At 38.7% G+C, this 576,716-nt stretch overlaps 5 protein-coding genes and 2 non-coding genes across 7 annotated transcripts; 3 read left to right on the plus strand and 4 right to left on the minus strand.

The window, feature by feature from the left end:
- Positions 1–23,830: 23,830 nt before the first annotated feature.
- WDFY4 (WDFY family member 4) lies at positions 23,831–263,151 on the plus strand. Its single transcript, XM_049790636.1, has 61 exons — positions 23,831–24,067; positions 39,566–39,680; positions 40,723–40,829; positions 42,108–42,242; positions 44,533–44,722; positions 48,487–48,676; positions 50,307–50,464; positions 52,460–52,912; positions 55,253–55,357; positions 57,315–57,505; positions 63,872–64,437; positions 72,833–72,926; positions 89,020–89,234; positions 90,505–90,599; positions 91,652–91,889; positions 92,193–92,269; positions 92,953–93,174; positions 94,219–94,397; positions 99,286–99,517; positions 100,806–100,951; positions 102,954–103,065; positions 103,747–103,937; positions 109,244–109,396; positions 112,600–112,673; positions 115,560–115,721; positions 116,295–116,386; positions 118,167–118,266; positions 120,585–120,790; positions 121,550–121,719; positions 124,016–124,141; positions 128,617–128,775; positions 131,130–131,333; positions 131,944–132,058; positions 133,261–133,415; positions 136,255–136,493; positions 139,239–139,360; positions 139,720–139,905; positions 141,255–141,391; positions 167,936–168,013; positions 173,521–173,727; positions 174,318–174,369; positions 177,640–177,806; positions 182,620–182,768; positions 186,050–186,170; positions 188,808–188,893; positions 190,783–190,845; positions 227,553–227,595; positions 228,768–228,887; positions 231,031–231,148; positions 232,095–232,204; positions 241,717–241,870; positions 245,320–245,411; positions 247,990–248,202; positions 251,064–251,211; positions 252,345–252,529; positions 253,292–253,450; positions 255,855–256,034; positions 257,162–257,344; positions 259,403–259,487; positions 261,666–261,777; positions 262,880–263,151. Exons 1-61 carry the CDS (start codon positions 23,831–23,833, stop codon positions 262,944–262,946), a joined length of 9,540 nt encoding a protein of 3,179 aa, XP_049646593.1. The 3' UTR covers positions 262,947–263,151.
- On the minus strand, positions 193,959–194,065 carry LOC125995280 (U6 spliceosomal RNA). Its single transcript, XR_007490827.1, has one exon. It is a non-coding gene; the product is annotated as a U6 spliceosomal RNA (small nuclear RNA).
- Positions 204,023–204,836, minus strand: LRRC18 (leucine rich repeat containing 18). Its single transcript, XM_049764543.1, has one exon. It carries the CDS (start codon positions 204,834–204,836, stop codon positions 204,066–204,068), a length of 771 nt encoding a protein of 256 aa, XP_049620500.1. The 3' UTR covers positions 204,023–204,065.
- Positions 263,152–286,446: 23,295 nt separating the features above from the next.
- On the minus strand, positions 286,447–396,254 carry VSTM4 (V-set and transmembrane domain containing 4). The gene is made up of 8 exons (XM_049790719.1): positions 396,200–396,254; positions 387,780–388,178; positions 364,771–364,836; positions 350,443–350,550; positions 345,132–345,165; positions 312,680–312,786; positions 311,432–311,493; positions 286,447–286,718 (listed from the first exon to the last, which is right to left on the minus strand). The coding sequence occupies exons 1-8, from the start codon at positions 396,252–396,254 to the stop codon at positions 286,593–286,595; spliced, it is 957 nt and encodes a 318-aa protein (XP_049646676.1). The 3' UTR covers positions 286,447–286,592.
- Positions 396,255–411,293: 15,039 nt separating this feature from the next.
- On the minus strand, positions 411,294–413,594 carry FAM170B (family with sequence similarity 170 member B). Its single transcript, XM_049790394.1, has 2 exons — positions 413,486–413,594; positions 411,294–412,114 (listed from the first exon to the last, which is right to left on the minus strand). Exons 1-2 carry the CDS (start codon positions 413,592–413,594, stop codon positions 411,294–411,296), a joined length of 930 nt encoding a protein of 309 aa, XP_049646351.1.
- Positions 413,595–517,010: 103,416 nt separating this feature from the next.
- On the plus strand, positions 517,011–517,174 carry LOC125995605 (U1 spliceosomal RNA). Its single transcript, XR_007491101.1, has one exon. It is a non-coding gene; the product is annotated as a U1 spliceosomal RNA (small nuclear RNA).
- A 26,799-nt stretch (positions 517,175–543,973) lies between these two features.
- On the plus strand, positions 543,974–545,337 carry LOC126033701 (transmembrane protein 183A). The gene has a single exon (XM_049790712.1). The coding sequence runs from the start codon at positions 544,037–544,039 to the stop codon at positions 545,165–545,167; it is 1,131 nt and encodes a 376-aa protein (XP_049646669.1). The 5' UTR covers positions 543,974–544,036; the 3' UTR covers positions 545,168–545,337.
- The last annotated feature ends 31,379 nt before the right edge of the window (positions 545,338–576,716 follow it).

Consider the following 576,716-nt stretch of genomic DNA (forward strand, 5'->3'; position numbering starts at 1 on the left):
ACTTACTTCTGTTTAGTCCCTCCTGTTTTGTGTATCATTACAGATATTTCATCTAGTTACTGCAGAAATTTCATAATACAGTGTTGCACTTCACTTTCAACATTCTTAGCCTTCCATAAATTAAGGAAGAAAGAAATAATACATTGTTTATAGGTTCCTGCATCTTTGCCATTAATAATGTTCTTTCCTGAAAATACGTATTTCCATTTGCTGTCTTCCATTCAGTATCAAAAAAAAAAAAAAAAAGAGCAGTGCAAAGCTCTTGTAGATGGGTAATTTCAGCTATAGCTGTCTGAACATTACTATAATTCTAATTTTCTCTATCATATCATTGGCTAAATAATTTTTTGGAAATATTTTTGGGCTTTTTTGACATATATTTTTGACATATTACTGATATTGTTTTATGACTTTAACTGTTTTTTTATGAAGCATAACTGAGATGGTCATTTTACTTCCCTTTCTGTTACTCTAATAAACTTTGAGATAACCTATTTTTGATTTTCAGGAGTTTGACATCAAAATGTGCCTATGTGTGGTTTTCTTTCCATTTTGTCCTGCAGGACAAAATATAATTATTTACCTTATAGCTACAATTTATTTCAGTAAACTTTGGAAATTTTAAACATTATTTTACATATGTAAAATATTTCTTCAATTTTTTGTCTATCCTTGAGATAGAACAAGTTTATTGATTCATCTTTAAGTTATGTAACCTTGTTTTGTGCACTTAATGCCTGTTAAGTCCGGATACATGTTGAGTCTTAGAAATTAAATTCGAATCTTCTTTTATTTTACATTTACTGGTCATAATTACCCACCTTTCACCTCTGATGACATATTATATTAGCTGCTAATGTTCTTGTATAATAATTTAAGCACCTTATTTCTCTGGGGGGACTATTTATATTGAGTTATTTTGATTTTTTTATTTTTTATTTTTTATTATTATTTATTTATTTATTTATTTTTGGTTTTTGGGCCACACCCGTTTGATGCTCAGGGGTTATTCCTGGCTATGTGCTCAGAAATTGCCCCTGGCTTGGGGGGACCATATGGGACGCCGGGGGATCGAACCGTGGTCCTTCCTTGGTTAGCGCTTGCAAGGCAGACACCTTACCTCCAGCGCCACCTACCCGGCCCCAGTTATTTTGATTTTTAAGGGTTACACTCTCTTTTGTCTTCAAATTTCTATTAATTTGTATTCCATACTTGTCATTATGAATATTCGATTAAACAAATGATTTGCTGTCTGATTTCTTCTAAAATTTTAGCCTCTTAATCTGGGGTTGCATACTTGTGACAGTTGTGAAGAATTTGGCAACAATACATCGTTTCTGAACATATAGCCAAAAATTTATTCAAAATTATTATATAACAATGCCAAGGTGTTTCTGAGAAGAGTCACCAAGAAATATTTCTCATAAATACCTCTTGTTGTATTTCTTGGATGAAAAAGGTTCATGAATGAAAAAAGTGCTTTAAAGGATGATGCTTTTTGTAGTGGCTGGCAATTAAATTATTGAGATACATTTTTTTTTTGTTTTGTTTTGGGCCACACCCGTCGGTGCTCAGGGGTTACTCCTGGCTGTCTGCTCAGAAATAGCTCCTGGCAGGCACGGGGGACCATATGGGACACCGGGATTCGAACCAACCACCTTTGGTCCTGGATCGGCTGCTTGCAAGGCAAACGCCACTGTGCTATCTCTCCGGGCCCAGAGATACATTTTTTTTTGGGGGGGGGTTCACACCCGGCAGCGCTCAGGGGTTACTCCTGGCTCTATGCTCAGAAATCGCTCCCGGCAGGCTCGGGGGACCATATGGGATGCTGGGATTCAAACCAATGACCTTCTGCATGAAAGGCAAACGGTTTACCTCCATGCTATCTCTCCGGCCCCTAGATACTTTTTGTTTTGTTTTGTTTTGTTTTGTTTTGTTTTGGGGTCACACCCGGCAGTACTCAGGGGTTACTCCTGGCTCCACGCTCAGAAATCGCTCCTGGCAGGCTCAGGGGACCATATGGGATGCTGGGATTTGAACCAATGATCTTCTGCATGAAAGGCAAACACCTTACCTCCATGCTATATCTCCGCGCCCCCCCCCCTTTTTTTTATTTTGACCATCTTACTTTTATTTTTTGTTGGGGCTCTTTTATATGTCAATGTTCTACTTGTTCCCAGTTGTGGCTTTTATTCTATAGAGTGGTTCTTGGTTTTCAGGGATGGTTTTCCTTGTTGTCAGATGGTTTTCAGAGAGGTCTTAATGATCTAGAACTCAACTGCTCTTTACACTGTGTTTCTGTCAGCAGTGTTCAGTTCCTAGCTTTGGAGTAGGCATCTCTCCTAGGTCTCTTGGAATTTTCTCCTCTGCAAACACAGGCAACTAAAAGACAAAGGCAGATATGATTGAGTCTCATAAAAATACATGCCTCCTAGGAATTTAACCAGAAGATTTTAGCCACATGAGAAGACTGAAACTTTTAATTTGTGTCTTTTCAGCTCAAGATTATTACTTCTGGGGAAAGCAATTGAAGAACCTACTTTTTGTGTATTTCTTACCTCAAAGATCAGTATTATGCTGTTGACTACTCAGTGCCTAAGAACAAGTGTCTCTGCCCTATTTTCTTTTTTTTTTTTTTAAGGTTATTGCTTTATTTTTTTAATATAATTTTTATTTTGATCATAGTGGCTTACATATTGTTGACAATAATATTTTAGGTACATATTTACACAAAATCAGGGGGGATTCCCATCACCAAGTTGTCCTCCCTACACCTCCGTTTTTGTCCTACCTCCCATTTCCTCTTCCCTCACCCCCAGGGCGGCTAGAATATGTGGTCCCCTTTGTATCTAACCTACTACTTAGTAGTCTTGCACCTGTTTGGTCTTGATGCCTCCCTTATTTCCCCCTCTAACTGGAGGCAGGACTAGCTAGTTCAAGTTGCGTGGTTTTGCCTGAAAAAGAGAAAATAAATAACCTGGGGTAAGAGTCTAATACCCCGAAAATGTCTGCCCTATTTTCTATGAATGTATACCTTGTGATAATTGGAAGAAAAAGTGCAATTGCTATTTTTGAACATTAGAAAAATCACAGAATCCCACATTTCTCCTCACATGTATGTGAGCTGCTCACAGTTACTCTGCTGTTACATTGTATTAGATAGGCAGCTCTGGCTATAAGAACCATTCACTTTTGAGCAGTATTTTTTTTTAATTTTTATTTTGATCATATTGGCTTACATATCTTTCACAGTAGTATTTTAGGTACATATTAACATTGAATCAGGGGAATACCCATCACCAAATTTGTCCTCCCCCCATCCCCGTTCCCTTCCTGCAACCCATATCACCCACCATCACCCCCCGGGCTGCTAGAGTAGGTGGTCCCCTCTTTGTCTAGCTTACTATTAGTGATCATATATCTGTTTGGTCCTGGTACCCTCCCTTGTTTTCCCCTTATTTGAGTGGCGGAGATAGATAATTTGAGTTATGTGGTTTTGTTTGAAGGAAAGAAAAGCAATAGAATGGGGTAATAATAATAATAATAATAGTAATAATAAATAAAATAAAATAAAATAAATCAAATAAGCTGAAAATAGGTGGAGTCCTTCTAGAAGCTTTCAACCTCAGTTTGAGAGAGGACATGAAAAAGGTAATTGAAACACCACAACAATACAGAAAGAAATATCAAATTAAATATCCAGTGAGCTCTACAGCAATAAAGACAAGCACCACACAATAGTCTGGGTTCTGAAATCAAACCATGCAGGAGTGCAAAAAGAAAGATAAAGATAAAATAAAATAAAATAAAATAAAATTGGAGACATCAACTTCAATATCAACACCAAAATAAAGAAGTCCATGAGCAGTGTTTTTAATTTAGGCTCTTTATATACCTCTTTTCCTTACCTTCCCTTTGCTATTGTTATTACTGTTGTGATGACTTGAGTTGGAGACTATTGTGCAGGTTTGGTTGCTGTTTTAGTGGGGCCACACTTTTTATTTATTTGTTCATTCTTTTCTTTTCTTTTTTTTTTTTTGTTTTTTTGTTTTTTTGTTTTTTTGGGCCACACCCGGCGGTGCTCAGGGTTTACTCCTGGCTGTCTGCTCAGAAATAGCTCCTGGCAGGCACGGGGGACCATGTGGGACACCAGGATTCGAACCAATCACCTTTGGTCCTGGATTGGATGCTTGCAAGAAAAACTCCACTGTGCTATCTCTCCGGGCCCTATTCATTATTTTCTAAAAGTAATAATTACTTTGTTTAAGCACTGTGGTTACAAAATTGTTCTTTGTTGAGTTTCAGTCAAACAATGCATGTTTCCCATCATCAGTGAACCCAATATTCCTCTCACCTTCCCCCTCTTTTTCCCTGGGCAGACATTTCACATTTCACTTCTCTCTCTCTCACTTTCACTCTCTCTCTCTCTCTCTCTCTCTCTCTCTCTCTCTCTCTCTCTCTCTCTCTCTCCTCTCTGCTCCCTTTTTATACTATGGTTTGCTCTATTTTTAATGAAGGGGTACCATGCATATCACTTTATCCCCTCTCAGCACTCTGTTTTTGTCTAGAGTGATAAGTTGCAACTATCATTGTCATCATAGACACCTTTTTACCCTAACTGCATTTCAGCTTTTTGTCACAAACTTCCTGCCATGGAAGTTCCTGGCCCTCATCTCTATTGTCTCTGGATATTATTACCTTACTATTATTTTTAATTTTCCTATATCCCACAAATGAGTGAGTTTATTCTATGTCTATCTGTCTCCTTATGATTCATTTCACTCAAAAAAATAATTTCCATGTCCATACAAGTATAAGCAAAATTCATGACAATTTTTCTAGCAGTTGCATAGTATTCCATTGTGTAGATGTACCACAATTTCTTTAGCCACTCCTTGAACCATTTGGGTTGTTTGTAGATTCTGGCTATCATGAATAGTGCTGTGATGACCATAGAAATGCATAGGATTTTTCTGCATAGTGTTTTTGTGTCTTTGTATATCTCTAGGAATGGTATTGCAGGATCAAATGAAGCTCAATTTCAAGGTTTTTGAGAAATAGTCATCTTGTTTTCTTAAAAGACTAAACCAGACTACATTCCTACTAGCAGTGAATAGAGTTACTTTCTCTTTGCATCCATGCCAAGATCTGGTTGATCTTGTTCTTTGTGCTATGTTGTTAGTCTTTGTGATATGAGATAATATCTTGTTGTTTTTATTTGCATAGCCCTAATGATAAGTGATGAAGAGCATTTTTTTTATGTCCTTTTGGCCCTCTGTATTTTTTCTTTAAAAATGTTTATTTCTTCTCCCCATTTTTGGAAGGAGTGAAATGTTTGCTATCTTGCTAAGTTATATTAGTGGGCCACACTTTTTAATTGTGGTGCTCACAAACACTTAGATTTGGGGCACTGATACCAGAAATGGGACACTGTGTTGTGAGGGGTCACATATGACAGTGATACTGGAATGGCAATTGGCATGAGGGCAAGGCAGGAAATCTACCATAGAGCATAGAGTCCAGGGTTCTGTGCAGCTCTTTTTTTTTTTTTCGGACCACACCCGTTTGATGCTCAGGGGTTACTCCTGGCTAAGTGCTCAGAAATTGCCTCTGGCTTGAGGGGATCATATGGGACACCGGGGGATCGAACTGCAGTCCTTCCTTGGCTAGCGCTTGCAAGCAGACACCTTACCTCTAGCGCCACCTCACCGGCCCCTGTGCAGCCCTTTTTATGATTCAAAAAACCTCTTACTGCTACTACTTGATTTGAACTTTAGAGCATCACATTTCTCACATTGTACATGAAGAAAAAGACTTACAAATATTGATGCTTCATGGAAATTCCAGTCCAGGATCTCAGACTCTGTTGTCAGATGCTCATTAACTCCACACAAGCAGAACTTTTCCTAGAGAAGAATTTTGAGCCAGCTGCCCAGAAAGTCCACTTTTCTCCTGTAATCGTTTACACTGTAGCACAATTAATATTGGGGAGGGCGGTATAGAACCATAACTTTGGTTTTGTGGTTTTAGAAAACAATTGGAGCACATTCTGGCCTGACAGAGTTATGTTTGTGATAACATACATCTGTGCTGTGTATCTTAATGTGATCCCGGGTACCTATGCTGCTATAGTTTTCCAGCTTTTTTATTCAGCTACTTTCTTTCTTTCCAGGAGTGGCACAGAGGAGAAATGAGAGCTTGAGCATGGATGTTGGAACTTATGACTTCAGCTGGTAAATGAACATGGGATCAGCCCAGTCATATATCACATGCCTTAAACTGGACAGACATCCTAATTTTGTCTACAGTTGAGCTTTTTTTTATAGTTAACTGTAGTGTACATATTTGAGCCAATCTCAGAGGCCTTTTTAAAAGCCTCTGTGTGTTAAATAGTGTTATTTATGAACTATGAGATAGAGAATGTCATAAAGTAAAGGATGATGATTGTACACCCTGAGGTGCGGTGTAGTTGACCCTAGAGTAGAATGTGTCCAGTGATGGCGCAAGTTATTATCTTTGTTTTATTGAAGGTTCATCAGAGTAAGTGAGGTCAGGAGCAGAGGGAAAAACCTACCCTTGGCACAAGGCTAAATTGTGTCCACTCTGGGCTAGCGTTTCCTCACTTACCTTGGCTTCACCCAGCTCTGCCTGACTCTTGAATGTTCAACCCTGAGGGACACTTCTCCAGACTTTGAGTCACTCAGGAGAACTGAGGTTGCTCTGCTGACAGCTGCGGAGTGGGCAGAATGAACTTCTGCTTTCTCCAGGAAGTGCGCAGAGACGCTGCTCAAGTGATTCATAGTGAAAAGCCGCGGGAGGACTGATCATGCTGGACTGGGCCTGTCCCACCAAGATCAGGGGGCTGTGGCTAGCAAAGGGGACACCTATGCCATTTGACATTGACAAGCCCTGAAAACACATTTCCAGGTAGGTCATTTTGCCCTTTGCCCCTGGGTGCCAGCTCAGAGAGAGCTGTGAGCTATAAAGGTCAGATCTACTAACCATTTTGGGAAGCAGAATTAGGGGACTCAGACGGCCAACTAGTAACTAGTTCCTAATCCTGGATTGCAGATGTGGGAGAGGACAGAGGCAATGAGAGGAAGCATTTGGGGTCCAGAAGTTCACTCTGACAACAGGGTTGGCTGGAGAATCTTTTACAGTTGAGGTTTGCCAAATTAGTCTATGCTCCAGCATCATTCTTCATTTCCCTCAGGTCGAGCCCTTTTTGCCTGTGGTTCTAGTAAAAAAGGTGACCTGCTTTCCACAGAGACATTGGATATAGGCCTGTCTCTGTCCATTGCCCAGAGATGGCCTGAAAGAACTTACTGTGAGACTCCCTTGCCTAAACAAGTGGGGACAACCTCAGCCTGGTCACCCAGAAAACTGACTCTGTTCTTGCCTTTTAGTCACTCTTGCAGGTCTGGTAAGTGGGTCCCTCTTGAGGCTTCTTTTTCCTCAGCTTATTTATCTCATCATTCTAGAAATGTCTACTTTAGGAATATGTAGGACTCCCAGGCTCATGGAGAGTTTGTTCTCCTGTACCCTAAGTTCATTACTTCTAGAATGATGAATTCATTCTAGGCTACTCTTCTCTGTAATGATCAGTATATTCAAATGATTCCTTGAATTTCCCCATTAATTTTAATAGGATTTTCTGCAAAGTCAATCATCTAATTATTTAACTAATATTTAGTCGAAAGCCATTTCCTGCCAGACAGGAACCAATGACAGGACCAGTGGTAAAGTGTCAGTAATGCTCTGTGACATGGTTGAAGTAGAAAAGAGAGTTGAGTGAAATGAAAGTGGAGAGGCCTGGAAAGGCAGGTAAAAATAAAAACTGAAGGAAGGAGGCTGAGCCTGTAGTTTTTTGATATGGTCGTTTGTAGAGGATGAAGGATAGAAGAAGGGACATGATGCATGGCAGAAGGATGTGAAGGAGTTTTCAGGTGACTACAAGGCAGGGAGTGCAGACATGTCCAGTGTAAAAATCTGTCCTATACATTTTCAGACCTTGGATGCTTATAAGTGTTAAATATTTAGAAGAGACCATGTATAAAAAAGCATAGGATATAAAAAAGAAAAGTGATAGACTGTTACACTCACCCTTTTTTCTGTTTGTTTTGGGGCCTCACCCAGCTGTACCCAGGGCTTTGTACTCAAGGATTGCTCCTGGTGTTTCTGGCAATTAAAATGGATTGGTCACATGCCTTCCCTACTTTACTATCTGTCTCTCTGGCCCTGCACTCATTAAAAATTATTTCTTGAAAAGATCAGCAGCATCTTTGAAAACCTCTGGGTATTGGTCCTTCTCCATCTCTTTCCAGAGAAAAACAATAACCCCAAATTGGGATTAAGGCTTCCTTATTTTCTTGATAGCTAAACCTTGTCTAAATTACTAGCTATGCACTATTTGGTCTGGTATGTTGCTGAACTTTCTAAAAGAAATGAAAACTTTTTATTTTTTACTTCATATACTGGCTCAATATGTTTTTGAACTTCATTAATACTGTAGCATACAGAGCTAACTGATGTATGTCCATGCTGCAAAGTATGCTCTTATATGTGGATATACCTCAATGCATGTCTCTAAGATATTGCTGATAGGCACTGAGATATTGCCAGAATATTGTTTTATTTTTAGTAGAAGGTGCCAGGTGCTGCCAACATTTGTCAGTGCTTCTAGAGCCCTCATCCTATACATACCCTGGGCATTTCATGCAAGGCTTCTGGTTATGAACCTAAAAGAGAAATATTTGGGTCAGGGGGTTCTTTGTCCTTAGCAGATAGGAGCAAATACATTTCCAAATTATTGTATTCCTTTTTCATCTATCAGCAATATATAGGAATTTTCATCTCTTTATATCTTTGCCATTATTTAATATTCTTACTTTTTTGCCATTCTACAAAAAATGATAACTGATTTCGCTAGAGTTTAATCTACTTTTCCTGAACTACTAAAATTTTGTATCTTTTGCTATGTTATTGCTGATACAGGGCTAATCTGTTTAAATTTACTGTTCAAATCTTTTGTTCATTTCTTCTTTGGATCACCTGTCTTCTATCCTATTGGTTTGCCATAATGAAATACATACTCAGCAATTATTTGTTATTTATATATGTTGTAAATAGTCCTCACTTGTTTTGTGCTTTCAATCATAGTTTTGTAATTTCTATGAATGACTGAAGTTTTTAGTTTTAAAGCTTAATCTTAAGGGACCTATACTCCTTTATGTGTATGCTTATTATAAGTTATCTAAGGATTTTCTGCACTGTAAAGTCATAAGTTACTTTTTTTATAATATTAAAATAAAAAAACTGCTTTTAATATTTAAGACCTTAAAGTCCCACCTGCATATTATTTTTCTGTCTCATGAAAGAAAGAGAAATATTCTATATCATTATATGAGTAACCAAGAATCAGCTCTGTTTTTTTAAATGGATCATTGTTAGACTCTACAAGAGACTTATTATAAATCAAGTCAAGCATTAGTGTATTTGTTTCTAGGCTCTCTGCTCTGCCAAATTATTTATTATTATTTTGTCAATGCTATAAATATCATTAACCATAGGTTTGTAATTAATCTAGAATTTTCTCAGTTTTCATCCTCATCCCTTATGTTCAGATATTCTTGACATTTGATTCCGTCACAGAAATTTTAGAATTATCTTATCAGGTTTAACAAAAATTGTCCAAATTTGATTAGAAATATAATTTTGGGTTCTTTATGAAAGTAATTGCTTCAATTCATGACTTGGGCATTGCTGTTTGCAATCCCATCTAACACAATAATATAATTTCCTTATTCTCATTTCACAAGTAAGAAAATGGAGGCCCAGAAAGTTAAGACCCTGCACCATCAGACAGGAGGTGATTAAGATGGGATTTGAACCCAGTTCCACCTAATTTCAGAGCTGGTGCACTTTGAATCAGGCAAGGTAAAATATTAAAAATTTGAGGAACTGAGACTTTTGGAGAGAAATGGTAAATATTTGGCAGAAGTGTGAAAGTTGCTCTTCCCTTTTCACCCAAATAAGCAATTCCTTTTTTGAGAATCCATCTTCATAATAAAGTTACAGGAAACACAAATATTTCCAGGAGCCTCTTCCTCAACTATTTCAATAGTAGGGACAACCTAAGCTTTCAGTTACAATGGAGAGAGTCACTGGTGGGTATTGGACCAAGGAGTTGCTTCTTGATCATTAAATATGAAATACAAAGAAAAAAACAACACAGAATTATTGCATAATAACAGAGACCAGAGGCATCATGCATGAAATATATGTGCTCTTCCTTCATATGCCTGAATGTCAATATACATTTATAAATTATAAATTTAAGTTTTATAAGCTTAAATTGTACGTTTTATAATGAAAGACCATAGTACAAAGATAATGATACTGAAACATTCTGTACCCCTAGTACCCATAATGATACTGAAATGATACCCATAATGATACTAAAACATTCTGAAACCCCTAGTACCCATAATGGGCACCATCTTTCTGTACCTAGGCTAACATGCTGTTTTCTAGACTGAGGCCCAAGTCAGTTTCTCCTCCCCGAGCATCACTGTCAAGCACTCTTCCACCACTTTTACTTCCTTGCTTGTTCCCTTCTATTTTTGACAGTGAACATTCAAGTTCAAGGAGGGAACCAAAGCTGCATAGGCTCCTGACACAATTATTCATCGAAGGACCCACCACACAGAGAAAGCTTCATAAAGCTGCTAACTAGTGGTTTAACCTGGAGGGTTAATGTCTGGTGTCTGACTGGGACTGGCTTGTGCCTGAGCTTATAAAGGCTTGATCCTCAGGGATCAATTCTGTGTGGATGGTGAGAATCTAGGATTCTTTTTCAGGGGATGTGTGCTTGGTATAAGAGCTACTTGGAAAGCAGGTCTAGTGAAAGCCAATTTCAGCCAGGGACCCCTATATTGAGTTTCCACTCCTTCCTTCCTTCCTTCCTTCCTTTCTTCCTTCCTTTCTTCCTTCCTTCCTTCCTTTCTTCCTTCCTTCCTTCCTTCCTTCCTTCCTTCCTTCCTTCCTTCCTTCCTTCCTTCCTTCCTTCCTTCCTTCCTTCCTTCCTTCCTTTTCTCCCTCCCTCCTTCCCTTCCTCCTTCCTTCCTTCCCTTCCCACCTTCCTTCCTTCCTTCCTTCCTTCCTTCCTTCCTTCCTTCCTTCCTTCCTTCCTTCCTTCCTTCCTTCCTTCCTTCCTTCCTTCCTTCCTTCCTTCCTTTCTTCCTTCCTTTCTTCCTTCCTTCCTTCCTTCCTTCTTTCCTTCCTTCCTTCCTTCCTTCCTTCCTTCCTTCCTTCCTTCCTTCCTTCCTTCCTTCCTTTTCTCCCTCCCTCCCTCCCTCCCTCCCTCCCTCCCTCCCTCCTTCCTTCCTTCCTTCCTTCCTTCCTTCCTTCCTTCCTTCCTTCCTTCCTTCCTTCCTTCCTTCCTTCCTTCCTTCCTTCCTTCCTTCCTTCCTTCCTTCCTTCCTTCCTTCCTTCCTTCCTTCCTTCCTCTTTTCTTTTTCTTCTCCGAGATCATATAAAGTTCTGGGAGTAGAACATATGTCAATCAATTGCAAGACAAGCACCAATATGCTTGTTTCTCTTGTTTCTCCTGAAACTCAATTTCTCTGTATATTGTTTTCCTCATATGTATAATGGAAATAATATCTATCTTAACATTTCTATTATTTCTATTTTTTCTGTGGTGTGGCCAACATAATTGTTTTATTTTGTTTTTGTTTGTTTGTTTTGGGTCACACCTGGCAGCGCTCGGGGGTTCCTCCTGGCTCTAAGCTCAGAAATCACTCTTGGCAGGCTCTGGGATCATATGGGATGCTGAGATTCAAACCACCATCCTTCTGCATGCAAGGCAAATGCCCTATCTCCATGCTATCTCTCTGACCCCTTTATTACTGATTTATATCACCAACCCAAATTACTACAATTTTTGTTAAAGTAACATTACATTATAACTATTTGGGTTTGGAGTGTGCATCTGTATAAAATGAAATCTGCCTACATCTTCTTAAGATCACCAGTAGAGTTCTCAAAGCTTAGAGTTACTTGTTTAGTTGTGGCCATTCCTTACATTCCATTGGAGACTCTCATGATAGGAGAAATGTCCTTTATGGGGATTCGGCTTCTTATCTCTATGCTGTCATCAGTCCACAGTAGGGAAGCTTGGAGATTCTGGCCAAGGGAACTGCTCCCTTTGGCAACATGGAAGTCAGTGCTCATACTGAAGTACAAACCTGGGCCCCTTCCGTAGAATACTTCAACTTTCTATATTTTGCTGCTACTGTTGCAAAAACCACAGAGGTGTGTTTTGGCTGGGAGTGTACAAACTGGGATTAGAAAAGGGAAGTGTTCACTAACTCATTATATTTCCTTTTTTTTTTTTAATCGTTTTTGGGTATGAGACCTATTTCTGTTATCCACTCTGTCCACCCCAAATACACCAACAATATAATGGAGCACCACTTCCCCCTGCAAAGGCACACTAAATAAAGGGGAAATCTTACATAAAAAAAAAAAAACCAAAAAACAAACAAACAAACAAAAAAAAGAGCTCTTACCTACTAGAGATAGGAACTCATAGTTGTTTACAATACAGGGATATCTCCTACCTTGAAAATATGTCATGTGGAATCAACTTAGACCTCAGGTGATCAGATTCCATTCATCCAGCCTTGAACCCTGGTGCCCAGGCATAGAAACGGCACAGCTCTTCACAACAGCTGCAAGAAAGAAATTCCATCTGGGATGGCCTCAATACTGCAGGGTCAACAACAAGGGCCAGCGCTAACATGATATCCCGACAATGAAGAAAACGTGAACAACTTGACCTTAGAGCAGTTTAGCCTACCTTACCAGCTAACGACAAGACAAAACCAGAAGACGTGGCACCCTTTGGTAGGTCCAAAAGCCAAGATCGTGATTTACAGAGGACTGGCTGCTAGAACCACGACCAGACTGTAAACATCTTGGGACCAATTAAAATGCCCTAGTCTAGGCTTTGAACTAAGACCGGCACAATAAGCATGATCCCCAGTTCCAAAGGTCCGGCAGAGACAACTGTAACGGAAAGGGGCTTCTGGAAGCACAAAGAAAGACACTATCCTAGATGCCATCCTAGGTTCAGTACAAAGACCAAGATCACCAACCACAGAAGATGGATTCAAATGGCACTGAGGCAACAGAACCTCTAGATTCACAAAGACTGACTTCACCATAAGGCCCACCTCAGGATCTGTACAGATACTGAGACCACTAAACACAGAGCTCTGAATGTATCACCCTGGACAAAGCAGAAGTCTTCCACACACAAAAAAAACAAAACAAAAAAAAAAACCCACCACCGGGAGAGTAATGATCCTGAGCAAAGACTAGAACTGATCCCATGACAGTATACTCCAAGGACGAAGAATCCCCATATCTCATAGGGCAAGTGAATTCCGTTTCGAATGACCCCAATATTTACTGTGCCAGGGCAGAGGGAAAAAACAAAAATGCAAAAAGCACAAAACCTTGGATATTTTTTTATATACATATATATATATATATTACCTTCATTTATTATTGTTATTATTATTTTTATTTACCTACCTATTTTGGTCGATTTCTCGGTTTGGATGTGATTATTGAAATTGTTGTCCCCAATTATTCTTTTTTTGTTTTTTTTGTTTTTTTTTCTCTTCCTTTCTTTTCTTTCGTTATGTGCTACACCATATTTCAAGACCACGGCGAGTTTTTTTGGTTTATATGTTTGTTTGTTCTTGTTTGTATTTTTTTTATCAGTTTTTTGTGGTGCTTATCGATGTAACTGGAGTCCTCACTGGATATTTGACACTTCTTTTGGTACTGATGGGGTGTTTCACCTTCTTTTTCTCCTTTATTTCCCAAATCGATGAGGAGAACCTCTAGAAGGATTCTGCCCATTTTTGGGGGATTAGACTCTTACTCCAGTTTACTCATTTTCTCTTTTTCAGGCAAAACCACCCAACTTGAACTGCTAGCCCTGCCCCCACTTAGAGGGGGAAATAAGGGAGGCACCAAGACCAAACTGATGCAAGACTACTAAGTAGTAGGTCAAATACAGAGGGGATCACATATTCTAGCCACCCTGGGGGGGAGGGAAGAGGAAATGGGAGGTAGGACAAAAACGGAGGTGTAGGGAGGACAATTTAGGGATGGGAATCCCCCCTGATTTTATGTAAATATGTACCTAGAATATTATTGTCAACAATATGTAAGCCACTATGATCAAAATAAAAATTATATAAAAAAAAAGAAGAAAAGGGAAGTGTGGAGGGCTTTGGGCATTGCCCCATCTGCCCATCCCTTCTAATTGGAGTTTCTCTCTGAGTATTTTTTTTTTTTTTGGATCACACCCGGCAGTGCTCAGGGATTACTCCTGGCTCTCTGCTCAGAAATCGCTCCTGGCAGGCTTGGGGGACCATATGAGATGCCGAAATTCAAATCACTGTCCTTCTGCATGCAAGGCTAATGCTCTACCTCCATGCTCTCTCTCTGGTCCTTGGATGCAATTCTTTTTTTTTTTTTTTTTTTTTTTTTTGTGGTTTTTGGGTCACACCCAGCAGTGCTCAGGGGTTATTCCTGGCTTCACGCTCAGAAATTGCTCCTGGCAGGCATGGGGGACCATATGGGACGCCGGATTTGAACTGATGACTTCCTGCATGAAAGGTAAACACCTTACCTCCATGCTATCTCTCTGGCCCCATGGATGCAATTCTTGACTCGATCTAAAGTATCTCCTTCTGAGTGATTTTTGGGCCCTTCATGCTCTTGTGTAGGGATCATAGAGATTCAGCCTGTGGCCAAGGGAGATAAGAACACTTATTATCTAAAGGGAGTTTAAAGAATTATGAGGGAAGCTCTGGGGTTCCCATCCTGGATAGAGTTCCCATCTGGAGTTCTATCACTGGGGCTCCTCTCCTCTCTGAACAGTTTACTCTGTTAATGCTTCTCTGTCTCTATAGCTGCTTTTTTTCCCCTGGCCCCTCTCCTGATGTCTCGTGCATGTGTTGGCTTGTTCTTGGCAACTGAGAAGCAGTACACCTGCTGCTGGTTTCTACCCTTTGTACTCAGGGCTAGATGCTCACTCTTCTAAGTACCCAGATGTCCATTCATATTAGACTCTGTTTGAGGAAAACTCAATCCTAACATATTCGGCAGCCAGACCAGCAAGCTGGTGATGCCCAAGGAAGCCAAGCCTGGGATGGCACAGGAAAGTGTACCTCAAACTTGGAACTATACTCTCAAAGGAGACTGTGACTCCAGAGCATGTCACAGGTGGCCTATGGGCACAGGCTCCCTCAGAATCATAAATCTGAGAATTTCAGGAACATCCAGGTAGTAAAATGCACAATGCAGGGCCAGGGACTCTGTTCTCTCTCAATGGTTGCTGGTGGCCAGGGAATGGGTCTGGTATTCTCTTGTAAACATTTATTTGCTTAAGTTTTTTCACAAGCTGAAAGGAAGGTATTGCTACTAGTTTATAGCTGTGGACAAGAAGGCTGAGAAAGTCCACATTGTTCAGGCTGAGGGTAGATCAAGGCGCTTGAACCAGATTTGTTGATGCTTTGGGTCATGTTCAGAGATTGGGGGTGAGAAGGTTGGGTTAATTCCAAAGTGTAAGTTCAATGGTATTTTGTTGTGTTTGGGTATGAAGAAAGAGGCTCTTGAGGCTCATTTCCAGATGTATCAGATTGACCTGCTAGTTAACCTGGCACTCTTCAATCCTGAGCAGCTCACAGATAACCCAGAAGTTGCTACTCCAATCCTTCAGCAGAGTCTGTTAAAAAGGAATGAAGTTGGAAAGGAGTGGAACCACCTTGAATTGATTCCCAGCTCTCTTCAGAACCAGTTCTGTGATGCTGCACAAACTGTGCACCTCTCTGGGCCTCAGGTCCTATGCATTTCTTTGCTCTAGCAAAATCCCATTTTGAAAGATTTCAAGCAATTCCCCAGGACCCCTCACAGTTCTGGAGAAGAACTTTGAGTTACCTGAGATCCAGGGGATGGGCAGCATGCCTGAGCATGCTAGGGAAGTGATAAACATCAGAAAGCAAGGCTTATTGCACTTGTTATCGCACTGGTTGGGTGCTAATTGCTCTCTTTCAAAATGCATCTGGTGAGGGGCTGAGAGATGGTTTAAGTGATAAAGCACAGGTTTTGCCTGAGTTTGAGTTCCTGCATCTCATGTCCCCCAGAGCAGTTAAGTACAGCACTGGTGGTCTCTGAGCAGGGCCAGGCATTGCCCTCCATTAACCCCCAGATAAATAATATTATAAAAATAATAAACTTTTTCTCTTTCTGGATTATCTTGGAGTTCCACTTGGTCTGTTTCCAAAGATAATTTGAAACTTCACCTGTGCTAGGCCCAGCCTGGCTCATTGCTAGCCAGTAGTAATATTTTCAGAATCGTGTTTATTGTATTCTGAATCTTCCCAGGATGTTTCATTTTGATCAAGAGTATTTTGTCTCACTATGTATTTGTTTCCCACTTAGAAGCTGCATTTGACATGCCCATGGTCATATCTTGGTTATCTGTCTGCTCAACAGGGTTCCAGTTGGATTATGGTTGCCTTTATCCTCACTGAGAAGCCCTTTGCATCTCTGCCTCTCCCCTGGGGATCCTTCTACAGTCCTTGGCTCTGGGTGTTTGAGGAGGACCTATTTCTTTGCTTCACTTTATCTGCCTCTTAGTCTGCCATTGTCAGGAGCTTCCTAATGGCACATTATTCAGATGAGAACTGTGAATCCTCCTTGGCAACAGGAGCTTCTCAGGACAGAAAATGTGGCTCTTCTGCAGCCTAGCCTCATGCTCTGTTGTCTGGACCAACAGAGAGCACACATTTTGTACTACTTTGAAGTGCTTTCATTATATTCTGGGGACCTGAAGTTACTGATTATAGCAGGGGCATGAGAAAGTTCTTAGTGTGACATTTTCAAAGGCGTATCAGTAGTGTCTCTAAACTGTGACAAGGAAGGAGGAAAGTCAGCAAAGAAGTTTGCAGGTGGTGTTGTTAGACAGAATGTGACACCTCAGGAAGTAAGGGAATGCCTCCAAGTGCTGCTCTTAGAACCAGCCGCCATAGTTCCTGGGGCTTAAAGGACCATAAATTGAGCAGATACTGAGCTTCTATAGATGAGGGTGGGTAAATCAGTTCATGGTCTAGTGGATAGGTGCAGGGATTAAAGATGTTGTTGTTATCACATGTACCGAATGAGACTGGGTTAAGCACATACACCTTTGCTTCTAGCTCTTTTATTTCCTAACCCTAGTCTCTCTAACCATTGGTGGTTTTTCTTGAGCAATGTTTTTACTCTTTACAGAATGGCATGTTATAAAATAGTTCCACTATTTTATTTGCATAGCAAATAAATGAGTCTTCAGAGATCCATCCAGGTGACAGAATGAATTAGTAGTACATTCTTTTTGTTGCAGAAAAAGAAGACCCATTTTATGGATATGTCTGAGTTTCAGTAATTCACCCTAAGAAATATATTTGGATTGTTTGCAGAGTTTACCAACTATGACCAGTCTTTGACAGCCATCACATATAGGTTTTGAGAAGAACATAAATTTTTATTTTGGGGAGAGCAAAATTGATAAATATAAGCTGAAATTTCTCAGAAACTGCCAGATTGTCATCCATCTCAGCTGTCCTATTTCACCATGAGCTGTCCTCAATAAGGTGAGAGTTACATTTGCAGTACATTCTTGTCTGCATGTAACACTTTTTATTTTTTGTTTTATGTAACATCTGAAAGCACTCATGACTTCCTCCACATGTGGAACTTGGGATAGTATCAGGATTGGCTACATGTAAAGCAATTGCCTTCACCGCTGTACTAAGTCCCAGGACATTTAAAACATTTAAAATGGCATATTAAATGTGTTCTGGTAGTTTGATATGGTTCTGATTTGCTTTTCTTGAATGATAATGTTTTTTGTTTGTCTCAGCACTTATGAAGAGGTGCTCTTCATAAGCAGAGGTACCTGAAAAGGGAGCAGAAAAATCTGAATTTCTACCACTTCTGTCTTTTCCATTTTCTTTTTATCTGAAAGCTTTCCAGTCAACAGGTGTTAGTGGGGGGAAGAAGAAGCATTGCTTAGTTCCACTCTGCATAAGCTATTGAAACAAGAGTGGCTTTGATATGTTTGTCTGAACAATCAACTCCAGGTCAGACCAGGTTCTTGTTGATATAGGAGCAAGAGTGTTTAGATGTGCTTTCTCCAAGAGGCAATTGTGAAGAAGTCATTGACAGATCTGCTTGGGAAGTTGCTGTTTTCTATCTATTTTATGGCTCTCCTGACTCTATGGGCACATTATCCTTGACATAGATAGCTAACAGGTAGGCTTTTGTACCCCTCACACTCCAGAAAGTGAAACAATTAGATATGCAATAAATGAAGATGGATGTCTTCAATGGTGATTTTAATTTCAGCAACTGATTTGCCTTAAGTTCCAGTTTCTGTATTCCATAGGATGGGATAAGGCTTATGCAGGATATCCCCATCCTCACAGAATAGGGGTATAAAGGGATTTTTTTCTTCATTTTCCATGGGCAGCTTCCTGATATCTTAACTCCCAGGTCTGTTAAGACACATCTCTTCTCATATCCTTATACTTTTATCTTTTGGAAAGTCACAGAAAGTTGTGGATGACCATGTTGACTTAGAGCCTCCTCACTAGAATTTGTTTGGGCTCCAAACAATTTCTTCTAGGATGGGAGTTATGGAGATTATTCTCTAGGGGTGTTTATAAAGCAGAACTTTAAGTGTGGTAGATAGGCAGGAGCCAGGAGAGTCAAGAACACTCATCACTGGGTTCCCTAAGCTGGTGCCATGAAAGTCCTTGGGGATCTTTCCTTGCTGGGTCATTGTGGATTTGCCATATGGTTTCTTACACACAGTACATATGTAGGGAACTTTGCGTCTGCATCTCTGAACTTATGCACAAGCACTCAGCCCCTCAGAGCTTCTTTAGCCTTTCTACCTGACTCATTGTCCTATGTCTTTTCTGAGGTTAAAACTTAAAGGCAGAAAATGTAACTAAGTTCCCCAGGTCTCTTTTACTGGGGAGAATCCCAGAGTCAGAGGAAAGTAACTTGCATAAGGCAATACAGTGGGGACCAGCCCCTGCCAGGTGACTCCCGCCCCTCATTTCATCTCTCCTCTCTTCCTCAGGACTGCTAGAACAAGCATGCTTGATTATGACTGACATGGGTTGGCAGTTGGCCTGTGGTGGTAGAGGCCTTTGGATTGGTCCTCATATTGCCTCCTAATTAGATGTCTCCCAATTTGTTCCTTTTCTTGTTTTCTTGTTAAAAAGATGCCCCCAAACAAGCAAACAAATAGATGTTTCCCCGGGTCCGGAACGCTAGCACAGTGGTAGGGCATTTACCTTGCACGTGACTGACCCAAGATGGACTTTGGTTTGATCCCCAGCATTGCATATGGTCCCCCAAGCCAGGAGCGATTTCTGAGTGCTTAGTGAAGGGTAACCCTGGAACATCATCTGGTGTGGCCCCCAAAACCAAAATCAAACAAACAAACAAAAAAATATTTCCCCATAGTCTCCTCATCTGGCCTTTTCCCCTCCCCTTTGGGGTGGGCTTTGTTTATCCCAATAAAGGCTACTCAGGCAGCCTGGAGGAGGAGCTGCCATCTAAACTCGTGGTTCCACATGGTGGAGCAACTGGCTTGTGAGTGAACAACTTGTGTTATGAGTTTCTGGTCTGCTATTCCTTCCCAACTTGGGTGTCTTATTTCCTTATAGGAATTGCTGTAGGACCTGCCTCTCTTGTCCTACCCAGACACGGGGCATGGGAATCCCTCTTCCTCTCTGGGGATTGTGAAAGGCACAACCCATTATTCAATAGGCCTGGTTGGCATAATAGGCCATGAATAAAACTAGGCTGGAGTGTCACATGCTCTGTGAAACTATGTCTGGTAAGGAGAAGACCTTGTATTTCCTGGAGATAGCGACACCTCCTTTGGACTCCCGACCTCAGCCTTGCTAAATCTCTTTTTCCCTCTATCCTGCTCCTGAGTTTTCAACTCTAAAAAGTCTTCTAGGGCATTGAACACTCCCACAGCATGTTACTTTACAAAGCAGGTGGCCCAGCCCTTCTCTTCACCGTTGGTCCCCAGGAAGCCTTCATAAGATCTGAGCTTCCCATGTAGTAGTTTTAGCAACAAAGGAATTTCTGGTAGCAAAGCTCAATAAATAGACTGACCTGCAGTGTATTCTCTTGTGGTCACTACCTGGGAAAGGAACCCTGAGCTTTAAGACCAAAGAACCACCTGGTTTGAGCCCCAAGTTCATCTCTGTCATGACTAGATGGTGGGAACATAAACGCTCAGGTAACTGTGTGTCTCTTGATGCTAACATTGTTTGTGAGAAGCACTTACACAGTTGGGATGGTGCACCTTGAGGAAGTTTTTGTCCAAATGAGAACACTAGGCTTCTTGGTCTAAATCAAACAATTCAAATCAAACATGCTCTTGAGTGTGTCTGGACACAATTCCAGGCTTGGGGGTTGTATTTGTTGAACTTGTTGACTTTTGTGAAAAATACTCTCAGCTTCAATTCTCAGACTGGAGAAAACTATAGGAGAAGTTTATTTTGTAATTCAAGGACTTGGGGATTAGTCAATTAATCAATTGATCATAATTAATACATCAATTTATATGTAATATACAATTAATCAATTATATAAAGGATGAACAATTACAATCAATTGATATAGTAATTAACCAATGCATAAGGCCAATATTAATTAATATATTAATAAATTAATTATTTTATTAAGATTAATTTGCTGCAGGATTCTGATAGAGACCTGTTACCATAAATGCGTACTGAGAAAATGCAGAGATACTGCTGAACTTTAATTTTTGAAGCAGAAAAAAATGGAAACAAAAAACATAAAACAGAGAAAGTGTTCAACTCTCCTAAACTGCTAAAAAGGGTTATACATTGACATTAATATTAATTTGTTTGGAATTAAGAGTCAATAATTTGAAAATAGTATCTACCTTGGGGACCAACTATTTTTAGGAATATAAGAATGTCTGACAATTTGATATTTAATCATGAATGAATGGAATCATTTAGATATAGGTCACTCATTACAGCATTGGCTATAGTACTGAATAACTGGAACATTCTCAAATGCCTAAGAGTAGAAAATTAACTAATTAGTGATTAGGGTCATTCATGGCACAGATACTAGAAATGAATAAATACATGTGAATCTTTAATGACATTGAAAATTTTTATTATATGTTTTCATGACATAAAAGAAAAGTTATGAACTAATTTATAAGAAAAATAGGTTAAGAGAAGACATTTGATATTTTTAAGGCCAACAAGTGACCAATTTTTTTGAATGCACACTTCTCAAAGCAATAGGAAAAAGACAAGAAAGGAAAAATAAGACAAGGGTACATATAGTTTTTAGAAGAAGAAACACAAAGGTCTACAAATAAATGCTCAGACTCAATAGTAAGAGAAATGTAAATTAAATTGACAATCACTTGACATCAATTCTATGTTGGCCATGCTGGATGATGTCAAGCAGAGGTAGAAGTAAGGAGGTAAGTGATCTGGTGACAGATATAGGCATATATATATATATATATATATATATATATATATATATATATATATATATATATATATATATATATATATATATATATATATAAGGTACTTTAACTCCTGGAGCTCAGTTGAATTGAGGAGGTGTTTATCTTTGGATCAGCCCTCCTGCTTTTATGTTCATACTTAGAGCCAATCACCCACAGCACTGTAAGGAGATCCATATGGAAATGTTCAGGAGAGGGTCAAGGGAGGACTGGGAAGATGTGGTTAATGTAGCTGCTTACCATTGCAGAATAAGCAAGTAAAATAAGCACATGTACTTGCTAGCAGGGCCCAAAAAGTTAGAGGAAATGAAATTCATAAACATAGAGCTACGTGGTACAGTGTTAAAGAAAAGTGAAATGCTTAGCAAACCAGTAAGCTAAAGAAAATACATGTGAGAGTATTTGGAGAACTTAAAACTTATGTATTCAGAAGTCATGCACCAGGTAGGATGGTTGACTAAAGAAGTCAAATACATGGCTCTCATGGTTGAGGCTCTGTGTTCAATCTCTGGTTATCATTTCCCATACACCCAAAAATTCATAAGTCATGTATCAGTATCTTTGTTTATAAGGTCCATTCTATTAATAGATGTGATGGGGAATACATAGAAATAAAGGGATATCAGTCTAAGGGAAAAAAATCAATAAAATCAGAAGGGAGCCTGCCCCAGGTCAGGGAAGAGAGCACATTGAATTAAGGAATATGAAGAACACTACTACCTGATCCTCAGAGGCAATGCCAAGAATTACACAAATAAAATTTTCTTCAAGTCCTCACTGATAAAACAAAAAGAATAAGCAAAAATTATTTCAGCACAGTAATAAGCATGTATATTTGCAGTGCTGGAGATAAAATTATTTTTATGCATGTTTTTAACTAGTGAATTATATTTCCAGACCCCTAAGTTTTTTTTTTTTTAAATTAAGTGCTCTATTCATAATGAAAAGCTATAATATTGGATCATTTCTCTGAGTACAGCAGGCTTGAGATTCTTCTTGAAATCTTTTGTTCATCTTTTGTTCAACTTACATGGCTTCTATAATCAAGACTTGACTTCTGAAATTAAGTTGAAATAGGTCTGTGCCTAACTAATGTGAAGTTTTCAAAATGTCAGTGTTTTACCTGGCCACATGGTTGATAGTTAACTCTCATTGCTTCTTGCTAGAAATAGGTGTTTGGGATAAAAATTAAGTATGGGGTATGCTTCAAGTAGTTGTATCTCTGATTAAAAACTTGGTAAACCCACCTATGTATGCCATCTGTATAGTTTACCCTGTGATGTATGATTATATCTACTCCGATTCTAAGTTGGATTCCTCTATACGGCAGTTAGAGAGTGCTTCTTGCATGGAACCTGTACATTCTAGCCCCTAAGATTTTCTTGCACTTTTAACAAAAAACAAATCTACATTTTGTTGAGACTGTCTTCTAAAGAAAATGACAATGGAAACACTCTCCCAACGGGCCTCTCTTTAAGTTACCTACCTAGCAAGTCAGTCTTTGGCTAGTCTTATTGCCTAACCTTAGGTCTTTAAGTCTTCTGACCTAAGATCCTGTATGAACAAGTCCCCCAGTACACTAGTTGAGGAGATGCTAACATCAGCACAGGAATTTAAAGAGAATTCTGAGAACAGTCTTTAAAAATACTCTGTATGAACCAAGTAATAATGTGTAGAACCTTTGAGATAGAAGGAAATAAATTATAAGGGAATATAGAGAATTACATTCCTCTACTCACATTGGTAAGATATTTACACATATATGTTCTCTTTACTTACCAGTAAAAAAAAAAAAAAGCTTAGCATCATGTAATAGACAGTCAAAGCATCAGTGGTAAAGGGTTTCAAATCAATTGGAATTTAATGGCCTTTGGCCTCTCTTATGAGTGCAGAGAAAATTAAAATGCCCATCTCTCTCAAGAGTCAGTGGAAATTACCAGCATAATGCCTAGCTCCCGTTTGGTTATTAATATGTGTGAGTCACATCTAAATATGATCTATTTTTTTTTTTAAAAGTCTTCCTTATTTTAGTAAGTTTCAGATTCTTAGAGGAAGTCTAACACCTTGTACCATAACCAAGGTCTTCAGGAAGTGTGGGACAGGGCTTTTCATTTTTGCTTTGTTCTGGATTCAGATCGGCTTTTCTAAGGCATGGAGGCAGAAGATATTTCAAAGAATGAAGACAGAGTGGACGATCCACATTGCAAAAACAAGAACCAGCCTCATGTTGCTCAGCCCAAAGAATTATCACCCGAAGGGCAGTTTCCCAGCCCCATGGCTCTTTGGGAGAAGCTAGAAGAAAGGTTTCTGGAGTATAAAGAGTTGACCCATAGGAACCCAAGTGAAAGTCAGAAGAATCTGTTGAGTCTTCTCCCACTGTTTCTAAAGGTTGGTATTCTTATTATTAAAACTATAGAAAATGACTCAGTGCTTTGGATCACTGGAAGTGGCAGTTGATGCATTTAGATATTCGATTGTTTCCTTGGAAAGAGTGTGATAGTTAATAAAGAAGCCAAGTAAGGGCAGTCTCTAGGATGAGCTGGGAAAGATGCCTTAGTAATATTGTTCCTTTAGTTAAAAAATAGCACTGTCCACCTATAATCTTAACCCAGGAGTTAGGGAAGAAACCTCCTTTGGGAGCTAGAAAAGGAATGTGTATGCTGAGGCCTGGTCTGCAGGTTTGGCTGCAACTTCAAGTGCTGGTAATGCCAACATCAGAACCTGGAAGAAACTGCCTGAATTTGTACTAGTCATGAAGGCCAAAATAGAACAAATGGGGTCACCAAGAGCAATACTTCCTTAACTGGGTATATGGACCAAATCCAGTCTGTGAACTGGGTCAGTCTTCTGGTTAGTGACAGCTGGTAGGTAATGACTTGGATATACGCTGTACTAGCTTGGAATGAAGCTCTAGCCAATAAGATCTGCCTTATGGTTGAAGATATTGATGGCTAGTTGTAGAACTGAGATGTCTTTTTATAATGAAAAAATAGTTTTGCATAACAATTGAGTTTGGGGGGGTCTTTATATCTGAATACTTTAGTAAAATTTGTCTTTATGGTTCACCTTAGTCCAAAACAATATGAAATGCACAAAGTAGTTGTGTCATAAATACTGGCAACATTTCATAATATATATCATCTTTATACATTTTTTAATTTTTTACATTAATTGCTTTATTTAAACATGCTGGTTACAAAATTGTTCATTGGTTGGGTTTAAGTCATACAATGTACACCATCCTTCACCAGTGCATCTTTATCATCACCAATGTCTCCTGTTTCCCTTCCATCCCCACACCTGCCTTGCTCTAGGGCAGACACGCTTCTCTCACTTTCTTTTTTTTCTTTCTTTTTTTTGACACTGGGCTTTTCACTATTGTTAATGGAGGGGTGCCTTGCCTGTTAGTTTCTTCATTTTCAGTGCTGAGTTCTTGTCCAGAGTGATCTGTTCCAACTATCATTGTCCCAGTAGACCCTTCTCTACTCAAGCTATACTCACCACTCTCTGTGGCAAGCTTTCTACCCTGAGCTGAATCTCCTGATTTTTATCTTTATTGTCTTTGAGTATTATTACCATGCTACGTCTTGTTTTTCTTATATCCCACAAATGAGTAAGATATATGTCTAACTCTTTCCCTCTGACTCATAAAACTCAGCATATAGACTCCATGACTATCTATGTCTAAGCAACTTTCATGACTTTATTTTCCTAACAGCTTCATAGTATTCCATTCTGTAGATATACTACAATTTTTTTTAGCCATCCATCTGTTGTTAGGCACCTAAATGGTTTTCAGATTCTGGCTAGTGTAAATAGGGCTGTGCTGAACAAAGGAGTGCAAGGGGTGTTTTTGTATGGTTTCTTTGTTCTGGGGTAGGCCTAGGAGTAGTATTGCTGGATCTTATGAAAGACCAATTTCTAGCTTTCTGAAGAATTGTTTTCAAAAAAGGCTGTACCAGTCTGCAATCCCACCAGCAGTGAATAAGAGTCCCTTTCTCTCTCTGCATCCATGCCAGCACTGGTAGTTCTTGGGTTGTTTGTTTGTTTGTGTGTGTGTGTGTGTGTGTGTGTGTGTGTGTGTGTGTGTGTGTGTGTGTGTGTGATATGTGCTAGTCTCTGTGGTGTAAAATATATCTCATTGCTGTTTTGATTTGCATCTCCCTGATGATTAGTGGTGTAGATGCATTTTTTCATGTGCCTTTTGGCCATCTAGATTTCTTCTTTGAGGAAATGTCTTTTCATTTTTTTCTCCATTTTTTTGATGAGGTTAGATGTATTTGTTTCTTCTAAAGTTAAATCAGATCTTTGTATATCTTAGATATTACCCCCTTATATGATAGATACTGGTGAAAAGATTTTTAATTCTGTGGATGGCCTTTATATCCTCATCACTATTTCCTTTGAAGTGCAGAAACTTCTGAGTTTAATGTAGTCCCATTTATCTTTGCTTCTCCTTGCTTGGTCAATGATGCTTGTTCCTTGAACTGCTTTTGGCTTCAATGTTATGGAGTGTTCTGTCTATGTTTTACCCTAAGATTTTTGACTGATTTTAAGGTGTTTAATCCATTTTGATTTGGCCTTTGTGCTTGGTGTTAAAGAGAGGTCTGAGTTCATTTTTTTTGTATGTAATTGATCAGATTTCTCAGCACCACTGTTCAAGAGTGGTGTTCACTTTGCGTTTCTTCCTCTTTTATAAAAAAATTATTGTTCATAAACCTGTGGTCCCATCTCTGGATATTCAAGTCTATTACAGTGATTTAAGGGTCTGTCTTTATTCCAATACCAGGCTGTTTTAATGACTACTGCTTTATAGTACAGTTTAAAGTAATTTAAAAGGAAAAGTGATTCCTCCCATTTTGTATTTTTGCCAGAATTGCTTTAGCTATTCATGGGCATTTATTTCTCCATATAAATTTCAGGAGAGTGATCCACTTCTTTGAAAATGTCATGGAATTTTTTATAGGAATTGCATTAAATATGTACAATGCTTTAGAAAGTATTGGCATTTTGATGATGTTAACCCTCCCCCAATTCATGAGGTGGGTATATGTATCCATTTTACTTGTGTGCTCTTTTATTTTTTTGAAACAGTGCTTTGTAGTTTTCTTTATATAACTCTTTCACCTCTTTAGTTGATGCCAATGTATTTGAATTTTTGAGGCTCAATTGGGAATCAGATTAATTTTTTTTTAAATATCTTCTCTTTATTTGTATACAGAAAAGCAATGAATTTTTGCATATTAACCTTGTAGCCTGCCAATTTACTATACAAGTCTATTGTGTTTAGAAGCCTGTGTGTATGTGTGTGTGTGCGTGTGTGTGTGTGTGTGTGTGTGTGTGTGTGTGTGTGTGCGCGCGTGTGAACACCCTGTGGATGCTCAGGGATTACTTCTGACTTTGTGCTCAGAAATTGCTCCTGGCTTGGGGGACCTTGTGGGGAATGCCAGGGATCAAACCGAGATTTATCCTGAATCAGCCGCATGCAAGGCAAACACCCTACTGCTGAGCCATCATTCTGGCCCATGTTTCTAGAAGCTTTTTGTGGAGTTCTTAGGATTTTCTATATACAGTATCATATCATCTTCAAACAATGAGAGCTTCACTTCTCCCTTTTATATGATATCTTTTTCTTGCCTAATTTTTTATGGCAAGTACTTCCAGTACTATATTGAATAGAAGTGGCAAGAGAGGGCAAGCTTGTCTCCTGCCAGATCTTAAAAGAGAAAGGCTTTTAGTTTTTCCCCATTGAGTATAGTGTTTGCAATGGGTTTGTGATAAATTGCTTTGACAATATCAAGGAAAGCTACTTCAATTTCTATCTAATAAGAGCTCTTATTAACATGAATGGATGTTGATCATGTCAAATGCCTTCTCAGTGGCTATTATTATGGCTATTATTGTTGTTATTATTATGATTTTTGTTTTTAATTTATTGATATGATATATTATATTGATTGATTTGCATTATATTAAACTACCCTTGCATGCCTGGAATGAATCTTGCTTAGTCATGGTATATAAGTTTCTTAATGAGTTGTTGATTCTGTTTGCTAGTATTGTGTTGAGGAACTTTGCATCAGTGATCATCAAGGATATGGCCGATAATTCCCTTTTTTTGTGTTGTCTTTGCTTTTGATATCAGTGTGATGCTGGTTTCATGGAAACTATTTGGCAGGGTTTCTATTTATTCGATTTTATGAACAAAAAAACTTGAAGAGGATTGGCAGTCGATCCCTTTTAAAGGTTTAAAATATTCACCAGTGGATTCATCTGGACTTGTGCTTTTGTTTTGAGGAAAGTTTTTTGATTAATCTTTCAATTCCCTCAATAGTTATAGGTCCTTTTAGGTATTTTAGAGAATCTTGGTTCAACTTTGGAAAATTGTAGCAGTCCAAAAGTATCCATTTCTTCTAGGTTCTCTTATTTCTCTTTGAGATTCTCTAAGTAGTCTCTGACTACACCTTGAATTTCTGTAGTTTCTATAGTGACCTCTCCCTTTTCACATATGATTATGCTTATTAAATATCTCTCCTTTCTTTTCTTTGTGAGTATTGCTGATGATTTATCAATCTTGTTTATTTTTTAAGAACTATCTCTTGCTTATATTGTTTTATTTTGGATTGTTTATTGGGTGTCCAGTTCATTAATTTCTCCTCTAAATTTTATTATCTCCTTCTGCTTGCTTACTTTTGGCTGATGTTTTAGGTCATTTTTCAATTTTCTTAGCTGTGCCATTAAATTATTTATTTAGGCCTTTTCTTTCTTTCTGATGAATGCTTGTAATGCTATAAATTTCTTTCTTAATACTGCTTTTGCTGTGTTTCACAGATACTGATAATTTGTGTCTTCATTCTCATTTGTTTCCAAGAATCTTTTGAGTTCCTCTTTGATTTGATCTCTGACTCATTGGTTGTTCAGCAGTGAATTGTTTAATTTCCAGGTTTTTAAAGTGATTTCTCCATGTCTGTTTGTAATTAACCTCTATTTTTAGTTCTTTATGGTCTGAGAAGATAGCAGAAACAATTTCTATCCTTTTGATTTTATGGAGATATGTTTAATGGCCCAGCATGTGATATATCTTAGGGAATGTCCCATGTGCATTGGAGAAGAATGTGAATCCAGTATTTTTGTACGAATGAAGATTCACACTATATACAATTATATATACACTAAGCTACTCTCTTCTATTTCTTCCTTCACAGCCAGTATATCTTTGTTAACTTTTAGCTTGGCTGACCTATCAAGGAGTGAAAAAGTGATGTTGTGTTGATACAAGTTTTCTTCAAATTAATCATTGGTTGTTTTAGTATTTTGCTGGGTATATATTGGATTAATATATGTTTAGAAGTATGATTCTTTCTCTTATTGTGTATATCCCTTGATTAGTTAAAATGTCCATCTCTGTCTCTTCTAACATTTTAAACCTAAAGTCTGAGACATCTGATATTAGTATGCTGAGTGAAATAAGTCAGAGAGACACACACAGAATAGTCTCACTCATCTATGGGTTTTAAGAAAAATAAAAGACATTATTCAAATAATTCCCAGAGATGAAGGCCAGAATGACTGGCTCACAATATGAAGCTCACCACAAAGAGTGATGAGTGCAGTTAGAGAAATAACTATACTTAGAACTATCATAATAATGTTAATGAATAAGGGAAGTAGAAAGCCTATCTCAAATACAGGCAGGATGGGTAAGGGAGATGGGGGCATTGGTAATGGGAATGTTGCACTGGTGAAGGGGCGCTCTTTTTATCACTGAAACCCAACTATAGTCATGTTTATAATCATGGTGCTTAAATAAAAATATTATTTAAAAAAATAAAGGGAGTTGGGGCCGGCGAGGTGGCGCTAGAGGTAAGGTGTCTGCTTTGCAAGTGCTAGCCAAGGAAGGACCATGGTTCGATCCCCTGGTATCCCATATGGTCCCCCCAAGCCAGGGGCAATTTCTGAGCGCTTAGCCAGGAGTAACCCCTGAGCATCAAATGGGTGTGGCCCAAAAAAAAACAAAAAAATAAATAAATAAAGGGAATTATTTGCTTGAATGATTGTTTTCCAGCCTTTGATTTTTACTCAATATTTCCTCTTACTATTCAGCTGGGTTTCATGAAGGCAAAAAATGTTGGATTCAATTTTTGATCCATTTTGCCACTCTGTGACTCCTAATTGGTCACTTAGTACATATATTAATTAAAATTTAATATGATCAACAGGTTTGAGGACATGCCAATAAATTTAATAAAAGAACATAGAGTTTTAGGTACATAGTGATATTGAATCAGGGGCCTTCTCACCACCAATGTTGTCCTCCAAGAAAAAAATTAAAACCTGTATTATTATACTTCTACAGGATTTTTGAGATGGGCTCCTGGAATCAAAAGCAAAACAGATTGTGTCTAGTTTGGAGAAGAATCCTGCAATAACAGGATTCTGAAGGCAGGCTCAAAGATAATTGACCCCCTATGTGATCCATATGTCATGGATTTACAGATGATTACCGATACAGATGATTGCTATGGGTTTAGGTGGCATCTTTTTGTAGGAGTTTGGTGTGCTTGTTGGGTCAGTCTTGCCTTAAAGTCCACTCCTTTTTTTTTTTTTTCAAGTTTGGTTTATAATTTGTAAACTTTCTGAGTTGTTGTTTATTCGTGAAACTGTGTATATTTCCTTTAAACCTGAAAACAAGTGGCTGGGTGAAGTATCCTCGGCAAAGCATTCATTTCTTTGAGGTTTGTCACTATGTTCTACCACCGTCTTTGGGCCTTGAGGGTTGTTTGTGATAAATATGCTATAAATCTTGTTTTGTTTTGTTTTGTTTTGGGTCACACCCAGCAGTGCTCAGGAGTTACTCCTGGCTCCATGCTCAGAAATCGCAGGCACAGGGGACCATATGGGATGCCAGGATTCAAACCAATGACCTTCTGCATGAAAGGCATACGCCTTACCTCCATGCTATCTCTCCGGCCCCATATATGCTGTAAATCTCAAGTGTTCTTCTTGGTATGCAATTTACTTTTTGGATCTCGCTGCCTTTAGTACTCTATTCCTATTTATAGTATTTATCATTGTGACTATGATGTACCTTGAGTTACTTTTCTTTGGATCTTTTTTAGCTGGTACTCTTTGGGAATCCAGGATATGGTTGCATGCACTCTTTAGCTCTGAGAACTTCTCCGCATTGGTGTCCTTGACTGTTGATTTTCATGAGGATTTTCTTCTAGATATCTGGGACTCCAATGATTCTTTTATGCTGTTGTTGTTGAATTTATTCCAGACTCCTATTTTCATCTGTTCATATTCTTTGATGACTTTTTCCATCATTTCTTCATTTATTTTAAGGCTTTTTCCAACCTTTTGTGTTGTATGGAGTTGTTAATCAGCTCATCTTCCAGATCACTGATTCTGTCCTCATCAGCTCTTACTCTGCAATTAGGCCTTCCTGTGAGTTTTTCATTTTGTCTACCATGTTTTTTCAACTCTGAAAAATCTAATCTCTTTTATTCATATCTTCTTGAGTGTTTGTTGTGGCTTGTTCAGTTTAGTCCATGCTTTCTTTGAGTTCTTGGGCATCCTCCATATTTATTCTCTAAAGACTTTATCTGAGAGCTGTATAGGTGATTAGTACTTTTCTGGCCATCAGAGTTACCATTTACGCATGGTGAATGTCTGCGTTGTTTCCCCATTGTCATGTTAACTGTGCGGTGTTTTCTACATGCTGTGCTACATAGGGTTCATTTACTAAGAGAGGTGCTTCTCTGGATCTGTCCCTCAGGGTAGGGTTAGCTCACCCAGTCATAGAAGTGGTCCTAAGCACTGGTGGGAAGCAGAGGCCTATATCTTGTGTTCTCCCTCATGGCAGGACCAACTCATTTGGCCTGTGATAGGGCCCAGGACCTGAACTTGGTTGTTCTTATCAACAAGAGATATACCTATACTAAAAACACAGAGCTATTTTTCACTTTTAAAAGGAGATTAGGATAGGGGAAGGCTTAGATTATGTGAGTTTTTATTGGAAAAGTCCTCTGTGAACTATTTCCTCTAACATATTAACCAGAAATATATAACAATTTTCAAAAATGTCTCAGAATTTTCTTGGCATTCTATTTATAAGATACACAGAATATGTGCATATATCTTAATAGAAAATTCTTAATAACTTTCAGCTTATTTATTCATTATTTTCTCCCATATTTTAGACTCAGAATCTGTACATCCTATTCCACAGATTGAGTAATTGGGGTATCAAGACTGAACTAGAATAAAGAAACTGATAGAGAGATATCTTAGTTAGGTCTCTTATTCCTAATTCTTTCTGCCCTGACTGCCTCAGTTTCTGAGTAAGAGATTTGTGTTTCTCTGCTACTACACAAGCGTTTTCTTATGGAAGAGATCATGTGATATGTATTCAACCCAACCCTTTTTAACATTCACTGGGAATGCATAGGGATCCCAATTTTGTTGAGTTGCTAGTCTTGATTGTATATTTTCCATCCACTCATGTAATGAAGTGAAATGACTATATCATTACAGACATGAGTCTGTGAGTGAGTCATTTCATGAAACAACCAGTGCTTGACACTTCCTTTTTTTATGCAAGTTGTTGATTTGTAAATTCAACTTTTTGATTATACAAGTATTTATTAAGCTTTCCTATTCTGTTCTGTTCTCATGGTGAATCTGAGAAATGAAGGTAGATGGTTTTCAGAACCTTTTCATGAACCTTCATGGAGAGTTCAATTTAGAGTAGAAAATATTAAGTAGTTCCCAGCATATTTGGTTTGGCTCACAGTAAGTTCACATGAATTAGTGGCCTTTTGTTTTTCCAAAATAAAGCATTTTCATTATCTTTAAAGTGGAATCAGTAAGAATTTTCTAGAAGACTGGTAGGGGAAGATAGGAGTGGTGATTAAGTCTATTACATATGAATCGCATAGAGGTCCAAATTATCTTCCAACCTGCTTTCAGAAACTTGTTATTGCAGTATTTTTCTCTAAACTGAAGTCACAACCTGTTTTTTTTTTTTATTCCAAGAGTCTGTCTCTAAAAATATCCTGTAGCAGTATAATATTACAGGCTTTAGTTTTTTCTTAAAACTCTATGTTCTTTTATTACATTTATTGACATGTCTTCAAACCTGTTATCATATTAAATTTTGATTAATAAAATAGCCAGAGCCAGAGCATTCAGTCAGGAATTGGTTAGAAAAAAGAGTTGGTAGTGAGGAGGGCATGGAGGAAGAACAGAAGGTTTATTACTTTTGGTTTAGTGATAATGCAGCTAAAACCTGAACTTAATAAGAGTGCCAATGTAGCTAAAATATAGGTTAGGAATGTAACTCAGTAGTAGATCATGTTTCTGATGTGTGAGGTCCTAGTTGTTCTTATCTTCATCTACAGCTTTGCATGTATATATAATACTGTAGATAAAGATATATACATTTATATTTAATATATATTACACTATATATTTGTGTATGAAGATGTATATCCATTAGAATTTAGATATTTATGTAGAATGTGAAACTTACAGCTACTCTGTACTAAAATTCATTATCATAACCAATATTTTTCAAGGTTGTCTATAAAGGGCTTACTTAGAAATACTAAGATTTTTTTTTCTTTTTTTCCCCCTTTTGTCTTCAATTTATTTAATTAATTTCATGGTTTTTAGTGTGTTCTTTTACTTCATTCGCTAAATTTTTCTTAAGTATTTTACTCTTTATTTAAGTTTGGTTTCCTAACTTCTTTATAACTTATTATTAATGTGTAAAATGCAACTGATTTTAATATATTGTCATTCTGCAATGCTGAAATACTAAGATTTATTGAGCTAGTGAAATTTTGACCAATTGTCTTTTTTAAATATATGTGAAGGTGGAAATATATCAACTATGCCACAATATGAGGCAAACATTATCTAAAGCTTTTGTTGAGTTCACTTAGAAAGTGATGTCACCTTTTATGGGATGTAGTTATTAGGGTCATAGTTGCCAGCAATAACTCATTGCTACAAAAACCATGCCCTGACTGGGTGCTGAGAATCCCGAGTCTTTGGCAAAAATTCTGAATGCCTATATATGGTAGAATTCAACTTCAGCTATCTGATTCTTCTTGCTTGGGCCTAAGAAAAATAAAGATGATTTGAAATAATTTTCTTCTAAGACCGTGCACATGAGATTTTTTTTTAATTGCCACCCCTGTTCAGACTGGGCTTGATTCCTGGGTTGTGGGTCTTTGCTAACTGGCCCAATCTTTTCATCAAGTATACTCTCTGTGAAAGAGGTAGCTCACAGGTATGAGGGGCTTAGGAGAAGAATGAAACTTGTGCTTGTCTCATACCAGTGACTATCACCTATCTTGATTTAGTGACTATGGTAACAGCAGTCATTGTCTTCTGCAGTGAACTCCTTCAGAGCTTCTTCTTTGACAAATTTCCCCAAAGAATATCTTTTTCTAGCATTTTATTTTCATCAATTGTGGTTCCGAAAACTGTTATTGGTATGGTTTCCTATATAACATTTCCAGTATCATACCCTCCACCCTCCACTTTCATCCCAGTGTTCCACACACACCCCTCTTATCTTCCCATTCTGTTGCATGGTGAGCTTCCTGTTGGAAACAACTTTTTGATTTTTGTTTCCTAGATGCACCTGTTTTTCCACCACCATGTTAAAGAATATCTCTTAGCTTCTTTTGACTTTTGTCATTATCTGATTTTTTCAAGCACATAGCAGAAGGTAACCTTCATTTTCCAGACATTTTTTATGTACAAATAATCAACAATTTTAAGTAATTATACAAAGATGTACTTGATTGCTTTTGCAGTAAAAACCAACCCTTTCCTCTGTTCAACCTGTTGAGAACTATTTAATTATTGTTAAGGAGAGAAGAATATAATTTTGGTTACTTTTTTGGGAGGATGAATCTATTGGAGTATCAGGGCATAGAAAACTCAATATGGGCTGCCTTGCGAGATGAGTCAGAAAGACATTCTCTCTTCCCACCTCTAGGATCCATAATCCTTTTTATGAATCAAAGAAAAATTCTTAGAAGGGCAAAGAGTCCCTTTCATTGATCACAAATAATATTCACTAAATTATAATAAATAAACCAGGCATTTTGTTTAGTGTTTATGAGCCTTGGAACTAGCCCTGTGAAGTGGGTCGATGCTATTTTATTATAGTTTTGAGGAATGAAGAAAGAGGTTTGGACTGTTAAATAACTTGTTCAATGTCACCCACATGTTAGTGAAAAATAGAAATAGAGCCATGGAGTTTGCCACAGGCCTGTGTTGTGAAGCACAGGCTCTTTAGGACAGTGTATGTGTGGTGAGTGAAACACATCTGGTTTCTCTTTTCCCATTCCATGACTCATTGACCAATAGCTTCACATGACTAGTGCCTCACTTTCCTCTTGGGTATAACAATTTCTCCCTATGCCCTGCTATGTGATGTTGGAATAGCTGACTCTGGGATGTTTTAGACAAAGAGGAATTTCACTGCATCACACACAAGCCACTCAGAGTCAGCAATCTCTGTGTGGGAACAATGTTTTCAGGAAGAATTAAATTGACAGTTTGTTGACACGATTATTTTTGCTCTTTCTAGAACTCTTCTGTTCAGGGGCTCTTTTACACAAAGTGAAGAAGGTATTCATTCCTATAGCAAGTATAGGCAGATCCTCCCAGTCTTAAGCTGAGTTTTATTTTGGAAAAATAGTGTCTATTTCTGGTTCTCACATTGTCTTTAGATATTCTGTAATGTTAAAAAGCAGGAAAGTTAAATCTAAAGCTGTAAATTGCTGAAGGTTGTCTTAAGAATATATTCTTTGGGAGAAGCAGGCAGTGGGGTAAAGAATTTCCAGCATTTGGGAGAATTCAAAAATTCTTCACTGTTTTCACCATACAACATGTGGGATAGGATCAGTTGGGAATGAAAAGGGGAACTGTGGATGTGGAACAGTTCATATAACTATGGTTATATCAGTGATGCTGCAAGTGCATTCAAATTCTTCCCTTTAAAGAGATGGAATCTATGTACCCATCCCTTGAACTTGTATATGTTTGTGATGGGATAGGGAAGAACTGATATTTGCAAGTAAAGATCTTGAGAGACTTGTGGTTTCTTATTGTCTAAAAAACTGACTGCCATATTGTGAGCACTCTAAGAAGCTTCACGTAAAAACGTGCGTGGAGAAAACCCAAGATTCCTGATTTTGTAGCTGAACTTCCAGTACTGTACTATGTTGGAAGTGGATTTCCTTATGTCCCTCATCCAGCTGAGTGGTAGAGACAATATTACCCCTATAGATCCCTACCCAAGTTGTATATCCCTCACAAAAATAAAAAATTGTTACTTATTAATAAGCTTTTAATTTTGGGTGTTAGATAGCAGCAGAATTATGAAACAATAAGGATCAAGATAAAGAATCTAGTTATTTTCTTTTTTTTTTTGGTTTTTGGGCCACACCCTGTGACGCTCAGGGGTTACTCCTGGCTATGCGCTCAGAAGTTGCTCCTGGCTTCTTGGGGGACCATATGGGGTGCCAGGGGATCGAACCGCGGTCCGTCCTAGGCTAGCGCAGGCAAGGCAGGCACCTTACCTCCAGCGCCACCGTCCGGCCCCCAAGAATCTAGTTATTTTCTAGAATGGAAGTATTGGAATTATTATTAATTAACTGTGCTTGAAGGTAAGCACATCTGTGTGTGTGTGCAGATGCATGTAAGTATATGAACATGTGTAAAGGTTTGTGCTCTTAGGACACTACTTAGTCAGTTGTGCAGGAGTCATGATTGTGATCAATCATTAATATAAAGAGCAAATGTAGAGCCAAGAGTTGTTAATATTAAATAGAATAATAGGAATGACCAACAACTATCTCCAATTGTGCTCTGTAGAGGGGCTAGTGAGGGTAAACACCTCTCCTTGTCCATCCCCAATTCCTCCAGCTCAGTGTGGAGGTCTGCAACATGATTTATTGCCATTTAGAGAAAAATACTTTTTTATTGTGTTAGCAAAATTTTGATATATTACTGAAAAAATTTACCTAGAAAAAGGTCAGTGGCGTAAACTAGCTGAGGAGACTCATGTCTGAAATATTTGGAGCTTACTTAAAAAAAACACTATTTCCCATTGCAACTCAGCAATAACAAAGACAATCACAATAGGAATATTGCGATTATATTTAAAATCAAGTTCTGTTCTCTTTGTCATTCAAACGCTAGTTTTTTTTTTTTCTCTTCTAAAGAGTTTTTTTTTGTCACTCCTTATTTTCCTTTGGGGAACAGAACATCATTTTCTTTCTTTCTTCCATATGAGGGGACAGTCACCAGGCATGATGAGGCAGCTTAGATAATGTGAGTAAATAAAATATTTTTAAAATATTGAGCAATATCCTCCCAGCATGCAAGTCCCAGTTTGAGAAAAAAAACGAGGTCCTTTTGGAAACTATCTTAACTCTTTGGGGTCTCCATGGTACCATTCAGTAAATGATTGCATCTGTGCATCAAACAGCACCCCGGTGGCCTGAAAGAGTTAACATGGCCTCCAGAAGTGTCCATTGTTGTCCCCGTAAGGAGTGTGAGCCTTGGGATATTCTGGCTGAGTATACAATTACTGTTCAACTCACAGTGGCCCAATTTGCTTTATTGTAGAGTGCCTCTTAGTGTCTCAAGGCTCAAAGACGATCTAGATGCTTCTGAGTCAACTGCCTGCAAATTGGTCTTTGAGGGGTTTGCCAGTGCAGGGGGTAAGGACAGAATTGGTTAGGAAGACAACAGAGCGGAGACTTTTCTCATGGGGTGGGGGGTGGGGGGTAGGAATCATCTTGCCACAGAAATTTTCAGCCAGAAGAACTCAGTTTTCTTTTTTCAGGGCTTATAGTTTTTGAATGCTAGCTAGGCAGTTTCCAGGTGCTGGTCATAAATTTCTTCAATATGTGTAAGCTACTTGGAATGTTTGCATATGCCTGAGATAATTCAGCTCTTGATTCTGCTATTTAACTGATTCTGTGGGATTAACCTCAAGCCTACTCCGATTCTGTTAAGTAGAAATAACAACAACAACAGCAGCAATAATAGTACCTATCAAAAAATGCAGCAAGGATCAGTGGAAACAAGAATACAGACCCTTGGCCAAGAAATTGGCACAAGTCCAGTAGGCAATGCATTTGGTCATCATCCAATCATATGTTCAATAGTTGAATTAATATGTTTATGATATGTAATATCTTTAACAGTCATCATTTAGCAATGATGAAAACACTTTGCATTTGCAAAGAAAAGGGAAACTATGTTCACTTATAGGACATAACAAAGATATTTCAGTTTATACCAGGTTTTGCTTACAACACTAAATATCTAAGTAGACCTAATTTCTTTTCTGCCTACCTGCACTGGAAACCACTGTCCTGAATTACCATTATCTATGTTGGATAGTTATATGTATATAAATTTTACATAGGATAAATTTTTGCATATATACAATATTATCATAGCAGTATTATTGTCTAACACATACAGTTTCAGAGGGTTTTGTAAAATCACACTGAAATATACTTTTCAACTTGCTTTAGATATTCAATATTCTACTTCTGAGTTTTAGTCATATTGACACAAATAGTTCTAGTTATTCTTCATTTTTCTCTACAGTGCCCTATTATTTACATACATCACATGTTATTCACACAGTTCTAAATATTCTATTTATTTGATTATTTAATATTAATTTTTCACAACCTCAGATAGTGTTATAGTCATGTTTCTTGTTTGAAACTCCTTGTGCATGTTTTCCAGCATTTCCTTGGGGAATATATCTAGGTGTCAACTTTATTGGTTGTTTTAAAAAATTATAGCACTTTTTTCATGTCATACCTTATCAAAAGATCATGGGAGTTTTGTGGGTGCTGATCTTTACTTATAATTTGTGCTATAAAATTTCATTTATTCCAACTGGAAAAATATAAAATATATCAAATAGTTTTACTTTCATTGTTTTACTTAATAGTAACTTGCTATTTGACATTTATTTTACCTTTAGAGATTTTCTTGCTATTTCATTTTCCTTAAAAATCAGTTCATTGGCCATCTTATTATTCATCTATATACTATAAGTTTTAGTTATAGATTCTGAAATATTTTCACTCAATCTGTCATTTACATAATTTTGTTTACAGTGTCTTTGACTATAGAGATTTACACTTTATGAACATACTATCTCTAGTAAGGAGTTAAGCATTCACTCACTCTAGTAACTAAAAGACTGCAAGTATTTGTTCTACAAGGTTTTTCCTTGAAGAGGAGAAAGCATGTCTTCTGAAGAGTGAGGAAGTAATATATATCAAAATATGTTACAAGTATACTGTCTTTGGACTTGAAATCTCACTTCTTATAATTTATCAGATGAAAATATTTGCATGACCTAAAACTAAGTCTCTGTGTAAGATCTGAGAAATGTGTAAAAGGAGATATAAAAATGATGGGATAAAGAAGCTGAGGTAGTGGAAGAACTAGAGTAATCCGTGGTATTTTCTGCTAGAGAAATTTGGTGCTTGGGTGCTTGGTAAGGTACCAGATGCATCTGGCTTTGTGAAAGAGAATGTTATTTACTAACATGCAGATGCCATTTCCAGAGGGAAGTTTAGGGCAAGCCCAGGGGAAAGCAAGTGGCCAGGTAGTTAGCAGAAAGTTGAAGAATTCAGAGTAACCTAAGTTGGGATATGGTGCAAGATGTGAAGGGATAGATGATTTTGGGTCTTTTCCAATGAACCTGGGAGAATGAGTTGTGTTGAGCCAATGGCCAGGTGATTCTCATATTTTGCTTTGTCATTTTGGCTCCCTAATGAGATCGTTTTTTATTTTTATTAATTTTTTTTTGCACATTAGGCCTGGGAACACTCTGTGGGAATCATCAATTTCCCAAGTCTTCAAGAGCTTGCAGAAGACGTTTCCAATCAGTTTGCTCAGGAAATTCAGAAGGCTCTTGAGGGAAAGCCTGCAGGTAAGAAAGTTATTGGAGAATACTTTGGGGGAAAGCAACCAAGATTATGCATATGCTTCCCAGGCTGAGTCCCTCTCTACTTTCTAGGGGAGTTAGAAAAATGTCTACAAATATTTGGTGAGCTCAGTTTTGCCACTGAGAAGGAAGTACCTGGAGAAGGTAAAGAAAGCAAGGCTAGCAGAGGAGGGAAAACAGACCTGGAAGAGTGTACACACATTATTTCTACATTCAAATATACTTTCTGCTGCTGCAGTAGATGGGGAATGTGAATCACAATGGCTACTTGCTTCTGTAAGTGCTCATGGGAAGACTCAGTAAGTTCTGTTGGTGCACTAATTCACTGGCTACCTGCCCCCCCTCTCTCTTTCCCTCTCTCTCTCTCACACACACACATATACACACAAATACAACACATATACAGGAATACATACCTCCTCAGAAACACATGTATACATAAACATATATGTATATATGTACATTTACATTTTCAATATCTTCACACATGCATTTTCTGGAAGGATTGTTGGATGAAAGGTACACCAAGTTGCAAATTTTTATTTACAAAGAAACACAGTGGCCCAAATGTTTTCTGCTAGGCTGAGTTGAGGTATCTCTTGAATTTAGTTCTTCCTCTTGCAGAGCTAGATCCTGGCATTGGGCTATGGGGCTAGAAGACATGAAACAGTTTTAAAGGAAGGAAGAGCTTGAGCATGATACTGATTGCAGGAAGCCCTACAACACAAAATGGTGTGTGATACAGGGACTAAAGGAAGACTGGGTTGTGAGAAGTCCAATAACTTAGCTTCTTCACATCTTTTGACATTAAGGAGTCATTAACTGTGATAAAACAATTATAGACAGTGGTATGATAAAAGCTGTCTTTCAAGAAGAAGAATATGGCCATATACAAGGCAGACACAAATGTAATGGTGGGAAGGGTAGGAGACAGAAATCTATGGATCAAGAGCCTAATAGCAGGGTAAGCTGGTAGGGCCACTGTATTATCTAGCCAGTGACACTATCTTTCCCTCACTATTGCCAGAGCAAGCACGAGTGGCCACAGAGCAGCTATTGCAGTGGACGGGGAACTCAGATCATGTTGGCTACCTACTCCTGAAGTCAGTGTATGTGCTCATGGGCACAGACTTGGTAAGTTCCAGCTGGTCCCCTGGTTTGTGCTCCTCAAACATGTACACAAGGCAGTATACATCTCAAGCATGTCACTGTGTGAAACCGCTCCTTTTCCCTTTCCACAGTCCCCTTTAGTAGAGAGCAGGACCTGGAGCAACTTGCAGTCTGAGCTTCATCTTTTTAGTTGGCAAGCTGTGTGTCATCCTGGGCAAGGGGGGGCACACTATTGAAACTCTCCAGAAGATTCTGTTGTGTCACTAATTTTAAAACTATAGAAGAAAAGTGTAGTTCTAGGCTTGAGACAAAGATTAACAACAGCTAATCTGGGACTGGAGAGGTAATACAGTGAATAAAGAACACCTGGGCACTTCATTTACACACCAGAAGGGATCCCTGAGCACAAGCTAGCAGTATGCCCTATGCCACACTCTGTGGTATGAAAGTCCCAGAAAACAAACAAACAAACAAACAAACAACAAAAACAAAATCTAATGTGTATAGACAATTTTCTATTCATTGGGCTGAGACAATGGGTCCTCTACCTTGTTTAATTTGTGTTTTTTAAAGCATGTGAGTGAGATTTTGAAACATCAGGTTTGGACTCATACTTCCTTTTAAACTTATTCCTAGATGCCAAAACTAACTGCAAACAACCAATTTAAAAATCATATCCACGGTGGGGCTGGAGAGATAGCACAGAGGCAGGGCATTTGCCTTGCATGCAGAACAAGTTGAGTGTTTTTTTTTTACTTTTGTTGTCAAAAGTAAAAAGGAAAATATATGGAATTTCTCTGGGTTTCTAAAAACTGGCACTATTATAGGTCTTTGAAAAGCAAAGTTGTGTAATGGAACCTTTTGAAAAAGCATGACATTGAAGTTTCACTTTATAAGGCAATCATCTTAACCCCCATCCTCCCATCCCTGTGGCTCTATGACAATCTCCACTCTTGTTCTAGAATGCATTGCCTCAGAGACAACGTGATTCATTCACTATGCCATACCCATTGCTAAATGTCCTATTTTACTCTAACCCATCCCCACTTCCCTTGCCTGGACCCTCTGCTCCAGCCCTCTTAGCCAGCTTTGGTGTTTTGATTTTGGGTCTCACCTAGTCATACTCAGGGGTTATTCATGACTCTGAATTCAAGAAGTACTCCTGGAGGTGCTTGGGAAACCATATAGGATGCCAGGGATTGAATCCAGGTCAGCTATGTACAAGGCAAATGCCCTACCTACCATACTATCTCTCCAGCCCCTCTATCCAAGCTTTGACTCATATTGGCTCTTCTCTTGCAGGAGACACTGTACAAAATTACTGACTCTGGGCTCCCAGGCCTGCTTCTGCAGTGCCTCTATCTCTTCTTTGTCTTTCCTCTGAACAAAGAGGAGATCTTTGAGAGTGATATTCAAGTTCAGAGGTTGTTTGTACAGGTGAGTAAAAAGAGGGCCTTGGGCCAGAGTTTTAGCAGTAGCAGTATACAGCAGCAGCAGCAGTAGTTGTATATAGCCGTAAATAGTAGTGATAATAGTAGATTGTTTGTTTTGCATGCTGCTGACTTGGGATTGGCTCAGGTTTAAACCCTGGCATCTCATATGATCCCCTGAACTTGCCAGGAGAGATTTCTGAGCACAGAGCCAGGCACAATTCATGAACACTACCAGGGGTGTGTCCTCAAAACAAACAAACAAACAAACAAAAAACCCAACCAACCAAAAAGAAAAACAAAACAAAAAAGAAGAGGGGCTTAATTCTTCTGAAAATCAAGTCCATTGGCTTTTTGTAGATGTATTGATCTTCCCCAAGTTCAAAAGTCCTCTACTCCTTTTCTTTCCTGCTCAGCAATGCCAGTGAATCCCTTGAATTTGGAAATAGATTTTCTTAATTTCTGTGCTAGTATCAATAATCCCCTTGTTTTCTTCGCTGAGAAAGGTGTGGTCTACCTACTTCACTTGGCCCCATCAGCTCCTTCTCCTGTGAATATGCACCACAGGTTCTGTTCTGGTGCCTTCTTTGGCACCAAGAAATTCCTCTCTGGCTCTACCCCTACTTGCCTCACTAGTAATATTTCTCTGGAGTCCATTGTCTGTATTTACCAGCTACTATGGTCACTTTTCATATTTACGAGCTCTTTATTACATCTAGGATGTGTACTTGTTGCTGTCATCTTGATTCTTTGATAGTTAAGAGGTGGTGAGTTAATACTGGATGGTATCTGAGTTTTGCATCCTGGAATTCTGGCTCACAAGTTCACTCATGGTCAAATTGTTAACGACTCTGCAATGCCACCTCTTCTTTTCAGCTCACAAATTCTCTGAAGCCACCAAAATCAAATACTGTTCTGAAAATTAGCAGTAACTTTTTTTTTTTTTTGGTTTTGGGCCGAACCCGGTTACATTCAGGGGTTACTTCTGGCTATGCACTCAGAAGTTGCTCCTGGTAAGGGGGACCATATGGGATGCTGGGGATCAAACGTAAGTCCATCCTTGAACAGTCACATGCAAGGCCAATGTCCTACTGCTGTGCTAAGGCTCCAGTCCCTAGAATAACTTTTATCATAATGTTTAATCTCTGTTTCCTGCTTCCTTCTTCACATGTTATAAATTCTCAGCTTCTGGGGTGGAGCATTTTTCAGATGATGAACTCTGAATAATGAGCCTCAGTAGCACCTTTAGATTTTATACCAAGTGAATAGAAAGATAGATATTGGAAATATTCAAAGTCTCTCTGGCAGGAATGGCAGGGAAAAGAACTCTTGTTCAGAAGTTATCACACTATACTTTTATCTTATGGGGAGGAAGATTTTGAGTGTGAGAGGAGGGATACACATTGTGATGATCAGGGATTACTCTGCATTTAGGAATCTTTCTCTAGGGGGAGGTCAGGAGACCACAAGGGTAACAAAGTACAATGCATGACCATTGTACTATCTCTTTGGATCCAATGACTAAAACTCAATCACGAACAACGTTGTAATTGTGGGGAAAAAAACCCAACTATATTATGAACAACTTTGTAACCACAGTGTTATAAATAAACTAATTATTAAAAAATAGAGGTTACTCCTGGCAGAGGTCAGCCTGATACAAGTTATCAGTGCTCAAGATGTTAGAACATTGGAGGACACCATTGGAGCACAGAGTTGTGCTGGAAGGCCATACAATATTGGGGGTTCAGTCCAGTGCATTATGCATGATGTAATGAGTTATTTCCCCTGTGCAATGTCTCTCTTTAAATATCACTAGATCCTTACAATTATATTGCTTAAGCAATGTTGGTATTTTTTTAGCATTTATCTTTAAAAAGACATCACTCCAAGGTAAACACATCTCTGATATGATCTGGAAAATAGAAAATAGAATGCCAGAGCAATAGTGCAATGGATAAGTCTCTTTCCTTGCACGTGACTAATCCTTGATTCTCAGAGCCCTTTGAGTCTGCCAGGAGTAATTCCTGAACATAGAGCATGGACTATGTCCTGAACATGGTAGTGTGGCTTCCAACTCCCTCAAAAACCCCAATGTAAAATGTTAGACTATGGATTGTAAATTCAGACTTTAAACTCAACTCTGTCATGTTTGCTGACAATCAAAATGGTCTGAGTAGAGTATAACCTTGTGCATTGAGCTGAGCCGTGTCTATCACTGCCTTAGAAAAGTAGGGAACATCTCTGCCAAAGATAAGAGGTTTACTAACTAATTTTTGGCTGTATTTTCTCACCAGATGTTGCTGAACATTTGCAGCGAGTCTCGGGGGCTGGAGGGTTTTCTCTCGGGGAATGAGCTTCAGTCTCTCATGATTGCCACTACCTGTCTTCGGGAGCACAGCTGCTGTTTTTGGAAAGAGCCTACTTTCTGTGTGCTGAGAGCAATTTCCAAGGCCCAGAACCCAGACATCATCAAATACTTGCATGGTAGGACCTGGGATACCAGGTGCAGGCCCAGTGGTGCTTTATATAGAGCTTGTGGTTCTACCTTTATACAGATATCTGGAAGCAAAGAGATTGACAAGCAATGTTGTAACTAATAACCAGCTATGTTTTATATGCTATATTGCTTTTTTTTAGTTTATTCATGGAAGTACATTGTTTTTGTTTTAGGGAACACATCTAGTAGTTAGTGGAGTTTGCTTCCTATGGTGGTGCTCAGAGGACCATGTAGTACTGGGGACAAAATCTGGGGTTCCTAACTGCAAAGTATACAGCCTCTTGAGCTATCTCTAACCTCCCTGCATTGGAAAAGGGAGGGAGTGGTGATTTGCTGTATTGCATGCTGGCATCAAAGAGGTGCTGGACTGGACTTGATTTTCTTGCTACTTCTCTTTGAATATAATTTTGCCATGGGGGAATATGAAAAATAAGCATGGTGAAAAATCTGCCAAGGCTTTCTAGCTACTGAAGCCTCGATTCCAAGTTTAAACATTGAGACACCCCATTTAAGTGCCTCAGCTTCTTCACTGATTACCAGATCAAGGCTACAGATTCTGAAACCAGATATTTGAAGCTTACACTTCAGTTTTGCCCTCATAACTGAGTGTGCTCTTGTACCTCCACATGGATTCTTTTTGTTGTTGTTGTTTTTTGTTTTGTTTTGTTTTGTTTTGATTTTTAGTCGACACCTGGTGATGCTCAGGGGTTACTCCTGGCTATGCACTCAGAAATCGCTCCTGGTTTGGGGGATCATATGGAATGCTGGGGGATCAAACCACAGTTCATCTTAGGCTAGCGCTGGTAAGGCAGATGCCTTACCGCTGCGCATCACTGCTCCGACCCCACCACATGGGTTTTTTTAAATTAATATATTTATTAAAACACCTTGATTACAAACATGATTGTGGTTGGGTTTCAGTCATGTAAAGAACACCCCCGTTCACCAGTGCAACATTCCCATCACCAATGTCCCAAATCTCCCTCCTCTCCACCCCACACCTGCCTGTACTCTAGACAGGCTTTCTACTTCCCTCATACATTCTCATTGTTAGGATAGTTCTCAATGTAGTTATTTCTCTAACTGCACTCATCACTCTTCGTGGTGAGCTTCATGTAGTGAGCTGGAACTTTCATCTCTCCTTCTTTTGTCTCTTAAAAAGTATTGCAAGAATGTCTTTCATTTTTCTTAAAACCCATAGATGAGTGAGACTATTCTGCGTCTATCTCTCTCCCTCTAACTTATTTCACTCAACATAGTAGATTCCATGTACATCCATGTATAGGAAAATTTCATGACTTCATCTCTCCTGGTGGCTGCATAATATTCCATTGTGTATATGTACCACAGTTTCTTTAGCCATTCATCTGTTGAAGGGCATCTTGGTTGTTTCCAGAGTCTTATATGGTAAATAGTGCTGCAATGAATACAGGTGTGAGGAAGGAATTTTTGTGTTGTATTTTTGTGTTCCTAGGGTATATCCTTAGGAGTGGTATAGCTGGATTGTATGGGAGCTCAATTACCAGTTTTTTTGAGGAATCTCCATATCACTTTTCACAAAGGTTGGACTAGATGGCATTCCTACCAGCAGTGGATAAGAGTTCTTTCTCTCCACATCCCCGCCAGCACTGCTTGTTCTCATTCTTTGTGATGTGTGCCATCTCTGTGGTATGAGATGGTATCTCATAGTTGTTTTGATTTATATCTCCCTGATGATTAGTGATATGGAGCATTTTTTATGTGTCTTTTGGCTATTTGTATTTCTTTTTTGTCAAAATGTCTGTCTATTTCTTCTCCTGATTTTTTGATGACCACATGGATTCTTATCTCCCCTTTTGTTAGGAACTTGAAAGTGTCTGCTCAGAGAGTGTCTGGCACCCACAGTGGTCACCATTGTGGTGCAGTCACCTAGGACTCATCAGAGATGAGATTCTTTGTGAGATATTTTCTGTTAGAAGCTGCAGGATCTTCCCTAGCATTATTTGCTTCCCGAAGACCTAAAACTTCTAGGAAGCATGGATGCCACTATGGATTATTGAATCTTAGGAAATTCTTTGGCTTACTCTCAGCAGCTGTGTGGGGAACTGGTATCTTTTTGATGAGAACTGTGCACTTTTCTGCCAACTTCACCAGTGACCATGCTTTAGGAGCACTAGAGTTTGTCTCATGGATAAATCCTAGAGTATGAGACAATTTTTTTGACATATAATTCTCAGGAGGCTGAGATGCCCTCCTGGTGATTCTTGGCCAATCAGACAGATTCTAAAAGTCTGAAGATGAGTTGCTGCTTAGAGCCTAAGGTACTAGGAAGACCTGGAGGTGCTCAGCAGCCTCCAATCAACACTTAGGTCTCAGGACTATATCTGGAAATGCTTGGGTGACCATGAGATGTTAGTGACTAAAGTGGGCTGACACATGCAGAGTATCTAGATTGATTCCTGTTCTATCTCTATAAATCCCCAAAGCATGAATAGTTTTGGGAGAGATGAGTGTTGAGCCCACATAGTAACTTGCTTGATGAGATACCTTTCTGAAGCCTTATGTATTAGAGGCATCAATGATAAGACATGGGAACGTTGAACAAACATCAATTTTATGTAGAGGAGATCCAGGGAGAAGCATTATCCCTTTTCATAACTCAAGGCTTCTAGAAAGGCCAGAAGAATTGTTCAGGTCAGAACAATTGGGCTCATAGTGCTCAGAACAACTGAACTCAGGGTGCTCAGCATCCCATCTATTTCCACAGGCTAGACTTTGACAGTCTTGAGAAAAGTCTGCTTACCTCGGCATGCTGTTTTACTGCATTCTCATTCTCAGCTATCAGAGACAACAGAAAATGAAAAATTCTTCCTCGTCACAGAGTCTATAGCTGTGAACACTGTCCACGGACATTTTATGAAAAAGGGGTAGTTTTGTGGGCCTGTGGGCTGAGGAGAAGATAAAGATATGAGAATTGGCCTGAAAGTTATTTGGCATGATTCTAACTCTTGGGTGGCTCAGGACAATATGGGTACAGTAGAGCAACTAAGCATATGGTTTTGAGCTCTTCTGGACACTTTTCCTCATCCACTGGTATAACTTCCCCTTCATTTAAGAAAAGATTCCTCCAAATGAAAAGGTCATAGAAAGAGTGGTAAATCAACATACAAATTCCACGTTCTTCTATCTTCTGATGGAGAACTTTCCTGACTTCTTAGAGCTCTATGGAAAACTATTTTCATAGCTAGCCCCATAGGACCACACCTTGTCTTCTCTCTGTCTTTTATTTTCATCCTGCACTTTTCCACCACCACCTTCTTCTATAGTTAAAACCCATCATTATTTTTGCCTTTGCTCACCTTCTTGCTTATACATCTTTCTATGTACTTTTCGTCTGCTCAAGAAAATCTAAAATCTTCATGTTTTCTCCAAGATCTTCTACAATGCTCAGTGGTCACCTTTCCTAACCTAATTGTACTAGAATCTCCCCTGTGCTGGGGAAAAGAGGATAAATAGACTTTCTCTCTCTTCTTCTATTGCTTATTCTCTGTCTGGATATTTAAACAGTAGCTCTTAGAATGGCACTTTACATGGGGGAGACTTCTTCACTCAAGAGCCAGCAGGAAAGGGCTTCCATTCCCACTCATGATGTACAATTAGAGTTGGTGGTGGAATGAAGTTGGTAAATGATGTTGGTAAAAGGTTAATTGCTTCTGAACTCAGCAAAGCACGCTTCTTTCTATTTCTCTTCTTTCTTTCTTTCCTTCTGCAGCCAAGGACTGTGTTAAGATCTCCTTGCAGAACCTCTCCAAGCTTGCAGATACTCTTCCTGCTCCTGACGGGAGCGAGGCTGTGAATCTCATCTTGACTTTTGTGAAGGATTCCTACCCCATCTCCTCTGCTTTATTCTTTGAATTTGAGAATGGAGAGGGCTACCCTGTGCTGCTCAAAGTGTTACTTCGGTAAGTGGCTAAATTTGGTGTGGGAGAATCCCCCAAAGTCTAGGTTTTTAAAATCATTGGGGATGCTTGGAAAAAATACAGATCAAGGCTCCTTAGAATGCCTTCTAAAATACCCATCTCTCTAGAATAAGGCCAGAGAGAATTCTGTTGATAGTCATACAACATAAAGTCATATCTGGAAGCCCCTTCCTTGAGGCAACAATGGAATTATTTAGACAATAGTTTAAACAAGGTCCATTGGCTGGTACATACTATATGTAGACTTAGTAATCTGGCAGCCACCTGTTATCTCTGTATTGTGTGAGCTTTCTGAGATCGATGTAGGAATTTTCTCTGCCTTGGGGTTGGAAGCTGGAAAAATGTAGAAACAAAACCCTGAAGAAGCAGCATTCTATTGATGAGGCAAAACTGCCTTTGGAATACCTCAAGGATGAAGCTCAGTTGCCCAGTTTGGCACTTGCTATTGATTATATAGTGGCTTCCTTTCTTTCCTCTCACAAAACTTTTACCTTCCTGGCATTTTGGGTATCCATTTCCAAATATAGGCCTTAAAACTATGTCCTAACAAAGGCCTGGTTCAGCTAACCCAAAATTACTTCCTCCACTTGCACCATCACTTGCTCCTTCAACTTTCAGTTAGAGTTGGGTATCAAAGAAGCCATGAGGTGGAAGTCAAAGCATTTGCTTGGTGATACAAGCTGTCCCACTAATTAAGGGCAAGACTATATATATTCTCTTGGAAGATGTTTTGTAAATATGTGAGGACCTTTTCTCAGGGGTGCCATGAGCATTGTACTTTATAATCCTCATTACAGAGTCAGGCTTCTAGTCTGGAGGAGACTTGGGGGAGTGCTGAAATCTTCCAGTCTTGAGAGTGTAAGAGGATGGGATTAAATGACAACACCCTGAGGAACTTTCTCCAGTGAACAGTTAGATTGAATGTTCTTAAGGGTATGAGACATTGGCTTTCAATTGAGGACCATAACCAACTTACTTCCAGTGAGGTTTCTGTCATAGCTATTTCCAAATATATATTTGGTTAAATCACTGGTAGATTTGCCCAGTCTCCTTGTCAGTGGCAAAAGGGACAAGTATAACTGGAAGGATGTGATTTTATCCTTAGGGTCTCTTTTGTTCCTTAAATTAACACTGACAGCATTTTTTTCCTCTGAATTTGGCAGTTAAAATGAGTTAAGGTCCCCTCCCTATGAAGAGATTAAGATGGTCCATTGCTCCATAGTACTAAAGACAAAACTGAGACTCACCTTTGAAAGAAACACAAGGAAATCGAGTACAGTCTGATTATTTTGATGCTTGTTTCATTGCTCTTCTGAAGCATGAGAATTCTTATTTTACTTCAAGCACACATCTTTTGAGGCGATTCATTCGTTAAAAGCAAACAGCTGTTCTCTGTGTCTCTGCTTTTGTATCTCACACCTGTAATTCTAAGATTGTTGACAGAAAGTGACTTAACTTGAACATGCACCTTACTTTTGGGTACTGACTTGGGTGGAGACCTTTCGGGTCTTTTCAGCCCAGCAGTTGACATTGCACTTGTGAACAGTACTATGAACAAGCATAACTGCTATAAAAGAGAAGTCTAGGGAGCTGAACTGTTCTGTTCTCACAGGTATGAGGAGCTAAATGAGAGCGAAGAGGACCCTCACTTGGAGGAGCTGCTTGGGCTGGTGTTGTGGTTGACAACCTGTGGGAGTACAGAACTGAACGTGTTTGACAGCATCACTTACCCACAGCTGGAGGGCTTCAAGCTTCATCAAGAGACTTCCGGTGGGCCATTTTGTCTCTCTAGGAATCCACAAGCTTTCAGACCCATGACTGGAAAAAATGTGATAGCTCATGGAATGTGTCACAGACAAACTTGTCATGCCTTTAAGAAGATTCCATGTCTTTAAAATTTCTCATAGATTTTTTTTGTCAGATATCTTTAGTGGAATTTAGAGGATATATCTGTTCAATAGAGACAAAGGTTTTTCTTTCATAAAGGGATACTTTGATCACCATCCCAGACTGGTATGACTTTCTCTGCTTCATCTGCTTACCCAGTGGTACTGGTGGCTCTGAGACATGTTCCTAGGCAAGGTGTGAGAGACTGTTACTGGAGAGGTTGGTTGATTTGATCAGTTAACTATGCCAACATGTGCTCACACTTCTTGTGCAGTAGCCACTCTGCTCCATGTTGGGCATCGCATAATCATGTCAGGGATTCCCTAAGTATATTCCGCATATGCTAAGTCATCATCTACAGGAAACCAGCTAACACAGACTTCATGCACAGTGATGATACCAGGCAGGAAGGCCAGATCTGTCTGTATCCATCAGAAAGCTCTGCTTAGAGACTCCCTTTGAGTAAGTTTTTAAAGTTAGGTGTGAGTTGTCATAGTAAAAGGAAGATGAAGTTTCAAGCCAGAAAATAGAGCCTGGGGAAACAAGTGCTGACGAGGAAGACTGAGGAAAAGAACACAATTCTGTGTCAGTCAGACAGCTGCATAGCTACAGGATCCAGCCAGAAGTAACTAGATAAGGCCCCAGCAGACCTAAGGAAAAATGGGTCAGAGAATTTCAGAAGCAACCGGTGTTCAAGGACTGCAAGTGTATGGTCTCTGAGGTAGTGTCTTTCCTGGGTGAAGAGATGAAGTCTTAACCTTTGAGTCAGAGAAAAAGGAAAAGGGTGGATTCCCAAGGTGTCTTTATTTAGCAGCTTGTCTAGAAATGAAACTGACTTTGCTTAGTAATCTTTAACCTTATTTGATTTCAATTGATTGAAATCAATCTTTCAGTCCAGAACTATCCAATGGAAATATAATGTGAGTCTCAGAATATCATTCAAAATGTTTTAGAAACCATATTTTAAAAATAGAGAAGACATCAGTGGTGGGAAATGTACTCTGGTGAAAGGTGGTGTACATTCTATGACTGAAACCCAACAATGAACTATTTTGTAACCATATTGTTTAAATAAAGCAATAATCTAAAATAATTTTTTTTAAAAAAATAGAAAAAAATCAGGTTCTGGGTCACACCTGGTAATGTTAAGCTTATTCCTGGCTCTGTGATCAGGGGTCATTGCTGATGGCCTGAGTTCCATAAATAGTACTAATTGAATCTGGCTCAGTTGCATTCAAGGCAAGAACCTTACCTACTATACTCTCTCATTGGTCTTTAAATCTATATGGTGACTTTGTTTTGTTTTGGGTCACATCTAGTGGCACTCAAGGTTTTTTCCTGGCTCTGTGCTCAGAAATCACTCCTGGTAGACTTGGGGGATCAAAATCACTCCTGGTAGACTTGGGATGTCGGGGATCAAACCTGGGTCGACGGTGTCTAAGACAACTATCTCTGTGCTATCACTCCAGCCCTATGATGATTTTGTTTTATTTTACACAACATATCCAGGGTTAACCCTCTTAACATAAATTGATATACATTAATTTAGCTTAAGTTAGATTTAATTTATTGTTAATTTCACTTAAGTTAACATAAATTATTATTAATGACTTTTTCTTTTGCATTCCTGTCTTTGTGCTTTGACTTGGAACTTCTGTATGTGGTTTTGCACTCGAATATTTCAGTCCTGTGTGACCCCATTTTACGGACTCAGCCACCACATCTTGGACAAAGCGGTTCTAGCCTTATACACTTCTGCTTTTCTATGCTAAAAATAGAGAGTTTCAGTGGTATTTCCTAACAGTAATTTAAACATGTATTTTTTTTAGGTAAAGGCAGATAAAATGACTTTTGAATCATTTCTTTTCTCATCACCAGGGGTGAGTGTTAAGAATCTTCAGGCCTTCCAAGTCCTGCAGAATGTTTTTCATAGAGCCTACAATTCTGCTCTCTGTACCAAGGTCTTGTTGGCCATTAAGACTATGTGGGACTGGAATGCCCGCAACTTCTTCCTGTTGGAGTGGACACTGCAGCCCATCTCACAGTTTGTGGAACTTGTGCCCATGAAGCCAGTGCCAGTGCAGAAAGTCTTCTTCCAGCTGCTGGAGGCCCTCGTGTTTGAGCTGTGTTATGTGCCCCATGAGATTCTGTGGAAGGTGCAGCACCTAGTCAAGGAGAATCCTGATCTACCCTGCAGCCTTGTAGCCTTGCAGAGCATCATCAGGATTGTGGGCAGGGACCTGCTTTTCACCGACATCTTCCGGGACTCAGGACTTCTGGGATTGTTGTTGGCCCAGCTGCGGAAACAGGCCAAGATCCTGAGGAAGTCAGGTGCTCCCCAGGATTGGGGATGGGACACGGGCTGGTGTTGGTCAGTGTCAGGTGGGCTTTATCTGTGTGCTATTTATTAATGTAAAAAATGGATATGCCCCTGCCACCTGCCACCATCAGGATCAGAGAAGGAACCTTTGAGGTATGCGGCTGAAAGAGTAGCTACTGCCATGTTGTTTGGAGCTGGTCCAAAGGAACTTTCATTAGTACATAGATTTTGAATAGGCTCAAGAACAGGGTCATCAGGTCCAAAGAATTTTCTGCATTCAGATGTCTCCTGCATTATATGTTATTTGAGTTTGTCAGTGAGGAGTCAGCAGAGGGAATTGACAGGTCTTCATTAAGGAAGAGGAAAAAGGAGGGTTAGAGAGACCTGGGGCTCTTGGAACAAGGACTGAGAAAGTATCCAAGGACCACTGATATATATGGCTGGGCACCACCATGCTGCTAGCCCAATAGGATCAGTTGCCAGGGCTTGCCAACCCAGTTTACCTTTTCTCAAATCTTTCATGTTTTCATGTGTTCTGCTAGTGGAATTCTTTGGGCTTTTTGGCAGGTTTCTTTACTCCTGTCTTGTCTGACACCCCTTATTCCACAATCTTCAAATAAAATTTAGGGAATGAAGACTCTCTCCTCTCATATTCTTAGATTTTCCCCCCATGTGTTCATATCTTTCTGAGATTTTATCCCAAAGGAAGGACAATGAGACAGAATGCAGTTACTTACTTTCTCCAACTTTTCATCTCCCTCTCACCATACTAGTTGGAAGGCTTCTGCCATTTGGCTTTTTAGCAGTTAGTCATTTTGAGAATTTTGCTTCAGCTTCTAAATAATCTGTCAGGCTATCTGCTTCCTGTGCCTATTAAAGGGGAAGGGACCGTAAGGTATACTAAGCTTAAAGACTGGGCTACAATTATGGCTGAATGTAATGTAGGAGCAGTGATTCGGAGCAAATTATTTAACTTCTAGGAAACTGATTGCTTTTATGTTAAATGGAGGAGTATAATATATATAGTCATAGGCAAAGTGTTAGAAGTAAATGAGAAAATACTAACCTATCATGCCTAGTATTTAAAAAAAATAACAAGAATATTAGTTGCCTTATATCTATAGGCTCTCTGCTTCTGCCTGGAAGACTGAGAAGAGGATGTGAGCAAGATCTTTTAGAGGCCAGGAATGACCTAGGCCTCCCTGGCAAAAAATAGCAATTTACAAATAGGGTTGGGACTAAAAGTGAGGAACTTAATCTCCAAGTATGAGGGTCTCTGGGCCAGGACTTGGAGAGTGTTTTGCTCTGTTCATCTTTCTATTCTTTGGTCTAGTCATTTTGTGCAATATTTCAGTGTTATAACTGCAAATTGTTTTTCAGTTACTTCATATTGGATTTGCTTTTCAATTTATGACCTTTTACAGGGCAATATGAAGTATTTTGTTTTTGTGAACTGTCGTATCCAAATCTTGCTTTGTGCTTTTATTGTTAAGCATTTCTTTGCTACTTTTTTGTCTCTTGGGTTTTAAACTCTATTTTTGTTCATTCATCCATTCATCCCCTAATTATGGAATAAACTTATCATTTATGCAAAGTGCTTTACTGGCACTGGGCATTTAACAATGTTTGCACAGGTCTCCACTCTAGAATCGCTTGTGCCTCTTCATATTGTAGAGGTAAGCTGGCCATCCTCCTTTCTTGGTATGATTGACATTTTCTTTTATTTTTTTCTCTTTCTAACTGTTAGTCTTTGCTATTTATTTTCTTCCACCACCAATTTAAAATCATATTTATTTGTTTAGTTTGTTTTTGGCCATACCCGGCAACACTCAGGGGTTACTCATAAATCTCTCCTGACAGGCTTGGAGGACTATATAGGATGCCAGGGATTGAACCCAGGTTGACCGCATGCAAGGCAAATGCCTTACCCACTGTGCTATCATTCTGTCTCCTGATTGGCAAATTCTTAAGTGTGTGATGGGAAATCAAGGAGACAGGGATTTAAATGCCACAGCTATTGAAGGTTCCTAAATAGTACCTGAAAACCAAATTTATTAGCATTGCCTGGGACCTTATTTGAGATGTTCATTGTTGGAGCCCACCCAATACCTTCTAAATCAAAATATCAGAGGATTGGACACAGTGTTAGGATTTTGACAAACAGCCCTATGGAAACTTTGATGCAGTCAAGTTAGAAGACAACTGTGTTAATGGGATGGGGTTATATGTTATGACTGGGGATATGCACACCTTTATAATAAAAACATTATGTTAATAGTTCCTTATGAGGAGAGATTTTGGGTCATATTATGTACATTTTATTTTAAGAAAATTTTTTCTTAAAATGTCAGGAAGTATGGAGTCCACACCTGGCATTCAGGATCCAGAAAAAGACCTCACCTATGTGATGCTGAGAACTGTGGACACGCTCCTGAAAGGCTCAATACGGAATGCTGGTAAGGATGTTATCAATTTATCTTGTTAAATTGGGTGGAAAATTATTATTTCCAAGCTATTTATATCCCTATTTAGGATGAAAGTTTTATCTAAGAAATAACACACTATGTTGTGGTTGATTTCTATTTCAACATATGTTAGATAGTTTAGTCAACACTTAAAAAATTAGGTAAAGAGATGTCCTAAATGTATGAGAAATAGGGCTTCTCTTTACCAAGTAAAATTCATTAATATACTTCACTGACTCTTGGCACTTTTTATTTATAAAATATAGACAAAAAGAAAGAGCTAGTTACTTAAAGATAAATAATGATGTACTTCTAGTCTAGATCATACTGTTGATCAATAAAATTACATCAGTGGTTTATGTAATTTGGGGACAACTTTAAGTCTCTCATAGAGAAACTATACCACAGTTGATAGATCATAGATCAACTAGCCCAAGTGTGAATGTTATTTCATTATGGCATGAGATTCCTAGGGATATATTATAACAGATTCCCTGGAAGTTCTGGCTAATATGAAGATACATATTCTTAGGTTAACTTTTATAGATTTATTTAGTAGCCAAAGTCAAGTTTTACCATCTATTTTAAATATTCTCCAAGGAACCCTGTATGTTGGGAAGCATCCAATCCATAACTGGAGAAATTAGGCTTTATGGAATTGACCAGCTCAAATTTATATTATAATATTTAAATGAATCAGTTAGAAGAGTTACTTCCTGGTTCTTATTTCACATATAATTATCTCAAATGCCGATCGTGGATAAAAAAGTTCTTTTTTTCCCTAATTTTTGTTATAACACTGTGATTTACCAAGTTATTCACAGTGCAGTCCTTTCACAAACATAATACAGTCAGGAATTAAATGTTCACACATCAATCCTACTACCATTGTGATAATTTCTTCACTAGTATCCCCAGTTAACCACCCACCATTATAAAAATGCCTCAAAACCAGCATGAAAAATTGACTTATTGCTTGTTACAACACAAACACACCTGGAGATATCAGGTGGAGATATCAGGGCTGGAGATCCCAGCCCTGACTGTTACCTGGAAAATATCAGCAGTCCTTATTTTCTTATGGAGCGTGAAGGCAGATCAGGATCATTTTTCTGCTGGGAACATGGTGGTGATTGGTGGGGACTGCCAGGAATTAGAGTTGTATGGTAAATTCAGGAGGCTTCAACTTCATCCCATTTCAAATTTCATACAGATTTTTTTTCTTGTCCAATTTCACCAGAGAGGATTTAACTGCTCGTATTATATAATTTCAGTTATAGATTGGGATTCTTTCAGTCAGAGGATGTCAGGGATGGCATTAGGTGGTTCTAGTAGTTTATGCAGAAAGGGTAATGTGTCTGGCTCCTTTATGAGGAAGCCAGAGATAGTCTCTGTGGACAGGACTATCTGGGAGGTATCAGCAACCACTGTTTTCTTCTGCCAAAGGAAAAATTTTTAGTAATTTTTTTTAAAATAATAACTCCAGGCACATTTATTTAATCTGTTCTCATAGGAAACTGTCAAGGAATTGAGCATATTCTTGACAAAATTCTGGTTTAATTTCAGGTATTTTTTTTTATTAGAATTGTCATTGCCTGAATGAGAAAATTATGTGTTAATTAAGGGCAGATGTGTTATTACTTAAGCTATATATCATAGTTTCCTAAACATTATTTACTCCTAAAGTATAATCATTTATTTTTTCCAGAAACAAATACTAACAACAGTTTTTAATTAAATCTTTTGTGTAGAGTTACTTCCTCCACACCCTCCCCACTGCTTTTACTTTAATAGCTGCTATGAATTTTGAGAAAATATTTCTAGTAGGCAGATAAAAATTGGAACAATACAAAATAATAAACTGTTAAGATAAAGCTTTTCCTATTATTGAAATCAAGGCACCAAGGCCTCCATCACGCTAGCCCTTTCTTCTCTGTCTGGCCCCCAGTTGTCCTGAAAGATCATGGCATGGTGCCCTTCATCAAGATCTTTCTGGATAATGAGTGCTACCGGGGACCCTCTCTCAGCATTTTGGAGCAGCTGTCAGTGATCAACTCGGAGGAATATATGAGCATAATCGTGGGTGCTTTGTGTTCGTCCACACAAGGGGAGCTTCTGCTGAAACTGGATCTGTTGAAGGTGATTTAAAGTCCTCCTTTGTATTGGGCTTGCCCGTGGGTATAGTATAGGTGTCCCATATTTGTCCAGACATTCACTGTGTTTTACACATAGGGCAGACTAACTCCTAAAATACATACATCCCATGTCGCCAAAGGTTGGACATGTCATGCTTTCTTTTTAAACTACCATGCAGTCAATCAGTAATGTGGGAGATATAATATTCATGGTCAGATGTTATGGAGCATCTAGTCCACCTAACTCTTAAAGGAAGGGTGAAAATGGACAATAGTACAAGACACAAGGACTTTGAAAAACATTAACTTTGGTTTAATTTTGGAGGGGAGAACTTTGGACAGTATTCACTGAATGGATTTGGTGCCAAGAAATGTAGTCTAGTCCTTGGCTATACAGGTATTTCCCAGTAATCACTGAGGTTGAAATGGGACTAAAACCTTAATCAGTCATGCCCAAATAACTCCCTTATTTACTTGGTCATCATCTACTGTGCATTCACAGATTACTAGACTTGAGACAGAATGCTTAATACCTGGGGCCAAATGGGATGTATCCTTTGCCATGTGAGATCACAGACTAGAACTATTCATAAGTAAGTGGTAACTGCAGTGCTTAGGTGGGCAATAAGAGAAGATAGCTCAGTTGAACAGAGAACCAGGAGGTTCTGTGCCTGCCTTGTTTGAGGCAGGTTCACAGAGGAGAGAATATTTGAGTTGAATACAGGAAGCAAAAGGCAGTCAAATACATGGTAATGGGCTACAAAGGAAGAAGTAAAACTACGATGTTACCTATGGGTAACCATGCAGAGTACATGTTCTTGGTTTTGTAATCATCAACTATCTTAAAACAAAGTTGATAATGAATGTCACTGCCATCAGTGCTTTGTATTTTCAGCTTTTGCAATCTTGCTGCTATTTTTTTCTTTTTCATTTGGTCAGGGTGAGTTTTTTTTCTCTTAAAAGTATATATTCTGGGGCCAGAGTGATAAACAGTGGGTAGAGCATTTGCCTTGCACATGACTGACTGAGGTTTGATCCTCAGCATCCCCATCTCTCCCAAGCTTGCCAGGACCATTTTATATATAGTTCTTTGTTTCTTTGGTTTGATTTCATTTTAGGGAAAAACAAATGTAAGAAAATTATCTCAGAGTTCTGAACCTTTTATCTATATGTATACATCTAGCTTTATGTAAAATAAATTAATGCATGTGTTATTCAGGGAGATGGTTTTGGGAGCTCTGATTATATATGTGATAAAGTTCTATATAATAAACATGCTTGTGTTTTAAGAACACGCTATACTTGAGTGTGAATTAAAAATTCACTAATTGGGTCCAGAGCAATAGCACAGTGGGTAAGGCATATGGCCAATCTGGGTTCAATATTTGGCATCCCAGATGGTCTCCCAAACCTGCCAGGAGCAATTTATGAGGCAGAGTCAGGAATAACCCCTGAGCACTGTCAAAACCAGAAAAAATAAGTTGATCTGACCACTAATCTCAAACCATCTTTAGCTGTGCGTTTCTTACTACAAACCTTGCAAACATGTAGACCACAGCATTTTGTTTATTTTACCCATTTTATTTCTCTGTGGGGTCCATGTCAAGTATTGAAGCAGCTATGCTCTTGTCCTGGGGCCTAAAACTGCGCAGGAGGAGAGGTCTATAAAATTATGAACCAATTTATCATGTATTTCTTAATAAAAAAAGAATAAACCAGAGATCTAATCATAGAGTCAAAAGTCAGTGAAGGCGATTCATATGAGACAATAAGGTAAAATTAAATATCTTTTGAAAAACACCATGTCTCATTATTCTGTGAGATGATGGGATTGAGAGTATAATAGAGACTGGTACAGGGAGGAACCAAGAATAAATAATGATTTATAACCAGAAGGACCTCAGTATTACATGGTTCATTCATAGTACTCTGGCAGAGAAATGTCCTAAGAACATCTAATACTCAGTGAAGCTGAGGTTGAATCAGAGTTGTGACTTAAAATTCAGCTATCAAATCAAGTCATCTGCTGTTTGTTGCATTTTTCCCTTCATATGTCCATTCAATGTGATTGGCATAAGCTTTATTCTGATAGGAACAGAAAAGACAAGATCAAAAGTCAGCACTTAGTTTTTGTATTAAGAACTGCCCCTTCTCAACACACACACACACACACACACACACACACACACACACTTTTTCTTATATTTTACTAGTGGAAGAAAGTTTCATTTTCACTTTGCCAGTTTTCATTGTTTCGATGCCTATTACTGACAAGAGTACTCTGCTTTGTTAATGGAAAGTTCGTCTTGTTCTCTCCAGAGCCCAGGGCACCTTATTGGAGTGTTCACCCTTGGGTAATAGGAATGAATTTCTAGAATTAGCACTGTAAAGCCATTATGATGTTTTACAGATTCAATATCATTTCAGAATCATGCTATCAAGAGAGAGCATCAGGAATAAACACTGTAAGCTTATTTAACAAAATAATCTCTTGCATTCAATGTACTTACTGTCTGCTCCCTGGGTACCATGTCACTGCTGGGCAGCCAGGAGGATGCCCAGAGCTGTCATGGTTGTCCCAGGATCAGGAGTATTTACTGCTTCTCCAACGGGCAAAGAGGAGTGATAGGCCTAAGAACCACTTCCAGACTTGTTCACCATCAAGTGACCTGAGCAGCAATTGAGCTTTTGCTAGAATAGGATATCAGACTCACTTGTTCTAAGTCATCTTGGGACCCCCTTGAAACGTAGAGACAAGGATGTGAAATTTGCTTTTCCTACGGGATCTTCTTTTTTAAGAAGTTGAAAGAAAACTCTGTGTGAAACATGGGGCCCACAAAATGTGCTAATAGTAGAATAAAGGGCAGCGAATGAGGTCTGGGGACCTCTGGAGCAATGCTCCTTACTTCCCTCAACAAACACTTGCTATGTCTGAATACATTCATTCCATGACCTTTGTTCCATTTCCCTTTCCTGGGGTAGAAGTGAGAAGATATGCCAGAGAAGAAAATTGTTCCAGAAACGCTCGACTTAGAGCAATAGTTTTCAAAATCCAGGTGTACTTTCATACCAACACAGAAGCACATGTGACTTCATTACTTTATTCTGGCAAATGATAACCAAGTTAAAGAATAGTGTAAGCAAATGAATTTTCTCTCCACGGCCGGTGGGAACATGATTGGGTTATGCACAAATTCAGATTGATTTGCTAATATACATTTAGCTGTTCAACTCTGAGCTTAATCGCATTACCCCACCAGTCTTCCAGCATGACACATGGAAAATTATGAGGAATAACAAATAATAGAATGTGAAATAAATCCTGTTAGTTCTAATGTAGTTAGCGCTTTGCAGCAGACATCTATTTTATAGATTCAAGCTGGAGGATTACTAACTCAGAAACGATGACATGGTAACTGAGTTAAGGAAGAGAAAATGTGCTTAACGCTGACCTTTCTTGAAATGTGTCAACCCTAGCCTGATTACTTTGACTTCAGCTGATTAAATTTACTCCCTTCTCCAGATTCGAAAGCCTAGGTGATGCATTATCCTGCAAAGTTGAATGACAGTAATGGAGACCCTCTTCCTAGGTCCCTGGTTCCTGACAAATTGTTTCCCAAAATAGTGCCGTATTTATTTTCTTTTATGATAGGAATGTTTCTCTTTAGTTGCTATGAAATTAAGCCTTTGTAATTGGATATTGGACTCTTTATGACTCTGCAAATATGAAATTAACCCCATCCCAAGAAATAATAGAGCAGTCTAAGTTCTAATGTGATTAACCCCATTTTAGATAATGACTTTGAATTTAATAAATCAAACAAAGCAACAATTAAGGATAGCTAATCCTTCCTCACCCCCCCCCCCAGCTCCCAACAAGAGGAGTGAAGATTCATCTAGGAATTATAGGGGACAGATCCTTTGCAAGTCACATATCATACTGAGGACTGCTATTGGGTTACTCTTTCTCTTTTAAAAACAAATAATCTGTTTTCAACTCATTTTAAATTATGGAGGGCTTTTGAGTACCCTTTGGTGTCAAATTAGACAACAGGAAAAGGCATTCTGAACAAAGAAGTGAGTTCTAGTGGTCATCCATAGCTCAAATGATTGCTTATTATTTGATGGTTTTGTTTTTAATCTTTATCCCCTTTTTACAATTGTTTTGGGAACATGTATATAATAAACAGAAGAGCTTTACTCATTCTATTGCCCTAAACAACCTCTTTGTGGTTTTAGGGGCCATTGCATATCTTCACATACATTTAGGTTTAACATTTTAGATTTGAAGGTTTCCTAATATCTTGTGATTGATTTTTCATGGCATGAAACACATGAACAGGAAGAAGCACATTAGATTTAGACATTGAAATGCCACCTAAAATATATGTGTCTTTAGGATTTTACAGTTTGGCAGAAAGAGATAGCCAGAACTACAGATTTTTTGTCAAAAAATATTGTCAGGAGTATGCTATGCTATTCTTAAAGGAAAGTTACAAATGCAGAATATAGGATGAAGTTTCTTTCACATCTAAGTTTCTGAGTGGGTGATAAGGATTAGCAGTCACGACGATGCTCTCTGTCTACATAAAGGAAGGTCTGGCCCATCTAGAAAGCTGAGTGCTGTTTCAAGAGCTTTCATATTTACTGGTCACACTTCTTGGAAGAAAATGGTTTCATAGTATCTATGCTCCTCTTTAAAGATGTCTCTATAAATGTCAATCTTTCCTAGATTGAAATCAAATTCAGAAGTACTTGGGTGGCAATTTCACATAGAAAAAGGGGGTTATCATTGCCTACTTATAATATTCACTTTTGAGTCATCTCTCTGAAAACTCAGCTTCCTTAGACTCTATTATCAGATTCTGATATAATCCTCCATAAGTGGATGGCCCCAGTGCTGAGTGTTTTGTAAATAGAAACGATTTCTGTGTATGTTGAATTGTAAATAGAAACAATTCAAGGTCCCCACTCCTGTCCTCTAGTTATGGTAATTATTGAGCTCAAGTCATGCATTTTTTTTTTTTATAACTGGTACCAGATCAAATGACCCATTTGGTAAGAACAGTTTTTCTGTTCTTACCCTTTGTAGTACTCTTTGATTATCTTGACCATAATAATAGACTTTGGCCTTTTTAGTGGTCTCCTAATAATTTTTGCTTTATTTTACTTTTAAGTTTCTCAGATGTTACAGGAGGTACCTTGCTAGCAGCTCGTCTCATTGCTCTCATCTTTGAAAGGCTATTTATCTGGGTGCTTTTACTTAATTCTGGGTTATTTTGATTTCTACCCAAACTTGGGATTTTCTGCTCACCAAGTTAGCTCTAGGTAGTAGGAAATTATTTTAGATGTCTAATTTTAGCCTTAAGGATACACATTCTGTTGTTTCATATAGGTTTCAGTGTTAGGTTAGTATTATTAGAGTTTTAGGATTAGAATATTCTTCCCCAAATTGGGGAATTTTTCCCCTTTTGAACTCTGTTTTTAAACATCTTGGAATTTACTCTCAATTATGACTTCCTAGTAGAATATAGTATATATCTTCTTTACAGCGTAATAATAAAACCATAGGATTCTTAGGAAAACACATGTAAGATGACTGAATCTTAGTGTCTGATACAATGCCTATAAAAATTAATGTTTTTAAAGATAAAAATCTTTTAGATATTTGAAACTCAGAGTTTTAGACATTTATTTTAATCATCCATAAATTTTTCAATTTATCTTTAGCTTCACATCTGGCCCCCATATGAATTTTTAAAAATAAAATTATTTTCCCTTTCTACTCCCATTGTTGTTGTTGCCATAACTAGGATAACATACTTGGTGTGGTGTACCAGAAATTGTTCACTTTGGGTTGTGGGTCTGGAATACACTCAGCAAGTAGAGAAGTTTGACAGGGGTCAAACTCATGACCTCGTGCTGACAAAGCATGCATTAATATCAATGCTTAGTATTCTAATAAGCCACATCCTATCTCTTTGATATAAATTTTGAGTAACTTCAATAAAGTGTGACGTGTTTTGGCTGGGGATTGTGAGAGGGCTGGGTGAATACTCAGCTAGGTTGGTAGAAGTGAAGGAATAGAGAAAGCTTTCTGGAGTACAGCCAATTATGTGTCTATACTAGCACAGGATTTAGCAGTAGTCACATAAAAGAAGGAAGTAAGGGGCAACCTACATTAAGAGGAACAATATTGAACAATAATGTCTCTGAACTGGCTTCAGAAGTCAAATTGGCTTACTGTTCCCATGACATCGAGCATTGAGCAGGGAAGAGACATGGTCTCCCTGAGAAGGGATGTGATGGAATTCTACATTATATGTTTTCATCCTGGACTCTGCTTATTCTTTTCTTCTTGGTATTTTAGTCTCTACTCCGGATCCTAGAGACTCCCAAAGGCCGTGCTGCTTTCCGTGTGTCCAGTGGGTTCAATGGGCTGCTGTCCCTGCTTTCTGACCTGGAGGGATCTCTCATGGAGCCTTCACTGCAGACACTGTCCCCTAGTCAGATTCTGGACCTTGTTCTGCACACACTCTGTGCCTTATCTGCAGCAATGCACCTGGACCCTGTCAACAGTGACTTCTTCAAGAGGAATGGACTCCATGAAAAGCTGGCTGAGGATCTCTGCTTACTGGGCTGTTTTGGGTCTCTAGAAGAAAAAGGAACACCACTGCAATCCTGGGCTGACATAAAGGCAAGGCCACTGACTGATTTGCTGAGTGTGGCAATTTCCTCTACCAGCACCTTTCCACTCAAGATAAAGAGCTGTCTTCGGATCCTTGGCTTTCTTAATAGTATGGCCAATGGCACCTTGCACAGGGATCTGAAGGAGTCCCTGAGGGATGAGCAGGAGCTAACAGCAAATATTCAGGAAGAAGAAGCAAGCAGTGACCCCCAAGGAAACATCAGGCAGTGGCCAGACCAGGAGGAAAGGTAGAGCTTTGCTGCCAGCTTCCTTGGCTTTTCTCCTGCACATGTGTAATAGGGATGAAGGAAAGGCTACAAATTGGGTATACATAAAAGTCAGATGATTTCCCTCTCTTTAAGTTACCTTAATTTGACTGCAAAGAATCACATTAAATTTCACTCCCCACTGGGGGATCTGGCTGAAAACCAATACAAATTAATACAGGCCTAGGGAATGCTGTTAGGTCACACAAGCCTGGGAGGCTTACTCAGTTTTGGGAATGAGGGACAGACTCTGCCAATAGGCTCACATTCTCCATTGGCATCTCTACTCCCAGGCTGGGGAGTAGGCTTAGTATTTGTGCCTGGCTTGTTGTGTGGGCAACCTTCTCCTAGGTACTGTCAGGAGTGGGATAAGGTATTTTTTACTTTTTCACTTATAGGATACAAACTTTCATATTTTTCCCAGTCATGGAACTCTTCCTGCTCCTTCCAAATGCCTTCACTCCCCCAGTGAAAAAGAATAATGGCTCTTCTTCTCAATGAGGTTATACTTATGGAAACCAGTTTATACTTTCAGTCACATAGAGCAAAATACCACTAAATCAAGGAGCACAAAAAAACAACCCTTTCCCCCTAAAACATTTTGGGAAAAATAAAATAACAAATCAGTGGTAATTGGTATTTTTATTCCTTCTCTTGAAGTAAGAACACAGATTAATATTGCAACTTCCTATTTTGCCAACCACTTCTCCATGTCATCTTCTCTTGAACCCTCCCCATCAGCCCCCATCTGGAAGATATTGAACACTTTTATACAAAGAGCCTCATTAGCAAGATTTTGATGATAAACAGGTGGACATTAAATCTCCAACTATGAGATAATCTCTTGATTGCTCTTGCTTCATTTTGGTTACACCTGATAAAGAGTTGGTTTTCTAAACCTGCTGCATAAACCAACTTGCTTAAGATGTAATTATTGCTACATTAGATTTACTAATGGTTCTTTTTTTGGGGGCAGCAGGGCACATTCAACAATGTTACTTCTGGTTTATACTATTCTTAGGAATGGCTCCCTGTTAAGGGATTGAATCCCTGCTGGGATTGAACCAAGTGGTCTTAAACGTAAAATATAAACTCTAATTTTTGAACCATCTCTTGGATCTTGACTTGCTAGTTTTTAAGTGGTCTTTAGTTTATGAGAAAGTTTGTCTTTCACACTTCTTTCTTGGCAATAGTCTCAAATGAGGAATATGAGGGAGAAGGGAAGAGAGAGAGAGAGAGAGAGAGAGAGAGAGAGAGAGAGAGAGAGAGAGAGAGAGAGAGAGAGAGAGATCAAAGAGAGATGTGTTTGAGGGAAGGTAGGCTTCTCCAGAGGGAGACAGAGTTACACATCTCAGGTTGAGATACAGCCAGCTAGAATAGAACTATTCCTTTCTTTACTATTTTCAAGGCCAATTTGATGTTATAAAAGAAGGAATGCATAGCAGAAGTTGGATTGCATTGATGCTCATCTCTGGGAGGACTGATGCAAAGATGATTCTAGTTCCTATCTATGTGAAAGAACTTTCTCATGAAATCTCACAGATTCGTTGTTTCCTTGTGAGAACTATTATGTCAATATTTTTTTGTCCTATTTTTGTCATTCTTGGAAAGTTGTTTTCACAGTTGTGTCCTCATTTTATCTAAAATTCCATTTAGTGGCTTATGGCTATTCATAATACCTTACAATTTTTTTATTCCTAATATTATTTATTTGTATGTTCTTCAATCCCTCCCTCCTCCAGGATCCTACCATTCTGTGCAGAGAGATACTTATTATAGTCTCCAGAACCACTTTTCACTATTTATTCTCTCTAAAACATAATATTTTATTTCTTTCTGGAGGGGGAGTTGCTATATTCAGCAATTCTCAGGGATTACTTCAGGAATAATTACTGGTGGACTTGGGGACTCTATGTGGGGCCAGAGATCAAACCTGCATCTACTGAAGCAAAGAAAGCATCTTATCTGCTGTACTATCACTCAAGCCCATTATTTTTCAGATTTTGTTCTCATTATTCTCATCAACTTAATTTGAGTTTATTCTAGTATACATTAAAAAATTGGTTAGTATAATTTCCAATGCTCTTTGAGTTGTAAATTTTATTGTAACTATACTACTTTAGCTGTATCATCCAAATTTTATTTTATAATTTTTATTTTGACCAAAGTGAATTACAAGTCTTTCATAGTAATATTTTAGGCACATAGTGACATTGAATTAGGGGCATTTCCACCACCAATGTTGTTCTCCCTCCACCCCTGTTCCCACCATCATCCCATATCTCCCTTCTTTACACCTGTGGGCTGCTAGTATAAATGGTCCCCTCTGTGTCTAGCTTGTTGTAGATTGAGTATAGATTCTGTTGTCATTGGCTTTGAATTTGGTATTTAAGTCTGATCATTTTTTTATTTCTACTTAATGTTCATATTTTAAATTAGACTTTCATTATCATTTAGTAATAAATAATCCCTAATGACTACCAGGAGGCAGCTTGACTCTTTTTAAATTTTTTAAATTTAAATTATTATTTTATAAAGTAAATTTTTCATGATTTTGATTTTAATCATGTTCATAATTCAGTTTCAGTCATACAATGTACACTACTCTTGACTAGTGAATGTTTTCCACCACCAATGTCCTCAGTTTCCCTCCCACCTTCCCTACTGCCTGCCTTTGGATGCTGTTTGGTTTCTTAAATTTCTAATGTTTTTGAGTGTTTTTGTTATCTATTTATTATTAATTTCTAAGTTATAATCATGCAAAAAAGGTGGGGGTATGAGATTAATCCTTGAAAGACAGTGAAGCTTGACTTTGTTCCCCCTTCCCTGCCTATTTTCCCATCAGGTTACTTTTTATAAATGCTCCATGAATCATTAAAAAATGAATATCTCCCAATTGTTAGCTTAATCTTCTAGAATATCAGGGGTCCTCAAACTTTTTAAACAGGGGGTCAGTTCACTGTCCTTCAGACCATTGGAAGGTCTGACTATAGTAAAAACAAAACTTATGAACGAATTCTTATGCACACTGCATATATCTTATTTTGCAATGAAGAAACAAAACAGATACAAATACAATATGTAGCCCGCGGGCCATAGTTTGAGAACCACTGTAATCTAGATCAAAAATTTTAATTATCATGTTCAAATTTTGACCCTATTTGTTTACTAGGGAATCTCCCAAGCCAAGTATCTCCTCCTTTCTTGGAAAAATAGGCAGTTGTTTATTGTAAAGGTCTGATCTGAGTGTACAGTGTTGCTCAGACCCTGCAATGCCAGGGATTTCCCAGGACACCCAATGATATGTGGGTGTTTCCTGGCATTCTTCTGTGATTATATATGTGGTAGGGCCTACCTGCTGCATGTCGTGCAATAACATTAGCCCCTGTACTATCTCTCTGGCCCCTATTTAGTAACTACTATATAAGTAGATTAAAAATAAATAGGTTAAGCATCTATTATACAGTTAGTGATATGCCAATTTATATTCTGCATTACATGCCAAAGCTAGCTATTAGAATGACATAAATTTACTTTCTTATGTAAGTCTGTTATATCATAAATTTCATTACATTGTGGCTCTCTTTATGTATTTACTATAATAAAATTATTTATAATAATTTGATTTAGTATTTGCCCAGTTTTTGAAATTATCTTTTGAGCTTGCTGTCATTATTTTTGGTTTTAATATATAAATAGAAAATAACTATTCTTTGTTGTTAACTTCATAAGTTTAAAAATATTTAGTGATACATTATTTCTGCTTACATTTTTAATGACTATTAATATATTAGGGCTGATTTTTACTTACCTATTTTAAGGTTTCTATTTGCCCTACTTTTATTCTTTTGCTCATTTCTCTCATGTTCAGTTCAGAATTATTTTTCTCATCCACTAATTTGAAACTATGCATATGATGGTTTTTTTTTTTCATAGGGACCACCTGCAACAGTGCATTAGGGACTGCTAAGGTTCTCTCCAAGATACTTGGCCCAGCAGTAGTGTTGGCCTGAAGTCTCAGTGCATGAGTCTGGCAATGCTTAGAGGGCTATGCTGTGCCAGGGTTTAGACTCAATGCCTTGAACATGCTGTGCATGTGCTGTACTATATAACTAGTTTTCTATGATTAGTCTTTTGAAGGTTTTCTAAAAACAATTAATATTCAGATTATAGTATTTAACTTTTCATGCTTGTTTTCTCCTCCTTTTTTTCTTTCATAGATATAGGAACTCTTTTTTGTTCATATTTTATTTTATTTTTTATTTTATATGATCAGTTTCTTTATTACGAAATAAGTTATCAAAATTCTCCGGTTTAATAACATTTTCTGTCATGTATCTGAACATTTGCGACTTTTTAAAATAATATTTTATGTAAACACCTTGATTACAAACATGATTGTGGTTGGGTTTCAAGATATAGGAACTCTAAAATATTATTTACAATGCAACTTCAGCACTTAAATTAATCTAATTTGAGCTAATCTATCAAGCGAGAAAATTTTTTATTTAGGCATTACATAATATTTAGATGTATCTATGAATTTTTCAATATTTGTACTCCTAATTCTTGCATATGAGATTATTTTCCACCCATAAGTAGATTTTGATAAGAGAAAGGAACAAAGGAAAGAAGAAAAAGCAAAAGAAAGCAGAAAATTAATTGTTCTTTACTTGAGATTTACCTGTGATAAAGTCTCTTAGTTTTAATTTGTTTGAAAATATATTGCTTTGCTTTCTGATTATGATCAGATAGCTTTGCTGGGAACACATTATAATTGTCAGTCTTTTTCTTTTTTGCACTTGAAACCATCTTGTTCTAGCTTCTGAATCCCATCGATGGCAGAGAAGTTTATTGCCTCTATATTCTCTTCCTTTGAAAGTAATCTGTCATTTTTATTCTGACTGCTTTAACAGACATGCTTAATTTTATTATAATGTGTTTTACATTATTGAAACTTTTATTCTGCTTGAAATCTTCTGAAACTGATAATTGATGCCTTTTCTGAATTCTGGATATTCCCATTTCTTCTTACATTTTTTAAAATCTGTTCTTTCTAGTTTTTTCCCTTGGAATGACAATGTGATGATTGATTTACTTTTTTCTTTTATCTCATCTTTTGACTTTATCTTTCACATTTTCCAATTACTTTGTTTCAGTGTTCTATACAATCTCTTTTACCTCTTTCAACATTATTGAATCATTTGTTAACTGTGTCTGTTATAATGAGTAAACTAGCTACTTAGGTATTAAAAGTTTAATTTCAAAGATGATAGTTTATAATTTTAGATATACAATTAGATTTTCTACCAAATAAAGTTGAATTAAAAATAACCTTGCTCTAGTTTACCTCTCCTTTATTTTAAAAACATAATTCATCATGATTTTTTTTGTTTGTTTGCCTGTTTGTTTTGTGCATCTGGCTTTATAAGCTGCTGTTTCTGTGCCCATCGCTGATGGTGACTTGTTTCTTTGTGGTTCATGAATACTGATGGTCAGGATTGCAGCCCATTCACACTGAAAAACTTGAGGATGCTACAGCTGCCCTTGTTGAGTCAGTTTAGGCAGAATTCCTGCTCTCCTTTTCTTGATTTGTCCTGGAGAGAATTATCTTTTTTAAAGATTCCCTGATCTCTCTATAGTATGGGTAGTGGTGATGAGAATGGGAATCACTGAGGAAGTTCCTGGCCTCCTAGACAGTATTCAGATGAACCTGAAGTTTCTTTATCGAAACTCATTCAACCTATTCTATCAACTCATGGTGGGCAGTAAAGTATCAAATCCAGGAAACATTAAGAAATGGTACAGTGTGATAAAAATTCATTGACTATCTTGGAGGTTGAGCAGAAAATTTTTGTTTTCAATTTAATCTTGTCCTCAATATTCAAAATGAAGAAACAGATTGAGAAAAGATAATGAACATGTCCAAAATGCAAATATTTAGTAAGTGACAGAAACTTACTTGAACCCTGGTCTACTTCCAAAGTGTATGTTTGTGTTTGTTTGTGTTTATTTGTTTGTGTGTGTATGTGTGTGGTCTTTGTGAATTCTTTCTACTTCTGAATATTTTCCCAATCAGAGTGATGATTGGACTTGTGTTCTTATATTAGTCTATAGATTATGATCTGGAATCCAAGTTTAGATGGCACCAACATTTATTTTTATAGATTAATTTTTATTTTGGATGCCATCCTGATTTAATCCTGAGTAATTTTTAATGCTTGAATATAATTTAAAAAATAAAACATTTTCTTATTAAAAACATCGTGTAAGTGGAAGTAGAACACAATATTTCCCTGAGAAAGCCTGTGGGAGAAAGAACAAGTTATTGGACTAAGGTTGGGAGAAAGAGTGCACATTCCTGTCCTTCATCAAAATGCCTTTCCAGGAGTGAGTTAGTTCAAGTCCTATATATTCAAAGTGGACCCTACCTTAAAGGAGAAAGGCAGAGACCATAGACCTGTGGCTCAGTTTCCCATGGATTATTCCTTAGAGCCATCATTACTTTTTTCCAAGCTTTTATTTACTGATTGGAATGAGGGATAAAAACACTATTTACTTTAAGGCTATTGTGTAATGAGAACTGAAAATTATAATGATGTAGTGCTCACAGCTATCATAAATTAGCTCTATGTACCATTGATGTACCTGGACTATACAGCATTAGATAGTTTAATCTCTGAGGAAATGATGATTAAAGCAACATGATTTACAAAGTAGAAGTTTTTAGGTATTATAGAATACATATTGGCATGTGATTTCCAAAATATGGTATACTATGTAATCTGCATAAAATATACATTTATCCAATAGCATACTCACCCTGTACACTACACACTGCACATTTACCTATATTGAACCATTACATACTCCCACTACCACCCCACTACCTCACTTTTCACATATATACACTCCACATATATATATCTGCCATATCTACTCCATGCATACACATTGAATGCACATGACATATACACACTAAGCACTAATCACACATTTCACACCCATACACATCACATGCCCTCTTACACACACTATTACACACACCACACTCATACTAATAAACTTATTACACTGAACCATTCCCCCACAAACTCATAGCACACACATAACAATAATATGAGCCTCTTGCCTACCCATCTTCACAATATACTACAACCCTTATAAATTACAATCAAGTTCAACAAACAAATAAATTTGTAATTAACTGTATGCAAACTTTCTTGGGTATATTCTAGACCCTTTTACATGGGGTAGAACATGTATTTCTCAGTAAACTAATCCATGCTACAAGTCTAGAGGAAGGCAGTCAAGTTATATTAGACTCTGCAACCTCACCACATTTTTATTACTGGCTATGGGGAAGTATAAAAGTCTTGGACAAAAATGTGGCATGATGGAATTTGTAGTTTAAAATGGTAACCCGTTACAGTTGAGTTCAAAGTAGTTATCTTTTCAATTTAGAACAAGCCCTAACACTATCATCTGCCTGAGAATATGTCCTTGATTTCCTGCTTGATTTCTAGAGACCACAATTTCTTTGGTTAAATTCAAATTTCTAAATCAAGTCACTTCAAATTTAATATGTATGCTGGCATGCTTTTGAGTTTGTCAGGTTGCTTGCTGTTTGCAATGAAAAATAATAGAGAAACCCAACAAAAGAAATCCAAGGTTCATTCTCCTCTGCTCCATGAACTGTGCAGTCCCGCTTGTTCCTCAACTAGAAATGGAGGCCTGAACTTTAAGCATCTCTATCTATGTCTATGTCTATGTCCGCATTTAGTCTACTGTTTGAATCTGGAATTTGGGTGTCCTTTAGTTCATATCAAGAGATGCAGGAGTGAAATTCCTCACAAAGTTCACCGCACATTTCGGGGTTTGATATCCTTCTCTGGTACCAGTCACATTTAAAAGTTCTCAGAGTTTTCTTGTACTTTATATAGGTTTAGATTATGTTCAAGGGGTACAGCAGATTATACTTACATCATCATGAAGGCAAATAGAAGCCTGTTCATGTGGGTGGGTGTGGATGTTGGTGTGTATTTACAAAAATAATGAGACTCTTTCCTCCATCTTTCTGGAGAGAAGGCGAGAGGATCAAAGAACAAGCTTCCACTGAGCAGTTACTATGTTATAGTAACAGTGGATTCCTGCACAAAGACATTATTATATGTCTCCCTAAGGAGAAAAATTATATTGTTGCTGCAACTGTACAGCCAGAGAAAACTAGGAGCAAAAGAATGAGTTCATGGTCATGTTAATAAGAAGTCATTGACTGAGCATATATTTTGTGACCTGCATTAGAAAGAGCTAAGAAGTTCTGTGAAAATAATAGACTTGAAGTGTCAAAACTGAATCTCTGTTTCCCTCTCTGTAGAACAGAAGAAGGTGGTGCTGTTATCACTCACCCTGGGATCCTCTGTATCATGGTGAGGATGCTGCCTCGGCTGTACCATGAAGATCATCCCCAGGTACTATTGGAAGAACACTCATGTGTGTCTTTTTTCACTTGGCCAATATTTTAAGCTCTTTATGGCTAAAGACTCCTTTTGAAATTTTTCTTCATATACCCTGCATTCGCAGAGCCAGCCTTGAATAGCAGCATCTCATGCAGGTGATTGTCAGTGTGTCCACATGCTTGATTAGGTTCTGCTCACCCTCCGAATACCTTGTAAAAAGGTTAAGTTATGTTGGTAAAGTGATCCTCTAAAAACAATGGTCAAGGGGCCAGAGAGATAGCATGGAGATAGAGCGTTTGCCTTGCATGCAGAAGGACGGTGGGACGGTGGTTCGAATCCCGGTATCCCATATGGTACCTTGAGCCTGCCAGGAGTGATTTCTGAGTGTAGAGCCAGGAGTAACCCCTGAGCGCTGCCGGGTGTGACCCAACCCCCCCCCCCTAAATCAAACAAGCAAACAAAACAGTGGTCAAGCAAAAAATAACTGAAAGATTTAAACTTGGGCAGCTAATCCAGGGCACTAAAGCCAGTGCTGGGTATTGATGGGACTATAAATCCATAAGTACTGACAACTATCTTGCTTCGGTGATCTTAGCAGGACATGCAGACTAACCAGGCAGGCATAAAGCAGCATCTACAGTAAGGACCATGATGTGCTAACCATACAGACTAAATAAATGGGCATACAAGTGAATCTATAAACTTTGACAAATAATCTTAAAGGAAAATAACAAAACAGGGTGGTGAGAGAGACTAATGGGAACAGAGATAACAGGAGAAGAACAAATTAAATTTAATTTAGATGAAGAGGTGAAGGTTAGCTTAGAACAGTGCTTCTCAATTTTTTTTTTTTTTTGGTTTTTGGGCCACACCCGGTAATGCTCAGGGGTTACTCCTGGCTATGCGCTCAGAAGTCGCTCCTGGCTTGGGGGACCATATGGGACGCCGGGGGATCGAACCGCGGTCCGTCCGAGGCTAGCGCAGGCAAGGCAGGCACCTTACCTTTAGCGCCACCGCCCGGCCCCGTTTCTCAATTATTTTCTATCATGCTCCACCTCTGCACGACTGTAAATAGTATCTTTATTAAAAAAACTTTAACTTGCAAAACAAAAATATATAAAATAATTTGAGGTGATTTTTAGTCAGAGGTGGTGTCTGGATTAATGGCTACAATGAGCACGTTTTGCAATGCATAGCTTTTGAAACAGGACACAGCAACTCTCAGCTCCAGAGACATACAGAGACATAAACACGAGGCTTAGCTTGTTATGACAGTTTTTGCCGAGGTCAAATGCGCCCCCCCCCTTTAGTGAGGGCATCTGGAGACAAGTCAGGGAAGATAGGCATAATGTGCAAGATGCAGCAGCAAAGGAGGACTAACCAGGGCTGGGGTGCATCATGTTATTCTAGAGGCAGTAAGAAGCCTTTTTCAAGTGAGTGGAGAATAATATTGGGTTTTAGAACTTTAAATCTCCCTTTGCAATTAGGTTGAGGATAGACTGGGGATAATAGGGTTCTACAGAAGAGATAAAGGGACAACAGTAAAAAAGCCATATCTCACAACCAGGTGATACAATTATAATAGTTGGTGAAAAGAAAATAAAAAAATTGAATGGTTCCTCTGTACCAGGCACAGAAAGAATGGAAGAGGTATTGTACAGGCACAGCTTTGCCTTATATGGAAGTTAACATGGAGATGGTATACTTGGAGCATCAATAACAACCATTTGACATATTTATAGAATCCTGAAAAATGATAATGGCAGCATAATACATGATTTCTCTGAGAAAAGTGAAAGAAATAGAGTAGAGGTACAAGAAGTGGAATGTTATTGGAGGAAATGGTTTACATTAAGGGAATTCTATAGTTTTTAGTCTATAAATAAGAGGAAGATGAACAGGATTTGTTGCTTACATATAAGAATTCCTACTCTGCTTCCTGTATTGGAAGTAATGATATAGTCCAAACCAAGGACAATAAAATAAGTATAATAATGGAAAGAATGAACTTTATATTTTTCAACTTTTATATTAAAGCAATAGACAAAATGAATAAGAATTGATAGTTCTTTTAGCTCTCAATTGCTGTGTCAGAGATAATAGACAAATTAACAATAACCATGTCACTCTTTATCAAGGTTCCATGTGTCAGGAATTAAGACAGGCGGTAAGGTCATATTGTTGTTGTTCTATCTAACGGGTTGGGCTGGATCATCAAAGATGGCTTCTTTGGATAAAATCACTATACTCTAGAGTCAAATGTCTTCTAATCATCAACTTACTGAAATTTGTGGCCTTATTATCTTTACTTTCCTTATTTTGATAATGAAAATAGAATTGTTCAGAATATATCAGAAAATAGTACACATTGAGGGTTATCTCTACTAGCTGTGTTATTTAATCTATGTCAACAGTAGCTTTTTTGGGGGGGTGGGCCACACCTGGTGACACTCAGTGGTTACTCCTGGCTATGCACTCAGAAATTGCTCCTAACTTGGGGACTATATAGGACGCCAGGGATCAAACCTTGGTCCGTCCTAGGTCAGCACGTGCAAGGCAAATGCCCTACTGCTTGTGACACCGCTCTGCCCTCAACAGAAGCTTATTCACACAAGATTTAGGAATCTTCTCATTTTTCTGGTGCTCAAGTCTTTGGAAAGTTGTATAATTTTCTAATGTTATGAGAGGGTGAGAGGAAATCTGAAACTTTGGGTACATGACATGGACATGCTTGATGAATAAGTTTCTCATCTTTATAGTTTTAAAGAATGCAAGCTCACTAGACCTATTTCATGTATATTTTCCAGGAACAATTACCTCTTCGTGAAGATATTTGGCTTCTTTAACTGTATTCTATAGATACAATGTAATTTCAATAGGAACTATTAAGCCAGGGACTTGGGTGATTGGAGCAGGTTGATAGCTATACTGTACAGTATCTTCCTATGAGAACTGAAAAAGTGCCACACAGCCATTCTCAACTCTAGATGCATGGAAAAATCCATGAAAGAATTCCTAATTCCTCAGTTGTCACCTTGGTGGGTATAGAGGAACTTTCAGCTTTCCTGTGATAACAATCAGATCAAATAATTATGCCAACAAAAATTCCATTTTGGTAGGCTACTTTTCCTTTATTTAGGTTGCATCAAGTAATTTAAAAATGTATAAATTTCCCTTCCTATCTCTAAAATATACAAATAAAATGTAGTGAAGTATTTTCTTTTTTGTAGTGGTCAAATCAGCAGTTATTAAAAGCTGCGTGATTATAGCAATTCATTTCTGAAAGGGGAATGGAAAGTATCCTATCTGTAAAGAGAGTGGTAAATGAAATAAGATATGGTTCTTGGCATGTGTTTCAGTAGATGGCAGTGTTACTAAGAGGATGAAATGTCAGTTCCTACCTCTTCTCTCTTCCCTCCAGTCTGGTTCTTCCCAGTATTTCCTACATTCTTACTCACTTTATATACCTTAGCTGCTTTTCTTATCTTCTAATAAGAAATCAATAACTTTCCAGGGCACAGATGTTATTTCTAAAGCTATCACTGATGCTTAACTACCTATATGGGTTGTCAGATTTATTTCTAATTATGATTACATTTATTTTGCTCTTTTTACAATCTAGAGTTGTTTCTGTCTTTAAAACACTAGTACTTTGAGCTCTTGAAATCCATTGCCTTCCCTTGATGTCATCTTCTCTAATTAAGATTTGATTAAAGAATTTATCAAATCAAATAAAAAGATTTGACTTTTATTATAAATAGTGCTGACTAAAGCACAAAGTATAAACAAGTTGGTGGTCTTAAGGATGTTGTCATGGAGATACAACTGTGGGCTAAATTCTCAACAATTCTGGGGAGACTTTTTTGCCTCAAGCACCACTTTTCTTGTACCAGGGCAGTGGCCTTTTTTCCGTACTCAGCAGAAGTTTCTTTCCTTGTGTGCATGACAGCTAGAACTCAGAAAGTAGGAAACAAGATCTAGTTAAACAGAAGTAGAAATCTTTAAGTATTGTAGCAACTGGTATGACATTTTTATGTCAAATTAGTTGCTGCCCTTGGGGATTCAGAGACCATTTTCTAGGAACTCACAGTATGAGTTTGTGATATTATGTAGAAAAGTATTAAAGATAGTAAGAAAACATTCTGATGATCTCCACAAATGTTGATATGAGGGGTCTTGGGACACAGGTGGGGGAAAAGTACATAAAAAGATGGGGAAAGGTACATAAAAAGTACATAAATAGGGGAGCATGAGGTAAAGACCTGTGTATGCCAGATCAGGTAGATGAGTAGAGTGAGTACGAAGATTCTCATTTAGAGATGTTCAACAGTCAGCTGGATTAAGTTAGGACACTCTGGGGAGAAAAGTGATGAGTGAGACGGAAATGGCCAATGAAGCTACATTACAATAGTCTTAAATACCACGCTAAGAGAATTGAACTTTATTGGTAACTATCCATTGAAACAACTGTCATTATCATCATCATTAGCAGCAGCAGCATCGGTATTAACACTCTATTTAATGAACACCTGCTATGTGAGAGAGGAGTTCAGGCTCTGAAGACAGCAGTTTTGTGACAATGGGCCAAAGGATTCTTCCGAGCCATCACAAAGCATGAGTTAATCTATTTGATTCTTTATTTGATTTTTAACTCTAATTACTTGATTTTAATTACTTTATTTTATGGAAATAATAATCAGATTTTCTTTGTGGAATTAAAGACTAAATGAAGCAAAGGTGTAAGTATTTTGCATCAGGTGCTGATCATGAGAATACCTGCTAATTTGAAGCTATTGTTATTATTTAACAAAATGTCTTTTGATATGAGTGGCCTATCTGAAAAGAGTCATTTCCTTCAATAAAGAAATGCATATAAAGCTTTGTTAAATTGTCCAGTGTTAGAAATTTCAAATATATTATTGAACTGCTATGTTTCTTATGTTCTTTCATACTAAACTCCCATTTTTAAAGTATTATTATTCATGAGCTGAAGACTCTGACCCTAGAAAAATTTAAGTGACTTCTTTGATTAACCTCTTAAATAGATCAAGTAGACATCACTGTACATTTGAGAAAAATAGGCTCAAAAGCAAGTTATAACAAACATATTTGATAGAATAAACTTTGGCTTTATTATCAGATAATCTTATTTCTTAGGTAACATTTTGCATAATTTTTAACATTAAAGTCATATAAATAACAAATTTACTTCTCTTTAACCTCACTTTCATTTATTAAGATTTGTTCTTATATGAACATATATGAATATATATATATATATATATATATATATATATATATATATATATATATATATGTTCTTTAGACTCGGGTTGTTTGGAGCAGAGAAGTGAAGAAAATACATATAAATCAAGTCGGAATAAGCAATAGGGAGCCGTGAGGTCTGTGCCAGTAAAGTCATGACTAAACATATTTACATTATTTGGGGGAATGAAAATAAAATAAAATCCAAGCAAAACCACTGATAAACCCTGAGTTTAATGACCCTTATGAAATACTAAGTCTTTCTTCTTATGAATGCATGAAACAACATTAGATCATAGACTTTTGGAGTAGGAATGAGTAGGGGTGTCATTTGTCCACACATTAGTTTATAACCTTAGGAAACTGATGTAATATTATAAGGTTTCAGAATTCTCATAGTACTTTTTTTTTTTTACTAAGAATGTAGTAAAGAGTATAATTTGTATAGTACTTAGTAGAAGCTCTTGTATATGTGTTCACCAGATCCTTGACACTCAAAATCTATATACCTAATACACTGGGTGATTGGATATAAAATTTTGAAAAAACTAAGCAAAAAGTAGTGTATTTTTCACTCCACCCGGCAATGGTCAGGAATTACTTCTGGCTCTGTACTCGGGAATTACTCTGGAAAGGTTTGGGGGACTATGTGGGATACTAGGGAATCAACCTGTGTCGGCTGCTTCATTCCCAAAAGGCTTGCCAAAAATGTTTGCTTTGTCATGTTTGTTTGGGCCATAACCAGCTGTGATCAAGGGTAATTTTAAGTAGGCTCAGTGGACTATATGGATGCTGGGGTTCAAACTTGGGTCAGCTGCATGCACGGCAAACTTATCTGGTACTACCTCTCTGGCCCCTGTATTTTAAGTATATTCTCTCTCTCTCTCTCTCTCTCTCTCTCTCTCTCTCTCTCTCTCTCTCTCTCTCCCTCTCTCTCTCTCTCTCTCTCTCTCTCTCTCTCTCTCTCTTGGTTTTTGGGCCATACCCAGTGATGCTCAGGGGTTACTCCTATCTATGCACTCAGAAATCGCTCGTGGCTTTGGGGACCATATGGGATACCGGGGGATAGAATCTCAGTCCGTCCTAGGTTAGCACATGCAAGGCAAATGCCCTACCACTTGCACCACTGCTCCAGCTCCTATTTTCTTTTTTCTTACATTTCTTTATTTAAGTACCATGGTTACAAAATTGTCCATTTTGGGTTTCAGTCATACAATGTACACCATCCTTCACCAGTGCATTCTTCCAACCACCAATGTCTCCTGTTTCCCCTCCCACCTTACCCTGCCTGTCTTTAGGGCAGGCAATTTGCCCCTCTCTCTCTCTCTCTCTCTCTCTCTCTCTTCACATTGTGGTTTGCACTATTGTTTTTTGTTTTTGGTTTTTGGTTTTTGGGCCATACCCGGCGTTGCTCAGGGGTTACTCCTGGCTGTCTGCTCAGAAATAGCTCCTGGCAGACCATATGGGACAGCAGGATTCGAACCCACCACCTTTGGTCCTGGATTGGCTGCTTGCAAGGCAAACGCCGCTGTGCTATCTCTCCGGGCCCTTGCACTATTGTTAATAGAGGATGCCTTGCATGTCACTTTTCCCCTTTCAGCAATGAATTCTTGTCCAGAGTGATCAGTTCCAACTATCATTTTCTCAACTGGCATTATACTGCCAGTAAGTTTTCAGCAGAAAAGTGATATAACTATATCTATGTGTGAGTCAAAAGACCTGTTTCTCTCTTTTGATTTTTATTTGAAGAAAATTATCTGGGTGATGATTGAATGGTTGACACAGAAAGGTGGGAGATATTACCCAACGGATAACAGAATGGTGATATGAAGGGTACTTACCAGACTGAATCTATTGCATCAAAATTCAGGAGAGATCATTAGGCCTCTGCTCATATCTAAACACACACATACATATACACACAGCATATGGATGGATAGAGGAACATACACGTTAGAGTTTTGATGTGTTTGATGTGAGGTCCATTATATACAAAAAGGGTAAAGGGCATTGCTGTGATGAATTCTAATTCATATACTTATAAAAGAAGGTAATAATCCCACTGACACATTAATCCATCCATACATCTCACCTGTGTTTGGAAATAGTCGTTAAATATGCATGGTAAATGGGTTGAAAACCCTCTTGTTCATGTGGCTCATTGTCACTAGATCTCAGGATGTATCACTTTAAGAGAAATGAGGGAAATACAGAGCTGGGCTAATACTTGCTGGTTATTTGATGGCAAAAAAGTAGAAAACTCCTTAAATATAACTGTGAAAGACTTGTAATTCAGATTGGTCTCAATAAAAATGATATAAAATATAAAAAATTAAAATTAAAAAAAAAAGAGTTGAAAGCTGACAATGCTACCAGTTAATATAGCAATGATACATTTGGGCTTTCTTTAGAATAAATCTGCCCAAACTGACAACAGGGGGTTAAGTGATTCCCTCTGTATTGGAAATTACAAGCAATATGTTAAGTTGTTGAGGGGTAGAACTCACCATTCTTTTAAGGGTGTGACTGAATTTTTTTTTAATCTTTTCTGTCTATTGGGGATGCCAGACCTTGTGAAGTGGATCACTGTAGATTCGCCTTTGGTTTTTTCAGCACAGCGTGGAAAACCTCCGGCCTCCCAGGGAAGATGTCAATAAGAATCAATATATACTTATACCCTGAGCATTTAGGCATCTGTGTGAAGTCAAGCTCCCATTTCTCCCCAGGATAAGTTCCTCAAGGTTGCACACAAGGTTCCAGGAGAGGATTCTTAGTAGGTTCATTTATGGTGTATAAATCACAGTTCTGAATCACTTCTCTGATTGTCCCATTTAGTCTCTTCCCATGAAAGATAATTTTCACTAATGATACAGCATCCCTTGCCAAATGAAAAGCCTCGCATAATCCTTCAATAATCTTCTACTCCATTGGTCCAGGAATAAGTAGTTTTCCTTCTCTAGTTAATCTATCCATTAATTTCCTTTTGAAAATGTTGTTTCAATGCTCCCTGTTTCTCTTCTGCAAAGTATTCAGGCTTAGAGGAGATAGTTTTTGGATAGATTATAAATCCCCCAATGGAACCAGAATTAAGGCTGCTCTCCCTCTCCCCTCCCCAGCTGCAGTGTCTATCTGATACTTTCTTTGTGCCTAAGTCATCATCTTTTCTAAAGGTGGTAAGGCAGGTCGCATGTAGATAAATTCACCAAAACATTCAAGGACCCCACCTCTTTTTGTGCTACTCCTTAGGCTGTCTGGCTTCCATAGTATTTTGGTACCCTGTGCAGTGCATGCCTGCCATTTCCTTGAGAACTTGAACTGCCTCCAATAGTTTTGGGATTTTTTTCCCCATGCTTTATTAGCTGATTTTTGGGGGCATTATGGGCCACACCTGGTAGCACTCTCGCTTGGAAATCATTTCTGGCAAGCTTGGGGGACCATATGGGATACCAGGGATAGAACCCTGGTAGGCCGCATGCAAGGCAAATTCACTACCCGCTGTGCTATTGCTCCAACACCTATTAGTTGATTTTTTTGTTTGTTTGTTTTTGGGCCACATCCAGTGATGCTCAGGGGTTACTCCTGGCTAATTGCTCAGAAGTCACTCCAGGCTATGCATTCAGAAATTACTCCTGGCTCTGGGGACTATATGGAACACCAGGGATAGAACCCAGGTTCGTCCTGGGTCAGCCGCATGCAAGGCAACACCCTACTGTTGTTGCCCCTTTAGCTGATTTTTAACTGTTAAAAATTTAACTCTTTTAAATGACTTTATGTATATGTAAAACTAAGAAAATATATTTATAGTAAGTATAGCTATTTACAGATAATTACTTGGGAGTTCTTTAGCCTATTAGCAGGCTAAGAAAAAAAAGTATTTTTTTCAGCTGATGTTCTCCCTGGTAAAGTCCTGGCTTTCACCAACCTAGTCATACTAGTGAAAGCATTTGTAAATTTGAATCTATTTATGAACTAGTAAACCCAATTTTAAATTGATTACTCAAAGGAGATACCTTTAAGATAAGTCCACTAGGTACATTTAACCCAATCATCTCTGTAGAACTAAATATTTGTTTTAACAAAAAGGCAAGTTTAAGAAAAATAATTTTTCTCTTCACCTTCACTTTAAATCTTGCCAGATGGTTTAAAAAATTGGCTTTCTCTTTTGCATAAACACAATACTATTGGAGAACTCTCCATTTGGAGTACTCCATTATTTACTGAACTGGCTAAGGACGGATCAAGTGATTTATATTAATAAAAAAATTAATATTTTTGTCTGTCACATCAGGGATCCCCAGGGTAGGCCAGTTTAAAGATACAAAGATCAGGTCAGCTTAGTAAACTGGAGGTGGCCTTGGGCCTCTTGATCTTTTGTAGTTTTCTGACAGGAGAATATCGATCCTTCCTCTCTCCAGGGTTGGAAGAGATATTTTTTCGAATCTCAGAGCTGAGGTCAATCACTGTAGATCTGGACAATCCTCATTTTCCATAACAGAGATGATTTTCAGCTCTCCCTTGATTGGGCCTGACTTTAGGGTCTTGCTGAGATTAGCAGAGTACTTGTAACTATAGTTCTTATACTGTATCTCCTCATGTCATTTAACCTTGTTCCCTTATTTACTCTGATTCCCTGGTAGAGGACTTTGGGGTCCCTTAGCTGACTTTTAAGATTTCCTGTCTGTATGAAGAGTAGTAACTATTACAATGAGGAAATATTTCTCATCTGGATTTATGCAAACTAATGTAGTGCCAGGAAGCACTAAAACAAACCAAAGGTGCCAAGAAGAGAAAAAAAAGTTTCTCACTTTTACAGAACATACAGTTTAATAATAATTATAATTTTATTCCTTTAGTTTAATATAGTAAGCTTTGATTTCTTGTACATTCTAAATCTCCAATTTTCTAAGAACACTGTAATGTGAGTCCAGAGCATCCAAGGACCTTTATCATAGAATTCTACAGACAAAAGTATTCGAACAATTCTGCAGAGATATGTTAAAGATCTCTTTATAAAAAAACAGTCTGAACATACAATTTCCTCCCTTGAAACACAGTTATCAAACCCTTTACATGTTCCTTTCTTGTAACTTTTCTCAGTTACAATTTCCAACCAACCAGTTTCACTTTAAGAGAATTCCTTTTTATTCCCAATAATCATATCTCCATCTATTATTTTTCTTGCATAAACTACACATCTACACTCCTTATTTATAGTCATGTATTTCAGGTTTTAATTTCCTCATCTCACTGAGTTTAGCATAACCTAATCTCCCAAGAAATTGGAAAGAAGTTGCTAAACTTATTCTTTCATCGAGCATGGCAAAATTGTACTCTGAAGCACTTAAAGACCTTTTAAGACTTCTATGAATAAAAAAAAACACACTAACTTATTTCTATAGATGTACAATAGCTTTAGGATACTTACAAAAATCTTGTAACAAGTATTACACTTGGCAAGAAAAGTTTGCTCCACATTGTAAATTAACCAGAACACATTCATCTTTAACAATCTTATCTGTAGAACTTTGATTTCTAAAATAAACAGGTATTAAGAAGTTTAAAATGTTTACAAAGGATACTGTGAACCAGGAAGTGTTTCTGCACTTGTAAGTAAGTAAGTTTTCTTAAGGGCAAGATTAAGTTGATACCTGGTGACAAAACTGACATGAAATAAAACGATCTTGATAATAATAGCATGCATTTACATGAACTGGGCAGAATAATTAATAATATAGCCTGAGAAAGCAATCATAGTAATTTGCCATGTTTTTCACCCAATTTCCCATTCTTAGAAACCACTAAAGTTAAAGCTACTCTTTGAGGAAAAGAAATGGAGCTTTTCTTCAGTTTTTATTTGTTTGTTTACTTATTGCCTTTCGGGGGTCACACCCAGCAGCGCTCGGGGGTTTCTCTTCACTCTGCACTCAGAAGTTGCTCCTGGCAGGTACGGGGAACCATATGGAATGCCGGGATAAGAATCATCCATTCTGAATTGGCTGCATGCAAGGCAAACACCCTACTGCTGTGTTATCTCTCTGGCCCTTTTCAATTTTTAGATGTAATCTAGTTTCTAAAAACTGCCAATGTCTTCCCTAAACATTTCAAAAGCTAAATATTTGGAGTAGGCATCCACGTGCACCTTGTCCTCAGTTGTAAATGATAGAAGTGAATCAAAGAAGCTATATATCCAAACATGATTCTGTGGATTGAAGGGAATCTTGAACTCTCTTACACCTATAAGATCGTATTAAGTGTATTAGGCTAGTAGGAATTGTGACAATAAAGAGAACAAATTCTAGGTAAGCAAAGATAAAACCTCTGTTATTTGTCAAATAAATATTTGTGGGCCCTATTTATCTATGACATCCCATTTGCAGTATTTGATCTTAAGAGCTGATGGCACTTAGATTGTATTGCTTCTGTTTTAAAACTATCAAATAAGGACTCTTTCAATCAGATAGAAATAAATGGCCAGCCCAAGTCTGAGTCACACAAGAGATTTTTTTCTCAGTGTCTGAGAAGGAGACAATTATTATATGGTTCTTTCTGTGTATACGTTAGAGCAGGGTGTATGTAGTACAGACACAGTGTGGAGATAAATGTGCCCTAATCCATGTCTCCTTGGGAGATGCTCCTTGCTGGGACACATCCCTCTTTGGACCCTTGATCTATATTAATTGCCACTAAGAGAAAAAATGGAAAGAAAACGGCTAGACAAGGAAAATTGGATGTTGTGGCAATTAAGTGGAGAAAGCAGAAAACTCCTTATGACTGCCCCGCAAATATCTCTATTTGTCGGTCCAGCCTGTTGGCCAGTCTGGTGACCCTGCGTGCTTACCACTGAGTCCTAATTGAACCATCATCTTTTGTTCCTGTGTTGAATGTAATATGTATTAGGAAAATCAATCCATTTGTAGGGAGGAGAAACCAGACTGGTTTCCTGCTACTGCTCATATTTTCACTAAAACCCCATTTTACTGGAACCAACATTGAAAAAAAAAACAGTACATTTTATTCAAAACAAGGAATATTGTTATTGACAGAGTTGCAGTGATAATGAGGGCGATCAATTTTCCCTCCTCCATTATGGGGTATTGAGCAATTTGGGAACAAACTTGTGGCTTTATCCTGTCTAGGATCAGCATTTGAAAACTTTTTTCTCCTCTTTTTTTTCAATTTTGCATATTTAGATTTTAAGTATTCTTTTTTTTAGAGGGGGAAAAAAAGAGTAAAAACAAGAGAAACACGTCCCCTAATATGTTCCCTAAAGCAATAAGTGAAGTGCTGTAATAAAAACTGAAAATTATAGACATATCTTTTTTTTCATTCTTATTAATAATACATTGTGATGCTATGTTTGCATCTTGCTTTATACAGACTGTCTTCCCAACTCTCACCCTAAATTAAGAGTGCAGTTACCAAATAACCTAGGTTCTGGGAGAAAGCTAAAAGACATAAATGTACAAGCTCTGATTCTGCCTGGAGCAGACAGGAAGAGGGAAGGAAGAGGTGTCAGCTCTGTTGGTATAGCAAAAGACACTTAGAATGTAAAGTGCATTAATGCTGCAGGCTGATTTCCCTGAAAGGGTACCCAAGATAGGAATTTGCTTGTTTGGAAATCATGGAGGGAGGGAGTTGGGAGAAAGGCAGGAAGAAAAACAGGTTTAAACAAGGGAAAGTGCTATAAAACAGTGTGATGTCTCCTGAAGTCAAACATCTTCTTGAGAATCTGACGTATTTTCTAGACTACAAAAAAAGGGTATCGCCTCCCTGGCTACAATTTGGATGTGAATGTATATATACATAGGTGTGTGTACATGCATGGATTCATGTGCTCATGTGTGCATATGCTATATGTACACATTTGTTTATATAGGGAAATAGTCATATATTAATATATAAAGCTGCATGCCTACAGGCATGTGCATTTATGTGTGTGCATTTACTTGTATGTGTGAGCACTAAATGTGTGGTGCATGTATGCATTTATAAATAGGTAGGGCTATACCTACATGGCCAAAGCATCTACATTTTTGGGAAGACTGTCTTCAGCTTGTGATAGGTATACTCAGTCTAAAATGAAGGTGTAGGTGAGATGCCACAGTATCTTTAAAGATTTAATTGATATTTCTCCCACTCCAGACAATATCTTACATGATAACAGAAAATAAAGTGTGAACAGCTAAAGAAAAATTTTAAATTAGTTCACTGTGAAATACAGAGTTAAAAAGTTGTTGACAGTTGGGAGCCAGAGTGATAGCACAGTGGGTAGGGTATTTGCTTTGCCTGTGGCCAACCCAGATTTTATCCTCAGCATTCTATATGGTCCCCAGACCACAGAAGGAATAATTTCGGAGTGCAGAATCAGGAGCAACACCTGTGCACTGCCAGATGATGCCCCCAAACAAACAAACAAACAAACAAATGAACAAAAAAGTTGTTAGTTAAGTTTCAGTTATGCAGTGTTCCAACCTCTCTTTCTTCACCAAAAAGTATAGAAGACACTTTTCTTATTTTTCTCTTCCCCATTTTTCACTTTTTGGACCTAATGAGATTTTGTAAAGGAAAGCCACATATATGTCTTCCCAAATATGCCCATGTAGAGCAGTTCTGTGAAATCTTTCATAAGCCAAAAATTTATACAGTAAAAAGATCAGTTGCTCAGCCTGCTTGCAGGGCAGATTGCTCTGCATTTAATGGTATGCTGAAACTAGAGGATGCTCCACATCAGCCTGACATCGATGAAAGAAATGCATAGAATCCAGAATCTTTAAATATAAGAATCTGATAACAACAATAACTGAAGTGTGAAAAAGTTTCATGGGGACCACGGAGAATGACGCGGATTGGACAGACTGGCATGCCTGGAACCCAGAGTTGGTCTTATGCCAATAAACTTCGGGGGTGAGGCCTTCTTGTAATTAGGCCAAGGATTTTTTTTCCATTTTCCCCCATATTTTTCTGGACCTATGCAAACAACGGCGATTGCCACTATCACACCTTTACTATATTTTTTTACTCTTATCCTTTAAGAAAAAAAAGAAAAAGAAAACAATTTACTGAACTTAAAAACTGTAGTAGAATGCCTGTCTCTAATACAGGAAGGGGATGGGAAGGGGGGGAATATTACACTGATGAAGGGAGGGTGTTCTGTTTGTGACTGTAGCCCAACTATGATCATGTTACTTAAATAAAAAATATATTAAAAATCAGTTGCTATTAATTTATGGGGACATTTCTTGAACACTCAGACCATCAAATGACCCATACAACCTTACAAAATAAAACATCACACTTCTAGAATCACTTGACAAAAGCAAAAGACACTGGCAAAATCCAGCTTACATTTACATCAATTCTTGTTTAAGGAACTGGATAAGACAATTCCATGATATGCAGGTATCTAGAAATGTTGCAGCTAAGTCCCACAATCAGTGTGCTCATGACTTGTGACTTTCATCATAAAACTGAAAATCCCTTTAGGTTTCTTCTGGCTTTTGATAAAGGCACTTAAGCAGGTCTTTTAATAAATCATAAAATCTAAGTGTTGTTATATGTTCGCAAAGTGGGTCTATCTTCCTCAGATGGCCAGGAATGCAGGGAGTTATCTGAGAAGAGCCTAAGAATAGTGCATTTAGATGATATTTATTGAAAAAACACTAAGAACTGTAGTCTGTGCTCTTCAATGACATAAATACAAGAAAAAATCTTAAATTCTACTAGAGGTTAGATGTACTAGAGATTAGATAACTATGCAGTGTCCAAGTGGTGAAAATGTTGGGAGAACCAGTATGGCAAGAGGGACCAGTGAGTCTTCCCAACAGGGTACCCATGGTGGCTGAGCTCTGTGCTCTGAGCTGGCTTGGCTAATTATAGTAGACAATAGAGAAGGCTGCTTTTGTCACATTTGGTGATATTTGGTGTGTGTGTGTGTGTGTGTGTGTGTGTGTGTGCATGCCTGTGTCCATGCATGTGTGTTGCAAAGGAGTGGGAAAGGCCAGAACTCTGCTGGTTGTACTCCTAGGCAGACCATCTATATTAGAAGGCATGAGTTAAAACTTAGGACTAACAATTATTTTGTTGTTGCTTTTTGGTTTGGAGGGGCATCTCAAGTGGTTCTCAAGAGATCTGGAGCTTCTCCAGGCAATTATCAGTCAACTGGGACAGAAGTTTTATATGAGAGTCTGATACTATGGTGCTTCAGTGCTAGTGATGAGGACCACCAGGAAAAATGTGTGGTCTTTGGGGGTTTCTGGGACCATATCCTGCAGTGTCAGTGGAAGATGGGACTAGATATCTAACAGCATAATATCTAACTTTGCGCGGTTTAATTCTTCTATCTAGTTAGTCCCCTCAAACGTAAGACTGTTAAATGAAGAAATAATATGGGGAGGTGGAAGGGTTCCCACAAAGGGATCAGTTTCCTTCCAACTCTAGCTATTGCAAGTATTCTTGATGAAGCTTCCTATCTGGGAGAGACTGGGCTTCAATGTAAAATCTGGGACTTTTAAAAGTTTATAAGGAATACTGAAGCTGCTCTTGTGTGACATGGGCCACCACTACATCTGGGCAAATGAATGTCTGACCTACCTATTTCAATCTATTTGAATTTTTCTCCTTTATGTAACTTACCACAAGGACCTTCCATGGCTCCTAGACTAGCCTGAAGGACCTGAACCATGCAGTCACATCTGAAAACACAAAATCCAGATGAGGGTGCAATTCTCACTGCTCTGTGGAGGCACAGTCTCATTTAAGGACAATTTAGGATTCTTTTACAATCTGCCTCCAAGTATTCTCACCTCCATGGCTCACTGCATTTGGTTTGATTTCCTCTTAGCTCTCCAAGGAGATCCAGTGTTCCTTGGTCAGTCACATCCAGTCCCTAGTGAAATCAGAGAAGAACCGTCAGATCATGTGTGAAGCAGGGATGCTCAGGATACTCATGACCTCCTGCCAAACAGCCTTGACTACGCCCAGTAGCCCTTTGCATTTGGGCCTCATCAGGATTTTTGAAAAGCTTGCATCCCAAGCTATTGAACCAGAAGTGCTAAGGTACTGTGCACTGTGCATTGTATGCTGTCATGTTCCTGGCAGCTGTGCTCCTATAGGACAAGGCAAATACAAAAGACTGAGTGTAAGAGGCAGGAGTCCTATTGCCTCCTTCTTGGTGTGGGATGTTGCAAGTCCAGGGAAGAGCCTTTGACCTGTGTGGGTCCACAAGATAGATCTAGTCTTTTCTATGGAGTTTCAGGGTCTGGAATTAGGGGAGTATCACTCAGGGTCCTTCAGACTTTGAAGACTAAGGGAAGCTTATGGGAAGATTTGGTGGAAGTGACCTCAAGTTGGGAGGTTCATAATGTGAAATTAAAAGGGGACAATGGATTGTAGAGACACTACAGAGAGTAAAGAAATTACCTTGCATGCAGCTGACCTGAGTTTAATCCCTGGTCCTACCATATGGTCCCTTGAACCCTGCCAGGAATAGCCAGGTGAATACTCAGGTACCCTGAGTACCACAGGGTATGGTTAATAAATAGAAAGGGAAGGTGGTAGGAAGGGGTACAACTTCAGGTAAGTGACTCTGCCTCTCTCTAATCCTTTGGAATATGGGTAGACAGGGGAAGATAAATAGACATGTGAAGTAGACATATAATAGGCACATGAAAATGCTCTTAAGAGATGGGACATGGGGGATTGTGAGACTATCACAATCAGAGGGAACAGAAGCAGAGTCAGTCAGGGACAGAGACCACTTTGGGAAGGGAGACAGAGGCACTTAGCATTCTATTGTATCCTGTGGAAGTTTTTAGGCTGGCAGCCTAAACTCTCCTGATTCCTGGAGAGTTGAGCTGGGACTGAGGCTGTGTAAGAGAATTAGGAGACAGAACAAAAGGCAGGTAGGTAAGGCTATAGGAGGGAGGTCTCCTGGTACACTGCTGGAATGAAAGCCACCCCCTCAAGTCGGTGGCATAGTATCCATGCCTCTCTTAGCTCTCTTAGGTCAAGGGCACTATGATTAACTCCAATGTTTAGTAATGTCCCCCCAAATTTAGACCCTGACAAAGCTATTTCCTCTTAAGGTCCATTTAAGATTCTTAGCTGGCTTTGAACTAGGCAAGACAAAACACTTAGATTCACTAGTTGTCTGGTTTGGATTCCAAGATAGGCTGCACAATTCCTGTGAAGCAAAATGGAGGTGTTCTAGGTAGAAAAAAAGCATGGAGGAAGCGTTTAGGGAGCACTGGAAATACTTTAATAATGCTGGAAAAAACTTCACTGTGGAAGATTTTTCCCACAATTCTCTCTATGTTATGCTTTTCAGACAGTTCCTACGTCTTGGTTTCTCTTCACCTGCAAGGAGTACAATGAAAATCTCCACTTCACCTCATGCTCATGGAGGAGATTCCAAAGGCTCAGGTGAGGACAGAGGAGAGGAGAGAGCAAAGATGCTGGTGATTAAAGGAGAAAGGCAGTTGACTCAAATTTCTGTAGCACATGCTTTGCATGTGGGAGCTCTAAGGTTGTTCCTCAGCCTGGTTCTTAAAAAAAAAAAAAAAAAAAAAAAAAAAAAAACCCTTTGGGAATAATTCTCAAGAACTGCCAGACGTGGTTCCAAACTAAAAGAAAAGAAAATAGAGAAGAGATCAATTATAGCAAGTAGGAAGCAGGGAGATTTTAGAATAGTTTTGTCTGTTGTCCAATGATGCCATTGAGAATAAAAACACAGAAAACCATGGCTCATGGATGGAGAGACCATATCTGGAAGGAAAATACAACCTTAGTCCTCTGTAAGGTGATAGTTTATGTATATATTGGTTTCCTTTTGATCTGGGTTAAAGATATATAGTGGAGTAATTTCCTAGTAGAAATTGGCATCTCTGTTGGTATCCCTGGACAGAGGTGTCTGTTGATGGCCTTTTGCATATCTTCTAGCTCAGAATGTCTTAAGAAGTAAGGAGGTCAAGTAATGGGTGGATGCCTGAATAACAAGCCAGGCATTTGAGAACATGCTGGTGCTGAAAGAAACTTGCAGAAAGAAAGCTGTAGACATGCTGAATGTCATTGCATATAGAACATTAAGGCTAGGAGACACAGTAAGAAGACTCAGGTTTAATCTCTGGCTGAGAAGGGGGATCAGAGCTTTCAGGGAGATTGGCTATTGTGAGGAAGTATAGAAATTGGTGAGCTAATGGGGCAAATTCCGTGACAGCAACAAAAAGTAGTATACTAGATGGGAAAATGGGCTTGTGGAATTAAAAAAATTAAAAAAAGCAATTTCTAGGAAAAAAACTTATTTGCAGTTTTTTGAACATTAAAATCAGAAGAGAGAGCAGTAAATCATTCTAGGTGAGTACTATCCATGGTGGTTAGGAAATGCTTGGTGGCTCTGCAGAACCTCTGCTATTAGTTTTTTTTTTTTTTTTATCAGTGTTGAACAGAGACAAACCTTTTCTTGTTTGTTTCCTTAGGATCACAGATAGCTGCACTAGAGACTGTGGAAGGTCCTGTGGGAGCCCCTTTGAATGCCAGCCCCTGGACTACAGTTACTTCAGCTCCGGTCTCCTCCAAAGAAGGCCCAGGCTCCACTGTTGCTCTCCAGATGGCCCTGAGCCTAATTTCCATGGCCTCCCCACGCAACTTGCAGCCACAGAGGGCAGTCCTGGCTCCATCATTTGTGGAATTTGACATGGCCATGGAAGGTTATGGGTATGAGAAGATCATCTGTATGTAAAATATGTTGGCTAAAATTTCCAGACAAATTACAAAATTGATTGTAGAATTGCATTTTCCATCAGTGATCACCACTATGTTGTGAAAATGACCATGTCATGAGTCTTTTTGGTGGTATTAGTCCCCCTTGGGACTGTCTTTTCCTATGGTAGGGATTCTCTCTCATATGAGAATTGGCCACTTTATGTCTTGAGAGTTTTATGGCATAAGAAGACAAAGCATGGATGTCATAGCTAGAGGGTGGCTTGCGTTTTCATGACTCAACTCTCATTCTTTCAGATGTTTGTTTATCCCCAACCTGTCTATGGTTATGGGAGCTAGCACCGAGTACTCAGTCTCTGGAGGAATTGGGACAGGTAGGTATTTCTTGAGAATTTTCTCTTATATAAAGTTCTCACCTTGCCCTTGATCATTTAGGAACAATTCTGTCTTGACTCATGTGGGAATTGAGCTTGACTTCGGTCTTCTTTGCATAGTGTTAACCTCAATTAAAAGCCAGACTTCCTTTGTTGGGATAATTAGTGTCTGGGTTTTGATGAGGGATAGCAGTAGAGAAGCTATCATACTCCCAGCCTATCCACAAGTCCCCCAAGTTTAATTCTGTTTATTTAGTAGACACAGCGAGTTGCTTCTGTACTGCTTACCCCATTTCACAGTAGAAGGGCATGAATCTACTTATAGGGCAATATGTACTGTGCAAGGTTCAGCAAAGGGAAGCTCAAACTTTTTCACTACATGGTGCCTGTAGATCTATGGATCAAATGACAGTGGAGCTAAGTGTTGTACTCATTTATCCCCTCAGTAGGGTTACAGGGACTAATAGGTGGAACAGAATTGGCAGGAGGCTCTGAAGATCTAGTCTCAAGATGGGAATATGATTTATTTTTGTAAATATGAAGTAGACAAATAAAAAATCCTCTGTTATGTAGAGAGTATATGATGTGCAATTGGGCCAGATAAGGAAGAGTAGTAGCAGGGCATCTCTGGACAGATCTGTGTCTTGTTAAATCTGAACCAGTTTCTCCTGTGTCCTCCTCAGGTGATGCTAGATCATTCCCTCCACCAGTGGGCCTGACCTTCTCCTGCTGGTTCCTGATTGGCAGGCACAGCACAGCCCTCCATGGCCACCCACTGCGCTTTCTCAGCCTTGTGCGTCACATGGCCAGGACTGAGCAGTCCTTTGTGTGCTTCTCTGTTAGCCTCTGCCCAGAAGACCTCTCCCTGGTTGTGTCTACAGAAGAGAAGGTGTTTCAGCCCCTAGGTATGAGTTGAGAGCCAAAGTGAATTTGGCTCATACTTGATCTGTGTTTTCAGTCTCTTAAAGATATAAAGGTGTAAAGATATCTAACATCTTGATGACCTTTCATGTCTCCTTTTGAAGTCATGCCTTGGACCTCCACACCTGCTGACATGCCTAAATAAAGATTTGTGTCTACCATGATCATGCTCTGTCCTAGCTGTCATTGTCAAGCACACCAGGCACCAGGTCTATGCCCTGTAGCTTTGGGAAATGGCATTCTGAAAATGTGGCTCTGTCCTTGCAGATTAGTTTGAATGGTGACCTGGACTGTAACTTCTGTGGGTCACAAGCCACTTACTTTTGGGAGAAAGTTTTAAGAAGACACATACCACTCAGACAGAAAAAGGAGTCCTCGACATAAGCTCAGGCCTACAGAAGACTTACAAGGGCTTGGCATAGCAGGATGGGGTTATTATACTTGGGACCCCTGCCTTCCTGTCCTTCTGTGGTACAGGAATTTTCTCCTATGCTGATGTTCAGAACTTAGCCTGCTTCTCTTAACTCATTTGACTTTGCTCCCCGCCTCAGTGACTTGAAATGGTATATGAAGATTATAGAATGCTATTCTGTATGCCCTGTGAGTGTCAATATTTCAGACTGAAATATCCCTGACACTTAGCATAGCTGCCTGCTTTTGGTTCCTCTAAGTACTTGGATGCATGTCTCTAGGTGGGAGGTAGTATCGGTGTATATATAGCCACTAAACCTAAAAGCTGGGCCCAGGTTTCATAGTCCTGGGCATGTTACATGGCCCCTCTATGTTTCATGAAGGCAAAACTACGTCGAGGAGAGCAACTGCCTCTCAGAGCTATGACAGAAGTGAGCAAATTCATATTTGTAGCAGTCCCTAAGACAGTGTCTGGCATAAACCAAAGGTGCAGGAACTACTACTTCCTTTGTGAGCATTTTGTACTTGTGGGCTTGACCCTGTCTCCATAGCCCTCTGATATCTTGATGATGGGCCACTGGAACTGGGCAAGGCTGAATATTTATGCTTTATTGCAGATGTTATGGAACCTGAGGATGACCTTGAGCCTTCTGCAGGACGCCATCTTCGTGTCAGGTGTGGCCAGCTGCTCACTTGTGATCAGTGGCATCATCTGGCTGTAGTGATTACCAAAGAAGTTAAAAGGAATTGTACTGTTTCCACCTATCTAGATGGCCAAGTTATTGGCTCAGCCAAGGTGAGCTAGTTCTGCTGAGTGGTACTTGCCCCATGAGCTGACTGACCCCTGGAGTGATATCAGTTTGGCTCTTTGATTTCTTTTGGTGTGGGTTGGGATTCGGATCATTTTCTATTGACACCCCCTCCCATTTAATTCTCCAGAATGCTGTGCTCAGGGCAGAAAGAACATCTTTGTAAAATGGGATTAAAAATCATGCAACTAGGGAATAAGGCAAAATGGAACTAAGATTAGTCATGGCTGTTATGACCATGAAAACCATCAAAGGACAACAAATCTCCAAAGTGATCAAAGTGAGGATGATCTGTTCAAGAGCGATTGTACACAGAGAGAGGAGCACTGCCTATGGTGCTTCCTTTCTAAGATTAGGCTCACTGGGAGTCTAAGGCAGCAGATTTATATTTTGCCTTGGGATCTAGAGCTAGAACTCACAAAGACACCAGCACGTCTTGCCAGACTTGGTGTAAGAATATGAGAAATGGCTGAATTCTGCCTGAGAAAACTCACGAAGCACAAGCAGTTAGCAGAGGAACACCTCCTCACTGCTTTTTAGAGAGTGGTGAGGGTCTATGGTATAAGAAGTTGTCTCATGAGAGAACATGAACAGAGATTAGAAAAGCATTAGAGAAGGCAGAGCTCAGAAAATCAAAGATGGCGGGTGTAGCTGAGGTTCCCAAGGTTTCAGACACATATGAAATCTAAACTACATTCTCAATACACCCAGAAAAGTATTTAAAGTTCTCATACAGTTGTCTTTAGATCAGTCACAACTAGAATCTGTGTGGGAGTCACTTGGTAATGTTTTCACAGTTCCTGAGACTGTAATAACCAAATGTAAAAACTACTGAATGCGTACGCTTTTAGGGCTATGAATAGGTTTTCTCAATTTCAACAGTATTGACATTCAGACTACAGGGATAGTTTTAGTTGTGGGGACATAGTCTGTAGATATTAGGATATTTAGCAGCATCCACCACCGTGCATTTAAATGGTTCCTTCTTAAGACCTTGTTTTATCCAGGTTGCGTAGAAAAATATTTTAGACATTTACAACCATCCCTCACTGGAAAAATAACTTTAGCTTGAAAATTATTAAGCTAGAATAACTTCAGTTCTGTTAAGCACATAAAGATAAATTTCATGTCACTCTGGTAAAATTGTTGCATCTGAAAATAAGAATAAAGTAAAATAAGTGGTACCCAGATATTTCCACGACAATAAAAGTGTTAATCCATTTCTCCTTTCTTTCTTTGTTCTTTCCTTCCTTCATTTCTTTCTTTGTTCTTTTTTCTTCCTTCCTTTATTTTTCATTCCTTTTTTTCTTCCTTCCTTTCTCCTTTTTTTAATTCAGTATTTAATGCCTACTATGTGTTAGGTACAGATTTTAGGACTAAAAATTACCTTTGTACACCAGATACTTAGAATTTGTACAAGCATATTGTACAAATTAAAGATTATATATTAATTTTTATGTAGCAAAAAAATCTTCCAACATATATCAAAAGCTGTGAATTAAAAAATTATTGCTATTTTATGGTTTACAGTATATTTAATAATGATTTCTTTGGATATTTAGTAATGATTTATCAGGATCTGAACCTTTTAGGGTAATATTTTTGATGTATTTAAAGAAGTGAATGTCTTTGATATTTAGACTGCTCTTTCTCTTAGCTAGCACACAGCAGGAATATATTTCACCTTTAATAAATTTCTTTGAATTTACAATCATATGAGATAATATGGACTGACTGATAATATTGTTTAGTTAATATCCAATTCACAAATATCCAGAGTCAGCAGGAAGGTTGAGAGTAGAGTGACATGATGGGAATATGTCAAAATATGCTGGTATAAGCCATGGAGAATGGTCAAGAGCCAACTTTTACAGAGCTGATTTTCCAAGATGATCTAAAAACTTTGATCAAGATCACCAGGTGGAATTGAACAGGGATAAAGATTTGTATTTGAATGTCTTCAGCATTTGGTTAGATGCAACATCTAATGAGAAAGAATAAGATGGGATTACCTAGTCTGGGGATGGCCCTATCTAATAACTGTTCTCAAATGTTAGAGGCTTTGTTTTTATTTCTAAGGGAAGATAAATTTAATTTAGAAAGGTAGAGAGTATTTTAGTTTCTAAATTAAACAAAATTACTTGGGAGTAATCTTGGGAATAATTTGAGTAACTAATAATCCAGAAAGGTATGTAGTCAGAATTTGGGTAGAAAGAGGTCAAGTAGACTGAAGAGATAGAACAGAACTGTAGAGTAGATTCAGAAAGTCTCTGTTAGGAGAATAGAAAAGGTAGGGAACAAAACAGGACTCAATGTAAGCAGCCTTGGTTACTGAAAACTTTTTTGGTCTAGTTTAAGGTCAAATTTAATTAGCAGGGAGTAAAAGAATATTTCTAAAATTATTTGAGTTTTATTTAAAATAAAGCTATATACACTTTCAGGTATATAGTAAATTTTTTAGTTATAGAGAAATGCAGACACATTTTGAAGTAGCAGAGTAATAGAGAAAAATAAGAAAATGTATTATTTATTTATGTATTTAATTTTTTTAAATTTAAATCATTGTGATTTACAAAGTTATTTATAGTTGGGTTTTAGACATAGAATATTTCAGGACTAGACCTCCCATCAGTGTCAACCTCCCTCCTATGTTTCCAGAGTTCATCCCATTCCTTCATACCTTTCCCAACCTGTCATCATATCAGGTACCTTTTTAAGTTTGATTGTTAAAGTTTGGGTCTTATTTTTTATTGTTGTTTATTCTGGTTTGAATATTTACTTCTGTCTTTTCTTAATATCACCAATGCACCTGAGACCCCTTGGCTCCTATCCCTTGTCATTCTATGTGTCTTTCTTCCCTCAATCAATTTCTTTTTTTCTTCTCATTATATTCTGGGCCTAGAGTATTCTTGACAACCCCATTTAAGCCATTGCATTTCTTCATGCAGTTATTCTAAATACCACATAACAGTTATATCATCTTGTATTTATCCTTCTTCTGGCTTACTTTATTTAACATAATATCCTCCAGTTCCATTCATTCTTTTCTGTTATTTTAAGTTATTTATTATAAGTGACAAACAATTTCTAATAAACATATACATTTTAGAATTTACTTATTAGTGTCTACAAAAATCTGCTGCAAATTCTTTTTTTGTTTGTTTGTTTTTGGGCCACGTTCAGTGGCACTCAGGGATAACTCTCAGACCTGCACACAGAAATTACACCTGGCAGGCTTGGACAACCATATGAGATGCCAGAAATTGAAACCATGTCAGCAACATGCAAGGCAAACATCATATCCTCTGTGCTATTGCTTAACCTGTGATGCAAATTCTTTATAGGAATTGCATTAAATCTATAGAGCAGGGGCCGGAGAGATAGCATGGAGGTAAGGCATTTGCCTTTCATGCAGGAGGTCATCGGTTCGAATCCCAGCATCCCATATAGTCCCCCGTGCCTGCCAGGAGCAATTTCTGAGCCTGGAGCCAGGAATAATCCCTGAGCACTGCTGGGTGTGACCCAAAAACCACACACAAAAAAAAATCTATAGAGAAGGAATTAGGAAAATACTTTAAAGAACTGGAGCACATAATTAAAATTTGGGAAGCCTGGCTTGGAGTTTAACTTTTGGCATCACATGATCTGAGTATTCCAGAAACACCACCTAACCACTGAGCTAAGTCTGTAGATCAAATTAAGGGGGAAAATGATATTTTAATATGTTACTTCTATCTATGAAGATGACATATTTCCCCACTAAATATGTTTCTAATTGTTTCATCATCTTTTTGATACCATATATCAAAAATCATTATGCATACTCTGTACATATTTGATTTTTCTTTTGAACATTTGGAACCTGTTTCCTTATTTAACACTTATATTTGTCCTAGAAATGTTTTTTGTTTGTTTGTTTTTTTGGTCATGCCCAGCGGCGCTCAGGGGTTACTCCTGGTTCTACTCTCAGAAATTGCTCCTGGCAGGCTCGAGGGACCATGTGAGATGCCGAGATTCGAACCACCGTTGGTCCTGGGTTGACCACTTGCAAAGCAAATGCCCTACCGCTGTGCTATCTCTCTGCCCATCTAGAAATTTTTTTTTTGGGCCACACCCGTTTGATGCTCAGGGGTTACTCCTGGCTAAGCGCTCAGAAATCGCCTCTGGCTTAGGGGGACCATATGGGACTCCGGGGGATCAAACCGCAGTCCTTCCTTGGCTAGCGCTTGCAAGGCAGACACCTTACCTTTAGCGCCACCTCACCGGCCCCTAGAAATGTTTCTTCAGATTCCTTAGAATTTTCTACATGGACGTGACATCTACAAATGAAAACTGTTTTTTTTTTCTTTCTTTCCAATTTGCATTTATGCAATTATTTTTTTGTATGTAAAATTAATTGGACAGTACAGAGCCCTTTTATTATTAATGACAGGTACAGAAAAATGTTCATTACTAAAATGTTCATTTTAGTAATTCTTAATATTTCTTAATATTTTTTTCAAAGACAGATTTTTAAGCTTCTTAGCAATTTATTTGCTGCATACTTCTCAGGTTTTTTGTTTGTTTGTTTTTGGTTTGGGGGCCATACCTAGTGATGCTTAGGGGTTACTCCTGGCTATATGGTCAGAAATTGCTCCTGGCTGGGGATCGAACCGCATTCCATCCTAGGTTAGCGCTTGCCAGGCGAATGCCCTGCCGCTTGAGTCACCGCTCTGACTCCATACTTCTCAGTTTTAAAGATTTCTTTTTTAAAACCTTTTTTAGATAAATATGCTTTACTTTGAGAGAATAAGTTGTATTATTATGTAATACTGTCTTTAATTGATTCTAAAATCATACAGCTCTAATTACCCCCAAAACTTTGTATTTGAACAGATGTTATACATTCAAGCTTTGCCAGGATCTTTTCTCTCAATGGATCCCTCTTCATTTGTGGACGTTTATGGGTATATTGCTACCCCTCGAATTTGGAAACAAAAGTCATCTTTAATGTGGCGTCTTGGGCCCACGTATCTCTTTGAAGAAGCCATTTCAATGGAGACACTGGAAGTTATTTACAGACTTGGCCCCAGGTACTGTGGTAACTTCCAAGCTGTACATATCCAAGGTATGGAGTGTTTTGATTTATAATGTTCTTGCTGATGTTATTTTTTAAATGGACATCCAGTTATTTATAGCATATTTATAAAGTATAAACTCAGCACAGGTCAGTCATTAGGGAAGACCTCTTTAATTGGATCATTATATATTTACAACCCAATAGAAAATGTCGCAGAAAAGGAAATGACAATATCCTTTGGATTTAAACTCCAAAGATCATAATGGAGGAGAGTGGGTGGGTCATACCATCAGTAAAGAAAGAGGAGAGAATGAGATAAATAAGTTACATTCCATTTAATGAAGAAGCTTTTTAACTAAAGTATACTGTTGTCTTCAATTATTAAACAGGCAGACAAAACATCCACATTTTCATTATTGATTGTTGGCTGTTCAAGCAAGGAACATTGTGCTCAGCCAAGTCAAAGGGTCAGCTCCCATCTGGGAAGAATGATAAATGAATCTGTGTGTGGAGGTCTTGTGCTTGGTGAAAGGCAATTAAGCGCTGTTGAGTGTTTCTGTCTCCAGCCCTATATATTTTTTGAACTTTATTTCCTTTGGCAAATGGCAGTGGACAGAGAAATGTAGCAAGGTCAAGTCCAGAGCCAAAGTCTTGCCCACTCTCATACCATGCACCTCTTGGGGACCAACGTGTTAATTCTCAGTGAATTCCTCACCGTGGACATGATGCTTACTTTCATCTTAGCTTATTTTTTAAAAATTATTATTTGTTTATATATTTAAAGTTATTTTTTTATTTTTATTTTTGTTTGTTTTTGAATACATCCTTCTATGCTCATTACTTAATTCTTGGTTCTGTGTTCAGGGATCACTCCTGGTGCTGCTTGGGAGACGATATGCAGTGCTAGAAATTATACTGGAATTGGCACCATGCAAGACAAATTTCTTATTTGCTGTACTAACTCTCCAGCACCAATTTACTTTTTTATAATTCAACTTGCTCATCACTTAAACTTTTGATTTTGGAGAGCAATGTAGGAACCTCTATAGATGATTCAAAGTTTAGCAATTGTACAACGGGATCATATCTATTTCATGTTAAAGTTAACATGCTGAGTTTCTCTTGAGTCTTCTCTGAGCATCAGAGAAGCACAAATAAGGACAAACCATGAGGAATATAAACACAAGGCATGATCCATACACTGCCAATAGGCAGTCTCTCAGTGATTGCAATGATTAGCAGTGATCACAGTGATTAGCAGTAGATACTGATTCTTTTGATCATTAATTATTTTGGTAAAGAGAAAGTAGAAATAGTTAAACTTGTGTTATTTTAGGAGAGGATCCCATATTAGGAAGGACAGCCCTGGTTGCCAAAGAAAAGGTTTCCTTTGGCCTTCACGTAGCCAGCTCCTCCATCACCAATCTTGCAGACATCAGAAGCACTTACAATGAGGTAGACAGCCGCCTGATTGCCAAAGAGGTATGTCTTGTAACTTCACTTGCTATGCCTGTATAGAATCTTGATCTTAGGACTTGCTTCTACATTTTGCTAAAATGATCCCTAGTTCATGTTTGCACATGTATAGATTGAAACGTAGAAGCACCGTCACACTTCATTTGTTAAGGTAACTTATGTCTCTTTACTTAATAGCACCCACTAAGATAAAATCTTTATTTGTAATTGCCTTTAAAGAAAGTAATCTTTTACATATTTTATATAATCTTTTAATCTTATAGAGTTAAGTTGGAACAACTGAAATAATACAAAAACCTCTCTGACACTGAAAATACTATTGACCTTTTTGGGGGTACTATTGATCCCTCAACACTAAAAAATATTTTGTGTATTGTATTTAACTTGAAACATAAGATTTGCAAAATGCAGACAAAATTGTTGAGTATGCCTTTAGATTTATTTATTTATTTATTTCTTGATTTTTGGGCCACACCCAGTGATACTCAGGGTTACTTCTGGCTATATGCTCAGAAATCACTCCTGGCTTGGGGGCAGGGGTGGATATGGGACTCTGGGAGATCAAACCATGGAACATCCTAGGTCAGCCACGTGCAAGGAAAATGCCATACCACTGCTATAGCTCCGGTACCCATTTATTATTTTCTAATTTATGTATAAAGAGCTATTTTGCTTAATGCTGATAATTTGGGTTAATTTATTTACATTGTATCCACCTTCTGAGATTGAGGGTTATCTCCCTTTATAAAGGTAATGGATCAGAGATTGAGTTTTTTGAGCACAAAAACTACCACGATATGACTTCCTTCCTTCTTTCCTACTTTCCTTTCTTCCTCCCTCCCTTCCTCCCTTCCTCTCTTCCTTCCTCCCTCCCTCCCTCCCATCCTTCCTCCCTTCCTCCCCTTCCTCCCTCCCATCCTTCCTCCCTTCCTCCATTTCTCCCTTCCTTCCTTCTTTCCTTCCTCCCTCCCTTCCTCTCTCTTTCCCTTCCTCCTTCACATCCTTCCTCCCTTCCTCCCCCTTTTTCCCTCCCTTCCTCCCTCCCATCCTTCTTCCCATCCTTCCTCCCCCTTCCTCCCTCCCTTCCTTCCTCCCTCCCTCCCTTCCTTCCTCCCTCCCTCCCTTCCTTCCTCCCTTCCTCCCTTCCTTCCTCCCTCCCTCCCTTCCTTCCTTCCTTCCTTCCTTCCTGCCTTCCTTCCTTCCTTCCTTCCTTCCTTCCTTCCTTCCTTCCTTCCTTCCTTCCTTCCTTCCTTCCTTCCTTCCTTCCTTCCTTCCTTCCTGCCTTCCTTCCTTCCTTCCTTCCTTCCTTCCTTCCTTCCTTCCTTCCTTCCTTCCTTCCTTCCTTCCTTCCTTCCTTCCTTCCTTCCTTCCTTCCTTCCTTCCTCCCTCCCTCCCTCCCTCCCTCCTTTCCTCCCTCCCTCCCACTTCTACACTGCTGTAGAACTCCTGGCTCTGTATTCAGAGATTCCTCCTGTATGTAGTAGAGGGCCATATAGGTTGCTGGGGTTTGAACCCAGGTTGGCCAACGCAAGCCAAGTTCTTCACCTGCTGTACTAACACTCCAGCCTAAAAGTACTTATTTTTATCTTCTTGACCTCATAAAAACCAGTTAGCTCAGACTTTCAGAAATTGGGCACGTGTAAATTGGGGGGCAACCAAGACCTTTGTAGCACTATTTACCCTTGAAACGTTCCTTGGTTCTTCTTGTCTTCATAACTCCTCTCTGTGAGCATAGGTGCACTGAAAGCACAATTGATTCAACAAAGCTACTCCCTGTGATTAACCAGAGCCTAGGAAGCAGGTTCTGAATTCTGGGACGTAAACATGGACTCCTGACTTTTGGCTTTAGCTTCATGATTTGGTCCAATCATTATTCATTCACTGACTATTATGTACTGAGTACCTACACTGGGTGAGGTGTCAGGTACTTTCTATCTAGAAGCTCATAAACAAGATATCTTTTCTTACAGGACATGTTCTTAAGATTCATTGTTTGCTATTTGTCTAGATGAACATTTCATCCCGTGACAATGCCATGCCCGTGTTCTTGCTCAGAAATTGTGCTGGCCACCTCTCAGGTTCCCTGCGGACCATTGGTGCAGTGGCTGTGGGCCATTTAGGTATGTCAGTTTGTGAACCTTCACTGTAGTGTGGGAAGAAGGGCTGGTGGTTGTCCTCGCTTATCCTGCTTAAATTTTGAGCATCAGAAATAATGGACAATTTGAAGGCCAGGACAGGGAGGAGAAAATGGGAAGTAAACTCTGCCAGAAAGTTGGATTCTCATGGAACAAAGAGGCCAGCTCACCTAACTGCAACTCACAAATAGTAGTGAACTCAGCTAAAATATAAGCTGATATTATGTCAACAAAAGCCCTTCTCTAAATGTATTTGCATAAAAAAATCAGCAACTGCTCTCTAAAATTGGTCAAGAGCCAAACAATGAATTGGTGCTAAACTTCAACCCTACAAAATCTAGAGAGCAGAACAGTCATATGCTGCCATAGTCAGTTCTGAAGCTCAGAGGGCATCAGCTCACCCAGCACTCTGGACTGAAGCAGAAGGTACAAATCTGAATGCTCCTCGGAAATTTAAGCAAACTTGGAATCTCAAAAAGATTACTCATTCAGTTACTTAGAACGTTCAAACATCCCTCCTCTTTTCAGTTTTTCTCAGGTGTATAAATAAACCTTTTTGCTGTAGGTGGACAGTGGCAGCCCATTGGCCCTTCTGTGCTGCTGGGGGGAACTTCAGTTGCGATGAAACAGTTGACATACTGATGAAACTCACCTTTATTTCCACAGGGGTGAGGATGTTCCATGCTTGCCCTGCTGCCAGCAGCCTGGACTTCATCGGTGGGCCCACCATCCTCCTGGGCCTCATTTCCTTAGCTACAGATGAACACACTATGTATGCAGCTGTCAAAGTCTTGTACTTGGTTCTGACCAGCAATTCTATGAGTGACCATTTGATGCAGCACATTTCTGGATACCAGGTATTCCTATCTACCACCCATTTGAGCCATAGGAATACAAAGGAGTAGGAGAAACTTCCGCCAGCTCCTGTGGATGTTTCCTGCAGATTGATTTCTCTCAAAGAGAAATTGAGTTCCCCCATCCCTGTTTTAATGCCCCATTCCTAGGATTAGAATTGTCACAGTAGAGGGTCAGAGGACAAACAACAGAGGGGTCTCTGAATGCAATAAGACTCCTCACTAATATGTGGTTATCAACACTTCTTTTAGATCATCAAGGGCATTTGATGAACTCAACTTTCCCTGTGGACCCAACTCCCCCCTACTCCCACTTTTTGCTTAGCTAAGAGCTCAGGACAGAAAGCCAGAGTGCTGGTTTAAATTCTGCTTCTTCCTTCCATTTGCCATTTAACATGGAGAAGTTACTTACCTTTCTGTCTTTAGCTTTCCCTCCTCCTGTATGTAAGGCTTTTCCTACTTTATATATGAGGGTCTTGCTGAGAACTGGATGTTTAGTACAAGTGAAGAACTCAAAATTATATCTGGCCTAGAACAAGAGCTCTATAAATATTAATTATATATTGACTTTAATCTCTCCATGCTTCAGTGAATATACATGAGTTATTATAACAGTAGCAGCATCTATTTTGCAGGATTGTGATAAAATGAGTTAAGAGAGGTGGGTGCTCAGAAGATGCCTGCCTAGAGTAAAGTCTAGGTCTCTGGTCCCTGGGTTTGTTGTTATTTGCCATTCTAAAAGTAAAATGAGAGTTGGTGATTGCTGTCTACTACATTTGAACAAAACTAAAAGATAACCAGGAACAAGATAAGAGGTGAAGTCTCTAACCAAGGCCCCTGGAGCTCAAAGAGAGTGTGGGTCAAGTGCACCACTGGTGCAAGTGGTGAGATGCAAATAGATTGGATTTAGAATGTGTTACCCTGTGCCTGCCCAATGAATTAGAAGACTATATCCGTGACAATTCAAGATCCCTATAGTATATAGGTTGCAGCCTCAGTTGGACAATGTCTCTTTTCCCCTGCCTTCCCTGAAAATCTAATGTTGGTCATAGCTCTACATTTTGGGCCCAATGCTGCATGTCCCTTGTGCAAACCCCAAACAATAACTTGAAGCCTGGCTTCTAATTTTTTTCAAATTTGGCTACCAAACTCTCCTTTCAAATTTACCTCCCATCATCATCATTTCTCAACCTACAGTCTTACTCTCCAAATCCTGCAGAGTCATGATTCTGTAATACAACATGTGATTTTGTCAACCCTCTGCTTAGACTATCAACTATCTCTCTCACTAGTTACAGTCTTTATCTTCTACAATAAAGTAAAATGGCAAGAGCTGTATCCCTGTGGACCTTGCACCAAGTGCATGGTTGCCTCCTGACCTCCCTTGGTCTGTGTGTTGTCCACTTCTAACTGTTCTCTTTTTGAAGCATCAGTTACCTCTCTGTAAACCTCCCCTTGATGATAGTTGTCTATAGGCCTGGGTACTTCTTAATTATTGCCAATCACTGAGATTGAGTGAGACCAAATATACACTGAGGAAATATTTTGGGAGTAAGTAAATGGTTGCACCTGGGTTTATATTAAAACTCAGGAATCAGAGCACTATAAAGGGTTTCTTTCAGTAAATTGTTAAAGTCATTAGTAGTAGGATTTGTTTTAATTCAGCATATAGCTATCTGTTATGATTAGGAATCTTAATCATTCTAGTGAGCATAAGAATATACAAAGCAGTTCCTGCTCCCATGGATATAACTAGAAGTAGAACAAATATAAAAATAGTTTTCAATAAAACTGAAAGCAATGTCTAAGAATCTTTTCTGAAGCTACAACTTCTTGACTCAGTAGTTCTCTAGCCATTTTTCCAGAAACTCTGAGGTCCTTGGAGAACACAAGCCTTCATGGGTATACTGTTTTTTTCTATTTGCCTAATGCATGTCCTGGTGCACTGAAGTACAAAATGACCATTTATTTCATGCACATATGGCCTTGAGGGATATAACATGCCACAGAACTGCAAAGGTTGCTGGTGTCATGTGTGAGCAGTGGAGGCTAAGAGCTTCATTAAAAATAAAAGTGATTAGAAGATACCTAGAGGATGAGGCAAGCTGGTTTTTTTTTTTTTTTTTTTTGGAGATGGCAGAATCAAAGAGAAATCAGTGGAAGGAATTAAAGATATGGATACACAAAATGGATTTAGTTTCTTTTTCCCAGGAACTTACTATCTATGTTAGTCTATTTGGACAATTATCACAAAAATGCCATAGATGGTAGACCTACTATAGTATAATTGTATTTATCATCATTTTGGAGGGTTTTATTTTGCATTTTTTGCAAATTTTGGTGATTGCAGAGTAACAGAGGGGACAAATCACTATCTTCATTCCCAATTGGTATAACATAATTTTTGTCATGTTTGTGATGGCTTTTATTCACCCTCCTCCCTCAATACATACATTGGGACTGTTTTTCATTGCCTTCCCTTAAAACCATCTGGTAGATAATAGTGCTTGGTAAGTACTTGTGAAATGAACCAATGAATAAAAACAGAATCTTTAATTAAGCATCTTGCTCAGAATTAGATTTAAGTCATGTTTTAGACTCCTACTCTGTGTTCTGCTGATTTTATGATTAGTTGTAAAGCAATGTGACACCATAATACTTCAAAATACTACAATGAATAATTATCATTCTTTTCTCAGACTAGCTGTTTTTTAAGATACTATTTTAAGATGCTATTTTTATAGCATGGTTAAAAAGGAGGATAGTGTTCCAGAGTAACATTACAAATACTCGATGGATACAGTATGGGTCCTCCATAATGCAGGGAGGAAAGGACAGTTGTGGTCAGTGCACAGCAATTGTGGATCAAAAGGGAGGGAAGGACTAGGACTCTTCCACATCATGGGTTTCATCTTAGAGGTTATTAACAATAATAAAGGATGCTTGCAAGAATATAAAATGATTGATGCTCTAGAGTTCCCTTTGACACAGGGTGAAAGAAGATTTGAAGGGGTGAAATTTTAGTAGTGAACTTAAATAGATACAATATGATCTGAGACATATTCTTGATCTGGGGAGATTTGTAATCCTTGTGAGCAATCTGGAAAGATAGCAAAGAAAAACAGTGAGAGTTGTGTGCCTCAATGCTCCTGAAAGGAGGGTAGACAAATATTTATGACTTATAAAATGTAAATGTCTATGAGGCATTAATAGCAAACTACTGGCTTGTATGATAACACTGAAACTTTGAAAGGTGAATAGGGATTGAAGTGTAGATGTGAGAGTTTTACTCAAAATGTTAAACCCATGGACAAAGATGATATAGCTCAAGAAAGTATCAGGGAGGAAACAGAAGATTGAAGGCAAAGCAAAGAAACAAATCACATAGAAGTTGGAAATATAATTATGATCTGGAAATGGAGATTGAGATGAAGAAATTGTAAATCAAATTTAAAGAATCTAAAAAAAATGAATTGTTTTGCACACACTGTGCTGATAATGTATTCTAGAAATTGACCTACAAGTTGGAGCATCTGAGCTATAAAGATTATAGTCAGTGGAGAATTATTTTAAATACCAGAACTTGATTTGTTGGTGGAAGGAACTGATGAGAGAAAGAGAGACAGAGAGAGACTTGATGAAGGTGGAAGGTAGTGAGCTATCTCTAGGAGAAGTGTTCTTGAGAAGATGAGGGGTCCAGAAGTCAAGAGTATGGAGAATATGTTCATAATCGAAAGGAATGCAATTTAGGAATCTGTGGAAAGTGAGATTGTTCATGTCTGATAGTCTATCTTCTTAGTAGAGTCAGATAGAGAAAGAGGAGAGGAGAAAGGTTGGGGTAGAGATATAATATAAAACCCTCTTATTATTATGTAAATAAAATTGTACTAAATAAAAGCTGGAAGAATAATGCAGTGGATAATGAACTTGTCTTACATACTGCAAACCCAGGTTCAATTCCTGGTAGCTTGTATGATTCCCTGAGCACCACCAGAAATGACTACTAAGTGTAGAGTAACCCTTGAATGTTGCTTTCTGTGGCCTAACAATTAAAAAAAATACTAATATAACAAGACAAAACAAAAAATAAAAACAAGATTTGGACTACATAAACTGTTCAATTGGCTTTTGAACACCATTAATGTGAATTGAAGTGGCAAGAAAGAGTGTAGTGATCAAGTTTCTGATGTGCGAAAAATGTTACTAGCTGGGTCTGAAAAGATTTAGAATACTTTATGATCCTGGATATCATCATTAATGTGAAGCAGTATAACATAATATTATATATGAGGTAGTTTATCAATGACAGAAATGTTATTTCACAGTTTAGAGTCTCAAAAGTCAAATTTGTTGTAGCGCCTTTTCTAGATTCACAATTGCATCCTCAGATGATAGAAAACTGAAAGTAGAAGCATTTTGTGACTGTTTCAATCATTCACTAATCTCATAACTTCATCTAATCCTAGTTATATCCCACCTCCAAACTCCATCACATTGGTAGAAAAAATACTGACATATGACATTTGGAATGACACATTAAATTCATAACAAAAAGCAAGATTACAAAGGATTATTGAAGGAATATATCAGGAAGAACAGGGAGAAGAGTGGACTAAAGGAGTCCATGGAAGGAATTGAGTTGTGATGAGCTGGATTGAGAATCCAGAAGAGATGATGAGAGCCCACTGCTGATGAATTACTGAGAAGCCTATTTTTTTTTTGTTTGTTTGTTTTATTAGGGTAAACAGACACTTGAAAGTAGATAGGATCCATCCTACTGGTCCCTGAGATGGTTAACCAAAAGTCACCATGATCCCAGTGCCTTCATTATGGGATAGGTACTAGTATGTACCAGCTAGGGCCTGGCACAATAGAAAAGCATATCATGGGCAAAATCTCAAGTGAAGCTATGTATAACTGGGCAAATGAGGTGGTGGTTTCCTTTATAATTTGTAGAATGGTTATGAATATGGGGGCCCAACAAAATAGAAAGAGAAGAGTGCTCTGAAACACTATTCAGAGAAAAACAGGAGAAAGTAACTTCCTGAAAACACAAGAGTTAGGAGGAAGTGAAGGCCTCCAGAAAGGTCAAGTTACACAAGTGCAGAAATGTAACTAGTGGTTGGAAGCAGTCACAGAACTTGCTGTTTGCTTTCCTTCAGAGAACATAGATGTGAAGGAGGTAGAACAGAGAGCAGGGTGTTCAGAAAGAGCTGAGAAACGGTGTTGGTAAGAATGAATAAGTCAAGAAAAATTGTCCTAACGGTGCACTTACAGGAAAACTGATTTGTATGTGTTACCACTTTCAGATAATGGCCTTTCTCCTGAGGAAGAAGACTTTTCTCCTAAACCATCGCATTTTCCAACTAATCCTCTCCATTGCTGGCACTGTAGAGTTGGGTTTTGGGTCATCAGCTACTACCAATGTTGGGGTCTTCAAGCATATACTCTGCAATTTTGAGGTAAATTGGGATGTGTCATTATCCTTAAGTGTGGGTGTACATATGTAGACATACATGCATGTTTGAGAAAGTCTGAAGCTTCTGCTAAACCCAATGGTCAGTTTTCAATAACAATTATGAGGATGGCAAGAGGGAAAACCACAAATATCCTGGAGCTCAGAGGCCCTTGTTTATAAAGAAATACTATCTTAAAGTGTTATATAGCCTCAAGCAAGCTTCTTGACATCCCTTAGCTCCAATATTCTATGTGAAATAGAGGCGATTACATAATGACTGTGGACCCTACCTCTACCTCATTTCTACCTCAGATGAGCTAGTTCTTTTAAATCTTTTAAGAAAAGAAGCAACCAATAAAAACTGTTGAAATAAAATCAAATAAAATAAGGTAAAAAATATTTAAAGATTATGAGGAAAGAAAGAACTTTCTTTTTCAAGTATCGGCTTATATCAAGTAAAATAAGTGAACCAAAATAATTTTGGTTGCATTTAGAGGTCAATTGAAAGTTTTTCACAAATTTAGTTAAATGTAAACAGTAAGGTGAGAGAGTGTGTGGGGAAGAATAAGAGGGGAGATTGAATATAGAAAGTGGAGTGGGTACACTCTTCTCAAGGTTCACTGACCTGGGATAAAAATGTCTATTCTGGAGGCCAAAGAGATAGCATGGAGGTAATGTAATTGCCTTGCATGCAGAAGGTTGGTGGTTTGACTCCTGGCATCCCATATGGTTCCCCAAGTCTGCTAGGAGCTATTTCTGAGCATAGAGCCAGGAGTAACCCTGAGCATTGCCGGGTGTGACCCATAAAACAAAAACAAACAAAAAAATGTCTATTCTGAGTGACAAAGAGAACCTCTCTGCTGGTCTGTCTATCTGCCTCAGTTTCTTGGTAATATATACAATTGAAAGTAGAAAAAAATTAAATAAAATATAGAAAATATTAACATAACTTGATAAAATTAATTTGATGGTGCATATGGGCCTGATTTTAAGCTGTTGAGGAGGGAGCAATGGAAAATGGATGATTAAAATACCACTGAAGAGTCAATTATAAGGGGAAAGTTCTTAGAGAAGAATGAAGTTTTTAAGACAAGAATATTGATTATACTGTTCTGTAAGGGACCTTGGTGGTTTCAAAAAGGCTCACATAACTCAGAAACCCCTACAAAATCATGCAAAGCAAGAGTTTCAAGTTACTATGTTTATTTTAAGAACATTCATGAAACTGTTCAGGTCTTTCAGGTCATAGGTATCCCAAAGGCCACCAAGTATTCAAAGGTTGCTCTCTTTAGAAGCTATGTGTGCCATTTTATCATTACAATGGTGGAGTTCATAGGAGTTCCCAGGCCAAATAGAGTGGCTGGACCCAAAACATGCTGAATTTGCACTCTTACCTGATTAGAATAATGCAGAATCATGATAAACTTCCATAAACCCATTTTAAACCCATTTTAGATGCATATTTTATGATCATTGAGCATAATCAGGTGAACTAAGCCTCCAGACACACTGTAGATTATACAAGGATCATGATCTGAATAATCTCAACATGAGTTTACCTTGCCATATTTCGGTGATTTTACCACTCACACCCAAAAAGGAGATTTTTTTTTTTATAAACTAAAAGAGGAGTTTGAACAAAAAAAATAATAGGGCCAGAACGATAGTAAGGCATGTAGGGCAATTGCTTTGCACATAGATAACCTGGGTTTAATCCCAGCAATGCATATAAAACCCCAAACCCTCCTGGAATGATCCCCAAGCACAAAAGTAGGAGTAAGCCCTGAGTGCCACTGGGTGTGGCCTAAAAGGGAAGAGGGGGAAGAAGGTAGGAAAGAAAGAGAAAAACAACATGTCCTTCCTCTCAACAAAAATCTTATAGCACAGGAATTAACTAGGCATAAAAGTAATGAATATAGGAGCCATAGAGATAGTAAAGCAGGTAGTGTAATTACTTTGCACATGGCTAAACCAGGCTTAATTTCTGGCACTTGAAGATCACCATGAGTGATCCCTGAGCACAGAATCATGAGTAAACCCCAATCACAGCTGAGTGTGGTCCAAAGACAAAAAAAAGTAGACATGGGACATTATACTGTTTACTTAGTTTATCTGAAGTTCACTCTTTATACGCAATGCACATTATGATACCATTTGTGGACTTGTATGATACTTTATGTATCCAGCAAATGGTACCATTTCTATGAGCTCTTTGGGCAGCTATATGAATATTCTCTTACGATTTCATGATGGAACATTCTACACCCTTGGATATAAGAATCGTCAGAATTTAGAGTATACATATAATAGAGGTGAAAGAAGTAAAAATAAGAGGTGAAAACATCATCAGGTTTCTACAGAAGGATGATTAATAGTTACATTTTGTTTTCTATGAAAACAACCTGAATGATGAGCATCACCTTCAAGTTTTAATACATTTACACCTCTGTCACATACATGTCTGTTGTACAGAAGGGAATGTGGGTTGCACTGTAGTTTTATGTGTAAAAGAATTGAAAAAAAAAAGCACATTGAGTGCTTAAGTCAGACATAGGTATTACCTGAAAGATAAAACCCAACTTCCAGTCCCAGTCTTGTAATTTGGTAGTGGTGAGTTCAATCTGCCACTGAGTTTATATATCTCAAGTCCCAGTTCTCATCTCAAAAGTAGGAACATGGGAGCCCGGAGAGATAGCACAGCGGTGTTTGTCTTGCAAGCAGCCGATTCAGGACCTAAGGTGGTTGGTTCTAATCCCGGTGTCCCATATGGTCCCCCGTGCCTGCTAGGAGCTATTTCTGAGCAGACAGCCAGGAGTAACCCCTGAGCACTGCCGGGAGTGGCCCAAAACAAAACAAAACAAAACAAAAAAAAGTAGGAACATGGGATACCTGGGAGATCCATGAAGATATATTTGGTATATGGTCACTCAAAATAAAAACAAGAAAAACACAATAATTTATATTCACAGTGATGCTCTAGGCAGCAGCAGAGATGGGGACAAAAGAAATGTGATTTGAGCATTTCCTCTGGGAATGCTTCTCTTTGTTCTGTTCAAGATAGCAGAGCTGATACTTAAGCATGTAAATGATGTTAGTGATTCAAAGCCAAAGTAGATTTGCCCAACACTCTATCTACTCATATGGCCTGGTAAGTGCACCCTGTTTTCATGCATCTTGCATTCATTATGTGTTTGTCCTGCCTTTTAGCTCTGGATGAATACTGCTGATAACCTAGAACTCGCCCTCCTTTCCCATCTTGCTGAAATCCTTCAATCACCAAGGTATGCTGAGCTTTGACAACCAGGGAGCTTAGAAATAAGGCTTCCCACCAAAAAGAAGACTGAGAGGGCAGGATTTCCCATGGTTTATCAGCTATACTTTTATTTCCATAGTACTCTCTCCCTAGGAAGAAATACTTCTGTCTCAGACTATTTAGCTACTCTAGCAATGATGCCATAGGCTGGGGAATTCTTAAGCAATGGAAATCTACATTTTACAATTTTATGAGCTAAAAGTCTAAACTCAAGACAGGTCATTTTAAAGTCTAGTAAGAGCCTACTTCCGGTTTGGGGATTGCTATCATATTTTTTCACTCTAATTTTCCAAGAATTGAAAAAGTTTCTAAGGCAACTTTTATAAAGATACTAGTCCTATTCTTTATTTTTGTTTTTGTTTGTTTGAGGACCACATCACTCCTGGAAGTGATTTGAGTCAGCTACATGCCAGAAGAGTGCTTTACCACTCTACTATTTTTTTGGCTCAACCTTATTTTTTTAGGGGGATTCCTAAGAAGTGCTCAAGGTTTCCTGAGTCTACTTCTGGTAATAACTGGTCAAATGGTTCAATGCTTGAGTATGACAATGTGTTACTGCATATTTGACAGTGTTCAAAGATCTTCAGGGATATATATATATATAATATATATATATACATATATATATACATATATATATGCAAACTATTTATTACTGGAGCTCATGTGTTTTTTGGAGATCATACTCAGAACCTGTGCATGCAAGTCTTGTGTCCCTGATCCCTGTGTAATTTCTTTGGATCTTAATTCCATTCTTGAAGATTCTACCTTCATGATCTCAGTTTTGTCCTAAAACATCATCTTTCATAGTCCATTCTCTGCATAAAGTTTAGATTTTAACATATGGACTTTAAAGGGTCAATAGCAATATATTTTCCAGGGATGGACATTTGTCTGTGTCTTCTGATGGTTTGGGTCTTGGAAGGGGCTTCTGTAGTTCTGAACATTACCGACATATTGTGTCCCATTTGGCCTACAGACATCCAGTTACTGATCTATACACTAGATTATCCAAATTACTTTCTGCATTAGAGTTCTTTTGGTAGCAAGGGGCAGAATTTTATAACCTAAGGCAACTTAGAACAAAAAGGCAGTAAAGAGAGAGGAAAAAGAGAGCAAAGAGAAAAGAGAAGTTGATGGTCTATACAAGTGAATAGGGAAGATCTTCAACATGGTTGAGTGGGACTCATAATATTTATATAGGGTTTATCATAATCTCTGCTTAATTACTCTCTGGCTCATTCTGGAAGGTCTTCTGTAATAGCAGGGTTGTTACTTCTGGGTGATCTTTCAGCATGTTTTTCTCTCTACTTCTAGTCCTGAAAAAACATTTCAATTTATCCCATAGACCCACATGACTGGGGAAAGGCTTACTGGACCATCTTGGGTGGCCTATAACATCACTTCCACTCTTGTGTTGATGAAGGGGAGATTGAAAGTATTAGTAAATAAAAAAAAAAAAAGAAAGTATTAGTAATTAATTACCAAAGAAAGACAGAGGCTATGATCATAATTAAGATAAAGTGGTGCAGTAAAGACAACATTCCATTCCATCCACCTGTCTCCTCACAAGTCTGGCTGTTCTATTTATCACTAGATCACCTTTAGGATAATGAAAATGTCTCAAACATCTCTTAATTCAGGCACTTACGATTGAAAATTCAGTTCTTAGTTCAGAGAACAGGGAACAATCCTGTGGATAAAGGAAATAGGTTGCTTGGAGTAGCACCTGAATACTACCAGGTATGAAAAGGAAGGAAGGAAGGAAGAAAGGAAGGAAGGAAGGAAGGAAGGAAGGAAGGAAGGAAGGAAGGAAGGAAGGAAGGAAGGAAGGAAGAAGGAAGGGAAAAAAGAAAGAAGAAAGAAGAGAAAAAGAAGAAAGAAAAGGAAGAAAGAAAAGAAAGGAAGGAAGAAAAGGAAGAAGGGAATAAGAAAAGAAATGAGAGAATAAATAAAAGGAGGAAGAAAAGAATAAATGAAGTAAGGAGGGAAGAGGAAATAGGGAGGAAGAAAGAGGGAGAGAGAAAATTTAGGACAGAGGGAAGGAAAAAGGGAAGGAGAAAGGGAGGGTTCCAGAGATAAGAGAAGCTTGCAGGCACATACACAGGCATATTCCCTGTTGAACTAATGAATACACGTCACAGAGAACAGGGCAGGTTCTTCTTCTTTTGTATATCATGCACATAGACTAAGTATGGAGCAACTCATCCCAATTCATTCTCCAACTTTTCTCTTTCTTCCCTGCATTCCACTCTTTTTTTGTACCTGTTGTTTTCTAAGAGATGAACATTTATCCCAAGAGCTATGCTCTTTAGGGGAGTAGAATTTACTGGAAATTGAACTTGTGATTATCTTAAGGAGGAGGTGGGCTATCGATGCCTGAATTCTGTCTTTTTCCCCTTTGACTCTTGGCGGTGTTCTCATCCACTTTGTGGTTTGGGGAGGGCAGGAAGAGTGTACACCCAGACAGGCTCACCAAGGGCAGCACTCCTGGCTGTTGGGAAGTGCTCCGCGGTCACACACTAGTCTATTGTCTTAATTCTGACTTTTCTGAGACCAGCATTACTTTTCCCTGAGGCATAGAATTTAAAAGTCAATAATTGGGGGGCTGTCTTTGAATGTGGTTTCTGGGGATTGGTGGGTGGAAGGGTACGGAAGCTCGTCCCCCACGACTCTGGCACTTGGCAGACACATATTCAATGAGTGTCTGACAGCGTTTTGATGAGTTGCCAAGAGAGCTTCAGAGTTGAGGACCATGGACCAAGTGTAGCCTGGGAAACCTTTTTAGCAGAAACATAGAAAATTTGGTGCATTCCAGTAAAAGCTTTTATTGTCTCTCTCCTGGGCTCACTAGAGAAGGACCTCGAAATGCTGAAATTGCGCATCAGGTACAGCTTATACCCAAGCTCATCTTTCTCTTCAATGAGCCAGGCCTCACACCCTCCAAGATCTCCACCATTGTTGCTATCCTAGGCTGCCAGCTGAGGGGTCATTTCAGCATCCAAGACTTACTCAGGTATCGCACTAAGCTTTTCGGGTGAAGAGAGTAGGGCAACAGGACTATTTTGCAAGGAAAGACTGTACCTAACTTTTCCATGTAGGCACTCAACCATTCAATGCAGTAACACCCTATTTTCTTGGAATTTTCCAGAGTATATTCTGTTTAGGGCCAAGGGTTGAGAAGAGGGCTGCTCAACTTCCCAGCAGGGTTATGTGTTCACTGGTGTTTATCACATCTCGTAAGCCAATGATTTAAAAATGTCTATAAACCCAACCATCCTCACCAGCTGATGACCCAGTATATCTATATTGTGCAGATTTCCTGGCTCTGCATAATGAGAACAGTACAAGCTGACACCTCATTTAGGCATTCCCTCATCATTGTTATTTGTTCTCAGTATGTGACAGAGTCAGAGTGACTAGTACTGATGTATCCTCATAGGGTTTAACAATCTCTGGAAATATTGCCTTGATTATAAAATAATGTAAATCTGCTCAACCCTTCTTTGAGTCTAGATATGGGTGGGTCTTCAATAGGCACAAGTTAAATAGAAATTCAGCATATGCTTCTCTTTGTGTGTGTATTAAGAATTGGACTATTTGTTGTATACACCCTGACGCCTTCATCGGTGAATGAAAGGCAGATCTGCATGGATGGAGACCTGGACCTCACTGTGCCTGGTAAGATATTTCTCAGATGTCAATGTGATAATAGCAGAATGACCTTCACAACACCCACTGAGAAACAGTTGTGGGACCACTTCCAAAGTGAACGAGTGACAAAGGAAGGGAAAAGCAATCAAAGCAGAGAAGCTGATCCCCAAAAAAATCATATAAGGTGATATTTCTCTTAGAGTCACAAATAGTCATATTGTTTACCCTTCCTTCACAATCTGAAATGGCTTCCAAGGCCTCCAAGATGATTAAAATCCAGTAGGGATTCTTCATTCTCTAGCCCCTGATCATCTTCCTAGATAAATATCCCCTATCCATACTGACCCAATAAGCCCCAATATAAGTGCTGAGTTAGTTGCATGTCCTAGGTATAATGGTCTGCTTACCATCAATGATTTATATGTGATTTTCCCTGTAAAAATGTCCCCTCTGATTCACCCTACCTCCTAGACATTCCTCATTTGACTGTCATTCCCGATCTCATCAAGCCAGGCTAAATGATGTCCTCTGTATTTCTAAATTCCTCTAAGCTCTTAAGCATAGGTTTATGGCTTGTTGTTTGAGGAATTAGTTCCATCGTGCTCTGCATTTGTTCCGTTTCTACATCATGCTATATGTTCCACAACCAGGATGATTATGACTAGAACCATTGTGAAACAATATTTCTTGAACCCACCAGGTCTGTGCTGTTCAAGAGGGTAACCTTGAGCCTACATGCAGCAATTTAAACTTACATCTTAATTGATTAAAATTAAATTGAATAAATTAGTTATATTAGCTACATTTAAGTGTTCAACAATCACATGAGACTAATGTTTAACTGCATTGGGCTCAGCATCCATAAAGTATTCTTTTTATTGTAAAGAAATTGTGGGACAGAGTTAAAAGTTTATACATTCTTTCTTTTCCTTATCAAGACTGAAATAGTAGGAATTTTAGTTTCCATTTTGCAGATGAGGAAATTGAAATACATAAAGTTTCAGACATTTGTAAAAGATGCCACCAGAATTCAGGTAGAAAAAGGTCTGGTTCTACTTCTCCAAGTTGCCTCATCAGTCCTCTGGGTTCTTAAATGGTTGTAGAATGATTGAACTACTATGTTAATAAAATACTGGACAAGGGCTGGAGAGATAGCACAGTGGTAAGGCATTTGCCTTAGACGCAGAAGGACAATGATTTGAATCCCGGCATCCCATATGGTCCCCTGAGCCTGCCAGGGACGATTTCTGAGCATAGAGCCAGGAGTAACCCTTGAGCACTGGTGGGTGTGATTACCCCCCCCAAATAAAAAACACAACTGAACAAGGGACCAATGGGAAACTTATATAGTAAACCTTGCTTTTTTTTTATAAGGACTCTATTTTATAACTTTTATTTGATTAAGGATCCTGTGTTAAGGTAGAAACAGCACTCTTTTAGAGATATCATAATACTTCTAAAATAACTATTTTTTCCTTGCATAATACCAGATATGCTTAAGAAATGTTACCACCTACGATCACTTAAAATATTATTCTGCTTTAGATAAATATAATCTTATTTTCAGGAATTGGAGGTAAAATGGGGAGCACTGAAAGTTAAAGCTAACTTTAGGAACATTTCCTAAATTACCTTTATAATTGATATCACATTGAAGTCTAGAATTAGTTGCCAAAAATTTGGGTCCCTTGCATGTTCTAATTCCTGGGTGAACACAGCATTTGGTGAACATGATTGCTTACTGCAGCAAATATTATGTCTCTTTGCATTCGTTTTCACCCAAAACTGATTTTTCCCCTTTTTGTAGCTGGAAGCCAAACATCTGGAAAAACAATCTGGCTTCGAAATCAGTTGCTCGAGATGATGCTCAATGTAATATCATCCTCCCAACTTCATTTATCCTCTGAGTAAGTAGCTCCAGGAAGAGTGATTTGGCACAAGGTCGCCTCATACAGGGTACATTGTTAAATCTTTTTCTTAATGAAAAGTTTAGTATCTTTGAGTAGGCTTTCTACTCTGTGATTTCTGCACTAGACAGGAAGAAATTTATATTCTCTACACTCAATAAAGCAGACCTTGCCCAAAGATATTCTGGTGCAATCGCTAAATAAGGCATGCATAACTAGATGATTTGGTATAATGACAATGCACTCCTTTTGTCACCATTGCTATCATATAATGTTATTGTTCTGGCACTTGTGACAATTACTGATTTTGATACCCTTTATTTGGCATAAAATAGAATGGAGAAATGGCTGGGCTAGATAACACATATCAAGGAAAAGGCTCGCCAAATTTTCCTGCTATCTACTGTTAGTTATGTGTTATTATTTTCCAAGTTGGAGAAAGAAGTATCTTCCTTCAATTAACTTCTTAAAACAATATGCTGAGTAAATTCTATGTACTCCCACTTTTTTCCTTGCCTAATGGCTAATTCTAAAGGCACTCATTCAGTAACAATATGGTGAGCACCTGCTAAAGTGTCTTCAAGGAGTTCCCTTCTTCCGAGTATACAGCACTAAGCAAGAAGTACAAATACCTGGTGTTACTGAGTTGACATTTTAGTGAGTATTTTTTTGGAGGAAGTAGTGAGAATGGGGATTTACCTCCTGTTTCACTGTAAAACAACCTTGCAAATAGTATTAAAATTTACCAGTTGGTGGGCCAAGAAGATAGCAGAGTGAATGATGTGTTCCCAGTACATTATAGCCTTTACATTGTGTGGTCCCTCTAAGTATAGACTTAGAGATTCCTGAGTACTATCAGGGGTGAATCTGGTGATTTTTTGGCACTGTGAAGCTGAGTAGCATGTGGAGGTTTGAGTAGTATTATAGATGCCTATTGGGATGGTTGACAAAATATCAGGAAATGGCCCCAAAGCCACCTGAGCACTTCTTGGGAGGCCTTCTCTTCCCCTCCAAAATGACCAGTCATTCTCCATCCTTCTTTGTTGTCCTCCATTACTTTGTTGTCCATATTTTGCTGTTCTTTCATTACTTTGTTGCCCTTGATATTAATACATGGCAGCACTGGAAGATGTCTTGTATAGTTAGTCTAAATAGATCCAACTCTACAGCTCTGGGTTTTGACATCTAGATCTCTTGGGTTGAAATTCCTGCTCTGCTCCCAAGATTTATGGAGAGTTGACTCCATGGCTCTGATAAAGCTTTTATCAGACAACAAAGTACTGGCACAGATAGAACACAGACTTTCAGAGTTAGTACTAGCATGGTGCCTAGGAGAGCAGAAACACTGGAGGAAGGTGATCTGAACTCATCAAAGTTTTGCTGAAGTCATTGATTAGGAAACATCAAAAATGGTGCTGAAAGGAGTTTGTTGACTTCTAGTGCCCACACACAATTCATGTGTAGGCTAGAACAGACTTTAAGATTCTTCCCAGCATGGATGAATCTTTCCCTGGTCCTCAAGCATTTATGTCTTTTGATGACCCCAGTCACTGATTGCCCATCTCTCTGCCTTTTTCCAATCTCCTGTAGCAAGGCTACAGTCTTGAGACTCATTTTAAAATTTATTCCTGAAAGTGACAGTTAATCATATATTATTTTGCATAAACTGATAAAGATGCATACAGATTAGTCTGAAATTTAGAATAGTTTTAACCACCCAATCTATTTAGAAGGTAGGTACATAAGCATTTTGTGTTTTGTGTGAGAGCGTCAATGCAACAAGATAGATAACTAATCAGATACTCTGTATGGAAGAATTTTTTTGAAGCAGGCCTGTACAGGTGACTATAAATTTTGACATCTATCAATACTTAGTTTTCAATTGCTTTGAAAGTTTTTGAGCTGACAATTTAGTCACGAAAAGACATGTTCATTCACCTTGTATGCATCTTACCAGCATTTTAGTTTCTATTTTTTAAAAATGTAGCCTATACTTCACTAAGTGATAGCTTGGAATTAATGTCAAATGGTATTTCTTTTTTTTTGGGGGGGGGCACACCCGTTTGATGCTCAGGAGTTCTCCCAGCTAAGTGCTCAGAAATTGCCCCTGGCTTGGGGGACCATATGGGAGGCCGGAGGATTGAACCGTGGTCCTTCCTTGGCTAGCACTTGCAAGGCAGACACCTTACCTCTAGCGCCACCTCTCCTGCCCCAAATGGTATTTCTTAGGCTCTATATATTCTCTGTGTTTTCAGGGATTGTCAAATAGAGATAGCTTTTTCTTTTCACTGACACCTGCCCCAACCTTTTATCTCCAGGTCAAAGGAAGAGCTCTTCCTACACCTGGGTCCCGATTGGTTCCTGTTACTTCTGCAGGGTCACCTGCATTCCAGCACCACTGTGTTGGGGATGACACTGCTGTTGCACTTTTTATCCATCCTTTCCCTGCGTGTGCGGTTCAAAGATGGCCTGTCGGTAGGATCCTGGGTGGAACACAGCTTCAAGGATGTTGACCTTATGATGGGTGAGTGAATATCTGTTTCTAGGAGTCAGGATGTTGTCTCATTATGGGCTATGAATGAGAAACTCTACTTAGATCTTCATAGCTCTTTGCAGTAGGATGTCCTTGATCTGTGAGTACTCATGGCTCTGTGGTCGCATCCCTTTTGCCTCTGAATTCCCAAAGTGCTCTGTAGGAGGATGTCCTTGACCTTTGAATCCTGATTAATTATGGACTCATTTTCAGGGTTCCTTGTTGTCTTATTGAAGGGTTCCTACACATTCCCTTCCCATTTTTCATCTCCCTGTGATGTCCTCTTAACTTTTACCAAGCAGGCAGGATGTTTCTGTTGATAGATGTGAATTCCCACTATAGGCCTCAGGTCTAATAAAGTATTGCAATACACAGCATATATTTATTGGTATATTTACTGGTTTCATGCCTGATCTTCCCAGTATATAGGAAATATTGCATGATGACCTAGTGTTCTATATACTTTGTGGAAACATGACATACAATACTTTTTGTGTCTCTTAGGTGATAGACACTAAATAAATACATATGATTGAACTGTCTAATTAATAAATTAGCTATCATGTCATGAATAAAGAAATTAATTAATTATTGTGCTTGTGAAAGTATGACATATTATTTTCTCCAGAATTTTTCTTATGTGAGAGTGGGACTCTCCCCATGTACCCAAACCCCACTTTGGGTACTTTGACAAGAATCAATAACAGTTATTCTCAGTTGGATTTTGTATTTCCTTCACTCCATTAATAGATAACCTGAAGAGCTCAACTCTCAGACCTGACCAGAACCCGTGCCTGCTTCCTGGGTTCAGAGTCTTGAATGACTTTCTCGCCTACCACGTTCATATTCCGGAAGTCTACCTCATTGTGTCTGCCTTCTTCTTACAGACACCACTTACAGAGCTGACGGATGGGCCCAAAGTAGGTGAATATGGTGTCCCCAGGATGAAAGGACACACTTAGAATTTAGGACTTAGGACTCCATGTGACCAAATCTGCTGTTCTTACCTTCCTGCACTACTACTCTGCCCGGATGCTTCACAGCTCCATGCTTCAGGCACACAATTACATTCTTCTGCTGTGCCTGCCTGACTCCTTTTCTGATCCACTTCTTTTCTTGTTGCCTTATACTAACTCCTTAACCAGCTCTTTATAGGCCCTCAGATTAGCATTCTGGACTTCTTCTGTCTCTGCCAATAGAACCTTCCAGCAAATAAATCTCTCTCTTTCTCTCTCTCTTTCATCAGTTCCACTTTAAAATATTTTCCTTTTAGGGCTGGAGTGATAGCACAGTTGTAGGGCATTTTCCTTGCATGCTGCTGATCCAGAAGAACCTAGAATTGATCCTCGTCATCCCATATGGTCCTCCAAGCCTGCCAAGGAGTGATTTCTTAGTGCAGAGCCAAGAGTAACCCCTAAGCGCCACAGAGTATGGCCCAAAATCCAAACAAATTTTTTTTCTTCTAGATAGAGCTTGAAAAATTACATGATAATGAGAAAATATGAGCGAGCGAATTGCTAATGCCACTGACAGATCTTGAGTCAAATCTTTAGAAAAATAAGTCTGCTTTCCTTAGGAATTCTTGCCACTTTCTTGTATCAAATGCAAACTACAAGTTTTGGTTTCTTCTGCAGAATGACCTCTCTGCTGAGATAATTTGATTCAAAGTGAAATGTGTTGTTCAGTGTTGTTCAGGGGGTTACTCCTGACAGAATCTAGAACCACGTGGTATGGTGGGGATTGAAACTCATTTGCAGTGTGCAAGGCAAATGTCCTACCTGCTGTGCTTTTGATCCAGCACCTGACCATGTCGTGTGTGTGTGTGTGTGTGTGTGTGTGTGTTTTGGGGGCGCAAAACTTGAGATGCTCAGAGCTTATTACTGCCTCTGCACTCAGGAGTTATTCCTAGCAGTTCTTGGAAGACTATATAGGATGCTGGGGATTGAGCTCAGATCAGCTGTTTGTAAGACAAGCACCCTTCCTGCTGTAATATTTCTCCAGTCCCTGGTGGTTGACATGGAAGGTCCTCATGCCCATCTTTCATGGACTGCCATGACCACCACCACCGTCATCATCATCATCATCATCATCATCATTATCATCATCATCATCTTCTTCTTCTTCTTCCTCCTCCTCCTCATTTCTTCTTCTTCCTTCTTATTTCTTCTTCCTCCTTATTTCTTATTTCTTCCTATTTCTTCTTCTTCTTCTTCTTCTTCTTCTTCTTCTTCTTCTTCTTCTTCTTCTTCTTCTTCTTCTTCTTCTTCTTCTTCTTCTTCTCCTTCTTTCTTATTTCTTCTTCTTCCTTCTTCTTCCTTCTTCTTCCTTCTTATTTCTTCTTCTTCTTCTTCTTCTTCTTCTTCTTCTTCTTCTTCTTCTTCTTCTTCTTTCTTCTACTTCTTCTTCTCCTCCTCCTTCTTCTTTCTTATTTCTTCTTCTTCCTTCTTATTTCTTCTTCTTCTTCTTCTTCTTCTTCTTCTTCTTCTTCTTCTTCTTCTTCTTCTTCTTCTTCTTCTTCTTCTCCTTCTCTTTGCATTTATACTGGCAAGGGGTAGCTTTTCACTCTCCTTTCTCAGTAAACTCATGTCCTCTTTTCCTTTTTTCTCTGTTTTCAGGCCTCTTTATACTACTGCTGTCTTCATAGATAAGTGAAACAAGCTATATTCCCCCTACAAATTGACACTGTCTTTTGGCTCAAATTCTTCAACACTGCTCTATTTTCTCATTCCCTATTCTTTCTATTTCTTTCTAGTAATTCCTCATGCACAAATCTAGATTTATTGATGATACTTCCTCAGTTTTTTTCACTTTGAGTGAAAAAATCCAAAGAATCCAAATTTAAGTTTCTCATTCTATGACATCAATCGGATTCCTGATGTGGACCCTGACTTGTCTCTCCAACTAGCTTCCTTACTTAGTTGTTTTGTTTGTTTGTTTGTTTGTTTTTGCTTTTCCCTTTTGAGTAAGTTTCAAAACAGCAAGTAACTTTGGACTCTTTAGCATCTTTCTGGAGATGTGCATTTGCATTCCCTCATAGCCACTGAGTGGGCTGAGATTCTCCCTAGAGGCCAGTCTACCCAGGTTGCTGCTATGATATTTGACGTTGGGGATACCTTGGGGAATACCATGTACATGTATGACAGAAAAATGTTTCTGGCTGTGTAGCTACACATTCTCCCTTTGACATAATATTCTTTATGGCCCCTCTTTTTTCAGGACAGTCTGGATACCATGTTCCAGTGGCTCCTTCAACGGCACAACAGGGAAGAAGTCCTCCGAGTAGGTCTATGCGTGGAAGGTGCCCTAATGTTCCTAGAAATGGTAAAAGCCATCATGAACCAGGTGAGGCCTGATTATCACAAGTGCTTTGGAGAGCTCCTCTTGGTTTCCCAGCAGAACAGCTGGAATGATTCAGAATTCTAATTGGGAGAGGCAAGTTAGGTTCCTAGTGCTTAAGTTTTTGAGCACCTTCTTTGTGCCCAGTGATGTTTGTGTTCTTGACAGGTAATATTTTCTTTTCTATTTCTTTTTTCATTCTCTTTTCATTTGTAAATTCATTACATTTGTTGTAGATTCACTTTTAGTCTGACAGAATCATTTTATTTAACCATACTTTACCACATCACTGTTATAACCTGTTATTAAAAAGTAATACTGGCACATTATTTTTTTTAAAAAAAGCTTTTGCTGATACTATTTATTCCCTTGTTTCTGTTTATACCATAAATGAAAGAAATTATCTGATAGTTTATTATTCTCCCTTCGACATGAAACCTTCCTCTTCCATCCAGTTGCAGTAAGCTGTAAAATTAAAAAAAAAATGCCTTTATATAATGGATCTTGTAGTTTTTGTGAACATTTGACATGATGCCTGAGATGATTATGTGGTGAAATATGGTAATTATTTGTTTTTTTATTTATTTATTTAGTTAGTTTTCTTAGTGAGCATCCCCACATACTGGGAATATCAGAATTGATGATTGTAGAAATACATATTAATTATAGAGTCCTGGATGGTGACGGATGGATGGTGAGGCCTTTCTCTGCTGGCCGAGCCATGAGCCTGTATCCCTTTCCAGCCAGCAGGTCTCAGGGTTGAGAGTAGCGATGGGGAAATGATCCACAGGTAATCAGGTTCAGGAGACACCAGCTTTATTATTAATAAGTCCTTAGCCACTATGTGTGGCCTATGCTAATCTTTAAAGCAGCCTCTATAAGCTTCCCTGAACTTAAATATGTTTCTATCCCTCCATCTTGCCAACATCTCCAGCTGCTTTTACTTGAATCCTCCATTACACCCCTCAAGAAACCCCGTTGTAATCTTTCATAGACATTTCCCATAAGTGGGCTGGTCTGCCTCTCCAGGTGATATTAGCATTTAGCCTAGGGTGGGGTGACAGATGATAATCACTGATGACTGAATTACCAGACTCACATATCCGGTATGCTTTTAAAAATTAATTAATTTTATTGTTGTTTTGGTAATACAGTTGCATCAGTGTTAATGCTATGATATTGTTGTATAAAATTATTGCACCCTCTCCTTCATCAAAGTACCCAAGTCTCTAACACTCTTCTGTGTCACTTATTTTCTCTTCCCCTCTCCCAGGACGCCACCCCATCTCACTTAGTAAGCTCAGTTTTGTATTACCAGTTCAAGAGTTAAGATGTTAATTTTCCATTCAGCTCTCTTCACAGGGGTATGCAGTCTTTTAATCACAGAGAACATACCTGAATATTGTCATTCTTTGGAGGTTAAAAAGGGTTTTTTCTTACTAGGCGTTCTCCTGTGTCATAAAGGTGGGTGGATGGGTATTTTAGACACAAAGACCAGGATACTAGTGACAGTGGCAAAGGTCACATGACACATGGATTGAGAACTGGAACGATGCTGAGAAAATGAAAAAATTTAACTTTTGTAGAATTCAAGGGTGATTGGAAACTTACATGTGTATAGGGAAATGCTATTTCTTTGATAGAGTTATGCATGATCATCTTAAAATTTAAATAAGAGGGGCCAGAGCAATAGCACGGTGGTAGAGCATTTGCCTGTATGCAGTCAACCCGGGAATGTCCCGGGTTCGATTCCTGGCATCCCATATGGTTCCTCGAAACTGCCAAGGGCGACTTCTGAGTGCAGAGCTAGGAGTAACCCCTGCATGCCACCATGTGTGCCCCAAAAAACATTTCAATTAAATAAGAAAAAATTAGAAAGTAAAATCACCCAAAACCTACTACTTCAAAGGTCACTTCTGTCACCTTTAATGCAAAGGTGTTTCTATTTCTTTTTACTGATGTAGTTCATTACATTGGATTGTTTATATTGAAGCATCCTTGTGTTCTAAGAGCAAGCCCTACATTGTCATAGTGTATGATATTTCCAATGGATTGTTGAATTCAATTCTCTAGAATTTTGTGAAAAATGTTTCACCTCTCTATATTAAGGATATTGTTTTGGAGTATTCTTTTTGCATGGTCCTTATATGATTTTTGTATCAGAATAATGTTAGCCACACAAAAGTACATTTGGAAATATTTCTTCATATTTTTAATAGATTAACATAATAGGCTTAAGTTCTTTAATAGTTTGTGAAAGCTGTTTTCTTTTTTTTTTCTGTTTTGTTTTGCTTTATTTTTTTGCCACACCTGACAGTGCTCAGGTACCTGGTAGTACTCTTGGTTTTGTACTTGAGTCACTCCTGGTGGTGCTAAGGGGACAATATGGAAACTGTTTTATCCTTTTAGTAGAAATTCTCTTTACAAATATATTATTTATTATTTTAACTTTATAGTCATAAATAATATTAGACTACATCTTTATTTTTGTCATATTTATAGATTTTGATAACAGTATATAGCTTTATTAAAGATAAAATTTTTCATTTCTTAGATTTAAGATGATCATTCATAGTATCATAGTATTTGTTCCTCTGAAACTTTTAAGTCCAATACTTGTCTTGTTTAACATTTTCTTTTTGGTAGGAGGTTTCTCAAGTTATGCTTAGAGTGCTCTGGGGCCTACTTCCAGCAATATGTGTCTCAGTGATTCAGTGTGTCATTTCTAAGGCCATAGTTGCTACTTGTGCCCTGACATAATGGGGATCATCAGGGCCATTACTCTAGGTTATAAGGGAGCTCCAGAGTCATACATGGCATGCTCAGGTAGCCATGTAATGCTGGGTATCAATTCTGGAATGATGCCTTGTATGTTCCCCAACACCTGTATAACTTCTCTGACCCTATGTTTCAATTATGAAGTGTTTTTGTCATTGATTAAATTATAATTTATAAAATGTTTTCTCATTTATTTAGTTTGTATAGTTTTATATGTAAAATTATCTTCTTAAGATATGTAATTTGTAAGTTGAAGCTTTATACCTACTATGCTAACTATTTAGGAAGCTAAGGACTTTGTGAATTTATTTCATAGACCAACTTTACATATTTACTCATTATTCTCTTAATTATTTTTTTGTCTAGTTGAAATATTTTGGTATTGTTTTCTAGGGTTCTTATAGTTGCACTTTTAAAGGTCTATAGAGCAATATATATTTTAATTCTTTTGTTTGTTTTGGGAGGCACACCCTGTGATGCTCAGGAGTTACTCCATGCTATGTGCTCAGAAATCACTCCTGGCTGGGGTGGGGTATATGGAATGCCAGGGTTCGAACCTATATCCATTCTGGGCAGTGTGTGCAAGGCAAACATCCTACCGCTGTGCTATTGCTCTGGCCCCTATAGAGTCATATTTTTTAATCTACAAGTGAAAGAAACTTTTTCTTTTGTAGAGTGTGGGCCATATCTACAAGTATTCAGGTTCTCTGTGTTGTTTGGGGACCAGATGGTGCCAGGAAACAAATTAAACTCATGCAAGGCAAATATTTAACTCACGTATTATCTCTGCAGCCCTGAATGTTAAAAGTATTTTTTTAATCTATTCCCATATTTTTGTTGTATTCAGAGATTATTATCTGCATATATTTCACCTTTAGAAAAATTATTCATGGTTACTATATATAATCAATTATAATTAATTTTTGGATGCCAATACACATATTTATGTCTATTATATAAGAATCTTATTGACTTTCAACCATTTTATGTTATTTTAAAGAAGCAAACAAAGTGAGCAGCATGAACAAATTAAACATAAAGAAAATACATATAATGCCAAGAAAATTAAAATATTAAGTCTAACTATTTGTCTTATAGTATCAAATATAAAATGGATAACATATTTTACAGATATGATCCATATACTGAGTTAAAATACAAGACCTAACTCCTGGGTCTAAAAAGTATAACAAATAACAAATCTGTGTCACTTAAAGATTGTTTTTGGTTTAAGATAATGAACCATGAAGATATACTATGAAGGTATCATTTATTGGGCATGGTAAACAATTTTCAAACTGTTAGAGATCAAAACAGGAAGAATTAGAGAAGGATATAGTCAATTGTATTGAATAACACTGCTACTATTCCACTCTGTGTATATTATTTTTACTTGTTACTTTACTTTAATATTCCCCTGTGGCCTGACTACTCATTTGTAAAAATGGAGTAAACCTAGAACCTGTTTCAGAAAACTCTGTGGTGAGAAGAGGAAAGTGTGTAAAGCCTTAGAACAATGCTTGTGCAAAGAGATCAGATCTTTCCCACTTGCTGATTAATATCTCCTGTGAATCCAAAGTTTTGGGAATCTCAGAACTCTCAGAAAGTCTCCTTTCTCCATAGACTTCTATTCCTCTGGCTCCTAGGCCTAGTTATGCCTAGTTCACCTTCCCTGCATGGTCTATAATCAGGAATGTTTTCAGCCCTCCACAGAGTCTGAAGCCTGGGAACATACATTCCCAACCAGTGTGCTACAATTCCTCGGACTGGTGCACAGAACCTATCCCAAGGACCCAACTTGGCGAACCCCAGAATTCCTCCAGACATTGGCTGCAGTCACCTTTCCTTTGAGAACCTCTAAGGTAGGACATACTTCCCCTCTTCCCCAGTGATAGTGGGGATCATCATCCTTTAAGGAAGCCAGGAAAAACTTCCGATACTTTTTCAATAAAACATTTTAAGGCACTGTAGCTGGAGAAGCAAACAACTTGAATAGCTTTTTTTTTCTTAATTGGGAGGCAGCTTATGGCAATTTTTCAGCTCTAAATTATTATTATTATTATTATTATTATTATTATTATTATTATTATTATTTGGTTTTTGGGCCACACCCGGTAATGCTCAGGGGTTACTCCTGGCTATGCGCTCAGAAGTTGCTCCTGGCTTGGAGGGCCAATGGGATGCTGGGGACGCGGTCCGTCCTAGGCTAGCGCTGGCAAGGCAGACACCTTACCTCTAGTGCCCCTAAATTAATTTTTTTAGTTTTTAGGAATATCAGTAGTAAAAGATTTAGTAGTCAAAGTACAATTCTTGCTATAATAAACATATCTATTATGGGGCCAGAGCAATGGCACGGTGGTAGGGCATTTGCCTTGCATGCAGTTGACCTAGGACAGACTGTGGTTTGATCCCTGGCATCCCATATGATCCCCCAAGCCAGGAGCAGTTTCTGAGTGCATAGCCAGGAGTAACCCCTGAGCATCACGGACCAAAAATCTAAATCTAAATAAACAAACGAACAAACAAACATACCTATCATGGACAAGACAAGATCCTACTCTGTCATTTGTTTTTAGGTCTCTCATCCTGCTTGTAGGCTGGGATTAATCTCAGACCTAGGTATCATAGAATTAGAGGGACCAAGGCTGAGAATATAGAGAAACTGCTATATTTAGGGTAAGAGGGTAGAGAGTGTGGAGAAGAAAAGAGACCAGGACAGAAATCAGGAGTGGGTTTGAGACCCAGAGCCGGTCTGTAGAGGGACAGTGGGTAGCCAAGACAGGGACTACAAACTCTGGAGGGCCAACAAAGACCAAGAGACCAACTATACAGATGTGGAAGAGCTGGTATCTAAAAGGAAGGGGGGAAAAGGTGCTTAACACTCCCTCTTTGGTGCAGGAAGTGAAACAACTTATGTACTAGTGAGCCCTGGCTGCAAATGGGTAGTGGCTGTAGAAGGAGTCAGAAAGACAAGCAAACGAAAGCAAGATGCAATGAGAGTGGAGGAAGACCCAGATAAACAAGAGAGTGGTATGGGCAGCCTTGAAGTCCTTGACTTGACATTTTCTGCCCAGATCTCAACATGGTTCCCTTAGCCTGCCTGCCAGACCGGCCTTCTGCTAAGTTAGGCTTCTAGATAGCTATCAGTAGAAGTCTTCAGTATACATTGATCAGGGCCCTTACTCAAAAATTTCTGCCTGATGGAAGGCCTGTGTCACCTCCCCATTTGCTCTTGAGGAGTCAGGTCTGTGTTGAGATTCTACCCTTCAATTCCATGTTTCCTATCTTTTCTTTGCCCAGCTCTAAATTGCCTCAAAGGCCTTTGTTGCACTAAAAATGTGACAAGCCCCCTTTTCACAGAAGGCTGGTGACCAAGAGGCTTAGATTTGCTGTGAATTTAGATGGCACCTTTCCAGTCAAGGCTGTATGGAGCTCATTATGCAGTCACCACCTCCCTTGGTGCCATTAAACTCATTTTATGGCTTAATTAAGAACGGCTGCATTAATTTTATGAATGAGCCTAGGGAGGTGCCAACAGATGAGTGCACATGAGAAGTTCATGGGCTGGGAGGTAGGAAGCCCTGGCTGCGTGTCCATGGGCATGTCATTTGAACCCTCAGCACATCTTGATGTCAGTTTGCCAGGTGTCTCTAGGCCCATGACCCCTATCTGGTTTATCTTCAGATACATTTTTATAAGAACAAACCATAGAAAGGGAGACTGAGATGCTTTAAGGATACCAGGTCTGCAGCAGCAGAGCCAGATGGTGGTAAATCTGAAGCTCTGCCAGAAGGTGGGAACCAGTTTTCTTAGCCTTATTCTCAGGGACAGTCATGGCCACTTTTCTTATTTCATTGCCTTACCACTTACCTTTTGTGAGATTTTTTTTCACCATCACTGGTTGGATGATGGGAACTGTGACTCCAGGGGGGCAAGCCACTTGTCCATGATAATTTCAAAATTTATAATTGAGTAACAGTAGATACTTCTACTCCAAGACCCACTTATTTCCACAACTTTTATCTTGGACTCAGAGGCAACAATAGACCACTTTATGTACCAGGGCACTTTTGCGGTCAGTCATTGCCCACCTGAGAGCCTATTTTCTATTGTGTAAATGATTTGATGCTATCACCACCTATGCACACCTCAGCTGTGGGTGTGAATACTATGAGGCTTGGAAAACAGCTTATGTTGGTTTGTCCTTGTCTTTGAGGGATCCATAACAGAATCCACCCAGAATACTAGCAGTCTGGAGGCCAACACTGAAGGAGATCCCATGTTGGAGGATCTCCAGGCTTCTGCCAAGTCACATCCCATCTGGAAGCAGTTGAGGGAATTCACACAGCTACTCCTGAAGGAGATCTTGCTTGTGACTCCTGGCCCCAAGCAGTGGTTACCATTGGAAGTGCTCCTGGAGGTATGTTGGATGATGCAATAGGCACTTTAAGGTAAAGTGTACCCAGGGAGATCTGAGGGCTATTCTCTCTCTAGGGCTCATTCAGATTGTAGGGTTCAGCTGATTTGAAGACATTTCTGAGACTTCAGTTATATGGAGGAAGGGAGTTTCTTGGGAACTTCAGGACCTGGCAAAGAGTGAATAAATCAATGTGGATAGATACTAAAAAGGATTCCTAGAAAAAGTAGGATCCTGAGGGAGAGATATGGAGGAAAATAATGTGGGGGATGCTTTTAGGAGAAGCGAAAGAGGATAAAGGAGAAAATAGAAATAGTGTAGCTGTAGCACTAATCACTTCAGAGTTGGCCTCACTTTAGAGCCCCTGTCAGTGGTCATTGATCCTGTTTTTTTTCTTCCTTGTGTCTTTACCATATAAAGCATACTTTGCCTCTTATGTGAGTCAGCTCAGCTTAGTCAGCGGAGGGCAAAACAAGCTGAACCTTGTTCACAAGGGGAACCTGTGAGCCTTCACATCCAGAAAATGTGATATTAGCATCCTGATGGGCACTTTATGGGCAATGTGTGGCCATGATGTCTATGAGATATAACCTCAGTTTCTCTGTACTTCTAGGCTTCTCCATGCAATGCTACCAGCCAACAGAAGCGAGACTTCCAATCTGACATCCTGCTTGCCACTATGGAAATATTTCATGTTATGGGTGAAGGAGATTCACCAATGCTTAGAGGTGAGCTAATTCTAGTGTGATATGCTCCCCACTGTGGATAGTTGAACAAGAAAGCCAGTCCTTTATTAACTACAGGCTTTTACCCTCTAGAAGAGGCTGAATGAAAGGGATAAAAGGTACTTTTAGAAGTCAGAAAAGCTGCCCTCCAACTGTACACCAATCTCCCCATGAACCCAGAAAAACTGAAGAAATATGCCTGGATACATTATAAAAGGCAGACTTGCTAGCTTTTCCATTACCTCAAGATAATGGTTGGAAGTCTTTGAGCCTGTCTATCCCGAGTTAAAACTGGTTCTCTTATAGCTTCAGTAAGATTGTGTCCTCTTCTGAGAAAGTCAATATAGCAAGGAGAATTAATCTTTTACATAGTAGATATTTCTCAAACGAATGAGCCTGGATAAAAATGCTGCCACTAACCCTGGGTCTACTGAAGCATCATTCAGAGTAATTTCCAGGGCAGGCAACTTCCTGATGAGGTTAAACAAAAGTCCTCTCTGTGGTATCTAAATGGGATTATGAGATTCTAAGTTATGAGATTCATCTTCCAAACCACTCACTCCATCCATCAGCACCCCAAGCAGATACCCCAAAATTTACAGGATGTGCAGTTTGGTAGAGTAGAGAAATATATGAGCTTGAAAGTTTTTGTTTTGTTTTGTTTTGTTTTGTTTTCTTTAAATATAAAATAGTGCTCAGTGTTTACTCCTTTTGGTCCAGTGTGTGGTGCCTGAAAGTGTGCAGACAGTGTGGCTAATGTTAAACACTTTAGTACAGAGATCCGTTGGTGTTGATGAGTAAGGGTTAACAATTGGGCCATCAACATTTAATCTGTCTTCTATTTGATAGAGCAGTACTGCTCCAAGCTACTTGCTTTTTGGCCTTAAATTCTTCTCCAACCTCATTACAAATGAACCAAGGAAGAAAGTCTACCCCTAACTTGCTAGTCTTTTGCCCACTGACTGAATTGTTCAAGATCACTTTACTTTAAATAAAAATGTGTACAGTGGTTAATTACTGGTATAAGATCTCTTTCTACAGTCATGTACTTTTCAGGGTTTAACAACTGGGGATACAGAGGTGAGTGTAAAGTGGTTGATTATCAAGAGGGGTGCTGAAGATGCTGAAGGAAGACGATTTTGTCACTGGTGACTTCTTAAACATGGTCTGTCTCTTAACCACCCATGCCTGCCTCTACCCCACAGGCAGTAATGAACCTCAGTTGAATGAAGAAGCTGCTGGTCCTTCTCTTGCAGACATCTCCCACTTTACTCAAAAATTGGTGGAAAAGCTCTATAGTGGAATGTTCTCAGCAGACCCCAAACACATCCTTCTCTTCATCACAGAGCACATCATGGTGGTAAGAGTCCTGAACTGACTCTGGGGGTAAGGGAACTCCTGCCAACCCACTAAGGATTAGTATGACATAGGCTGACTGCTGTCCAGTTGATCCAATCAGACCTTCCTGAGAATAAAATCTCAAGTGACTAGAAGTAATCAAGAGAACCTTTATAATGCTAGTGACTCAAGTGGCTGAGCACCCTAGAACTGTGTCTCATTTCAGTCACAGCATTCTTTTCAGTCATCATGTAGTCATAAGCCCAAATGCTTTTGTCTTCTAGAAGCTAACCCACAACAAATATTTTTTTATTGTGGTTGTTTTAATCACATAGTTAATTTAACCTTAATTAAATTAACCCTAATATTCTCACCAACAAGAAAAGTTGATTTATGTTATAAAACATATTAGGTGACTTGGAAATTAGATAAAACTCAGTGGAGGAGCTGGGGTCCTCAGAAAGTGTAGGTTGTGGCATTTACCCCTACGGTCTGGTACCAGGAATTGGCTGTTATGATCTAGTCTTTATACCTTAAAACTGTAGCTTGTCATGGCTGCACTTAGACTCATAGGAAAGCCAGGTTTATAGTAATTAACTTCCTCAAGCAAGCAGAGAACAGAAGCTAAAGCAATACTGTTATTTCTAATATTATTTCTAATCAAAGTCACACCATATTCTAACATTAACATTTAGATTACAGTTAATTCTAAATAGTAGACAGCCTTATTTTGTTCCTGATCTTAAAGGAAAATGGGTGTGGTTCAATATTATCTATATATTTACACTGTATGGTATTTTTATGTTGAGATATGTTCCTTTTATTTTTATCTTGTTAAGAGTTTTTAAAGTCATAAATGGATGCCTCATACTTTATATTGAGATAAACAATTTTGTCTATTGCATTTGTCCTATTATATTTTATTGATTTATATGTATATATTAACCTTCTGACATTCTTGGAATAAGCAAACCCCTTTTGTGGTACGGTACATTGTCCTTCTTATGTAATATTGAATTTTGTTTGCTAATATTTTATTGAGAAATTTTGCATTTATGTTTATGAGATATATAACTGTGTAGTTTTTTTCTCTTGTGTAATGTCTATGCCTTTTTTGCTTAAAGAAATTTTGGTCTCATAAACATATTTGGAAGTATTCTCCATTTTGGTGTAGGAATTTGAGGAAAATAGTTATAATTTCTTTGAACATTTAATAGATTTTACTAGGAAAGCCATCTGTTCCTCAACTTTAGCTTTGACTTTTGACTATTGTTTTAATTTTATATTAGTGATATATCTACTAAAGTTTTATCTCTATCTCCTAATTAAGTCTTGATCAACTCTATTCTTCTAAAATTCTACTACCTACCTATGTATTCTAAAATTATTTTCATATTATTTATTGTAGTATCTTAAAATCCTTAGTATTCCATTGACTTAAGCTGGGATTTCTTTTCTTCAATTTTAATTCTATTAAAGAGTTTCCTCTATTAGGGGCTGAAGTTTTAATGCAGTGAATAAGGTTCTTGCCTTGCACATGGCTGATAGATTTGATTCCGACCATCTCATATCATCCCCCAAACCCTGCCCAGAGTGATACCTGAGCACAGAGCCCAGAGTAAGCCTTGAGACTCAGAAAACAAACAAACAAACAAACAAGAAGTTTCCTCTCTTGTCCCCATGTTGTATATTTTTGGTATCTTGCTGCTTCTAAGTGTAGTTTCCATTTATTTTATAGGAGTCTCTTTAGGAGACTTGTTAGGCAAGCTTGGTAATGATGAATTCCTTTAAATTTTGCTAGTCTGTAGCTCTTTATTGCCTTTTCTTTTTTTTTTTTTTTTTGGTTTTTGGGCCACACCCTGTGACGCTCAGGGGTTACTCCTGGCTATGCGCTCAGAAGTTGCTCCTGGCTTCTTGGAGGGACCATATGGGATGCTGGGGGATCGAACCGCGGTCCATCCTAGGCTAGCGCAGGCAAGGCAGGCACCTTACCTCCAGCGCCACCGCCCGGCCCCTTTATTGCCTTTTCAATTCTGACTGTTTATCAGAACAGAATATTCTTGGTTGAAAGCCATGCCATTTTCTTTCCAACTTCAGACTTTCTGCTGAGAATTCTACAGATAACCTTACAACCATTCCTTTATATATGATTTGTTTTTCTCTTGATTACTATTTCCCAAACAGAGTAATGCCACCTCTTTGCTGTGCTGGAATGATAAAAGCTACTCTGTAAAAGTGTCGAGTGCTTTTTAGTTCAATTGGGAGAAACTTTGCTTATGAAAGTGAAATTCAAGTATGGGAGGAGGCACACTAAATAAAACTTTTTTCTGAAAGGAGGTGCTACCAAACCAAAAGGTTTGGGACTCTGGTCCAGTTTCTTTTAGTATTTCCTCTTTGTTATTAGCTTTCTTGGCTTTAATTGTTATATGTTTTAGTATGTATGTATTTTCATTCATTTGTTTGGAACTCTTTAAACATTTTGGATTTGGATTTCTTTCTCACCATTCTGAATTTAGTGAAATTGCTATTATTTCACTTTAAGCATTCAGTTCTATTGCACATTCTTATATATTGAGTCTCAACCATGTCAGCAGAATTTAAGAAATCTCTGATCATGTATAATTTTCATAATATGACCATGACGATCATTTTTCTACTCAAATTTTTTTTTATATTCAAGTGTCTTCATTGTCTTTACTGGTTTTATTTACATAAAATTGAAAGGTATTAAAAACTACTTGTATTTGAATTTTAGGTCATATTGGTCATATTGGTTTTTGAATGTGTCATTATTGCAGTTAACTGGGTCAGTCACAAAGCATTCACAAGTTTGTGTTGTGTGTGTTTATTTTATGGCACAGGTCATCGAGAATGCCTCTTCTCAAAGGGATGCTGTCATCAGTGCTTTATACAGCAGTTTAAATAAAGTCATACTTTATTGCCTTTCCAAGCCTCAGCAGTCCCTTTATGAATGCCTCAACCTTTTCAGCATCCTGGTATTTCTCCAGGAACACTGGGACATCATCTTTGCCACTTATAATTCCAACACAAATTTCCTCTTGTGTATCATGCATTGTCTTTTGCTGCTCAACTCAAGAAGGTAAGAGTTGAGGCTGTGGATATAGCTCAGTGGCAGAGCTTACATATGACTTACATGTGGGAAATCTTTGATTTAATTCCTGGTATTCTCTCACATACAAAATAAATTAAGATCTGCTTATCTGGCAGTGATCATTGCAGAAAAGAGAGCTGAAGAAGGTCTTTTTATTGCAGTTGACCATAAATGATATAATCCTCTGTTGATCTGACTATACAAATGATACACAGTGTTTAAAAATAGTGAGTTGGGGCTGGAGCAGTGGCACAAGCAGTAGGGTATCTGCTTTGCATGCACTAACCTAAAACAGACTACAGTTTGATCCCCTGCCGTCCCATATAGTCCCCCGAGCCAAGAGTGATTTCTGAGCACATAGCCAGGAGTAACCCCTGAGAGTCACCAAGTATGGCCCAAAAAGAAAAGATAAAAAAGAGTAAGTCATCCTCAAAATATGTGACTCAATAACTAGAATTATCATGGAATAATAATACATGATATTTCCACAATTGTTATATTGCAAGTCCTTTTATTGATCTAACTTTTGGGAGTAAAATAATTGGGGCCGAATGTTAAATATATACATTGATTTTATGATGCAGTCAGAATTCAGAAATATTATCATTTTGTAATTGCAATTCTTATAATGAAAAAGCTTATGATAATTTATATTGGAAAGTCCACAGTACTAATTTTTCTTACAATAAAAACCATATGTATACATTGATATAAAATGGTCACAAGAACACTTCTAAAAGAAATATAAGAACAAATTAAATCAATCTTATTTGAATTATTTTTTGAAGTTCATAGTTCGAAGATATGTTAGATTTCTCTATATATGTGTACTTCTTGAGAGTGGCAGTCCTTATGTGTTACCTTTGCCTTGGCATTACGTTATATCTTATTAGCCATACATGTTGAGTGTAGAGGAGAGGACAATAGAATATTATATTTCACTCTTATAATTTTCTTTTTTGTTGTTGTTTTTTTGGGGCCACACCCATTTGATGCTCAGGGGTTACTCCTGGCTAAGCGCTCAGAAATTGCCCCTGTTTTGGGGGGACCATATGGCGTGCCGGGGGATCGAACTGTGGTCCTTCCTTGGCTAGTGCTTGCAAGGCAGACACCTCTAGCGCCACCTCACCGGACCCTATAGTTTTCTTCTTAATTATATTTAATCTCAGTATAATTTTTCTTGCTTTTTGGAGAAAAGATATCCCAAATATTATCTAGTTCACCACTGCATATTATTGTTATTAATTATTATTATTATTGTTGTTCTTTGGACCATGGAGGACCATATGTGGTGAAAAGAATTAAATGTGGGTCAGTGGCATGCAAGGCAAGCACTCTACTCCTGATACTATGTTCTGTTTCCTCTAGGTTGCAATATTACAAAACGTAGAGATAATTTGTCTTAAAATTCTCTGGGAAGCACTGGAAGATACTCATAGCCCAGGAGCAGCACCTGTCTTTTTAATATTATAAGCTTAAAAAGAGATTATCTATTTTCAGTGTCTGAACTCATTTTGGATGATGTTTATCTTATATTTTAATAATTTGGCCTCTTTCATACTAAACATAGATTAGAAGAGCAGAAAGACCAACTGGGCAGTGTACTTGAGGTTCTACTTTCCCCATATCTTTTTATGAGTAAGAAAATTTCTTCTATCCACAGAGACATTACTTTCAGAATTTTATTCTCATATTTTGAGTTTTTAAAATGTTTTACTCTCTGTCAATTTTGGATCAACCCACAACTTACACTGAATGAATTCTATTTGGCTGGCTGAAGACCACAGAAGAGAGGGCATGTGACACTAACCTGACTAGGAGGCCCAGCCTACACAGTTTATAGAGAATCTCATTTGTGAACATCTGTGTTTTACTTACCATTAGCCAGTTACATGATGTTCAGAGTTTTGGAAAAAATCAGGTCTCTGAATTCTCATTTAAGATTGAGAATTTCAAAAGAGTGTCAGGAGTGCCAAAACGTGGATTATTTTGAAAGAAGACTCTTTATTTTATTTTTTTATTGTAGGCCCATGAAGCACACATTGGGCTCATTCTAGGTAGAATTATATTAGTGTCAGTAAAGGCAGAGTTCTGTGATTTGGGGAACAGTCAAGAGAAATTATCAGTACTCATGGTAGGGATATCAGAAGAAAGTTCGAGGAACTTTGTTGGAAGCACGAATAGGAATTAACAAATTAGAGTTAAAGAAAGTGCTTGTGGTCTGGAAAAATAGCTCAAAGGGCCAGAGTGCATTTTTCCATGCAAGAGGTCCTGGTTCAGTTCTTGACACTAATTGATTCCCTGAGTACCAAGCCATGAGTAAGCTCTAAGTATTCTGGATGTGCTCCTTCATAAAAGGGATTTTATTTTTTAAATATTTGTATTTAAACATTTGATTACAAATATGATTGTAGTTGGGTTTCAGTCATATAAAGAACACCTTCCTTCACCAGTGCAACATTCCCATCACCAATGTCCCAAGTCTCCCTCCTCCCCACCCCACTCCTGCCTGTATTTTAGACAGGCTTTCTATTTCTTATAAAAGGGATTTTCTAGAATGCCATATTATAACATCTATTGTTAAAGTTGTAATAAGGGTATTGCTTTAACTTAGACATATTGTTTGTTATAATCTTGCTTTGTAACGATTTTGGAGGATGCTTGTAATAAAGAAAAATGAAATTGTTTCTTCCAAAGAAATGAACTTTTAGTAAAAAATATTTCATCTGTTAGTTTTCCAGAAGGATTTGGATTGGATCCCAAGCCAAGAATGACTCCTTATCATCAAGTATTTCTTTTTCCAAATGAAGAAATCAGAGATGAAACAGGGGAAGACCTTCCGAGTTTGAGTGATGGTATATTTGATTTGTTGAAAATAGATTGATAGTAGTAACTTTTGTCTTGAATTATTCAGATTATCATACCCAAGATGAGAAACCAAAAATTAAGACTATTTTCAAAGGTTAAAAGATATTCTAAGATGTCTATATCCAAGTACGGTAATAGCTTAGCAGGTTATCCAGTAAAGAAAACAATTAGAATAATCATTGCATGGTAGAAATAAAATGTTAAAATGAATGGATAAAGAGAAAACTCTGTGGAGCTTGATTAGGACCAAAATATGACAATATACTAAGATTCCAGATGTTCTCACTGTGAATTAATTCCATTTCTTAGCTATATGTTGACTTATGTTGTATGCTCTTTTTATTAGTCCAGCACAACATCCAAAAGATGGCGCAGACTCTATGGCGACAGTTCATGGCACAGAGGCGACAGGAACTAGAGAACAACTTTAAGATGGATCTCTTTGTGAAACCTGGAGAGAGTGAAGTGAAAATTGAAGATATCACTCCACTATGGGAGGAGACGATGTTCAAGGCCTGGCAGCATTATCTAGGTCTTTGTTCAATTCTAATAAATGGAAATTCTGGGGTGCAATATGTTGCACCATATTCTCCCAAGGTTCCACCAGTGGCCCAGTGTCTTTTCTTTCCAAACCTTCTCTCTTAAGCCTCTTGTGGATAGGATTTATGTCACAAAAATCTCAAGAATTTTTGCGACACACACTCAAACACACTTCTTTGTACATTAAGATAGAAAAAGAATAGAAATCAGAGGCAACAGTGAAACAGTACTTTCTTGAATAGAGGGACTATCATATCAAAGCTTTAGCCTGAGTTATAGAATTTAAGATTCTAGATTCTCTCTGATATTTAACTACCAGTCCTGAAATCTAGCCTCAAATCATGGAGTGACCTGGAATCTCAGGTTCTTCATGTCCAAAATAGTTCTCAAAGGTATTTCTATTCCTTGTATTCTATAAGTATCTCAACATTTTACTCTCCTATTTCTTGGTGTAGTAAAGATAGAATTCAATGCAATAGAAATGAAATTTTGGGCCCGGAGAGATAGCACAGCGGTGTTTTGCCTTGCAAGCAGCCAATCCAGGACCAAAGGTGGTTGGATCGAATCCCGGTGTCCCATATGGTCCCCCGTGCCTGCCAGGAGCTATTTCTGAGCAGACAGCCAGGAGTAACCCCTGAGCTATGCTGGGTGTAACCCCCCCCCCCAAAAAAAAACAAAAAAAAAAAAGGAAGGAAATTTTAAGTTTGATCTTAATGAAGTCTTAAATTATGTCTTGTCAGCTGTTTATAGAAGTTACCCCTGCACTAGTTATATCCAGGTGCATCATCACAGACTGGCTGGTGTCAGAGTATTTTACTGAATTGATTTTAAATATTAATTCTGGTTAATTTGTGTGCATGTGCAAATCTGACACACATGTAAAATTTGAGTCAAAATATAATACTGCATTTTGGAAAAAGAGCAATGAACCTGGACAAATAAATCCATAAGGGATTTCTGGCCAAAAATATTTTGAAAACTTTCAATATTTTAGAAACATTACTTTGCTTTCTAATCATGCTTCAGGCCACACACTAAATTAGAAACTAACTCTCACTGTAAGTGGTAAAAGTATTTTCACTATACAAGAGATGCACACAAAGGTTCCAGAACTTTAGCTAAGTTCTCCAACATCTCATTTAAAGTAACTTACTGTGAAATTTGGAATCTAAATCCAGTATGATGACCACAAAACCCCCACTATATCTTTTTTAAGTGAGAGCTTATTTTCATAATTGAAGAAAATCATACTGAACTGGTCCTCTGAAAGAGAAACTAATTTTAGAAGTATATATTCTCCTTTTAACCTCATCTCTGATAGCCTTTGCTTTCCTCTCTTAGCATCTGGGAAGAAGGCACTGACCAGTCGTTTGAATGCTGGACACCAGAGCAAAGTCATTATGCGGAGTGAAAGCTTATCTTCAGCCATGAGGCTGAGGCTGGGCCGGCAGGCCAAGGACTCCGAGAGCAAGACGGAGGTGAGTCTGATGCTATCATTTTAGAGAAGCATGTGGCATTTTAACAAAAATATCATTATTGGACCTCTTCTTTGTTATCACTGGAAGTGATCTGTTCCATGGTCTTGTAAAAGCTTACAAGTGCGGCTTTTAAGCTGAGGGTATAGCTTGGGGAACCTGGTCTTAGCTTCCAAAAACTTGAAGTGATAATGGGCTTCCCTTGAATGCCAAGGCAGCTGTCTCTTACAGTTTTAAAAACCAAATCCAGGCTGGGTCAGTGTGTCAAAGGGGCAGAACACATGTTTGCATGGGAAACCTACATTCATAATCCAGGACCAAATTGTACCTTATACACAACTAAGTGTGATCCCCTCCCCACCTACTCATAAATTCCAAACCAATCTTTGTTCTCTATAATGTTGATTGTACTCAGACAGCACCAGCTCACGGTGAGCAGGAGATTGGTGTTTGAACTCAGAAAAGAGACACAGAAATGGTGCCTCTGCCAGAAAGCAGAGTGATATATCCATTTGATGTTATAGGGTGAAACTATTAGAGTATTTTTTTATTCATTTCTCTAAGGCTGTAGAATAAAAGCAGAAAATAAAAAAGAAGTACAGTAACAATTTTTTAATTATTATATCTCAAATGAAGTTATTAAGTCTATTAGAAGGTGTAGTAAGCTCTTATTGCTAGCTGACCATTCTGTTACTTTATTTGTTTCTGAAAATTAAGTGACTTTATCTACACATCGACATCTAAGTGATTTGTTCCTATGGGGTGATAGTATTAAACAAAAATGAAGTTGGTGCATGCCTCAAATGTGGCTGCATGGTTCAAGAATTTCAAGTACTGTTGTTGATACTGTGGCTTTTGTGGGGCATGTTTTCAGCTGCCAGGTCTCCTGGAAGTAGGAGAAGGTACAGGGATGGTACCCATATTCATTTCAAAAATGTCCTATTGATATCAGCCCCAATACTGTCATAACTAAAGTTATCACTCGATTGATGTCTCTGCAAACAGTCTTTTAAAAGACTAGCTATTCATGCATCAGTGTATTTCAATTCCATTTTACAAATTTAGTTGCAGCTAAAAGCTTAGCCACCTTTTAGAACATGACTGGGCACCATGCCTGGTACATAGAAGGCAGGTAAAAAATGAGGCCAAAACTGCAAGAAACAAGGAAGTAAAATGCTTTGCCTACTTTCACGGGCCAGCCTGCAGACCCTGCATCTATCAGTCTTCCTCATGAGAAGCCTTTGTTGCTAACAGAAGGCACAACTTCTCAGGTACATATGTACACTGTGATGTCATAGGAAAAGAGCATCAACTATTTGCCCTGGGGTCTGTTTAATTATTTTTAAAAATTAATTTTGATTATTACAGCTGATTACACCTCAGTGAGCAATGTAATTGATATTTTCTAATGTATCCCAAGGAACATTTTGTACAACACGCTTTTTGTTGTTGAAGGTTAAAGACTCCGTTATTGGTTTTTCCCTAAATATGCCCACATCATTAGTCCCTCCAGTGAGAAGGTCGCCATCTGGAAAAAGCAGCATGGAGACATTATTCAGGCACAAGTGCATGAAATTGGTGTTTCTGCTTCTTCTGTCTCTCTTCTGGAAAGAAGAGGCTTGTAATTAAAGGAGTTGGTTTTGGAGGAAACATTATTCATTTGGTGTTATTCCTTATCATGTCAGCTACTGACAGCTCTATAGCACTGATAAATTGTTCCTTGGAGTGAGATGTGTTATGCAGGAGTCTTAATTCCTCTTACCTAGCTTTGTGTTCAATGGAAATGTTCTTTTCATGGGAAGTGAGCTGAACTTTGAGGTAACTGGTGTGATTGATGTTTATTTCACTTCTTTATTTGACCGGCATTGCAGTCCCTTCAGGAAGCAAATTTTGCAGTCACTTATTTGAGGCTCTGTCAGGGAATGGCGATTGGGAACTTGCAATTCCTTGAGGTTACAAGAGTCAGTGGAAATGTCATGGAAATGATATCATTATGTCCACCCCCATGTTGGGTATGTGTACTCTGGCCGTCCCTTTCTCTTCATAGCAGTAGACCTGACTTTGCTCACTTGATCTCTGTCAGACTTGTTTAAAAACTAGTTGGAAAAACATCAACAATCAACAATGGCGTCTGTTTTAATAGTCTCACTTTGGTGGTATATTATGTTAATGTAATGGAAAATGAGGCCAACTGTCGATGGAACATTTATGCATTATAACTTTGCTAATATTCAAAATTATTCCTATTAGAAAATGTATTATACTGTATTTTTAAAGCATTAGCATAGAGAATATAGACTTATGTGATACAGATAATGGGTTTAGGAGGAAGGAACATAGCATACATATGGGTATGAAATATATATAGGGCAGAAGGCCACTTGGGAGCTGCAGGGATTACAGACACTAGGTTGGGGCATGGCCCACAGGTGGGATGTAAGCAGGGCAATGGTGCATTTCTGTGTATACAAGTTTGACTTGAAGTTAACACCTTATGGCAAAGTTCTGTTTGAAGAGAAGGTGGGGGCTGCAGTAGCAGTGAACATCAAGTCATGCGTTTATGTTAGAGTAGAGGACATTAAGGAATGCCTAAGAAAATTTTGACTCCCAATACTAGGACAAGTGAACAAAGATGGTTTTTACTAACGTGGGCCTTTTAAACCAGGTAGTGAGCAGAGAGGGTAAGATAGTATGGATAGTATAGTAAGGCTATGAGGTGTCTTGAGTGTTTTGTTGGGCTCTCCATGCTCTGAAGAGAATAATCCAGAATAAGGGAGTTGAGAGCACCGAGCCACTTATAGTCTATAAAGGTATTAGGTATTAGGTTTAGGTGTAGGTATTTTACTCTTGATGTCAACAATTCACAACTGTGAACATCTGTCTCAGGGAAGGCCACTCCCCAGTCTCTAAGCAAAGTTTAAAGGACTGAGACACCCAACAGTGGGCAGGGTTCAAATTCCATCTGATTTCCATAACTTTTGATAAGGGCTGAGCAAATATACAGCTACTGTTTTTTAAAGTTAAAGTGGTACATACAAGGAAACAGGGGCATGTGAGGATTATCAGATAGACAAGTCAGAGGACAACATGCTGGAGTTGTTACTAGATCAAGATATTTACTCCAAGCCCCTTTAAAGATTTTTAAAGTATGTGCTTGGGCAAGCCTACTAAATACCCAGATGGGCTCTTTTAAGACTCTATATGGGAGAGTCTTCAGTTTTGTCAGGGTGACTATGGACTAGTTGTTGGCTCTCTTTCTGCTTGTATGCGCAGGCCTGCTATGTCCCACCTCAGCTATGGAACAGCTCTGCTCCTGGTTGAGGACACATAAGCTAGCTCAGATCCCTGACAAGGGAAATGACATTTGGAACCCTCTACATGCAGCACTTTACCCATTATATTTTATAAATTATATGGTGAAACTTTTTAAGGATAAGCATATGTAGAGAAAGTAATATAGTAAATTTCCAAGTACCTACCCATTATTTAACTTTCCACAATGTTTTCGACTGACTCATGGCCAGGCATGTCTCCTCTCTAGCACTTCCCATTTCCCCCTTCTGCAGAGAATAACGGTAAAGCAACCTCCCAGACTTCCTACCATTTCCCTTTTAAATGTTGCTACATAATTATTTTCCTTTGAAGAAATCATGAAGGCTATAAAAATTTATGAAAGGAAGCAAGTGTGCGGAGTGGAAGATATTTGTAGCCACTGTGAGATTAAATTGTTCCTAGCCTTATGTGCCTGTATGCTATATCTGTCTTCTGCTGCTATGGGATGTCAACCTTATTGAAGTTAGAGTGAGCACTGGAGAAGCTTGTGCACTTGTTCCCCTATCAGAGGAAGACCCAAAGATACATGCAAGAGGACAGAAGCTTCCAGAGTTCAGGGAGTGAATAGTAATTGAAGGAGAGACCACCTTCAAGAGAGAAGAATTTGCTTCTCTCTTGGGATAATGGATCTTGAGTCAGAAACTCAACTTCTCTGACAAGACATTTTTGAAACTAAAAAGGAATTGAATGAGCTCTGAAATTTAGTGGCTGAGTAGAGAATTACTCCCAGCCCAGGAAGCCTAAATGCAATTGTGGAAACATAAGTTAGAGTTACCAAATATATTCTAGTTTAAAGAAGTTAAAAATCAAAGATCTTTTTTTTTTTTCATAATTTTTATTGTACCAAAGTGAATTACAAATCTTTCTCAGTAACATTTAAGGTACATAGTGACAGTTAAACAGGGGCATTCCCAACACCAGTGTTGTCCTCCCTCCACCATTGTTCCCAAATCTAGATTTTTTTCTTTTTTTTAATATAATTTTTATTTTGATCATAGTGGCTTACATATTGTTGACAATAATATTTTAGGTACATATTTACATAAAATCAGGGGGGATTCCCATCCCCAAATTGTCCTCCCTACACCTCCATTTTTGTCCTACCTCCCATTTCCTCTTCTCTCACCCCCAGGGCGGCTAGAATATGTGGTCCCCTCTGTATCTAACCTACTACTTAGTAGTCTTTTATGAGGAAAGTTAGGGGTAGGGTATTCGCAGCAGTACTCATAGGCAACACAGGGTCAGACTTGATAATACTCGGGTAGACTTGCTGGAAGGAATATCTAGGGTTTCACACATCCAGGCAAACACTCAACCACTGGAGTCGTATCCTAGGCCCAGGGTAAAATATCTTTAAGAATTTTTTTTTAAGATAAGGGGCCAGAGTGATAGCACAGTGGTAGGGCATTTGCCTTGCATGTGGCTGACCTGGGACTGATCTGGATTTGGTCCTCGTCATCCCATATGGTCCCCTCAGCCTGCCAGGAGCAACTTCTGAGGGAAGAGCCAATAATAACCTCTGAGAGCTGCTGGTGTGCCCTCAAATCCAAAATAAATAAATAAATAAATAAATAATTATCTTTAAGATAATTGAAATATCTTTAAGAATGTCTGAGAAATCAGACTTTTAGAAGGTTTCCACAAAAATTGTTTGAACCTGAATGTTTTAGGAATTTAATTATCAGAGTTAAGAGACATATTTCAATTTAGGTGACCTGAACTGAGGTAGAACCCACAAATTGAAGGAAGAAAGGAGCAGGAGAAGAAAACTTTTTTATATTTTCTTGTTGTCATGGCAGAAAGGGCAGTCTGGGCCTGCAAAAACAAAACAAAACAAAAACAAAACAAAAAAACAGAAATATTAAAAAAAAACTGGAAATCATGGGCTTTCTAAACAAACCACAATGTTGTGTTGTTGGAAAAACTAGTTTTGTTGGAAGGTGGAAAGAATTATGCTCAAGTAACAAAACTGTCTGAGAGGTATAAAAATTGCACAGAAGCAAATAAACTTGGAAAGCACTAATGTTGAGTGCTGTTATTTAGATCTTCTGCATATGAAAATTTTGGTTTTCTTCATTGTGCTGTGCCAGGCTGTAATGACATACTTTCTCTAAGTGTTTTCCTGAGATAACCGACCCTAAAACACAATGCCACTTCCCTGATCTGACCCTGGTTCTCTCCCTGTATCTGGACCATTGATATCTTCAGAAAGGGCTCCCATCTGTCACACACAATCTGATTATTGTGGTATTTTAAGGGCAAGAGAGAGAAAGTGGATGGAGCCAACTTTCTTCTTATACCTCTCAAATTTCCCTTTTCTCTATAGTTAAGTGAAAGTCAAGTCTATGTTTGCTTGAATCAGGCAGCCATGATCCAACAATTGTAGACAAGAACTTTGGACTTTCACATTGTAAGAAGCAGGAATTTCCCACAATGCTATGGAATTGATGACTAGAATGAGATTTTGTAGTGTGGGTCATGGACATATAACCAGCCTGAAACAACGCGAAGGGGATTTATTAATCTTGAAAGATTAAAAGATTCTGCTCCCCCACTCCAGGAGTCTGGATACTCATCCAGAGTCCTGGCTTTTCCTTTCTTTGTTTTGTTTTTGTATTTTTTTGTTTTTGTTGTGTTGTGTTGTTTGTTTTGCCACACCTAGTGGTGCTCAGCAGTTACTTCTAGCAGTCCTAGGGTGAACCATATCGAATGCCAAGGATTGAACCTGGATGGCAGCATGCAAGGCAAAAGTCATTCCCATTGTGCTGTCACTCCAGCCCCTCTTCTTCTTTCCTTCCTTTGATTCAAACTGTGCCATCAGGTACATATGCACACACTCTCAAGTCTTCAAATTACTGATATTAGAATTCATCCATTATATTTCATTAGCAACCAAACTTCCAGTTAGTAGTATGTGAGAGAAGCGAGTAGAAAGAAAATGCTTTGAAGAAGAAACACTAGAAGGAACTATAATACATTTTAAACAGTAGCAAACACCATCGCATTGTCAGTATCCGTTATCCAGAATAAAGGGAAAGAATAGTTATTGACCGACTAAGAAGTATGGCTTTTCTTATTTTTAGTTTAAGAAAAACTTAAACGTTGCTAGTTTATTACAGATCCATTACAAGAGTTTGAAAAATAGAAGTTAGCGAACAAAGCAAACACTGATACCTTTAATGATGTTACTTTACCAACTGCATCATTTGTGAGACATCTTTATCTTCATTATAGAAAGATAATTAACATCACTAATTATCTAATTAAGTTCATTAAGCATCCACCAACACTGCACTGTGAAGTTGACATTATGTTCTACTGTCAACAAATGCTTTTGATTTCTTAGGAAGTAATTAAAATGTAAATTAGTATGCGATTATATGCACAAGGGAAGTTTTGAATCAGATATTCATTTCAGAACTGCTTAGAGCAACATAGTTTCTGGTTTTTTTTTTTCCCTTAATAAGAAAGCAGACATTTTGCAATTCATGGTTTATATTAAAGTTGCCATTCTGTTGTTAGATGTTGGAATCATTGTGTAGTATTCTATGACAGTATGTAGTATAGAGTTGACATAATACCTATTTTGTTTTATTCTAATTTGATAATTTAATTAAAAGTTTTTGTATTAGTTTTATTTGGAAATATTTTAAGTGATATATCCCTGGAACGTATTTTTTTAGATTTTTAAAAATTACTTATTTAAACACCATGTTTTACAAGGTTGTCCATATACAGTTGTTTTTTTACACAGTTACAAAGTTGTTTATGATTGAGTTTTAGTCATACAATGTACAAAATTTTTCACCAGTGTCCATTTCCCAATGTCAGTGTTCCCATTTTTCCTCTCTCGCAAACATCCTGCTCTTTCTTCTGCCTGCCTCTGACAGATTTCTCCTCTCTTCCCTTCCCTTCCCTTCCCTTCCCTTCCCTTCCCTTCCCTTCCCTTCCCTTCCCTTCCCTTCCCTTCCCTTCCCTTCCCTTCCCTGCCCTGCCCTTCCCTTCCCTTCCCTGCCCTTCCCTTCCCTGCCCTTCCCTTCCCTTCCCCTCCCCTCCCCTCCCCTCCCCTCCCCTCCCCTCTCCTCTCCTCTCCTCTCCTCTCCTCTCCTCTCCTCTCCTCTCCTCTCCTCTCCTCTCCTCTCCTCTCCTCTCCTCCTCTCTTCTCCTCTCCTCTCTTCTCCTCTCCTCTCTTCTCTTCTCTTCTCTTCTCTTCTCTTCTCTTCTCTTCTCTTCTCTTCTCTTCTCTTCTCTTCTCTTCTCTTCTCTTCTCTTCTCTTCTCTTCTCTTCTCTTCTCTTCTCTCCTCTCTTCTCTTCTCTCCTCTCCTCCTCTCCCCTCCTCCCTTCTCTCCTTTTCTCTCCTCTCCTTTACTCTCCTCTCCTCTCCTCTTCTCTTCTCTCTCTTCCCTATTTTTTGTTTTATACAGTACTGTGGTTTGGAATATTGTGACTGAACAGGTATCTTTTCAGAACCCAGTTATTTTTCAGTGATCACCTGCAACTATCATTGTCATAGTGTTCCCTTTTCTAACCTAATTGTACTCCCCCAAAATTTGTGGCAAGCCTTCCCTGGAAATCTTTATGTATCTTAAATTTTATTTTCTTTATTTTTTTAAAAATTTTATTTAAGCACTGTGGTTACAAGATTGTTTATTATACAGTTTTTTCCCCACAGATAAGATTGTACATATTGAGGTACAGTCATACAATGTACAACAACCTTCATCAGGGTAAATTTCCTGCCACCAATGTCCCTAGTTTTTCTTTCACTGTCCCTGATACCCTTTCCCATTCCCCAGAGCATACATTTTTCATCTCTCTCTCTCTCTCTTTCTCCCTCTCTCTCTCCTTTTAAACACTGATTTGCATTACAGTGCACATTTTCACACCCAATGTCCACAGTTTCCCTCCTACCTACCCTCCCCCACCTACCTCTGGGGCAAGCACTTTTTTCTCTTTCTATCTTTGATCCTTTGGTTTACATTATCATTAATGATTAGTGTCATGCATTGTCACTTTATCATCTTTCAGCACCCACTTCTTGTCCAAGTGATCAGTTACAACTATCTTTGTCATTGTAAATCCTTCTCTACTCTAACTGCTATCACTGCTTTTACGGCAAGCTTTCTACCATGGACTGGTCTTCCTGATCCTCATCTCTATTATCTCTAGATATTTTTATCATACCGTCTTTTATTTTTCTTATATCCCATAGGTGAGTGAGATTATTGTATGTCTAACCTCCTCTTTCTGACTCATTTCATTCAGAACAATATCCATGTCCATCCATGTATAAGCAAATTTTCCTAACAGCTGCATTGTATTTCATTGTATAGATGTACCACAGTTTCTTTAGCAACTCTTCTGTTGTCAGGCACCTTGGTTGTTTCCAGATTCTGGCTATTGTAAACAGTGCTGTGATAAACATAGCAGTGCAGAAGGCATTTTGTGTTGTGTTTGTGTGTTCCTAGGGTACAGGCTTGAGAAGTGATATTGCTGGGAAGCTTAATTTCCAGGTTTTTTTTGAGGACTATCTATTATGTTTTTCAGAAAGTCTTACTTGATGGCATTCCCACCAATAGTGAACGATAGTCCCTTTCTTTCCAAATCAACACCAGCACTGGTTTCTTTTGTTTTTGTGATGTGGTGTGAGATGACATTTCATTCTTGTTTTGATTTGTGTCTCCTTGATGATTAGTTATGAGGAGTATTTTTCATGCGCCTTTTAGCTATCTGTATTTTTTTCCTTTGAGGATATGTCTGTTCTTTTCTTCTTCCTATTTTTGGATGTATATATTTGGTTATATATTTGGTATATATATTTGGTTATATATTATTTTTCTTGTTAAGTTCTGTCATTGACTTACATATCTTATATATTAACCCCTTATTTGATGGGTATTGGGTGAATAGTTTCTCCCATTCCACATGTAGCCTTTGTATTTAGTCACTGTCTTCTTTGAAGTACAGAAACTTCTCAATTTAATGTAATTCCATTTATTATCATTGCTTTAAATTGCTTGGGCAATGGTATTTCCTCTTTAAAGATACCTTTAGTTTTAATATCACTGAATATTTATTTTCCCTGATGTACCTTATGGTTTCAGGTATGATATTAATGTCTTTATTTTATTTTGATTTGACCTTTGTGTAAGGTATTAAAGAGCGGTCTGAGTTGACTTTTTTATGTAGTTAACCAGTTATCCCAACATCACTTGTTAAAGAGGATTTCCTTGTTCCATTTTGTACTTCTTGCCCCTTTGTCAACGATTAAGTGGTTGGATGTCTGGGAGGGAGGTCAGTCTCTGAATACTCAAGTTTATTCCATCACTCTGAGGATGTCTTCCTTCCAATATCATGCTATTTTAATGACTTGCTTTATAGTACAATTTAATGAGAAATTGATGTCTCCCATCTTTTTTTTTATAAGGATTGATTTAGCTATTTGTGGCTTTTATTGTTACAAATGAATTTTGAGAATATTTTTGATCCACTTTTTTTTTTTTTTTTTTTTGGTTTTTGGGCCACACTCGGTGATGCTCAGGGGTTACTCCTGGCTATGCGCTCAGAAGTCGCTCCTGGCTTGTGGGACCATATGGGACGCCGGGGGATCGAACCGAGGTCCTGATCCTTGGCTAGCGCTTGCAAGGCAGACACCTTACCTCTAGCGCCACCTCGCCGGCCCCTGATCCACTTCTTTAAAAACTTTTATGGGTATAATTAAAAGGATTACTTTAAATAAATACAATGTTTTGGAACTATTGTCATTTTAATGATGTTAACCCTCCAAATCCAATAGCAGGGTATATGTCTTCATTTCTTTTTGTCTTTTTTATTTTAAAGTAGTGTTTTCTAATTTTCTTTGTACTAGTTTTTTTTTTTTTTTACCTCTTTAGTTAAGTTGACTCAAAGGCACTTGATTTTCTGAGGCACAGTGTGAATGTTATTGTTTTTTTAAATATCTCTTTTTTTCTTTCATTATTTTTATATAATAAAGTCATGGATTTTTGCATGTTAATTTTGTAGCCTGCCACTTACTATACAAACTTATTGTTTTTAAAAGCTTTTTGGTAGAGTATTTAGAATTTTTTAAATATAGTATCATGTCACCTGAAAGCAGTAATAACTTAACTGCTTCATTTTCTATCTGGTTTCTCTTGATATCTTTTTCTTGCCTGATTGCTATGGCAAGTACTCAGTATTATACTAAATAGAAGGGGTGAAAGTGAGGTGAGCAACAATACTTTGTGCCAGATCTTAGAGGAAGGCTTTTAGTTTTCCCCATTGAGTATATTTGACATGGGCTTGTGGTAAATGGCCTTGACTATACTGTGAAATGTTCCTTCCATTCTCATATTGTTTAGAGGTTTTATCATGAATGGATGTTTGACATTCTCAAGTGCTTCTCTACATCTATTGATATGAACATATGTTTTTTATTTTTGCTTTTGTTGATATGGCATATTATGTTGATTGACCTGCATATGTTAAGCCATCCTTACCTATCTGAATGAATCCCACTTGGTTATGGTGTATGACTTTCTTGATGAGTCATTGGATCCTATTTGCTAGTATTTTATTCAGGATTTTTACATGTGTTCATCAAGAATATTGACCTATAGTTCTCTTTTTTTGTGGCATCTCTGTCTGCTTTTGTTATCAAGGTGATCTAACTTAAATTTTCTAACAGGTTTGTCTTTTAAAGTCACTTTTAGGTCATTGTTTTTATAAATTTTTGTGTTCCATCTGAGGTTTATAGTCGACAACTTGCTTAGAGCAGTTACTACTCAAGTCCAGGTGAACAGGGGGAAGTGAAGGTAAGGAGATATAGCCAGTTGTTCTTGATCACAAGTTTGCATTTCTTCTCTTTTAGATAACTCCTAACTTTCTGGTGAAATATAACTGGAATAAACATACAATAACTCATCAGAATAAGAAAATTTATGGGAGAAATAGTGTCTCCAGATTTGGTTGAAAAGAGACCCTACAGTAGAAACATCCATGCCCTAGTCTTAAAGATTTCATTCTTAAAACAATCCTGATGGATTTCTGAAATGCTTTCCTTGTATACTACATATTATAATTTAATGTGAGAATTCATAGTCCATAGCTATATACTTCCACTATCTTTTCACATAAAATATGATATATATAAATTTTGAGTGGATGTTACCTGTTTAGTGGGAAGGAAAAGCCTTCCCTAACAATAAAGAAATTCACCAATTTATATTTCAGGTGATTTATCCAGAGACAGATTTCAGTGTGGGCCAATTTAAGCCTCTCAGTCTAGAGTGAACACTATTTCAGATGAATGTTAAGAAGAATATAGTGGTCTAAATCAACTGACCCTTGTTCACTTGAAAGGATTAATGTGAAAGCTCGAGCATGAGTAAAGCCTATTGAATCACTACTCTCATTACTTTGAATTAAAACAGTTATCGTCAGATAACTGAAAGCAACTTGTCTGCTGGGTGACAGACATTAGTGCATTGATAGGTGGTGAATATGAGGCTACTAAATTGCAGCAAACAATGGCATTATACTGAAGAAAGTGGTATGTATGTAATTGTGGCAGCAGAGACATGGGTGATGTATAGGTGGACCCTAACTTCTGTTGCAGCTCTTTTAGCAACTCATAAACTTTAATATGATCTCTGACTAAGGATTATGTTCCTAAAATCAGATGAAGGTTTCCATCTAACATGTGCCAAGAACCTACCTGACTTGACAGATAAAATTTTTTCCCAGTATTTTTTCTCAACTCTTCACTCTTAATATGTGATCTACTATCTCATGACTTACTGAAAGATATCAAGTCCTCACATTTAATGAATCATTTGTCTTACAGTAACTCACTTCCTCACCTATCTGATTAGTTCTGCTTCCTTCTAGTCATTTCTGTAACTGACACAGAGCAATGGCTCTGCCACTGAGCTCAACAAAAGCTCTGGTCATCCCAACACTACTCTCTTTGAGTGATCTTTTTGGTCATTCAAATTGACTCAAAAAGAAGTCAAGGGGCCAGACCTGTGGTAAAAGCGGTAAGGCATCTGCCTTGCTCATGCTAGCCTAAGACAGACCACAGTTCAATTCTCCGGCATCTTGTATGGTTCCCCAAGCCAGGAGTGATTTCTAGGCAGGAGTAACCCCTGAGTGTCACCAGGTGTGCCCCCTGTTCAAAAAAAAAAAAAAAGAAGTCAAAAGTTGTTTTGTAGTTGGAAGCAACAAAATTGTTTGAAGGTATTGATTTTATTGGAACAGACATTGAGTTATGTAAGTTTTATACATCAGTGGAATATTCACAACCTTCAGCCACAATCTCTGTTTATTGAAAGGCAACCAAGTCTCAGGTTTTGAAAAGAATAGATGCACAGATCTTCTATCCCCATGACTTTATCTACATCTGGGTTAAAAGGTTAACTAGAGTCTCATCACCGTCTTTGAATTATTTAATGAGTTTCTTCCCCATCTCTTATTTTATTCTTACTACAAAATCAAACTAAATTTGCTTATATCCATGTATGTTAACTTTTATTGAAAGGTATTTTATAGTAACTTAAGGTTCAGTTCTGCAGCTCAGCCCATATTTTCATGTATCTGACTACTTCATCAGCAACACATGACTTTATTGAATAGACAGTGCTCCTTGCTAAGAGCAAAAAAAATGAATAACATACGATCCCTAACTTTGCGGTTTGATTTTCTTCCTACTTATAAGACATATTAGAAGAATCAAGAAGATTGATTTCTTAAGGGTAGGCAGTGGGAGGAAAGTATATCTAATTAATTTTGGAAACTGTTAATTTGGGTTGAACATTTTTTGAAAACAGAATTCAGTTCTTGAAGATTAAATGTATCCCCAAATGCTTTTTGAAGTGGAGCACTTTTAGTATTGTCAGTTTCTAAATGCAAGGCATACCTATATCCCTAAAACGTGAATAAATACGGTATACTCTAGTCCCAGAAGTTTTTAATTTTTGAAATTATGACTTGGGAATGGAGGAAACACTTTTAGTTTTGGTTTGGTTCTTTAAAATGAATATGAAAACTTAAGCGTATTCATCAGTGCAAAGACGATTTAAAGTTCACAAGACAGAGTGTCCCAAACTATATAAATGATAAAACAGCAGATGGTCGAGGAGAATCAATCTGGGGCCCTCCTGAGGCACTTCTGCCATTCACTACCTGCTAGGCCCCCACTCCCAGCCCTGCTGCGAGGCTCCTGCCTCGTGAGTTACAGCCTCGCTCGCTCATGCGCCCTGGGACCCATCTATTATGAGAAACCATTTTGGTTAATTAAAAAAGTCTTTCAAAGTCTCAGATCAGGAAGTTCTAAAATTTCCTCTCTCTGCTGTCATTGGTGGGGGTTGGTAAAATGGAGTTCTTAAGCCTGGTGAGAAGGGAGGTGAACCTTACTGTAGATGGGGAGAAGGTGGAATCATTAAGAAAGTGAACTTTGGGGACCAGAGAGATAGTACGGCAATAAGGCGTTTGCTTTTCATGCAGCCGACCCAGGATGGACCTGGGTTCGATCCCTGGCATCCTATATGGTCCCTCAAGCCTGCCAGTAGCGATTTCTGAGGCTGCTGGGTGTGGCCCATAAACCGAGAGAGAGAGAGAGAGAGAGAGAGAGAGAGAGAGAGAGAGAGAGAGAGAGAGAGAGAGAGAGAGAGAGAGAGAGAGAGAGAGAGAGAGAGAGAGCATAGGATAAGGGTTAGATAGCATGATATAATCTGAAAGTAATCCAGGATATACTAGAAAATGATCTGTGAATGAAATTGGTTTGTGATCGGAAGGACAAATAAATTTTCTTTATGTTTTTCCCTTTTATTTAAACATCGTGGTTACAAAGTTGTTCATAATTGGTGAAAACCAATGAACATTTCCTACCACCAATGTCCCCAGTTTCCCTCTCATTCTCTGATTTCCTCTCTCATCCTCCTCCTGACTGACTACCTCTGGGGCAAATGTTAGTCTGAGCCCTGTATATACAAAGCATGTATTTCAGCTTTTTTTTTTATCTCTATTATCATTTTTTCTATTTTTCACTTTCTTGCACATAACACTCAGGGTTCCAGGACACTTCCAGTATTATTCAGCCAACTAGGATAGATCAACTCAAGATCTTGAGAATGTGGCGCTGCCTAGACCACAGAGCCATACCTAGTGATGCTAGCCATACCTAGTGAAGGCATACCTGACAGTATGTAGGAGATAGAAAAGTTCTGGGTTCCAACACAGGTCCCTGAGCATGTAAAGCATATATCCTTGACTCTTAAAGTATCTCTCTGCTCCATAGATAATGATCTTGAATCTAATCTAGCTGTATTCTAATAAATTTTTGTGTTTAGAAAATACATTTTATCAAAACATGAAGAGGCTAATTATAATGTCTACAATCCAAAATGATCTAGAAAACTGTAAATTTACATAGATATTGAAATGAAATGCGAGAACAAATGTGAGAAAAACTTAGCAATTTAGCAGTTGCTAATTAAAAAGTATGCATAGATGTTTATTCTTTATTACTTTTGCAACATTTCAAGATGTAAAATGGAGGTTCATAAAGGAACTATAAGAGAACAAGAGATTTGGAAATAAAAATGCCATTGCTAAAATTATATCAAGAAAATAGCTACAAAGAGAAAACTGGGGAAGAAAAGAAAATGAGAGAATTGCTCTATTTAACATGTGGTTGAAAGAGAAGAAATTATTTGAAGAAAATTATCCAGAAGTTTAGGACGTGAGTTTATGAATTAGAGGGGCCTACCAAGTACCTTCCACAAGAAATAATAATAAAAGAGAAAAGAGTTGTTGAAAAATCATTATGAAATTTCAAAATTGTGCAAAAAGAGCTCAAAATCTCAGAGGAATCCCTCCAGGAACCTAAGAAAGTGTGTGTGTGAAGGAATCCACTTCTTAATACCATTGATTATGAGAAAAATGGAGCTCATGTGAGCTTCATAATTATGGAATAAAATTTGAGGAAGAAATAAGCAAAGAATAATATATCTGTGATTTTTTTCTGCATTTTATCTATACTCCTTATATGTACTAAGCACCCATTTCTTCTCTGGACATTCCATTCACACTCATGTTTCAGACACTTGAGTTAAGATCAGATGATATTGAGCAGAAAGTCACAGTCCTTGATATACAAATACTTCTTTCAAAGGAAGTAAAATAATAGTAATGTATAAGGCTACACAGAAGGCACAGAGATTCCTGAGAGAGAGGATCTATTTGGGGGAGCTTGAGGAGGAGTAAGGAGATACAAGAAGGAGGGAAATTGTTGGTAAGAAAGAGGCCTTACGGTTACCATCTGTCATATGGGTTAACTGCTGGAGTATCATGTCCAGCTTATGGCAACTCAACTCCCTATTTTTTTAATACTCTAGGGCCTAGAGTATTTATGGTACCTTGTTTTTTTTCAATACTCTGTTTTTTAATACTCCCTACAGTATTTATGGTACCTGTGGATGAGCAAAAATGTGGTAAAGAAATATGCTAGAAAATGTAATACTAAAAGAATGTCAACCTCTAGGAGCTTAGGAAAGAAATGCACAGCCTGTAAAGACTTACAATTGAACATCTTCACCAAATCTACACTTTCGAATCACTACATATGAAAATAAAGTAGGAAGCAGGGATATTATCTCACCCATCATGAAACCTTTCAAGAAGCAGAAATTTTTGAGAATCTAGTCACAGGAGGCTGGTTCCTCATGAAGGCCCAACCTGAGTCTTAAAGCTTCATCTTTTTCTCCACCAGAGTGTTTGTTTTTAAAGTAGTCATTCTCCATGTACTCATGACAATTAAATTTAATAAAAACATCACAGTTCAAAACAGACAAATTAGAAACCACCGTTCATCTTCAAAATTAATATGTGAGTGAATTTAACAAGAGATGAATTGTGCTGTGGTGATCTGGTCCCACTTCACCCACTCTGAGCACCAGTTGTTTGTCATTATTTCTGGAAATATGATTATTACTCTGGTATTGCTTGACATTTATTAAGAACCCAGGGACTGTGTCTCTATAGCAGAGAAAAGTATAGCAATTATCTGGGCACTTGGAGAAAAGAACATTTCCTGGCCTACGTTGTACAAATAGCCTCTTTTCAAATTCGTATCTTTATTTTTCCATCTGCAACATAAGCTTTTCTAAACAATTTTTAGTGAAGGCATAGCAATAATACAGTGCTTACCTTGCACATGCAAAACTAAGTCCAGTACTCAGCATCCTGCATTGTTACCTGAATCTACAGAAGTAATTCCTTGATTGCAGCTGATGTGCCCTCTCAAAACATAAAAACAGCAAAAACCTACAATTTATTAGCAAAGACCTGTACTCTAATTACTTGGATCTTCCAAAATGTCAACAGTTAAAAGATTCTCTTTCTTTTCAAGGAGCTAATACTGTTGATCCTTGAAGAACAGGGTTTGAATAGCTGTTGAAACAAATTTCTTCAATATGTTCATAAATGCAATTTAATTTTGTTCTTCCCCTTTTTTCCTTTCTCTTCCATTCTCTTCCTTCCTTCCTTTCATTTATTTTCTTTCCCAGGAATTGAGTCACATTCCTAGGATTTATGATTGTTTTAATAATATTTTTTTCTCAAATTTACTTTTTGAGAAAGAATACACGATGTAATCCATATACAAAGTATATATGAACCAATTATGTAACTGGAAAGGCTTCTAGTCATCAAATAGGCTATTTAGTCATTAATTACGTGAGAGTTAAAATTTAAGCACTGATTTTTTTGCTGCATGGAAAGTCAATATCCCTAATTCCTAATTCTGAATTTGATTGATTCAGTATAAATCTCTAATTTATCTTAAACTTTTAAAAAATATGACTTTGTTTTCAATATACTCTTTACATTTCTATTTTTGTAGTAGATGAAGCATTACACACTTAAAGGACTATACTTTTTCTTTAAAATTGTATTTTGTTTTAATTAAATTATTAATAATGCTATCTACCATTTGTTGTTTTATTTTGTTTTGTTTTGGGGCCCACCCATTGATGCTCAGGTGTTACTCCTGGCTATGTGCTCAAAAATTGCTCCTGGCTTGAACCATATGGGATGCTGGGGGATCGAACCGTGGTCCATCCTAGGCTAGCGCTTACAAGGCAGACAGATGCCTTACCTCTAGCGCCACCGCCCTGGCCCCTATCTACTATTTTTTAATGAATTACTTTCTTTAAAGAACATATATTGTATAGTTGCTTATAATACATTTGTTTCTGATACTCACGTTCCAACTCCAAACTCACCACCAATGTAAAATTTTTGCCTTTATTGTCCCTTAGTTCCTGCCCATTCCCAAGTCTACCTCCTATCAGACACTAAATAATATATTTTATATTGCTTGCCTACAGGTATGTGGTAATAAAATATTTGTAAAAAGTACAGTAAAAATATAATATGTGAAGATCATTGTATCTCACAATGACATCGTTAAGTCTATCAGAAGGTTTACTAAGCTATTTGTTGCTAGTTGATATATCTGTTGCTTTGTTTTTGAACTTTAGATGGATTGAATCCACATTGATGTCTAAATTTGTGTGTTCTTCCTGGGATTACAGTACTAAAAATTTGGAGTTAACATGTGGCTACAAATGAGGCTAAGGTCTAGGAATGGTCTAGGATTTCCAAGCTCTGCAGCTGATATATTAAGTTTTTGTTTGGGCTGTCAGACCTTCTGGAACTATGAGGAAAGCAGGGGTAGGGTGTCCATAACCACTACAAAAAAGTCCTGGAGATGGCATCCCTGGAGATTTGGTTGGTTTGTTGTCTCTGCAGAGAACAGTGGTTAAGTGGACCATTGATGAAGCAGTGATTGTGGGAGGTGGGTGCAGCTGGTATGGCTTCAGCAGGGCTGAGATTTGGCCATCCTCTCCCAAGACTGCCCGTTTTCAGCTTAATGGTTGGTATACCCACGAGTTTTCATAGCTTGATTTAAATTTCTGGGAATAGAGTGAGTTAATTGAGTTGGTCAATTGCAGACATGGCGACGGTATTTGTGAGGCATAGTTTTGGCTTCCAGTCCTTCTGTAAGTACTTCTAAACAGCTTCTTAAAGCTCCATGTCCTTCCCATTGTCATCCCTACAGTCTTACATGAACACTAAGCCCTTTGCCACTGGGTTTACATCATAGCTTCTTCAAAAAAATTGTTGCTACACAGTTTATGGACATATATTATCATAAGACACAAGATTTACCAATAAATAGGGATAACATTTAATTGCTCATTAACCACCATTTTCATCTAACTCAAACCAAGTCTCCACTAAGGTCTTTTACTTAAAGAAAAACATTCCAATCTTGGTGTATACAAAAGATAGAAAACCTAGGATAATATAGAAAACCTAGAAACCCTAGATAATCTGTTTATTGGGTATTTTGTAAGCTGAATTTTAATTTAAGTATGGTTGTGGAAGTGAAGGCTAGAAGCACCCCAATTTATACCATTGTATATCATAGACCCATAAGTGTCTGCTGGCCTCTTTGTGTTGCAGGAATGTGGAAATTTGTGCAGGAAACAACTAGATAGGAGAATTTGATCTAGCTGACTGTCAATTAGTTTCATTGCACTAACCCAAACCTTGATTATTGCCTTCATATCTCCAGCTCTGGGGACAAATGTTATTAATACCTATGAATTGCCTGTTTCAGTGAGGGGAATGCAGTCACTATCATGTAGAGTGCTTTCTTGGCAGGGTTTGCATTCTTCAGTGGGGCTCTACAGAGACATGCTGGGGAAGGGAAGAGTATTTATAATTCTAGTTACATGGCATTTATGAAGAGCCTGCATCACATGGTTTTCTCAATGACTCACCACCTGACTATATGTCACAATAAATCTGATCCCTCATCCTCTCAGCTTGCATCAGGATGAAAAGTGATCATTGAATCCAATGAGAGTATGTGCTCTCCTGTGGGGGGGGGGGGATGTCCTTCAATACCCATAGTTTTATTTTTGCCTCCATTGGAGATCAAGGGAGTATAATTGGAATCTATCCCTTGTCTCTTTTGCCACAGAAAGTTAGATGCTAGAGAACTCTATTTGATCCAAATATTAAATGGCAGCAAATTATTATTTTTTGTAGAATCATCACAAAGATTTAAAATCTTCTTACCATAGACTTGTGTTATACCAATCACATTTTAAAATTCATGCCTAAAATGGAAACCAAGCTGTCAGTGATACTGTCAAAATTCTCTTAAATTATTCCTAAATATCACTATCATTTGTAGCTTGGTTAATTCTGTATCATCCTTTCATGTATCCATCATAACTTTTTCCTACTATTATAGAGATCAATTAATATTTCTTTGTTAAATTTCTAGTAAAACGGTTTACTTGTACAAATGAGCATAAAATTTTCCAAAAACAATTTATAATTAAACATGAGAATTTCATTTGGGGCAATCGAAAAGCTGTTTGCACCCAAAGGATGTGTGGTACAACTAAGAGAGCAGTACCTCTTTTCTTTCATCTCAATTTCATGATGACTTATTATGGAACTCTTTTTAATTTTGGGGGGCACACCCAGTGTCGCTCAGGGGTTACTCCTGGCTATATTCTCTGAAATCCCTCCTGGCTTGGGGGAACATTTGAGATGCCGGGGATCCAACTGAGGTTCGTCCTGGGTCAGCCGCATGCAAGGCAAACACCCTACTGCTGCACTATCGCTCTTCTTACCAGGAAGAGTTATGAGAATATAATTTCGATTTTGTAATACCTTTCAGAGAATTTTTATATTCAACATTGGCACATAGATAGTTTAATTTGTTGACATTAAGCTAGGTGAACATTGTCCACTGATATTTGGCATACATTTTTAAATTTTCTTGGGTAAATGGTAAGTCAAAAAATTACTACAAATTGCTTATTGTACCAGCCACATTTTAGGGCCAATGCAGAGGAAAACATGGCATTGTTTTGGGTTGAGTGTAGTCTCAGATAGGCAAACAATGATGCATCACTGGCAAGTCCCAGATATACAAGGAAAATCTTCGTACCTAATTTTTGAACACAATTTTAGCTACTTCTTTCCGGATGCCATTTGTTGTTGCAAGGCCTGTGATTACTGGAAAAAATGATGTTTTAAACCTTCAAATATAAGGACTGTAATTAACAGACAACATATGTTTACTGTGGGAAAATTTTTTGTTTTTATGGTCACAATGGCTGGCAGTCGTAAGGATACCCTGGCAAAAGTGAACAGCACTAATTATGATCATCTAGAGGTGAGCCTCCAGGTGATATGTGGCATGTTCCCCTTACTGAGATCGGTTTTGTGTTTTTCTTTTCTTAAATAGGATCAACTTTCACTCTTGAATTTCTTGACAACCTTTGGAGGCAGTTGATCTACTCTCAACTCTGTACTAAATAGTTGGTTCTAAAAGTAGAGGTTTGTTGCATTAAATAATTAACGGTGGAGCTGGATGGCGATGGATGGCATCCCAGGCCACCTGGCTCCTGGCTCCCATCCAGCTGGCGGGTCCCAGGCCCAGGTGAAAGCCGAAATCAAACTCACAGGCAGGCATCAGGAAACATCAGCTTTATTCATGCCCTAACCACCACAGGTGTGTGGCCTATGTCATAACCTTTTTAGCATTCAGCCATTTTAGGCTACCCTGCGCCTTAACTCTTTCAGCCATCTTCCCTTTGGCCTCCATCCTGGTCCAAGACCAAAAGAGGCAGAGACCCTAAAGCCAGAGAGCTCAGCAGGGCCGAAAGCTCACGAATCCCCTCGGTCCAAGGCTTATCTAACTTTTCCAAGACCCCTCCCAGGAATGGACGGGGTCTTGTAGGTAAGGTCACACATATCTGGTTCCCAAGACCCCTCCCAGAAATGGGTGGGTCTCAGGTCGGGGTCTCAGGTCGCTACACGTAAATCCAGGGTGGAGTAACAGAGGTTCTCAAACTTTTTACGAAAAAAGACAGCTGCTAAGCAAAGACATTTAGTTCTCATAAAGAACACAGAGTATTGCTTTGAATTTGTTCTTATTGATGTACCAGATTCATTGTAGCCCAAGAAGATGGACCTTTGCCCTTGAAAGATCCAGATTGATATCTTTCTCTCATTCCATGAATATGATGACCATCCAAGGTCAATAGAAACTCAATGTCTGCTCATCATTGTGGAGAAAAGACCTGGAAAAGTGGCTCATGGTGGCAGAGCATAAGCACTTATTTTATAGCTCAGCCACTTCCTTCTTGAGTTAATTGACTTAACCTCAGTTTTTTCTTTTGTAGAACAGGAATAATCATAATATAGGCATGTCTTGACACTAAATATATGTTTGTTACAGAAGAAAATTCCCTCGTCACTTGTAATATGCTTTGTGCATATTAAACAATTGGCTGTAATGTTGAATGAGCAGACCAAGGATTATCATATATTTGCATTATGACTAATCTGAAAGGAAGTCTTTGGTACATTATTGATCCTCTGCTTTTTATGCATAGTGAAACTCTTCACTACCCTGGTTCCAGACACTCACTCTGCCCTCATGGAAAGCAGAACATTTTGCTTTTTTCTACTCTTGGCCCTGGAAATCAGTAGTGTGATATACTTTACTACCCAGAGTTCTCCTTTCAAATTTGCAAATCCTTAGAAATCTTCACATAATTTTCTTTATCTTTCTAGCAGAAGATGCCTCTTCTTCCTTGCAGGGCCTTTATGGGCTGCTAATTCTATTCTTTCTTTTCTTACCTTGTAGAATATGTAACAACTATCACCATTATTTTTCTTTTTCAACCTTCTAATGCTAAGCTCTATCAGCCTATTAATTTACTTGAATTGTAGGCTTCTGGTTTAGCCCATGGCCTTCTTCCAGTCCCAACCTTTCTCCCACTTTTCTTTTTTTTATTGTAAGAATTTAGTCAAGAGACAAAATTGATTAACATAATGAGGTAAACTAACATAACATTATATAGTGACATAACATAACATATAATATAATTGATATAATAATAATACATGTAAGTCAAAGAAAGTTTCTGATTAAAAACACAATTTTTTCCATAATGGCTTACATATCTTTCACTGTAGTATTTTAGGTATATATTAACATTGAATCAGGGGAATACCCATCACCAACTATGTCCTCCCCCCATTCCAGTTCCCTTTCTACAACCCATATATCCCACCACACCCCCGGGCTGCTAGAGTAGGTGGACCCCTATTTGTCTGGCTTACTATTAGTGATCACATATCTGTTTGGTTGTGGAACCCTCCCTTGTTTTCCCCTCTATTTAAGAGGCAGAGCTAGAAAAATTGAGGTATGTGGTTTTGTTTGAAGGAAAGAAAAGCAATAGATTGGGGTACAAAATAAGAGGAAAAAAAAAGAAGTCAAAAGTCAAATACGCTGAAAATGGGCAGAGTCCCTCTAGAGGCTTCCAACCTCAGTTTGAGAGAGGATGTGAAAAAGGTAATTGAGATACCACAACAATACAGAAAAAATTATCGAATTAAATAACCGGTGAGCACTACAGCAATAAAGACAGGCACCACACAATAGTCTCGGTTCTGAAATCAAATCATGCTCAAGTGCAAAAAGAAAAAGACAAGACAAAAATAAAATAAAATATTGGAGACATCAACCGTGGTCTCCACACCAAAATAAAGACGTCAAAAAAATCGATCAATCGATAAATAAACATGTGGAAAAATGATTGTTTTGTGCTTTTTTTTTTCTCCTTTTCATCCCCCTGCATAGGCACAGTAACTATTGGGGATATTGTAGAGGGAATTCCCTTGACTTAGGAGATACAGGGTTTCTCCACCCCTGAAGTATACTGTCATGGGGTTAACTCTAGACTCCTTGCATGATCATTTACTCTCCCCTTGCTGCTTTCGTGGTGTGTGGAAGACTTCTGCTTTGTCTTGGATGGTAAAATCAGACCTCTGTTTCTAGAGATCTTGGTGGTGTGCAGCTCAGGGAATGGAGTTTATGAAGTCTTTCTTTGTGGTTCTAGTAAGTTAGCTTCTTCATTGTCATTTTAATCCGTCTTCTGTAGTTGGTGTTGTTGGTCGTTATGTTGCTCCTAGAATGGAACCTGGGATAACGTCTTTCGTTATGTTTCTGGAAGACCTGTTCAGTTGCGGTTGTCTCAGTCAGACTTCTGGAATTGGAGCTCTTGTTTGTTTAACAGATCGTATACCAAAAGCTAGGCTAGATCTTTTTGCTGCTGCTGTTGTTGTTGTTGGTCCCTGGATGCGTACTGTCCGGTCTTGGTTGCAACAACCAGTCGTCTGTATATAGCGATATTGGCTTTTGCACAGATCAAAGGGTGACATGTTTTCTGATTTCGTCTTATCGATAGCTGATGAGGAAGGACAACTTGCTCTTAGATCAAGTTGTTCCCATTTCCTCATTGTCAGGTTATCAGTTTAGAACTGGCTCATGTTGGTGTCAGAGCAGCATTGTAAATGCCCTGGAGGGGATTTGGTTCCTGGAGCTGTTGCGGAGAATTCTGTCATATCTATGTCTGGGATCCAGGAGTTAAGGCTGAACAGTCAGTGTCTAGTTCCCTGGAGCCTAAGTTTTTCCACATGATATACATTCAGGGTGTTCTCCCACTTTTCTTTAGAATTTAGTGATCTCTCTGTTTACTAGCTACACTTTCAATCTAAATTTTTCTTGACTCTGATGTTTAAACATTCCATTGAAATAGCTTTCTTAAGTTATCAATTTATAATATCTACAGAAAAATCCAATGGACTCATTGGGCCTCACCTTATAAGACTTATTCTAATACTAACTCTATGATTAAATCATCCTTGGTATCCATGGCACTTCTTTCTCTGATTTTCCTTGTCTTTTTAACTTTTATTTTTCAGACTTAAATTTTTCTAGTGTTCTCCAGGTAGCCAACCTTGTCCTGTTATCTCCTCTTTGTATTTATTCTCCTTGAGAGATGTTGTCATTTCTCAGGGTTTATCTGTCATTATGTCTGGCTCATGAACCTATGTTGAATGTACATCTCTCAAATGAAATTTCTTTTAGAGATGTTCAGCTCTACTACTAACACTTCAAATGTATCATGTTCTTATATCACTCTAATTTATTTTTTCCTTTGTCATTGATTCATCTTAACTTTTTGTCATCTAATTCACTCAACCATGCAATCCAGAAATTTTGGAGTAATTGTTACCCTCTATTACACACCAATATCAGATGAATTGTACTTTATTCGTCTTACTAAGTGAAACTGCATTGTACAGTGTCTATAAATACTCCTACTCAGTCACAGAAAAGGGATATATACAAAATGATCTCTTCCATATGAGAGACTTAAAGATATGCAAAATGGTAGCAACAAAGTTCCAAAGGTAGCAAAATAAAAGAACAGATCTACAAAATTGAGTTGGATTAATTAAGAGGGAGAGATATTGGGGTCTTTAGGAGAGTGAGATGAGTTTACTATACATGGGTGGGATATTGCAAGTATATTAATGAGAAACCATTATTTACAGGATTGAAAACCACAGAATATCAGTCAATAATAAAATGCTCCCTTACATCCAGTCTTGTTATCCTTAAATTCATCCTTCAAATGGCTACCAAAATTAATACATAATAACGAATTAGTCTTTTAGAAAGAGAGAGAAGAAAAAATGTCTGCCACAAAGACAAGCAGAAGAGGAAGGTAGAGGGTGGGAAAGAATCTGGGGTCATTGATGGTGAGGAATGTGCACTGGTGAAAGGTGTTGTACATTGTATAACTGAAACTCAATCATGAACAACTTTGCAACTGTGTATCTTATGGTGAATCAATTAAAGACCTTATTTATAAAAATAGGTCTTATTTAAAACTGATCAACCATATTTCAGTTATAGCAATAGTTCAGTGATAGCAATATTTCACTGAGCACATCCTGAAAACAAATCATGCTAAGAGCCCTCTTTTTATTTGCAAATTTTCTGTATGTCTTGTGAGAAATTCTGTCTCAACACTGGCCATGCCACCCTTAATTATGGTCTTATCCATTTGGACTCACAAAACCAGACATGGTGCTTTTATACTCCACTGTCTAGAAATTAATATGTGGATATTAAAGATTTCCTGAACTTATAGTAAAGAGTATATGTGAGGCCAGTGATGCAGAGTCTGAGCAATGTAGAGTGGAGATTCCCAAGTGTATTTGGCCTTTTCTGTAAAACATCACTCATCTTCTTTAAGCAAACAACAGAAATCACCCCCCCCCCATACTTGCACTAGAAACTACTACTTTTCTCTTAGTTTTAGTACAGTTGCATCACCCACTTTGAAAACTGGTGTAGAGCATGTGTTTGCATATAGAAGATTTAAGCTTCACTCATATAGTTGCTTCTATTAATATTAAGTTTGTTTTTATCAACTGATCTTATACATGGCATGCCTAAATACCCTTCTCTATTTACTTATTTCTTTTCTACTGTATGAGGTATTTTGATTTAATTATTACATCCTGTCATAAACTTTTTAACATTAAACAAATGAAAATTAAAATTTCAGATACATTTGGGGCCAGAGCAATAGCACAGTGGTAGGGCATTTGTCTTGTATGCAACTGACCCAGGACGAACCACAGTTTGATCCCCCAGCATTTCATATGGTCCCCCAAGCCAGGAGTAACCCCTGAGCATCACCAGGTGTGGCCCAAAAATCAAAAATAATTTTTCAGTTACATTTATTTACCATAAAATATGGCTATAGAACAACATTTTATACCTTATAACACAGTTTGTCTTGGATTCATCCATGCCCATCTACTATAATGTGCAATTTCTTCTCTTTATTACTTGGCACATGCCAATCTGGAGTTTCTGGCATCATAACTGTGTGTATAAATTGTTATTTTTTTGGCACTTCATCCTGGGGTTACCTATGTATTACATTTGGGAATAAGTTTCATTTAACTTCGGACTTTCTTATTCTCTCTTTAGAGAATCTCACTTTATTATTATAATTAATATTCTCTCAGATTAAACTATTTACTTAAACATTACATAGCTGTAAGTGGAAGTAACCTATAAGCAGGCATATATGTATAGTACATTAGCATAGGTAAAATCTTTGATTATGAGGTTGTGATTAATTTGACTAACAATCCTGTAACCATTACCATCCTTCCTAATTGGTTAGAGAAAAAAAAGTTATTTTTATCAAAGCATTAGTAAAGTGGTAATTTTCTTTCCTCTCCAGGATTTTGTGTCTTGTATTGAGGACAATAGAAGAAGAGGACAAGAGCTCTATGCATCTCTATATAAAGATCATGTACAGGTAGGAAATAAGACAGTTTTTTTTTCTATATAATAGACTAGAATCTATCCTGAAATGAATTGAAAGGGCCCTTGGTTTAAGGATTAAAGGATAAAGTCATTCACCATCAATGATTTAATTCTATTTGTATGATCACTAAACTGGATTAGTACTTCAATAATCAGCAGCTAAGGATATAGGCAGTAACTGCGGAGTCAGTGTTCCTGTCATGTCACTTATTCATCAGTAGTATCAAGAAGTTAGGTGCTTCAGATTCTATTCTAGGAGTTAGGTGCACAATTGTAAACATAGAAGGCAGGGGCTACCTTCTCAGATAGATTCAATATATAGGACATCTATATGCAATAACTTTGCAAACATTTATAAATTGTGATGAGCAAAAATGCATTAAAATGAGTGATTAGAAAGGGGGAAGAATTTAAGTTGGACAAATGAGTAACCTTTTCTAAGAAAGTGCACTTTGTGATTTAAAGAAAAAGCAATATGAGTTGTAATGTTTTGAGGAAATGATTTTGATCAGTTCAAAGCCATGTGCAAAGGTCCCTTGTCTGAAAATATTTGCACATCATTCTTAACTGGATAAAGAAGTTATTTTCTATCCAAAGTAGGAGCAAATGGAGAAATAAAAAATGTAAGACTTTGAAAAACTAATGTGTGCAATATAAATTAGGAGTTTTGCATTCTTTCCTAAATTCAATGGTTACCACTGAAGCGAACACGTTTAGATACTGAAAACAACTCCGTGGACATATACTGTATTGTCAAGATAAAGAGCATGGGAAATCAAGCCATTGAAATTGTTACTTAAATTTCTAAGTCTTCTCCATACCAAAACCAAAATCTGAGTTTTAGTCCCATATTTAAGATGCCATAACACGAGCTAACTAAATAGACTAAAGAGCATCCAGAAAATTCTTAGTGGATGGCAAAGAATAGTTGTCCTGCATCTGTTTACAGACTTGCAAAGAAGTGAATTAGTTGGTTTTATTTTATTTCATTTTATTTTGGTTTTGGGTTATGTCCGTGTTGCTCAGGGGTTACTATTAGTTTTGTGTTCAGAAATTACTCCTGGCATGTTCAGGGGACTATCTGGGATGCTGGGGATCATATGTGGTTCGGCTACATGCAAGACAAATGCCCTGTCTGCTGTGTTATTGCTGCAGCCTCGGTTTTGTTTTTGAGCAAATATTTAAGCGTCATTGCTAATAATATACTGTATATTGTTAATCATGCTACTTACTTTATAATTCCTTTGTTCCAAAGCTAGTGACAGATATCAGAAAGTCCGAGAATACAATGAAACTAATGAGCCTGAAGGGTTTGTAATACTCTAAAGAGGAGCTAAGTAAAGAAATAGTCACAAACCAGGTGTTGAAGACAATATCAAGGGGTTTTACTGTGAGGAGATAAGCTCTGGGGTAGAAGGGACTGGGGTATGGTGAGGATACAAAAGATAGTGAAACATTACTGCCTAAGTTGAGGGGAGACAGAATAGATTCTGACCCATGTAGTAAAGTGTCTTTGATATAATTGCAAATAAATTCATTTGTGAACCTTCCATCTTCCTTATAATAGGGATGCATGAGTTATATACCTTGTACCCTAGAAACACACAGTTCATCAGTACAGCTTTCAAGGCTATTTAATCAGTAAAGAAAGGGGCAATTCAACAAATATGATATGGTAGGAATCACTTAGAAGTGATTTATGCTCCAGAGTGATATCAAGATGATAAACAGACATAGACAGTTGATCCCATTTCAAAAGCTAATCATTCAGAATTTAGTGTGGAGAGAGGCTCTACCTTGGACACCTATACAACTTCAACTGATTTATATGGGCATTATATGTGCTGCAGGTCTTTTCACATTAATGGCCCAGTACTAATAATATTCATCCACTTCAGTTGGATGAAAAAGAAAGCTAAAGAATGTAATTGTCCTAGGAAGCAGAGTAGACAAGGTGCATATTGAAATAATGAATCCTTTAATTGTGAAAAAAAAGTTTTATTATGTACATTGAATTCAAGAGATATGCTATCGGGGCTGAAGAGACAGCATAGCTGGTGGGGCGCTTGCCTTGCACATAGCCAACCCAGAATGAACAGTGGTTCGAATCCCAGCATTCCATACGGTCCCCTGAGCCTACCAAGAGTGATTTCTGCGCGCAGAGCTAGGAGTAACCCCTGAGTGCTGCCAGGTGTGCCCCAAAAACCAAAAAAAAAAAAAATAATAACTGATATCATTTATTCAACTTCTAAATCATCATCTACTTGAAAATATGACTATTTCTTTTCTAGTGGTTGTAGAACTTGGAAGGTTTGGTTCTGTAGATGATAAGAATTTCTTCAATATTTCATGGAAAATTCAGGGTTGAAAGATCGTGTAGGAAGGACAAAACCTCAGCAAGTTTCTTAGCCCAGATGGAAAGGATTCAGTCTTTGAGAAAAGTCCTTTTCAATTGGAGGCCATATAGCCTAGTATATTCCAAGGGGCCACAAGTGAAAGTTGCATGAACAGAGAGGGTCATGATACTAGACAAGGGTGGGGGTAGGCAACATGTAGAACATACGTTCACAGGAAGGAAACAAGGTCAGAAGGCACCCGTGGTTGAGAAACACTGTTCGACAACATTGGTCTAGTTTATTTTCAGCAGCAATTCTAACTGGGGCTCAGAGTATACTTGTGAAAGTAATATAAAGTTTTTCTGTTAATTGAGGTATTTTTGAGAAAATCAGCATTTCGAAGTTAATCCATAAGGATACTTTCCAAGTGTTTAAATATTTAAGACAGATTGTCTTAATGTTTAAAGGAATTCAGATGTAGTCATTGTCTGCCAGAGATAATGGGGTCTGAATCATTCACCCCACTTTTTTTAAAATAATTTTTATTTTGACCAAAGTGGATTACAAATCATTCATAGTAGTATTTTAGGTACACAGTGACATTGAATCAGAGGTCACTTCACTTTTTTAAAGAGCATTACGACTTCCCAATACAGAATAGTCAAATCAAAACTCTAGACTAAAGTAATCTTATGAAATATCACACATTCTTTATTACAGCTTCTACTAGTAACACCCAAAAGGTCCTCTCACCAGCTGGGAATAGTGATATTTGAGAAACCAATCTAGAGGACTCTGAAGAAGTTCTGTGAGATTTGTCTATACTGACATTTTGCCCACTTCTGAGAAGTCACTGGAGTTTGTAGGAACCTAGAGCATGGCAAGAAAATATTGCCCATTATCTGGAAGTCAATCTAAATGACTCTATGGCACCTGAAAATCATGCAGTTTTGATATTCATTGTCCCCAAGTTCTCCCTTTAGAAGTGCTGCTGAAAACAGCTGCTTCCAACTGATCTAGCTCAGATCCTCCTTGGCTTTTTATGTAGTTTAGCTGCTTTTGTTCTGTTTTCTTCTTACCTAGACCATCTTGTTTCCCAACTTCCTGTATAAATTTTATTTGAAATTTAAAATTAAAAATATTAAAATTATTTGAAAACTATTTACTTGAAATTTTTCATTAGAAAAACTAGCCACAAATTTTTTCTTCTGGTTATTTTAATATACGTAGGTTCAATTCCATTTGAATTAAAACCTTTTTATCCCAAATCCACAGAATTGAAATAGGTAGTTATTTTATATTATTATTATTTAAAATATTTAAAAGTTTTATGATAGTGCCATTGTATGATTCTTCTCTCTTCCTGAATCCAGCTTTAGCAACTGAATGGTGACTTAATGATTCATTTCTTGCCCAGAAGACCTCAAATTGTGTTAGGCAACATCTTTTTGCTTCTCTTTTTTATTAAATTTCTTTTATTTCTTTAATTTAAATACTGTGTTTACAAAGCTGCTCATGATATAGTTGGTCCAGGCATTCAGTGTTCCAATCCCAATCCCACCATGCCTGTGATCTTCCCTTCCATCATTACCCCCAGCCTACCCCCACCTCAACCCTTAGTAGGCACAAAATAATATATTTATTTTATATTGCTGTTACCATAAAATAATAAATAAATTTATCAAAAATAGTTTAGTAAAGGAAAATTTATGAAACTTACTGTCTCACTCGGTGTTATTAAAGCCATTGAGTAAATCTCAATGAGTTGTTGATTGGTAGTTGAGCTTCTGTGTTATTATTTTTGCTTATTGAGCCTACTGGGCTTCTATGAAACTCTCCCATCTAATTTTCTGGTCTGTCAATATTGTGAAATTAGGAAAAATATGTGTCTGTATGCACCAAAAGCTGTATAACTGGGATGATTCTTTGGCTTGGTGTCTCCCTTTATTTTTATTTTTGATAGATTCTATTTTGGTGGTTTATCTTATTTCTTTAATAACTTCTTTTTTCTACCTTTCATATCTCCCCAGTTTCAATAAATGTGGCTTATTTAGTTCTTGGTTCCTTTTCTTGCTCTCTTCTCCCTACTTGCATTCTGTGGTATAATCAGACCCACCACCTGTAATTTTAAAGCCTCAGGGATGTTCACTTTCTGTCTTCTAGACCTACTTTGGCCCTAGGTACCTAAGAGTGGCCTAATCCCAGAGGCAAACATCTTATTCTTTTTTTTTTTTTTTCTTTTTGGCCACAACTAGCAGTACTCAGAGCTTACTCTTTGTTCTACACTCAGGAATCATTTCTGACACTCTCAGGGCAAATATATGGGGTGCCAGGGATTGAACTCAGTTTAGCTATTTATAAGAAAATTTACCTACTGAGAAGTAGTATCTCTCTAATTCCAAGCATCTTGAAATGGGTCCAAGGTAACCATGACTGAGCACATCTTATCTCTCTGTTCTGTTTTCTCTGGATGTGCTCTTGGACAGGGGGGGTTTGTTCTCTCAGCAGCTGTGAAGGTGGAATCTGCTTTATTTCCAATCATACTAACTGATGACATTAGGAGAGATAGTTCTCATATGAAACTCTTTAATTTTTGTGTCTTTTAATCCTACATAAACTCATTGTTTACAGCTAATAAGATTTGATAAATAAGGTAGCTTAATTCCCTTTAGATCAAATTTCAAGTGACAAGCAGAAAATGATGATAATCCATGTTCCTCAGATAGCAAAGCTCATGTGGTAGGAATTAAAATTTTAGTCTTAATTCCAAGAAATGGTTCAAATGTAGTGAACAATTGTCCATTCAAAATGGCTCCACTTGCTAAATCTTAGATCAAAGTATTATAGTCTTTGAAGTAATACTGGTACCAATAATGAGTTAATAAAATAAAAATAGATTTCAAGAAAAGTAATCTATAACAAACATTTAAATAAACTATTGGGATCAGACAAAACAGGGCAAGACAAAATATTTCAGGTCCATCATTTGTTCTTTTTTCTGGGAGAAATCATTCTCCTCTCAAGACTTGAATTTTTTCCTCAAAAAATTATTTAGCTGGGTGGAAACAGTGAAGCCTTAGTCTGTTCACTCCAAATGTATTTAGGTCCCATTATAAATATGTTTGGGGTAGCATCACACATAATACATATATTTTCTTCCTAGAGGCGGAAATGTGAAGAAATCAAGGCAGCTAAAGGCTGGAGCAAGATCCAGGAGCAGCTTTTTGGGGAGCTGGGATTGTGGGGCCAGAAGGCAGAAGCCACACTCTGCTCCGGGTGGGAACTGGATTGGCGAGAAGGACCTGCTCGCATGAGGAAACGCATTAGACGTCTGTCTCCACATGATGCTCTGGGTGCAGGAAGGCTCAAGGTGAGCAGAGAATGCAGCAACACAGTGCTACTTCCAGGTGGAAATGTGACATAATGTCACTTAAGCTTGCTCGTATTGTGTTCACTGCCAGGTATTCCTTGGGAGTACCTTAGCATAGTCAAGTAGGAGAGATGAAGTATGCACCTAAATGTAGGAGGAGACTGTGTATTGTTATTTAGAGGATGTGTGTGAGTGAGGAAGGTTGAGCCACACTAACTGGTGCTTGGGGGAACCTGGCCCTGTTCAGTCTCAGACCACAGACCCAGTCTCTGCTAAGGGCTGGTGTGTACCACAGACATCCAGGATGCTTTTTAATCCTATTTTGGCATCTTCATTGGTAATTACTGTAAGTTCTACTTAATGGAAGATTGTGGGTTTTGTCCCCTTTGACTCAAGAACATTAATACATGCATTTTATTGTGGTCCTTTAGGATTTAGAATTTATTTCCCTTTGCTTCTGAGTCTGAGTATATGAGCAAGTTGAAGGGATTACATGTATGTGTGTTTATTTGTGTGTATGTGTGGATATCTTGGAAGAGGTTTCAGAATAATATCCAGAATCTAATCAATTTTATTCTGTTTTATTTCAGGAGAGCCAAGTAAGAAGTAGTTCTTTTTCTCAAACACAGGAGAGAAATCAAGGTATCCAGCTGATCCATTTATCTGTTTTATTTAATAATTAAAACCAAGTATTAGTTTTATTTAATATATTCTTAAAGATATAAAATTAATATTTGAAAAAAATGAATGCTGCAAGTCTCAGTTAGATGGTTCTCAGACTATTTTCACTGCTGGACATGCCAGAAGGGAACCACATCCATCAAAGGGAAAGAATTTTGTATTAAATTGCAATAGTAAGATTTGTTTTCACTGAGAGATCTATCCTGTCCAATTTCTGTAACAGGAAAATTGTAAAAGTATCTCTATACAACACAATTCAATACATTATTACATCAATGTAAATGCATATAACACATAAAGGAAAAATAGGATGTTTTAGAGAAAAAGTTGACAGAACAAATATTTAAGAATTTTTATGCTGAACATTAATATTGAATGAATACAGAATGAAAAGATCATTTCCCAAACTAAATAAAAATGATACTTTGAATCAATGATAATGATTTATTCTTCCTCTTTGTATTATTTTTTGGTTTTGTTTTTGGACCAAACCATGTGGTGCTCAGGGGTTTCTTCTGGTTCTGCACTCAGAAATAACTTCTGGCAGGTTTAGGGGACCATATGAGATGCTGGGAATTGAACCAGGGTTCATTCAAAGTCATCTGCATGCAAGGCAACCACCCTACTGCTGTACAATTGCTCTGGCCTCTGTACTCTTTTTTCGGGGGGGGGGGGGCACAGCCAGTGATGCTCAGGAGTTACTTCTGACTATGTGCTCAGAAATTGCTCCTGGCTTGGAGGACCATATTGGATGCCGGGGATAGAACCCAGGTCCATCCTGACACTGCTGCATGCAAGGCAAATGTCCTATCTCTGCGCTATTGCTCTGGCCCCTGTATTCATGTGTGTGTGTGTGTGTGTGTGTGTGTGTGTGTGTGTGTGTGTGTGTGTGTTTTCATTGAGAAATTTGGTTGAATTGATTGGCTGAAAATCCAGGTTCCGTTTTGGCATGAAGCCACCACCTCACACAACTTCAGATTTTGTACATTGCTATTAGACTGTGGTTTGTTTTAAACATATATTACTGTTAATTTTTATTATATCCTAAATTACAGTCTCAGACTGTAGGTGGGGGGGAAGAGCTCCTTAGAACAAAGGAAACTTTCCTAGTGTAATGCTTTAGTACTTTACATTACAATGAATTCATCAGCTGGTCTATGGGGAACTTAGCCCTGAGTGAGAAAAAACTCCTGGACTCTGATACCCAGGTGGACATGCGTGATCCACATGATACTGTTTGTTTCTTTCCTTTCTGTGCTGAGACCCACAAATCTAATATGACAATGCTTGGCTTTGTCTTCCTTCACAATGGTGGAGAGCATGTGCAGATTTTATGCATGGCCATAATTATGAATTGCTGCTCTCCTGTTCTTGATATTATATATTTTCTTGAAGATTCCAGTATGTTCCACCCCACAGCAGGGTGCTCAATAAGGAACTTAAAAAGCCCTGCACTCATACAGTATTTTTCAGAAGGGGGAAAGTTCAGCATGACACTTTCCCTCATCTAGATGTGAGTCTTCCAGATAAGGAGGAGGACCAAGAAAAAAGCACCAGGAGAAAGGTCAGAAGTTCCAGGGGGAGGGATAAGATCCAGAAATCTATTCATGTGCTTATCTAAGAACCAAATGTACATGTTAGGAAATAAGTCTACATATGCACACACAGAACTGCAATGCTGAGCATTCATGGCTGTACAAAAAGAGAAACCATCTGTAGCTCTAAAAACTAGGAGGCAGGTTAAGTGATTGTGGAAGAGTTATATAATAGAATATGGCACAGCTATTTCAGTTGTTTTTAAAGAAATGTTAATAGAATATGAACATGGCCTTACTGTAATCTTGAATACAAAATATATTAGAAGAAAAACCTAAATGTACTATAGTTCTTCTCATGTCCAAAATGCTACATGTATGTGTATGCATCTATGTCAATATGCACAAAATAGATGTTATGTGTAAATAAAACAAGTTGTAAAGAGTCGGGGTGCTAAAAATGAAAAGGTCAGTCTCTAGACTCAGAGACTGTGCTCAGTCAGTCTTTAGTTACAGACATAAAGCAATAGGACAGAAAACAAAGAAATTTGCCTTTTTCTATGGCCCCATTTTTATCACAAGCATGGGATGGAATCTGTTATTAGGTAGGACTAGATATAAAAATAACAACAGGGTCAGAATAATATTACAGTGGGTAGGGTATTTGTCTTACTCGAAGCTGACCCAGGTTCAATCCCTGGCATCCCATATGGTCTCCTGAGCCTTCCAGGAGTGATTCTTGAGCAAAGTGTCAGTAGTAATCCCTGAACATTGTCAGTTGTGGCCCAAAAACCAAATAATCAAACACCTGCAATCATTTCTGTCCTCAAAAATATCTCACACACTGAAGAGATAGTACAAGCAGGTATGGCATTTTGCTTTGCACACAGCCAACCCAGGTTCTATCCCAAGCACCCTGTGTGGTTTCCTGAATACCCCAGTGGTAATCTCTTGAGAGAAGAACCAGGAGTAAGTTCTCCTTAACACTGATGGGTAGGACCCACACACAAAAATAATAGAATTTCACACAAAGAAAGTGCTTACTAAGTGGGAGCTTTATTAGTAGCAAAATCTCTTGGAATGAAAGTGATATTTTGCTTTTTCTTCCTCTCAATATCACACGTTGTCCATATTTCTTGCTTATGAGGGAGATAATACTTCCATAATTAGAAAAAAAAAGTCACTATCAAGAGAGTGCAGGATACACAAATTCACATGCCTACCCACCTCTCTTGTCAGATGACTTTTTGATTAGTGGAGATAAAATCAGAAACATAGTCTTGTGCTCTCTGGAGAGCTTCAGCTTGGCACACCTTCCAAAATTATTTATCTCAAGGAGTGTCAGTGGTAGTGCAGGCTCAGAGAATGGCTCTTTCTGTCTAAAACAGTGGTGAACCTAGAGATCCATAAACTAACATTGAAACCTTAAACCTTTATTTTTTTCTTTTTTTGGTTTTTGAGTCACACTTGGCAGCGCTCAGGAGTTACTGCTGGCTCTATGCGCAGACATCGCTCCTGACAGGTTGGGAGACCATATGGGATGCTGGGATTTAAACCACCGTCCTTCTGCCTGCAAGGCAAATGTCCTACCTCCGTGCTATCTCTCCGGCCCCAGAACCTTAAACCTTTCAGTTCTCTGACACTAAGGATGCCAGGTGTCTCATGGCAATTTTTCTATATCTTTCTGCTGCTACAGATGAGCTTAACCCAAAGGAAGCTGGAGGTGAGATTGATGAGGTGGCCGTGGACTGCACCCAGTTGACCTTCTTCCCTGTCTTACATGAAAGTCTGCATTCAGAAGATTTCTTGGAACAATGTCTGGAAAGACAAGTTATTTTACAAGAGCTACTTGATCATGAAAAGGTAATATCAGCAGCCCATCACCAGTATTCTTTAAACATTACAAGACAGGAGAGAACAGCACCATTTTACTGTGTTCTGCTCCCTCTGACAACTTCACTCAGCATGATACTATCCAAGTCCCTCTATGTAGCAGAAAACTGAATGACTTTATCTTTTCTTATAGCTAAGTTGTGTATGTATAACATGGTTTCTTTATTCAGTCATATATTTTTGGATCTTCAGTTATTTCCAGGTTTATGCTATATTGGATAGATATGCTTCAAGGAACATAGGAGTGTAACTGTCTTGTCTACATTTTGTTTTAGTGCTCTTGGGGAACTCCAGAAAGTGGAATTTCTGGGTCAAAAGGAACCTCAATTTCTAGTTGATTTTTTTTTTTCAGAAAGCCTGAACCAGTCTACTTTCCTACCAGCAGCAAAAGATAATTCTTTTTTCCCCACAGCCATGCCAGCACTGATTGTTCTTGTTATATGTGATGTGTGATTTTGTTCTTTGTCTTTGTAGTGTGAGATAACTCACTGGTGTTTTGATTTGTATATCCATGATTAGTGATGCAGAGCATTTTTTATGTGCCTTTTGGCCATTAGTATTTCTTCTTTTGGGGGGGGATGTTGGAGTTTTTGGGTCACACTCAGAAGCGCTCAGGGGTTCCTCCTGGCTCTATGCTCAGAAATGGCTCCTGGCAGGCCTGGGGGGACCATATGGGATGCCAGAATTCAAACTACTGACCTTCTGCATGCAAGGCAAATGCCTTACCTTTATGCTATCTCTCCAGCCCCTGTATTTCTTCTTGAGGAAGATTCTATTAATCTGTCCTGCTTATTATTTAATAGAGTTGAAATGTTCTTATAAAGTCCTATATTATATATAAAATATATATTTGATATTAACCCCTTATCAGATGAGTATTGGGTAAATAATTTTTCCCATTCTGTGGGCAATATCTCCCACATTTTCTCCATATGGCCTTCAAGGAAGTTGGATGGGCAATTCCATCAGTATCTGGCAGACTCCCCTACTGGCCCCCAACTACTGAGAAGTGGCTTCTATGCTCCTCACTGAAAGTAGCACAGTAAACTCTCTGTTGTCCCCAACTTCCAGGCTTCCACGTGGCTCACTCAAGAGCCACAATTCACCTTCTTCTTTTGTGTGAACACTGGAGCTCTGATTGCCTCCAGCAATACCTGGGACAGTAATTATTCGGTGCCACCTTTTCGTCATTGATTAATGATTCTAAGAATTCCAAACACATTTCTCTGCCAACAGCTCCGTGTGAGGTGAGCAGTGGCTTACTTAATGCATGTTAATTTCTCCCACTGTGTGGTTGGGGACCACCCCTCAACTTCTCTTGACACAGCTGTTCTCAACAGTGAGTCTTCATGCTACTCTGGCACATGGACAATGAAACATGATTTCATGTTTTTAAAGATGAGCTCACTATAAAGTTTGATTTTGAGTTTAGTGAAAAGTCATCAGTTGGAAGTGACGGAAGTTATTTTTCGCTCTGGACAGCAGAGAGCAGCATCAAGCTCTTCTAGGTATTTTTAGCTATGATTGTAGCAGGTGGAAAGAGTGTTAACTTTTTTCTTTGTATAACTTCTCATCTGGGTGATAACCAGTGTTAAAATACATGGATGTGTGGTAGACCTTATTTTTCTTGTTTTGAAAGACTACCTCCTTGGCATTCTCTGTACACAAGGCCCTCATAAGCTAGTTCTCCCCGCCCCCCTTATAAGCTCGAACACACACATATACACTCTCCCACACTTAAACATGTTCATCAGCTCACATAGGCATTCACACCCACATGATCCATACACTCACAGAGACCTGCTCTTCCACATGATTATATGTTCACCCAATCCTCACATGATCACACACTAATATAGACACATAAGACCCCTTTAGATTAAAAAAATGCTCATAGACTCACATACACAGCTAATATAAGCAATCACACGCATATGCACACACATCTACATATGCACTCATCTTTTTTTTATCTAATTATATGAAACAAGACTTTGTGTCCAGGGATGAGCCCCATGCCTGTTCTTAACTTCTTAACTCCTAAATCTCCCTAATGCCACTTCTCCACTCCTACTCCATGTGGCACAGGTACCCCCAGATACCTGTGTATGCCTGTGTCTTCCCCTTGGACCCTCATATTGTGTAAAGAAAATTGATTATTTTTCTTGATTTATGGTTAAATCATGAAAAGATTATTTGACTGCCTGTGTGTCTAGTAGGACTTGGAATACAAGCTAGACTCCAATGTACGGGAAGGAATTCACAAACAACTAAGGGTGTGACAGGGGCAACACATGGTCAGAAGATGAGGTCTATTCTTTTATATCCCCACTGGTTTTTCATGGACTTCACATCACCTGCACAGACCCTTTTCTGAATATTCCAAATTTCACTGTCTACTTGCTGAATTAGAACCCAGGCATGTAGCCTGATAACACCTCTTATAAATTGTAGATTTTCCCATACATAATAGCTTCTAGAATTAATGCCCAAGATCCACATTTTATGATATTTAATTATATTAGGGCCTAGTTTTTAAATGGCTTACAGCCACCTTTCTAGCCACCTGGCTAGAAATGCACTTTTATTTCCAAACAGCAGACTCTAAGTTGATGCTGCTTAGGTCAGACATGGCTTTGTATAGTTTTAGGAACTTGTAATGCATTTTGCATCAGATTGGTACAGATCTCAGTCTTTTCCATTCTAGACAGTTGAGAAGGGCTGTGAGATTGGTCATTTGCAGATATGTTAATGCAAGTGGCATAGGCAGACAGGCAGGGGACATCTCTGCTCCTTGTCTCTGCCTTAGAGAATAAGCTGCCATCAAGAGACCCAGAGATTGCATTTCTTCCCATGTTTGTTAAGTGAATAAGTAAAACTCAGCAGTTTCTCACTTTATTGTGTTTTTTATTACTAGTGGGACTCAATTCTCCATCTAAAAATGAACAAGAACTGAAGTATAAACCAGGGGTCATAAGTAATTGGCATCAAGGAATTTATAGTCTTCCATTTTTGATACTTAATATTTATTCAGTCATCAGTCTTTAAAAATCAAATGAGGGGTCTGAGTGATAGTACAGCTGTAGGGTGTTTGCCTTGCATGCAATCAACCTGGGTTTGATATCATATGGTTCCCCGAGCCTGCCAGGGGCAATTTCTGAGTGCAGAGCCAGCAGTAACCCCTGCGGGTCAATGAGTCTGGCTCCAAAACAAACAAACAAACAAACAAACAAAATCAAGACAAATTAAATGAATTTTATTTTTCTATATGACAGCCTAAAAATGCACTGAGAATTAGATCTCAGGGAACAGATACATAGAAAGGCACAAGTGCCACATGTGAGGAGGGCAGATTCTTTTGTAGTAGATTTCACACACATTTATGAGAGAATTGGCTCATTGTTCTGGGATAGGCACCTCATATAGCAGTTCTGCTTTTTTCAAAGAAAAATTTAGGTCTCTACTAAATTGCCAATGAATGATAGAATATAATGGCAGGCCTCCAGCCTTTAGTAGGTGTGCACATTGGGCCTGACACTGGGAAAATTTGCTGGATGATTTTCTGTAGAATGTTTTAGCTTCTACTGTATGGAAATGTTATTACTAAAAATTTTGGATTTTTATACAACTTTCTCCTCCTGATAAGGAGAATATGGCCATATACATAGTAATTCCCCTATCTGGAATGATAATATATCATCCAGCCAAATTTAAAAAAAATTCTACTTATGAAGCAGAAGTTCCACTCATTTTAAAGTGATCGATAGACTCATGGCATGAGGGATTTCTTAATCATGAGTAAACTTGGTTTTGGAGCCCTCTCAGGGCTAATTTAAATGGAAGAACAGGTAATAGTTCACTTGGGTTCATTTTTCCCGTTTTTAAAATGCCATTCTTTTCTAGCAGAATCAATTTTTAAGCTATTAACCCAGCTATCGCCAGACATTTTTCTTGTGGTTTGGCTTATATTTTATGCTTAATTCTCCCCCAAAGAAAAGCACCAGATGATCATAGAAATATAGCCATGCCCCTACTCTTGGTACAGAGGTATTGGGTGAGATTGGAGTTCTATAGGGAGGTGAGAGGTTTTGGAATTGTTACCACTTCTTACTAGAAAAATTTGAGGATGTGACAAAAAATAAGGCTTAAACAGGCTGGCATCATCCCCCCTAAGAGCCCCTCAAAGATACTCTTTGGAGCCACCTTCCAGGAAAGAACTCTGGCAATATTTGAACTAGTCAGACTTGAAAACACCTATATCCTCGACTTTCAATTTTACTTCAAAGATGTTAACTTCATGTTTGTATGTTAAGGGTGATACACACATAAAAAGGGTTATCAAAGCGCTGTTGATCATGTCAAAACATCTGACAATTTAGATCAATAGGGGATGTCAAACACTTGTAGTACACAAGGGAATAGTCAACAACTATTGTAAGAATGGAGCAATCTGTATACAGCTGGTGAAATCTTGACTAGTACAACCCCTAAGAAGTACGGAAGTCTCTCAAAAATGTAAGACTAGAGCTACCATATAACCCTGAAATTTTACTTCTTGGTATATCTATACCCAGACATATAAGTTTATTTAGTATAATATCTATGATACAGAATCAACCTAGTGTCCAAAGACAGATGACTGGATTATGTAAATGTGGTGTATATATACACAATGGAATGTTATGCAGCTGGTGGGTGACTGGTCACAGCCCTCCATCCCTCCTTAGAACAGTGTGCTTACTTCACATGCTCATAACCTGTCTCTGATGTTCTCTCTGTTCAGGTGACACAGATATACTCCCTGGTGATTGTGAAGGGCCACTTAGTCTTTGAAGGTGTCCTGCTCTTTGGCCAACAGAGCTTCTACATATGTGAGAACTTCACACTGTCTCCAGTGGGTGATGTCTACTGCACCCGTCACTGCCTGTCCAAGTGAGTTTCCCCAATTTTCCCATAGATCACACCCTGAGCTGTAATCATTATCAACAACTCTTTACTGTGGCTAATGAGTTAACCACTCATTAATGTGGTTAATGGATAACCACTCATTAACCACTTCCATGCCTGCCACTCCCATCTAAAACTGAGCCAGAAGATAAAATGAGGTGTCACTAAGCCACATAAGCACTCATTACTGTGGCTAGCCAAAAATGTGGCCGTTTCAGGTGCCTTTCCTGATGTGGAATGAATGCATCACAGAGAAAGGGTCTCTCCTTAAATTATTCAGGTAATTAAATTCAGTCCCCAAAGCATACTCATTTATTCACTTATGGATTATTCATTTTATGCCAAACAAGGCACATAATGCAATTGACAACAGAAGCTAGTTCTTTTGGAGCTTAGAGCTCACTGTCAACATGGATCAACATATATGTTGAGAGGCTACTTAAGGAGTATATAATTGGGAGATGTGAAGTTAGTATAGTGAAGAAAGGTTACTAAAGGAAATGAGTGAAGATCTGGGTCTTGAAGAATGGGTAAGAAATTTGAAGAATATACCAACTAATACCAGCCATCTTTGGCTGAAAATCCCAAAACTTTTGTTTGGAATCAAGTATATTTAGACTATTTGAGTGTATTCAGCTCTAACTGATCAATTCTCCTGTATTTATAAAATATAACTATTTCAAATAAACTTGATTAACTTGTGAATTTTTTCTAGAAGTTGAAATTACTTCATCAATGCCTTTGAAGGTACATGAAGAGTTCTTTATTCAAAAATACAACTTAACTTTTCTGGGTAGTCAAAGTTCAAGTGATGTTCAGGGTTGTGTAAACTAATATACTAAAATACTGAAGTTTTGTTTAATAAAGTTTTCTGGAACCTAATTTCTCTGTACTTTTTAACCCACTAGGTTTTAACTCACTAGCATATGATATTTTAATAAGTGTCTGGATATGCTGATGCTACTTTGTCCAGAGCCAGATCATATTTGATAACCACTATTAGCAGTTTTACCTGCCAATAACAAGTTACAACTCCCAGTTGTCCTCTCATTTCAGCCCATATAAGGAAACCATCATTTAAGAAGTCTGGAAGGATGTCAGCCTACCCCTTTTTGATTTAGATTTGCATTAAAACATGGCATTTTTTTCCTCAATAAATTCCATCTTCTATTTATACTCGATTCACCAATTGTGGCAAGTCTTTTGTGACTCTCCTCTAAGAGTCCAAGGAGGAGCATAATTAATACTTAGAAGACTCATCCCATCTTACTGCTCATGTTTTATTGATACTGATCAATATGGACAATGGATCTGCAGATTTGCCTTTCTGAGAACTGATGAAAGCTTTCTACTCTACCTATATGCATGGCATGACTGTGTAATGCTTTGCATAATCCATTGCTTCACTCTCCACCTCTGGTTTAAATCGAGTTAGTGTTAGATAAGATCTTATTGATTAGGTAAATTGTGTTTATGAGGTGCATCTATTCTTGATCAAATTGACTATATCTGAGCTTTTAATAGAAGCCCAGTCCTCAGTGTGTATACTCACTTGATTTTTAATGACAAGGGAGACTTACATGTCTGGAAATGTATATCTCTAGAATGCAAGTAGGAGTGTAGTGAGAACAAATGACTACCCTGGAAACCTTTGGGAATTGTATAGGTAATTTTAGTCACTGTACCTCAAAGGACTATGTGTGTTAACCAGCACTTTCTTTCCAAGGTTTTGTCTACTGCCCAAAGAAACTGCTGGCTCTCATGGAGATATAGTTCTCAGGGGTAGGCTATTAGATCATGTTAGATCAATGGGGAATTCAATTTTATTTTGACCATGGAGACTCAGGAAGATACATGCATAAGTGTGTTAAAAATAAAACTAAGTCAACCCTGAATGTTTCCCTAAAAGACTACCATCAAGCTGCATATGGTTGAACATTAAGCCTTGAAAGAGACTCTCTGATGTATAATAAAAATATCCTAAATAAAACTCAAGAACACTGTAAAGGCTCCAGCAACAATAGGCCTTTGTTCTCTGAAACTTTCTTTAGAAGCAATGATTATTACAAAATTATTATGAAGTAAATTTATTCTGTATTCAGTGGCATCCCTTCCTGATAAAATGAGGATTTTCATCTACTGCAAACAAGTAGCCTAAATCAAATAGTTAATAAAGTAAGAATTATAGACTGCCAGTTCTGTAAGCTACAAGTCTGAATTCAAGGTGTGGGCAGAATCATGTTCTCCCTCTAAGGGAGAACTCTTCCTCTCTTCACCATGTTTTTGCTGTTGCTTGGCAACCTTGGAGTTCATAAATTTGTAGATGCTCATTCAGAACATCAGGATAGCTTTTCCACCCAACAAATATTCACATCATTTTCTCTAGTTTCTAAATAAAAATTATTTTCTAAGATATTGTGGTTAAAGATTTATATTTCTTCTGGGAACCCAACTCAACTCCTAAAGAGGAAGTCGAGCTCATGCTATAAATAATATTAGATCTTTTGGTCAACCCCAACCATCAGTTGATTCTCTATGTTAAAGTGCTTTTAATTAGTATTTCTTCCGCATGAGTCAGTAAGGATATAAGGCATCATTCTGTGTTTATTTAAGTTCAACACATATTTATTGAAAAAAAAAACCTGCCTTATACCTGGCATAGTTGTACACATGTATGAGTCAAATATGACTGAGTTTACTTAATAACCTGTGATCTAAGGAATGGATTTGAATATAAAGTATAAGTATAAAGTTTGATGATAATTGATAGCTTGAAAAGTGGCACAAATCAAACTATATGCCAGTCTACAATTACTTGTACTTTCAAAGATCAAGTCAATTAATATAGTTCTTATTTAGTTTCATATACTTTCCCTAGTTAATAATTATGTAAATTTAATTGTGGCCATGCTGGACACAAACATATAATGGCAGCTGTTATGCTAAAATGTCTTATGAATAATAAATAATAAATAAAAATTAATAAAATATCCTATGAACTCTGGCCATAGCTCCACCTGCAAAAAGAGAAATAGATCAGACACTTTTTTCTGCCTCTTGACTTGGAGACTTGATTCTGAGTCAGTGCACAGAACATAAAAATACAGTTTTGATAAAGCCAATCACAGCCTTGTGGCAAATATTACCTAAGATTCAATGGAATCTTCAATGGAACTGTGAACCACTTGTGTCTGTCAATTAGTGCTGATGCTGTGGTTATCAGTGACTTGGCTCTCCTTCTCATGACATGTTCTGCTTCTTCACAGCATCAGCGATCCATTCATTTTCAACATGTGCAGCAAAGACAGGTCTTCCAACCTTTACTCTTGCCAGCGACACAGCTATGGTGACCTCAGGGAGCTTCGGCAGGCTCAGTTCCTTCTCCAGGTATTCTCCAATTGTGGCTCCAGGGGTATCCCTCTCTACTCACTGGAATGTGATCCAGGCACCAACCAGTGTTTTATCTGAGGGTATAGGACACAACTTTATGACTATCCTCCTTTATGCCTGTGCCCAGCCTTTGGGAAACACCCATGAATTTCCTAGGCTTATAGTGATCTTGCCTCCTTACATAGTTATGACTTCTGTTACAGTTTATAGAGTCTGCCATTTTATCTCTGGGACTTTGTTTATCTTATATGTCATTGAGAAAACAACCTCTTGGCTTTATTTTCCTTCTTACAGGCCTCAGAGGCACATGGAAAATTTAGGGAGGAAGAAGAGAATCAACCACTTTATTGTCTCCTGCAGTGTCAGTGGCCAGGGCAAAGGGAGTGTGTGCCCTGTTCTACCCACTAAATCTCCTCTGTTGGCTTCCCTCCTTTCCATTTTACCACTGTCTCTCCTATCCCCAAGCTCAACATCATTTCTGAATCAAGAGATAATAGAGCTCTCCTGATTGTCCACTCTAATCACAATTCCCAGAGCCTTATCCAGAACCTTCAAGAAACACTCAGATACTGAACAGAATTGATGGCTTTATAGGCAGGACTGTCTTTACCTAAGTCATAATGTAAGGATTCTCACTTCTAGAATGAAAGCCTTCAATATCTTAAGGAGGGAGAGAGAGAATCTGGCTCTTACTGGCCTCAAGGCATCTAATTATCATGAGGCCAATATCATGAAATAAATTAATGTAATAGGTAATTGCAAAGTTGCATCAATGCACTGTGATCTGTCTCGCAGGCAGCCTACAAGGAAGAGAGGAAGAGCCAACCTTGTAGGACTGGTCATCCCATTTCTCACACTTTGTCTTTAAAAGAGTCTCCTTTCTGCAAAGATTACCAGGGGTGTGTTTCTTGGTCCCAAGAACTGATGAATGCCTTTCATTTATAAATTTATTTGGATACACAATTCATCAACTGCTCCTCCTGTTGGAGACCTCTCTGAAACTGAACTTCTTGGGGGGACAGTCAGAGCAGTTCATTTTAGAAAGTATCAGTTGTCTTGCTGGCGAAGGTCCAGAAAGCTGTGGACCTCTGGCCAGCTTTATTCCTCCCTCTTTACTGTTTTGCCTACAAACTTTCTCATTTTGTCTGACCTAAATGTATTTCTTTGTGTGGAGGGTGAACTAGAAAGGAATAGTGGAAGAAAATTCTGCCCAGGTGGTTCTGGATCTTGTAGCCATCATGGTCTCAGTGCCAACCATGGTTATGCAGTTTGGGCATATTTGAGATGTCTTCATATTTCTGTTTTCCTCCACTGAATTGCTATACATGCTTTGATTTTTTACCATTATGTATTTAGGACTTAGCACACAGTGGGGGCACAAGTAAGTACTCAAAATTATTTTATGATCATCTTATTATCTTTAGGTTATGTTTAGTGAAGAGGTATCAGTAAGTATCTTTTCCTCTAGTAAATATTTCCAGATGGTTGATTAGCCTAGTTACTGTGGAAGCCAGAAGCTGGAGGACTTTTTTTTATGGCCAAATGGGGTGGAGAGAACTCAGTGAGACAGAATGCTTGCTATCCAGTCCTAGATTCTCCTATTAGAAATTCAGAGCCTGTGCACACATGATTGCCAGGTCAAGATGTAGCCTCCACAAAACCTATATTGTCATTAATTTTGCACATGATGTGCATTTTTAACAGTAAGAAAATTATACTGGAACTTAAGTATACTCACAGAGAATAGGAGCTGTGTATTGCCATTTATAACTACTGTCTCTGTTCAGAAGCTTTTTGAATTAGAAATTGTGAATTCACATTTAACCAGATACAAACAGGACCTTACTATTATTAGAGCAGCACCCTACATGAAACTTCCCTTTACCCACTCCATCTGTACTCCAAGTAGAGACTTCACATTTTCCCAGGACCTCCCTGAAAATGCTCTTCTTGACCTCATCTTATTCCTGAACCTCATCCTATATTTGTATTCCCTATGGCTTTTTCATGTCTGTTATTTACATAGCTTGGAATAAAAGAGAGGAAGGCTGGGAGAAGTAGGGTTAGAAAAAGAAATAAAAGTAGACTTTCCTTGGGCACAACAGAATGCCCTACATACTATTCTTTCTCCATAATGGAGAAATAAGTAGATCTGTAAAATGGATATGGCATAGCACTCTGTGCCTTCAAATCTGCAGGCAGCATATGAAGGCTGTTCGTATGGGGAGTTGTACCTACCCAAGCAGTACCCCAGTATTTCCTGGAAGGTTTAGAAAATAAGTCCCTAACAAAGAAAAGAAAAGAAGTCCCAAGATCCTGTTTTGAACGTATTTGAAGGTGTCAATAGGCAACTCTTTTTTTGGATCCTTGTTTGTCATGAGAATGGGAGTCTTCTTCCTTTAAGCAAAAAAATTCTGAGACCCCAATTCTCTTACTTAGCTTTTGATTTTCCAAGTCTTAATACTTCCTTTGGTGGTATTAGAGACAAATATACTTGACTGGGGAGATCTTAGGGAGTTTCCTAATACCCAAGGGAACAAGTGACTCATGGCCCTTGGGTATCAAGATCTACTTCCTAGGAGCATTTCCATTTCAGAAGACTTCAGGAATAATAAAAGGAGTTTGTTTTTATAGGACATTGCTCTGGAGCTCTTTTTCCAAAATGGATATTCCAAGTTCCTTGTCTTCCATAACAATGATAGAAGCAAGGCCTTCAAAAGGTATGGATTTAATAATTATCCTTTGAAGAAACTAGTCATAATTTTTGTTGTGGCTTTGCAGGTCAAACCCAGTGATGATCTGGGGCTACTCTTCACTCATAGGTCATTTCCTACAGTGCTTGCAGACCACAGAGTGCCAGACATTGAATTTTGAGTTTATCATGCAAAGAATGTGCTTTAGTATTAAAGCTATTTCTCCAGCCCCAATGTGATCATAAGTTAAGAGTAGATGTCAGGGGCCGGGTGGTGGCGCTAGAGGTAAGGTGCCTGCCTTGCCTGCGCTAGCCTAGGACGGACCACGGTTCGATCCCCCGGCGTCCCATATGGTCCCCCAAGCCAGGAGCGACTTCTGAGCGCATAGCCAGGAGTAACCCCTGAGCGTCAAATGGGTGTGGCCCAAAAACCAAAAAAAAAAAAAAAAAAAAAAAAGAGTAGATGTCAGCCCTATTTTCAGAAGAAACATTTTCCATAGTGTACAGTTTCAGCTTATACTATGAAATAAATTACGGATCGAGAAAACTGCTAAATCATAGAATGAAGTATTGAGAAAGAAAAAAAAAGTTCCTTCCCTGGAAAACATGCTCCATTTCATGGACTAAAGTAGTTTAGAACAATAATGACAAAAGAGAGAAAAATTGTGCAGACACAATATATTTAAAAAAAAAAAAAACTGGCATTTTAAAGGGCCTTCCAGAATTTCCTGGCTCTACTTTCAAATTTTCCAAGTAATATTTTCTGAGTTAGTCTTTCCTTTTGATTCTAGCTGCCAATTTTAGTTGTTCTAATTTCATATTTTATTGGAAAGAATTCCAAACAACTGACTTCCCACTCATGTGCAAGAAAAAACCCAACTTTTTTTTCTTAAAGAGAGAAGGTTGTTGGTTTCATTTAACTCTTTAAGCAAATGAAGCCATCTAAGAAATTTAAGATAATATCTGAATTTTCAGTATTCATGGCATTGATTAATTTATTAATCATGGCTTTTGATTTAATTATTATTAAAGTTATAAATAAACTGAGAATATGTCTGGAATCTAGAAGGAGAAAAGTAGGTTGTTTTTTGTTTTGTTTTGTTTTGTTTTGTCCATACAGAAGTGGAATGAACAAGTAGGGAGGGTTGCATATATCCTGCTTTACTTTAGTTGGAAGTTTGGAAATTTTGAGGTGAGGTATGTCACTCTGGGTAGATATCCCAGTGGTCAGTACTCTACTCTAAGCCTTGGTTTTCTGTCAGCACAGCCAACCTCTGGCAATAGAACTCACTGTGGGCTCTCCTGGTCAGGGCTAGCGAGGAGAAAATCAATTCCTGTCGGAGTCTGTGAATCTACTCTTTTGAGATGGGCTCCATACTGCAACTCTTTCCATTGTCATCAAGTTCTATTTTATATCAAACTGAAGAAGTAAGCACACCTATTGACAGTTATATTCATCTTCCTATGGTTTCTGTATATTAAAATTAGTCTTTCAGTAGAGGTCTTCTTATACAACCATAACTCAGGCAGTGAATACAGTAAACTCCACAACCAAACTCACTGAGTAGGGTGTTCTACATTAGTATAGCATTTTCATCACCTCTACCCCCACAGTACAGTAGTGTCTGCTGACATTGCTCCCAAAGATGTCATGTGTGTCCTCTAGGAGGAGGTGTCTAGAAATTATTGTTTAAGCAATCCTTGTTATTAAGGCTAGAGGGTATGATGCCAGGGAGTTGCTGAGGAGAGGACTGTTTCTGAGGTACAGCTCCATCTGGCGTCCATGAGGGAAGGACAATGAGGGGCAGCAATAAATTAACCTCTTGTTTGGTTTTGAAAATATCTCCTTAGGGTGTGAGGGTGGGGCGAAGGAGAGTTTCAACTCTGAAAATAGAATAACTTTTTCCTTTTGTTTAGTTTCTGCTCTTTCCAACCCAACTTAAAAGGAAAAGGCACCACAGAGGATCCCCTCCATCTAAGGTAATGAACATGGATGGTGTTTGGTGTGCTTGCATTTGTGAGGCTGACTTACTCTATCTGATCCTACTAGAGAGAAGCCTAGAGCATAAATCGCTGACTTATTTCTCTCATCTTATGCATACCCATTTTACTCCCCAAATGCCACCCATCACTTAGCCTCTATAAGCAGATTTGAAATTGCATATGCTGTATTGCTATTTTCAGACCCCCAAAAAGTGAAAAGTATCCTCCTCTCTACTTTCAGAGATGTCAACCCAGGATCAACTTAGCAGCAGGTCCTAGGTTGGGGGGATATCAGCTGTTCCAGGTCCTTCAAAGGTGTGGTTATATAGTCAATATTAATTTATTAATCTATGATACAGAATATCTTACCTAATCAGTGAAGTGCTTTCAGTCCCATCACAATCATCCCTACAACTCCCCGTACAATTACAAGTACCTGTTTCTCCAGAAGGCAAGTTCAAAATGCTTTTATTTTAGCTAAAAATAGAGGAGTACAGGGGTCAAGAAGGAGGGCTAATAGGGAGGGAAACTGGGGATATTGGTGGCATGAAATATGCACTGGTAAAGGGATGAGTAGTTGGAACATTGCATGTGTAACTTGGTAACTGTATTTCACAGTGACTCAGTTAAAATATTTTTTTAAATGCATCTGCCTTGTATGTGCTTGACCTCAGTTTGATCACCAGCACCACCTGATCCCCCAAGTATTTCAGAGTATTGCTCTGGAGACCCTTGGGGATCTTTAGGGTGACCCTGGTGGTCCACAGCACTTTAGGACCTGAGAATTTCAGAAGGGGACCCAGGACTTCTGAGCACTACTTAGAGAACACCTACCTACCCAACAAATGAAGAAAAAGAATAGGAAGGGGACAGTGGTGGCTATTGTTCTCCAGAAATGTATGGGAATGAAATGATAGAGGTGGTCCCATGAACAGTATTCAAAATTTTATTAACTAAAAAATGGATGATACCAAGTCATTGAAAATAATCAATCCATCTTCTGTGATGAGTGGTGTTTACTGCATGACAGAGCAACAAGCCATGTATCCACATCTCCTGTCACTATTATGTTTACATAATGATTTAAAATTTAACACATAAAGTAATGATATGTTGAATAAACAAAGCAGATGGAGGTAGGGTACATTGCCAGTGAGGAAGTACTATCTAGGAAGGTAGAATTTCAATTCAGACTGTAACAATAGAAGAAAACAAGAGATCAGAGTAAGGGCCGGGGATGTGGGGGTGGAAGAGGAGGGGGTGGAGGCAATGAGTCTGGCAGTGGTCATAGTGGCAATGGAACAAGGAGTTCATAGGAGGAAGAGAAGAAGGGGGTATCTATATAAACCAGGGCTCACTATAATGACATTACTGTCTACTCTGATGGAAAGAATTTGAGGAAAGTTTACGTGATTTGCTTTGCTGCAATGCCAAGAAGAGACCATGGTAGGTCAAAAGCATAAATAAGCCAGGAGAATGGCTAGAAAACCTTTGTAGTAACTCAAGTGAGAACTGATAGGGTTTTGGATTAGGGACAGTCGCAGCTAAAATACTGTGGAAAGTCAGATTATGGAATTTAACTATAAAGCTGGTGGGATTTGTTGCTGAATTGTGGGGGATTTGAAGATCAGACCAAAAGTTACATTTAGGAATCTGGAAAGTAAGATGGAATATACCACAGGGAAAACTACTCTGGAGTGTGGTCTTACTCAGGAGCTCATTTTGAATATGCTATTTTTGAGACACTATTTTTAGTCAGACATATAAGCATTACACAGATTATTAATACAGAAATTTAAAAATCAGTTTCATAAACTAATGGATATCTGGGAGAGTGCAGCTGAATTGTAAATTTGGAATACTATTAAAAGTGTAAGACTAAAACCAGGTCACTGAAATAATGAGTACACATAGAAATGAAGAATTATTTTGGGGTGTTTGAAGAGATATAACACAATGGGCAAGGAGCTTTTGTTAAATATGGCAAACCCAGATTCAATCCTTGGGACCACATATGGTCCCCTGAGCCTCACCAGGAGTGATCCCTGAGCACAAAGCCAACGGTAACTTCTCAGCACTACCACATGTGGCCCCAAACAAAACAAAATAAAAGAATTGTTCTTAGTGAAACAACCTTTAGCAGGCAGAGACATGGAAGGAATCAATAAAAAAGAGATTAAGAAATTGCAGCCAAAATTTAGGAGGAACTGAGAGTGCGGGAGATGTCATAAAAGCAGGTCAAGTGTTGCAAAAGAGAACTGTGAGCTGTGCTGATCAGATGTTGGTAGGCCAAGGAATTGAAATATGATCATTGAACTTTGTGATATGGGGGTCATGGATGGCTTTCAGTGGGCCAATTTTAGAGATCCCCTCTTGTGCTAGGCAATAGCCCTTTAGATTGCATAGGAAGTATAAGGTATACATATTGTATTTATTCCCATTTTGTTTCTTTACTTCTAAATAAGATATATGCAGTGTGCATAGAAATTTGTTCATAATTTTTGTTTTTACTATAATCTGGCCCTCCAACAGTCTGAAGGACAGTGAACTGGCCCCCTGTTGAAAAAGTTTGAGGACCCCTGGTCCAGGAGATAACATTGGCTATTAGAGGTGGGGAAGTTGCTTGCTAATTTGAATTGGATATATTTAAATAGTTTAACTGCATATAAATAGAATAATCCGATTATATCTTAGTGTAAATCATCTTTTCTGCATTTGAATGTCACTGTACTACTTCAGTGCAAGTGGTTGAATGTTATTTCAAATGCTATGAGGCAAAAAATGTCAATTTGCTCCCATACTGGAAGACCCAGAAAAGAATCACTATAGTCTATAGTTGTCTGGATTCAGTACATTTGCACTCTTTTCCATATCTTCTCCATATCATAGTATGGATCTTCCCAAACTGTCTTTGTTCTCAAAATGCTCTCAGTCAACCTTATCATGGTCTCATAGTTGAGTAATTGGAATTATATAACATAGTTTGTCTCAAGAATTTTAGCAAGTGTTGATCTCAGCAAACTCATATTTTTTTTTATAAAATCCCTTTCTATCAGTTGTTGTAGTTGTTGCTGTGACCAGGGAGTATACAGGCCTGACAGTATTTTTTTTTAAATATGGAACGCTTCATGAATTTGCATGTCATCCTTGCGCAGGGGCCATGCTAATCTTCTCTGTATTGTTCCAATTTTAGTATATGTGCTGCCGAAGCGAGCACAGGCCTGACAGTATTAGCTATGGTGCTTGGAAGTTGCAGGCATTCATATAGTGTTGGTGTTCTCGGAGGGTTGTATTTCTTTATCGTGATGCTTGTAACATGCTTGCTAGGGATCTTAGACTTAATTGAGTCACACAAGTTATGGCTAGGAGTTCCAGTGGTACTAAGGCACATGTTCATCAGTGGATGCACTTCCTAACTTTGGCTATTGCATGCATTTAGTTGTGTGTTTGTTGGCAGTCTCACTACCTCTTGTGATGCTTACACACCTGACTACAGTGTGGCCATAAATTGCTTGTAGCACTAGGGATAGAAGATAGCAAGATAGCCAGGCTCAAACAGTAATACTGCCAGCGCAGAACAGTACCTTCGGATGCCAGGCATTTGAACACAGCTATATACTCTTGCAAGACAGGTGCTTTAAAAAGACATGTGCTGTTATAGGCTCACACACTAATCTTCATTAACACAATTCATTTAAATTCCATTCCAGAACATGACTGTGCTTTTATTGGCCTGATTAGGGCGAGATCAGGTGTGATCAAGATGATCCCACCAACTTTCTGGGCTCAGTAAGAGGGCTACATTATGCTTTATGGAAAAGTGTATAGAAGCTCATTGAATGTAAATTTTGACAAATAGAAGTACCCAGAAAAAAACAGGCTCAAAAACCTGGGAAGCCCAAGTGTGTGGTAAAACTGTGCAGTAATAGCCAACCAGTTCTTTGAGATCAAATTTATTTGAGCTCATTGCAGGTGCTCTCTAAGCTGGAAATAATCATCTGGGGGCCAGAGGAGTGATACAAGCAGTAAGGCATCTGCCTTGCCCTCACAAGCCTAGGAAGGACCATGATTCAATCCCCCAGCGTCCCATATTGTCCCCCAAGTCAGTAGCGATTTCTGAGTGCATAGCCAGGAGTAACCCCTGAGCATCACTGGGTGTGGCCCAAAAATAAAAAAAAGTAACTATCTGTTATATATTTTGAGCATGTTTTTGGAATATTTAAAAATAGAAGACTAGGGCCCGGAGAAATAGCACAGCGGTGTTTGCCTTGCAAGCAGCCGATCCAGGACCAAAGGTGGTTGGTTCGAATCCCAGTGTCCCATATGGTCCCCCATGCCTGCCAGGAGCTATTTCTGAGTAGACAGCCAGGAGTAACCCCTGAGCACCACCGGGTGTCACCCAAAAACAAACAAACAAACAAAAAAAATAGAAGACTATCTCTGATCTTCTCTCTGTAGTGTTTCTCCTTTCAGCCATAATGTGTCTTCAGGGTCTTCACGGGGGAAACTGGTGGTCTAAGTCTGGTGGTCTCAGATTTACAAAGGTTTTACTGTCATTGCTACAGGCCTGAAATGAACCTGAACACTTTCTATTGGGGCATCAAGGGCAATGTCCAATGGTACAATGACTTTTAAAATGAGTTAATGTCTTATTGAATACTCTAGGGAACATAGTTTCTCATTTTTGAACAATGTGTGGTTCATTCTGTGGCAAAAGAACTGTATTCAGATACTTGGCTTATGTTGTAAGTTTTCATCTCTTTCAGATCTCAACTCTTGTTCATATATTTGGTCCATACAGGGAGCAACAAAAATTATTACTTAAAAAAATAATTACTTTTATCTGGAATCCAGTGAGAGGATGCCTCCATAGCTATGATGGGCTTGGGATTTCAAGGTATAATACTCAAAGCCCAGAAGAACGTAAGGCCCATAATCTACATACTGTTATGATAAAGTTTATACCATTCTGAAGGTGGTAGGTATGGTGGCATAATCGGACATACATAAAATCAAGACTATGAATACTTACAGGAGCTTACAATAGCAACTAGCTCTATCTCCTGGACAATTTCTTGACAACAAAAAAGCTTCTTGGTTTACATGCAATTAGATTCTACAGACATAGGAAGAGAACAGGCCAAAAAAAGTAGAAAGAATAAAGTCAGTGGCAAATGGCAGTTCCAAAAAATCATTTTAATCAACACCATTCTTACACTTACCATTTATCTAGCCCTTCCAAAAATGTTTTTGAAACAGTTTCAAAATTGAATACAGAGTTTAATAATGTTTTTAAAATTATCCCCAAATTTCATGAAATAAGAAAAAAGTAGATGTGATTAGGTACCTGGAGCAAAGTCATTACTTTAATTGTTCTGAAATTAAGTAAAACAATCGCAATCATTTTGGGTAACATCATTTTCCTGTGACAGATAACAGTTTTGTGAAGTCTTTTTTCTGTAATCTATGTACCATTGGCAATGATTTTTTTTTTCTTGAAAGGGTGGCGTTGAGAGCTTAGTTTCTGAATATAAGGAATTCTTGTCATTTTTGAACTCTTTCCTCAGTTGTACACAGCCTATTCCAATATGTTAAGAATGATACTTCAGGCGCAAAGTTTTTTAGTTGGTCATTATTATGAGTTTCCTTGATAGATTACCTTTGAAATAAAAGATATGTAATAAAATGTAATGAAAGACAAAGCCCTTAGAAAACCTATCATGAGAGTTTATGAATTCCTCTAAAGATATGATCTTCTGTGATTATAACTTATATTCCTGACACTGTCATGGAGGCTGTAGTTCCTCCTCCCTACTCCACCTTGCCTTCAATGCTACTTTCCAAAAAAGCAACGCTGTTGGTTAACTGGGAAGCTAAACGTTTGTCATGTACTGAAATTGGATGGAGATAACTTCAGTTATATCACTGGTAAAATTGTGATTCTTGGTAAAGAATCCCCTTGGAAAAGCAATTGTGTAAACCATACAACTCAGACTGGGATGGGAAGTAGAACTTCTGGAATTAGGGAGTGAGCAACTCGGTAGAATAACAAATGCCTCAGCATTAAGCAGCTTTTTGCAAGGTTGGCTCTATGAGATGCAAGCAGCAGAGACTGGTGACTGCAGCAAGTTTTGCTTAGATTATGATGTGACTTTGGTTTTAGTTCCCATCTCTGCAACTCTGCCTTACTAACTTATTAGAACCATAACATAGCTTTACTCTTCTCTGGCACCTTTGATCTGTTTCTAGGCAGAAACCTAAGTAAAGTTCCACATCATTGAACCAAACCTGGTCTTGAGGTCCTCAATCCTCTACCCACCTACATTGCTTCTATCAGTCAGGAGATGGGGAACCATGGCTGGAATAACTCTAGTTACAAAGTGTCTCCATCACAGTTGTATATTATGTCCTACTACTTCAAAAAAAAAAAAAAACCCTGGAAAATGGATAGAGAAATCATATATTGCCTTTCATTATTTTGGCTTATGTCAGGGACAAGTTTACCAATAGGTGCTTGTATATTAGTTTGGTAAACTGAGGAAAGTACTTTTTCCTAAAATGCCTCAACTCTTAAGGAACTTCCAGTTTGTTAGTTACTCATAATTTAGAACCTGGTATTTCCACAAGTTCAATCATTGCTTCCTCTGGACTGTCATAAGCTCGTTTGAATTTATTTTTTATTTTAAAATAAATATAGGTTGACAAACTATAGGTCGTCAACAAACAACAAAACTGAACACAGAAAAATTATAAAACTAAATATAAATCATAGTGTGAATAGCTGTTCAGAAAATGTAATTTTTAAAAATTCTTAGTGAATGATAGTTATGTAGAAACTGAACACTTACAAATTATTTATTGAAAAAATAATACAAAGAGGCACCATGCAGCCTTCACTTAATTCCTCATGATGATTACATCTCATAACTATTGAATAATTTAAGGTATGCAAAATTGACATTGATACAGTATATATGCACAATTCTTTGTAAATGTTATCTTTTGTAATGTTATCGTTCATAGATTCACTACCACTATCAACATACACATTTTTGAAAATGCCACAGATTTTTCATAGCTACCATATTATCATAATGCCTATCACTCCCACCTTTTCCTTACCCTTTCATCCACTGGTCTGTTTTATGTTTCTATCATTTTCTTAGAGAATGTCCTATAAATAAAGCTTTAGAGCAGTGGTCCTCAAACTATGGCCCGCGGGCCACATATTGTATTTGTATCTGTTTTGTTTCTTCATTGTAAAATAAGATATATGCAGTGTGCATAAGAATTTATTCATAAGTTTTGTTTTTACTATAGTCAGACCCTCCAATGGTCTGAGGGACAGTGAACTGGCCCTCTGTTTAAAAAGTTTGAGGACCCCTGCTAGAGAAACTTATAGAACTTAGAATATGTTGTTGAGATATTTCTAAGTAGTTGTAAGTTTTAATAGTTTGCTCTCTGTCTTTGTCAAAGACTTATAAGATGAATATTTCTGAGTTTAACTACATGCCTACCCAGAAACATTTGTTTGTTTCAAATATGGAATTATTACAAGCAAAAAATATTTTCATTAAATATAACTATTAAAATATTAAGACCTTTATTAGTTTGCCATTTTATTTTCCATTACCCATCTATTTTGTTTTGTGGTCTTCCTTTTTATTGCTGAAAGATTTGTCTGACGGTTGATTTTTTCCCATACATAAAATAGTATTTTTGATTTATAGGATCTTTGAATATATTTTTTTGCATAATGTTCCTGTGTTAATTTTAGTTTCTGAGATATTGTATCATAGGGATATAACATTACCGGCAAATAGAATTTACCAGTTTGAGTGCTAGAGTGATAGCATAGTTGATAGCGCATTTGCCTTGCAAGCAGCTGACCAGGTTCGATTCCTGGCATCTTATATGGTCCTCTGATCCTGCCAGGATTAATTTCTGAGCACAGAGCCAGAAGTAACCCCTGAACACCACTGGGTGTGGCCCCAAAACCAGAAAACAAACAAAAAATTTACCAGTTTGAGTAAAATTTAGGAACTATAAGCATTTTAACTTTATTCAGCTATATGTTTCTATAGTATATTTTAACTATTTTATTCATTTAAATTTTTATTGCATAATATTTTTTGTTTACAATTCACACAGTGGTGTGGTGCTCAAATTTAAATTTTATGTTTTAAGGTCTTCTTTGATGGTCTGTCATAATTTTTGATGGTCTGTAATAAATTATCATTTTCATAAATATTTTTAAATATAACTTCAAAAATAATGTAGATGCCTGGGAGTTAACTCAAAAAGATGAACTGCATGCTTTGTCTGTACAAGGTACCATGTTCATTTTCTTTATTTTAAATAATATCTTTATTTAAACACCTTGATTACAAACATGATTCTAGTTGGGTTTCAGTCATAAAATGAATGCCCCCCCTTGGTGGTAGGAATGTTACACCTATGTTTATTTTCTAACAACACAGATCACCCCTTTCTCTCCTCTGCCCAAACCCCAGCCAAAAACCTTGAGGGAGCTCCCAGCAGAAGTAACACCAAATCTCTAGGCCCTGAGCAACAACACCGTAAAACTCCCATCTCCATCTCCCTGCAACAAAGCAATCCTTCCCCCATCATTATTTTCACACATAGAAATGATATAATCAGAGCAGAGGTCAAGATAATTTAAAGTGAAAATTAGTTGCATGACAAAACATTGAAGTGCCTGTCTTCCACAATGTTCTTTCTCACAGCTGATGGTTTTTCTTCTTCAGAATTACTTATTCTTGGCTGATTCCTCTTTATTTTTGTTGTAAAATATCCTAGAGAGTTGTTCGATGCATCCTGGGGATAGAGATAACAGACTGAGGCAGTTACTCCAAGTACTTCAAGACAAAACCCAGCAAGAGTAGAGGCCCCAAAGATGTTACTAGATTATGCTTCTAGCTTTCTGGGAGTGTGATAACTGGATTAGTATAAAAAGAGTTTTCATTCTGGTCAAGGGAAGAAAATGTCCATAAATTTCCTATCTAGTGTCTTTATATATAAAGTAAATTAATGCAATCTCTAGAAAAGGTGATTGTGGACATTTTAGACTCGCAGTGGTCCTCAAACTGTGGCCCGTGGGCCACATATTGTATTTGTTCCCATTTTGTCTCTTCACTTCAAAATAAGATACATGCAATGTGCATAGGAATTTGCTCACAGTTTTTGTTTTTACTATAGTCTGGCCCTCCAACTGAGGGACAGTGAACTGGGCCCCTGTTTAGAAAGTTTGAGGACCACTGTTTTAGAGTATTAAGGACAGTCAGTGTCTAAACTATTCCTTGACAGGAAAAAAATCAAGTAGATGGTTCCTTGCAGATCTGCCTCTCTCTTTCCTGCTTTTCACTGCCATATTTCATGCTAATTAGTTTTCTAAAATGACTATACTGTATTTTTTGTACCATTAGACACTCTCCTCCACTAAAAGATGAGGGTAAATGTCTGTGCGTCTTATGGAGCAAATGCTGACTCTAGCAATGAGGAGTTCTTGGGCGCTCTCAAAAAACTAGAAGAGTACTCAAAACTTAAACTCTCTCCATTTGTTAATGATAGTCATAATGATCCTTAATGTCATATTGACTGCTATTCGCTTAGCATGGTTGAAATATCATTGTTAGTTTATTAAATATTTTATTACAACATTTGCTCTAGAATATTTTTTCTTGTTTTTCTTATCTAAAATCTATGTGCATCTTTTTTTTTTGCATCTTAAAGAGCAAAATATATGGTACTTTGTGGCAAACCAAAGCCCTTTGTCTATTTCTTTCACAATCTTGAAGTTAAAGGCTATTCTATTTCATGTCTATAAGAAAAAGATCAATAGCACAGAGGGTAGGCAGCCTGCTTTGCTTGCTGCCCAGAGAGTTTTGATCCCAGGCACTGCACACAATCCCCCAAGTCCTAGTAGAAGAATATAGAGTCAGCAACTGCCAGGAACCCTGATTACCACTGAATGTGGCCCCAAAAATAAACAAACAAAAAAGAATGAAAACATTAGAGATAAATCACCTAGGCCAAAAAAAAAGGACAACTATATGCTATCTAGTATGCTAGCCATTCAGTAGGCAGCCAAACTAGTAGTTTGGTGCAATATTTGAAGTTGAGATCAAGTATAGTAAGCATAGGTACTATGAGAGAGTATGGGACGGAGTTGAGGAGTAAATTCATGTCTGTTTATATAACTTCTATACTTTGTGAACCTCTGGGAAGAGAGCATAAGTCCTAAAGAAGTACCTCAAGGCAGGCAAAAAGTTACCACCCTCTCTTTGGATTATGAGTCCCCACATAAATGCTATTCTTCTTCAGTCAGAGATGAATAGCTTAAAGCAGGATGACTTACCTTTGGGTTACGCTCAAGACTCAACATACTAGGACTGGCTCCTAAGCCTAATGCATGCCATCTCATCCTGTGTCTAAGCATAGCCACTCCATTCATCAGTGGAACGGCTTTTAACACATCATTTTGGACTATAAATGAAGAAAAACATGGAAAAGATGATAGCCAGAAATGGCAAAGGTGCAGCAAAGGGGCTTGCTAAAATATTACTGTCTGACTACTGACATGTGTGTAAACACTTTAAGTTATTTGATAGCTTGTATAAAATTATTTTTGAAAGCACAGGTCTAAACACAATGTTTGCAATAATGAGCTATCAGACACACTAAATATTTTTTAAATCTCAATCATGCAAGCTTTCATGATCAATCTATTTCCACTAGTGAAAAATGATAAACAACTCAACTGTTCATAGTAACTAAGAGTAATGTGTCTCCAGGCTTAATTATCTTTCTGACATTTAAATTATGGATCTTTTAAGAATTTATATGTAGGGCCCGGAGAGATAGCACAACGGTGTTTGCCTTGCAAGCAGTCGATCCAGGACCAAAGGTGGTTGGTTCGAATCCCAGTGTCCCATATGGTCCCCCGTGCCTGCCAGGAGCTATTTCTGAGCAGACAGCCAGGAGTAACCCCTGAGCACCGCGGGTGTGACCCAAAAACCAAAAAAAAAAAAAAAAAGAATTTATATGTAACATCATAGGATTTAAATAAATTTAAAATGAGGTGAATACTATAATTTCTTTTCTTTTTTTTTTTTTGTGGTTTTTGGGTCACACCCGGCAGTGCTCAGGGGTTATTTCTGGCTCCAGGCTCAGAAATTGCTCCTGGCAGGCATGGGGGACCATATGGGATGCCGGGATTTGAACCGATGACCTCCTGCATGAAAGGCAAACACCTTACCTCCATGCTATTTCTCCGGCCCCTGAATACTATAATTTCAAACACATAAATACATTCATAGAATGTAATTATTAAGGAATGTACAGCACAGCAGAATTGGGGGTACTAACTTATATTTAAGGTTATACTATCTTTGCTACTTTTATAATAGAAAAAATAGGGAAAATTGAAAGAGGTTTTTAATCTGTGGTTTCAGAGAACTTAGAAATATGCTAGGGTGGTTATAGCTACGCATTAAAACAGAAAGGAAACAAGGAATTAAGAAATATTTTCTTGAGATTGTGATGTAAAATAAAAAAGCCTAGGCCCACTACACTGATGTAAAAACCCCAGTGCTTCTCAGTAACTTTTGTAAAAATTACCACAAACACAGGAAAACATCCATTAAAACAAAAAATTCTTCGAGGATATTTTTAGAAAGAAGCCTTCTATGATTCTTTTACTTTAGGTAGTATGAACATGTGAATGATGATAATATAGAGGCTAGAGAAAATTCTCAGGTATGTAAGGAAGTTGTATTTTCCATCAAAAAGTCGAATGTGGTGAGGAACACTTTCCTAAGCAGTGATTTTGCCTGCAAATGTTCATGCTTTGATTCTTAGAGAGATCTGTCTTAGACTGAGCACTTCCTCTCTGCGCTGGCTGCTCACTGCACCTCAGTCTAGGATCTGGTTTTGATACTTTTCCCACTTTACAAATGAGCAAACTAAAGCTAAATTTTCCATCGAAATGATAGAAAGAAGCAGAGTTGCACCAGACATGGATCAACTCTAGAAATTTTGATTTTTCATTATGGTAAATGAATAGTTACAGCAACTAATTTTCTAGCTTCCTCACACAATAACGTTCTGTGTTGTCTTCTTTTAACATGTATCTCCTATAGGTTTCACAGAGTAAGTCAAATTCTCCTCCCCACAGGAAACTTCTTATGTATCTTGTAGAGATTATCGGAAGTATTTTTCTATTGACTGAACTAACCTGCCCCTGCACTCTTGTCCCAAAATGGGAAAGTGATTTCATTCATTCTTGCCCAGTCAAGATATTTGAAAGTTTTATCTAGAAAGTTCCTATGGCAAATTATGCACTCCTAAATCAAAGAAAATATAAAAGATAGCTATCTATGGGGAATTAGTCCCAATACTCGCTGTAGATATCAAAATTAAAGCTATTCAAGTTCTTTATATAAGATGAGATAGTACTTTCATACAACCTAAGCAAATCCTTCTGTATGTTTTAAATAATCTCTAGGTTTCATTTAATAGCTAATACAGTATAAATCATTATAATATAATAATACTGTAATTTTATAAAATAATGACAAGAAGTCAAAGACACACAATCATAGGCATTTTCCATCCAAATTCACTACTATACATGCATGTGGAACCTTCAAACTGAGGACAAACTGTTTTACTCTGAGCCCAAAATATTACCTTCAAATACTTGATAATAATATCTATTTCTGTGATAATCAGTGTCAAGAGCTCATCTGCCTTTCTACCAATTTATATGCTCTCAGGTTCCTAAACTATTAAAGCCCTCTCTCATAGATTGTTCTAGAGAATAAGTTTCCATTTGTGAGCTGGTTGTTATAAATCTGTGATACTAAATGTGTGCTGGAGTGTTTTCTACCTTGATCATGAGCTGTAGGAAGAAGAGATTGGGATCAGAATTGAGTGTGTGTCTATAATTATGGATGGGTGCATGTAAAGAAGATCAAAGAAAGAATGCTGTTGAGTGGCAAGCCACTGCAAATTCATGAATCGAAATCTTAAGCTGAGAAGACAGGGAAAGGTATTTTATGGATTTGCTGGAAAAAAACTATTGCAATATTTGGGAGAATGAGGAATTGCTTCATAAAATATAATTTTTTGTGAACTTAACTTCTCTACCCTCCCCCCAACCCCTTCCCTCTTGCTAAAGAATCAAGAGCCCCTAGTCACCTCCACTCTTCCTGGGATTCCTTGGCCAGGGAGTTGGGTGAGATCAAATTAGAGAAGATGGGCTTTTTCTGTGCTGCTGGGGCCATGTTCTTGATTTTGTATAACTTTTCTCGAGCCTGCTGGCATTTTTTCAGACAAGGTGCACATAGATCTTTATCTTCTATCAGATATAATTTCTCCAGTCTCTTGATGGAATCTACAAACTCATCTGTTTCCTCAAGCTTGGGAAAGGGGTTTCGCTTTATGTTGAGCTTTTTAAGCTTGGGGAGTTTGGAAATGCTGTTGGGAATGGCACTTAACAAGTTGTCATGAAGTCCCACCTCATGCAACTCCTTCAGAGCACCCAGTGTGGTGGGCACACTGTCTAGATGGTTCAAGCCCAAATTCATCGTGCGTATATTCTTGAGTTGATTCAGCTCCACTGGAAGACCATTGGTAGTCAGTCTGTTATTGCTAACATTGAGGTAGAGCAGAGTAGTCATCTGGCCAATGCTCTCTGGAAGCTTGTCAATGTAGTTGCTGTGGAGGTCTAGCCATCGCAGATTCTGGAACTTGGAGATCTGATCAGGAATCTTCCTGATCAAATTCCGGCTAAGATCAAGCTCATCCACATCAGTCAGTCTCAGAATACACTTGGGGAAGGTAGTAATTCCCATCTTGCTCAAGTCAAGGCGTTTTTTCCCATCAAATGTAATTTTGATGCAATTCTTTGCCACACTGAGTGTGATCTTTTTGCCCTTGGCGGGCTTTCCTGCGCTCTTGACCATGGTCTTTCAGTAAGGGAATGTGTCTGATGAAGTTTTTGTGGGCAAGTTGCTTATTGGAAGAAAAAATAACATGTCACTGCTAGAGGAGAGACTATGAGAAGAAGAAAAACTGTAGTTAGAAGATGACATGAGAATAATGAGCTCCCCCAAACTATAATGTTTTTCCCCCAGTGATTTTAAAAGTTCAGCAAAAGGAGGTGATGAGAAATTTGGATATCCACTGAAATTTCCCATTGAAGAATTTTAACATGTGGAATGGTCTCTTAGACCTCAACATCCCTGGAAGTGAAATGAGAAATACAGAATTAGACTGAAGGGTGCTCAGTGCCCCAGTGGATATAATGTTCCCTAACTTTGTAATCTTTCTATTGTTTTGCAAGTTTATAGAAGACATTCTTGACCATTGTTTTTTTTCCCCTGGGGGAGTGTCTGTGTATTCTTGAACATCTTCCTATTTTCAGAACTACATTTAAATTTAATGTTCCCTAAGAATTATCATCGGAATTTCTATGGGAATTCTGAGTTCTCAGAAACTAAGAGTCTGAGTATAAGGGAATAAAGATAATTAAGAATTTATGCAGGTGCTGGAAAAGAGAATACATGTCTGTCATACAAAAGGCCCTGGATCTGAATCCTCTTGGCATTGTGACCCAGCATTACCCACCCCAAAAAAAATCCCCTAAGTAATTACTTGTGATTTATGTCCCTTTTTGCTTTCTGGACCCAGAGAAATGAACTTGAGCCTTTGGCAAAGCAATAGGGGAAAGCACAGTGAAGTCTTTGGCCATCCATATGAACCTGGTGAGCTCAAAAGAAAATTCTGGTTTTCCCTACCTCCATTTTGCTTCTTTTACTCTACTCTCATTTATTCACACCAAAGCTCTCTTGTAAGCATCATTGCTCCAAAAAGACTTAATAATGATGATGGCTGTCAGAAAAAGGTAATTACTATATAGGGTAATTGGTAGAATATGGTTTCCTAATAGCTTACATTCCAGATATGACAAAGACAAAGTTCTTCATTTTTGTGCCTCTGTTTTCTCATATTTTCTTTTTAAAAGAGGACAAATTCTCTTTTAGAGAATTTATCGGAAGGGGAGCAGAAATTATCCAATCTAATCTAATCTAATAAAATATTTGTAAGAGTGCCAGGCATATAGTAAATCTCCGTGAAAGATTTGCTTTTGTGCATCAGGAACTATGTACATATTACTTTTAATCTTCATCAATCCAGCAAAATCCACAGGATTGGGTTAGAAAAAATACAGTGGATCGGGTGCTCATCTTGTCTATGAGCAAAGAGAGGAAGAGGAAGGCTCAGGAATGAAGTAGCTCTATAGTGAGGGGAGGATACATAGTGCCAAGTGGCTTGTCTGGTTTTATACTCTTCTCTTCTATAATTTGATGAACTTGCTTATTTATGGATTTTTTAATTTGGAAGCATATTCCCAAACCAGGAAGAAGTAGATTATCAGAGTGTCAGAGATAAAACTGTGTATCCTTCACTTGGCACTGGAAAGAGCCATTTGCAATTTTTGTGCTTCTTCAAGCTCCTCCCCAGGAACTGAGTTTAAATAAAAAGCAGTAGCAATTAAGCTGTGCTAGCATACCATTCTAAGTTTTCCCATTTAGTAATCCTCAATGTTTACCCAAAGGTAAGTGGGTAAAAATTGCCTGCCAGTGCACTTATATTCAGCTATTGCCATTCCTCATTGTAAGTTAGCAGGTCTCACCCTGGCTAGTCCTGCTGTGTCAGAAGCTACTGCGGTGAGTAGAGAACTAAGTGGTGAAAACCAATATTGTGATTTTCAGCAGTCCAATGTTCCTTGGAACAGGTCTTATAAGTTGAACCTCTCCTTTCAAAACAGTGACCCAACAATATTAGGCATTGGTGACTGGTCCCCAAGTGATTGTACAGAATTCCTCAGTCTTAAACTTTTTATACAAGCAGCTCTAAGAAGTTCTTGCTATAGCGATCAGGCAAGAAAAAGATATCAAGGTAATCCAGATAGGAAAGGAAGAAGTCAAGCTCTCATTGTTTGCAGATGACATGATACTCTACTTAGAAAACCCTAAAGACTTTACCAAAAAGCTTCTAGAAACAATAGATTCATATAGCAAGGTGGCAGGCTACAAAATCAACCTACAGAAATCAATGGCCTTTTTATACACCAATAATGATAGGGAAGAGATGGAAGTCAGGAAGGCAATCCCATTCACAATAGTGCCACACAAACTCAAATATCTTGGAGTCAACTTGATCAAAGACGTGAAGGACCTATACAAAGAAAACTATAAAGCCCTGCTCCAAGAAATAAGAGAGGACACACGGGAATGGAAACACTTGCCCTGCTCATGGTTTGGCAGGATTAACATCATTAAAATGGCAATACTCCCTAAAGCATTATACAGATTTAATGCGATCCTCTTAAAAATACCCATGACATTCTTCAAAGAAGTGGATCAAACACTTATGAAGTTCATCTGAAACAATAAACACCCTCGAATAGCTAAAGCACTCCTAGGGAAAAGGAAAATCGGAGGCATTACTTTCCCCAACTTTAAACTGTACTACAAAGCAATAGTTATCAAAACAGCATGGTACTGGAATAAAGACAGACCCTCAGATCGGTGGAATAGGCTTGAGTTCTCAGAGAACATTCCCCAGACATACAATTACCTAATTTTTGACAAAGGAGCAAGAAATCCTAAGTGTAGCAGGGAAAATCTCTTCAACAAGTGGTGCTGGCAGAACTGGTTAGCCACTTGCAAAAAAGCGAACATAGACCCCCAGTTAACATCATGTACGAAGGTAAAATCCAAATGGATTAAAGACCTTGATATCAGACCGGATACCATATGGTATATAGAACAACACGTCGGTAAAATACCCCATGACATTGAGACTAAAGGCATCTTCAAGGAGGAAACTGCACTTTTCAAACAAGTGGAAGCAGAGATCAACAGATGGGAATACATTAAACTGAGAAGCTTCTGCACCTCAAAAGAAATAGTGCCCAGGATACAAGAGTCACCCACTGAGTGGGAGAAACTATTCACCCAACACCCTTCAGATAAGGGGCTAATATCCAAAATATACAGGGCACTGACAGAACTTTACAAGAAAAAAACATCTAATCCCATCAAAAAATGGGGAGAAGAAATGAACAGACACTTTGATAAAAAAGAAATACAAATGGCCAAAAGGCACATAAAAAAATGCTCCTCGTCACTAATCATCAGAGAGATGCAAATCAAAACAACGATGAGATACCACCTCACACCGCAGAGATTGGCGCACATCACAAAGAATGAGAACAATCAGGGCTGGCAGGGATGTGGAGAGAAAGGAACTCTTATCCACTGCTGGTGGGAGCAGCCTCTATGGAAAGCGATATGGAGGTTCCTTCAAAATCTGGAAATTGAGCTCCCATTCGATCCAGCTATTCCACTCCTAGGTATATACCCTAAGAACACAAGAAAACAATACAAAAATCCCTTCCTCACACCTATATTTATTGCAGCACTATTCACAATAGCCAGGCTCTGGAAACAACCAAAATGCCCTTCAACAGACGAATGGCTAAAGAAACTGTGGTACATATACACAATGGATCATGCAGCCGTCAGGAGAGATGAAGTCATGAAATTTTCCTATACATGGATGTACATGGAATCTATCATGCTGAGTGAAATAAGTCAGAAGGAGAGAGAGACACACAGAATAGTCTCACTCATCTATGGGTTTTAAGAAAAATAAAAGTCATTTTTGTAACAATCCTCAGAGACAATGAGAGGAGGGCTGGAACACCAGCTCACTCCATGAAGCTCACCACAAAGAGTGGTGAGTACAGCTATAGAAATAACTACACAGAGAACTACCATAATCAAGTGAATGAATGAGGGAACTGGAAAGCCTGTCTGGAGTACAGGTTGGGTGGGGTGGGATGGAGGGAGATTTGGGACATTGGTGGCAGGAATGTTGCACTGGTGAAGGGGGGTGTTCTTTACATGACTGAAACCTAATCACAATCATTTATGTAATCAAGATATTCAAATAAAGAGAAAAAAAAAGAAAAAATGAAAATAAAAGAAATCAGATGTAATAAAACAGATTAAAACTTAGACCTAGAACTGGAGTAGTGGCACAAGTGGTAAGGCATCTGCCTTGCCCATGCTAGCCTAGGATGGATTGTGGTTAGATCCCCCGGTGTCCCATATGGTCCCCCAAGCCAGGAGTGATTTCTGAGCGCATAGCCATGAGTAACCCCTCAGAGTCACTGGGTGTGACCGAAAAACCAAAACAACAACAACAACAAAAAAAACAAAACAAAACAAAACTACTAAGACCTAACTATGATTAACTTGGTAGATCACAATGATTTAAAATGTTTTAAATGAAGAATGAGATTTCAAGCCAATTAAGAAAGCACATTGTCCTCTTCTTGTTTTTTTTGTTTTGTTTTGTTTGTTTTGTTTTTGGGCCACACCCAGCAATGCTCAGGGTTACTCCTGGTCGTCTGCTCAGAAATAGCTCCTGGCAGGCACGGGGGACCATATGGGACACCGGGATTCGAACCAACCACCTTTGGTCCTGGATCGCTGCTTGCCAGGCAAACGCCGCTGTGCTATCTCTCCGGGCCCATTGTCCTCTTCTCAAAGTATAAACAGAATTTCAGATTCTGGAGTCAAGGATCTCAAACCCAATTTACCTGGGGGCTGCAGGAGGCAAAGTAGGGGTGATCCTTGAGTACAAAGTCAGTAGTAAGCCTTGAACATTGGGGGTGTGACCCAAACAACTAAAACAAAACAAAACAGAAAAAGATTCCTCTAGGGCAGGGCCACAAAATGTTGTATGGAGGGCTGCAAGTTTGAGACCCCTGCAACATTGAATGAGACAACACTTTTAGGACACTAAAGATGAATAGCTTGCATAATTAATTCAAAAGTAAGATCAGGGGCCAGAGAGGTGGTGTAGCAGTAAGGTATTTGCCTTGCAAGCATCTGACCTAGGACAGACCATGGTTCGATCCCCAGCATCCCATATGGTCCCCCAAGCCAGGAGCAATTTCTGAGCATATAGCCAGGAGTAACCCCTGAGCGTTACCAGGTGTGGCACAAAATAAAAAACAAAACAAAACAAACAAAAAAATAAGATCAGTTACTCTCTGATAATGAAAGATTGCCAGGGAAAGTTTCTTATTCCAAGGAACAGGAAAAGGGGCACATTAAAGTAAAAAAAAAATGAAGAAAATACTTTTTATGATATATAAAATCAAATTTTATAAAAATAAAAATTTTCTTTCTTTCATTCCTTACCTGCTGCTGATCAACCTATGTTCCTAGTCAGCCAGGCATCTAAAACTCAGAAGGAGGAAAATCATCATCTCTGGCCGTACTTTGACCCAATGACTGTGGAAATTGTTGTTCCCTTGGTATTCTATTGCCACTTGGCCCTGGATCCAGGAAATTATAGGAAATTATAGATGAAAATATTCAGAAGATTTAGAAAGAAAACGAACTGGATTTCTAGCCAGGAGACTAATATGAGGGAATGTATCCAGGACATGGTAAAGAAGACAATTCATTAGAATTTTACATGAACTGCGACAGTATTCTGAGCCGATTGAAATGGTCTTCATTATTTATTGTCAAAGCCTGAACCCCTGTCTTTGTGAAATGAACCAATAGGTAGCCTAGTAGGCAGGTTCCATTTTCAGGTCTAAGTCACATGGGGGCATTGATCTGCTTAATAAAGAAAATTCTTTAAATCTCAACAGACTATAGTCTGTAGAATCTGAAGAAAGTATGCAGAATTTGTAGGCTTTTCTTGTTAATCAAATTGATATATATCATGTACATATATACATTTCTTTCTCTTTCTTTCTTCCTTTTTCCCTTTCTTTTGTACTTTTTTTCCTTCATTATTTCCTATCCTCTCATGCCTTTAAGACTGTGTTCATTCAGCCCTCTGTTCCCAAACAGAGCTGTGCATCCATATGAACTCTGTTTTTTGAATGAAGCACAGCCCAGTACAAAGCATTTCAATTTCCTATGAAATCAACCACATTAATATTACATGACCCAATACTTCCCTAAAAAAATATTTACCCTAAAAAGATCCCCAAATTTATGTTTACATAAAAATTTTGTCACATGTTGTACTTTTAGTTGTTCTATTCACTATTGAAATAGTGAACCATAAAAACTATTGTATTGGGGCCGGGTAGGTGGCGCTGGAGGTAAGGTAAGCACCTTGCAAGCGCTAGCCAAGGATCAGGACCGCGGTTCGATCCCCCGGCGTCCCATATGGTCCCCCCAAGCCAGGGGCGATTTCTGAGCACATAGCCAGGAGTAACCCCTGAGCGTCAAACGGGTGTGGCCCAAAAACCAAAAAAAACAAAAAACAAAAAACAAAAACTATTGTATTTATTTATTTTGTTTTGATTGAGTTTTGGGGCCACACTCGGTGATGCTTGGGAGTAATTCCTGGCTTTGAACTCAGGAATTACTTCTGATGGTGCTCAGGAGATCTTACGGAATGCCAGTAATCGAACCTTGGTCAGCTGCATGCAAGGCAATCACCCTACCCACTGTATTAAGTCTCCTGCCCTTGAATAACATTTAAAATAGTACAAATATCTCTTACTGATTGGTTGGATAAAGAAATGTTGGCATGTCCTTATAAAATTGTACTATTAATCCTGATGGAAATGAAACTATTCATAGGTAACACATTGAATCATTCTCAAAAGATTTTATTGAATAAAAACAGTTAATCTAAGGAGTCTAAATAAGGAACTGTCTCACTGCTAATTTATTCTTAAAAAGCTACAATCATAGACATAGAGAACAAATAGGTGGTACTCAGTAGGTGTGGGAAATCATCTACAAAGGCAAGTATGAGGAAGTTAAATGAAATGCTGATTGAGCTGTATTTTGACTGTGCAGGAGGTTACATATAGATTTGTCTCAAATCCATGACCTTCACCCACCATGATAAGAAATCCTGAGGTCTTATGAATGATGAAGAGGAAGTAGCATGGAGCTCTTTACAAAGTGTTCTAATAAGGCACCTCTCTCCATCAGGCCCTTTGGCTCTGAGTCTGCTCATTAATCACCTGCAAGACTAAGTAGGGGCTGACTAAGATAGTGCACTTTGCTTCCTCCCCAGTGAGTCTGGTTTCTGAGATTGGCCCAGGCTAGATTGAAATCTGATCAGCTCCATCCACTGCAAGCTTCTCCTCAGGGCCACCCTATCTAGCAACATGTTGCTAAGAATTCATACTAACACATCTCTCCCCTCTCCTCAGAAGCTTGATGACATTAAAGGCAGACTAAAGCCAGGATTTCTCAGAGATAACATCTCTCACTCAACTTTATATGGCCAGTATGCTGCCCAGGCTTGCCAGCTGAGTAGAAGAGTTTGAGTAGACCAAGGAAGTATAAGACTGTCCTGTTGTTATACAACAAATAACATGTTATATGGCTTCTTATTATTGATTTATATAATTCTCAGAGTTATCAGAGTGGGACCAATGCACATAAGGGAAGCTAGAAGTCCTAGAGACTTGTAGACAGGTCAAGTGACATGTAGTCAGGTTAATTGATAAATAGGTAGGTAAACTGCATGAAAACTTAGAAACTGAAATCTTAGTTAAAGTTACTATTTTTTTCTTGTACAATGGATTTGTATACTTTAGAAAACTGCACCATTTAGTTTGACTTTAACTTCTATTAATTTTCATCTAATCATTGTGAATCATGCATGGGACATGTATAATGGCAACCAGTAATTTAATATCATCAAAATATTTATAATAATTTCCAGTGGTAAAATTACTATCATCAATATCACAGTAGGATTTGTCTAGGGCTTTATTTTCATGTATCTTGATATATTTAAATAAAAATGACTTCAAATCTTTCTAATGTGCTCTCACAATAGTTACTTCACTCTTTGGAATGGATGTATTGAGGGTACAGGATGAAAATACATTGTAATGGAACTCCCCAAAGAGTTCATCTCTTCAAAATCAATATTTGAGACTAACTCTCTGAAAGCTTCATGCCATCTGGAGAAGAAATACCTTTTGCTGTGGGCCCTTTTTTAAGCAAAATAATGTACAATTCCATTCACAAAGTCACACATTTAAGGTCAATGTATTTGTTTTCTTTTATGACCCTTCTGCCACCATTTATCATTCATATAACAAACTGTCACCACCCCTTTTATGACTTACAAAATAGTTCCAAGTCATCTCTTATATTGTCTACTCCTTCCCAGAATAAGTTGTACCTTCATATGAAAATACATGGGACACATGTACCTACATATATGGGCACTCATTATGGGCTGTCAGTGGACTGTTATGAGAAAAAATTTCTGTCTGTTCAGTATCCACTCTGGGACAGTAAATGTGGTCTCTTCTTGTTAGCTGTCTCTGCTACATATAATGCACCTGATACTATTGTTTTTGTATTTTAAGATAAAAACTCATTGAAAAAAGTGAAGACTTAGAGTGCTTTTATTTTTCTTGACTGTCCCCAATTATGTAATAGCTTCCAATTCTGAGAAGATTTGATAGCAAATAGGGAGTAGGAGAGAAACACAGGCCACAAGTCTTAGCCTATGGTTTGGGGAAAATTCCTGATTTCCACTTTGAAAATGCTATATACGGTCTAGTGTTGTTCACCACCACCCCTTCAGGTGACATGGAACTAGAATAGTAATGATGCTAGCCCTTTTCTTTCTCTGGTGTCTAAAGCAACAATGCAAAGTGTCAATATCATTTTTTTAAGTGGGAGAAGAAAGGCAAAGAAAGGTTAAGAAACTTCTTCAAAAGTTTCACGCACACATACAGCTGAAGATAGTACAGTGGGTAAGGGAGAGCTATCATTTTCTTGGTCCCCTTCTATTTAGGTTTATTTATCATTCAGTTTTTTCATAAGAGTTTGAATTTACAATATCATATGATTAATTTGTTTGTCTAGACAGGCAAACTAGTATTTTCCAGACACTAGTTTAAACTGAGCTAGATCTTTGGGAAATCTCATCTTAGTCCTGTTCAAAAACTAGCCTTATGGTGTCCCAGGTTTATGGTTTGTTGCATATCCGAAAAAAAGACACATAGGCTATTTCACCCAGTTTTGGAGCATGTACATGCATTCTATGACCTGAGATGGGTAGAGAGCTTGAAAATTAGCAATGATGTGAAAGGATGTGAAAATAGATGGTGATGATAGATAGCCCTACTGTCATGCACATTTGGAAGAGGTTACGTATGTTTTATTTTATTATATGAATACTAGGGACCAAAAGTTAGCATCTTTTATTTTCCCAGCACCCATATGATAGCTTAACAATACACGCAAGGAGTATTGTCGATCCTTTGTTGTAGATCTTTGGGGATCTACTAGGAAGATAGAAGCACCAAACATTCTAAAATTGGTCTCTAAATAACCAGTCAGTGGATACCTCCATATTTTCCTTTTTGTCTTTCACCTGATGCTCAAGTTCATATGTATGTGAGTAAATCAACTTAGAGACTAGTCACAGCTCTGCACTCCCCCCACTCGTGTCCCCAGATACATGATTTTGTCCATATCTTTTAACATTTCTGATTTATCACAAGAAGATTAGTGTCTGGTACCCGGTTTATTCAATAGCCATACGATAAGTAGGTTAAGAATTAGTTTTGTAGAGATAAGTGCTGGAAGTTACAGCTCACCTCATGAAGCTCACCACAAACAGGGATGAGTTTAGTTAGAGAAATAACTACATTTTGAACTATTCTAATAATGAGAATGTATGAGGGTTATTGAAAGCTTGTCTAGAGTATAGGCGGTGGTTGGGTGGGGAGGAGGGAGACTTGGGACATTGGTGATAGGAATGTTGCACTGGTGATGGTGGTATTCTTTACATGACTGAAACCCAAACACAATCATGTATGTAATCAAGGTGATTAAATAAAATAGATATATAATTAGTTTTGTGCCAGACTCCTCAAAACAATACCTCAGCAATTTTTAATATGTATTCTACTTTCAAATTGTGTATTGATCATATTGATTACTGGCCAGACATTTAAAAACATTATAATTAATTCTTAGATCTGCCTAATGTATTGCTTTTCTGAATACATATGGCAATTTGAGTTCAGCATGACCACTAACTTGTCCAAAGTCACTAAATTCAAAGTAGAAGAAGTCTACCTTTGCCCATTATACTTGATATGGAAGCAAAGACATAAATTGTATGTTTCACAACATTCCAGAAAGGAATATGCTAAAACGCATTGTAAGGCTCAGTCTCGACCACATGTTAGTGAGTTCCTTTATTCAGGAAAACTTGTTTGCCTTCATATATCCCAAAAAAGGTGATGAACCTCCCACTTCATGCCTTATTCAAAAGAGAGAGCTGCTGGAGTTAACTCAGATTCCAGCTTGCTGAATGCAGAAGCATTTAGGGTTGTCCCTGTATTAATAAGGGTAACTATGTGGGGAACAAACAATTCAAACACTACTTTCTGTATGCTATGGTTCAGAAAAACTACTTCAGAGAGACAAACTGAAAAAAATGGATCAGAAAGCCTGTCTCAAATATAGATGGGGGTGTGGGGGTAGGGAGGTAGGAGATTTAGGACATTGATGATGGGAATGTTGCACTGGTGAATGGGGGTGTTCTTTATATGACTGAAACCCAATTACAATTATGTTTGTAATCAAATTGTATAAATAAAGATATAAAAAAAAGAAAAAATAGATCAGGCTAAGAACCCTCAAGTCCGGGATTCATTCTCTTCCCACCTTTCCCTATCTGGGCTACAGGCCCAGGACCCTGGAGACACCCCTGAATCCCCAACTAGCTGCCTTTCCTTGACTTCCTTGAGCCCTTAGCTCATGTCTTGGGTTTGTAAATACAACACACCAAAGAACGAGTCTTTCCAAAGTCACTTATTCAAAGGAGGACAGAAAAAAGGCAGAGTCCGAAGTCATTGTTGCTTTGGCAAAGTTTAAGCTAATCAATACATACAAGGCCACCACCACAGAAAACTTACCATGTTTGTGAATCCAGTTTCTCCTCAGCATTACAGTTGTCACCAGGCAACAGGAAACTTGGCGCTGGAAGTTAATTAGCATAATCTCCCGAGTAGCCTGTAAAGTAAAAGGACACCACTGCTGACTCCCAAGTTTCCAAACAGACCTGCTTGTTTCCTTGGGGAGAAAATCCTGGGCTGAGCTGCCTGGCAAGATTCTTGCAGGGGGCTACAATGTTCCTCACTTTCTCGGGCAGTGCAGTGGGGCCATTACGGCATTAGGACAAAGCCAGCTGACTTCCATAGTGACCAACAGAAAAAAGGGGTAAAAGCCATGTTTCCTTACAGGAACAGGACAAATATCTTCCTTCTTTAGCATTCAGACATATTAAGTGTCAGTCTAGTTCCTTTCAATTTGTCTTATTAAAAGTATTGGGACTTTTAACCAAGTATTTGAATTTAATAATAGCAGTTTTCACTGTGTATTTTTTAAACACTATAAAATTAGAATTAACATGATCTCATTAACAGCAATTATTAGTATTATTTTCTGTTATGATTTTGTATTAAATGCCTATATTGAGTTTCTAAAATCTACATTTTAGACAAATGCATGATTCTGAAACTGGTAACTTTTCTTGTTTTCAGTGTGGCACTATCATAAATTATTTTACAATACATTTTTTGGTTGAATTTTGGCAATCTTTTTCTTTTTCTTTGAACAAATTTTCCCCAAATTAGAAAATCTATAAACAAGGTTAAATAATATTACTATACAAATAATAACATTGTGAAAAAATTATAAAATCCATGTATGAAAATTAAAATATACCTTAAATTGAGCCAACAGATATTAGGAAATAGAATAATGATCAAATTAATAACTTTAAATTCACAATACATCTAACCAATAAATGGTTGGGGAAGTATAAAAAGACAAAATAAAAATTTTAATTAAAAATAAAATAAACAAAGATATAAACATAGATTTAGTTTAGACGATAAGTGGATTTAAATTAATTAGCAAATGAAGCTAAATAGAAAATTAAAAATTTAGTAGTAATCCTACTACCTAGTGTTTTTCTAATTAGAATGTTCATAACAAAACATACATAATATAAATATTAAAAATCATAAACTCAGAGAACAAAAATGAAAGCAATATTTTATGAAAGAAAATATAGAAGGTGATAAATACATCTTAAAATGTATTTATGTAAGATCTAAAAATCTTTTGGCTTCTGGAGGCAGCCTCATGTTGTATAATTTTGCAGACTTAATACAGTTACATCATGTTAATAACATGAATACGTGACTTTAACTTTGCATGTGATGATAACTTGCTAATGCTCAATTATTTTTCCTTTAAAACTTGCTTAGCTAATGTGTTGATAATAGTGTTAACTCTCATGATTTTGATGAAGCAAATTATTGTACCTTCACCACAACTATGTACCCAGATTCTCCATCATTGTCTTTATGTCCCTTCCTTTTTATCCTTTCACTTCCTCCCACTGTTTGGTAACCTCAGTTTTGCAATCATTCAATACTCTAATTCCCTTTTTTATCTATATACTACATATGAAAAAGATAATATGGTATTTGTTCTTTACCCTCATTTATTTCACATAATATAATACCCCCCAATTCCATCCAAATTTCAGTTAATTGCATGATTTAATCTATTTTAGCTATTTAGTACTCCAATGTGTATGTGTGTATATATATATATATACATACACATTGGAATACTAAATAGCTAAAATAGATTATGTACATATATATATGTACATATATAACACAGTTGTTTATCCATTCATATGTCATTGGACATTTGGGTTATTTCCATATTCTGGCTGTTATACTTATTGTTGCAGTAAAAATAGGTATGTATATGTCTCATTGAATTAATGATTTCTCTCTCCTTGGGAACAAATGTCAAGAAGCAGAATTACTACTATTCCATGTGCTAAGTCATATGGAAGTTCTATTAGTTTTTCCAGAAGTCCTTACATTGCTTTCCATAGAGGCTGAAGTAGATGATATTCCCACCAACAGTGGATTCCTTTAAGTTCCTTTTTGCCACAACTCAATCAAAGTGGTTGTTTCTAGTATTTTTTAAATATGTGTTCTCACAGGTATGAGATTCTTTCTCATTGTCATTTTGATTTATAGTTCCTTGAGTGAAGATGAATACTTTTTCATATCTCTATTGACCATCTCTTAGGGAAAGTGTTTATTAATCTCCTCTTCCCTATTTCTGATGGGATTATCTTGTTGTTCTTTGTGAGTGCTTTATATACCTTAGATATTAATCCTTTATCTCAAGTATTTTCTAGGAGGCTATCTTTATATTTTATTCCTAGTTTCTATGTCATATAAAAATCTTCATGATTTGATGAATCTCATTTGATTCTGCTATCTTTGCCAGTGGTGTCAAATCATTGAACACATCTCTAGAGTTCACATCCTGGAGAATTCTGATAATGTTTTTCTCAAGGTAGTTTATGGATTTGGGTCTAATAATTTAAAATTAAATTTAGCAAATAGACATAAGTTATTCTTTCTTTTTAGGAAGCTGTTCTCTAATATAGTCAGAAGTAAGATTTTGTTGTTGCTTTTATTCTTTTCCTTTTTAAATTTAATTTTTAATTTAAATCATTGTGATTTACAAAGTTATTCATGTTGGGTTTAGATGAATAATGATTTTGGACCAAACCTACCACCAGTGTCAACTTCCTTCTTGCAACCAATGTTCCCAGAGTCCATCCCATACCACCATGACCCTGCCCTAGTCTGCCATCATACAGGCACCTTTTAAAGTTTTGTTTGAGTCATGTATTGTTGACTCTGTAACTTAGATATTTAGTACTATCCTTTCTTAACACCACCAATTACAACTGAGAACTCTTGGTCCCTGTCCCGAGTAATTTTATATCTTTCTAATACTCCAGTCATTATTTTCTTCTCATCACTCTATTCTGGGGCCAAGAGTATTCTGGATAACTCCTGTTTAAGCCACTGCATTCATTCATAAATTTATTCTAAATACTACATCTAAGTAATATCATTCTCTATTTATCCATCCTTCTTCTGGCTTACATCATTTAATATAACATGCTCCAGTTCTATTCATGTTGCTGAGAATTGCATGATTGTATCATTCCTTACAGGACTCCTCAGCCTCATTGCCACTACTGGCCATCTCACAGCCACTTCACTATGATCAGATCGTGGAGCCCTTATGCCTCACTTAGTCTTGATTCTGCTGCCTTCCCTTGGTGCTAAAATCCACATCCTGTGAACTTGGCTTCACAGATGTGTCTTCACCACGCTCTACATCTCCCAGCCGCACTTGACCATGTCAGAACTACTCACTGCCAGACACTTATCTCAGGGATTATAGCCATAAAGCTGCCACCACCACTGCCATGCAATCTCCATAGGAGTTTGATTTTTTGATCTGGTGACTGGCCTCAACTTTCATGTTCAGGATTTCAGGGCCCTTTTGTCAGGCTCAGGGATTTCCAGAGTTTTACACTTGAGATCATACAGGGACAAGCTGCTCTTGGCATCTCCAGGCTCCTCCATGCTGTTATTGCTACAATCACTACTGCTGGTGCCATTTCTGCACCATTCACTATTTCTGTTTTCTGTTGTTCACCACTAAGAATAATTTGGTTATGCACTTTCTTTTTATAGGTAGTTGTTATTATTTTGAGGATGGTTCCTTCCACCCCTATTTTGCTGAGGCATTTAGTGATGAGTGGATGTTGCATCTTGTTAGATGTTTTCTCTGCATTGATTAAAATGATCATATAATTTTTACCTTTACTTTTATTGATATGATGTATGATGTTAATAGATTTGTATATATTGAATCACTGTTGCTTCCCCAGGATGAACCCACTTGATCATGATGTATAATTTTTTTGGTGTGCTGTTGGGTTCAGTTTACTAAGATTTTGTTGATGATTTTTGCATCAATATTCATCCATGACATTGGTCTCTAGTTCTCTTTCTTGGTAATATATTGGTCAGCTTTGGGAATTAGCATAATGTTAGCTTCTTAGAAGGTATAGGGATGATTCCTGACTCACCTATTTTGTAAAAGTTTAAGGATCAATGGCAGTCCTTATTCTCTGAATGCTTGATAATGCTCACCCATAAATCCATCTGGGTCTGGACTTTTATTTTTGGGGAGACCTTAATTATGGTTTCAATTTACTTTCTGCAAGTAGCCTATTTTAGGTTTCTTACTTTCTCCTCATTCAGTTTTAGGAGGTTATATGTTTCCAGAAATTCATCCATTTCTTCTAGCTTCTTTGGCTGAAAAGAGTAAAGTTGTTCATTTTAAGATCTCATGAAATCTTGAATTACTGGGGTTTCCATTGTAATGTTTCTACTTCCATTTCTGATCTGATTTATTTGGACATATTCTCTTTTTTTTTCTTGTGATTCTTGCCCATGGTATCTTTTTTATTTTTTCCAAAAAGAAAAACCTCCTGGTTTCGTTGTTTCTTTGTATTATTTTCTTGGTTTTCTATATCATTGATTTCTGCTCTGGTTTTTATTATTTATTTTCCTCTACTAGTGTTTGGATTCCTTTGTTGTTGGTTTTCCAGACATTTAAGTGTGCTTTTAGGTTGTCGATTTTATCTTTTTCTTCATTTCTTATGTAGGACTATGCTGTTAGGAGTTTCTCCCTTATTACTGCTTTTGCTTTGTTATGTATTTGGTAACTTGTTCCTTCATTATTATTAGCCTCAAGGAATTATTTTATTTCTTCTTTGATTCTCTATTTGATCCAGCTGTTATTAAACAGCATATTGTTATAGTTTTTCTAACAATTTTATTAATAATAGAGTTTCTCCACATCATTTTATGTTTAATTTCTATCTCTGTGGCTTTGTGGTCTGAGAGTAGGCTGGCATGATTATTCTGTTTGTGAATTTTTGCATATTAAACTTGTGTTCTAAAATGCTATCTACTCTAGGGGCTGGAGCAATGGCACAGTGGTAGGGTGTTTGCCTTGCATGCAGCTGACCCAGGATGGACCCAGCAACCCATGTGGTCCCTTGAACCTGGAGCGATTTCTGAGTGCAGAGCCAGGAGTAATCCCTGAGAGTCGCCGTGTGACCCCAAAACCAAAATAAAATAAAATACTACATACTCTAGAGTATGTTCCATGTGCACTAGAGAAGAATGTTTATTATGCTTTTTGAGAATTGAAGTCCCCATATAAATTCATTAGTCTCAAATCTTCTAGTTTCTCATTTAGGACTCCTATGTTCTTACTGAATCTTATTGAATCACCACTGGATCTTTCCAGTAATGAGAGTGGCATATTGAAATATCTTATCCTACTGCTATTACATTTCTATTTATGTGTTTTTCCTGTTTTTTGAGAAAAGCCTTAAATTTTTGCTGACCCAACATTTGTTGAATATATGATGATTAGAGTTAGTACTTCTAAGTCTATTGTTCCCCTGATTAAAAGGATTGTTCATCCTTATCTCTAATTATTTTCTTGAGGTTACATGCAATCTGCCCTGATATATGGTTGTCTTATCTTTTTTTGTTTTCCAGTGGCTTGCATATTGTTTTCCATTTTCTTTACTTTGAGTCTGTGTCTATCCTGAGATTTTAGATGTGTTTTTGTAAGCAACATATGGATAGGTTTTGTTTCCTGATCCACCTTTCCACTCTTTGCATTTTGATGAAAGAGTTTAGTTCATTAACATTCAAGGAAACTATTATAGAAATGATATATTGGTATGGCTTAATGCAGACACTAGTATATCAGAGCAGTTTTTGGATCAGGGGGCAGGCAGATATCTTAACTGGTGACTTTCTGACCCAGGAACTTAGAAAAGGGCAGGTGCACAGCTAAGAATCTAGACTCTCGGGGCCGGGAAGGTGGCGCTAGAGGTAAGGTGTCTGCCTTACAAGCGCTAGCGTAGGATGGACCGCGGTTCGATCCCCCGGTGTCCCATATGGTCCCCCCAAGCCAGGGGCGATTTCTGAGCTCATAGCCAAGAGTAACCCCTGAGCGTCAAACGGGTGTGGCCCAAAAACCAAAAAAAAAAAAAAAAAAAAAAAGAATCTAGACTCTCATGATGGTAGCATGGAGCATTCAGTTTCAGCTCCAGGAAGCTAGGTCCCAGCCAGAGCATGACACACCCAGGATCAGAGGGCAGACAGACATCAGAATGAGTAATTTATGACTGAGGGTATGGGAGAAGGGTAGTTGTACAGCTAAGGGTGTAGGGTCTCATGTTTATAGGCTGGATCTTCAGTTTTAGTTCCTGGAGCTCTTTTGCCATTTGGAGAAAAAGTTTGACTTCAGAGTGAGGTCTTCAGACCCCTACATTTGGTCTAGCAGTTTCTCTACATAGCCATACATGTTGAGTGTGCCTTTTCAGCATCAGACTTTGGCATACTCTTGCAAGCCATTTTAAGCTTCTTTACTATGTGTACTCATTATATATAGGCTTCCAATCATTTATCTGCAAAATGAGATAATGATTACTTTACTGGTCTTTATCAAAATTAGCAAACAAATTGTATGCATTTTGTAACACTTATGACTATTGTTCATTGTTATTATTATATATAGAATTAAACAAAATACTTTTCACATGTTAGAGATATGAAAAAGAGAAGATAGAACAGGAAAGGTCAATACTTTGTTTATATGGTGTGTGTGGGGTTCCCCTTTATTGAATATGTCTCCATGGAATTTTGTGGCCTATAATATAACATAGACTGACCTTGGTTTGCTTGGGAAGAAAGAAAAAAATTGTATTAATTAATTAATTAATTAATTAAAATTGTATTAATAGTATCAGTCCCTGGATCCTCATGAAACAACACTGCTTAGGCTACATATGGTCTCCTTAGCATCATTCTCAACATTTTCTGGAGCCTCACTCAGATGAAAAGGTAGGCTAGTCACTGCACCAAGGCAAGTCAAGGCAAGTAAACATGATATGCTTCCTGGTCCTAAACTATTGGTCCAGCTCATTAGAAAACACATGTTTCCAGTTTGCCAAGAATCTGAGTTTTCTTCACATTGTGTTTACTGACGCCTCTCAGCAGAGAAAACAAGGTTCTCAGTCATCTCTCTCATCATATTTTTATGGCTTCTTTGTAAGAAAACACAAAAGTCTTGAGAAGATGCTTCAGAATTTCATGTGTCCACTTTACCTCAAGAAGTTCATTTTTTTCTTTTTTTTATTTGGGGGGGGGATCATACCCAGCAGTGCACAGGGGTTATTCTTGTGCTCAGAAATCACTTCTGGCAGGCTCGGGGGCCCATATGGGATGCCGATTTTCGAACCACCATCCTTCTGCACGCAAGACAAATGCCATACCTCTATGCTATCTCTCCATCCCCCTTTTTTCTTTCTTTTTAATAATTTTTATTGAGACCAATATGAATTACAAGTCTTTTGCAGTTGTATTTAAGGTACCTAGTGACTGAATTAGGGCAATTCCCACCACTAGTGTTGACCTACCTCCACAATAGTTCCCAGCATGCCTTCCATACCTTCATCCTTAGCCCCCTAAACTACTAGTGTAATGGGTCCCTTTTGAGTATAGCTTGTTGTAGTTTGGGTCTCTTGATTCTATTGTCTTTGACATTAGTTTGGGTATTTAGGTTTGACCATTTTTTTGTTTCCACTCAATGTTCCTGAGACTGCTTGCCCCCTAGGTCCTATCTATTAAATTTCTCATTTTGTAGGAAGACATAGAAATATGAGGCAGAACAAGATGATTCATGTTTGATGGTTCTTTAAAAAAAATACAGGTTGGTGCCACTGTCTAGAAGGTATAAATATAAATAAAACTAAAAGAAAAATAAAGAAGAAAAAGTAGAAAAATGTAAATACAAATGAAAACATTTAAAAGCTAAAATTAAAATAAATAAATTTTAAAAGTGGGCAGGCAGATGTGGCAAGGTAGTTTGTTTGTTTGTTTTTGCTTAGGAAAGTAAATATTGGGTAAATTAGAAAGGAAATTCCATTGGCCTAAGAGATATAGGGTGACTCTATCCTTGAAGCATACTGTCATGAGATTGACTACAGGAAACATTCTGCTCAGTTGCAGCTGTCAAAGTCAGTCCTCTGTAATTAGAGAACTTGGCTTTTGCACAAATCTTTTTTTTTTTTTTTTTGGTTTTTCGGGCCACACCCGTTAGATGCTCAGGGGTTACTCCTGGCTACGCGCTCAGAAATTGCCCCTGGCTTGGGGGGACCATATGGGACGCCGGGGGATCGAACCGTGGTCCTTTCCTTGGCTAGCGCTTGCAAGGCAGACACCTTACCTCTAGCGCCACCTCGCCGGCCCCTTTTGCACAAATCTTGAGATGAAGCCTAGGATAGAGTCTTTCTTTATGGTCCCAAGAAAAGTTCTGCTCAGTCAGGGTTATTATAGTTAGTCTTCTGTAATTAGTGATCTTGGTTTTTGCACAGATCCTAGGATGGAGGGTCTTCTAATTTTATCTCACCATTAGGTGATGAGTTAGGGCAATCTGCCCTTAGAACAAGAGTATTGCTGTTTTCTTATCATCAGGGTGTCAGATGAACCTACCCTGGTTCAAGTTGGTGCCAGAGCTATATTAAGGCCTCCTTGGGGGAAGTTTAAAGAATATTAATTCTTTACTAGTATGTCAAAAGCTATTTTCTTGGCACTTATGGGGTAGTCCTAGCCTCCTAGTTCAGAGTAAGGAAACTAGAGACAACCAGATGGAATTCCTTCCTAAGCTGAGAGGATGCTAACTCGACAGATGAGTTCATTGGTTGAGATATTTTTGGAGGAATAGCCTAGCTCTAAAAGCACCTTATAAGTTTCTTTTCCAGCTGCTCAAAGAAAGAAGATAGTTTCTAGGTTATAATCTGGCCTATGGTAGGGTGATATGGCATATTTGTATTATCGCACAGTTATACTAAGACTGTATAGGAAAGTATTGGCAGCTCTAGGGAAGAGTTGGCATAGAAATTAGTCTTTGTTATGCCACTTTGTCCCTCCTGTGAGTAAAAGAAAGAGAAAGGGGGGGCTCATATTCTGGAATGCATCATCATTGGCAACAATGGTGTCCCTGAAGTAGCCTTTCCCTGACCCAAGCTCTCTCCCCCAGCATTCCTGCATGATCAGCCAGGTCTGAAGGGTTAAGTGTCAGCAGTTCAGAACTGTCAAGCAGTGAGTAGAGAATCTGAACTCATATTCTATTAATTCCAAAACTAGTTCTGTTTCCCATGCTTCTACCCATAAATGTCAGAAAGCACTGAAAAGCCAAGAGTCATCTCAACTGTCTTGTTAAACTTGGCTTTTATTGGAGAACGTAAGCAGCAGTATTCAGGGTTTACTCTTGGCTCTGTCATGAAGGTTCTCTACTGGCAGAACTTTTGTGACTGCATGTGGGTTGGGACTTAATCCTAGGTAGGTTGTGTGAAAAGTAAGTATAATACTTGCCGTAGTATTGCTCAGGCCTCATTTTGCTTATTCTTAAACATCATGTACTGTTGTAACAATGTGGCTTATAAGTTCATAAATAAATATATTGTCAGATACTTACAAATTTATATTGACCATTCTCAGAGGTTTTAGTTATATTTAGAGTTATAGGAGTTTTTTAAGTTTTTGTTTTGTTTTTGTTTCTAAAAGTAGAACTCACTTTTGGTTTGAAGTGCTGACATGGTTAGTAATGGTGATTTTTTTCTGATGGTGGCAAAATCTTAAGGATCTTCCATGGAGCTCATTTCTGATGGAATGTGGAACAGAAAGGTTAAGTGCCTTTATTTCTGCATACCATTCCACCTGGTGTCAATGTCACAAAAGATCAGAATAAAATTCTAGAATCTTTTCTAAAAGTCAAAGTTACTTAGCCCCTAATAGGCATATTTTGTTCTCCTTATACCTATTCTATTGTCAAACTTCCAAAATAAAGTAGTCAGGTTAGCATATTCTCATAGCCCTATTAATCTCATCATACATACTGTTTAAATTGGTGACCCCAACACTTCCCACATTGGTTTTGATATTTTATAGGCTCCAAAGCAGGATGGTTTTATGTACTGAACTAAGCAATAGAATTGCATCAGGAAAACTTGATCTTCACTCTTGAGCCTTTGCAAACTAAAGTTATAGATGCTACCATGCTTTAATTCTGATGTCTTGATTCCCTGAATAAAATGAACCAAATAAATTATTTACATATTGGCAGGAAGAGGTGAACTCAATCTGAGTGATACTTCCTGCTTATGGAAAACCTGCATAGAAATTACTAGAATGAGGTGGAATGGGGAGTTTAGGATGGACATAAGGCAGTGGTAATGTTGTGGGAAGATAAGAAAGACTTCCCTTTTGAGGAGACAAAGGAGGCTGTTTCTCATCTAAATAGAGTCTGGAAGGAGTCTGGTTATAGTAAAACAGAGAATACAAGGATGAGTGAATCTCAGGGTGGTTGACCTAGACTGAGATCAGAGGGTATGCCTGAAAAGAGGAAGTCTGTTTTGGTCTCATTTAGTATGGTCTGATTTGGGTTGGGTTGGGTTGGTGGAACATCTCCAGCAAAGATCTTGTCATGGTCATGAAAGGAGTGTCTCCAGGAGTGTGATGGGGAAAGAAAAGTTAGAAAAGAAACTAAAAGATATGTTGGAAGAGAAGGAACTACGTTTTACAAATTACTATTGAAATTTTAATCTATTTCTACCAGATGTGAATGCATACTATTTCTTTGATTTGATCTGCAGATCACATTGTACATAGTGTATTTGTAGAAGTTGAAACTGGTTACATCCTTTTTAGGAGGACTTTTACTCAATAGATAACAAAATTTAAAACACTTGTACATTTTAGTAGCACTGCTATCAGAAATTTATCTCAGGGACTCATTTACAACTGAATTCAGAGATTATGTCCATTGATGGTCATAGAAATATGATATGTGAGGACAAAGTCCATCACAGGTAACATCTTTATCTGTTCCCATCATCTATACCATGGAAGCCAGCTACTAGAAAGAAAAGCAGTAAGGGTGTTTCTGGGGAAACTGAGTGAAGAGACGCAGGGGAGACCTGCACAGATAATAGAAGCCCAAATGTGATAAATTAATAAAATTAATAAAAACCATAGGCTCTGTAAGCAGATAGGCAGGTATAAGTGTAAAACTTTTTGAAAGCCAGTAAAGGTGGTGATCTCCTAATTAGTTTAGAGACTCTTTTTAAATAGTTCATTACCTTTCAAACTATTCACATTTTAGCTCTATAGCAATATAAAACATTTATGTTGATTTGTTGTATTGTTGTACACCTATGATATATTTTTACCTGTTTTATATTCACTAGGTTTGAACAGGCCTAGATATGACTATGAGAAATATAGGTAGGGAGGCCCTCTTAGTCTTCTCTTACTTGTTTCTGGGTATTATCTATGGGCTGTTGTTAAAGTGGGTGTATATTGTGGCTCATAAGAATAAAAGTGATAGAAAGAATATAACATTAATAAGGCAGATTGGAGCAAGATGATTTGGGGCAGTGAAATCTGATCTATGCTATATGTGTTGGGAACTTGTGTGAATTTCCTGGGTGTCTCAGTCCCACAAAACATACCTCTCTTCCTGTTCATGCCTTGAAATATATGGTCATTAATGTTATTATTTTCTGTTTCACAGGAAAAACCCAGATTCTGATAGGACCATGTTGCAGAGGTGGCAGGTACATCAAGGGTCTCTGGACTTGAGAAAACCCTCTGGAGTACAAATCAGAAAGCAGAAGATCGATTGATAAGGAGGGACTTTTGTTTCTATCACTGCCCAAAATCTTCCCCAAAGAAAATATCTTAGTGGATTAGTGGCTAATGGCAATTTTTGAGGATTGAAAATCTGTGTGTGTGTGTGTGTGTGTGTGTGTGTGTGTGTGTGTGTGTAAATATCTACTGTGCATGCATGGGATCTAGCCATAATATATACAAATGCATATGCATGTATGAATGAACACAACTCAGGAGATGCACTGAAACTCACTTCTTTCCTTGGGAAACACACATGATTTCAACCTGGATAAGCTACCTAAGGGTTCTCACTACAAGGAAAGGAATCCCAAGAGGGCCAGTCCTTAGTGATTATCTGGCAATAAGGTAGCTTCGGGCCACTCTTGTCCAAAATATCCTGCAAAGAGTAGACCAAAGAAAGGTGAAAGGATGGTGTGGGACTGTTTGTTCACAAATTGGCTTGGAGACCTAAATACAATCTCCATCTCTGTGTGGGATTCTGCACCCTAGGCAAAGGGCAAAGCCTAGTCTATGGTGGGGGGAGAGAACAATATGGCTAAAATCCCATAGGAAACAGGTCTGACTGAAAAGTCTTCCCAGTTCATTCTAAAGAACTTGACAGTAAATTTACTCAACTCACTTGTGCTATTATTTTGATCACTTTCTGGTTCACACAAAAGAATTCTTTATTCTTTTTTATTTATTTATATTTGGGACATACCATCTTGGGGCATACCTAGTGGTGTGACCACCAGAGACTACTCTGGCTCTATACTTGAGGATTGTTTACAACAGTTCTCAGGGGAGCCTGTAGTGGTAGGTTCTGATCTGGTCTCCCACATGCAAAGCATATTTTGCATGTGCTTAACTTTTTGAGCTATCTCTTTAGCCCAGGTTTTGAACTGACATGCTGCCTCCTGAACTTTTTTTCCTCAATTACTATAAAATTATTGTGAATATATGAGTTGGCCAGGCTCATACCCAAGATGCACTAGGAGTAGCTGTAGCATGTGAGCCCTCCACAGCTAGGGTTTCTAGCAGAGTGTCAAAATGTATATCCCTGTAACCCTGAGGAAGATGTCCAGTGTATTGATATTCTCTTTGTCTTCTCTGGTAGAAAAGGGACATAAGTAACTTTGAGTACCTTATGTACCTTAACACCTTGGCTGGGAGGACCTACAATGACTACATGCAGTATCCCGTGTTTCCCTGGATCCTGGCTGACTACACCTCCCAGGTATGATTTTCCTGTAGTTGACATACAAGTACCCTGAGGCTTCCTGACACTAATAATCAGAGCACCCAACACTTAGAGCCTTCCATAACAAGGTTCAGTTCCCTTTGAGTCTCAGGGCTGCATTGTGCTTGGATCCTACATCTGGAGGGCAAGCAACTTTCTGATCTAGCCCAACCTATGGGGAGGCAGTTTCATGGTGGGAGGGTAAACAGGACTAGGATTATAACTGACATGTGTGCAGAGGGCTTCTGGTTTATAAACTATAAGACAAGTGAGAATATCTTCAGAGAAAACCCTGGTTGATTCAGTTAAGACGTCATTGGAATCAGTTCCCAGAATCCATATAAACAAGAAGAGAATCACTGGGAAGGAAAAAAGTAAATAGAAAGGGAGGGAGGTAAAGATGGAGGAAGGAGGAAGAGTGGGATAGAAAGGCAGAAATCAGTATTCTATCTCTGATCAGCTCTGGCCAGTCCTGTTGAGAGCTACTTTGATGACTCAACTTGGTAAAGGGAACATTAGTCTTTGGGGCCCCTCATTTCTCCACATGACATTGAATCCAGCTAAAATTTTCTCAGCCATCATAGATTATTACTTTCATTGATCTAATTATCAGAAGTCAAATGACTTCAATAATAAAATTTAGAAAAACTCAGCTCATATGCAGATAAGTGATAGTTCACCAGCCCCTTTGGTTCAGTCCCCAGTTTTGATTCATTACCTGTATTTGGAAATGGGAATATGGGTGACAGAGTGATAGCACAGTGGGTAGGGCATTTGCCTTGCATATGACCAAACTGGGTTTAAACCGCAGCATCCCATATGTCCCACTGAGTCCTCCAGAGAGTACTTCTCAGCAGAACCAGGACATAATCCCTGAGAATTGAGGGCTGTGGCCCCCAAATTAAAAAAGTATATGAAAAATAAAAAACAGTCTTAAAAAATTAGAGTATAGGTGGGAGTGGGGTGAGATGGAGGGAGATTTGGGACATTGGTGGTGGGGGGACACTGGTGAAGGGGGGTGTTTACATGACTGAAATCTAATCACAATCATATTTGTAATCAAGATGCTTAAATAAAGATATTATAAAAATTGTTCCTTAAAAATAAAAAAGAAATGGGAGTATACGTATATCCTAAAAATTCAATATCTTCTAGAGAATCAGGAGGTATGACTATGGTAAAGTCCCCCTTTGCCCTTGAAAGGCAGGTCTCCAAGTGTGTCAACATGCAGGGGGCTTTGCCCACCTTCATGCTGTCCTGACTTCTGCAGGTGACTTGTTGCCAATCAAAAGCAAGAGGGTTTAGATAGTCACCTGCTACAAACACCTGCATGCCTCAAAGTGTGTGTAGTTCTTCAGTTAATATGCAAACATATTTGTTCAAGAAAAATATCTCTGAGGACCCTTGCCCTGAAAACCTCTGCCTACCTCCATTGCCAAAGCAAGGAAGGGGGCCATGCTTCATGCTTTCAATGCCTTGGATCCTCCAATAAAAGAATGATATCCCGGGCCGGGCGGTGGCGCTCGAGGTAAGGTGCCTGCCTTACCTGCGCTAGCCTAGGAGACGGACCGCGGTTCGATCCCCCGGCGTCCCATATGGTCCCCCAAGCCAGGAGCGACTTCTGAGCGCATAGCCAGGAGTAACCCCTGAGCGTCACCGGGTGTGGCCCAAAAACCAAAAAAAAAAAAAAAAAAAAAAAGAATGATATCCCTCTCTCTTCCTTCCCAAACCAAGGACTCTCAACTTCCTAGAACATTCATTTGAATCAAAGCAAGGCCCTTGAATTATTGATGTCAACTACTCTGAGAGAGCAAGAGCCAAGAGCCTGGCAGAAAACAGAAATATCTTTGAAAGTTTCTTTTTGGTGGGGTGCTCTGATTTGGGTCAACTTGGAACAGGTCCAGTGTGAACTCAATCTTCCCCTCCTCTTATTCTCCATCTCTCCCCTATTAAGTCTTTGTGGATCACTGATTTCAGGGCCATAAAACCCCAGCATGCCTGCTAATCACTAGAGGGGGGTCAGACCAAATGACAATAAACCAATAAAGAGAACCATAAAACTAAAGAGCGTGGCTCTTGAAGCCCCCAGGGCACAAAAGGTTTGAGGGGAGTTAACTTGAGCTGCATATCTGCCTTCTAGACTCTGAACTTGACAAATCCCAAGACTTTCCGGGATCTTTCAAAGCCCATGGGGGCTCAGACCAAGGAAAGGAAACAGAAATTTATCCAGAGATTTAAAGAAGTTGAGAAGACTGAAGGTGGGTAGACCTGAGCTTATATTTATTTTTCAGAAATGCTGTTTGTCTGAACTCTGTGGAGTGATTGTCAGGAACTACAAAGTGATCTTTTATCCTACAAACTCATATTTGACAGAAGATTGTTCTAATCTATTTGTCTACACCCTGGTTACACATAAGACTCATGACAGTTTTTAAAAAAGCACTGACTAGGGCCTGTGAGGTGGCACTAGAGGTAAGGCGTCTGCCTTGCAAGTGCTAGCGGTTCGATCCCCCAGCATCCCATATGGTTCCCCCAAGCCAGGGGCAATTTCTGAGCGCTTAGCCAGGAGTAACCCCTGAGCATCAAACAGGTGTGGCCCAAAAAAAAAAAAAAAAGCACTGATTAGAGTTGGATCAGAGTGATAGTATCCCTGTATCTAGTATCTAGAAGTGCAGGTGTCAATCGTCTGAGTTTACCTGCACTGAAGTGAGAATAAGCTTAAGTGTGGAGCTGAGACTAAAAACTCAGATTCTCAGAGCTAATGTCTCCATACCCAGAAGCTAATAGTGGCAGAGATAAGTTCCAACATTTAGAATGTTTCGTTTGTCAGATACAGGCCAACTTGGACCATAATCAATGGCCTGTTCTGAAGAAAAATAAAATATAGGTTTAGCAGTTCTATGAAGATTGCAGCCTCTAAAGAGCCAAACCTTCAATGCACATCTCCTTTGCATTATAATTTTTGCCATGTTCATAGGTCACTTGTGTTCTTATCTTGTGTCTTTGTTAGCTCTATTCACTTCTTAATCTTAATGTATTTTTCAAAAGAAAAATTCATGTTTGTTTTTTTCCCTTGATACATTGAAATCATCACTTAGTGATTAGCATTCATCCATGACTCTTCAACCCTGAATGGGATCTGCATGTCTGCCACCTAGGCCAGCATAGCTGCAGAGCCATTATGAGCCTATGCTTTCTTTATAGGAGATATGACTGTCCAGTGCCATTATTGTACTCACTACTCCTCAGCCATCATTGTTGCCTCCTACCTGGTTCGAATGCCACCCTTCACCCAGGCCTTCTGCTCTTTACAGGTGAGCATATATATATGTATATATGTGTGTGTATACATACATATACATGAGTACACTTATGCACACACATATACACAGTTTTGACTCACACATTTACACATTCACAAAGCTATAGCTCAAATAGTCACTCTCCACACTCACACATAGCTGTGATTCACAATCATACTTATCCAACTGTGACTCACAGAGCCTTGGTTCATATTGTTACTCACACATACTTAAACTATCTCACCCAGTTAAGGCTCCATAAACATGTATCCACAACTTTACACACATATACTTCACATAGCCACAGTTCTATATATGCACACTCACAGCTAAGGCTCAACTCACTCACACTGAAACTATGGTTTTCAGTCCAAGAGCTGGGTTCAGGCGGGCTGCTGGAAGATGACTAGTATCTAATATGATGCTCGATTCTAATGATCATATAATTTTAGTATGATTCTTGCTGGAGGCTGCTCTAGGATTTTGGTTGCACTGTTAAGGCAGGATACTCTTTCATCTGCTCTTTTATCTACACATCTGTCTAATAGTCTTATAAAAAAAAGATTCTTAAGCATTAAGAAGTGAGAGATTTGAGAGAAAAAAATGACCTTAGCATAAGTAGGTTTTACTGCAAAAGGAAATGTCAACACTTGACAATGTTCTTGAGCATAGTAGATCAAACATTAGAAAAATATGCCCAAAGAAAGAAAAGTGAATAGTATCACCTATGATATCAAAATGCAGAGCACGGTTATGCAAACAGGTTGAAGATTTAAATGTGCTCTAGAACAGTGAAGGAAATAGCTAAAAGTTTCCACTCATAAGCTAAGAAGCCATCTTGTCAACTTGGGGATGCAGATTTCCCAAGTGAAAATATAAAATAGCCATGTAGGTTTGAATTTCAGACTCAATATACTAAAAATGTGCTTATCTGAAATTTAACCTTAGCTGGGCCACTGCTATTCAGTCTGTCAGTCCTAAGTAAACTACAAGTTAGTAAGTTTTAAGTTCTGGAAGTGTTTGAACACATGATAGGGAACACATGAGATGTCTAAGAAATTCTTTTGTTTCCACTCTTTTCCAATCCTGCCCCTGGGATTTGGAGGTTATCCCAGGGCATAACTTTTTCTTAGAGAGAGTCCTCAAGTAACTAGCCACAGTCAGCAGGCTCATCAAACTCCAAAGCAGATACCATCCCAATGGCCAAATTTGAGGGCCTGACCTGATCTTGATTTAGCAAGTCCTAGACATAAGAAGAAGCCTGAGGCAGTGAAAAACAGAGGAGTGAACATGTATGAACTGTTCTGACAACTCTGCTTCATCTGGGAAAAACACGAATGTCTCAAGTACTATATGTTTGGATATGATCTCACCAGCAAGGTCAGTCTACAGCCATTCTGATGACTGTAACTATATGAGATCAACAGCTACCTGAGTCAGCACTAAATCCAATTCCTGCATCCTGGACAGGAACAATTGAGGAGCAAGGTCAAGGTGCTTTCTCCATTAAAGAATACAAATCTTTCTGCCTCTTTTCTTGGCAAACATCTCTCCTTGACAGCATGATAGTCTAGACATTGTATAACACCACTTTCCCTGGAAATTCACTAAAAAAATAATAAGTGTGCTTCCCTTTGGCTTTTTGTTTTTTCAGACATACAGCATTTTAAGTTAAGTTTTGTTTGGAGAACAAATAGTCCTAGAGCTATGCCCCATGCCAGGAATTCCATCCAGATGTTGCTCATTAATCCACAAGAAATTATCATTGTTGATGAAGACGATGATGCATTCCATTACAGATTTCCATCCAGGGAATTTTGGAGGTTTTAAAAGTTTCCCTTGACCCTTCACTTGTATTCATTAAAGTCCCATGTCTACTTATTGCTAAAATTTTTCTCACGTGGAGTAGATTAAAATAGAAATAGCATCAGCTACCAGGTTTGCATCCCAGCTCAGCCATTTACTAGATACAAACTTCTGCAAGTTACTTTACCTATGGAAATGAGGGTAAATCATAAGTAAATGAGGATTAATCTCCACCCTGGAAATGAGGGTTAATCTCTATTTATTTAATCTCAATAGTGAGATTAAATGAGAAAATATGGGTAAAGTACCTCGCTGAGAGTTTGATGAAGCAAAGGTGATGATTGTTTCCTCTCCCCCATCCTACAATCAAATCTAATCTGAGTGAATTTGAACTTTCTCAGGTTTGTTCCCTTCTGATTTTAGCTAATTTAAGAAGGTTTGGACTGTGAGAACATTATAGGATGACACAAAACACATGGAAAAGGTATAGTGAGAACTCACAGGATATTGGGTTAATAAATGTTGAAGCAAGCCTCAACAAGTTTAAACTGAATTTAACCTTATTTTTCTCTTGTCGACCAGACCAACTTGATTTGAGATGGCCACTATGGGGAGCTTTCAGGTGACATAAAGGGGGTCAAATTCACTTATGTCATTTTTGTGGCCATATTAAGCCAGCCCACGGTGACTCCAGTTTTTCAGGGTTTAAAGTCTAGCTGTAGCATATTGGTTCTCCCACGATCATTTGGGCTCACACATATGTTTCTAAATTGATTTTACCTTTTAACTTTTAACCTATTTTTCTAGTAGATTATAACTGGTCCAAATGTTTAGAACTAATAGAACAACAAATAATCTTTTGCTCCCCTCATTCCCTCCCCATAGAATAAAGTATGGACTTTAGATCCCAAAAGGAGGGAGAAAAGAGGCTATCTCTGGGTGAAGTGAATCCATCTATGATTTTGGAATCAGAGGCTTTAGAGATTTCCTGATGCCAGGAAATCTTCCCAAAGGCAGACTCTTCCCTTCATTCCATCTGCCTCCAAAGGAACAGGGCTGTTTTTTCTCAAGAGATCCTGGCTTCACTCAGTTGGTGACAAGAAAAGGAGCTTCCCTGGGGCCAGAGAGATAACATGGAGGTAAGGCATTTGCCTTATATGAAGAAGAATGGCGAATCCCGGCATCCCATATAGTCCCCCGAGCCTGCCAGAAGCAATTTCTGAGTGTAGAGCCAGGAGTAACCCCTGAGCGCTGCCAGGTGTGACCCATAAACCGAAAAAAAAAAAAAAGTAAAGGAGCTTCCCAACATTTTCTTATGGCCTGAATTTTCCAGTTTGAGCAGAGTCAGGAATGGTGAAGAGGAGGAAAGGGGTAAATAGGTGCAGATCTGAGAAGTGGGGTCTTCAGGTGTCTGAAGAGCTGGAAAGTGAGAAATTTTGGGTTTCCAGGAGCAGATGGACAGAGAAGAATCCATGAAAATATGTGACTGTATTTTGTGTTTAACAGCCTTTCCTCTCACCTATAATTGTTAATCAAAAGGTAGAAGACATTTGGGGCCAGGGCAGGCTTGCCCAATGTCCCCCTCTTTGCTATCTTGGATCTTGAACTAACCTTATTCTGTCTCTAATACTCAGTTTCCTTATTGTTAAAATCCAGGTGGGTAGATCATATGATCACCCCTGAAGACTCTCTCCCAATATTTTCAGCCTCTAATACTCCTTGAGTACCTATCTACTATGTGCCTGGATAGTGCTAAATGTTTCTAATGTACTTTGGAGGAAGCAGTCAATACTCAGAGGTCATGAGGGTTATTCCTGGCACTGTGCTTCAGAGATGGCTCTTTGTGCCATCAATGCTGCCCATGCTTAGAAGATCATATATGATGCCAGAGATTTAATCAAGGTCTACTGCATATAGGCATGTGCCTTAACCTTTGTACTATCTCTGTGGCCTTTGATATACTAAATTTTTGAATCTATTTGATTGAGGCAAAATGCTTAACATAAAATTAAACCTTGCCACCTTTCAAACTCAAACTCTAGGCTATAAAGTAGCAGAACCCCCTTCCTTTCTTTCCCCAGTCCCAGGCAATATCTATTATCCTCTCTTTATCTCTATAAGGTCTTTGAGTTTTTTCAGGAATTTCCTATAAGGAAATTTCCCTCTCAAGACTGGCTTACTTAACTCAGCCTTATGTCCTCAAGATTTCCCACAATGCATTTGACAACAGCCTGACTTTTGTTTTTAGATCATACTCAGTGGTGCTCATACAGACCTTAACCCTGACTCCATGTTTGGGGATCATTTCTGGCAGGGTTTGGGGACCATATGAGGAGTCAAGGATTGAATCCTGATCAGCTGCATACAAGGCAAACCCCCTACCCTATACTATTTCTCCTTTGATAACTTGCTTTTTAAAGGCTGAATAATATTTATCTACCACCTTTTGTTTAACCACCTCTCTAGTAACACTCAATTGTTTTTTCTCACTGATTGCCATGAGCAATGCCACAGTGACACAGTCATGCTTTACCTGGACTTTTATCTCTCTATGTCCTCCCAAAGATGGGTGTAAATGCTACACTGAATTTCACTGTCCTGAATTTCTCAGAGATCACATCACTGACCTAAGGATAAGGAGATGATGGATTCCAGCACTAAGTATGTGGATCCTAAATCTCTCACTGGCAGTTAAAATGGGTATACAGAGGCTTCCAAGAGGAAACAGATGCTCCAAGAGAAAGTGACACATTTCATTTTCAGTTTCACAGCACTGAGAACCTGTATGACATCACACACATGAACTATGGTGGCTGCAATGTCAGTATGTGTGCTGTATACTGGATCCTATGTATACAATAGAGCCCACGAGGTCATTTCATGCAGCTATCTAATCTGTATACAAATACGTTTGGACCACAAAATGGCGAGGCAGCCATTATGTCCAATACGGCCCCATAAAAAAATGGCTTTGGTGCTCTTTGGGTACTTTCATATATCCTGGAGAGTGTATAGGTGAGCAGCTTGCTCCCATGTGCAGAGGGGCATTGCCATATGGCATGAGTGTAAAATCTGTTGTTCTCTTCCTGCCATTAAATCCTTATTTGTTTGTTCTGGTCCCAGCTCCTCCATTCTTGCACTCTTCATTTCTTTTATTGTCAAACCAGTTTCCTCCCAAATATGCATTGTTTTATCCCAATCTATATTTTCTCACCATTAATAGGATGTTGACAACAGGATGTTACTGTGTAATGTAACTGGAGTAGGTGACTTGAGCAGACACAAGTGAAGATACAGGTCACCAGGAAGCTGTTCTCTGTTATTCCCACTCCAGGGCAAGACTGCTAGACTACTGTCTGTAGAGTTGTGACTTCTCTCCCCAGATGCAAGAAATCATGAAAACCTTAACTTCCTGAAGTTTCTGTTCATAAGGCTTCATGCATTCTAGCAGCTGGGAGGCCCTGAGACTGGGGTGTGCAGTCCGTGGGTGGATGTAATGGTGAGGGGTGGGGTTGTCCAATCTGAGATCAAATACAGCCTGGGGTGGAGAAAGACAAAGTAGTCAAGCCCCCAGGAAGGGCACAGTGGCAGTGCCACCACCACTGCATCTAAGGCTGCATTTAATAAGAAACTCAAATAAAGTGCTGTGTTAATTAAGTCACAGCCTGTGTGAAGTCAGCTGTTTGCAGCAGCAGGGAAGGGTTTTCTGAACCACCTGAGGTGTGCTGGTTGGTTTTTGTATAAGACATATGCTAACTACAGAGAGAACTACAACAACTGCTAGAGATTTGTCCTGCAAGGCTCTGTCATCAGGGGCCCCAGCGGCTGTGGGGAAAGTGTGCACCAAGGGCAGGGAGAGAAGTCAGAGCTCCTGTGTCCACATTCAAAAGCACCTTGATCTATCTGACCATTCCTCAGCACAAGGCTAGTCCAGCTGTGATGCAGCCTAGTCTCTGGGCTATTTGCACATGCTCCAGTCATACCAGCTTTGTTGTCAGGGAAGGACAGTGCAATAGGAAGAGGATAAAATGATGATAACCAAATGACTGGAAGGAGGAGGGTGTTAGAAGGGCCAAACTATGACAGGATAAAGTTACTTTGTAGTTTGTGGTGTATTCAAACTCGAGGTATAACTTATTTTTTATTTAGTTAAAAAATGAATTATATGGGGCCTGAGCAATAGCACAGCGGTAGAATGTTTGCCTTGTACGCGGTCAACACAGGATGGACCCCAGTTTGATTCCCAGCATTCCATAAGGTCCCCCAAGCCTGCCAGGGGTGATTTTTGAGCACAGAGACAAGGAGTAACCTCTGAGTGTCACTGGGTGTGACCCAAAAACAAACAAAAAAAAAGAATTCTCTAATTAAATCACCCTGAGATAAAGCTACAAAGTGGTTTCTGACATTTAGTCATACAATGCTCAACACCTTTCACCAGTACATACTTCTTGCCATCAATGTCCCCAGTTTTTCTTTAGGCCTCTTTCTGTGGCAGATATTCTCTCTCTCTGTCTCTCTGTCTCTGACTCTCTCTCTCTCTCTATCTCTCTCTCTCTCTCAGACACTGTGGTTTATAATATTGTTACTGAAGGGATATTATGCATTTCACTTTATCTCCTTTCAGGCCCCAGTTATTGTTTAGAAACACAATGTAAAGTATTTCTCTGCACTCTTATATTCCTTATAGCATTATTCACAATATCCAGAATTTGGAGACAACCCAAGTTTCTGAGAACAGATGCATGGATAGAAACTATAGTATATTAGGCTGGAGAGATAGCACAGTGGTAGGGCATTTGCCTTGCACATAGCTGACCCAGGATTGATGGTGGTTCAAATCCTAGCATACCATATAGTCCCCTGAGCCTGCCAGGAGTGATTTCTGAGCACAGAGTTATGAATAAATCGGACTGATGCTGGGTGTGAGCCCCTGCCTCCCCCCAAAAGATCACAGAACAGAGTTCATCTGGGTTCCAATCCCAATTTTCCCATTTGTTTAGGGCCGGAGCAATAGTACAATGGTAGGGCATTTGCCTTGCATGTGGCTGACCCAGGACAGACTGATATCCAGTGTCCCATATGTCCCCCCAAGCCAGGAGCAATTTCTGAGCACATAGCCAAGAGTAACCCCCGAGTGTCACTGGATGTGGCCCAAAAACCAAAAAAAGAAAGAAGGAAGGAAGGAAGGAAGGAAGAAAGAAAAGAAAATTAAACTATAGTATATCTGCATAATGAAATATTATGCAGCTGTTAGGAAAAATGAAATCATGAAATTTCCTTATAAATGGTTGGATATGGAGAGTATTGTGCTGAGCTATATGACCCAGAGGGAGAAAGATAGATATAGAATGATCACTATGGTATGGTAATATGGTATGCTATGGCAATAATAGCCAAAAACAATAACCAAACACAATAGAGATGAGGATCAGGAGGAACAATTCATGATAGGAAGCTTGTCACAAATAATGGGGGATTGCAGTTAGGAAAGAGAAGGGTCCACTATGATAATGATAGTTGGAAATAGTCAAGTATTATTATTCAGGGTTAATGTTAGAATTAGCTCATGAAATAGAGCAGGAGGCACTGGGGCACTGTTATTCCAGAACTTCTAAATGGTGACATGGAATAACTGGCCCTTAGCTTATCCTTCTTTAAAAAGGGCCTGAATCTCTGGGTGGTATGGAGTGAGACAGCCTGAGAACAGCTTGACTACTCGCTCCTCCATGCCTCATTTATAGCCACTTTACTCCCCTTAAGAGTAGGCAGAACTTTTTCAAGGTGCTTTTGTGGGTTTTATTTGGTGAATTACCAGCCACAATCTAATGGATGCTCTAGTGCCAACTTGTTCTCACTCAAGAGCAAGACAGATAAGGTTGCACACTGGCACTGGGCTTCATACATAGAGGCCCCTCTGATAGCCAGTCAGCCGAATGGCTTTAAGCTTAATAAGTAGGATGTTCAAGCCCAGATTTTGCCTAAAGAAACTCACACAAGGCCCATCCTAGTCCTACTCCTGTGCATTTTTCTCTCTACCCTTTGCTGTATTTACAGTTTCACTATTGACAATGCATTCACTATGTCCATTATTTCTTTCCAATCCCTGTCCGAGGTGCCGCTCTTCATTTTCCTTTGTTTTCCCTATACTTTCCACTTTTAATCGTTTCTACATTTGCTCTTATTTTTAAGCCCCTGATTGTTTCCTCTGCAGATGGAGATTGGATACCAGCTGAGAATTGCTCCCCGCTTCTGTGCTCTTTCAGAACTTTCCCTTTACCCCGGCACAAAATGAGTTCACACCAAACTTGCATACTCACATCCCCACACATGCACAACATATTGCTTTCCCACATTGCTTTCCCAGTTCTCAGAAAATTGAGGCTGAGGTTTAATGTGTGGGCCTGAGAATGCCATGTTGCTTGAGCCGTCTGGTATGGGGATTGCCCTGGGCCAACTCAGCAGATCTTTCTTTTTTGGCTCTAAAATCATGTGGGAAGAATGGTCTGTCAGTAAGAGATTGTTTCTATTAGTTCATAACCTTGCTTGTCTACTTTTCTGCTTTGTTTGCATATATAGAGAATTTATTAGTCTTGATATTCAAGACTCTCTGTAGAAGAGAGTCTCTTCGATCACTTTGATTTCCCATTCAATCTAGAGGCTTAATTTCCTGGTTGTTTTATTTGTCTTGGACTTTGTTGTGAAGTGCTTTGGAAAACCTTCAGTTCCTTCTCCTTAGCCTCTATCATGTCTCTCACTTCCCTCTTCTCTTCCTTTTCTCCTTCCTTCCTTTCCTGAGAATCAAGTCCAAACTGCTAGCAGCCACCAGAGTTTATGTCAACCCACAGACTTAAAATGCAAAAAAAAAAAAAAAAAAGGCACTTCACTTTTTCTTCTGGGGGATTTGGCATTTCTTTTGCATTGCAGAAGTGAGAAAACCCATTAATTTTGAAACAAATATATGCAAATACATTTATTAATATAGAAAATAAAGGAAAATCAGTTATTGCTTCCTTTATAAATAATACAGGCTTAAGTTTTAAAGATATTACTTTTGCTAAAATGCATTAGATAGCTGTGAAAAAAATAACATTTTTCTTTGTGGTAATATCTTTAACCAGATTTGTCGCACTAACAATATTTCCTATGTATATATTATTTTTATTTAATACAGGTAATCTTTTTATTACCAAATCATATTGTTTCTCAGGAGATTACCATCAGCACTCATAAATGCTGCAAAAGGAAAATGGGGTGAGGAGAAGACAGCAATCTCCCAAAGAGGCAAGGCTCTGACTGCAGATTAAATACGCAAAAGCTCTTAATACATTTCAATGAGTGACTCGTTATGTGCAGATTTATTTAGAAACACTCTTGCCTCCTTTTCATTTCCATTTCTATTTGAGTCCGATGGTGGACGGCAATCCCTAATTTCAACCAAGGGCAAAAACACCTTGGAGAAAAATCATGCTTTGAAGCCATTCATCTCACATTTGTTAACAAATATAGCAGTAGCCAGGTCTCTTGAAGTCCCTGTTGCTATGCAAAGAATGACCCATAAATTTAGGTAAAGATGTGAATGGAGAGTTCTAGTAGCAGAATCTGTGCCTCAGCTGCACTGTGAAGGGATAGAGTGTGGCCCCCACCACACACACAGTGCCTACACAGAGTTCTCACTGCATGGAGCTAAACTCAAACACCCCATTCATTTTTCTTCACAGGGTGGAAGCTTTGATGTGGCAGATAGAATGTTCCATAGCATAAAGAACACATGGGAGTCAGCCTCCAGAGAGAACATGAGTGACGTCCGGGAGCTAACACCAGAGTTCTTCTACCTGCCTGAGTTCCTAACAAACTGCAATGGGGTAGAGTTTGGTAAGTGGAAGTAAGAACAAGGCCTGGTGAGTTAGGTAGTGCAGGTATCTGTTGCAAATCAGCCCCTGATGAGGTTGACTGATGGAGGGATGGAGGATGAGGCCTTCCTCCTCCAGCTCGGACCACACATCTGTTACCCTGTTCAGCCAGCGGTTCTGAGGTGAATGCGGCGGGAAGAAAGCCAACAGGCAGTCAGGCTTCCGAAGAAAACAGCTCTTTATTCCGTGAAGAGGCCGAAGCCAAAAGGCGTAAGAATAGGCTCCAGGAAAAAAGCCCCTCACTTCCACAGATCCTTGCTTTTATGCCCCAGAATCAGGTACCACCCAATGGTGGGATCAGATACCACCCAATGGTGGGAGCAGAATCAGGTACCACCCTAGGGTGGGAGCAGAATGCCAGGTCACACCCTAGGGTAGGACACAATCATCGATCAGGGTAGGGTCAGTAACATAATAATCCCCTAAAATGTTTACATACACAACAGTATCTATCCCACAGTTCACAGGTAAAGCTGTCGTACATGTACACAATGGAATATTATGCAGCCACCAGGAGAGATGAAGTCATGAAATTTTTCTACACGTGGATGTACATGAATCTATTATGCTGAGTGAAATAAGTCAGAGGGAGAGAGAGATGCACAGAATAGTCTGACTCATGTATGGGTTTTAAGAAAAATTAAAAACATTATTGTAGTATGCTCAGAGATGAGGGCCAAAAGGACTGGCTCATGATATGAAGCTTACCTCAAGGAGGGGTGAGTGCAGTTAGAACACTAACAACAACCATGACAATGATAATAAGTGAGAGACAGACGTAAAATGTCCATCTTGAATATAGGTAGTGGGTGTGGGATCAGAGAGATGGGGTGCATTGGTGGTGGGAATGTTGCACTGGTGAAGGAGGGTGTTCTTTTTGTGACTAAAACCCAACTACAGTCATGTATGTAATTACGGTGCTTAAATAGAGCTATTAAAAAAAAAACAAAGAAGTTCCAGATCAGCAGTATAACAAGTTGTGCAACAAGAATGTCTAAAAAGGGGGCTGGAGAGATAACATGGAAGTAAGGCATTTGCCTTGCATGCAGAATGACGGCAGTTCGAATCCCGGCATGGTCCCCCAAGCCTGCCAGGAGTGATTTCTGAGCATAGAGCCACGAGTAATCCCTGAGCACTGCTGGGTGTGACCCAAAAACCAAAACCAAACAAAATAAACAAACAAAAAGAATGTCCAAAAGGACTCAATTCATTAAAAATATAAACTTTATCACCATCTCTGCTGACAATTGAGCAGGACCTTCATCTAACCCTCACATTTGGTATGTGGTTTCTGCTGGTGACAGCAGAGATGAAGAGATAAGGAAGACTGCCAGGATTCCTGAGGCTTTTTCTGAGAGTCCCAGATCTCAGTCTGCAGCAAGGACAGACAGGTGCAGCCCTTGCTAAAGCCAAGTCTGGTGCTGCCTGTTGTGATTCCAGCAAGTCCATGGCCAGATACATTCAAAATCCCCTATCTCCAATATTCTACAGAGAAGTAACTTGGACACTGAGCAGTGTCTCCCTGGACATATTGCTGGTTTGAGCCGTGTTCAATGGCCACTGCAGCACAGTCATGCTGGCTTTCCTATCTCCAGGCCCCAGCCCAGGATGAACCATGCTTTCCTGCCACCTGGCAGAATGAACAAAAATTCCAGGTTTGGGCAGATAGGTTTTGGTGACTGTGTAAATCCTGGGTGTTTTCCTCAGAAAATTCCAAAGTGATCTTTGGTAGAGTGGTCAGAATCAGCACTTGAACATGGGCAGCTCAGAGTGGATATGTACCCTTAGTACTTCAGACTTCTGGGCATACCTGTCAGTCCAGACCTCTTCATCCTCAGAATCCTTCATTAGCTCAATCTGAGTAGGCACCTCAATCTGTTTCAATTGATAAATTTAAGGGCTACAGGTAAAGAGCTAGCTTCTGTCCATTGCAGAGGTGAACTGCCACACTATTTACAGAGAACTTAAAATGGATCATGCCCAGGTCTTTTCCACAATGTCACCTTGAAGTCATGAAATAGGTACCCTCAGCCATGTCCAGGTTTTCAGATGCTGCATGTACAACAGAGATAAGACCAACCATCCTCTTTCTACCCTATGAATTAACTATGTACATAGGACCCATAAGACATAGTAACCAGAGATATACAGGACAGAAAGAGGGTTGGCCAAGCAGCCATGGCTGAAGATTTGAGGGGTAATAATTGGCACTGCAGAAGAAGGTGAAAGACCTTCCTTGCTGTAGAAATGTCAAGGATACCATGTCAAGGATAAGATATCCTCATGGAATTCAGGAAAACATGGGATTTTGGAATGCCCAAGTCTTGCAGCAATATTTTAGGCCCTGGGATTTAGGTGAAGCTCTTGGTCATTTGTTTACATTTTGTGTGTGATGAGGGGAAGGAGTTGAAAATGTAGACAAAAAAATAGATGCAGAAATACAATCAGTATTTAAGAAGTCTTCTGAGGGAAATGTGTCATAAGATAAAGCATTCATGAGTGGCTGGGAAGGCCTGTGTTCTTCTCATCCCAGAAAGTCCCCTGAAATGGGCGAGCAGATGGGTGAGCGGAATCTTCTAGATCTTCTCAGGACAGGCACAGTCCTGTGAGCCAGAGCTCAGGAGAAAGTTTTTTTTTTTTTTTTTCCATTTTACTGCAAAAGTTCTGGAAGGTTTAAGTATGACTAGAGTGAGTAATAATTGCTGAACAGCCTTCACAAATATCAATTTGTATTTTCTCTTTTAATCCTATATCAGACCTGTGAGGTAACAGGTTCGAAAGTGAGTCCCAAGGAGATTAAACTGCTCAAGGTTGTTGTTCAGCTAATGGGTAAGAGAGAGCCTGGGCTTGAATCCAGGCTTCTCTTTTTAATGTCTGGGGAATCTCCCTTTAAAACCTCGCCATCATTGCTTTAAAAATGGAGAAAAAGTGCACCAGTGATAAAGCTGGATGAAGACATAATGAGATAAAACAAGCACCTAGCATGTGTCCTGGCAGAGAGTCAAGTAGGCAAAGTCCCATCTCTTTGATTGTTATTGCCATTCTCTCTTTATTGTTTCAACGCTGCATAAAAAGCACCCTGCTGAAAAAAATCTAGAGTAATGGGAAGAAAGAGATACAAAAAAATAATATTACAATGATCTCTTTATACAACTATAAATCATGCATTGCCAGAGCACTAAGGAGAGTCGTGAGGAGAAATTAGGACTCAGAAGCCAAGTAAGAACATCAATATCTCAGGGCATATGAGGTTGAGGGACTAAAGAAGCAGAAAGCAGTGTGGTCCCTGCGAGACACAGCTCACAGACTGATCTTCTCGAAAACAGCAGGCCTGAATTATACTGTTTACACTCTACTGATCTGGAATGATTCCCATTTACACATTGACCTGTTGTTTATCTCCTCATTCAGGCTGCATGCAGGATGGAACAGCACTGGGGGATGTACAACTTCCTCCCTGGGCTGATGGGGACCCTGGGAAATTCATCAGCCTGCACAGACAGGTAAGCCCACTAATGCCACTGCAGAACCTCTGGTATTCTGAATAATGATTTCAGTGACCCCACAATGCACACAGAAATTTCAGATATAGGGATAAGTATTTATGTACAGATAAATGTCTGGAGAAGGAGCTAGATTTTGTGCTATTACTTGGCATTAAAAATAACCTTAGATTCTAGGTTCTTTAGCATATTCCCTTAGACTTTGTCCTTATACCACTACTTTTTCTTTGAGGGGAGAAGCAAATTCAGATTTTTGTTAGAGAGTAAGTCAGTGTCCTTAGCCAACCCTACAGGCAGGATTATGCCCTGCATCAGAATGTCTGGCATAGTTTAGGAAAGTATAGAGATCTGGAAGGGCTTCCACTGATTGAAAAATATTCAAGGACTGAATAGGACTGAATAAGACTTGCCTTCTTACCCAGAAATGCTAAAACAGCAAGAGACCTGATAACATTATGCAACATATGGGCTAGAACGATAGCTCAGGGGTAGGGCTTTTGCCTTGCATAAAGCTAAACTGAAAGGACCCTGGTTCAATTGCTGGCATCCAATATAGTCCTCCAAGCCTGCCAGGAGCGATTACTGAGTGCAGAGCTAGGACTAATCCCTGAGCGCCACTGGGTGTGACTCCCCCCCCAAAAAAAAACCTCAAACAAACATATGCAACAAATATCCTGGGTCAAGTACTTGAGTTAACATAAACATAAGAAACTATGTTCAATATTTTTAACCATCAGGAGAAGATATTAAAATCACAATGAGATGCTACCACACACTCCCAAGAAAGTGCAGCAAAATTTTAAATACCAATGAAACCAGGTGTAAGTAAAGACGTGGAGAAAACAGAATTTACCTTATATAGGTGGGATAAACAAAATACGCCAGCTACTTTGGGGAAAAGCTTAACAATTTCTTATAAAGTGGAAGGTGTATTTTCCATACCACCTGGAAATTCCAGTTGCAAAAAATAAATGTCCAAAGAAAAGTGTTCATGTAAATAAATATTTACTGGTTTTATTTATTCTAATTAAAAGCTGAAAGTAATCCATGCATCTACCACCTTGGTAAAATGTATAAATGAATGATAAATTTACACAGTAGAATGTTACTTAGGAATAAAAAGGAAAAATTATAGATATAGAAAATAATACAAACAAATATCAGCTGTGTTTTTCTAAGACAAGTCTCAGTTGTCTACTATGGAGTTCTATTTTTTTGTGATATTATGAAAAGGTAATTATAGGCACAAAAGCTGAGCAGTAATTTATAATATCCAGAGTAAGGATGAGCAAAATGGTGTATAAGAAACTTTTGAGTTAAGAGCATGTTTTGTATCTTGATCATGGAAGTAGGTATATGTTTATATGACTATATGCACTTATGAAAATATATTGCTCTGCATATTTAAAAAAGGAGAGCTTTTTAATGCATATGAATGATCCTTAAATAGAAAAAGAGCTAGAATGTTACTCAGTTGTAAAGCCCATGCCTTGTATATTGGCATTGTATATTGTATATTTTACATTGTATATCGCCTTGTATAAGGCCCAGATAATACCTTTGGTACAGAAAGAAAGCAAAGAAAGAAAAAAGGAAGAAAGAAAGGAAGTGCCATTATAATAAAACAAAAAACATCATCAAAGGAAAAAAATTGAAGGTTATGTAGAGAAAAAATCACCACTTACTGGCCTTAAGACCAGGCAGTGACTGAGTGGTAAAGTTGTGCTTCATATGTGCAAGAACTTCCTGGATTTGTTCCTTGTCATCAAAATAGTATATAAGATAATGTTATTATTTAGTGAGAAGCCATAAAGAGCAGAATCAATAGCACAACACTTCAAGTTTCTTTAGGATTGTCAGCCAAGATTTCTATAACCAGAAAAAATATCCTTCAAAAATAAAAAAGTAGAAATTGGGACATTCCTGTACAATTAAAATGAATGATGGAATGTATCAATTGCAGACCTACCCTACAGAAAATACTAAAGGGAGCTCTTTATTCTGAAATAAAAAGACATTAGACAGTAACTTAGATCCACATTAATAATTAAAATAAGTTAATGATGTAAAGGATATTGCAATGATGAGGTTGCTGTAAGATGATAAGAAGATATAAAAATGTAACTAAAGAAAGGGAGACTTGAAGCAATGTTAAGGTTTTTCTGATTGAAACATTAAAAGCATGTTTAGGAGACAAATGAATATATAAGAAAGAAAACAATAAATTTCTGAGAAAGTTGGGGAATGTTGAATCAAACTCACAGGTAGAGTTAGCTTTAATCTCTTCCACTTAGATGTTACCTCTCCCAAGTCTTTGTGACACAGTTATTCTGAATCTAGTAGCAATTTTTATGGAGCTAGGATAGTAGGAATATGATGATCTTTAGTCCTTTGTTACCTTGCAAATTCAGGATTTGGGTGGTCCTTGGGTGACCTGTATATCAACCAACTTGGTGCTAGTCAAGCCAAGGAGACCTCATCGTCTCTGTGCAGAGCCAGTAAGTACCCTGATGCCAGCAGAGGGTGCTTGAGTCTGGGATGGCCAGCAATCCTCATATTCTTTGGGTCTGGGTTTCAGGCTCTGGAAAGTGACTTTGTCAGCTCCAACCTCCACCATTGGATCGACCTCATTTTTGGATATAAGCAGCAGGGCTCAGCCTCAGTGGAGGCTATTAACACCTTCCATCCCTACTTCTATGGCAACAAAATAGACCTCAAGAGTATCAGCGATCCTCTGATCAGGAACACCATCTTGGGATTTGTCAGCAACTTTGGGCAGGTGCCCAAACAGGTACAACATGTTGTGTCCTTTGTCTTACTCCAACAAGTGTATGTAGTTGTAACTGTGGAGGGAAAGAGAGATCATAAGAACTAGTATACTAGGATACTACAGAGAGAGACAGAAAAAGAGAGAGGAGAGTGGGAGGGAAGAAAGAAAGAGAAAAGGTAAAGAGAGGAAGGGAGGGCTAATGGAATATGAAGATATAGAAAAATAGAGAGATATTTTCTTTCAAGCAAGCATAAGAGAAGACTAGAAAGAGAATGTGACTTCCAAGCATCTCCCTCTCCCCTGTAAAATAGGGAGGGCTCAACCCCTATTCCCTTCCAATCACAGGTAAGTCCTCACTGATGACAATGATAAAGTTTACACTGACCTGTGATGTGTGTGGTAGACACCATCATAAATCTGGAGGATAATCTTCTTCTCTGTGTATCAACCCTGCCAGGGAATTGTGAAGATGCCAAAAAGTGGAGACACCAAGTGTCACTTGAAAGTGATTGGAAAATATTATTATTCAATGAGGCTTGACACTAGTGCTGTTACCTCAGAAAATACAGTCTTAAGCTCTGGGTGTAGGAATTTCTTCCTTTGCAAATAAGAAAGCTGAGAGCCAGAGATGCTGAACTGTCCTTTTGCCCAGAATACCTAGTAGATTTGCCAAGGTCTCTCATCAGGAGAGGTATATAAATTATTCGATACTCTGTGTACAGGCTTTGTTGTGATGAAGAGCTTGGGGTTTTGATTATACCAGTGATGTGGTCTAGTGTATAACTTCAAAGTGCAGACCCAACACACTGAAAATATGAGATCTAAATAAACAGCAACCACAGAGTCTTGAAACATGACTGTCAAGGTGGCAGGTGGGGGAAGTGGTGTGGTAGGAGAGAGTATGAGAACTCTGACAGAGAGAAGTGAATACTGGTAGTGGGATTGGTATGGAAATATTGTATGCCTAAAACTCAACTATAAATAACTTTGTAAATTATAGTTATTTAATGAAATAAAAAAATTTAAAAAAAAACACTCTTATTTCACTGACACCAGTTCTCTTTGGCTTCTGACTTGAATTTAGGGCCCAGATGTTTTATCCCTAAGCAGTCTGGGGACAACGCCTGTGAACCCAGCCCACATTGGTAACTAGGTATACAAACCCAGCTAATTTTATAACCATCCAGAGCAGCACATGTGACCAGGAGGCCCGAGAAGCTCATATCACAGTTAATGCAACATCAATAGCATTATCTCTATGTGGCTTTATTCCACGTACTTAAAATTGCTCAGCTCTCAGGAAAGGTAAATAGAGAAAAGCCTGAGGGTTGCAAAGAAAATGAGAAAATTTAAAAAGATGATTTGCCCAGGAATCACTTGGTAGAAAGGAATTTTAAATTTTGGAAAGGAAGCTTGGATAGCATAATTATTTCATTTCTTTAATTTCCAAAAGTGATACAGAGGAAGCAATTAAATAGTTCAGCAGTATATAACCACCACCATCCAACTGTCTTGAATGCACATCACAAACAAAAAATGCTTTCACATTTGCATAGTCACTGGAAACAGACACAAGTTTAGTTCTGCTTTTGATATATAGTGATATTTTAGGGACTTTAAAAATATTTATACATGAAAACACAAAACATAAGTATAGTTTATAAAAACAAAATGGTAGTTGCCAGAGGGGGAAGGGAAGAGGTGGGACTAGTTGGCTAAATAAAGTCAGTGGTTTGGTGGTAGATGGAAATGAAACTAGTGGTGGTGAGAGTATAATGTCCAGATGTGAAACCAATGGCACTCTCATAACATTTTTTTAAATTTTAAATCATCGCAGAATGTGAATTCTAGGCAGAATTCCAGTTCAATGCAATGCAAATGTTTACAAACATATACTGTTGTACTTAGGGCAGAGGGACTATGCCTGACAGAGTCATGGTCAGGACTTCTGCTGAGTAAGGAATACACTTTATCTAATGCTCATTTATAGCTCACCCTTCTCATTTCTGTTTGTATTGATCACCCCTCCAGCTTTACAGGATTCCAGCATCTATTTGATTAAGGGCTGACACAGAGCCAGGGTTGTTTCGAGGCTGCCTGTCTCAAATCCCCAAGGCTGTCCATGAGACCCCAAACCCTTTTCTGCACAGATCCAGCCAATTCCAGCCCTCATTCCTGCCTTCTAGTGGATGTTTCTCTCTGGAGCAGAGTTGTTGCCCAAATGCTGGAGTATGCAGAGGAGCTGGAAGCTGGTGGTGGGAGCTGGTGGAGAATAAAAGCCAGACTCAGAGCATTCTCTACTCCTGCAGCCAGAATTATGCCAGGCAGTACAACTTGCACAGCCTGTTTTGTCAAAAGATTTCCTATGATGGAGAACCTGATCTCAGAGATCCATTAAAAAAGTTAAGAGCTAACAATGGAGTTCACCCGTGACCTTTAGAATATTGGAATATGTTAAAGAATTGGGTCTCCATGCCCAGATGAATGTGCCTGCAAAGAATTTTTAAGAGAAAGGAAAGAAATGGTGAAAACTAGTGTGGTGAATAAACAGGAGATATGTTCATAGGTGGATGAGGCCCTCATGCCCCTGATGAGAGAGACTATATTTCTAGAGGCCCATGCTCCTGGGTAGGGGAGCCCTAAGAGAAGGAGGAAGACTGGCAACCAGAAGGGATATTTCTGCCAGCAGCATTGAGAGTGGGAGGAAACAGCTATCCCCACCTCTATCCTCAAGTCTCCTGTCTGCAGACCCCAGGCTTGAAATATCTGGTTTTGGTTATGCTCACCTCAGGCAGGAGGTCTCAGAGCAGAGTGATGACTGTGACCTTTATGCCTATCCCTAATGGCCTGTATGACCTGTGTCTATCTCTTTGCTTCTCCAGCTCTTCACAAAACCCCACCCAGCCAGGACTGTGACGGGGAAGCCAGCACCCGGAAAGGACATCTCTATGCCTGCTGGTCTGCCCGGCCATCAGCAGCCATTCTTTTACAGCTTGCAGTCACTGAGACCTTCTCAGGTCACTGTCAAAGGTGACTATGGGTGCCGTCTTGTTGGGTGTCCTATCCAGGGCTGTACCTTTTGTGGTGGTCTTTCCCTCAAGTTACAGAGCACAGGCCTGGTCTGGGTCTTGAAGTTCAACTGTGGGTGGCTGTTGCTGTCATAGTCAGGTTGGAGGATTCTCTACTCTGAAAGTCTAGGACTAGTGTCTAGGTCCCACTTCTGATGACCCACCTATTGGTCTATGAGACACAGAAACCTTTCATGCACACCTAGTCACACCTTCTCTCTCCTATTTCACACACATTTCTCTTTTATGTGAGTACCTGTGAACACACAGACACAGACAGCAAACAAACACACACACATCCCTTCTCATCTCCAAAACTGACTGGGAAGCTGCCAACTTGCATAGGAAATGGCCCTTGTTCCCTATTGTTCCCAAGCATCTAGAAGTTCCTCTAGCATAGTCAAGGGTATGTACTTCTGGGCAATCCTACTCCTGTAACATCCTGGGAGTTCTGGGTGTGTGCTGACATAGACTTATGCCCTTGCCTTCTGGAACAGCTACTGCTTGGGAAACATGATGTTGCATGGAAAAATATAGGAGCAGAAGGCTAGAGTTAGGAGTTTTTGAAGTGTTCTTCCTTCTTTGAGAATCCAAAAGCAAAGTGCAGCACACTGTCCTGCTAGGTGCATGGAGTGCTATGCAGGCAAAGCTCCTCAAAGCCCCTGAGATTTTGTTTCTTTTGCCTGACAGCACTGACTTCTTCTATTCTGACATTAGTCATTGGGAGAGTCAGATATAGACTACAGAAATAACAGAGGTGAACAGTCCTTGCCAATTTGATGCCTGTCATGGCATATGGCCCTTAAGCACTGGCAGAAATAAGCTCTGAGCACAGACTAGTATGGCCCCCAGCCCTGAACAAACGAGAGTCCCTGAAGCCCATCTGCGCATACATACAATATAGGTGGTCTATCAACAGAGGCTTAAGGGCCTAATGCTACCTGTGGAATGAGAGCTGGCCATGAGGTACCTTAGTGGACCATTCTTGTCTGATACCTATTGTCTTGTCTGCCTATTGCTTCTGTTTAAGCTGTTCATATGAGTGTTGCCTTTAGAATTCTGCCATACTAACTGGGATGGGTGGGGGGGGTGTAGATATGTACCTTTTCTCTTTAGGCTCTGAGTCTCCCAAAGGAGCCATTGGCCACATCATCCCTACTGAGAAGAGTGTTCTGGCTGTGGAAAGAAATAAGGTGCTGCTGCCTCCTCTCTGGAACTGGACACTCAGCTGGGGCTTTGATGACTTCAGCTGCTGCCTTGGGAACTATGGCTCAGACAAGGTAAATGAGCATGGCAGGAGGGTGGTTCTGCCTTCTGGGTGAGGTAGTTCTGAAATAGGCCAGCCAATAAGTCCACTTCCTCTGTGTGGCTTGTCCCACCTGAGAGGAAGAGGGCTCAATTGACCTGTCATGGGCTTTCCTAGGCCAACCTTCTCCCACACTCTCCACCATGGCAGTTGTTTCTGTCTCTGGCTGACATGGAGTCACCCAGACTGGAAGGATATTCAGAGGCTTCTGCACCTGCTCACCAGCACTTAGCTCTGAGTGCCAGTCAGCCTCCAGTAACAGACTTCTTTGTCCACCTGCCCTGCTTGCACAACTCTTTCTGCCTTCTGGAGGAGATCTAAACTACCTCTCACTTCCTCTCCATCCCTTACTCCCTCAACCAAATCTCACCCACACTTTCTCATCTGACTTCTCCTCCCCATCTCCTCAGTGACCTCATGTCCTCCTGAACATAAGCTCCCACATCTTTCTATGGTGAATTTGGGCTCCTTGGCCCCCTGGTGTTTATGGGTTTTGATAATTGTTCTCCATTTGTCATCTCACAAATCCACCTGATCTTCTGGAGTCTGAGCTCTTTAGGGACATACATCATATGGCCCAGATTTTGTCACTAGGTTCCTAAACAAGGGATACATCTCTAATTCCCCAGGTATTCCGCTGGGCAGACTCCTCTGCTCATGTTCCCTACAACAGTGTCTGTATCTCCAAGTTCCATCCAGTTCTGCTGCCTTGACAATCCATCTTGTCTCCCCCTAGATCCTGATGACATTTGAGAATCTTGCTGCATGGGGCCAATGTCTGTGTGCTGTGTGCCCATCTCCCACAATGATCATCACCTCAGGGACCAGTGCAGTGGTGTGTGTGTGGGAGCTCAGTCTGGCCAAAGGATGCCCCAGAGGCCTATGCCTTAAGCAGGTAGGTTGTCTTGAACAGGTACAATACTCCAAAGCCGTGACTTCCTGCAGGAGTGAGAGGGGCGGTCCCAACATTCTGTTACATCTAAGACTATTGCTCCTTATTTGTGCTGGATCTGTATTCTCAGAGATCCAAGCAATTCACTTCAGAATCAATAGTTGGTTTTCTCTCACAGGGGCAATTTTGGGGCCACTTTCATCAGGTAAACCTCATCCAATCTTATGTCTGATAGATATCAAAGCCATCCTGAGTTTGTAAGTGGAAGAGAACAAGAATAAAGTCAAGTGGCATGTTCTAGGTTGTAGAGCCAGGAATTGAAAGGCAGTTTTTGAAGGAAATTTGTTGATGTGGGAGGAGAAAGGAAGCAGAATTGGAGCAAGGAACTGGCTCTGGGTCCTGGATCAAGACCACTGGATGAGGAGTTTTAGGAAGAGTGATGTTCTAATTGAGTCACTGTGAGATACAGTTACAAATTGTAGTACAGTTTGAAGATGAGGCAAGTGATGCATCCCATCTTCTTTTCCCCAAGAATTGCCTTAGCTATGTTCCAAAATATTTCAAGAGTATTTGATATATTTCTTTGAAATATTCCGTAAGTATTTCTATAGGAATATTGTTTATTATTGACCTGTATAATGTTTTGGGGAATATTGCCAGTTTAATGATATTAATTATCCCAGTCCATGAACAGGGAATGTGCTGCCATTTCCTCATGTCCTCTTTTTTTTCCTCATGTCATCTTTTATTTATTTTATTTAAAAAGCAATCTTTTATAGCTGTTTTTAAATAAAACTGGTATTTTCTTTATTTCTTGAAACCAAATATAATAAAGTTATTCATATGTCAATAAATTCTTAGAAAATGTTATATTTTTATTCTGGTAGTTAAAACAATATTTATGTTAAAAATTTCTACAACATAATAAACTTTTAATATTATACTCCTTGTATATGTACAAATATTATGAAAGATGTGAACAATATGAGTCATAAGTTTGGAGGGCTTGAAGTTACTGGAATCTATACAAAAAGAAGCATTTATTTTTTTTTTTAGTTTTATGGCTGGTGCTATGTTAAGAGTCATGGAGCACAAATGAGAATCCGTGGCAGAATTTTTTATTGTTGTGACCATGCAATATGGTCCCTATGAACAAGATGCTCAGCCTCATTGACCCAAATGAGTTAGGTCATATGTGTAGGGTGAAGTTTACCTCTTGGCAAGTCCAGTCACTTTGTGTCAGAGAGCTGTCTTCACACTCCTGGATAATCACTGAGAGTGATGTGTCTGCAGCCACACTTGGATGAGGCTGAACAGCATTCCCTCTTGCTGTGATATCAGGCAGTGTGTCAGGTGGGCTTCCTGCCCTCTCTGAGTCTGTTGGAGCAAGGCCTCTCTCCAGATCTGGGAACAAAACTTCCCTGACCTGGCCAGACCCAACTGAGGCCACTTTGAACCTCAAAACCAAAGTTTTGGATCACCCAATGTCATATAACTGGCCAGGCTATGAATCCATAGTCAAGTCACTTTCTTCAAAGTATGACCTAACATACCAAAGTATGACTTTTCTGCCAGCTGAGTTTCCAGGGGTGTAAGTTTTTCTCAGAGACAAAAATGATCTCCTCAGTGATAGCTGCTCACACTTGAGTCTATGTGAAACTTCTCTGAAGTACTATGAAAAAATGTGAGTACTGGTATCTCAGCTCCATGGTTCCCCATTCAGTAACTCACCTATGTGGGATCCCAGAATTTTCTAAGAAATTCCCAGATTATGTTTATTCTGCTGGCTGGAAAACCAAGCTCTCCAAATGAGTGCCAGTGCTTCTTAAACTCTTGTTATTTTGACTCCATTTCAAGTAAGAAATATTTATGTGACACAGAGGATAGAGGCATATAAAATGATATAGAGAAGGGGGTTATTCTATTTATGACTTAAACTCAACTACAAACATGCTTGAATCATAGTCCTTAAATATATATATATATATATTAAAAATAAAATAAAATTTGAACCCAGATGCATTGATTCATTAGAAAAAAGACATCTAAAGAAATGTAAGAAGTTAGACTGCATGTAAATAATGGTGTGTACTGTTTCAGTATATTAGAAAAATGTCAAGGAGCCCAGAACTAGTCTGGTCTTAGATTATGATAAAAAATTTACCAGTTCTCTGCATCGGGGCTTCAACCCCTGGACAGGTAGAAACTGAGAGGTCAACCATGGGTCTTGACATGCACACATACACACAAATACACAGACACACGTTAACATACCAGAGACTTTGCAATCAATTATTCTGATTCCTCATCTAAAGTCTGAGAATAAATAGAAAGGTAGACCATCTCTCCAAGAAACTGGATTAAGGGCCTCTCTCATCATTAACTGTGCATTTCCTCTTTATTCTAGGCCTTGTATGGACACACACAGGCTGTCACATGTCTGGCAGCATCAGTTCCCTTTAGCCTCCTGGTGAGTGGCTCCCAAGACTGCAGCTGCATCCTGTGGGACCTAGATCACCTCACCTATGTGGCCCGCCTGCCCTCACACCGGGAGGGCATATCTGCCATTGCCATCAGTGATATTTCGGTGAGGCCCCTATTTTCTGATATCAGTATCTTTAACATGACAATGAACCTACCTGGTAAAACACCCCCTGTTCTGAAAAAAAAAAAAAAAAAAAAAAGCACTCAAGGACAGAAAGGCTGAACCACCAAGAATCCTCAGAAGCCCTAAATGTGTAGAATATTCTCTATTCTCTGCATAACCTATATGTAGCTGTCAACATGGGCAGCATCTGGCTGGGTCTAATTTCCTTATTTTTTTCTTCTTTGTTTTTCTGCTTCAAGGTTGTGGGGGAGGTGGGATGTATATGTTCTGGTATGGGCACTGGGGAGGTGGGATTATTTTGATAGCACTGGACAAGTAGAAACACTCTCTGCCAGGGGAACCAGAGGCGTCTACTCAGACAACAGTCAGTTGAATTTTCAGTCAATAAGCTGAAGTTGTCAAACTATTGGTTCCTTCTTTCAAAGACTAATTCCTGCCCCATGGGCAGATAAGTAGATAAACAATTGGAGTATGTCTGCATGCTGAGATAGTAGGTGAAAGTATAAACATGGTTGCATTGTGAATGACACTAAGCCATGATCTGCTAGATAAAAATATAGCACAAGAGATTTGATCTTGTTTCTCAAAGAAGACTAAGTATCAGCCTAACTACTTCCCATTGAACTCAATTTATTTTGGAGCCTTGTGAGTGCATCAAGTACCTTGGGGGTTCATGGCTTGAATGCCTCAGACTTGGTCATTTAGAGAGATGCTACCAAACAATATTGTCTTACCATATGCAAACAGAAAGATGATCAGGGGAAGATATGATGCACATGAATACAGAGAACTCATCTACAAGCTGAATGTCTTGTGCAAGTTAGTATGCTACCTAGGTAGGAGATGCTGGTGAGTTCAAAGGGTAAGCCAGTAAACCTATGTCAAAGAAAGTAAGATAACAACACATACTAATTTATTAAAAGATCAGAAACTTACATTTGTATGAAAATATAGTAGATCAATGGCCTTGGAGGAAGTGAATATCGAAGAGATTCTAGAATGTGTTAGTATTCAGAAGATGAAAAATTGAGGAAACTGAGCAAATGGAAAATGGGTAGGCTGTTACCCCAGATTGGAGTGAAACCTGCTTTCTCCAACTGTTGCAGGGCACCATTGTCTCCTGTGCAGGAGCCCACTTGTCACTCTGGAATGTCAATGGGCTCCCTCTAGCCAGCATTACCACAGCCTGGGGCCCAGAAGGATCCATAACTTGCTGCTGTGTGATAGAGGAACCATCATGGAAAATGGGTCATGTCATCATCACTGGAAGTCAAGATGGCATGGTTCGGGTAGGTGTTTCTGGGGTGGAATAAGGGCATAGTAAAAAAAAATGTATTTATCTTCATTATTATCACTTCCTCTAAGGAGCCAAATATGTAGGTTGTTTTGGAGACTTTTTGAACTTGGTTCCCACAGCATGTGAGAGGAGAGACAAAAAGATTTCCAGAACAGGGGCCAGAGAGATAGCATGGAGATAAAGCATTTGCCTTGCATGCACAAGGATGGTGGTTCGAATCCCGGCATCTTATATGGGCCCCCGAGCCTGCCAGGAGTGATTTCTGAGCATAGAGCCAGGAGTAACCCCTGAGCACTGCCAATGTGACCCCCCCCCCAAAAAAAAAACCAAACAAACAAAAAAGATTTCCAGAACAAAGTAAATAAAATTGGATATATTATTGTATATGCATATACATATCATGAAATAAGTACTTATTTCCACAAAATGTTTTAAGATTTGACCTATCCATCTAGCTTTCTAGATGGATATATAATTTACCATCCAATTATTTCTGTCAATTTACCCATCTGTCTGTCTAACTTGTCTGTTCATCCCATCCATTCACCCTCCCAACCATTTACCCTCTCATCCAACATTTCTCCTATTCATTCATCCATGTGTCTATCTATCTATGAATCTTTCCATTCATCCAATCATTCAGACATCTATCCACCTGACAACTATTGAAGTCTGACTATATCAAGCAAGTGCTTTGCATAAGTCATGATACAGAGAAATTTAACAATCTGTTTTCATAATGTTCTTATGCTAGGAGAGAAGATAAAAATATACATGTATATATGTGGTGGTATCTATGTATATACATATATGTGGTGGTATATATGTATATATGTGGTACATATACACATATGTGTTGGGATATGTATTAGACCCACTGAGGAGGACTGTGGAGAGGTAATGGCATTTGTGGAGAAACAAAGAAAGTTAAACAGGACATTAAGGAGGAAGAAATAGGATGGTAAAAACAAAGGTCAAGTGATTTTTCTGAAACAATGAATAAAGATAAGAAATGATATCTTACTCAATGATTGTGTTACTCAAGAAACTGTCCCTTGATACCACAATTTATAAAAGTAGTATGAAGTAGCTGCCACAGGTATTCTAGAAATTACCCATTTGATGCTGCAAACACTTATGAAAGCTTGCTGTGTGCAAATTTGGTTCAAATATAGCCTTGCCTACCAGTCACCTCTGTGCTCAATATCTCAGAATAACTGTGTAGATTATTATAATTTGAATTTCAACTTAGATTCATAGGAAAAGGCATATCATTTGAGTCCTGAAGGTAAGAGAAAAACAGAGCATTATGGAAAGGAATCTAGGCTCAGGGAATAGACTGTGTTGTATGGGAGAGACAAGACTAAGAACAACTTTCTAGGGTCCCATTTATGGGCTGGCAGCACAAGGGAGCTCTCAAGTGGAGAAATTCCAGGCAGGCCAGTATGTTATGAGGGTATGTATGTCTGGGCTTCATCCAAATGTGGGGCTGAAAATGAGGGACCATACTAGTAGGATAAGAGAAGCATTTCTTTCATGAGTATGGAAGTCATCCATGCATTTCACACTATTTGTTTAACTGGTAGTTGAGGTCTGAAAATAACCGAAACTTGGTGTGGAGCTCTCAGAGCATTGCTTGAAGTCTGGTCCTTGCTTTTCAGAGACAGAAAATTCCAACTCTGTAAGTGAGACTGTCAGCTTAAGGACATTCTCTACAGGCCTTGTGAAGCCCATCTTCTGCATGGGGAGTTGGGAGAGGATAGCCACTTGTTATTTAAGCAACATGATAATAGGCTGGCTGGCAAGACCCTTCCTGGTAAGCAGGGAGTTGAGTTGAGTGGAGATACAGGTACAGAGGTGGACAGAAAATTACCCAACTACAGCTGTGACACATCAAACCTCTGGGCAGGAAACTTGTTCTAAGAATAAGCTAACACAAAACTCAAACACCCCTCCAATCCCATGGAGCCACCCTAGGTTAAGGGGACAGAATAAGCCTAGGCCTACACCATCATTTTCCCAGTCCACAATAAATTATTTGCTTTGACAGATATGGAAGATGGAAGATTTGAAGCTGTCTGTTCCAGTGCCAGCATCACTGGAGGAGCCCTCATCCCTGTCTCCTAACCCAAGAGGTACCTGTCATGCTAGAAAATTATTGGGGCTTCCCTGCTTTGCTGAATTCTCCCCACACACTCCCTTCCTTGGAGGAATACAGATACTGCCAGGCCTGCAGAGTCCAGAGAAGCTGTGGAGTTTCCTAGGTTGCTGGCATGTTTGAAGGAATATGAATACAGCTTATTGTAAGATACTGGCTAAATGCAAATTCATGTGGAGAAGCACTTTGATCATTTGATCACTTTGTTCATGGTCTAATGCTACTGGAGTAATGAGCACTGCCTTCTCCCTGGACTTTTGTACAGGTGTATAACATGTACTTTTGTACTTTCTGTACTTTTTGTACAAGTGCTCGTTATTTATCAAAACTTGACTAACTCTAGAATACCAAACTCCACAGGTATTCAAGGAAAAAGAGCTCACCTAGTGTTCCATTGTGTATACTTCACTCTTTTCTTATTTCTATCTTTTTTGATGGAAGGGGTTGGATTTGGGGCCATATTCAGTTGTGCTCAGAGATTACTCCTGACTATGTATTGAAGGATTACATCTTGCCATGCTTTGGAGATTATATGAGGTGCCAGGGATCAAACCTACAATGACCACATACAGAGAAAACTACTGTGGTATCTCTCCAGCCTCATTGTCTTATTTTTCACTGTAGCTCAGGGAGGTAGGCATGACACACTGTGAGATTAAGGAAAATAAGGCTAAGAAGTTGAGAGTGCCAATTTGTTCATGAAATCAATTCATGACGAGACTCTGTTGGTAATGGAGTTGGCTATGCTGCGAAGAGCTGTGAAGCAAGAAGAACCAAACTCTGTTCCAACAACTTAGCTAGCCCTCAGTTTCCCCTTCTGTCAACTGGAGGAAGAGGATCACTGACTTACCTGCTATGATCCCAATATATGGAGTGCTAGAAACAATATAAGGATAATCATGGTTTGGAATCAACTAATTTTTATCACACTTCTTGTTCTATAAAAACCTGGCTGATGGTGTTAAGGGACTTACATAGGGTTCCAGCTGTTTGTTCTGACTGTGGTCATCAATGCACCCTGCAATAGCTGTCAGGGATGTCGGGATGTCGTTACAGCTCAAAGGAGGAATGGGATGAAACCAAGCAAGAATAAAGACATAAAACTCAGCCTGGACCATAGCTCAGCATTACTGAATCTATATGCAGATCTCTAAGTCAAAGCCACTGGAGACCTGATTATTCTTATAATATTGTTCAAAACTTTTTCTGGAAAGGAACTAATCATGGGCAGGAGGTACAGGTGTGTTCTCCTGGGGTGCATACTGCTGCAATTTTGTGTCTTAAGGGGAAAGAAAGGATGTCTTTGAAGATATTAAGGATCCTGTATAAGTGTGCAGATGAAATTTATTTTTTTCCCAGAATTCATTTATTTGCCATTGGCAGCAAAGGCCAAGAATCACCCTGCAGAGCTGGACTCAATGTTGTACATAAAGTGTTCAGAGAAGCTTGTTATTTAAACTTTTTACAAATATAGCCTTCATGATCATTTCCTAGTATACACAGAATGACTGCCCCCAACAATGGAATAGTTACTCTTTTCCTGCCCAAACTCCAACTGTTTGAGTTCTCAAGGCCCTGCCAACTGCCTTCTTTCGTTCCCACTCTTTGCAGTGAAGGAATTACTGTCTGTTCCCAAATGCAGTCATTAAAATGAGTGAAGTAACAATCATTGAGTTATAGTTTTGGAAAAAAATGTTCTCAGCATTTAATTATTGGTTGTGGCGTGAGAGGATTTAGATAAGTTGATAATGCCGACTTTATGTAATTTATTTTTACTAGGCAATTACAGTTGCATTACATCCTGGCAGCAAGGTATTGTGGGGCATCTTATTAAGCATAAAGCCAGTAAACACTGATGAACAATTTTGCTGAACTAGGCATGCAATTTAGAAAGCAATAATACACAAATCCAATTTGGTACACAATGGATACCGCAGCACGTCAGCACATGTAACTATCACAGCCTGCAAATTAAATTGGGACAGCCCTTTTTGCAACAGCACAGGCCAAGATTAAATAGATTTCCCCCCACAATTTAACAAGTTGCTGACCACAAATATAAATATGTGTATGTGTTTGTGGTCCTGTGTGTGAACATATGTGCAAAGCCACCTGGTTTTTTTTTTTAAAAAAAAAAAACTCTTCTCTCTCACAGGTCACAGGTGGGAAAAGAATCTTGCCCTATGCCAGGAGCTGGACGTTAGTGTTGCTTTGACAGGGAAACCCAGCAAGACCAGCTCTGCAGTGACAGCACTGGCCGTGTCCAGGTAAATCTGGCTTGATTTCTTCAAGCCGTCCAGCAGAGGGTGCTGCTGCCACCACTAAGAGACTCCACAAGGCTCAGGTTCCCTGGTCCTAAAAGTGGTCTTGGTCTCTGGGATCCTTCCTCTCTGGGCTAATGGTTCTGGTGAAATAGTCATGGAGGGCCCTAGGAAATATTTTTTTAAAAAAAACATCCCCATTTACATACTTTCTTGAATACTAGTAAGGAAACATTCGAAAGGACATTCAAACTGTGGGAATAGTATAAAGAGACTTTGTTTCTGGGGCCTGCTGTTACTAGTGACATTGGTAGATAGTGACATTGTTTTGTTTTGGGGCCACATCAAGCTATACTCAGGCCTGTCTCCTGTCTCTGCACAGAGATCACTCTGGATGGGGAGTGAGGGAAATTGACAACCATATGAGGTGCCCAGAGCATGCAGAGCAAGCATCTTACCTTATGTACTATCTCCAGTCTCCTATAAGATGCCATTCTAAACATTCTAAACCATTGTTGAATAGCCAAGTGGTAGGTAGGACATTGGAAAGATATATGTCTTCACATTTATCTAGCACTGGTACTTGGAGCTTTTCACCCTTTCTATGTTAGGGTGTATGTTCTCAGGAGGCATCAAACTCTTCCTTCCTCCTTCACTGCCTAGGGAAAAGGGTTTCCTAGGGAAAGGTGATAGAAACAAAGTCTACAAAGAAGTGCATAGGGCAGGAATGGGGCTGTAACAGAAAGTCCAGAGCTAAAATCTTTCTGGGAGCTGGGTGGAGAACATTTAGGAAAGTCCCAACTGTTTTTTACAAGGTGGGTGGTGTATACCTGGAGATGCAGAAAAGAAGATATTGGAGCTCCCTTTGTTCCCTAGACTCTGAGCATCTTAAAACATCTCCTTTAATACTTAGGTAACTATACTCTTCTAGTTAGAAAGACTCTTCTTTGCCCACCCACCCAAGCATAACATCTCAATAACTCCCTTCCCATCTCCTATCTCAGGCTCAAAGTCCAGAGGGTCCTGGACTGAACTCCCAGACTGCAACTTCCTGAGTGCAATAACACTCATAGACGTGTCTCTAATACTTGGATCTTTCTCTTTCCAGAAACCAGACTAAACTCCTGGTTGGTGATGAGAAAGGAAGAATCTTCTGCTGGTCTGCAGAAGGCTAGAAGGACAGAGACACACACTTCTGCTTCTTAAAGCCCTAGATCCTGGACCGCTGGCCATCAGCTCTCCAGGCACCACGGACTCCAGGGTTTGCCTACACAGAGGATAAGATGCACAACAGGCCTAAGTGCAGAATGCTGATGACTTATGGCTACTTTGCTAAATAGGAGATTACATATCCCTCACTTTTCAAAGGGCTATGGCACCAGTAGGAGGGGGAAAAATAAAGCTCACTTATTAGAAAATAATGGGAAATATTTCATTGCCTTTTTTTTATATTAAAGCCACAATTTCCAATTGCATGCGGACTCTGGAAACTCACCACTTTTGGATACTAGTCATATGTGTCTCTATACTAGGAGAGGTAGAACCACCTGAGGAAGCACCATCTCTGTCTAAGAATGTTTCTGATCCCTTCTGTGGTCTTACCTGTGGAGGCCCAGCTTTCCTAGCTGAGTCACAGAACCTAGATAGGAAGCTGCCACTGCAAGCAAAGAGTGTAGGCCATGGGGTTTCCCATCTCAGGTTGACCTGCCCTTCTCTCTGTCCCCCAGCAGATGGCATGCCCCTGCCAGGCTCTTCTATTATCTGTCCTTACAATAAAGGGAAAGGCCTAGTCTGTACATCGATTCTAAATGTGACCATCCTGGAAAAGCCTGAACTATGGTGTAACTTTGCTTCTCTCTCTGAAACCACTTGTGTATTTAGTCCCTATGAGAATTTCAGGATTCCTATGGCTGAATAATACTCATTCCCTAATCACTGAGTTATCCTCCTAACTCAGATATCTACATAATAGTCTTTCAGAACTCTTTGCAAGGAATTTCACCTGCCTCTTCAATGACATTAAGCCTAAGAAGGTGCAAAGGGATTTGGGGCACATGCGATACAAAGTAAGTTCCTTACCATTAATTTACATCTCCAATATATCTTTTTCAGGGACTCTAACATTTTCCTTTTATTCACATGCCCTTCAGAGTCCTAATGAGTGTTTCTACCCAATTTAGCTCAGGCTTGAGATCATGAGAAAAGAGGATCACTTATCTTACGTTTCTGTCATCTAGTCTACAGTGGGTCAATTTAAGATAAATAGTAAGCGTCAAAAGAGAGAGAGAGAGAGGATAGAGAAAGAGAGAGAGAAGATACAAGGGTTAAGAACCTGTCTTGAGGGCCCGGAGAGATAGCACAGCGGCATTTGCCTTGCAAGCAGCCGATCCAGGACCAAAGGTGGTTGGTTCAGATCCCGGTGTCCCATATGGTCCCCGTGCCTGCCAGGAGCTATTTCTGAGCAGACAGCCAGGAGTAACCCCTGAGCACCACCGGGTGTGGCCCAAAAACTAAAACAAAAACAAACAAACAAACAAAAACTTGTCTTGTATTTCACAACCTCACTTGAACCCAAGGTACTGCATATGGTGTCCCCAAGCACTGCATGGGATCACTTCTGTATACAAATCCAGGAATACTCCCCAAGTAAGAAAGGAGGGGAGGTGGAAGAAAGAGGGGAGTTGAAGAAAGAGAGGAAAGAAAAGGAAGGGGAGGGAGAGGAAGGGAAGTTGTTAAGAAAACAGAGATGTAAGAAATCTTTCCAAAAATGATGAGTAAAAAATTCAACGAGTGAAAAATGATTGGAGATTGAGATCTGATTGTGTACATCATGGTCTCTGCACAGGGGAAGTTGAGGAGAGGCCTTTCAGTACTGAGTGGGCTCCTGGGAGGTGAGGGTACGCATGTGACCACAGGGCCAAGTATCACACCACCCCCCTACACACACTGTCTGCAGGCACCATTAGCAAATGCCCATTTGCAATCCCCTAGCCAGTCTGGGTGTGCTCTGGAGGCCCATAAATTGAGACAAGAGCACCACTCCCAAGTAAGGCCAAGAAACAGGGTCATAAATATCAAGGCTGGGCTGCTGTCATGTTTCAAAGCATTATTCAGAACCTTTACCCAGGGCTGAAAGGTCTGCTGGCCCAAAGGCAGGCTGGGATCATTCATCCAACAAGTCTGGCCAAATTGCCATCTCTTGCTTCCTCCAGATCATTTGGGCCAATCTGGGGGCTGGGGTTGGGTCTCACTACTGAATCCAAGATGGGTGTAACTTCAAGGTGACCTGACATGGAAGGCCTCATTAGAGGCAGTGCTGGTCCTAGGGAAGGCCAAGCAACATTACTTACAGCTATACTATTTGCTTGGTCTAGGATGGTAAAGCATCACAGTGACTGGAAGTAAAGAAGTTTTCCTCTGAATTCTGATGGCTAATGTACTGACTAATATTTTAGTACAGGATCAGCAGGCTGATAGAGTTTCTGTGGCTTCTCCTCTAAGCTTGCAGCTGGCTATCTTTTCCCCCAAGCCTTTCCTCTGCTTCCTTTTGTACCTGCCTATATCCACATCCCCTCTTCTTAGCCATCAGTCATCTTGGATCAGGACCTACCAGTGTGTGCTCATTATTTATCTTAATTATCTCTTCAAAGATGTTATCTCTCTATAAAAGCTCAGGAGAAGGCTCTGAGATGGAGTTAGAACTTTGGTACATAGTGAGCTCTCGGAATTGCTTGGGGGGAACAACTAGATAGGACTCAGGAGAATAGACATGGTCAGGCTCCATCAGGCTGGAGAGTAAAATATCACAGAAAGAGAACGCAGCATAGGCAAAGACACAGGCCATTTGGACTGGAGGGAGAAGGAGAAAAAGGGCAAGGTTGCAACCAGGAAGTGAGACTGTGGCTTAGAGGCATTGTGGACTGGAGGTACGTGATAGAGCTGGTGAAGAGTGAATGAGAGGTAGAGCCTACTCCCTGGAGTTGATTTTCTGACATCCAGTTCTCAGAGGTGTTCCCCAACATGACTTCAGTATTTGAACACAAGTTTAAGTGAATAAGCTAATGTGGCATATGTGGGCAGAGTAGTGAACCAGAGCCTGTGGAGTAGCTATGCACAGGCTGAGAGAAACCCTTCCATGGAGATGGAAGTGGTTTTGATAAGAGGAGAACTGTAGTCAGAATGTGCTCAAGAGCAAGCAGGAGGCTAGAGAAGAAAGGCTGTGTTGGGGTGCTCCAGACTTATGTTGAGGAGGTTCCATGAGCCCCCTCTTCTCTAAAAGCACGCAAGTAAGGCCCCTGTATCCCTGCCTGTTACTGTATGGCAGGACTCCCCAATCTTTGCTATCCAGAGAGAAAGTAGGTGGGCTCCAGAGACACTGAAACCCTTCCTGAGGCTCATAACAGAATCAGCCAAAGACTGGGGGTGCATCAACAGTTTGGGGGTTAGAGAAAGCACAGTTCCAGCATCAGTGTTTTAGGTTGTTGGTATCTTCTGCTGGATTCTATATTTTAGAAGTGGCCCAGTTATACCTGGGATGCTGGACGGCTTTTGGTGAGGGATGGAAAAGCAGGGCAGAACTAAGAACATGGCCTAGGGTGGGGGTTTCTCCAGATAAAGGGTGCCCATGCCCATGTACAAATCCATGGGGAAATGCATCCCACTGTCTGGCATTAGCTGGCTCTCAGGAGACCAGAATCTGAAAATGAGCCAGTATAGTGAGGAAAATACAAAGAACCATGGTAGGGGCCAGACAGCCTTGATGTCCTTCCCCAAGTCCCTCTTTTCTACATCTGTGAAATGGTTGTTCCCAGTCCCTCTGACAGCTTGTTAAGAGGTATCATTACAGCTGCTACTGCATGTGAGTGAAGAACCACAGCAAATCCTTTCCAACAAGTCCAAGAAGTATCACTTCATGAATCACTAGGCTTCTAGTGCTGGGGCCCTGGACAGAGAAGCCTCCTGCCTTGGCTGGTTATCTGCACACCCTAAGAGGCTGGAGGTGAACTGGGTTGGAGTCAGGGCTCACATAGAAAATGAGGGCCCGGAGAGATAGCACAGCGGTGTTTGCCTTGCAAGCAGCCAATCCAGGACCAAAGGTGGTTGGTTCGAATCCCCGTGTCCCATATGGTCCCCCGTGCCTGCCAGGAGCTATTTCTGAGCAGACAGCCAGGAGTAATCCCTGAGCACCGCCGGGTGTGGCCCAAAAACCAAAAAAAAAAAAATGTGTTGCTCTGTCACATTTTAGAGGGCACATGCCCTCCTCTTGGTCCCTCAGAATTAGGATCTACAAGCGAGAGAGCAGAGTCAGAATCTGCAGATGATGCCCTCTCCTAGATGATGCTGAGGGTACTTCCTGGAGACCCTCTGAAGTAGATATGATAAAAAAAATGGGAATGGAGGTGTCTGAAGCTAGAGGACAGTTAGATTGTGAGGAGTTACTCTATCCTCAGGCTTATCAGATCCACACACTTTCACCAGCTCAGCCACACACAGCTGCCATGACCAGTTTGACTCAGCCAAGCTCCAGCCCATGAGAAACACCTTTACAACCAAGAGACCATAAACCCTCCATCCAGGATAACCAGGATTCCCACAACCCTTTCAGGCACCAATGCCAGTGGCACCACTCACACCATTGTGCCAGCCACCACATTCTAAGAAGCACTGAAGAGCACCCACCCCACACATAAGCACTCCACTACTATGGGGTATCAGAAAGAAGGCAGGGATGCCAAGTGAGCTGTGAAGACAGGAAACAATGAGATTCATTCGGGTTAACATCCTGGGAGATGGTTTGATTCCCTGTGATTCACCATTAGGCTCAGCTGTGCTTCCCCTTCAAGCACAATGGAGCAAAAGAAATCACAGTTTATTCGAAACACCATTACCACAGGTATCGTGTGCTCATATTTGTTGAAACTGGAGCCCTGCTCCTGGACCTTTTGGGCACAGGAAGGTTGTTGTCCCTTTTAAGGTTCATACACACCACACTGACAGACATTCAGTTCGTGATAGGGAAGTTGCTAGTGTCCAATGTGAAGGAAATCAAAAGGAAAAGCCTGTGAACAGCATGCTTGCAGAGCTGTCTGAGCCCTCTGATACCTAATTCTGAGAGACGCTGTCTTCTGTACCACTCTGTCTTTTCAATACTTTGTGTCCTGGACACTGGGAGAGAATCGATTCAAGGCCTTATGGGGACAGTGATAAGTCCTCAGGCAGAGCAGTAGCCAAGAGTTCAGTTCCAAGATCTGAGTTCTGGATTCTATACAGCATATTCAAAGATTGGATTTCCCCCACATTAAAATGCAGCCAGTCAGGGCATATGTGTGGAGAGACAGGCTTGTCATATGAAAATTCTGATGAAATTTATTTAGCATAAAATCAAATCTTTTGAAGTCAAAATAAGTTTTGCGTTAGCTGTTCTGGGTCCACCTCACATAGTAGACCGTGTGTGCATGAATCATGCTTGCATAGGTGCATATAAATGTAATATTTTTTTCACTCCTATGGGTTGATGCCAGAAATACTGTAAGAGCCTCAAAATAATATTATATCTTAATGTCTGCTTCTCCTGAATCCTCTAAAGCTTGTATCCTATGCTAAAATAGTAGCCCCCAAATTTATTGAGATGTCTCGCCCAACATCATCTGCTGTGCATTGTTGGATAGGCATCATCATAAATAAGGCAATGACTCAGAATAGGTTTGACCCCCTAGGAATGCTCAATGTGTGCTTTGCAAACCTGCAGGGCCTCAGAGTTTCTCTAATACAGGTTTCAATAATGTAATACAGACTACAGGTTTCAGTAATCCATCTTGCATCCAACCTTCTCTTCCTCTCCCTTCCCTGGACTCCCCTTCTCTTTCCCTTCCATACACTCCCTCTCTCCTCCCTCCTTTTCCTTCCCTTCCTTCCCTTTCAATTATCTTTCCCTTTCCTCCCTTTCTTTCCTATCCCCTTCCATCACTTCCCTTCCCTTCTAGTATATTTCTCTGTTCCCCTCTAGAGTTTCCCATCCCATTCCTCCCTTTCCTTCCTTGCCATTTCTTCTCTTCCCTTCTTTTCCCTTCTCCAGAAAGCCCCTGTGACCCTTTGGTTTTCAATGCTTTAGTTTCCAAAATCAACCCCATTCCACCTTACAAGAAATCTTAGAGAAATTGGGCTCATATACTTTTGAAAGAAGTCTTGTTTTATTTTGGGGTAAACCACCTTAATTCTGTACTCTCTGGCTCTCAGAGAATTTCTATAAAGGAACAAAATCTTTGGATCAAAAGAGACCAGCACAGAGACTTCCTACAACAAGGAGCTTGCTACAGAGGAAGCAACTCCAAGAACTGTACTTCAGCTCCCCAAAACCTGAATCAAAAGTAGCCCCAGAAAGCCAGCCCTGAGACTTGCTACAGGAGCTGTAATTTCTGCCTAGCAACCCCTTTATTCTCCTAGGCCTAGAGACCCTCAGTTTTATCTGCCCTATTTTACCATTTTTAAATTAAATCTACGACTAATTAATAATTTATTAATAAAAATAATAAATTAATAATTAATAATGACCATGATTATAAAGTTGTTTATGATTGGGTTTCAGTCTTGCAATGTACACCATCCTTCACCTATGAACGTTTCCCGCCATTAATATCACCAATTTTCCTTCCTCTCTCCCCCTTATCCTCTACACGCTTCTGAGGCAAGGATTTAACTTCTCTCTTTTTTTCTCTCTCTCATCCTTTTTTTCCCTTTAGACATTGTGTATTACACAATTATTAATGAAGGGGTATTGTGCACATCACTATCTCCATTCAACACCCAATTATTGTTCAGAGGGATCAGTTCCAACTATCATTGTCATAATGGTCCCTCCTCTATCCTAACTGCACTGTTTCCAGTATTTGTGGGAATATCTCTCACCATTATGTGTAAAGTCAGATTAATACCTACTTATCTCAGGGATTATTAAGATGAAAGAAGAGAATGTAAAATTCCTTAGCAGGGGAGTTAGTTCAAGTGATAAAGGAAGTGCCTTCCATATGTGATGCCCTGAGTTGATCCCTGGTGCCATATGCCTCCCACTACATTTCTCTCAAGAGCTGATAGCCTCCAGCTTCACTGAGTCTGACCACCAGTACAGGAAAAGCACCAGAAGGCCCCCCACATTGCTTAAAAAAATTCTTAGCACAGCAGGACTCCAGAAATGTTCGTTATTGTTTTGTTTCTGTTACTAATAAGGTTTCCTGTTAGTAAAAATTTGACATGAGAATGGCTTTTCTCTTCTTTTCCCCTATTGCTTCTTGAAGATAATATTCCCTGACTCAAAGATTTCCTGAATTACTTTTATTCCAATACCCCCACCATGAGAATTTTCTACAACCACTCCATAACCGTGCATGTTATATTTTACTTCATTAATGTTTTGCACTTTAATCTCATCTGAGCTTTAATGTCTATGAGATTACAGGGTTGAGTCTCTTTTATCCTTAAAAACAAAAAATAAATAAAAAATAAAAACATACTTCTTATGTACACACCTTCACAGCCACATCCCAATGCTCCTGGAGAGACATTCTGACCCAACCTGATCCAACCCAAAGGGGCCTTCCTTGATCCACCTCCTAGAGCACCCCAGAGCTTGCTGCCCCCTCTTTCATTGAAATTACAAATGGCAGAAGATTGGGGGCACTTTTATATTTACTGCTGCCTCCCTTCAGACTGTTGGTCCAGGGCTGCTTTTCTCCAGTACTAGAGGTAGGCACAAAGCCTTCATAAGGGTGGGATGCTGCACTGAAGGCCCAGTGAGATCAGGATTTTTCATGAGAGGCAACATTTCAGTAAGATGGAGAATAGGAATCATTTCTACCACTTCCCCTAAGTACTCATCTTTCTTCACCTCTTCTAGGGTGAGAAGAGTCTGTGCCAAAGCACCTACTGGCCTCAAGTTAGACTCTTCTCTGGATAACCCTTTTCTTCACTATCTCAATACCTGGCCCAAACCTATACTATATAGAGAGTTCCCTTTCCCTAAGCACATTTGAGGTCGTTGCAGAGATAAAGTCCCATTTATATCTGTGTTGTATACAAAGTCTTGTCCCAAGGTATGATGAGTGAGTGAGTGAGTGAGTGAGTGAGTGAATAAATGAATAACAGACAAAAGGTTCTCTCTGTAATATACAAAGGGCATAGCAAATAGCATGTAGGGGGTGTCTTGTGACTGAAAGGACAGGAGTCAAGTTTGGTCAGGAGCACTGCCCACTGGTTTGAGTCTAGTTGGGGGCCAACAGACATTAGAGAGAAATATGGAACAACAATCAGGGGCAGGAACCAAAGAGAAAGTTGACATGTTTCAATCTCAGCCTTGCTAGGAGTAATGCCTGAGCACAGAGCTGAGTGGGAACCCAAAACAAAGTAAAAACAACCAAAAGGACAAAAAAATTATAAGCAGAATGGGAGAGCAAAGAATAAAGGATGAACACTTTAAGAGGAGGTGGACAGCCTGGAAAGTGTCACTTCTCAGGACCTGGATAGAAACTTCATAAAACAGCTAAGCACTGTGTTGCCTACTCAAGCTAGAATGCCTCACACCAAGACATGGGAACATAGTATTCTGGAGGCTTTGGAATGAGATGGCCAGTGGCTCAGTTCCCAACCCTGTATCTCACTGTGAGACTGAGAAATCTTTCATGAACTCTGAATCTCAGTTTTCCAACTCTGTTAAATGTCAATATTTAGACCCAGTTCTGATATAGGGTTAAGATACATTGCCAATGCCTGCCTTTCCTTAGCCAGGTCCCAACACAACTGGTAAAGGGCAATATAAGTCAGCCATCATGTAAGTTAGCCAGTTTATTCCGTGCATAAATCAGCCTAGAAGTCAGCCAGCCCACTCTGTGTACATTCCCACTTGGACCGTCCTGCTGGCCTTCCTGCCACTCCCCAACCCCTGACTTTTAAATACTATTCCCGCTGTGATTTCTATGTGCACTGTTTATATCATGAGATGGGAGATTGTGCAGGATCTAATAAGAGCCCATGGCTGGCCAGGAGCTTTCATTCTGCCTCAGAAATGAACACACACATAATAAAAGAACCCAGAAAGTCAAACAATGCCACTTAGGAGAAAAGAGAAAGGAAGTCCAGCAGCACAAGGAGAAAGAGGAAGGGGTTTCTTGGGACAAGCATCTCTGGAAGGGAAAGTCTGAGAGTTGTATATGCCATACTTAGTATTCAGTACTCTATGTACTGAGGGAAGGAAAGAGGACTGTTCAGTTGAAGGTCTGCAGCACTCTACAGCAGGAATGAGTGTGGCTCAGCAAAAGTACAGGGAGAAAGGTGGAATGTGGGATAGAAGCAAAGAGAGCAGGAATTAATTAGAGTGAAAATAAAGTAGAGCAGAGTTTCTCTGGTGTGGCAACAGTCATAGAACAGGAAGGGCAGCTATGACAACTGGAAACTGAAGGGACCAAGCCAGACCACTGTGACCTCTGGGAAAGGCAGCCCCTTAGCTTTACCCCCGAGAGACTATTTCACATTGTCATACTCTCCAGCCTTCAAATTTCATGTCTGTGGATCTGTTGTGTGAGCTCAGGCTTGGTGTAGTGGTTGATGATATTAACTACTCAGGACACTCATATCCTAACTGCTCTCCCTAAGGGTTGGAGGCCAGACCTTTGGCAGGGCCCAACCCAAGCCTTCCCCCACCCTACTGCTGCCTTGCCCCAGGAGCCAGGGTAGTCAGCTGCCAGGTCCAGACTGAGTCCAGGGCAGTGCCTGGGGATTGCTGTGAAAAATAACACAGATGGTGAGCCTCGCTATTTCCTGTACAACACATAATTAGGTTAGATAAGAAACTAGCTGTGTCTAAGTGCTATAAATGTCTGTATTAAGCTATTCTGAAAGTGCCAAGCACTTTGACATTTGAAAGTTCAGAGTAATTGAGGTATTGAGATAAAATTGCTTCTGTTATTTAAAAGGTCATTATAGTCTTCAGCTAGATATATGAGGACTATTTTCCACTCTAGTGAGCCGTTCTCCCTGGCACAATTAGTAGCGCTTGAGCAGAGGCCTGCAGGGGAACTCCCACCACAGCCCCCCCCCCCAAGGCCCAAGACAGTTGCTCAGATAGCAAGAGCAGGAGAAAAGCTGAGAAAAGCCCCCAGCATCCCAAATCACCACTAGACTCAGCACTGCCATTATGTGGAGACTTTCATATGTGTTGTCTGTGCAATTTTATCTCATCCTTGTAAAATCCTTCAAGTACCATGACTGTGTAACATGGCAGCTGGTATATTGACCAGAATGCTGGGTCATAGAACTCAGGGCTCCAGGTGTGCAAAGCCAACACTCTACTACTGAGTCCTGGGGATGCCACCCAGGGTCTCATGCAGATATAGCTAACACTATAGCTCACTACTACTAAGCCTTCTCTACAGACTGGCAACTGGAGAACCCAAGCAAAAGGAAAAAAGAAAAAGGTCAAAGACCCAGGAAAGAGATTTTTCATGTCAATTATCTTGTGTTGAGCAAAGAGCACATGCCAGGAGCTGACTAGCGCTTTACTGAACACACTTCTTTAAATCATAAAATCCTCCCCCAAAGGAAAAAGAAACCTGATTTTATAAAAAGGATTTTGCTATGTTCACTCTGCTCCCTAATATATGTTAAATATATTTTTATTCATACATTTTCATTTAGGGGACTTACCCAGTGACACTCAGGGGTTATTTCTGGCTATGAGCTCAGAAATAGCCCCTAGTGGGGCTGGAGCAATAGCACAGTGGCAAGGCATTTGTCTTTTTCTCAGCCTATCTAGGATAAATGGTGGTTCGAATCCCGATGTCCCATATAATCCCCCAAGCCAAGAGCAATTTCTGAACACATAGCCAGGAGTAACCTCTGAGTGTCACTGGGTGTGGCCAAAAAAGGAGAAAGAAAAGAAAGAAAGAAAGAAAGAAAGAAAGAAAGAAAGAAAGAAAGAAAGAAAGAAAGAAAGAAAGAAAGAAAGAAAGAAAGAAAGAAAGAAAGAAAGAAAGAAAGAAAGAAAGAAAGAAAGAAAGAAAGGAAAGAAAGAAAGAAAGAAAGAAAGAGAGAGAGAGAGAAAGAAAGAAAGAGAGAGAAAGAAAGAAAGAAAGAAAGAAAGAAAGAAAGAAAGAAAGAAAGAAAGAAAGAAAGAAAGAAAGAAAGAAAGAAAGAAAGAAAGAAAGAAAGAGAGAGAGAAAGAAAGAAAGAGAGAGAAAGAAAGAAAGAAAGAAAGAAAGAAAGAAAGAAAGAAAGAAAGAAAGAAAGAAAGAAAGAAAGAAAGAAAGAAAGAGAGAGAGAAAGAGAGAGAGAGAAAGAGAGAAAGAGAGAAAGAAAGAAAGAGAGAAAGAGAGAGAAAGAGAGAAAGAGAGAAAGAAAGAAAGAGAGAAAGAAAGAAAGAAAGAGAAAGAAAGAGAGAGAGAAAGAAAGAGAGAAAGAAAGAGAGAAAGAAAGAGAGAAAGAAAGAGAGAGAGAAAGAAAGAAGAAAGGAAGGAAGGGAGGGAGGGAGGGAGAAGGAAGGAAGAGGTAGGAAAGAAGAAAGAAAGGAAGAAGAAAGAAAAGAAAGAAAGAACAAAAAGAAAGTGAAAGAGAGTAAAGAAAAGAAGGAAGAAGGTAGGAAAGAAGAAAGGAAAAAGAAAAGTGAAAGAGAAAGAAAGAAGGTAGGAAAGAAAAAAGTGAAAGAAAGGAAGGAAGGAAGGAAGGAGGGAAGAAAAGAAGGAAGAAGATAGGAAAGAAGAAAGAAGCAAGTGAAAGAAAAAAGAAAAGGAAAGAAAGAAAGAAAAAGAAAGGAAGGAAGAAAGGAAGGAGGGAAGAAGGTAGGAAAGAAGAAAGTGAAAAAAGAGAAGAAAGAAAGAAAAAGTGAAAGAGAAAGAAAGGAAGGAAGAAGGTAGGAAAGAAGAAATAAGAAAGTGGAAGAAAGTGGAAGAAAGAAAGAGAGAAAGAAAGAAAGAAAGAAAGAAAGAAGAAAGAAAGAGAAAGAAAGAAAGAAAGAGAGAAAGAAAGAGAGGAAGGAAGGAGGGAAGGAGGGAAGGAAGGAAGAAGATAGGAAAGAAGAAAGTAAAAGAAAGAAAGTAAAAAAGAAAGAGGAAGGAAGAAAGGATGGAAGGAAGGAAGGAGGGATGGAAGGAGGAAGGAGGGAAGAAGATAGGAAAGAAGAAAGAAGAAAGTAAAAGAAAGAAAGAGAGAGAGGAATGGAAGGAAGGAAGGAAGGAAGGAAGGAAGGAAGGAAGGAAGGAAGGAAGGAAGGAAGGAAGGAAGGAAGGAAGGAAGGAAGGAAGGAGGAAGGAAGGAAGGAAGGAAGGAAGGAAGGAAGGAAGGAAGGAAGGAAGGAAGGAAGGAAGGAAGGAAGGAAGGAAGGAAGGAAGGAAGGAAGGAAGGAAGGAAGGAAAAAATTACCTCTGGCTTTGGGGACCATATAGGACGCGAGATTGATCTTAGGTCTGTCCTTTATCAGCCGCTTTCAAGGCAAATGCCCTACCCGCTGTGCTATGCTCCGGCCCCCACTTTCATTTTATAAATTGTATTCATATTTATTTTGGGAAGTACTTGTTTTTGTTGACATTTTTAAGTTGAATTATCATGAGATACAAAGTTGTTCATGATTGAATTTCAGTCATACAATTGTCCAATACCTATCCCTTCACCAGTGTAGTTTCCATCACCAATATCCCCAATTTCCCTCCTGCCCTTTCACTTGCCCTCTCCCTGCCTACCTCTATAAGCAGGCATTTTTCTTCTCTCTTTCTCCTCACTCATTCTTCATTTCCCCCCTTTTTGATACTGTTTGCAATAATGTTACTAACGAAGTATCATATATATAACTATACCACCTTTCAGCATGCATTTCTTGACTAAAGTGATCATTTCCAACTACCATTATCATAGTAGTCCCTTCTCTGACCTAACTGAACTTGTGTGCTGTTTGTGGCAAGCTTCCAACCATGGACCAGTCCTTCTGGACATCATCTCTGTTGTCAATGGGTGCTGTTAACATTTTTTTTTATATATTACACAAGTTAGTGTGATCTTTCTATGTCTATCCTCTTTGACTCATTTCACTCAACATAATACACTATAAATCTATCCATGTATAAGCAAATTTCATGACTTTATTTTTACTAACTGCTTTGTCATATTACATTGTGTAGATGTACAACAATTTATTTAGCCACTCACCTGTTTTTGGGCACTTGGGTTGTTTCCAGATTCTGCCTTTTGTAAATAATGCTGCGATGAACATAGGAATGCAGAGGGCTTTAAAAATGGTATTTTGGGGTTCCTAGTGTGTATTCTAAGGAGAGATATTGCTGGATCACATGGGAGCTCAATTTGTATTTTTTTAAAGTATATATATATATATTTTTTCCAAAATGACTGGACCAGTTGGCATTCCCACCAGCAGTGAATGAGAGTCCCTTTCTTCTTGAATCTGTGCCAGATGTTCTTATTCTTGTAATATGTGCCAGTCTACTTGATGTGAAATTTCATTGTTGTTTTGATTTGCATTGTCCTGATGAATAGTGATGGTGAGCATTTTTCATGTGTCTTTTGGCCATCTTTATTTCTTCTTTGTGGAAATGTCTGTTCATTTCTTCTCCACATTTTGGATGAGGTTAGATACCAATTCTTTTTTATGCTCTTCCAGAAAATTGAAGAAACAGAAATACACCAAACTATTTTTTTATAAAACTGATACCAAAAGCAGGCAGATCCACCACAAATAGAGAATTACAGGCAATTATCCTTAATAAACATAGATGCAAAGATCCTCAACAAAATACTAGAAAATAGAATTCAACAATTCATTAAGAAGTTTATATACCATGAACAAGTAGGATTTCTTCCAGAGATGAAAAAATAGTTTAACATGTGCAAGTCAATCAATATAATACACCATATCAATAAAAGAAAAAATAAACTATATGACCATAGCAATAGATCTGGAGAAAGCATTTGACAAGGTTCAGCAACCATACATGATAAAAAAAAAAAAAAAAAACTTCTCATCAAGTTGGGAATTGAAGGTATCTTCCTCAGAATCAAAGCCCATTTTTGATCATGGTAAAAATTGTAATCAGTGGGGAAAAAAGATTTTCCTCTAAGATCTGGCACAAGACAAGGTTGCCTTCCCTCAGCACTTCTATAAAATACAAAACTGGAAGTACTTGCCATAGCAATTAGGCAAGAAAAAGGTGTCAAAGGTATCTAGATAATTTGTTGTCTGCAGATGACATAATACTATATTTTGAAAATCCTAAAATTTCTACATAAAAGCTTCTAGAAATAACATATTTTATAGTAAAGTGGCATGCTACAAAAGTAATATGCAAAAATCTCTACATTTCCTATATGCAAATAATGAAAGAGAAGAAAGGATATTTAAAAAAAAACATTCACATATATTGTGCCTCATAAAATCAAGTACTTAACCAAAGAGGTGAAAGATCTATACAAAAAAATTACAAAACACTGCTTCTATAAATACATTCAGCTAAGAAGCTTCTGCTTGTTGAAATGGCAACTAGAATACAAAGACTACCTACAGATTGTGAGACACTTTACACCCGCTGTCCATCTAATAAGGAGTTAACATAAAAGATATACACTGCTTGGGGCCGGAGATATAGCATGGAGGTAAGGTGTTTGCCTCTCATGCAGAAGGTCAGTGGTTTGAATCCCTGCATCCCATATGGTCCCCTGAGCCTGCCAGGAGCGATTTCTGAACATAGAGCCAGGAGTAACCCCTGAGCACTGCTGGGTGTGACCCAAAAACAAAACAAAAACAAAAACAAAAACAAAACAAAGCAAAAAAAAAGATATACACTGCTTAATAATACAAAGATATACAAGGCTTAACAAGAAAAAAGCATGTTGAGTTTTTCATCATGAATAGGTGCTGAATCTTTTCAAATGCTTTCTGTGCATATATTGACATGATAATATGATTTTTATTTATTCTTTTTTATTAAGCTAGTATATTATGTTGATTGACTTGGTTATGTCATTCTTGCATCTCTGGGATGAATCTTATTTGGTTATGGTGTATGATTTTTTTTGTGCATTGTAGCATTCTACTTGTTAGTATTTTATTAAGGATCTTTGGCTGTTTGTTCATCATGGATATTAGCCTGTATTTCTCTTTGTGGTGTTTCTGCTTGTGTTATCATGATGATGTTTGTTTCAACAAAACTATTTGAAAATATTTGTTTCTTCTGTTTCCTGAAAAAAATCTGAAAGGGATCAGCATTAAGTTCTCTTTAAATGTTTTAAAAAATTAACTAATGAATCCATCTGAGTCTTGATTTTTGTTTTTGGAAATAGTTTTGATTATAATTGCAATTTTTTTCAATAGTAATGGGTATGTGTAGGTCTTGGTTCAGTCTTAAGAGGAGATAGGTGTTCAAGAATTTGTCTGTTTCTTCTAGATTCTCTTGTTTTGTGGTATAGAGGTTCTCAAAATAACCTCTGATGATCCTTTGAATTTCTGTGGTGTCTGTTATAATTTCCTCTCTTTGTTTCTGATTCAGTTTATTAGGGCTTTCTCTCTCTCGCTCTCCTTGTGTTGTTGGTTTATCATTCTTGCTTATTTTTTCAAATAACCAACTGTTGGTTTCATTGATCTTTTAGATTTTGTTTTGGGATTACAATTCATTAATTTTTGCTCTAAATTTAATTATTTCCTTTCTTCAGTTCATTTTGTTGTTTATTTCTCAGTTACTTAAGCTGTGCAATAAAGTTATTTATGTTGGCCCTTTCTTCCTGATGGATTTGCTTTTCTCTTAACACTACATTTGCTGTGTCCCACAAGTTCTGATAGATCATATCCTCATTTTTATTTGTTTCTAGGAATCTTTTGATTTTTCTCTCTGACCCACTGGTTGTTCTTTAATGAATTATTTACCTTCCAGGTGTTTGAATTATTTTTCCATTTATGCTTGTGATTATCTTGTATTTTCAGGGCATCATTGAGAAAATGGTATGATTTCTATCCTCTTGATTTTGTGGGGGTATTTTTGAGTGCCAGTGTGTGGTCTCTCCTGCAGAACATAAACACTAGAGAAGAACGTATTATTTGGCCTTTGAGGGATAAACTATCATCTATCTATCTATCTATCTATCTATCTATCTATCTATCTATCATCTATCTATCTATGTGTCTGTCTGCCTGTATGTCTGTCTATCTATCTATCTATCTATCTATCTATCTATCTATCTATCTATCTATCTATCTATCTATCTATCTATCTATCTATCTATCTATCTATATCTATCTGTTACCACACACCTTTCTTCCATTTCTTTCTTCAAAATGAGAATTTACTTACTGAGCTTTAGTCTAGATCAGTGGTCGGCAACCTTTTTTTCAACTAAGCCAAAGCTCACCAAAACCATGATTGAAATTTATTTTGAAAGCCACACAGGGCGCGCACTGATAGAGGCTAGGAGCAGAGTCCTTACTCCTGGAGCGGCCTCCTGGCACACAGAAGAGCCAAATTAAAAGTGTAAAGAGCCACATGTGGCTTGCTAGCCGCAGGTTGCCAACCACTGGTCTAGAAGATCTATTGAGATGTGACAGGACAGTGTTGAATTCTCCTATCCTTATTTTGTTACTATCAATATCTTCCTTCAAGTCTATTAACATTTGTTTTAAGTATTTTTCTGGTTCTTCATTAGAAAAATATGTTTATGATAGATGTTCTTCATTGTGTACATGTGTCTTGATCATTAACAAATAACTTTCATTGTCTTATAACCTTTTTGAGATTAAAGACTATGTCATCTGATACTAGTATGATTACTTTAGGAGAGTTATTCTAGACTTTTTGATGGCGTTGCTTGCTTGAAAAATTGTCTTCTAACAATTGATGTTGAGTCTGTGTTTGCTCTGAGAGTTCAAATGTGTTTTTTTGAAGACAGCAGAATGTTGGGCTCAATTTTCTAATTCATCCTACCTCTGTGCCTCTTAATTTGTGCACTAAGAGAGATTATTAAAATGGAGTTTTGAGCCAGTTATCTGTGAAAATGTGTGTGTGTGTGTGTGTGTGTGTGTGTGTGTGTGTAGTTTGACTTGTCTAAAAGCAGTACCTTTAATTGTTTTCTTAAGGGTGGGAAAACATCTTGATTTTATGAATGACCAATGAGTTTAAGAGAGTGGCTGGACAAGATAATACGGTCCTACAATGGAGATTTGATCAAACGAGGGTGCCATTATCCATAAACTACATTAGAGCCTGATACCTACCCTTAAGATGTCCCTAAATCTGGTCCTTATAATTTTCATTCCCCAAGAGCCAAAACCACAGGGATCTCAGATGATACTGAACAAATATGATCATTAGGACATTCCACTGTTGAAATCTAAAGTAGCAGTTTTTTTTTTTCAGATTTTCATTCAATACAAGTGGACTTGGTGATGAGGTGTACTAGAGCCATTGAGAGAACCAGGCCCCAGTCACACATACTGAGAAATCTGGCCTGCTGAGAATTACAAGTAGCAGGAGCCAGTGATGTGGCATTGTTGACATATGAAAAGCAGCTGGGCACAGATGAGAAGATTGGGAGGAAAGAGCCAGGCACAAACATGAAGGGAGGAGCTGGGATATCTGTTTTTATTCTGTAGCAGAACAGGGCCAACATAGAGAAACTTAGCATAATCCCTGGTCCTCTCTCAGGGAGAAATGTTTAACTGAGGAAAGGAAGGCTGTTAGTACCAGCTCTAGCATAGTGTAAGCCACTTTCCGCATAAGAAACTCTCATTACTGTTAAAGAGCTAGGATTTCATGGGGAAGACAAATATAGTCTAAGCCTTTAGCCTGGAACTAGAAACTGGACAGGGTTCCTACACAGGAAATTGGGAGTATTTCCTCAAGGCCAGAGTTCCCAAAAGTGGATGATATAGCACCCCCAGAAGGTAGTAAAATCATTCAGGAAGGCTAGCAGTGCAATTGAGAGGGGGGAAATATTTGCCTATTAACTTAAAGAAGATAAATTTTCTGGTATGTTAAGTGATTGCCCCCTCCCCAAAGTAACAATTCGCCAAATAAACTAGGGGACCTTTGTGGTTTAGATCCATGAGGAAGTTTACAATTTTAAAAATTCTAGATGCTTCTAGGGAATTTTAGACGATGGGATCAGCTCTGAGCTCACTCCTTGATCTATAATGGTTCAGGGCTTCTTGAATCAGTATGCCAGCTACTTCAGAGGAACTTCAGAGAAACTGTTACAGACCCCCAAGGGGCACAGAGATCCCCAGAATCTAATCAACTCCCCACACCTCAGACTATAGCTAGAGTATACTGCCAACTACTTCGTCACATCTTCTGCACCCAGACAAGAATGATATTTCAGCCTGATCTTGAATGGAAACTGGCAGCTTGGGTAGCCAACAGGATAAAAATAGCAGTGTCTTTTTGCTGAGTTGTGGAAGCTTCGGATAATGTGGTTTAGGGCAGAGGAATTTAATGCCTTCATGGAAGAACAAAGTCTGTAGGAAAAAATCCTCTACAGGGACGGAAAGAACCTTTCTCTAGGCTTGGTGTTCTATGAAGAAGCAGGTTGTCCCTGGGGTTTGTGACCCCTCAGCAACAGTGTAGTGACAAACCAGACAGGGATATGTACTCAAGGGGAGCTCACTGCACCCTCAGAGAGCAAGTCATACTTGATCCAGGTGCTTGTTATCAGAAGGAGAGACAGTCTGCAGAGAGAACTGTGGGCAGTCTGGAGTCCTACATAATTATGGATCACTTAGATATCAATAGGTGCTTTTTTTCCCCTTCATGAACAGGGTTACTCCAAAGGTGATTGAAAGCCTGGGAGAATACTCTCAGAGCTTCTATGCCTAATTGCATTGGTTTGGTACTCAGACCTATCAAGGTAATGCTGGAGGATAGCAGAGTGATAACTTCAGATCTCTGTAAATTGATTTTCTAATAGGTCAGACATGTGTTGCCTGAGTTAACTTCTTGCCCTCTATCCATGTTTTGGGTTCAGGGTGTTTTACCACTTTTGCCTAAAACCCTAATGAAACAATTAGAATCACCTCAATGCATAAGTGACAACTGGGATTAAGGTCAGGACCTCAAGTTTGCCTGGTGGACTTTTATATGCCTCTAGGTCACCTTCTTGTTTCTTCTTCTTGGTTATCCCTAATAACAAGGCTGTGAAAATCACCTGAGTGAGCAGGGTTTGAGCTCATGACCTATTTGCTGAGCAAGCACTTTAAGTCATGAAGCAATCTTCTAGGCCCTTCTTACCAGGGATCACAGTGACAGTATTCCCAGCTTCTCAGCTCATATGGTCATACAGGACCATGTATTTTCAATGCTAAAAATTTAAGCCACCAAGTTACCAAAATAGGAGCAGAGGAGAGAAACAGCCTCATGCAAAGTTCCTACACCTCCACCAGCAGGAGCTCTCATGGCCTGGCCCTAGACTTGTCTGACAGTTCTTCCTTGGAAAATGACCTCCTTCCATCCTCAGAACCCTCCACAGGCCAAGTCTATACTGCCAGCATGCCAAGTCCAGCGGCAAGGTAGGTTACTATGAGGTTGGCTCAACACTGTCTCCCAGGGGCTTGTTTCACATGGGAAGTTCACTCAGTCCTGTTGGCCCTGGTCATTCCTCCTATGAGGAAATGGATGACCAGAGTTCTCAGATTCTCAGTAAAACAGGAAGGAAAAAGAAAGCTTGGAATCTGGGTCCCCAACTTCTCAATTTTAATTCTGAACTTAGGCTACTGGGTAAGAGAAATAGAGAATGACAGGCTTCAGGTTAAGTCAGATGAAGACTTCCCTTAGGAGACTATTTCTGACGGTAGCAGACAAGTGTGAACTATGATGGAGAGGGGAGGGTAGTGAGGAAGGCTGGTACAAGACTGGGCTATTTGGGAAAAGTAGAGGGGGTATTAGTTCTCAGTACTGGCCACCAGGTAGTGCTGCAGAGTAGCATGGCAGCCATCTAGAATCAGCCAAGACAGGATTAGGAGAAGCAGTGGGCTGAGGGCTGTTGGAACTAGTGTACCAGCTAGAACTAAGAAAGGAAAATACAGAGATCCTAAAAGAGGGGAGACAAAACAGCACTGATCCTTCCTTAGGCTAAAGACCAGCCCTGCAAAAGATGAGAGTTCACATCGACAGAATATGGGGACAGTGCCTGGAGTTGGGCTCAGACAGAAAAGGTTTGGTGGCATAAGGAAAGCACCATAATGGGAGTCTGTAGTCCATTTCCAACCAGGTTCTACTATCAATTAACTAGCCAATCTATCCCATCTCAACTTTTCAGGTTTCATCTTTATGCTCTTTGGGAGGCCTGCACAAATCTCCCAGGATCTTATCTTTACAGATCATGAAGCAATGAGAAAAAGAGAGCTGGAGAGATAATACAGATGGCTTGCCTTGCGTGCATCTAGTTTGATACCTGGGACTCCGTTGAATTCCACAAGCACCATCAGGTTTCTCTAAAAATGGTGCCAGGAATCAGCCATGAGCACCATTAGATGTGGTCCCAAAAACAAAGATACAAAAACAAAAACCTCAAGAGAACAGAGACCCTCACATATGCAACAACAAAAATCATCCATCTAAAACTGCCAAGCATTTGCATATTCTCATAGACACAGAAGTTGGGAGCCTACTTATGAACAGCACAGTCACAGCCTACCACTCACCAGCTGCATAGCCACCGTGCAAAAAAAGCAGAAAGTTCAGTCCAGCACCAATGAGATTTTTTTCTTTGTTGTGGATGGAGGACACTTATAATAAAGTTTAATGTGGAAGAACAAAATGTATTTAAGCAAAGCTAAAATATTTCTAATTCTATCTAAAATTATAGGGCTCCTTATGTTAACATTTAACAATCAAACACCAAATTGGAGGGAAGCAATGGAGCTATGTTTATTAGAAAGCAAGCACCAAATCATCTTGTATGGTGGCAACAGAAGCAGTAGAAAACTGTCACAGGCCACTCTTCACACCTTTCTTACATTACTATCCAGAGAAAAGTCACTGATTGCTTCAGAAAAACTTCACTTGGCAGGCATCAAAGTCTGCTGGCATTGGGCCCTGAGGGAAATTTTTTCTTTTGCCAGACACATACTTTTAAAGGAAAACCTGTGCAATGAACATAGTGTGAGTGAGGTTTGACTTGCATTCTACCTAATCTCTGGAGAGTACGTTGCCAAATTCTTCCTCCTTAGAGAAACCTCCAGAGGAGCTACTTTCTCCTGTCCCCCTCCTGCTTCTCTTCTGAGTGATCTTTGGTTTCCTTCAGGCTCATCACCTGTTTCCAGACCACCCTTGGGAGCCCCGGTTCTCATCAGACCTCAGCATCTACTCACCTCCCTCTCTTTTTCCTTGAGAAATCTGCACACTCACCAGCTACACAGAGTTTCAGCTGTAGCTTTTTCTTCTTCTTCTTCCACGGAATCTTCAGACACAGTATTAGCAGCATACATTGTTCCCACTCAAAGTATGGTCCAGTGACCAGGAAATGAACACAATCTCTGAGCCTCTTCAAAACACAACTTCCCTGACTGGCCCTATCCAGTCTTCTTGAGTCAATATCAAAAGGTTAAAAAGATCGAAGGAGGGGATATCCACTGATACTAAATTTAGGGATACAAGAGCTCTGTAACCTGCTCAGAAACTACCCAGGACAATCATGGAGACTGATCTGTATCTTTTGTCATTTTGTACCCAAGTCACTCATATATGCATTTATGCAGCATGAGTTCTTTTTGGCTAAATCTATTAGTTTCTAAAGCTGATGACCCATCAAACTTAAGGAGCTGGGTTTGGGGAAGGTGCTAAAGTTCAGTTGTCCTCTCCCCATCCTTTCCTCCTGTTCACTGCACTCCACCCTGTACTCCCATGGCTCCTCTAGCTAACAATAGCTTTTCAGATAAATCAAAAAGCATGCTCTTTCCACAAAACACCCTAAACTCATGTCCTGCTGAAACACTGACACAGTAAAGCAGGGCAGGGAGCTTCTAAGAATGATCTGAACAGTGTCTCTCTCCTAAAGATATGTTCTAGGAAGTATCAGTGAATTCTGCCAAGTGTCTTCCTCACTCGAAGCCTATGTGCTTTAGTCCCTACCTCTGACATATGGCAGCAATGGAGAGGAGATGCAGGTGTGGGCTGGCAAGAGCCACCCCTCTTTCTAAAGTCAAACTATTTTTTGCTTCTGAAAAAATCTTTATATTTCCAATTTGAATCCTTTCCAATAAACCATAAGAGGTACTCAAAAGCTATCATGAGTCTTTGGAAGTGTTGCTACAGAACTCAGCTCATGAACAAATATTTACTCTTAAAGCTATTGTAATGAGAGCCTGAAATTGTGAGACACTTCAGAAAAATACCAGACCGACACTTAAATAATTGTTAACATGGTGTATTTGTATAGCAATTTGTAGTGTCTAGACTCTTGTAATATTCATGATTCCAAGAACTCTAGGAACAGTTAAGTCAGCTGTATACCAACATGGAGTCTGAGACAATCAGGGGATAAGAAACACAACCATGTCCACATGGTTCTACGGAGGGATGACAATCACTCTTTTTTTAAACGCTTTTTAAAATATATAATTTACCATATATACATAATCCATTACAAATACAGACAATTTATATGGTGTGTAGTAAAAATAAAACATGTCAAGGCCTCAGGAAGTGTGGGTAACACCAGACTGGATTCACTTCCAGAGAACCTTCCCCACAAGTATTCACTCCCCACAGCCCTGTTTAATACCTGTCTTGCATGTCCACTGAAATTCACCCTCACAGTTCAGCTGGACAGGCACTTTGTATCCCTAAGGGTCCCAGGCTATCATTATCCAGACAGGCCAGTCTTGCACTTTTCTCTCACACCCAGGGATGCTGGTAGAACACTACTGTAGGGATGGATTTTGCTTTCAGTCAGAAACCTTGGCTCTCCACCTATAGGTTGGCTTCATCTGTGTAATAAGAAAGATCAAGGGTCCTGCTGTTTGGAAAGAGTAAGAACTTCTCAGATATCTGGAATTTCTCACCAGAAGGGAACCTCCATACTGTAAGAATGGAAGCCCTCGGAAGAGAATGTGATTTGAGCCATGACCTTGGGTGACTGGCAATGAGGAAGTAAGCATTGGGGTAACCCTAGATACTTCACAGTGTGCTTGGACCCCAGATTCCCACCCACCCCCACTTTCTTTGCCTTCACAGCACTGGTATCAACACATCTATTGAAAACAAGAAATGCTCTATTGAGCAACTCCTTGAAATAGCACCCTTCTTTGCTGTGCTGTGTGCTGTGCTATGCTGTTCTGTTCTCTGTTCTTTTCTGCTCTGCTAGGTGCCCCCCCATGCTATCTGATTTATAGAAACCAACATATACCCATTAACTCTCTCACACTATGAACTGAAATGGCATTTCCTCTATTCTAGGTTATGTGTTTGCTACTACTATTACAGGAAATGTAGAAGATTAAAGTGCAGATTATTATTATTTTTAAAAAGATTAAAAAAAACCTAAAACCAGTGAATGTGAAGAGGAGCTAGTTCAGCAGAAAGTCTCATGGGTCATACTCAGAATCTAGTCCTCAGCTTTCATGGCTAAGGCCCCCAGTTGGCTGTTGAAAGATCTTCCAATGTCAGTGGCTCTAATGCTGGTGAGAAAGGCTGAGTTCCTTCTCGAAGGCACATAACCACTGTCAGAAAGTGGGGGACAGCTCCCCTACAAAAGGCACCAGCAAAAATACAAAAATAAGAACTATGTTTCCAAAGGTTCATAAATAACTGGGGTGGCGGGTATTAAATAGGGCCACAGGAAAGGGCATGTGGTTATAGTTTGTTCTCCTCAAAGAGGATCTGGGCATAGACGGTGCTAGTGGAGGTGCCTTTGGCTGCTTGGTGTGGTTTAACTAGTTCCAGCTCAGCATAGGTCAAGTTCTCCTCAGCAATCTTTGGCTGGAAAACAAAAGATAGTACAATTTCAGCAATGACAGGGAAATCCACACCATTCACTCACTCATCAGCTGCATGCATTTTTAGAATTTTGTGGGAATTCAAAGGAGGAAAAGATGAGCTAAAATTTTTTAAAAGATAAAACCTGAAGAAGAGAATGCAATAGATCTCATACAACAGTTATGTTCTATGTTAGAACTATGTTCATAGTTAGAACACTGGGATTTTAAAGGAAATGTATTTTCAAGCTAAAGTGCAACTTAAGATGATTAAATATCAAGTTATGAAGTACAGCTTAATGATGAAAAGAATAAGTTAACTACCAGTCTCCAGTCAAAACAAAAGTTAGTAATAGAAAAATCTTAGAAGTTGATAAATTTAATTTTTAAAAGCCACAGAAACAAAAAAATACCTTAGGAACTAATAAATTAGAATTTCACCATCTATGCATTATTTAAAGGACTTAGGCTATTTAAAATGAACATTTCAGAATATTGTTAAAATAATGATAGAATAATGATTACTAGAACCTAAAGACTATAAGGATAAGAAAAATTACAGCTCTTAATATTTTTAGACAATTTAGACAATATAATTAAATGAATACAACATGCATATAAAGAAACAAAATAAATGAAATAAATAACAAGAAGGAACCAATAAAGTGAAAACTGGATTATGAATCAGAAAACAGAAAAGTATTAGAATTAATTAAAATATCCTGGAGCTTGTGTTAAGAAGACATCAATAATGTAAATTACTTGAAAAATAAATTAACCAAGATAAAACTAGAAAAAGTATAAATAAATGAGACAAGATAATAGGGAAGATACATAACGTTAATAAAACTTTAAATAAAAGTTTATTTAAAATAAAATATTTTGGAACTTACAGGAAAAATTTGACCACAAAAATGGATTATGTTTCAGAAAAATATAATTATAAAATTTAACTCAAAAATAGTTATCAAAAAATGAAGGCAAGAAAAGAGGAGAGAGTCATAAAGAGACAAAGAGATGAAGAAAGGAAGGAAGGAAGGAAGGACAGAAAGAAAGGACAGAAGAGAGGAAGGACAGAAAAAAGGGAAGGAAGGAAGGAAGGAAAGAAGGAAGGAAGAAGGGAGAGGAAGGAGTGAGGGAGAGGGGAGTAGGTGAGGGGGAGGGAGGGAGAAAAGGAAGAAAGAGAGGAAAGAAGGAAGGAAAGAAGGGAGGAAGGGATGGAGGGGAAGAGATGAAGAGAGGGGAGGTGGAGAGAGGGAGGGAAGGAGGAAGGAAGGGAAGGAAGGAGTGAGAGAGGGAAGGAAAGAGGGGGAGAAAAGGAGGGGAAGGGAAGGAAGGAGGGAAGAAAAGGAGGAAGGAAGGAAGGGAGGAAGGGAAGGAGGGAGGGAACATGAAAAAGGGGGGAAGGGAAGGAGGAGAGGGAAAAAGAAAGGAAGGGAGGAAGGAAGAAAGGAAAGAAGGAAGGAAGGGAGGAAGAAAGGGAGGAAGGAAGGGAGAGGGAGGGAGGAAGGAATCAAGGAAGAAAGGAGGGGGAGGGAACGAAGGAGGAAAGGGAGGGAGGTAGAAAGGGAGGAAGGAAGGAAGGAAGGAAAGAAAGAAGGAAGGAAGGAAGAGAGGGAGGAAGGAAGCAAGGCAGGAAGGAGGGGGAGGGAAGGAATAGGGAAGGAAGGGTGGAAGGAAGGGAGGAATGAAAGAAGGAATGAAGGAAGAGAGGGAGGGAGGAAGGAAGGAAAGAAGAAGGGGAGGGAAGGAAGGAGGGAAGAAAGGGAGGAAGAAGGAAGGGAGGAAGGGAGAAGGAGAGAAGGGTGGGAAGGAAGGAGGGAAGGGAGAGAGGGAGGAAGAAAGAAAGGGAGGAAGGAAAGGAAGAAAGAAGGGAGGGAGGGAGGAAGGAAGGAAGGATGCAAGGAAAGAAGGAAGCAAGGAAGGAAGGAGATTCTTCTTGGGTCACAGAGATATTTCAGTGGTTTATACTTGTACATGTCTGACCAGAAATCAATCCTGTTATTCCATATGGTCCCCAGGTCCCACTAGGAGTGAACGCTGAGAAAGGAGTATGACCGAAACAGCAAACCAAACCAAATAAAATCAAAACCAGTGAAATTTTCTTGCTCTCTTTCAAAAACATCAGACTTGGTCATTTTATAGAATCTCAAAAAAAAAAAAAAAAAAAAAGATTCCCTTAACATGCTAATGCCCATGGACATTTGTGCTAATTAAGCCACATTTTAGTGTAAGTCATAGGTACATTTTAGTATACAACTGTGTCTATGTGTACAGAAATATATAATTCTAATATAATTAAATTGATCCAGATGATTATAAAAAAGAAATTAAAACATGGAAAACCACGTGCAAGTTGATTTTATTTCCTGCAAATGTGGCTCAATATTAGAAAATTTTAAATAGTCACAATAATAGAAAATAAAAGCAGATCATTTTGATAAATGCTGAAAAAGTATTTCATAAAATTAAAAATGATTTTTTAAACAATTTTGAGTAATGTAATTGTGGTTGTATATTTTCCTACCACACATAATGAACATTATTGAATAAAGATTAGTTATTTATCCAGCATTCATAATATTAAATATATAGAGCTTCAGTCATTAAAATATAGTGGTACTAGAAAATGCATAAGCAAATGGCAATGAATATGAGAAAATTGAGAAACTAACCCATATCTTATATTTTAATAAATGACATTTAAATAATTGGGTTGCCATTTGAAAAATCAAATACCTATTTTATTCTTTACCCCAGTAAAATTAATACATTTTGACATATAAAATAAGCTCATAAAAATTTTATAAGAACATGTGGCAAAATTAAACTAACTAAGCTCTCACTATATTGAAAGCATTTTGATGTCTGATACAAAAATTCAGAAGCAATAAATAAAAATACATATACTTGATGTGGAGAAAATCTTTACAATTATATTAAAGGCTTAATAATCTACTAACAATGATAAAGATCAAAAGTCAGGAGAACATTAGCAACAAAGACAGGACAAGATAGTTCACAGGTAGGAAATACAAAAGTTCTTCTACATATAAAATAAGTCTCAATCTTTCTAATAACAAGAACTACAAGTTAAACATAGTTTATGTTGGAGTGATAGTACGTTGGGAAGGGTCCAGTCCCATGAGTTTGTTTTCTTAGAGCTTCAGAGTATTCTATTATGTCCCACAATGATACCGCAACTTCATGATCCATTCATCATTTCTATTTGGGCTTTTTCCATATTTTATTTTTTATAATATCTTTATGTAAGCAACATGATTACAAACATATTTGTAAGTTGGGTTTTAGTCATAAAAAGATCACCCCCCCCCAACTAGTGTACTAAGTGCAGTGATTGAAGTATTTTGTAATCCAAGCCAAAAAAGAGAAAAGAAAAGAAATATTTCAGGCCCGGAGAGATAGCACAGTGGTGTTTGCCTTGCAAGCAGCCGATCCAGGACCAGAGGTGGTTGGTTCGAATCCCAGTGTCCCATATGGTCCTCTGTGCCTGCCAGGAGCTATTTCTGAGCAGACAGCCAGGAGTAACCTCTGAGCAATGCCGCGAGTGGCCCAAAATCCAAAAAAAAAAAAAAAAGAAAGAAATATTTCAACAAATGTCCAGAAGAAACTGGGGTGTTCACAGAGTGGGGCACATGCTGCAGTTTTCATAAGAATAGTGGAGCTACATGTTCACTAGAGGTGTGTCCTTGATGGTGGTGGATGATGGTGAGATGGGTGGCGGGTGAGGCCTTTCTCTGCCAGCCTGGGCCACGCACCTGCAACTCCCTCCAGCCTGCGTGTCTGCAGGGTTCAGGATAACAGCGAGGGAATAATCCACAGGCAGTCAGGTTTCAAAGGACATCAACTTTATTAAGGCCCTAGCCACCATGTGTGGCTCCTAAGCTTTTAACCTTTTAAGCAAGCTCTCCTCAGCAGCCCTGGCATCTTCCTGTTTCTGCCAGCCTCTCTCTTGCTAAATCCTCTCTCCATCCTCCCCCAGAACCTCTCATCTGCCCACCTAGTGAGCAAAGCAGGAAGCCAAAGACCCCTCCCAGATGTGGGCAGGTCTGCCTCTCAAGGTGAATAAAGTTCACTGTCATCTTGTGTAAATGTGTGTGCAAGTGAGTAAATATTCATGTCTATACTTTAGGTGCCTTGAAAACATTGAGACCTATTTGTAAACTCAAAAAGTTTGTAGCCCCTCTAGAGAAGTAAATTGGATAATAGAGAAAACGCACATTTTGTTATCTATATTGGTTGGTACCTTCGAAAATTTGGAGTAAATCCATATATTTAACAAGCACTTGCATGAATTTAACTTTAGAGATATAAAAGCCAGTTACTGATTTCTAGTCATTAAAGACACATGGCTTTCATTTTAGCTGTCCAGAATTTTGTGTGTTTATTTTAATTTAGTCATACACTATTGCTTTGGATTTTTACTATATATGTATATATATGTATATATGTATATTTATACATATATCTATATCTATATCTATCTATCTATCTATCTATCTATCTATCTATCTATCTATCTATCTATCTATCTATCTATCTATCTATCTATCTATCTATTTATGCTAAAGCCTTGGTTGTTTTACCAGAATTCAGCACATATAACTCACTCACATTGGTTAAAGTTTCTTTAAAAAAGAATTACCAGAAAAAGTCCTCTAATATTTTCTGTGATGAAGCACCAAACTGGGACTAGGAGATAAAGCAGTTTGGAAAGAACCCCTCCCAGGGCTTTGGGGTCAAAAGCCACTGACAAGTAATCCTCCCACAATGTCTCTAGATATCTCCAAATGTCAAATGTAAAGTTGTCCATCTCATTGAGAGCCTCTCACTTGTTTCTGACGCCGAAGTCTATATATTTCTCTTAGGCGTGGATATCTTTTCAAGTTAACAGAAATTCCTATTCCATCTAACATTTTGGTTTAATTACATTTCACATTATAATGATTCCATTTAGAAATGCAGTGTGTCCACAAATAAGCAAGCAAAACCCACCTCATGTAAATTTTAGAACTAAGATTTATGAAATCATATTGTCCAGGTGTTCTATTACATTACCTTGAAATTGCATTGTTTTCTAGGGTAGATTATCTGTTTATTCTTAAGTTATTCCATTACGTTTGGATATGAAAAATAACACTAGCTTTCTCAACACAGGTCACCAGGCTGGCTTGGCTGATGTGTTGTTTTCATACATTTTTATGATGTTTCTATAGTAAACATAATTTAATAAAGCCAAAGCACACTAAATAAATAATTGCATCTAGAAAAGCAATAAAAACAAATAAAATTAGTACTTTCATAAGTGGAAAGGTACTTCAATTACTGCTACCAGCAACAACCCACCATAAAATGTGAAAAATCATTTCCCTTATGCATATTTCTGGAATATAATAATTTGATTGAAGATATGAGGCAGCACACAAGAGGCCCCAAATTGTGAAGTGTATACAGTTTCCAACAGACTACGCATAATATCAATCCCTGGCACCTTTAAAGAATCCATTGTTTTTCTGGCTTGCACACTTGGCTATGACCATCAACCATGTGCTTAGTTATATTTCCTAGCTTGTTTAACTGGGAAAAATATCTAAATGACCAGTCAAGGGAGGGGGGGTAAATGTAGATTTTTTCATAAATTTTTGCCTGGCTACTTTTCTTGGCTGGGGTTTCAGTGGTAGGTTTTAGGTGCTAAAAAAAAAAAAGATGCATTTATAGAAAAATGCATTGTTACTAGTCTGTCAGTGAGATTAGGTAAGATTATAGAATTTATCATAAAACCCAGAGCAGCTGATTGCACTAGCACAGAACATGGCACAGCCTTGCCTGCATTACAGATGTCTTCAACCTTGATAATCCAGACCTTCTGGCTTAAAATGAAGGAACTGGTGTTACTGTTTGTGGCAATGAAATAACAGTGGATCTCTTAACAAGACTGGGAAAACACTTCTGTTAGTTTTCTGTATCCAGTGGCCCTCAGGAAGGCCCTCTTCAAGCCCTCATTCAATTTATAGAGGTGTTTAAAATACAGAGCTTTAGTACAGAGTATTAGTGTTCATGACAATGATATTAAATTGGCTATTAGGCACTCTCACAACAGCATTAGAAAGCACTGAAAACAAAGAAAAAGACAGAAAGAGTAGGATTTCTACAAAGTAAGAGAGATAGTACAGAGGCTGAGGTGTTTGCCTTGCACACAGCTGATCCTGGTTTGATCTCTGGCCTTCGTATGTGCCCCCTGTGCATGATTACCAGTGAAATCTTAGCAGAGAGCTAGGAGTAAGTCCTGAAAGTGATTAGGTATGGCCCACTCCCTTGAAAAAAAAAAGTAGTAGCATTGTATGATTTCTAGACTTAGACATGAACTTTCCATTAATACTTGCTATCCACTAGTAAATAAATGAGGGAGGAACAGAGACAGAGGCTACAGAGATAGTATAAGGATTAAGTGCTTATTTATTGTTATTTTTGATGGGAGTTTGGGATGCACCCAGTGGTGTTCAGGGGTTACCTCTGGCTCTGTGCTCAGAAATTGCTCCTGGCAGGCTCGGGGAACATTTAGGATTCTGTGAATAGAACCCAGGTATTTCCTGGGTCTGCCAGCTGTGTGCAAGGCAAACGTTCTACTGCTGTGCTATGGCTCCAGCAACTAAGTGCTTATTTTGCATGCAGAAGACCTAGTTCCATTCTTGGCACTGTGTGGTCCTCAAACACCTCTAGGACTGATTCCAAAGCACTAAACTAGGAGTACCTCCATGCATACAGCCAGAGGATAAGCTTAAAAGGATTAATGCCAGGAAAATCAGGCCCAGAAAACTAAGAAATTTGATACCTCTAGACAACACCGATTTCAAGTTCTCAGAGATAGTTTCTGAGTATCATTTTGTAGGTTCATTTCCAGGATTGAAGCCAAAAGTTAACATTTATATCAGAAGAGAGAGTGATATTTAACATTCAATGCAGACTTCTGCCAAATAACATTTTCTCAGAGAGACCACAGTTGGATGTGCAAGTTGAATTAAGCTGTAGGAATAAAAGAAAAATGCAATTGCAGCCATTGCAAGTTCTCCAATGTCAGAAGTTCAATTGGGTAATACCATTATCACAGCAACAGATCAATAACTAGGACATGGGATGTTTATGCTAACGTCACCTTAGAGTTAAAAATGTGATTGCAGTTCTACTGAGTTGCACTATCAGGAATCTATTTACCCAAGAGAGAATTATCTATTATAGAGAGCAGACTTCCTCTTCCCTATTCAAGATAAGTGCTCATTTTTTATTCAACAGACAAGTACCTGGTAAAATAAACTCTCCCTTTACAATGTCTACATACATCAAACCATGGTCCAAAGAGTATATCCAGTGAGGCTCCAATGGATAGAATTCACATAGACCCATCATAGGAATTCACAGGTTCAAGTTCAGGGAAGAAAAATAGGTCTGGTAGTACTGAATAGTTCCATTAGTATCAATATGCCTTGGAAATGAACAAGACTTAATTTTGAGTTTTGCAGATCCGCTGTTTGTCGTCTTTATATTGAGACATATTATGAAAAGAAGTATAGCTTCCTGATGTGTACAATAATATAAATAAAGCCTTCAAACAAAAGAAACACCTTTAGATTAGAGAGGCATTAAATGATGACACCAAGGACACAATGTAGGAATTACCTCAGGAGATAGCAAGAGGATGTTGGTCAGAAACGGTCCCTCTGAGATTAGAACTCTGAACTCACCTGCACCATCTTGCTCAATCTTTTGGGAATCCAAAGAGGGTTCCATGGCCATGCTCACTTCACAAGCAATAAAACGTAGGGAACTTGAGTGGGGGAGATAGAATAATGTAAAGAATCTGTCTTACAAGTTTAAAGCCCTGGCACCACCTAGAATATAAGTAAATAGAAAATCCATACAACTTGTTCCAGGTCATAAAATTTGTCCCAGGTCATAAAGTCACTGTTGAATAGAGTCTGAACTGAGAGCCAAGCCAACATCCAGCCCTGGTGAATGTACTTATGGACAGTGTTCTGCACTGAAAAGGCAGTCAGTGACACTAATTTCAATGCCGTTTACCCATGTGAGTCAGCAAGGCATATATCCATCCACCAAATCCTAAGGGGGGAGACCATGACATTTCAAATATAGCATGGAATAATCATTGGTCCAGATTATATTACAGTGATTCTACAGAACATATTTCTGCTTGATAGGCACAGAGCTCCAACCAAAAAAAAGATGGGGAGAAGAGAGGCGACTCTCATCCTATGAAAAGGTTTGAAGTCAATACATGGAGAACATGAGGCTTCAGAAACCCTGGAACTATTGCTGACTGGAGTAGACAACAAAGAGGAAGAATCTGATTGGAATGCATCAGGTGATGCCTCACCTTTTACTATACTGTCACCTCTCTCAAGATTTTTAGTCCTTCAGATAAAAGCAGATGTAGCACTGACAAGCATGGCATGGAGGTAGCAAGGATGTACACTCTGCGTCCTGTAGTCCAGACTGTGTGGGAGAGGCAACAGATGTTTGATTAGAGGTGCTCAAAGAACAAGTGGGAACAGCAGGTGAAACTCTCAAAAAGGTGCAACTAGAGAAATTAAGGGAAATTTCTTAGCCTACAGCTGGAGCCACATGCCAAGTATACTCTCATCCTCTCCTGGAGCTTCTCCCTATAGCTGAGATACTGATCCATTGGGCCCTCTAGTTCTAGTGCATCACTGATAACAGACTCCTCACTCAAAAGTGAGAGCACTGGAATTCAGTTCTGTCTCCCAAATCCAGTCTCCAATGTGACTGTTGACTTAGATGCATCTTGCCAGTGTGAACCAAGGAATGGAGACTGAAACCTTTGATCAGAATGCACAAGTGAGTACACTATGAGACCCCTATTATTTTAGACTTCTATAAGTCCTGGAATTGTGCATTTCAGCCGGAATTCCACCTCTTATCTCATTTGCCATTAGGAAGAATTTAGAGCACAGAAGTCTTACATGAAGCTCTGTTGACACCAGGGTTGGAAAAACACTAAGAACTCAAGAGTTGAATAAATTCCTGAATCTGGAGAATTCAAAGAATTTCAGCAAAATGCATTTTTGTGCCAGGAACCATCTAAACCTGTTATATGTTCTGAGGAGAGACAGAGGTGACTAGAGAATGTGATAAAGCCCTGCACGTAAGGGCCTGGGTCTTTATCACTCATTAGGCAGTTGGATGTCTTTCTATTTCACCAATGTATGCTATGGATGCCATAATGTGATTATCATTAATTCTCTTGGGGAGGGTCCTGATACATGAAACTTTTCATAGTGGTACAATGATAGCTTCATAATCTAATATAGTCATTCATTTTCTCCTCCCCACAGGCAGTCAATGTATGTTTTCCCAGATTCCTTCCAAAAGTACTTTTACTGGCAGTATTCATCAAAAGAATTTATACTAAAAATGGCATACATTGATAATAGAATTCTCTATAAAGCTCCATTCCGATAATATTTAATCTTGAACACTATTCATCTTCTTATCAACTGAATTCCTTAGTCTTTAAGATCTCCAGATGCATTAGAATTTTAGGGGTACTTTTTGTGCTAGAATCTTTCACACACACACACACACACACACACACACACACACACACACACACACACACACACACACTCTCCCCACCATGGAGAGGACAGACTAAAAACCACTGGCCCACTTCCTTGGTTATAATGGTCAGTCTGTGGATTGACACAGAGGACAGGTTCTGGTTCACAAGTATTTATAAAGGTGGAGCACTAGTTTAGACCATAGACTCATACAAAAATTCAGTCATTTACTAGCTGTGTTTTTCTGTGCGTACTGCCTAACCTCCTTGTGCCTCTTTTTCATTAAGTGGGACTCATAATTGTAACTATCAGATAGGATTATTTTGAGGATGAAATTAATTTTCTAGAGGAAATTAGAAAATTACCTACTAGAGATTGAAGAGATAGTACACAGGTTAAGGTACTTGTCTTGCACTCAAACCCTGGTTCAATCCCTGAAACTACATATGGTTCCCTGGGTACCACCAGAGAAGATCCCTGAGAACAGAGCCAAGAGTAAATTGTGAACATAACTAGGTGTGGTACAAAAATCCTTCCTTCAAAAATGGTAGAAAATTACCTTTTAGATCTCAATCTTCTGAATTCTGACCTCACCTCTCAGCTTCCGTGCCTCTGGCTAACCAGTGCTCCAGCCAGACTGATTATTTCTTGAATATCTTTTGATCTACCTCAGGGCCTGTGTTCTCAGCCTGAAACATTCTTCCCTGTGTCATAGGAAGGATCCCTCATTGGCTTCCTTATCTTGTTCTGCATTGTCACTCCTTGGCATCATAAAGTACTAGCACTGGTTTTCTTCTATCATTTGGATTTATTAATGACACCTAATTTTACTTAGTGTCATAATTACATTACATAAGGTATTTTTATTCTTATCTTCATTTTCATATGCAGAAACAAAGGCAAAATTCCAAATTACAGCTACTTGGCGGCAGGTCTGATACTAGAATCAGGCCTTGAATCACTTGTGAAATTTAATCATAATCAACTTTGTAACTGTGTATCTCATGGTGGTCCAATTAAAAGTTTATTAATCATAAAAGTAAAAACAACAAAGTCAACACACAAAGTGGTGGCTTTGTCAAACTTGCACACCATGGTATCTATATGTTTGGGAAGTATGGAGCCAGTAGCTGCACAAGAGTAAAGCTCTGATTTTCAAAATTTGCTGATTTACACATGGTGTATCTTAAGGGATGACTGACTTCAAGTTGTTAATATTTTCTCCACAGTATAGTTGGAGTGGGCTGGACCACACTACTGGCTACAACAGAGCTCACTAAAGAGTCTTAATTTGGGATTCTGGCACACAGGGCATGCCCAAAGAATATTTTAAATAAATGAATTCATGATAATCCAGAAAAAAACCTATTACGAGACTATCATTCCTGTAGGAATCCTTGGCATTGAGGATGTAAGAAGGGGAGACACACTTGGAAGTCATGAGTAGAACCACAGAGCATCTTTTTTTTTTTCAATCAGATTTCCACAGTCTGACTACAAAGTAGTAGGAAATCTGGGGTTTGTTGCCAAGATATATATCATATTTGTGCATGCAATACCTTTAAAGTGAGCAATTTAAAAATACAAAGGTAGTGTGATAAGTGTATGGATGTGACATATTTATATATATATATATATATATATGAATACATGCATAACATCCCACATAATGGGGAGCATTAAGAAAGTAGTTACTCTTCGTCAGCACAGAATAAAATGAGAAACACTTTTGGAAAGTAATTGGCTAAATCTATTAAAATAGAAAATGCACATATACTTTCAACAATCCATTTCAAAAGGTCTACAGAAATACCATTAAGCAAAGTTATACATGAAAGGATATTCACTAGAGAATTGATCCAATGAGTAAAAATCTGGGTACTGATTAAAGAAATAATGGCACCATATCATTCTGAAGACATTAAAGAATTGGATATATATACAAACTGATGTAGAAATATTAGCCTAATGTATTGTTAAGAAAAATCAATGCACACAATTTTTTTGACCATTCTCATTTTTATAGAACTTGGCAAACTAAAATAGGCATGCCATTATCCATTGCCATGACTCACATTGATACAGATAGCTTGTGTAGTTTTACAACTATAGATAGATAAGATATAATATATATGGGAAACATTTAGACTATAAATCAAATTCCTGACCAGGGTCACTTGAAAGAAATAAGAGTTTATGTAAACTCTTATACTTTAACAAATGGAGAGTTCTTAAAATTTTTGGCTGGGGAGTTCCCAAGTAATGGATAGGATATATGGGGGTCCCCGCAAGTGATTCTCTGCTGAACAGGCCAGTGGCTCAGTGAAAGATGCCAAGATGTGGTGCTGCTCAGTGCTGGGGGTACCTAAATTACATGGAAATGTTGGAGACATCCAGGGCCTTGCCAAGGGAGGCTCAAGGGGCTATGATGTGCCAGGAATTGAACCCACATCAGGTACAAACTAGACATATGCCCTAACTACTATACAGATCTCTGGTCCTCAAGGGAGGTTCCTAATTACCAACACTACTCTTGTACCTCACTTAAAATCTTTATTGCATCCTTGGCAAGAAAAGATGGGAGGAATCACTTTCCCCAACTTTTTAAACTGTACTATAAAGCAGTAGTCATTAAAACATCATGGTACTGGTATAGAGATAGGCCCTCAGATCAATGGAATAGATTTGAATATCTGGAGATGGACCTACAGGTTTATGAACAATTAATTTTTAATAAAGGAACAAGAAATACAAAGTAGAGCATGGAAAGCCTCTTCAACAAGTGGTGCTGGGAAAACTGGTCAACTATGTGCAAAACAATTAATTCAGAACTCTCTTTAAGGTCAAATCAAAAAGACCTTGATATCATATCTGAAACCATAATATAAATAGAGGAAGATGTAGACAGAATACTCCATGACATTGAAGCTAAAGGCATCTTCAAGGATAAAATATCTCTGGTCAAGAAAGTTGAGGCCACGATAAACATATGGAACTACATTAAACTAAGAAGCTTCTGTACTTCAAAGGAAATAACTACTAAGATACAAAGGCTACTCATGGAATGTGAGAAACCATTCATCCAATACCCATTAGGTATGGGATTAATATTTAGAATTTACAAGAGAGGGAGTGAACTTTTTACAAGAAAAATAATCTATCCCCATCCAAAAATGGGAAAAAGAAATGGACATTTCCTCAAAGAAGAAATACAGATGGCCAAAGGCACATAGAAAAATGGTCCACATAACTAATCATCAAGGAGATACAAATCAAAACAACAATGAGATATCATCTCACACCACAGAGACTGGTACACATCACACAGAAAATAAAGAACAACCAGTGCTGGTGTGGATAAGGAGAGAAATTGCTGGTGGAAATAGAGACTGGTGCAGCCTTTATGGAAAACAATATGGATATTCATCAAAAAGCTAGAAATTGAGTTTCCATATGATTCAGCAATACAAAAATTCTCCTGCATTTCTATGTTCAGCACAATACTATTTATAATCATCTAAATATGGAAACAACATGGGTGCTTGACAACAAATGAATGGCTAACAAAACTGGTACATCTACACAATGAAATACTGTTTGGAAAAAATGAAGTCATGAAATTTGCTAATACATGGATAGATATAAAAATTATTATGCTGAGTGAAATAAATCAGAGGAAAAAGAATATAGAATAATCTCACTCATTTGTAGGATATAAGACAATGGATAGTACAGTAATACTATCCAGAGACAAGAGAGGTCCAGCCCAGGGTAGAAAACTCACCAAAGAGTGTTGAATGCATTTAGAGTAGAGAAGGATTTACTAGAATAATGATAGTTGGAGTTGATCACTCTGGACATAACTTGGTACAGAGAGGAGAGAAAGTGACATGCAAGGCACCTCTTCATTAATAATAGTGCAAAACACCATGTCATAAAGAAAAGAGAAAGAGGAAGAGAGAGAGAGAAAGAAAGAGAGAGAAGCAAACTGCCTGCCCAGACAGGTGGAGGTGGGGGGCGTAAGGAGTGAGACAGAAAGAGGAGACATCAGTGATGAGAAGGATGCACTGGTGAAGGATGGTTTACACTGTATGATGAAAACCCAACAATAAACAATTTTGCAACCATGGTGCTTAAATAAAACAATAAAAAATCATAAGAGAAGGTCAGACATGTCCCACTCCCAGCACTCAGTGAATACAGAATGCATAGTGTAATTCGGATAAGAGACAGCCATGCCAAGAGCCCAGAGAGAGGAAGAATGGCCAGAGCTCCAGTACCTGATAATACACATCTTTGATGGGGTGATCTGGTTGGTACTTCTTCTCCCCTTCTGCCCACCTGGGATCATTTGTGTGATGTAGACAGTAATGGAGCTCATGTTAGGCCAGATCATACTGGAAACTGAAGTGTGTATATTATCACCATTGGCACCATTAGCATCACCACCGTCAGCATTCCTGAACTCATCAATCCTACAAACACTAAAGCCATCAGTCTCAGCTCATCATGATGACCAAGTTCATCACTAGCATCAGCATCACCTCTTATGCATTAGCCACAAGACATAATGCACATGGCACAAACTGTATGAGCCTGAGATCAGATGAGACACTGTCAACTCATTTTCTGAACCCATGTGTAAGATGAGCAAAGAGCACATGTAACTGAATTCATCATTTGTGTTCCCTCTAAGCACATTCACTGCAAATTCATAAGGCTGTACCTTATTGCCTTTTGGACCTCACATCTGCTTGCTGACAAAATTTAAAGTCGGCCTTAGGAATTTATTCATTTCTAATAAACTAGAATTGAATCTGGCTAGATAAAACAAATCCCCTTAAATTTAATGTGCATTTGTCAGGAGCTCAGACATTTATATAGGCTTTTGCTTCCTGATATTTTAGATGCTATATCTTACAGATATGGTGATGGTTTTTCTTATTCCAAAGTGGCTTTTCATTTCTGATATTCTCTACTTGAGACTGAAAAAAGTCTTAATAACAACTCTGACGTACTTTGTGTTCAAAACTGAGGTTTTAGAAGAAATAGGCTTAAAAAATAAAAAACTCAAATGTGAGCTCAAATGATATTTTGTAAGGTTACAAAAATAAAGTAAAAAAGCTAAAATATCGTTTTTCTCAGTGGTACAATAATCCCAGCAATAAAGTTCCCATTAAAAGCAGTAAATCAAAGAAGTTAAGGGGGAAAACAAGCTCCCGAGGCCCAGGGACATTACCTGAAGACATACTGAGACTAGCTTAAACCACAGTGGTCCTCTACGACTCCACAGGAGTGGAACGAGTAATATTTGAGCAGAGGTGCTGCCAGATCTCTGGTGCTGCAGGTTCCCTCTCTGCCACCTGATCATCTTTATCTCCTGATCTTTATCAAGACTCAGGTGCCTGTCTCCCCAGCACCCTGCAAACTACCTATCACAGCTCAAAGTTTGCTAAGGACTCAGTACATGCCAGATTGAAAATGGATTAGAATAAATCATTAATGCAGCAGAGGGGAGAGATGGCCTGAAAGTCAATTTCAAATTTATCTTCCACCTCAGAGCACAAAGCCACTTCGTGTTCTAGAATGGAGAAGGCAGCCCCTACTACTGTCTCCTCACACAACTGGAGTAGAATACACACTGTTTTCCCCAGGGATTCCTAATAGGTGCTTACAGTGACTCTAGTCTTAAAATACTCATTAAGCTAATTCTGTTCCTTGGCCATCCTTTTTTAATCAAAGCCTCCTCCCACCATGTCCTTTTCCTGCTAGACAGACAAGAAGCATCTGATATGGATGCAGTTGCTATAAACAGCAAGAAGCAGCAGAAAGTTCTTGGTACTAATTGAGCTGGGGGGAAAGAGGGCCTCCTGGGCCAGCACCAAAGGACTCCCACAGATAAGGTGCTCCCAGCTCAACTGAGTGGCTCTAGCTGGCTTCCCAAGGAGAACAATTCACAGGGGAAGTCCAGGCTGCCTGTTCCCTCAAGACTGGAGGAAGCCCAGGGAACTAAGTGACTTGTGATTCTCCCCCCTCATCCCTTTGAAAGCCTCAGTATCATGCCTTCCCTTCAGCCAACATACATAACTCCCCGTGACAATAATGGGCTGTTCATAGTGTACCGAGGGGAGAATAGAATTTTTATCTCTGTAAAAATGGCACTAGCGTGGTACAAGCAAAGTTTTTGTTTTTTTCCCAAGGCTTTTACTTGGGGCAATATATTGTACATGTGGTTGTGGGTTTTTTCCTCCTTTTTAATTTTAAATCAAGATTATGAACATATTTTACACAGGTTAATATATCCTTTTTATGTAAAATTTAACTGAAACCCATTCAAGCACATTATCAACAAGAGAAATTCTCTGGTTTATTATAAACATCCTTCAAGAAACCTGAAATGTGTGTCCTCTGGAAATAATTTTACTGGGATTTGGATCATTATTAAAATCCTCTCAGAATTCTATCACTGATCTCTCATATGCCTCAAAGCCCTTTTCTTCTACTGTTCAGAAGAAAATTATTTTCGGTGTTGGCAGTATAATTTGGGTGGTGAAATCAAGGCTGGCAAAAGAAGGTTCTATCCTGACATCAGGCAAACACTGAACAGAGCAGGATATCTGTGTCTAGGCAGACCACTAGAGGAGGGGGCGTTTAAATCATGGTGAAATCAACCGCACCCTTTCTGTGCTTCTGCTCTTTCTAACTATCTTCATTCATGAGAGGAAGTGACTTCCTCTGGTCTTCCCCTAAACTTCTCATTCATACCAGAGGCCTGGTGTAATATTTTGTACACCCTTTTAGGATTCTCTACTTGCAAGTTCCAGGATAGGACCACACTGAGTCGTTATTCAGGAAAGATTATTGGGAATAGGCTGGGAGTCAATAATACCCTTTAGCAAGGTATTGCATGAGGTCTCTTATAAAACATTAAAATTCAGAAAAATATAAAGTCCTCCTACAACTTGACCACATAAACACCAATAATATACATGAGGGAAGACAAATAGAATTTTCTAACAAGATATATAAATGATCAATAAAAATGGAAAGAGGGGTTAGCATCATAACACAGTGGGTAGGGAGTGCATTTTCCATGCACATGGCCAACCGGGTTTGATCCCTGGTATCCTACAGGATCCACTGAGCAATGCCAAGACATACAAAGAGTAATTCCTGAGTGCAGAATCAGGAGTAAGCTCTGACAGCAATTGGGTGTGGTCCATAAAACAAAACAAAACAAAAAGTAAAGGGAAGCTCAGTATCACTAATCATTAGGGAAAGGCATGTCAAAACCACAGAAAAAGATCGCCTCATCTGCATTAGAATGATTATATTTCAAAAGGAAAGAAAATAACCCCAACCTTGTCACTGGAAGCAAAATGTGGCCTATAGATACAAGGAAACGTTGCTTAAATTTAGATAAAAGACATCATACCCTGGGGGAATTTTGATGACATGAGCTAGTAACAAAACAAAAATAAGACAGTAACAAAACAAACATGCAAACAAAAACAAAAACACAAAAAGTAGAATCCTGGTGCAACTCCTAGAGCAGTTAAATTTATGAAGACAATGTTGATGGCTGGTTTCCAGGGATTGGGATAGGGGAAAATGAGAACTGGTGCATCGTGCGGATCCAGTTTTTGCAAGATAAATAGTGTTCTAAGCTGGATTGTAATAATGTGAACACACTGAACCATAGGTTAAGAAAGCAAATTTTATGTGTACTTTAACACAATTAAAAAAATAAACATACCACTGTGGCCTTCTCTAAAGAGCCTACAGTGTGGTATATAGTTTTGTAGAATAAGACGTGATGATGCCACTTCTGTATGGTTCTACTAAGGAAGGGAGCCCAAAAAGTTGAGTGAGCATAACCATACTTAGGAGGATCTAAGGGAAACCCAAGGACAAACCCTGCAGTGAGATGAGAAGGTAATTGTGGGACCTGTTAGGCAGTAACACAGAAAAGAGGCATGTGTCATAAATCATTAGTGAACTTGAGGGTGAGTGAAAAGAAGATGCTAGATGGGGTACCATTACCTGAGTCAGGAGTATCCCCTAGAAAACAGGAAAGAAAATGAGTTTAGAGTATGTAGCAGTGAATGTGGGACATGCCTGGATCTTCAGGGGAGTCCCACAAACAACAATGAAGACCAGTCTGGAAAGCAGCTTAGGTTCCTGATGGCATCTGGTGTACATGTGAAGGGAATGACTCTTCCTAAAGGAGTATTCACAAAGAAAAGAATCATTGGACAGAAATGCTTTGTAGACATAGATAAGGGAGCAGCAATTATGGGGGGAACAGTAGACAGGGTGCAAAGCAGTCAGCTGGAGTGTATGATCCAGGAATCAAGTAGCTCATGTTAATGGGTCACTGAGAAGTGCCATAAGTGCCAGCACCAGAGAGGTCATCCCATGCAGAGGTACAGTCAATGTCCAAAAGAACCAATATTTATGGAGAAATTTGTAAAGGTGCCAGAAGGTCTCACAAAATGACAGTTTGAGGTGCCTAGTGGCAGTTCAGAGAAGGCACGGCTAGTGTGAGACAGTTGTAGGGCCACAAGCAATAGGCCCAGAATTTCATGGTGTTCCTGAGAAGAACAGATGCTGGCAGTTGAAGAGAGCACAGCCCCTGTGCATACCAGACAGCAGAAGCCATGCCTCATCCTGGGATTAAGGAGAAGCAAGAGAGTATTAAAGAAAGGAAAATCGAGTTGAGAGTGTGTCTTAGAAAAATCTGGCAGTAACTATCCCTAGTATCAAGCTCCCCTGGATGGGAGAAAGAGAGACTAACTAGGCTAGTTGTGGTAATTCACACCATGAGATTCCCTGGATTTCTAGGTTTTTAGTCTGCTCAATAGAGGACACACTGCTTCTTAGAGAACCAGGATAGCCTGACCCTCAACCTTCACAGCTACCACGTGCTCCAACCAGTATTGGGGGCTTCTAGGGCACCCCCTTAGGGAAGAGGGTGTGAATACAGAGGCTTACTATCCTCTTTTCCCTTTCAGTTACGGCTAATGTCTGCACACTGGTTTCTCCAACTCATACTTTCCCTTTGCTATTCTGCATAGACACTGAGGCAGGTTCTGCACACCACGAAAATGATTTTGTTTCTCTTCCGCCACTTGGCCTCCAAGTCAATAAGTGACCTCGAGCAATGGCAATAAATCAAATGTGCTTCTAACTTCCTCCACTCCTGAAACAAGGTCTAAGCAGAATGAGATGGATTTGCTGAGAGAGGTCCAGGAGCTCTGCAGTAGGGCTACCTAAGTAACCAAGGGGAGGAAGTGGGGAATCCTAGATAGCCTCCATGCAAGTACCTAACCTCCCCCCATGCCCAGTATAAAGGAAGAATTCTATGAACATGATTCCTCATCTCCAGGAACTAAGAACCTCTGTGAAGCTAGATCATGGCTGGCTGTCAATGCGGAAGAGCATCAGACAAACTGACAACATTGCCATTGCAAAGTGCCCACAAAGCTCTCCACCTCAGTAGCTAATGTTGAAAGTGAATAGATGTGCTTGGCTTTTTGTCTGTTTAAAAGAGTGGAGTAGAGTTTTGAGGCTCAGAGTACCAGACTTGCAAACATCCTCAGACCATGCACAGAGCACCATCTTTGCCAGCTCTGCTATTGGAGTCTGCAGTCCAGCTGTGGGAGTGCCATAGATAGGGAGTACAAGCATGTAAGGTACTACAGTAGTGGCTCAGCTAAGAGCATGATCCTCTCCATGAGCACTTGTGCAAGCACCACAGTGAACAGAGTGTAACTGTCTATGAGCACTATAGCAAAGTTTTGAACACGTTAATCTGATGTGCAACCCTATTACTCCACCTTCTATGAGCACCACACTTAAATTGTGAGCACTACAATTAATCATGTGTGCAATCCGAAGTCCTAGCAACAATACCACCAATAATGGTGGCACGGGGAAAGACGGAAGAAATAAAAGGACATATATTTAAAAGGATTTATATTTAAAGTGATATATATCATTTTATATAAAAACATATATTTAAAATGTATATATTTTAAATGAGAGACAATATTTACTTGAGGAGTGAATCACATCTAATGGTGCTCAGAATTTACCCCTGGCTCTGCACTCAGGGAATACTCCTGGTAGTGCCTGAAATATCTATTGGATACTGGGGATCAAATCCAGGTCAGCAATGTACAAGGAAAGCGCTTTACATGCTCTTCTCTTTTTTAGTCCTCATCAGGCACTTTTGACACCTTGCCCATAGAAGATCTAAAATGTCTTTCTCATTTGACACCTTGCCTATAGAAGATCTAGAAAGTCTTTCTCACTCCTATTTTTGACAAGTCCTCTGATCTCTGCCAATCATTGGCATATGTGTATTTCTCAAAGGGCTGCATCAATTTGGGAACAAAAGAAATCCTCACTGCTAAATAAATGGAGGGTAAAGTGCAGAAGCAGAAACACAGAATGTCCTTTGGTGTGGAGGAATCAGTGGAACAATTGGGATTATGTGTGTAGACGAGTGAATGAAGTCCATAGAGCATTTAGCAGAGGGACTGGCACACAGTAGGAGTTCTATAGGTTCTGTCATCCTGCTAATGAGTCAGCAGGCAGCCTAGCTTCAGAGAGTATGTATGGATCAGCATCACTCTTGAAAGAGAGATCAGGGGCTCTGTGGGTTATGATTGCTTTCTGAGAAGTGCTCCTTAAAGGAACACTTGCGTAATTAAACACCTACACTGGTGCAGGTCCAGCTCTTTTCTCAATTACTGACCAAGGTCTGTGCAAGTCAACAATTAGCTATTGACTTAGTTTCAGCTACCATCAAGACTTATTGATCTGAGAGATAAATATTGACCAAACTGAGACTGAGATCAATGCTGGCCTCTTGGAAAAATAAATCTTAATATTAACCCAAACCTGCAGAGATGAGGTCTAATTTTTTTTTTTTTACTGTAAACTGCTGCTTAGAGGCCCATTTGCTGCCAGCAATCTCTTTATTGTTCATTGTCAGAGGTGTCAAGTAGTTTCCAATTTGACTTGTTTCTGGAAATTTTTATAGAGAAAATAGCAAAGACTTTTTGGATAGCCAATAATTGAAAGGCCGCTTGATATTTTAAAAGTATCATATTTAGTGTTTTGGAATTTAAAGAAGACAACACAAGAAGAGTGGTTGAGTAGAGCAAAGGCCCTGACATAACATACTGGAGGTTATATTTAAGAGCTAGCAAGAACAATTAGCAAGCAGGACAAAAAGAAAGGAATTGTGGAGTTACCAGATACTTCAGTACAATGGAATCTTTCTGAAATATATATTACTGTCTTGATATACTTTCTGTAAAATTAATGCTTTCCAATGATTGTCCCTTTACCAGAGCAGAGTAACTATTCAACTACTATTGAGTGTGGATGCCAGACCCTAATGCCTAGAGAGAGCTGGCAAGCATATCTGGAAGCTGTGTGGCCCAGCACTGCTTATGCTGAGAGCCATGGAGGCAGAGTTGATGGCCCCTAGAACAAAGCCAGAATTGTGCATGAAAGAGAAACATGTCAAATTCAACAAACACAAATAGGCAAACAAAAGAAATGAATGACAGAACTGTATGATTAGGATCAGAGTTTTTTGTTTTTGTTTTTTTTTGGGTCACACCCAGCAGTGCTCAGAGGTTACTCCTGGCTCCATTCTCAGAACTAGCTCCTGGCAAGCTAAGGGGACCGTATGGGATGCCGGGATTTGAAACAATGACCTTCTGCATGAAAGGCAAGCCCCTTATCTCCATGCTATCTCTCCGGCCCCAGGATCAACCCTGAATCTCTTAGGCCACAGGAATTCCCTTTCTTCCCCAATGCTTACTGTGCCTATGCAAAAAAAAAAAAAAAAAATGTGGGGGGAACGCCAAACCCTACCACTCCAGCACCCATACTTTTTCTTGTTTTGTTTTGATTTGTTAGTTTTTTACTTTATTTTCCTTCTCTTTGTTCTTCCACTTTTCTCTTTCTTTTTCACACTTGTGGTTATTATTTAGAGATTTATATTTATTTCTATTTGCCGGGTCCATTTTTTTTCTTTTTTCTTCCATTTTTCTTTTTTTTTTTCTTTTCTCCTTTCTTTTTTTGGTAGTTGTCACCAATTTTTTTCTCCCCTTTTTCTTATCCTTTTTATCTCCAATGACGGTGGAATGGATGCTCAATCTACAACAAACTGTAAAGTGGAGACCAGTTGCACTGGCATACTGGGGGGTAGAGGAGGGAGATGTGGGATGCATGCTGGGAATAGGGACGGAGGGAGGACAGCACTGGTGGTGGGAATTTCCCTCATTCATTGTCACTATGTACCATAAATGATGCAGTGAAAGATTTGTAATGCACTTTGGTCACAATAAAAATTTAAATATATATGTATATATATATATATAAAGAATACTAAAAATATTATTTCATGGGATCTGCTTAATGTAGCCTTAAACTTCATAAGAAGTTTTCATCCATTTGGTGTACAAAAGATTTTTTAAAATATTTTGATGCCAGAGAATACTACTAGTGGCTGACACTCAGATGTGATTTAATGACAACAAATCTTAGTGCCACTTTCAATGTGTTACTGGAAGGGAAGGAAAGATGGTGTTCACTTAGCTATAGACTAAAGAACGTAGGTCATTTAAGACTGAGGCAGGGGCTGGAGAGATAACATGGAGGTAAGGCATTTGCCTTTCATGCAGAAGGTCATTGGTTCGAATTCCAGCGTCCCATATGGTCCCCTGAGCCTGGGAGGAGCAATTTCTGAGCGTGAAGCCAGGAGTAAAGCCTGAGCACTGCGGGTGTGATACCCCCGCCCCCCAAAGACTGAAACAGTCAGGAACTGTCCATCAGGACTACAAATAGAACATTATCCATTATTAGTTGTTGGTACTCACTTTTCATACTCAAAAAGTATGTCTGTGAATGAGAAGTACTACTTTATTGAGATAGTTAAACTTAACCTTTACTCCTTATTAAATCCAGTGTCTTTTCCCAAAACATCTTTATTTACCTTTACATTTGAGCAGTTTGTCTATGCATACAATTCTAATGTCTAGTGTTTTTGATATGTCACAAGAAGTGAAAGTCATCCCTATGTTGTTTTTCCCCTAAATCAATACCCTAATTTATAGTCATCTAAAAGATTATAGAAATGCATATTAAGACATATTTTAAAATAAATTTATTGGGACGGCAAGATAGCATTGAGGTAAAGCATTTGCCTTCCGTGCAGAAGGACGGTGGTTCGAATCCTGGCATCCCATATGGTCCCCTGTGCCTGCCAGGGGCAATTTCTGAGCGTAGAGCCAGAAGTGACCCCTGAGTGCTGCCGGGTGTGATCCAAAAACAAAAAAAAAATAAAGGTATTATAAAATTAAAAATAAAAATGGTATATTTAAACATGTAAGTAATTTGTATAATTAAACTGTCTAATATTTATTTGAATCTCAGTAATTATTTTTGAATTGTTATTTAGCATGTATTTTTTTAATGCTGAAATTAAAAGATTAGTTACGTTTTGACTATGTTTCATTAGGTGTTTCTGGGGTGTTTTGGTTTTTTCTTATTCTTCTTTTTTCTTGACTAAGTGATTGTACTTCTGTCAATAAAACATTTAGCAAAAAATATATATAGTAATTATTGTGTATATGTACCACCACTTCTTTATCTATTCTTTATCTGTTCTTGGACCTTTGGGTTGCTCCAATTTCCTAGCAATTGTACTAAGCACCGCAAGGATCATAAGCCTTCGTGTGTCTTTTAAAATTAATGTTTTTGTGTTCTTGAGATAGACACCAAGAAGTGGGATTGCAGAGTCATAGGGATTTTTCAGTCCACTGCAATATAGATGGAACAAAAGGGAATCATCTTACGCAAAATAAGGGAGAATGACAAAATACTAGATGATCTCACTCATTTGTGGTATACGGAAAAATTAAACAAGGAAATAGACGATAATAAACAGTGACAAACCCTTGTCCTGGATTATAAGCAGGGGGAAATGAAGATGTGGATTAACATTAGGACAATGAAAGAGGGCAATGGATACTTTTAAGTCACAGTAACTGTATATAAAAACCATAAACATTAACTCTATTATAAACCTTAACATTTTTTTCAAAGATGCAAGGCCATGAAGGAAGAAGAAAGACTGAGGATGTGATATGATATCCTAGTTTGAAGCAGAAAATAATATTGCTGAGAGCTGGTCTGAGTTGTCAAGGAGCGTAGCTAAGAACTCTTTAGTTTATTTTTATTGTTATGTGTGTGTGTGTGTGTGTGTGTTACCAATAAAATAAAAGAAGATGTCAATGCTAAGTGGCTATTTTCAGCTTATTGTCTAGGGATCACTCCTGTCTAGGGATCACTCAGTGCTAGAGACTGAACCCGGGATTCTTGTGTGCAAATCATCTGAGCTAGCCCATTGAGTGAACTCTCTGACCCACATTCTATTTAGTATATTCCGCATGTGACTTTTTCCTTTTCCTTGAAAAATACTTTATAATGAAAATTAACTTGACTTGTTTGTTTATCTGTTTAGGGGCCAAACTCGGAGATGCTCAAGGCTTCATCCTACCTAGTCTGCACTCAGGGATCTAATTGTGTTGGATGCATACAATTAAAGGCAAGTGCCTTACTTGCTGTATAATTCTTCAATGGATTTTTGAAAAATTACTATTGAATGAGCCAGGAAATAGTATAATGGTTAGGATTCATGGTTCACATAGCCACCTATTCATTGCAAAGTTCAGCCCTAAAGGAACCCTAAGAATGTTTTAGAAAGGTCACTGGGGTAACCTGAGTATAATTTGCACCATAAGGCCCAAACAGCATCCATGGGCCTTTGGGGTGAACAAATAATCTGATTGGCTGAGAATCACCTGTTGGATCCTATTAGGATCATGTGTTCCACCCTGTCCCCAAAAATATTCCTCTAAACACTAAGCATGGAAAAGAGTAGTTTAGAAGATGACCTGTGAAAGGAGAGCGTGGAGACCAAAGTTCCCCACAGCATGTTTTTCAATAAAGTTGAACTTGATTTCTGAGATGTGTTATGGCTTTCAGGACATAGACAAGACAAAGGACAATTACTCACCAGGGTAACCTTTCTTTGTGGCTTGAGCAGCTTCGGTTTGTGAAATGCAGTGGCTATGGGAGCTGTGAGAACAAGTCAAGGGTTCAGTCAGGACTCATGACACTCACACATCATCTCAGGAACATGCTGTAGATAAGAGTGTACCCAATCCTGCCCCCCATCCCGAATAACTCAAGCTTCTCTTCTAGATACTAGGGCATGATCATTGGAGATGTCATTCTCTTTTCTGGTTGACAGAACAACTATAGTAAATATGCCAGTGACAATGAGGTCTGAGTGCAGATGAGAAGCAAGTATGCCTGCTAGCAGCTGGGTCTGGATGTTCCCATGGCTCTTCTTTAATCCCACTGACATTATATGATTTTTGTCCCATCCCTCATGTGATGCCATGAGGTAAATTCTGATATCTCCATAGAAAAGAGCAGACAATTAGGTACTTTCCTCATAATATAATTTGTATCTAAATAATGTGGAACTTGGTTTTGCAAGTCAGCAATCTTCCCCTCAATGCCAGGTGACAAAGCTCTGAATCTCAACTTCATCTTTCATAAGATAAAAGGCTCAACTCCAATTAAAGGAGACAAGAAATGATGCCCAGAGAGCAAAGAGGTTCTTTCTACCTTTCCCCCCAAATTCAGCATACATCAGCTTCCCCAAACTCTTGTGCCTTCTAGCCCCTTCTGTGCTTCAAGATGTATTTAACCTTAGCACCATAGGTTTTTATTATAAAGTCTTTTTGTGAAGGTCCAAGTAAGGAATAAAAATGTATCTTGTCTTATGGTTAAATTGTTCATCTGGGCAATCACCATATTTCCAACTATCCTTTAAATTTTGTGAGTTATGGATTCCAAAATTTACCAGTGTAATTAAGGAACTATTTATAGTCTTATACTCAGAAAAATAAAATTCTCCGTATTCTTGTTCCTATTCTCCTTGTTTTCTCCTTTAGCATGGACCATTCTCCCTTGAATGGACCAGGAAGATGTTGACTTCCCTTTGCTTCTCCTAGTTATTGGTTATAAAACATTCTAGTAGTCTAAATGATAGACATTATGAAATCAATTGGATATTTCTCCCAGACCCCAAGCTGACCAAACACCTATGGGAAGGGGTTCACTCTACAGACTAGTTATATGGTTCTACCTTCTGTCTTCTTACTATCCCTGTCCTTATATCACATAAAACTCAAGTCCTCTTCATAATCAATTATAGTGTTTTCCATGTGAACATTTCAAGCTTGATTCCTACCTTTAACAGGAACAGCAGGAGGAATGTCAGCTTTCTCCTTCCTCCTTTTGCCCTTCTTGGGATGTAGTGGGGCCAAGCTGGTTACACTGGTGACAGTCTCCCCTGAGCTGCAGAAGAAAAAGGCCTTGAAGTCTGAATCAGGTATGTTCCGTTCCAAAAAAGGGGAATGAGTCGGGCAGTATCTAGGCACTTCCTATGTAAGCTGCATCCTCTTACAACTGGGCAGGGTTGATCTATGTTGTCTCCATAGTGATGTGACAGGTAGGGCATGATCAAGTGGGAAAGTTAGTACTATTTAAGAGTTTTTTTTTTAAATCCCTGAAAAAGGAGGCTAAGGGTAGAGATATGAGATACATGCTGGGAACAGGGGTGGAGAGTTATCAACACTGGTGGTGGGCATTGCCTTAATTCAATGTCACTATGTACCTGAAACATAACTGTGAAAAACTTGTATTTCACATTGGTCTCAATAAAAATTATTTAAAAAATGATTTAAAAAAGTCCTGAAGAGATACAAAGTCAATGTTGTCCACATTGTTTAGGAATGCATAAATTGGTAACATTGGTTGCAGTCAGGTTTGGCTATATGCCAGTAGGATATGAGGATACCATTAGAAACTTCTACTTGAGAGTCCCTCCAATCAATATTTTCCATACATGTCTCTGTGACTTAGAACGTAGAAACAGCACACATGCTGTGTTTGACCCTGAAAACTGCATCTCTCTGGTCTCCATGATTGTTCACCCTTTCTTCTGCTTTCCTTTTCCCTTTCCAAGGGGTTCATCCTGAGTGCTGTGTTGACAATGATTTGACAATGTCAGTGTACAATCACTGTTGCAGTGTGTTACGTGAGTTATCCATGATGACCTACAGAGACGGGACTATTAAGCTTTGTATTTCAGATATGAAAACCTAGACCTAAATATTTAAAGTTGCTCTGTTATGCTATAAGTCAACAGCCCACATGTGACAGCCCCAAACTAACAGCCCCAAAGCAACAATGGACCTGGAATAATATGAAACTGATATGAAACGCCTTTTTTGTTTTACTTTGTTTTATTTTGGGTCACACCCAGTAGCGCTCAGGGGTTACTGCTGGCTCTGTACTCAGAAATTGCTCCTGGCAAGCTTGAGGGACCCTATGGGATGCCGGAATCCTGCACATACAGAGAAAACACCCTATTGCTGTACTGATATGAAGCATTCTTGATGCTGCATAAGGGATGAAGCCCACACACCGTCTTGAAGAGCTCCTGTCTTAATAGATATTAGTGTTGCCAGCAGCCCAGCAGAAAGAAACCCTTTTCAGACTCTTTTGTCCTTGGGCACATGTTTTAGCCAGGTAGAAATAACTGTCAAGAGATGTCATCTCCTTAATTTGTAAGAATTTCTAGAAATCTATATACTATGACCAACTTCCTAGTAATAAAAATAAATGAAAGCAGTATAGTTTTCACACAAGAGAGCAAGCTCTTCCCTATAAAAACATGCTAAAACTCCCCCATGAAAGAAATCCAAATTAAAATGCACTATACTTCCTTTCTCCCCATATGAGAATGATAAGCGGATGTGAGACAAAGCATTCTTCTAGCAAGGGAGTAGGGAATTAGGTACTCAGAAGTATTGCTAGTAGAAATGTGAACCAGTCTAGATGGAGAATTACTTAGCAATCAGAAAAACTTGGACCATCAGAACTACTGAGTTTTATGCTTTGTGACCCAGAAATTTCACTACTGGGAATTTATTCTGCAAATATCCTTGCATGTGTATGAAATGTGATTAGTTTAGTATTTACAATGCTGCTGGCAATAAACATATATTGGAAACAGCCCAATGTCCAGTAGTAGGGGACTATATAAGTAAATTATGGTGAATCTACAAATTGGCACCTGGGCCTCCTATACCTGTAGATAGAAATGAAGATGCAATTAATATATTTATAAAGAAAGACTAAGTGAAAAGGTTAGGTATCGCACAATGTGTCCAAATGACACTTTTAATATAAAAACAGGGGAATATAATGATATATACTAGTACTTATAGATAGGTACATGCATAAAGAAACTGGAAGTATTCACAAACATTTAAAAATAATGGTTTCTCATCTTGTTCTGCCTCACAAGTTGAGGGAGAAATAATGGAAGGTACCAAGACCAAACAGTTGTATGAACATTAAGTAGAAACAAAAAACAATCAGACTTAAACACCAAATCCAAAGTCAAGACAACAGAATTGATACCCAATTTACAAGCTAGACACAGAGGGGGCCACTTATACTGGCAGCCTGGTGGGGGGTGGTAAGGAAAGGGGATATGGGATGCATGTTGGGAACAGGGATGGAGGGAGGACAACATTGGTGGTGGGAATGCCCCTGATTCAATGTCACTATGTACCTAAAACATTACAGTGAAAGACTTGTAATCCACCTTGGTCAAAATAATTTTTTAAATAATAAAATAAATACATAAAAAATAATGGTTCCTCAAAATGAGAGGAACAATGAATGAAATAGATGGAATAACTGGATAGTGAAATATCATTGTATATACACACACATGTGTATGCATTCTTTGCTCAGTAGACATAATCTGCTACATCCTTGCCCTGGGATATGACAAACTGCTTAGAATAATGATGTAGAGAAAAAGAAGGCCATCAGGAATTGGACTCATATAAACATAGCTACCCTTATATGACAGACCTATAAAATGTTTGAAAAGGACCAACCACTCCTTTTAACCATTGGACTTTATACTACATGTTTCCAGTTGTTAAACACAAAGGACTTTACAGCAATACTTACAAAAATACCCTCCTTTAAAAAAATGGATATAGTGTAGATCACAACCAAAGAACTGAAAACAAGTGCAGTTTCTGCTTGAATCAGAAAACAATAGTAGAAAATTGTCTCTGTCATCTGCTTTGGGGATTGAGGTCTGAACATTTTCTCAATAAGTAGTTTTTATCAATGAAATAAGGCTGGCATGCCTTAGAGATTGTCAGGGAGGTATACTTATTTTTACTTATTCCTCACCTCCAAATAAAGAATATCAATCTTCTGACCCCTTTTTCACAATTACTATATTTTTCATACCATAAGATGGGAGGAAATGTCTGTGTGTCTTATGGAGTGAATGCTGCCTAGAGCTGAAGCCTGAGTGCAAAAAAGGAGGCTTTAAATTCTGTAATTGGGGGGCATCCAACCTGGGATGGACCTGGGTTCAATTCCTGGCATCCCATATGATCCCCCAAGCTGGGAGCAATTTCTGAGCACAGAGCCAGGAGTAACCCCTGAGCACAGCGGGGTGGTGCTGTGCAAAAAACAAAAAAGAAAAAAAATAAAATTCTGTAATTGGATTAGAGCCAACAGGAAAAGTTTTCTTTTTCTTGTGTACTTCACCAGTTTCGTGCCTAAAAGTATTATTGTTCTGAGCTTTATGCAAGCAACAATTTTCCTATTTTATTATTTTAGTCTTTGTTTCCCACTTATACCTATTTTGGGAAACTCACTGTTGTGAATTCATTTTATTTGTAAATATTTCCCAGAGGATATCTGCTAAATAGATCAGATGTTCTCAAGTTCTTTTTTTTTTTTGGAATTTGGGCCACATCCGGTGACACTCAGGGGTTACTCGTGGCTTTACACTCAGAAATTGTTCCTGGCTTAGGGGACCATATAGGATGCCAGAGGATCAAGCCACAGTCTGTCCTGGGTCAGCTGTGTGCAAGGCAAAAGCTCTACTGCTGCCCCACCGACCTGGCCCCTGCTGTCCTCAAATTCTTATCACAGATTCTGTATCAGCTACTTTTAATATGTTCACACATTTCTAGTTCTTACCATATCCCCAGGCCCGCCTTAACAGATGATACACATTTCTACAACTATACTAAGTTTACTTTTTCTCAGTGTTATGACCAGAACTCCATTTTATCCTGACCTATTTAAACATTTGTTTTTGATAATTAATTATCTTTTCACCTAACTTAATCAACATTGTGATTGTATTTTTTGGTATGGGGGGGGCTCCCAAGTAGTATTTCAGAGATACTCTTGGCAATTCATGCTCAACCAAACCAGTGTTCACTTCAAGGCTCTGACAATCAGTGCTGTCCCAACCTTATGGTGCTAGTGCTGAAAATTACCTGGAACATTCCCAATAGGGCTCAAGGGCTTTTATGGACAGTCCCAGTGGTAGTTATAGGCTGTACCCTCAGGTCTTACTCCTAGCTCTATTCTCTAATATTAGGCCTGCAGTGCTCCAGAGGCCAAAAGTGAGGCTTCAGATCAAAACAAAGTAAGCCACATGTAAATCAAGCACCTTACCCTCTGTACTGTCTATCCAGCCCATCTCTATGGTACTCCCACTCCCCCTGCTGGGTCATGGTGGGTCATGTCATGGTGTTTTGACCATCTGGAAATGGCTTTTATCACTGTGATTTACAAATGAAATAGCTAGTTCTGCATCTCTTTATACATATATATTACTAATATTGGTCATATATTATTTGACCTGAAAAGTATTAGTTATAAATATATAAACAATGCAAATTTTGGGAATGAAATCTTCTGATGAGACTCTCCATGATTTATATATGTAAAAGCTATGACCACACTAAATCTTATCCCTCCAAGAGGGTCACAAAATAACTACAATCATTACTATTCTGTTTATCTTTTCCCATATGATTGAGTTTTTAGAAACAAATTTTATTAAGGTCGACTGGTTATATTAAAGTCCAGCTGCCTGGATGAGCCAGCCTGTGACTTCCCTCCTTAGCATTATCACTCATTTACACTTGACAACTCCTAGATGCCTCCCCTTACACCCCAGAGCTTCCCTAGTTAGTATATCCTTTTTCACACAAGGTCATAGCTGGGGAGACTCAGGCCGGCTCTGAACAAAATGTCTTCATCTGGTTTGGCAAAAAAGCATGACTCTTGAATACATCGCTCAAATTTAACACAAACATCACTTTGTCACAAACATGTTCACTTTACTTAGATTCTCTCCACCATTTTTGGCCTCCTTAACTATTTCCAGGCATTCATTAGTTTCCTATTTCTTTTTACTTTAAACCTATTTATAAATATACTGTAGGCTAGAAGAGATAGGGTGATGAGTTTTCGGTAAGTAATAAAACCAAGATGTAAAATAAAAAAAAAACGTAATCTTGTCACTGGGAGCCCTAAAGTAGCCCAAGGCATGAAAACCACACACCTCTTTGAGATACAGCTATTGAGTTCTTTAGAGATGCAGAAATTGAAATACAATATAGAAAAGAATGGAAGCTCTCACACAATGAGAAGCTCTAGAAGAAATAAAAGGTGATGATAATATAAGAAAAATCATCAAGAAACAAAGTTCCTTCTCCTTAACAATCCTTAACAATACCACAGCATTTTTACATAGAATGCCCTACATGATATAATTCTAGGGTCTAGTTACCTGCACACTGTCCAATCCTGATATGGCCCTTAGTTCCCAAACTTGCCAGAAGTGAACTTTGAATGCACAGTCAGGAGTAATATTGGAATATCAACTGATATGTTCCCCAAATAAAAACAAAAAACCCTACATGAGGGCTGTTTGGTAAAAACTTGACTATAAATCCAAGCCAACTTTAAGGCCAACAATATATAAGCATATATATATATTTAGGGGCACACTTGCATTTCAAACTGACGTGTATACTCTTGGTTCTCTTCACTCTGGAAGAGTTTGGATTCTCTATTAAAAATATCTCTTTCTCTCTCACTCTCTCTCTCTACTTCTTAGTCTTTCATTATTTTTTTCTTTTTAGACACTAGTTTCACTATTGTTAATGGAGGAGTACAGTGCATATCACATTATTTCCATCCAAAACTCAGTTTTGGGGAAGTTATCAGTCCCAAATATCATTATCATAGTGTCTTCTTCTGTATCCTACTTACACTGCTCCACTATTTGTGGCTAGCTTTGTACCATGAGCTTCCTTTCTACTGTCTCTGGAAGGCATTGCCATGCTCACTATCTTTCTTTTTTATATATACCATAAATGACTGATATTATTTTATGTCTAGTCCTATCTTTTTCTGACTCATTTCATTCAGCATACTATTCCATATCCATCTCTGTATAAGCAAATTTCATGGCTTCAATTTTCCTAATGGCTGCATAGTATTCCACTATGTGCCACAATTTCTTTAGCCACTCATCCATTATTGGGCACTTTGTTTCAAGATTCTGGTTACGGTTACTATTTCTGCCGTGAACACAGAAATGCAGTGCATTTTTGTATCATGTTTTTGTGTTCCTAGGGTATATCTCTAGATGTAGTATTGCTTAATCATATGGGTGCTCATTTTTCAGTTTTTGGAGGAATATCCATATTATTTTACCAAAAAGGCTGGATAAGTTGACACTGAGATTTTCTTCCTGCCTCTCTGGACCCCAATGATTCTTACGTTATTCCTGTTAAATTTGTCCAAAGATCTATTATTTTTTTCTTTGCTTATTTTGAGAAACTTTTCCATCTTCTGGTCATTTGTTTTAAGGCTCTTTCTTCTGTTATATGGAGGTGTTATGTGGCTCATCTTCTATCTCACTGATACCATCTTAGGCAGCTTTTAGTCTGCTGGTGAGGCTTTTCATTGAGTTTTCATTTTGGCTACCAGGCTTTTCAGGCTTGTTATTTCAGTTTGACGCTTTCTCATTTCCATTCTCATAACCTCTTGAGTCTTGTTTGTTGTTCATTTGGTTTGTTTCATGGATTCTTGAGTTCTTTGAACATCCTCCACATTTCTTCTCTATCAGAGATATTATATATGTGACTGATGTTGGTGGAGTCATCAGAACTCCCATCTTCATTCAGTATGGGTGGTGGGGTTCTGGATTGGCTTTTTATTGTGACTTTTGCAGTGTGTGGAGATTTCTTATGTGTTGTAATGGGGCTCCTTGCCTAGAAGTAATGTGAAGCGGTGAAGCAAATCTGCCTTACTTCATCCTTACTACCCTGGTTGCTCATCTCACAGCCACACTGCCATGGGACTCTCCTATTAGGCTTTGTCTTAGCTCATTCCCTCAAGGCTGTAACTCGTGGGCAGATGAATCTGGGCCACCTGACAGCTTCGCTTAAGTTGTGAGTAAGAAAAATACTCCCAAAAGGTCTCCTAGCAGTGGCAGCTCTATCTCCTTGCCCCAACCCAGTTAGTAGCCTCATAGAGCTGCTACTGGTATGGCTTAATTGTAATCTCCTGTTGTAGCCTGTCTCCTCCTCCTTCCCTCAGCACTGATGTCTCCCACCCAAGCTGGGCCACTCTGATGGGTCCCTGCCTCTTTCCACAATACCCAACCCTGCTGCTGCTTTCCAGAATTCTCAGCTCTGCTGCAGGATCCATTCAGGGCAACATTTATTCCATCTCTGGAAACATAGCCACAGTCTTTGCTTCCAGCTCAGCTTCTGTTGTCTTGTGCCTATTCACCGCCATTTGTTTTTTGTTGTTGCTGGTTTTTTTTTCACAGCAATATTTCTCAGTGCTTGATATTAAATCTAGCGATCTATCTTTGCTCTTTCTCCAGATGCCTGCACCCTCTGCTGGGCTCAGGGATTTTGGGGAATCTCACACTAGGGTCACGAGCACAAGTTGCTCTAGGCATCTTCAGTCTAATCTCTACTGCTGTCCTATTGTTCTGCCATTTTTCCTATTCTGAAATGGTATTATTCTAACAAAATTAATTAATTAATTAATATTGGGTGGCATGATGAATAATGATATCAATTAAGTGCTTTACTATTATCAAGCATATATAAAAATGAAGAAAGGTACTTGCTATTTTTCCCAAAATAGCATTCAAGAAAAAGAAAGACAGTTAAAAACTATGTATTTTTATTTACTGAAATAGTAAAATAATTCAGCTAACGACTTTTTTTTTTGCATGTATGTTCTAGTAATTGAAAAATCATTCAAAGAGAAAGGTATAAACATTTGCAGGAAAGATTTTAAAAACGGCCAGAATATAAATGATCTTTTTTAAAGGAATGACACAAGGTTATACAGAACAATGTCTTAATAAAGCTAGATAATTGGAGCCTCATGAAACCAATTACTAAAATATTTGATATATTTATTTTTGCATGTTTACTTACATTTCAAATATATTTAAACCAGTGAGTTAGTCGATGAGTACTATTTTTGAAACATACGAAGTATAAAACAAACAAGAACTAAGGAGAGAATGATGTCCATGTCACAGATCTTTATCTTTGTCTTTCTTTGTCTTTCTTATCATTAATGCATATAATAAATACAGATTTGGCACACAAAACCAAAGAAAGAATATGCAGCTTTGTTGTAGTTTAAGATCATGATTTTTATGATAACTTTAAGTTAATGAATGAATGTACTAAGATACATTTGTTTTAAAATATTTCAAACATAAGTACATTTTTATATAAAAATTGTAGAACTAGAGAAATACTTCAGCAGGCTGCAGATGAGACTTTGCTTGCAGGGGAAAATTTTTTCTCCTCATTACCACATAGTCCCTGAATATTATTACCAGGAAAAAATCATTGGGCACAAAATTACGAGTATCCTTTAAACAAGGTGTGCCCCCATAACAAAAATAATATAAATATACATGTGGAATCTAATGTTAATTAAAACTTGGCTCAGCTTAAACTAAATTCATAAAATAATTATTCAAGTGTTAAAAAGATCAATTCTTTATTCACCTTTTTGAATACAGGCAAAGTTGATAACTAGGGTCTTTAAACTATGATTGCCAAGTGCCCTTCTGTAAAATAAAATAAATTTAAAACCATATTTTTACTTATTATTTATGGCTTTTTTTTGGCGAGGGACGTATTTTGGAACACTTCTGATAGTATTCAGGGTCTATACCTGGTTTTGTTTAGGAGTGAGCACTGGAGTTGAAGGACTGTTCGAGGTAGGCAAACCATGCTCAGCTTCATGCAAACGAAGCACACTAAGCCCTGTATTATCTCTTTGGATTCCTCATTTTTCTTTCTGACCTAAGAACATTATTTTTGACACAATTTAAGAAGCTATCAAAGGTAACAAATAACAGTAATACACCATCAAATTTAGAGATCTACTTTTCAAAATAAAATCACCAATTTTCCTCAGCCATCCCATAACATTTTCTACAAAAATCAATATAATATTCAAATGTAGCACTGGTATCATGTGAGTGAATCAGCATTAAACATACAAATAGAACATACACATAATTTAAATGCACACAGAGTAAATAATTCTAGAATCCTTGTTTTCAAATTGTATATGTTTTCCTATGGAGGTCACTATAAAAGACTGGTTACATTTCAGTTGAAGAAGAAAGGAAAATTAAATGACTGCCATAAACATAGTCCACCTGGACCTATAAAAAAGCCAGATGTCCATCTCCATGAATCTTGAGGACATTATAAGTATTTATTATACATTATAAGTATTTATTATACTTGATAAAATGTTTATATAAAAATGGCAGATGTAGAAAATACGCATACATTAAAGGAAACAATTAGTTACTGCGGAAAATTTAATTTTAAATCCTATAAAAGTTTGTTTCCAGTCTTCAAATGAGGATAGATTTCTTGGAATAATTAAAAAATTGTCTTTATTTTTTAAAGTAGTTATCAAAGAATTATATCCTCTCTAAAATTAAAGAAAAATGAAATTTCAGGGCCAGAGCAGTGGTGCAGCAGTAGAGCATTTGCCTTGCACTCAGCTGACCCAGGACAGAATGTGGTTCGATCCCTGGCATCCCATATGGTCCCCCAAGCCAGGAGTGATTTCTGAGCACATAGCTAGGAGTAATCCCTGAGTGTAACCAGGTATGGCCCAAAAATTTAAAAAAAATCTAATTTAACACATACCACAAGTCTACTTCCTCTGGACTCTCACTTTCCTCTTTGATTTCAGATTACCATATTCTTTTATTTGATGTGATAATTGCTCTTAAAAGCTTTCTCAGTTACTGCAATAACTATATTTTCAAATAAGACTTATAGTTCTTTTAAAGAAGCAAATAGTTTTACATTCTAGTTACTAAGAGATTTTAATTTTCTTATATATATTTTATATTTGACCAAAATATCATGTATCCAAATAATCACTATCTAGTTTCTTCCATTCTTTTCCTAAGAACTCTCCTATATAAGTAGATCTCTTACCTATGCTAGAAAAGAAAGTTCTTGACTAAATGATCTGGCATTATATCTAATTTTATTTTTTAGTCAGAACAAATTTTTATTTGCTATTCCAATGATGGGTCAAAATGTAAATAGAATTTACACTAGAACCACCAAAATATATTAACTGTTTTAGGAAAACTATGGTGAATACCTTTGTTAAAGTGGATTAGAACATTTGAGATGCAGGAGAGTAAGACCCAGAGAGAATCAGCTGGAGACCCTATTAATGGGGTTCTACAAATGCAAAATAAAAGGCTATGAGAAGACTATTCCTGAAGACTATTAAGGATTCTAAGTTCTCCCCTAGACAACATTTTATCAATGGGTTCTGTGGAAAACTTGAGAATAATCTTACAAAGGCTTACTCTGTATGCTTCCTTATATAAACAGTGGGATACATAATAGAGGAGTAAGTGTCTACTGTACATTTTGATTACATATGTATTAATAAATATGCATACACATATAGCCTGTAATATGTAAAATATAAAACATATACTGTGCATATAAAATTTTAAAACACATGCATATACACTACATACCTGCACACATATGCATTTATTAAATATAATATATGCTCATAATGCACATGAATAAAACAAATACAATTGATATGTATACAGTTTCAAGTGACCCATGCATGTGAATATATTCTGCACATATACTCACAGTACTTTATACTGTACACTAAACTGCACATGTATGTAATGTGAAACATGTATGTATACAAATACTATACTTAACACACATGTAGAGTGTGCACATGTAATGTGTATGTGTAAATGTTTAACACATGACATTGATGAATATATACAGTGTATATACATGGGCTACATATACAGATGTATACTATGGGTAACATGCTATATAACCAGATACTGTAACATATGTGTACACAGTGTAATGTATAGGAACACACTGTACACACAGTATACTGGGGACATGTGCCATATGTGAACTTATATTGTAATACTATTTAAATTAAATCTAATTATTAAAGCATGGGCTTATATAATTTTTGAAAGAAGTGAACTATTTCCTTATATTTAACAAAATAAAATTGGCCATTCTAACATAGTCTTGAGCATTTTAAAAATAAATGAAGATTGAATCACTCATTGTGGGAAAAACTTCAAGAATACATTTCCCACTTAGAATTCCCAGTGATGGTTTATTTTCATTAGGAATGGGAATTCTAACAGTCACAGCCTTGAGGTACAGGGTCAACTGTGTGGATTCACAAATAGTCAAAAGAAATGATGCTGCAAAACTCTGAACATTAAGCAGGCAAAAAGTCAGAGACTATTAAAATTGCTTAAGTATAAAAATCACATAATCAACTTCATTTTTAATGTTTTTAACTCTTGGAATGCATATATTTTTCCACAATAAATTAAGGCATGCTCATGGTTTTAAACTGGTAACAGCAGGCAGGTAGACTAAAAATATAAAACAAAACAAACAAAAAAAAAACCAATTTTTTCTTAACCGAAACAAAACATTCTCAAATATTTACATTTACAGTCTTTTACAATTCTTTGTTTTATTTGATTTTTTTACAGGCTTTATTTTTTTTAAAGAAGTTTTAGACTCATAGAAAATTGAACAAAATGAAGTCTGGATAGATCATAAGTTGCTTGCCTTTGCTAGCATATGACCCCTGCATTTGTTCCCTGGTACCCCATATATCTCCCCAAGTACAACAAGGAGTGATCAGAATGGGACCAGAGTCAGAGTTTTCTGGGTGTGGCCCCAAAACTGGAAAGCAATTTTTAAATTGAGTTAAAGTTACAAAAGATGTGTATATGTTCTCTTCCCACCCTGGTGTACAGCGTTTCTCATAATCAACCTCCTCCCTTAAGGAACAATATTTGTTAAAATAGATGAAACTTTGCTGGTACACCATTAAAAGCAAAAACAAACAAACAAACAAAAACAACACAATAGTTTCCTATGGTTCACTCTTATGTGGTACATTTTATTTGTTTGGACAAATATATCCATCCTTGTAATATCATATAGAATAGTAAAAAGTGCCATAAAAATCTTCTAGATTCCACCTATTCATTCCTCCCACTTTTGAACCATTGAGAACCAATGATAATTTTAATGCCTCCATAGTTCTAACTTTAGCTGAATATCATATAACTGGAATCCTACAATATATAGCCTTTCAGACTAGCTTTTTTCACTTTCCAATATGTGTTGAAGTTTCCTCATCTTTTCACTGCTTGGTAGCTCATTTTCTTCTAGCCCTTAAATAAACATCATTTGTTTTACATACCACAGTTTGTTTATTCATTCATAAAGATACCATGGTGCTTCCAAGTTTTGGTAATTATAATTAAAACATTAGTAGAATGTTTTTGGTAAATTATTTTATGTAAATTATAAATTTTGTTGTTTATAAATTTATTGTGTTAGTTTTGCATTCTATACTAAACATTTTCTGTTATATTCTTGTTTCTTATGATGAAATATACGTCATAGCTTCCTGACAACAACACATTTAATTTGCTTCCTTTATTTGTATAAATAGCATTGTTATAAATATATTTTGCATGTTTTATTTATTCTTAGATATTTCCTTGTAGATAGTATTTCAAGATCTGGAAGTGTTAGTTCACAGAGAAGTAACACTTTTATTTTTCCTTTTTTTTGTTTTTGGTTTTTGGGCCACACTTGGCAGTGCTCAGGGGTGACTCCTGGCTGTCTGCTCAGAAATAGCTCCTGGCAGGCACGGGGGACCATATGGGACACTGGGATTCGAACTAACCACCTTTGGTCCTGGATCGGCTGCTTGCAAGGCAAAAGCTGCTGTGCTATCTCTCCGGGCCCAGAAGTACCACTTTAAAGTATACTTAATAGCAACAGTCAAAATAATCTGACAACTTAGTAGTACTGCCACGTAGCCAATCAGTCAATGAACAAGAATATTTATGCTTTCTTTCCCTTTAACATCAGGTTTATCAACACAAAAATGACACATTTAATGAAAAAAAATATGATCTTTATTTTAACTTACAGAATTTCTCCTGGCTGAAGATGAAAATTGTATAATTCTGTTTCCTTGTTTATGAATGATATACCAGCAACTTATATACTTATTAGCAGCTTGAATATTTTGTATAACTTTTCACACACACTTTCACATCAATCTGACAGATTCATTGGAAACATTCCTCCATTTTCCTTTGAATTGTGGCTTTTATTAAATGCCCTACAATTTTTTTTCTAAAATCTTGGGCAAATTCAATTTATTATTTCTGAGTATGTATTGCCCTTATAAATTGTACTATGACAAAATAAAATACCTCCCAATCCTTCTAACTTTTTATGAACTTAGTTCTTTAGCTTTTTAATATAAAATGAAAGTTTTAAGACATCTATATGGTCTTATGCCATCCTGCCCATTACTTTACACATGCTAAAGAGTTCTGCATTGCCATCATCATTTATCTTCAAAACTGAAAGTTGGGGGCAGAGCAATAGAACAGCAGGTAGAACATTTACCTTGCATGCAGCTTACCCACGTTCAATCCTTAGCATCCCATATGTTCCCTGAGCCTGCCAGAGAAAGTTCTGAGGGCAGAATCAGAGAGTAACCCCTGTAATCACCAGGTGTGATCCAAAAACCAAGAAATAAAGCAAACTGAAAGTTCACTAAATTTATTTCTAATTCATACTTCAGTAATCAGAACTCAAATACAGTAAGTCAGAAATTTTGGTGGGAACTTTTGACTAAGAAAGCCCACTCTATGATTCACTCACAACAAAGTAATTCTACATCTTGAGCTTGAATGGAATTAAACATTTGTCTCTGTCTGACACAAGTGAGTGAGTGTCCCTGGAACAAGCAAACCAAGATAAAAAAAAAATCAAAACAAAACAAAACAGAAACCCCACTTAAATTAGAAGGCAGTGTGACCAGTTAGAGGGGACCAGTTTGTGGGGAACAAATGGCTATGTGTCTTGCTACAACAAGGGTGGGATACAAGGTACGTGTAGGGCCCTTAGTGGAACATATACAAAGTTCCAGTTTGGCTGCTTCTCACTGGAGTCTCTGAATCACACACCAAATCTGGCACTTCTTTTCTATGAAATCTAATAATTGATTTAGTAAATTAGCACAAAACAAGAGGCAGTAAATGGGGGCCAGAGCGGTGGCTCAAGCAGTAAGGCATCTGCTTTGCCTTCAGTAGCCTAGGATGGACCACGATTCAGATTCCCCAGTGTCCCATATGGTCCCCCAAGCCAGGAGCGATTCTGAGCGCAGAGCCAAGAGTAACTCTTGAGCCTCACCAGGTGTGGCCCAAAAACAACAACAACAACAACAACAACAAAAGGGGGGCAGTAAATGTATACTAAAGCTGTTCCATTGTGCTTATAGAGGTGACCCACAAAAATATTGTGGAGATCATAACTTAAATTAGAGGGTATAAAATGGTGAATAGCACTGATCATGATGGGCAGTGAGTAAGGGCAAGGCAGGATAGTTCATCAAGCTACCTAAAGAGAATGATGTCCCACCTAAATAGTTGATGCTATCTTCCTTAGCTCTGTGGGTTTCTACTAATTCTTGGTCATAAATCACTCTGTCCAAGAGAACCCTGCATGAAATAGCATTACCACACACATCTATGCTATACAACTACCAATCCAGGACCCTGTAAGTGGGCAAGTATGAGGGAGGGGCTTTCCCCTTGATCGATGTGCAGCTGCCCGATAATACAAGGAAAAGCAGTAACCTGGAGTTTTTCAGACAGTGAACAAATTATGGACAGTCAAGTTTCTCAGAATCTGAAGTTAATGACAAGTCTAATCTATCTCCTAAGCAAGGCATCATGAAAATACTTGTTATCCACAATTGCTGACTCTCCTATCTGCACAAGAAACCTTATAGAGACCCAGCAAAAGATTGGGAGATGGGAAAGCTAATCCAGGCCAGTCTACCTTCTGGGTCCATTTCTAAAAGAGAATGAGAAAACTAGGACAGGGAAAAGAGCAATTCAAACCAGATCCACAATAGCTGCTTCTCTAGAGTTAAACTTACTCCTTAAGGAGTAAGTACCAGGAGACTAGAGATCAGTATTCTGTGACACTTGAAGTTTACAATAAATTTACATTAAATTCAGGAGTGAGGGATTCCCATGATTGTTACAGTTGCTTAGGAGGAGGGTGCTAAGTCCAAGTTCTGGGGTCTTGGGTGTAAGAGTTATGGCTGGAGCCTAAGTCTTGAGAGTGGGCAGAAAGGAGGAGCACATTTCTTTTGCCCAGGAATTATCTGGAATAATAAATATAAACTGTCTAGAAAGAGGTAGGCTTGGGTGATCTTGTCATGTGGAAATCCTGCTCCTCTACTCTATAGTTCAAAGAATTGGGGATGTAGAAAAAAAGCAGAGGTAGGTGATCCTACCACAATACATAATTATACTTGAGAATTCTAGATGCAGCCACACCTTGCTTTCAGAATGAAATGTGAGATTGAAGAGTGATCCCCTGAGCCTGGGCTAACCAAATCTCATCCTGCAATTTAGTAGCCTCTGTGCCCAGCCTCTCTTTAGGTGGTGCTAAAGGTGCAGATAGCCAAGATGACTCAGGACTACAGCCAACCTACATTCCCCAGGACATTATTAATCAGGAGTCTCCATGAGTTTGGTCATCTTTCAGTCCTTACATAGGCATTGTGAACCTCACCCCCCCTTTTTTTTTGAGGTTGATTTCCTTTCTTCTGATGCTGGATGGTTATCCTTGTCCCTAGACATACAGTTGTTATATGATGTGAAGGTCTAAATGGGGATGCTCAAGAAGTCCAGTTCAATGTCAGGTCAAAGTCTTGAGAAACAGGTGTTAAAGAAGGGGTGTGGGCGACTCATACCAACATCTTTCCAGTTCTACTTCCCAGAGCCCTCTATTCTGAGCCCTAGTCTCTCCATGCTCAATTTAAAAGCTCTTACTGCAATCAAACCTTTTTAACTTTAGAGACATCCCTAAGCTTTCTTCCCAATTATTTAGTTCTGATAAGAATCCCTAGCACACGGGGCCAGAGCGGTGGCACAGTGGTAGGGCATTTGCCTTGTATGAAGCTGACCTAGGATGGACCGTGGCTCAATCCCCCAGCACCTGGGCTCCTAAGCCAGGAGCGATTTCTGAGCTCATAGCCAGGAGTAACCCCTGAGCATCACCTGGTGTGACCCAAAAATTAAAAAAAGAAAAAAATCCCTAGTACAAATCATGGGAAGAACCCATGGATTTCTTTCCAAGCAACTTTACAAGACCTTTTCCCAAGATTTGAGCTACACCTCTGTTACCTTCCAACCCCAGAATACTAAGTGGAATCCTGAAGTACAGGTCTCAATTGTCATGGTAAGACACTTATTAACCATGACAGGTTTCCTCTCAAGAATGACTGCAAATAACGAATGGCAAGACTTGTGTCAACAGGGCAAATTGTACAGACACCTGGCTCTGGGTTTCCTAATATCCATTACAGACTTGTCTTGCCATATTCAAAAATGCTAAAAAGTGACAGAAACTAACTTTTAAGATGAAAGAATCGTGCTCCCCTAACCCAATCACTGTGACTGCATTTCACTCTTTTCCAAAAAAATGAAGACGTTGGACACATAGAACTCTGATATGTATCAAGCATTTCTGACTGTCAACTGTCACTCAGAAACATCATGATTACCACAATTTGCTTTCAGGGTCTTTGACCATGAATTTGGACACAGAAAAGTGGCAATCTGAAAGTCTGAGTCAATGCTCCTACACAGGACAAGCAGATTTTAGGTGGAGTGGAGTGATGTCACAAACAACACATTATCTTCTGCTGCTTTCCTTTTGGAATGCATATTCTAAATGAGATCAAATCTCTATTTCTCTGGAATCCAAAAGACAAATAAAGGTTAAGCATTTATTCTGCATGCAGTTGCAGCCACCACAATCATTTAAGGCTTGGAAATACTTATGGGCCCCCAAGCACACAAGGTGCGCCCCACCCATCAAAATAAAAATAGAACCTACTCCATTGTGAGCTGTAGCTAAGGCATTTCCTGTCCACAACCTCCTGTTGCCTTTTATCCTAAATGGTTTGGGTCCCAGAGAATCTCTTCAGAAGCCCTGTTTGAATTCATCCTTCCTGGTTTCCATTAGTTACATGAGATCATCACAGAAGCTATGCCATGGTATCTCCTTAGATTAAAAGTTTAGTCTTCTCTGGACTGTCTTCTCTGTTGCATGCTCGGGCCTAAGATTTGACCCAGTGTGAGGCTTCATCCACGGAGGACTCCCCTCACTTAGAGGCAAGTCAGCCCATCCAGAAAGGGAGGAGCCAGAGGAGTGTGCTGCCTGCATCATATAGACAATGAATACCACCACAACACGTAGAAAAACCCACAATACAAGTGTGACAATGGGGAAACAACGCAGGCCAGCATCAGACATAGAGAATGAAGATGACAATTCTGAGGACCAGATAATGACCAACCAACTAATCAACCTCTCAGATAAGGACTTTAGACTAGCAATATGGAAGATGCTCAACGGACTCCAAGAAACCATGGATCGATTTGAACAGAACACTAATAAGAACCAAGAAAATATGAAGACAGAAATCACAAAACTCCAAACTGAAATAACATGTCAACTAACAGGACTGAAAAAGTCAGTAAACGAAGTGAATGACAAAATGGATAAGCTCTGGGACAGGGTATCAGAAGCTGAGAATAGACTTGGTGCTGTGGAAGATGAGATACATAACAATTCCATACAGCAGGAGAGATTGGACAAAAAACTTAGAGCAAATGAGCAGACAATGGAAAAATTAGTCAAAGAATGGGAACAGATGAAAATAGAAGTCTATGATAAGATCAACAGAAACAACTTAAGAATCATTGGAGTCCCAGAGACCCAGGAAGAAAATTCCCAGGAAGAATCAATGGTCAAGAACATCATTAAAGAGAAACTTCCAGAGCTAAAGAATATATGTGATCAAATCCTGCATGCCCGAAGAGTACCAACCAAAAGAGACCCCAGAAAAACCACCCCAAGACACATCCTAGTCACATCCTAGTCACAATGACAAATCCCACAGATAGAGACAGAATTCTGAAAACAGCAAGATCAAAAGGGGAAATCACGTTCAAGCAAGCTTCCCTGAGATTTACAGCAGACCTGCCACCAGAAACACTCAATGCCAGAAAGCAGTGGTGGGATATTGTGACAAGACTGAATGAAATGAATGCTTCACCCAGAATACTATACCCAGCAAAACTCACTTTCTGGTTTGATGGAAGAATACATGGCTTCACAGACAAAAAACAGCTCAGAAACATCACAGACACAAAACCAGTCTTAAGAGAAAAACTGAAAGACCTAATCTAAGACAAGACTACCCAAAAGACACACCAAATTTCGAAATAAAGATGGCATTAAATCCCAGGACAATTCTTTCTCTTAACTTCAATGGACTAAATGCACCAGTTAAGAGACACAGAGTGGCTAAATGGATCAAAAAACTCAATCCAACCTTCTGCTGCCTACAAGAAACGCACCTGAATAGTCAGAACAAACATAGACTCAAAATAAAAGGCTGGAGAAAAATTATCCAAGCAAACAACACCCATAAAAAATCTGGAGTGGCCATACTAATATCAGATAATGCAAACTTTATACTCAGGAAGGTTGTAAGGGACAAAGATGGACATTTTATATTAATCAAGGGGTACGTAGAGAAGGAAGAATTCACTCTCCTAAACATATATGCACCGAATGAGGGGCCAGCAAAATATTTAATACAACTGTTGACAAATCTGAAAAATAATATCAACAACAACACAATAATTGTGGGGGACCTTAACACGGCTTTGTCAACACTGGATAGGTCAACCAGACTGAAACCCAACAAGAATATACTAGACCTGAGGAGAGAAATGGAAGAAAGAGGCCTAGTGGATATATATAGGACACTCCATCCCCAGAAACCTGGATACACATTCTTCTCCAATGTACATGGGACATTCTCCAGGATAGACTACATGCTGGCACATAAAACATACCTCCATAAGATCAAGAGGATAGAAATTTTGCAGACTACCTTCACTGACAACAAGGCTCTGAAATTATTTGTGAACTCCAAAGGGACTCAGAAGAAACACTTTAACACCTGGAAGTTAAACAGCCTCATGCTCAATAACCAGTGGGTCCGAGATGAAATCAAGGAGGAAATCAAAAGGTTCCTGGAAACAAATGACAATAAAGACACAAACTATCAGAACTTATGAGACACAGCAAAAGCAGTACTGAGAGGAAAATTTATAGCTTTGCAAGCACACATCAGGAAGGAAGAAGGAGCTTACCTGAGTAGCTTAATGACACAGCTAATAGAACTAGAAAAGGCTCAACAAAAGGACCCAAGAATAGGAAGACAGAAGGAAATAACAAAGCTGAGAGCAGAAATCAACGAAGTGGAAACTCAAAAAACAATCCGAAAGATCAACGAAAGCAGAAGTTGGTTCTTTGAAAAAATAAACAAGATTGATAGACCACTGGCAAACCTAACAAAGAAAGAGAGAGAGAGAAACTTGATAACTCGTATCAGGAATGAAAAAGGAGAGATCACTACTGATATGACAGAGATTCAAAGGGTAATCAGAAACTACTTTGAAAAACTCTACGCCACTAAAAATGAGAACCTGGAAGAAATGGATAAATTCTTGGACTCTTATAATCTTCCACAGTTGAAGGAAGAGGATGTAGCATATCTAAACAACCCCATCACCATTGATGAAATTAAAACAGTAATCAAATGTCTGCCGAAAAACAAAAGCCCAGGTCCAGATGGATTCACTAATGAATTCTATCAAATTTTCCAAGAGGAACTACTGCCAATCTTGGCAAGACTCTTTCATGAAACTGAACAAACAGAAACACTTCCAAATAGCTTTTATGAAGCCAACATCACCTTGATACCTAAACCAGACAGAGACGCTACCAAAAAAGAAAATTACAGACCAATATCACTGATGAATGCAGATGCAAAGATCCTCAACAAAATCCTGGCAAATAGGATTCAATGCCTCGTTAAAAAGATCATCCACTACGATCAAGTAGGTTTCATCCCAGGAATGCAAGGCTGGTTGAACATCCGTAAATCTATCAACATAATACACAACATCAATAACAAGAAAAATAAAAACCACATGATCATATCAATAGATGCAAAGAAAGCATTTGATAAGGTCCAACACCCATTCTTGATCAAAACTCTCAGCAAGATGGGAATGGAGGGAACCTTTCTCAATATAGTGAAGGCCATCTACCACAAGCCAGTGGCAAATATTATCCTCAATGGAGAAAAACTGAAAGCCTTCCCTCTAAATTCTGGCACAAGACAAGGCTGTCCTCTCTCACCACTCCTATTCAACATAGCACTGGAAGTACTTGCTATAGCGATTAGGCAAGAAAAGGATATCAAGGGAATCCAGATAGGAAAGGAAGAAGTCAAGCTCTCACTGTTTGCAGATGACATGATACTCTACTTAGAAAACCCTAAAGACTCTATCAAAAAGCTTCTAGAAACAATAAACTCATATAGCAAGGTGGCAGGCTACAAAATTAACACACAAAAATCAATGGCCTTTCTATACACCAATAGTAATAAGGATGAAATGGACATTAAGAAAACAACCCCATTCACAATAGTGCCACACAAACTCAAATATCTTGGAATCAACTTGACTAAATATGTGAAGGACCTATACAAAGAAACTATAAAACTCTGCTCCAAGAAATAAGAGAGGACACACGGAAATGGAAACACATACCCTGCTCATGGATTGGCAGGATTAACATCATCAAAATGGCAATACTCCCCAAGGCATTATACAGATTTAATGCCATCCCTCTAAAGATACCCATGACATTCTTCAAAGAAGTGGATCAGACACTTTTGAAATTTATTTGGAACAATAAACACCCTCGAATAGCTAAAGCAATCATTGGGAAAAAGAATATGGGAGGAATTACTTTCCCCAACTTTAAACTGTACTACAAAGCAACAGTTATCAAAACAGCATGGTATTGGAATAAGGATAGGTCCTCAGATCAGTGGAATAGGCTTGAATACTCAGAAAATGTTCCCCAGACATACAACCACCTAATTTTTGATAAAGGAGCAGGAAATCCTAAATGGAGCAAGGAAAGCCTCTTCAACAAGTGGTGTTGGCACAATTGGATAGCCACTTGCAAAAAATTGAACTTAGACCCCCAGCTAACATCATGTACGAAGGTAAAATCCAAATGGATTAAAGACCTCGATATCAGCCCCAAAACCATAAGATATATAGAACAGCACATAGGCAAAACACTCCAGGACATTACAGGCATCTTCAAGGAGGAAACTGCACTCTCCAAGCAAGTGAAAGCAGAGATTAACAGATGGGAATATATTAAGCTGAGAAGCTTCTGCACCTCAAAGGAAATATTGCCCAGGATACAAGAGCCCCCCACTGAGTGGGAGAAACTATTCACCCAATACCCATCAGATAAGGGGCTAATCTCCAAAATATACAAGGCACTGACAGAACTTTACAAGAAAAAAACATCTAACCCCATCAAAAAATGGGGAGAAGAAATGAACAGACACTTTGACAAAGAAGAAATACACATGGCCAAAAGACACATGAAAAAATGTTCCACATCACTAATCATCAGGGAGATGCAAATCAAAACAACGATGAGATACCACCTCACACTCCAGAGAATGGCACACATCACAAAGAATGAGAATAAACAGTGTTGGCGGGGATGTGGAGAGAAAGGAACTCTTATCCACTGCTGGTGGGAATGCTGTCTAGTTCAACCTTTATGGAAAGCGATATGGAGATTCCTCCAAAAACTGGAAATTGAGCTCCCATACGATCCAGCTATACCACTCCTAGGAATATACCCTAAGAACACAAAAATACAATACAAAAACCCCTTCCTTACACCTATATTCATTGCAGCACTATTTACCATAGCAAGACTCTGGAAACAACCAAGATGCCCTTCAACAGACGAATGGCTAAAGAAACTGTGGTACATATACACAATGGAATATTATGCAGCTGTCAGGAGAGATGAAGTCATGAAATTTTCCTATGCATGGATGTAAACGGAATCTATTATGCTGAGTGAAATAAGTCAGAGAGAGAGAGAAAAACGCAAAATGGTCTCACTCATCTATGGGTTTTAAGAAAAATGAAAGACACCCTTGTAATAATAATTTTCAGACACAAAAGAGAAAAGAGCTGGAAGTTCCAACTCTCCTCAGGAAGCTCACCACAAAGAGTGATGAGTTTAGTTAGGGAAATAACTACATTTTGAACTGTCCTAATAATGAGAATGTATGAGGAATATGGAGAGCCTGTCTAGAGTACAGGCGGGGGTCGGGTGGGGCGAAGGGAGACTTGGGACATTGGTGATGGGAATGTTGCACTGGTGATGGGTGGTGTTCTTTACATGACTGAAACCCAAACACAATCATGTATGTAATTAAGGTGTTTAAATAAATTAAAAAATATATAAAAAAAAAAGTTTAGTCTTGACCCAGGTCAGTTCCTATTGCCAGTCAAGAGTACAGCAGTGAGGCAAAAATAATGGCACCAATGGTGGTATGTTTTTCTAGGACTCCTTGGGATCCTTTTAGCCCAGGTCAGTTCCTGCACACTGAAAAGAGCATGGCTGCTCTACTTGGCATTACTTCTAGACAGTGAGCAGCACCATAAGACATAAAAACACACCACTACAAAGGTTACAATGGGTAATCAATGCAGAACCCCACCTGCTTAGGAAATGAAAATACTAGTTCTGAAGACCCAATGAGTATCAGCCACTTAGACAGTCACTTTGATAAGGAGATATTTATCACTTTGATATCTATCACTTTGATAGAATGTTCAAAGAACTCAAAAAACCCTGGAATGAATGGCCAATAAGATTGAAAGGATATGAGGGAAGAAATGAGATAATTTCAAAAGGCAGTGACAAAATTTAAAATTAATAGACAAAATGAAAAACTCACTGGGAGGCCCACCATCAGAGTAATAGTTGCTGAGGACTGAATCAGTGAGCAGGAAGATGAACTAAATAACACCTTCATGGGACAGAAGAAGTTGGAGAAGAGCCTTAAAATAAACAAACAGAAGATGGAAATAATCTTGTGAACAGATAACAATAGAACTTTTGGATAAATTCGACAGAAATGACATATGAATCATTGGAGTCCCAGGCAGCCAGGAAGAAAATCCCTATAAAGTAGCAGCAATTAAGCACTTCACTGCTGAGAAGTTCCAGAGGTGAAGTGTATATGCATTCATGTTCTGGATGCCAAAAAAGTACCAGCAAAAGAGACCCATATAAAGAATGCCTCAATGCACATTGTAGTCACAATGATGAAACTTTAGAGATAGGATACTGAAAGTATCAAGATCAAAGAATAAATTACATATGAAGAAACATCCTTAAGATTAAGAGCAGATTTATCGCAAGCAATCCAGGCCCAAAGGCAGTTGTGTGCTATAGTGAAAGAAATCAATAAAATGAATGCCTCACCAAGAATACTTCACACAGCCAAACTTTCATTCAGGTTTGAAGAATGGATTCATAGCTTCATAGAAGAACAACAGCTCAGGAACTTTACAGACTCAAAACCAACCTTTAAAGAATAATGGAAGGATGTACTTTAAGGTAAGACAAAGCCCATTAACACACCAAACTTATATAAAAAAGATGGCACAAATCCTTAGCTCTATTAATGTAAGCAGACTAAATACACAAATTAAGAGACAAGGAATTGCAAAATGTATCATAAAATTGAATCCAGCATTTTACTGTCTGTAAGAAATACAAATGAATAGTCATTGCTTTGACTTCATTGCTTTGAGTAGTCAAAGCAAATACAGATTCAAAGTCAAAGATTGGAGGACAATCCTTCAAGAAAGCAACCACATTAAAAACATTAGCCATACTAATATCAAATGATATAGACTTCAGATTTAAAAAGGTTAATGACAGAGGATCATTTATTAATAAGCAAAAATTATGTACACCAGGAATAAGTCACACCCTGAAACATTTATGCACCTAATGACATCCAGAAAAATATCTTTAAAAAGTGCTAATATACTTTAAGAAAGACATCAATAACAACACAGTGGTAGTTGGAAACTTCGGCACTGCTTTGTTATTTCTTGATAGATGAGCTAAAACTCAACAAGATATACTGGCTTTGAAGGCAGAAATGGAAAATAAGGGCTTAGTAGATACATATAGGGCTTTTATTCTCCAAAAATTGAATACACATTCTTCACTGAATAAATATGAGACATGCTCCAAGATAGACCACACTTCACTTTGCCAACTTTAAACTATACTACAAGGCAGTAGTCATTAAAACAGCATGGTATTGGAATAAAGACAGACCCTCACAGAAGTGGAATAGATTTGAATATTCAGAGATTGATCCATAGGCATACAAGCAATTAATCCTTGACAAAGGGGCAATAAATATAAAGTGAAGCAAGAGAAGCCTCTTCAACAAGTGGTTGAAGTGGTTAGGAAAATTGGTCAGCTACATACAAAAATGTGAACTGAGACTTGTCTTTAACACGATGCATAAAAGTCAGATAAAATGGATTAAGGACCTTGTATCAGACCTGAAAATGTAGGAAGGGTTCCCTATGATATTGACAGTAAAAATATTTTCAAGGATGAAATACCACTGCCCAAGCAAGTAGGAGTAAAGATAAACAAATAGAACTACATTCAACTAAGAAATATCTTAACCTCAAAGAAAATGGTGATAAGGATACAAAGACTATCCTCATAATGGGAGAGAGACACTATTCACCCAATAAACTGATGAAAAATTAATATCCATAACCTACCAGTGTCTTGGCATTGGTAGAGCTATGGAGTAAGCAACATATAACCCTATCCAAATCAGGGAGAATGAAGAGACATTTCCTCAGAAAAGAAATACAGACAATCAAAAGGCATGTGAAAATAATGCTTCACATTATTAGTTATCAAGGAGATGCATATCAAGATAACAATGATATATAATCTCACACCACAAAGTCTGGTAAACATCAAAAGGAAAAAGAACAACTAGTGCTGGTATGGATTCAGGAGAAAGGGACTCTTATTTACTGCTGGTGGGAATGTTGACTAATCTAGTCTCTTTTGGAAAACAATATGGATATTCCTCAAAAAATTACAAATTGAGTTTCCATATGATCTAGAAATACCAGTGCTAGGAATATAACCTAGGAGCTCAAAAACACAATGCAGAAATGCATCTACATTCCAAATTTCATCACAGCACTATTTCCAATAGACAGAATCTGGAAACAACCCAAGTTGCTGAAAATAGATCAGTAAATAATAAAACTGTGGTACATCCACACTATGGAATATTATGCAGTTGTTGAGAAAAATAAAGTTACAAAATCTGCTTATAAATGAGTATTATTATGAGTCAAATAAGCCAGAGGGAGAGGGATCGATATAAAGTGACTGCACTCATTTGTGGAATATAAAAACATTAAATATTATGGTAATAGTATCCAGACATAATAGAGATAAGGGCCAGGATGTCTAGTCCATGTCATAAATAGCTTGTCATAAATAGCAGGGGAATGTAGTTAGTGAAGAGAAGGGACCACTATGACAATGATAATTGGAAATGAATACTCTGAACAAGAACTGAGTACTGAAAGTAGATTAACTGATAGGCATGCTGTTTCTTTAGCAACAATATTGGAAACCAATATTGTTATAGGGGAAAATAAAGAAAGAGGGAATGAGACAGAGTGAGAAAGAGATATAGAGATAGAGATAGATAAAAAAATGTCTTCCACAGAAGCAGGCAGGAGAGAAACTGGAGACATTGTTGGCTATAAATATATACTGGTGAAGGGTGTTGTACATTGTATGACTGAAATTCAATCATCAACAACTTTGCAGTTGTGAAAAAAACTGTATTTTGAACAACTTTGTAACCACTGTGTTTAAATAAAGTAACTGATTTTAAGAACTTAGAGTCTCTGAGTGTAAAATAGCATGTGCCTCAGGGGTTAACTCCTGGCTATACACTCAGATATCGCTCCTGGTTTGGGGAACCATCTGAGACACTGGGGAATCAAATCGTGGTCCGTCCTAGGCTAGCGCGAGCAAGGCAGACACCTTACCACTTGTGCCACCACTCTGCCCCCCCCCCTTCACCCTCTTCTAGACACTCCTTGAATCCTTGAGTCCTGGGCCCTGTGTTGTTCAAGAACAACCACATTTTCATGAGAAACACATTACTCAAGCTAAAAGGTCAGGTAAAGACAGGTATAAAGACAGGTATAAGGTATAAGGTAGGCTGAGTTGAGATTTGTTTCTTTTTCTTTGGACTTCTTTTAGCAAGCATGGATTTTCCTAAAGTCTCTGGAAACTGCACAGGGTCATGTGGCAAGGTCCCTAGCCAGGTTCAGTGCTAAACAAAAGGTCCCTCCCTTACTTGAGAATTTTATTGATCTCTTGATTGTGTCCTGTGGTTCCTGCCCATTCTCCCTTCACAAGAAGTAGTCAGAGAACATGTATTCCCTTCATAGCTTGAGACTTCAATGATCTAACTATCATTTGTCACATGCAGATGATGGAACAGGATTTAGGAATCTGCAGCTTAATAGAAATCCAAGGAGCCACTTGGGTTGCAAAGATATAGCTCGGCTCAAAGTCTGAGTTTGGAGACTAGTCAGATATCATGGCAGGGAATCTGGGCTGCACTGATTGAGAAAAATGCAAGTGGGCAGGGGTACCCAGACCCATGTCTGAGGGTAGGCCTAGCCCCTGCAAGGTCCTAGCATGCAAAAGGTATGAATGCAGGCTTCTGAGCTGCTGATATATCTGAAGACTGGCTCAATGAGAGGATCAAGCAGCCTCAATGATTGCACCAGTTGCTAGACTCTTGTCATTCCTGCTCCCAGGAAAGATACCCTAAACCCGGGGAAAAGAAAAGGCAAGTCAGGGCTGATATTCACATGGTACTTTCAGGCTCAGTTCATAGAAGGCTGCTGGAAGGGGAGGAGAAAAGCAGTGCCCCAAAGCAAATACTCTCACCATTAATGAAGGTCAGACACCACTAGTGTGGGGTATACAGATCCTGAGATAAACCACAGGCCAGCCCTCCATAGAACTGGCCTGTACCCTGACCTCTCCCCTGCCACCCCAGCTAAAATTGCTCACCTTTATAGATTTTGAAAATAGGATTTTAGAAAGTCAGCTTTATTGAAGTAAAATTTATACACTATAAAATTCACTGATCATAAGTATGCAATTCAGTATTTTGACAGAATTATTATAAACACCACTGCAGTATAATTTTATTTTTATTTCTGAAAATTTTTGTGCATATTTTGCTCTGAGGCCACACTGGAGGTGCTCAGGCATTACTCCAAGCTCTGCACTCACAGGACTATGTCAGGCGCTAGGGATTAAACCCAAGTCTACTGCAAGCACCCTACAAACCACTACAGTAAAAGGTCTGTTTTTCTTTTATTTCTTTTAACAGTTGAGTGTTTCATTTTTAATAAAAATATTTTAAAATTAATTGTTTAATTGTATAACTATGAAATATGCAGTTACAAGTTATTCATGGTTGAGTTTCAGTCATACAACATCCCACCACTCCTCACCAGTGCACATTTCCCACCACAAGTGGCCCTCTCGCCCTCCTTCCAAACTGCCACTATGGTAGACATTCTTTCTCTCTTTTACTCTTTCTCCCCTCCTTAGTCAATATGATTTGTGATATTGTTACTGTATGAGGTATCTTTCACATCATTTCATCTCCTTTCAGTACCCACTTCTTATCCAGAGTGAGTGATCATTTCCAACTCTCGTTGTCATAATGATCTCTTCTCTGCCTTAACTGCACTCCCCACCTCTTTTGTAGCAATTTTTATGTATGCGGAGGCTCTATTATTTAGTCCATTTGTTTTGTTTTGGCTGAAGGTCACAGTCAGTAGTGTTCTGGGATACTTCCTGCTTAGTCATTTCGGATGCTGGTTTGGGGATCATGCAGTGCCAGGCATCAAATCCAAGGCTGCTACTTGCATACAAGGTATGTGTTCTAGCTCTCCAACCCCAGCATTTCACATTGTTACATCTCCCTGATGTATTGGCCTTCTATGATTATAAAATTTCTTCTTTTCACCTATATTTTTGTTTTGAATTATATCTATTTTGATAGTAATATGGCTACCTCTCTAATTGTTTGCAAGGTATCCCTTTTTCCTAGCGTTGGGTACTATCTACCATGAATATGTATGTCAACATAGAAGAGTTGTTGATCTTTGCTTACTACTTCTGGGATTACAACTGAGAGTTCTAGTGAAAGTGGGCACTGCACTCTGCTCCACATCAAGCAGAGTCCCTTCTACCACAATGGAGAAGCTGGTGTCCTTACAGCACTCCCTGCCCTGAAACAACTTCTGAGTATCAGAGAGGCAAAAGGCCCAAACTCCATAGCATACCACAGTTCTAATCAGCACATCAGCTGTTTCTCCAGTATAAAAGCCTCATTGTTTAGCATGTATCTGTTACCTATTTCCATAGTACTAAAACAGTTGTGTGTCCATTTGGTTCAGTTTTATAGCTGTTTAGGGGAAAGAGAAGATTTGCTAATTTCCTCACTTATAACAAAACATCTCCTTGAGGACAAACATGTTTGTGCCCACTGTCTGGTCAGCTCTACAAGAGTATAGATTTCTGTTTTATTTCTTTCCTTCTTATTCACTGGTAGATAATATTTGGTAGACAATGAACTCTTAATGAAATAAAATTGCATTCTGAAACTGGTAACAAGGTTTTTAAGGTTCCCTGGCATAACATCAGTTAACACAAAGTAGTCAAGTTTGTTGGGGCTGTTAACAAGATTCCCCAGAGATATCTAAATTCATTTTTAATTGAAACTTTTAGCAAGACAATTATAGAGCCATAAATAACAATATTAAAACATAGAGTTCCTGTTACACTTTGCCTGTATTTTCTCAGAGATCAATCAATTGCTATTTGTTTCATTGATTGTCTTGATTACTTTACTCTTTTCAATTTGATCACTTTCCTTCTTTAATCTTTATCATTTCCTTTCTGTTGTTGGCTTTGGGTTTTAATCATTTTTATTATGAAATATACATTGAAGAGTTGCCTAGAATCAAACTCAAGACCTTATACAATCTATAATTAGAGGCTTATTTTACTCTTCTTTTCCTGTTTTCTTGAGGTGCAACTTTAGAATGTTGACTTGAGCTTTTTCTTTATTTTCACAAGCAAGCCTTTAATGCTATAAATATCCCTGTCAGCACTGTTTTACCTATAACCTACACATTTTATTATACTTATTTTCATTTTTAGTTAATTCTTTTATAAAGTGATTTCCTTTGAGACTTCCTCTTTGGTCATGAATTATTCAAAAGTACATTCTTTAATTTCATATAATAGAGAATTTATTGATGTTCTTTTTTATTTCTAAACTGATTGCACTGTAATCACAGAATACATTTTCATAAGATTTCAATTGTTCTAAATGTGTCACAGTCTTATAGCCTAGGATATGGTCCAAGATAAATCATTTCTTATTGATAATGTTTTGGGGGGTTGGAAAATATATTTGTTTTGCTGGCTAAAGTGTTTTCTATATACCAATATAGTCTTCTTGATTGATTATGTTTATATCTTCAACATCTTTACAAATTTTCTATAGTATCTATCAGCTGTTAGAGTGATAAAGTTGCCATTCATAACTGTGAGTAGATTTATCTATCTATTCTTTCAGCATTTCAGCTTTCACTTTATTTTGAACATTTGTTGTTTGATAGGTACAACAATGAATCTATGTGGCTGTGTTTGAAATGAGTCTTTTGTAAAGAGATATTTTGGTCATTTTTTTAACCCTATATCTATCATTTGACTATCTCTATCATTGACTCATATATTTAAACCATTTACAATTAAAATAAATAGTATGTCAATAAGTAAGTCTGCCATTTTATTATTTATTTTCTGTTGCATTAGGAACTTCTCATTCCTTTGATTCTTTCTGTTCCTACAAAATATTTTTTTATTCAATGTATTTTTCTTGTCGTGTTTTATAAAGAGATAATATTTGGAGGTGCTAGGTGCCAGTAGAGTCATTACAGGTGGTTTTGGGCATGCAGTGCAGGGGATCAAAGTCACAACTTTGCACGGGTGAGACCTATATGCAGAATAGGCCTTGTGCAGAATAGAACACGTACACTATCTCCCCAGTTAATAAAATTTTCAGTTGCATTTTTAGTTATTTTCTTTTATTTATATTTTGGTTTTTAAAGGAGGTCACACCCAGTAGTATTCAGGGTTTTTCCTAGCTCCATGCTCAAGAATCACTGTTGGCACTGCTCAGAGGACCATATGGGATGCTGGGGATCAAACATTGTTGGCTACATTCAAAGCAAGTGCCCTAATACTGTACTATCACTCTGATCTCTTTCCAGTTATCTTGATGACTTATTTAAGAATTATTGTCTTACCACAATCTAGAAGTACCAAAATTCTATCACTTTGAATGAACAATAGAAGGCTCACTTCTAATTAGGTCATTTTGTCTTCCCCACCTCTAAATATCATAGTGCTGTTCAGGAGTGCCATAATTTTTATTTCATCCATAAAATGTTATTTATATCAATTTTTGCACTGCTGGAGATTGAATTATAACCTCACGTATATATAACTGCTCTAGCACTGGGTTATATCCTTGAGAGTTTAAATAGTTTAAGTAAGAGTTTAAATAAATAAATGAGGAAAAGAATAATCTACATAAGAACTCATAGTTTTGGTTTTTGTCTTTAGTGTTTTTTTCTAATAACTTTTATATTTGAAATTTTTCAGTGATTTAATTTTTTAAATGTTGGTCTGATAACAATAAATTTTTAAGTTTTCTCTCATTTAAAAATGTCTTTATTGTCCCCTTTATTCCTAGATGGTAATTTCTTTTTTCTTTTTTTTTGGTTTTTCAGGCCACATCCATTTGATGCTCAGGGGTTTCTCCTGGCTAAGTGCTCAGAAATTGCCCTTGGCAATATGGGATGCCGGGGTATCTAACCACTGTCACGATCTTTTCACAATCTTTCCTTGGCTAGCGCTTGCAAAGCACACACCTTACCTCTAGCGCCACCTCGCCGGCCCCAGATGATAATTTCTTAAGAGAAAAATTACAATTGACAAATTTGCTCTTCCCATGCCTCACTACTTTTTGTTCTCTATGAATTTATGATTTTTTAAATGCACTATCATTCAAATTAGTTTCCCTGCAGATAATGTGTTATTTCTTCTTTACTTGCTTTAAGGAAAAAAATCTTTGTTTTTTTGTAATATTCTTTCACAACCTTCAAGAATCCTTCTTTAATTGTTCCATATTACTTCTTCTTTTTTTTTTCTTTTTTTTTGGTTTTTTGGGCCACACTCGTTTGATGCTCAGGGGTTACTCCTGGCTAAGTGCTCAGAAATTGCCCCTGGCTTGGGGGGGACCATATGGGACGCCGGGGGATTGAACCGAGGTCCTTCCTTGGCTAGCGCTTGCAAGGCAGACACCTTACCTCTAGCGCCACCTCGCCGGCCCCGTCCCATATTACTTCTAAGACACACATTTGTTCTTACAGGAAGAGCAGAAAAAAATAATATTTTTGACTAAACATTTCAAATTTTTGGATAACAATGTTTTACAATAAATTTAACATCTTTTATATTACCAATATGATATGCTTCACAAACAAAACTAGTGCAATAAGTATACAGGCCACATTCTCCAGGAATGGGGCCTTAGAAAAATAGGCACTGATGAGAAGAGATTATTGTGGTTAGAAACAATAAAAGGATTCAGTCTAGTTTTCAACCCTTCCAGTCAATTCCTAAACCAGGACCACATTTAACCAGGACAAGCCTCCTCCAACAAGCAAAATGATCCAACACAAACCACATCTCTAAACTTCTAATGGGTGATAGCAGAGTTTAAAATCTTAAAATTTTCAGATGTATGTATACATGCACACACATACCAATTCACAAACTAATACTCAGACTTTTAGGTCAATATAGTAATTTAATTTATATGGTGATATATCAAAAGAAAGTAAAAGAGAAAGGGTTTCATCTTGGACAGGGGAAAGGAAAAAATATGCCTACCTGTTTTGAGGACATTTCACCAAATAATGTCTCACTGTGAAAGAAAAAGAGAAATTGAAAGTGATAAATAACTAATACTTCAAGTAGATAAATTTCAGGTATTACCAGCAAATGTGAGGAGTTTAGTGTTGCCCAATGGTGGTACATGTCAGCACCCCCAAGGTTTTCCTAGTTGTCTCTAGATCAAGGCAGCAAAACCAGAACATTCCCACCACAGTGATTAGCTGGATCTAGTCAGGTACAATGTAACCCCAGACTTTATGGCATCTGAAACATTCACTTTGGGCCAAATCAGAATGAGTTAGAGTCTAACATGTTGGAATCAGTAACATCAGTCATGAAACTTCTAAACTCTGCTTTAATCTTAAGAAAAGATGGACTTCTGTTACCACTTAAGAGTTTCTCTCTGTAAATATTTCTTGATTGGGGCCGAAGTGATAGTACAGCAGTAGAGCATTTGCCTTACACACTGCTGACCCGGGACAGACCCGGTTTCAATCCCCAACATCCCATATGGTTCCTGAAGCCTGCCAGAAGCAATTTCTGAGCACAGAGCCAGGAGTAATCTCTGAGATCTGCTGGGTGTGGCCCAAAAGCCCAAGTTATAATAATAATAATAATAATAATAATAATAATAATAATAATAATAATAATAATAATAAATTCCAATTAATGTTCTTCTAGGACAGAGGAATTCTTTGGGGAAATGGAAGTAGATAAAAAAAATTCTCTACTATTGATATCCTTGACAGAAACCAAATGATTCTACTGACAACAGAATTCTACTCCCTTTAATAAATAACCCCATCTAAGTCAACTGCATTCACCTCAATTAGAAATAAGGCTAAAAACAGCCATTGGATTCTGGGTTATGTGGTTAACCAAGGGTCCCAAGGAATAATATCTCTCTTTGACTTGTTCAAATCTATCACACTGACTCAAAGCATAGCCACATGACTTGCTTTGGTCAAAAAAAAATCCCATTAAACAATATGTTACAAATAAAGGTATAGAAGACCTTTGTGTTTTGATGTGTGCAGTCTTGCTCTTCTAGGGAATTTATCTACTACATCACTAGAAAAAAATGATGGCATGGAATAGACACAGGTCACTTTAGCTGATCCACTGGCAGATTGTAGCAGCTTGATTAAATATGTCTGAGGCCAGAACTACTTAGCTGAGCACAGCCCAAAATGCAAATGTGTAAAATTAAGTGCAAATAAAATACTTGTTGTGCTAAACTATTATATTTGGAATGATCTTCAGGAGGCCAATATAAGTTTCAGGTCAGAATGACAGAAATTCTTGAGACTAGAGAAATAGTACAGCAGGTAAGATACTTGCCTTTCACACAGCTGACCCGTGTTTTGTCCTTGGCATTGTCTATGAACCCTGAGCCACACAGGAGTGAGGTTTGAGTATAGAACTAGAAGTAAAACCACTGGCTACACTCTCCAAACAAAACAAAAACAAAAAAATAAGAATGACAAATGCTCTGTTTTTTAGTTCTGTGGCCATACCTGGCTGTCCTGAGGGCTTACCCTTAGTTCTGTGCTCAGGGATCACCACTCATAAGAATCCCTGAGGATTATATATATATATAAATGCCAGGGGTTGAACCAGGGTCAGGTGTGTACAAAGCAAGTACCTCACCCACTGCACTATGCCTCTAACCTATTTGAAAGCCTTTTACAGGTTTGTGTGGTCCATTTTCTTAGCAGCACCAAAAGTCTTTCTGCATTTCATTTACATTGTACCTATTATGTTCTGGATAATTTAAAGGCACAACAATAATAATAACCATATTATATAATGAATATGTGATATGATCCTGGCATAATTCCAAGCCTATTATATAGATCTGTAGTTTTTAGACTAGTGTTGGCATAACCCTGGGCACTCAGAAAGGTTTTAAAGAAATCAATATTTTATTTTTCACCTTCATCATAGTCTTTCAAAAGAATTTATTGTCCATCTATGCCTGAAGTCTGACTATATTGCTTTCCCACTCTCCCGTTCAGATCATCTTTTCTTACTCATAAACTTAAAGCCTATTTATGATCCATACTAAGATATGTCCTAGAGGTGAAAATAATTTGAAATATTGGTATATGTGTTGAGGAAGTACATCACTAATGACTGAACAACTAAGCCTTTCACAAAGGAAGAAATGTTATTATTTTGCTTTTAACAGGAATTGACTAATGACCTACTCCATTGTCAACTAGTAGGGTATTAAAAATAATATTCAATGGTATATAGTTCTATGACTTTGATATAGAGTTCAGAAGCTGTTTATAGTAATTGAGGGGTGTAAAAAAGAGCCTATAATTTTTCTCCACATTTTATATTGAATAATATCTCAGAGATAATATAAATTTGAAAATTAGAAAGAAAATATGATGCTAAATTTTATCAATAGACAAATTCATATAAGGTATATTAAGTAAAAAATCTATTTTAATAAAACTACAATTCGAATAATCCTTACTTTTTAAATAATCATTTTTCTAAATTTATAATATATTTATGTAGTTCTAATTAATTCTAAACAATTTTTCAAATCTTACTAATTGTACAATATTGATAACTCAATTCAGACGATGGGCTTTTTACCCCTAGAGACTTAAGGTTTAAGACAATTTTAAAATTCTTCATTTAAAATATTTATACATATTATTTGATAGAAAAGACAATAGAGTAATCAATATAATACTTTCAAAACACAATATCTAGTAAGGTAGAATAAAATGTAGTGGGGAAGGTGGATAAAGAAAAAAGTGTTCAAGGTAAGGGGGTCAGAGCAATAACACAGCAGAAGATTGTTTGCCTTCATGGGGCCAATCCAGGACCAAACCAGGTTCGATCCCAGGTATCCCATATGACCCCCCAAGCCTGCCATAAAAAAAATTCTGAGCTCAGAGCCAGAAGCAAAGGCCTTAAGAGAGCCAAAGTGCTGGAGGAATGACTACAGTAATCCAGGATTTGGACCCAGACGACCAGGACTGGTATGTTCCGAGAGTGACTAAAATCTTCAGGCCTAGAGAGGAAGCTGAGGCAACGTGGCACTGTCAAAGAGCAGAGAGGGATACTTAGGTCATGAACGAAGTGGAAACTTTTGGGGCTTGGTAAGCCACACAAGGATGCAATTAACTCCAGCTCAAGTGATGAGTGAGCACCTCAAGATAACAAGGCAGAAGGTTGAATGAGGATAGAACAGTAGGGAGACAGGTAAAAGGGGCTGGGACTCTTGTGTTCTTGGAATCTAGGATGAGTCAGTTTATCTTATGTCCCACCAAAGGATTTTTATCGGAGGGTCCAGCTACTCTGGGGTTCTTCTCATAGATGGAACCAAGTATGGGTATGGACAATGTCTGGTTCACATAACATGGCTCCATGTCTTGAGCCCCATAGTACAGAAAGAAGCAGGTGACTTGTAGCTTAACATGGAGAAGGACCCATCTTGCTAGAGCTCTGGATTACCAGTCTGCTGTGACCAAGCATCCAAGGAGCTGCAGATGCTTGGAACTGTCATTTGAGAAGGATCCCAGCAATAGTCACTATGCAAGATTAAAGGAAAATTCTTTGGTAAGGCTGTTACTCAGCTTTCCAGGTTCCCTTGAACAGAAACATGAGACACTGGGGCTGGGGCTTGAGCATTGCCCCTCCCTGTGTCAGGCCTTTCCCAAGCTCCTCAGCTGCATTTCCTTTCAAATGGCAGTTATACCAACTGTGATCTGGATTGTGCAAAAGTTTACATAAAAGTAAGTGGTCTGAATAGAATAGATAGATCCCAGGACAGCTGGGCAGGGACCCTATACATAGGTATACCTGAGACTGCCTGGGACCCACTCCAAAAGGAACTCAGCAACTGAGATATGGTTGATTGGGATATATAGGAGACTGGGGACAGTATAAGTCTATCTTCATAGTTTTAAAACAGAAGGAAACCTGTTGACCTACTCAACACGCTTTGTTTTTCCTGAATCTAGCTAAGGTGTAGTGGGCCTGCATTGTACAGTAGGCTTTTCTTTTAACCTGAGCCCAGGCAAGATGCATTTAGAGAAAATTGGGTTTAGAAACTACCTCCATGACTTCCAAATTCCAACAGCTGGAAGCAACAAGGCTGGAAAACAAATCTACTTGTCCAGCATTTGTTGAGCAGCTGTCATGAGGCAAATTCCAAGAAGAATCAATCAGATGCCTGGCTCCTGCCTAAGATACAATCCTCCTGGAGGAAGGCAAATGCATTTGCACATTTGCAAACACACACACACACACACACACACACACACACATACACACACACATACACACACACACACACACAGAGAAGACCATGTGCTGTGAATCCATACAAAGAGACAAATCCATGTTGTAAAGGACGGGGAAGAGAACCTTTCAGAACTGGCTCTGCCCCCTTACCCTGCTGTCTATGAAGTTAGTTTCCTAGATGATTTGGGTCACCTAAGTTCCCAGTTGATCCCTCTTGACCCTACTTAGGATTCTGATGGCTGACCTCTGTGGGCTGCATTATGGCTTCCAGTGTGTGGGCCCATAGAGAAACAACACTACCGTAGGGGAGAAAGGGAAGTAATTACATTTCTTCACCTTTCCTCCCACCTCCTGTTTTACATTGTCTCAGTCCCTCTGGCAAGTGACTTCTCCCACAATTTGAGGAACCTCTGTTTTCCTTGAGCTTTAGGAGGCCTAAAGTAAGAAAGAAAATAGCAGAAGGCAAAGGGGCTATAGTCAGAGACAGGGACACTGACAAGAAAGAAGTGGGGAGCAAATTAAACCCCATACTGGAAGAAGAGAATGGAGATTGGGATGGGAAGTGTTTTTTAAGCCCTACTTGCCTTCCAAGCACAGCCCCAGGGACTATCCTTCAATTAAAAAACAGTGATATCTAAAGAACTAAGTCCTACCTAATCATCCATCTAAGGAAGCATATGCTGTTTCATTTCACTAATATGGAGAATGAACTGCAGAGTAGCCAAGGACCTTCTCTGAAAGTTCAGACTGATTCACAGCCTCTTCTGGGAGAACCAGTGACATAAGATGCCAAGGAAGGAAGAAATTTGAGGAAAAGGGTATTTAAGGTTCTCAGTGGTGATTACCACAGCTTCCTGGGGAGAGGAATTTTCTCATTCACTTTGCTCACCAGTCACAGCAAACAACAGTAATAATGAAAGTTAGAGTTGGCGGTAAGTAGTTCCTGACTAGATGCTGACAAGGTGTTATTTTGCCTGATGTCTTCCTCTAGTCTGGTTCTGCTGCATCACAAACAGGACCATCACTGTCCCCTTACCTCTAGATTTCCTCTTGTTGAACACAGACTGCCAGACAATGGCCAGGGTGAAGAGCAAAACGCTGAGTATGCCCAGGCAGCACACAAACACAGCATAAACGTAGAGATCTGCAAGATAAGAGCAGAGGGTCAGAGAGAGGGAACATACCCAATAGCACATACTTCATACAGAACACAAAGGCCATGCAATAGCAAATGCTAGCAAGAATATGAATAGACAGGTTCACTCAAGCATGGTGATGTGATGGAGGTCTTAGAAAACAAACAATCTTGTTTGTTAATTTCTTAGAAAACACAACTATTATTTAAGTCATAATCAGACTTCATGATAGTGGACCCAGCAAAGTGATCAATTCTGTCACATAAAACTCAATGCATAGCTGGAAACAGTCTAGGTGAGCTGAGGTGGATGAATTAACTAAACAAACAAACAAACAAACAAACAAACAAAAAACAGGGTACATCCATACCAGGACTACTACTTAGCCAGAAAATGGGAATGGAACTACTGACCTATGCAATAATCTGGATGGAACGTCGGATATTTATGCTGAAAGGGGGATGAAAAGAAATCCCCAAATATTATATACTGAGTAGTATTATTGATGCAACATCTTTAAAATGACAAAAAATAGAAATAAAGATCAGATTAGATATGGTCCTAAGTAAAAATGGTTGTGAAAAGCTAGAAGGAAGTGGATTTGGCTCTAAGCCTTTGTGGAGGTGGAAATGCCCTGTGTCTTGAGTGTACCAATTCTGTGTCCTGGTTGAGATATTATGACATATTGTTGCAGCATGTTCCCTTTGGTAAAACTAAGATAGAGGGTTCAAACGGGCACAAGGCATCTGTTTTATTTCTTAGAAAAACTAATTTATGGGCCAGAACAGTGGTGCAAGCGGTAAGGTGTCTGCCTTGCCTGCTCTAGCCTAGGACGGATCTAGGTTCAAACCCTTGTATCCCATATGGTTCCCCAAGCCAGGAGTGATTTCTCAATGCATAATCAGGAGTAACCCCTGAACATCACTGGGTGTGGCAAAAAAAAACCAAAAAAAAAAAAGAAATACTAATTTATATTCCTTATACAACCCATGTTTATGGCTGCTACAAGAAAATCTCATAGAATGGGGAACTTGACTAACAAACATGTATTTTTCAGGTGTGGAAACCCATAAGGCCAATATCAAAATGCCATATTGCCATACCTAGTAAGCACTCTCCTTTCCATCTATTCTGTTGGCATCTTCACAGGTCAGGGAAAATAGAGCACAGACTCTGTGGGATACCATCTTATAGAATAATTATACCATTCATTGGCCTAATGTTTTAATAACATCAAAGCCGGGGTTAAGATATCAATATAGAAAGTGGGGGGAAAGGGGGTAAACACCATAATCCAGACCATAAAGCTATACTTATGTTTCTTAAATTCAAACGAACATCAATCTGACCTAATAAAATACAGAGGCTGCTCAAAAGGTGAATGGAAAGACTAAGCATTCTTTAACCTTCGAGACTTCAAAAAGTTGCAGATCTTTGACTTTAGCAAAGGTTTCTCTGTTTCTCTATTGATCTAAATATATTCAGTCAACAAGTATGTATCATCATCCATATTTAGTGTTCTCTTATGTATAAAACATGGCAAATATGTCATGACAAACGTGGGACAAATAGCTCCATGACATGGCACCCCTTCTTTAGCAAGAGTATAAAACTAATGTCAAAACCCCAGAGGCAGGTGGGAGAGAGTGGGTGGGAGGGAAGAGGACCATCAAGAAAAGTGAGAGGGAAGCTATTGACATTGGTGGCAGGAAATATCTACTGGTGAAGATTTTTATACATTGTATGACCGTAACTCAATCATGAACAACTCTATCTGGGGAAAAATAGTCCAAACAACCTTGCAACCATGGTGTTTAAATAAAAAAAATCAAGAGCACAGAAAATTTTTTCACTATATTCTCAGATCTGATGTACTGAAAATACAAGTGAAATGCAAATAGATACAGAGAAATAACTTCAACATGTGGAAATTAAACAGCTCACTGCTGAACAACCAGTGGATCAGAGATGAAATCAAAGAAATTAAAAGATTCCTGGAAACAAATAAGAATGAAGACACAAATGACTGGAATTTGTGGAACACAGCAAAAGCACTATTAAACAGAAAATTGATACCTTTCCAAGCATTTATCAGCAAGAAATAAAGGGCCTAAATAAATGACTTAATGTCATAGCTTAAAATATTAGAAAATGACCAATAAAATGAACCAAAATAGGCAGGCAGGGGAAATAATAAACATAGAGCATAAATTAATAAACAGAAACCCAAAAACCAATCCAAAAGATCAATGAAAGCAAGAGTTGTTTCTTTGAATAAATAAACAAGAGTGATAAACCATTAGCAAGGTTCACAAAGAGAAAGAAATGTAAGAAACTAAAGCAGAAATGAAAGGGAGAGATCACTACAGATACTACAGAAATCCAAAGGGTAATCCGAGAACTTGGAAAAAGTAGATTAAACACTCCTAAAATTCATTTGGAAAAATAAGTGTTCATGAATAGCTAAAGCAATCCTTAGGAGGTTTAAATTCACAGGTTTAAATTATAATATAAAGTGCTAATCTTTAAAACAGCATGGTTTGGAATAAAAACAGTTCCTCAGATCAATGGACTTGACTGAAGTATTCAGAGACAGAACCCCAGGTATACAATCATGTAATCTTTGATAAAGAGGTAAGAAATAAAAAATGAAGCAAATAAAGCCTCTTTAACAAGTGGTGTTTGGAAAACTGGTCGAGTCAACTGCATGAGAAAAATGAACTCAGATTTCTCTTTAACACCGTACACAAAAGTCAAATCAAATTGGAATTATGACCTTAATGTTAGACCCAAAACCATAGGGTACATAGAGAAATACTTAGGCAAAATACTGTGTGACATTGAGACTAAAGGAGGAAACACCAAGCAAGTGGAAGCAGAGATAAACAAATGGGACTACATTAAACTGAGAAGCTTCTCTCTTTATAGGAAACATTAACTAGGGTACATAGGTCAACCACAAAATGGGAGAAACTAGTCACACAACACACTTCAGATAAGGGGCTAATAACTAAGATATACAAGGCACTGACATAAACTTAACAAGAAAAAATAATCTAACCCCATCAAAAAATGGGGAGAATAAATGAGTGAAAGAAATATTCTTCTCGAAGAAGAAAATAAAGATGGCCAAAAGGCACAGGAAAAATTTTTTCACATCACGAATCATCCAAGGAGATGCAAATAAAAACAACAATGAGGTATCCAATTGTTCCAACACTATTTGTTGAAGATGCTGTCTTTATTTCACCTCATGTTCTCAGCTTCTTTGTCAAAAATTAATTGACCATGCATTTGGGATTTGTAATTGGATATTCTATCCTGATCCATTGATCTAAAAGTCTGTCTTGTTCCAATATCATGCAGTTTTGATCATTATAGCTTTGTTTTTTGTCATTAAAGCTCCAAGTTAGGTAAAGGCCACCCAGTTTCTTGTTTTCAGTATGGTATTGACTATCTGGGATCTTTTATGGTTCCTCACAAACTTTATAATTGTTCAAGTCCTTGGAGATGCTGTCTGAATTTGAATATGGATCTCATTGAATCTATATAGTTTAGATAAGATGGTCATTTTAATAACATGTTTAGTAACATTGGTTTTTTCCCCCTCCATGAGTGTGCAATGTTTTTCCATTTTCATAGTGATTCTTCAATTTTGTTAAGCATTTTGAGATTTTTATGGTATTATATTTGTACTTCTTTTGGTAAGTTGCTTCCTAGGTACTTGATTGTTTCCTTGGCATTCTTTTAACTGGGGTAGACTCTTTGATTCCTTTTTTTTTTGTTTGTTTTTTTCAGGCCACTTGTTTGATACTCAGGGGTTACTCCTGGCTAAGCACTCAGAAATTGCCGCTGGCTTGGGGGGACCATATGGGATGCCGGGGGATCTAACTGCGGTCCTTCCTTGGCTAGCTCTTGCAAGGCAGACACCTTACCTCTAGCACCACCTCGCTGGCCCCAAGACTCTTTGATTTCTATCTCTTGAGTCATCATTTGTATAAAGGACTGGAACTGATTTTTGTAAATTTACTTTGTATTCAGACACTTTAGTGTATTGGTTTATTGTTTCTAGATGCTCTTTTATGGACTTTTTAGGGTCTTCCATGTTTATCATCATTTTATCTGCAAATAGAGATATTTTGACTTCCTCTTTTCCAACTGGAACCTTTAATTTCCTTCTCTTGACTGATTTCTATTGCTAGAACTTCTAATACAATGCTGAATAAGAGTGAAAAAATGCACATCATTGAATTAAGCCTAACTTCAGTGGGCATAAATTAGTTTTTCACCATCAAGAATAATATTAGCCATGGTTTTTATAGACAGCCATTACGATCTTGAGAAATGTTCCTTCAACCCCTATTTTGTTGAAGGTTTAATCATGAATGGATGTTGAATCTTGCCAAATGCTTTATCTACATCAAATGATGTGATCATATGATTTTTATATTTTCTTTTACTAATGTGGTGTGTAATGTTGTATAGCATATTTTGAACCATTCTTGCATTCCTGGGATGAAGCGCACTTTTTCATGGTGCCTATTTTTTTTGATGTGCTGTTGGATATAGTTTGCTATGATTTTGTTGAGGATGCTCATCTACGTTCATCAGTGAGATTGGTCTGGATAAAAGATTCATCACTTAGCATTAAAGAAATATAAATCAAAATGACAGTGAAATATCATCTGACACCAGTGAGGATGGAGCATATCAAAAATCTTGGGAACAATTTGTGTTGGTGAGAATGTGGTGAAAAAGGAACTTTCAGCCACTGCTGGTAGGAATACTCTCTGGTCTAATCCCTAAGGAAAACAGTCTGGAGGGTTGTCATTAAACTTAAAATAAAACTGCCATATGACCCAGCAAACCAGCTTTTGGGTATCTATCCCTAGGACAGAAAAACATTCACCCAAAAGTATGTGCACACACTGTTATTATTCAACACACCCAGTAAAATAGCTAAGAGTTGGAATTAATTCTAGACATACAACAACAGAAGAGTGGATCATGAAGACATGGTACTATATACAATGGAATACTAGAGAGCTATAAGTAATTATGTAATCATGCAAATCATAGATGGAACAGGAAGATATATGTTAAATGAAGTCAAAAGAAAAAGGATAAATGTAGGATTATATCACTTGCCTGTGATATTTAAAGCAATTACATCAAGAAATGCAATGTTAAAGGGAGGTTATCTAGAATACCTTATGCTGGTTTAATTCCTATGGAAAACACTATGTGTCATCATAAAAAACTTTGAATTAATCTGCCATATAATCAGAAATTCTACTTTTGGATATCCATTCCCAAGACTTACAAACATTCATTTAAAAGAACATATGAATCAGGGGCGGAGTGGTAGCACCGCGGTAGGGCATTTGCCTTACATGCTGCTGACCCAGGATGGATGCAGGTTTGACCCCTGGCATCCCATATGGTCCCCCAAGCTAAGAGCAATTTCTGAGTGCAGAGCCAAGAGTAACCCCTGAGTGCCGCCAGGTGTGGCCCAAAAATACAAAAGCCAAAAAAGAACATATGAATCATTATTATAATAATATAAAGAGAAGTCTATTAAATTATAATATTTTATAATATTATATTTAATGTAATATAGTGTATGATATATAATTATAAAATAATATATTATGAGTATGTTATACTATTATAATGATATTATTAATTGTAATATGCAATTATAATAATATTAATATAATAAAACAGACCATTACTTATTGCTGCAATGAGTACAATAGCTAAGATAGGAATCAACAAGGTGCCCAATGACAGATTAATGGATTATAAAGATGTGGTACATATATAAAATGAAATACTGTCAAGCTGCAAGAAATGATAAAAATCATGCAATTTGCTGCACCTGGTTGGAACTGGAGAATATGTAGAATGAAATAAGCCAGAAGAAAGACAAACAGATGATCTCACTTATTTGTAGTACATAAAATAATTGTATTAGGAAGTGTAATGTAGTAAAGAGGGGAGATTCTAGATCAGGGGTCCTCAACCTTTTTAACAGTGAGCCAATTCATTGTCTCTCAGACAGTTGCAGGGCTTGGTACATGACTGTGATAGAGAAAATCATGAGGGCTCAGAGCCAGGAGAAAGGGGCCTCTATTTACAGGCATGGAAAGGGCAGGCAAAAAATCTCTAAAAGCCCTTCTGAATTGGTGACAGGAGATGGAAAACATATGGCTAGTCGTGGATTTGCACAACATTGAGCAAACTATTTCATGTGAGGATTACAAAGATATTTCTAGTATCAGAGTATAAGGAAACAGAGACTCTATGGCCCCTGGTCAGCCATAAGCAGGTACTATCATTTTAAGGGTGAAGAGGTCAGTTACCAGAAGCCTGCCCCTTGTAACTGCAGCAGGATGACAATTGGCTGGGGGTATTTAAAGCTCTGGGTTGAAGTGCTGGGGAGGGACTAGGAGATTCTGCCTCTGCTATCCCTCCCACATTGCTCCTGCAGGATGGTTGCTGCTGAATTTCTGAAGAAATTGTTTACCGGAATTCCTGCTCCTGCTGCCTTTTGCTGAAACTCTCCTACTGCTCTGGGCCTCATACTAACACCAGAGGATGAAAAACATGTGGCCAGGAATTAGACCAGGTGCACTGGCCTCTGCCTCATAGGAATTTCTGGGCCCCAATACAAGAATGAATAGTCTCATTCTTGGAATGGAAAAAACTGCTATGCAAAATTTTCTGTGCAGGGCCAGAGTGATAGTAAAGTGGATATGCTGCTTGCCTGGCACGTTGCTGACCTGAGTTTGATCCTCAGCACCACATATGGGTCCCCAAGCCCCATCTAAACACAAAGCCAGGAGTATTTCCTGAGCAGCGTTGGGTGTGACCCCAAAACCTAAATGAAATGAAATAAAATAAAAATAAATCATCTATGCAAACTGCAATGAAACCCCAAACCACAACTTGCTGCTTTATAAGACTTTTCTTCAGGACTCAGGAAACAACCAGGAATGAGGTCATGATGAGAATCTCCCACTAGTCTCCCCACAAGCATAATGAACACATCTGTGGTCCAGTCCATGTGCTGTCCCTTTTCTGAAGGAGGCAGGGGGCCATCAAAAAGCCCACATGTTGGTTCCAGAACAGTTTCCTCTGCGTGGCACAAAGCAGGTTCTCTACAGGCAACCAGGGTGACAGGATCATAAAACATCTGGTGAGTCAGTAAAGCTCAACTACATAGGCAAACCACAAGTGCTTGTCCTGTGGAGAGTGGCCACTGTTGGATAGAGGGCACTGACCACTGGTGAGTGTGTTTCCACAAGCATATGCTGTGCCTGCTCTATGCTTTGTACTTCAAGTTATAGAAACCTTGAAAATGGCCACCTTGTATTAGAAGAAAAAGCTCAGAAAGAAAAGCCTGTATTTCCCTGTCTATGGATGGCAATCAGCAATCCTCAGCTCTGGTTTAGTCTCTATTCGAAGTACTTCTTTGATTACAGGAAGCCAAGGACCCTGCAGAATTCATGCGAAATACTAAAACCACTAGCCCTGCTTTCCTCTGCCTAAGACTCCAGACCACCTTTTCACCAAGTAGGAAAGCAAAGTTGTGTCCTGCCAGACTGAGACAACATCTGTAGCTCAAGTCCCCTGAGGTTGTTCTCAGGATGCAATGGACTGATACTGCCTTAATGTTTGAATCTTCCTTTAAATTTATGCAAATACACCCCTCAATTATAAATGATGGCAGAAATAATTAAATACACAGACCTAGCTAGACCTGCTTGTCTGGAGATAGAATCCAAACCTTTGGGTCCAAATATGATTAAACATCTGCTTTAACCAAATCTAAAATGAACTTTTCATTATCCAAACTACCTGCCGTTTGCAATAGTTCTAAAAGCATCAGTCTGCATTTGCAGAGTTGTCTCTTCCAAGTGTACCGATATGAATCTGAATTGTTAGCCACTGTGTTAGCAGAAAATGTCCCCCAACTATCTCTAGCCCAGGCCTCCCCAAAGCAGACTATAATGATGCCATCCAAGTACCAGTTCCCATCATTCCAGAAAGACTGTCCAGGATCAACTGAGTGGCCCCAACAAAAGGCAGAAGGCACCTGTTGCTAAGCAACTCTGATGTTGGTTGAGAGATTAAGCACTACTTTGAAATCCCATGACCCCAACATTCCTCAACACAATAAAGGATTCCAACTCTCTCTAGGCTCCAGAATCAAAAAAGGCAATGTCATCCTTGAGATTGCTAGGCTAAATGCAAATACCTAAAAGATATGAGTTCTGTTACAAAACCTTGTTGCAAAATACTTCCAAGTATTCCCTGAAAATATCTGCATTTTTTTTTCAATCAATCCTGGAATACCATTTAACTTGTAAGAGATACTTAGGCAGTAACTAAAGGATTTTTAACTTCACCAAGAGACCTAACAATGTCATTTGTGTGAGGGCAGTAGGAACATGGTCGGGGGGGTGGGGGGGGAACAGAAGGTTGGTTATCCATTTTGTGAGCTCCACTGCAGTTTTCCCTTTCAGAAATAAAAGGGCAAAGTTCCAGGATCAGGCATCATGGAATTTCAATTGCATCTCTAACCTCACAACACTGCAACTAGGTTCAAAAGGCAAGATATCCAGATGCTGCTGCAAACACTGCTAAAGATAGGGAAAATTGCTCTGGAAAGAGCTCATCTGAGCCATTATAGCATGAGAATGCCAATTCTGCCTATCAGAAGGGGCTTGATTTTCATAGTTGAGGAGAGGAAACATGTTGAATTTTGGAGAGTTTATTTGTCGGGTTTTTTATGGGGGAGGGATACACCTGGCATTGATCAGGGGTTATTCCTGGCTCTGTGCTCAAGAATCATTCCTGGCAGGTTCAGGGGACCATAAGGGATGCCAGGGATTGAAACCATGTCAGTCACATGCCCTACCCACTGTGCTATTGCTCTGGCCCGATGTTGAATTTTGTGTCAAGTGTTATGTGGAGAGTAATCCTATGATTCCACAGCTAAGTGCAATAATTATTTTTAAAGAACTGTTTATAAAATTATCATATTATATAAAATATTTTGCAAGACTTTTTAGAATAGTGGCTCTTTATCACTTCATCCATGGGGGTACAAAGCCTAAAAAATTCACTGTTTCTCAAGATTCTGATTACATGACAAAGCAGGTCAATACTAAATACTCTGATATTTTTAAATGTGTAATAATGTCTTATTTATTTTTGTCCCATACTATCTGTATTCAAAATAGGGTTCATAGACCACCTGTATGAGAAACACCTTAAGATCTGTAAAAGAATTCACTTTGATCCACTCCTGGATACAGTCATTATATTATTAATGGGAAACTTAGAGACCTTGATACTTATAAGCTTCTTAGGAGGTTTATGATCCTTGCAGGACCCACATAAATCCAACAATACACCAGGATTCCTATTATCACAGCCTCCAGGGACTTACCTAACTTAAGGATCCCCAGAATGTCTATCTGCTGGGCTCCCACAAGTACAGTGCCTCAGTTATAGGGCAGCCCAAGAAATTGAAGAGAGTCAATTCCTAACTCTATTACTTTCCTCTATGAGATGTTAAGTCATTTCTATATGTTTGTTTCTAAAAATACATGACCTGAATGAAAAATGCTAAATGAGAGGATTTTGGATCATTTTGCTAGAAGATATTATTGAAGAGAAGACAGAGAAATCAAAAACTCGTTGTTGGAGTCAAACATATTATAAAAAATGGTTTATGATTACAAAATAACAAATGCTAATGCCTTACATGGGTGATAGCTCATGAATGGCACATGATGTTCACAATTACAGTTTCCTCTTTAATTTGGATGGGGAGGCATCCCAAGCAGCCTGTAAAGACCACAAAAGTTTCCTGGTGATAGTCAACCAAGTTGAACAACCCAATGCTTTAGCTAGTGATGCTATGTTACTGGTTCTTGGTGATACTGGGGGCTACTAGGGCTACTCAGCAGTGTTCAGGAGCTAATAGGGCATATCCAATAGTACTCAGGGTCAATCATTATGGAAGATCAAACTCTGGTCTTTCATACGAATACTCCCCTGATCTCTGAGTTCTCACACAGCTCGGGGTAACATTTTACCAAGAGAGAAAAGTGTCTTGATCTACATTTTTCACTAGCTTTTTGTAGAGACTTTGCTAGAGGCTCCTCTTCCCTTAACAGACTTCTGTTAATTACTATTAAAAGATTATTGTTTACTGGTAACTGCCTTTGGGGTGATGGGAGACAGTAGACAGAATAAAGATTGTAGGGGAAGATTGATTGGCATGCCATGAGTCTGAAAGCCCTTGGATGCTCATACTTTTTCTCTCCCTCATATTCTATATTGACTGCTTTGGCTATTTTACTTTTTGTAGCAACCCTGCTTCAGACCCTTTCTCTTGGGGTTGGATTAGCCCCAACATTATTGAAAAAAAGTATGTTTGAAAAAAAAAGTGGATGGGACCCAGGAGCCAAAAGGCTCTAGGAGCATAAAGTGGAAATAAAAATGGTCAGCCCTAAATACCCAAAACCAATGTTAAGAACAGTAGGATCAAGAGACTCACACTATAATAAGCTATACACAAAATGGACCTGTTCTGCTAGCAATCTAGGGGACTAAGAGTGGAGGTATGGGATACATTCTGGAAACTATGGTGGAGGGAGGTCAACTCTTATAGTGTGAATGGCCCTAGTTCACTGTCATGTGAAATACAACTGTGAAAAACTTATAAAAAATTAAAATTTAAAATTAAAAAAAAAGAGTATGTTTGAATACTAGTGCTCAATCTAGGGTGAGTCTTCATCTACCACACCTTATATGTAAGTAAAAGGTAAGGGTGAAGCCTGCAAGTACTAGAAAAGTTCATCTTTAGAAAAAGATCATTCAGTATCTAAATATGAAAATAATTCAATGAACATATTTTATTATGTTCATAATCCTCAATCTATATATGGAAACCATATCTGTGAACTTCCCTGACTCTAAGGCAATGTTAGTTCCTTTGGAGAGCTGAGCAAGAAAATTTATATATATATATATATGTATATATATATATGTATGTATAAATACATACATAACTATACATTTAACTTATTTAAGCATCATGGTTGCAAAAATATTTGTAATTGGATTTCAATCATAAAATGAACACACCCCTTCACCCTTCTTCAAGACAGGCATTCTATTTCTTTCTCTACCATTGGCATGGTAGTTGTTAGTTTGGCAATTTCTCTAACTGCACTTACTACTCTTTGTAATAAGCCTCTATTATGGGCTGGTCTTTTTGGCCCTCGTTTCTATTGTTTCTGGGTATTATTATTATTATTATTATTATACTGTCTTATTTTTTCTTAAATCTCACATATGAGTGAGACTATTCTGTGTGCATCTCTCTCCCTCTGACTTATTTAGTTCAACAAAATAGCTTCCATATTCATCATGTATAAACAAATTTTGTGACTTAATTTTCCTAACAGCTACATAGTATTCTTTTGTATATATCTACCACAGTTTCTTTAGCCACTCATCTGTTGTTGGGCATCTGGATTTTGCCTATTAAAAATAGTGCTGCTAAAACTTTTAGAACCATAAAGAAAGACTCTATCCTAGACTTCATCCTATGACTTGTCCTATGACCTGTGCAAACACCAAGATCTCTAATTACAGAGTTCTGATTTTGTCAGCCACACTGACCAGAATGTTTCCTGATACCATAAAAAGACTTTGGGGTCTGATAATGAGCATATCTGCAGTCTATAGTTGTTCCTATGACAGTATATGTCAAGGGTAGAGAAACTCTGTATCTCTTACAGGGGTCCTCAAACTTTTTAAACAGGGGGCCTGTTCACTGTCCCTCAGACCATTGGAGGGTCTGACTATAGTAAAAACAAAACTTATGAACGAATTCTTATGCACACTGCATATATCTTATTTTGTAATGAAGAAACAAAACAGATATAAATACAATATGTGGCCCGTGGGCCATAGTTTGAGGACCACTGTAACTTAGACCAAGGGAATTCTCCTTCAAATTTTCCCAATACTTACTGTGCCTATGCAGAGAAAAAAAAAGGCAAAAAACCCTCACCAGACCAACCCTCCTTTTCTCTCTCTCTTTATTGTGCTGTTGTTTAGTAGTTGTTTATTGTGGCTGTTGGGTATTTAGTCATTGCTTCTTCTTCTTCATTTGTTTTTCTCCCCCCAGCTTTTCTCCTTTTAAATTGATATTGATAGCTCCTAGATGGATTGCTCCCAGCTTTTTTTTTCCTATTGTTTTTTTAACAAAACTACAAAACTTAAATCATTTTGTTCTGCCTCAAAAATTAAGAGGCAAAAAAAGAGAGAGAAAGTGGATGGTACCAGGAGCAAACAGTCACATGAACATTGAGTGGAAATAAATAATAATCAGGCCTAAATAGTTAACCCAAAGTCAACAACAACAGAATCAAGATTTACAACAAGTTATATACAAAGGGAAATGGTTACACTAGCAGTGGAGGAAAGGAGGAAAGTGTGGGATGCATGCTGGGAACAAGGGTGAAGGAGGTCAACACTGGTGGTGGGAAATTGTCCTAAATCACTCTTACTATGTACCTTAAATATAACTGTGAAAGACTTGTAATTCACATGGTCTCAATAAAATTATTAAAAATAAAAGGCATACAGACCCTAGAAATATCAAAAAAAAAAAAGAAAAGAAATAGTGCTGCTATGAACATAGAAGTACAGAGTGCTTTATTGTATTATGTTTTTGTGGTCCTAGGGTATGTCCCTATCTGTCCCTAGGAGTGGTATTGTTAGATCATGTGGGAGCTCATTGTCCAGATTTTTAAGGAATATACAGATTGTTTTCCAGAAAAGCTGAACTAGACAGCATTTCCACAGGCAGTGAATAAGAGTTTATTTCTCCCTACATCCATGCCAGCAATGGTTGTTCTTGTTCTTTATGATGTGTGCCAGTCTCTGTAGCATGAGATATCACATTGCTGTTTTGATTTGAATTTCCCTGATGGAGCTCCCTGTGGAGCATTTTTATTGTGCTTTCTGGTCATAGGTATTTCTTCTTTGAAGACATATCTGTTCATTTCTATTCCCCATATTTTGATGGGGTTATATTTTTTTTCTTGTTAAGTTCTGTCAAGAACATATATCTTGGGCCACAGCGATGGCTCTAGAGGTAAGGTGTCCTGCCTTGCAAGCCCTAGCCTAGGACGAACCACAGGTTTGATTCCCTGGGGTCCCATATGGTCCCCCAAGCCAGGAGCGATTTCCGAATGCATAGCCAGAAATAACCCCTGATGGTCACTGGGTGTGACCCCCCCAAAAGAACATATATCTTGTATACCTTAGATATTAGCCCCTCATCTATGAGTGTTGTTTCTCCCATTCTGTGGGTGGCCTTTGTATCCTAGTCACTGTTTCCTTTGAAGTGCAGAAGCCTCTTGGTTTGATGTAATCCCATTTATTTATTTCTTGAGAGAGATCATTCTTTATTGGTGGTAACTGACCTGTGTACAGCATCCTGGGCCTCTGTCAATCAGTGCTAATAGCACCAAATCGTGGCAACTAAAATTGTATCCAGACTTTGCAAATATCTGCTTGAGGGCAGTGCAGGAAGCTAACCAATCTAACCTATCTGTGCTCAAGGGCTATCTGAGCCTCATAATGTTGATGGGGGTGAGGAGGTGGGCATATATTTGCAGAGATAGAACCCAACGGTTCATATTTGTTCCAGTTCTTTGACCTACCCTAGCCCCCTTCTGTGATTTCTAAACAAGTTCTAACTCTATCAGAATATCTAGAGATCAACATTTTTTACAGATCTATCATGAGTTAAAAAAAAAAAACAGCTTAAGAGATTTTCTAACTGTTTTCATAATGCCAAGTTGTTAAGCAAACCAGAGATATAATAGTCATGATAGATGCAATTTTCAGATCAATGTTACTTGAAGGTTCCTCCCTAACATCATTTAGGAGTAGAAATTCTGGAGAAAAACAAAATAAAGAACTTATATTAGAGCTTTTGATTTATAAAATCCATGGGCTAATATAACTATATATTCCCATCTTACACTGGAGTTAAGTTTAGAGTCAAAAAAGTTGTTGATAGGGCAAAACCAAAACATTAGGGTCCTTTCTTCCTTCTCTATTCATTTTCTATTATCTAAATTTAAAGAGATATAGCATTTTATATTAAAGAAATATGCAATACTTACCTTCAAAAAATGTCCATGTACCTTTTTTCTCAAAGGATGAATCTTCAGGAGCTTTGAGAGAAGTCACTATTAAACACAAAAAGCAATAACACAGCATGAAATAGGTTGCTAATGGACCTGACCCATTCTGCAATCCAGTCTATTGCCATATAGTAAATGTAGCTCTTGAATTCATAATCGTAGTATTTGAAAAATTACATTTAATTGTCACAATTCATATACTAGGGGAGAGATACAGTGACTAAGACACAACCATCATGTGGACACCTAATTACAAGGGCAGGAAATAAAGTTGTCCCTGTTTAAAGGTCAAGAAACAAATGGCAAAGCTGAGAATCCTTTCAATAGAAGTACCAAATGATTCCAGATACTTGCAAACTTGAGCAACTGGGGGGATTCCAAGAAATTTGACTATACATGAACAGACAAGGAGAGAATCATGCTAAATGAAATAAGTCTAAGGGAGAGGGAGGGACAGACATAGAACGATAAAACTCATCTTCAAAATGTATAAAAAATAACACATATTATGAAAATAGTACTTAAAGACAATTGAAATGATAGGGGGTGTACAATCTGGGCAGAAAAGATTACCATGACAATAATAGTTAGAAATAATCACTCTGAACAAGAACTGAGGAACATCATTGAGATGTGTCAATAAAGCATTCAATAGTCATGCTACTTGCTTGAAGACTTCCTTTAGACCTGGACTTAGTCCTCAATGTTTTTCCTATTGTCTGAGGACTGAAAAGTGTGGTTAATGATGTATGTAGGATTAGCTGCTATAAACAGAGAACAAATAGCAAAGCCATGGGACAGACTCAAATGCTCTGATAGAGTCTATGCAGAAAGAGATAAGATTAGAACCAATATTGCTTATCTTCATATGACAAATTACCTGCTGCTTTTTTTTTGCAAAATACGTAATTGCCCTCCCTGGGGAAAATAAGGACATCAAGTAACTTTTTGCATGGATTCTTATGGGCTTCCAATCCTGACATTCATCACTTCACTGTTAAATCAATTAGGGAGACCTTGCCACTTGCTTTCCCAAACAAGACAAAGAAAACTATCAGAAAAATCAATGTCCCACTATTTGTGGAAAGAAAAAAAAGTTAAGAGCTAAATAAAAGAGAGGGCCAAAGAGACAATACAATGCTTGCCTCATACAAAGCTGATTGATTTTAATCACATATGTCTCCTGAGCCCCAGTAGAAGTGATTTCTGAGCACAGAGCCAAAAGTAAACCCCAAACACAACCTGTAATCTCAAATCCAAAAACTTAAGTGATTAGAGACTGTCTTTGCTAGAACAGTGGTGGCCTGTGCAAACTAGATATCTAGTCACAAAGACAGAAAATTTTCCCCGTTAGATCATTTGGAGAAATTAACTTCATAGTATGAGGAACAGTAAAAAATGAGTGGCAAACAAAATAGACAAAAAAGGCTCTTCTGAGGGAGCTGACATCCTCAGGAGTAAGAGGATTGGCCCTGGACATTTTGTGTCCTCTGTGTGCAACTGAATCCTAGAGATGAGGTCAGGTAAAAGAAGATGAAATGTTTCAAGGAAACATTTTATTTGACCAGGCAAGAGTGCCAACTTTTCCAACATCAGTTTAGTAATGGAGATTGATGGCTCAGAAAAAAAGTCTTAATTTAAAAGTGTAATGGTTTATAATAATATAATAATAATATAATAATTTATATGAAGGTGCAACTTTTTCAAGAAATATTAAACAAATATATTTCTTTGACTGTGGTTGTCTCACCCTGTGAGCCAACTGGACTTGTAGACAAATGGGAAGACATAGCCAATGTCCTGACTCATCCAAAGCATCAGCTCAAGGATGCAGGAAGTCCTTGCTTCTGAGAGCTATCTGGAACTTGGCAGTCCACACCTTAATCCCACAAAAATAAATAAATAAATAAAATAGTTCATCTTTATCTCAATTAACTGCCATGGTATGGTCACAGTATAGACTGTTTTCTATGCCTCTTTGTCTGGGTTTCCAAGATGGGGAGAAGAAATGGGACTCTGTCCATCCACTGGAGATGTTAACATAACTCTCCTTTTAAAGGCCCCACTGTGGAAGAAAGTATCTCCAATCCAGGTGAGCTTCTAATGTATTGTTCCTTTCCAGACCAAAGAAATAGTGGCCAGGGCCCTGATCTGGGTAACCTCCATGCCCAAAACTGGTCTCTCAGTAAGAGTTAATTAGGAAGTGGGCAACACTGACCCCAAGGATACTAATATGAACACTAATACTAATTCCAGCTACAGCTAATACTAATTCCTCCCCTGTATTTTTTATTTTTTCATCATCTGGAACCCCATGAGGGATGTCAGTGCAAGGACTGACTGTGGGGCACACAATCTTATCCCCTGGGTTGGGCCTAGGAGTTAGGGAGGAGAAGGAGGTACAACTCTTTCGGGAAGTGGAAGGATATTAATATCAAACCATCTTTCTCAATATGGCTTTAGCAGTGGTAAGTGGACATTTAGAGTTTTGTCTGACTCTGCCCATTCATCAATAACTCTAAGCTCATGAAGAAAAAGAGAAGTAAATAAGACTCAAAAGGTAAGTGGCTATTGATGGTTTTTGATTTCCTAATAATTTCAGATCCAGGAAGATGAGTCTGGATGACTTCTTGGTGAGGTACTGGCCCTGAGATAAACTGTAGATAGCTGGTGGCCCCACCCAGATGAAGCAGAATCAGATGAAAGTGAACAAGGGGCGAGTTGTGAGTGTCACTATGACATGGCCCTTAGGAAGAAAGAATTGAAAATGGCTAAAGGATCAAACCACCTGGAAGAAAGCACCAAGTCGATCATATCTGCTTTGTGTCTGGAAGAAGCAGGTTAGAAAGAAAAGCTCTTATTCAAGTTTCTTTTGATGGCATCTGCAAGAAAACTATCCCTCAGAGAGAAGTGAAAACTTCCTGTCTTAGTTAGATGGCCCCACTGATACCCCTGGGGCAGGCTTGCTCCACAGACTGTGGCATACTATTCCATATGTTCACACAAAAGCATTGTGATTGTACCCTCTTGAGCCATGGGACTTCACTCATTCCCTTTCCAGTTGGTGAGACTATGTTGACACTTTATTTGATCCTGTCACCCAAAGGAAGTTGGCTAATAATTCTTAGAGGCCCTAAGAACTTTTTATTCACCAAAATCCTTTCCTACCTGCACAATTGGAATCCCCAATGCTTTGTACAAAGAATTCTACAACTAAGTGAACTTGAAATATAATCATGGGTTACTTTATTGTATCATTAGCCAGACAAATTTTACTAACACAGAAGAACTTTTAGCATTGCAAATGCTGATAGACAGAAATATAGCGTGGCACAGACAGAAGAGGGAAAAAGCTCAGCAAACAGTTGCCATGACTTGGATCCAACTTAGCCTATTGATCCCCATAGCTAGCATGGCTGAACTAAAGTCTTCTTATAGATTTCAAAACTCTTGAGAGTCAAGGGACTTGATTTCATTTACTGCTGCAAACTTCTATGTGCAGAAGTACTGATTGCAGTTCCTATTAAAATGTCGATCTCTGAGGGTCACCTCTAGACTTGTGGTTGGGAAATGAGGGGGAAGGTTCAGGAACTGCATGAGGAGGGAAACTGCCATTCTGCAAAATCTAGTGGTCTCTAGAACTCTGAGTTTAGAGAAGTTCCATCTTCCACACTCTGTGTATACAGATGGGACCTGTGTCCAAGGGCTTGTGGAATAATGAATTGGAGTCACGATGAATCTGATTATGAGCCTCCAGTCCATCTCTCCAGTCCAGGACAGGGCATAGAAATCAAATCAAATCAAAGTCTCTGCAGTGTAATTTGTGAATCATTGTAAAACCTGAATAAAAGTCTATCACAGTGTCCATTCTTCAAATGGTATGCGCAGTGCAGAGGAATAAGACATAAAGGACAAGTCTTTGGAGAAAATTATTTTTGAAAAAGTAGATCACTCTTGTCTCATTACTCCTGTGCCACCATGGGTGACTGTTCCCTGGCTCTCTTAGACTGGATCTTCTCTGCCGTCTACCTCTTGAACCAAATGCATGCCGTGATAAATCCATACTGGTTATGGTAGCCTCGTTTGTCATTTAGGTATATCAAGGATTTTAAATAGTCTCCTGCCCATTCCCTCCTACACTGCTTTGGGTGACTGTTCCAGGGCTCCCCTGGGACTGTCTACCCTGTAAACTCAAAAGCCAGTTTCACTCCTTTCATTGCAGTAACTATTGTTAATTTTGACATCGTCTCTCAAATATCTACACAATTATCCTCTTTGTAAAGGGGTTATTAGATCTTCACCCATATAAACACTAAAATTGCATATTAAGGACAAAGAACTGTTAGAGTAACAAACTATAAGGAGTAGGGGGGTTGTTGAAATATAAAGAAAAAGTTCAACTCTAAGACAATTGGAAACCTGAAGTTCAATTTCCATAACCCCAAATCTTTAAGAACAATGGAGAACAAAGAAATTCACATGTTCTGCCAGACAGGGTGACTAGTCCCAGAAAATCATCCAGTTAAAATAAACTCTCAAGCCTCATTAATGAGAATTTAAATCAATGTTTAATGTTTAATCATCACCATCAATCAATCCAAGCATTGGCCATAGAAATAAGGCAAATCATTGAAAGAACAATTCAGCCAACTGAAAGGACTAATTTGGGGTATCCAAAAATTTATATAATAAAATTGGAGAATTTAAAAATCATAATAGCAGGTCACAGGTACAGAATTCAACATGCAAAGATTAGATTACTGACATTAAAGACAAAATATTGGCCATACTAAGGCAGAAAGCAGAGTGACAATAAAATCACAAGGAAATTAAAACAGTAATTAAGAATATCTGTAGAGTGCAAACGAGTTCACTAGTGAATTCCACCAAACTTTTTCATAAGATTTACTATTTTTATTCCTAAAGCTCTTCCAAAACACTAACGATGAAAAAAATCCTCCCTAATACTTTCAATGACACTAATACCCAAAGCAGAGACATTTCTAGAAAAGAAAATTTCAGAACAATATTCCTGAAGAATAGCCTTAACAAAAATTTAACTAATCAAATCCAATAAAATCATCATATACCCCCAATCAAGTGGGATTCATATAAAAGGAACAAGAATGGGTCAACATATGCAAATTAATTAATGTAATGCGCTACATTAATAAAAAGAAAATAAGAAGCACATTAATATATGTATTGATACAGAGAAAGCTTTTGACAAAATCCAAGATCCATTTATTATAAAGAATATTCACAACAAAATAAGGATGGGGGAACCTTCCTCAAGATAATAATGTCAATCTATAAAAAAAACTAAAACCAGTATCATTCTTTTATTTTTTATTTAAACACCATGGTTACAAGTTGTTCATATTAGTTGGTTTTTATTCTACAATAAAGTTGTTCATTATTTATTTATAGCCAAATAATGTACAACAATTTTCACCAGCACACATTTCCCACCACCAATGTCCCCAGTTTCCCTCTCACTCTCCCCAATGCCCTCTCTCCTGTATGTCTCTGGGCATACACTTCTCTCTCTCTCTCTCTCTCTCTCTCTCTCTCTCTCTCTCTCTCTCTCTCTCTCTCTCATTCTTTTCTTTTTTTTTTTTTTGGTTTTTGTTTTTTTTTTGGCCACACCCTGTGATGCTCAGGGGTTACTCCTGGCCATGCACTCAGAAATCACTTCCTGGCTTGGCCACACCCTGTGATGCTCAGAGGTTACTCCTGGCCATGCACTCAGAAATCACTTCCTGGCTTGGGGGACCATATGGAACACCAGGGGATCGAAACTCTGTCCATCCAAGGTCAGCACGTGCAAGGCAAATACCTTACCACTTGCTCCACTGCTCTGCCCTTCTCTGTCATTCTTAATGGTAAAAGACCTGAAACTATTTTCTCTGAGATCAGCAGGCACATGGCAAAGATATTTATTGTCTCCACTTTTATTCAATTTAATGTTAGAAATTCTAGCTATGGCAATAAGGCAAAAAATAAAAATTAAAGGGATCCAAATTGAAAAAGAAGTCAAGTGATCTCTATTTGCAGATGATATGATAATATACATAGAAAGACCTAAAGAATCCACAAAAAGCTCCTAGTAACAATAAACCAATACAGCAATATAGCTAGTAACAAAATCAATATTAAAAAATTTGTTATGTTCTTATATATTAAAAATGAATCAGAAGTGAAAGAAATCAAAGAGTCTATCCCATTTAAACTAGTATCTAAAAACATCAAGTATCTAGGAAAAACAAAGGATATGGAAGATCTATACCATGATAACTTTATATCACTTGAGAGAAGTTCTTAGAAAATCGAAAAGTATTCCATGCTCACTGATTAGAAGAATGTTATAAAAATGACTACTAAAAAGGTTATTATATATGCTCAATGCAATCTTCTACAAATTTAGACAATGTTCCTCAAGGTCTTATAAATGTTAATAATAAAATTTGTATGATGTCTGAAGAAACCTCAAATAACCAAAACCATATTGAAAAATAAGAAACATAAACGTATTTCACTATCTAATTTGTAACTGTATTATAAAGCTATAGTAAAAAAAAAAAACTACATACTACTGGAATATAAATAGGTTCTCTGATCAATGTGTCAGAATCAAATACCCAACGACAAAGCCCATATATATGGACAACTAATTTTTAATAAAGAAGCTAGAAAATGAAAGAGTGAAGATAGCCCCTTCAACAAATGGTGCTGGGGAAATAGAATAACTAATTGCAAGAATTAAACCAATTCATATCTCACACCTTACATGAAAGTCAAAGTGGATCAAAGACCTTGAGAAATAATCAAATCCAGAACAATATATCCCACAACCACTTATAAAGTACTCTGAGAAAATACAGGTAGAATGCTCCAAGATTTGCATCTCAAAGCCATCATCAATGACCTGATACTATTGGCAGAGGCAACAAAATAAAAATATATATAATTAATGTATATATTAATACGTAATTAATATGTGTTACATATTAATGATTATATAATATATAATTAATTTATATATTAATATGTAATTTGTAATTAAATTTAATTAAAACTTTAAAACTTAATTAAAAATTATAAAATGGGACTATATAAAGCTAATGAGTTTCAGCATAGCAAAAGGAACGTGAGCTATATATATTAAAATTTATATATTCAAATATATTAAACTCAGTATATCAGTTAAAGACTTGATTTCTAGGATATAAAAAGTACTTATAAGGCTCAACCACAAATATTCAAAATGAGGAGAAGAAATGAACAGACACTCCTCAAATCAAATAAACAATGAGAAATCATCTTACACCTGTGAGAATTACACATATCAAAGAAGTAAGAATAGTCTGTCCTGATGGGGATGTGATGAAAAAGGAATTCTCATTCACTGCTGTTGAAAATATTGTCTGATTCAACCCCTGTAGACATCAGTATGAAGAGTTCTAGTAAATTAAAAATTGACGTACCATAAGGCACAGCAAGTTTACTTTTGGATATCTATTACTAGTACTTAAAAACATTCGTCCAAAAGGGCATATACATGGAGCTATATATACCACAGTTTGCCTTGCACCTGACCAACCTGGGTTTGATCTATGGTATTCATATGTTTCCCTGAATCTGCCACAAGTAACCCCTGACGACTACTGGGTTTGACCCAAAGCCAAAAAAAAAAAAAAAAATTCAGCTATAGGGGCTTCTCCAATGATTAGATATTCTGTGCACTCTTTCCATTTTTGCTAAATGTGATCTTTCAAATAATTTCTATGCTTCACTCCTTTGTATAATTCTTTACCAGTTTCACTAGCCACAGAGAAGTTTTGCAAGGTCTTAAAGTCTTAGTTCTCAAGAACCCTTCTTGGACCATAATTACATGGAAGCACAATATAAAAGACAATATGATTCTGGACTTTTAGGTGAAGGTCTTTTAAAGGAAGTGTGGTGCTAGAGCCTAGGCATTATTGGGGGCAGAGAGGAGAAAGTAAGGTAAAAGATTTTTTCTTAGCTTGTCATTCTCCCTTTCTCTAGAAGTCCAGTAGACTCCATGCCATGGAAACACACCAGAATGCCAGGCTGTGGACACAGATTTCTCTGCAAACTGGAACCTCCATGTTTGGCTTTATGATGCTTTATTTTATAGTCCGTGAGTTCTTAGTTTCACAAAGAATGTGGGCAGGAAGTCTCATTATCTCAAGCAGAAGACTTTTGTTTTAATTTTATTTTAAGCACTATTAATTACAATACTGTTACTGGTAGAATTCTATGGTTCAATGTTCCAATACCACAACCACTACACCACTGTCCCGGTGTCCTACCAACATTGTCCTCATGTAAACTTAATTCTGAAGACCAGTTCTCAGGTTCTAATGCCTCTGGGCATTTTTATTCCATTACTGTATTATTTATACTCCACTCATGACATATCTGTCACTCTAATTCTATTTGACTTCACATAGCATACTATTCTCTGATTTCTCCCATGTATTATAAGATTCTTAAATTTTCTCCCGGGGCTGGAAAGGAAAAGAGAATTTGATAGAGGGACTGGTCCTTGGCACAGAGATCTAAATATATATGTATTCTGGGATTTTAGGCACCTGAAGAGCAGGTAGCATCTGCCTCCATTTCCTCAGACTGCATCTTTTATTTGGAGAGGGGGCACACCCAGGGCACACTCCTGCTCACACACTTGTGCTCAGAAATCACTCCTGGAAGGCTTGGGGAACCATATAGGATGCCAGGAATCAAACCCGGGTCAGCTGCGTGCAAGCCAAATGCCCACCCCACTGTGCTATCACCCCAGCCCACCTCAGGCTACATCTGAAAGGAAGATGTAAGGGAACTTGAAGGGACTTATGATAAAAAGCCAGAACGTGAGCCTTAATTAAAATAAGAATGAGTCACCTTTGCTCCAAATTAAAAAATTAATACACTCAGTTTTCTGACCTTTCATCAGTGGGGATGACTTTCTCAAAGGGGGTAGTAAATGTACAAATGTAGATGGAGGCCAGGACATACTTAGTTCACAAGACTGGAGTATGTGCTCTGTGTGCAGTAGGTCCAGGTTCCATCTTGGAAACTGCATAGCCCCCAAACCATTGCTGAGTGAGACTTGCCAAAACAAAATAACGAAACATGTAGTGAATTTCTATTTATAAGTGGAAGACTTACAGAAGACAAGTGCAAGTCTAGTAGAACCTCTTTTTTACTCTCAGAATTTTTCTTGCAGCTTCCAAGACCCAGGTCCAAAGTAATATCTCCTGGTACACAGAAGAAAAAGAAAACCTCTATGTGAAGTTAGTCTCTGAATGGGGCAGCAGAAGAAATAGAAACCCCAATTTGGTAGACTTCAATCCACTGTCCTTTTAAAACCACCCTAAGACAAGTTCACAAAACAAAACTAACCAAGCAAAAGAGCAAGCAAACAAGAAAAAAAATATTTCATAGACTTTCCAGTATGACAAGGCAGTGAGAAAGAAACACATTCTAAGATGGGATCCATCCACTTAGACAGAGGAGCCATATGTCTGTCTCTGAGCAGGACTGGGAAATATTGAGACTTAGTACTTGGCATCAGTCCCTCTCCAAACTCAGCTCCCAGACAAATGGATCTATTCAGCTCTGCTTTCCACTTATTCTTAGCATGGATTGAAGTGGCATTTTTTTTTTTACCAAAGATAAAATCCCTCTTTCATTCTCTCTTTTAAAAATAAAAACCACAATCATGCATTCATGTGCATCACATGCAGAAAAGCATGTGTGAGAGTGTTTTGAAGAGTCTGTCAGGGTCCCTGGAGTCCGGGTCTCACCTGGTGCATTCTGCAAACTTCATTCTTTACACTGGGCCTCACTTTTTTAGGGCCTCATCAGCATGTCCTCAAATCTCTGCTTACAGTCCTTCATCTACATAAGCAAGACCCACAGCTGTCAACTCCTTGCTCAATAGCCCACGAAGAAACTCCTAGCTTCCACATGAATGACTTTCTGTAGGAATGTATCCTTATCTTCTTCCAAACACAGCTTCACCATTTATTTGCACAGCCCTCTCACTCTCCCTTTTCAACAGTTCTCTGGATAACTTCTTTTTTTCTCTGATGTTTTATTTTTTTTAAATAAATTGCAAATTCAATCTCTGTGAGATACAGGTACAAAATCACGATTGTCTTTCAGTCATACAATGATTAATACTCTTCACCAGTGCATATTTCTCACCACCAATGTTACCAGTTTCCTTCCCATCCACATTCCTGCCTTTTCCCCTGCCTGCCTCTATGGCTGATAACATTTTTCTCTCTCACACTCTCTCTCTTCCTTTTTTGCCTTTTAGACACACCATTTTATCTCCTTTCAGCATTGTTCTTTTTTTTTTCTTTTTTTATTTTTGGGTCACACCCAGCAGCGCCCAGGGGTTACTTCTTTCTCTGCACTCAGGAATCGCTCCTGACAGGCATGGGGGACCATATGGCATTCCAGATTCAAACCACTGTGTGTCCTGGATTGGCTTCGTGCATGGCAAAAGCCCTACCACTGTGCTATCTCTCCAGCCCCCAGCATTCAGTTCTTATCCACAATCATCATTTTCATTTCCAACTAACATTGTCATAGTGGTCCCTTCTCTACTCTAACTGCACACCCCCACTATTTGTAGTAAGCTTTTTACATTACTGGTCCTCCTGGCTCATCTCTATAGTTTCTGGATATTATTACCAGACTAATTTTTTAATCTTCCACAAAAGAGTGTGATTATTCAATGCCTATCACGCCCCCTCTAACTCATTTTGCTCAACATAATATTCTCCATATCCATCCATTCATAAGGACATTTCATGAATTCATCCTTCCTAGCAACTGTATATAGTATTCTATTGTGTAGATATAGCATAGTTTCTTTATCCACTCACCTGTTTAAAAGCTCCTGGGTTGTTTCCAGATTTTGGCTATTGTGAATAGTGCTGCAATGAACATAAGAGTGTATAGAGCTCTTCTGCATATTATTTTAGGGCCCTATATTTTGACTAGGGTATATTCCTAGTAGTGGTATTGCTGGGTCTTATGGAAGTTCGAGTTCTAGTTTTTTGAGGAATAACCAACCACACCTTTTTCCAAAAAGACTGGGCCAGTTGACATTTCCATCAGCAGTGAATGAGAGTCCCATTCTCCCTGCATCTACACTAGCTTGGGTTGTTCAGGTTCTTTTGGATGCATTCCATTCTCTGTGTTGTGAGATGACACTAGATTGTTGGTTTGATTTTCATCTCCCTGATGATTAATAATGTGGAGCAATTTTCATGTGACTTTTGGCAATCTGAAGTTTTTTGTTGAGGAAATGTCTGTTTATTGTTGCCATTTTTATGGAATTAGATCTTTTCTCTTACTAAGCTTTACAAGTACTTAAATATCTGAGACACTAACTCCTTATTATATGGGTACTAGGTGAATAATTTCTCCAATTCTGTACACAATATTTGTATATTAGTCTCCATTTCCTTTGAGGTGCAGATGCTTCTTAATTTAATATAGTCCTATGTGTCTTTATTTCCATTTGATTGGTCAGTGGCATTTCCTCATTGAAGACGCCATTAGCCTCAATGACATGGAGAGTTCAGCCAACATTTTTGTCTATGTTTTGTAAGATTTCAGGTCTGATATAATGCTCTATAATCCATTTTAAATTGACTTTTGTGCATGACAGGATAAAAAAGAGGTCTGAATTAATTTTGTTGCATGTAGCTGACCTGTTCTCCCACCACCATTTCATTGAAGAGGCTTTCCTTGTTCCACTACATGTTTCTTGCCCCTTTTCCAAAGATCATTTACCTGAGTGTCAGACTCAGGATATTCAAATCTGTTCCACTGATCTGAGGGTCTGACTTGATTCCAATATCATGTAGTATTGGATGAACATGCACTAGTGCTTTATAGTACAATTTGAAGTTGGAAAAAAATAACATCTCCAATCTTCTTTTCCCCACTGTGGTTTATAGTTCCATTTGAATTTCAAGAGTGTTTGATCTATTTCATTGAAAAATTTAGTGGGTATACTTATAGGAATTGTATTAAATCCGTACAATATTTTGAGAAGTATTGCCATTTTAATTACATTAATCCTCTCAATCCATGAGCAAGAAATGTGCTTTTATCTCCTTGTGTCCTCTTTTATTTGTTTGGTGGAGGCAGTAACTTACCAAGTTAATCATTTAATAAATCTGATATTTATTTCCATCATAAGGCCATCTGTTGAAACAGATTTTTTTAACTAATATTAGTCTAACAAAATAGTCATAGCTGCTATGAGTTCTGTATAAACAAGTAGATAGTAATTTCCTTTGTTTTGAGATAAACAATATTTTGTAGCTTTCTTTGTATAAGTCATTCGCCACTTTAGCTAAGATGATTTTAAGGTACTTGATTTTTTGAGGCACAATTGTGGATAGAATTTGTTTTAAAAACAGCTCAGTTTACTTTTTCATTATTTGTATAGAGACAACCCAAGAATTTTTTGGGGGGAGAGCCCACCTGATGATGCTCATGGGTTACTCCTGGCTATGTGCTCAGAAATCACTCCTGGCTTGGGGACCATATGGGATGCCAGGAATCGAATCGTGGTCCATCCTGGGTCAGCCGCTTGCAAGGCGAACACCCTACCGCTGCTCCATCGCTCCGGCCCCAACCCATGAATTTCTGTGTATTTGGTGTAGCCTGCCATTCATAAATTTAATTTGTAAAGAGTATTTGTATACAAATCTAGCATTTTTAGAAGCTTTTTTGTACAGTCATTGCGATTTTCTTTTCTTTTTTCTTTTTTTTTTCCTTTTTTCGTTTTTGAGCCACACCCACTGCATTCAAGGGTTACTCCTGGCTCTGCGCTTAGAAATTGCTCCTGACAGGCTCCAGGGAACATGTGAGATGCCAGGGATCGAGCCTGGGTCTGTCCCAGGTCGGCCGCTTGCAAGGCAAATGCCCTACCGCTTTGCTAACACTCTGGCCCCATGGATTTTCTAAATACAGTCTCATGTCATAGGTAACCAATGAGATCTTGATTTCTTCCTTTCTTGCCATGATAAGTACTTCTAATACTGTATTGAATATAACAGGTGAGAGTGAGCAACCTGTCTTTTGCAAGATCTTAGAAGGCTTTTAGTTTACCATTATTGAGTTTTAAGTTTTTTACAGGTGCTTAGTAAATGGCTTTGCTTGTATTTAGGGAAGTTTCTTCAACAAAGTTCCACTATGTTGCAATTTTTTTCTTTTTTCTTTTTTTACCCTGTTGTGAATTTTTATCAGGAATAGATGCTGAACCTTCTTAAATGACTTCTCTTCATCTCCTGATACGGTCATATGATTTTTTCTTCCTTTATTGATATGGTGTATGTGACTGACTTGCTATGAATTACCATACTTGGATCTGTGGAATGAATCCTACTTAGTCATGGTGTATGAATTTTTGAATGAATTGTTGGGTTATATTTACTAGCATTTTGTTCAGAATCTTTGCATCTATGTTAATCAATGATATCAGTCTGTATTCTCTTTTTTATGATGTCCCTATTAGATTTTGGTATTACGGTGATGTCAGATTCATAGTAACAGTTTGGGAGTGTTTCTGTTTCTTCAATTTCATGGAAGAGCCTAAAAAGTAGGACCTCTTCAACGGTTTGAATGAATTCAGTAGTGAATTCATATGGGCCTGGGCTTTTGATTTTAGGTAAATTTTTTATTAGCATTTCAGGATGATTGGTAGTGATATGTGTTCAGACATTCCAACTCATCTTGGTTCAAATTTGGGAGGTTAAAAGAATCCAAGACCTCTCATTTTGTACCATATCCTCAAAATAATCTCTGATTACTATTTGAATTTCTGTAGTATTTGTTGTAGCATCCCACTTTCATTTCTTACTTGGTTTATTAAGGTTCTCTCTCTCTTTTTCTCTCTCTTCTCTCTCTCTATCAGGGGTCTCAAACTCAATTTACCTGGTGGGCAACAGGAGGCAAAGTCGGGGTGATCCTTGAGTGCAAAGTCAGTAATAAGCCTTGAATATTGGGGGGTGTGACCCAAACAACTAAAACAAAACAAAACAGAAAAATATTCCTCTAGGGCAGGGCCACAAATTGTTGTACGGAGGGCCTCAAACGGCCCACGAGTTTGAGACTCCTGCAAGTCTTGCAAATGGTTTATTGTTCTTGTTTATTTTTTCAAAGAACCACCCCATGCATTCAGTGATCTTTTGGGTTGTTGTTTCTTTTTTTAGGGTGTCCATTTCATTCATTTCTGTTCACAGTTTTATTATTACTTTTGCCTGCCTGACTTGGACTCAAATTGGCAAGTTGGCATTCCAACCAACAGTGAATGAGAGTCCCTTTCTCCCTGCATCTATGCCAGCACTTGTTGGTCTTGTTTTTGTTGCTGTTGTTGTTTTGCTTGCTTGTTTTTGTGATGTGTGCCAGCCTTTGTGGTAGAAAATGATATCTCATTGTTATTTTGATTTGCATCTTCCTGATGATTAAGGATATGGTGCATTGTACATGTGCCTTTGGCAATCTGTATTTCTTCTTTGAGGAAATGTCTGTTCATTTCTTCTTCCCATTTTTGAATAGGGTTAGAATTTTTTGGCTGAATTCTACCAGTATTTTGTATAATTTATATATTAACCCCTTATCAGATGGGTATTGGGTGAATAGTTTCTTCCATTCCATGGATAGTCTTTGTATCCTAGTTACTATTTTCTTTGAAGTGCAGAATCTTCTCATTTTAATGTAGTCCCATTTGTTTATTTTTGCTTCCACTTGCTTTGCCAATAGTATTTCATCCTTGAAGATGCCTTTAGCCTAATGTCAGAGAGTGTTCTGCCTATATTTTCCTCTATGTACTTTATGGTATCAGATCTGATATCTAAGTCTTTAATCCATTTTGATTTGACCTCTGTACATGTTATTAAATCCAGGACTAAATTCACTTTGACTAGTTATCCCAACAACTCTTGTTAAAGAGGCTTTCCTTGATCCATTTTACATTTTTTGCCCATTTATCAAAGATTAATAGATAGTCTATCTGCAGGTCCATCATAAAGACAGACCCTCAGATCAATGGAATAGACATGAATATTCTAAGCATTGATATCCACTGTTGCCTCTTCATAGTTGTTTTCTTCATGGCTCTCTGGGACAGCAATGATTTTATGTTATTTATTATTTTTTATGTTATTTATTATTTATTTTAAGAATTTTTTCCAACTTTGTTCATTTATTTAAGACTTTTTTTCAACTCCTTTTGTTGTATAATATATTATTTAGCTCATCTGTCTTCAACAGCTCTTTCTCTGCTGGTGAAACCTTCCAATGAGTTTTTCATTTCGCCTACCAAGTTCTTTAGTTCTGCCATTTCTGTTGGATTTTTTTTATCATTCTACTCTCATATCCTCATGAGTTTTATTGGATCTTCATTACATGGTTTGAGTTTCTTTTTTTTTTTTTTTTTGGTTTTTCGGGCCACACCCGTTAGATGCTCAGGGGTCACTCCTGGCTATACACTCAGAAATTGCCCCTGGCTTGGGGGGACCATATGGGACGCCGGGGGATCCAACCGTGGTCCTTTCCTTGGCTAGCGCTTGCAAGGCAGACACCTTACCTCTAGCGCCACCTCGCCGGCCCCATGGTTTGAGTTTCTTAAACATTCTCAATAATCATCTTTAAAGTTCTTTTTCAGATAGACTATATTAGTGGTTAATACTAGTTGGGTCTTCAGAATTACCATATTCATTTAATGTGGTAGGGTTCTGTATTGCTTTGTCATTGTGACCTTTTTATTGTGGTATTGGGTTTATGTGTTGTACAGTATGACTCACTGATTAGAAGAAATGTGGTGGCCATGTAGCAAAACAGAATAGCTTCACTATCTTCTCAGGGCTCACTGACTTTGGATGAAATGGGTGACAAAAGAAGATGGCTCTTCTGGGTTACAAAGAAGATCCCATTGTAGGTCTGTCTCTCTGTCTCAGTTTGGAAAGGAGGCTGTTTGAATGGTTACATACCATTGGGGGTGGCTGCTGTTTGTCCTGCTTTTCCTCTTTCCTTTGGGGCACACTGAACTGGGGTAAAAAATAATTGAGTCACACTCAATCCCAATGCCATTCTGCCTGTCTGCCTCAATTTCTTGGAATTGTGTGGCTATCTCTGAAAAACTTCTATCATATCTGCACCCACATTAACAAATGCTTATATACTGGGCAATTGAGAGCAGGGTCCAACCCTCTCTGCCCTAACCTCTTTAGACAAAGCCTGTTGATGACCAGCTCATTGTCTGGGATTGATATCCATTTGCTCATATAAATATTCAATCCTTTTTTTGTTGTTGTTGGTTTTTGGGTCACGTTCAGGGGCGCTCAGGGGTTACTCTTGGCTCTATGCTCAGAAATCGCTCCTGGCAGGCTCAGGGTACCATATGGGATGCCGGGATTCGAACCACTATCCTTCTCCATGCAAGGAAAATGCCTTACCTCCATGCTATCTCTCCTGCCCCTAAATGTTCAATCTTTTAAATTCTTCTCAAACTACAGCAGTTGGAATGAGTTAGGTATGATAAAAAATTATTTTGAAGTATGCTTTTAAATTGCACTCCAGTTATCAATGTGCCCCCTTTGAGGATCTGGACCTGTTGACACTTAAAGCATCATTATGTGCGCTTGCTTAATTAAGCAGTCATACTAAATGTTTGGTAAATCTCATTCCTAATTAACTGTTCCATGTCTCTGGAGAAAAGGGAGTTATTTAATTTCTTCCATTGAAAGTTGAAATACCAGTTCCCTGTGGCAGTCTTTTCAGATTCAATTATTAAATTCACTCTAACATTTTGGGGTCAAATATCAGATAAGAAATAATTGCAGCTCTGCTCCCAAGCACTTTTAGGGGAATAATTTGCACTGGTTTTGTCTACTCCCCCACATTAAAAGTCTTCTTGTATAATCACATGTCAGATTTGGCTTGTGAAAATAAGTGATTTGGGTGGAAATACTGATTATATTACAGGAGACAGCCTTTGCAAATTGCTTCTATTATTAGCATTTTTCATCGTTGATGAGGATATGTCCATCTAAAAGTGTGAAGATTTATCAACCAGAATACCAAACTGCCTCTGAGTATATAGATTGTAGTACTGAGCTGAAATGCTCTGAGGAAAATTGTTTACAAGGTCTGGAGAATTGAAATTGTGGTCCCTCTAAGTAGCCTTAAATAAATGATGTTACTCATATAAATCTGACATTTCATGCTCACAGATACAAAATGCCTTTGAAGTACAGAACACGTCCCAATGAAGAAATGCAGAAGGCACTGGGCATATTAAACTGCTCATCATCAGTAAAGATTAAGGAAATTTAAATCAAAACATTAAAGATACCATCTCATGTCAGTGAGAATGGCATTTATTTAAAAGTTGAGTAAAAAAGACTAGAGAAATTTAAAAAATGAGAAAAATGTTTGTCTTGCACATAGATCACCTAGTTTTGATCTCCAACAACCCATATGGTCCCCTGAGCCTGCCAAAAATGACCCCTGATGGCAGAACCAGGCATAAGCCCTGAAAACAACTAGTGTGGCCCAAAAGCAAACAAAGTCTGGTAAAAGCTCGGATTGACATGGGTTATTGTGAGAAAGGAACCTTGGGTGGCTATTTGTGGGAATGTCATTTAGTTCAATCTAAAACATAATAAGAACTCTCAAAATAAGAAAAAAACTTTGATATGACCCTAACACTCTCAGCACCTACTTCCAAAAGACAAAAACACTGTTTCAAAAGGAATATCCCTAAATTTTTTGCCATCCTTGTGATAAATAATGAAAGAAATGATAATAAAGGTTGTTAATGAGGCTTCTGGGAAACAGACAGTATCATCCAACGATGATCAGAATATAAACAAGTCTTTTGGAGGTCATTTTGGCCTTGTCTACAAAAGTTTAAGTATGTGTAGCCCAAGGCCCAGCAATTCTCTTTCCAGGAATCTGACCAACGTAAATACTTGGAAATGTGTCATGTAGACTGTTTAGTTAAACACTAGTTTTACTAATAAAAAATCAGAACTACTTTATCACCAGGGGAGGAGGAGGATATACTATCATATAACATCACCAATACTTATAAAGCAGTAACCATAGTCTGTTAAGTATTGTAAGTACATAAATTCCTATTCCTATTGCTATTCATGAATGTAGATAGGAGAAGGACTTGATGGAATCAAATTGTTGCAATGATTACTTCTCAGAAAGGTGAGATAGAAGATAGGTAGATAAATATTGATAGATAGATAAATAGATAGATATATATAGATATATATATAGAGAGAGATAGGATATATACAGATATATTGGAAGTGAGTAAGGTAAAGATGTTTTCACATTTTAATTTTTGCATTGTTTTATTCTTTTTCGATCATTACTCTTTAGTTGTTTATATAAGGCATGTGATTTTTTCTATGATATGAAATTAGCCTTCAAATTTTACTTGTGTAAGAAAAATGGAAGGATTTATAGTGAAGTATTAAACCTAGTAAGTGAGCCTAGTAAGCATATGTAAGTGGTTTTCGTTTGTTTGGGGGTCACATACAGCTCAGGAATTACTCCAGGCTCTAAGTTCAGGGACACTCCTTTCAGGGATCAGAGGTACCTGTTGTATTGGGGACTGTAGTGGGTTGACAGTGTGCATGTCAAACTACCTACTATACTAACATTTAAGCCATGTAAGTTGTTGTTTTTGTAATTTTACTTTTGTGAACCCTTTCAAGTAATCCTCAATGTTTTTTCTCATTAAATTATACTTTTATTTTTGCAGTAGAAAACAACCAGCATATGGAAATCAGGGTAAGTAATATAAGCTGGCATTTCTAGGACACTTGGTCTGTGCCTTCAATCACTTCCTAAGTGTGTCAGCACAGCCAGCCTCCATTGCAATAGTGGGATGAGAAGAAATCAGTTGTCAGAGTTTCTTTCTGGAAGCTGGTGGTTACCAGTGAGAGAAAAGTAATTTCATCTCATACTAAGAATGTTACAAGAGGGAAATACAACATTCCATGGTCAAGGGCAGGGGTGGGGTGAGGTAAAGAATAAAATCCCAAGTTTCCCTTTCTCATGGATATCTTGGGAAGTCTGGAAGAATGAGAGCAAAGTGAATATGTATTAAAGAGAGACAATAAGGCCAGAAGAGAAAAGTTAACTTACTCCAAAAACACCTCTGAGAGCTTTTATTTAATATTCTAACCCAAACATATTTGAGCACAGAAATTTTCCTGGTGTTCTTTGTTTCTGTGCTTGCTTTCCACATAATAACTATTAGCAATGAGGTAGAGATTTAGGAAAATTAGGTCCTTGGACATGAGCAAGCAAAAAATGTGGGAAAAGGCATGCTAACTTATGGATCCCCTGCCTTGGACAGCAAATCAAGCCTCCATATGTTTCCTACCAGACTGGGCAGACACACTCCAACCTTAAGCCAGTTTGCTTTCAGACCATTGCTTAGAGTTACTTTTTTTTAAATCTCCTTGGTGGAGACTGTTGGCAACCACATGGAATATTGTGCAAGGTATGTTTATGGGTGCTTAAGGCTTTAAAACTTCCTGTCTGAAAATTTATCCCTCCACAGAGATTGAGGAACTTGGATCAAAAGATGATTCTGATATAGAACAGCCATGAAAGGAGAAACTTAACTGTATGCAGAGGTGAGACCCACTTGCCTGTGAGAGATGGAAGAAGGGCACAGAAAAAAAGAGGAAGGAGATCATGAGTGATAGAGAAAAATGAGAAGAACAGGAAATGGAAGAAGAAAATAAGAAAAAGACATCTGAGAAGAGAGAAGGAAGTCAGAGAAGGATAGGGGAGATAGAAAAGAGTGAAGAAAGAGGAGAAAATAAAATCTAATTTTCAGTGACTCTTAAGAATGACCTGATACTAGCTCACTTATAAACAAGACACTCAGCTATGTTGTTGGTCCTCCCCTGGTCCTCCTGATGATCATCCTGGTCTGTCTCTCTCCTCCACTGCTCCTTTCCTCCCCTGGTTCTTCTGGTTTTCTTCTACTCACCCTCTTCTTCCCTGATCCTTCTGGGCTTCCTCCTGGTCTTTGTGGTTCTCTGTTCTTCTCCCTCTTCCTGGAGCTCCTCTCCCTTCTCTCCTGTCTTCCCTTCCTTAGTCTCCCTACCCACTCCCATCAGGCCCCAGGCTCTTGTTGATGAGTTAGAATCTCAGCTCCAAAATAAAATGTCAAGAGCATCTCCTCCTCCCAGCTGTGATAGGTGAAGAGGGATGGCTGTGCTCAGACCCTGCTCAGGCTCACAGGACAAGACCACCCATCAACATAGGTTCCCAATCTGAGGAGAGAGGCACACTCACCCACAGGAAGCTCCCAGTCTGAGGGGGAGACACAGCAGCTCTCTAGGGAGAGGTGACGTGAGGCTTGTCTCTGAGTGTGGGCCCCACCTGACCTGAATGAAAAAAGTTCTACAAGTGGGTGTGAGTGAATATGCTGAAGGGTATAGAGGGTGGGCATGGGAGAACAATAGGAAGGCACCCTTTGGTGCTCCATCTGGCTCCTCAGTGATTTTGCCAGGCAGAGTGAGAGTGTGTGAGTGGGAGGACACCCAGCTAGCTTCCTATTGCCCCCTAAACTCTGCAGCACGAAGTGAGTCTTCCAGCAATGGGCAACAGCCCACATGTGTTCCCCTCCCAGACCTCTTCCCTGCCCATTCCAGGGGCTCCAGCTCTTTCTTGCTTGGGGGGGGGGGGTTGCTGAGTCTGGTGTTCTTTGGAGGGAGGTGCTGGACTTTGTCAAGGAAAAAAATAAAGGAATGACTTGATACTTTTAGCAAAGGACCCAAATAAACTCTCTTAAGGGAACCAACTTCACTTATTGAAAGTGGATTCAGAGTAAATATGAACTAAAAGATTGCCCTTACTTATATATTCTTTTTGTTTGCTTGTTTGTTTTGGGCCACACCCATTTGATGCTCAGGGGTTACTCCTGGCTAAGCGCTCAGAAATTGCCCCTGGTTTGGGGGAACCATATGGGACGCCGGGGATCGAACTGTGGTCCTTCCTTGGCTAGAGCTTACAAGGCACACACCTTACCTCTAGCGCCACCTCGCCGGCCCCTTACTTATATATTCTAATTGGTAGCAAATCATTACTTCCCAGAGACTTGATGGTACTGACATGGCTCCTTCAGAATAGAGGATATAAAAAAAAAAAAAAAAAAAAAAAAGAACATACAAGAGCTAATGATTCAGAGCCAAGTGATATACAAAGTGATTTCCTCTCCAGTTTTTGGTCATCTAATCTTTTTCTGGCCAAAATATATACTTATACTAATAGTCATTTCTTTCTTGAATTAATTTGCTGGAGAAAAAGTGCATAACATTGCAGATAATATATTCTTCTGTGCTTAAGAACAGTACTGTGAGTCAACTCCAGACAAAATGGGACTGCTTAAAGACTCTCCACATAAATTATTTACTTTAATAAGTCCCTTATTCATATAAGTTTCTGAAAATACCTCTTCATCGTAACAAGTGAGGTTTATCCCTTCAGAAAAGATTATCAAGGCAACATTAATTGGGGCTGGGGTGGGGGTGGCAATGATTCAAGGCTAATGCACCAGTCATGCAGGTAGGAGGCCTTGAGTGCAACCCAGAACCACCACACATACCAAGGGAGATCTTCAACCACATCTAAAATATTTAGCACAGAATCACTAAGAGAGTTGTGAACACAGAAAGTCCCACATGTTCGCCATATTTCCTCCAGTGATATCTACAACCAGCCACTGGGTCACTGCAGTGATAACGAAGAGAAATGAATCAGAAAAGAATCACTTTAATGCTATAATCCATGTAGGCAAAAAAATCACCTTCTTTTCAATGTTTGGAATCTTCAGCTTAACTTGTCTCTTCCCTTTAGCTTATACCAGTCCAAACTCAAGTTCAGAACAAACTAAAATATAATTTGGGCACAAAGGCAAGTCTTTTTTTTTTGGGGGGGGGCCACACCCGGCGGTGCTCAGGGGTGACTCCTGGCTGTCTGCTCAGAAATAGCTCCTGGCAGGCACGGGGGACCATATGGGACACCGGGATTCGAACCAACCACCTTTGGTCCAGGATTGGCTGTTTGCAAGGCAAACTCCGATGTGCTATCTCTCCGGGCCCAAAGGCAAGTCTTAATTAAAATCATGACTAGGATTATTCCTGAATGTAGAAACTGTCATTTCAGAGGTATACAAATATTAAATAACCTTGAAATATCTTAGGAGCTAAGATATTCCAGAATGACCCATGCATTCCTGGCTCCAGAAGATTTCAATCTCTCTCTGTCTCTCTCTGTCTATCTGTCTGTCTCTGTCTCTGTCTGTCTATCTCTCTCTCCCTGTCTTTCTGTCTCTCTGTCTCTGTCTTTCTCTGACACCACCTCTCTCTGTCTCTGTCACTCCCCTCCCCTTGCTCACTTCCAGCTGAATTTTCAGTGAGCTTCTTTATCTGAAGCTTAGATCAGTTCCTCTGGATAACAGATAGTCACAAGTTCTCTCCTCCAGAAGGCTGGAAATTCACATGCCAGCTTCCTTTAGAGATACCCAACATCCCAGTCAAAACCTAGGATGGTCACCAAAGATACAGAATTCTAAGCCAGGGGCATAGTACATAACTAGCCCTCTCTTTCCATTGTGAAAAGGGTAGTCCAGAGCACAGGGATGGGCAACAAAGGGCCACACGTTCCTTTATCTCTTACTTCCATGTTTTCAAAAAAAAAAAAAAAAAACCCTCAGTCCCAGAATCCTTGGCCCCTAACCACAGGGAATGATATAGCCCTGGCCCTTTGGCAGCTAAAATGCATTTGAACCCTAAAGACTATCCTAGGTGCCCTGCTTAGGGAAAGAGAAGCACTAACCTGCCAATTCCCACCCCTGGCAGCCACCCCTAGTGCCTTCATGCCCTTACCTCTCATTTCTGTCCCCGAGGAACCATTTGACCAGACTGTCCACTTATTCCTGTGCTTGCCGATTTCCTGAACTTTGCAAGCATAGTGCCCTTGGTCAGCTGGCTTAAGGGTCAGAACAGAGAGCATGTAGAGTGTCCCGCGCCTCTTCTCTAGCAGGTGCAACCTCTGCCGGTAGGTGCTGCGGCTGTAATTCCCATAGTACTGCACCAGCCGAAACTTGGTCATCTTCACCATCAAGGACTCAGGAGAATCCGGGCGAGAATAAAACCAACGCACAGCCAGGAGACTGTCCTTTCTCCTCTTCTGGGACACATGGCACAGGAGTGTGGCATTCTCCCCCTCCTGGTAGTCAGCCACAGGCCGTGGGGTCACAGTGACATTTAGGGCCCAGCAGACCTCTGAAGAGGAAAAAAAGGAAGAAAATAAGGGAATACCCACCTCCTCTCACCAGGAGAACAAACAAACCTGCTTTTCTGCAGGAGTGGGATGCTCTGTAGGAGCTAAAAGGAGGATGAATTCTATTTCACCACCCTAGCTCAGCTTCTGCCACCCAATAGGAGTTGTGGTGATGAGGGTAACAGCTCAATGGCTTTCTCAATGAGATCAGACATCCACACATAGGATGGTAGGGACCACGTACCTGCCCCAGACATTTTAAAAAGATATATCCATCAGTTATTAACATTTTAATTATAGATTTTAGAAAGACCTGGATTCATTAGATTTCATTAAAATATTCAGTCTTAATCCCATTTTACCACCTGATTGTCAGTGCGGTCATTAATTCTATCACAAACCCATGTGGCACTGTTGGGGGTAAGGCCCTGTCCCTGGGACAGGAAGAGCTGATTGGATTGATGCATGTCCATTTAGAAGTCTGCGCCTGCCTTGCTCATCTGCCTGCTCTGCCACAGTTGCTAAACTGTGCTAGTCACAAGGGCCTAAAAGTAGTCCCAAGGCATTGGATGTAGGGTGCTCTCAGTTCATGATCTCTATATCCCTGAGAACCATGATCAACACATGTTTTTTTTTTTTTTTTTGGTTTCTGGGTCACACCCAGCACTCAGGGATTACTCCCTGCTCTGCTCTCAGAAATCTCAGAAATAACTCCTGGGAGGTTTGGGGGACCATATGGGATGCAGGGGATCAAATCTGGGTCCATCCCAGGTCGGTTGCAAGCAAGGCAAATGCCTTACCACTGTGCTATCATGCCAGCCCCATGATCCACACTTTTAACATTGAAGTAAAAAAAAATAATAATCAAGAATGAATAAGCCCAAAAGTGATAAAAAGTGAGAAAATCTCCCAGCTACCTAAATGACATATTAGTACCCCAGCCCTCTCAACTACTTTTTATTTCCTAATTTTTCTAACTAGATGCAGCCATTTTGAATGACATTGCTTTGGCGATCCTGGGTAGGCAGAGTATGGAGTAGACACTTTTCATAAATGCCCAGACCTTCCTTCCAACAGAGCTCTTTCACCAGGTCCCACATCTAGAACTCAGATCTCTTCCCATCCCCCTGCATAAGTAGGAGTCCACAGCATCTAGCTTGTGTATATTTCAGTCCCCAAAAGTCACATCTGTTTCAGATATAAAAAAAAAAACAAGAGAATATTTGAACTCTGGCTAGAACTATTGGGAATCAAGAAAAAATTAAAAAGTGAGCAAGAAAGATACAATGTCTGTGAGCCAACAAGGTGGGATCCTGGCAAGGAAGAAGTCCTACATGAAACCCTCTTTGCCAAAAAATGTTCAAGCAATAAGTTTATCTTCTTCCTAGTTGCTGCCAATAATTTATTTTTAAAAAACTTGTGCAACAATCTTTTTCATTAATTTTTTTTCTGTTAGAAGAAATTTCCATCGAGAAACACCAAGATATTCCAGGAGTCTTAACTTAATCACATTCACAAAGAATCTTCTGCTCTAGAAAGTAACTGAGATGGGTACAGAAATAAAAATTTGGGGGGTGGTGGTCGGGATGTGGGGGCAGGGAGGTGTTTAGCTTTTTCTACTATGACATTTTGTTATCCTATAAAACAATAGGATGCTTGCACATGACAAACCTTAGTTTGATCCTTGGTACTTTTTAGGAGCACCTGAAACACTATCAAGATTGATCCCTGAGTGCAGAGCAAAGGTAAGCCCTGAGTATTACAGGGTATGGCCTCAAAACTAAAACAAAATACTAAAATAATAATAATAATAATAATGAGGCTTTCATGCCTACAGTATCAAAGGACAAAGTTGGCAGTTGCCAATACTTCGGAAACTCAGGTTACAGGCAATCAAGGCAGGCAGATATCTTTGTAACAATCTCACAGGCATCCAAGTCATTCTTAATGCACAAAAGCAGAGGAATTCTGCCACTTTCTTCCTGGTATCTCCCCTGTCCAGTGGGATGAGACATCTTGCCCATACTAAGACCATATTGAATAAGCCTGACAGCATTCCCTCCCGGCTGCTGATGCCCTCTAAAAACAAATAAAAATAAAGTCCCCATCAACCTCTGGGATGAGAGTTCTCCAGTGAGCAGGAACACTAGGTTGACCCCAAGCTGCACAAGGGTCCCACTGGCCAAAGAAAAGCAGAAAAGCAACAGCTGGCTTCCTTAGTTGAGGTCCAGCTCTACCCTACCCCCAAGAACTCCGTGCTGGAGTCAAGGATGACTGAAGAAGGCAGGAAATTGAAACAATATGGATGGGATGAGAACTCAGCAGCCAGGGACCCAGTCCTCCTACTAGCACTGCATGTAGGAGGGATTATTTATAGTCACTGAAACCAAGAGACTCTGCCAATTGCTTCAGTCCCCCAGGACCCCCCAAATTCCATCCTGGAGGCAAACTAGTAACCCTTCCACTTCCACATCTCAATCTAGGAATCAGTATCTTTCATAAAAGAGAATAAAACCATCTCCCCAAAAGAGTCCTCACAACTTTCTTCCTACCAGCAGATCTTCTACTTTTTCTGAACCCATCTTTTCTTATCAGTGGCTCAAGCATTTGTTTCTCCCACAAAGTTTCTTGTTTAAAGTTGGATGATGTCTCTCTCCAATGCATACACAGAAGCCCTGAGTATGGCTGTGTTTGGAGATGAAGCCTTGAAGGTGAGAAAGGTAAAGTGAAACTCCCTAAGGTGGGCCCTCCTCCAACATGATAGGTATCCTCATCAAAAGAGGAGTTTAGGAGTTAGAGAGATAGTATAGTGAGTAGGATATTTCCTGTTTGACCCACCTGAGTTTGACTCTCCTGTACCTCATATGGTCCTTCAAGCACACCAAGAGTGACCTCTGAACACAGAGCCAGGAATAAGCCCCAATCACCAATGGCCCCAAAACAAAACAATAACAACAACAACAACAAAAAAATAGGATCCTAGGACACAGACATGTAGAGAGAAGACAAGGGAAAACACATGGAGGAGATGGCCCTCTACAAACCACGAAGCCAGGCTTCAGAAGAAATCACCCAGATTGGCCTCCAGGCTGTGAGAAACAATAATTCTATGAATAAATCCAATGTTTCTCAACCTCCTTTTCATCTGGTTTCCTTCCTATAGCTCCCATTCTACAGACTAGATAGATCTCTGGTCTCATGTTGGAGTCTCCATTTTCATGAGTTTTACATGTGGTACCCTAGAAATAACCTGGGGCCCCACAAGAGGGTCACACAGTCCTGAGCTTAGAAATGATGGATTAAGCCTCTACTCTAGAGCATCTTCACATTGAAGCACCAAGAAATCAACATAGCTGAGCACCCAGAAAGTTCCTTCAGTGCTTCATGAGCCCAGAAGTTACACCACTTTCAACATGAACTTTATTGGGGGAGACACACCCAGAGGAGCTCAGGGGTTACTCCTGGCTCTGTGATCAGAAATCATCCCTGGCAGGCTCAGGGGACCATATGAGATGCCGGGATTCAAATCGGTGTCTGTCCTGTGTTGGCCAGGTGCAAGGCAAATGCCCTGCTGTTGTGCTATTGCTCTGTCCCCAAACATGAGTCCCCAGGATTGTTCAAAGTGGTTGTGTAAATATGACAGCCAAGGTATAAGACTAGAGTATCAAAGAGTAGGACAGAATGGGGGGACACACAAGAAGAAAACAATGCCAGGAAGGGATCACAAGTGATTAAAAAAAAAGGATGTGAAACCCTGTTAGTAAAAAGTCAGTCTCTCATGTTATGGGGAAGATGCCTACCATGAGTCAGACACTCCTAGCAGTGACCGTCCAATACTAGTAATGCTACTTAGGTCCAGCCGTGTACCAGATCCATGCATGTATTGAAGCTAGGAAATATGGCACTGCAGGAAAGCGGTGATAAAAGGCAGGGAGAGGAACCAGAGCCCAGCACCCATCAACAGATCTTATGTTAAACATAGAGAAATAGGGTCACCCATTTCTGCAGTCCCCACCCTGCACAATTATAGCACACACCAGAAATAGTGTGAGAGGGAACACAGGGTGCAAACAACATAGAAGTGGCTGACTAGACCACATTGTCCACAGTATACAGGCCTCACCCTCTGGCTCTGTCTGAGAGCAAAACTCACCTCCTTTTAACCTCCTTGAAGTCAATAGGTTAGACTAGCCAACGTAGGCCAAACTCCAGGACAGGACAGAAGTCCATAGACCCTCTCCATGAGTATGATAAAAAGAGAAGGCCCTCACAGAAGGTGTGCCCTTCCTTGGCTTTAGGCAAGAGAAGTGGTGAAATAAGAGACCTCAGAATAATTTCATAGCTTGTTTCATACGCAGCATTGCAAGGAATGGAGGTGGAATCCCCCTCCTGCTGCCCACACGCTCCCTGGCATCTCCACTCTGAGTCCAGTTCCCTCTAGTTTAGGCCTCAATTCAATTTTTGTTGTCTTCATCAATACACAGATACTGGCAGAGCAACAGGCAGAGTGGAGAATGTGAAGGAACAGGCATTTCTAACTTGGGGACTAAGAGTCGTAAGAGCAAAGCAGTTGGTGATGGGGAAGACACAGGGATCTGTAAATAAAGCAGTGTCACATGCCCCGGAGAGGGCACGAAAAAGACTAGCACAGCCTGAAAGGACATCCATGGAGCCAAATAGGACACAAACTATTATCTAGGACAAGCCCCACTCTCCTGGGTGTGTTTGTTCTTCCTTCCTCCTCCCTTCCCTTCCTCCTTTTCCTTCTCTTCCTCTCTCTCTCTCTCCTTTGTCCTATTCATCATGGAGTAAAAGATGGCAATCTCCAGGAGGTCTCCTGCCAAAGGCCAGAGGTGGTGATGGCTATGTGTCCTTCCTCTGACTAAGGAAGATAATGATCTGATTGAACCATTAATGTAACAAGAGGCTTTGAGCACCACACCCCTCTCTGCTGAATAAACTGCTGAACTCATGTCAAAGGGTCAAGAGCCCCTAAATTTATGAGCATGTTTTGTACCACTGAGCAACAAGAATTTCATTCCTTAGTTAAAGGGTAGCATGGATTTATGACAAATCTGGGAAAGAAATATATATGTTATTTAGGACTCATAGCCTTGGGAATTAAGGGTGTGGTGCAAAGTTACTACCAAACCTGCCTACATGCAAGGCCTCATTCCAAAAAATAGCTGTCATCCAGTTCACATACATAGCTTGGTCCATTAGGAAAAGCAACCATTTGCCTGGTGTGAAATCTATGCTAAACATGGTTCTATGCTCTCCAGATGTATTTTCTCAGTTTAGCTCCAACTATGTTTATTCTCATTTTACCACATAAAAGGACTGAAGTCCAGAAAGACTATGCCCCTAGCTCAAGGTCACAACAAAGTAGGAAAGTTGGAACACAAAACAATGTTGTTTCAAAGACAACTCTCAACTATTACTCAGGAGTACAATGTAAAAATATTTTCCCTTAATTTGAATTTCTGCTAAATAAGAAGGGCTACTTGAGAACTAAGACACTGTTCTGCCCCAAACTGGTAGGAAATTGCCCCAGTTTGGAGACTTAACTGTAAGGGAGCTCTGCCAACAACTGTTCCACACTCCCACAGATGTAAGGGAGGTGCGAGCACTGTTCAGTTAACAGCTACCCTCAGAGTATTCCTAGCATTGCCTTGAACACAGCCAGGGCTGATGCTGAAAGTTCTAAAATTCCAGTTCTCACTTGTCTTGAGAACATGAGTTCCTGAATGCCCCGCAAAAGATGCTTTCAGGGGCTGTTCTATCTGACAGGATTTAGAATTCAGTAGTTCTTGGAGCCCAGAGGAAGAAGACTGACATACCACCTGCTGCTGCTGACTACTTTAACAAGGACCCAGAGGGAAAGTTTTCCTTAGCCAGCTGTTCCATCTATCCTTGCTGACCTAACACACACCTCATCCCCAAGGGCCTGGTTAATACTTTAAACATTCTAACTGGACCTTTAGACAGTCTAACAAATTCTGCCCCACCATGGAGGATAGGATAATGGACAATACCTAAGGAAAATGGCCAAACCCAAAGGATTCAGACAAGCCAGAACACACTGTGGGATCCTGCCTTCTTTGTAACATTCTTATCAATTGATAAGGAAAGCAAGGAGCCTTTGAAAGCCTGCACAAAGACTCAGTTTTCCTATAAAAACACTCACAAAAAAATGAGTCATATTTAACTTAGTTCTATGCTAAGTTCCTCCCTGTGCAGGATGTTTCTTTTCCTTTTCCTTTACTTTCCAATAAACTTCTGCATTCTAACCTAAGCATCATTACTACTCAATATGTTCATGATTGAAAATATTGAAGAACCTGGGAACCAGGGATGACCATAGAGACCCAAAGTTATCACTCCTTCATCAAGAGCTCTGGTCCACTCAAACCAATTAAGTTTCCTTTGGCTGTCAGTCAAGCAGTAATCAAAGAGAAGGGGTATATCTTTATACTTCCGGCTCCTGGAGAGCTACATATGCCTTAGCTAGGAAACTATGGAAGAACTTCTTCCCAGCCCTATCTCGCTGCTCTTCAAACTCTCACAGAAGCTGGCTCAAATGCCACCACCTACAGCTGGGCCACCATAGGAAAACTACTAAACTCTAAGCACCACCCTGAGTTACAGAGAAGTAGTCACGTGCCTGACCAGTATAAACAGAGAAGTTGGGGAGATGGAACATGGGATAAAGTGCTTGCTTGCATGCAACAGAAGTTTGATTCTCCACACCTCATGTGGCCCCTTTGAGCCTCCACCAGGAGTAATCCTTCAGCAAAGAGCCAGGCTTAAACCCTGAGTACCACTCAGGGTAACTCCAAAATAAAACAAACAGAATAAGTGCACTGGGGTTTCCTGGATTCAAATCCAACTTTCTCACTCACAAGCCTGATGACTTAGTCTTGGACTTGGGATTCAATATTCTCATATATATAAAAAAGAACCGAAGCAACCTTTCCCTGGATTATAGAAAAGTTTAACCAAATCTATTTGCAAAGCACTCTAGTTCTGAAAGAAGCCTCAGTTTCCCCTTGTCAGCTGCTGTGAGCAACTCCATGTTAGCTGTTCCCGTTCCGTATTTTAAACATTCCTGCTCTGGATCTTTTTTTTTTTCTTCTTTTTTGAGAAAGGGAGGTTTACAATATCCAAGATCATAGATTCTGCCTCAAATTCACAGGACAATAAGAGATAATAGACAACACCTAGGCAAATGAGAAAGAAACACCTAGGCAAACAGATAACCTTTAAAAAAAAAAAAAAAAAAAGCCCCCAAGGACCCAGACTGCTCTGTAAGATCCTAACATTCGCTGTAACATTCTTGTCACTTGGCGTGTAACACAGAGCCAGTTTTCCTATTAAAACCATACATAAAAGCACTTTAACTTTGTCCTGTACTTAATTCTTCCCGAATGCATAGTTTCCTTTCTTTTCTACTTCCCGATAAACTTTGCTCATTTCTAACTCTGAACCTGGGCATGTTGATTACTCAAAATTGTCATTCCTGGACCGTCTGGGAAGCGTGGACGGAAGAACAGACACCCCACCATCACTGGATCCCTCCCTAGATAGGGTACCAGACCCCTGCACGGCTGTGCACCCTCCCCACCCCTCTCCAGTACCCTGGGTGGGGAGGAAATGTGGGGAGGCATGGGGAGACAGAACCCTTAGCTGCCCAGGCTGCTTGGGATCTCCCAGCAGGCAGGAACCCAAGGGAAATTGCCATTTGGACGGTTCTAACGCGCCAGCATGGTGGGGGCAGATTCAACAAAACAATCCCCAAAACTAGGGCTGGCGCCTTCCGGCTGACCTCGCCCCCTCTTTGGCTAGGACAGTCCGGGAATTCTGCAGAGCGCAGCCAGCCACAGAGAGCTGCGGGAGCTCGGGGAGGGTTCGGCCAAGGGCTGCAGGGCCTCCCGACCCAGCCCGAGCGAACCCCGAGGAGCTCCGGCCACCCCGATGCAGGCTGCACTCATCCACCCGTGGACTCCCGGCCCAGCACGCTTACCCGGCGCCAGCACCCGCGCGAGCAGCACGGCCGCCACCAGCGCCACGAGCCGCATCTCCACGGCGCCGCCACCGGGGCAGTGACGCGGGAGCTGGCTGCTGCGAGTCCGTCTCGCCGCCGCCCAGCCCGCCCCACGCCCGCCCCCAGCCCCCGGGTCCGCCACGGCCCAGACTGGGGCCCGGGCCCGTCCCTCCTGCCGCCCGCCCGCCGGGCAGGGCCGGGCGGGGCTTCTGCTTTGGCTCAGCCACCCAGCGGCTTGTTTCCCCCATCCCCTTTTCACAGAGGAGAAAATGTGACATCCAGAGAGAGATCTAGGCACCTTAACAGGCTGCAAAGTCCCCCCCAGGATCTGATGGCATACATAAGGTCTGAGAGCACTAGAGGTTTTCAGACCTGTGCGTAGAAGCCACTGTGCATGTGTCTAAGCCTCAGACTTCATCCCTGGGAGATGACAGATGAGAAAAGTCAACAAGTGCCAAGAGACCTGTGTGGGGCTGTCTGTTTTGTATCTGAATGCTAGCAAGGGAGATCTGGTTCTGGAAGTTAGCCTGCACCCCATTCTGAGTCCCAGCTGTGGGTTCTTGGTAGAGGAACTTGACTGTATGCCTTTTTTTCCAGATGAAGGTGACATACTGAGCGTTTGGTCACTAACTGGAAATTGAGCTCCCATATGATCCAGCTATCCCACTCCTAGAGATATACCCTAGGAACACAAAAATACAAAGCAAAACAAAAAAAAAATGCCTTCTGCACACCTATATTCACTGCAGCGCTATTTACAATAGCCAGAATCTGGAAACAACCCAGATGCCCGACAACAGATGAGTAGCTAAAGAAACTGTGATAATATACACAATGGAATACTATGCAGCCGTAAGGAAAATGAAGTCATGAAATTTTCCTATACGTGATGGACATGGAAACTATTATGCTGAGTGAAATAAGACAGAGGGAAAGAGATAGACGCCGAATAGTCTCACTCATCTATGGGATTTAAGAAAAGCAAAAGAGTAGGACAAGAGATAGCGTGGAGGTAAGGTGTTTGCCTTTCATGCAGAAGGTCATTGGTTCGAATCCCAGCATCCCTTATGGTCCCCCTAGCCTGCCAGGAGTGATTTCTGAGCATAGAGCCAGGAGTAACCCCTGAGCACTGCCGGGTGTTACCCAAAAACAAAAACAAAAAAAAAAGCAAAAGACAATTATTGTAATAATACACAGAGACAATAGAGATGAGGGCTGGAAAGACAGGCCCATGGTATGGAGCTTACCACAAGAGTAGTGAGTTTAGATAGATAAATAACTACACTGACAACTATCATGACAAATGGTAGTGAGTGAGAGAAAAAGAATGCCTGCCTTGAATACAGACACAGGGTAGGGGGAGAAGGGCGATGAGAGGCATTGGTGGTGGAAATGTTTCACTGGTGAAGGGGGTGTTCCTTTTTATAAGTTAAACCCAACTACAAACATATTTGTAATCATGATGCTTACATAAATATATTATTAAAAAAGAAAAAGAGCCCTTGACACATGTTGGTCACCCTGAGAAGAGCCACTTCCTGCTTTAGTCATTGTATCCTTTCCGAACACTGGTTTCTCTTGCCAGAAGAGAAAGTAGACACTTAACCCAGCATTTGACTTACGAGTCTCACTGTCAGAAGTAGAGCTGTGCTGGAATTGAAGGCTGGCAAGTACTTTTCTTACAATTCTGCAATCTGTCACATTGTTTTTGTTTCCATCTATGTGCTGCTGCTGTTGTGTACTTTTCAGCTTCCCATATAATCTATTGTCAAAGAAAGATCTTGGCTACATGACACGGGAACTGGGAAATATACCCAGTCCCTAGGGAGATACAGGCAATAACCCTGGTGACCTAGACTTTAGTAACAAAGTTTTTACTCTGTCACCTGCCCCTTCATGTCAAGTTTAGGATGATCTAAAATCCTACACTGACTTATTTACTCATCCTCTGAATTCATCTGTGTCCTGAGTTATTAGAATAAAATACTATCTACCAACTATAGAAAAAAAATTTTTTTCTAAAAGCCTCTTGTCTGAATTTCCTTGGTGAACATTTGAACTATTTTGAAACGGATCTAGGCCAGTGTGAAATCTTAGACATACAGAGGTCTTGTTCAACAACTCTACGCTTACAAGCCACCATGGGAAAAATTGTAAAAGTCATAATTCCTTCAGAATACCTGCATTCTGTTTTTTACGTGTCAGCTTAGAAAATGTTGATCCTTTTCCCTTTCTTTGTTAATCAGTTGTCCGCTAAAATCTAGGAATGATGTGAAAATGTGGTACATGATTTTTATAAGTTTAATGAAGTACAATTAATGTCTCCTAGTTAATTGTCAACAGTCCCCTTCAGAAGAATTTGACAGAATGAATGAAGGGTATTCCACATGAATACTCCTGGGCTATGAATCTCAAACCTCATCCTTTTAGCAGCCTCAAGAAACTTAAGAAAATCTGAGGTGAGCAAGCAAGTTAAAAAATATGGTTCATTTGGATCAGCATCTTATAAATACCTAGTGGCACCTGATTCCTGGGTTCCTGTTTACATTCAGGTTGGTAACCAAGATGACCCCAAGTGGTATAGATTTGTATGTTTACTCTAGCTATACCTTATGGCATCTTGGCACTGTCAATGGACACACTAGCCCTGGGAGAAACTGCTTGTATATAATCCCTTAGGAGACAACTAAGTCACGTAAAATTAATGTGAAAATTTTCTCAGCTTTACAATGGTATTTATCAAAATGATTCTTATAGTTCTAAAGAAAACAACTTGAGTGTTTGTATTTATGTTGTTTAAGTTGCTCATTTTGCAACTTCCTGGCCTTGTAAACTTCCAGGTCTTGTGCTCTGTCCCAAGCCATGTACAATTGCCACATGTATACATAAAAGTCATCCATGCAGACATGAACACTCACACATGTACATATATGTCTATATGTGCACAATATACATGTATTTATCTTCAACTCACCCTCATACAGGCTCATATACTTATACACATATTTATTCTTACATTCACACACACAGACATGAAGTCTGGTTCCCTGAGCAAGACTTAGAGCTCTAGGCCTTTCAAACGTGTGATTTCCACTTCACTACAACTCAACATACATCCACACAGAAGCATACATGCATGCCCAGGGAGTCTGGCTCCCTGTGCCAGGCTTTGAGCTCTAGGCATTTTCAAAACTGTCATTTTTCCCTTCACTACAATTCAACATATTCAGGTCCTCATCATCCCTGTACCCAAAGCATTCTCTCACCAAAGATGCGTAGGCTAGAACTGAGAGATGCAACGTTCTTTTAACTTATCCTTCATACCACTACACTCTAATATAGCAACTTTCTTTTGCAAAACCTTTCCTAAAAAGTCTAGGAAGCACTCTGAATGCTCAGGGTTGGTAGGCAATTGTGAACATGCTGAACATCAGCTATTGGTTCCCAAATATATTTATCCCATCGCTGGCATCAATGTGCATTGTGTACACACGTTAGGTTCGCTCTCCTGAAAACCTGGAGTCAGGCAGCTCCCCACCTAAAACTGAAGACCTTCTCCAGTATTTATATCAAATTGCTTCACTATTTAGCTTGATACTATAGATTGGTGGTTTCAAGACATTTATTATATCCCAGTTCTGTTAGACCTGAGATCAACTGGAGATCAAGGTGTTGGTCAGAGTGTTTTTCTTCTGGCTTGTTGATAGCAGTCTTCTCCCCATGTCATCGCATGGCCCTCTATGTGGTGGTGTCTTCTTATAGACACACCAATAATTTTGTATTAAGTAACACCATGGCAATTTCACTTCTTAAAAGTCAAATTAAATGTACTTATTTAAAGTATCTATCTCCTAGTACAGGGATTAAGGTGCTTACCTTGCAGGCTGCGGCCAACCCTAATTTTTATCCCTAGAACTGCACATGGTTCCCCAGGCGCACCACCAGGAATGATTTCCAAGCATCACAGGTATAGCCCTCATACACCAATATATAAATAAATTAAAATTAAGAAATAATTTTTAAGAATTAAATTTCTTAATTGTTTTTACATATAGTTTCTCCAGTGGTAAGAGTTTGAGATCTCAATGTTTTTATTTTTTTGCTTCCAGCCTTCTACCTGGACCCCTTTGTCATGTCACATCCACTACTCTTACCATTTTGTTCTTTCTCTGTCTGCCACCTATCTGCCTTCTTTGCCCTTTATTCATACAGCAGCAGTGCTTCCCCTTTGTCTTGCAAAGCTCTATTCATTTATCCTTTCTTTCATTGAGTTCTTGTCATGGTTCTTTGCTTTCACTTTTATTTACAACTTTCAACCTTCATAAGAAATGAAAACACACCACAAAAAGAGTTTTGTGTTTAAAATCTAAGAAAACGTCTTGCCTGGGGCAAAAGCTCAGACCACACCACAGATACTGTACGTGTAGCCTGTCGTCATTACCCGGAATAGCACCAGCAATACAAAAGGACACCATATGTTTTTGTATAGGCACAGTAAATAAGGGGAAATCATGGACTCAGACGCAAGATCTTATCTTCTAAGGATAAGAAATCACACTTTTTATACAAGGGTGCTTCCCATCCTGGACATATGTCATGTGGATACAACTCAGTCTCCACGAGATTGGACAGTGTTAGTTCATTCTCAAATCCCAGATCCCAGATGTAGAACTGAAACAACCCCCCGCCCCCGCAACAACACCAGGAACTAAGCTGCGTTGGGAGATATACTTGTGCTAGTGTTAATATGACAGCGAGGAAATGACAACTTGACCTAAGACCAGGAGGTCCTATCACATCACCTAACACTAAGTGGAAATCAGAAGATGTATTGTCCTTTGAACTATGAAAAATAAGAGCGCTAACTACAGCGCAAACTATTTTCTCATCCACAACCGAGAGGAAAGGTTCCTGACACCACAAACAAAACAAAACAAAACAAAACAAAACAAAACAAAAAAAAACTGGCTTATGGCAATGAGAAGGTATGGAGCCAGTGGTTGTTCCCATGACAATATGCTTCAATAGTGGAGAAACCTTGAATCTCTTAGGCCACGGGAATTTCCTTCCTTCCCCAATACTTACTGTGCCTATACCAAAAAATAATAATAATAATAATAATTGGTGGGGTAACACCAAGCCCTGCCACTGCACCACTTTTTCTGGTTTTGTTTTGCTTTATTTTTTTGTTTGTTTTTTGATATTATTTCACTCCTCTTTTTTCTTCCACTTTTTTCTTTCTTTTTCACTTTTGTGGATATTATTCGGTGATTTTTTTTTCTTTCTATTTTAGTAGTTGATACCAAGTTTTTTCTTCTCTTTTCCTTAACCTTTTTATCTTCAACAGAATAGCCTAACTTGAATCATTCAGCCTCATAAATTGAGGGGGGAAAGAATGATACCAGGACCAGTCATATGAACATGTAGTGTAAATAAAAAATGAACAGACTGGAACACCAAACAGAATAGATACTCAACCTATAACAAACTGTAGGTGGAGACCAGTTACACTAGGATTCTGGGGGGGTAAAGGAGGGATATGTGGGAGACAAGCTGGGAACAGGAGTGGAGGGAGGACAACATTGGTGGTGGGAAAGCCCTTCGTTCATTGTCGCTATGTACTGTAAATAATTCTGTGTAATGAACTTCAGTCACAATAAAAAAATAAATAAAAAAAGAAGAGTTTTGTGTTTATCCAAAGTTGGCTATGCTCTCTTCCATTATTGACTGTTCTTAAAAATCAATCTATTTCAGAAGGAACAAAGACTAATATGTTAAGAGTTAGGTTTGTCAAGTGTGCTCTGCAGACCACATATGTGGATCTCCACAGGTATTTTTAACCAGACAATGTGTGATTATTTTTTTTATCTCATTTGAACAAAGAATGTAGTTTCCAAAGTTACTGATAGTTGATTTTTCAGTATTTAATACTTCAACATCTGTATCAGCTTTCAATTCAAATTCCACCACCAGTATCAGCTTCAATTACCAGTGTTTTTATACTCTATCATCATCCAACCTAAAGCAACCTTCCCTACCTGCTGCCTGCCACCTTGGTAGGTACATTAAAGGTCAGTGGTTTCAGCTTGGATCTCATGTGGTTAGTGTTGTTCGAGCCTGTTTATTGAATATATAGTTATATCACTCTCCCAAATCACCAGTATAACTGAAAAACTAAGACCTTGGTTCCCCATTACTTTTCTTTCTTATCTTCTTTCTGCCTTGATTTTCATTTTTTCTCTTTTTAGAAAACATCTTCCTTTTCTTCCCCAGGAAAAGGGTAATAGAGTTTCCTTTCCCCTTTACTACATACATTACATCCCCAAATACAATTATTTCATATACCACAGATAAGTGAGATAATCCTATGTTTGTTTTTCTTCTTCCGACTTACATTATGTACATATCATCTTCCAGTCCCAACCAGGTCATAACAAATTGTATGATTGCATTGTTCCTGGTAGCTGCATAACATTCTATTTTGTATATGTACCATAGCTTCATAATCCATTCATCTGTGGTTGGATACCTAGATTTATTTCATGCCTTAGCTATTATAAGAAGTGTAGCAATGAATAATGGTCTTCATATGTCCTTTTAAATGAATGTTTAAAAGGTCTGGGAATAGATACCCTAAAGTGGAATTGCTGGGACATATGGCAGCTCAATTCTAAGTTTACTGAGGAGTCTCCTTAGTAAACTTTTTCCATAGGGGATGAACCAGATAACATATCCACAAGCTGTGGATGACAGTTGTTTTTCACAATGTCCCAGTCAGCACAGACTATTCCTACTTTTTTGATATGTGCCATCCTCAGTGTAAGATTTCTCATTATTGTCTTGATTTGCATTTCCCTAATGATAAGTGATGCTGAGCACTTTATCTTATCCTATTGGTGATCTCTGAGGAGTGTCTCTTCATTTTCTTTCCAAGTTTTTGATAGGCTTTTTAAATTTGTTTTGTTAATCTTTGTTAGTTTACTTATCCTGGATATTAAGCACTTATGTGCAATTTCAGTGTGAATATTTTTTTTCCATTCAGTTGGATGTCTTTTTAGCCAGTATTTCTTTTGATATGCAAAAATTATTTTTAGCTTCATATAATCCCATTTTAAAATTTATTATTTTGTTGCCTTTGCCAATGGTATTAGATAATTAAAAGTGCCTTTGAGGTACAAATCTTGGAACGTTCTGTCTATATTTTCCTCAATGTACTTTATAGGTCACTGTGGGATCTATTATAGATGTGGTTAGATCTCTAGGTCCTTGATCCACTTTGAATTAAATTTTGTGTAAGGTGTTAGATATAGATTTTTAATTTCTAACATTTAGTAATCCAATTTCCCCAGCACAATTTGTTGAAGGGGCTATATCTACTCATTTCTTGTTTTTAGCTACTTTATAAAAAAAATTCGAGTTTTTTTTAATCATGAATGGATTTTGATTTTGGCAAAATCTTTTTGTGCATTGATTGATAGGATCATATGATTCTTATCTGTCCTTTTATTAATGTGGTTTATTGTATTCATTGATTTGTGTAGGTTGAACCATTCTTGCAGCAAAATATCAATCCGAATTGTTCGGGTATGATTGTTGATATATTGGTTAATATATTGTTGGATCAGCTAAAATTTTATTAAGAATTTGTCGGGGATATTGATCTGAAATGTTTTCTGAAAACATCTCATCTGCTTTGAGTATTAGTATAATATTAGCTTCATAGAAAGTATTAAGAATAATTTCCTTATTTTAGATATTTTGTAAGAGCTTAATGAGTAAAGATAGTAAATAATCTTTGATGAAGATTTGTTAGAGGCTCACCAGTGTATCTATCAGTGCCAGAAATTTTTATCTTGATCTTAATTCTGCTTTTTACTTAATTACTATAACTACACTTAATTACTATTTTCATTTCCTTACTTATGATTGTCCTATTTAGGTTTTCTAGCTCCTCACTCAGCTCTGGGAGATTACATGACTCTAAGAATCTATCCATTTCTTATAGGTTCTCTAATTTAAGAACACAAAGTTGTTTTAATAACCATTCATTATATGTAGAATTGCTAAAGGCTTCAATGCAATTTATCCCCTTTCATCTCTGATCCAATTTACATGAACATTTTCTTTTTTTTCTCACAAATCTAGCTAAAACTTTATCTTGTATATTCTTTCAAAGAACCAAATCCTGGTTTTATGGATTCTTTGCATTGCTTTCTTAATTTCTATGTTGTTAGATTTATGCTCTTGTTATTCCCATTGCCCTCCCTCTACTACCTTTTGGGTTTGTTTGCTATTCCTTATTCATATTCTTGAGATAGTGGGGTGAGTGGGGATGTTAAATATTTTATTGAAATTTTTATTATAAAGCCATACTTACTGGATATAAAAAGCTAAAATATTAAAATTTGCAAGAAAAAACTTATCAACTGTATAGATAACTTTATCATTTAATTGTGTTTGTAATGTTTTCACAAATGTTTAATGATTAGAATAGTTTTCATATTACTTCCTAATTAGTCATATCTAAGACAAAACCAAAGTGTTGGCAGTTGGGTCACTCTCCATTCAGTTGCATGTAAGGCAAGCCCTTTGACATCCAGCCTTTTGACATCCTTCCTATGTGTCAAAACTTTATATCTGATTTTATGATTTTTAGTTAATTTACAAGCTTATGAATAAGCCCATTGGAATTTTCTGAAAATCATAACTTTCTGTCCTAACATTTATTGCTTCATTTTTATTGAGTGTAATTTTCATTTATTACATTTCATGTAATTTTATTACTTTTCATGTAATTTTCATAATAATGTTAAACATTGTATAAGAGGACCTATTTTTTCAATGACCATGTCTGTGATATTTTTTTTTTTGTTGTTGTTGTTGGTTTTGGGGCCACACCCAGTGACACTCAGGGGTTACTCCTGGTTATGCTCTCAGAAATCACTCCTGGTTTGGGGGACCCTATTGGAAGCCAGGAATCGAACCAAGGTCCATCCTGGGTCAGCCACATGCAAAGCAAATGTTCTATCGCTGTGCTACTGCTCCAGCACTGTGATTGTTTTTGTTTTTTTTTGTGTGTGTTTTTTTTGCCACTTAACTCAACATAAATTTTTCATATCTAAAGAAAATTTCTATTTGTTTTGGGAAATGTATCAAAATGATCAATATATTTAGCACATGTACTTGTATATTAGATGCAATTCATATACCAGATGATTTAATATTAAGCTGGAACAATGACGCAATGTTAAGACATTTCCCTTGCATGCGGCCAACCCAGGATGGACCACGATTCGATACCCCAGTATCCCATATGATCCCCCAAGCCAGGAGGGAGCAACTTCTGAGCTCAGAGCCAAGAGTAATCCCTGAGCGCAGCCAGGTTGGCCCAAGAATAACAAAACAAAATTTAATATTTAACTCATTTAATTGATTTATAGCACATAAACAGTTTTGTGTGTATTTATTATTTAGTTATTTAATTCCAAACTTTTTTATCACTATAAGAGAAGGCGATGACGTTCTTGAGCTTTGTAGAATTTTTTCAAATCAAAACGATAGTATAGAGTATTTTTGGTGAGGGACTCACATTATTAAAGGATTTTTTTGTTTTGCTTGCTATATTTCATTGTTTTCTTCTTGCCTGTTGGGTCTTGTCAGTGACTATTATGCAAGATTCTTTGTATGTAATTTCTTCTTTGATTATGCAGCTTTAAATATTCTATATATTTGGCTATTAAAATTCTGATGTCTTGGAGTATTATATTCTTTAAATCTGGTATCCTTTAAATCTCAAATATGGGTGCATGCATTCATCGAATCTGGAAACTGCAGCTTTGACTTCTTCAGGGAATTTGTTTTAATTTTTTGCAGTGACTATGATGCTTAGGACTTTCTCTTGAACTCATCTCATAGTTCTCTTATCTGTTTATTTGTAAACTTTCATTATTTCATGTTTTTTCCCAAAGATTTACTGTAGCTTGTCCTAGAGCTCAATGATTTTATCTTCAACTGCTGTTTCTCTGCTGACAAATTACTACCATTTAGTTTTAAATTCCAACTATCAAACTTTTAGTTGTCATTTTTAATTAGTTTCCTGATTTCTAAACTCTTGCTTTCTTGTACTTGTACCATTGTTCCTTCGAGCCCATTAAATATCCTTAATATGTTCTCTCTAAATTTCTTGTCTAAGAGCTTATAGAGCTAGTCAGTACTGGTCAAGTCTTCTGGGCTATGTTTGCTCACTAAGCTTGATGGGGTTCTACATTGCTTCCTTATTAGTCTTTATGATTCACAACTCATCCTCCGTACCAGAGTTCTCTCAGGGTTAACCAGCTCTCTTTTTTCCCCTGTTGGAACTATCACACCTAATTTGTTTTTATGTGTATTGCTCTTCATTTTTATTTTGTGTGTGAGTATTTTTACTTTTTGCATTTTCTATCAAACACTAAACTAAATGAATTAAAATATTTAATCTTATGGTATATAAATTATGTCTAATTCCCTGTTGGAGCTATCCACCCAATTTTGTTGCTACTAACTAGTTGTTTAGACGTCTTTCAGTATCACTAGTCCTACCACTATCTAGTAGCAATTTAGGATCCTGTGGGGTTTTTGTTGTTGTTTGTTCGTTTTTAGTTTTTTTTTTTTTAATTTTTATTGTGGTCAAAGTCAATTACAAATCTTTCACAGTAATATTTAAGGCACATAGTGATAATAAGTGAGGGGCATTCTCACTACCAGTGTTGTCCTCCCACCACCCCTATGGTTTTTTACTATGGCTAAATCTCTGAGTTTTTGTGGGAATAGGTATCACCTTAAACTTCAATCAGGGCCCGTGAGATAGCACAGTGGTAGGACATTTGTCTTGTATGTGAACAATCCAAGGGATGGTGGTTCAATTCCAGGCATCCCATATTGGTCCCCAAGCCTGCCAGGGACGATTTCTTAGCACAGAGCCAGGAGTAACCCCTGAATGCAGCCGAGTGTGACCCAAAAACCAAAAAAAAAAAAAAAGAAGCTTTAATTAGTATCAGCAGTCATCTTCCATTTATTTAATCTCAAATCCCTTATTAATCTGATCCTGATTTTGCAAATAAGCACTTGCCTATTTTGATAGTTCATAGAAATGTAGAATTGTACATCATTTTTCTTTGTGAATTTTTTTCACCAAGTATGCTTTCAAGGTGCAACATGGATCACCATTGCAATCCTTGATTATATAATGTTCTAGTGTACAATTATGCTATTTTATTTATCCATTCATTGATGTATAGGTATTTTTCTTTCATTTTTATATTTATGGTACTGTCACTATGAATATTCATGTGCACTTTTGTATTCTCCTTACCACTAAGTCACATAACTTTAACTAGAGGGAATTGACGGTATTTTTTTAAACATCCATTGTATGTACCATTCTACAGTCTCCATTCTACAGGCAACAAAGTTCCATTTTATCCTAACTCTTAGTCTTCTTTATTATGGCAATTTTGGAGAATGTGAAATGGCATCTAATTATGGTTTGATTCTTCTTTCTCTATGGACTAATGATTTTGAACATCCTTACATGCACTTCTTAGTCACTTATAGTCTTTTTTTGTAAATAAGTCTACTCAAATATTTTGCCATATATTTAAGTAGTCTATTTTTGAGTGGTAGCTACTTGGACATTCTAGACAGTAACCCTTTAACAAATATGTGATGTGCAAGAATATTAACTTTTTTTTTGGGGGGGGGGCACACCTGGTGACTCTCAGGGGTTACTCCTGGGTATGCACTCAGGAATCATTCCTGGCTTGGAAGACCATACATGATGCCAGGGTAATAGAACCACAGTCCATCCTAGGCTAGCACATGCAAGGCAGATGCCTTATTGCTTGTGCCACTGCTCTGGCCCCAAGAATATTAGCTTTTATAAATTATATTTTAATTACTTAATATTCTTTGTAACAAAAATATTTAATTTTTATAAAAATCTATTTATGCACTTTTTGTTCACTTGTGATTTTGGTGTCATACCTTTTTTTTGGGGGGGGGGCACACCCAGTGACACTCAGGTTACTCCTGGCTATGTGCTCAGAAATTGCTCTGGCTTGGGACTCGGGAAATCGAACCATGGTCATTCCTAGATCAGAAGCATGCAAGGCCAATGCCTTACTGCTTTCACTACCACTCCAGCCCCTGGTGACATATTTATAAGAAGCCCCAATTCAAGTCAAAAATTCTAACACTATGTTTTTTTAAAGTAATGTATAGTTTTATTATACTTTGGTACTTTTAATTCTGTTACGGTATTTTTATTTATGTTGAGAGGTAAAGATCAAGCTTAATTCTTTGCATATAGATATCTAGTTGTCCCCCAATTTTGATAGAGTGCTTTTTCTCTTATTTAATTTTTGGCAAACTTGATGAAAACAATCAATCTTGGTTTACTTCTGAATATTATATTTTTACTATCTAATGAGATAATGATTTTTTTTTTTGGTTTGGTTTTTTGGGCCACACCCGGCCTTGCTCAGGGGTTACTCCTGGCTGTCTGCTCAGAAATAGCTCCTGGCAGGCACGGGGGACCATATGGGACACCGGGATTCGAGCCAACCACCTTTGGTCCTGGATCGGCTGCTTGCAAGGCAAACGCCGCTGTGCTATCTCTCCGGGCCCGAGATAATGATTTTTCAATATAAAGTATTGCTGTAATTAACATTTGAAAATTTAATTTTAAACTATCTTTGCAGTCTTGAAATTACCCCAAATTATTCATTTTTAGTTGCTCTTCTTGAAGTATATTAATTGCTATTATTGGTTTAAAATGAATATATTTACCTTTTAAAAATTATTTTCCCAATCCTTAGCATTCTGATAAATGTTGTAAAATATGTTCTATCTTTATTCTGTGTTTGGGAAACTGAAGTATCTAAACTAAATCTAAAATTCTAATTCTAAAATACTTACCTTTCTTCAAGACCTATAAAAGGCTCCTCTTAACTCACCCTGGTGAGCTCATCTTGGTGAAAATTCTGGGTCCCTGTAGACCGACGTATTTAAATACCACATGCAAACTTAATAGCAGACTTTGTTTTTAGGACGTCACTACTTAGGATGATACTACTGAAGGCTATTGTCATCTTTCATGTCTTGAGCACCCATCATCTTCCCCTGATCTCCCCAGTTGCTGCTATCTAATCTAAACAAAATACGGCCTGCAGAGTTGACATGTTTGATTTTCTAAATACCATGCATCTGTCTTTATGTGAAAATTTGTTTCTCAGTGTGGTAGGTAAAGCACAGATTATGGAACCCTGTTTTCTGGTTATGAAACCTGACTCTGTTGTGCAACAAATATATGATCTGGGCAAGCTTCTCATCCAACTCATGGATAAAACAGCAAGTCACAGACCCTGCTGCATTAGACTATTGCAATTATTGCATGATTTAGTGTGCAGAACAATGTACAGACTTTATATGTCAGAGTTTAAGAGTTTAAGTCCTTAGAAGAAAAGAGATGTGGATCATATCTACTCCTACAGAAACCCACTCCTGGGTAAGATCCACTATTTCTAGAAGCTACAAAGACTCTCCTGACATGAAAATAGAACATGATTCATATACACTGTTCATATTCATCCCTCTGTCAATAATTATTCTCATTAGCATATAAATTTGTGTCCCTCTCCGCTGCCCTTTTTTTTTTCAGTCATCTTATATTGACTACAGCTCTTATTGCTCTTTTAAGCAAACTTGCAATCAAAATTGTTTCATGTTTGTCTTTGTTGGTTTTTTCACGTTTGTCCTGGCTCAGTAAAGACTGGTGTCTACCTGGCCATTTTTCTGTTACCAAGACTGCTCTCATCAGAGCTATTAGCATCCTTCATGTGCCCAATAAAGTATCTTTTTCTCAGGTCATCCCACTGTCCTGCATTTAGCATTGCTCATTGCACTTCAAAATTAAGGTAAAATTTGTTGACTGTGAAGAAAACCAAGAAATGGACTCTCATCCTACGTCTCCTTTTTTCATAGCCTCTACACTAATTCTACTCATGTTTCTTTCTCCACCTCATCCACCCACTCTTTGGTTGTAATTGTGGTTAGATCTATGTGCTGTCAGTCTCCTAATGTATGGTTCCAATTCAGACTTTTCTTCTGAGTTTCGAACTAAAAACCACTTCCCACTCAACAGCTCCACCCAAAATGCTGTTAGAATCTAGAATTGATCATATCCTAATTCTTTATATCCATATCCTAACCTCTTCATCCCCTCTACCAGTACACAAGAATTTATGCCCTATATGTGTATTATGTATAGCCCTATACATATCATATCACACCTAAATATACAGCATATGTATATATGTTTACATAAACTAGTATGCATACATATACACAATTTTCTTTCAGCATTCCCTCTTTGCAGAAAAAGTTACTTACTAAACTACCATGTCTACCATTCTCTATCCTACTAGGCATCTCTAGAAGTCCATCTGGACAAGAGCTACTTTGCTGCACCTCACATGTCTACCCATTCCAAGTCTTCTGAACCTGTTCCCCACTCATGCTGTGTATGCACTCTTCTAGTTTGTGACCTTCCAGAAATGACAATTTCCCAAGAGCACAAAAGATTCACTAAATGAATCTTCCTTAAAACTGGGATCATTAAAGTTTAATCCCACTAAAATAAGACATAGAGCATAGCTATAGAACTCTGATGGGTTCCTAACGGTAGGAAAAAAATACGAATGAACCTTCATTTGTAATTGCCTCTTCTGTTGAGTCACAGCCTGCTTGATTCACCAGCAAAAATAGAAGTCCTGTGGTCACATGTGTGTGGGCTTCAGATCATGCATTCTAGTCAAAAATACTTGAAGCCCACAGTTTTGAAATCAGGGTGTGAAGCGGACTCTGGATTAAATTCATGCCCTCTTAGACGGGTTTCTTTCCTTCCTTCTCAAGCCTCCCATCCCCTCCTCCCATGCCCATCCTCTCTCCTGGACCAGGTGGCTTCTGCTCCAACTGCCAGGGGAAGGAGTAACCACAGTTCTAGAGGTGAGGGCAGGATTAGCACAACATCTGTATATCACTCCTGCTGTTGCTGTTGCTGCGGCGGTGGCGGCTGCTGTTTCTGCTCCTGCTCCTGCTCCTGCTCCTGCTCTTGCTGCTGCTCCTGTGATGTGGTGATGAGCTTGGGGCTTTCACTACCTTCTGAAAGACTTTGCTCTTCTTCCTCTGCTTGTTGCCTCTGCTCTTCATTCTGGGCACGCCTTCTCTCCAACATTTCCTCAAAAAAGATTTGGCAGCTGAAGCCTTCTTGGATTCCATACTGGGCATGTTCCAGCAACTCCTCCAGGGTGGGGAAGACACGGCAGCAGGCCATGCAGCGAAGCCCACTGTTAGTAGTGACCAGCCAGTCGGGAGGTTCCCGCAGCTCTTGCTTGCAGAACTCCAAGGATCCCATCAACTCCATACCATCTGCATCTGCTTCAGTACAGCAGTCGTTCTTGCTGGCTTCCAAATCCCAGTGCAGGTCGGTGTTGGAAGCCATCTCGAAAGAGGAGCCTTTCCTCCGTTGCCTCTTGATGAACTCGGCCTCATGGATGCGGGGCTTCTGACTGACTGGCTGGAAGCCATCGTCAGTCTCCCAGGCCACAGCTACGCCCCTCACAGTCTGCACATGGGTGTAGAAGGCGCACACACTCTTCTGTGCACTGTCCTCGTCACTGTAGTTGGAGGACAAGCAGGACTGGTACTGGGAGTATGACTGGTAATCAGAGGAGGACTCAGATGTAGGGGAGCTACTGCAGCTCAATTTGCTGCAAGTTCCAGAAGTAAAGAACAGGTCCTCCTCATAAGGAATGGCTGGTCCTTGCTGCGGAGGTAACTTCTTGGCTTTGGGGGGCCCTGTGTGGTAGAAGGACACTTCCGTCTGTGCCGCCCTATATCAATGTTACTACCCAACATCAGAAGCCTGAATAAACTGAAAGTTTAGGGTATTCTCTCTTGGGCCCAGGGTTTTCATAAAATGGAGGTATGCCCACCTTGTGGGGGCAATTGGGCCCAAATAATGTATAAAGAGATATAATTATAAATTGTGACCGTGATAATTAACAAATCATGTCTAAGTAGACAGATGTATTTATAAATTATAAATTATGGATGTAATTGCCAAAAGCTTGACTGAACCCAATAAAGGTTAACAGCTAGGTGGCTTTGTTGGTTTATGATCTGTGGTTTGTCCAAACATCTGTTTCTCATCCATATAATGTGATTCTTAAGGAATGAGCCATCAATACAAGATGTTCGTGGATGAATCTCTAATGTATGGTGAAAATGAAGAAGCCAGATTCTCTATAGGTGGTTTAAAAGGTTAAAACTCAATGGAGAAAGAGTGAATGGTTACCAGGAAGAACCTGAGAGAACTTTGGCATTGATGAAATGTTCTGTACTGTGAAACTCCCAGTTAAAGTCTCCCAGTCAAAACCCTCAGGTTTTCCATCTGAAGATCAGTGAAGTTTGTGTAGGTAAGTTACACCTCAATAAAGCCAACAAAAAAGGCCACATGTGGGGAGTGATTTGGCTGAACTGGGGGGAAAACCCCTTTTCCCTTTGGTCATTTGAAAAGGATCTCTATCTTTTTTTTTTTTTTTTTTGTGGTTTTTGGGTCACACCCGGCAGTGCTCAGGGGTTTTTCCTGGCTCCATGCTCAGAAATTGCTCCTGGCATGCACAGGGGACCATATGGGACGCCGGGATTCGAACCGATGACCTTCTGCATGAAAGGTAAATGCCTTACCTCCATGCTATCTCTCCGGCCCCAGGATCTCTATCTTAATCTGAGACATCTCACCTGCCTCTGAAACTCACTGTATCCTGTATTTCCATGAAGTGTATGTGTTTGCCATGATATTTTGTTGCTAAAAATGTAGAGAATTTATAGTATTATAATTCCTATTTGGCACAATAGGAAATTGAGGCAGAGAGTTTCAGTGACTGAGAAAGTCAGAACTTGTGCCTTAGAGCCAGTGTTATATTTCATTATTGATATCACAGGATTGACATGTCAACTTTGGTTTTGCTAAAACATGTTAAATATGTTTTTTTGTGTTTTTGTCTTATTACTTTCCAAAATCATCACATTTTCTTATAATTAAAGCAAGCTTTAGTCATGTTCAGCACCCATTTCAGTGGTCAATACACTTTTATGATAGCTTCCCTTCCTGCTCTCTTTAGGAACTTTCTCTGGCCCCACCCTCTACACTTCCTTTTGACTCACCTGGCCAGCATATTTCTAAGTTCTCTTTTGTGGGTTCAGGACTGTCCAGGTTAAGGTTGGTCCCATTGAGTGACTTTTCCTTATGTTGGTCTATGAAGTTGTGTTGCATGATCTGATGCCAGTGCCCAAGGAGACTCAGTGCTCCAGCTGTTTGGTGAGTTATCTTGGGCAATCCTGAAGCCCTCCACTGATCCCTGCCTGAGTGGTCACTAAGATCCTGACTTTACTCTATGACTTCATTGATGACAATATTCTGTTACCATGGCAAGGACAAAAATCCAAACAGATGCCAAGAAGAGCCATCCACCCATATCTCTTCTCCAGTGGAACTTTCTTCTTGTATTATCAGGGTCATAAACAAATTCAAAACAGATGCATATATATATATATATTTATTTATACATATAAAGATACCACATAGCACCTAAACATACCATACAGACACTAAAACATTTAGAAAAACATATATTCAGACACATACATATAAATACTTGAGGACATGTCACCTCATCTTCCGTCTTCAGATGTGTACTTTCCTACTGTTATTCTGCTACCTCCTTCCTCTTTCCCACTTCATATAAGTTACCTGGAGATCTTCACCGCCATCACTTTCATCATGCATTTTTCATAATAAATAAATTAATTTGTCAGTACCCAAATGATCACTACTTCTTTTTAAAGTATCCTATTGTTTAATTATGCTATAATTTATTTAACTATTTCTTTATTTTAATGAATCATTTGAAGTTCTGGTTTTCTATTATAAACTAAATAAATATGTACAATCAATATTTTTATGTGTGCTATTTTGTGTACATAGGTGAAAGTTATTGCTTTTCTGGAAAGAGATAAGAAGTAAATTTCTGAATAAAATAGCATGCCCACTTTAAATTTAAATAGGCACTACTATGTCACCTTTCTTAAAATAATTTATAATATTACCAAGAGTATTAAAAAAACTCATTTAGGGCCCGGAGAGATAGCACAGCGGCATTTGCCTTGCAAGCAGCCGATCCAGGACCAAAAGTGGTTGGTTCGAATCCCAGTGTCCCATATGGTCCCCCGTGCCTGCCAGGAGCTATTTCTGAGCAGACAGCCAGGAGTCACCCCTGAGCACCGCCGGGTGTGGCCCCAAAACCAAAAACCAAAAAAAAAAAAAAAAAAAAAAAAAAAACAACCTCATTTACCCATATCATTAGCATTTGAAATAAATCTTTTATCTTTCTTATCTTATGGATGAAAACGATCTGTTTTTGATTTATAGTTTCTTTTTCAGATTACATTGACCATCTCAAATTCTGCATTTATTCTCCTAGTTTGCATATATTATGTATATGAGTCTGCAGATATTCTGCAGATATCTGCATATATTCTTCTGAGTCATCCCTTTTTCTTTGCTTTACATTTCAGATTTACATAAAAGTTAGGAAGATATCACTTAAAATAGTGTGCTCTTTAAAAAAGAACTCATTTGATTGGTATAATTTATATGTCAAAGTATTTTAAATTAAGATATTACCCTTAATCATACAAAAATATTTTTGTTTATATGGACTGAGATGAAACAATGATGAGATACCATCTCACACCACAGAGTGTGGCATACATCACAAAGAATGAGAACAATCAATGCTGGCAGGGATGTGGAGAGAAAGGAACTCTTATCCACTGCTGGTGGGAATGCTGTCTAGTCCAACCTCTATGGAAAGCGATATGGAGATTCCTCCAAAATCTGGAAATTGAGCTCCCATTTGACCCAGCTATTCCACTCCTAGGTATATACCCTAAGAACACAAGAATACAATAAAAAAAACCCATCCTCAGACCTACATTTATTGCAGCACTATTCACAATAGCCAGGCTCTGGAAACAACCAAGATGCCCTTCAACAGACGAATGGCTAAAGGAACTGTGGTACATATACACAATGGAATATTATGCAGCCTTCAGGAGAGATGAAGTCATGAAATTTTCCTATACATGGATGTACATTGAATCTATCATGCTGAGTGAAATAAGTCAGAGGGAGAAAGAGAGATGCAGGATAGTCTCACTCATCCATGGGTTTTAAGAAAAATAAAAGTCATTTTTGTAACAATCCTCAGAGACAATGAGAGGAGGTCTGGAACTTCCAGCTCACTTCATGAAGCTCACCACAAAGAGTGGTGATTGCAGTTATAGAAATAACTACACAGAGAACTACCATAATCGTGTGAATGAATGAGGGAACTGGAAAACCTGTCTGGATTACAGGTGGGGGTGGGGTGGGATGGAGGGAGATTTGGGACATTGGTGATGGGAATGTTGCACTGATGAAGGGGGTGTTCTTTACATGACTGAAACCTAATCACAATCATAATATGTAATCAAGATGTTTAAAAAAAGAAAAAAAAGAAAAAGGAAATAAAAAAAGAATATGAATACTTTTCAAAAAATAAAAATAAATAAAAATTTCCACTATCATTTTTGATACTTTTCAGACTTCTGTACTTAGTTTCTTAAAAATTCTGATATGTAATGCTATCCTTTTCTCTACTGTCTTTATCTTTCTTTGGTTACCTCACTTTTGTGTGCTGTTTCCCTTTTATTTTAATTTAAAGTTTGGCTTGGGGCCACACCCAATGGTGATCAGCGTTTTTTTCTGGCTCTGTGCTTTAGGAGTGACCTCTGATGGTGATCACAGGGGCATCTTGTGGTGCCAGAGATTCAAATCCAGGTTGGCATTAAATAAGCAAGTGCTATAGACAGTATAGAGTCTTCCTTTTTTTTTATAAGGCCAGCCTCTAAATTCATTTGCAGATTTATAGTATATAATATATATATACATATATATATATATATATATATATATATATATATATATATATATATATTGGTTTGGGGGCCATGTCCAGTGATGCTCACGGGTTACTCCTTGCTATGCGCTCAGAAATCACTTGTGGCTGGGGGACCATATGGGACTCCAGGAGATTGAACTGAGGTATGTCTTAGGTTAGCCAAGTGCAAGGCAAATGCTCTACAGCTTGCTCCACCACTTTGAACCAGATTTACTGTTTATGATGCCAGTTGTGGGACATTCTATCACTCTATAAGGCTCTGTAGTGTCTTCCTTTATGAATGGCCTTGTTGTTTCAAGAAATATATTCTGATGTGAAAACTCTGGAAGCAGGAATGGGGATACTTTTGGAATATTAAATTTCAACCACTACTTGTTTGAACTGTTTAGAATTTGAAGTTCCAGGAGATAAAAAGTGATATTGGTAGAGGTCCCCAGGTGACTTATATGTAGTGGAAAGGTGGGAGAGAGCAGCCCAAGAAGGGAACCTGCTGCTTTATCTCTCTCCACCTCAGCAAATCAGAGCAGTTGGGAGATCTAGGACCAATAAAGTCTCTAATGAGCCCCTACATGACAGGCCTCAAGTTTTACCAGCCCCACTAGGGATAGCTATAAAGTCACACCTGACATTCACTTATACTGTCAGCTGAGTCGATCCCTGCCACCGGATTACTTGGGGAGCTGTGGACTCAGGCAGAATGGAGCCAAGCTTTGCAAGAAAGTAGAGTCAATCCTAGATCTTACTCAGTCTTTTCCGGTCTGCCAGCTTTCCTTATAGAAAAGAATTTCAGAAGGGGATGAGCAGTGAATTAAAAACAGATTTTTATTTGAAGGTACAAGGAAGGGGAAGGAGAGGATTAAAAAACGGGGGGGAGTAAAGTGCTCCTGAAAATTCAGGCTTTTCTGAAGGTAGAAAAGCCCTGACACACAACCAAGAATGAGAGTAGGAAAGTACACACCTCAAGAGGAGAGATGAACATATGCCACTTTTATTCCAATTTGTTTTATATAGTGTTTTCTTAACCTGCCCCAAGTGAGGCTTTCTACCTAAAGAGTCCTGTTGTGATTGCCAGGGACAAAGGGTTGGGATTCTTAGATATTCTTTGACCTTCCTTTCTGGCATTTTTTTTCTGCTAAACTTCTCTTATCAAGCCTAAGTTTCAGTATCCAGATGATATGTCCCAATATCCTTGGGTTAGTTACAACAGTAACTTCTTCAAATTCTCTCTTTATTTTATTATGCCCCAAGAACTTTTATTATATCCCAAGAACTCATTGCCATGGGAGGCCCTTCCCTTCCTGCCTGCTTCATAAGGAGCCCTGCTTATATAAAAATAAAGGTGATCCCCTCCCTAAAAGGCCCACACAAAATTCTATGTTTTATAAAATAGGCAATGAGGAAGTCTAAATCATAATTGCCCCTGGGGACAAGTGACAGTCTCCAGGAAGAGAAGAGAGCCATTTAGGGACTCTCAGAGAATGTATTTTGCAAAGATGGCCACACTGGTGTATCGCAGCCCAGCCCATTTGATGGAAGAATGTGTTTCATATTGTAAGAAGAATACATTGGGCTGTTTCCCAGGGGCTTGGGAACAAAGCCACATCAAGAAGTGTGACTTTCCTTTAGCACTAGTGACCTCAGCCTCTTCTGTCCTTAGAAAGCCTTTATCGGCACCCTTTCTCCAGTTCTGTGCACATAATTAACTGAGATCACTCATATAGGATCCTTTCCCTCCCCAAGGGAGGTGGGGAGAAAGAGGATATCACCCCCTGCATCACAGCCCCTCCCCCTTACAATTTTTCAGCTGCTTCTCCAGACTTGCCAACAATTTTCTTGCTCCATTGTCACGCCAGCAGAATCCATGTGCAAAACCCTAAAGGACCAGCAAAGCACTTTCTGGAAGTGCTGACTCCTGGCCAACTCATTTCACACATTACATGTGAGCCCAAAACTTCATCAAGAGGGCCTGGAGGGTTTTTCAGGCTTAACTTTCCATCCAAAATCTACTATTCACAGTCCCTGTTTTTCTCCACTAGGAAGAGCCTATCAGGAAAGAGCAGCCACCGGCAAGGCAGGAAGTACTTATGTTTCTTTTCCCTGATAACTCTAGGATTGACTTGTGTTATTTTCTAGACTGCATGCAAATTCATGTCATTTATCCCAGAGCCCATAAAGGTCCAGAAATAGCTGAGAATCCTGATGCCTCTCCCCCCTCCCCGCTGGGAAGAAGCAGAAGATCAGCTATGGAATTTCTGTCATGGATCTGAAGTGGGCTATGTTTATTTTCTTCACAGGGAAAGAAGGGTCTTGAAGGTAGGTATAACAACACCGAGCTCTTTCTGAAATGAAAACCTATTATCAGATGAGGTATCCCAGAGGGTATGTATTATGTAAGCCTTGTTGCTTGCTAGGTTTTAACACAGACATTTTCCCAAAGGAGGTCAATACCCAAGAATGACTGATGACCCCAGCTTGTGCAAACTCTGCAGAGAAACTACCAGATGATAGATATCTGACAGGTTGAGAATTTGAGTAAGTATTTAAAATTTTAAATTTAAAATAAAAAATTTCAATTAAAAATTTAATAATTATTTTATTTAAGCATTGTGATTACTTAAATAATCACATAATTAATTGAGTTTATGATTGAGTTTTAATGCTAGAATGTATACCATCCTTTACTAATGAACGTTTCCCACCACCAATATCTCTTATTTCCCTTTCACTCCCCACCTGTCTCTGGGTAAGCATGTCTTTTGAGTTTATTTTCTGTAGCTGCTTGATACTACTTAAAAATAAGTGAGTCCATGGAGTATGCAAGAGAAAACTCACCCACAGGGTAATGCGATACCAAGAGTTCTTCCTCAGGTCCCCATGCAGATAAAAGAAGGGATTTGCTTTGTTTTTCTTCTTAGTTAATAACAGGCTGCTTCTCCATAGTTTGTTTGGAGTTGTCTCAGGACTTTGACCTGATCTTTGGGGCACCCACACAAATAGATGAAGCCTTCTCTGTCATCAGGGATCAGGTATAGATAGGTCCTTCATATGTGAGTAGCTGTACTTTAAGCCAACATCCCAACCTGGTCCTGATCCTGCCTTCCTCTTGCCCAGCTCTAGCTCCATTAGACTGCTAACATGCCTTGTAATTTTTGGAAGCTGAAGTATTTTTTTCCAGCAAGAGCTTGGATGGATGATCTCAACTGGAAGGGATGATATCCAGCTGGAGTCCCTGCTCATGGCCCAGGGGCTCCAGGATCCCAGCAGTTAGTCACTCTTTTTGCATATTCTTAGAGAGCAGTTTCTAGGGAAAGCTCTCCCTTCTCTGTGTCCAAACTGTGCTGGCATTAGGCCACCATTGACAGAGTGTTCAGGCCACACAGGCTGCTAACTCATCCTCTAGAAGCATGACACTGATTCAGAGGGTAAGATCCCCTATGGGTCAACAAAAGTTCAGCACATAATTCCTAAGTGTGCAAGACTTGCTCAAAGGGAGCTTTCAGCTCACATTCAAGGATTTTGTAAGACTCACTGAGAAATAACAGATGGACTGGGTCCCTGAGAATAACTGACTTTATTTATAAGCACCCTCCTATATAGAATAGCAGTTGCAAACCCTTGGCTTTATATTGACATTTTAAACTCAGCCCTTAAGGATGTTTCTTTCTGTATAGTTAGATGATTAAGTTGCTTAATGGACAGAAAAGGTGTCCTGGAAAAACACAGTCCTAACCCCACCCCACAGCATCCTTGCTGCTAATCTCAAGCCCTACAGAAATCAAGTAGCACACAAAGGAACTTCTGTGGTGGCTGAATCAAGTGGCAGGAAACTCACAAAGAGAAGTTCCCAAGATTTGGGGACATGAAATCTTCAGGGACATTTGTCTGCAGTCAGCTGTATCACACAGTACTAATGGCTACAGAAAGGGTGTCATATTTAGCGTATTAATTCTAACTCTTCCAATATACTTTATTGCTAAATATATTTACTTCTTTTTTATACTCTATAAACGGAACAGTAAATTTACCCTCTTTCCTATCCAGGTAATTTTTATTGTTGTGCAGAAAATTTTTATGCAATTTTGCTGATTTTGTTTATTCATTCTAAAATCTTTTTAAGAAAAGTTGTTAGGGTATTTTATAAAATCATATCATCTGCAAATATAGAGTTACAAATCCTTTTTCAATTGAGAAGTTGTTTCTTATTTCTTAATTACTCTGGCAAGAACTTCTATCCAATATTGCATTAAAATTGTGAAAGCCAGCATCTCAGTCTTGCTCTTCTCTTCAGGAAAGCTTTCTGAAGAGCAATTTCCTAGTAAGTATGCTGCTGGTTGTGGACTTATCCTTACCTGGCCTTCATATTGAGGATGTTCCTTTAGATTCAACTGGGTTGAGTACTTTTATCATAAAAGGATGTTGGATTTTGCTAAATACTCTTCACATCGATTATTATTATTATTGTTATTATTAGTAGTAGTAGTAGTAGTAATAGTGCTGGTGATAGTAGTAGTAGTAGGAGGAGGAGGAGGAGGATTAGGAGTAGCAGTAGCAGCAGTAGTAGTAATATGTAGGGCTTATTATTTCCTTCATTTTACTACTATAGTGCATTACATTACTTGATTTTCAAATGCTGTTCCAGCCTTGTATTTCCTGGACAAATCCCACTTGGCTTTTCTCTACTAAAAAGAGATAACTTGGTGCAGTGGTAAGGCATTTGCCTTGCCGGAAGCTGACCTAAGACTGACTACAGTTCGATCCTTCAGCATCCCATATGGTCTCCAAGCCATAAGTGATTTCTGAGCACATAGCCAGGAGTAACCCCTGAGTGTCATGGGGTATGGCCCAAAAACAAAACAAAAAGAAAAAAAAGAAAAAAAAAAGAAAGAGCTAAGTTTAAAAGAGTCCTTGTAGGGGTATTTGAGAGGCACATGTTTATCATTTGTAAGGCCAAATTTAATCCCTTTATCCAATTACTGACAACTATAGCCAGGGTAGCCCCTTAACACAATTGGATTTGGCCCTGGTGCTCTCCCCAGCATTAACTGGCTGAAGAGCTAGAATTTCTCCAAAGGCCTGACTTCTCAGGGAAGAAGGAAGAAAGGAAAGAAGGCAGAGGGGAAGGTGGGTGGGAAACTGGGAACATTGGTGGTAAGAAATGTGTACTGGTAAAGGGTTTTTTGCATTGTATAACTGAAAATCAACGACAAACAACTTTGTCAGTGTGTAAAAAAAACCAACAACGGAACTATTATGAACAACCTTGTAAACATGGTGTTTGAGTAAAGTAATTTAGAAAAAGGGAAAATATGCAAATTAAAAAACGAATAAATCAAATTAAGGGACCTCCTAGCTCTATGTTTGGCATGCACAAGTGGGTGTAATGGGAGTTCAAATCCAGAGAATGGCTTTATGGAGACAGAACCAAACTCACCAACATCATCAGGGATAGGAAGAAAGTGGTCAAACCAATGATCTGTCTACCTGACCAGCTGTCACCAGAGCCTGTGTCCATTGCATGGGCCCTATATGTACCCATTCCAGAGAGAAGAGGTAAGTTCTCTGGGTGATGACAAGAAGGAACTTGTATCAACTTGCTGCTCAAAGGGAAAATCGCTGTATTCCAAACCATCCAAGTTTGCTTGTCTCTTAGAAATATACAGATTAGAAAAGAGACAGAAATAATCTTCTATTTATAAATATGACTATTAGTATTGATATATTTCTAAAAATTTGATTTATAATTTTTAAATGATCCTCTTGTTGAAATAATAGTGCACTGGTTAAGTCACTTTCTTTGCATGCAGTGACTCCTAGTTAAATCCCTGGCACTGCATTTGGTCCTCTGATCACTGCCAGGAATGGACTCACAACATAGAGTCTGAGTAAGCCCTTAGCATAGCAAAGTTTGGTCCAAACATAAAATAAAGTTTAAAACAATTCTCTAAAATTTATTGATGATCTGCTATACTTATTATTAGATGCAATACATGATATGCTATTTACATAGTGCAGATTCAAAGTCAGTGGTGACCTAAAACTAAGATTTTATAATGTTTATATATTATATATTTATATTATATTATTTATATTATGTTACTAAATTAGTAGAAATTTCTATTCTTTTAGTAGTTCCTATGTGAACCCCAGTATATACGCAAATGCAAGCTCACTGATGGGAAAATTCCAGGTCCAGATATCAGTAATGTGATAAGAAGCAGCTACACTCTAGATTCACCACCTGACCCACAACAAATTAAGCTGATCACAATCAAGCCAAACTATGATAATTAAAAGGCCTTAATAACAGCAATTGAAAAAAGATCTCTTAAGACTTCACTGATGAGGTTCTGGAAACAAAGCATGTTTCCTCCAAATTGCTGAATTCTCTCTGCATGAAGCATGTGAGTGAAAGCTTGGCTGCTCTGTGTAAGTCACACATCTGTCTTTGCAAATCCCATTTTTCTAGTCCTTACAAAGTCTAATACTTATTTATTTTAATGTGATATCAAACCAGTGCAAACAAAAATAACTCAAACCTTGTTTCAAAGTAAAAAAAAACAGAAATCAAATAACTATGTATTATTCTTCTAAAATAATGTAAGAATGATGTGTATTTTTAATGAGTTAATGGACAAAAGGGACATCTACTGGTATGGTGGGACCAGCTAGTACTAGCTAGTGAGAGCCAATTGTTAAATTTTTAAAAATATTTCTTGAAGCCAATTGTTAACCACAGTCATTATCAAAATTAAAATCAGGGAAACTTAAAATTAAACAAATGATATTAAACGCAAAAGTAATAAATATTTAAAATGCATCAATTCCTAATTACGTTACCACATATTAGAGCCTCGTTGGCAGCTTGTAAAAGTGCTTGGAGGAAGAATTTACACTAAAGTAATTGGCAATGGCTGAAAGTAAGGCCTTTCCTCTCAGCCCCATCCACCCTATGCCAGCCTAGACAGGAATATAAAATATTTACCACGAGGGCCCTCACACAAGCAATTAGGCAGAGTTGACAATTTTGTCAGTGAAGGCAAACCTTTCAGATGACTTTCTTCTAGTAACTCAATTTCAGGAACTCTATTGATATACAGATTATTGTATCTTAATCCTTGGGAGTATTCTACAGAATCTCCCACCTGAATATGCTTCACAGCCTAGAAAGGGAACTCTTACTCATCGCTGTATGGTTACCATAGTGACCTATAAAAGTCAAGACAGCTCAAAGGACTGGCATGCATGCTTATAAAGTTTCCCATTCAATACATGGCACCATATGGTGTGAATGTAGCACTCGTCAAGCCAAATGTCACCAGTGGTGGTTCCTGGGATTCCTGAACATTGCTTGGAAGTCCCTCTATAAATTACACATTTAATCTTTTTTTTTAAATGTGTGCCAAAAAGTTTTGTTTCTTTCTAACAAATGAAGAGACTAAACATCAGAGCTGAGAGAGGTGGGGGTGTTCCTGGGTTTGTAACGGGAACCTAGTTTTCTATAGTAAACTAGCTAAATGAAGTGTCTTATTTTATTGGAAAAAATTTAAACCCACATAAGTTCCAGAATAAGGTATACTCTGGTGGAAAAATAAAGGAAACAAATTTCCTGGCAATGTGTAGTAATAACTTAAAATCTGTGATAGGTGATAGTATCTTTATCTGAAAATCAGTTTTTAGAAATGTATCTGTATGGAAAGTAAAGTTGTGCCCAGGAATTCAAGAACCTATTTCCAATATAACATTTTTGTATATTTGTTTTTGGGTCACACCCAGTGATGCTCAGGGGTTACTCCTGTCTCTGTGCTCAGAAATTATTCCTGGCAGGCTCAGAGACCATATAGGATGCCAGGATTCAAACCACCATCCATCCTGGATCCGCTGTGTGTGAGACAAATGCCCTACCACTGTGCTATCTCTCCAGCCCCCCAATATTTCTTCTTCTTTTTTCTTCAGAAAAAAAACCTGTGTCCCATGTAGAGTTTGGGCTAACCTGATTGAATTATATGAGCCCAGCTAGAGAATACAAAAATCATAGACCTCTCAACCCACAACTGCAAGGTACACATATTTATTTTTTAAATTCTTTTGTTGTTGTTATTGTTTTGATTTTGTTTGGGGGCCACACCCGGTGACACTTAGGAGTTACTCCTGGCTATGTGCTCAGAAATCACTCCTGGCTTGGGGCCCATATGGGACACCAGGGGATTGAACCGCGGTTTGTCCTAGCCTAGTGCAGGCAAGGCAGATGCCTTACTGTTTGCGCCACCCTCCGGCCTCGTATTTAAATCTCAGTTTGATATAAATCCTCTCTGTATTGATGATTGATGCATTGATTGTGAGAGATTAGGAGTCCCGAAGTTTAAATACGTTATTTGACAACTAGAAGAGAAATATAAGGAAGTGCATGAAGTAGGTGGAAACCAGTTGAGCAAAAGCCTGTCCCTTAAGAGCCCCATTATGCAAAAACTAGAGCAGCTGACTTAGAATAAAAAAGGGGTTAGGAGTACTGACCACTAAGTAGTCAAAAATTTCCTGTAACATATTTGACCTCTGCATCTGAGTGTCCCAAACCAAGTTTTATTCAACTCACAACATCCTTTGTTAATTAAAACCAGAATGTGCAATCGTAAAATAAACAAGAAAACCCACACAGTTCAAACCCATGTTGCTCGAAGGGCAACTATAGATGTACAAACACACACATAAGTAAATGTGAACATTTATCTTTGTATAAAAAAGGGTTTAGTTTGGCAACCTTCTTTAATTTACCTTCTAATTTTGTACCACAAACATGTAAGAAAATAAATGATTTCTACATTTATTTCAATACTAATGAAAAAAATGTAAATATAATTAGAACGAATATATAAGATTTTTGCAGTGATCCATGCTTCCTGTCCATACAGGCCTCAAATGCTCACTTCCAGGATGAAATTGGACTCATTGGGAGCAGAAAATAGGGTTAGAATGTAAAGTAACATCTCTCTTGTGCACATGGGGTTAAAAGAAACTAGCTCCAAGAAGTCTTGTGGGAAAGATGTGACATTTGTTTGCAAAGAAGCATAAACAAAGACAAATGAAGACAAAGAAATGTGGCACAGTGAGAGCCTGATCAAAAACAGCTGGGCAAGCAGGCTAGGCTGTGGGGAAGAGAGACACGTGGATGGAAGCTCCACGGTGGCCTGAACAAGGTCAGATGGGGGTAAATGTAGGACAGCCTCTTAGCTGCAGGACCTGCCCAAGGAAGTGTAGCCTGAGAAGTTGAATATGATTGTTCTTCAATCACTCTGAGAGCCATATCAACTGATCATATTGTCTGCATGAAAGGCCCACCCAAATTCTGTCTTCTTACCCCAAGGTGGTAGAACAGAAAAGAATTGCTTTTATCTGCCACTAACCTGTGTTGGACACAGAGCAGAACATATCATTATACTTTCCATCATTGCAATGGCCTGGCAGAAGCACTCCCTCCATCTTCACTTCATTTTTCTAGTTTAACTAATTCAAAGTCAGAGTTGTTAAATTGTAAAGAAAACAAAGGGCCCATGTCCATTTTCAGAGCATGGGCTTTCCTCATCACAAGTGTGATCATTATCTGTGCCAACTAGTCCTCCCAGTGCCATCCCAACATCTCTTCTCCCCATTATAGACACCAATGCCAGTTTTCACCTCCTTCATCCACCAACATCCATAGCTCTCAGAGGCACAAGCCCTGTAAAGAGCTAGTTTGAACTCTGGGTTTGGCATTATTTCTGTCCTTTGTAGAAGGGGATAGAGCAGATTTATAGAGTTTCTTTAAAGTGGTGCCAGGCAAATGCTAAGTCCATGTTGTAAAACATCATCAATTTTAAGAAATATTTCTGTTGGTAGATAAATGCCTCACTAATTTAATGAACGATAGCTGAAGCTTAGAACTTATAAGCTCATTTAAGCCTTCACTGTTGACCTTGGCCAAAATCCATCCTTCTATTTCTTTTCCTCTTTTAGTTACAGACTCAAATCCCACATACAGAAATGAAGGACACATTTTTTTGGGCCACACCCGTTTGATGCTCAGGGGTTACTCCTGGCTAAGTGCTCAAAAATTGCCCCTTGCTTGGGGGGACCATATGGGACGCCGGGGAATCGAACCATGGTCCTTCCTTGGCTAGCGCTTGCAAGGCAGACACCTTACCTCTAGCGCCACCTTACTGGCCCAGGACGCATTTTTTTAAGAACTCATGATATATCTCCACTTCCACCTGCAATCCTAGGTCTCAGTCATATCTTTTTTATAGTTCTGAGATAGTGAAGTTTCTCCTTCTCTTTCTCATGGCCTCTTGTAATCTGGGTGAATCATTACCATCCTCATTTTGGAAGTCATAAAAGAGAATGATATTAGCCTCCAGAGGTTAAGTCAGATCCATTCTAAATGGCATCCAACTTCTCTTCTATGAACACCATTTTGTGGGTCAAGATTAAAAGCCTTTTAAAGGACAATTTCCTCTCCAAACTCTAACTTAAGGAACAAAACTTCTTTCTTTGTAGGCTTCTTTAAGTATCTGTCATTGACCCATTTAAAATAGACATTGAGGACACAATATGGAGTTTCTAGATTGTGTTATTTTCTTCTGAAGAGTGTTGCTTTTTTACTTGTCATAACTTGGTTCATTAGATTCTATATTTATCTTTCTAGCTCTCCTAGTCTCAGGGTAAAACTAGCCAAAGTTACTTAAATTTCCCTTGCAATAAAGCTCTCAGAAGTATGCCAAAATTACATTAGAGACATCCAACCTAAACCTAAACTAAACATCCAAACAAACCACACTTCTAATCACTTTCCATGTGCCTGATATCAGATAACTATGGCATACCAGATAATTCATTCTTATAGGCCAGAGTATAATGATATTATTCAAAGTAGCCAACTCAATTTATTTTTCTGCCCTGTCTAACTCCCATGAAAAACACAAAAAATTTTAGAATCAAACTTTTGCCCTTCTCCTTTTTTTTTTCCCATGAGGATGGTAGGGGGTGATGAAGAGTGGATAACTCCCAGTACTTCTCAGAACTTACTCCTGTCTCTGCACTCAGGAATCACTCCTGGCAGAGCTCAGGGGACCATATGAGGTGCTGGGGAGCAAATCCAAGTCAGCCACGTGTAATGCAAGCATTCTACCTTATAACATATCACTCTGGTCCAGACTTGCACCTTCTGTCTTATGACCAAACCAATATTTCCCAAATGATGATATCAAATGTTTAAAGTATGATATAGAATGTCCCTTTTCTTAGAAAATGTAGCAATATATTCTTTTCTTAGTTGTAACTATCGCCTTCATCATTCACTCGCCTATATAAATTAAAGTCAGTGCAAGTCATTACTCTGGCAAGTTAAGTTCTTGACAAATAATAATATTTCATAGACTACTAGTTTTGGTGGTATTGAGTAGGTTTATTTTAGTTCTGCCTCTCTTTCTAGGGAAAAACATTAATCATAGTTTAATAGGAATTCTCATATATTTGACAATATATTGATCAGAACTCACCATAGTGACATAATCAGTAGGATATATGATTATATTAAAAGAGATTCATTTTAAGGACTACACTATATGTTTATGGTGATTGACAAATACAGAGCAAACTGAAGAAACAAGAAAGAGTCAGTGTTGTAGTTAATGTCTAAACACTACTAGCAAAATTCCACTCTTGCATATGAGAGATTAGACATTTACTTTCATTAAGCCTTCAAGTGTTGAATAAGGTCCACACATATAGTGAAGAGGAATCTGGTTTATTCAAAATCCAACCCCTCAAGGGTTGATCCCATGATGGTATGCTTCAAGGATGGAGAAACCCTGAATCTCTTAGGCCACGGGAATTCCCTTTCTTCCCCAATGCTTATTGTGCCTATGCAAAATAAATAAATAAATAAATAAATAAATAAATAAATAAATAAATAAATAAATAAATAAATAAAAGTGGTGGGAAAGCCAAATCCTGCCACTCCAGCACCCCTACTTTTTCTTGTTTTGTTTTGATTTGTTAGTTTTTTACTTTATTTTCCTTCTCTTTTCTTCCACTTTTCTCTTTCTTTTTCACTCTTGTGGTTATTGTTTTGTGATTTCTTTTTCTTTTTCTTTTTATTTGCCAGGTGCATTTTTTTTTCTTTTTTCTTCCATTTTTCTTTCTTTTTTTTCTCTCTCTTTCTTTCTTTGGTAGTTGTTACCAAATTTTTTTCTCCCTTTGTTCTTATCCTTTTTATCTCCAATGACGGTGGAATGGATGCTCAATCTACAACAAGCTCTAAAGTGGAGACCAGTTGCACTAGCATTCTGGGGGGTATCGGAGGCAGATATGGGATACATGCTGGGAACAGGGGTGGAGGGAGAACAGCACTGGTGGTGGAAATGCGCCTCATTCATTGTCACTATGTACCATAAATGATGCAGTGAAATATTTGTAATGCACTTTGGTCACAATAAAAATAAAAAAAAAATAGACAAGATTCAACCCCTCAAATGTTATTCTCATCCTAAAACACCTTCCCAGGAAAGTCTAGATTTATGCTTGTCCACTTTTCCAGGCTATGTCCTAGTCAAGTTGACATAAAAGAAATCAACCATTATACTCTGAATCTCTAATTTTGCATAAGTCAGTCTCTTAAGAGCAAAGAAGTAACTGAAATTTCTTCTTAAACATTTTATGCCTCCTACTGTTATTTGCCCCATGACAATTTTCCCCTAGGCCTGCCCCACTTAGACATTTAGTCAATGTTTTTGGCGGGGGTGGGGGTCACACCAGGCAGCACTCAGGGGTTACTCCTGGCTCTACACTCAGAAATTGCTACTGGCAGGCTCTGACCATATGGGATGCCTGGATTCGAACCACCATCCTTCTGCATATGAGGGAAACATCCTACCTCCATGCTATCTCTCTGGCCCCATTAGTCAAGGAATTTTAAAGCAGAATTAAAGCAATTCCTCTGAGGATACTTTCCTTCTGGACCTGTTTCTCTAGATTTATGCCTGCTGTAGGTGTCTTATAAGTGCCTTTTATTGTTTTATAGAAATGTGTGTGTGTGTGTGTGTGTGTGTATATATGTATATATATGTATGTATATATATTTACTTTCTTACTTTGTGCTGAGTTTATTAGTATTGGTAAGAGAGTTAGAATTATATATCACTCTGTCATTTTTCAGCTCAGGATACTTGTGATTTTATTTTAAAAATAATTTAAGATTTCTAGCTTAAAAATACTTTTGTTGTAGCATTGCTATATGTCTTTAGTAATTCAGTTATTTGTCTCTTTGTTTTGTATTCAGAAACAGTGTGCTAATAGTGACCTCTTCAAATGTTCTTAAGATGATTGAAATAAATTCAAATATATACTCAAAAAATATACTCAAAGCATTGGTCACAGTGTTTTAAATGCTCACTTTTTGTTAGATTTTATTGATATATTTAAGTGATTATCTCACATTTATGGGTTTTCTGTTTTGTTTTTTATTTTAAGCTTATATTTCTTGAATTCCAACTAAATGATGAGGACTCTCACAGGTTAATTGTAAGTTTTTATGTATAGTTTCTAGAACATAACTTATTTTTTTCAAATTCTTGTTGACAATTGAATATTTAACAAGGTCAGGTCAAAGTAGAGCAATTAACAAGGACTAGTTTTGGAACTAGATTAATTCAGAGTTTATGTTTTATATGTACATTTTCCATACTAGAACTCTGGTCAAAAAATAAACCAGTCAAGAAATAAACTAAGTTCTATTTTTAAAAAATTGAATATATTAATTTACTTGCGGTCTGTAAATGTAGAGGAAATTCTTTTTAGTCAATATAATCTGTAAAGATTTGTGTGTGTATGTGTGTGTGTATTCATCCTGATAGAAGTTCAAAATAAGTATGTTGGAGAACTGGGCCAAATACACCTGCTGTTTCTCATTGTATAGTTTAATATACTTTACCTTATTTCAAAACTTTGCCATCAATTGCATAAAATTTTAAGAAGCTTTTGTTATCCTAGAAGATGTTCAATAGTCTGATTTTTGTCAAACTATGTACTTTGAATATCTTTTATTATGAAGTAGGATTTATTTAAATGATTTTGAGTAACACAGTGAACAGTATCTTTAATAATTTTTTGTAAAAGACACTAAACATTTTGTTAAATAGACACTTTTAGAAATTACTTTATTTAAACACCCTGGTTACAAGGTTGGTCATAATGCAGTTACTTTTTTCAATTACAAAGCTGTTCATGATTTAGTTTCAGTCAAAAATGTACAGGTAGGTCTGATAGGGAGGATTATTTCAGCTGATGAAGTAAGCTGTCAGTGCAGAGCAGTCAGGGAGGGTATGATCTTTAGCTTCTGATGAGTCATGGATCAAAAGGTCATTCCTTGAGTCAGGGTCTTACTGGAAAAATCCAATTCATAAGGGTAGTCTGTTTGCATACAACAGTACTCTTATTGCTGTAGTGAAAATGTGAAAGGATCTGTGGGGTAGGGGGAAATGCTCTAGGGCTAGAGGGGAGGTGTAGGGGAAGATAGGGAAAAGAAAGCTTTGCTTACGTACAATATATTTACAAGCTCTGACTCTAAACATAAATGTTGCCACCACACATAACACACATGCACACACATAGAGAGGTTGATTGATCAATATTTTACAGCTGTTATTCTGACCCATTTAGGGTGGTAGGGATAAAACTGATGTGGGGCTGAGAAAGGACAGTTCCCAAGATAAAATTATCCCTGCTAGCTATTGGATCTTTGTCTTATGTTTCCCAAACACACACATGATTCCAACCTGTTTTACACTGAAATGAGTTAAAGCATTTGTTTATTATAAAGCCAGCAAGTATGGCAGTGAGGACATTTTAAGCCAGTTACTGTAATTTCTAATTCCTAGGAAATATTACTTGTGAGTTAGATTTGGCTGTAAAACCATCAGAGGTTAATTGCACATTCTCAAATCAATTAGACTTTTCATATCCTTGTCTCTCAATATCCTTGTCTTTTTTGTTTTATCATATCCTATCTTTATACATATCACAAAATGTTTTCCATAGACTTCTCTGTTTTGTTTTGGTTTTTGGGCCACACCTCATGGTTGCTCAGAAATCACTCCTGGCAGGGTCAGAGGACCATATGGGATGCCAGGGACCGAACCCAGGTCTGTCCTGGATGGCCGAGTGCAAGGCAAATGCTCTGCCACTCTGCTACCACTCTGGCACTCCATAGATTTCTCTCTCTTTTTTTTTTTCGTTTTTGGGCCACACCCGGCAATGCTCAAGGGTTACTCCTGGCTGTCTGCTCAGAAATAGCTCCTGGCAGGCATGGGGGCCCATATGGGACACTGGGATTTGAACCAACCACCTTTGGTCCTGGATTGGCTGCTTGCAAGGCAAACGCCGCTGTGCTATCTCTCCAGGCCCTCATAGATTTCTCTTAATAAAAATAATAGAACCTTCTGTAGATATACTTAACTTGAAAATAAGTTTCTAAGCAATCTTATACTGAGCACTATAATATGAGTCTAGGGTACTGAATACTGTAATATGAGTCTAGACCATCTTAATTCTTTTTCCATAGACTTCTCTGAATAAAAACATTTCTATGGATACTTAACATGAAAATAAGTTGCTAAACATTCTTACACCTAGCAGGACTAAATTATACTCTTCTAAATAAAAATTATAATAAATCAGTTCTATAGATGAACAAGTTTCCTTATGATATATATATCATAAGGATACATAAGGATTGTATACAATCAAGCATCGTAGCATTTGGGAAACATTCTCTAAGATTACCAAAAATCATTAACAATCTAACTACATCATGCTCACCCCCAACTGTGCAAATTAACAATGCAATCCAAAAAAGCTAGTCATAGCAATTGCAACATATTAAAACAGTAGGATTAGATATAATTTACCTATATGCTACAAGAGGTATAGAGCAAAAAGAAGATCTTTAATATCTATAAAAGTAAAACATAGTTTACCTAGTAACATAGAAAACCATGACAAATAGGATTCAGAAAGTAACATGGAGAAAAGTGAAAAGAATGTGTTTTCTTCTTTGTTCAAAAAACTTCCAGAATCAGAAGCTTGAAGCCTCAAGGGGTTGAAAGAGAAAACTGTTATATTTAGAGGTGACTTTGGTGCAAGAGGTTATTATAAAATTCACATAAAAGCTAACTACCTATGATTATTTTTCCTTCAAGAAGTGAAAACTCAGATATTTCAGGTACTCAGAAAGTTTGCTGGCAATGTCCATAGTTGCAATGCTGGCCAGGATGTCTTCAAGAAAGTTTTCTTAAAGAGTTGCAAAACTGAGACACAGAGCTACAGGATCTCATTCATCATGCACAGTAATGCTGAAGCTCACTTGTGGCCAGAGGTTTGCAAGGCAGTGCTTCAGCTCTGGAGTCATCTCCCAGTCCCCTACAATGGACAAATAAAGACTTTACTTATAAGAAGTATAAAGTAATTAGTCAATAAGGACAGGGATGCTCTTAATCTCTGTCTCCCTGAATTTGGGAATTGTGTAAAAATTAATAAAAAGGAGTTAAAAGTAACTAGTAACATTTGCTGAGTGCTGACAACAGGCTGGTGTTTTACAGGCACTAAATCATGAAGCGTCACAAAGCTCTTCTAGAAAAATCATATGTATTAGTCCATGTTACAAAAGAGAAAAAAACTGAAGCAGAATAAAATTAAACAATTTGTTCTCTTCACAAAGCAGCATTTTTGTGGTAGAACCTTTCTATTTGATTACCCACCTAGAATATAGAGAGAGGAGACCATAAATAAAGAGAAAAAAAAAACAGTCAGTTGGAGTTCCAAAACTGAAAAAAAAAAATGGATTCAAAATAAGGCTGGAACGTTAGGGGCTTACATGACTTCGTTGTACTCTGCACAGGCAGCCTAGGAAACCACCACTCATTTGTTATCCAGTGATAATAGACTCGTAAAAAGTCATATTCTTTGAAGGATGATTAATTTTTGACAAGTCTGAAATGATGACAAATGACTGGAAATTTAAGGAATAAGTCAGCAGGATGGGGCCTGAGCACAGCTTTCCCTGAAGCTGTATACACTTGGCATAGCAGGCTTCACCTCCTCAGCTTGTATCCTGAGCCTCTGCTCAGCTTAGACTCCATCTAAGCAATCTTTTCACATTGCATCTCCCAGGAAAGCAGCCTGATTTCTTCTCTTTATAGATCACCCCCTGCTTTCTCTCATGGATCCAAAGACACAATACCTAACTCTAGTTCACAGGCTTGACCTCATGTAGATATGTGAAGCCCATGGTCTCTCCAAATTTGGCCCATCCTTTGTTTCCCAAATATCTGATGGCAGACTAAGGCTACTTGCACACCAAAGTTAGCATTATTCAGGTTATCCACATCTTTCAATAGCACAAAAACTCATTCCTAAATTCAGCAAGTCTTAACACCTCACAACTAAACCTGAACTCAAACCTACCCATCCTCTATGTCTTTACATCCAATCCAAGCTATCCTTGCTTCTCATTTGGATTGAGTCAAGAATGTCAAGCCAGGCGTTATGGACTATAATTGACTTGAGAAGAACTACTAGAAAAATCACAGTAACTCTGATATCTTCACCTTCATCTTTTAAACTTATCTGTCTACCTCGCAACTATTTCCAAATGAATGCCAAAAGGGTATCATTTATTAGCTAATTCAACTGTCAATATATTTTAGGATATAATAGAAAACAATAATATAAGAACACAGACTACACTAAATTTCTATATTTCTACTATGCATGTGAATATTCACACAGTTTTATTTTTGTGTATTGGTTTTAATGGATATATTCAAGGTAAATATATTTTACACTTCATAAATCTAGAAATTGGAATGTTCTTCTCATTTGTTGGTCTTTCTAGGTAACCCTCTCTAATCTCATATTCTTCTCTGGGTTTTGAATCTCAGAGACAACAAACCACATCTCTGCTTCACTATTTTGTCAGGCTAATTCTACCTGTAAATTGCTTATGATTCTACCTCCTTGAATGTGATTGTCATCAGCACCAGACCTTGGATAAGTTATTGTGACCACAGAGATGGGCTGTATGGAATAGTTTATGTTCCTGGAACCTCAAAGAATACTTCTATCTCAGGGCATACCTCTATCTCAGATTCTGGCCTCCACCAAGATTCCCAAGCCACAATAGTATCAAAATGAGCTTCTCACAAGACATTGCACCTAGAGACACAATGACTTTTCATAGGCTGTTTCTAAATACTTCCAATTATTCTTTCCTCCGAGACCCTTTATACTCAGAAGCTGTACTTTTGGAGAGGGACTTTCAAAGGAGAAATTTAGAGGGTTTTTTTTAGTAGAACTGCATTGAAAGGAAGTCATTGAGTTTGTATTGAACATGTGGGTTAATGAGACCACCAGCAAACCAGTTTCCCCACCCCGCACTCCCACACCAGCCCATCCTGCATATCAGAGTACTCTAACCTTATAACCTAAAGAAAGAGCATAAGTTTTTAAAGACTTTACAAAGAGATATGTACAAGGTGAAAAATGACCAGAAATCTTGAGTGTTGAGGGAAAATCAGCTTTCATATGAGATGTGGGAGAGAGAACCCTAAGGTTCTAGCAAATCAGTAGAAAATAAAATGATTACTAAAAATCCAGAAGCATTTGCCTTCAGTTCACAAGTGTTTCTACCATTCACGAACCAGATGTCTTAATTAAAATGCTGCTAAAATAAGCAAATCAATTAACAGATACCTTACAAGATGGTTTATTCTATCTTACACACAGAAAATTGCTTATGAGCATCACATTACTGCTTTAGGTTATCAGTTAACAAAAGCTGCTAATGAACTACATAGTTATCAACTCAAATAAAAGACACCCTGGGGATGCAAGCAAAATATTACAATACAGCATTTGGTTTAGAAATAATGCTCATCTTTAATCATATATAAGGAGAGTGTCCCAGGCCAACAAGAGTGAGTCCCCACAAATATTCAGAATTTTGCTGAATGGGAAGACACAGAGAAGTTTCAAAGGTAATACAGAAACAGAGTATTAGATATTACAAAGTAGAAAAATGTTCATGGGGTTTGTGCCACAGAATCCTAAGCTAATGGCAATAGTAAACAATTGTGAGTTTACTAAGCCTGTGACAGATAAGTCCAACACACAAAATGACTCTTATCATAATAAGAACCATAAGATAATTCTGTAAGCATACAAATACTTGTTTTCATTTTTGTATCTTTCTATCACACATGGAATCCTCCTCCTTCAACCCTTGGTTAGCTTCATTAATGGAAACTTTGCTTAGTTATAGGTTCTCTCTACTACCCTCCCCTTCACTCATGATAAGCTTGTTATTCTTTCCTCTGGCAGAGCAGCCTTTCATTTCTAGGATAGAATATCATCTCCACTGTCTTCAAGTTTCATGACTCAGAATGCTTATAGGGCCTGTCCTTAAAGTTTTACTCTTGTGGCAGCCAAAAAAGTAAAGCCACTATTTCTAGAAAATGCTGATTGTTTATTGTTTAGGTGTGATGTCAAGAAGGCTCTGGCTTGACTTGAGTTCCTTTTTCTCTAGAAGCAATTTTCCTTGAGTATGTTCCACTAATATAGTGGAATGTCATTAGACAAGCATTTACAACTTTGCAGAGGAACCAGAATAGGAAAATCCAAACAAATCTATAATTTTCCATGTTTTCTTACTGAGGATAATATTTCCATACTTCCAATTATGCAGTCTATACTTCTTGCAGAAGAGAGTTGATGATTTCCTTGAAGACAGGGGTTCTTGAGATATCATCCTTTCTATTATTTGTTGCCCTGAATATTGAGTTCCATGTAAAGGTCCGTCACTAACCTGGATGCTTAAATATTAGATATCGCTGGGAATGCAACCTTTGTTTTTTCTCCAGACTTCATCTCAAAAAAGCCACTCACTTATACTTCAGTCACATCTGAAATTCTAGAAGAGAATAATTTGGATGACTCTTTGAAAAAGTGATTGCTTCAATAAATAATGACTCAGGTTTCTGTAACACATATAAACAAACAAATCTTTACAGGTTGGACCCTTTCCTGGTGTGGCCTAAAAATATTCAAAGATCAGCAGCTTCTGTGTAGAGGGGAGAGTTTTTTCAGAGAAAGCTCAAATTAGATTTAGATTTTTGTCTGCCAAACACAGGGCCACAAAATCTTTACTCACAGGAAAGTCATTTCCCAAGACTTTCCTATGGAGGAAAGTAATGCCACTTTCTGTGGTTATAATGTTTGCAAAAATATGGAAAACTGAAAAGTGAATACTTTGAAAGTTTTATAACTGAGACTGATAACCTAAAATTTGATCTAAATGTTATTGTAAAACATAAGAAGTCAGTGTATCAGAGAATGCATACATGTATGTAATATATACAATTAATATATAGCATGCACTTCTGTTCAAAAATGTAGATGAAAAAATAAAGTCATCAAACTATACTCCAACACAGTAGAGCTTGGACTGAAAATACAATAGAGAAATAGGTATGGATACTCTTGGCTAAAGAGTTCAGCAATATCTCTAGCTTAAAGAGTGAACTCAACACACACTTCACATTTCTTAGAGTTATAAAATAATGACTTTTATTCTTGCATTGTACCTTTGTGCATTTCAGTTGTGCCTATTTAATTCTAACTTTGATGTACAATCTGAGAGGAGGGGCAAAGAAAAGCAGACAGACAGGACTGAGTGAAGCATTCATAAGTAAAGCTAAGCCAAAAGCCACAAGGACCATACAAACCTACCTACCCCAGATGTGAAGGGCCAGGGGCAAAGGTCAAAACTGAGGTCAGAGCTGAATGGTAGAACTGACACAAATTAAAAGAGAGTTGGTAGCAAGGAAGCATAGTGTGAGGAAGAAGTAGAGGAAGGGAATCCACTCACAGGATTGAGGGTCCTCTGATGATTGTGCTTCATTTTGAAACGATAGTGCTCTTTTTATGCAGCAACATTGAGCTATAGGATATATTGCTGAGTTAAGTCAGACAGAAATAAAGAGATAGATACAGAATGATCTCTCCTATGTTGGGTTTAAAGACATACAACAAGCTATCAAAAAAAAGGTGAAAAGCAATACATAATGGAAGAACTGATCCACACAATTATTTGGATTGGAGAGGGGAATAAAAGGCTGGATTTTGAAATCTTTGGGGGAGAGAGGTGGCTACACTGTGATGGTGTGATATTGGAATTATGTGCATGAAAAACCATCATTAACATTATTGTAAATCACGTAACATCAATTAAAAAATAATAAAAGTAGGGGCCGGAGAGATAGCATGAAGGTAGAGCGTTTGCCTTTCACGCAGAAGGTCATTGGTTCGAATCCCGGCATCCCATATGGTCTCCTGAGCCTGCCAGAAGTGATTTTTGAGCCTAGAGCCAGGAGTAACCCCTGAGCACTGCTGGGTGTGACCCAAAAACCAAATAATAATAATAATAATAATAATAATAATAATAATAATAATAATAATAGTAAAATATTGTATTCCACAATAAATAACTTTACTCACTTTGCCTTTAAAATGCTTTCAGAATAGGAAAGAATTGAAGTTGATCTGGAGGTCCAGAGCTCAACTGAAAATTCATCCCTCCTATTGTTTTAAACAAGTCATGAATTTAAAGGATTCATTTTGAGTGCTGAGGACATATCTTGAATATGCTTTATATGCCAGAGAGTTGAGTTTTGTTTCTGGAAGTTCATGGTCTCTTGGGCACTGAATTGCTATTCTGAAAGTCACTCCTGAGCAATGTTAGACATGGCACAGAACTAATGTGTAAATATATATATATATATATAATCTTTTGTTATTGTGTTATACATATATATGTTTATGAATTATATATGTAACAACATCAAAATGGAAATATATGTATTCATTAAAGAGAAAAGTATAGTAGTTGAGCTAGTTGGACTCTGTACTTGAGATACTAACACCCAGAAAGGATGGTAGCCAGATTGCCTTTCTTCCATTCCTGAAGGGCTCAAGCTAGGGATGTTTTATCAATGAGCTACCTCCTAGAGGAAATTTTTTCTGACAGGCACAGTTCCCCTACAGAAGAGTGCCATCAGCACCTGGAAAACCAGGTATAAACTCCAGACAAAGAATAGCCAGCCAGACAAAGAATAGCAGAGACTAAGATAGTCTGTTAACTGGGTCAGTTGCTATATTATCTGAGCTGAATATCAAGCAAACAAGAAAGCAGGTCTGGGATATAGCTCAGAGGCTAAAGTGCACACTTTACAAATACAAGTCATGAGTTAAGTTCTTAGTGGGCGTCACTGATATGATATACACTGATATGTAGAGCTCAATCCTGGCAGGATTGCTCTGTGAGAGCCCCAGCATTTCAAGTGATTTCCAGCTACACTGCAGCCAGGTATGTGAAACTCTTACAAAATGGTGTGGCCAGGGAGAACAGCAAAGTCAAGTGCGCATGTTCCTGATGAACAATGATGAGCACAACTAAATGTATGAGTACCACAACTGAGTGCGTACAGTTCCCTGATGCTGTAGTAACAACATCAACAGAGGGGAAAAGGAAAGAGGTGAAAATAAAGATTAAAATAGGGGCTGACAAGAGTACAGTGGGTGGGGCACTTGCTTTGTAAAGGCCACTAACTAGAGTTTGATTCCCTGTTTTCTCATATGATCCCCCAAGCTAAACCAAGAGTAATTCAAGTGCTGACCCAGGAGTAAACCCTGAGCAACGCTGGGTGTGCCCCACCCCTAGAAGTAAGATTTCTTTCTCTAAAATAGAAGATTTCTTTCTCTAAAATGACATGCAAGGCATCCCTCCATTAACAATTATGCAATTGTGTGTCAAAAAGGAAAGAGAGAGAGAAAGAAGCAAATTGTCTTCCCTAGAGAGAGGCAGGGATAAGGGGTCGGGGGTGGGAGGGAAACTGGAGGCATGGGTGGCAGGAAGGTTGCACTAATGAAGGATGGTATACATTGTGTGACTGAAACCCAACAACGAACAATTTTGGAACCACGGTGCTTAAATAAGTCAATTTAAGAAAAAGATTTCTCTCTGTGTGTCTTTCTGTATCCTTCCACCTATCTGTCTCTCTGTCTCTCTCTCTGGTTTCAGGTTTAAAATAACTGTGAAAACCTAAATCTTCCACACATCCTCCAAAAAATCATATGATCTGCAAGAAGAGGATAAAGCAAAATAAATAAAAAATTAGCTTATCTAGGGCCCAGAGAGATAGCACATCGGTGTTTGCCTTGCAAGCAGCCGATCCAGGGCCAAAGGTGGTTGGTTCGAATCCCGGTGTCCCATATGGTCCCCTGTGCCTGCCAGGAGCTATTTTCTGAGCAGACAGCCAAAAATAACCCCTGAGCACCACTGGGTGTGGCCCCAAAACCAAAAAAAAGAAAAAAAAGCTTATCTATATGTTCTGGTTTGCCTAGTATAGTCCCAGACAATAACTGCTTTTGCTGAAAAAAATATTTTGACCAAGCTTGTAATTGTTAAAGTATAATAAAATAAAAATTGATAGATATTTCCAGAGACTGCTAAAATATTTTGTACTTTCGTCCTAAAGTAATATCTTACATAAAGCTAATAGTTTTCCCACAACATCAGGTATAATTCAAGTTCTGTTACTACTTCACATGAGTGGTTTAAGCCCCTGCAACCAGAGAGGAGAAAACAATTAGAAGCATCACAATTGGAAAAGAAGATCTGCAATTTGGCAGATTGCATAAAATAAAAAAGTTATGAAAATCAAGAAGAAAACTAATATAAGTGTTCAATAAGGCAGCTGCTGCAATGTTAACATCCCAAAGAAATCTATATGCAATCAATGACCAAGCAGGAGACATAATGAGAAACTTCATTTACAAAAGCAACAGAAACATGAAATATTTAGGAATAAACTTAACAAGAAATGCAAAAAAAACCCCTTAAGAGTAAAATTTGAAAACTCCTCCTGAGACATACAGAAACAGACACGTTTCTTTAAAATCTCTTATGCATGAAAGATAGCTCAAAATCATAAAGAAGTTGATCTGGGGCTGCAATATAATTCTTGTATGTAATCAAACACATATGTGCGCACATATGCACACAATTTCTTTTTTAATAGTATCTTTATTTAAACACCATGTTTATAAACATGATTGTAGCTGGGTTTTAGTCATAAATATAAAATCCCCCTTCACCAGTGTAACATTCCCGTCACCAACGCTCTCCATCTCCCTCCCATTCCCCCCACCCCTTGCCGCCTCTATTCAAGGCAGGCTTTGTCCTTCCCTCACTCACTGACATTGTTATGATAATTTCAATATAGTTTTTTCTCTAATTGCACTCACCACTCCTTGTGGTGAGCTTCATATCATGAGCCAGTCCTTCTGGCCCTTATCTCTGGGAATTATTTCAATAATGTCTTTTATTTTTCTTAAAACCAATAGATGAGTGAGACTATTCTGTGACTGTCTCTCTCTCCCTCTGGCTTATTTCACTCACCATAATAGATACCATGTACATCCATATATAGGAAAATCTCATGACTTCATCTCTCCTGACAGCTGCATAATATTCCATTGTGTATATGTACCACAGTTTCTTTAGCCATTCATCTGTTGAAAGGCATCTTGGTTGTTTCCAGAGTCTGGCTATTGTAAATAGCACTGCAATGAATATAGTTGTGAGGAAAAGATTTTTGAATTATATTTTTGTTTTCCCAGGGTATATCCCTAGGAGTGGTTAGCTGGATCATATGGGAGCTCAATTTCCAGTTTTTTGAGGAATCTCCATATTGTTTTTCATAACGGCTGGACTAGACAGCAATCCTATCTGCAGTGAATGAGAGTTTCTAACTCCCCACCAGCATTGATTATTCTTGTTCTTTGTGATGTGGCATGCACATAATTTCAAGATGCTTGTTTCCTGAGACAGATTCTGAAGTTGATACTAAAGCTTAGCTGGAAAAAAAGAAAAAACAAAAACACAAGAAACAGAAGAACAAAAAAAACCAAGAAAGTGCTCTTGGAAAGGAAGTGCTCGGCCTGATGAAGCAGTCCATCAAGATAGGAGTGCAGAGCAGTGAGTTTAGTGAGAGAGCAGGAATAACTTTGAGACATCTAGAAAGAGTCAAAGGCACCTGGAAATACAGAACATGATAAAAATGACAGACTGGAAAATGAAGTGATTTAGAATAATGATTTTGCAGTAAATTAGATTTCCACTTAGGAGAAGACCAAATTGGGTCTATTATCTCAAATTACACATTGCAATAAATGTCAACATGGATCAGAGATCCAAATAGAATATAAGCACATATATGGTCTAGAAATGAGCTTATGTGTATGCACATATGGATTACAGGACATATAAAAGGAATATAGGTATAAAATTGGGGAGAAATGCTACTAAGCAGTGATCAGAGAGTCTTCAAGACTGTATCCAGCAGTATTTAGATCACAAGGGGTGCTATGACTTGAACTAGCAAGGACCTTGCCCCTGATTTTTAAGGTATTTTATCAGTACCTATAACTTTTATGTAACTAAACAGTTTTGTTTTTATTAAAGTAACACAAACAGCACAGGCAGGAACTATTATTATCTCTAACATTGAGTGGGAGTAGAATGATGTGAAGAGCCAAGAGAGAAAAATCTTTCTTAGTTGAAAAGTATGCTCACATATTTTTATCTTTGAACCAGAAACATGCTCTGCAAACTCGAAACTAAAATTCAAAACCACTTACTGAGACAAATGTTCCTAACTCTATGCCATAGATTCTCTAAGAAAATAATTGATTTTGTTTCAATTAATATAATAGAGAGTAATATAAAGTATTAGGTTACACATTATCTTATCCAAAACAAAGATCATCTCTGGTTTCTTTGGATCTGTTTGATTACAACTTGGTTCAACCCAAAACAACGATTGTCTTATATGTAATCCTGGGCAGGACAGGCTCAGGATATCCTAAGCTATCTCTCCTTACTATGTCCTTACTGCCCCAGCCAGGGATGGTCTCTGTACTCAATAGTACTGGTAAGGAGCTTGCTGGATATACAAGCTAGAAGATTGCCAGATTACATGTTTTTCATCCTCAGCCTGTTCTGGATTATTTCATGCATGATTCTGTTTTAACTTCATTCACCTGGGGTTGGTGATATGGCACATGGGGTGATTTTACAACAGAAACAAAGTTAAATTTTATAGAGGGGCTATATAGAGAAAAGATTAAATTCTAAGAACAACAACAAAAAAAAAACTGTGAAGATATCCTCCAGCAATTGAGTTTATGTATGAATTTTGCTGTAATTATGTGTGTATTCCAGAATGTTGAGAGTGTATGTGGTTGAAAATATCTATATAGTTAAAACATGCATTTTCATTTTAGAGAAGACAAAATAAGAAAATGGAATGCATAATATCTAAGAAGAAATATATCATTAATTGGCATTTAAATATAATTTTTCTAACTTCTCAATGGGAGGGGCCCAGAAGTCATAATATTTTAGTGACCATAAACTCAGAATTTCATTTTTAAATTTATTTTACATCAATCAATTAATTCAAAGATTCTGGGGGGGATAGATGATTCCAGACTGAAGAAATGCTAAGTGCCAGGTGAATTTGCAAAAGTATTTGGGTGAAAACTCAACGAAATGTTTTAACAGCTATTGGGCCTTGTTAGACCACCAACAAGCAGTTGCTTCCTTAGTATATCAAGTGATCAAAGACAAAATGAGTCACAATGATAATATGGCACCTATGCCTCCTGAGATGACAATAAAAGACAGCCATTTCTGTAACAATCAAGACAGAAAACTATCTGTTCAAGAAGAAACAATCACACAAATTCAGAAAATGGGGCATTGGGTTTAATTGAACTTGTCAAGACTGATAGTGCCAGGTGAAAAGGCCAGAAGGCCTTTTCAATATTAAAAGAGGTTGAAAATATTCCCCAAATAAAATACATTGAATCCTGCCTTAATTATAAAGACTCAGATTATAAACTAGGAATATAATAAAATAAGAAAATAAAGATTCCTGGCATGGACTTTGGACAATAGCTGGCAATTCTCCACCTACCCTGAAGGAGGCCTTTCCAGCTACTTGAGGCAGGAATGGTCATCCTTAACAACTTTTTGAGAAATTGAGGTTTAACATGCAAAAAAGATTAGGAAGGGGCTGGAGAGATAGCACAGCAGTAGGGCATTTGTCTTGCACACAACTGACCCAGAACAAATGGTGGTTCGAATCCTGGCATACCTTTTCATCCCCCAAGCCTGAGCATAGAACCAGGAGTAACTCCTGAGCGGCACTGGGTGTGACCGCTGAGAGAGAGAGACAGAGAGAGAGAGAGACAGAGACAGAGACAGAGACAGAGAGACAGAGACAGAGAGACAGAGAGACAGAGACAGAGAGACAGAGAGACAGACAGAGAGACAGAGAGACAGAGAGAAACAGAGACAGAGTGAGACAGAGAGAGACAGAGACAGAGAGAAAGAGACAGACACAGAGAGAGACAGAGAGATTAGGAAGCATGTGTAAAGTTTTGTGACAAGAGAATTATTTATTTGTCCTTCATTTTGTTGTTGTTGTTTTCTTTTTTGTTTTGTTTTGTTTTGTTCTGGGGCTAACATCTTCCTGACTCAGCCTAAATTCTTCCTGACTCCACCTAGTGTTGGAAAATTGATTTGTGCCTCTTTCTCTTTCAAAGTTCCACTATTGTTAGAAGAGCTTTTCTGGATGAGGTGTGCCTACAGCAGTTTTCTAGTTTCACAATGGGGAATGATCCCAGGAAAAACTGGAGAGACAACATTTAAGGTGTTTACTTGCACAAGCATCCCTGGTACCTGAACTCCATCAGGAGCAGCCCCTGAGCACAGACCCAAGGGTAAGCCCTGAGCATAGCCAGATATGACCCCCAACACTCCCTCCATTTAAAAATTCATATAAAATAAAATAAATAAAAATTCATAACCAGGGACTCTATCTTTTATTCACCAATAACTAATTCCCTGCCTCTACCCTCATTTCTCCCTTTCTATTTTCTGCCCACTAGCCTTCACATCCCTTGGCTCTGAGAGTTTATTAGTAAATGACTATTGCAGACACCTTTCCTGGAGTACCAAACTTTCCTCCTGTATTTCTGCTGTATCAAAATAACCAAAGAACTTCCAATAACATGTAACCAAAAGATGCTCATTAGTGATACACATGAACCCAAAATCACCACAGCTTGTTGAGTGATAGTTTGTAATTGATCTGCATTTTTATGTTCAAAATTGCATCTTCACATGCACACAAATGGTTTAACTATCTATAAACTGTCTTCTCAACTTTCACCTCCTAGCACACAGATATAACTATTTGATGTATGAGAATTGAGTAAGGTCTTGTAAAATCTTTCATTCTATAGGAGTTCTGTGATAATCCTGTAACAAGCTTAGGAGCCTTCTAGGGACACTGGAGTTTCAGTCTGTTGGCTCAGACTAGAGTCATGCCTCATGAACTCACCAAGTAGTTTCCATTATGAAGATATCTTTACTTTATATTGGTTGAGGAGAAGTTCACTTGGATGGACCAGAGTCTGGCATCTCTTAGCCACTATCCTGACCATAGCTGGCCCCATCTGCTACCGAGCCTGCCTCAGCCTCCCAGCAGAGGGCCCCTGAGACCACATTGTGGGTTCAAGTGCTCACCATTCAAATACAGCCCACCCACCCAACACTGATAGTATGGGTGGCCTTGTGATTTACCATGCTGTCTGTAAAGAGAAAAGCCAACTTAGCTTGGCAAATACGGCCCTAGAATTGTGCTTTTCATCCATGATACAATGAAAGGATGTTGTTCCAGAGTCTAGTCCCCTAGCAGAGATTTGCAGTTGAGATAAGGGCTCTGATATTAGGCAAGGAAGTAAGTAGGTGATATAGGAGGGAAATAATGTCCCACTGTAATTATGTCTGGCAGTCTCCTTACCTGAAAGCTCTTTTCTTTTGTGCACTAGAGTGTATACAGAGAAAATAGGGATTAGCGACACTGTGATCTGTGGTATGATGCACAGTATTAGAGCCAACCCAAGAGCTGACAGTGCTGAGAGATCCCTGGGTAAGAATCATTTGGCAGTGGAAGAGTGGTCTTCAACTTAGTTTTCTGCCCTCTCACCATAGCAAACTTAAGGTTTCTTAATCCAGAATCCTTCAATGAGCAACATGGGCTCAGCACATAGGGTAAAACTAGAATACTCCTATTGCTCTTATACTCCCCAAACGATATGAAGCTCTTGGATCCCCTTGTTTTTGAGAGAAATAGCCTGTTTCCTAAAATGGGACAAATAGAATGTTTTTTTTCTCTCTGATCTTTTCAGAGGAATGAAAAATCAATGGGGCAAATGCCTGGAACTAGTTAAGCATCTGTGCCATTGGGTACTCCTCTCTTTCTCACTCAGATCTCTGGACCAATGCATCTTCACAGATAATAATACTATTTTCCAGAGATATGTGAAGCTCCTTTCTTCTCATCCTCAGGAAAACCTTATGGAAAATTGGATCATCCAACAAGCAGTATGAAAGGACAAAGTCCCTATCTTGAGGGGAAAAAAAAGACTCTCAACAAGGCTAAATTTCATTATGAAAAGAATATAAGGAGACCTGGCTCTATTTAGATTGGAAGGGAGCTCAGCACTGTTCTGGGTAGACTTATCTCTCGGTAAGTCTACATAAGTACCAATGCAGCCTGTTGCTTATGATCACAACTTAAAACACCTTCCACCACCTGCCACAGCTGAGGCCATTCTTCCCACTCAGTATTTATTTGCTCTGATCCCGTTTGAAGAAACCTTAGCTCTTCTCACCTTCCTCCTAGAAACCCAAAATCCTTATTGTAAGGGGTCTCAAGCCATCAAAAATGAGAAAGAGTGAAAGAGGAAATGAAAAGAAGAGAGAGAGAAGAGGAGTGGACCGAGAGACTGAAAGAAGGGGCAGGGAAAGACAGGAGGAAGGAGAAAGAGAAAGTGGAGAGTGAAACAGAAAAAGGGTGGGGAGAGACAGAGCAGAAGAAAGGAGTAACTCAGAGAGACATGATGGATGAAAAGAGGGGTGGAGTATACAAAGATGAGGATATGGGGAGCAATAAGGGGAAAATGCAGAGAGACGGTGTCAATAGGGAAACAGACTTCCTTTTCTTCTCCTCCATGTATCCCTCATCCTTCTTTCACTATTTTTCTGGGCAACATTGAATGACCCTGAGTCTAGGTACTAGGGAGTTGCCTAGGGTCTATCTTATTCTGGGTCAGAAGCAGGCTAATTCTCTTACCGTTGATGCCATGTTTTGTGCTTTTTGGTTCTGGAGGATCATTATCAGACCAGTGCTTCTTGATTATGCAGATTTTCAACACCAAGAATCCGCAGAGATGGCAACTCCCAGCACAGTCCCAATTAGGGCATTACTGATATCTATAGAGCAGGAGGAGATTGATTAAAGATCTTCAAAGAGTCATCATCTACAAAGGCATTCTTAAAACTTGCTTCACTTTCAGAGTTCAGTCCAACTTCAAGCTCATCAGGGGCATGCCAATTTACAGAAGTTAATCTAATTTCCTACTCTCCAAAAGCTTGTTCCCTCCCTGCTCCTTCACTAACACCCACCTCCTCACCCTGATTCTCCTGGAATGCCAACTTTTCTCCCAGTTGGCTGTGGAAATCACTCCAAAGTGGCTGATATTAATATGTCAGTGCCTACTCTGGCCTCCTGAAGACCTTCCTTATATAACCCTTCATTGACTTCTTTATTGAATATGTGTTGATGGCTAGATTTGTAGTCAGAACCAAGGGCAGGTAAAAAAGACACTGATTCTGGGCCTGGGATATGACTCAATGGTAGAGCACCTGCTTTTCAAGTGTGATGCCTGGATTTAATGCCCAGAAATTCACACACCTTGATTCCATCTGTGAGGAAATCAGTGTTCTGCTCCAATGTCAGGTACCTGAAGTTGTCATGTAAGTTGGTATTTTTTACAAAAAGATCAGATGCAAACTATATCCTGGTAATGGTGTGGCAGCATGGCATAGTCCTCTCCAAGTCTAAGCTTACTTGTAGTGAAGGCACTGAAGACTGACAAAGATGGCCTGATGCCTCCTCTCCCTTTTGAGGAGAAGGTCTTGAATAGAACGTTGCCCCATTTTACAAGCTGTTTCTACTCAGGCAGGCCTGACAGTGAGCAGGGGCCATGGACATCTGTGAAGCTCAGAAAATAATACCACTCACCTGTACCTATCAATGGCCCTCAGAGAGCCTCCTTCCTGTCCTAGCATGCAAACAGATCAAACTGGGCAACCAACTAACAATTTCAGCCCCAGAAGATTCCCCTGTTGTGAGCACTGGAGCTCCTCCAATGTCTGCAAAGAAAAATAACCCAGAATCTGATTAATGCTGAACTGCTGGCCACAGTTAATTCAGGGAGTTATAGGCATCCCTCTGCATCATTACCATCTTTAGGAACACAGATTCTGCAGCAGTACAGAATTTCAGACCCTTGATAGTATCTGACAATGCTTCCCAACACCCAGGGCAAGAGCAAGAATGCACTGGGATCCATTAAACAAGTTTTCATGACCTACATTCTATTCCTTATCCCCTTCTTTCATGTCCTCCATGATTCATCCCATATTTTCATTTCTTCTGGCTGGAGTGCGTCTGGTACCCCACACCTTCTGAGCATCTGTTGTTATAGAACCATTCCTTCCAACAACCCTCTTCTATGACATATGCCTCCTTTACCTGCTCTTTGTTTCCTGGGAATCATCTAACTCCCCATACCTAGTTAGCTGTAAGCCCCCTGATACAGAATGTTCTGTGAGGCTCTATTTACCATGTAATGAACCACACCTATCTACCACCATAGCAGAATGTGATTGTGTGTCACCAAAGTCTTTAGAGCTTCTCATCTTTGTCCTCTGGTGAAGCTTTTCTCTCCTCCTCCTCCCAGGGGCTAGACAGAGAAGTGCCTGTGAAGTGTCTCCTCAGCATTTTATACATAGAAGATAATAATAACTGTTTCATTGTATGGCTGAAGGCACAAATGAGTGTGCTGCTCATTTCTCCCACTTCCAGGGTTTCAATCCTAAAGTGATGAGATATGGCTCACATTCTAAGGTCTGGTCCCTGCAGATAGATTCTGGCTGAGAGAAGGCAGTGCTGTAAGTCTCAGACAGAAAGGTCCACATTAATTGGCCACTTACTTTGAGGTAGCTATTAGGTGCAGAACCTGCATTAAGGCATTTAATATCCACAACAACAGCTCTGTGAGATTAGCTCCATTATCACTACCTTTTGATGAACGATGAGCTGAGGACTTGATAATGTACCTTCAGGCTCAAGAGAAAAGGAGAGTAGGAGTGCCAGGGACTGAGCTGCACATCTTTTGAAACACTTTTTATAAAGTCACCGTGAATTGTAAAATTATACGTGACTGGGGTTCAAGCATCATGAATGAACACCAGTCCCCTCACCAGGACTCACTTCCCTCCACAAATTTCTCCCTTTCCCATTCCATTCTCCTCCCACCAGTCTGCTTCCACAAAAGTCACTTATATAATTATATATATATATAATTATATATATATGTGTGTTTATATATATTTATATATAATTTTTCAGTGTGGTTTACAGTACTATCACTAATAGAAGTGGCATATCTTGATGCTTGGCTCACTTCCAGGAAAAGGCAAAAACAAAAAGTGACAGTTTCTCTCTTCTATAATATTTTTGGTTTAGAGGCCATATTCAGCAGTGCTGAAAGGGTACTTTTCTGTGCTTCAAAGTTGCTCCCAGCAGTACTCAGGTAGACATACTTGGGATCTAACCCAGGCTTCTGGCATAAAAAGCCTACATTCAGTCTACTGTACTATGTTTTCACCTGTGGTTACGTGCCTGTGTGTATGTAGCCCTGACCACCCATGTGAAGCCTACACTCAGCCCATTGGGCAATGTCTCTGGCCTAATCCCTATTTTCCTAATGGAATGATTTCATTGAGAGGAAACGGATCTTTCTTGACTTAGCACCTGGAAAAAATCTACTTCCCCATCCTCCATCTGTTAGATGGTGCAGTGTGACTAAGGGCTAAGAAAGATCTCCACTGTTTATCCTACATAACAACATGTAAGTAATAACATGTCTGGGATTTTTCTGTAGGCCTCATTGATAGATAAAATTTGTTATACTAAAGCAAATGTTATTCCAGTCCTAGGTGCTCTTGAAATTTAATGATTTGTCTTATAGACAGGTCTGCATAAGTATCTTTTGTTAAAATATCATAGAAGGAAAACATGGCTGTGAGAAAAAAGATTGTTCTAGAAGAGGAAGGCTCTCTTGGACTCAAAGGACCCATTTTAACCCAGGCCAGTGCATGCACCTTGAAGCCACACATTCTTTTTAGTCAATGAGCCCCACCACAACACATAAAAAACACTACCACAATGCAAAGGTCACAATGGGAAAGTAATGCAGAACACCGCTATGCTTAGTGAATGTAGATGGTATTTCTAAACACACAACTAACAACAATCTCCTATATAATTTAGAGAAGAAATGTTGAGGATATTCTAAAATCTCAAAGAAATCCTGGAACAGACAGCCCATGAAAGTCAAAGAATATAAGAGTAGAAAAAAGAAAATCTCAAACAGAAAAAACAGGACTGAATAATTTGGGAGGCAAATTGAAAAGCTCACTGGAAAGCCTCACCAGCAGAGTAACAGATGCTGACGATAGAAATAGTGAGGTGGAGCATGAAGTATATAACACATACAGAAGAAGTTATAAAGAGCCTTAAAATAAACAACCAGAAAACTAAAAAAAAAACTTTTCAAAATAAGTTAACAGGTGACAATAGACCATTGGGATAAAGTCAATAGAAACAACATAAGAATATTGGAATTCCAGAGTCAGGAAGAAAACCCTTATGAAGAAGCAACAGTCAAAGGTATTGTTGCTGAGATAATCTCATAGCTAAAAAGTGCTTGCACTCACATCCTAAATATCCTAACAGTATCAGTTAACAGAGACTCAAAAGAGAAGCCCAAGTTCCATTATATTTACAATGATAAAAACCAGAGAAAGAGATAGAATATTGAAGGCATTTACAATAGCAAGACTCTGGAAACAACCAAGATGCCCTTCAACAGTTGAATAGTTAAAGAAACTGTGGTACATATACACAATGGAATATTATGCAGCTGTCAGGAGAGTCATGAAATTTTCCTATACATGGATATACATGGAATCTATTATGCTGAGTAAAATAAGTCAGAGGGAGAGAGACATAAAATAGTCTCACTCATCTATGGGTTTTAAGAAAAATAAACGACATTTTTGCAATAATCCTCAGAGACAAAAAGAAAAGAGGGCTGGAAGGTCCAGCTCACGACATGAAGCTCACCACAAAGAGTGGTGAGTGCAGTTAGAGAAATAATTACACTAACAACCACCATGATAGTGTTAATGAGTGAGAGAAGTAGAATGCCTGTCTTGAATGGGGAAGGAGGGATATGAGGGACATTGATGGTGGGAATGTTGCACCGGTGAAGGGGTGTGTCCTTTACATGGCTGAAACCCAACTACAATCATATTTGTAATCAAGGTCTTTAAATAAAGAAATAAAAAAAGATGCTGCCTGCTCCACCTTTATTCATCACTCTCTCTTTCTCTCTCAAAGCAGGACCTACAGCCGCCCCCAGATATCTCTGGTCAGTAGATTGCATCTCTCTCTTTAAAGATACTAATAAAAAATGAAAATAAAAAGAATATTGAAGGTATTTGAAAAGACCAAACGAGGAAGCTATATAGAAAGAAGCATCCTTAAGATTTATAACAGATTTATCACAATTAACCTTCAGGCCTGAAAGCATTTGCTTTCATGCAGTCAACCAAGATTTGATCCCCAGAATCTATATGGTGCCTCAAGCTCCACCAGTGTAGCTGTCTGGGAGAGAGAGAGAGAGAGAGAGAGAGAGAGAGAGAGAGAGAGAGAGAGAGAGAGAGAGAGAGAGAGAGAGAGAGAGAGAGCTGGCTCATATGAGAGCTCAATTTCCAGTGTTTGGAAGAATCTCCATATTGAGCAGGCATCTTGCTGATACTTTATCTCCAGCCCCCCACAGGCCTGCAGGCTCTACTTTGTTTTTTTTTTCCATGGGCCTCCCTCAACTGTCAAACTTTTTCAATATATACCCCCAGACCACTGTCCACTACAGGGAGGCATGTCCAAGGGAAGAGTCCAAGTTCAATTCCAACAGCATGTCCAGGGGGATGTTTATTTTAGGTCCAGTTACCATTATATCAACACACCAAAAGTGATCCCTGAATGCAGAGTAAGGAATAAGTCCTGAGCAACATCATAAAAATTTTTTTACTTGTGCTCCAGCTATATTGCAAGTGGAGAGAAGTTACAGATCAGAAAAGTGAAAAGAAAATGCTAGAGGCAGAAAAACACACAGGCAGAGGAACACAGGAACTACACAGTGGCACACATCTGGCAGTTGAAAACAGAGAAATTCAGACAGCTGTTTCAGAGAAGGAAGGAAGGAAGGAAGAAAAAAAAGGACTCATGCCAGCACTGTAGTCCAGGGTATGACACTGGTCTTGTGAGGCTACAAAGCATCTCCCATCAGATTTTCCTATCAAGTGCACCCTCAGAAATTTCATCTCTCTGCTCCCACTAGCAAGGATTCCATGGTTGCTCATTGTCCCACAGGGTCAACTCCCTTAGATAACACACTCTCTAGACTACATCTCTGCCCTAAGCCATGATGCTGACCCCAAACAGATTCTCTAGGGGTTTTAGATGCTTCTGCCTGGAGTCAAGATTAGGAACCTAGCAAATACCCTCCCAGGAGGGCTGTTGAAACAGTAGACTGCTAGCCAGCCAGAGACCACTCAGAGTCAGCCTTTCCCTCCCCTCCAACAGCCTACCCATCATTGCCCTAATCCTGAGCTCTAAGGAGCCCTGGATAAGGACTCCTCATTAGCAAATGAGCCTGGCCACCTCTGTCTCCTGCATGGGTTATAAGCTCAGGGGTAGACCAATGCAGGGGGTAGACTAAAGACCTCCTATGAGCCTCCCAGCACTGAGTTTCATAGACTGAAAAATAGCTGGAAAATGAATGGGCCAAGAAAGCCCAGCCAGAGGCTCCAAGCATCTGGAGAGTCCCTCAGAGGATGCCTATAAACAAATCACTACAGAAATTCTTTGGGTTCTCTTGCAGACATGAAGGGGAAATTCAGTATTCAGAGGATATGTTCCTAAAAACAGGTCACAGCCAGGACCACTGAGCAAGGCCTAGCTGTACAAAGGCTTGATCCTTGGGGTGAGCAGTAGTTATGTTTGCTGGACAGCTTGTGGGTCACATCTGCCTTTAGCACCTGCAGAATTCAGAGCTTACATATGAAATAGGTGAAGGTCACAGCATGGGCCATAGAGTCCCAAGGGCTGCCTAGAGTAATAAGCAGGGGGAGTCAGCATTAAGATAGGTATTCTGAGCTCCTGGGGTTCCACCATGTTTCTATGAGTGCCTTAGTCAAACAATTCACCCACACCTGAGGTTGTGCTTGTTCTTGAGGGGCACAAAGGCTCTTATGGACCGAGTCTAAATAAGTCCCTTGCATCCTTTCCTTGCCACACCTGGATAAATTGCTGCTGAAAAGCATTTGCCATTCTCTTCAGCAAACTTCTTAGCCTCTCCAAGTTCTGTTCTGCAGAGTGCAGGCTACTCTCTCTAAGTGCTTCCCAAGGCATATAAAAAAAAAGACACCTACAAGAGTCAATAGCCCTGAAACACCAGAGGGGGGAGCACTGAGCTTCTCCAAGAGACTGGGCTGATGACATAATGGGGCCCTTTCCTTCCCCCTCTCCGTTGGAATTTGACCCTTGAGAGCCTATTCCTGACCATCAGAGCTCCGCACACTGTCTGAGACACCTGTTGGGCCCAGCATGAGTGAGGTTAGCGCCTTTTGCAACCCTTATTTGGGCAGCATCAGGCTGTGTGATTCCGGCTGTGGGGTAGTAGGCGTGTATGTACTCAGATGCCACCATGCTATAAGTATCTGCACTAAAAATAGGGAGAGGCCACCCTAAGTGCTCATACATAATGCCAGGCCACTTCCAGTAGGGAACTTCGACATTGCCGAATGGATCCTAACTTTAGATTACAAGAATGCCAACATTCTCAGCCAGAGGGTGAGGGGGTGTTCACAGTTCTAATGCAAGCAGCTATCAGCTTCTCTCAGAAACTAGTCATAGGAATGGAGCCCTAGGGATTTCCTAGCAATCCAAGATCTCTGTCCTTGGGAAGGAGTTTGCAGGATGACAGGGAGAAATATTCACACTCAAGAAAAGATCAAATTATTCCAGGCAATATTCACGACCTTCCTGCAAACCTGTCTCCACGACTGAGACTTCCAGGAATATATGCACATACTTGATCTTTTTTATCAATAGTTTTTATTTTGACCAGAGTGGATTACAAATCATTCATAGTAGTATTTTAGGTACATAGTGACATTGAATCAGGGACATTCCCACCACCAATGTTGTCCTCCCTCCACCCCTGTTCCCAGCATACTTGATTTTTTGTCTACCCACATCCTTCCGCTGAAACTTGATTTTTCTCTTGGGAAACCAAAAAAAATGTGATTCACATAGGACAAATGACAGCTGATGGATGGACATATTTCTTCTTTCTGTCAGCAGTGATTGGTGGAGAGGACTGGGCCAGCTGCAATCAAAACAGCTCAAGAAGACTCTACGGCTGGGCTTGAGAACCAGAAGTTTATGTTTCTCTTTGAATGGCTTACTGTGGAGCTACAAGAGGACTGTGGGGTAGAGAGAAAAGGCTGATAAAGATTCCCTACAAAAGAGACTCAGACTAAGACCAAACCCCATGACCATTTTTAGCCCTTGATTCCAGTTATACCTGAAGCACTACTTCCTGATTCTTTAATCACTTTTAAGAAGTGATTAAATCTTTAATCATTTTAATCACCTTAAATCAAGAAGAAAATACCTTCTTGATCTTACCTGACTAAGCAATTATTACCTGCATTTTGAAAAGTCTGGATGATGCTGAGGCACATTTTTTTTTACATAGCTGCATTGAAAATTGGTTGGCAAGACAGCTAGGGACTCAGGAGATGCTCTAACTAACCCAACAGTTTCATGGGTCAGATATAATCCATGAGTTCAGCTCTCCTACAAACCTCTGACTGTGCCTTTGCAGAGCTCTGGCTATGGTGTGATGCTTTTCTTGTTCCTTTGACAGGCCTTGATCTCAAAACACTTGCCTTTGTTTTGGGGGATCCACGATCACCTGTTGTTGGTCTTCTGTTCCTGCCTATTTGTGCTGCCCCAACAGAAGGCTGTTCTCTGGCAAGAAGGATTCACATTAGAGATTCTAATATCAACACTTGCTCTTTATAACCAGAATGAAATGGAAGAGTTCATGGAACTTAAGTTCTCCTCCCCAGCAAAATAGAAGGAAAGTAGAAGCTGGGAACCTTAAACTCACTATAGATTATTCAAGCAGAAGAGGTTTGTTATGATAAGATAATATTTTCAGGAGCCAGAAAGATAGCACAGTAATAGGGAGTTTGTCTTGCATGCACCCAATCCAGATCAGAACTTGTTTGATTCCCAGCATCCCATAAGGTTCCCCTAGCCTGCCAGAAGCAACTTCTGAGCTCAGAGCCAAGAGTAACCCCTGAGTGTGGTTGGGTGTGGCCCAAAAAATAAAACCAAAAAAATTCCAGTATAGAGAAATAAGGAGGGTCCATAAAGGATGGAAAGTTTGTTCACAGAAAAACAAATCCCCTGGCAGCACTTCTAAAATACATGACACATATATGAAACACCTATAGGATACACATGGTCCCCAAACAGCTATACTTTCTGTGAATTATTCTTTGGCTATATTCCATCTGCATGAACCAAGGCCTGAGATCCAAACACAACCTGAATCCCTTGAGGGAGATGTGGAAGGTGGGAGGGAGAGATGATTGGAAGGTGGTAGAAGTGCAGAGAGTGAATGGGACAACTAATTACACCCTACCTATTGCATCTGAAGCTTACCCTTTCTTACCCTGGAATGGGAATTTGAGGCAGTGACCCTTACTCCAACAGCACTCAAGCACCCAAGAACAGATGAGTGGATTAAAAAACTGTTGTATATCTATACAATGGAAGACTATGCAGCTGGAGAAGGACTTGAGAAGGCTTCTCAGGCTGAAGAAGGCTTGAGAAGGTCCAGAGAGAGGCCTTCCTCTATGGCTATGCCTCCTGAAACCTCAGACCTGTTTTCCAGCCTAAGAACCACCTAAAACTACTCGCTCTTCCTCAGACCTACCTCTTGTCTCATGAAAGAGGGGTTACATCTTTAGAAGGTAATTCTCCTTTTCAGGCCTGTTGCTTCCTGGGAAAGCCCCAAAATGCCAGAACTTGCTGAATAAGAGCTGGGAAGCAGAAGGAAACAGGAGAAAGGTGAGTAAAGAAGATGTTTGGAGCAAGGCCTGTGGGCTGGGGGTGACTTTTATTTTACCTGATTCCCATCTTAATCATAAAACATGGCTCTTGGGAGTTTCCAGAAAGATGTATGTGCACCCACAACAGGGTGGCCTAGGAAAGAGCTGGAGGCAGAAGGCGCAGACAGATACTGCAAAAATGGAGAGATTACCCACTGCCCTGTGTTATGAGGAAAATACCTCCAGCTTCCAGAAATAGCTCCATAATTAAGGAGGAACTATATTACTGGATGACCAGTTGGCATTGAAACTTGTACCCATACTTTTTGGCCTGAGCAAGTCTCGCTAATTAATTCTTAAAGATTCACACACTGGGATTAAAACACTCAGTATAGGAACCAAATGAATCAATACCCTTCCAAGCTAATGGAGGAACTAGAGGCAGGGAGCTGGCTGTGGTACAAGGGAGAGTCGAGGACAGCCCAGATTGAGGAGCACTCCCAAAGGGGCGGGGCTCTTTAAGATGTACTGGGTCTATCTGGTCAGATTATGGTACATGTAAATGTGCCTAGTAGGAGATGCCGAAGCCTCAAGGGAGCCAAAGTAAGGGATCCTAAAGATTTCCCTGCATGGGAGGAAGACTAATCAAGGACAGCTGGAGCTGAGGATACACACTCAAAACTCCAAGAGAATCCCACACTTACTGGGAGGGTTATTTACTCCATCTTTAAATGTCTCTCTGCAGGCAGAACCCTCTCAAGGCCCCAGGGTGGACGAGAAAAAATAATATTTGGAACCGGAACACTGTGCCACCTCTCATGGCTTATGCCTGAAAAATAACAGCTCTCAGCTTGCTGATGCTTCTGCCATGAGCTGCTGGATAAAGTGGTTGTGCAGGAAACATGGCTGTGTGGATCGCCTTTGGAGCAGAAGCTTTCTGAGGTGCAGGAAGGACTAACTTCTGCAAGCATCGAATGCAGAGGAGCTTCTCAGCTTTCCTGGGGTCCACACAGAGGTGTTCACACCAGAAACAGATAGTGTCACGGCAAATAACAATCACTGAGCAACCCAAGCAGCAACCACTGAACCCACATTCTCCTACTGAATTCCAGCCAGGGTTCAGCCCGCCTCTCATTCTCAGGGCTTCAGATCAGACCAGGCCTGATTTAGAAGGTGAGCAGCAGGGCCTGCTATGCAAAGAGCACAGGGAGGCTGGAAACAGTACAGAATAACTAATTAATGATGGTAAAGTATTGTGGAAGGGGAAAGCATTGCGTAACCGCTAAGTGGTAGGGTTATTATTATTCATGTAATATTCATACTGTGCTCTTCAGCCTCTGGGAAACTGCGCTAGGGAGTCCTTGGGGGCCTGGCTGAGGGGAGCATGTGCCCAGAAGGAGGGGCTGTGAGAGGACAGCTGGTCTGGCCCCAGGGAAAAGACCTTGGTGCTGGAGAGAAATTCTAGCACATCCAACTTGGATCCTGGAGATAGAAGATACTGAGCCATGAGCCTTCTTCTTCTGGGACAGATTTATGAGCCCCGATGAAAGCCAGGGGCTACACCAGCATCTACTGGGGTTATCTGGGAGACAGATCCCAAGTGCAGCTCAGGGCCTGGGATCACTCCTGGTGATTCACAGATACAAGGGCTCAAGATGCTGTGCTGTAGAAGTCTGCAAAGCCAGAGGCCTTCAGGACTACACTGGTTGGTACTGTGGGATCCTGTGCTATTGGGTGTTTAGTGAGAGTCAAGTGAATGCAGGGAACATATCCCTGAGTACTGTATGGTGTCCTGGGCCTGTCAGATTGCCTCAGGACTACTTACCTACACCTCTTTCCCTACTAGTCTGAGGCATGTCTCCCCAAACTGCCAGGCTGAAGGAGAAGCTCTGTTATTTAGGCAATGGGTTTGCCTGTTGGTCACTGAGGCAAAGGCTACTCTGCCCTCCCTTTGCTGGCTCCACCTCCCCCCAGACTCTGCCCCATCTCTGTACCATTAGCTCTACTTTAAGTTATGTGATATCCACAAATCATTACCCTAAATCTGTGTAATGACTCAGTTTTGAAACTGTATGACCTCCTTGCAAAAGTGTACATGTGTGTGTGTGAGAGAGAGAGTGATACAGACAGACAGGCAGAGAGAGATCAGGATGTAGGAGGAATCCTCTGAAAAGGAGCCCTGATCCTCATTTCTCTGTGTATAGCCTCCATAGCCATTGACCTCTCAATATCGCCTATCTTCTAGAACAACTCTGGGCTTTGAATATGGTTCTATCTTGCTACAGAGAAGAAGGGGCACCTGCCATTGCAACAGGGCCCAAATGACCAAAATCTTTGTGTGACATGTGCTCTTCAGTAACCAGAGCTCATCAGTTGCTGAAGAGGTCTCTGAATCTGTCCAGAGCTTTCCCTGGGTCTGTCCAGCATGACCTTATGTGTGGCAGATAAGAGGAAGCCACCTGCTGTGAATCACAGGGCATCTCAAACTTCCTCTCAGGCCCCAGATTGCAGGCTGTTCCCACAGGAACTTTCAGCCCTGCAGCTGTGGCCCTGTGTAGCCCACACAGCAAAGATGGACAATGTCTTCTCTCCTGAAATATGAAACTCCTCAAAGCCTCTGCTCTGCAGAGACCTCCCAGACAGCTGGAAATGCCCTGTAGTGGAAGGCTCACCTTCTTCCTGGAGCACATCAAGCTGTCTTCCACAGGCTTCTGCTCCCTTCAAACACCCTTTCAGTCCCAAGTGTTGAGCCTCCAGGTTTTGATGGTGCCTGTGTTTCCTTTTCAGAACACCATCTTCCTGCCTATTTCAGGCTGATCTGACTCGAGGTTCCTTAAAGCCTTTCTTCCAGAAGCTCCATTCTGTCTAATCCATGGAGCTTCTCACAAATAGATAGCAATCACTGGACTTAGATGCATGTGATCATGGCTCAGGAAGGAATGGGAACCCAAGCACAGATGAAGACAGGTATGTGTGATATGGAGAAGAGCACACAAGAGTTTCTTTGGGACCTTGGGAAGGGTGTGCCATGCATGATGAAGGAGATCACATTGGAGGATAGCCCAAAAGGAGAAAAATTTTATAGATAAGCATAGAACTAAAAAGCAAGATCCTGGGTGGGATGTACAAAAGGTCTTAGGAGTTACCATAGACACAGAGCATGCTTTAGTCTGTTCAGGTGGTGGAACATTGATTGCTATAAGATTCAGTCAGGCAGAAACATGATCAATTTGCATTCCACAAGATTCTTTCTCCAGGAAGCCCTCCGAACACTCTAGTTTGGAAGAGGGGTCTCTCCTCCACTTCTTTTCATGCTTTGCCATATCAACACTCAATATGGTGCCATAAAATTGTCCTTCCCATAGACTATTAATTCTAGATTGGAGCCTGACTTAGTTTTCCTGCAGAATCTCATAGAAATCAATACATGCTTAGTGTAAGAGAAAGTCCAGGATGTCCAAGCCAGGGAGATAGCCCCTAGGATCTACTCCATCCTTCACCTTTTATCCTATACAACTATAACTTGACAACAAGTTAAGAGATTGTGTGAGTCCATGAGGTGGGTGCAGGGTGTGGCAGAAATTGCAATGCTGAGCAACTGTTTAGAAAAGCAGAGGAGGACAGGATAGTTCATCTTACCAAGAATAATTAGCTGGATATTTAATGTAATAAAATTTAATAAAAGCAGCAGTTCAAACAGATTTGGTAGAAGAATGGCACACATCACAAAGAATGAGAATAAACAGTGTTGGCGGGGATGTGGAGAGAAAGGAACTCTTATCCACTGCTGGTGGGAATGCCGTCTAGTTCAACCTTTATGGAAAGCAATATGGGGATTCCTCCAAAAACTGGAAATCGAGCTCCCATACGATCCAGCTATACCACTCCTAGGAATATACCCTAGGAACATAAAAATACAATACAAAAACCCCTTCCTTACACCTATATTCATTGCAGCACTATTTACCATAGCAAGACTATGGAAACAACCAAGATGCCCTTCAACAGACGAATGGCTAAAGAAACTGTGGTACATATACACACGGGATATTATGCAGCTGTCAGGAGAGATGAAGTCATGAAATTTTCCTATACATGGATGTACATGGAATCTATTATGCTGAGTGAAATAAGTCAGAGAGAGAGAGAAAAATGCAGAATGGTCTCACTCATCTATGGATTTTAAGAAAAATGAAAGACATTCTTGCAATAATAATTTTCAGACACAAAAGATAAAAGAGCTGGAAGTTCCAGCTCACCTCAGGAAGCTCACCACAAATAGTGATGAGTTTAGTTAGAGAAATAACTACATTTTGAACTGTCCTAATAATGAGAATGTATGAGGGAAATGGAGAGCCTGTTTAGAGTACAGGCAGGGGTCGGGTGGGATGGAGGGAAACTTGGGACATTGGTGATGGGAATGTTGCACTGGTGATGGGGGGTGTTCTTTACATGACTGAAACCCAAACACAATCATGTATGTAATCAAGGTGTTTAAAGAAAAAAAAAGAAAAAAAAGACAAGATTCCTTTTCTCTACCCAGAAAAAAAATTAATCAAACTGGGAAAATTACATCAACTTCTTAGGATTGTTGCAAGGGTGAGGAGATATCAGAGAATGAACATGGCACCGGGTGTGAACATAAGGTGCTCAGTAAATATCTGGAAGAATATCTCCAAAAAAAAAGAAAGAAAAATGAGGCTCTGGGGGTGACAGAAATACCTGTAGTTACTCAAAGATGAAATTCACATGGTTTAACTTCATAATCAGTGTAAAGGCCTGTGTTATCAGTAGGTTTATCCCAGTCATAACCCATCATCTAGGTTTTTTATCCAGGGTGCCAGGAACATGGACTTTCCAGGCAGACAAATTGACAAAACTATTCCTAATGCCTTTAGAAGCCTCTAATATTAGGGATGTATGTGAGCAAAGCTAGAAGTCTAAAACCCTTACCCAAAGAACATTCATGAGCAGAGAGATAATTACAAATACAGATTTGGTCCCAGCACTTGCATATGGTCCCCAGAATTGCCGTGAGTGTTGTCTATGCACAGAGTCAGAAATAAGCCCTGATTTGGAATCTGGAGTGGACCCAAAACACAAACAAAGCAAAGACAATTTCTCTACTCACCCATTCCAGCCCTCCAGGTTCTTAAAAACTTATTTCAGAAAAACTCCATTTCCAGAAAGATGGATGCCTCCCAAGACTTCCCACTAAGTATAGCTAAAAGCCAGGTGGCCTGAAGTCAGTGTGGCTGAGCCTTTGGTGTGTCACTGGCAGAGCTCATAAAAGATTTTTTTTCGTTTTTGGTTTTTTTTTTTTTTTTTTTTTTTGGTTTGGGGGCCACACCCAGTGACACTCGGTGGTTATTCCTGGCTATGCACTCAGAACTCGTTCCTGGCTTGGGGGTCCATATGGGAGGCCAGGTGATCGAACCACAGTCCATTCTAGGCTAGCGCGAGCAAGGCAGACACCTTACCTCTAGCACCACTGTTCCGGCCCCATCATAAAAGTATTTTAATGAAACGGACTTTTCTTTAAGATTTCTGAATTATATTTGACAAGTGAAGCTAGAACCAGTAAAGCAGTAAAGAATCTGATTTTATTGTCCATATATATATATATATATGAAAGCCTTAAGAAATAAAGAGATATAAAGTTGCCATTTCTATCTTTCACTTAACTGTTAAAATGTTAATATCATCTGATGTCACTTATATGTGGTATTTAGAATAACTGCACAAAGAAGTGCAATGGCTTAAATGAAGGTTGTCTACAACACTCCAGACTCCAGAATATAGTGAGAAAAAGGAAAGAAATTGAATGAAGCAGGAGAAAGATAAATATTAAATAAAGGGTGACAGGAGCTTATGGGTCACAGATGCATTGTTGTTATTAAGAGAGGACAATTCGGTGATGGGAATTCCCCTGATTTATGTTAATAAGTACCTAAAATATTATTGTCAATGATATGTAAGTCACTATGATTAAAATAAAAATTTTATATATATAAAAGAAAGGATAGAACTAAGTATTGAAGCCAGAGTCAACAATAATGAAATCATGAGACCCAGACTTTAACAACCAAAATTTAAAAGGTTCCTGTTATGATGGCAGGCTGGGGCAGAAGGTGGTGGCATGGTATGGACTCTGGGAATATGTTGGAGGAAGAATGAAACTGGTGGTGGGTTTGGTTCTGAAACAATGTACCATATTTTTCGGCGTATAAGAGGACTTTTGAAACAAAAAAAGTCAACCAAAAATCGGGGGTCGTCTTATACGCCGAGTATATCCCGAAAAATGTTTCAATATGCTGCTAAACGAAAATTGTCTAAATATTGCCACAAAGCAAATTTTCCTACTCAATCCTGCACCAATCACTGCAAGACTGCTTGGACTGCCTCTTTAACTCAGCCAATCCAAGCAGGCTTTTTATGCATGCAAATTAGACAATGTTCTGGACCCCAATCTACACTGTCAAAAGCCTGCTCTGATTGGCCAGAGTCAGAGAGGAAGTCTATTACAGTATGACCTTTGAACCTTTGCTTGTTGTGATTGGCTCACTATGGTACATACAGTTGCAGCACAGGAATGTTCTGTCTGATACAGCGAATATAGGCCTAAACCTATGTTTTAACTGCAAAATTAGGGGGTCGGCTTATATGCCCAGTCATCTTATATGCCAGAAAACACTGTATGTCTAAAACCTAACTATGAACGACTTTGAAAATTACAATTGTTTAAATTTTTAAAAAGTATTAACATAATCAACTATTATACTTTATGTCCACATAGTATAATATCCAGAGTAGGCACTGAGAAAGTGATTTACTCAAAGTACATGGTAGGAATGACACTTGACTTGCATGTAGTTGACCCTGGTTTGGTCTCTAGCATACCATATGGCCTCCAAGCCCATTAGGAATGATCAGAGCAGAGCCAGGAGTAAGCCCTGAGCATAACTTTATGTAGCCCCAAACAAAAATAATGATAATAATAATAAACCAAAAAGCTGTAACTTTTACTTAATTAAAATGATTTACTTTTGTTCTCTGAAAGGTCAGGTGACAAGGACTGGAGGGGGAATTCTAAGGGCTGGATCACATGTTTTATATGCAAGAGCCTGAGTTCAGTCCTGGATCTGAGGGTCCAGGGTTCATATCCCTGTTTGGGCGCCATTATGTAGCAAGTCAGCCCCTGAAGAGGTTGACTGATGGTGGGATGGAGGATGAGGCCTTTTTCTTCCAGCTCGGAGCACGCGTCTGCCACCCTGTCTAGCCCACGATTCTGAGGTGAAACGGCGGGTAAACAGCTCGCAGACAGTCAGGCTCGTGGAAATATTCGCTTTATTCGGAGGACAAAACTGAAGTCCAAAGACTCAGCTTCCGTTCCAGCCAAAAAGCTCCGGCCTTCCATAGACCCTTGTTTTTATACCCCAGAGTCAGGTACCACCCAATGGTGGGATCAGATACCAAACAATGGTGGAAGCAGAATCAGGTCCTACCCTAGGGTGGGGGCAGAATGCCAGGTCACACCCTAGGGTAGGGCACAATCACCAATCAGTTTAGGGTGAGTAACATAGTAATCCCCCAAAATATTTACATACACAACAGGAACCACAAGACTTTCCTCTGAGCATTGCTAGAAGAATCCCCTGAGTACTACCTGGTATGGCCCCAAAACCAAAACCAGAAAAGAAACACAGTGGAAAAGATGAAAATACAAATTAGAAACTGAGAAAACATCCCCATGTGATGAATTTAACAAAGAACTTAGATCCAGTATATATTATGAACTCTTAAAATCTCTGGACCTCTGGAAGAAATGATTCATATGTTGTTTCTATTGAATTTATTGCACACCTCTATTTTTTATCTGTTTACATTCTTTTTCCCCATTTTTACATTCATTTTCCCCATTGTCTGATCATCTGTTTTAAGGCTCTTTTCCACCCTCTTCTGTAGTATGGAGTTGTGATGCTTCTCATCTTTAAGATTTAACAGATTTTTGTCTTCTGCAGCTGTTACTCTGTTGGTGAGGCTTTTCAGTGAGGCTTATATTTTATCTACCAAGATTTTTAGCCTTGATAGTTCAGTTTGGAATTTTTTATTTCTACTTTCATGACCTCTTGATTCTTATTTATGGTTTGTTCGTTTTCTTCATTGATTCTTTGAGTTTCTTGAACATCCTCTAAGTTTCCTCTCTAAAGTCTTTTTCAGAGAGGCTGTAGGTGGCTGGTACTTGTTGGGTCTTCAGATACATTATCTTCATTCTTATGGTAGTGTTCTATGATGCTTTCCCATAGTGTACATTGATTCATTAATTAGGGGATAAGCACAGCCATGGAGCAAAGTAGAGCAACTGCACTCCTCTGCGTTTTTATTTATTTATTTTTTATTTTTTTGGGTAACACCCAGCAGCACTCAAATCACCCCTGGCAGGCACAGGGGACCATATGGGATGCCTGGATTTGAACCACTGTCCTCCTGGTCGCAAGGCAAATGCCTTATTTTCATGCTATCTCTCCGTCCCCTCCTCTGCTTTTTATGTCTCTGGAAAGGAGAAGCCTGTGTTCCCTTAGTAGAGAAGTAGCTTTGCCTCTCAGCTTAAATTTGTCCTTTTGGGGAAGAGACACTCACTCCTCTGTTTTTCAGGGTTTCTGCCAGCTTTGGCTCTAGCTGGGATTCCTGCTACTTTTTGCTGTATCATTTTGAATTCTGTTTGCTAAGATTTTGTTGAGGATTTTTGCATAAATGTTTTTCAGGGATATTTTCTTTATCAGTATGTATCAGTTTTTTCTTATAATATTTTTGTCAGCTTTAAAAATAAACATAATATTAACTTCATAGACGAAATTAGGGAAGATTCCCATCTCTGATATTTTGGAAAAATTTAAGGATAAATGATAATAATTCTTTTTTTTTTTGGCCAACGCTCAGGGGTTACTCCTAGCTATCCTCTCTGAAATCACTCCTGGCAGGCTCAGGGGACCATATGGGATGTTGGGATTCGAACCACCATCCTCTGCGTCTAAGGCAAATGCCCTACCTCTATGCTATCTCTCCGAATGATAATAATTTTATCTGAATGTCTGATAAAACTCACCCATAAACGCATTTGGCCCTGGATTTTTGGGGAGAGTCTTTTTTGTTTGTTTGTTTGTTTGGGTCACACCCGACAGCATTCAGGAGATGCTCTTGGCTCTACGCTCAGAAATAGCTCCTGGCAGGCTCGGGGAAACCATATGAGATGCCGGGATTTGAACCACTGTCCTTCTGCATGCAAAGCAAATGCGCTACCTCCATGCTATCTCTCTTGCCTGGGGAGAGTCTTAATTACTGTTTCAATTTCCTTGCTTATGATTAGCATGTTTAGGCTATCTACTTCCTCCTCATTCAATTTTGGGAGATTATAGTTTCCAGTAATCTGAAGGAAGGTTGACACTAATGGTGAGATTGGTCCTGAAACATTGTATATTTGAAACTCAGGTATGAATAACTTTGTGAATCACACTAAATATTCTTTTAAAGCTAGATCCCCTAATAAAATGGACAAAAATCCTAAAGATAATTCTTTTTTATCAGGAAGTGCTCACAGCATCTTCCTTTTGAATTGTGGTAACTTTCTTGAGAGACCCTGACCTACACTTCCTTTCATTCCATTTGTGGTACTTTGCTACAAAAAAAATTAAAAAATGCTTTCTCTCTGGAATTCACCACATGATTCTGAACCTGCATTGCATTGGCAGGAATCTGAAATGGGGGAAAGCTGTCAGGAAAGGTTTTTACAAAGATATTAGGACTAGGAGCCAGGAAGTAAAGGGATGATTTTGACTTATAAGATAAAAACAAATTTAATTTCCTTTACTCTGGCCTCTGCCATCTTTTCATTATAAATTAAGGGAGAAAGCTTCTGTTCTATTCAATAACTCTCAGTGAAAAATGTTTCAGGCATAGGAATATAATTAAAAGTGATATGGAAGTTCTTTTATTGCCATGATTATAATAATACATAGATTTCAGTGAATTAAAACAGACAAGAGGCTAACATTTTAGTTTGAATTAGAATTCACAGGAATACTTTATATAGCAACTGAAAAAAGAAAGGTGCAGACCTCTAGCTAATACAATGTCTAGAAATTTTACTAGATGTTTTCAAAAGTTTTTTTTCAGGCAATATTTTAGCAACATTTAAAATTTTTTTATCTGTGGTTAAAGTGAAAAATAACATGATATTATAGATCTAACAAAATAAATGACAATGTATAACAAAATAGAAATAACAAAATGTTCCAAAGCCAAATCTCAGTTATAGAACTTTGTCATTGTGTCTTTCTTAGCTAGATGGTCTGTGTTTCCAAAGGTGAACCTCTGAGGACACCCCAGCTATGCAATTTTCTGGTGGGAAATGGATATACAGAACGTAAGTATTAGGAGATCAGACCCCCCCCACAATTCTATAAAATAGGAGTGGAAACTTTTAAAATATCAATGCCATAAAAAAAGTCTTTTCTAAAAAAGCTAAATTTCTTTTTTTTTCTTTTCTTTTCTTTTTTTTTTTTTTTGGTGGTATTTGGGTCACACCCGGCAGTGCTCAGGGGTTATTCCTGGCTCCAGGCTCAGAAATTGCTCCTGGCAGGCACGGGAGACCATATGGGACACAGGGATTCAAACTGATGACCTCCTGCATGAAAGGCAAACGGCTTACCTCCATGCTATCTCTCCGGCCTCAGAAGCTAAATTTCTAACTAGTGGGCCCGGAGATATAGCACAGCGGTGTTTGCCTTGCAAGCAGCCAATCCAGGACCTAAGGTGGTTGGTTTGAATCCCGGTGTCCCATATGGTTCCCCGTGCCTGCCAGGAGCTATTTCTGAGCAGACAGCCAGGAGTAACCCCTGAGCACCGCCAGGTGCAGCCCAAAAACCAAAAACCAAAAAAAAAAAAAAAAAAGAATTTCTAACTGATTTCTTAATCCCACTCAAGATCCTTCACTGAGACAGAATGAAGAGGGTCTGATTAGCTAACAGGAAGAATAGGATTACAGTTCAGAAACAGAAATTCAGTACAGAATTTAAGGTGTTTGCCTTGCATGTAGCGCAACCCATTTTAATATTAAGCACCACAATACCTCCAGGAGTAATACCCAAGACAAAGCTAGCAATAAGCCCGGAGGCTTGCCAAAGGTCACTTTGAGCATACCTGGTGGTGTTCCAAGGACTATGCAGTGCTGAGAGTCAAACCAGAGTCCCCTGCATGTACTTCTGGCCTTGTACTACCTTCAAAGGTCCTAATCTCAGTTTTTAAAAATATTTTTAGAGTACTTGAAAACTTTTTACAAAATTTTTTTCCAGTTACTTTGCCTGTAGGAAAGAGTGACACTGGCTTCTCTCGTCACTTGAGTCTCCAAACCAGTGGGATGACAGGTGGAGAAACCTCCCAACTCCCTATCAAGTCTCTGGAAGCACAGTTCTCCGGACACAAGGATCTGTGGCCTGGTCCACCAGCCCATGGGTCATAGTAGTAGGTTACATTTGGTAGTAGGTTAACCTACTATGCTTGGTAGTAGGTTAAACAAGACTCTAGTTTTCATTTGCTTATCCATAAAACAAAAATTCTATTATCATTAGATTGTTATGACACTGTTTAGTTTGTAGAAATTTGTTTATTGGATTAAGATTATGTAGGAGGGCAGGAATAGAGTTCTGTGATACTGCACTTGCCTTTCATGTCTGAGACCATAGGTTCAATACTAAGCACCACGAAAATAAAAATGAAAACTATATATTGAAAATTACATATTGAAAATGAAGACTTTTCAATAGAGAAGCTAAAAGATGCTTCATAGACCTCTTTATTAGACAGAGTAGACAGCATTATTGTCTACTATCTTTTCTCCAAGTCAGCATTTGGATAGGTAACCACATTTTTCCAAAAATGTGCGCTGAAAAACCAGAACTCAACTTATACTCGAGTCATACAGGTCATTTGATTTGGTATGTGTGCATCAAATCAAATGCACATCATCGTCTCCAGTCTTCTTCTACTGTCTGCTGGAGGGGGCAGTGCTTCAGCTCAGTCCACAAGTCGCAACTGAGGTAAAGAGGTAGGCGGCTGAACTGAACTGTATGCCACTGAACTATTTAACCCACAATATTCTGCACTTTGTATGAGACCGACAGCAGTGATATGATATCTGCAAACTCAGTGATGATGACAATGTCTATGCTGATGCCCTCACATCAGATACAGCTAAAGCTCTGTTTGGACATAGAGATGATGAGGAGGAGGAATCCAATTTTGAAGGATTTTAACCTTTGTGATTTAGCTTGATTACCTGTTAAGTTACAGTTTTCTGCACTTTATTCAAAGTTTTAAAGTTATTGTTGCTAGTTTACAGTTTTCTTTAGCAATAAATATTGAAAAACATTTAATCTACTGATTCCTCAATTATTGTAATTGTTTTGGGTATATATTTTTATTTTTGAAATTTACCAGTGGCTGCTGCATTTTTCACCTCGGCTTATATTTGAGTCACTAAGTCATCCCAGTCTTTAGGGTGAAATTAGGGGATCGATTTATACCCGAGTCGGCTTATACTTGATATATGATATATGATAAATGAAAAATATAATTCTAATGAAATGCTATCATTTTGTTAACTTTTTCTTCTTTTTCTCTTGTATCAATTCTAAGCAGGATGTCTTATATTTAATCCTATTGTCTCTTATTAAAAATAGGACTTTATTTAGTCAAATTACAATTGAAAATCACTTGTTTCTGTTCTTTATTGTATTTTCTTTCTTTTTTTTTTTTGGTTTTTCAGGCCACACCCGTTTGATGCTCAGGGGTTACTCTTGGCTAAGTGCTCAGAAATTGCCCCTGGCTTGGAGAGACCATATGGGATGCCGAGGGATTGAACCACTGTCCTTCCTTGCTAGCGCTTGCAAGGTAGACACCTTACCTCTAGTGCCACCTCGCCAGCCCCTCTGTTCTTTATTGTAGTTAGCAGTGCTGAATCATATCCAGTCAATATTTGGGGGGTGGTTAACCTATTATTTCATTAGGATAAATTTATTAGTGTGAAATTTCTACTAATGTGTGTGATAGCTTGCAATTTGTTTAGATTGCCTTCTGGAAAGTTGGGTCAATTTGTTTCCCAAATATCCCAGAGTGCTCCCTTCATGTTTAATACTTGTCACTTAGTACAAAAAGCTTGTACTAGTCACTGAGTATAGAGAGCTGGTACAGTCAGCTAGGTAACTAGTACCAAATAGAAAGTTTTAGCACTTGTAACCTATTCCTGGCTGCTCAGCCACTCTGGGCTGGGAAACAGCAGAATAAAGATGTGTAGTAAGGAAGTTTAGAAAGAAACCCACATACCAATTTCTACTATTTACAGGATCTGAAAACACTATTAAGTGTGATGCAGCTTTTCTAAATAGCAAAACCTCATCCACTAAATAAGGTAAAAATGGAGCCTCTTCTACAGAATTGTATGAGAATTGAATAAGCTCAAAAAGGATCTCTGTTTCTCTCACCATGTTTTTTTCTCTTTAAAGTTGTAAAAATTTTCTACTAGTCGTAACTAAAAGTCTCCTTTCCCCCCATGATAGACAGATTCATCTATTAATAACAGAATTTTGACCTACCTATAGTTCCTCAACTTATGTAATTCTTTTGGTTTGACTTAATTACATTGAACTTAATACATTCTAAAAGGTGAGTATATTTGTCTCACATTTTATTGGTACAGATGCTGATATTTAGAGAGAACTGACACATACTGTGTCAGCAATAGAGCCCCACTATAAAGCCAAATTTGTCCAGCTATCAAACCCAAGGCTCTGCCTCCTATATGTACTTTCTTATTGCCCTCACTCTGAAATAGCTAGCATCCCTAATTTGCATCTGGAGTATTACTCACTGTCTCATCAAAGGAAGTAGAACCTGTGTCCAAGGTATATATTTATGTACTAGGGACTGATCCCCAGTGGGCTAATACTTCCCCATTTCTCACTCATAAAAGTACTCCTGCCACAGACACAGCATTTACCCACTTCCACACTCTTACCCAGAAGGAGAATAGGAAACACTATTAACAAGCTGGTCTCCAAACCCATGTTTGACTCTTCTCTTTGATCTTTGCAGGGAAGACACAGAAGGTGATGTGACTCAAAAATCTGGAGAAAATATGACAAGAAGTTAAACATCATATGATGGGGAAGGAAGATACATTTCCTCCTCCCAAAGACTTAAGGGCAGGACTGAGGAAGTCACATCTGTCAGGCAGTGAAGGAAACTTTACCTTCCTAGGGACACTTTGACTCTCATATATTGAGATAGACACTGACATCCACATTATCTCAGGATCCTTCCTTCCCATATGGCATAGGAACTAAAATTGGGCACAGATCCTGGCACAAATACCCAGCCTATAAATCTTAAGAGATATATTGGGAAAACAGTTCTTTCCACAGTTCCTCTACCCTGACCCCATATCATCTTGGAAAGAGGACAGGAATTATTCTCTGACCCAAACTTCATGCCATGGTCACCTTTAAATCTGTGACTTTCCTTTCAGATAAACATTTTTGAGTCTCCCCCCCAAAAAAAGAGTGGATTTAGAAAAAAATTAAGCTATATCAAATCACAGTTATCAAAATACTGGGGCATGTGTTTTTGATGGAGAAATCTCAGATCATCTAAAGATCATCTAGAGACATCTAGCATCTAGAGACAAGTCAACAGCAGCACCAGAGACAGATCATGAGCATACCCTATACTCTGATCATTCTAAGAAATATGAAGAGGCTCTAACAACTAGAACATGATTGAAGATAGCCTCCGTTCCTATCAGTAAGAAAGTTCCCTGGTAGTATTAAAACTTGTTAGCATGGTTGGTAATTGCCATCATGGTAAAAAGAAAGCACCAAGCTTTCCTATCAGATATTTACAGGTCTAGGGTCCTGGTTAAGCCTGCATGTTTATAGTTATGTGCGTCTGTATTTCTCCTTTTATAAAACATGCATATTTATTTCTTCTAATTGTCTATTTATTATTGTTGTTATTATTGTTATTAGTTGGTATGGAGGTATATATAGCTATACTCAGAGCTTCCTCCTTACTCTACTCACTGATCACTGATGGCAATGTTGGGGATCAAACTCGAGCTAATTGCATGCAAGACAAGCACCTAACCATCCTAAACCAGCTCTCAGGCTATCAAATAGAATTGTTCTTAAATTTAGGAACTATAGAAAATGTGTCCACACTAAATATGAGGCATACAATATTCCAAAACCATGTACTTCTTCTTTCTACCCTCTTTGGAAAGCCTCTAATTTAGGTGTGCAAAACATAAATCAACTTAACAATTGACAAGTGCCAGCCAATGGTATCAGGTAAATTAAACATTTTATATTCTTTTATTTTATTTTTTTATTTTTTTGGTTTTTGGGTCACACCCGGCGGTGTTCAGGGATTACTCTTGGCTGTCTGCTCAGAAGTAGCTCCTGGCAGGCACTGGGGACCATATGGGACACCGGGATTCGAACCAACCACCTTTGGTCCTGGATCGGCTGCTTGCAAGGCAAACACCGTTGTGCTATCTCTCCAGGCCCCCACTTTATATTCTTGGGTCACTCAGCCAAACCTCTAAAGAATAGATTCACTGACCACTATCTGTTCTGTCAGCCTGCTCTCAGAATCTGACACTATGAGTTTGCTGTTAGAGGTGATCTTACTTTGACAACCCAGATCAGTACTGCCAAGAAGAACACAGTCACTCTGCTTCACTCTGTTTTCATGTATGTCTTCTAGTCAATGAACCACAACACAATTCATGAAAAACACCACTAGATTACAAAAGTCCCAATGAGAAAGCAATGCAGAACTACATCAGCCTAAGTGAGCAAAGATAATAGTTCTGAAGACCCAACCAGGATCAGCCAGCCTCTGATAAAGATTTCATAAAGGAAATGTTGAGAATTTTAAAGAAGCAGAGGAGCCCAAAGAAACCTAGGAAAAGACATCCAGTAAGACTCAAGAGTATCTAAGAGCAAAAATTAAAAAACTTCAAACAGAAGTGACAAAACTAAAAAAACTTGGTAGGCATGTACCCACACCCTGGATTCCTGAAGGGTATTAGCAAAAAAAAAAAAAAAAGATCCAAATAAAAAATACTCCAGGACATATCCTAATGAGAATAATGAAAATCAAAGATAGATAGAATATTGAAAGTACAAGATAAAAGAAGGAAACAATATACAAAGGAACATCAATAAGATTTACAGCAGATTTCCCAAAGGCAACCTTCCTCACCTGATAGCAGGAGTGGGATATAGTGAAAAAAACTCAATAAAATGAATGGTTTACCTGTTCATTTACCTACCCAGATTCTCATTTAGATTGGAAAGAACAATACACAGCTTCAAATATAAACAACAGGTCAGGAAAGTAAAATACTATGACTGACCTAAAAAGAACTGAATGGATTACTTTTAAACAAGGTAAACAGACAGAGTTGCTATGTTCAAATTGAGCCAGCTTCATAAACTCATTCTTTTTTTGAATGAGGTGTAAATTGAGCCATGAAAAATTATGGCTACATTGAATATAATTCCAACATGAGCTGGAAGACCCACAGCCTTGCAGCTGTAGACCTGCTCTCCATGTTCCTCTCTCTGCCCAGTATAACTGGGATGGCCTCCCTATACCACAACCCGTCACATCCAGTGTTGCCACTGCTGTAAAGGAGCTGAACCAGTGGGAGCACTGCCCAAGGCCCCATGAAAAAGAGGCTACAGCAGAAACTGATGACCATCATGATTTCTGGTAGCAAAGGGATTTATGCTGGAACAACTTTTCAAATGGGTAGGGACCATCCATCAGACATACTCCCCCTCCAAACTTGGACACTGTGTCATTATTACCTTGCTTTAGTTTCAATAAGTTAAATGTTATAAGTACCAATTTTATAAAAGGGAAGAAAAAGCAAACATGGATAGTTGTATAGTCTACTTATCGAAACCATTTTGTAATTAAGGAAATGGGAGACCTTAGACCATGCTTAGTAAGGTAAAGTATATGTGTGTCCTGGGATAGGCCACAAGAAATAATATACATAAATGTTATCCAGTTTTACCATAAATTCATATATATGTTATTCTTTTAATATTATTTTCTGATTATAAAATCTTTATTTATGCCTTTAAATACATATGGCTTAATATCTTTCCCACCTCTGAATAGCTATATACAGTTTTGTTGTTGACCCAAAGTTAATATTATGATTCTAAATTTCTCAAATATAGCCAGGTCATGATAAAAAATATATATGAAGTCCATTAATGTACTAATGCAAATTGTAATATTAAAGTAATAAATCCTAGAATAATGAAACCACCAAAACCAAAAGTTGACATTAAACCCACTGGATACTTTGAGGAAGGCATTGACTAAACTCATGCTCAACAACACTAACACCTGAGGGGCTAATCAAGCGTAAGTATGGTTTACAAAGAATCTAATTCTATGGGATCTTAAAGAACAGAGCATTTTTCTTAGGCTAGACATGCAGTTTCATATATACATGGTCATCTGCACACTATGTGAAAAGTTAAAAAGCTACAGTAGATGCATTACTCCCCCACCATTAAACTTCATTCTCAACAATATCTCAGAAATATCTCTTAGATAAAAATGAGATTCATCAAATTTGAAGACCAGAAAAATGTAAATTATCCAGATACCTTGTTTCTTGACCTCAACACCATGTAAAGGATTGTATGCTTGCCTGGACATCTTGGAGACTCGGGAAGCTTCTTAGACACCCAACAGGGGAACACACTCCACATTTTTCATCCAGGAGAAATTAAAATCTTTCCTGGATTCTCTACCCAGGAATTGAGCATCTTGTCACCAATTAGTTCTCTATCGACAAATAAAATTCTGCACTAGAATCCCAAGATTTTAGTATAAACATTATCCTTTGTGCTAGCAAATATAATCATAGAAATACTCTGATTACAGACAAATATGAAAAATCTCTGTTACTTGAATAATCATAAAGACATAGCAATTTGGATAGTATTCCTGACAAGATATCTAGCTTCCTGAAGCAGTACGCTTTGGATAAGTCACACATTTTAGAAAGAGAAACTTTTGTTGGTGTTGAGTCGGGCTTTTTAAAAAGAAATTTAGTATTGGTTGTGGTGTAGTAATTAAAAATATTGACTCAGAGGCTTGATGGTCCTAACCCTCAACTTAACCTCTCTATGTCTTAGTTATTTTTCATTTTTAAAAGAGAGATAAAATGTACTCAAAGGTTGCTAAAAGTAGTAAAGTGAATTAATAATACATGTGTACCTCCTAAAACAATTATTAGCACACCATAAATATAGGTGGAAGTGGTAATTATTGTAATTCTTTGAAATGTTGATTTATAAAAAATGAGCATGATTCCTATAACCTATTATAAAATTTAATTGGAGAAAACAATGGCTTTTGGGGGGGAAACAATGGCTTTGGAGGGGGACAGTAGCTTCAATAAATGGAGATTTATCACATTCTTCATAGACTAGCATAGAATCTTTTGTAAACTGGCCAGGGGTTCTCATGGAAATGAAAAAATACTGGTGAATCCATGGCATCTAAATTAAAAATTGAAAGAAGCCCTATTGGAGACTGAAGTGATTGAATCTCTTTGTGTATGAAGGAAAAGACAGCCTGGAGCTGAGAGGCCATATAGCACAGACTGGTGGGAGCTCTCTATTTGAGCTCCCATCATTTAAATTGCCAAGATGGAACAAAAGAATAGCGGGGCCAATCACTGCCAGCTGGAAGGAATGAGTTATTAACAGAAAAACACTGGAGTGGACATAACCAATATTATCAGGGGATTGTGAACTGGCCTGTCACTACTAGTGTATATTATCTAGCATTACCTCCACACTCTTTCTCATTTTCAATGCACAGATACCTAAAGCATAGAAGTCCCTTGATGCTTAGAACATACACTTATAGTTAATAAGCAGTCAGTCACATGTGTATGCTGGGCTTAGTGGCTCTGGAGTAGAGGAAAGCATGTCTAGGGGATGGTTGAAGAACCCTACCTGTCATGCCCCTAATAAACTCTCCTAGTAAAGTCCTTATAAATCTAAGATTTTTCCAGTCTAAGCCAAAGAAGTCTACATATTATCCTGATATAATGTGAGTTCACAGGGAAATATGAAACACTTGAAGAACAGAAGTGCTGAGTATGAAAAATAGAAAAGCTGCTATATAATGACACAAATTTCAGTTAATTGAGGAAGAAAAGGACATAATAAGTTAGCTGAGTCATAGGCACAAAAAAAGAAAGGATTAAGCAGGATCGGGAAGTTATGAAAACCAATAAATAGATATAGAGTATGAAAATGTGTAAATAAAAATGCCATACAAGGAAAAAACCGGCTAAGCTTTGCAAAAGCCGGCTCCCTGTGTGTGACACCAGGCGGGGAAAATCCGCGAAAGTACACCGGCCCAGTGGGGCTCAACTGTGAAAGACTGTGAGTGTGACCTGTCTATGTCTGTCTACTGTCCTCTTGCGTGAAACTCTTGCGAGTGGGGCAAGGAGAGGCTCCAGAAACCTCGCTCGCCCAGACGCCATTTTCAGGGAGGGACTTCAGAGCATAAAAACCGGCTAAGCTTTGCAAAACCCGGCTCCATGTGTGTGACACCAGGCGGGGAAAATCAGCGAAAGTACACCGGCACAGTGGGGCTCAACTGTGAAAGTCTGTGAGTGTGACCTGTCTATGTCTGTCTACTGTCCTCTTGCTTGAAACTCTTGCGAGTGGGGCAAGGAGAGGCTCCAGAAACCTCGCTCGCCCAGACGCCATTTTCAGGGAGGGACTTCAGAGCATAAAAACCGGTTAAGCTTTGCAAAAGCCAGCTCCCTGTGTGTGACACCAGGCTGGGAAAATCCGCGAAAGTACACCGGCCCAGTGGGGCTCAACTGTGAAAGACTGTGAGTGTGACCTGTCTATGTCTGTCTACTGTCCTCTTGCGTGAAACTCTTGCGAGTGGGGAAAAAAGAGGCGACAGAGGAGCACGGCCGCTCTGCTTCGCTACGCGGCCGTGCACTCTTTCTAAGGAAAGAACTCCATTGCAACAAGAAGGAAAAATCACACTAAGAACGGCGCTATATCACAGAAGCAAACATTTCTCTCTGGACTGTCTTCTCTGTTGCATGCTCGGGCCTAAGATTTGACCCAGTGTGAGGCTTCATCCACGGAGGACTCCCCTCCCTTAGAGGCAAGTCAGCCCATCCAGAAAGGGAGGAGCCAGAGGAGTGTGCTGCCTACATCATATAGACAATGAATACCACCACAACACGTAGAAAAACCCACAATACAAGTGTGACAATGGGGAAACAACGCAGGCCAGCATCAGACATAGAGAATGAAGATGACAATTCTGAGGACCAGATAACGACGGACCAACTAATCAACCTCTCAGATAAGGACTTTAGACTAGCAATATGGAAGATGCTCAACAGACTCCAAGAAACCATGGATCGAGTTGAACAGAACACTAATAAGAACCAAGAAAATATGAAGGCAGAAATCACAAAACTCCAAACTGAAATAACATGTCAACTAACAGGACTGAAAAAGTCAGTAAACGAAGTGAATGACAAAATGGATAAGCTCTGGGACAGGGTATCAGAAGCTGAGAATAGACTTGGTGCTGTGGAAGATGAGATACATAACAATTCCATACAGCAGGAGAGATTGGACAAAAAACTTAAAGCAAATGAGCAGACAATGGAAAAATTAGTCAAAGAATGGGAACAGACGAAAATAGAAGTCTATGATAAGATCAACAGAAACAACTTAAGAATCATTGGAGTCCCAGAGACCCAGGAAGAAAATTTCCAGGAAGAATCAATGGTCAAGAACATCATTAAAGAGAAACTTCCAGAGCTAAAGAATATATGTGATCAAATCCTGCATGCCCGAAGAGTACCAACCAAAAGAGACCCCAGAAAAACCACCCCAAGACACATCCTAGTCACAATGACAAATCCCACAGATAGAGACAGAATTCTGAAAACAGCAAGATCAAAAGGGGAAATCACGTTCAAGCAAGCTTCCCTGAGATTTAAAGCAGACCTGTCACCAGAAACACTCAATGCCAGAAAGCAGTGGTGGGATATTGTGACAAGACTGAATGAAATGAATGCTTCACCCAGAATACTATACCCAGCAAAACTCACTTTCCGGTTTGATGGAAGAATACATGGTTTCACAGACAAAAAACAGCTCAGAAACTTCACAGACACAAAACCAGTCTTAAGAGAAAAACTGAAAGACCTAATCTAAGACAAGACTACCCAAAAGACACACCAAATTTTGAAATAAAGATGGCGTTAAATCCCAGGACAATTCTTTCTCTCAACGTCAATGGACTAAATGCACCAGTTAAGAGACACAGAGTGGCTAAATGGATCAAAAAACTCAATCCAACCTTCTGCTGCCTACAAGAAACGCACCTGAATAGTTAGAACAAACATAGACTCAAAATAAAAGGCTGGAAAAAAATTATCCAAGCAAACAACACCCATAAAAAAGCTGGAGTGGCCATACTAATATCAGATAATGCAAACTTTATACTCAGGAAGGTTGTAAGGGACAAAGACGGACATTTTATATTAATCAAGGGGTACGTAGAGCAGGAAGAATTCACTCTCCTAAACATATATGCACCAAATGAGGGGCCAGCAAAATATTTAATACAACTGTTGACAAATCTGAAAAATAATATCAACAACAACACAATAATTGTGGGGGACCTTAACACGGCTTTGTCAACACTGGACAGGTCAACCAGACTGAAACCCAACAAGAATATACTAGACCTGAGGAGAGAAATGGAAGAAAGAGGCCTAGTGGATATATATAGGACACTCCATCCCCAGAAACCTGGATACACATTCTTCTCCAATGTACATGGGACATTCTCCAGGATAGACTACATGCTGGCACATAAAATATACCTCCATCAGATCAAGAGGATAGAAATTTTGCAGACTACCTTCGCTGACCACAAGGCTCTGAAATTATTTGTGAACTCCAAAGGGACTCAGAAGAAACACTTTAACACCTGGAAGTTAAACAGCCTCATGCTCAATAACCAGTGGGTCCGAGATGAAATCAAGGAGGAAATAAAAAGGTTCCTGGAAACAAATGACAATAAAGACACAAACTCTCAGAACTTATGGGACACAGCAAAAGCAGTACTGAGAGGAAAATTTATAGCTTTGCAAGCACACATCAGGAAGGAAGAAGGAGCTTACCTGAGTAGCTTAATGACACAGCTAATAGAACTAGAAAATGCTCAACAAAAGGACCCAAGAATAGGAAGACAGAAGGAAATAACAAAGCTGAGAGCAGAAATCAACGAAGTGGAAACTCAAAAACCAATCCGAAAGATCAACGAAAGCAGAAGTTGGTTCTTTGAAAAAATAAACAAGATTGATAGACCACTGGCAAACCTAACAAAGAAAGAGAGAGAGAGAAACTTGATAACTCGTATCAGGAATGAAAAAGGAGAGATCACTACTGATATGACAGAGATTCAAAGGGTAATCAGAAACTACTTTGAAAAACTCTACGCCACTAAAAATGAGAACCTGGAAGAAATGGATAAATTCTTGGACTCTTATAATCTTCCACGGTTGAAGGAAGAGGATGTAGCATATCTAAACACCCCCATCACCATTGATGAAATTAAAACAGTAATCAAATGTCTGCCGAAAAACAAAAGCCCAGGTCCAGATGGATTCACTAATGAATTCTATCAAACTTTCCAAGAGGAACTACTGCCAATCTTGGCAAGACTCTTTCATGAAATTGAACAAACAGAAACACTTCCAAATAGCTTTTATGAAGCCAACATCACCTTGATACCTAAACCAGACAGAGACGCTACCAAAAAAGAAAATTACAGACCAATATCACTGATGAATGCAGATGCAAAGATCCTCAACAAAATCCTGGCAAATAGGATTCAATGCCTCGTTAAGAAGATCATCCACTACGATCAAGTAGGTTTCATCCCAGGAATGCAAGGCTGGTTTAACATCCGTAAATCTATCAACATAATACACAACATCAATAACAAGAAAAATAAAAACCACATGATCATATCAATAGATGCAGAGAAAGCATTTGATAAGTTCCAACACCCATTCTTGATCAAAACTCTCAGCAAGATGGGAATGGAGGGAACCTTTCTCAATATAGTGAAGGCCATCTACCACAAGCCAGTGGCAAATATTATCCTCAATGGAGAAAAACTGAAAGCCTTCCCACTAAATTCTGGCACAAGACAAGGCTGTCCTCTCTCACCACTCCTATTTAACATAGCACTGGAAGTACTTGCTATAGCGATTAGGCAAGAAAAGGATATCAAGGGAATCCAGATAGGAAAGGAAGAAGTCAAGCTCTCACTGTTTGCAGATGACATGATACTCTACTTAGAAAACCCTAAAGACTCTATCAAAAAGCTTCTAGAAACAATAGACTCATATAGCAAGGTGGCAGGCTACAAAATTAACACACAAAAATCAATGGCCTTTCTATACACCAATAGTAATAAGGATGAAATGGACATTAAGAAAACAACCCCATTCACAATAGTGCCACACAAACTCAAATATCTTGGAATCAACTTGACTAAATATGTGAAGGACCTATACTAAGAAAACTATAAAACTCTGCTCCAAGAAATAAGAGAGGACACACGGAAATGGAAACGCATACCCTGCTCATGGATTGGCAGGATTAACATCATCAAAATGTCAATACTCCCCAAGGCATTATACAGATTTAATGCCATCCCTCTAAAGATACCCATGACATTCTTCAAAGAAGTGGATCAGACACTTTTGAAATTCATTTGGAACAATAAACACCCTCGAATAGCTAAAGCAATCATTGGGAAAAAGAATATGGGAGGAATTACTTTCCCCAACTTTAAACTGTACTACAAAGCAACAGTTATCAAAACAGCATGGTATTGGAATAAGGATAGGTCCTCAGATCAGTGGAATAGGCTTGAATACTCAGAAAATGTTCCCCAGAGATACAACCACCTAATTTTTGATAAAGGAGCAGGAAATCCTAAATGGAGCAGGGAAAGCCTCTTCAACAAGTGGTGTTGGCACAATTGGATAGCCACTTGCAAAAAATTAAACTTAGACCCCCAGCTAACATCATGTACAAAGGTAAAATCCAAATGGATTAAAGACCTCGATATCAGCCCCAAAACCATAAGATATATAGAACAGCACATAGGCAAAACACTCCAGGACATTATAGGCATCTTCAAGGAGGAAACTGCACTCTCCAAGCAAGTGAAAGCAGAGATTAACAGATGGGAATATATTAAGCTGAGAAGCTTCTGCACCTCAAAGGAAATAGTGCCCAGGATACAAGAGCCACCCACTGAGTGGGAGAAACTATTCACCCAATACCCATCAGATAAGGGGCTAATCTCCAAAATATACAAGGCACTGACAGAACTTTACAAGAAAAAAACATCTAACCCCATCAAAAAATGGGGAGAAGAAATGAACAGATACTTTGACAAAGAAGAAATACACATGGCCAAAAGACACATGAAAAATTGTTCCACATCACTAATCATCAGGGAGATGCAAATCAAAACAACGATGAGATACCACCTCACACCCCAGAGAATGGCACACATCACAAAGAATGAGAATAAACAGTGTTGGCAGGGATGTGGAGAGAAAGGAACTCTTATCCACTGCTGGTGGGAATGCTGTCTAGTTCAACCTTTATGGAAAGCGATATGGAGATTCCTCCAAAAACTGGAAATCGAGCTCCCATATGATCCAGCTATACCACTCCTAGGAATATACCCTAGGAACACAAAAATACAATACAAAAACCCCTTCCTTACACCTATATTCATTGCAGCTCTATTTACCATAGCAAGACTCTGGAAACAACCAAGATGCCCTTCAACAGACGAATGGCTAAAGAAACTGTGGTACATATACACAATGGAATATTATGCAGCTGTCAGGAGAGATGAAGTCATGAAATTTTCCTATACATGGATGTACATGGAATCTATTATGCTGAGTGAAATAAGTCAGAGAGAGAGAGAAAAACGCAGAATGGTCTCACTCATCTATGGGTTTTAAGAAAAATGAAAGACACCCTTGTAATAATAATTTTCAGACACAAAAGAGAAAAGAGCTGGAAGTTCCAGCTCACCTCAGGAAGCTCACCACAAAGAGTGATGAGTTTAGTTAGGGAAATAACTACATTTTGAACTGTCCTAATAATGAGAATGTATGAGGAAAATGGAGAGCCTGTCTAGAGTACAGGCGGGGGTCGGGTGGGGCGAAGGGAGACTTGGGACATTGGTGATGGGAATGTTGCACTGGTGATGGGTGGTGTTCTTTACATGACTGAAACCCAAACACAATCATGTATGTAATTAAGGTGTTTAAATAAATTAAAAAAAATTTAAAAAAAATGCCATACAAGATATTACTAGGTGAAAAAAACTTAAAAATTAAGCTTTAAAATATAAGTTATGAAAACATCAAAAGAAGGAAAATAATACCCTTCTTAACATCATCCAAAAATACTCTAATTCTTGACTATTTATAGGAAAGGAAATGGAATATCCTATATATGGAGGATAGCACTCAAATAGATCTCTGAAATCAATGTCTATGTGAATGTTACTATCTATATAGTTGTCCTCTCTGACTGCCAAGCCTTAAACTATTAATCTATACAATGTATATAGCCCCTCTTATACATTGCCCTTCCTCTCCCAGAGACCCTTCTACTCCCCCATATCCCAACCTGGATTTGTTATCTCCCCCTTATCTAACCCTCTTTTCCCTCAGTTCTTAACTGTTAGGCACCAAGACCGACTTCCTTCCCCAACAAACCACCATCCAGCTCCTCAATGAAAGACACCCTCTCAATCCCCCATCTAGTGTCTCAGCAAGAAACCACAACCAACACGCCTGCTGACTCAAGCTTGTGACCCCTCTCACACCCAGCAAATCGTGGACTGATTCATGATACCAGAATCAGCTGCAACAAAACTCCCAGTTCAAGGACATTACAGGACTCTGAAATGCTGCAAATCATATCTTAAACTCTAGACCAAAGTCTGTGATACGAAAAAGTGCCTTGGCTTTCACTCCCCACAAGAATATCTCAGAAGATCTAATTGGAGGCCTATATTGCCTACATAAGCTTAATACCTTTATAATAATGCATCTTAAGATATGTATTCCTATACATACAGATAGCCTCCCCCATCACTTTCTTTTTTCAAATACCTTTTCTTCCTTTTTTTTCTCAATTTACCTTTTTTATCTCAGTTTTATCTATTTGCTCTATTTTTGATATATGCATATTTTCTTTATCCTCACCAGTTTTGGTGCTGCTTGGTACAAAAACCAAGAAAACGTCTTGCCTGGGATAAAATCTCAGACCACACCACAGATACTGTAATGTGTAGCCTGTCATCCTCACCCAGAATAGCACCAGCAATACAAAAGGACACCATACGTTTTTGTTTAGGCACAGTAAAAAAGGGGACATCATGGACTCGGACACAAGATCTTATCTTCTAAGGATAAGAACTCACACTTTTTACACAAGGGTGCCTCCGATCCTGGACATATGTCATGTGGCTACAACTCGGTCTCCACGAGATCAGACACTGTTAGTTCATTCTCTAATCCCAGATCCCAGACGTAGAACTGAAACAACTCCCTGCAACAACACCAGGAACTAAGTTCCGTTGGGAGATATGCTTGTGTGTAATATGACAATGAGGACAGCAAGGAAATGACAACTTGACCTAAGACCAGGAGTTCCTATCACATCACTTAACACTAAGTGGAAATCAGAAGATGTATCATCCTTTGAACTATGAAAAATAAGAGCACTAACTACAGAAAACTGACTTTGACAACTGTGACTGGGCAGAACTTACCGTGAGACCATTAAGGAAAACCCTACCCTAGGCTATAGCCCAGATCTCTTACAAAAATTAAGATTTCTTAGTACAGAGGCCCAATTATGACAACAGAGACTGAGCAGAACCTTTGGAGCCATAATTTCCTAGACTTTGGCTTAGGAAACTAGCAAAAACATGAAACACATGATACAGAAAACTGAACACACCAACGATGTTGGTACAGAACCTCTAGAACCTTAAAGACTCTATCCTAGGCCTTGTCCTAGTGCCTGCGCAAACACCAAGATTGCTTGCTACAGTGGCCTGATTTTATCATCCACAACTGAGAGGAAAGTTTCCTGACACCACAAAAAACAAAACAAACAAACAAAAAACCTGGCTTATGGCAATGAGAAGGTATGGAGCCAGTGGTTGTTCACATGACAATATGCTTCAAGAGTGGAGAAACCCTGAATCTCTTAGGCCACAGAAATTTCCTTCCCCAATACTTACTGAGCCTATACAAAAAAAAAAAAGTGGGGTAACACCAAACCCTGCCACTCCAGCATTCCTTTTTCTCGTTTTGTTTTGTGTTGGTTTTTTTTTGTCTGTTTTTGATATTATTTGCCTTCTCTTTTTTATTCCACTTTTTTCTTTTTTTTTTTAGTCTTGTGGATATTATTCTGTGATTTTTTTTTTCATTTCATTTCTTTTTTTTTTTTTAGTAGTTGATACCAAATTTTTCTTCTCTTTTTCTTAACCTTTTTATCTCCAACAGAATAGCATAACTTGAATCATTCAGCCTCATAAATTGAGGTGGGGGGAAAGGATGATACCAGGACCAGTCATATGAACATGTAGTGTAAATAAAAAATGACCAGACTGGAACACCAAACAGAATAGATACCCAACCTACAACAAGCTGTAAAGTGGAGACCAGTTACACTAGTATTCTGGAGGGGGGGCCGGAGTGTAAAGGAGGGAGATATGGGAGACATGCTGGGAACAGGAGTGGAGGTAGGACAACATTGGGGGGGGGGTAAAGGAGGGAGTTATGGGAGACATGCTGGGAACAGGAGTGAAGGGAGGACAACATTGGTGGTGGGAATGCCCTTAATTCATTGTCACTATGTACCATAAATAATTCTGTGTAAAGAACTTCAGTCACAATAAAAATTAAAAAAAAAAAAGAAACCAAAACTCCTTAAAAAATTAAGAAGGCTGCTTGACTTAATTGCATATGTCAGAGAGCCACAATTTTGCAGTTCAGCCAGTTTCATTTGATAAATTGTATCCAACTTTTCAATATCAATAGAAAATGGGTTACAGAAAAGCTGTATGTCCTGTTTGTGGAGATGAAGCTCTTTAAATCTTATTTGGAACTCCTTTTGCAATATTTCCAGTGAATTCCTACATGTTTTGTTTGGGAATGCAACCAACGCTTTTTTTTTTTTTTTTCTGGTAACAGATTTTGAGTTGTGGGGAGATAGCAGAAGTTTTCCTCATTCACTTGTTTGATCAGGAGGCCTAATTTTACTTCAAATGCTTTGACATGTGATTGCATTTCACAGATGAGCTTCCTCTTTCCTTGAAGTTGCACATTGAAATTGTTGAGTAGCTCTGTTACATCTGTCAGAAAGGCAAGGTGCCATTTCCTTTTTGCATCATTGAGCTCTGGTACTTGTTTGTTTTTTAAAAGCAGTAAAGTTGCAATTTGTGGAAGTAACTCATAGAAATGTTTTAAAACTCTCCCTCAACTCAGCCAACAGACTTCTGTATGATACAGAACATCTTCATTATCAACTTTTAGCTCAGACAAAAATTCCTGAAATCGTCTGTAGTAAAGCACATGACCTCTAATGAAGTCAACACAAGAATACACAATATCATAACAGAGTCCCACTTCAGTGATTTACAACACAGCACTTGTTGATGGATGAGGCAGTGTATGGCTATTGGATGAGGATGTTAATTTTTGTCCATATTTTGGATAATACGAGCAATTACTTTTTTCTTAGACCTCACCATGCCAGAAGCAACATCAAGTTGTCATGCTGGCTAGTTTAGCCCAGTCCAGATCTAAACCATTCACAGTTTGACAACCCTTTTCATAGATATCCTCATCTGTAGTTGTTCCTTTGATGCTTTTCAGTGCAGCAAGCTCTTCTGTGACTTCAAAATAATAATTTGTCCCACGAATGAAAATTGGAAGTTGTGCAGAATCATGAACATTATTGCTTTTGTGGAGTGCCAAGGAACATTATGTAAGTTTTCTGGTGGAGTTTTGCAAATGCTTATGCAAATGGTCTTCCATTTCTTCAATCCTCTGGGTAATTGTAGGTCCTGAAAGACTCATTGTATTAAATAAAACCGCCTTCTTGGATACATCTTTTTGGTAACAGAAAGAAGGCATTCTTTAACAAATTCTCCCTCCAGAAAAGGTCTACCTTCTTTTCTTATTTACACCATAACTTCTTTCCTCCTTTCTACCTTTCCTTCTGTTTCTCTCTCTCTTCCTCTCTCTCTTCTCTCTCTTCCTCTCTCTCTTCTCTCTTCTCTCTCTCTCTTTCTCTCTCTCTCTCTCTCTCTCTCTTGTTTTTTTGGGTCACACCCAGCAGCGCTCAGGGGTTACTCCTGGCTCTACACTCAGAAATCGCTCCTGGCAGGCTCAGAAGATCATATGGGATGCCCAAATTTGAACCACCATCCTTCATGCGAAGTAAACGCCTTACCTCCATGCTATCTCTCTGGTCCCCTGTTCATCTTTCAGTGTTTCTTTCTTACACCCTTAACTACATTTCTTATTATTATTATCCATAATTCCTTCTATTCTTTCCTTTCTGATAGTGACTATGGGACTCACCTCTTAATAATGCTGCCGACTTCCTCCAAACTATCTCTATGCTGCACCTCTGTCCCCCATGGTTTCTCTCCCATTCTCCAACCTTCACTGCCCACAAGCCACCTCACAGGAGGCCCTCCCAAATGATTCCTCTGAATTCTGGGTAGTTGTAGTCCGGCTGCTATGTTCAGATCTTCTCACTACCTGAAGGCCAGACATCGATTCCCATAATTCCCTGCCCTCTGTTCCACCGATGACTGTCATTCTGTAAAAACATAAAAAAAAAAAAAAAACACACAGGCAGCAGCTGGCAGGTGGGCCAGCTGGCTGGATAAATGTCCTCAGTGGACTGCACATGGCCCGTGGGCTGTAGTTTGAGAACTCCTGTTGGAATGTCTTCAAATAGATGAGTTAGTGTCCATACAGTTAGTTTTGGGATGAGAGGGCAGATGATGGATGTCAGGACAGGCAACAGGCTGAGCCTAAAGATTGAGGAAGAAGAGCAACAGGTGGCATTAGGAGCCTGGGATATCTTGGTTCAGCTCCAGGACAACAGGTCCCCCTCCATTGATGACCCAGTATGACTTTTTTTTTTGTTTTGGTTTTTCGGCCACACCTGTTTGATGCTCAGGGGTTACTCCTGGCTAAGCACTCAGAAATGCCCCTGGCTTGGGGAGACCATATGGGACGCCGGGGGATCGAACCTCGGTCCTGATCCTTGGCTAGCACTTGCAAGGCAGACACCTTACCTCTAGCGCCACCTTGCCGGCCCCCCAGTATGACTTTTTAATCTTTCTAAATCATTTTTAGGACTTTTATTTTTTTGAATTGGAGAGATGATTTCAAGTGCCTCAGTCACATTCTGGCCCACGTGGGCTTCCAAAAATCAAACATTAATTTTGTGTGGTGGTGTTATGGGCTAGGCTAATATTGTACTGAAGTAGGGCCAAGAATAATACTTAGGGGTTCACACATGCAAGGCAGGCACTCCATCATTGAGCCACTCCCTGGATCAAATTATTTTATTAATATCTTTATTTAAACACTATGATTACAAACACATTTGTAGCTAGGTTTCAGTTATAAAAAAGAATGCCCCCTTCACCAGTGCAACATTCTCACCACCAATGCCCTCCATCTCCCTCCTCCCTCACCCCCTGCCTGTCTTTGAGACAGGCATTCTATTTCTTACTCACTACCATTGTCATGATAGTTATCAGTATAGTTACTTCTCTAACTGAATTCACCACTTTTTGTATGTGGCTCATGTTTTTATTCATTTTTTTTAATTATGAGGCATGATATCTTTAAATACTGCTTCTACTTCATTCCCTCAATCCTCTCCTTTTTAGTTTTTTTCACTATATTCTTTGTGTCTGTTGTATTGCCTTTTGAGTTATTCATTCTTTTCTTCTCCTGTCCTGCCACTTACTAAGGATAATTTTATTCTGAACTGTCTTGTGGACAATAATTTTCTCTTCAGCTGTATAAAATCTGGTGTCAACCCACTATTAACTTAATTTTTATTATTAACATTTCCAGAATTTCTGTTTGGTAATTTTCAGTTCTTTGCAAAAATTCAAAATTTCTTTGTTTTTTAAAGGAGTAAATTTACCTTTCAAAATTTTTATTTGGTACATCCAAAGTTGTTTCTTTTATCTATTAGTTCTCTTCTTTTAATATTATCATTTTATATGACAATTCTTATTGAATTCTTGATACCATAAATAAAAAATTACAAAAGTAAAATAATTGTAAGCTCAAAATATGGAATATTTATTCAATTTTTTATATTGATATGCATTCCATGAACAAAAATTGCAACATTTAAATATTATACTAGATATTAAGGCTAATTAAAGCTGAACTTTAGACCTTCTAAGAACCAGTCTAATTCTGATTTTCTTTTCTTTTGGAAATTAGTGTTAAAGTCCTTACCTAGGTACCTCTTCTAAGATAAAAGATGTGTCTGAGAGAAAAACTTCTCAATATGCAGGTTCTTTTGGAATTTCTTTTCTAAAATCTTTTCTCGTATTTCTTTATTGCCTTGGTAGCTCTCTGATCACATTAAGTAGATGTCTTAAAATATTTTTACATCTAGACTTTTTCTGAAAATTTATCTGAGTGAGAAGAAAGATCCACATTACTTCATATATATTCCTGGAAGTTGAAATCCCTCAAAGTCAAATTTCTTGTAGTTAGGGACAAAATTTGGGGATTTGATACAATTTCTAATTCACATAAATTTAAGACTTTAAGCAAATTAATTTTATAAAATTGATCCCAGCTACTAAAGATTCCAAAATTGTGTTCCTTTTATTAACACAAATTTATCAAGTTATTGAAATCTTTTAAAATAGAAATTCAACCATCCTTTCCCTCCCTCCCCACAATCTTCTAGTGATCTTATCTACAGAAAAAAGGCTAAGATTCTAAATGCCAAAAGAAACCTACACGGTAACCTCATCATTTATTTCATTTCCCTTTTCTTCCAGATGCAGTAGTTCTCCTTCCAGGATATTCCAACTCTGTGTCTTAACCATTAGAAGATATGCAGGGCAATTTTTTCTTACTCAATCTCAAACTTCCAGAAAGATGAAATTCAGACCACATGCCTTCTCCTTCGCTGTTCCTCCCTCCCCACATAACCATTGTAGTTTAGAATACATACATTTAACTAATTTAGCTTTACCTCCAACCTGTAAATAGTATGAGAAATGTTAAGATTTATATGGTGGATAAATAACAAGGATTTTCCCAGGAGACTCCATCCTGGTGAAAGAGGGTAACTGTAATTTTCATCTATGAGTAATTGTACATAATATAATCCTAAATGATTTTTCTTCTGTAATTTCATTAGAGTTTAGAAATTTAATTAGATTTTGAATCACTCTGAAATAAAGTAGCAAAACACCAAGAGACTGAGAACAGTGGTTGTTTTGTCCTTTGAGGCCACATTCTTGGTCTCAAATTGGCATGTCTTCATTAGAAGGAAGTTTGCAGAACTTCTTGATATATTATTGTCTTCCAGAATGGACTCTGAATAGGTCTTTGGAGAGCATTAGAAGAGTACACAATTATTATACACACTCTTCTTGAGGTTTAAGATCATCTGCCTTGCATATACTTAATAAAAATATGTCTCTAAAGTTGTTTAAGAAACTGTGGAGATAGGGAAGATGTTCTTTGAATGCCCAATGCTGTCCCTCGATTATTAGCAACTACCTGTACATTATGATGCAGTGAGGGGCTGTTTGCTTAACTTTAATGATTATGTAAGGTTTATGGTTATTTTTATTGCTACAACATATGAACTGTCATGGTGGCTGTAATTAGAGGCAAGCTAAAGTGTTACTGTTGCAGTCCTCTGGGATAGGGGAGAAACTACTTCCTTCTTATCAACTTTGCCTCTGTACAAGAGTTGGGAATAAAAAGGAAGAAGAATAAGAATCCAGCTGAATGAACACTTCTTACCTTAAAATTGGTTATGACACAATGCAAGTAATGAAAAGAATTTTGCATTTTCAGGCCAACAACTTGAACCTAATTTTCTATTCCTTGAAATAGCCACAGTTGTTTAAGTCTCTGAAGAACCATAGCTTGTGTTTTTTCATGTGGACTATCATGGAGAAAATGCTTGAAGGATTTTTATATATCTCTGCCATGTTGCTGCTGACTCCAGCCAAATATTCTTCCTGTATTTTAGATAGTGGACTAACACACTTGGACTGTTTAAGATGTATTAACGGGGGCCCAGAGAGATAGCACAGCAGCGTTTGCCTTGCAAGCAGCCGATCCAGGACCTAAGGTGGTTGGTTCAAATCCCAGTGTCCCATATGGTCCCCCGTGCCTGCCAGGAGCTATTTCTGAGCAGACAGCCAGGAGTAACTCCTGAGAACCGCCGGGTGTGGCCCAAAAACCAAAAGAAAAAAAGATGTATTAACGGCCCTGGAATCTGAGTCAAGAGTTCCTTGGCTGCGGAGAAAAAAATTAGAGGTCCTAGGAAACAGAGTAGATTAATTTATTTATAGGATTAATTCAAAGGTGAATCAGTTTGAAATGTTGTTGCCATATTTGCACCCATCCAGCTTCATGGACTCACTCTCTTCTCAAAAGAAATGTAAACCAAGCCATGAAAAATCATGGACACACTGGCATGCAGCTGAAAGCTGGCATTCTCAGGAGGAGAGGGCAGGGTGGGCCAAGCCCCTGATCTGCTGAAGCCATGCTTACTGCACCCATCACCCATAATTGCCTGCCTATGGCCCTGCTTCACCACTTCTCTATGATTCTTTTCAGAGACACCAAGCTGACCAAACTCCAGATATGCTGATATTTTATATTTTGGATGATATCACAAGGCTTTTGGGGAGTGAGTATGGGCACCTTCCCCTATGCATTCCCCTACTAATGGGAGACCTGGCATCTGTAACCATACTCCAGAAAATAGTATCTGTAATAGTGCTTTGAATTCCTGGACAACTTCCTTTGTTTGATGCTGCCATCCCCATAGAGACACACCACTTTAGATGCCAATGTGTAGCTGAGGTCACCTAATGTTCGGAAACAACAGAATGGTCAGCTAGCAACAAGAGCTTACTAAAACTTCTGCCAATAACTTAATGACTTCATTGGAGATACAATGATTTTCATGAATAGATAGATAGATGAATAATAAAAAGAAAGAGAAAACAGAAAAACTAAGCTGATGTCTTGAATAGAGGTTCTGTGTTTACTTCTGGGTGATAATACTGTGACAGGGACCCTTGAAAAGATCAATTAATAATTTTTAGCAAAATTTTTTTTAAAAAGATGAATTATTGGCATGTATATGGGTACTGCTAGAACTCTTGTTAAGGCCACCAGAAAAATGTAAAAAAGAACCATATATAATTGTATCTAGAATAATAAAAAATTAGAAAAAATAAACCATATTGGGGCCAGAGTGATAGAACAATAGGTGGTCATTAATCAAATATGGCAGACTGGAGTTCAATCCCAAGCACTCCAAGCCCAAAAGGAATGATTTCCAAGTACTGTCAGGAGTAAGTCTGGAGCACTGCTGGGTGTGACCCCAAAACTAAAAAATAATAAAGGAAATAACCTGAATTTTCAAAAAGAAATTTATATATATGGACTATAGAGTGAATAATCACAATTTTTCTAGTTATAGCAGAGGTAGATCCATTTGAGAAGAAAATTTGTTTCCGTGGAATTATCACAAAAAATATATTCTAGTAAAATATGCCAGAATGACAGTCTTAGTTGTATTTTTGTTAATCAATGTTTCCTCCTCCCAACTGTTGTACATTTTTTAAACTTTCATTTATTGTTTTCTGTTTGTTTGTTTTTGAATAAATCAATGTAATAAAACTTGAGGACTACTTCTAGATCAGTGCTCAGGGGATTGAACACCTGGTGCTCAAGGGACCATATAATGCTAAGTTTAGAATCCAGGTCTCTTATATGAAAAGTATGTGCATTTGCCCTCTAAGCTATAGCCCTGGTCCTCCAAACTTTTATCAAAGTCAAGGCAGGGGTTCACTTTCTCTTCCAAAAGAGCCCTGAGTCCAACCCATTTTAGTCTCACCAAATGTCTGCCAATCTGTTGGCTACTGTCACCTGACTGGCAAGCAAACCTTTTGGTGGCACCTTCCCTGATTTTATAGTGAGATTATCACATAGTTATCTACTGAGTTCAAGTTTCTGATGATGTCTTTATACAAAATTCTAAATTCAATCTTGTTGACAATATAAAGCTACTCTAAGTCACAGACTTGAATGAATGGTTATTTCCATCGCTTTCAATATTCTAGCCCATCTTACTTTACGCAAGTTATTGGAGCTCCATTTGTGTCAAACTTCTACTTAGGTCCCAGTTGAGACAATTTTCTCCCATTTATGTGTATCCTTCATGTCATTTTCGATGAGAATTTAACATTCTCATCACACACTGTTCTGAGCTTTGTCTGCTTCTGAGCAGTTTGGAAGAGCTTTCTCCAGTGTCAAACATCATCTTGTACTCCTGGGTGTGGCGTTATTCTCTAATCCTTTTTGAAGGTTTATCTCATCAATCACCTGAGCTCAAAACCACAGATTCTTTTCTTGGCCCTTTTCCCTATAAGAGACAAAAATATCAGGTCAAGGTCAGAGGACCAGATGTAAGGAATAAGATTCTGAGTTGATCAGGAGCTCTAATTAAAGCTGGGGGTTAGCAGAGGTGGGAGAGGATTGCACCAGTGAAGGATGCATAGCCCATGAACAAAAATAAGTAGGAAAAAATTCATAATTTGGGGCTGCAGAAACAACTAGAAAAATAGAGGCAGGCAAACCTAAGCATTTGATCAGAGACTTGGGTCCAAGCTATACTAGAGACCTATAGTGATGTTGGATTTGCAGTTAATAGTGCTGGCTTTGAGACCTAATTCCCACTCTTGCCAGCTTTGCCTAGAAGTGTTTACGATGAGGCAAATTGCGCCCTGGTTAGCTTATGAGGCCATTGTGCAGTGCCAGCTCTATCCTAGAGTACTGCTGCTGAATATAAGAAGATAGCTAAAGTATTCATGACATGAGAAAAGGCATTGTATGGCCACAGACTCTAATTGTTGCTCTATGGGGGGGGGCAGGTAATAGTAGAAGCAGATCTGTAAATCCTCTACACAGTCCTATGGAAGAAGTCTCTTGTGATTTCCTCTGTTTGAGCTCAAGAGCCAGACCCTCAGCATAGAGTATCCTCAAGGACTGAGCATGAGCACTAGAACATCTGCAGCTATTTCTTTCATCGCCTGGGCTTCCTATGAGACCTGAGGCCATTTACCAGGAGTTGTCCATCTGTGGACATTGCATTTTATCTTGGAAGAGGGTGTGGTGCAGAGCAAGGGTTGTATAACTAAGATCCTAATGAGGAGGGAGGTGATTTAGTAGCTAAATTTAGCCGTTTAATTGTCTCAGCTATCACTTTACCCAATGGCCTTTGAGTCAGGATTTCAGAAACCACTTTCCATTCCAAAGGGTGGAGACAGCCTGAATGATTTGGAGTCAATTGTCTTCAGACTAGGAAGGAAGTTGTGTAAGCAAGAAAAGTGAGCTCAGTGCTTGATATCAAGAGCTTCAAGAACTGCTGTTTAATACAGCTTCACTAACCCTTCCTGAAAATCAGTTTTCCTGGAAAGAAGACAAATTGACAATATTCCAGGACAGACTTGATAAAAATTCATATTTAGAATGATTTTATTTGGTAATCTTCCTTTTCATTAAATGCAAAATTAGGATCTGAAGAAATAGTATAGCAGATAAGGTGCTTACCTTGCATCCAATTTACCTAGATTCAATCCCTGATATCCCATTGGGTCCCCTGAATCCTGCTAATCATATCCCTGAACAACACAAACAGAAGTAAACCTTGAGAACTACAAGGTTTAACCCCAAATCCAAACAAAAAATATAAAATTATACCAGTGCAAACAAGCATGAGAGAGATGTAGCTATAATTTTTTAATGAAAAGATCTGCAACTTGGGGGCTGATTTTATTGCATTTAGCTAAGACCTGTAAAAGGACTTTTACGGAAGAGAAAATATGCTGTGATCTTCAGAGTGTCTTAAGGTTACAAGAATCAAATGATTTTTTGAGTACAACTAGAGAGATATTTAGTGTCTCAAAGGCAGTTCATGAAAGAATCATCTTAGTTATCTAGCCATATTGATTTATCTGGAATGTCTAAAATTGCTTTAGCTCTGATTTTTTTTTGAAAAGCCACTGAATAAAGTGAGTCTAGAAATAATGGAGCTGTCAAATCTTCAGTGGGCAACAGCTACCAGTAAAAATATACCAAAGTAAAGAAAAAAACATGGGCAGGAGGAGAACAGGTTGTTGTGATTTTTTGTTTGTGGGTTTTTTTTTTATCACTGGCAGTTTCACCAATAATCCAGTATTACAGACAACATGATGATTCACATACTTCAGGGTGGGAATGTGAGGATCTCCAAAACTCTAGGGTGAGTGGGTTTAGGAAAAAAACATCTCATTCCTTCAAATGTATTTCACACTTTATCTTCAAAGGTGTTTTTCTTTGAAGGCATATAAACGAAGGTGCTATAATTTGGTTTTTACTGTGTCACCATGTTTTCATTATGTCATAAAATATGAGATCCTTGGGTCCTGAGCGGTGGCACAAGGGGTAAGGCGTCTGCCTTGCATGCCTAGGATGGACCACGGTTTGATTCCCCCATCCCCTGTGCCCTATATAATCCTTCAAGCCAGGACCAATTTCTGAGTGCATAGCCAGGAGTAAACCCTGAGCATCACTGGGTGTGGCCCAAAACCAAACAACAACAAATATAAATATATATGAGATCCTTGAAACCCAAGGTAACTGATATCCATGAAAGTTTTCCACTGAGAACACAAAGGTTGAATAAGCATGAAGGGACCTTTGGGAGTTATCCAGGTTCAACTGAAGATGGTGAAGAGTGAAAGGACCTACCCAGGATACATAGTTGGCTCCTGGCCTGATTTAGGTCCCTTCCCTTAACTTTACCTTTCAACCTCAGGTCTATGTGATTTCTGCTTCTCTTCAAAGGAGGCATATTCCAAAAGTGAATTTTATTTGGGAAAAATACTAATGTTCCCCTGGAGGTCAAGTCTAGAGCCTATATGAATGATTGTGTTGAAAGACATTCAGATTCAATGAATCTTTCCTATGACCTACCAAATTTCATGCCACAGAATCTTCACACAGAAGCTTTGATGTTTCTTAAATAACCCTCACAAAAGAATTCTTAGGATTCTTCTCTCCCATCCCTGCCTGTCTTTTGAAACTCACCTTGTGACAAGTGTTTCCCTCTTTCTCTCTTTTTCATGTAGTCTTGGCCTATCTTTGTTTTATTCTCTCCCCAAACACTGCAAGTTTAAAGCAAGTGAAAAGTTTGATTTGACATTCTCTGACAGATTCTAACTTGCCAAATCTGAGATTTCTCATATCCTTTTATCAGAGTTAGTAAATATCTAATTCCCAGAGATTCAAACCAATAACTTTTGAGCTAAATTGAGCTTTGCCATAGCTATTAAATAGATAAAAGCTGAGGTCATGAAAATGGGTGCTAAAATTAAGTCAGACAGCCCTGAGTGGAGTCCCTTCCCAGTCAACATTTCATGAAGGGCCAAGAGTAGGAGGCTCAGAAAATGGAAGGGAAGTGTGTGAGCACTTGATAGGCATAGGCATGGTGCCAGCACTTTTGTTGGCTGCACTCTATGGCATATACCAGAAAGGTCTTGCTTCACGTTGCCATGGTCACGTTCACTTTCAGTCAAAGGAGGTTTTCTCTCCATGCTCACAATACACAACAAGGATGTCTCAGATCTTTACTTCAGTGCTTTGGGCCTTTCTTCAAAGGCAAGACATCCCATTTCACTCAGAGGAAGACTGAAAGTTTCTGCTACCAGATAACTGGTAAGTAATGGATCATTGGAGCACCATGCCTCCAGCCTCTGAAGACAAATTTGGATGCTACTTGTCAGAAGTTCTGAAAGAGTTTGTCTATAAAAAGCATTTTCACTAATGCACATTTTATGAGCTTTCCCTTGTTCATTCTTAATCCCTCATTCCTGCTTCCTGGAAACACCCTGCAAATGGATTCTTTGCATCCAAATATATGTCTCAGATACCATTCATGAGAAACTCAAAAATACCTCAATGAAATAAAGAATTTCACAACTTAGAGTCTTAATTTTTTCTCAAAGAGGTAGATAATATTTAATAAAGATACATTTTCTATTAAGTCCCCAAATTTTTGTAAATATGTAGAAGACTTGGAACCCATATATATCCTAGTAACACTGAAGAAAAAAGTAAGAGAAAAAAACCAGTGGTTAGAGAAATGTATAGAGACACACCAAGACATAGTCTAAATAGAATTCATCTTGAGAGAACTTCTGAAAAAGAGGATGCAATAAAATAACTTGAATCGTTTGTATTCTGGTGTTCTATGTAATCTTTATTCAAGTAATCTCAACAGTTTTTGTGAGTAGATTCATTAAAGGATATGGCAGATGTGTGGTGTTATATGTCAGAGATCATTTTGTGTCTTTAACTAAACTTTTGAAAAGTTTAAAACTATCTTAAAGACTCAGAATCTGTAGTAGACAGATACTTTTCGATAAGAAAAATTGGGGAGCTAGTCATCCTTCTCAGAGTTTAAGGAGCAGGGAGTAATTTTTCCCTACATAGAGACAGCTGTAATCCTAATACTAAAGGCAAATGGGATATATCAGGGATAATTTAAGGAGGACTGAGAAATTTGTCCCAGTGAATCCAAGGAGAGGCGAGAACACAAATATGTGCTTGTCTATTTATTTATTATTATTATTATCTTTATTTAAGCACTATGGCTACAAACATGTTTATAATTGAGTTTTTTGAAATTATGGTTTTAGCAATAAAATACACACACACCCTTCACCAGTGCAATTTTCCCACCATCATTGTCCCCCCACCCCCATTCCCTACCTCCTCCTTGCTCTGGCTGTCTTCAAGACAGGCATTATATCTCTCTCTATGTCTTTGTCATGGTAGCTGTTAATGTAGTTATTTCTCGAACTGCACTTACTACTCCTTGTGATAAGCTTGTTACATGGTCGGTCTGGTCCTTCTAGGCCTCATCTCTATTGCCTGTGGGTACTATTATTATTTTGTCTTTTATTTTTCTTAAATACCACAGATAAATTAGACTATTCTGTAGTTATTTCTCTCCTTCTGACTTATTTCACGCAACATAATAGTCTCAAAATCCATCCATGTATAATCAAATTCCATGACTTCATTTTTTTCTAGCAGCTGCATAGTATTCCATTGTATAGATGTGCCACGGTTTCTTTAGTCACTCATCTGTTTCTGAACATCTGGGTTGTTTCCAGGTTCTGGCTACTGTAAATAGTGCTGCTATGAACATAGGAGTGCAGAGGACATTATTATATTGTGTTTTAGTAGTCCTAGGGTATATCCCTAGGAGAGGTGTTGCTGGATAACATGGAAGCTTAATGTCTAGGGTTTTTTTTAAGGAATATCCATATTGTTTTCCAAAAAGACTGGACTAGATGGCATTTCCACTAGCAGTGAATGAGAGTACCTTTCTCCTCACATCCATGCAAGCAGTAGTTATTCTTGGTGTTTGTGATGTGTGCCAGTCTCTGTGGTGTGAGATGATATCTCATTGTTGTTTTTATTTGCATTTCTCTGATTATTAGTGATGTGGAAGATTTTTTCATATGGCTTTTGGCCATCTGTATTTCTTATTTGAGGAAATGTCTATTTATTTCTCTTTCCTATTTTTTGATGTTAGATGTTCTTTTCTTGTTAAGCTCTATCTGTACCTTGTATACCTTAGATATTAGCCCCTTATCTGATTGGTGTTGTGCAAATAGCTTCTCCCATTATATTGGTGGACCTTGCATCCTAGTCACTGTTTCCTTTGAAGTACAGAAGCTTTTCAATTTAATATGATCCCATTTGTTTATATCTGCTTCCACTTGTTTGGACATTGATGATTTCTCCTTGAAGATGCCTTACTTTCAATATTATGGAGTGTTTTGTCTATGTTTTCTTCTATATACTATACATTTTAGGGTCTTATATGAAGGTATTTAATTCACTTTGATTTGACCTTTGTGCATGATGTTATGTAGAGGTCTGAGTTTGCTTTTTTAAAAGTGGCTGATCAGTTTTCCCAGCACCACTTGTTGAAGAGGCTTTCCTTGCTCAATTTTATGTTTCTTGCTCATTTATCAAAGATTAATTGGTAGTATGTCTGAGAGACATTCTCTAGATATTACAGTCTATTCTCTTGATCTGAGGGTCTGTCTTTATTCCAGTATCATGCTGTTTAAATGATCACTGCTTTGTAGTACAATTTAAAGTTGGTGAAAGTGATGCCTCCCTTTTTCTTTTTCTTCAGAGTTGCTTTAGATGTTATTGGGTGTTTATTTTCCAGATGAATTCCAGAAGTGTTTGATCCACTTCTTTGAAGAATGTCGTGGGCATCCTTAGGAGGATTGCATTAAATCTATACAGTGCTTTGGGGAGTATTGCCATTTTAAGTATATTAATCCTACCAATCCATAAGCAGGGTATATATCTTCATTTCCTTGTGTCCTCTTATTATTTATTGAACAATGTTTTATAGTTTTCTTTGTATAGGACATTTACTTCTTTAGTTAAGTTGAATCCAAAATATTTGAATTTATGTGATGTTATTGTGAATGGGATTGTTTTGTTTTTGTTTTTGTTTTTGTTTTTGTTTTTTGGTTTTTGCATCACACCCGGCGGTGCTCAGGGGTTACTCCTGGCTGTCTGCTCAGGAATAGCTCCTGGCAGGCATGGGGGACCATATGGGACACCGGGATTCGAACCAACCACCTTAGTTCCTAGATTGACTGCTTGCAAGGCAAACACCACTGTGCTATCTCTCCGGGCCCTGGGATTGGTTTTTAATGTCCATTTCTTCTCTGTAATTATTTGTGTATAAGAAGGCCATTGATTTGTGCATTAATTTTGTAGCCTGCCACTTTGCTCTGTGAATCTATTGTTTCTAGGAGCTTTTTGGTAGGGTCTTTGGATTTTTATAAATATAGTAGCATGGCATCGAAAAACAGTGAGAGCTTGACTTCTTCCTTTTCTGTATGAATATACTTGATAACTTTTTCTTGCCTACTATAACAAGTACTTTCAGTACTATGTTGAATAGGAGTGGGAAGAGGAGGCAGCCTTGCCTTGTGCCAGATCTTAGGGGAAAGGCTTTCAGTTTTTACCCCCATTGAATGTAATATTTACCATTGGCTTGTAGTAAATGACTTCGATTATATTTAGAAAAGTTCCTTTAATTCCCATATTGTTGAGAGTTTTTATCATGAATGGGTGTTGGACCTTATTAAGTACTTTCTCTGTGTCTATTTATATGAACATATGGTTTTTAATTTCCCTTTAGTTGATGTGGTGTATAACGTTAATAGACTTGCATATGTTGAACCATTCTTGCATCTCCAGAATGAATCCTACTTGGTCACAGTGTACGATTTTCTTGATGAGGCATTGAATCTTATTTGCTCGGATTTTGTTGAGGATCTTTGCATCCATGTTCATTAGTGATATTGGTCAGTAGTTCTCTTTTTAGTGACATCTTGTCTTGTTTTGGAATCTGTGTAATGTTAGCTTCATTAAAATGATTTGGACTTGTTTTTGTTTCTTCAATTTTCTGGAAAAACCTGAAAAGTTAGGCAGTAGATCCTCTTACAGGGTTTGAAAGAATTAGTTAGTGAATCCATCAGTGCCTTGGCTTTTGTTTTTGGAAAGACTTGATTGTCATTTTAATTTTCTCAATAGTGATGGGTATATTGAAAAATGCTATATCATTGTGCTTCAACCTTGGGCATTTGTAAGAGTCGAAGAATCTACCCATTTCTTCCAGGTTCTCATGTTTTGTGGCACAGAGTTTCTCAAAGTAATCTCTTATTGCCCTTTAAATTCCTGTAGTGTCTGTAGTAATCTCCCACTTTTCATTTCTAAATTCCATTTACAATAGTGCCACAAAAACTCAAAAACCGAGCTGGAGAGATAGCACAGCAGTAAGGTAATTGCCTTGCAGGCAAGCCAACAGTGGTTTGAATCCTGGCATCCCATATGGTCCCCTGAGCCTGCCAGGGGTGATTTCTGAGAGTAGAGCCAGGAGTAACCCCTGAGTGCTGCTGGGTGTGACCCCCAAAAAAACAAAAACAAAAACAACTCAAAAACCTTGGAGCCAACTTAAAGAGGTGAAGGACCTATACAAAAATAACCCTACAATGTATCACTTCAAGAAACAAAAAAGAGGGGGCCGGGCGGTGGCGCAAGAGGTAAGGTGCCTGCCTTGCCTGCGCTAGCCTTGGACGGACCGCGGTTCGATCCCCCGGTGTCCCATATGGTCCCCCAAGCCAGGAGCGACTTCTGAGCACATAGCCAGGAGTAACCCCTGAGCGTTACCGGGTGTGGCCCAAAAACCAAAAAAAAAAAAAAAAGAGGATGCAAGGAAATAGAAGCATATACTCTGCTCATGGCCTGGGGAGATTAACATCATTAAAATACCCAAAGCATTATAGAAATTTAATGCAATGCCTCTCCGGACAGTAATGATTTAATGCAATCCAACTCCATGACACTGATACTTAAGAAATATTTAAGGGGGAAACACCACTGTCCAAAAAAGTGGAAGCAGAGATAAACAAATTGGACTACATTAAACTGATAAGATTCTGCACATCAAAGAAAACAGCGACTAGAATATAAAGGTCACACCCACTGAATGGGAGAAACTATTCACTGCATACCCATCAGACAAGGAGTTAATATCTAAGATATACAAGGTACTGACAGAATTAATAAGAAAAATCTAGCCCTATCAATAAGTGGGGAGAAGGAATAACGGACATTTCCTCAAAGAAGAAATATAGATTACAAAAGGGCACATGAAAAAATGCTCCACATTACTAATATTTAGGCTATGCAAATCAAAACAACAATGAGATATCATCCCACATCATAGAGATTGGCACATGTCACAAAGAACAAGAACAACTTCTGTTTGCATGGATTTGGGAAAAAAGGAACTCTCATTCACTGTTAGTGGGAATGCCAATTAGTTCAAACTCTGGAAAACAATATGGATATTTCTCAAAAAAAAACCTGTTAAATTGAGCTTTCATATGATCATTGAAGCATTAGTCACAATAGCTAGAATCTGGAAACAGACCAGATGCCTGACAAAAAAATGAGTGGCTAAAGAAAATGTGTTACATCTACACAACATAATACTACACAGCAGTTAGGAAAATTGATGTCATGAAATGAAAGTTGCCTTTACATGGATGGACAGGGAGACTAACGTGCTGAGAGAAATGAGTCAGAGGGAGAGAGATAGACACAGAATATTCTCACTCATCTGTGAAATTTAAGAAAAATAAAAGACATTATTGTATTGGGTTTTTTTTTTTGAGGGGGGTCACACCTGGCCAGCGCTCAGGGGTTACTCCTAGCTCTATGCTCAGAAATCGCTCCTGGCAGGCTCAGGGGACCATATGGGATGCCGGGATTTGAATCACCGACCTTCTGCATGAAAGGCAAACGCCTTACCTCCATGCTATCTCTCCAGCCCCACATTATTATAATAATATGCAGAGACAATAGAGATGAGGACTGGAAGGACCAACCTATGATATGAAGTTTACCACAAAGAGTGGTGAGTGCAGTTAGAGAAATAACCACTAACAACTTCCATGACAATGATGATAGTGAGAGAGTAATAGAATGCCTATCCTGAAGACAAGCAGGGGGTGAGGGATGAGGGAAATAAGGAACATGGGACACAGGAAAAGGTTACAATGGTGAAGGGTGGTGTACATTCAATTGAAAACCCAACTACAAACATTTTTGTAACCCTGTTGCTTAAAAAAGAAATTATTATTTAAAAAAAACTAAAAAATAAAACCAAACTTATAGGGTGAGCAATGAAATGTGTTACAGGACCAAGGACAGAGATCAGGCATTTGCTGTCCTATTTAGAAACTCAGGCAAACTGATACTGCTCTTTGAGCCCCAGGTAAATAGTAGATTTCAAAAAGAAGGCATTTAAAGACTGGAGTGATAACACAGCAGTAGGGAATTTGCCTTGCACATGGTCAACCCAGGACAGACCCAGGTTCGATTCCCAATATCCCATATAGTCCCCTGAACCTGCCAGGAATGATTTCTGAGCACAGAGCCAGTAGTAACACCTGAGCATCACTGGGTCTGACCCAAAAATAAAATAAATAAATAAGTAAATAAACAAAAATAAAAAGAAGGCATTTACATAAAACCAACTCAGGTTTTATCCCCAATACCCCATAGGATTGATCCCCTGACCCTACCAGTAATAATTCCTGAGCACAGAGTCATGAATAAACTTTTAGCATCTCCAGATATAGCCCCCAAACCAAAAGGAGAGCAAAACAACAAACTTTTCCAGACAATTTTCTATGCCTTTTTTGTTTGTTTCATTGTTTTTGGACCACATTTTGTGGCTCTGTGCTCAGGAATTACTTCTGACAGGCTCAATGGGCCATATAGGATGCCAGAGATCAAATCCCCTTGCAAAGTAAACTCCCCCTTCTGTGCTGCACTATTACACTGATCCCTCCTTTCCAGACTTTAGCCAATGAAATATCACGTAGAAAACATAAACAGTATTTCCAAAGGGTTTTGAGTCTCACACCTGGAAAAGGTAGCATGTTTGCTTATCATCTTTGCTGTGGCCTGTCATGGTTCTTTAAGAGGTAATCCACTGGAATGCAGCCTAGGTCAGGTCCCAGAAGGAATTTGGTGAGGCATCAGGCCAGGGGAGGAGGAATTCCAGGCAACCTACTCTGTTATTGTTTTTGATAACATCATGTGGCTCTTAAAATAGCTCTCCGTTATATGCTGTGACCCTCAATGCATTAATACAAAGAGTAAAGGGAGCGATGGGACTTTGCATGTCTCTTATATCTTGTTCTTTTGGAAAAGAATCTCTTCTGCAAGTTTTATGAAGAGGAATCAGAGTAGTGAGCTCAGAATAGTTAGGAGGAACGGAGAGAGGTGAGTTCCCTCTCAGTGACCCTTGAAAGAAGCTAGGGCAACAAATGCAGTGTGCTCTTCCATTTTTGATACACATCATTGTCCCTGTCAGCCAATGGCCTGCTCATAATCTGCTGGGTTTCTGGCAGCAGAATCAGTTTACATCCATGAATGTTCAAGCCCTTTCCGAACAGCTTACTTACTGTCGCTGTGGCTTATCACCAGTTTCCTATAGGCCGCTCTCTTGAGAGCTGGGAAAATATCAGATCTATTACATTCCTTCCTTTTTATCAGAATTGCATCTCCTGCAGAATTGCTGACCAAGACACAGTCTTCCTGCTGACTCTGTTATATTCCTGAATATCTACTGAATTCTTCTATTTCATTATATTTTATTTCTATCTGCCTAAAATGGCATGCAAAATATTTCCAAATATGTATACATTCAAACAGAACTTCATACAGAATTGACTTTCTGGTGTTTGTTTATTTGTTTGTTTTTGAGCTAACTAATCCTCTGACCCTTGCCCCTTGCTGTTCTTGGTAATTGGGCTCTCAATAGTAGACTGCAGGAGAATGTAGATGAGTCTTGGATGTAGGAACTTAAAAGGATAAGGTGACCACTCTCTGTAGAACAGTTGCTCTTGGTGAGGAAAGAAAGATGAAGCCCCACTTCATAGGCTATTAAGGGGCTGGAACTTAGCAATTGTCCTCGGGCAGCAATGAGTCATTTCAGCCCTATAAACTAATCCCAGGCCTAGTCTGAGAAGATGAGAAATATTTTCATGGTGCAAGACAACACCTTTTAGAATACTTATTTTATACATATATCTATCTATCTATCTATCATCTATCTATCTATATGAATCTTTGTATAGAAGAGAGAGAAATACAAAAGAGAAAGATTGAGGGGAGAAGAGAAGTTTCAGAATGATGAAGAGGGAAAAGAGGTTAATAAAAATAAAAAGGCTGCAGTGATAATGAAGGCCCACTGTAAAAATTATGGGGTGCAGCAATAGCATCACTCTCAATGGTCTGTCCATCTGGAATAGAATGTTATATTCTCAGGAGTACATCATCATATAAAGTTGTTCCCCTACACAAAGCCACCATTGAAGACTTCACAGAGAAAATGTTTAAAGATCATTTCTTGTGTTTTTCACATATGCCCAGATGGACTACAGTATCAGAGGCAGCAGTGGAAGCTGCAGCAGCAACAGTGAAGAGGAGTCTGGAGAGGCCAAGAGCAGCTTTTCTATGTGATGCCCCAAGAGTAAAATCCTTGAAAACCCAAAGCCCAGCAACAAGGCACTGGACTCCTGGAGACAAATCAGTGGTCAGTCACCAGATCAAAAATCAAGCTCTTAGGGAGATTGTCAGAAAAATACATGGTGGCAGTGATGGCCTTAAGCAACAGTGGCAGTTGAGGAAGTAGCCATGGGGCAGTGTTCCCATAGACAGGATTCTGGAAGTGAGTGGCAGTCCTGGGCAGTCCTGAATTTGTCCCATGACAGGGATGGAACCAGTGGAACACATCACAGACCTATCTGCACAACTGAGCTTGCTAGACATGTACATTGTAAAGGAAGAGCTGAGGGGGCAAGGCTAAGCTAGGAAGAAGGGCCCCACAATTTGATCATATGAGTAGTGGCTGTGTGTTTGTAAGATATCAGGTTTCAACATTGCTAGCAGTGACACTGAGAATAGGGAGTTGCTCTCTTATGATCATCCTTTTGCCTGACTCTGGTACAAGACCCTTTCCAGGCAACCCAGGCAGAGAGCCTAGAGTCTAGCCAGCATTTGGAACTAAGGATCCTGAACTCAGAGAAAAGTATGGCTTGGAGACAGGTAAGACCTGACAACATATAGTCTGTGCAGTTGCAGTGATGGTGGGAATTTTTTTGGAATCTAAAGGGCCATTATGAACTCAGACTATTGCATTGAGAGAAGAGTGTGGCCATCCACTCTGCTTAGTTCCACAGCCACCCATTTCTTCCAGTCAAGGACCCACCACCACAACACATAAAAAAACACCATCACACTACAAAGGTCACAGTAGGTAAACAACAAAGAATCCTACCATTATTAGAGAATGAAGATGGTATATATAAAGACTGAACAAGTACCAGCCCACCTATATAGACTCTGGTAAGTATTTGAGAGAGGAAATTTTGAGGATGTTCAAAGAACTCAAAGAAACCATGGAATGAAGAGCCAATGTGATTCAGGAGGATATGAGAGTAGAAATGAGGAAACTTCAAACAGAAATAACAAGGCATAAAAACTTAGGCTAAATGAAAACTCACTTAAAGGCCTCACCAGCAGAGTAACAGATGCTGAGGACAGAAACAGTATGCTTGAAGATAACCTGCTTAATACCTGCATACAACAGAAATTGTGAAAGATCCTTAAAATAAAAAACAGAAGACAGAAAAAAATCCAAAATAATTGAATGGATGTCAATAGACCCTGGGAAAAATTCAACAGGAAAAATGTAAGAATCATTAAGATCCTAGATATACAGGAATAAAGTCCTTATAAAGAAGCAACAATCAAATATATCATTCCTAAAAAGTTCCTAGAGCTAAAGAATGCTTGCACCAATATCCTGGATGCCCAGACTACCAACTAAAAGGCACTCAAATAAAATCACCTCAAAGCACATCCTAGTCACAATGATGAAAACCACAGATAGAGATAGAATACTGAAAGCAACAAGCTCAAAATGAAAAATTATATACAAAGAGAATCTATAAGATATGCAGCAAATTTATTATAAACAACCCTTCACTCAAAGACAGTCGTGGGATATGGTGACAAAAAAAAATATATATATATATATATATAAATGCCTCTCATAAATACTTCACCCAGCCAGTCCTCATTCAGGTTAGAAGAATGGATGCAAAGCTTCTTAGATTAACAGCTCAGGAATTTTACAGACTCAAAAACAAATTTAAAAGAAAAACTGAAGAGTTTAAGTCAGAACAAACTACACAAACACACCAAACTTCTACAAAAATATGGCACAAAATCTCATGACAATAATCTCTCTGAATGTTAATGAACTAAATGTACCAGTTAAGTAATACAGAGTGACAAAATAGACCATAAAATTGAATCCAAAATGTTACTGCCTGCAAGAATTACATTTGAATATTCATAGCAAATACAGACTCAAAGTCAAAAGTTTGAGGACAATCCCATGAGCAAACAAATCCCTTAAATAGTCTGGGTTAGCCATACTAATATCAAAGGACACAGACTTCAGGCTCAAAAAGGTTATAAAAGACAGAAAGACCCATTCTTAAAAAACAAGGAATATGGGGGCTGGAGTGGTGGCACAAGTAGTAGGGAGTTTGCCTTACATGCACTAGACTAGTACAGACCATTGTTCGATCCCCCAGCATCCCATATGGTACCCCAAGCCAGGAGCAATTTCTGAGCTCATAGCCAGAAGTAACCTCTGAGCATCACTGGGTGTGCCCCTCCCCCAATAAAAAACCCACAGAAACAAAAAACAAGGAATATGTCCATCAGGAAGAAATCACACTCACAGTGAGGAAGACAACAAAATACATAAAGCAGGTGGCCAACAGACATAAAAGAGCAACCAAGCTAGAACCTAATAGTATATACTGGTTTTTGAATTAAAAAAAAAGAAGAGAGTGGCTTAGTAGTCACATAAAATTTTCATTTCTCCAAAATCTGAGTACCTATTCCTCTTCAGTACAAGTGGACATTCTCAAAGATAGTCTACAAGGTGGGCCATAAAACATACTTTTATAAAATTAAGAGGATATAAATTGTATCAACTCTCTTCTCTGACCATGATTAACTGAAAATAAAAGTAATTACAAAAATAAATGAAGAAATAATTTCAACATTTGAACATTGAACAGTTCACTACTGAAAAATGAGTCAGAAAGACAATCAGGGAGAAAATTGAAAGATTCCTAGAAAAAATAGGATAAAGACACAAATTATGAGAATTTGTGGGAAACAGCAAAAGTGGTATTAAGAAAAAGTTTATAGCTTTGCAAGGATTAATCAGTAAAAATAAAGAGTCTACATAGATAATTTAAAGGCACATCTGGAAATGACCAACAAGATGAGAGAAAGGGAAGCAGGAGGAAGAAACTATTAAAGCTTAGAGAAGAAATTAATAAACTGCATACCCCCCAAAACAACCCACAGATCAATAAAAGCTAAAGTTGGTTCTTTGAAAAAATAAACAAGATCTATAAACCATTAGTAATATTCAGAAAGATAAAGAAAACAAACAGAATCAGAAATACAAAGAAGACTACAAAACACTGCTTGAAGAAATAAAAGAGGACATAAAGAAATGGAAACTTATACCCTGCTCATGGATTGGTAGGATTAACATCATTGAAATTGTAATACTTCTAAAAGTATTGTATTTAATGCAATTTTTTAATAATAGTCATTACTGGGGCTGGAGTGATAACATGGCAGGGATGGTGGCAACTGACCCAGTTTTGATTCTCAGAATCCCATGTGGTCCCATGAGCACCACCAGGAATGACTCCTGAGCACAGAGGGGTAATTCCTGAAAACCACCAAGTGTGACCCAAGCAACAACAACAACAACAAAGGATATTAATGACATTTTAGTGTAATAAATGCTCCTGAAAGTTGTATGGAACAATTAACATCCAGGAATAACTAAAGCAGTCCTTGGGAAAATAATAGGGATGGCATCACTTTCTGCAACTTTAAACTGGACTATAAAGCAGTAGTCATTAAAACATTATGGTACTTAAATAAAGACAGACCCTCAGATCAATGGAATATACTTCATATTCTGAAATGGATTCATAGGTATATGATCAATTAATGTTTGATAAAGAGGCAAGAAATACAAAGTAGAGCAATGAAAGTCCCTTCAGCAAGTGGTGTTGAGAAAACTGGTTAGATACATGCAAAAAAGCAAACTCAACCCTCTATTTACTTCATGCAAAAAGATAAAATCAAAATGGATCAAAGATCTCTATGTCAGACTAGAAACCATAAGATACATAGAGGAACATGTAGGCAGAACACGCCATTACATTGAAACTAAAGGCATCTTCAAGGATAAAACACTCTTTATCTAAACAAGTGAAAGCAAAGATAAACAAATGGGATTACATTAACTGGGAAGCTTTTGCACCTTGAAGAAAATGGTGACTAGAATACAAAGACTACCCATAGAATAGGAGAAACTATTTATCCAATACCCATCTAATAAGGGGATAATATCTAAGATCTACAAGGAACTAATAGAGAACAGCAAGAAAAAATATCTAGCCCCATCCAAAATAGCCCATGTATTTCTTTTCCCTAAAAGAGACATTTTCTTAAAACAAACATACAGATAGCCAAAGCAAATCAAAACAACGAGAATTCACACTACTGAGAATGAAACACATCATCAAGTACAAGGACAACCGTTGTTGACACAACTGTGGGGAGAAAGGGACTCTCATTCACTGCTTGTGGGCGTGCCAATTAGTTCAGTCGCTTATGAAAATAATGTGAACATTCCTCAAAAAAACTAGAAATTGAGCTTTCATATGATCCAACAATACCACTCCTGGTAAATACCCTATGAATCCAAAAACAAAATACAGAAAAGTCCTCTGCATGCCTATAATCATTGTAGCACTATTTACAATATTCAGAATATGGAAACTACCCAAGTGACTGAAAACAGATGAGTGGATTAAAATAACTTTGGTACATCTACACAATGGAATCTATGCATCTGTTATCAAAAATGAAGTCATGAAATTTTTTTATATGTGGATGTATATGGAGAGTATTGTGCTAAATATAATGAATCAGAGGGAGAGGGATAGACATAGAATAATTGCACTAATTTGTGGGATATAAGAAAAAAGGTTATTATGCAAATAATATTCAGAGATAATAGAGATGAGTGCCAGGGAGACCAATCCAGAGTAGAAAGCTTGCCACAAGCAGTGGAGCAGTGTGTTTAGGGTAGAAAAGGGACCACTAAGATGATAGTTAGAACTGATCATACTTACCAAGAACTTGGTGCTGAACAGAAATAAATTGGTAGACTTGCTACCCCTTCACTAACAATAGTGCAACCCATAGTTTTTGAAAGGGAAAATTGAGAGAGAGTGAGAGAGAGAGAGATGAGAGAGAGAGAGAGAAAGAGAGAGAGAGAGAAATTGAGACAGAGACAGAGAGAGAGAGAGAGAGAGAATAGTAAAATTCTTGCCCCAGAGGCAGGCAGGAGGAAGGTGGGCGGGAAACTAAGGACATTGGTAGCAGGAAATGTGCATGAATGAAGGTTGGTGTACATTATAAGACTGAAATTCAATCATAAACAACTTTTTTAAAACGGCGTTTAAAGAAAAGAAAAAAAAAAACACGTTCAAATGTCTTTGCTTAGCCTGTGCTGAAAACCGAGTTCTGAGCAACCTCTTTTCCCTATTCATATAGCAGACAGGCTAACACAGTTCTCTAGAGTTTCTCCTAAAAGAACTCAGTGCTGACCCTCCAGGGCTATTTGACTGAAGAATTCTGCTACTGTCCAGTCCCTGCCTGCTCCACTTTGATTGCTCACGTCTTTCTTAGGCTCCCCAAGAGAACTGTATCCACCCCCTCACAGTTCCATTAGCCTTACCAACTAGACTGTTTCTGTTGTTTAAAAGAAAGCAACTAAACTAAGTTAGCTATGAGCCCAGTACTGTACAAGTGTCATTTGCAAACTCTATATTGCTCCTGCAGCTGCCTCTGCTGGGAATAGCATATTCTTGTTGGAAGTGTATCCACCTCTAAGATCTTAAATGCTGCTGTTGTCCTGTGATATTTTCTGTTCTCCAAGGAAAAATAAATTATCTGCACTAGACACTCATCCTAGAACACTTCATACCTCCCTTGAGGTGTCTGTCTCAGTCTGGGGGTTATAGGTAATTATCAGCTCTCAAAAGTACAATTGCAGATTGATTACAGCAAAGCCTGGGCCTCACTCTTCTCTTAATATGCTCCTGTTCTTCCTGAGCCAGATCCATGAGAAGTGATGGAGGTTAGTTTTATGAACGAATGGTAGCTGGGGAGAATATGAGATTTAGGGAGGGGAATTGAACCTGTAATTCTTGTGGCCTGCCCCAATCCTGAGATGTGTTGAGAAGGAATGCAAAATAGAATTAGGGCACAGGAGTTCAACCTCACTCTCATGTGAATAGTCACCTCTACAAGAGCCTCCAATACAAAGTGGATATTCTCACCCTATTCTTGGCCAGAAGGGCTTAGTGATCCCATTCCAAGAAATCAAGTCAGTGGTCTGTCCTCAGGACTTATGTTCTCTGTGAAGTTAACTTGCTTTCCACCTGGGATACCTAGGATTACAGAATCTCTGTTCTCTAACTGCTTCCAAGGCACATTCAGTGAAATCCAGAGAGATCTGGGAAGATGGCAGCTTCAGCAAACTGAGCAAGATTTTGATAAATAAATCTAGTGCTGACCCTGGAGAATGGGCTAGAAGCTGATCTCTTGAAACTTTGGATACAGAAATAGAGGGTGCAGGCATCAGAGGTCAGGGAAGACTACTTGGCAACATGATAGGGCAAGTCCTGGAATGCCAAATACTGTTTGGAGAGTCAGCTTGTTTATGGGCAGCCAGTTATATATGCTGGGCCCATTTCTAATGGTGGGGTTCACCCAACCTCTGTCCCCTCAGATCAAGGAGAGAGATCTTCTGGGAGATCAAGGCAGCTCAACCCATAAAATCTGAAGCACCCAATAGTGAGTTCCACCTGCTGGTCTCTCAGGAGCAGCAGCTTCAGGGGCAGGAGCAAAGCCATTTGGTTTAAAATTCCCCTTAAAGCAGCAAAGCTCATTTCCTATATTGGGCTGTATTTCCTAATTACCATCCCAGAGGGAAGCAGAGAGCTGCGCTGAGGAGGATCGAGCAGTGTGTCTCTTTAAATGAAGTGTGATTAAGAGGCCTGCCCTGCACATGGGCCCCAACACACCTTCCCTCCTCGCACTTGCCAATGTACATGAAATGGACTCACTGGAAAAAAATTATTAGTGCAGCTTGAAAGTAATTGCCACTTATTTTGTTTATAAGGCAAGCTCTGCTGGTGACATCAGATTAGACTTAACTGCATCCTGTTTTGATGCTAACTAATATTTGCCCTAATACTAAGCTTAAATAAGTAGGAATTTCTCCTGAGACACCACAGATATTACATCTTTAATGGGACCTAATAGTCAGAAGCAAGCCAATTGCCCTGTTGTGGGATTGTAATTATGTGTGCTCCCCCGCCCACTTTTAAATATCAAGAACAGAAAGGAGTGCTGGAAGCCATTAAAGTCCTCTAGAAACGCGAGGTAAAAATAAAAGCACCAATGCAAAGCCAGTGTCATCTCTTCTGGAAGATACAGTGGCGATGTGAATGCTCCTGCAAAGGTACTGCTTTCTTCAGGATTCCTTGAAATGCCATCATCCCGCTGCAGACCGGGGGCTGGGCATTTGGAAAAAGCCACCTCCCCCAAGACTGGGAAATTGATCCTCAGATGCCCCCCTCCAAGGAGTGATTTCCCCACTGTCTCTTTGGGAGCCTCTGACCTTGGCCCCCAGTCTGGGACCCTTTCACCGTGGTGCACAAATCAAGGGAATTTCACTCTGCTTTTTCCTGATGATATAAGGTAGAGAGGACTCAGCTTGGTTTAAAAGACATCAATCAGTCAGCCTGAACAAATAGGGGGAGCCCTACCTAAAGCTTATCTGGGCCATTCCCTCAAGTTCTAGCACCTCATTCTGCCCACCAAAATATCTGGGGCCCTGCGAAAACACGTTAAGAGCTTTATGTCACCTATACTGGAGATAGCCCAGAATAAGTTTGTCTAAGTATGAGTAAGTGTGAGAGTTCAATGGATGGAGGAGCACCTCCCAATGCCAAGCTGGGGCAGTAGAGATAAAGACAGTGCAACTTAAGGCTAGGAAACTGTAGGAGCAGCTGAAGGCAAAAGGGAGAACAAAACTAGGGGCTGGAGCCATAGCACAGCGGTAAGGCATTTGCCTTGCACGCTGCCAACACAGGACAGACCCTGGATCGAAACCTGGCATCCCATATGGTCCCCCGAGCCTGCCAGGAGTGATTTCTGAGCACAGAGCCAGGAGTAACCCCTGAGCGCAGCCGGGTGGGACCCAAAAACAAACAAACAAACAAAAAGAAAAAAAAAGGAAAGAAAAGAACAAGGCTTCTAGGCTTCAGAGCATTTAGCTTTCAGAGCTTTCAGGTGGCAGAGGCAGAGAGAGAGTAGGGGCTGATCCTGGGGTTCAGGCCCTTCTTCCTGTTTTTCAAGTCCTGAACCGCATTCAAGTCAGCTTGGCAGGAGAGCCCAGGAGGTCACTTTCATAGTCACTGGGTGAATCCCAAACCTACTTTCTCTAGACATCTGAAAATCACTTCTTCCTGTCTTCCACAAATGGTCTTCAGAAGATTCCTTCTGTGCGATTCTGGGGAAGAGTCTAAGGAATTCGGCTGGCTGAGGAAACTCATCTCTAGCTAGAACTAATCATGGACCTCTGTTGACCCTGCTTTCTCACTTCTCTGGTCCTCCATCAGCTTTGCTTCTAACTTCTCTGCACCTGACACTAAGCTACTCAATAGGCAGCTGCTATTACTTTAGCATTACTTATTAATATTTGCAGAAGAAATGGACAGGGAACAGATAATACATGATGTGGGGCATGAGCTCAGAGGGAAAACAGATGATTAAGAGCAAGAGGTAGGGGAGTTTTATAGAGAGGCAATGGGAATTTCAGAATGGGGTGGGCACTCCTTGCAAGGAAGGCTTCAGCAAATACTGCATCCATTTGAGTGCTTGCTGTGAAAATCTGGAGTAGGAATGAGAAGCATAGGGAAGAGACAAGGTGAACAAGCTGAACTGGGAATCAGAGATGAACATTCAAGGACTAAGTGTTTCTGATTTTTGTCTCCTGTACCATAAGTGACTAAAAATCTTTATTCCTGGGAGTGATAGATGATCGATGGAGATAGGAGGACCTCTCTAGAGTTTTACACAATTAGGAAAGGAGAGAAGGAGCCCAGAGATAGGCAACCAGGGCAACAATAGTGGGCTGACTCCTCCAGGACTGTTTTCCGGAAAGAGGGAGGGGGAAGGAGAGAAGGAAGCCAGATCGGCCAAGCCAGATGCTAGAAAGGTACAGACAGACAAGGATCTCAAGAATTCAGGAGACTTACTTCCCCTACTCTTCTTAGTGCTGTTTCTAGCATCCTTTTCCATTTTTCGAAATTAAGAAAAAATGCAAAAAAAAAAAAAAAGACCTGTTTTAGACCCATAAAAATAACCAATGGAGGGGCTGAGAGATAGCATGGAGGTAAGGCGTTTGCCTTTCATGCAGAAGATCATTGGTTCAAATCCCAGTGTCCCATATGACCCCCGTGCCTGCCAGGAGCACTTTCTGAGCATGGAGCCAGGAGTAACTTTTGAGCACTGCCGGGTGTGACCCAAAATAAAAAATAACCAATGCAATTATTACCGAGTGCTTTACCCTATCATTTTCTACATTTACATACACTGAGTGATAATTTTACGATGGCCTCTTTTGCATTGATCGATTCTTGGTTTACAAAACTCTATACTGTCTAGGTTTGGCTTCAAGCACTTCTATTTAGAGGATCAACTTTCATCACCAAATTTCTAGTGCTATCTTACTCACCATCAACTAAACCCCTCTCTCCATGTACTCCCCCTTTCCCTCTGGTAACCTACCATATTTTTTTTACTGAGTTTAGGAAGGTTTTTGCTAGTTCTTTGCATTATTTCTTTGTATTATACATATAAGTGAAACCATCAAGTCTTTCACATCCTAATATTTTGCACTTAGAATTAATCATCTAAGGAACTACGCATTTCTCACCAATGACTCTACAGAATTGAATAGTTTCTAATTCTTTTTTTAAACCAGGGTAGATAGTGTATATCAGCAAAAAGGAAGGTCTTTTACCCTTGCTTTAACCCAGCATTCCTTATATTATGAATTTCACTTTACCTTCAGCTCACTTTATTTAGCCATAAGAATTGTTTTATACTTTTCTATTTTTCTCATTGGTGTGAAAATGAAAATAAAGGTTTCTCTGCCTTATTGATTTCTTTTCCCTATACCTTAGGAGTGTTAGATTTATCCAGGCTGACTCAGCACAAACTTTGTGCCTGCTCTCTGGTACTCTTTTTTTTTTTTTTTTTTTTTTGGGTTTTTGGGCCACACCCGGTAACGCTCAGGGGTTATTCCTGGCTATGTGCTCAGAGGTTGCTCCTGGCTTGGGGGACCATATGGGACACCGGGGGATCGAACCGCGGTCCGTCCAAGGCTAGCGCAGGCAAGGCAGGCACCTTACCTTCAGCGCCACCGCCCGGCCCCTGTCTGGTACTCTTAAGTTTCTATTTAAATTCTCATTTTCTCTATTCACTGTCCACTATCCCTTTGGGTTTTGATCCTCAATGGGAGTGTCAAGAGTTGCTACAGTGACTATTAGCATCTCTTTCCTAGCCTCCACCTTGGAATTGATACTTTAGACCACTGCTTTTAGAAGACTGCAAAAGCCATCACTTTGTTATTTGAAAAAGTACGTCTTTGTTTCTAGGAAAATATGCTTTTATTGCTTATGGTTTACACTCAGCTGTGCTCAAATGTTACTACTGGCTATTGACTTCGGGTTCAGTCCTAGTAGGGCTCAGGGAACTATATAAGATGCCTGGGATCAAACTCAAGCCAATTGCAAGGCAAGAACTTTGTTGTACTATCATTCCAGCTCCAGGAAGACACTCTTGTTTTTAGAGATAAAAAGCCATCATGCTTGTCACTTACTCTTTTTTTTTCTCATAGGCCAATTATATTTCATCACAGTATCACTTTGTCTTAAATATACACACATCATCAGTACATAGCAGGGAGTTTTTCAAGGGCTAATTATTCAAGTGAAGAACAAAGAACAAAACTCCACAAGACTTAACAATACAAACTTGAAGATTTTCTATGTGGTTATTTAATTTTGAACTATGGGATCTTTTGATGATTTTACACTGCAAAATTATAATTTCAAAGAAATTATACTGTAACTCTCACTTCAAATAAGTCTGGCTGTATCGAATGTTGCTGAACAAATACAATGAAGAGCACATATTCAGGGCCCAGAAATGAAGGATGCTGTTTGAGCTTTAGAAGAAGTTATACTTTTAATAAATCAAAATTTGTGAGTGGGTTAGAAGCTTAATACTCATCACAAATTTTGCTCTCCTTTAACCCAAATTAAGAGAATAGGGATTTCTGGGGCTGGAGAGATAGCATGGAGGTAAGGTGTTTGCCTTGCATGCAGAAAGACAGTGGTTCGAATCTCTGCATCCCATATGGTCCCCTGAGTCTGCCAGGAGCTATTTCTGAGCATAGAGCCAGGAGTAACCGCTGAGCGCTGCAGGGTGTGACCCCCCCCCCCAAAAAAGAGAGAATAGGAATTAACTACTGAAAGGCATACTGGAACAGGCAGTAATAATATAATTATTACTTACCTGATTCTTTTTCCAAGGTACTTCACATACCATGACAACTAATTTTTTTTATTTGGTTGGTTATTGTTTTGTTTTGTTTTTTGCCACACCCGTTTGATGCTCAGGGATTATTCCTGGCTATGTTCTCAGAAATCACTCCTGACTTGGGGGGACCACATGGGACATCAAGGAATCAAACCACAGTCCATCCTAGGATAGCGCTTGCAAGGCAGATGCTTTACCTCTAGTGCCACCACTCCGACCCCAATGACAACTAATCTTAAGAGTCCTCACTTTATAATTAAGAAGAGAGATTGCCTAAGGTCTGAAAGTAAGCAAAGTGATAGAAATTTGGAGTTGCTTCTATCTTTTAATAATAATTCCTTGTATTGTTCATCAGATAAATCATTTACTTCAATACCTCGATATAGCATAGAACATAGTCCAAGATTCATGAATAATAAAGAATGTAAAATTGAAAATATTTTACCAATAGACTCAAGAAGATTGAAACCAACCAGAGGCTCTAATAAAGTGTGTCCGAGACACTAATTTGTAGTTATTCCTCAATTGCGACTAATTTTTAAACAGTGTGGTAGGTTAAATGTTTTATACCTGCTCATTGACTCCAACTGATGTGTTAAATTAGTCCCCATTGTGATGGTATTTGTAACTAGGACCTTTGGGAGGTGATTAGGTCTTGACTGTGGTGTTCTCATGAATCAGATTAATGGCCTTATGATAGAAACCTCTGGGAACTTTACCACTGTTTTCACCAGGTGAAGCTACAACAAGAATTAAAATATTTTATGAAGTAGTAAGAAGCTCTTTAACAAGCACGGAATTTCTTGGCACCTTGATCTTAAATTTTCCTCCAGAACTTTGACAACATTATGCTTTTGCTTTCGGAGGATTGGGGCTACACTCTGTGATGGTCAGGTCCTATTTCTAGCTTTGCATTAGAGGTCATTGCTAGTGGAACCCATATGCAGTGCCAGAGATTAAAAAGAAATTGCATTCAAGGCAAGAACTTTATTTCCTGTCCTACTGCCCCAAGCTCAACATATATGCATTTGTATATGTATAAAATATTATTGGAGCCACCTAGTCTATAGTATTTGTATTATAATAGCCCCAAGTGAGACAAAACATTCATATTTGGAAATGCTAATGAAGAAATTATTTGTATTATTCTTCCAGCCTTCTTACAAGTGAAAATTATAAAGACTATTATAACACATAAACACATTATTTTGCATATATAAAAATTATACATTAGTTACTACCATATTTTTTATTACCAAAGCCTACATAATTTTTTACTTAATGGCTGTGTAGTCCATCAGTCAGATAATTTACCCAAATAGCTTTCATGTTGTTCACCTTGAAACTTCTTATATAGTGTATTCAAACATATTGTATTTTTTTTTCCTGTTTGAAATTTCTTAGGAAAGATTTTGAGAACTTGGATTTCTATACCATAAGCTTAACCATATTTATGAATATAAAAATATTTTAGCAAATTACTTCCTAAAGCTTAGTACAAACATATATGAGACCAATTACAAGGAAATGGAATTTAATTTTAAACTGGGTGCTGGGTTACTCTATTTGCATCCTTCTGATTCCTTTTATGTGAGTTGTATTTGAATGCCTGTATTGGGAACTATAATTTTGCTTTGTTTTGTTTTAGTTGTTTGAATCAACATTAACTCTTTGAAACTAAAAATAGCCAATATTAGGGCCGGAGAGATAGCATGGAGGTAAGGCATTTGCCTTTCATGAAGAAGGACGGTGGTTTGAATTCCGGCATCCCATATGGTCCCCTGTGCCTGCCAGGGACAATTTCTGAGCACAAAGCCAGGAGGAACCACTGAGCTCTGCCGGGTGTAACCCAAAAACAAACAAACAAACAAACAAACAAAAAAGCCAATGTTGGGGCCAGAGCAATAGCACTGTCGTAGGGCATTTGCTTTGTATGCAGCTGCCCAGGACGGACCCAGGTTCGATCCTCGGCATTCCATATGTTCCTTGAACTGCCAGGAGTGATTTCTGAGTGCAGAGCCACTGGGTGTGGCCTAAAAGCAAAAAAAAAAAAGTCAATGTTGTTAAAAATGTGGTGTAATACTTACCTGGCAGGGGCGATACCATGATCACGAAGGTGGTTTCCCCAGGGCGAGGCTTATCCATTGCACTCCAGATGTGCTGACCCCTGCAATTTCCCCAAATATGGGAAACTCGACTGCATAATTTGCGGTAGTGGGGGACTGCATTGGCGCTCTCCCCTGGAAAAAAAATGTAGTGTAAAATTTAACCCTTAGTTAATGTTGGTGGGAATATTGTCTGTATCATCTACCTTGAAAAATCCTGTGAAGATGTCTCAGAAAACTAGAAATTGAGCTTCTATATCATCAGATTCTCCCCTTCTCCAATTTTATTTATCTTTTTTTAGGCTGCCATCACCAGGACTTTTTATTGAAGTGAGTGTAGGCAATCCCCCCCCCACACACACACACACACAAACACACACCTTATATTTCTGAAAGCTCTGAGGGTGAAGCGGAAACCATGCCCTCAATCACTTAAGCCCTTCTCAAATTTTAAATATCTACTTTCTATCTCTCTTCTCCTGATTTCTTCCATTTCTGTATCTATCTTCCTCCTTTTTATTTAAACATAAATCCATGGGTTACTATATAACCCATTTTCTTAAAGTTCTGGGGCCCAGAAAAATAACAACAGGTAGGTAGTTGCCTTGCATATGACTGACCTGGGTTTGTTCTCCAGCACCCCATATGGTGGTGCAGCCCACCACAGAAACTCAGTATAGTTGCTGTGTTATATTTGTATCTCAGGAGTAGAGATTAAGGAAAGCTGGAACCACAGTTAATTGTATTATATATTAATAAGACATGATAGATTCTATATTATGTGTCAATAATTTGACAATGAGTAGGAAGTTGGACTACATCCACTGGTTCTCTGAAGTTATTTCTAGTTCTATGTGACTTCTCAAGAACCAAAGCTACAGTACAGACAAAAGGGCACTTGCTTTGCACATAGCTGAACTGGGTTTGATCCCTGACATACCATATAGTCCCTCAAGCTAAACCAGGAGTTTTTCCTGAGAGTAGAGCCAGGAGTAATCCTTGAGTCCAACGGAGAGTGACACCCAAAATCAAAATAAAGTTCTTATTCAAATATCTATGCAACCATTAACCAGTGTCTTTATCTACTTTTATCTCTTTCTACTTCTCTCTCTCTCTTTTGTTTTTTTGTTTCTGGGCCACACCTGGTGACGCCTAGGAGTTACTCCTGGTTATGTGCTCAGAAACCACTCCTGGCTTGTGGGACCATATGAGACACAGGGATGGAACCCAGGTCCATCTTGGGTCAGCCATGTGCAAGGCAAATAACCTATAACTTCATTATCACTCTGGCCACCCACCTTTTTTCTTGTCTGTTCTTACTTTCCATCCTTTGCTTTCCTCCCAAAGATCAGCAAGATGTAGTGCCCTGCCTCAGTGGAACACAATCACACATACTATTTGTAACTGAGACAAACTAAGTGGGGCAAGCTAAAATATTCATTAGTTAGTCTTCAAGAAAAAGCATTTTCTCAGTTGCCTTTGTTTCTGCATCTCATTCACAAATCCTCCCCAGGACTACTCTGTTTGCCACTCCTCTATTTCTTTCCTTTCTTTCTTTCTTTCTTTCTTTCTTTCTTTCTTTCTTTCTTTCTTTCTTTCTTTCTTTCTTTCTTTCTTTCTTTCTTTCTTTCTTTCTTTCTTTCTTTCTTTCTTTCTTTCTTTTTTTCTTTCTTTCTTCTTCTTTCTTTCTTTCTTTCCTTTCTTTCTTTCTTTCTTCTTTCTTTCTTTCTTTCTTTCCTTCTTTCTTCTTTCTTTCTTTCTTTCTTCTTTCTCTTCTTCTTCTTTCTTTCTTTCTTTCTTTTTCTTTCTTCTTTCCTTTCTTTCTTTCTTTCTTTTCTTTCTTTCTTTCTTTCTTTCTTTCTTTCTTTCTTTCTTTCTTTCTTTCTTTCTTTTTTTTACAGACAGAATAATAGTTTATTACAGTTCTTGCAAAGGGACTTGCAAAAGCAGGCCTTTAAAGAGAAAGAAGCCTACTGGGGTCCTTTGTCTATGTTTCTTTTTTTTTAATATATTTTTTATTTAAGTAACATGATCATAGTTGGGTTACAGTCATAACCAGAACAACCCCACCCCTTCACCAGTGTACCATTACCCCCTCCGCCCTTCCCATCCCCTGCCTGTATTCAAGACAGGCATTCTACTACAGTTATTTGTTTTTAAGTTCAGTAAGTTGTATTTTTTTTCCTTAAAGGATAAAAGTAAAAAAATATAATAAAGGTGTGATAGTGGTAATCGCCGTTGTTTGCATAGGTCCAGAAAAATGGGGAAAATGGAAAAAAATCCTTGACCTGATTACAAAAATGCCTCATCACAGAAGTTTATTGCATAAGACCGACTCTGGGTTCCAGGCATACCAGTCCAACTCCATATCCATATCCAACTCCAGTAATTCTCAAGTTCCGGGTGAAACTTTTTCACACTTTAGCTATTGTTGGTATTAGATTCTTATATTTAAAGACTCTGAATTCTGTGCATTTCTTTCATCGATGTCAGGCTGATGTGGAGCATCCTCTAGTTTCAGCATACCATTCAATGCGGAGCGATCTGCCCTGCATGCAGACAGTTGCTGAGTCGTCTGGGTGTTGGGAGCACTCTTTGGAGTAAGTCAATGCCAAAGCAGTGGTAGGTGTTCCCTGGTAGAGGCTTGGATTCTGGTAATGTTTTGGCAATTGTGGTTGTTTCCATAGATGGTATCCGTTGTTCAGGTGTGTGTGGGTGATGCCCATTCTTCTGAGGCCTGGGCCAAATCATTATGCCAATGTTCAGGGTAAAAGGCCTAATTACATTACCAAATTTGTGTTCCCATCTCTATTAGATAAGAACTTGTTTACATATGTATTATTTTCCCATTTTAATGTGCGTATGTAAAAGAGAAGCAATGCCACAAGATATTGATGGTGCATCTGGGGGCCGACGAATAAAGTCCAACATTCCCCATAACTTGGTACATACATAAAATTTATACAGCGATACTCTTCTACCAGCATTGCTTATAAAACAGATCTCAAAGGGGAAAAATCAAACAATCAAATAACAAATCCAGTAGGTAAAATTGTCACTATATGAGGATATTCGAAAATAGTTATAGATGTTAAGGGAATACATCTGAGATATACAAAGGAGATACATGTGACCCTTTTATGTTTTAAAAATAGTCAAGAGGGAGGGGGGTGTTTCCGAGACACCACTTTGGTCTGTGATTTGGACAAGCGAAGGGAGCATGAAGCCATGCCCTCCCCTTGTTGCCTGCTGAAGCTTCTGACTCCCTGAGAGGCGTTTGCTTCCTAATTGCTGGAAGTTGAAAGTTCAGCAGTTCCTTCCCAGCCCCTTGCAAGAACAAGGAAGCCTGGGGTCTCTTTTAAATTGCACCTCACCGGAACCCATTTGCTGGGACCCTGATCAGTTGTCCATGAATAACCCTGGAAACGGGGAGGAAGGAGAGAAAAGGCTGTGGGGGACAGCCGAGGCTGCATCTTCACCTTATCTTGGCCAAAAAGCCTACAGCATGGAACCTTGCCGTGACACGTTGCCTGCTGAAGCTTCAAACTCTACCAAAAAAAATTACTGTGAAAGATATGTAATCCACCTTGGCCAAAACAAAAATCCTTAGTACAGAAAAATGGTTAAATGTGGGGTAACAAGAGCTGGGAGTGAGGGACTAAAGGAATAAAACCAGCACCTGCACAGCATTCAGGTAATGACAAGCAGAGAAAAAACAATGATACCCATATATTTCTCATAAAGTTCACAATGAACAAGTTTAATAAGAAAAATACCCTGGTAAGTTCTAATACCAGAACCTATTGTGCTGCTATTCCCACCTAGGAACTCCTCCAAGTAACCCACCTCGCTGCCTTGCCCAGCCATGTGGCCAGGCAAAGCCCTGGAGTACTGGAGGAAGGAGGTAGAGAGGTGCTGGGGTGACCCATGTCCCGCAACCCTTCCTAGGCCTGGTTACAGAGGCCTTTGGCATGGCAGAGGGCTGCCAAACGCCATGCTGGCAGGACCTCCCGGCTCAGCTCCCAGGAAGGAAAGAGATCCATCCACTCCTCTCTTTCTTTCTTTTTTTTTTTTTTTTTTTTTTTGGTTTTTGGGCCACACCCGGCGGTGCTCTGGGGTTACTCCTGGCTGTCTGCTCAGAAATAGTTCCTGGCAGGCACGGGGGGACCATATGGGACACTGGGATTCGAACCAACCACCTTTGGTCCTGGATCGGCTGCTTGCAAGGCAAACGCCCCTGTGCTATCTCTCCGGGCCCCACTCCTCTATTTCTAAGGAGAGCAATTTACTACTTTCTAGCTTTTGCCTTTAAACTTACACACCCAAATCAATATGATTTTTGGCCTATGACAACCATTACACAGTGTATGATAATGGTTTGCACTCAGCAAATAAAAGAATTTCCAGTTAGAGTTAGCACACCCATGTTTCTTAGAAGGCAGCACTGGTATAAAAAAAGAAACATTCATTGATCTGCTGCTATGCAAATTATCACAGAGTATTTCTTGCTGGAATGACTGGTTGGATCTTAGACTACAGAATTGGGTCCCTGAGCTTACCTATCTGTGGGATATGGCTATTATTATTTCTGGGGAGGCTGTATGAGATACAGGAGAAGAAGGATCATAACACTGAAAGAAAAGCACAAAGAGAGAAGTTGTCTCTGATCCACTGAAATTTTAAGGTAATTCAGCTCTATCTAGCCAGCTGAGTTGTTTCACTGGTCCTAAACTGGTGCTATTCCATGAGAGTAAAAATGTTGAAAATCACTGGCATACCATCTCAATGATAACTTCTGATCTGTAGACCAATATGCAGAACAGGATACAGTCTGAAAGTGTAAAATTGTAGAATAATACTGGTCTAGGTGAGTGATTATTTTGTGAAAAGATAGAAAAAAGAATAGTTGTCTCTGCTTTCAAAAATTTCAAAAAAATTCATAAAAACCCTGAATATTGAAATTCCTTATTATTTCAATAAGATGAAAGACCATATAGGGACATTTATCAAGCTAAAATGTATGAGTAGTGACTAAAAGAAAATAACATAAATAGGGTTTAAGAGAGTGATAACTAAACATTATGAACCAGTTCCAGTGGGAGTTGAACCCCAGACTAATATCGGAATCTCAGGAGAAAGGACCGAGGCAACTTCACTCCTTTCAAACTTTCCAGATTATTGTTGTGCACAATGGACACCCTCTGGATAAAAAGAAAGTATGCTACATCCCAAGAAAACAGGTCAAAAAGCAGACCCTAGACCTAGAGTAATAGAGCAATAGTAAGGCCTTACATGGACAGACCTGTGCTCAAACCCTGACATCCCATATGGTCTCCCAAGCCAGGAGCGATTTCTAAGTGCATAGCCAAGAGTAACCCCTGAGTGTCACAGGGTGTGACCCCCCCCCCAAAAAAAAACAAGCAGACCTTGATTCGAGGTAGGGACCCCGAGCTCTGGAGCCTGCTTCAACAGCAACAACAGTGGCAGTGACAGCGGTGACTGTGACTTTAGGGCCTGGAAACCACAACAGCAGCACTCAGGTGAAGGAACAGAATCTGAGACAAAGAGTCAGAGAACCACACAGTCACTCCACTCAGCTCTGCGGCAACATGCTCCGCCTAGTAAAGAAACACTAGAATGAGACATAGAAAATATTACACTACAACCATGATAATGGGGAAACAATGCAGACTCCAACAATCTTAGAGAACAACGATGATATAGCTCCAATGGCCTGAAAAATACCAACCACCTATTTAGTCTTTCAGAGAATGACTTTAGAGAAGAAATGTGGAGGATGTTCATAGAAGACAAAGAAAGTGTGCAACAAATTAAATATGCCACAAATAAGAATCAAGAGGATATAAAAATAGAAATGATAGAAATTCAAGCTGAAATAACAGGATTAAAAATTTAATAGGCAAAATGAAAACTTCACTGGAAAGCTTCTCCAACAGAGTAAGAGTATCTGAAGACAGAATCATTGAGCTGGAAGCATAACAACTCCATACAACAGAAGAGGTTGAAAAAGAAACTCAAGCAAACAACCAGATGATGGGAAAAGTCCTCAAAAATGGGAACAGACAAAAATGGAAGTCTTTGATAAACCTAACAGAAACAACATAAAAATCAGTGGAGTCCCAAAGACCCATGAAGAAAACCCCAATGAAATATCAACATTCAAGGACATCATTGAAGAGAATTTTCCAGAGCTAAAGATTGCATGCAGTCAAATTCTGCATACCCAAAAAGTACCATTCAAAAAAGATTGAAAGAAAAGCACCCCAAGACTGGTCACAATGATGAATCCCATAGACGGGGATGAAATACTGAAAGCAGCAAGATCAAAAAGGGAGATGATATTAAATTTACCACAGATGTGTCTGTCACAGTAAATCCTGAAGACCTGAGAGCAGTGGTAGAATATAGTGACAAAACTCAATGAAATGAATACATCACCAAGAATACTACAGCCAACCAGATGTAACTTCAGGTTTGAATGAAGGATATACACCCTCACAGATAAACAACAGCATAGTAACTTTACAGACTCAAAATCAGTTTTAAAGGATAAACTGAAGATCTAAGATAAGAAACACCAACATGGCTGGAGTGGTGGTGCAGTGATAGGGAGTTTGCCTTGCATGCGGCTGACTTAGGACAGACTGTGGTTCAATCCTTCAGCATCCCATATGGTCCTCCAAGCCAAAAGCAATTTCTGAGCCCATAGCCAGGAGTAACCCTGCGCATCATCATGTGTGACCCAAAAACCAGAAATAAAAGAAGAAGGAAGGAAGGAAAGAAAGAAGAAAGAAAGAAAGAAAGAAAGAAAGAAAGAAAGAAAGAAAGAAAGAAAGAAAGAAAGAAAGAAAGAAAGAAAGAAAGAAAAGAAAGAAAGAAAGAAAGAAAGAAAGAAAGAAAGAAAGAAAAGAAAGGAAGGAAGGAAGGAAGGAAGGAAGGAAGGAAGGAAGGAAAGAAGGAAGGAAGGAAGGAAGGAAGGAAGGAAGGAAGGAAGGAAGGAAAGAAAGCAAGGAAGGAAGGAAGGAAGGAAGGAAGGAAGGAAGGAAGGAAGGAAGGAAGGAAAGAAGGAAGGAAGGAAGGATGGAAGGAAGGAAGGAAGGAAGGAAGGAAGGAAGGTCAACATATACAACAAAGTCGTACTAAAAGATGATGCTAAATCCCATGACAATCATCTTTCTCAACATCAATGAACTGAATACACCAGTTAAGATACACAGTATCAAGATAATTTTTTTAAAAAAGCTGAATCCAAAACACCTCTGAATAGTCAGAACAAACACAGATTCAATCTCAAAAGTTGGAGGAAAATCATTCAAGCAAATAACTTTATGAAAAAGGCTGGAGTGGCCACACTAATATCAAATGACACAGACTTTAGACTTAAAAAAGTTATAAGGACAGATGGACATTTCTTAATAAGCAATTTCTTAATAAACAAATTATAAATAACAAATAAATTTTTAATAAACAAGGGATATATACAACATGAAGAAATTAGACTCCTAAACATATACATACCCAATGAAGTACCAAAAAATATTTTAAATTACTGCTGACAAACTAAATGGCAGACACCAATAACAACACAATAAGAGTTGGAGACTTCCACATTTGGCAGAACTTGATAAGTCAACCAGGCTAAACCTAACAAGAATATAATAGCATTGAAAGAAGCAATGGGGAAAAATAAGCTCATAGACATATATAGGGCTCTCTTCTTCCTCCCCCCGAAATGGATACACATTCTTCTCCAATGCAAATGGTGATTCGTCAAAATAGACCACACACAAGCCCATAAAACATACCTATATAAAATAAAGAGGATAGAAATTGTACAAACTTCTCAGATCATAATGCACTGAAATAAGAAATGAATAACATTCAGGCACTGAAGAAAAATTTTAACACCTGGAAATTAAACACTACTGAACAACTACAGTAGATTAGGATGAAATCAAATGGAAATAAAAATTTTCTGAAAACAAACAAGAATAAAGTTAAATATTCAGAATTTGTGGGACACATCTAAAGCAGTACTAAGAGGAAAATTTATAGCTTTGTAAGCACTCATCAGGAAGAAGGGAACTATATAAATAAAATAATGGCATAGCTTATAAAATTTGAAAGTGATCAATAAAATAAATCAAAAATAAGAAGACAGAAGGAAATAATAAAGCTTAGAACAGAAATCAGTGAATGGAAAATTCAATAAGACATCTGAAAGATCAAAGAAAACAAAAGTTGATTATTTGAAAAAATAAACAACATTGATAAACAATTAGCAAAATTCACAAAAAAGGAAAGAGAGAAACTTAATAAACTGAATTAGAAATGAAAAGGTGGATTCTGAAGCTACCCAGCGAGCAAGTGAGTAAGAAATGGCTGACTGTGAGGATTGCCAGGTGAAGTGATGATTGCTTCAACTCGGAGTTTCTGCCCTACTGTGCTTCTTGTGAGGAAACTGAGGACCTGAAGGGAGCCCTGTTCTGTGCTTCTCTGTCCTTTCTGAATCATTGAAGCTCTCCTCAGAGCCCTGGAAAGCGAACCCCCAAAAACTGCATTCAGAAGCTACCCAGCGAGAGAGTAAGAAATGGCTGAATTTACAAGCCCAGAAAGGGGAAGCCACTGAACTCGGCTGGAACTCAGATGCCAGCACCCCTATCTGCCTGTCTTCTGTGCTGTGCTCCATTTTCGGCCTGATTTCATCCTGTGTGTGGCTCATCTGCGGATGGCTCGCCTTCCTGGAGCCTTCCCTGAAGGTGAGTTTACAAGCCCAGAAAAGGTGGAGCCAGAGGAGCATGGCCGCTCTGCTTCGCTTCCCAGCCATGCACATCATTTAGCCAATGAATACAAACACAACACGTAGAAAAACACACAATACAAGTGTGACAATGGGGAAACAACGCAGGCCAGTGCCAGACATAGAGAATGACATTGGACACTCTGATGACTTGAACATGACCAACCAACTAGTCAGTCTCTCAGATAAGGAGTTTAGAATTGCAATGTGGATGATGTTCAAAGAACTCAAAGAAAGTACAGAAGAGAACACTAATAAGAATTAAGAGAATATGAAGATAGAGATCAGAAAACTCCAAACTAAAATTTCAGGTCAAATAATAGGACTGAAAAACTAATTAGATGAATTGAAGAAAAACATGGTTGAGCTTTCCACGGGTTAACAGCAGCTGAGGATAGAATTAGTACACTGGAAGATGAGATGAATAACAAGTCCATACAGCAGAAGAAATTGGAAAAAAGACTTAAAGCAAATGATCAAACAATGAAAAAATTACTCAAAGAATGGGAACAGATGAAAATAGAAGTCTATGATAAGCTCAACAGAAAAAAAACTTGAGAATCATTGAAATCCCAGAGACCCAGGAAGAAAATCTCCAGGAAGAATCAACAGTCAAGAACATCATTAAAGAGAAACTACCAGAGCTAATGAATACATGTGATCAAATTCTGCATGCCCAAAGAGTACCAACTAAAAGAGACCTCAGAAAAAACACCCCAAGACACATCCTAGTCACAATGACAAATCCCACAGATAGAGACAGAATTCTGAAAGCAGCAAGATCGAAAAGAGAAATTACATTCAAAGGAACATACTTGAGATTTATTGCAGACTTGTCACAGGAAACACTCAAGGCCAGGAGTGGTGGGACATAGTGAAAAAACTCAATGAAATACATGCTTCGCCTAGAATACTGCACCCAGCAAAATTCACTTTCAGGTTTGAAGGAACAATACATGGTTTACAGACAAACAACAGCTCAGAAACTTTACAGACTCAAAACCATCCTTAAAAGAAAAACTGAACAGCCTACTTTAAAACAAGACTGACCAACAGACACACCAAACTTCGATATAAAGATGGCATCAACTCCCAGGACAATTCTTTCTCTCAATGTCAATGGACTAAATGCACCAGTTAAGAGACACAGAGTGGATAAATGGATCAAAAAATTAAATCCAACCTTCTGCTGCCTACAAGAAACGCACCTGAATAGTCAGAGCAAACATAGACACAAAATAAAAGGCTGGAGAAAAATCATCCAAGCAAATAACACCCATAAAAAGCTGGAGTGGCCATACTAATACCAGATGATGCAAACTTTATACTTAGGAAAGTTGTAAGGGACAAAGATGGACATTTTGTATTAATCAAGGGATAAGTACAGCAGGAAGAAATCACTCTCCTAAACACATATGTACCAAATAAGGGGCTAGCGAAATATTTAATAAAATGGTTGACAAATCTGAAAAATATCAATAACAACACAATAATTGTGGGAGACCTCAACACGGCATTGTCAACACTTGATAGGTCAACCAGACTGAAACCCAACAAGAATATACTAGACGTGAAAAGAGAAATGGAAGAAAGAAGCCTAGTGGATATATACAGGACACTCCACCCCCAGAAGCCTGGATACACATTCTTCTCTAATGTACATGGGACATTCTCCAGGATAAACTACATGCTAGCACATAAAACATACCTCCATAATATCAAGAGGATAGAAATTTTCAGGCTACCTTCCCTGACCACAAGGTCCTGAAATTATATGTGAACTACAAAGGGACACAGAAGAAAAACTTTAATACCTGGAAGTTAAGCAGCCTAATACTGAATAACCAGTGGGTCTGAGATAAAATCAAAACCTTCCTAGAAACAAATGACAATGGAGACACAAACTATCAGAACCTATGGGACATAGCAAAAGCGGTACTGAGAGGAAAATTTATAGCTTTGCAAGCACACATCAGGAAAGAAGAAGGGGCATACCTGAATAGCTTAATGGCGCAGTTCATAGAATTAGAAAGTACTCAACAAAAGGACCCAAAAATAGGGAGACAGAAGGAAATAGCAAAGCTGAGAGCAGAAATCAATGAAGTGGAAACCTGAAAAACAATCCAAATGATTAACGAAAGCAGAAGTTGGTTCTTTAAAAAATTAAACAAGATTGATAGACCACTGGCAAAACTAACAAAGAAAGAGAGAGAGAGAGAAACGTGATAACTCGTATTAGGAATGAAAAAGGAGAGATCACTACTGATATGACAGAGATTCAAAGGGTAATCAGAAACTACTTTGAGAAACTCTATGCCACTAAAAATGAAAACCTGGAAGAAATGGATAAATTTTTGGATTCTTTTTTTTTTTTTTTTTTTTGGTTTTTGGTTTTTGGGCCACACCCGGCGGTGCTCAGGGGTTACTCCTGGCTGTCTTCTCAGAAATAGCTCCTGACAGGCATGGGGGACCATATGGGACACCGGGATTTGAACCAACCACCTTTGGTCCTAGATCAGCTGCTTGCAAGGCAAATGCCGCTGTGCTATCTCTCCAGGCCCAAATTTTTGGATTCTTTTTTTTTTAATTTTTCAGTATATTTATTTATTTATTATTTTTTAATGTAGAATATTTTTCTAATTTATTTAAACACCTTAATTACATACATGATTGTGTTTGGGTTTCAGTCATGTAAAGAACACCACCCATCACCAGTGCAACATTCCCATCACCAATGTCCCAAGTCTCCCTTCTCCCAACCCGACCCCCGCCTGTACTCTAGACAGGCTCTCCATTTTCCTCATACATTCTCGTTATTAGGACAGTTCAAAATGTAGTTATTTCCCTAACTAAACTCATCACTCTTTGTGGTGAGCTTCCTGAGGTGAGCTGGAACTTCCAGCTCTTTTCTCTTTTGTGTCTGAAAATTATTATTACAAGGGTGTCTTTCATTTTTCTTAAAACCCATAGATGAGTGAGACCATTCTGCGTCTTTCTCTCTCTCTCTCTCTGACTTATTTCTCTCAGCATAATAGATTCCGTGTACATCCATGTATAGGAAAATTTCATGACTTCATCTCTCCTGACAGCTGCATAATATTCCATTGTGTATATGTACCACAGTTTCTTTAGCCATTCGTCTGTTGAAGGGCATCTTGGTTGTTTCCAGAGTCTTGCTATGGTAAATAGTGCTGTAATGAATATACGTGTAAGGAAGGGGTTTTTTATTGTATTTTTGTGTTCCTAGGGTATATTCCTAGGAGTGGTATAGCTGGATCGTATGGGAGCTCGATTTCCAGTTTTTGGAGGAATCTCCATATCGCTTTCCATAAAGGTTGAACTAGACAGCATTCCCACCAGCAGTGGATAAGAGTTCCTTTCTCTCCACATCCCCACCAACACTGTTTATTCTCATTCTTTGTGATGTGTGCCATTCTCTGGGGTGTGAGGTGGTATCTCATCGTTGTTTTGATTAGCATCTCCCTGATGATTAGTGATGTGGAACATTTTTTCATGTGTCTTTTGGCCATGTGTATTTCTTCTTTGTCAAAGTGTCTGTTCATTTCTTCTCCCCATTTTTTGATTGGGTTAGATGTTTTTTTCTTGTAAATTTCTGTCAGTGCCTTGTATATTTTGGAGAATGGCCCCTTATCTGATGGGTATTGGGTGAATAGTTTCTCAGACTCAGTGGGTGCTCTTGTATCCTGGGCACTATTTCCTTTGAGGTGCAGAAGCTTCTCAGCTTAATATATTCCCATCTGTTAATCTCTGCTTTCACTTGCTTGGAGAGTGCAGTTTCCTCCTTGAAGATGCCTGTAATGTCTGGGAGTGTTTTGCCTATGTGCTGTTCTATATATCTTATGGTTTTGGGGCTGATATCGAGGTCTTTAATCCATTTGGATTTTACCTTCGTACATGATGTTAGCTGGGGGTCTAAGTTCAATTTTTTGCAAGTGGCTATCCAATTGTGCCAACACCACTTGTTGAAGAGGCTTTCCCTGCTCCATTTAGGATTTCCTGCTCCTCTATCAAAAATTAGGTGGTTGTATGTCTGGGGAACATTTTCTGAGTATTCAAGCCTATTCCACTGATCTGAGGACCTATCCTTATTCCAATACCATGCTGTTTTGATAACTATTGCTTTGTAGTACAGTTTAAATTTGGGGAAAGTAATTCCTCCCATATTCTTTTTCCCAATGATTGCTTTAGCTATTTGAGGGTGTTTATTGTTCCAAATGAATTTCAAAAGTGTCTGATCCACTTCTTTGAAGAATGTCATGGGTATCTTTAGAGGGATGGCATTAAATCTGTATAATGCCTTGGGGAGTATTGCCATTTTGATGATGTTAATCCTGCCAATCCATGAGCAGGGTATGCGTTTCCATTTCCGTGTGTCCTCTCTTATTTCTTGGAGCAGAATTTTATAGTTTTCCTTGTATAGGTCCTTCACATATTTAGTCAAGTTGATTCCAAGATATTTGAGTTTGTGTGGCACTATTGTGAATGGGGTTGTTTTCTTAATGTCCATTTCATCCTTATTACTATTGGTGTATAGAAAGGCCATTGATTTTTGTGTGTTAATTTTGTAGCCTGCCACCTTGCTATATGAGTCTATTGTTTCTAGAAGCTTTTTGATAGAGTCTTTAGGGTTTTCTAAGTAGAGTATCATGTCATCTGCAAACAGTGAGAGCTGGACTTCTTCCTTTCCTATCTGGATTCCCTTGATATCCTTTTCTTGCCTAATCGCTATAGCAAGTACTTCCAGTGCTATGTTAAATAGGAGTGGTGAGAGAGGACAGCCTTGTCTTGTGCCAGAATTTAGAGGGAAGGCTTTTAGTTTTTCTCCATTGAGGATAATATTTGACACTGGCTTGTGGTAGATGGCCTTCACTATATTGAGAAAGGTTCCCTCCATTCCCATCTTGCTGAGAGTTTTGATCAAGAATGGGTGTTGGACCTTATCAAATGCTTTCTCTGCATCTATTGATATGATCATGTGGTTTTTATTTTTCTTGTTATTGATGTTGTGTATTATGTTGATAGATTTACGGATGTTAAACCAGCCTTGCATTCCTGGGATGAAACCTACTTGATCGTAGTGGATGATCTTTTTAACGAGGCATTGAATCCTATTTGCCAGGATTTTGTTGAGGATCTTTGCATCTGCATTCATCAGTGATATTGGTCTGTAATTTTCTTTTTTGGTAGCATCTCTGTCTGGTTTAGGTATCAAGGTGATGTTGGCTTCATAAAAGCTATTTGGAAGTGTTTCTGTTTCTTCAATTTCATGAAAGAGTCTTGCCAAGATTGGCAGTAGTTCCTCTTGGAAAGTTTGATAGAATTCATTAGTGAATCCATCTGGACCTGGGCTTTTGTTTTTCGGCAGACATTTGATTACTGTTTTAATTTCATCAATGGTGATGGGGGTGTTTAGATATGCTACATCCACTTCCTTCAACCGTGAAAGATTATAAGAGTCCAAGAATTTATCCATTTCTTCCAGGTTCTCATTTTTAGTGGCGTAGAGTTTTTCAAAGTAGTTTCTGATTACCCTTTGAATCTCTGTCATATCAGTAGTGATCTCTCCTTTTTCATTCCTGATACGAGTTATCAAGTTTCTCTCTCTCTCTTTCTTTGTTAGGTTTGCCAGTGGTCTATCAATCTTGTTTATTTTTGCAAAGAACCAACTTCTGCTTTCGTTGATCTTTCGGATTGTTTTTTGAGTTTCCACTTTGTTGATTTCTGCTCTCAGCTTTGTTATTTCCTTCTGTCTTTCTATTCTTGGGTCCTTTTGTTGAGCCTTTTCTAGTTCTATTAGCTGTGTCATTAAGCTACTCAGGTAAGCTCCTTCTTCCTTCCTTATGTGTGCTTGCAAAGCTATAAATTTTCCTCTCAGTACTGCTTTTGCTGTGTCCCATAAGTTCTGATAGTTTGTGTCTTTATTGTCATTTGTTTCCAGGAACCTTTTGAATTCCTCCTTGATTTCATCTCGGACCCACTGGTTATTGAGCATGAGGCTGTTTAACTTCCAGGTGTTAAAGTGTTTCTTCTGAGTCCCTTTGGAGTTCACAAATAATTTCAGAGCCTTGTGGTCAGCGAAGGTAGTCTGCAAAATTTCTATCCTCTTTATCTTATGGAGGTATGTTTTATGCGCCAGCATGTAGTCTATCCTGGAGAATGTCCCATGTACATTGGAGAAGAATGTGTATCCAGGTTTCTGGGGATGGAGTGTCCTATTTATATCCACTAGGCCTCTTTCTTCCATTTCTCTCCTCAGGTCTAGTATATTCTTGTTGGGTTTCAGTCTGGTTGACCTATCAAGTGTTGACAAAGCCGTGTTAAGGTCCCCCACAATTATTTTGTTGTTGTTGATATTATTTTTCAGATTTGTCAACAGTTGTATTATATATTTTGCTGGTCCCTCATTCGGTGCATATATGTTTAGGAGAGTGAATTCTTCCTGCTCTATGTACCCCTTGATTAATATAAAATGTCCATCTTTGTCCCTTACAACCTTCCTGAGTATAAAGTTTGCATTATCTGATATTAGTATGGCCACTCCAGCTTTTTTATGAGTGTTGTTTGCTTGGGTAATTTTTCTCCAGCCTTTTATTTTGAGTCTATGTTTGTTCTGACTATTCAGGTGCGTTTCTTGTAGGCAGCAGAAGGTTGGATTGATTTTTCTGATCCATTTAGCCACTCTGTGTCTCTTAACTGGTGCATTTAGTCCATTGACGTTGAGAGAAAGAATTGTCCTGGGATTTAACGCCATGTTTATTTCAAAATTTGGTGTGTCTTTTGGGTAGTCTTGTCTTAGATTAGGTCTTTCAGTTTTTCTCTTAAGACTGGTTTTGTGTCTGTGAAGTTTCTGAGCTGTTTTTTGTCTGTGAAACCATGTATTCTTCTTTCAAACCGGAAAGTGAGTTTTGCTGGGTATAGTATTCTGGGTGAAGCATTCATTTCATTCAGTCTTGTCACAATATCCCACCACTGCTTTCTGGCATTGAGTGTTTCTGGTGACAGGTCTGCTGTAAATCTCAGGGAAGCTTGCTTGAACATGATTTCCCCTTTTGATCTTGCTGTTTTCAAAATTCTGTCTCTATCTGTGGGGTTTGTCATTGTGACTAGGATGTGTCTTGGGGTGGTTTTTCTGGGGTCTCTTTTGGTTGGTACTCTTCGGGCATGCAGGATTTGATCACATATATTCTTTAGCTCTGGAAGTTTCTCTTTAATGATGTTCTTGACCATTGATTCTTCCTGGAAATTTTCTTCCTGGGTCTCTGGGACTCCAATGATTCTTAAGTTGTTTCTGTTGATCTTATCATAGACTTCTATTTTCATCTGTTCCCATTCTTTGACTAATTTTTCTATTGTCTGCTCATTTGCTTTAAGTTTTTTGTCCAATCTCTCCTGCTGTATGGAATTGTTATGTATCTCATCTTCCACAGCACCAAGTCTATTCTCAGCTTCTGATACCCTGTCCCAGAGCTTATCCATTTTGTCATTCACTTCGTTTACTGACTTTTTCAGTCCTGTTAGTTGACATGTTATTTCAGTTTGGAGTTTTGTGATTTCTGTCTTCATATTTTCTTGGTTCTTATTAGTGTTCTGTTCAACTCGATCCATGGTTTCTTGGAGTCCGTTGAGCATCTTCCATATTGCTAGTCTAAAGTCCTTATCTGAGAGGTTGATTAGTTGGTTGGTCATTATCTGGTCCTCAGAATTGTCATCTTCATTCTCTATGTCTGATGCTGGCCTGCGTTGTTTCCCCATTGCCACACTTGTATTGTGGGTTTTTCTACGTGATGTGGTGGTATTCATTGTCTATATGATGCAGGCAGCACACTCCTCTGGCTCCTCCCTTTCTAGATGGGCTGACTTGCCTCTAAGGGAGGGGAGTCCTCCGTGGATGAAGCCTCACACTGGGTCAAATCTTAGGCCCAAGCATGCAACAGAGAAGACAGTCTGGAGAGAAATGTTTGCTTCTATGATATAGCGCCGTTCTTAGTGTGATTTTTTCCTTCTTATTGCAATGATGTTCTTTCCTTAGAAAGAGTGCACGGCCGCGTAGCAAAACGGAGCGACTGTGCTCCGCTGGAGCCTCTTTTTGCCCCACTCGCAAGAGTTTCACACAAGAGGACAGTAGACAGACATAGACAGGTCACACTCACAGTCTTTCACAGTTGGGCCCCACTGGGCCGGTGTACTTTCGCGGATTTTCCCCACCTGGTGTCACACACTGGGAGCCGGCTTTTGCAAAGCCTTGCCGGTTTTCATGCTCTGTAGTCCCTCCCTGAAAATGGTGTCTGGGCGAGCGAGGTTTCTGGAGCCTCTTTTTGCCCCACTCGCAAGAGTTTCATGCAAGAGGACAGTAGACAGACATAGACAGGTCACACTCACAGTTTTTCACAGTTGGGCCCCACTGGGCCGGTGTACTTTCGCGGATTTTCCCCGCCTGGTGTCACACACAGGGAGCCGGCTTTTGCAAAGCCTTGCCGGTTTTCATGCTCTGTAGTCCCTCCCTGAAAATGGTGTCTGGGCGAGCGAGGTTTCTGGAGCCTCTTTTTGCCCCACTCGCAAGAGTTTCATGCAAGAGGACAGTAGACAGACATAGACAGGTCACACTCACAGTTTTTCACAGTTGGGCCCCACTGGGCCGGTGTACTTTCGCGGATTTTCCCCGCCTGGTGTCACACACAGGGAGCCGGCTTTTGCAAAGCCTTGCCGGTTTTCATGCTCTGTTAAATTTTTGGATTTTTATAGTCTTCCACGGTTGAATGAAGAGGATGTAGCATATCTAAACACATATCTAAATCACTGCAACCCCTGGAGGGGGAGCCCTGACCCGTGGGAGTTGTTGGAAAAAGGATCGCTAGTTATTCGTAGGTTTCTCGAGCAGCTCTGGTCTTTTGCTGTAAGAAGTTAATAGGAACAGGCTCAGGACAACTTATGCTGATCAAGAGCAAGTTTATTGGGGCGTATATTGCTTATATAGAGAGCGCACAAAAGGCGGGCATGTCCAGCCTGTCAGTCAGGCTTGAAACAAGGGCTTTATCCAAATAAGGCAAGGTCTAACAGCATATTTCTACATTTTTCCGTTGCTTCATCTTAACCGTACATTTTTTCTACATAGCTTAATGGCAGGAAATGGGGAGGGGGAGAGAAGGGAGTTAGTGGAGCTTAATGGCAGGAAATGGGGAGGAAGAGAGAGGGGAGTTAGTGGAGCTTAACGGCAGGAAATGGCCTTGAAGCTGATTGGCTCTTGCGAGTAGTTGCTAGGGTTCAGTAGATGTTATCTCTCTTAGCTTTCCACTTCTCCAGGCCATCTGGTGAAATAATTTTGAGTATATTTAACTTTTGTGGTGAGTTATTTTTTTTGTGCCCTGAGCTTGTGTCCAATGGACACGTAGGCAACACAAAATGGTCTCAAAGACTCCATTTTGATCTAGGTCCACACAGCTTCCCACACATCACTATTGAGAAAATTAAGACAGTAATCAAATGTCTGTCCAAAAACAAAAGTCCAGGCCCAGATGGATTTACTAATGAATTCTTTCAAACCTTTCAAGAGGAACTTCTTACCAATCCTGGAAAGACTCTTTCATGAAATCAAAAAAACAGGAACACTTCCAAATAGCTTTTATGAAGCCAACATCACCTTAATACCAAAACCAGACAGAGTTGCTATCAAAAAAAGAAAATTACAGACCAATATTGCTGATGAATACAGATGCAAAGATCCTCAACAAAATCCTGGAAAATAGGATTCAATACCTCATTAAGAAGATCATCCACTACGATCAAGTAGGTTTCATCCCAGGAATGCAAGGCTGGTTTAACATCCGTAAATCTATCAACACAATACACAACATCAACAACAAGAAAAATAGAAATCACATGATCATATCAAAAGACGCAGAGAAAGCATTTGATAAGGTCCAACACCGATTCTTGATCAAAGCTCTCAGCAAGATGGGAATGGAAGGAATCTTTCTCAATATAGTTAAGGCCATCTACCACAAGCCAGATGCAAATATTGTCCTCAATAGAGAAAAACTGAAAGCATTTCCTCTAAATTCTGGCACAAGACAAGGCTGTCCTCTCTCACCATTCCTATTCAACATAGCACTGGAAGTACTTGCTATAGCAATTAGGCAAGAAAAAGATATCAAAGGAATCCAGATAGGAAAGGAAGAAGTCAAGCTCTCACTGTTTGCAGATGACATGATACTCTACCTAGAAAACCCTAAAGTTTCTACAAAGAAGCTTCTAGAATCAATAGACTCATATAGCAAGGTGGCAGGCTACAAAATTAACACACAGAAATCAATGGCCTTTCTATACACCAATAGTAATAAGGAAAAAATGGACATTAAGAAAACAAACCCATTCACAATAGTGCCACACAAACTCAAATATCTTGGAATCAACTTGACTAAAAATGTGAAGGATCTATACAAAGAAAATTATAAAACTCTGCTCCAAGAAATAAGAGAGGACACGCAGAAATGGAAGCACATACCCTGCTCATGGATTGGCAGGATTAACATAATTAAAATGGCAATACTCCCCAAAGCATTGTACAGATTTAATGTGATCTGTTTAAAGATATGCGTGACATTCTTCAAAGAAGTGGATTAGGTACTTTTGAAATTCATTTGGAACAATAAACACCCTAGAATAGCTAAAGCAATCACTGGGGAAAAGAATATGGGAGGAATTACTTTCCCCAACTTTAAACTGTACTACACAGCAATAGTTATCAAAACAGCATGGTATTGGAATAAAGACAGGCCCTCAGATCAGTGAAATAGGCTTGAATACTCAGAGAATGTTCCCCAGACATAAAATCACCTAATTTTTTTTATAAAGGAGCAAGAAACCCTAAATGGAGCAAAGAAAGCCTCTTCAACAAGTGGTGTTGGCACAACTGGCTAGCCACTTGCAAAAAATTGAACTTAGACCCCCAGCTAACATCATGTACGAAGGTAAAATCCAAATAGATAAAAGACCTCGATATCAGCCCCAAAACCATAAGATATATAGAACAACACATAGGTAAAAAACTCCAGGACATTAAAACTAAAGGCATCTTCAAAGAGGAAACTGCACTCTCCAAGCAAGTGAAAGCAGAGATTAACAGATGGGAATATATTAATCTGAGAAGCTTCTGCACCTCAAAAGAAATAGCGCTCAGGATACAAGAGCCCCCCACTGAGTGGGAGAAACTATTCACCCAATACCCATAAGATAAGGGGCTAATCTCCAAAATATATAAGGCACTGACAGAAATTTACAAGAAAAAAAAATCTAATCCCATCAAAAAATGGGGAGAAGAAATGAACAGACACTTTGACAAAGAAGAAATACAAATGGCCAAAAGACACATGAAAAAATGCTCCACATCACTAATCATCAGGGAGATGCAAATCGAAACAACTATGAGGTACCAACTCACACCCCAGAGATTGGCACTCATCACAAAGAATGAGAACAAGCAGTGTTGGCGGGGATGTGGAGAGAAAGGAACTCTTATCTACTGCTGGTGGGAATGCCATCTAGTTCAACCTTTATGGAGATTCCTCCAAAAACTGGAAATCGAGCTCCCACATGACTCAGCTATACCACTCCTAGGAATATACCCTAGGAACATAAAAATACAATACAAAAATCCCTTCCTTACACCTATATTCATTGCAGCACTATTTACCATAGCAAGACTCTGGAAACAGCCAAGATACCTATCAACAGATGAATGGCTAAAGAAACTGTGGTACATATACACAATGGAATATTATGCAGCTGTCAGGAGAGATGAAGTCATGAAATTTTCCTATACATGGATGTACATGGAATCTATTATGCTGAGTGAAATAAGTCAGAGAGAGAGAAAAACGAGAATGGTCTCACTCATCTATGGGTTTTAAGAAAAAATGAAAGACATTCTTGCAAAAATAACTTTCAGACACAAAAGAGAAAAGAGCTGGAAGTTCCAGCTCACCTCATGAAGCTCACTACAAACAGGGATGAGTTTAGATAGAGAAATAACTACGGTTTGAACTGTCCTAATAATGAGAATGTACGAGGGAAATAGAAAGCCTGTCTAAAGTACAGGCCGGGGTTGGGTGGGGAGGAGGGAGATTTGAGACATTGGTGATGGGAATGTTGCACTGCTGATGGGTGGTGTTCTTTACATGACTGAAACCCAAACACAATCATGTATGTAATAAAGTTGTTTAAATAAAAAAAGAAATTAAAATAAAATGAAATAAATTACCAGTATTATTTCCTACTACTACAACAAAGTTTACATGAAGGCATGAGAATGCAGAGACAATTCTGAAGAAAAAAAAAGAAATGAAAAGGTGGAGATTACTGCAGATACTAGAGAAATTAAAAGAGTAATCAGAAATTATTTTGAGAAACTCTATGCACAAAATAAGAGAACCTGGAAGAAATTCTTGGACTTTTATAACCTCCCAAGTTTGAACCAAGATAATTTAGCATATTTGAACCATCACTATAGAAGAAATTAAAATAGTAATAAAAAGTCTTCCCCAAAACAAAATATCGACTGGAGTAATTCATTGGCGAATTATTTCAAACCGGTCAAGAGGACCTACTCTCTATACTTTTTAGGCTCTTCCAGGAAATTGAAGAAACAGAAACATTCCCAAATAGCTTTTATAAAACTAACATCACCCTGATACCAAAACAGGACAGAGGTACCAAAAACAAAGAAGTACAAACCAATATCACTGATGAACGCAGATGCAAGGATCTTCAACAAAATCCTAACAAATAGGATCCAACACCTTATCAAGAAAGTTACACACCATGACCAATTAAGATTTATTTCAGAAATGCAAGATGGTTTCACATATACAAGTAAATCAACATAATACACCACATCAACAAAGGAAAAATAAAAGTCATGTGATTGTATCAATAGGTGCAGATAAATTATTTGATAAGGTCTAACACCCATTCATGATAAAAACTCTCAATATGATGGGAATAGAAGGAACTTTTCTCAATATAGTCAAGGCCTTTTACCATAAGCCCATGGCAAATATTATACTCAATAGAGAAAAACTGAAAGCTTTCACTTAAGATCTGGCACAAAAGGAGATTGCCCCCAATCACCACTTCTATTCAACATAGTACTGGAAGTACTTGCCATAGCAATTAAGCAAGAAAGAGATATCAAGGACATCCAGATAGGAAAAGAAGAAGTCAAACTCTCACTGTTCGCAGAAGACATGATACTGTATTTAGAAAATATTTAGAAAATCCTAAATGTTCTAACACAAAAATTTATTCTTTTGGTTCATATAGCAAAGTAACAGCCTAGAAAATTTACTTGCAAAATTCAGGCAAATGTAGGCAGACTCACATAGACTTCCCTTCTTCTAGGCAAGCCTAGTATCTGTAGCCATGCCCACAAATGCATGTTCCAACTAGACCCTTTTTCAAGAGGGCCTGCAGCTGAATATATGCCCCTAAAGTTTATAGTAGCATAGCTTTGAATTTCTGGACAAATTCATTTTTTTGAAGCTGTCATCCCTACAAAGAACACCTAAATTTAACAGAATAGACAACTAACAGGAGTTTACTAAACCTTCTCTCATTGTTTTAATGACTTCATTGGTGATACAATAATTTTCATAAATGAGCTTGCTGTAGTACTTTATTCTTTATTTTTTTTCTCTTCTCTTCAATTTCAGTATTTTGCTTTCCATTTTTAAAGTAAATTTGCTATCACTTATACGGAACAAACATATTGTGATTAATTATATCAAATATGTGATGCATTTTCCTTAAATAAAAAATAGAAAAAATGTTGGAGAAAATATGAATTAAGACTGTAAATGGTGGCAGATAGAGAAAAGAGTTATCAGGAATATGTGAGAGAGTAAATTAATAAGATGAATCATCAGAGAGCACAGTTATAGATTTTAAACTTCAAAAAGAAGAGAAACTAAGGGAAATAGTCCAAGAAAAGAGTAAACTATTCCATAAAGAGATAGAGAATTTGGAAAATACAACAAAACATATAAAGTCAAATGTGTCATGATCTAAAGAAGAATAGAAGTTTCCTGACCACTGTTGCTCAAGGCACAACTCTAGATATTTTAAAATTTGTAAAAAAATAAAAAATCTATCCTTGATTACAAATAAGTTTTGCATTTTTATAACACCAAAAAATAAAAGTTCTTCAGCAGGCCTTGAAGCAAAGCACTTCTATTGCAAGCATGAGGTTATAAGTTTGATCTCCAATACTGCTTCCACACACCAAGGCCAGTCAACTCTACAGTCTGGTACTTCCAGGCTCAGAAGGGTTATGCAATCTCTATCATATCTTAGTGAGGTGTGTGTCAGCACTGCAACCTACCAGTGAGCACAACAGAAGGTGTGCAAGCACATAACCAGGAAAGTGTACCCCAACTTACATGTGTGTGTTCCTGCAAACAGCTAAAAGTAAGCACATATGTACATGTGACAACTAAATCATTTGACATCCCCAAAAATCACTTCTGCAGATATGTGTGCAAGCACCACAATTAAGAGTGTAAGATTGGGGGCTGGAGAGATAGCATGGAGGTAAGGCATTTGCCTTTCATGCAGAAGGATGCTGGTTTGAATCCCGTCATCCCATATGGTCTCCCATGCCTGCCAGGAGCTATTTCTGAGCATGGAGCCAGGAGTGACTCCTGAACACTGCCGCGTGTAACCCAAACACCCCCCTCCCAAAAGAGTGTAAGATTGGCCATGTAGCAACATCATGAACAAAAGGGGGCAGAAATAAAATAGTATAGATATTAAAATAAATTTTAAGCAATAATTAAATAAATACAAAGTCAACAACAATGGAATCAAAAGACCCAAACTCTATTGAAATTTTAAATAAGCCTGTTATACTGGCAGGCTGGGGGTGGGAGGCAAAGTGGTGGTTGGGTTACACTCTGGGAATATGGTGGAGGGAGGTCAACACTGGTGATGGTATTGACCTTGATTCATTATGTCTGAAACTCAACTTTGAAGGACTTTGCAAATTGCATGATTTCAATAAAATAACTTTTTATTACTTAAAATTAAAATTAGGGGGCGGAGCAGTGGCACAAGCGGTAGGGCATCTGTCTTGCAGTGCTAACATAAGATGGATCGCGGCTCAATCTCCCGATGTCCCATATGGTTCTCCAAGCCAGTAGTGATTTCTGAGTGCACAGTCAGGGATAACCCTTGAGTGTCACTGTGTTTGGCCCCAAAACACTCCAAAATATTAAAATTAGAAGACTCCAATTCCCTTCTCAGCAGATTTCCTATTCTATAGACGCTGGCAGCTAGAAAGAACATCTCTAGCATCTTTATTCTAATCCATCATCAGCACAGCTGATCCATTGATGACTTGGCAAAAGAAGTGAACAAATATGAATGGCTAATTCAACTGGATCAGCTCTACAGCTTAAATGGATTTTGAGTGTCTGATGTAATAGGTGTGAGGCAGTGAGTGGTGGCAGTAAGTCTAGCTAGCTAAAACAGTACTGTGTATATTTGGGAAATTTTCCTGACTATGGCAGCCAAGCCAATTCCCTAGTCTCTGTAAGCAAGCAAACTAATATGATTTTTAACTCCCCTTTCTGATACAATTGACTAGAAAGGATTTTGTTATCTTCTAGTGAGAACTCTGTCCAACACAGGTGGGGAGCCTAGGGCAGGAAGAGTTAGTGATATGAAAATACTTCAAAAATATTATCCCCTTTCAACATATTCTCTGAAGGGATGCCAAGTGAATTTACAAGCATCTTGCTGAAAATTGTGAGGAAAAGCTAGCAAAGGTTTCTAGAGTGGTTGAAATGGTAAATGGAAATTAATTATAAACTTCCTGCTATTACAAATTTATGATGTGTAAGAGGCCAATGCTTTCATCTTTATTTAGTATGCAGCCTTGGTTTTATGTACTGAAGGTAAAATAAATGCATGTACATATGTTTAAGTGCTTTATCAGTTCAGTTTTGACTTCAGGTCTCAAGCCTAGTTTTCTCAAAAGCATCTGTTCCTCTACTACTAGTGTTTCAAGGAAACAATTAAGTTGGGTACAAATTTTCTAGCCATACATTTTCAGAATGATGCTCCCAGTAATTAATTATGGCTTGTTTATCATAGCCAGACTTTCTAAGAAGATATTAATTATCTTTCCAGCCATAGTATTCTATAGCTCTATAAAAATCATTTCTAAGTTACTGAAGTCTTGTTTCTCCAGCCAGACTGTAAGCTCCTAGCTGCCAATGATGCATTTAGAAGGTTCCCCACACATAATGTCCTACATAGAAACTGTATCAGTGTCTCAGGGGAGTCTGAATCTTTGGGCCTCTGTCCTAGTTCTGAGATGAGGAAATGTTTGAGTTGGATCATGGTTTACCAGGCACAAGAGAGTCAAGTGTGGGAATTAGTCCCCTAACAACAACCAAAACAGTCTAAGGATGGGATCTGACCCTAGGTAAAATATTTTAGGTCTTAGAATGCAAAGTTTGCAAAAAATGCACCCTGGAAAGAATATAGCAAGAAAAAATAGGCAGCAAATTCTTGCTGAGTGCAAAAATATGCAGGTAATATAGAATAAGACTGCTTAGGTATTTTAGATGTAAAGACTAGCTGGGCAAAAATGCAATGTGAAACTCTCAGTGCTTTATTTCAAGGGACACGTGGTGGTGGTGGTGGGGGGTGGGCCATACCCAGTGATACTCAGGGGTTACTCCTGGCTATGCGCTCAGAAATCGCTCCTTGCTTGGGAGACCATATGGAATTAAACCGAGATCCGTTCTGGGTCAGCTGCATATAAGGCAAGTGCCCTACCACTGCCCTACTGCTTCAGCCCCTCAAGGGAGACTTCTGATAGTTATGTAATATACTCCAGCCTCTGATTTTTATGTACATGTTGAAAGTTAATATGCTTACTAACTGTCCTTAATGTGTCTGTCAGCAATGGCTCTCCTGCTGAGAGTCCAGGGGAGTAAAGGAGGAGCAATATTGTATTAAATAAATATCCCGCCTATGAGATCACTCATGGCTTCACAGGTGACCCTAAAGTTCGGACAGTCCATGTCTGTTTATCTATCTCCTTATATATTTGTCTGTCTCCTAATTTGTGTAATAGTCTCATTCTCTTTTTTCTGACCACTGCTGAACTGTGATTAAAGGTATCAATCTGAATGGCTTTAGGCCCTAAGACAAAAAAAATTAAAAAGGCAAGGCAGCTTGTGGACACCCCAAAAATGGAGACAGAAAATGTCAACCAAGAACAAATAACACGGTCTTCTTTTCTCATAATTTAGCCCTAGGCTGGGGCCAATTCTTGGGACGTATGGCACCCCTATGTCTTGGTCCAGTTCGAAAACCTATTAAGTCTTTATGAAAACAAATATCGTATTGATAACTTTGAGCATCTGCCAAAAGATAATTATTGCTTGGTGGAGAGCCACCCATCAGCAAAACATTTTTTACCACTGTGTTGCTGACATATCAGAGCTGCTTTATCAGGCTACTATGAAACTCCATGGATTCAGTGTTCCATAGACATCATGGTTCATCAGTCTGGAAATCCAAGTTCCAGGTCCCCTCCAGTTTTATGAACTGTCATATTCTTGTTTTGACCCACGTTGATAATGGTCTGGGAACTCTCTAGACTTTCTCTCTTGTTTATCAGGATAGTTATCCCACTTCTAAGGACCTCACACTCCCTACAAGCTCATCTTTATAAAGTTCTACTTGCAAGTTCATTAATAGAAAAATATGCTTTAACTTTAAATAAATCTTAAGTAAGAACAGGGGTTGGAGGTGACATAAATATTGAATCTATTTCTAAGAAAACTCATATTAGATTTCTTGGAGCTGAGATACAAACACTCTGAGAACTTGGTCCTCATATTTTTGTCTGATGAAGGTTAGATGCTACTGATAGCAACCTGAGGGGATCATATCCCAATTTTGAAATGTTGCATGGGGGTTCTGTCAATGCATAGCAAGTAGTGAACTTTCCACATGTGTGTCCCCCACCAGAAAGAAAAAAAAAACACAGAAATGTTGTGTGAAAAATAATACCCTAACCGGTGCGGGATGGCCGCCGAGCCGGGCGGAGCTGGCCAGCCGCTCCCCGGGCCGGAGCTCCGGCCCCAGCTATGGGCCGGAGTGCCGGCCCGTTAGGCTGGCCTCGCTCCGACACGGTCGCCATGCCCAAGCGAGGGAAGCGGCTGAAGTTCCGGGCCCACGATGCCTGCTCTGGGCGAGTGACCGTGGCGGATTATGCCAACTCGGATCCCGCCGTCGTGAGGTCTGGACGGATCAAGAAAGCGGTGGCCAACGCGGTTCAGCAGGAAGTAAAATCTCTTTGTGGCTTGGAAGCCTCCCAGCTTCCTGCTGTGGAAGCTCTTTCTGGGGCCGGTGAGCCCTGTGACATCATTGACAGCAGTGATGAGATGGATGGCCAGGAGGAGAGTCTCCGAGAGAGGACTGTCTGCAGAAAAAAGAAAAGCAAGAGACACAAAGAAGACGTGGATGGGGCTGGAGGAGAAGAGTATCCTATGGATATTTGGCTATTGCTGGCCTCCTACATCCGTCCTGAGGACATAGTGAATTTTTCCCTGATTTGTAAGAATGCCTGGACTGTCACTTGCACTGCTGCCTTTTGGACTAGGTTGTACCGAAGGCACTACACGCTGGACGCCTCTCTGCCTTTGCGCCTGCGACCAGAGTCAATGGAGAAACTGCGCTGTCTCCGGGCCTGTGTGATCCGATCTCTGTACCACATGTATGAGCCATTTGCTTCTCGGATCTCCAAGAATCCAGCCATTCCGGAAAGTACTCCCAGCACATTAAAGAATTCCAAATGCTTACTTTTCTGGTGCAGAAAGGTTGTTGGGAGCAGACAGGAACCAATGTGGGAATTCAACTTCAAGTTCAAAAAACAGTCCCCTAGATTAAAGAACAAATGTGTGGTAGGGTTGCAGCCTCCTATTCAATATGAAGATGTTCACACCAATCCAGATCAAGACTGCTGCCTCCTGCAGGTCACCACCCTCAATTTCATCTTTATTCCAATTGTCATGGGAATGATATTTACTCTGTTTACTATCAATGTGAGCACGGACATGCGGCATCATCGAGTGAGATTGGTGTTCCAAGATTCTCCTGTTCACGGAGGCCGGAAGCTGCGCAGTGAACAGGGCGTGCAAGTCATCCTGGACCCCGTGCACAGCGTTCGGCTCTTTGACTGGTGGCACCCCCAGTACCCGTTCTCCCTGAGAGCATAGTCACTGCTTCCCACCCCAGAGGCAGCCCTGAGCCAGAACACTCTATTAGGAATCCGGTTGCAGTTTGGAAGGGGCAGCTGGATTATATGTCTGTTTAGTGATGCAACTGCTCTTCCAATTTCTAGGGGAGAAAAGCTGGAATTAAAAGGAAAACAGTGATTATTTACAAACATATTTTAATGTAAAATTTGCATTTGAAAAAAAAACTGGCCTATTTTCTGTGTGAAGTCCCTTTTGGTGCTACTGAGTTTGTTCTTTATTCTTTTATCCCAGTGAAAATGGATGTTCTTGCTCTAGGGAAAAATTATACTCCTGAATTTCCAAAAAAAGAAGTTTCAGCATTGTCCTAAGATCAGAAGTTCTTTAGAGGCCTCAAATTATTGCTGCTTAATTATTGCTGTTGCTTCAATTCAGCTGGTCCTTAAATTCAAATGACTATTTTCTTCCTTTACCTTCCTTCAGAAATAAAGCAGGCGACAGGGTTTTCAGATCTTAAAAAAAAAAAAAAAAAAAAAAAAAAAAAAAAAATAATACCCTAACCATTCATCCAGCACATGACCTGTGCCTCAATTTATTCTGAGAACTAATCTTATCATTTTCTCTCTCTCCAGCCTTAGGGTCTCTTTTACCTTTGCTGTTCAAACATTCTAAAGTCTTCCCATTCCTCAATACATAACCTCCCTACCATGTAGGTTCCTTTGGTCCTTGTTTCCTTAACTTATTTCTTTGACAAATATTTCATGATTAAAACAGTGCTTGCTCATGGTATGTGCTTAGTAAATATTAGTGAATTAACTTGTAAAAAATATTAAGGGGCCAGAGAGGTAATGTAGGGGATAAGATACTTTGAATGCAGCCAGCCCCAATTTGAATGCCTGGAATCAGAAATGGTCCCTGAACACTATTAGAGTTGGGTATTTTGTTTGTTTTTTTGTTTTGTTTTATAGAAATGCCTTATTTTTTTCTCATGAATTAGATGCACCAGGAATTTTTCAGGCTATAGAACAAAGGTCATTGATCCACAATGATTCTTGCTTTGTTTCTTTCTGCTCCATATGTGAGTGAGCTCATATGGTATTTACTGATTTTCACTTTCAGATTCACTTTACTCAGCATGACATATAATAATAGTGTCAGTTGCAGTAAAATAAAAGTTTTCATATATTTCTATATTTTCATATATTCTTATAGATGAATAGTATTCTATTTCTGTCTATGTGCTTCACTTTTTTGTATAATATGTGTTTTTATTTTTTAATACGATTTCTTTATTTAAGCACCATGGTTACAAAGGTGTTCATACTAGGGTTTCAGTCATAGAATGTATATCACCATTCACCAGAGCAATTTTTCTGCCTCTAGTGTTCCAGGTTTCCTTCCCATTCATCCCACCCCCTATCTCTGGGGGCAGATATTTTGCCTCTCTCCTTGTATCTCTCTGTCTCTCTCTGACTTTCTCTCTCTCCCTCTCTTTATCTCTCTCTCCCTTTTGGCACTGTGGTTTGCACTATCTTTAATGAAGAGGTTTCTTTTATGTTACTTTATACCTTTTCAGCACTCAGTTCTTGATCAAAGTGATCAATTTCAATTATCATTGCCATAGTGATTTCTTCTCTGCCATAATTGCACTCAACACTTTGTGGAAAGCTTTCCACAATGGAATGGTCCTCCTGCCCCTCAACTCTACTGTCTCTGGATATTATTATCATACTGTCTTTTGTTTGTTTGTTTGGTTTTTGATTTTGGGGCCACACTCGGCGGTGCTTAGGGGTTACTCCTGGCTGTCTGCTCAGAAATAGCTCCTGGCAGGCATGGGAGACCATATGGGACACCGGGATTCGAACCAATCACCTTAGGTCCTGGATCGGCTGCTTGCAAGACAAACACCGCTGTGCTATCTCTCCGGGCCCTTGTTTGTTTGTTTTATATTCCACAAACAAGTGAGATTATTCTATGTTTATCGCTCTCCCTCTGACTCATTTCACTCAGCATAAAAATCTTCCCACCAAAATATAAGCAAATATCATGACTTCATTTTTCCTCGCAGCTGCATAATATTCCTTTGTGTAGATGCATCACAGTTTCTTTACTCACTCATCTATTCTCAACCAGTTGGGGGTGTTTTCATATTCTGGCTATTGTAAATAGTGCTATGATGAATATAGAAATGCAAAGGGCTTTTCTAAATGGTGTTTTGGGGTTCCTAGAATATATCCCTAGGAGTGGTAGTGCTGAATCAAATGAGAGCTCAATTTTTAGTTTTTTGAGGAACATCCATATTGTTTTCCAAAATGGCTGGATCAGTATGCATTCCCACCAATAGTAAATAAGAATCCCTTTCTCCCTGCATCCTTGCCAGCACTGGTTGTTCTTGTTCTTTGTGATGTGTGCAAGTCTTTGTGATGTGAGATATCTCATTGTTTACATTTACATTTCCCTGATGATTAGTGATCTGGAGCATTTTTCATGTGTCATTTTCATGTGTCATTTGGTTGTTTATTGTTTTTCTTTGAGGAAATATCTGTTTGTTTCTTCTCCTTATTTTTTGATGGGGTTAGAAATTTTTTTCATGTTGTTCTCTCAGTACCTTGTATGTCTTAGATATTAAGAGATAAAAAATACAATAAAAAGTGTGTGTGGCATTTTTTGTTTGTTTGCTTGCATAGGCACAAAAAATATCGAGAAAAATAGAAGGAAAAACCTTTGACCTAAAAACACTGATACCTTACCCATGAAACATCCTGGCATAAGACCAACTACAGGCTCTTGGCATACTAAGTTGTCTAACCCCTAAGTTTTTCTCTCTAAAAAACTCTATTAAGTTTTCCCAGTAAAAGTTCTTTTTTTGTATTGTTGTTATGTTTTTTTTCTTTTTCCCTTTCTTCTCTTAAATTGATATTTATAGCCTCTAGAAGGATTCCTTCATTTTTTTCACTTGTTTGGATTTTGCCCCCCCCCCTTTTTTTCCTTCAAACAGAACCACATAACTTGAAACATCTTGTTCTACCTCACAAATTGGTGGAGAAATAATGGAGGGTACCAAGACCAAATAGTCTTATGAACATTAAGTATAAATAAAAAATGACCAGACTTAAACACCAAATCCAAAGCCAATGATAACATAATTGACACCCAATCTACAACAAGCTTGAGACAGAGGGGACCACTTATACTAGCAGCCCAAAGGATAAAGGAGGGGGATATGGGATGCATGCTGGGAACAGGTGTGGAGGAAGGATAACATTGGTGATGGGAATGCCCCTGATTCAATGTCACTATGTACCTAAAATATTACTGTGAAAGATTTGTAATCCACTTTGGTTGAAATAAAAATTGTTATAATAAAAATATGGACAGAGGTGATGAAGGATGGTGTAAGTTGTAAGACTGAAAATTATGAACAGCTTTGTAATCATGGTGTTTAAATAAAAGGAAAAAGTGTAAAAAAACTTTAAAAAAAAGTTATTCATAATCACAGTTGTCATGGTCAGGTTTTTATAGTTAGAGTTCCTGGTTTTTGTACAGATTCTATGTTGAAGTCAGGATGACACGGAACATCTTCTGGTTTCATTTCATTATTAAGTGGCAATGCAGAAAATCTTGCCCTGTAAGCAGGTTGTTGCTGTTACCAAGTCATCAGGTGACATATGAACCCGCTCTGGAGCAAGTCGATGCCAGGGCAGCATTAGGGCCTTCCCTGGTAGAAGTCTGATTCCTGATGCTGGTGTAGAAAACCATGCTGGTTACATAGTTGGAATCCAAGATTCAGAGGTGAATGGCCAATGTCTGATTTTCTGAAGCCTAAAACAAGTCACTATGACAAGTGTTCAGGATGTAAGGCCCCACTGCTATATAAAACTTATGTGTTCCTATTTCTATTAGATAAAAAAATATTCTTTACACACATGTAATTTCTCCATTTTAATGTGCTTATGCAAAAAGGAACAAGGCCACATACATATGGGGTAAAAATAACAAGCTAAACAATCCCAATAACCTGGTTCTAATATGAACTTTGAACTCAAGAAAAAATTTATATACTAGAATTTCCTACTAAATAGATCCAAAAAAAAAGGAATGGGGAAAATTTCCACTACATAAGAAGATAGACAATAAGAATTATACCTATTAAGAAAATACATCTAAGAAACACTAAAAGAATATATACATGTCTTTTTTAAGCCTTTTGAAATAGTCAAGGGGTGAATAAAATTCAGAGCATAGCTTCAGCCTGCAACATGGTCTTGTGAAGTCTGAAAAATGCTCCCAGCAGTCATATATTTTGTTGAGAATCTTTGTATCTCTGTTCATCAGTGATATTGACTTGTAGTTTTCCTTTTAGTGTGTTTGTCTGCTTTTTTGTATGAGGGTGACTTTAGGTTCATAGCTACTGTTTGGGAATATTTCTGTTTCTTCAGTTTCCTGGATGAACCTGAAAAGAATTGACAGTACAACCTTTAAAATTTTGAAAAATTTACTAGTGAATTCATCTGGACCTGGATTTGTTTTGGGATTGCCTTTTTATTAACACTTCAATTTTCTTAAAAGTAACAGATTTATTCAGATTTTTCAGATCATCTTGGTTCAACCCTGGATGTTATTGGTGTCCAGGAATTTATCTATTTTTTCCAGGTTCTATTGATTTGTTTTATAAAATTTCTCAAAGTATTCTGTTTTCCTTTAAATTGTTGTACTATCTGTAGTTATATCCCCTTTTCATGTCTGATTTGGTTTATTAAGTTTTTATCTCTCTCTTTCTTTGTGAGTCTTGCTAATGGTTTATTGTTCCTGTTTATTTTTTCAAAGAACCATCTCTTGTTTTCATTGATATTTTGGTTTGTTTGGGGGTCTACAGCTCAATAATTTCTGTCCTTTTAATCTTTTCCTTCTGCCTGCCTATTTTGGGTTCATTTTATTTATCGTTTTCCAATTTTTATAGATCTTTTCTTTCTTCTTGATTAGTGCTTGCAGAAATGTTCCCTCTTAATACCACTTTTGCTGTGTTTCAAAATTTCTGACAATTCATGTCTTCATTCTCATTTGTTTCCAAAAATCTTTTTATTTCCTCTAGAGGTTACTCTTACTAAAAATATTTTTGTTTTCGAGCCACACCAGTCATTCCTAAGCCTTATTTCTGGCTATAAATTCCAGAATCAATTTTTGTGTGGCCTGGGAACCATATGGAATGCCAGAGATTAAACCTAGGTCAGCCACATTGAAGGCAAACACACTACCTACTGTAATACCACTCCAGCCCCCAAAGGAGTCACTCCTTATCACAGAGTTAGGAATCACCCTAGAGCACCAATGGAGGTTTATAGTGCAATCTTCTCCTCCTCACCAAATTATTGATAAATGGTCTTGATTCTATTATGTTTTAATGTATAATATAAGGAACAGTGGTTCCAGCTTTCCTTACTCTCTACTTGTAGATTCCCAAGATAACACAGGAACTATACTTAGTCCTTGGTGAGCTCTTCAATCCAAAATGAAGAAACATGATACAAAACTGTCCTATTTGTCATTTCCATCGGCTAGTTCATGTTATCTTTGAAACTAAAGCATGTCAGATCAGTAAAGGAAGCTCTGAGGTAGCAATTATTAAGCCTTTATGTGATGTTTGGTCCCTGCCATTTAATATTTCTGAGTTCTATAACAGTCTTGTTGCTTTTTCCACCCCTATTTAATAATCAAGGACATTAATAAATATTGAAATATTATTTCTTAGTTGCATAGCAGTTTTTACTTCAAAGCCAGTGCTTATGCTCTCACAACATACTAGGTTGTAAATTGCCATAGTGTCACCAAGATCATAAATTATACAAATCCCCTGTAGGGTGCCATACTTGTGGATTAGGGGTTGGGGATCGATGACAAGGTTCTAAGACATGATGTCTGTAGCTAGTTTTTGGGTCAAAGGGAAAGCCAGCAAATCTAGCCCAATAAGTCTGAGCTCAAGTTACCCCAAATTGGTTAATCCTAAGTAAAGCAGGTGACCTCTTCAGCAACTTCATTTCCAGGTGGGAGAACATGGTGCATGAAGTCCACAAACAGCTCTGCTATGTTGAGAAAATTAACTAAGAAATGATTGGGAAGCACTCGGGCAAATGTAAAGTGCTATATAAATGCTTAATAGTAACAACTACCTTGTCAGGCATCCAGGGCTGCTTTTGAGCCCTGTGGCCTTGTATAATGATACTGAACCCTACAAAGTGCTTTACAAATAGTAAATAATTCATTCTCATGGCACTCTAGGGAAGCAAGAAAGTATTCCTCTTACTTTAGAGGAATTAAAATTCAACATTTGCTGGAGCTGCTCAGCCAGAAGTCCTTGCAAAGCCAAGTTTGAATCACCATGACCTTCTGGGTTGGGCCAGGCTGGGCCCAGCTGTTCATACAAAGAGCAAGACTTGGCCCTCTGGGGCTCTGGTCAGTCATTTGTTAGGCTCTAGAGCTGAAGGTAGTGGCTTGGGAGAGTAAGAGGCACTTGTAAATAAATAAATATAGCTTAAAGTGGAAATTAAAATGAGGCTTTTTGTTGTCAAGATTCTTGGCCTTTGAGTAGACTGGATAGTTCCAGGACTTAGGAGGTATAAGAGTAGGTGAATGTAAGCAGTCAAGAAGTAAATATTACAAGAGCAAGACAGCTAGAGTAAAAGGTCTCTTGTTTCAGTCACCCCAAGTAAGACTTAGGGATTTTCCTGAGTCCATCAGGATCTTAAGCAGAGCTATAAATTCTTAGACGGAACTTATACTCTGACTTTGATCACTGAGGCAGAGCTTGGGGATACAGGATTGACCTTACTTCCTACATGTTGGAAAGGAAAGTCATTCTTCACAGGGGCTACTGCATGCTCCCAAACGGTACCTGGGTTTCTTTGCCTATGAAGAAGCTACCAAGAAGCATATATCAATTATAACCTCTTACCATTAGCTGCAGGCGCAAGAAAGAAATAGGAGGAATGACAAACTCCTGAGACCTCCAAAATAGGCCCGCTGTTATCTCACTGTATGAATTGGGATGAATATCCTAAACCCATTCTAACAAATAAAATGCAGATAACGTTCACTCTTGTTTTTTTCTCTTGTGGAAGTAGAGGTCTTGGCAAGCTAATAGGGTGATGAATCATGGCACTCCAATGATTGCTATCAGATTGTGCTATCTGGCACAAGGACAGCACTTTGTCCCATGACCCATAGTTGGCATCTTCAGAATAACACAGACTCAATACCTATATAGGACTGAAAGGAATTTGGAAGTCAAGTACATAAGAAAAAATCATTGCAGTTGATTTTAAGAAATGTCTTTTAACCTTCAGCAAATCAAGAACTAAAAATAGAGACAGAAAAATGATAACTGTAATTAATAATCTTAGATTAACTAGTTAAATTTAGACTATGACCTACAGAGAATATAACTTATCAAACTTCCTGGGACATTTATTTTTAAAAAAAGAAAGATTCATAAACCTAAAAAGTAGAAGTTGCAATACTATATCTAAAATAAAGTACAGAAAGAGCTAGAACAGGGGTCTCAAATTCAATTTACCTGGGGGCCGCAGGAGGCAAAGTCGGGGTGAGGCAGGGCCAGATAAGGGATTTTGCTTACTGAATATTTGCAATAAAAAATCGCATTAGTAAGGAAAAAATCGCAAAAAGTCCCATTAAACATTTGCATACCCCAAACGGAACTGCTCGGGGTATGCGAATGTTTAATGCAATTTTTTTTCTTACTATTGCGATTATTGGTAAGCGAATAATCGCAAATACTGCGATATTTGAAGGCCGGCCGTGGGCCACAAACTGTTGTACGGAGGGCAGCAAATGGCCCACGGGCAGCAAGTTTGAGACCCCTGAGCTAGAAGCTGGTAATATTTAAATAAATAAAATTTAACCACATATAATTTTAAATGGTGGGAGGGAAGATCTTTTTTTTTTTTTTTTTTTTGGTTTTTGGGCCACACCCGGTGATGCTCAGGGGTTACTCCTGGCTATGCGCTCAGAAGTCGCTCCTGGCTTGGGGGACCATATGGGACGCCGGGGGATCGAACCGCGGTCCGTCTCCTAGGCTAGCGCAGGTAAGGCAGGCACCTTACCTCGAGCGCCACCGCCCGGCCCCGGGAGGGAAGATCTTAATCAACCAAAATCATAGAAGTTACAATTGCAATTATAGATTCTTTGGAGAAAGTAATTTATAAAACACTTAATTTCAGAGAGAATGGAATGTGGTCTAAACTAGAATAAAAACAAATGTATAATCCTTAGTGCTTTCATTTTACACATATGTGTATGTATACATATATATGTATATAAATTTTTTTTGGTTTTTGGGTCACACTCGGCAGTGCTCAGGGGTTACTCCTGGCTTTACACTCAGAAATCGCCCCCAGCAGGCTCATGGGATGCTGGGATTTGAATCACCTTCCTTCTACATGCAAGGCAAACGCCTTACTGCTGTGCTCTCTCTGGCCCCATATATATAAATTTTTAAAAAGCATGAAAAGATAACAAAATAATCCTAAATAGAATGAAACAACATCTATAAAACAGATATCAAAACAAAAATCAAATAAGCAGAAGTTGGAATCCATATATAAGGAAGTGCTTAGTAAATCTTGCTCTTGGGAGTGAAAAATCTATGAAAATCATTATAAAATAAAGAAAACTTTAATAAGTCTAACTAAGAGATATGAGCAAGATATAAATATTGTTTGCATGTGACATAAAATAAATTTAAAAAATAAATTATTATTAACTCATTGAAATTGACTCAAAATACATGCAAATATAGTTGATAAGATTTTTAGATAAATTAGAAGTATATAATTTATACAATAGGAATGCCATTTAATTAAATATTAGGAATATATTTAATTAAATATTGGGACTATATTTAACTAGAAAAATAAATGTTATAATTTGTAGCAACATAAGAATTCATGGGTATGATGTGAAGTAAAGCAAATCATAAAGAAAAAGTATTGGATTATCTAATCTGCATGTAAGGATTTTAAATAATATTCTTACATTATTCAATATGCTAAAGAAGATTATCTAATCTGCTATAAGAATATAAAACCTATGCACAGAAAAAAATAAAAATAAATAAACTAATGAATACTGACAACAAAAATAAGGCTACCTGAGCAGGCGATGGTGGGAGGTGAGAGAAAAGGTATGTGAAAATAGGTAGATTTACTCCTAGGGATATACCCTAGGAACACAAAAATACAACACAAAAATCCCTTCCTCACACCTATATTCATTGCTGCACTATTTACAATAGCCAGACTCTGGAAACAACCAAGATGCCCTTCACCAGATGAATGGCTTAAGAAACTGTGGTACATATACACAATGGAATACTATGCAGCCGTCAGGAGAGATGAAGTCATGAAATTTTCCTATACATGGATGTACATGGAGTCTATTATGCTGAGTGAAATAAGTCAGAGGGAGAGAGATAGACACAGAATAGTCTCCCTCATCTATGGGTTTTAAGAAAAATAAAAGACATTTTTGCAATAATCCTCAGAGACAAAGGGAGGAGGGCTGGAAGGTCCAGCTCACTTCATGAAGCTCACCACAGAGTGGTGAGTGCAGTTAGAGAAATAACTACACTGAAACTGTCATAAGAATGTGACTGAATGAGGGAAGTAGGAAGCCTTTCTAGAGTACAGGCAGGGGTGGGGTGGAGAGGAGGGAGATTTGGGACATTGGTGATGGGAATGTTGCACCAGTGAAGGGGGGTGTTCTTTACATGACTGACACCCAACTACAATCATATTTGTAAACAAGGCATTTAAAGATATTAATAAAATTTTAAAAAAGAAAATAGGTAGATTTGATTTGTAAATAAGATAAAATCACCTTTAGAAAGTCTAGAAAATAATAATAATATTAAACTTATTTAATACTTCAAAAATAATCAGTAACAATCCATGACTAAAGAGCCAGGAATAAGTCTTTCACATCCCATTTCTCATGCTAAATAGATGCTATTAGAATACAAAAAATATGATAGTGGCCCAACTCATTTTATAAGATGAATTAAATTGATATAAAAATTCCACATCAATATAACTAAAAGGCAGTCAGAGACCAATTTAAAATTCATGTATAAACATAAAGCAAAAAGTCAAGGCCAGCTTGATTGACAGGCAATACACATAGGACACATAGGTCCTATGTTTGACATAGGACCCCATTCTCAGAAAGCCTCTGTCTTTTCTGTCACAACTTGAAGGTCTCATAGTTTTTCAGCAAGGGACATAACATTTTCACTTTATATTGAGATGTAAAAATTTCGTAGCCATTTCTGGCAAAAAAAAAAAATACTAGCAAATCAAGTGTGGTAGTATGATAAAATAACCTCTGCAAAATGCAGAGGTTCAAATAATAGACCATATGACTTGCATGTGTGAGGCCCTGGGCCTGATCCAAGGTATAACTTGGTCCCCTAAGCACTGTTGTGAGTGATTCCAAAATAAATAAAACCTTGAACCTTCATCAAGATGTTTTTATCAAAGAATTCCAAAAAGGTTAAATATTATTAAATCTACTAATATGGCATTAAGGTATATTACATTATGATAAAACTAAAAACAAAGGTGATTTTCTTATAGCTAAAAATGTAGGGCTGATGAGATGGGCTGAATAAGCTTTACATGCAGAAGATCTGGGGCTCAATTCCTTATTGTCCCCTGAGCTCCAGAAAAAACTGATTCCCAGGTATCACTATAGAGCTGAGAGGAGGCCCTGAGCAATGCTAGGTGTGACCCCAAAATGTGCAAATAGAAAATCATGTATTTTCTAAAATAACATAAATAGCAGAAAATAACAATGCAAGGGAATACTGTGTTCTTGAATTGTAGAATCTTATCCTAAATTAGAACAATGAATAATTTATTCCTATACAACATCTTTGCCATTGAAAAGGAGCCCATTTTTTTTTACAGACCCACTACCACCAATTCAAGTGAGCTCTGACAGAGATGTTCTGGTGAATGCACTAAACATGAAGGAAGAGAAGTGGAAGGACTCCAAAAGGAAGTGGCACATTATGCTATTTACAGACAATATGATTACAAGCTAAAAAGGCTCAGGAGGGTTGACCAAAAAACTGTTTAAATCAATAGGAATGTCAGGTGCAAGATAAATAAACATAAATCAAGAACATTGCTAAATGCCAATGATAATTACTAAAATGACATAAGAAAATGACTTCATAATAGATTTTAAAAGCATAAAATAGACAGGAATAACTCTCATAATGCCCATATAATAAATATGAAAGTTTAGTAAAATATATGAAGTGATGCTTTAAAGAGGTTTAAAAAAGAACATTTATTCTTAAATTGCCAGAAATTCCTAAATAAGTGTAAATATTGCATAAATGTCCAGTCCATTCAATTAAATTTCTATTTTAATTATTACCAATCTGCCAGTGAGATTTTTATGAAACAAATATTTATCTAATAACTAAAAATTATTTGAAAAATAAACAAGTGAAAAGATTAGAGATATTTTTAAAAGCAAAGGGAGTTGTTTTTGCCAATTGTGTATATTTTAAAGTTCCAACAATTAAGTGTTTTATTGGCAAAAGAAATTGCAAACAGATCAATGAAGCAGACAGAGCAAGTACAGAAGAATATTGAGAAATATATAAGAATTAAAATGATAAGGAAAAGATTGCACCCAGAAGAAATGTTTATTATTCATCAAATGGAATTTTTATTTATAAGTAATATAAACCTTAGAAAAATAAGTAAAGACATGTCTATTGGGATTGTAGAAATACCTCTGATATTAGCAGTAAAGATGTCACAACACAAAATATTAACAGATTAAAATGCATAAACAATATATCATATGCATATTATATAAAATGCCACATTTTCAAAACAAAAGATCAAGAAAAAATAGAGGATTATTTTTAACAAAAATGTGGAAAGTGAACATAAGCAATAGCACAGCAAGAAGGGACTTTGCCTGCATGCAGTCATCCTGAGTTTGAACCCCTGCATCCCCTGTGTCCCAAAAACACACCGGTAAATTATAAATTCTTACAATTTAAAGTATCCTCAAATAACAAAAAGAAAATTTAACAAGATAGCAATAGGAATATGAGCTAAGTATGATGGCAAATGGCCAATAAATCATAAATAAATAAATAAATAAATAAATAAATAAATAAATAAATAAATAAATAAAACTATTTTGGGCCTCACTAGTAAATGATGAGGTGGGAATTAAACCAATAAGATACTGTCTATTCTAATGCATATGAAATTAGCATGCTTTTTTTGCCTTTGATGAGGCTCTTGTTTCTGTGGCACCATAAAACAGGTATAAAAATTGTGATATTTTATAAAAATAATTTGATAGCATGATTTAGAAACCTTAAATATACCTTTTGATTTCATACATTTATCACTTTTCACAAATTTATACTTGTTATAAAGTGGAGATGGGAGACTGAGCAGTGTGAAGGAGAGCCAAGAACTAATCCTGAACTAACCAAAGTCCCCAAATGGCTGCATCAACTTCAGTTCTTGTGCCTTTGTCCCACCATCATTGTCATTATGCCCAAGAGAAAGACTCAAGGGGATGGTGCTAAAAGATAAGGCCAAAGTGAAGGTCAAAACCACAGAAAATTTTGCATGGCTGTCTGCTAAATTTGCTATTACAACACCCAAGCCCAAATCTAAGAAGACCCAAACAAAGAATAGAAAGGAATGGGAGGAGTTGGTGCTGGCTAGAAGACAATAACTCTGCAGAAAATGGAGATGCTGGGCAACCCAATCACTGGAAATTGAAGGTGCTGAGATATCCCCCAAAAAGGTGTGCCTTTTAACTCTGCTTCTAGGGACTATACAATTTGGGATACTATTATTAAGTATTATTGAAATGCAGGCTTTTCTTTTACTTTAGTTTTTTAAGTCTTTTTAGTACACAAAATTCTTGACTATTGTCTGGGGGACAAGTATCTGCACTAAAAGAGTCTCTCTATAGCTGAGGTTGATCTGAGGATAAACACTTTATCCCAAGGGTTTTGAGAGCTTTCCGCTGGTTTCCCAGCATGAGGGCTTCCTTGACATGGACAAAAATAAGCCATATTGACACCAACGTCTTAGGTGTGAAAAACTAAAATTCATTCTTTATGTCCCATCTACATCTCCATATTTAGCATAGATGTTTGAACTCAGAGAGACCTGTTGAACCTGATCTTCAGAAAAGAGATCTCCAAGATATCAGGAAATCTGGCCTTTGCAGTGTCGATGTGGAAACGACAGCCCTCAGCAGAACTGTTCCTTGCTTAGAATCTGCTTCTCCAGATGAATCATTCTCTCATTCTCACATCATTCCGCGAATTTCATGGTCTGCTTATGAAACTTTATTAAAGAAAATGCTTCATAGAAAATGTCAACCCTCCCTCTAAACCTTCCATATTCAGAGCATCTAATGAAGACTTCATAGGATTTTATAGTGACTTTCTGACTTGGGAAAGGCATCAAAAATTAGATTTTGAAAGTATCTGTTAACAACTATCTTTTCATATCCCTGCCTGAAATGTCATATTATTTATGCAAGTTTTTTCTTTATTTGGTGATGAAATTCATTTAATTTATTGTGTCTTCCTGTTGTCCTTGTTATTATTGTTATTAACCAGATGTCACTCATTTTGCTGCAGTTATCACAACCTTCGAGGCAGTGGATCCCAGAGGGTCACATATTTTGTGATGCTGTCTCAACATGTTGTCTCTGCATGCTTCACTGCAGCAGAGATTGTACTCAGCAAGGGTGAGGCAGGCAGTCCCTGCACCACTGTGTCACATCCTGGACCCTAGTTATATTCTTTTTTTAATCTTTTTTATTATAATAATTTTTATTTTGACCAAAGTGGATTACACATCTTTCACAATAATATTGACAATGAATCAGGGGAATTCCCCCCACCAAAGTTGTCCTCCCTCCACCCCCATTCCCAGCATGCATCCCATATCCCCCTTCCTTACCCCCTGGGCTGCTAGTATAAGTGGTCCCCTCTGTGTCTAGCTTGTTGTAGACTGGATATTGATTCTGTTGTTGTTGGCTTTGGATTTGGTGTTTAAGTCTGATCATTTTTTATTACTATTTAGTGTTCATACAACTGTTTAGTCTTGGTACCGTCCATTATTTCCCCCCCTTCAATTTGTGAGGCGGAACAAGATGGTTCAAGTTATGTGATTCTGTTTGAAGGAAAAAAAATGGTGCAAAAATCAAACAAGAAAAAAAAATGGGTTTAATCCTTATAGAGGCTATAAATATAAATTTAAGAGAAGAAAGGGAAAAAGGGAAAAAAATACAACAACAATACAAAAAGAAAAATCAAACAAAAAATCCAAAAAACACCACAGCAATAAAGACAACCACCACACAATAACCATGGACCTGAAATAAAAACAAAACAGAACACAAAAAAAAAAAAAAGAAAAAAAGGAAAAAAGCAACAACAACAATAACAAAACTAAAAAAAATTATTTTGTGCTGCTACTTTTTTTTTCTGCATAGGCACAGTAAATATTGGGGATATTAGAAAGGGAATTTCCTTAGCCTAAGAGATACAGGGTTTCTCCAACCTTGAAGTAAACTGTCATGGGAATAACTACAGACACTTTACAAGTTCACTTACTCTCCACTAGGTCCTTTTGTATGGAAACCTGCACCATCATGGATGATAAAACCAGACCTCTGTATCTAGAGATCTTGGTATCTGCACACATCAAAGGATGGAACCTAGGATGGAGTCTTTTTTTTATGATTCTAGAAGTTCTGTTCCATCACTGTTGTTTTAATCAGACTTCTATAGTTGGTGGTCTTGGTTTTTGCACTGATCCAGGACGAAGCCTAGGATAGAGTCTTTCATTATGTTCCCAGAAGACCTACCTGCTCAGTTGCAGTTGTCTCAGTCAGACCTCTGAAATTAGAGATCTTAGTTGTTGTACAGATCCTAGACCAAAGCCTAGACTAGGGCCTTTTTTATTGGTCCCAGAATAAATTCTACCCAGTCATGGTAGTCTTCTGTAGATAGCGATTTTCGCATTTGCACAGATCAAAGAATGACAAGTCTTCTGATTTCATCTTATCGTTAGATGGTGAAATAAGACAATCTTCTCTTAGATCAAGTTGTTACATTTCCTCATTGTCAGGATGTCATATCAAAACTAACGCATGTTGGTGTCAGAGCAGTATTAATAATGTCCCAGAGGGAGTTTAGTTCCTGGAGCTATTGTGAATAACTGTGTCGGTTCTATGTCTGGGATCTAGGGTTCGGGGTTGGACAGTCGTTTCCTAATCACCTGGAGTCTAAGTTGGGGACCCTAGTTATATTCTTAAAACAATATTTATACTGTAGTCTCATTTATTGTTTTAACTTCATATTTTATTATCACTGATATCACATGCAATATAAGCAAATATGATGCAGATAGATCCAATTTACCCCAATATAATGTCTTATACAGGTATATCATATCATCCCACAGTAAATAAAAGTGAAGATGATACATCATTTATTTATATTTCTCTCCTGCTTGTATTAGTTAATTTGGAAATGCTTATGTTTCTATATCACCTCCTTAACCTCCCCCAGCTCCCTCACCAGTTTGTTCTGGGAGCACTTGCCAAACAAATCCTCATCTTGGGGTCTTCCCTATAGGTCCTGACTTTATAAGAGCAGATTCAGAGTGTGTAAATTTCTGCTATGTGGGTTTCAAATAACACATCACTGTCTTAGGAATTTGAAATACAGGGGTGGAAGTGGTAGCACAGCAGTAGGGCGTTGGCCTTGCATGCATGCAGCTGACCTAGGATGGGCGGCAGTTTGATCCCCCACCATCCCATATGGTCCCTCAAGCCAGGAGCGATTTCTGAGCTTATAGCCAGGAGTAATCTCTGAGCATCACCAGGTGTGGCCAAAAACCAAAAAGAAAATAATTTGAAATATAGAAATGGTTATGAATCACCTGCTATGTGTTGACACTCTTTCTACCTGATCTCATTTAGTCTAAGCAACAACCCCAAAAGTAAAAATAGGTGTTCCCATTTTACAGATAAGATAAGTGGTATTTATTAAAAAGTAATGAATTTTTCTAAAATTAGGTATTCAGAGAATGAATTAACAGTTGTATCATCACCTGGGAGTTTGTTGGAAATGCAAATTCTCAGGACACATCCTGAACAGCTGACATCCCACAGGACTCTAAGAACATCTGTTCCTGATTTTGCACCAAGCCCACAAATGTGCCAAAATCAAAACTCGAGTTTAATGCCAATTACTATACCCATGGATGGAGGAGGAAAAGCATGGCTCAAAATATCTGCACCTTATTACCCCAACTAAAAATAATATTCAGAGCCAGAAAAGAAGGTCAGTTTGTAAGAGATAATGATTCAGAGTTGAATATCTCAGTTCTGAGATTCTATAACAATTGAAATGTGTTTATAGCATGACTGCATATATTATAAGATTCCTTCAAAAGAAATGTGAATAAAGGTGAGCAGAGATTATCATTTCCTTTTATAAAAAACATTTTTATTTAAGCATCTTGATATGATTGTGATTAGGTTTCAGTCATGTAAAAAACATCCCCCTTCACCAGTGCAACATTCCTACTACCAATGTCCCAAATCTCCCTCCATGCCACCCCACCCCCACCTGTACTCCAGAGATGCTTTCCAGTTCCCTCATTCATTCACATGATTATGGTAGTTCTCAGTGTAGTTATTTCTCTAACTGCACTCACCACTCTTTGTGGTGAGCTTCATGAAGTGAGCTGAAAGTTCCAGCCCTCCTCTCATTGTCTCTAAGGATTGTTGCAAAAATGACTTTTATTTTTCTTAAAACCCATAGGTGAGTGAGACTATTCTGCGTCTCTCTCTCTCCCTCACTTCACTTAGCATGATAGACACCATGTACATCCATGTATAGGAAAATTTCATGACTTCATCTCTCCTGATGGCTGCATAATATTCCATTGTATATATGTACTACAGTTTCTTTAGCTATTCGTCTGTTGAAGGGTATCTTGGTGGTTTCCAGAGCCTGGCTATTGTGAATAGTGCTGCAATAAATATAGGTGTGAGGAAGGGGTTTTTGTATTGTATTCTTGTGTTCCTAAGGTATATCCCTAGGAGTGGAATAGCTGGGTCGAATGGGAGCTCAATTTCCAGTTTTTGGAGGAGTCTCCATAATGCTTCCCATAGAGGTTGGACTAGACGGCATTCCCACCAGCAGTGGATAAGAGTTCCTTTCTCTCCACATCCCCGCCAGCACTGATTGTTCTCATTCTTTGTGATGTGTGCCAATCTCTGTGGTGTGAGATGGTATTTCATAGTTGTTTTGATTTGCATCTCCCTGATGATCAGTGATGAGGAGCATTTTTTCATGTGCTTTTGGCAATTTGTATTTCTTTTTTATCAAAGTGTCTGTTCATTTCTTCTCCCCATTTTTTGATGGGACTACATGTCTTTTTCTTCTAAAGTTCTGTCAGTGCCCTGTATATTTTGTATATTAGCCCCTTATCTTATGGATATTGGGTGAATAGTTTCTCCCACACGGTGGGTGGCTCTTGTATTCTGGGCACTATTTCTTTTGAGGTGCAGAAGCTTCTCAGCTTAATGTATTCTCCTCTGTTGATCTTTGCTTCCACTTGTTTAGAAAGTGCAGTTTCCTCCTTGAAGATGCTTTAGTCTCAATGTCATGGAGTGTTTTACCTACGTGTTGTTCTATATACTTATGGTATCAGGTCTGATATCAAGGTCTTTAATCCATTTGGATTTTACCTTTGTACATGATGTTTACTATGTTCGCTTTTTTGCAAGTGGCTAACCAGTTCTGCCAGCACCACTTGTTGAAGAGGTTGTCCCAGTTCCACTTAGGTTTTCTTGCTCCTTTGTCAAAGATTAGGTGATTGTATGTCTGGGGAACATTGTTTGAGATCTCAAGCCTATTCCACTGATCTGAGGGTCTGTCTTTATTCCAACATCATGCTGTTTTGATAACTATTGCTTTGTAGTAAAGTTTAAAGTTGGGGAAAGTAATGCACCCCATTTTCCTTTTCCCTAGGAGTGCTTTAGCTATTCGAGGGTGTTTATTATTTTTAAATGAACTTTATAAGTGTTTGATCCACTTCTTTGAAGAATGTCATGGCTATCTTTAGAGGGATCACATTAAATCTGTACAATGCTTTGGGGAGTATTGCCATTTTAATTATGTTAATCCTGCCAATCCATGAGCAGGGTATGTGTTTCCATTTCCGTGTGTCCTCTCTTAATTCTTGGAGCAGGGCTTTATAGTTTTCTTTGTATAGGTCCTTCACGTTTTTGGTCAAGTTGACTCCAAGATATTTAAGTTTGTGTGGCACTAATGTGAATGGGATTGCCTCCTTGACGTCCATCTCTTCCCTAGCATTATTGATGTATAAAAAGCTATTGATTTCTTTGTGTTAATTTTGTAGCCTGCCACCTTGCTATATGAGTCTATTGTTTCTAGAAGCTTTTTGGTAGAGGCTTTAGAGTTTTCTAACTAGAGTATCATGTCATCTGCAAACGGTGAGAGCTTGACTTCTTCCTTTCCTATCTGGATTCCCTTGATATCTTTTCCTTGCCTGATCGCTATAGCAAGCACTTTGAGTACTATGTTGAAGATGAGTGGTGAGAGCAGACAGCCTTGTCTTGTACCAGAATTTAGAGGAAAGGTTTTTAGTTTTTCTCCATTGAGGATAATATTTGCCATTGGCTTGTGGTAGATGGCTTTAACTAGATTGAGAAAGGTTCCTTTTATTCCCATCTTGCTGAGAGTTTTGATCAAGAATGGGTGTTAGACTTTATCAAATGCTTTCTCTGCGTCTATTGATATGATCATGTGATTTTTATTTTTCTTGTTGTTGATGTTGTGTATAATGTTGATAGATTTACGATGTTAAACCATCCTTGCATTTCTGGGATGAAACCTACTTGGTCATAGTGTATGATCTTCTTGATGATGCATTGGATCCTATTTGCCAGGATTTTGTTGAAGATCTTTGCACCTGCATTCATCAGGGATATTGGTCTGTAATTTTCTTTTTGGCAGCATCTCTGTCTGGTTTTGGTATCAAGGTGATGTTGGCTTCATAAAAGCCATTTGGGAGTGTTCCCGTTTTTTCAATTTCATGGAAGAGCCTGGCTAGGAATAGTAGTACCTCCTCTGAAAAGGTTTGAAAGAATTCATTAGTAAATCCATATGATCCTGGGCTTTTCTTTTTGGGCAGATGTTTGATTACAGTTTCAATTTCCTCAATAGTGATGGGGTGTTTAGATATGCTATATCCTCCTTACTTAACCATGGAAGGTTATAAGTGTCCAGGAATTTATCCAAAGGGGGGGTTCCTTTTTTTGACTGAAACCCAACTACAATCATGTTTGTAATCAGGGTGTTTAAATAAAGATATTATTAAAAGAGATTATTAACATACATTTATCTACTAAATATTATTTACTAAACAGAGTGGGTTTTTAATTTGTTTACTTGGTTTTGTTCTCATGTTTAGTAGCATAAAGTTTCTCAAAATAGTTCTGATTACCCTTTGGATCTCTGCAATATCTGTCATGATTTCTCCCTTTTCATTTCTAATACAGGTTATCAAGTTTCTCTCTCTTTCTTTGTGAGTTTTGCCAATTGTCTATCAATCTTGTTTATTTTTTTCAAAGAACCAACTTCTGCTTTCGTTGATCTTTCAAATTGTTTTTTGGTTTTCAACTTTATTGATTTCTGCTTTCAATTTTGTTATTTCCTTCTGTCTCCCTATTTTTGGTTCCTTTTGTTCGTTGTTTTCTAATTTTATGAGCTGCATCATTAAGTTATTCAGGTATGCCCCTTCTTCATTCCTGATGTGTGCCTGTATAAAGGTATAATTTTTTTCCTCAGAACCGCTTTTGCTGTGTCCCATAGATTCTGGCAGTTTGTGTCTTCATTATAATTTTTTCCAGGAAAGTTTTGATTTCCTCTTTGATTTCATCTCAGGCCCACAGGTTGTTCAGTAGCATGCCCTTTAATTTTCAATTGTTAAAGTTTTTCTTCCATGTGCCTTTGTAGTTCACATCTAATTTCAGAGCCTTGTGGTCAGCAAATGTAGTTTGCAAGATTTCTATCCTCTTGATTTTTATGAAGGTATATTTTATGTGTCAGCATGTAGAGAATAACCCATGTACATTGAAGAAAAATGGGTATCTAGGTTTTTTGTGATGGAGTGTCCTATATATATATCTACTACTCCTCTTTCTTCCATTACTCTTTTCGGGGCTAGTATGTTTTTGTTGGGTTTCAGTCTGTTGATCTATCAAGTGTTGACAGGGCCGTGTTGAGGTCTCCCACAATTATTGTGTTATTATTGATGTCTTCTTTCAGATTTGTCAGTAATTGTATTAGATAATTTGCTGGTCTCTCATTGAGTGCATATATGTTTAATAATCTGATTTCTTCCTGTTGCACATAACACTTGATTAGAACATAGTGTCCATCTTTGTCCCTTACCACTTTTCTGAGTATAAAGTTAGCGTCATCAGATATTAATATGGCCACCCCAGCTTTTTTGAGGGTGTTGTTTGCTTGGATGATTTTCCTCCAGCCTTTGATTTTGAGTCTATGTTTGTTCTGACTATTCAGGTGTGTTTCTTGTAGGAAGCAGAAGGTTGGATTTATCTTTTTGATCCATTTTGCCACCCTGTGTCTTTTAGTTGATGAATTTAGTTCTTTGACATTGAGGGAGATGATTGTCATAGGATTTAATGTCATCTTTGTAGATAAGTTTGCTGTGTTTGTTGGTCTCTCTTGTCTTACAGTAGACCTTTCAGTTTTTCCTTTAAGGCTGGTTTTTCATCTGTGAAGTTTCTGAGCTGTTATTTATCTGTGAAGCTATGTATCTTTCCTTGAAACCTGAATGTGAGTCAGGCTAGGTGCAGTATTCTCGGTGAGGCATCCATTTTACTCAGTCTTGTCTCAATATCTCACCACTGTTTTCTGGCCTTGAGAGTTTCTTGTGACATGTCTGCTGTAAGTTAGGGATGCTCCCTTGAATTTAATTTCCCTTTTTGATCTTGATGCTTTCAGTATTCTATCTCTATCTGTGGGATTTGTCATTGTAACCAGGATGTCTTGGGGTATTTTTCTTTGGGTCTCTTTCAGCTGGTACTCTTTGGGCATGCAGGATTTGATTTCATGTAGTCTTTAACTCTGGGAGTATCTCTTTGATGATGTCTTTGACATCTTCTACCTGGGCCTCTGGGACTCCAATAATTCTTATGTTGTTTCTGTTGAGTTTATCAAAAACTTCTATTTTCATCTGTTCACATTCCCGAGTACTTTTTCCATTGCCTGATCATTTGTCTTAAGATTCTTTTCCAATTTCTTCTGCTGTGTTGAGTTTTTATGCATCTCATCTTCCAGCATGCCGATTCTGTCCTCAGCTCTTGTTACCCTGCTGGTGAGGTCATCCACTGAGTTTTTCAGTTGAGCTACTGTGTTTTTTAGATCTGTTATTTCATGTTGGAGTTTCTGATTTCTGTCTTTGTGTTCTGTTCAGATTGATCTATGCTTTCTTTGAGTTCTACAAACATCTTCTATATTTCTATTCTAAACTCCTTATCTGAGAGGTTAATCAGATGGTTGGAATTTTTTAGGTCATCCGAGCTATCATCTTCATTCTCTGTGCATTGTGTTTGCCTGTGAGGTTTTCTCATTGTACTGTCAGTTTTTCTGCATGTTGTGGTGGGGTTCATTGGTTAGAAAGAGTGCGCAGCCACGAAGAAAAGTGGATTGGCCGTGCTCTTCTGGAGCCTCTGGGAGAGCTATTTTTCTGGGCCCTTTTTGGCCCACTCCCAAGAGGTTCAGGAGACAGGACAGTGGCAAAACATGCACAGGCAACACTCACAGTTTTTCACAGTTGGGAAGCACTGGGCGGTTGTATATTTTCCCAGCCTGACGTCAAAAAGGGGACCTGCCTTTCTGCAGAATACTGCGGATAGCCTGTTTTCATGGTCAGACACAGTTCCTTGGTGTTCCGGCCCTTGGATGAGCCTATGGGAGAGCTATTTTTCTAGGCCCTTTTCGGCCCACTCCCAAGAGGTTCAGGAGACAGGACAGTGAAAAATTATCATTTCACCAGCACCTGAATGGAGTCATTTAAAATGTAGACAGCAGATTAAAGCGTATCATTTTCTGCCAGTATGTAAATTTTCTCCAGAAATACAAAGCCCCAAAGAAATATTCCCCCAAAAGGGCCTGTAATGAGTCAAACAATGTATTTTGACATGTATACCATGCCCCTAATATACACTCCTGAGAATAGTATACTCCAAAGAGCAAATATATCCCTAAACTTTGCACCCCAATCATCCCTTATTTATTCTCTTCCAATCCTGGAATAAACATGAATTGCTAGAATTCTGTGAAGACCTATCCCGCATGTTCAAGAAACTAACATCACAGTGTAATCTTAATGAACTATTTGACTCCACATCTTTGTGTAAGAGTAGAGAGAATCCAGATGAATAGGCTCAGAAATAGGCTCAGAAACCTCTCAAATAAGAGTCAGCAAAAGCCATTAGCATGCATATTCCTAGGCTTATTTGGACAGGTTACTCAAGATGAGATTGATGGAAATGGTCATGTGACCATTCTGGGAGACACATATCTTGGAGAAACTGCCCCAAGTCAGGCTAATAGCAGTAGTTGACTTCAGTACTGATACAGAGGGGTTTTAGATAGCTTCAGAAAAAAAGAGATTCACTCTTTGAAAATGACATTTCTGAGAACTTAAAACCAATAAAGTAGGAGATGTATGTCAAGCACAGACTTCCTGGCCATTTTGATGATGGAGGGCAGGGGCCATGTCCAACCTTACTCTGTGCTCAAGGAATCACCCGGGTGGAGGACAATATATGATGCCTGTTGTGTATATAAACATTTTAATGGGATTATTAAGTTACTGACCCTACCCTGATCGGTGATTGTGCCCTACCCTAGGGTGTAACCTGGCATTCTGCTCCCACCCTAGGGTGGTACCTGATTCTGCCCCCACCATTGGGTGATACCTGATCCCACCATTGGGTGGTACCTGATTCGAGAGCATATAAGCAAGGGTCTGTGGAAGGCGAGAGGCTTGTTTCCTGGGGCCTATTCTTAGGCCTTTTGACTTCGGCCTCTTCACGGAATAAAGAGCGGTTTTCTTCGGAAGCCTGACTGCCTGTTGGCTTTCTTCCCGCCGCATTTACCTCAGAACCACCGACTGAACAGGGTAACAGATGTGTGGTCCGAGCTGGAGGAGAAAGTCCTCATCCTCCATCCCTCCATCAGTCAATCTCTTCAGGGGCTGACTTGCAACAATGCCAAGGATAGAACCTAGTTCTGCCCCTACATGGCAAATGCCTTACCCACTGAAATATCTCTCTGGCCTATCCTGAACATTTTTGGTGTGGTGGCCAATTGCAAATAATTTAACAGAGCATAGTTTCTGAGGAGCACCTCCCAATATTATTTAGTCAGAGGTCCACCCATACACCTGTATCTATGGATGGGTTATATTATTAAAAAAAATCTCTGTTTTATCCCCTGAAGCTACTATCCTATGAGATATTAATGGCCACAGTGCTGCATCTCTAGAGGGTCACTGGGAGCTGGGTGTAAAGTTCTTGTTCTGTGCTCTCCCATATACAAGAAAGAAAGTGTCTTCTGAAGTGTCCCACATGTACATAACCTCCACTCTGACAGAAAATCCCCAGCTAATGCATTTAGGGCAAAGAAGGGAATAATGATCACTCTGGACAAGAACAAGCTGCTGAAAGGAGATAAAGTGATATGCATGTTACCCCTTCAGTAATGGTAACAATGCAAACTACAGTGTCTAAAAGAAAAAAAAGAAAGAGAGAGAGAGGAGGGCTGGAGAGAAACTAGGGATATTAGTGGTGAAAAATGTGCACTGGTAAAGGGTGTTGTATGTTGTATGACTGAACTCAATCATGAACAACTTTGTAATTGTTTTTCATAGTTATTCAATTAAAGAATTTTTTACATGTAAAAGAAAATTCCCCAGTTTCAGCCAAATTCCAACAATAACAAATTTAAAGACTCTGAAGATCCCTTTTTCCATTAGCTTTAACTGCTATCAGTGGTATTTTTGGCCCTAGAACGATGGTTAAACAACATATTTATTTTGCTAGTCTTTGTATAAATCAACTTTTGTACTGAAAATAAAATTGTGGGGAAATACACTGACTTTCTCTTCCTTTTCTATAGGAAATCTGTTCTAATAATCTACTAGGCATAAGAGCTACAGCAGCATCTTAATGAGAAATTTCCTGGGCACTTAGTCACATAGTGATCTTGTCAGAAGATGTTCATTGTCACAAATCAACAGACCTGGCACTTAAGTTTACCATATGGAAGAATAGGTTTGAACCCAGGACTTCCTGATTCAATAACCACCAACCCATGCTGTGCATCATGAGGAGTTTATTTTAAAAAACCTTTAAAACTATCTTATAGTAATGAGACCTTTGTAGGCAATAGGTACCTCAAAAACTAAAGTTGACTGGCTCTGCACTCACTTAATTTCAGAGCCACAAAAACTTCCCTGCAGTTGGAAGCAGATCAACTCAAAGATGCTTTTACCCCTTAGAATATACATGCCTCTGTGAGCTGTCTAAGCTGGAAGGAGAATTTCCTGAGACGGAGGACAGCCTTCTCTTTGTAGCCTCAGTCCTAACAGGTGGAGACATTCCATAAACCACTGCTATCAACAGGAAACTAACCGTACACCAGGGGCTCTGCTAAAGGCTTGGCACATGTGATCTCATGAAATCTCATGGCAGAAACATCTGACACCAATTCTTTCTCCTACTGCTTTTGTTATGGAACTCTGGTGTTTTGACTAAGATAACATGCATCAACCGAAATCTGTTTTCTTCCCTTTTTTGTAGTTAATAGTAGTCAATGGAGCTCTAGCTTTATAAACTAGAGTTCAAACTCCTCTTGTAGAAACCCTGGATTCAAGCCCTGGCACTGCATAGTACCCATAAGGAACTTCTGAGAACCAATCTGTGAGTAAACTCCAAGAGTCATTAAATATAATAAAAAACAAAAGGAAATATATACAATAAAACAAAGACATTTGGTCACTTATATATGTCCAATGAAATGGATATGGGTTGTTCTTTGAAACAGAGAAAGTTTACTCAGTTGGGAAGGGCACCTTTTAGTTTCCCACTCTGTTCACTATTTGCTGCCAATCGGGAATGCTGATGTGATCACTGGAACTTATTAAATCAAATTAAGAACAAAAAGTTATCTTGAGAAGAAAAGCTATACATCATCAAAAATTGGAGCCTGCACCACAATCACACTAGAATAAAATCTTTTTGCTGCTGTGATATTTGGGTGCACTTATTTTTGTTATTTGTTTTTTTTTATTTAGTTTTGGAGCCACACCTTACAGTCTCAGGGCTTACTTCTAGCTCAGTGCTTAGGGATTACTCTTGTTTGTTCAGGGGGACCATGTGCAGTGTGAGAAATCAAAATATTGTTGGGAAATAAGCAGTTTACCCTCATACTATCTCTCCAGCTCCCCAGACACTTTAAACCACTGAAATTGCATTTTTGTCTATCTACTTTAGTTCAACTTAGCCCCAAATGTTTTAAGTTATCTCAATAATTCCAAAAAGCAGATATATATGCTAATTATTGACTACTAAACTTTCCACTCCTCTGAAATGAAAACATCATTTTGAATCTTTGGGCACCAAAAAGCACACCAAAATGTTCCATAGGTACATTTTCCCCCATCATGAGCAATGATGGTCAATAATGAACAATTGATGTCAGGGAATTGTATCCCACAATCTGTTCTTCATGTACTTTCCTGCATGTGTTTAGACAAGAGCAAAAAGTTGTCTAGGTTTAACTTGAAGGGAAAAAAGAAAAGATATTTATATTCTCATTTAGCAGGCTGTTTTCAGATAAAGAAGAAATGGCCACCATTAATTGTGTTGGCATAATTAAATAATTTACAATATACTAAGTAAAGTCAGAAGATAATACAGTGCTTGGAACCTGAATCCATTTTATGGCACAATATGGTCCCTCAAGCATCATCAAGTCCAGCCTTGAGAGTCCCAATACCAGTGGACTAACCAAAAAATCCCCAGAACTTCAAGAACCAAGTAACACTACATCCTTGGGTTCTAGAACTAAACCAATACGTCAATTAAAGAAGAATTTCTTGGGGATCCTCATATCTTCTAAGCAATTCCTGTAAGGAAAAGGAATAGATGGAGAGTAGGTAGATGAAAGAAAGAAAGAAAGAAAGAAAGAAAGAAAGAAAGAAAGAAAGAAAGAAAGAAAGAAAGAAAGAAAGAAAGAAAGAAAGAAAGAAAGAAAGAAAGAAAGAAAGAAAGAAAGAAAGAAAGAAAGAAAGAAAGAAAGAAAGAAAGAAAGAAAGAAAGAAAGAAAGAAAGAAAGAAAGAAAGAAAGAAAGAAAGAAAGAAAGAAAGAAAGAAAGAAAGAAAGAAAGAAAGAAAGAAAGAGAAAGAAAGGAAAGAAGAAAACTTAATTGCCATTTCACAAATACTTATGGAATAATTCTAGAAAATTAGGTGAATAATGTTGTCAGATTAAATCTACCCCATTTCTATGCACATTACCCAGGCATTTATTATCCTGGTTTTAGGTGTCTTTATCTAGAAAATTGCGGGGTGGGGGGTGTTTAGGTTAGAGTCTTTGGCTTCTATTGGCCCTAGGGAAAAATAGGGGTATTTCCTTTGGGATATGGGATTTTATTTGGAAAACAGAAGTGAGACTTATCTGATATCCTTCTTAGTGATGCCCAACACATTTTGTTTCCTACATTCAAAAATAAGCCCCCTAAATACCACATAAAAGTCATATCCTGGATTTATCCTTCTTCTGTCCTACTTATTTAATAAGATATCTTCCACTTCCCTCCATGTTTTAGCAAATTGCATGATTGCATCATTCCTTACAGCTATGTAATATTCTGTTGTATCTATGTTCCTGTATGTGGGAGTGCAATTGTTTAAATGGTGGTTGTCTGGAACACTTTTGGCCCCAAAGTATAGTGAGGAGAAGCAAAGAAATTGAGTGGAGGAGAAAGACTCAGGTGCATTTGTAGTGTTAAGACAGGACAGAACTAAATATCCAAACGACAGAGTCAATAACAATAAAATTATGAGTTTCAAACAACCAAACTTCAAAAGGCGCCTGCTTTGATGACAGGATGGGGTAGGTCATGGGGGAGGTGTGGGATAGACACTGGGAGCACTGGTAAAGGGAGGTTGGCATTGGTGGTGGGATTGATGTTGAAACATTGTATGCCTCAAACTTAACTATGAATAACCTTTTAAATCACAATCATTTAAATTTAAAAAATTAAGTAAAAAAAAAAAAGTCTCCCTATAGCAAAGCTAATCAAATGCCATCCTGGGATTAACAAAAGAGGTAAAACAAAACAAAAGAAGCTGTTTGGGCCAGAGAGATAAAACACTTAACTTGCATGTAGCTGACCTGGTATTCACTCCAGGCACCACATATGGTCCCCTGAACTCTGCTATAAAGATCTCTGAACAGAACCAAGAGTGAGACCTGAACACAGGCAGGTGTGTTCCCAACACAAAATGAAAGAAATTGTATGTGGTTAGAGGTGATAAATGAGCCTTCCCCTGCCTGTCAACTGTTCCTAAGAATGAGAAGACAATACCCTTCCCTCCTATAATCCACGCTCAGCATACCAAGAAGTGCTGAGTCCAAGAACCTAAAAATTCGATAAAGATAGATATTTATCTTATTCATCTGATACTAGTTGTATCCGATGCTTTTGTCTGCTTTGATTTTGCCTAAAATCTAAGTACAGATATTAAGACCACCTAATGACATCTTAAGGCAACTTGTCTGGAACTCTAATTGGATGTTTACATGTCAATAGATTCTTTCTCTTTGTCCCCACTCCAGTCTTAGATAGCCCCTTGAATTAGTCTAAGCTGTCAAACCATAGTAGGAATAGCAGGATCTCCTTTCCTCTAAATGTCCTCAAACTCAAAGCAAAATTTGTCTGTTTTGATGAACAAAACTCAGTCCTTCCTCTTAAGACATTCTCCCACCTGATGTTGACCTAGATTGAGAATTTAGGGTAGAGATAGAGATAGAAAGTTATCTTCTGTGGGCATTGAAAGATGAACTTGATATTTTGCGCTGCCAGGAACAATATGTCCACTGTTCAGATGTCCCCTAATTCACTTCAGTGTTAATTAGTAGAAGTTAAAGTAGTCAGAACTGAGATTCTGGGTTTAATATCTTTTTTTCTACCTCTAATTCTACTATTTCTTTGAGTGCTGTAAGACTTTGGTTTTCTCTCACAAAAAATATTTAGAGCTTACCTATTTCTGCCAGTGAGAGAATGACTAAAGAGCACAATGAGGAACATAACTGCAGAGAATTTTTGTTTCCTTTTTCTTTCTTTCTTTTTTTTTTTTTTTGGAGGGGGGGGGGTCACACCCAGCAGCGCTCAGGGATTACTCCTGGTTCTACGCTCAGAAATCTCTCCTGGCAGGCTCGGGGGACTATATGGGATGCCGGGATTCGAACCACCATCCTTCTGCATGGAAGGCAAATGCCCTACCTCCATGCTATCTCTCCGGCATGAGACTTTTCAATATGCAGAGGACTTTTCAATATGCTAACCAAAACCCCTTGAGAGAAAGCATTAACATACCCCCGTTTCTAGGATGCACCAGGGAACTCTCACTTCACCAGAGGTATCAGCTGGGGTGACCTTCCTCTAATGACTGATTAGAGCAAGTGATGAAGAATCAAACAACTCAATCCACCTCGAGATAAAGGTCCCAGAGAGGCAAAGCAGGATTCAATTTAATTCTCCCTTTTCCCACTTTAGCTTCTAACCCACCTTTCTACAGAGGTTGTTTCCAAACAACCTTCATAGATAGTCCTTCATAGATTGTCCTTTTCCTTCATAGATGGTCCAGGAGCCAGCAAAACTGCATATAAAAGTCTGCTATCCAGAAAACTTCAACCTGCAACAAAATAATATTTCTTTCTCAGGAAACCAACTTGGGAAGATAAATGAGAAAGCAATTTTGCAAGGACCATTGAAAGAGTAAATGGGAGGCATGAGAAAGTACTCAAGTATCACAAAATTGACAGTGGAAGCTGTGGGTTACTTTTCTTCCCACTTGATGCAAGTGGTATTTCAATGCAAAAACCTTTCTTGCTGTCCAAAAAGTAAACCTGCCAGTTTTATCACTTCTCTGTCTTCAAACCCCTGTTCTCAGAAGCCTGTTAGGCGTGAGCACCCAACTCATACAGCTTCATTCAGTTTCCTTCAGGGACAGGGACTTTGGTTAATTCAGGTACTCCAAGGAGATCTCTCGGCTCATGTCAGTTATGATTATCATTAATGCAAGTACAATTCCAGAGGCCACACAAAGGAGAACCCCCATGACCCCAAGTCCATCTGACAATACTCCAAATTTTACAGTGCTATAACCAACTCTGCAGAAACAGAATCCTTGGCTCCAAGCCACTAATGAACTCCTTCTAGCTTCAGGTTTAATTAGTTTTCATTGCAATATTAATGATCCTAACAAACCATTTCAACTTTCCTGTTGCACAGCTGGAATTCTTTTATTTGGCGTTTGGTCTCTTTATAAGAAAATCCCACATGTATCCTCCTCCCCACCTGCCCCATTAAGAGGGAATAAGATCACATTCTTACTTTGCTTATCACTTTGACCAGCCCAGGGACAGTAGATTTTATAATTTTGAAACTGGGAGCATTAAACACATCACAAACTGCCATACAAATAACATATAATATAGCTCTAGGATTTTAATTACAGTGACTAATATATGTACCAATTCTAAAATCTCCATAGAACCATTAGGCTACATGCATGAACATTATTGGGATGTTTAAAATTTGCACAAGGTGTGTCATTAGTTGATGCAAGACCTTCCAGACCCAGAGTCCTCACCTGAGACTTAGAATTCATTTGTGGGGCACTTTGGATTACCCAGCCAAAGGCAGCACTGTTTTCATTAGTGACTATGAAAAATGATTAAACCATGCTGCTGGCTCAAGGCAGTTTGTGGAGAGGACAAGGTAATCTGCATGACGGAACAATTAGATACTTATAGGTGGATTCCAATAACTCCTTATTTTCTCTGTCTCTCCAATGAAAGCAGTAGGTGCAAACAAATGTGCACTAGAATTAAGTCCTGCCAGTTCTCTGAAATTCTCTAGCTCAGTCTTAATCAAAATGTACAGGATGAGACACTGAAAATTTTTTTCCAGGCAGAGAACTGCTGTGTACTAACCAATAAAAATTGAGTTAAGATCCCCCAATGGGCAACTTCAAAGAAAAAAGTTCAGGAACTCGTGAACCTTGTTTATGAACTAGTTCACTAGTTCACTATGGTGGCTATCTATGTCTGACACCATAGTTTGTGGCACAATGTTATTGAGCTTTTTCTCAGAGACACACCCATGAAACCCAATTCTTTGAGGCATTCACAGAGAAATTGGAGCCAAAGGAGGCCACGTAGCTTCTTATATGGAATTAAAGAAAAGTGAAAACTATGAAAATTCTCACAGAAGAGTGCTAACCATTCAAAAGTCTGTCTCCAGAGAGGGAGTCTTCATGCTCTTCCAAAACTTAGAATAGGAAGATCTTTGGTACTCACCGTGTAGGAAAAACATCAGTCAGGAACATTGACACAATCACCTTAGAGAAAAGTCATTCCCCCAACTACATATATTCAGGTGCATAGTCCTATTACAATGACCTCCAGACTAATGTTTTTTATACTGTAATAGTCCCAATCTCCATGCCTTTGACCTTATATTTTGATCAAGACTATTCCTTGAATTTAATTTGGATTATGTCTCTTTCAAACTTACCTTCTTTGCCATCCCATAAGTGCTTTAGTTACACTGATAAAGGGGATCTTAAAGTCTCAGAAGTCCTCATGAAAAACAACCTATTCAACTATCCATAACTTGTAAAGGGCTTTGAAGTTTTAATCCGAGCAATAATACAGAGGGTAGGGCATTTGACTTGCACATGGACAACCTAGATTCAATTTTCAGCATCCCATATGGTCCCAGGAACATGTTAGGAGTGATTTCTGATTGAAGAGTTGAGTAAACCCTGATATCAGATACAGTACATCATAAAAATAAAATAAAATAAACAGAATGGTTCTGGAAACTATGTTCACTGGTGAGATCTCAACAAGTCAGAAATAAAGAAAAGGTAAAAAGCCCCATACCCAACATGATGACAATGTTCTCATTTCAGTAAACTTCATATGAAATATGCAAGATCAGGTTATTAAAAATAATTGTTCTGATCTCAATTAAAAAATTTTAAATGTTCAAAGATACTAATGAAGGTTTGAATATTAGAATATTCAACTAGCAACTCAACTAGCAACAACTTT

The sequence above is a fragment of the Suncus etruscus genome, chromosome 17 (genome assembly GCF_024139225.1).
Source record: "Suncus etruscus isolate mSunEtr1 chromosome 17, mSunEtr1.pri.cur, whole genome shotgun sequence".
NCBI classification, from domain to species: Eukaryota; Metazoa; Chordata; class Mammalia; order Eulipotyphla; family Soricidae; genus Suncus; species Suncus etruscus.

Excerpts from the sequence above, each read along its gene's own strand:
- WDFY4 (XM_049790636.1), top strand. The coding sequence starts at position 23,831 with ATGGAGGCAGAAGATATTTCAAAGAATGAAGACAGAGTGGACGATCCA. Across the intron at positions 100,952-102,953 it reads GCCGCCTGATTGCCAAAGAG|ATGAACATTTCATCCCGTGA; the intron begins GTATGTCTTGTA and ends CTATTTGTCTAG. Across the intron at positions 109,397-112,599 it reads ATATACTCTGCAATTTTGAG|CTCTGGATGAATACTGCTGA; the intron begins GTAAATTGGGAT and ends CCTGCCTTTTAG.
- LRRC18 (XM_049764543.1), bottom strand. The coding sequence starts at position 204,836 with ATGGTCAAGAGCGCAGGAAAGCCCGCCAAGGGCAAAAAGATCACACTC.
- VSTM4 (XM_049790719.1), bottom strand. The coding sequence starts at position 396,254 with ATGCGGCTCGTGGCGCTGGTGGCGGCCGTGCTGCTCGCGCGGGTGCTG. Across the intron at positions 388,179-396,199 it reads CGCGCGGGTGCTGGCGCCGG|AGGTCTGCTGGGCCCTAAAT; the intron begins GTAAGCGTGCTG and ends TTTCCTCTTCAG. Across the intron at positions 312,787-345,131 it reads GTGAAATGTCCTCAAAACAG|CTCAGGGGAGACTGTCACCA; the intron begins GTAGGCATATTT and ends TTTCTTCTGCAG.
- FAM170B (XM_049790394.1), bottom strand. The coding sequence starts at position 413,594 with ATGCAACACAACTTCATAGACCAACATAAGGAAAAGTCACTCAATGGG. Across the intron at positions 412,115-413,485 it reads CTTAGAAATATGCTGGCCAG|GGCCCCCCAAAGCCAAGAAG; the intron begins GTGAGTCAAAAG and ends TCTACCACACAG.
- LOC126033701 (XM_049790712.1), top strand. The coding sequence starts at position 544,037 with ATGGGCCGGAGTGCCGGCCCGTTAGGCTGGCCTCGCTCCGACACGGTC.